This window comes from Eptesicus fuscus, chromosome 5 (genome assembly GCF_027574615.1).
Source record: "Eptesicus fuscus isolate TK198812 chromosome 5, DD_ASM_mEF_20220401, whole genome shotgun sequence".
Taxonomy (NCBI): domain Eukaryota; kingdom Metazoa; phylum Chordata; class Mammalia; order Chiroptera; family Vespertilionidae; genus Eptesicus; species Eptesicus fuscus.
The window spans coordinates 8,739,460-9,293,460 of NC_072477.1; the positions used below are offsets into that span (position 1 = coordinate 8,739,460).

At 48.2% G+C, this 554,001-nt stretch overlaps 6 protein-coding genes and 3 pseudogenes across 16 annotated transcripts; 3 read left to right on the forward strand and 6 right to left on the reverse strand.

Moving 5' to 3' along the window:
• Positions 1 to 34,448: 34,448 nt before the first annotated feature.
• On the reverse strand, positions 34,449 to 155,126 carry RIN3 (Ras and Rab interactor 3). Its single transcript, XM_028155938.2, has 10 exons — positions 154,766 to 155,126; positions 120,689 to 120,890; positions 110,552 to 110,669; positions 83,614 to 83,686; positions 78,216 to 78,307; positions 67,631 to 69,187; positions 65,651 to 65,959; positions 43,406 to 43,537; positions 36,643 to 36,806; positions 34,449 to 34,910 (listed from the first exon to the last, which is right to left on the reverse strand). Exons 1-10 carry the CDS (start codon positions 154,807 to 154,809, stop codon positions 34,593 to 34,595), a joined length of 3,009 nt encoding a protein of 1,002 aa, XP_028011739.2. The 5' UTR covers positions 154,810 to 155,126; the 3' UTR covers positions 34,449 to 34,592.
• Positions 155,127 to 171,106: 15,980 nt separating this feature from the next.
• Positions 171,107 to 287,856, reverse strand: SLC24A4 (solute carrier family 24 member 4). The gene is made up of 16 exons (XM_008148435.3): positions 287,800 to 287,856; positions 209,219 to 209,295; positions 205,881 to 205,955; positions 204,783 to 204,867; positions 204,154 to 204,257; positions 203,426 to 203,500; positions 200,333 to 200,358; positions 198,450 to 198,503; positions 196,784 to 196,926; positions 193,040 to 193,209; positions 191,850 to 192,048; positions 180,054 to 180,220; positions 175,979 to 176,093; positions 174,393 to 174,505; positions 173,916 to 173,981; positions 171,107 to 172,542 (listed from the first exon to the last, which is right to left on the reverse strand). Exons 1-16 carry the CDS (start codon positions 287,846 to 287,848, stop codon positions 172,390 to 172,392), a joined length of 1,671 nt encoding a protein of 556 aa, XP_008146657.2. The 5' UTR covers positions 287,849 to 287,856; the 3' UTR covers positions 171,107 to 172,389.
• Positions 287,857 to 399,088: 111,232 nt separating this feature from the next.
• CPSF2 (cleavage and polyadenylation specific factor 2) lies at positions 399,089 to 423,647 on the reverse strand. 2 transcript variants are annotated; one of them, XM_054715817.1, is made up of 16 exons: positions 423,453 to 423,647; positions 419,970 to 420,031; positions 418,206 to 418,388; positions 416,739 to 416,898; positions 416,549 to 416,654; positions 414,782 to 414,911; positions 413,820 to 413,935; positions 412,513 to 412,700; positions 411,535 to 411,825; positions 408,085 to 408,185; positions 407,545 to 407,745; positions 405,320 to 405,472; positions 402,703 to 402,928; positions 401,136 to 401,435; positions 399,865 to 399,999; positions 399,089 to 399,483 (listed from the first exon to the last, which is right to left on the reverse strand). In XM_054715817.1, the coding sequence occupies exons 3-16, from the start codon at positions 418,352 to 418,354 to the stop codon at positions 399,391 to 399,393; spliced, it is 2,349 nt and encodes a 782-aa protein (XP_054571792.1). In that variant the 5' UTR covers positions 418,355 to 418,388; positions 419,970 to 420,031; positions 423,453 to 423,647; the 3' UTR covers positions 399,089 to 399,390. The 2 variants fall into 2 exon arrangements, with proteins under 2 accessions (XP_054571792.1, XP_054571793.1); XM_054715818.1 differs by lacking the exons at positions 416,549 to 416,654; positions 416,739 to 416,898; positions 418,206 to 418,388; positions 419,970 to 420,031; positions 423,453 to 423,647 and adding an exon at positions 415,840 to 415,892.
• A 59-nt stretch (positions 423,648 to 423,706) lies between these two features.
• NDUFB1 (NADH:ubiquinone oxidoreductase subunit B1) lies at positions 423,707 to 428,506 on the forward strand. 5 transcript variants are annotated; one of them, XM_054715820.1, is made up of 4 exons: positions 424,291 to 424,350; positions 425,568 to 425,594; positions 427,323 to 427,467; positions 428,401 to 428,506. In XM_054715820.1, exons 3-4 carry the CDS (start codon positions 427,331 to 427,333, stop codon positions 428,435 to 428,437), a joined length of 174 nt encoding a protein of 57 aa, XP_054571795.1. In that variant the 5' UTR covers positions 424,291 to 424,350; positions 425,568 to 425,594; positions 427,323 to 427,330; the 3' UTR covers positions 428,438 to 428,506. The 5 variants fall into 5 exon arrangements, with proteins under 5 accessions (XP_054571796.1, XP_054571794.1, XP_008146678.2 ...); XM_054715821.1 differs by lacking the exons at positions 424,291 to 424,350; positions 425,568 to 425,594 and adding an exon at positions 423,707 to 423,784; XM_054715819.1 differs by lacking the exon at positions 425,568 to 425,594 and having other exon boundaries at positions 424,182 to 424,398.
• A 5,766-nt stretch (positions 428,507 to 434,272) lies between these two features.
• On the forward strand, positions 434,273 to 471,622 carry ATXN3 (ataxin 3). 5 transcript variants are annotated; one of them, XM_008148432.3, is made up of 11 exons: positions 434,273 to 434,343; positions 441,368 to 441,532; positions 441,917 to 441,961; positions 443,307 to 443,392; positions 443,810 to 443,876; positions 446,279 to 446,366; positions 451,936 to 452,068; positions 452,447 to 452,613; positions 456,217 to 456,313; positions 462,639 to 462,736; positions 467,262 to 471,622. In XM_008148432.3, exons 1-11 carry the CDS (start codon positions 434,320 to 434,322, stop codon positions 467,351 to 467,353), a joined length of 1,062 nt encoding a protein of 353 aa, XP_008146654.1. In that variant the 5' UTR covers positions 434,273 to 434,319; the 3' UTR covers positions 467,354 to 471,622. The 5 variants fall into 5 exon arrangements, with proteins under 5 accessions (XP_008146654.1, XP_008146655.1, XP_054571799.1 ...); XM_008148433.3 differs by lacking the exon at positions 467,262 to 471,622 and adding an exon at positions 457,249 to 457,302 and having other exon boundaries at positions 462,639 to 462,728; XM_054715824.1 differs by having other exon boundaries at positions 434,290 to 434,343; positions 441,465 to 441,532.
• Positions 471,623 to 475,146: 3,524 nt separating this feature from the next.
• Positions 475,147 to 542,814, forward strand: TRIP11 (thyroid hormone receptor interactor 11). Of its 2 annotated transcripts, none has more exons than XM_008148430.3 (21): positions 475,147 to 475,670; positions 479,623 to 479,684; positions 486,681 to 486,791; positions 489,609 to 489,887; positions 492,051 to 492,119; positions 493,520 to 493,685; positions 495,019 to 495,384; positions 499,262 to 499,302; positions 500,106 to 500,189; positions 500,757 to 500,969; positions 501,777 to 504,794; positions 507,576 to 507,716; positions 508,318 to 508,511; positions 512,367 to 512,530; positions 513,652 to 513,755; positions 519,295 to 519,394; positions 531,195 to 531,276; positions 532,956 to 533,070; positions 533,467 to 533,583; positions 535,893 to 536,037; positions 539,386 to 542,814. In XM_008148430.3, the coding sequence occupies exons 1-21, from the start codon at positions 475,532 to 475,534 to the stop codon at positions 539,604 to 539,606; spliced, it is 5,931 nt and encodes a 1,976-aa protein (XP_008146652.2). In that variant the 5' UTR covers positions 475,147 to 475,531; the 3' UTR covers positions 539,607 to 542,814. The 2 variants fall into 2 exon arrangements, with proteins under 2 accessions (XP_008146652.2, XP_028011730.2); XM_028155929.2 differs by having other exon boundaries at positions 479,626 to 479,684.
• On the reverse strand, positions 485,959 to 486,077 carry LOC114234071 (U2 spliceosomal RNA; annotated as a pseudogene).
• LOC114234052 (dCTP pyrophosphatase 1-like) lies at positions 497,362 to 497,815 on the reverse strand (annotated as a pseudogene).
• LOC114234069 (small nucleolar RNA SNORA48) lies at positions 535,144 to 535,288 on the reverse strand (annotated as a pseudogene).
• Positions 542,815 to 554,001: the final 11,187 nt, after the last annotated feature.

Consider the following 554,001-nt stretch of genomic DNA (forward strand, 5'->3'; position numbering starts at 1 on the left):
ACTCGTTACTTGACCAGTTTAGTGATAGATTTAGTCAATTTAGAAGTCTAGAACAGACCATGAAAATAATTAAGTATCCTGATGTAGCAGTCTACAGTAGTTTGGAATTAAATGGTTCCAATGGATGCAAATTGATGATTTGGAGATGCAACTTGCAGAATTTCAAGACAGTATCTGGGCTCAGGTGTTTGTCGACTTGAGGTCAAAGCTTGAGAATCTGGAAAGGTGCCGCTTGGAGAATCAAGAGGAGTGCCACTACAAACAGGAAATTTGGAGTGCCTGGAACCGACTACCAGACACTTTGAGCACCCTGAAAAATATAGCAATGGCTTTACTCACAATTTTTCCCTCTACATACTTTTGTGAGGCCTTATTCTCAGCGCTAAATAATATCAAAACCAACAAAAGAAACAGATTGACAGATGAAGTTGGTAGCGCTTGCTTGGGCCTGAAGTGTACAAAATACCAACCTTCAATTGAAGATTTAGCCAATGAAATTCAGCAACAAAAAGTCACTAATAGGCAGGTTCGTTAGAGAATTCTCCCTCCCCCTCACTTATCTTAGTTCACGGCACCCCACACAAGCTAAATAATATCAAGACCAACGAAAGAAACCGACTGACGGATGAACAAAGAAGTCACTAAGCAGGTGAGTTAAATGTTTAGGTTTTGGTTTATTAAATACAATTATATGTAACAATTATACTTTTATGTTATTTAAACTATAAATATCGCAAAATAATGTTTTTTTCCTCAAAGTGACACACTACCCGAGTTATGCTCAGTTTTTTGGCAAAGTTTGACACACCAAGCTCAAAAGGTTGCCCATCACTGCCCTATGGAATGAGAATAGAGGCTTGTCAAACAATGTGCACCCGTGAAAATAAATATCAACCACGGAAGGAAAAGAATGACTGCCTTTTGAATATAAATATAGGGTGTCCCCCCAAAAAATGTACACTCGGGTGTGACTGGTGGAAGAGAATGACTCCCAATGGAACAGATTGTAGAGTTCCAAAAAATGTGCACACACTTTAACAGCTGACAACTCACTGAATTTCCACCCCTTTTCAAGTCTCACTGATTTGAAGAGATGGCTGAAGCCAGACTAAGCTTTGAGCGAAGAAAATTTCCCTACTAGGCTTCTTGTGGGGATCCATAAAAGATAAAGGAGAGGGTAGACAACCGACAACGGTTGAGGAGTCCAGCGCAGCTGTGGAGAGAGAGACGTACACACACCAAACCGAAGGGACGATTCTTGTTGTTTGCGCCTCCATCGCTCGCCTGAGTTCTGGCGCTGCTGCTGAGGAAGCAATGGAACCGCCAACCCCGAGATCGCTGCGTTCTGTTTGTGCGCCTCCTCTGTCCACAGCGGCCGCCATGCCTGCACTGTGGCCCAGACACCTCATCCTTTATGTGTCCCCAAAACAAAGTCCAGAGGATACATCTTCTTTGCTCAAAGCTTAGTCTGGCTTCACCCATTACGTCAAATCCGCTAACCCTGAAATGGAGTGAAAATTGAGTCATCAGCTGTTAAAGTGTGCTTTCATTTGGGGGACACCCTGTAGTACATATATTTGGGGGACACCTCAAAGCCCGTATTTCATGAGGCTGAACACATGTATGTAATATATTAAATGTGTTTTCTACCCCAGGAAGTCACTCAGAAACAATAAATCAAAGTCTCATCTCCATGGGGCACACTGGGGCGCTGCAGCCACTTCCCAATCAGGATGCGCCTGCCTCTTGCACACGCTCCCTCTGCACACCGTGGCCACTTGCTGGGAGGGGGCGGGCAGGGCTTTTCTCTGCCCCGTCACCCAGGCCGGGCGGACCCAGTGTTTATAGAAAAGTGAGCAGGGGAGGCAGGTCCCCCTGCGGCCCCAGGAGCCAGCTGGAGAGAGGCAAAGCCTGAGGCCACCTGCCTGGAAGACCACCCTGGCCTGCAGGACGTGGGGCCCAGGCCTAGCTTGGCAACGCTCTGGGTTAACAGTGAGCCTGACTCCAGGCTCCACCCAGGACCTCAAGGTCTTTGTAGTCTGGATAGTCTGGGCTTCCCCTGGGACCACCAGGCTTCTGGGAAAGGGAGTCGAGTTTCCGGACCACGAGGGCCCAGCCCTGAGAGAGTGCGTGCGTGTGTGTATCTGCTCACCCGCACACGCACACACACACTTTAATGGAGGTGATGTAGCTAACACGTGTTCTAAGGGGCATGCTCACATAGTGTCTGCATCTGGGAAGTCGGTTTGTCACTGCATTGTGAGCATCCCCAGGCCACAGTGGATTTGTTCGAATGATACCAGTGGCTGGAGGATCAGACGGAGTTCCACATGTGGTGTGTGACCCTTAGGGCTGGCGCAGCGTTGTCACTAACAGAACAAATGGAAGCAGCCCGGGAACCTCTTTCCTTGTTCTACAGCCACTCCAGGCACCGGAAGCAGACAGGAGAGGAGGCCGTTGTCCTCAGAAGGCACGCTGGTAGTTTGAAGGCTCGGGAGCTGCTTTGGGGTCAGGAGGAGGGGGCCACTACGGTTCCTCTGGCTTTTTTGGTACGTGTCACTGGTGGTCTTTTATGGGTGTTTTTTTTTTGATGATTTTTTTGTTTGTTTGTTTCATAAATTAGGGAGGGTATTTGGTGAGGAAGTGGTAAAGGGAAAGGAATATCTAGTGTTTGGAAGAGGGAGAGCCTATTTGGAAGGGGATGGGATGGCCAAGGATGACCAGAATTGAAGGCGCTGCAACCAAGCTGGGCGGGCTGCTGCTGACTTGTCTTTTTTCTTCTTTTTGTTCCTTTTGGGCGGAGCAGCTAAAGTGTTATCCCCAGATAACCCAAGAGAAGAAGGGAAAAAGAAAACAACACAAAACAGCCAATAAGTGAACTGAATAATAACAAATGACGCAACATGGGCTAAACGTACTTGGGAATCAGAATTCTGCCCAGCCCAGGAGAGATGGAAACAATGCCCACGGCACAACCAGAATCAGGACTCGGTGAATCATTTAGGCTCCGACTCCGTTTTGTTAATTCAGTGGCACCCTTGTGCCAATGCTTTACTTAGCACGTGAGGGGAAGTCTCTATTGCTCTAGGAGCTGATCGGGTAGACCATTTTTCAGTTTCAATGTGTTAAATTATTAAATAAGGCTGTTTGTTAATTTAGGACTTGGCTTTTCTCACTCATCCTTTTTAAAAAATATGTTTTTATTGATTTCAGAGAGAGGAAGGGAGAGGGAGAGAGAAACAGAAAGATCAATGATGTTTCTATCATGGATTGGCTGCCTCCTGAATCGAGCCCGCAACCCACGCACATGCCTTGACCAGGAAGGGAACCGTGACCTCCCGGTTCTTGGGACGATGCTCCGCCAACTGAGCTACACCAGCTGGGCTTACTCATCCATTTTAATGACAGGCTCCCTGACACCTTGGCTCACACACAACTAACTCCTGCTCCTCTTCAAAGAGCTTGGAACACTTCATGGTATGTTTCTGTAGTAAAATTGTCTACCTCCACTATTCACTAATAATTTTTTCTTAAATCCTCACTGGAGGATATTTTTTCCATTGATCTTTAGAGAGAATGTGGAAGAGGCGGGAGGAGAGAGAGAGACAGAGAAAGAGAGAGAGCGAGAGACACAGAGAGAGAAACATCCATGTGAGAGAGACACATCCACTGGTTGCTTCTCACATGAATCCCAACTGGGGCCTGGGATCAAACCTGCAACCGAGGTACATGTCCTTGACCAGGATTCAAACCTGTGCCCCTTTGTTCCGTGGGCCGACGCTCTAACCACTGAGCTAAAACTGGCCAGGGCTCGCTAATAATTCTTATACATCTAACATAACCTCTTATAGAGGATAAGTTTGAAAATAATGAGAGTACCTACCTCTGCCAAAACAGATAAGGCTCTACCTCTTTTGGATGCCCAAACACCCTCAACATCAAGAATTATTCCTATTTAGCCCTAGCTGGTTTCGTTCCGTGGACAGAGCATAGACCTGTGGACTACAGGGTCCCAGGTTTCATTTCGGCCAAGGGCACATGCCTGCGATGCAGCTCAAACCCCAGGACGGGGAGTGCAGGAGGCAGCCAACCAATAGTTCTTTCTCATTATTGATGTTTCTCTCTCTCTCCCCCTCTTCCTTCCTCTCTGAAATCAATAAAAAATATATTTTGAAAAAAATATTCCTGTTTAGATCCCTACACATCCTCTACTCTAAACCTACCCTTCATGACCTTTAAATTATAGTCTTATCAGAGCAGACAATTGGTCTAACTTACTGAGCATGTCATGTACATGGACGTGAACATAACTGATTTACCCGATGATTTCTGATTGAGGATTCAAGTCCCATAGAGGAACCTCTGTTACTTCTTTCCTCACAGCGCCACCTGCTGACCACAGCTCACACCACAGGAGAAGGACTGACTACTCAATGCAGGGGCCCAGGCCGGTTCAGCATCTTCAGGGACCAAAGCAGCTTGAAGTGCAGGCAGTGCTCACAGGGGTTAAAGTTCAAGCCCCATAATCCCTCAGACCTGGGTTTGAAACCCAGCTCCACCACTTATTCTCTGGGCCAGTGCTTAACCCTGTCAAACCTCCCTTTCCCAGCTCTGAAAAGGGGATAGGAATCATGCCTACCTCACCTGGCAGTTACACCTAAAGGCGATAGATAAAGCAGGTCAACTACCTAAAGGCTGCTGAGCCCAGGAAGCACCATTGCACGGCTGCCGTTACTAATATTTACCACTGACCGCGCATTCATGGGGCCAAACCACCGTTTGGATCAGTCAAGCATTTTTTCTCTGAAAGGTTTGCTAACTCAATTAGGCTAATTATATCCATTAAGTCAATTTAACACAAGTTGAGGTGATAAATGTCACAACATTTAAGGAGCCTGTATGAAACCCTGATGCAACAGAACCCCTCTAGATAAAACAAATGTTAGCAAGCTTTATTATCATTTACCTGCACGTGAGCATTTCACCTGCTGTAAAGAATGGGAATGCACGCATCAGACCCCACACAGTGGGCATGCGTGTTCACACTTCACTTTTGCATCTTGAGTGCCACACCAGGACTTGAAGTGTTGAATGCCACCCAAAGAGGCTTGTGCACACGTCACACTCAGAAGGCGGCTTGTCAGAGGCCCTGGGTCCTGTCAGGTGCTGTAACGCCCGCCTCTGAGAGCACACGAGTCTCAGGCACGGCCCTGGTCCCCAGAAAGCCCTAGTGTCCTTCATAACCTTTAGCTTTCTCAGGGGGCATGCTTGGCAGGTTTACAGGTAAATAATGTACACAATGATATTTAAAAGTGAATTTAAAAAAAGCCACATTTAAGATGAGGGCTTTGTTTAATCAAATGTGCAAGATGCACATTTTCACCCCTAAACCTCACATCTCTGAAATCAGGATGCAGCTTCAAGCATCTCTCACAGTCACTGTCAGCTAAGTGGCAATTCTGACAAAATCATCACTGCCAACACCCATTCATTTCTTTTTATGGACACATATTCGTGCAGCTTCTGACAGCTCTCAGATCTGATGAAACACATGCAGCACATGCAACTAGAAATCCATTGTGGAACCTCTAGTTCACGCCCATTGACAGCCCTAATTTGACTGGTACAGCGCCCTCTGGTGGGCGGACTCAAGGCCAGGAAGGTGGGAGAAGAGAACCGCACCTGCTATTCAGAGGGTCAGAAAGATCAGAGCCCCCGAGACCTTGCTGAAGAACTTGCACATGTCCACTACATGTTAAATGCACTGGGATCTCCCTCCAGAAGTGGCTTATCCTAGGCCTGGAAGATACAAGGAACCCCAAAAACATACACTCTTGAGCCCTCTCTGTGGTGACTGTATGGAGATCTGCTATGAACATTCCAGGACCCACCACCTGTATGTAAAGGGTGACGGTCTCATGCTAAAGGAACTAAATTGTTCTGGGATGAAACTGCCCCAACACTGACGTGGGCTTATATTTTCTACCTGGTTGTTCACATATCTAAGGCGGGTGCACACCCCCTTCAGGCTCCTACACACGTGTGCACACCCAGCACGCCATCTGGTTGGAGCTGCCCTGTCCACGAAGGAGACCCGAGGCCCTCCCCTTCATTTCCCGCCTGCGGCCAAGTCAGCCCTCCTACCTTTTCCCACAGCCGCACTGTGGCTGTCTCGCTCTTCCAACCACTTCGAGCACGATGGCGTGGCCTCCACGGGCTCGGGAGGACTGTCGGGGGTCGGCTTGGCTGGTTTTCTAGAATTGCTGTTTTTGCGTTTGAAGAATTTGACGATTGCTCTGGCTCGCATCCAGCGCTTTTTCCTATTAGAAGTAGAGGTTTAGGACACTGCCAACCTCACTGTCCCTCCAGCCGGGCAAGTGGCTATTAATTTGGGGTTCAGAAGGATGGAGCTCTTCGCTAGCACCATGATCTTCGTATGTGGGGCGCAGGGGATAGAACACAACTTGCAGTGAATTCACACAGAGCCCACTCTGGACCTGCCATAGAGGGGAAGGTGCGGGCCAACAAACGGGTCCTGGATCTAGATGGCCACAGCTTTCCCCACTCGGGAAAGGGCAAGCTCTCTGTTCTGGGCTTAAGTTACTGCCATTAAATCAACTCACTTCTTGTGAACCGGAGCCTGGGACTCGCAGGAACTGACTAAGGTTCCCTCCTCCTCCACTTTTACTGTTGGTGAGAAATTTACTTTTTCTCTGTAAATAGAGGAGAAAAACAAACAATCTGGTTTTTAAAATAAAACACGCAAATTGCCTCATCGGCCCAGCCTGGGACCTGGCCCAGAAGGACCGGCATTTTCCTGGGACTCGGACATCACGGTGCTCATGGCCTTTATGATCGCGGAGTCGGGACTGTGAGGATGGAAGCATGTGACGTGGGTCCGGGCACCCTAACAGGTGAGGAGACCCGAAGCACCGGGGATCAGGCTGAACGTCAACTGAGGAGAGCAAGCCCTGACCCATGTGAAACTCAGGGTCGGAAACTGTGGTCCTTGACAGCTCAGACCCTGGTTTCCTCGCTAGAAAGTGAGTCCTTTGGATCGAGGCATCTGCTCAGACTCCGTCAGCACGAGGAAATTTCTGCGAGTTCACCGTGAAGTAAGCATCCCGTGAGAAGTGATGGCTCTCAAACCACTGGACCACCCTGCTCTGCTCCCAGCGCCCTTGGCACTGTTCTTCTAGTCTGTGGTCTTCTCTTCCCACAGCCGTGCTGCTTGGCCTTATGCTAGAGCGTTTCCCATAGGGCTCTGACCAACCCTCCACCCCTAGGCGCACAAACTCACGCAGGGCAGCAGCACTACCCTCCCAGGACTGGGGAACACTCTGCTCAGAGCAGGCTCAGCAATTCTGACAACTCCCTGGCCTCCTGCAGACACTGTCTAATGAAAAACCATTGGGCACCAGGCCCCGATGCTTCTAGCTGGCACCTGCCCAACCTCTGCTGGTCATTTTTACCCGCTGCATTACAGAGAGCCAACTTCAGGCCACAGTCATTTCTACCCCAAAACTACAGTGTGGCTTTCCATGTAAACATCCTGGGTAGGTGGCCAACCACCTGTAGATGAGCAGAAGAATCTGAGAGAATAGTAAAGCAGCACCGTGACCCCGGAGAGCTGGGACAGTGCCCCCGTGGTCACTGTGACCATGTCTCTCTGTCCCACATGGCCAGTCATTCCCGACCTCAAGGAAGGACAGTCCAGCAGCATGGCACTGAGGGGGGAAGACCACCCTGGACCCACAAGATGCATCTCGGGTTACCTGACTTCCAACCACAAGGCTTCCATCACCAAGGCTCTTCCTCCTGCCCTCCTTTCTGGCAGCTCCTGGGCCTATAGGCCAGCTTCCCATCAACACTCACTTCCCTGTGAACCCGACTCCTTAGCCGGGCATGGACGCCTTCCACAGCTGGGCGTCACCTGCTGCCCCCTTCCCTCCTGCCACTGCCTGCATCTTCCCTGCACCCAGGCCACCGCTGCTCCACCTTCACGTCCCCCCACTGGCCAGCCCTGTCCCCATCCGGGTCAGCAGCAGCACCCCAACTCCCACTACCATGCTTCCTTCCAGGCTTCTATGAAGCTCCTCAACATCTGTCTGCTGTGCACACAGCTCTGCTCACATCCCATCATGCCTACTAGTTCCTGGCCACCAGGTCACTGGCTCTGTGCACCTCGCAGGGCCTATGCCAAAGCCAGGAAAGTGTCCTGTTGGCAGAGGGAGGACAACCACGGTGCACCAACGACCCTCTCTCCAGCCTGTTAAGGGAAAACACACAGAAACGGCTCAGCCCACCATCTGAATTCCTCCCCTAGGTACCTCTCTTTATCGCTGTCATAGTTTTTAAATTGAACTGAAATTCAAAAGCGGAAGAAGAACCGTCTGGCAGTGGGCAGTATCTTTGAAAAGCCAACCACCCCTCTTACAGAAATCGAGGACCATTCCAGGAAAACGAGAGGAGGATGCACTGGGAAGATGGTCTGTCCCTTGTCCTTGGGACACCAGTGTGCCCGCGCCTCTGCCCAGAAGGCCAAGGCCTAGGCGTGGAGCTGGAAGCCAGGACCCCTTTGTTGACAGGTCAGCCCACACCACTTACATGAGCCGAGCCTGGTCCTCATTCTCTGTTAGAAGCTTCCTGTTCCTGTCCGTCAGTGTCTCAATCTGGCTTCTCAGGTTATCTTGTGCTTCTTCTAAGTTCTCTTTCTCAGAGGACAGCATCTAAAACACAGGGCAACAATGTCTCCCACACCATGCGCCCCTGTGATTCCACTGCTGGGAATCTGTTCCCCAAAGAAGAAACAGGCCACGTGCTCAAAGAGGCCACTGCGCTATGATCTACGCCAGTGGGAATGACCAACACAGCCAATGACATGGGGACAACCAAGTGCACCGTCCAATCAGCCAACCACGGCCCTCCTGTGGCCACCGAGCACTGAAAACCCAGCCTGTCTGAGCGGAGATGTGCCGCAAGTGCAAAATAGACAACAGATTCTGAGGCCTTAATCACAATGTTAAAAAACAATGTAGAACATCTTATTAATAAGCTGCCCGACTGTGTGGCTGAGTTGGTGGAGGATCCTCCCAGGCACCATGAGGTCCCTGGTGAGATGCTCGGTCAAGGACCTGCCCAGGTTGTGGGGTTGATCCCCAGTAGGGGTCTGCAGGAGGCAGCCCATCAGTGATTCTCTCTCATTATGGATGTTTCCATCCCTCTCGCCCTCTACCTTCCTCTCGCTGATATCAATAAAATTTTATATATATATATATATATATATATATATATATATACACACACACACACACACATATTTAAAATATTCTTTTTTCACAGACAGAGAAACACACGGGGGAGGGGCTGGAAATGAATTTTGGGCTGAGGTTGGTCTGCTCCTGTTCTAGAATAGCAACTTTTGGCTTCAGACAAACTGGGTTGCAACCCACTACTTCAGAGGGACGAGGATGGGTACGCCAGCTCACAACATCATTGCAAGGATTAAATGAGAGGACACGAGGGGAGCACAGAGCAAAGTGCTCAGCTGAGGGTCTGGAAATAAAACAGTACTTGGCTGTTTCCATGCACCACCCCGACCCTGCAAAAACCAAAGGTCAGGTGAAAGGTGTTTCTAACGCAACCCCACCAGTCATGAGGTTTGTCCCCTTTAATTGCCCCTGGCTTCCTCTCGGCCTCAGTGTGACATTCACACACAGTCTTTGAGCACAGACGCCAGTGAGGACCCATTCCGACCTGGCTGAGCCAAGGCTGTCGCCCAGGGCACAAGCCCGGTGTCCTGAGCCCACCAGCCCGGGCCTCACCTCGCAGTGGCTGTGGAGCTTCCTCAGGGAGCCTTCCACCCTCTGCAGGTCCTCCTGGGCCCCTTCGTAGCGGGTCTGCCAGAGCCTCACGTCTTGTTGCAGCTGCTCCAGGGACGCCTGCATGTCTTTGCTCTTACTGCGCAGCTCCTTCTGCTCCCCCTCCACCAGCCGGTTCCAAAACTGGACTCTGGGGGTGGACAGCCACAGGAACAAAGCTGAGGAGCACTCCCAGCCTCCGTCCCCGGTGTGCACCTTAATCAAAACCACAACCTCTCTGGGTCTCCGTTTTTCCCGTGTGTAAATGAGGATTGAACCAAATCAGCGGTTTTCAAACTGTGTCCATTGGGGTCCTAGGAGGCTAGCCCAGCTGTCCACCGTGGGCTGGGGGAGGCAGGACAGGTAAGCTCGGACACCACTTCAACAGAGCACCCTGTGAGAGTCCTTCCCATGGAGGCTTGGGCACACCTGCCGACTTGGAACAAAGGGTTCTTCGGCTGAAATGCCTTTGAAATACGTGGAATCAGAACGGTTTTGTTCTATATCTATAAAAATATGCCCAGCTCTTCTACCCAATTCCAAGTCCCTTTCTCATTTCAACTCCTGAGACAAGTAAAATATGAGATTCTGAGGGTTATGTAAATCCACTGAAATCATCATCATCATCATCGTCTTCGTCATCATAACTGCCCGACTGGATTCCAGGGAAAGATTTATACCAGAACACTCACATGACCATAGGTTCATGGACTCAATTTGAACACAGATGTGCCCTGTTTGGCCCACATCACCTGTCTTTTTCAATTTACATTAATTAGTTCATCAATATTTTAAAAATTTTAAGTTTCACATCAACATTAAAATATCTAGCTTCTCAGAGGGTGGGGAGAAAGCATAAACAAGAGGCCCTGGCAGGTGTGGCTCAGCCGTTCCAGCATCAGCCCATGTACAGAAGGGTCATGGGTTCAAGTCTCAGTCCAGGGAACACACCTGGGTTGCGGGTTTGTTCCCCAGTGTACTTGGGTTGTGTGCTGTAGATATCCAAGAGATGTGACACTCTCACATCGATGTTTCTCTCTCTCTCTCTCCCCCTCTCCTTCCCTCCCTTTAACTCTCCCTAAAAGTCAATGGAAAACTTATCCTGGGGTAAGGATTAAAAAAAGAAAAATTATTAAAGAATGACCTGGCATCCCAGGCTTGACTCTCAGCTCACAGCCCTCAGAGGGTGTGTATTCTCCACGAGGGTCTGCTCTCATGCTGACACTCCTTCCCCACCTGCTGGACCTGCCTGGCCACTGGAGGCACCTGAGCTTGTAGCCCCGATACATGTTAAAACAAGGCTGTGGGAAGGAAGGCTTCATATGGTCATGCCTCTGGGTTGAGACAAGACCTGGATTTGAATCCTGACGGGGCCACTGACTAGGAGCATGAACTTGAACAAGTTACTTAATCTCTCTGAGCCTCTTTCCTCATATGTTTTTGTTTTTTTTTAAGAAAAGGAATAACAATAGTGCAGTCAATTCTCATGATTCACGGTATAATGTCCTATCAAGCCACCGAGAACACTCATTTAGTGGATACTGAAACTGTCCCCGCTGGTTCCTGCGAGTCTCTGGCCACATTTTTGTCAACGAATCAAGTCGTCAAGACGCTTGTGTAATATACTCACAGCCAAGAGCACCACATTCGGGCCCAAAATGAGCCTCATGTGCCGCTGCTTTATTCCCCGTGAGGCCCAGCGCAGCCTTGCACTTGGGGACACTAGACAGCACTTCAGCACTCCATTTGGGGGCCATTTCAAACAGCGATGTCACCACCAAAAAGCACAGAAATAGAACTCCATGGCACTCAATGGACCACTGAAGGGACACTGGTTTGCAGTGTGAGAGCTGAAACAAGGCAGGAGCCAAAGGTCTTGTTCAACTTCATCTGCAAACGTGCCCATCAGGCGACTCCTGTATCTCACAGTCTGGACTGGTCCATGAAAGGCCACGGCTACCGATTTGAGGGTTCAAGTGCATTTCAGCGAGGAGGTGAATTCACCAGTAGGGAATGCATGAATGCCGAGGACCGAGCGTCTCTCCCTCACGGGATGGCTGCTGTTAGAGGATGAAGGGGCCCATGCCCGATACCGTCCTCACCATCATCAAGGTGGGAGGGGAGGCCATCCAAGTCTAGACAATGCAGCATCCCAGTGTTGCTATCCTTCCATCCAGCCAGCTGGCGTGCCTTTACCTTGTGACCGTCCAGCTGTGACCATGACAGGGATGGGAAAGATACACCATCACCAGGAGACTCGCTTGAGCTTAGCTCAGTGGGTGCTGAGTGAGCTGCTCTGAATGAAACCTGGCAGATGCCACAGCAGGGGCGGAGGCGGTTACCTATGGACCTCCTGCTGCAGCCTCTGCTTCTCTTGAGCAGCCAGGGCGTTCAACTCCTGCTCCCGTTTCAGAGCCTCCCTCTCGGTGCTCAGGAGGTTCCTCAGCTCCTGCAATGCTGTCTTGTGCTGGAGCTGGTCCTGTTCCCTGAGGAGGGAAACACACCCGCTGGGCACCCACAGACAGGAGACTGCACAGCCTCTGTGAGCGGCTTCTCTCTGCAGAGCTGAGGGAGGCGGGGATGGACACGGGTCTCCTCTAGCCCGGGAGCCGAGTGTCCCTCCTCCCACACGACCCTTCTCCAGGGTCCCTTCGAGTCCCAGTCTCAGCAGCCTCTCTCTGTTAGCCAGTTGGGAACACCAACACTGTTTTCTGAACTCGCACATCTCAAAGAAACTAGCACATATTCAGGGAATTCTACCCACGTGACAGCTAACCCCCCCCCTCACCAGGGCCAGATGAGCCCTCCGCCCACCTCATGAACAGAGTCTCCCTGTGCTGAGCCAGGTAGCATGGGGGCCAGAGGCTTGCCTGCTGGGGCCCCAGCAGCTGCCAGGGGCCAGTGGCATACAGGCACGTGCAAACTCACACCCTGCTCCTCCAGGCACCCCAGTCCAGCCTTTACCCTCTTCCTCAGATCCCCCTCAGCTCAAGGCTTTTATTTTCTCCCTGCCTCAGTGTTTATAGGGTCCCGCACAGCCTCTCTGGAGGGCTGCAGAGAACAAGGGGGAGTCCCTGACCAGCCCCTGGCTGTCCCTCCCACCTGCTGGAACTTCCCCGGTTCAGGGTGACTCGGCAGCTCCTCGTGAGTCATCCCCATTCACTCATCCCACACAGACAAATCCGTATCCAGACCACCTTCCTGACTTTTCCACATCCAGAGACAGGCTGACAGAGACCACCCAGGGTTCCAGGTTTTGCAGCCTCTGTCTGCATCCCTCCGCCTCCACTCTACCACTCCCATCAGCTGTACTAGTACCATCTACCTGGAGCCAAGACTTGGGGGGACTCAGACTTGGAAACCTGCAGTGACAGTTGCTGAAAGACAAGCGTCCTGTGGCCTTTAGCCACAGGTGGAGGCTGCCCCGACATGGGGAGTGGCAAGTGGGGGTGGGGGATCTGCCTGGCTTTCAGGACAGTGATCTTTCTCATCCAGGTTAACGATTCTGGAAAAAGTCATCCAGGGTTGACAAATAGGGCATGGACCATTAGGGTTCCCAACTCCTGCTTCCCCGTTGTGTCTTGGAAAACACACGGATCAAGCACATTCCAAACGTTGGTAACCACCCTACTGCAAGGCAGAAACTGTGAGTCTCACTCCCCACTGAGTCTCTGGGATGAGGCTTGACACCCAGGAAATGTGTGCTGGGAAAAAAGCAGTGAGGGTGCCAGGCAGGCGTCAAGTGAAATGAACACAGAGTCAGCAGCATGGGCTCCAGACACCTCCACCTCCCACCCTGCAGCCCTGCTGCAGACACACCAAGGGCTCCAGCTCTCTGTGTAACCAGCAAAACCACCGAGTAACACAGGAGGTCTACTAAGCAAGGAGCTACCGGCAGAACGACAATGAACTCCTCCTTCAGAGCCAGTCAGATTCCACTTGCACAAACCTTCCATATGTGAGCAGACATTAAGTATATCACTAGAGGCCCGGTGCACGAAATTTGTGAAGGGGGAGGAGGCGGAGGGGTCCCTCAGCCCAGCCTGGAACCTCTCCAATCTCAGACCCCTCGGACATCCCTCTCGCAATCCAGGACTGCTGGCTCCTAACCGCTCCCCTCCTCCCTGCCTGATCGCCCCTAAACACTCTGCATGTCTGCCTGATTGCCCCTAATCACCTCTGCCTGCCTGCCTGATTGTCCCTAACCACCTCTGCCTGCTTGCCTTATTGCCCCTAACTGCTCCCTGGCTGGTCTGATTGCCCCTATCTCCTCCCCTGCCTGCCTGAATGCCCCTAAAAGTCTTTGCCTCAGCTACCGCACCCAGGATCCAGGCTTCCCTCCCCCAGCGAGCCGCAGGAGCCCAGAACCCTGGTTTCCATCCCTCTGGGCAGCTGCAGGCACCCGGGACCCCGGCGGCTTTGCTCAGGCCCCGGCTTTGTCAGGACATCCGGGAGGATGTCTGGTTGGACTCATTAGCACATTACCCGTCTAGGGCCTGAAGGATAAGGCCTGCAGAGCTCGCTAGTCACCCCAACAGTTGCCGGCACCCACCTGAGTCTGAACGCCTTGCTCTCCATTGCTAGAGAACCATGCAGCAGGGTCTTGTGGCGGCTGTGCTCCTCCATGAGGGCCTGGTACTGCCCACACAGGTGCTCATGGAGCGCCCCCAGGCTCCCGTGGTCCTGCAGCAGGGCCTCATGGGCTTCAATCAGCTGCTCCAGCAGCTCGTACGGCTCCTCCAGCTCCCTGTCCTTGGCCTCCTGCTGGTTCTTGGAGGAAGGATCCACCTGCCGGGATGGAAAAGGTGATGATGCCTCACCGGGTGCAGGTCCTGGGAGTCACAGACTCTGCATCCCCGCACCCCCAAAAGCAGTGAGGGGCCAAGAGCAGGGCAAGTTGAAGGCACCAAAATAGCAGGGAACCTCAGGGCAGGGAAAACCCAGCTGTGCTGAAGACAATTCTACCAGCACTTAAGGAACTGTGCTGGGAAGGGCCCAAAGCATAGACGGACTATCACAAGGTGCTACACTGAGACCTGTGCCCCCTTCCATACACGTGACCTTCTTTGGGAAACTTGAGCCCTTTCTCTGCATAAACTCATTGGGTGCCCTCTCTGACTACTTTGAAAAGCCTATTGAAAAAGAGAGGAATAGATAATTAGTAAGGATATAGAATATCTGAACAACAGTACCAACCAATTTACCCAGATATTTACACAACAACCATCCACCCAACACAGCCAGGAGCACCTCCCTTCCCCTCTCCCAAATCCTGCCAATCAAAACCAAGATGGCCAGTGTTCCTGGGAGGCAACACCTGTCCCTATCCCCTTGCCACGGCTGAGAAATGCTGGTCTGAGCTGCAGCTGAATGAGGAAACCAGTCACGCAGGGATCACTGATCAATGACCAGGACACAGCTGTGATCCTGGACGCCCCCCCTTGCAGCGAGGGTTACCAGGGGAGGCATGTGCTCTGGAGGGCCTACCTGTGAGGCCTCCATCTTCAGGGTGACTACAGCGTCGAGCACCTGCTTTAGATCTTTCAACAGCTCTTTATTGATGGCCTCCAAGTTCTGGCCATTGTCCTTTTCGATCTGGAGTTGCATCTGCAACTCTGCCATCTGCAGAGCCAAAGACCCAGCCCGTGTCAAAGTCCGTTTCGTGGAGCGAACTTTAAAGCAAAGACCAAACGTGTCACCCCACAGAACACTTTCACAGGCCTTTTCTCAAGGAAAAACCTTCCTGCCCACTTGGGGAGGTACAACAGTCACTGCCAAGGCTGGCAGAGCAGGAAGAGGGAAGCCTGGACGCTGGGTGGCGTCACTGAGCCACTGCCCCAGCGCTGGGCTGCCTTCCATAGCACTTGTTGTAGTGCCAGGCGGATCCGCCCTGGAGGTGTGCCAGGGTTCTCAGGGGGACCCTGGACATATGGAGCGGGGTCCTTGTTTGTCCCAGGGGCTGCAGGACATTTAGCAGCATTCCTGGCCTCACTGCACCACAGCCAGGAGCACCTCCCCTCTCTTCCCCCAAGTCCTGTCAATCAAACACAAGATGGCCAGTGTCCCTGGGAGGTGATACCTGTCCCCATCCCCCTGCTGCAGCTGAGGATTGCTGCTCTGAGCTGCAGGTGGGTGAGGAAACTGGTCTCCCAGGAATCACTGATCAATGACCAGGACAGGGCTGTGATCCTGGACGCTCCCCCTTGCAGGCAGGGGTGCCAGGGGGCGCCTACCTGCAGGGCTCTGTCCGCCTTCAGGGTGCCAACTTCGTTAAGCAGCTGCTCTAGTTCGTTCACGAGCTCCTCAGTGAGGGTCTCCCACTCCTGGCTGTGGCCCTTTTCCAGCTGTAGCTGCAACTGCAACTCCTCCATCTGCAGGGCCAAGACCCAGCCGTGAAGCGGCCCCTCCGAGGTCCTACACACACCTACGTGGCTTCCACCACTGCTTCCCTCCCAGGCCCGCCCTGTGCTGTCTAACAGGGCACTGTTATCCTTTCCGTGAGCACTTACTATGTGCTGGGACCCTTTACCCACACTAACTCATATGATCCTCATACCACCTACACGAGGCACATCAGTAACCCCATGTCACAGGTGAAGATGAAGGCAATGGGGCACACAGACGTCCATAGTGTCCGCTCACTCTGCTGCAGGGACACATCATGCTGCCTAAGGACACTGCTCCATGAGGACTCGTGTCCCGCTACTGTGGCTGCCCTGCATTCCGCGTTTCTCCCAGCTGCGCATCCTCACCGACACCTGCGTGCTCCACCTGGCCACCTGCTTACCCGTATGTTCCAGACACCACCCACGGTTACCTGCTTCCGGAGCATCTGGTTCTCCTCCTGTAGCTCCGGGGACTTGACGCTCCTCTCCTGCAGGGCCACAGAGCCACCCCGCAACTCCTGGGCCATGCCCTCGAGGGTCTGTGTTTCATTTTTCAACTGTATGGTATGGTTGGAGGCTAAAGAGCAAAGTCCAGTCAGAGCCCAGATTCCAGGGCCTCGGCTTCCACTCTCTGCCTCCGGCCCCGAGACAACCATCACCCAGAGCCCTAGGTCTGAGGGGCCTGGGATGGTCGGCTGGGTGCCCTCCATTGTTCACAGGGTGCTGTTGCTGTCGGCACCTGAGGGCTCCTCAGGCGGTTATGGCCCCTCTGCTGCCTCAGCTGGGGCCTGGTAGGGAAGCAACCCAGAGCTTAAGAAGAAAGAAGGTGACGGTGGAGAGGCCAATGCAAATCCTCAAGATGGCAAAAGTGCTGGAACCACTTTTTACCAAGTTCTAACCTGATCCTCAAGTCAAGGATTTCAGAGACTAACAGAGATGGCAAAGAGATGGCGTTCGTTTTCTGTGCCAGCCCTCAGAGTGGTGGGGGTCTGGGTGGTAGAGTGCCAACCTATGAACCAGGAGGTCATGGTTCAATTCAAGGTCAGGGCATATGCCCGGGTTACAGGCTCCATGCCTAGTATGGGGCATGCAGGAGGCAGCCAATCAATGACTCTCGTTCATATTTGATGTTTCTCTCTCTCCCTCCCTCTCCCTTTCTGAAATCAATTAAAAAATACATATGTAAGAAGATTGGGGTGAAATATATACAACACGGGTTTTACCGATTTGGGTATTTTTCAGCGATGGTTCTGTGGCATTAGATGCGTCCCCACTGTCCTGCAACTCACCCCGCCCCCCTCCTGACTCGCTCAGTGCCTCACACCTCGGCTCTGTGCTCCTGGGAAATGATTGTGAGGGACCTCCAAGTGCAGCAATGGAGCTCATGACCAGCCTCATTTCCTCTTCCCTGAGGCCAGCGCCCCCGAGGCTTTTGAGGTGACACAACAGTTTATTGGGAAAACAACCGATGGTTCTCTACTGGGTGCTGTGCTCACAAGCACCCCAACAACCAGAGCAATGGGGATCTTTTAATTCAACAAGGACGATGAGGACAGCCATCCTTTGTTGCTGCCCCGGGGGCCAGGCACAACCTAACGCTTCACTGTCTCCTCTCATGAGATACGCCTAGGAATCCTGCGAAGCAGCTTCACTACTCCCATTTTGCAGATAAGAAAACTGAGGTTTAAAAGAGGTCACCTGGCTAACAGGTGGAGAAGCCAGGACTTGAAGCCAGGCCTTTCTGACTCAAGAAGCCACCTGAAAGAGCTCACAAACTACACAGAGTGCCTGAGTCAGGGAGGCTGGCCAATCCCCCAGCCTCCCTGGTCTCTCACAGAAACATTAGGTCTGAGAGGTCCCTGCCAGCCGGCACCACTCCTGCCTTCCATCAGGAGGTAGTGTCCTCCCCATGAACCTGAACTCCCAAAGCAGGGATCTCTGATTTGCCCACCCTTGGTACAGGAGTGCTGAGACACCAAACCACAGAAAGAACTGACTTCTCACACAGATTCAGAGTTCAATGAAATGATTTTAGTTTTGGAAACGATGGCAATCCTTGAAGAGAAGGAATACCCAGCTGCTTTCAACAGCCTCCCCATGATGCTTAGGAATGTGGATCAGAATTGGAAAAGCAGCACCTCCCCCACCCACAAAACCAGCCCAAGGCCCTCCTGCACTCAGGTGCACATGTGATGATGCTGAGCACAGGAACTGGCTACTTGTTTGCCGGTGCACTGCCTGCCTCGCCACCCATCTTCCCCTGGTCAACCCCACACCTCCTCTGGGGGCTGTGAGGGGGCACGCACAAGAGGGAGTGAGAAGGAGACACTTAGCAGCCCCTGCCCAGGGAGACAGAGAACAGAATGCACCCATCTGCCCGATTATGAGAAGAACGGAGGAAATCATGCCCAGGGTTAGTGATACTGGAGGTTTGTGACCTCTGGGGAAGGCTCCTGCCATGCAGAGTTTTCAAACCCCCATGACAGATCAAAGACATCCCCTGGGTGTCAGCGTGCTGTCATCTGGAAGCTCCTGGGACTGTCCGCATGGGATCTGAGAAATCTGGCAACTTACTTTGTAGTTCAGGTCCTGACTTCAAGGCTGCCAGACCCTTCATGTTCCCCTTGGGTAGAATTGCAATGAAACAGTTCTAAATGGCCCTTGAATAAAACCCTATTCACTTGGGGTGAGGATGGGCTCACACATGAGATTCAGAGCCAAGGGCTCAGCTTACTGGATGAGGGAGAACTCGCAACCAGCCTGGCTCCCAGGTAGCAGGGGGTGCTACCCACCTTCTGAAAGCTGCTCCATCTCCCAGCTCAGGTGGGCGGGTTGGTTCATCCTGGAGAGCTGTTCAGCCTCGAGGGCCATGCTGTCCCCCAGCAGCTCCTCAAGGAACTGCTGGGGGATGTGTCCACGATCCTAGTGCAAGAAGAGGGGAGTGGTGAGGATGCCCCCATGCCATCCTCTGAACAGGCTCCTCCCCCATGTACCCACCCTCATTCCCCAGGATGAAGGGCCTGCATGCACCTGCTCACTTCCAAAAACATCGCTGCACAGAAGTGACTCCAACACAGGGCCCAGCTGGGAGACCTAGAGCCACTAAAAACACGATGACCCAGTGGCCTAGGTGATGAAGACGCCCAACGTCTCTGAGTGGTGTCTGAACACAGTGGCGTACAGCACAGGGCTTTCAAGCAAGTAATATGATGAATGGCAGCTCTGCAGCCCCTTAGCAGGTTTAACATGTCTTGCAAAGGCTGTAGAGACTCCTAAAGCACAGCTTAAACAACATCCTATACACCAGCTGAGACCCTTTTTGCAATAGTCACTCACAGACACCCGTTGTTACAGAAAAGCAACACAGCAGTCAGGCCCTATCTGTTGTTTTGTTTGTTTGTTTGTTTGTTTAAGTATACATATACATACTAGAGGACCAGGGCACGAATTTGTGCACCAGTGGGGCCCGCGTCACCCGAGAAGCCCACTACTAAGTGACTGCAGCTCGGCAGCTCCTGTGTTGAGCATCTGCCCTCTGGGGGTCAGTGTGTGTCATAGCTAATGACCAGTCAGTAGTCTGGTCACCTTGGTTTTTATATATATAGATTGATCTCAGAGAGGAAGGTAGAGGGAGAGATAGAAACAGCAATGATGAGAGAATCATTGGTCAGCTGCCTCCCACTGGCCACCCCTGGGCATGGAGCCTGCAATTGGGCACTGGCCCCCGCCAGGAAGGCCCTGTCTGTTTTGAGGACCTTAAGTGTTGCTCACTTAAGCTGCTGAGCTAAGCAAGCTACTCTTCAGCGTCAGCAGGTCACTGCGTGGACAGCAATCCCAACCCAATAAGAGAAAGTCAGAGAAGAGCACAACATAACCCTAAAAGTGCCCCAATCGGTTGTACACGTGGAGAGAGAGTGTCTGACATGTACAGCCTTGTCTATTGGACGACTGCACCAGGCATGGGTCTTTGCTGAGCTGTTTCCTTTACAAGGAAGGAATTGGGCTAAGGGTGTATCCCGCGCTTCAGGGCTGAGTCTAGGCCTCTCGATTCCACAGTCACTCCACTGATCTGGGTGCTGGAAATAAATGGCTATTCGGGTGAGCTTTTGTTCAACACACAGTTCGTATCTGAACAGTTCACACACGTTCTCTTGGAAAGCCAACAGCTCTTGGCAGCTCTCAGCAGTTTCCTGGACATGAGGGCTAAGACACAACTAACAATATTGTGGGCCTCTGGGTGTCAGACACATGCTGGCTGTGGGACACATGCTGGGTCCCTCACAGGCCCCCTCACGGGAGGAGTCTGCTGGACTTACTCCTGTCCCAGTGCCCAGCACACATGGGGGAGCCATTCAGCTCTTCCCCCTCATTTCTGCTCCCGCCCCAGGAGCCCTCCCAGAACCACTCGGTGTCTTAGGGGGCTGAGTCTCCCCTGAATGCCTTCACAGTTGGGGAACACGCACACATGGGATGTGACCTTTGCTCTCAGTGGGCAGTTCTCCAAGGCTGGCCCCACTCATGGGTTCTAGCGCCTGGGAGTGGGCAGTAGCAGCTGCTTTTCCACCTCGTGTTCATTTCCCTGCAGGGGCCAGAACCCAAGATTCTCGGCAGAAGGGAAGCCGTGGACCTCCCATCAGTGGACACAGTTCTGATCAAGGCCTGGCAGCAGGAAGGGCTGGCTCACACACCCTGGATTCACCTGGGCACTGTCTCTCTGCCCATCCCCAGCCCTGCACTGGGTGCCCTCTGTCCTTGCACATTCACTCTTCACAGCCGCCCCGAGGGGGAGGCAGGGACAGTCCCTTCTTCCATATGAAGAGGCTCTGCACTCACCAACTCCGCGCTCACCGACTCTAAGTTCACTTGACTCTACGTTCACTGCCTCTACGTCCACCGACTCTTCACACACCGACTCTTCACACACCGAATCCGCACCCACAGACTTCGCACCCACCAACTCCACGACTCCACCACTCCACGCCCAACCGACTCCACGCCCACCGACTCAGCACCACACATTCCGCTGTCTCCATACCCCCCATTCCAAACGGCCCTGTGCCCTGCATTCTAAACGGCTCTGCCAGTGGCTCACGCCCCATGTTAACTGCTTTGGAATACACAAAAATTAGGACCCTCTTCCTATGAAACTTAACATCTATCTGGGCATAGAAAATACAAAGAAACATGAAGGTTATAAATATATATATCCTACATCAATAAAAATAAACATTAACCACTTAATTTTAATTTTGTCTATCCACATTTCTAAAAATTATTGCTTTCCATCAGCCAAATTATAGAAATTTGATCCATTGCTTTTAGATAACAACATATTTCTTTTCTTTTGTGGAGTCTTACCTAGAGAGCTCAGCTCCGAAATTCTTCTCATCATCAACTGTGAATAGTTCATACATTAGAAAACCTGAACTCCACCAGGCAACTGCCTAAAAAACAATTTGACAGACCATTCATTCATGTGTAGTTTATTAGAAAAATGAACAAAGTAAAGATGTATATTTGGAAAATACTTTATTTACTTACTTTTAAAAATATATATTTATTAAGTTCAGAGGGGAAAGGAGGAGGAGGGAGAGATAGAAACATCAATGCTGAGAAAGAATCATTGATAGGCTGCCTCCTGCATGCCCCATAAAGGGGATCGACCCCCCAACCCGGGAATGTGCCCTGACCAGGTATCGACCTTGATTTCCTGGTTCATAGTTTGATGCTCAATCACTGAACCACACTGGCCGGACTGGAAAATATTTTATCAAAAAGATATTGTACATAGCTCTCTGTGCAAGGAGTATTAAATTAGTACATGCAAGAAAGTCATTTAGAGAACAAATATGCAGGTATCCTCAGAACAGAATTTAAACATTTAGGCTGTCAACCAATGTACTAAAAGTGTTTTAGTTATTTCTAAAGTAGGAATGGTTTTACTTGGGTTAACTAAAAAACTCATTCTTCATTTAAAATAAATTTTAAAAATGTTAAGGAAATGAGATGTTTGGACTTACGTTAGATGGAAAAATAGTACTGACTGGCATTTTTATTAATAATCCAGTTCCAATAACTGTTATGAAATTACTTAAAGTGACACTGGACAACCAATGGGTCCAGGCTGCTGGTTACTACTTGATCGAATGGAGCAGACACTGGGTTGGCTCCTCTATGGCGTTCATTCCATTCATGTGGGCAGAATGGGAGAGCAGCAGGTCATCCACAAACATCTGCTCTACTCTCCCATAAGCCAGCTGCTGATGTTGGGTAGAATGACACAGGTTCCATGGAAAGTAGAAATTACACGCATGGGAAAGTAGGCAAGGTACAGTGGTTACAGGTTACGTGCAATGCGGGCTGGAGTTGGCAGAGGGCGGGTGCCTCAGTGACCAGCATACAGGCAACAAAGGTCGTTAATCTAGGCCAGTGATGGCGAACCTATGACACGCGTGTCAGCACTGGCACGCGTAGCCATTTGTGATAACACGCGGCCGGTGAGGCGGCCGCATGCCGAGGATGAAACATTTGCTGCTCCTGAGGATGAAACATTTGCGAAATAATGTTTTTTTCTCAAAGTGACACGCTACCCGAGTTATGCTCACTTTTTTGGCGAAGTTTGACACACCAAGATCAAAAGGTTGCCCATCACTGATCTAGGCTATTCTCGGAGCTGCATTCCCTTGTGAGCTCCCATGCCCCAGGGCGTACAACTCTCAAACAGATTAGAACGTGCTTTTTCTAATCAAAACAGAACAATCATGGTTAACAGAGCATGGTTATTAGTAATATTTCTTATAATTATAGCTTGTCACTAATATTCTATTCCTGCCCCTAAGAAAAGAACAAAAATAAAAAGAATCCCACCTAAAGGTGTTATTCTTTCATAACTACCTCAACCAATTTCTCTTATAGAACCTGTCTCATAAATGTAATAGTCTTCATTTCTGGAAGCATAATGAGATTTAAAACGATGTCAAACAAAATTGGAAACAAATTTATAGATGTAGTTACCGGAACTGAGAACACAGCAAATAACATATACATTGAAAGAGTCTTCTCCTAGCTGGTTTGGCTCAGTTGATAGTATCCACAAGCAGACTGAAGGGTCCCTGGTTCCGTTCCAGTCAAGTGCATGTACTTTGGTTGCAGACTCCTCCCAGGCCTGGAGGGTGCTGGAGGCAACCAATCGATGTGTTTCTCTGATATCAATGTTTCTCTCTGTCTTTCCCTCTCTCTAAAAATCAATGGAAAAATATCTTCCAGTAGGATAAAAAAAGAAAGAATCTTGATATATTGACCAATTACTTCTTTTATCATCATTATGCATATCAAGATTTCAATAATGGTCGGATTTATAAGCTTACACCAGTGAGATATTAAGTGGATGCTAAAATTTTAAATTCTCTGCTCCCAATTTTTTGGGCCAATGTTTCAGAGAAATGATGCAAAATTTATGAACCTAGAGCTATTTTAGGGAAAATACATAACAATGACACAGAAAACAGGATGAGGTCGACTGAAACCACAAAAGAGTGAGTGCCAGCCTGGCACAGCGATGAGCATGTTGTATACATCATATCTCCTTTAACCCACTCAAAGTCATCATAATGTTCCATCAATTCCCATGGACTTAGCTGTATTTTGGACTTTCAATATGCAGAAATCTTAGGAGGAATATAAGGTTTTCTTTTCTAAATATTGGTTCCATGACCAGACTGGGGTGGCTCAGTTGGGTGGGTCATTATTCTGTACATGGAAGACTGTGGGTTCAATTCCCAGTCAAGGCACGTACCTAGGTTGGGCATTCAGTCCCCAGTGGGGGTGCATATGAGAGACAACCAACTGATGCTTTTCTCTAACATCACTGATTCTCTCTCTCTCTTTCAAATCAGGAATCATATCCCTGGGATAGGATTGAAAGAAAGAATGGGTTCCATTACATCTTAGAAGGTAATTGTCAAATTTTAACTTCTAAATTATTACCAAATTTCCCAATAGTTTCAAAGAATACCTTGAAGAGAACTAAACTGGCAATACAATTTTTTTATTTATACAAGTATTTTTTACTGGCACCTGAACCTAGTTGGCCTGGCTTAGTGGCTGAGTGTTGACCTATGAGCCAGGTGGTCATGATTTAATTCCAGGTCAGGGCACATGCCCCAGTTGTGGGCTTAATCCCCAGTGTGGTGTAAGCAGGAGGCAGCCAATCAATGATTCTCTTATTGATGTTTCTCTCTCCCTCCCCCGTCACTTTTCCTCTCTGAAACCAATAATATATATATATATATAGCCCCACCCGCATTGTCTCAGTGGATAAAGCGTCAGCCTGTGGATGGGGCATCTTGGGTTCAATTCCAGTCAAGGGCGTACCTAGGATGCAGGCTCCTCCCTGGCTAAGGCCCTGGTTGGGGCATGTGCAAGAGACAACCAATGGATATGTGTCTCTCACACTGATATTTCTCTCAGTCTTCCCTTTTCTTCCACTCTCTCTAAAAAGTCAATGGAAAAATATACTTGGGTGAGAATTAAAACAAAACAAAACAAACTATATATATATATATATATGGTTTGTTTTGTTTTTTATAAAAAACAGGATGAATGGAGCTTCCTCCCGCTCGTCCTCTCAAATGTCTGAATGTCAGTGATTCTAAGCCTGAAGCTTGCCACCTCAGGGCCTCAGGACCTCCTCGGAGGGCTCAGACCACAACTCCTCCCAGTGACTATTACGGGATTTCAGAAAAGAGCCCATCTTCCTTTTTGAGCCTAGATCTCCTGCATGTACTACTGTCCACTGAAGGCCCAAGCTGAGAACATGGGCTGACTGTGGCCTTCCCTCCCATCCATACCCTACCTGGTCAGTCCTCACACCCACACCCACACCCACTCCAACTGAGCTAGTCCTCCCACCGCCATCTCCGACCCCTGAAGGGGGGTACACCTGCCTGACCACATCCGTCTTCTATGTTGTAGCCAACGGGACCATTAGCACAAAGACTTCCCGGGCCATTTTCCCACTCAGAACCCTTCAGGTGCCTCCAGGATAAAAGCCCAAGTCCTTGCAACAGCCAGCTCCCTGCTCCCCTGTGGGCCCCACACCAACCCTTTTCCTGGTTCTCACACATCCCTAGGGGCTTCCCCGCCCTCCCGTATCTCTGCTCTGCAGAAAAGGAAACAAGGTCAGAGCTATGCCCAGCCCTGCTTTCTAGAAGGGGAAACTGAGGCTTGGAAGGCTCAGGTCACATTGCTGTCCAGTGGCTGAGCCAGAAGTCCAGGTGAGCTGATACCTAAGCCCCGAACCACATGACCTTCCTTAGTAAACATGTTTTAAGTAGATGAGCATTTAAGAAATCAATTCTTAAACTCACAAAATATCCTATTCTTAGTAATAAAACAAGGCTTGTTCACATCCTATATAATAAAAGCCCAGTGACTGAACTGTGGAATGACCAGAATGATGACCAGTCGCTATGATGCTCACTGACCACCAGGGGACAGACGCTCAATGTAGGAGCTGTCCCCTGGTTGTCAGTGCACTCCGACAGTGTTAGCGCTGCTAGGCTGATCAGGATGAATGGAGCTTCCACAGCAGGCAGATCCCTGCAGGCCATCCACCCCACCAGTACACGAATCCTGTGTACCGGGCCTCTAGTCTCTCTATATAAAAGCTCTCTATATAAAAGCCTAATATGCTAACTGTCCCTCCAACCGTTTGACCAGATGCTCTGTCTGGTAGGTTAGCTTGCTGCTGGGGTCCAGAGGACCGGGACTGGGCCAGATGGGCCAGACATGCCCTGGAGCCCTCTCAAGGTCCCTTCCTGGCCCTGATGGTGCATCACTGGGGTCCCTTGATCCGGCCTATGCCCTCTCGCAATATGGCACCCATTTGGGGATGTCGGAGAGCCGAATCTGTGCACCGGGCCTCTAGTTTGAAAGATTAAAAAAATCAAATCACAGAAGAAGAAGATAACAGATTACTAGGAAATGAAACATAACATTTCCCCACTTATTTCTATGTGCTGGTCAGCTTCTGAGGATTGAGGCACTTAGGAGGCAGGTTGAGTGACCCACGGTACCTGGTCTTGTCCTGGAACTTGCTGCCTGCACTGCTGGCTTTGGCCTGGGTGTCTGTGATCACTTCTGGAGACATTTCTCAGCAGTAATAGGATCAGTTCCATATCTTTGTGAAATTCCCAGTAAGTTTTTCCAAAATGTCGAATATGAGGAGAGACTGTACCACGTGGAAGTCATACAAATGGGCAATGATGGTGAACAGGCTGCCACCCTCTTTGCCCTCGCTTCCCTTTTTATAGACGTCATCAAACTTCCTCACTGCGGTCTCCAGAAAGGGAGCTGTGGCCTGCACAAATGAAACAGACCAAACATCATCGCCAATACCTGACAATCGTGACAGCAAGTTCCTCTCAGGGATCCTTCTTTTCAACAAGCTTAAGTGTTTATGCTGAAAGTGTCAGTACTTTTAAAATCAACGCATCCATATACACATGGTAGGATACACATGCCCACAGGGCATCCACTTTATTTTAGGCTGTTTTTAAAAAATATATTTTATTGATTTTTTACAGAGTGGAAGGGAGAGGGATAGAGAGTTAGAAACATCGATGAGAGAGAAACATCGACCAGCTGCCTCCTGCACTCCCCCTACTGGGTATGTGCCTGCAACCAATGTACATGCCCTTGATCAGAATCGAACCTGGAACCCTTGAGTCTGCAGGCTGACACTCTATCCACTGAGCCAAACCGGTCAGGGCAAGGTCATCCACTTTAAAAACCAGTATGCGTGGACAGTATGGATACATGGCCACAAGGACTGTTGGATGCAGCACAGAACAATCCGCCAGAGCACTGGAGCCTCCCCTGTAAGCACACCCTCTCGTCTTCTAGGTCAAGTTGGACTGCCTCAGCCAGCAGCCGTCTGGCTCACTGGAAAAAGACCACTGCCTAGCTCTGTCTGCAAGGCTGCCCACCTAACAGCACTCCTTCTGAAGGCGCACTGAGCCTGGAGGAGGCATGGAGCGGTGTCGAAGGTCCAGTTGGGAAGTGAGACCTGCACAAACTCAGACCTGCAGGACTTGGGAAGAAAGACCCCGAGACAGAACTGGCAGCTGTGACCAGCCACTCGGCCACTAGACGTAAAAGGTTAAACTCTGAGGATCAGGAGCTGGAAGAGGAAACCTGGAGGGGAGGAGCAGGTTAAGGGGGGCTGCTTCAATTGTGGCTGCAGGTGAGCTCAGCCAGACAGGTGAGAGTGTGATACACACGTGACATTGCTGAAGGACAAACCCTAAATGCTAGAAGACTCCAGAGAAAGGCACAGATGGGCAGGAGGGAGTGACCTCACAGAGGCCAGCGCACATAGACGGGGGATTCTCTGTGGGTAACAAATAATAATGTAATCTGTAAACTCCCTACTGGAGCCCCTTCACGAAAATCAACCTGAAGAGCATACCATGACCACAACATTATGCTCAAATATAACTTAAAAAAGAGAAATTAGCCCAGTCGGCATCACTCAGTGGTTGAGAGTCAACCTATGAACTATGGACCCGAGGTCTGAATCCTGGTCAGGGCACAGGCCCAGGTTGCAGGCTCAATTCCCAATGTGAGGCCAGCAGGAGGCTGCCCATCAGATTCTCTCTCATCATTGATGTTTTTCTCTCTCTCCCTCTCCCTTCATCTCTAAAATGAATAGAAAGATATTTTTAAAAAGGGAAGTTAGAATTCTGCAGTCATAAAAATAATTTATGTATGAAATACTCAGGTTGAAGGTTTTCAACACATGATTGAAATTACTTAACTACACCAAATATCTGAAATTCTGAATGCATTTGATGTCTTCAATATAAACTATAACGTAGAGCATTTAAAAGGAGCAATACCATTCCTGTTGCTGAAGTTGCTAAGCACGTACATGAGTTCCGATGGGACTTGCACACAACTCTGCAGAGACCTCATGTTTGATTGATAAATGACTCAAGAGCAGCTCAGTGACGGACTCACGGGCTCGTGACACAGTCTGGGTCCCACGAGGACGCTCCTGTCACCACAGAACTGGAGCTTAATGGCCGCCACCCCGGAGAGCTCATGGCTCTGCACAGGTTTCAGGGGCCGCCATGCGCCCAGGCACCATGATGAGGCCCCGCATCCAGTCCTTCCTGGTGTCCTCAGGCCAGGAGAGCAGGTTGGCGTGGGAAGTGGCCCAGTGACCTCCTGTGCTCAGTCCAGTGGACGCCGGACCTGCAGCAGGTGGCAGGGCCGATGGCTTTCACTAAACTCGGTGACATTGTCTGAGCCCAGAGCCTTTGGCTGAGGAGGGTCCCGGTCCGTCACAGGAGGACTTGGGCCCGGGCGGCCCTGGAGCAGCGCCCTGAGCGGGGCCACACGGGGCAGAGGCAGGCGCGGCTCCATCTCCCTCTGTGGGGAGGGCGGCCTGGCCTGTGAGGAGGAGTCTTCCTCAGAAACAAACCCGACTCAGAAGGCGCCTCCCTCAGCGGCGGGTCCACGCAGAGCGGGGAGGCCCACCCCGGAGGACCCGGGCCTGAGCAGGGCGGTCCTCAGCCCGCGCCCCGTGCCCCGAGGCCCCCACTCCCCATTTTTGCTGCAGAAGCTGACTGACTCCCCGCAGTGAGCACGTCTCCCCGCGGGGCTGCCCTCCGGGGTCGCCGCACCAGCTCCCCTCCCCCCGCAGGGTCAGCCGTCTCAGGGCCCCGCCCGCCGCCCCAGGCCCACGTCCGCTTCCAGGTTTCCAGGGTCCCGTGCTGCCAGCAGCCACTCTGGTCAGGCACTCCTAAGTCCCAGGACCCTGCCATCTTCCTGAGGCACCTGGTTACTTCCTGCAGGGGCGGGACTTCCGGGCGGAGAGCGGGCTCTGTGAGGGGCGCGGCCCCTGCTGGCGGGCGGCGGCAGTGCAGGGAACCGCGCAGCAGCAGTGTGTCTCCTCTAGCCAAGCTGTACCAGGAGGAGGTGGGGAGTGCAGAGGTGAGTTCTCCCTTCATCCTGGGAAGCCCTGCAGGTCCTGGCACAGAGGCCTCTTCCCGCCCTGCCACGGAAGGGGCCGTGCTTGTCGCAGGGCGTGAATCTTGTGACACACGGGTGCACTGACGGGGGAGAGAACATGCCCATAGGGAAATGTGTCCTTGTGCCTGGGCGTGTATTTACCAGTATTTACAGGAAATTCCTACTCTGCTGTTCTGAGACTGGTGTTTCCACTCCACCTTGGGCCGCGTGATACCTCTTATGAGGTGTGTTCTGCAGTGTCCCCAAATCCATGCGGGTGGGACATAGTGACCGTGGCCTTATTTGGGAATAGGGCCTTTGCAGATGTAATCACGTTCAGAGGAGGCCTTGGGTCTTGGCTGGGTGGGCCCTGACTGCAGTGACAGGTGTCCTTGTAAGAGGGAAATTAGACTCACTCCCAGAAAGAAGGTCATGTGACTTGGAGGCAGAGATGGGTGGGGAGGATAGGTCTCCAAGACAGGGAACCAGCTGGCAGCCCCAGAAGCTGGGAGAGATTTTCCCTTGTAGCCCCAGAAGGACCAACCTTGCGCTCACCCTCATTTCCGGGAGTGAGCGTTTCACAGGCAGTGTGGAGAGCTCTGGTCCCTGCCCACCTGCCCGATCACTGTCTCCTATGCTCCTGGAGAGAAGTCACAGGAGAGGAAGGGACTCCCAGCTGTAGCCTCCAGGCTGGGTGTGAGGAGCTGGAAGAGGGGGTGCCTTGGGCACTGGGTTATCCCTGCCTCCCTGGGAACCTCCCATCCTGTGCCCTGACAGGTGGACCAGGGCTGGTATCTGCCAGAGGGCTGAGGACCTGTGTGCAGGGCTGTGCAAGGGAGACTCAAGTGCAGGCGTGTCTTCCGTCTGTCCCACCTCCTCCATTGCTGCGTGTGGATACTCAGCATCCTTACTACCCCCACCCAGGTCTCTACAGGGTCTCCCTTCTGTCTTCCACCCTGGAGCCCATGCCTGTCTCTCATCCAATGGTTTCTCTGGTGCCAATTGGGAAGAGGGAGTCAGTCTCCCTTTTTGTCAGCACATGTAACAAATGAAGTAAATCCGTTTATTCCCACAGGGTGCTTGGAAGGGGTCTGGCCCACAGTAGCTGCTCAGTGAATGAATGTCAGCGCCCTCCCCAGGCATTCAGGGCAGTTGTTGGACAGAAACGTCTGCTTCTCTGGACCTGGTGAAAGGGCTGCTTGCAAACATACAACATCCCATGAATGACACAGGGGCTGATGGGTGTGTAACAGGGCAAGTGGTAGGGCCAGGGTGCTGGTGTGCACGCATGTGTGCATGAGTGTTTGTGTGCATGTGTGTGCGTGTACATGAGTCTGTGTGTGCATGAGTATGTGTGTGTTTGTGTGTGCATGAGTGTGTGTGTGCATGAGTGTGTTTATGTATTTGGAAGATGTGCCAGTGTTTCACAGGTTACCATCCTAGAAATAGCTTAGGGAAAAATGTATAAATATATTTTTAAATTAACAGATAGCACCAAATTTCCAATACTCCTGTGTGCCAACTCACACTCACATTGAGAGTGAGCGCCTGTTCCCCACCCTCCCTCCTTCATGGGTTTTCATCCTTGCCCATCTGGTAGGTGAAAGGTCAGCATGGAGATGCCCTGTGAGAGGGGATGGAGTGTGGGGGCCCCTAGGCTGCAAGGTCACCCAACTCTCTTCTCCAGCTCCCTTCACCAGCCAGCCACCGAGCCACAACCCAGGTGTCTTCCCTGGCCTCCACCCACTGAGCCTGGCGGAGAACATTCGGGCAGACCCTGGGAGAAGCCAGCTCTTCTCCCTTCCTTCTGACCATGGTCCCCTGCAGCCCCTCCTGTGGGTCCTCTCCAGGGCACGTACTGGCAGAGGCCTCTCTCTCACCCTTGCTGGCCCCTTCCGTTCAGACACCCTACTGGGCAGTGCCCCTGATTGTGCTGGAGCCAGCCTGTGCTGGCTTGGGAGAGCCCATGGTGATTCCAGGGACTTCACCAGCCAGGTGTTGACCTCAGTCCTGGCTGAAAAGTAACTTATGTGAATTTGGGATTAAATAATTTCTATTAAATCAAAGGCAATACCCCTTGCCGGTGTTGCTCATGGGTTGGACATTGATTGTCCTGTGCACCAAAAGGTCACCGGTTCCATTCCCAGTGAGGGCACAAGCCCAGGTTGTGTGTTCAATCCCTGGTAGGGGCATGTGGGGGTCGCAACTGATCAATGTCTCTCTCTCATCTCTTGCTCCCCATTCCTCTTCTTAAAATAAATAAAAACATTTTAAACAAACAAAGGCAATAAATACTCCAAACGTGCCACTTGTAATTGTTTTCCTGTTACCTATGCTCTAGGATTATTCATACCTACTGTATCAGCATGATACGTCTATTCTCATCTTGGTGGTGAGGGACTCCAGGTTGGCAGTTAGAAATTGCTTGTGATGAAAATATTTACACCAAGGAAATTGGCAAATGTTACCAAATCAGGGCTTGATTTGTTTTCTTTAGTGTCTACTCTCTCTCGACTTGAGAAAATGATGAAATAAATGTTAATAGTAAAGATTAAAACTAAAAGTGTGTTTGGTGAATATTATGGTATGTAAATTGTATCTGTGTGTGTGTGTGTGTGTGTGTGTTTAATGTCTGTAGGCATTACAATGCAAATACATTACAAGAATTAAGGAACTGCCCTGGCCGGTTTGCTCAGTGGATAGAGCTTCGGCCTGCAGACCAAAGGGTCCTGGGTTCGATTCTGGTCAAGGGCATGTACCTTGGTTGCAGGCTCATCCAGCCTGGGCCCTCTCATTGAAGTCCTATGGGTGGTCTAATCCAACAGGACTGGGTCCTTATTAGGAGAGGAAAAGACACCGGGCCCAATGTACCGCGGAGAGGCCGCGTGAGGACACAGTGAGAAGGTGGGGTCTGTGGGCCAAGGAGGAACCGACTCTGCCAGCGGCTTAACGTAGACTCCCAGTGCCCAGGACGGTGGGAAAACCAGCTTCTGTTGTCGAAGCCGGCCATCTGTGGTGTTGTTATGGCAGCCCAAGCAGACGAGCACCCTCTTTCCTTGAGCCCACGTGCTCATCCATGATATCTCCCTCACGTGGCTGTGCAGATCCAGTAAAACAACGCAGGTGCATTGCTGACAGCACCAGGCCCACCGAGGGCTGCACATGCGTCATGGCCCTGTCTCCCGGCCCTGGATCAGGCCCCACACCTGAGGTTGTCCCATCACACCTCCCTTGGGGCAGAGGCATCGGATGACAGGGGCTCCAGGTGGCCCCATCCCTCCGCATCTGGCCTCTCCTGATGATGGGTGGACTTCACCATTGGCCTCAGGATGGTGGGCCTGGTGTACAGCCATGCATACACTGTACACACACACACACACTCACACTCTGACAGTGGCCGCTCAGTCCTGCTCGCTGGCTGGCTCTGTTCCCTTACTTGGGAGCTTAACATAATCCCCCCAGGCTGGGCTTGTGCCCAATCCACCCCTGAATTCCGCCCCACTCCAAGCTAAAGCTCCCCCGACCCCCGGGCAAGAGGGTGTTTGGGTCATGGACCCCCATGACCTTCCCCACCAGCCTCAGGTCTTGTTGGAGGCAGTGGGCACCTCGCCTTACAGCTGAGGGCACCAGGCTGCGAAGGCAGCTCAGCCCAGGGCTGTGGGGCACCCTGGAAGCTCGGGAAGGGGAGAGGGTCTGCATGGGGGAGGGGGCACCCTGGGGTCCTGGCTGGCTGCCCTCAGCTCTGGGTTTGCGTTTTGTCATGTCTACTACAGCCTGGAAAGTCCTCCAGGGCTGGCTGCATCTGGCTGGAGCAAGCCCCACGTCTCACACAGGGCTGGCCCAGGGCCAGAGTCCTACAGGTGTTTGGCTGGATGAGCTGGGTGGCACCCAGTTTAATTCAGGTGGGTCCGGCTGACCTCCTTTGGGCACCCTGCTCATTGCCACATGAACTTTGTTTTGTTCTCTGCTGTTTCCCAGGGCCTGACAGAGCAGGCACTCCGCAAATACATATTTTTAATTAATGCTGGGGACACACATGAATGGTCCAAACCTGGTGGAGAAAGCAGAAGAATCAACAGACAACTGCACTCTGATGGGATATCTCTTGTGAGAGAGATGAGCCCAGGGGGCTGTGGGAACGTGGACAAGGTCTATCTGGCCAGTCTAAGAAATCAGAGAAGCCTTCCTGGAGGAGGTGGGCTTTGAAGGATGAATAGGAGCTTGACCGGGCAAAGACTTTAGGGAATGGGATTTCTGGGATAGGTAGAGGAAGCAGGAAGGTAAGAGACTGTTTGGAAAACAATCCAGAGTTGGGAATGATGGGAACCAAAGATGGTGAGGAGGCAGGAGAGGACCGGGCTGAGGGGCACACAGAGGCCGGAGCTCTGAGGGCTGAGGCTGCACAGCAAATTCTCCAAAGATAGGGCCCTCGGTGGAAAGGAGGGAGTCTTCTGAACCCCTCCTGGGGTGGGAGTTAGGCTATTAATGGGCTGCCTGGCCGGCTGAGCGGAGTCCCAGCCCCTTGAGAAAAAGGAGATACCATTTTTAAAAGGGCTTTTATTAAACTGTCCCCACACAGGGTCTCTTGCCACAATTGCCACAGCCCTGGTGTCCACCAGGGGAAGGGCCCTGTCAGTGTTCCTGAGTGGCCGAGGGTGGGCTCATCCCTGGTGCAGAGGAGCTGCCCTTGTTTGGGGTCCCGGTGCATGTCTGGCGGCTTCTGGAGGCGCTCAGAAGCTGCGGGAGAGGCTGTGGGTGCTGACAGCTGAGGGCAGGCTCTGGTGCAGGGAGGGGGTCCTGTCTCTTCCACACATGCCCTGAGAGATACTCTTGAGATCCTGTGTATCCAAAATACCCCAGCGCCACCCTGGGGCGCAGAGGAAATACTTCAGGTTGGACGATGGCGCGGGAAGGCAGGGCCCGTGTGTGACCAGGGCCCAGTCTTGAGCGGTTTTTGCTGCAGCTGGCTGGAGAGCCCCTTCTCTCTCCGAGCCCGTTTCCCTTTCTGTCTAACAAGTAACCTGGCCTCCCAGTGCTATGACTCTCCCTCAGGAAGCATGCTTGGCCGCTGCTTCTTGTCATTTTCACAGCTGTCCTGCTCCGTTGGCCTCAGCATGCTCAGTGGGTTGCAAGCATGCATGACATCCAGGCATCCATGTTGGGTGTGTGTGGTCAGATGGGGGGGGGGGGGGCCTCCTGCCTGTATGAGGTACAGCTGAGTGTGAGCATGGGGGGGAGGGGGGAGCGAGTGTGACCCCGGTCTGCCCGCTTCTCCGCCCAGCCAGTCTCGGTAAACACTGCCTTCGAGGGGGCTGCGGTGGCCCTGGCCTCACAGGAAGTTGGGCTCCCGCACCACGAGGCAGGGCGGGTCCCCGCTGCCCCCGCCGTCCAGGGGCCGGTACACGAAGTGGAAGTCGCGCTTGGGCTCGCTCCGCAGCAGGTAGCCCTTGATGTGGTGCGGCAGCGCCTCGTCCGCCAGCTGGAAGCAGCGGCCGTCGACCAGCACGAAGAGCCGGTGGTCCTGGGGCTGCAGCACCTCGAACTTCTCGGCGCACTGAGCGCACAGCGCCGTGGCCAGCGTGTCCGCCCGCGACGCCAGTGTCCGCGACTGCTGCTCCGGCTCCAGGTACGACACGCAGATGAAGTCCTGCGGGGAGAGATGGAGGGGGCTTCGCGTCACCAGCCGGCCAGGCGGGCATCCTGTCTCACCCCCACCCGCCGCTGGGAGCTCGGACAGGGACAGAGGAGCCGAGGGACCTTGCACTCGAGACCTTTTCCCTCTCTGGGCCTCAGGCTCCTCTCCGTAGAGAGAAGGGGTGGTAGGAGCGGTCGTGAGGCTGAAGCCAGGGTGCCTGTGGCCGACCCTGCTCTGTGGCCTAAGGCAAGGCCCCCTGCCCCTCACCTCTCGGCGGGGATGACCGTGCAGGGCGAGTCAGTGGCTTTGTCTTGGCACCGAGGAGGGAGCACGCCCCCTGGCGGCCAGTACCCGGGCTCGCCATCATGTATTCATCTGTCACTGCCTCCTCATTCCAGCAGTCCTCCTGCACCCCAGGGGCAATGCAGGGCAGGGAGGGCGGCTTACATGAAACTGGAGGCGGATCCCAGCCCCAGCATCCCTTGGTCCAGCGGGGACGGCTAAGGCAGGCGGAACAGTTCAGCGCTTAGGGCTGAAGAGCCTGGGGTGGGGACAAGCTGGAGACTGGGAGGTGGGGGAAGAGGGGGACTGGAGGGAAGGAAGAGGCTTGGTGGAAGGGGGAGAGGAGCTGGGCCTGAAAGGTGGAGGGTTGAGGCCAGGTGGAGAGGGGCAGGGCAGGGTGAGGCCATGCTTTTGCATGTGGCTGGGGATGGGAGCACGCATATGTGCATGAACACACACACACACACACACACACACACACACACACACACACACACGCACGCACACCAATGGCACCTCCACCTTCCTCCACCAGCCCGGGAGGGAGGACCCTACGGTGGAAGGATGGGCCCTCCAGTCCCCGCTCCCACTCACTGTGTGACCCTGACCTCTCTGAGCCTCCATTGCCTCAACTGTAAAGTGGGATAACACCCGCCCTTACACCATGGCTGCGAGGAAGCATATACCACGAGCTCCGAGCCCGGAAGAGGCCTCTTTTTCCAGCACCCGGAGGGCAGGTCGGAAGGGGTATGTGTGGGGCTGCCCCTGTGGGAGGATGGTGACAGGGGTGCCTACCAGGCGCCAGGCCCTGTGTCCAGAACGTCACTGGGATCCCCTTTTCTTCCCGGATGGGAAGCCCAGCTCACTCCTCCCCTGGCAGTGGGGATGGTGTGTGGGCCTGGTCCCCTCCCCTGGCAGTGGGGATGGTGTGTGGGCACGGTCCCCTCCCCTGGCAGTGGGGATGGTGTGTGGGCCTGGTCCCCTCCCCTGGCAGTGGGGATGGTGTGTGGGCCTGGTCCCCTCCCCTGGCAGTGGGGATGGTGTGTGGGCCTGGTCCCCTCCCCTGGCAGTGGGGATGGTGTGTGGGCACCTCTCCTCCCCTGGCAGTGGGGATGGTGTGTGGGCACAGTCCCCTCCCCTAGCAGTGGGGATGGTGTGTGGGCCTGGTCCCCTCCCCTGGCAGTGGGGATGGTGTGTGAGCCTGGTCCCCTCCCCTGGCAGTAGGGATGGTGTGTGGGCCTGGTCCCCTCCCCTGGCAGTGGGGATGGTGTGTGGGCCTGGTCCCCTCCCCTGGCAGTGGGGATGGTGTGTGGGCCTGGTCCCCTCCCCTGGCAGTGGGGATGGTGTGTGGGCACCTCCCCTCCCCTGGCAGTGGGGATGGTGTGTGGGCACGGTCCCCTCCCCTGGCAGTGGGGACGGTGTGTGGGCATGGTCTCCTCCCGTCCCCTGTCCCAGGCGTCACCTGCACGGAGGAGCGGGAGGCGCGGGCCTTGTTGAGCGTGCGCCGGCGCTCCCAGCGGTGGATGGAGTCCTGCACCTCCACGCTCAGCTGCCTGGTCACCGTGATCTTGTCGTAGTTCTTGATGTGCTCCAGGGCCCCGTAGGTGGTGGTCAGATAGTAGGAACCTGCGGAGACAAGGGTGTGCAGGTTGGCTGGGACCGCCCGGGCCCACCCACAAAGGGAGCCCCTCACTTTCGAGAGGGAGGAGGACTTTCGTGGGGTTCCCTCCCACTCCCCCGGCCTCTCCCCCAGCCCTTTAGGGACCAGGACAATGATTTTTGACATGAGGCTGATGCTCCTAGTGACCCGCCCAAACTCCATCTTCTCTTTCTTCCTTACTAACCGACCTTTACCTGTTTGAGGGAAGTAACAATCGGTTGAAAATGCTGACTGCCCTGCCTCCCTTGCAACTCGGGGTAGAGGGCAGGAGACCCCGTTCTGGCTATTTAGATGTAAGTGCACGTCCCTGGGTGGGGCAGACTCTGGAGTGGTGAGCACACAACACAGATGACGCATTAGAGAATTGTACACCTGAAGCCTATGTAATTTTATTAACCAATGTCACCCCAATAAATCCAATTAAAAAGTAAGAAACAGTAGCTTCTATTAATTCATATATATATATATATATATATAAAGAGAAGGAGCAGACTCAGCTGATATGCCCCTTTGGGTTTTGCCCATTCCCTTCTTCCGGCCTGGAACACAGAAGTAAGCCCCAAGGCACAGCAGCTGTTTTGTGACTGGGTGAGGGGTACACAGACAAAGGCTCACGCCCTAAGAACAAGGGAGAGAGCTGGGTCCATGCTCTCCTGATGGCAAGGCTAAAAGCCGCCGTCACGATCAGTTGCATACCCCCACGACTTCCTGGTGCAGGAGACAGACAGCCCTGCACGCTGATTTAAACCATGATTAGCTGCATCATGAGTTATCGGCAGCTTAAAGCATCCTTAACCTCCCTGGATCCGCGGTCGGCAAACTCATTAGTCAACAGAGCCAAATATCAACAGTACAACGATTGAAATTTCTTTGGAGAGCCACATTTTTTAAACGTAAACTTCTTCTAATGCCACTTCTTCAAAATAGACTCGCCCAGGCCGTGGTATTTTGTGGAAGAGCCACACTCAAGGGGCCAAAGAGCCGCCTGTGGCTCGTGAGCCGCAGTTTGCCGACCACGGCCCTGGATGAAGCTACATTTACCTACAAACTCTACAACCAACATGAGAGAAGGCCATGTGCTGGCTGGGCTTGGCGGAGGTTATAATAAAGGGGTTTATGGCCACAGGATCACACACCCTGTCATAGTAGGAAAGAGACGTTAAAAAAAATAAGTGAGCCGAGGCCCGTGTAGAACTTGGCCTGGCGTCCCTTGTCAGAGAAGGGCCAGTGAACCACCCATGTGTCTCCTTTCTCAGTGGAGCAGGAAGCCGGCGCGTGCCAGGAAACCTTTCCTGGTGCCTCCAGCCCGCGCTGCCCGGGAGTCCCTGTCCTCTAGCTGGCGCGCCTCGATGGTCCAGTTTCCCATCCCTGACCGCGTCTCCCTGGCTGGGACCTGAGTGCAGTGGGCTGATGGAGAACACAGTTCTGGAGTCAGAGCAGGATCTAGGGCTCTGCCCTGTGATCTCAGGTGAGTTAGTGTCCACTCTACACCTGTTTCCTCATCTGCCAATCCCATAATATCTGTGTGATGAATGTACGTACAGTGTGCTTAGTAATGAGTAATGCACGGTGGGTAGGTGACCTAAGGGAGGTGCTCTGGGGGTTCTCACCCTCTCAGGAGAAGGGGAAGGAATCCCAAGTCCTGCAGCCCACTCCTCTTGCTCATGTCCTGATTTTTTTTCACAGCCCAGGAGACTCTCCAGGCCACTTCCCTTTGACCTGAGGCTATGCAGTGCCACCGCGGGCCACTAGGTGGCAGGCGACTCCAACCACAGTGAGGTTTGGAGCTGGTTGTTCTCTTTGGGGAGAAAGTGTTGCCCATTGACGGGTAAAACTCATGGCCCCTGTTAAGATATTAGCCCAGCATGGCCAACTGTCAGCCAGCGTGGAGAGTGGACGTGGGTGAATTAGTCCATGAGGCTGCTTCTGGGAGTGGTTTGGAATTGGAGCTGGCTCCAGCCAGGTGCCCGGCAGCTCCCTGGGTCTCCTGTCCATCCCACAGTGGCAGAATGGTGGGAGCTGCAGGAAGAGGCTAGCAGGGGACTGGGGTCCCATCAGCCTAAGGCTTAGGACCTCTCTACTTCGCATCTCCCCAGCCTGGTCTATCCCGACCTCTCACACCCTATAGATAGGCTTGCTGCAGAGAAAATGGGACCCCGTCACTTGTCCTTTGCCAAACTACAGCAGGTGAAACAGCTGGCGGAACACGAAGGTCCCACGGTGCCCAGACTCTGGAGCCCAGCTTGCGGGCTTTTCGTTGAACGCAGAGCCGTGTGCTACTATGAACCGTGAAACACGAGAAGGCAGAGCCCAGCTCCACCGATCCTTCTGCCCCTGGCTATCTCTGCAGAACACAAAACTGCTCAGACAGTGGAAAACCCCAAATCCTGCCCAATGCCTTCACTTTGCTGAGCCAGAGAGGTTAAACCACTTGGCCCAGGTCTCCAGCCAATCAGAGGCAGAACCGGGACCGAAATCCAGCCTCCACACTGCTCTTTTTACTACATCCTGTGCTACTTCTCCTCTTAGGTTCTAGCAACTGAAGTGCTCAAGACTGGGGACTCCCCAAGGACGCCTGTGTCCCAAGCATCTCTGAGCTCCACGATGACCCAGGGCAGGGACTGTCGGCACCCTCTTTACCTGCGCTCGGGGGCTTTGGCGATGGAGCACCCTGGGACCACCACCCAGCGAGGACGTGAGGGTGACGCCGGAGAAATACAGTGTCTGTCCCTCAGATACTTCCAGATGGGGGTTTGACAGCTGGCAGACTTGAAGGTTGGGAGTCCCTGCCCAAGCTGGAGACTCCCCAAGTCATCTCACAACAGGAGGCTAATAGCTGTTGAGGCCTGTCCTGGGTGCTGTGACCTCCCACCCTGGCTATCGGCCTAGGAACACAGATGCAGGTGTGTGCAGCATGGTGTGACATTTGTCCTCTGGTCCCCATGGGCAGGGTCTGACGCTGCTGTGTGTGGAGGGGGTGAGGGGGCAGGACAGCTGGGAGGGACAAGTGTAGCAGCCTGGCTAGGTTTTTCCCACTTAATCCTTATTCCAGCAAACAGCCCACAGATTCCTTTGAAATCCCCTCACAGGGCCAGAAGTGGGGTGAGGGTCTCTGGCTACTTAAGTCTGAAAGAGGGCAGGCTGCAGGGCATTGAGGCAGCCTTGGGTCAGAAACGATAAGCCATTTATGTATTTATTTATACTTTCGTTTTTCTCAGAAACACACTGTCGCCCATAATAGACCAGTGTTCCTGCCTGTAGGATATCACCTTTTCCACTGGAACTCACAAGCTTCAGGAACAGGAAGGCCATGGCAGGATTGGAGTGGGGGTGAGGTCCATAAGGAGAGAGTAGTTGGGTCAAGGATGTCCCTGTCTTGTCCCTGCTCAGCCCCTTTGGAGCCCCATTTAAGAGTCCTGGTGGCCAGGGCAAGCTGGTCACTGCCGGAGAGTGAGTCAGTGCTGAGAACACCCACAGAGCCTCCCGGCCTCATGCCATCCTTTGTCTCTAAGACTCAATAACAGCCCCGTGGGTTTGGGGTCAATCCTTTCACAGGATTTGTAAATGATTTCTTCCCAGAAAGATGAGCAACATATGCACACTGTGGGAAATTCGGAAAACAGAAAAAAAAGTAACGAGAAGATTCTATGTGCTCAGCGAACTGGGCCCTGTCCTGCCCGACCGTCCTATCCCACCAGCCTTCTTCCTGTCTTCTCCACATCCACTAGATGAGACAGAGCAGAATAAGGCATTCATTCACTTTCACGAGACTATCAGCCTCACCTGTCTTGCTTGCACCGCAACCCAAGTGTCTGGCAGGGGCCCTAAGCACACAGCAGGGGCTCATTGAGTAGCTGCTAGATGAATGGATGAATGGGTGGGTGGATGGATGGATGGATGGATGGATGGATGGATGGATGGATGGGCTGGTGGATGGATAGATGGGTGTATATATTGGTGGATGGGTATGTGGGTAGATGGGTAGGTAGGTATCTGGGTAGATGGACAGAAGGGTGGGTAGATGGATAGATGGGTCGATGGATGGACGGGTGGGAGGATGGGTGCGTGGGTGGATAGATGGGTGAGTGGATGGGTGAGTGGGTGGATAGATGGGTGAATGGATGTGTGGGTAAATGGGTAGGTATGTATCTAGATAGATAGATAGATGGATGGGTGTGTAGAAGGATAGATGGGTTGATGGATGGATAGATGTGTGGATAGATAGGGGGTGGATGGATGGATGGGTGGGTGGATGGGGGGTGGATGGATGGATGGGTGGGTGGTGGGTGAGTGGGTGGATAGATGGGTGGGTGGATGGGTGAGTGGGTGAATAGATGGGTGAATGGATGGGGTGGATGGGTGGATTGATGGGTGGGTGGATGGGTGAGTGGGTGGATAGATGTGTGGATGGATGGGTGGATGGATGGATGGGTGGGATGGATGGGGGGTGGATGGATGGATGGATGGATGGATGGATGGATGGATGGGTGAGTGGGTGGATAGATGGGTGGATGGGTGGGTGAGTGGGTGGACAGATGGGTGGATGGATGGGGGGTGGATGGATGGATGGGTGGATGGATGGGGGTGGATGGATGGATGGGTGGGTGGGTGGGTGAGTGGGTGGATGGATGGGTGGGTGGGTGGGTGAGTGGGTGGATAGATGGGTGGGTGGATGGGTGGGTGGATGGGTGGGTGGATGGGTGAGTGGGTGGATAGATGGGTGGATGGATGGGTGGATGGATGGGGGTGGATGGATGGATGGGTGGATGGATGGATGGGTGGGTGGATGGATGGGTGGATGGATGGGGGGTGGATGGATGGATGGGTGGATGGATGGATGGGTGGGTGGATAGATGGGTGGATGGATGGGTGGGTGGATGGGTGAGTGGGTAGACAGATGGGTGGATGGATGGGGGGTGGATGGATGGATGGGTGGGTGGATGGGTGAGTGGGTGGATAGATGGGTGGATGGATGGGGGTGGATGGATGGATGGGTGGGTGGATGGGTGAGTGGGTGGATAGATGGGTGGATGGATGGGGGGTGGATGGATGGGGGTGGATGGATAGATGGGTGAGTGGATGGGTGAGTGGGTGGATAGATGGGTGGGTGGATGGGTGAGTGGGTGGATAGATGGGTGGATGGATGGGGTGGATGGGTGGATTGATGGGTGGGTGGATGGGTGAGTGGGTGGATGGATGGGTGGATGGATGGGGGTGGATGGATGGATGGGTGAGTGGATGGGTGAGTGGGTGGATAGATGGGTGGATGGATGGATGTGCTGGGTGGCTGATAATCACTGTCAAAGAAGCCTGGCTTCTACTGAATTCCTACACCCTCTGGAAGACAGGTTGTTCCAATGCAGGGAAGTTTTAACTATGGAGGAGAGAAAAATAGATCTAGTGGTCCCAGGGCACACACCAAAGTCAGTAAACTTCATGCTTTACACGCTCCTCTGACCTTCCAAGAAATCACAGAAGCTGTCGCTCAGAGACCAAGACTGATGCTTACTAAAAATGCAAACAGATGCAAAGAGGGTCAGTTTAGCATAAAACCACAAAGCCCAAAGGGGCCACTTGGGGCCTGAGAGCCTTGTTTCACCCTTCAAGGTCATGTCTTAGAGGACAATTCCGGGTCCCTGGGAGCTGATACCTGGGCGGGCTGCACCTCTGGGATTCTCGGGGGAGGCGTGGCTGAGGCCGAGTGGGTGGGAGGAAAGGGAGGGAAGGAAGAAAGGGGAAGGAAAACTGAGGGTGGGTGGAGCAGACCACAGCCCTGTTATTTACTCAGAGCCTTAACCTCCGCCCACTGAGGACCTGGCCCTGGGCTGGCTGAGTTGGAGGCTGAGAGCCCACAGGGGCTGAGAAATGACCATCGTTCCCCGATCAGAATCCCCATGGACACTGCCCACTGCTGCAGCCTTCTCTTTCACATGACTGGCAACTGCTGCTCCCCCTGCTATTTTCTTGTTAATCCTCACCAGAGGATATTTTTTTCCATTGATCTTTAGAAAGTGGAAGGGAGGGGTAGAGACAGAGAGAGAGAGAAACATCTATGTGAGAGAAACACATTGATTGGTTGCCTCCCACACGCTCCCCAACCAGGGCCAGGGATCGAGCCTGCATCCGAGGTCTGTGCCCTTCATTAAAATCAAACCCGTGGCCCTTCAGTCTTTGGGCTGACGCTCTAACCACTGAGCAAACCCAGCTAGGGCCATTCCCCATTCTTTATCTGGCTGGTTCCTATCCAATCTTCCATGCTCATCTCAGGTGTGACCTCCTCCAGGAAGCCTTCTCTGACTGCACAGCCTGGGTAAACAAGCTCCCATACCCTCTGGGCTTCTCACCATTTCAGCATATGTCAAGCAGCAGGGACATGGGCCCTTGATTGGTCTGTGAGCTCCACCAGCACAGGGTCTGTGTCGGGCTCTGTGCCGTGTCCCCAAAGCTCAGTGGAGTCTGACATCTAGGAGGTGCTCATTGGGCTGCCCGGTGTAGCCCCGGCCGGGCTGGGTTGGGGGTGTGCAATAGGCCCCTGGGGCCTAGAGACCGCCCAGGAGTGACTCACCCTCCCCCAGCTGCAGGGCGGGGTCCATGAGCTCCATCATGTACTCCACGTTGAGAAGCATCTCCGTGAGGTTGCTGCGGGCCAGCACGTACATGAGCACGGGCAGGAAGTCGTCTGCCCCGTAGGGCTTCCCTGGGAGGAGGAAGGAGGCAGAAGGTGGTGAGTGAGAGGTTCTCCCTGTGAACGGCCCCCTGCCCAGGGGAAGGGGCCGGTGGTTTTCTGGGTAGCGGGTGGTCACCGCTAGAAGAGGAACCTTCCTGCTTTCTGATGACTCTCAGGACGAGGGCGGCCCTGGAACCAGACTTCATGGGGTGGCCTGGGACACAGTCCGGGCTTGGGAAGGAGGAACCGAGAAAGGTGCCCTCTGCCGGGGTGGGCAAGACCCAGTCCCTTCCTCTTTCCCAGCTCTTCCCCTCAATGCCACTTGCTGCCTGACTGGCAGTCAAGTTCACACCACGCTTATCCACGGGCCCACCCAGAAGCACCTGTCTCTCTTACGTTGATGTCTTCTGCGAAGGCTCCCTGTCCCTTTATTTTTTAAAAATTCTTTATTGTTGAAAGTATTACATATGTCTCCTTTTTCCCCTATTGACCTCTCCCCCCAGCCGTCCCCACCCCCCAGCACATGCTCTCACCCCCCTACCGTCTGTGTCCATGGGTTGTGCTTATATGCATGCTTACAAGTCCTTTGGTTGATCTCTCCTCCCCCCTCCCCCGCCCCCCCACCTTCCCTCTGGAACCACACATCTCCCTCCATCTGCAAAACAGAAAGCCCGCCCTCAATGGACGCTATCAGGCCAGAAATCCCACATTCGACATTCATTCCTTGGGCTCCAGCCCTTTCCAGAGGGTTTCCTTCAAAACGTACGTAAATGTACATGCCTCCAAAAGGGAGAGCGCCTCCCTGCTGCTTTTGTGGGAGGTGTTCACAGGGCTGGAGCCTCTTCACAGGAACGAGGCACATTTCACAGTTAACTGTGCATGCGCACGTCATTCCTTACAGCGATCACACAGAGTGGGTATTTTGCCCATCTTCCGGAAGAAGAGACCGAGGCTCAGAGAGCTTAAGGGGCTCTCCCTTGGCCACACACATTATGAAGTCATGAGAGGGACAGTGAGTGGTGTAGAGCTAGGCCTCTGGCCTCAGGCCCAGGTTCAAATCCCAGCTCTCCCATTCACTAGCTGCAAACCCGGGGACGTTCCTGTCCTCCTCTAACCTTAGCAGAGAGGCTGGAGAATGAGGTGGAGATCTGAGAATTAAATGAAATCATGTCAGCAGTCAGTGCTTTATTGAGCCATATTGGGGCCTGTGGCAACAGGAAAATGTGTGTGCCTACAGCTACTTATCAAAATATCCCCTCATATTTTGAACCCAAGTGGGGGCTCAAAAGAAGTTAATGAAAAACATGACTGCATATCAAACCAGGGTTAAAAATCTGCTTGCATGCCATTGTCAGCCCCCATAAACTCACACAAGGCCAGGAATCACCAGCTGCTTGGAAATGACTGGTTCCTGTTGTACAATCACACCGGGCCACAAAACAGACAACACCCTGCCTTTGCTTAAAAAGATTGATGTTTTGTTCATTACAGATTTTTGTGCACTAATTTTCATTTTCTAAAATATTGAATTAAACGATTACTCATCTTAACATTTGACCCAGTAATTCCACTCCTGGTGACACACCCGAGAGAAATGTTCACACACAGAGTTGTACTCACACGTTCATAGCAACATCATTCATAAAAGCCCAAAGGCAGAAAACAGCAAAAATATTTATCGACTGGTGAACGAGCAGACAAAATGTAGTCGATCCAGACAATGGGACACCAGCCAGCAATAAAAAGAACACACTACTGGTACATGCTCTGACACCGATGAACCTTGAAATCATTATGCTACGTGAAAGGAGCAATCCCCGAAGACCACATGTTGCACGTATTGTATGATTCCATTTATATGAAACTAGAGGCCCGGTGCATGAAATTCGTGCATGGGGGGTGGGTGTCCCTCTGCCCAGCCTGCACCCTCTCCAATCTGGGACCCCTCGGGGGACGTCTGACTGCCGGTTTAGGCCTGATCCTTGTGGCAGTCGGACATCCCTCTCACAATCCAGGACCACTGGCTCCTAACCACTCACCTGCCTGCCTGCCTAATGCCCCCAACTGCCCTCCCCTGCCGGCCTGGTCGCCCCCAACTGCCCTCCCCTGCCTGCCTGGTCACCTCCAACTGACCTCCCCTGCCAGCCTGATCACCCCTAACTGCCTCTGCCTTGGCCCCCACCACCATGGCTTTGTCCGGAAGAAAGATGGATGTCCTGAAGATGGCCGGTCGACCTGGTCGAATTAGCATATTACCCATTTATTAGTATAGATGTCCAGGATAAGCAAATCCAGGGAGACAGAAGTAGACTAGTGGTTGCCAGGCACTGGGGGGGGGGGGGGGGGGAGGAGGAGATGGGGAATGGCTACTAATGGGTACAGAGTTTCTTTAAAAAAAATACAGGAGCTCAGTGTTGACTATCCCAGCCCCTCTGGGGGCATTCTGTCCCCACAGCCCTCATGGGGTCTGGATCACACCCCGAGAAGCACGAACCAGCGCTGCCTCAGTGGGCTCTGAGTGGACATGGGTGTCTCCATATTGCCACTCATCCTTGCTTGCTTTCCAGAGAAAGGTGTGCCTGTGGCCTGCCTTCCTGGCCGCACTCAGTTTTTTTTTTTGTTTTTTCTTTTTCTTGGCCACACTCAGTTTTTACATCTGCAACATGGGGCCAGCCGCACAGGCCCTGATGGGCTTTCAGGTTTTCAAGAGAATAACATGAGGAAAATAACATAAACGTGACTTGGAACCCATACAGTGCTATGGGAAGGTGAGCTATTACCGACATCCATGTTTTGTTTTCTCGGGCGGACCCAGTTTTTCTACCTGTGAAATGAATGGGCTGAAGGGGTTGGGAACTCAGCACTGAACGGCAGAGTCAGGCAGACCCGCAGGGAGTCCCAGCACACTGCTACCTAGCTGTGTGACCTTGGGCCAATTGCTTTACTTCTCTGAGCCTACGTTTCCCGTCCTAGGTGAACTGACCCAGAGAACATGATATCCCACGGGATTCTGGTGAGAATCCTATGGGACGCTTTACATGGAGTGCTCCCACCATGCTCCCACGGAAACACCCGCTAAAGAGCATTCGCGGTGCAGCTCCGTGTTGCGAGGCTCTCTGAAGATTTGTTCCAAGGCTCCCGTGCCCTCCCTGCACAGAACCGGCCAGGGCGGGAGAAAGCCTTCCTGTAAACCTTCCTGAGCCGGAGACACGACCAATCAGTCCCGGGGAAAGATGGTATTGTGCCCGAGGCTGTTTTTCAGGGTGATAATGGAATGATTAGAATCCTGGCATCTGGGAGACTCGTTTCTTGTTTGAGTTAGGAGTTAGGAACAAGGAGAGTCAGGCAGCAGGAATGTGGGGCAGACTGCCTGGGCCTTGGAATTCACTGGCGCTCACATGTGGATTCGGGGCTGATGGAATTCCTACTCTGGCTCCAAGAACATCATCTTCTGCGGGTGTTATATTAACAACTCACCGAGGAATACGGTCAGGCACGCTCACTTGCTTTCGAGCAAATGTGGTTCTCAAGCAGGGGGACTTTACCCTTGAGGGGCCGTGTGACAATATCTGGAGTCGCTTTTTGGTTGTCACCACTAGAGTGATGGTCCCCCTGGCATCGAGGCCAGGATGCTGCTTCACATCTTAGGGTGCACAGGACAGCCCCCCGCAATACAGAATTACTCGGCCCCTAACTGTCTCTAGTGCCAACATGGGAGTGAACGGAAGGAGCCACATGCTGACCTGACAAGCTCAGGGGAGGCCTATGTGGCAGTCTTGCAAACTCAGAGACCTGAAATAACCACAAAGGATGGTTTGAAAATTAAATATTTAACTACAAACAGGTTATAGTGGGCAGTCATGTCCTAGGCCGATATCTTCCCTGACAAAGGTCAACTTAGATCTTTACTGAGCCCATTTGCCTTTTTTGCCTCTAAGATAACATATCTGTGAGATGTCTGTGAGATGTCTGGGTAACTTGTAACTTCCTTTTTACCCCGGACCCCTCAGGGCACAACAAATGGCACCGGGACATTCCTTCATTGTTATTGTTATCAAGTTAATTGTCAACTGTTAATTACGTTAAAGTATCCTGTATCTATCTCTGTAAGAGAAGCACATGTCCATCATTTCACTTTTCACCCAATCCCAGAGGTTTCCCCGCTTTGCTTTGTCCCACCTCCCTAATCTGTCACCAATGGATTTCATGTAACTCACCTACGTCCCTTTTCTTTGATTTCAAGGTATAAATATAGATGTAACCCTGCATTCTCCGGAGCATTACCTCAATTCATTGAGGTTCTGCTTCCCGGCATATGTCGACATTTTGGCTCAAATAAACTCACTAAAATTCTTTACAGGTTTCAATGGTTTTTTCGTTAACATTTTTGGCGTAGTCATGGCAGGATTCCAAAGAAAACTCACCCGGGATCATCCTTTGGACTTGGACTTGGAGCTAGGATCCAGCAAAGGGCCCGTTGAGCCCACCGGTTCTCCGCCCATTGGGTGAACGTGGGTGAGTGATCTCTCGGATCCAGGACCGTCCCTTGTTGGTAGAGGGTCTCTGACTTTATTTGAGCTGTGTTTTAAAATCCTCGAGGTAGAACCAGGGTTGACAAAACCCCAGGTTAAGGGTTGGCAGAACCCAGGCTTAGGCTTTCTCTGGAGGAAAAATGGGTGGCTGGTTTTGATTTTGGCTTTTCAATTGGAATTGCTGAGAGTCTGAGCAAAAATAACCTTCGCCGTATAAATGAGCTGAACTCATTCAGCTCCGAAGATAAAGGGGCAACACTTTTTTATTTTTAAAGAATAGTCTGATTCTGAGGTGTTCTTAGGTGACTAAGAATTTTGTGGTAGTGTCAGAAATGCAGGAGCCCCGTCTGGAAGTTCCGACTGTAATTAACTAAATGGTTTTTCTAGGGGGCCACCATAAAGGCTTGGTCTGCCCGGGCCCCAAAAACTTTTTTGTGGTTTTAGACAGCCGGGAGAGAAACTGAGGCCACATTTGACCTACTACATAACATATCTAAAGTTTGCTCAGACTACAGATATCCAAAAATAAAAAAAATTTAACATGGGAAATTGTGCCTCCAAGGCTAGAAGCTCCCAAGACCCCAGCCCTCATTTAATACTCCTGATAAGAAGCCTTTACTTGCAAGTACTTAACAGAAATGAGAAAATTTAACTAGAACATATTAACTGAGGAATGGCCAGAAAGAAAAAAAATGCAGTTTGTTTGGGGTACCTTTGTTAATATTTTGCATGCAGAAAAAAAAATGCCGGCTCTGAAATTAAAGTGAATGAGTATATGGGAAGCGTATCTTGATTTGGAAACTAGAAGCTTCTAAGAAAAAAAATTTTTTTCTTCCTATCGATGGAAATTAATAAAAAAGATTTTCAGGGACTGTCTCAGAACTATTCTGAAGTTAACAAATGTCTACAGCCATTTTTGAATAGTCCTTTGGGAGTGGACTGAAATTCTAGAGAGGGGCAGTTCCCGAACCGGGGACAAAGACACTGCTTTGGTAATTTTAATGCTAGACATTCTCTGGTGTAAATTCTTAGTGTGTTTTCTGCGCGCCTAATAACAGTGTTGATGTTTTTGTGTCGCTTTGTTGTTGTTTAATTTGTTGAAAGAAAAGGCAAGTCCCACTTCGGGGAAGCCTAGTTGTGTGTGGTGGGGTTGAAAGTGTGAGAGAGATTGCAAGAACGTCCCAGCAGCTGCCAAGAATTCTTAATCTTGGGGGCTCTTCTTGCTCTCCCTCTCAGGGTTCAGCTTCCAGAAACAGCTAGTGAGATTTCTGTCTGTTGTCTGAAATATAATTGTGGCTGTCTATCTCTTAGGGATTTCGGTTTGCTCTTTCCTTTGTTATGAGAATAAACAAATCATCTTTTCTGTCTAAGAATAGTTTAGACAGCCTCCATTTTGGACTGTGACTTGGCAGCCGCCATGTTGGCCGCATGGCTTGATGCTTCCCTTGAAAGAGCAAGGGCCAACCCCTCCCTTTGAATTAGCCAATCAGGAAAGACTGTGTGCCTGAGCTCCAATCAAGAGCAAGGACAGGTCACGTGCGTTGTTAAGGCACTCTGCTTCAGAAAGAAACTTGCAGAGATTCTCAGAGCCAAGTTCAAACAGGAAACTTTAGGAGGGTAGCATGTGTCCAGTCAGGGACACCGGCAAGCCAAGAGTCATGATTCCCTGTGGGGGCGTCTGCCAGTGATACTCTGGGAATTTGCGTTTCACATATTGGGAGTTTATTTGTTATTTTCAATGCTCAATACACTGCTTGCAATAAGCCTTGTGCCTCATTTTAAAATCTTGCATATTATTCTTTATATGTTAAAGTTATAATTGAATCTAAAGGTATACAAATTTTATATTATTCTCTATGTCATTTTACAGGGATTATTACTTACCAAGAAGTTGTTGTCTTGGAATGTTATATTTTATAGAAAAGCAAGGTTTTTATCAAATCTATAACCATGCTACTTTTAAATTTTTGTCATTTGTGGACTGCTTTATTCTGATGCATTTGTAGGTATATATGTCTAGAAAAATCCATGAAAAGGACTCGGATTTACTCTTAACTTGCAGGCTTCTAAGCAGGTCATATTTTGAACTGGATGAAGATTTATAGAACTTCAAGGAATAAATAAACAAAAACAACTATGGGACTAAATGAATTGAGGATAATTATTCTTATGATTCTATTTAAAATATTGTTGACACTTAAATCTTTTGTTTCCTGAATATAGGGAAAAGTAAAGAGCAGACATTCTGCATTGTAGGAACTAACAAATTGGTAACAGATTCATTTCACAGTGCGCTCCCGGGAGACGAAGGGTTCAAAGATCATGGCTTACAACCAGGAGATTTGCTGTCTTGGAAAATACACCAAATAAAAGACTCTCCAACCTCATTGGAGGGGACCTTACCAGGTATTACTAACTAACCCATGTGCAACTAAACTTAAAGGAGGTAGCTCATGGATTCACATTTCTCATTTAAAAAAGGCATTTGACTATGAATGGACGTCTACTCCCATCTCTGACCCCATCTCCGTCTGCAGCGGAGATCAAAGACTTTTCAAGGATAAGGAACAGCTGGGACCTTTGGAGGACGAGAAGTCGCCGACCACGGAGGCAGACAGCTATCCCAAGATGACATCAACAAGGCCTGTATGATCACAAACTGATACTGCTTGAACCTTGTTTTATATCAACTGATGGTTATTGATTGAATGTATATAAAATGATTTTCATATTATTATTATCCTTATGGTTCCCTAGTGGAAACAATATCTGCCTCCCCAGACCTCTTCCTTTATTAGATATGAAAATTTAACCTAAATGCCTGCTAATCTTTCCCACCTAGTATACAATGATGTTCTGATTATCAGGTATGATCGTGAAATTAATGCTTGTTAGCCACACATTGGTCTTCTCCTACTATCAATATAAGCTTTGGTGGTTGTTGTTTTCTGGCTCTATCCATTATAAAGGACCCACCTTAGGCAAATACCTCCAAGAACACCTCCCTGATAATTCCACTGGTAGAATTGTATATGGATGTAATCTGGATGAATATTGTATGGCTATAGAGATGGGTGATGAATAACTAAGAAAAACACCCTGATATAATGGCCAAAAGCTTGCAGCAGCCTGTGCTATCTGTCATAGCATATCATGTCCTCAGACTCACCAGCCATGCTCTTATGGCTGGATGTCTGTGAAATAAGAAAGAAATCAATGGGTCCCCATTTCAGAAATTATTGACATCATTTGGTGGGTAGATATGTTTATAATTACCCCACCGTCCTTGTGTCCTGGATGTTTGAGGAGCCCTATAAATACTCAAACTCTAGCCCATTTGGGAGTCTCCTTCACTCATTTAACTATGGCATGGGAAACTCAACATTTTTGGCTCCACTCAGTATACCCTAACTGCTCCCAAGTCATAGCTACCCAATGGCAACAATATTTCTGGTGGATCCAACAACATTGGTCTCCCTAAAAGAAGCAAAAGGGGAATACTTGGAGGAGTAGGGGCTGGCCTTGGTATCCTGGGACAAGCTGAACTTGCAGCTAATGAAGAACATCATTCATTAGAAAAGGATTTTTATCTCAAATAGGTCATCTAGAGGGAATGCTGTTTCAGGAAGAAGGAAAAACAGTGGGAAGCAGCATGGAAAGACAATAAAGCCTTAGTTTCATGGATAGAACAGACTCTAAAAACTTATGCACAAACCCAATAATGGGAACGTGCCTGTGCCCTAACTCAACAGGGCCTATTGTCTATGTTAATGCAAGGAATCTGAAGTGGCTCTGCAACAATGGCCAACTATAATGGTTGCAGAAGCCCAGGCCAGACACTTATGGGACTCATATGGTTCCCCAGGAATTTGGAAAATTTTAAATGGGAAATGTTATCTACGATATTGTGTTTTTAAAAGCCCAGGTGTGAGTTAAATCCTAAGCTTAAAATTCCCAGTAGTTCAACTGGCTGGCGTAAGGACTATCCTCTATAATACTAGAATACTTCCAATGGGAAGTTTATGGGCCATATTTAAAAATAATAAACAATGTGAACCCATCTCACTGTCAGTGAAAATTGGAAAGGTGAATGGTTATGCCCTCAATCCATAGGGAATACTGAATTCACCCAGTCCTGGCCTATTGTATATACCCCCATGAATAACAACATATGGTATATGGGAAAGGGGCGTTTTGCTGGGAAGGGTTAAAAAACTCTTCTGTTATAATAACTGATTTTTACTGTAATAACACCACGTTTACTTTAAATAATACTGGAATATGGTGTAATACTGAAATTATAGGCAAAATAACTTTGCCTGAGGTTCATAAAACCTATGATAATATTGATACTGAAAAACCAATGTATTGGGAAATTGAACTCCTCCCCATGAGGCCATTTTTATGGGAACTAATTGGCCAGAAGAAAATTAGAGCTTCTAGATAATGAAATAGTGGAGTCTTAATTCATTTGGCCAAACATATCATAAGGTACGAATGACAGTGGATGAAGGAGGAAAACATATAATTAGCTTAATAAAAATTATGATAATACATGTAAAGGGTTTTTCAGTTGGCTGTGATGCTTGTTCCCCTTAGACTTTTCCTTGTCTAGTATTAGACATTTTCTGTTCCTAATCAGTGTTATTGGTTTACTATTGTTACTTTTGTTCATGATATGTAAATGTTATATTAGATGCAGAAAAGCAGAATGTAAGACAAACAGCAAAAAGACTCGGATCATGGTGGCTCAAAATTAGAAATGATCCAGAATACTTTTTAACAAGGACATATAGGATCTGACTGCCTCCCATTTACCTGCCTTTTTAAAATATATATGTAATTCGACCTTAAATGCCATCTAAGGTTATGGTCTTGCCCCATCCCCAGTGGTCCACCTGTTCAGCGAGACATGCTGACACTGAGACATCCTAGGAATGAGCCTTCCTAGCACCGTGGGACTCCATTATCCAACCAAAAGGTTGGTCATCAATGCATCCTTTGGATTGATTTATGACCAAAAGGGGAATGTGTGAACGGAAGGAGCCACATGCTGACCTGACAAGCTCAGGGGAGGCCTATGTGGCAGTCTTGCAAACTCAGAGACCTGAAATAACCACAAAGGATGGTTTGAAAATTAAATATTTAACTACAAACAGGTTATAGTGGGCAGTCATGTCCTAGGCCGATATCTTCCCTGACAAAGGTCAACTTAGATCTTTACTGAGCCCATTTGCCTTTTTTGCCTCTAAGATAACATATCTGTGAGATGTCTGTGAGATGTCTGGGTAACTTGTAACTTCCTTTTTACCCCGGACCCCTCAGGGCACAACAAATGGCACCGGGACATTCCTTCATTGTTATTGTTATCAAGTTAATTGTCAACTGTTAATTACGTTAAAGTATCCTGTATCTATCTCTGTAAGAGAAGCACATGTCCATCATTTCACTTTTCACCCAATCCCAGAGGTTTCCCCGCTTTGCTTTGTCCCACCTCCCTAATCTGTCACCAATGGATTTCATGTAACTCACCTACGTCCCTTTTCTTTGATTTCAAGGTATAAATATAGATGTAACCCTGCATTCTCCGGAGCATTACCTCAATTCATTGAGGTTCTGCTTCCCGGCATATGTCGACATTTTGGCTCAAATAAACTCACTAAAATTCTTTACAGGTTTCAATGGTTTTTTCGTTAACATGGGAAACCCTGCTTGAGGGACAGTGACTTTCAGCCAAAAGGATTGTCCAGCTTGGGGCCAGGTTTGAGGACTTAGAGACGGGGGGAAGGAAGCCCTCCAGACTGGGGCTCTGTGCTCCGCGGGATTGGAGAGTCCTTTTGCTTCTCTTCTTGAGAATCTTGGCTGACCCGGTGCATCAAGAGGCGGGTTTTGGGGCGCATCTCCTTGATTCCCACCACGTTGTATTCAGCCACCCGCTGCCGGGGACTCCTGCACATGTCCCTCCACCTACCCATGAGCAACTCCCTGTCTCCCCAGTACACAGAGCATGGCACAGTGCTGGGCATGGCACAGTGCTGGGGGAATGAGTGAGTGAGTGAATGAATGAAAGGGTGACGGATGACTGCTGAGCTCCCAGCAGGGCCTCAGAGCTGGTGACTTGGCACCAACTCAGATAAGTCTTTGCAGAGACGCCATGAGTCCTTCCCCATCAGGGGCCAAGCCAGGTGTGCATCATCTTTTCCTGGAAACCAGCCCTTGCTGAGGCCTCCCATTTCCATCAAGGAATCCATCCCCACCTCCCCAAGTGCTGAGCTGCAAGGCCTGGGAGTCCCCCCTTTCTTCTGGGGCTCTCTCTCCCCTGTGGCCAGCCTGACCAGAGCCCAGGTGTCTTCCTTCTGACTGCCTCCTGTGCTCAGCCTTTGCTTTTCCCAGCCCCACTCTCCAGGCCTGCCTCCCAGCAGGCTCTGTGTCCTACAGTCTACTCTGTCTACCAACTCACCTCGAGTTACAGCTCTGATCATGCTACGTCTCTTCACAAGAACCATCAATGGCTCCCCACTGGCTTAGGGAATCAAGTCCAGATCTCTTACCCTGACGTTCAAGGCCTTCCACAATCGGGCCCACAGACACCCGTCCCACGTGATTGACCCTCCTCTCTTCCAGCCACGTGGCCTAGGCCAGTGGTCGGCAAACTCATTAGTCAACAGAGCCAAGTATCAACAGTACAACGATTGAAATTTCTTTGGAGAGCCACATTTTTTAAACTTAAACTTCTTCTAATGCCACTTCTTCAAAACAGACTCGCCCAGGCCATGGTATTTTGTGGAAAAGCCACACTCAAGGGGCCAAAGAGCCGCATGTGGCTTGCGAGCTGCAGTTTGCCGACCACTGGCCTAGTCGATGGCCTCAGAGCAAGTCACCTGCATTCCTGCCCCTTGGTTTTCGCCACACTCACCCACCTGGCAAGCCCTCCCCTTTCCTTCCAAAGGCCGTGCCTCCATCTCCCACACGGCATCAACATTTGTGCGCGTCTTTAAAGATGCGGCGCATATTTTGTAAACATTATACCAGTGAACTCCTAAACCCACTCTGAGCTGTTAGACTCATTATGCCTACTTCACAGATGAGGAAAGTGAGTCCCAGAGAAGTTAACCTTCTGGTCTAAGGTCATGTGGCTAGGAGGTGGTGAACCAAGACTTGAATCTAGCTTTATTACACTCACAATCCCATGTTCCTGCTACGTCAACACTCTTGCTTCAAGTTCCACCTCCTCCACAAAGCCCTCCTGGACTGCCCCAGCTCCCGGTGCTTACTCTACCCTCTGCTTTGCAACTTCCGACTCAGAAAGACATTCGGCCTCCATCACCCCCTACATAGCACTCCGCTGTGTTGAATTGTGGGCCATTCTCTGACCTCCACAGGCACTTTCATGCCTCTGTGCCTTCATATGCACCATTCCCTCTGCCTGGGGCAGCCTTCCTACCCTTCCCTTACTGATTTCGTGTCCTCTCCCACACCCTCAGGCACAGCTGGATGGTTCCCGCTCCCAAGTTGCTTAACCACTCTGAGCCTCTGCCTCAATCTCCAGTCACTGCCACAGAGCTTGGGACACAGGACCCGGACAGGGGGCTGAATTGAGGCCCACGTGTGTTCACACTGGTCACTACTCTGTCCTGCCCAGGGCTGGGGCCATGGTCAAAGATACTGGGATCTGCTATGGGCCTTAGACAGGGGTGTGCAGGAAATGCTTCACGACTGGCTCTCTGAAGAAAAATAAGTTAGGATCTGTAGAGTTTGCCAGTTTCCACGGCATAAATATCTCCACAGTGGTCCATTTCAGCTTCTACCAACATGGACGAGGAGGGCGGAAGAGATGCACACAATTACCTCTCATGGGCTGGCACAAGCTGACTTAACCCATCATGGCCTTGGGTCCATCAAGTCCAATCGCACTGTGAGGAAACTGAGGCTCAGAGATGCGAGACATTTGCTCCAAGCCCCGCAGCTGGTCAGAGGTGGCGCTGGGCCTGGCCTCTGGCCTCTCTGCCCCGGGTGCGTGAGGAACGGCCCTGAGAGCTGTTTGCAGACAAACACAAGCTTCAAGCACCGTTTTCAGGCACCAGCTCCCACTGACCTCCCAGGGTGGTCAGGGCTGCTCTCTCCTTCCTGTGAGGCCAGCAGCCCCAGCCCCATCTCAGCCCTGTGCATGGTGGGGCCCCAGGCAGTGCCACGGGGATGCTGGGGCACAGACACAAAACACCCTCCTGTGATGGGACTCAGTCTTTCATGAATCAGATATCTCCCCACTCTAGCTGTGCCTCCTCCTCCGGGAGCCCTGCTGGGCTGCAGCCTGCACTTCCTAGTGATGTCTGCTTCCCGCCTGTAGGCATGGGGGGAGCTGATCACATTTCAAAGAGCTAGTTCGAGCCTTAAGGTGTTTCACTGGCTGGGAGATTTCAGAGGAGGAGAGTCTGAGATTTCAGAGGAGGAGATTTCAGAGGAGGAGATTTCAGAGGAGGAGAGCCGAAGTGTGCTCACCTGGGTCACGCAGCTGGAGGCACACCGGGTTAAAGGGTCCCCAACTCTGCCACTTAACTAGCTGAGCGATTGGGGACCACTCGCACTGAGCCTCAGTTTTCTCATCTGAAAAATGGGTATAATGACAAAACTCACTCAGCCTGTTACTAGGGCCCTTGTGAGCATCAGATGAGTGGCTGGATGGGAAAGAAGGTTTTCTCTTCTAGCAAGCATTATCTAAAAGAAGAGTTGGCAATTGTGTGTGTGTGTGTGTGTGTGTGTGTGTGTGTGTGTGTTTTCTGTAAAGGGTCAGAAAGGGTCAGATAGTAAATATTTTAGTTCCACAAGCCACATGGTTTCTATCCTGACTCTTCAACTCAGCCATTGTAACAAAAGCAGCCGCAGACACTGCGTAAATGAGTGGACGTGACCGTTTCAGGTGGCGGGCCAGAGCGGGCCTGTGGGTCGTAGTGTGCAGACCCCCGATCTAGAGGAAGGGTCTGTTGTCTTATAACTGTTCCTCTCCCCCCACCCCCAATTTGTTGACTGGCCTCTGACTGATGCGACCATCCTGGGGCAACACAAGACTCTCAGCTGTGACCTGCTTCGGCCCTTACCTCCTCCACGGTTCCCACTTATAGCCACGTCCTTTCTCTAGGAAGTCTTACCAAAGACCCCATGCCCCACCAACTAGGTCAAGCATGTCAAACTCGAGGCCAGTGGGCCACATGCCTCGTAAATAAACGAAATGAATGAAAAAACAAATATATACAAACTAGAGGCCCGGTGCATGACATTCGTGCACAGGGGTGGGGGTCCCCTCAGCCCAGCCTGCGCCCTCTTGCAGTCTGGGACTCCTCAGGGGATGTCCAACGGGAAGTGTGCCTAAGCTGGCAGTTGGACATCCCCCCAGGGGTCCTTAGCGCTGCCACGGAGGTGGCTTCTGGCTGAGCGGTGCTCCCCCTATGGGAATGCACTGACCACCAGGGGGCAGCTCCTGCATTGAGCGTCTGCCCCCGGTGGTCAGTGTGCATCACAGTGACTGGTCGTTCGGCCGATTTGCATATTAGCCTTTTATTATATAGGATATTTGTATTAATGAATAAGAGAGGCCCTTACCCCCCACCCCGACCTCCCAACCCAGGCAGCAAACTCCTTCAGCACTGCCTGGACCCCTCCTTGTTTAGCCAGGTAGCATGTTCCAGCATCTGAGAATGTGTTTGGTGTTTGTTTCCTTGTTTCATACCTGTCTCCCCCACTGGAATGGAAGGTCTGTGAGGGCAGGGACTTTCTGGTGCTTACTGCTGATACAAAACGCCTCGCCAGTGCCCCTGGTTGGTGTTGAATACATATATTTGCTATGTGAATGAATCGAGCTTATCGTTTGTTTGGTGCTGTTTTTCCGCTTGAATAGTGACCATCCTAAAGACAGGGGCTGTTTTTCTGTCAATAGCCATATCATCCACGCATGTCTGTTAAGCTGCTGGATAAATGAACCTACTTGATGAAAACGTAGGATGGCAGGAAGCAGACAGCCTCTAGAGCAGGAGGCTGTACAGTTACTCTGGCAGCGGGAGCCTTCTGTTAGGGGTGTTTTATACAGACGGTGGCTTCTCTGGCTGACTGACTGAGATGGGAACCTGCCCCTCTCCCCCACGGAGCCCCGAAGCTGTCCGGTCCGGCTGTTTGCACTGCGTGCAGGTGCGGCTTCGGTCTCAGTTCTGCTTTGAGCAAGGCCACATCCCCGAGGAAATCACTCCAGCTCCCTGGGTTCCTCTTTGGAGAGCTCAGCCCGCAAGCCAGCCAGCCGAGGAGCTGAGAGCTCAGAGACCTGAGGCCAAAAGTTCCCGCCTGGCTGGGAAGCCCGGAGGCCGCCCATGACGTGGGCCCATCTCCTCTGAGGTCACCTCTGACCCCAGGACACCCTGGACAGGTAGGAGAATGCAGCAGCTCAGCACGGCACCTGGCTCCAAGTCTAGGTCTGCCACTCACCTGCCCAGGCGGACCCTGAGCATGCTGCCTCAGCTCGCTGAGCCTCAGTTTCCTCGGCTCTAAAATGGGGAGAGCAAGAGTGTCCACACCTTGTGGGTGGCTGTGAGGGTTCAATGAGGCAGGTGGGAAGTGATTAACACGGTGCCTGCTGGGTTACTGGCATGTGAGGAATGTTAGATGTGGTTATAATGTAAGACAGGGGGGTAACATGTCTAATAATCCTCAGAACATGGCATCTTAGAGGGTCTGAACCCCATTTCTGTTGTGGGGTGTAAAAGCAAGCTTGTGCTTCCCTGCCAGGCTTGGTTCATACGTGCATCTCTCTCTTCTGGATGTCAAGGTCCAGGGGCACTTAGAAAACCTCCCTCGGTCTGACTACCTGAGTGACTCTATGGAGCGGAGCCCAGCCCCCAGCCCCCAACCAGCCTCCATTCGACTGGACTTCATGATTGAGAAATAAACTTCCCTCAAGTTAGAGATTGCAGGGTTTTTCTGTGACAGGCACAAGTGTTTCCTTAACTACTTACCTATCTAGCTCCCTATCTGTATCTATTTCTAAAACACCACAAAGAAATCCATCAAAATACTAATCTTTTTTCCTACAACAAACAGGAGTGACTTTTGTCATCAGAAATCAGTTCAGATTTTTTTCAACACAGATTTTAAAACAACCGCAGCCTGACCTCTCTCTGTCCTCGCCACCCCAGTCAATGCCATAGGCCTGTCGTTTCATACTCTTAGGGTCTCCGTCGAGGTTCCTTCTCCCTCCCAACCCCCAGCCTCTGCCCCACCCTGAAGAGTTGCAGATTCTGAGCTCCCTGTGTGGTCTCTGCCAGGGAGGTAGAGGGCAAAGGGCCTGAGGGACTTTGAGACTCCAAGACGACCCCTGGGGCCCCCGTAGTCAACCACCTGGCTGTTGGGTACCCTGTCCCCCAGGGGCAGGAGCCGGGTTCCATTCCCTGAAGTCAGGGGTGTTGAGACAGACGGCTGAAGGGACAGAAGAAGGCAGTCGGCTTTCACTGCCCTCTGGGATATTGCCTGCCTTTATCTATGTTAGAAGAAGGTTCTTTATATTCTTTTTTAAAGAATCCCATGGCCCTGGCCAGTGTTGCTGAGTGGTTAGAGTGCTGGCCCACACACCGAAGGCTCGTGGATTTGATTCACGGTTAAGGGCATGTACCTGGGTTGCAGGTTAGCTCCCTGGCCCTGGTGAGTACTTTTCCCTATTCTTAGAATAGTACTTAGGGGTAAAGAGCCAAGATGTATGTGACTTACTCTCCTATGATTCAGAAAAACAATTAAGTATGCTCAGAGATAGCAGATGGTTCCTAAACCAGCAGAGGAGGCTGCACAGAAGGAAAAGCTATCCCAGATGTAGATTCTCTGATCATTGAGCACATCCAGGTCTCTCTCACATGGATGTTTCTCTCTTTCTCTCTCTGACAAGCACTGGAAAAAATATCCTCTAATGAGGATTAGCAAAAAAAAAAAAAAAAAAAAGAAAGAAAGAAAGAAAAAAGAAAAGAAAGAACCCCACATTTGCAAACACTGCATTCCTCCTACATTTCTCCCCCTCCCTCCCATCTTAGAGAGGAGTTCTTTGACTTGAATCTATGTCTCCCAAATAGCAGGCCAGCTATCTGGTCTTAGACACTGAAGAGGTGGGAATCACTTCTTTGTCAAAGTAATGGGGACATGATTCTAGAAGTCCCAACTGGTTTCACTGAGCCTCGTGACACCCACGAGAAGCCAGGCTGCTCCTGGCTGAGGATGGAGGGCCATGTTTATCCAGAGCCTTTAGGTCCTTGAACTCCCTGCTCTGCCTGACTCAGGCCCCTCACTTGCTGCAATGGTGGAGGAAGCTCTTGATCAGGAATTAGGAACGTTGAGATCTGTTCCTAGGCTGGCTGCTCGGCACAGCGATAAAAGCACATGTGTTTCAGAGTGAGAACACGCTCGGTTTGAATCCTGGCCCATCTGTATCCTGGGCATAAATACCAACCATGTTTCTGGAAAAGACGGCCCGGCCAGTGACCTCAGGCCTTGTGCTGTGGGGAAGCACAGGAAACTTGGTTGGAGAGTTTGTAAGGAGGAAATTCTGACCTAGGGGAGTTGGCCGAAGGTGGCTACTCCTAATGGTTCCTTGACCTTTCCAAATAAGTCTGTGCACGTGCAGACCCTCGGGTGTTTACCGGAATCTTTATGCTTAATCTTTAGGTGTTCTTGCTTAAAGGACACTGAAGACACATGTGTCCTCCCAAGATTACTTAGCCATCTGATTGTATCTAAAAGATAAACTTTACCCCAAACTGCTGTTACAATAAAAGCCTGAAGAGGCAGGCGAAGGAGGCTGTCTGGTTCCTTTAGCCAGGCAGTCCCTTAGCCCTCTCTTTCACAGAAATCGTGTGTCAGAGTAATCATTTATCCGTCGTTCAGGGTCTGCTGGTCAGCCCCGGCATTGTGCCTCCAAGTTTAACCCTCTGACCACTGTTCCAACAGGTCTCGTCAACAGCCAGGCCCTATATTTATATTTGTCTCAAGTGGCCACGGCTGGACCACAGATTACTCTGCCAGCTTCTTCCCTGGAGATGGAGGGGCTGGGGCAGGGTGGGTGGGGGTGGGAGGGAGGGTGGGAAGGAAGGGCTGATGGCTCTGAGTGTGCCAGGGGTGGAGGCAGACAGGACCCACCCTGGCATTCTGCCCTCCATGGGGTTGCTGGCCTACAGCTTTAGGGCCTCTATGCAGGTCTGCTGGTGTGGGACCATTTTGAGCAGCCAGGCACTGGGAGCATCTGGCGGGAGGGAGGTGTGGATTCGATGCTTGGGGTCAAGGGCCTGGTCCTAAGATGCTGAATGCCCAAGTCAGGAGAATTAAAGAGTCAGTGGGGGGGGAGGGGGGTCTGCCTGAAAATGTTCAATCTCTATCTGGTCACGAGGAAACGTCTGACAAAGACAAAATGAGGAACTTGAATTAAAAAGAAAAATGGGCCTTCCTCTTTTTGGAAGCGGCCAGAGGTGACCTCTGAAAATGGTTCGCTCTCCCCCTGACCCAGAACACCCCACAGAATCATGCAAACCAAGAGGTTCAAATCTCTGTGTTCACTTTAAGAACACCTGTGAAACTGCCCAGGCCATCGAGGATGTGCGTCGCCGGAAAGCCACCATGTATTTGAAGGCGGTCACCTTACAGAAGCAGTGGGTGCTGTTCCGTCATTACCACGGTGGAGCTGGTAGCATGCCCAGGCCAAGCAGTGGGGCTGGACACAGGGTCGGGGGCCCACAAAGAGAGCTGGATTTTCGCTGCACATGCTTCAGAGTGCAGAGAGCAATGCTGGACTTAGGGGTTTAGATGTAGGCTCTCTGGTCACTGAGCACATCCAGGGGAACAGAGCTCCCAAGATGCAGCACGGACCTTACAGAGCTCCTGGGCAGGTGGACCCCAACCAGAGCCCTCCCGGGCACCTGGAGGTGATCCTACTGAAAACAGCAGACGGTTCCTGAACCAGCAGAGGAGGCTGCACAGGAGGAATAGACATCCCAGAAGAAACGGAAGAAACGAAAACGTATGGCCCAGGAGTAAATTCAACATAAATACTAAAAAAAGTAATAAAAATAAAAAAAGGTGGGGGATGGGGAAGGACACTTCTATTCCTTAAAAATACCAATGCCATACAGGACGAAGAAGGGCTGTGGAGATGTCCCACATGACGAAGACTAAACGTGATACGGGACCCTGGATCTGAGCTGGGGGAGGAAATGCTAATGAGACTAGGAAATGCTCAAGCGCCAACCAGGAATGCAGTTGGCGGCTCAGCTAAAAATAGTGTCCATGCAAATTTGCAAAGTGGACAAATTTGCTGTGGTTACATGGGAGAATTTCCTTATTCTTAGAAAAGCACTTAGGGGAAAAGAGCCAAGATGTCTGTGACTTACTCTCAGACGATTCAGAAAGAAAATGGAAGTGTGCACAGAGATCGCATTAATGACAAAGCAAACGGGATAGTAACAATCCACAGAGGATATGTGGATGTTTCCATCGTAACGTACTCTTTCCATTGTTGGTGTTTTTGAAGTCTGACATTATTTCCAAATGAAAGATTTTTAAAAAGCCAAAAGATTTCGCAGCAGAACTGGTTATTTCACACAGAACCCCCCGTGGAACCCCATGTGTGAAACAGGGACATGCTGGATTATCCGGGTGAAGCCAGGGTGGGCCCCAATTGCCTGTGCCCCTTGGGTGGCCTGAGGGGGCGGTGTGCCTCCTGGAACCCAGTTTGGAAACCACTGAGCGGGTCCAGCCTCCACGTTCTTGGGAAAGTGGTGAGGAGGCAGCCATTCCTGCATCCTCACGTCCATTGGACACACACACATACTTGGTTGCATCTGATCCTCAAAACAGCACTGAGAGAGACGTCCTCAGTCCCACTTTGTAAGTGAGAAGATCAAGATTCTGGAAGGTAAGTACCTCCTTGGGGCCAAGCCGTCCAGGTGTTTTCTATATGTTCTCCTGCTCTCGGCACCAAAGCTGGGGTTCAAACCCAGGCCCGTGAATGAACCCCAAAGACCCTGCTCTTAGCAGAACCTGCCTGCTCCCAGGGGAAAGGGCAGCCTCGGCCTGCTCAGGGCAGGGCTGAGACCAGGAGCTGCAGGACTCGCTATCCGGTGCTCACCCAGCGGTGGAGGAGTATGCTGTCTGTTCCTCTATGAGAAACCCACCTGGTCCTGGTGGGGAGTCTTTCCGTGGAGCCAGGCCCCTGGCCTGAATGTCTAGGCTCAGAGACTCCACGGGGGCTGGCTTCTGGCTCAGGAGAGCTCCCAGCCTCTCTCGGCGAGGGCGGGGTATTCTGAGCACCCTGCTGCTCTGCTCTTCCACACGCTGTGCCAGGCAGGCCTCTCACAACAAGAAAGGCAGGCCTTTCTTTTCTTTCTTCTCTCAAAATCAGCCATTCCTCCCCCGTGTCCTCCCTCCCCCCCCCCGCCCCCCCCCCCCCCCCCCCGCCCCCGGGCCTGCTCTCTGGTTTTTACTGAGTGAATTCACTGTCAGTAAAACCATTGTGTTTGAAGTTAGTTGAGAGATTGTGTGTTTCAAAGAATTCCAGGATGCCCAAGCTTTCTGAGTAAACTGGGACTCGCTGAGAATAGAATTGCCCTTTTCAAGTCCAAAGCTGTCGCTCTGACAGTCTCTGACACTATAGGCCCTTGGCCCTGACTTTGCCCTGAGCCCCAGCATAGCCTGGGGGGGGTGGGGAGAGGGGAGATGATTCTCCAGATTAGAAGTTCCGAAGGGAAGGTCTCTGAAGAGAGCTTTTCTAGAGTGAGTGGACCATGCTCCGTCCCCCGGTCACATACGGACCATGTTTTCTGTGGGCCTTTGGCCAGACTGGCCTGCCCTCCTCCGAGGGAGAAGGGGAGAGTCCCTCCCTTGAAATAGCCACCGTTGGCTGGGCCTGCTGGGAGCTGTGCTCGGAGGTCCACACTGAACATCTGGTGTTTCTGCCTCACCAGGGAACGCGTGTGGCTCCTGAGGCATTAGGAGTCGTGGTTCCCCTCTTTGTAAAGCAGCTTCCCCAGGCGAGGACACTGGGCCTTAAGGGGTTAACTCATTCAAGGTCACATAAGGCATAAGTGATAGCAGGAATTTGCCCCCAAGTCTGTGTGGCTACAGAGGTGACGGTCCTTCTACTCCCCATGGCCATGCTGTCACGGACAGTTACCCAGGCTGCTTGCTGCACGGGCCATCCGCTGACGGGGTGACTGGGGGGCCAGGCCCGGCCAGCGCTTGCTCACTAAGGTACGCTCCCTGGCGCAGGACCCTGAGCTTCTCCCCTGTAGGGGTGCCGTGAGAAGCCGATTATAAATGGCCCACTGACTCCCTGCCCCACATCTGCACCCCTTGAGGCTCTTGACTTTGCAGCCCTTCCCACCCAGAAGGGCTGGGCTGGTCTTGTGACGAAACACATCGATGAAATATTTCCCAGTGGCATCATGCCAGTTCAAGCTCAGGCCCTGAGAGCCTCACAGGCTTTGCTTGTTCTCTTGGACCGCCTATTGCCATGGGCACAAGCCCGGGCTAACCTGCTGGAGCATGAGAAATGCATGGCCTAGTCACTCCCATTCCAGACCAGCCAATCAACCACCCAGCAAGGCCGTCCTAGACCAGCCAGCCTCCAAACAACCCTCTCTGACCACAGACCCAGGAGCCAGCCCAGCCACGCTCAGCCCACCGGACCAGATCGGCATAACCGCTCCGATGCGTGAACAAGAATACATGCTAACTGATTCAGGTGGCTGCTATGGGGTGAATTGTGTCCCTCCAAAATTCATACGATGACATCTTTTTTTTCCCCCATGAGCCCTGACCGAGGCGGGGGATCGAGCCTGCAACCGAGGTACGTGCCCTTGACTGGAATCGAACCTGAGACTCTTCAGTCTGAGGGCCAATGCTTTATCCACTGAGCCAAACTGGCCAGGGCCCTATGTGGACATCATAGCCCTCAGTCCCTTAGAATGTGACCTTACTTGGAAATGGGGTTGTGGCAGATGTAATTAGTTAAGATGAGGTCGTACTGCAGCAGGGTGGGCCCCTAATCCTGTATGACCGATGGGGACATTTGGACACAGCCATGCTCCCAGGCGAAATGCCACGTGAAGATGGGAGTGGTGCTGCCACAAGCTAAGAACTAGCAGAGGCTGGGAGCGAGGCCTGGGACATCCGTCCCTAGAGCCTTCGCAGGGAGCATGGCCCTGCAGACACCTGGACCTCAAACTTCCTGCCTCTAGAACTGCGGGGGAATGAACTTCTGTTGCCGCCATCATCCAGTTTGCGGTACTTTGTCACAGCAGCCCTAGGAAGCTAATACAGCACCTTTCTGTAATTCACACAAAGGCACAGCCCGGACTGGCCTCCCTGCCTGCCTCTAGCTGACTGTGGCCCTCCTCCTGGTACCAGGCCACCCTGCAAGGTGCGCAGGAACTGCATCCCACCCACGCCCAGTTCTGCCCCCGCAGGCCTCTGAATCAACAAAGGCTTCTCTAGTGCCTTCCAGAGGCCCTGGAGGCCTCGGCGGGGGAGGAGTCGCAGACCCACGCAATATCACAGCCCCGGGAGCCCCAGCCCAGGCCCCGCCGGGCCGGCCGCCTACCTGGGTTGCCGAGGGCCATGGAGTCATAGATGAGCTTGCAGGTCTTGAGCAGGATGGCGATCTTCTTCTCGGGCGAGTAGGCCTTGTGCATGCTGCTGAACTTCTGCAGGATCTTCTCCATGACGGGCACCTCGGGCACGCTGGTGGTCACGCCCAGGTCGGTGGTGGTGGTGGCCAGGATCACCAGCTGGTTCTCCTTGAGCTGCTGCAGGGAGCCGTCCTTGCTGTGGATCTCATGAAGGCACGAGTTGATGGCTTCTTTCAGGGGCTTCAGCACACACTTGTACAAGGCGGACTCCACAATCGCTTCTGTGGGTGGGAGAGAGTAGTAGGGTGAGGACCCCAGTGGCAGGGATCCTGGCCCCGGGCCTTGTTGCCCAACAGTGTGGCCATGCCCATCTTCTGATCCCTGGGAAAACATACTCACAGCCCCAGCAAGTGCAACCGCCATTCTAACACATGAGACCGTGAAGTACATGCCACGGAAAGCCACACTCGGAGCCCTCCGACTGATACATTGCATCCTCATGCCTTTCCCAGAGCCTGGCACAGGTTAAACTCTCACAGAGCTGCCCACAGTACACAGCTTTGGAGGGCACTGTTCACATGGGAGTTGTGCAGTGTACAACCCAGCACATGCTTGGTGGAATTCTTCTTGATTCTTTCAATCCCCAAGTCCACTTGACTTCAGTCTCAAGAATCTAGTATATCCAGAACCTGACTTCTCACCACCTCCAAGGTTTGACCTTGACCTGAGATACCATCATCTGTTGCCTGAGTTATATTGGTAGCCTCTTGCTCTGGCCCCTTACAGTCCATTCTCAACACAGAAGCCAGCGTCATCCCGCTATGGCATGTTTGACCATGACATTACTGTGCTGAGAACCCTCCAATGGCTCCATCTCAACAGAAACCACAGCCTTCCCTGTGCCGTTCAAGGCCCCTGAGTGATCTGTCCCTGTGACCTCTCTCACCCAGCACTTACTCACTCCCCTGTGCATGCTGCTCCAGCCACAATGGTCTCCTTGCTGCGCTACCACCTGCCATGCCTGCTCCTGCCTCAGAGCCTTTACACCTGCTATTCCTTTTGCCTGGAGGAGTCAAAAGGCACCCTGATCATCTAGTACAGTGGTCGGCAAACTCATTAGTCAACAGAGCCAAATATCAACAGTACAACGATTAAAGTTTCTTTTGAGAGCCAAATTTTTTAAACTTAAACTTCTTCTAATGCCACTTCTTCAAAATAGACTCACCCAGGCCGTGGTATTTTGTGGAAGAGCCACACTCAAGGGGCCAAAAAGCCGCATGTGGCTCGTGAGCCGCAGTTTGCCGACCACTGATCTAGTAGAATGGGAGTCAGCCAGTTTTTATCTCACAGCAGCTCTGGAACCCACCTGCCATTACCGCCGCTCTACAGACGGACCAACTCAGGCTCAGATGGTGTGGGCCACACGGCTCGCTGGGGGCTGACCAAAGATCTGAACCCATGTCTACTTGACACCAGGGCCATGCCCCGCTGCCTTGGGTGACAGTAGAGAAATATTCTTGGGAAGTCTTTTTGGCTTTACCCTGTCCCCAGGGGAAGGGTCTCAGCTATTGTCTCCTCATCTGCAAAATGAGAGAGGGCTTCGGCCCAGCCCTCCGGGTCCTTCATCCCTGAGAGCCGCCACATCCCCTGCAGAGACCGCCTCTGGCTCTCAGCAGTCACAGGTCAGTACTCTTTTGGCCTCTAATTGCTCCTTGTGACTGTCCCCCTAATAAAACCAGGAGCACCCTGAGGGTGGGGTCCTGCCCAGCCTCTGACGTGGGCGCATGAGCAGAGCTGGGAAGCACGAGGCAGAGCAGCAGAGGGATTAGTTCAGTTAGTTCGGGACGGGGGTGGGGACAGTGGATTGTCTGGGATGACCCCGCCCTCCCGCCCACTCCCAGCCCTCCCCCGTCCCCCCCCCCCCCCCCCCCGCCACCCCCGCCGGGACTGACCCAGCTCCTCCTCGGAGTACTGGGTGTGGTCCCCCAGCGCCTTGAGCTCGGTGCTCTGCAGCAGGTAGCTCTTGAGCTGGGTCATCATGGTGCGGATCTCCTGCAGCATCTCGGTGCTGGAGGCCTGGCGCGCCATCATCTCCAGGCTGTACACCTTGTAGTCCTGCACCAGGTTGCCGAAGTACGAGGCCTTGTCCTGGGCCAGCTCCACCACCTTCTTGTACAGCTTGCGGTCACTGGAGAGGAAGGCCTGGAAGACGCTGGTGAAGCTCGCGAGGCTCAGCCGGTGCCGTGCCTTGCCCAGGATCATGGACGGCTTCTTCTTCACGCAGGGGCTGCTGAACTGCTCCAGCTCCTCCTCCGTGCTGCTGGTCGAGTAGGAGTCTTGATCGGTGGCCGGGGTGTGCACCCCCGTACTGTCTGAGAGGGAGGCCAGGGAGCCCTTGAACTCTGGGGCGCTCTGGCGCCAGACGCTGGCCTGGGCTTCTGGGCTCTGGGTCCCAGCTTGGGAGGCAGGGCGTTGTCCTTCTTCGGGTGGGCCAGGGCTGGGCTTCTCAGGGGCTACCTCCTCCGTGGAGAGCTCGGCGCTCTCCAAGGGGCTTGGGAGGACTGAGGCCAGTTGCCGGGAAATCCGCTTCTTCCTAGGAGGGGGGACTGGGGGTTGCCGGATCTTCCTTGCCGACTCTGGCAGGATGCCCAGCTGGCTGGCTTGGGCCACTACTTCCTGTCCTTGCTCTGTGGTCCTCTGAGGCCTGTCCCCAGGACTGTCTGAGGTCCCCTGGGGAGGCAGGGCGAGTGAGGGTGGCCGGGAAAGACCCGGCTGGTCCCACTGTGCCGTTGTGCCCCTGTCCACCTTCTCCACATTCGGGTCCTCCAGGGAGACCTTCTCAGAGAGGCGGCGTCTGGGAGGAGCAGCAGGGGCGCCCTTCTTCCCTGGCCCCGGAGGGGCGGGGGCCTGCTGCAAGGGGCTGGGGGCCACCCCTGGCTTCTTCTCTTCCTCTCTGAGGGGGCCCAGGCCTGTGGGAGGGCCTGGGGGCCTCTCACAGGCTGTCATGGGTAGCTGGCTTGGATGGTCCGGGGGGCCTCTGGCATGGGGTGCCAGGTGGGGGACAGATGCTGGGGATGCAGGAGGAAGGGCGTCTGGAGGTGGGGGAGAACTGGGCAAAGGACAGGCCGGAGCTGGGGCAGGGGGTGGAAGAGGCCGGGCAGGACTGAGGGGGTGGAGAGGTGGTGCTGGGGGCGGGGGCGCCGGGCGGCGAGGGGCCCACCGGGAGGTGGGTGAGGTAGAGTCAGAGGTGGGAGGCAACGGGCCAGAGGGGCAGCTTCTCAGGGGTGACAGGTCGGCAGGCAGGGCGCTGCCACAGTCCTCGATGAAGATCGGGTTCACAAACCACAGGCGGTCATTTCCTGCGGAGAGCTCAATTTCACACGCACAGTTTTCCTGGTGGGAAGTGGACCTGACGCTGGAGGCGGGGGGCGCCCTGGGGGCTGGGTCTCTTGGGGGTTCTGCTGGGCTGCCAGCTGCTCGCCGGGGGTTCAGCGAGGAGTCCCAGAAGCCTGTGGAAACAAGAGAAGAAGAGGCGGTCAGTCCCGGAGCCGGCCCCCTGGGTGGGGTGGGGTGGGGTGGGGTGGGGTGGGAACGGGGCACGGGAGGGCTGGGGGCGCCTTACAGCGTTGGCTTCTCTGCTCCCAGGGTTGTTTTCCCCTCTTGGACTGTTTTAAACCTCTCCCACCACTTCCTGTCTCGAGAGGGGAAGCCCCGCGAGATCCTCCCCTGCGGTGCTGGGGAGCTGGGGTGGGGCCTGGCGCCCTGTGACAGGGCAGCGTCAGCTCTGTCCCTGGCGGTGAGGGCCCACCACGGAGGGCACAGAGACCCCGGTGCAGGCCTTGGAGGGACGGAGGGGCCCACAGCCAGAGTTCCTGCAGCTGGCCGGCTGGGGACTCCAGGCAGGTGGCTGGATCTTTCTAGGCCCCCGTCTAGTCACCTCTAGAATGGCGGTGGCTGCGTGGGGCCTGTTCTATGTGGGGAGAACACACCTATGGACTGTGGCTGGTGAGCGCAGACCTGACCTTCCGCGTGGGGAGCACCTGCCACTGCAAAACGACGGGTCTGGTCAGTCTTGATGTTCACTAGGAAGCCGCCCATCCCCCATGGGAGGGGTGTCAGCAAACGGGGTGGCGTTCTGGCCCGTGCCTTTCTCCTGACCTAGCCCTCAGGATGCAGCCCATGTCTGTGGCCACTAGGGCACACCTGTCCCTATCGGCATTGCTGGTCAGCACCAGGCGTGTTCTGGGGAGGAGCGTGGGACATCCAAACTGAAGCGCACTGGGGGGTCCTCGAGCTCAGAGTTCTTGACTTCTGGGTCCCAAGCCCTGTGGAGACTGACGGAAGCTCAGGACGCTCCACGAAGGGCACAGGCATGGTGACTGAGAACAATTCAGTCGGCCTGCAGCCTCCCTGAGCCCCAGGCAGCTCCTCCTGGACCAGGGAACCCAGGACTGGGTCTACCTGTTACTGTTAGAGATTCGGAGTGCGGACTCCCTTGTTAACGATGGGCCAGGCCTCCGGACGCTCACCTAGAGCCCCTTACTTCTGGGAACGATTCGTCAGGAAGAAAACCACCAAAATAACATCCAGGACAGTCACAGGGCAGACCCACCCTGAGTTCTGGCGGTGAGGGCCACTGGCTCTACCCGGGTTCTCTCACGGATCCTGACCCCAGGCCTTCGGTGTAAGTGCTGATCCGTTCCGCATTACACGTGAGGAGAAGAGACCCAGAGAGAGTCAAGAACCCGCCCACAGCCAGCCGGGCTGGGTGGCCCAGTGGTTGAGTGTTGACCTATGAACTAGTTTAATTCCTGGTCAGGGCACATGCCTGGGTTGCAGCTCAATCCCCAGTGTGGGGTGTGCAGGAGGCAGCCGATCGATGATTCTCTCTCATCATGGATGTTTCTCTCTCTCCCCTCTCTGAAATTAATAAAAATATATTTAGAAAAAAAGAACCAGCCCCGGTCACCGGGCTGGTGCGCGAAGGAGCTGGGGTGCGGGGCGGGTCTGCAGGTCTGAAGCCTGTGAGCCCGGCTGCTGGGCTGTGTGGCCTCCCTTCTTGGGAACTTGCGACACTTCCCATCTCAGCGGCTCGGCCAGCGTGAGTGAGGGGCAGCGTGTACCTCAGAACTGGGGATGTGGTAAGCACACGACAGGCTCTTGACACCGAAAGAGAGTGAGTGTCACACAAAGGCTGAGGGCAGTGTGTGTTGCCTGAGATGGGCACTCTCAGGGATGCAGGTGTTTGCCCCCTTGCTGGCCAGGGGACCGCAAACCCCGTCCAGGTGAGCAGGGTGCCATCTCAGGACAAGGGGGCTGCTGAGAGACTGACATGTGAGCCTGCGCATCCCCTCTGAGGCGTGGCTGTGACCGGGAGGACCCCGGGGCTCCTGGTTCAGCTCCGCCCTGGGCAGAGATCCTGTGTCTGGTAGCCTGAGTGCTGTGGCTAGCTGTCTCCACGGCAGCAAGGATGACAAACCTTCGTGGGACTCTGTCCAATTTGTAAAGCTCTGTGCACATCACAGCCACTATCTGAGGAGAGAGTGCCGGGAGGGAGGGGGTGTCTCCGGGCCCCGCCCCCCACACACCACCTAGGCGAGCTGTTCTTCACGGCTGCCTAGGCCTTTGCACGTAACTTTGGGAGGCAGCTACTGACACCTCCAGGATTCACCCACTCTCCTTGGGTGCGTGGCACCGAGCACACAGCAATTCTGGCCTCGGGGAGTGAGCAGTGGAAGCACCGGGCCCTGTCCACCCAGCCCCAGGAAAGCTGCCTCCTTGGAAGTTTTCCTGGGCTGACAGCCAGCCTGTCTCAGAGGTGAACTGGACAGCAGCCCCCTATGTGAGTGGAGGCCCCTGATGTCACCTCCAAGCTCCCATAAGCCCTTCCTCTGGGTGAAGGTGGATGTCATGGGGCAGACCATAAACAGAACTGCCCACCCATGCCTTGGCACCCCCATTATTTCTCGCCTAGATCATGGCCATAGTCTGCCCTCCCGCCATCCATTCTCCTCCCGTGGCACTACGCCAGGCATATAGTAGGCTGTTTGTTCAGAATCACTGCTAGCCTGCTAGCCCTGTAGCCTGGCATTCAAGGCCTGTGGGATCTGAATCTGCACACCTTTTCTTTTTAAATAGGTTTTTATTGATTTTTAGAGAGAGAGGAAGTGAGAGAAATAGAGAGATAAAAACATCGATGAGAGAGACATCATTGAGCAGCTGCCTACTGGGGATCAAGCCCACAACCCAGGCATGTGCCCTAACTGGGAATTGAACCAGTGACCTCTTGGTTCATGGGTCAATGCTCAACCACTGAGCCACACTGGCTGGGCTCTGTACACCTTTTCCAGCATCACGGCTGAGTCTTCCCCCCATTCTCTGTCACTTCTTCCTGGGCTGCCCCACCTTCAGTCTTGGCTGATGCTGTTCACGCTCCTTGGATGCTTTTCCCCACCCTCTCCGCCTGGCAAACTCTCACTCATCCCTCTGGACTAGGGCCGAAGCTCTGTGCCCATGGCTGTGATGTGCACAGAGCTTTGCACACTGGCTCCCTGTTGGGTGAAGTCATCCTGACACACCGGGGCCTCCCCTACACTCTCTGTGCTCCCAGCCCTGGCACACACTCTGACAGAAGTGGCCATCACCGGGCTGTATTCTCTGATTCTGTCAGACTCCCCCCTCCTCTCCCCAGACTCTGAGCTTCCAGAAGGCAGCCACAACGCTTCATCCGAGCATTTCCAGCACCTAAGACGGTGCTTGGCACAGAGCAGGAGCTCAGCCCTTTAGCTTACACAGTGGACTAGCTTAGCCAGAGGGGAGAGAGGGACTCTGAGGAGTGGGGTACAGGCAAGGTTAGTTGTGACGGGGAAGTGGGGATGACCTGAACCATAGGAAGATGTCTTAAGGCAAGAGAATGAAGAGACGAGAAAACGAGAGGAGGGAGGCACAAAGGAGGGCCATGGAGCTCCACAGGTGGGGTGACCAACAGCTGGACGGCCTGTCTCGGGATAGTAAGGTGGGTCCATCCTGCACATATTAAAAAAACAAAACAGCCCTATCCGGTTTGGCTCAGTGGATAGAGCGTCGGCCTTCGGACTGAAAGGTCCCAGGTTTGATTGCGGTCAAGGGCATGTACCTTGGTTGCAGGCACATCTCCGGTAGGAGGTGTGCAGGAGGCAGCTGATCAATGTTTCTCTCTCATCGATGTTTCTAACTCTCTCTCCCTCTCCCTTCCTGTCTGTAAAAAAATCAGTAAAATATATTTTAAAAATAAATAAAAATCAAAACAACACACATTTCCCATAGCCCAGACTTGGGTTCTGGAAGGCATGGAGCAAACATTGGGGTTCAGGGATATGGGCCCAGAGCCTGGGGGACTAGGAACTGCTCCCCTGCTCCTAAGACAGCCTGCTGGCCGCAACCCGGCAGGGCAGAGCCAATGCCACTCTGAGCGGTGGGGGAAGCTGAAACCCAAGGGGCTGCAGTTTAGGGGCTGGGCGCCTGTTAAGGAATTGCAGTGGCAGTGCAGGGTTTTATGCTAAAAAAAAAAAAAAAAAAAAAAGGAAGTGGGTCACTTTCTTTGCAGCAAGCAGAATATCGAGGCCAGAGGAAAAGCAGAACACGGTCATGCAAGCTAGTGGTTGGCAAAGCTGCGGCATCTGTTTCTAGTGGCACAATGCCAGGCCTTGGCTCAGGGCCCTGCCTTCACTGCCTCTGTGTTGCCCTGGGACTGAGGGACGTTTTGTTGGCCCGTGGCCTCCCCCGCCTTATATGGAGATACCTCTTGCCAGGTGTCCACTCCTATAATCCTTGGGGGAGGGGGGCCGGGGCCAGGCCAGGTGCTGGGCTGTAGGCCCTGGGGGCAAAGGTGACGAAGGTTTCCCTCTTGGGGAGCCGGGGCTAGTGGCAGGGCAGAGGGGGCATGAGTAAATGCAGCAAAGTATTCCAGATATCAGGGAAGCAGCTCCAAAGTCCAGGGGTTCAGAGAAGAAATATTTCGTGGAATCCTAACCCCAAAGACGGGCGGTGGGACAGCTTGAGTGTTCAATGAGTTTTCAATAACTAGGAAAATTCTCACATGTGATATAAAGGAAGAAGCAAGTCCCATGCCAACCTGGAAGAGTTATGGAATCTATGCCTTTTCTAGACATATTTTAAACCTATTAAACATACAGCAGACAAGTTAGAGAACGTCAGCAAGCCTAACCCTTACTTACCACCGCTTTCTCTAGATTCCTTTGCTCTTAGGATCAACCGCTACAGGTAAGTGCTAAATTGCTCCCAATGTTAGTTTTGTAGCCTTAAGATTATTCCTTTACCGCCTGACCTGCCCTTTCAAATGATGGCTTTTCCAAGACTAAACTCAGAGTTCCTTGTGTCAGCTCACGAGCGAGCGTCCCGGGCTATCGTGTGGCGCTGAGCCAGCAAACCAATAGCTCCCTTTCAAACAAACAAACAAACAAACAAACAAACAAACAACATCACTCGTGCCTGACCAGCAGGGCTTGTGTAACTGTTTGGGTATTTATTACATTCTACTCATTTCGTAAAAAGTGAGTAGAAGGCCAGAAAAAGAACACTGCTCACCCCAGTGATGGGAAACACACATGCCTCATAAATGAATTCCATGCAGAGTGGCGTGGCCACTGCGGAAAGCAATATGCAGGATCCTCACACCATTAAAAACGGAACTGACCCAGAGCATCCACTTCGGGAATATATCGGAAGAAACCCAAGACACTAATTAGAAAGAATATATGCACCCCTATGTTCACTGCAACATTAGTTACAACTAGTAGCCCTGTGCACAAATCCATGTGCCAGTAGCTCGCTGCCGCCCTCCAGTAGCTCTCACCTACTGCCCAACCCTTCTGTAGCTCCCCCGGCCCCCCATTTCCCCCCGGTCCTCCCTCACAGCTTGCTGCCCTGCCCCCTCCTGTAGCTCTCCACTGACCCCTTGTAGCTCGCTGCCCCACCCTCCTGCTGATCTGTGATCTGGTCGTTACACGGTCGGTCATTACGCTTCACAGTGTAACGACCATTTGCATATTATAGGATAGGCAATATTTGGAAGCAACCCAAGTGCCCAACTATAGACACACGAGTAGATCAAAAAGTTTTGGTACATATATACAATGGAATATAACTCGGTCATAAAAAAAGCATGAAATCTTACCATTTGTGACAGCATGGATGGACCTAGAGGGTATTATGCTAAGTGAAATAAGTCAGTCAGAGAAAGACAAATATCACATGATTTCACTTATATGTGGAATCTAAAGAGCAAAATAAACAAACAAACAAACCTAATAGAAATAGACACATGGATACAGAGAGAGAACTGGTGGTTGCCAGAGGGGAGGGAAGTAGGATAACTGGGTGAAAAAGGTGAATGGATTAAAAGGCACAGATTGGCAGTTACAAGATACTCACAGGGATATAAAATACAGCATAGGGAAGATAGTCAATAACATTGTAATAACTGTGTATGGTGCCTGGTGGGTACTGGAAATAATGGGGGGGGGGGGTGTGCTTTGTAAAGTATGGTTGTCTAACCATGACTCTGTACACCTGAAACCAATCCTATCTAATAAAAGAGTAATATGTAAATTGACCGTCACTCCAACACAAGATGGCTGCCCCCATGTGGACACAAGATGGCCACCACAAGATGGCCAACAGGGAAGGGCAGTTGGGAGGGACCAGGCCTGCAAGGGAGGGCAGTTGGGGGCGATCAAGTCTGCAGGGGAGGGCAGTTAGGGGTGACCAGGCCTGCAGGGGAGGGCAGTTAGGGGCAATCAGGCTGGCAGGGGAGCAGTTAGGCATCAATAAGTCTGGCAGGGGAGTGGTTAGGGGGTGATCAGGCTGGCAGGCAGAAGCGGTTAGGGGCAATCAGGAAGGCAGGCAGGCAAGCAGTTGGGAGCCAGCAGTCCTGGATTGTGAGAGGGATGTCCGACAGTCGGACATCACTTGAGGGGTCCCAGATTGGAGAGGGTGCAGGCTGGGCTGAGGGACAACCTCCCCCCACATGCACAAATTTCATGCACCGGGCCTCTAGTACAAAATAATACTGAATGGCAACTGTAATTGAAAAAATAAAAACAACTTGTTCCGATTGCAAGTGGGCAGGAACCGGGAGCTAACGGGATGGGACGCTGCGAGTGGGGAGCAGCTGTGCCCGCCGAGCCCGCTGACTGTCTTCACCACTACTGGGAGGTTCCCGTCCCTTCACTGAGTCCTGTCTTAGCTAAGCCAGTTTGGCTGGGTTTCAGTTCTCTGTGTGCCTTGCCTAGAACGATATGTGAGGTGCCTGTGTGTCATGGCCCTCGGCAAACGCTGCTCTTTGCACATTTGTTATCACAGAACGTAGGTTAGGGTGGCCAGGCTCAGGCCTGAACATCTCAGAGCCAAGCCCCGGCCTCTGACCGGGTGTGCCCTCGCAGCTCTGGTCTCCATCCGTGCAGGGGATGGACAGGACCTGGGGATGGACAGGACCCGGGGATGGATGGAACCCGGGGATGGACGGAACCTGGGGATGGATGGAACCCAGGGATGGACAGAACCCAGGGGCGGATGGAGCCAGGAAAAGCTATTCCGATGAGCCTCGCTGTACACCCTTCAGCCCTCGGGGACGCCAGGTCTGATCAGAACCCTCTGCTTCCTCAGCTGCCGAGTCCTAAGGGTTTCACGTGAATCCCCTTCTCAGGGGCATGAGTGCTGACAGACGGGTCTGAACCGCCACTGGCTTCCCAGATGACAACCTCCCTCCCCCACTTCATCGCACCCGCGGTCGGTCAAGCTCTCCTCCAGAGAAGGGCTTGTCTAGTCCAGAAAGGAATGTCTCAGGGATGCCCGCCTGAACCCCACGTGGGGCCAAGGGCTGCAGCAAAGCACCCCTCCTCTCACAGGTCACCCTCCCATCTTACTCCCCTGCCAACTGGCCCCAAACTGGCCACTGACTGCTCATGGCAAAGACACCGAGAAGGTCATGAGGGGCGGCCGAGGGGCAGTGGAGAGCTGGGCTGGGAGTCGGAAATTTGTTCATTCCCTCCCAGCTCCCTGACACGTCTCTGTGCTAACACTAAATTTCCTACCTGTAAAGGGACACAAGGGTTACCCAAGACAGTGCTAAGGGTGTTGCAAGGAGAGTGTCATTCGTGCCACTGTAGACCTCGGACTGTGTGAATTTCAAAACTGTCACCCAGTCCACAAACTTCTTGGAGTGTCAGAGGCCAAAACTAACATTATCTGGGGGGAGGGGAAAGGATCAGTATTTATTCCCAATAGCAACTGAGAACTGGCCCTAAAGTTTCTAAGCGGGGTAAATCAGACCCCGGAGAGTCAGATAAAGAGTTAGGGGCAGCCTGGGAGAGGGGCGGTGCAGCAGCTGAACCGGCTGTGTGACGCCGGACACGCCACTCAAGCTCCCGTGCCTCAGTTTCCTCTGCCATGAAGTGAGGGTTACAATAACAGAACCCACTTTCTAGGGCTGCTTGAAGGTCTGAGGAGTCGGTGCAGGTCAAGAGGTTAGGACGCAGTCAGCGCTCGTTAAAGGTCGACACCCTCGGCCTGGAGGGCTCTACTTGCTCATTGGGACCCCGAGCTTCTTGTGGCATCGCACGCACGGCTGCCCAGAGGCCCCTCTGGGTGGTGGGCTGCAGCCTGGCCTGGGAACCGGCGTGCCCTGATCCCACGTGTGCCCCCAACTTCTTCTACGACCGGGTCCTGGCCTCTCGGTTATCGCTGCCCCCACTGGCCCAGCTCTGGGAACAGGGTGCCGCTCTCTCCCGGCGCCGAGCGCAGCCGCGTGCTGTGCCGTCCTGTGTGTGGCTCGGTCTTGGTAAAGGCCTAGTGATTGACGGCTGGTTCATTAATGTGACCAGGTCTCTCTGCCCGGGAGTCCGAGCCCGCAGAGGCGGCTGGGGGCCAGCACGGCGAGGCCCAGGCAGAGCGCTCAGCAAAGCCTGGCCCAGGGGAAGGCCCCGTAGATGTGAGATCTCACTATGATGTGGAAGGACGAGGGTCAGAAACACTCCTGTCTTTTCTCCTCCTTCCTTCCCTCTCCCTCTTCATCCCTCAAAAGGTCAGAAGGGTAAGGCGCAGGCTCAGTTGGTTGGGCGGGGCAGGCCAGATGGGGGCACACGCTTTAGTCCATGGTCATGTTCGTGCTGCTCTTCCTCTGACAAGGATGGGGCTGGGACCAGGGCTGTGGCGGCGGCTGGTCCCCCCTCTCTGGCCACCGTTGAGAAGGACCTTGGCATTTGGTTTAGCCTCTCCCAGAGCCACGCCTGACCACCGGCGGCCCTGACCAGCCCAGCCCCGCAGGTCCCCTGGAGAGCTGCTAAAAGGCACCTTTATGAAGCCTGGGAGGCTCTCCCTGCTGTCGGGCTCAGCGTTGATCCCGTGGGAGCCGGGACTCAGGATCCAGCCTGGGTCTCAGCGGCGGGGTCACCTCTCTGCACAGTGGTCAGCAGGGGCAGTCCTGGGGCCCCGTTTCCTCGAGCCCCGCCACCTCCCCGGCCCTCGGGGCGGACTTACCCAGGCCCAGGTTGGCGATGGTCTTGAGGTCTGTGAAGCTGCTGGCCTCAAGGATGGCCTGCGGCAGCCTCAGCGTGAAGGGCAGTAAATCTCTGTGGAAACAAGAGGGGTCAAGGTCATGTCTGGGAGGGATCTCTGGGTCCATTCCCACCCCCACAGCCCCCACACCCAGAGCCCATAAAGGAGAAACCCCAGCAACCTTGCTGGCTGCTGGGCCTCCACGCAGACGGGAAACTTCCCTGGGGTGGAGGGCACAGCCCCGAGGCTGACGGAGCATCCAGGCAGGTCCAGGCCCTGGGCCAGCACGATGGACCCTGAGAAGTGGGAGACCCCCATGGGAGTGGGGAGGGGGTACAGATTCCCCCACTTTTCCTGCCTGGGAGCTCAGGGAGCTTCCAGGGAAGCCTCTACTCTGGGTAAAGCCAGTGACCCACCCCTTTCTGCCCTCTGACCCTCACTGCTCCACACTGAGATGGGCAGCGAGCAAGCACACAGTCAGGCTTCTCCAGTGAGCACCCAGACATCCCCCAGTGAGCACACAGTGAGGCTTCTCCAGTGAGCGCACAGTCAGACATCCCCAGTGAACACACAGTCAGGCTTCCCCAGTGAGTGCAGTCAGACATCCCTGACAACGCATAGTCAGACAGCTCCATCTGCTGCCTTGGGTCTGAATGGGGATGTACTCAGGGATCTCCCCAGAGATCTCCTGGCAGGGACTCAAACACTCTTCCCTTTATTGTGCAGATAGGGAAACTGAGGCCCAGAGAGGAAAAGGAATATGTCCAGGCCATACAACAGGTTGAAGGCAGAGTGTGCTAAGCCCTGGGCCTCCTGAGTTCTAGCCCAGGGCTGTTTCAAGGGGCCGGGAAGGGGAGGAGCCCCAGGATGACGGTCCCAATTCTACATCTCAGCCGGGCATTCAAGGCCCATCACAGTCTGACCCTGACCCCCCCACCAACCCCTTTCCAGCTCTATCCACCTTCTCCCCAAACCCCAATTCCAACCCTATGGGTAGGCATTCATACCTTTGTGTTAAATAATTGATTTGGCACTGAATCCCCTAGGGGAGCTACTAAAAATGCATATTCCAGACCCACGCCCAGGGGTGCCCAGGGTCAGGTCTGGGGGTGGGCCAGGAACGCACATTTTTAACAGCTCTCGTGGGGATCCTGATGGACACGCCTTAGGTGAGAATCACGTCCCCCAAAGCAAGGGTGATCGATAAAAACAAAAGTTAAGTAGCTCTGCAGATACGTATGTATGTCCGAACTTCCTTATAAACTACTAATACCAGTGAAAAGCATTCACGAAGAGAAAATTTCAAATTGGGATTTTCAGAACAAGTGTCCTAACCTTCCTCTGCCACACACACACTCTGGAGGGTCAGCTTGCTCACCTCCTAGGGCCCCAACGCCCCTCCCTGGAGGCCGCTGTTCTAGCTGATGCTTTTCAAACTTGTTGGATTATGACTGTCAGCAAGAAACACATCTGGCATCCTGGTGCAGTGCGTACACGTACACACACACACATACACACACACACACACACACACACACACATACACACCCCTAAAATAAGTGTAGCACGAGACTTAGTCCAGCCACACGAGACACATGCTGGTCTTTTCTAGTCTAGTTTAATTTTTTGTTAAAAAAAGAGCCAGTCATGCCCTGGCTATTATGGCTCAGTTGATTGAGCTTTGCAGGTCAGGGCACATGCCCAGATTGGGGGCTTGATCCCCAGTAGGGGGCATGTGGGAGGTGGACGATCAATGTTTCTCACATTGATGTTTCTCTCTCTCTCTCTCTCTCTCTCTCTCTCTCTCTCTCTCTCTCTCTCTCATCAATAAAAACATATATTTTTCAAAAAGAGCCAGTCATGATCCACTCAATTGATTTGACGACCGCTCTGGGTGTCTTCTGACATCACCAAACAATCCACCGACACCCGGGGGGAGGGGGGGGGCGGGGGGGGGGAGTGTCCCCCATGGTAATGCAGTTCTGACACTACCTGCCCGGAGTCAGTGCAGACCCCACAGGTTAAGGCGCAGTCCCACCACACTGCCCCCCGTCCGGGTGCCCTCTGCGAATCCCAGGCTACCTGGACTTCCGACCGGCTAGAAACCGGGGGCTCCCAAGACCCCGTCCTCAGGCTGGACAATTTGCTGGAATGGCTCTCAGAACCGAGGGAAACACTTCACTTATATGTTTACCGGTTTATTATAAAGCAACAGCCCGATGGGAGAGGTGCAGCGCCAAGGGGTGGGGGAGGGGCAGGGAACGTCCACACCTCCCGAGACCCAACGCCCTGCCCGCGCCTGCGTGTCCGTCTGGGACGGGGGTGGATGGGGCTGAAAGCTCCGGCCCTCCCACCCCCTGGTGTTCTGGGGGTCAGCCCCATCTTGAGGTTATCTAGGGCCCCCCCTGTGTCACCTCAGAATAAACTCAGCGGTGGTTGGAAGGGGCTCATCATGAATAAGGAAAGCCACCCCACCACTCAGGAAGCCCCGAGGCTCTGGGAGCTGTGCCAGGGAGCTGGACAAAGCCCGCGTCTTTCTGTTCTCTCCCGCACCGCGCCCCCCACCCCCGGCTGTGGTCCCAGATGGAAAAGCACCACACACCATGTCTATTATCGCACTAACTCCTTGGCACAGGGCTGGGCACCTCCCGAGGTCCTGGAAAAACTTGGGGTGACCTGGGGAGCACTTCTAAGATGTCAGGCCTAGGAGAACAATATCTGAACCCCTTTGATGCCCACGGCACCCTGAGATCCACCTCCTCACACATCCTGGGTGACGTGTGGTTTTGAAAGTCGACCACTGTAGAGGGAAGAGCATGAGTTCATTTTGGTGCCTTTTTTTTTTTTTTTTAAGAGAGAGAAATACAGAAAAAAGCCAGCCTGAACTTGAGAATCCACGGGCCCAGCTCGAACCCTCGCTGCGTTCCCTGCGGGGTGTCGTTTCCATTTCCCCTGTGACCGTGGGGGCACGCTGCCTGCTAACGGGGCCGTTTTGTGAAGCCAACGATCTGGGGTGTAGGGGCCGCACAGCCCGGCCGGGACCCAGAGGCAGCGGCTGCGTTTCCTCCTCCTCCTGGGAGCGAGGCCACGGGCACCTCTCAGGGCCTCGCCCTGCTCACCGGGTGGCTCCTGGCTGAGGGGGCAGGGCCCCAGCTCCAGGCAGTGGTCACAGCTCTTTCTTCAAAGGCAGAGAGGCCCGTGGCCCCCCTCCTCCAGCTGGCAGGAAGATGGCAGCTTAGTCACAGCCCTTGGCGCTTGGACACCTCCTCGAGAGGGCAGGCCCAGGGGCTCCTCCCTTCCTTCCTCATTTGGGTCACTGCACCCTCTTCACGTGGCTACAGACTCCTGGCCCAGGGCGTGCAGAGGACCAGACCTCACGGGCCCTGGAGCAAGGATGTCACACTTGCGGCTGGTGGGCCGCATGCCGTCGGCAGCGAGTTTGACATGCTTGCTAAGGGCTCAGCCGAGACCTACCGTGTAGTAACTGCTTCAGACACGGTCAACTGTGTTCACCCTCCTGCTGCTCAGGATAGGAGCCCCAGCACCTCCCGCGCAGCCCCTGCTCTCACCCCCTCCCTCTAGGGCAGTGGCTCTCAACCTTCCTAATGCCACGACCCTTTAATACAGTTCCTCATGTTGTGGTGACCCCCAACCATAAAATTATCTTCGTTGCTACTTCATAACTGTAATTTTGCTACTGTGATGAATCGTAATGTAAATATCTGTGTTTTCCGATGGTCTTAGGCGACCCACAGGTTGAGAACCGCTGCTCTAGGGGCTGCCCCAGCCCTCGGGTCCCCCCATCCAACGGTCCCTGAAAACAGAACCAGAGCACCTACTGGGTGTCGGGCAGTGTGCTGTCTCTATCTCATTCCCCCTCCAGCATCTCTCTCACGAGCATTATTCCCACAGGAGTTGAGACTCAGAGAGATTAAGTAGCTCAAGTTCTGGGCTCTGCGATTGCCATCATTCATTCTTTCATTCTCTCATCCAAAGCACCTGGAATGTGCCAAACCGTCTACTAAGGTGAGAAGGTCTCAGCACAGGAAAGGCCTGTCTCCCGCAGAGACGGACACGTCATTGTTTACAAGGGGCCAGGGCCTCTGGGGCTTTGCCTTGTGGGCCTGGAGGGACATGCTAGGTCATCAGGATCATTGAAGGATGTGCGTAGTGGACCTTGGAGCTTTATCTAATTTTGTTGCTGTTGTTGTTAATCCTCACCCGAGGATATTTTTTTCCCATTGATTTTTAGAGAGAGTAGAAGGGAGGGAGGGGGTGGAGAGAGAGAGAGAGAGAGAGAGAGAGAGAGAGAGAGAGAGAGAAACATTGATGTGAAAGAGATATGTATTGACTGCCTCTCACACATGCCCGACTGGGGGGCTGGGGATCAAACTTGCAACCCAGGTACGTGCCCTTGACTGGGAATCAGTGCATGGACCAATGCTCTAACCACTGAGCGCCCCGCCAGGGCGTTTTATCTATTTTGAATCTCCACTCGGCCATTTAACAGCGGTGTGACCTTGAGCAAATAATCTGTCTCAGTCTTAGTTTTCTCATGTATGAAATGGGAACTACAAGAGCGCTTGCCTCGTGTAATTGTTGGCAAGACTGAAGAGGGTAATGGTTGTCAGAGCTCAGTGCTGGGTACCAGGAAAGCGCTCAGTAGGCAGCAGCTCTTAGCAACCGTTCTCACCAGCACCAGCTTTTCGGCCCATCGGGGCCCAGGGGCGTCCTGGCAGGTGGCGGGTGGCGTTCTGGGCCGAGTGCGGTTTTCACCAGCAAGAATGGTGTCTTTGAAGTTGGGAGAAGTGGGCCTGGAGCCCCGGAGCCCGAGACTCCTATCCAGCCTCTAGCCAGTTTTAGTCAAGACACTGTAGCTTAAGCCAGCGGCTTCTGACACCAAAATGTATTTTTAAACTCCTGTTGACCTGCAACCAGTTCTGAATAAATAGAGCAGCTCTGAGGGTGGTTACCAGACACCCGCTCCACCCAGCAGCTGCTCAACAAGCACAGCTCCCTCCCACGGAGGGTACCAGCCCTTCCTGCCGCCCCTACAGGAAGCTCTTCTTCGAACCCTCACGGGGTGCACCAGGTCCACACAGGACCCCAAGCTGCCCTGGAGGCCGGAACACGGGATGCTAAGGTGATAGGCAGTGAGGCGGGGAGCAGGTGGTGGTGAGGAGGGGTCCTTACTGGCAGATCTAAGAAAGCACCACCCTCCAGGGCTCCCAGGGCAAAGCCAGGAACTGCCCCCCTCCTCTGCATCCTGTGGGCTGCCCCCTTCCCTCTGGGGGCTTCCCTGGGACTCCCCGCCCCCACCCAACATTGCATGGCCACCTGCTGCCACCAGACGCCCACCCGTGGGGCCGGGTGTACTCACCTACTGACACAGTAGAACGCGATCAGTCTGAAGATGTCCTCAAACACAAGAACCGAGCCTTCCAGGTACAATACTGAGGAGAGATGACAGAGGCCCGGATGAGTGTCCCGGTCAGAGGGAGGGAGGGTCCCTGAGGGTGGGGCGGTGTCATTATCGCAGGGCCTGGCCTGCTGCAGCCACATGTTCATCAGCTGCCCTGGGGACCACAGGGGAGTGAGAAACGAACTTCTATGGCAGCGATGTTCAACCTTTCTCATCTCCCGGCGCATAACTAATTACAAAAATTCTGCAGCACACCGAAAGTGTCTATTTTTGGCCTATCTGAAAAACCAAAGGTATTCGATGGATTCCGTCACCCCAAACATCTATTGTTGTATTGGTTGCTGTCATTTTTTGATTTATCGATCTAGGGGGGAAAGAAGTCGGTGCCCCTGACTAAACAGTCAGGTATTGCATGTTTTAACAATTCTTACAGCACATGGTTGAGAATCACTGTTCTATCGTGTTAACCCACTGAGATTTGGGGTGGTGACTATCTGAACGAATACACATCATTTTGGGCACAAAAACACAGAAGCCTCCAGAATAAAAGCAGAGTGAAACGCTTAACTGATCAGGGTCATCTCAACTTAGCAATTCTGAGGGCTGTGGGGGCAGCGGGAGAAGGTCGTCCAGTTCTGTCTTTCCATGTTCTAAACAGTGAACATGCTTTTTAAAAAAACGTTTACCTTCATCATCTATTTATGACAAAGAGGTCCTGGTTTCCCATTAGGACAGATATGAGAAGTTGAAAAGGGAGTTTAAAGAAAAACATTCAGCAGGTGATAGCATGGGAGGTTCTCTGAAGATGCCTCAAATACTGGAGTCTGAGGAGCGCTCCATGGAGCCCGCACCCTCTGTGAAGTACTAGCGGTGGGGCGGCCCACAGCGCCATCTGGTGCTGGCATTTGGTACATCGCCTACTCTCCTCAGCACCGGCCAAGGGAGCCCGGTGCCCACAGACCTGCTAGAGACCATTCCACCTGCATAAGGAGACCAGGAAGCAGGAGCCCCTCCAGGGGGTGGTGGTGACGCACGCAGAAAGCCCGCCTCCTACACGGGACGTGCTCAACAATGAGCATCTTTCCTTCACTGTGGGGACCTGGTCTGACCTCGGCCGACACAGATGAAGCCTTTGAGATGAAGCAGGCACTTGGGCCTGCTGGCACTTGACATAAAGCCGTACTTCCTTTGACGTCGTTTACCGATCGTCCGCGTGCTGGCCGGGTCCTCCAGGGCAGGGACCAGGGCTCATTCACTTTGGTAAGGAGGACAGAGCACAGTTCTAGCCATAGCACCAGTCGCCTTCCTACCGTTAAAACAGTCGAGTTTTACAATCACAAGCAAGGGTCAAGGCTCCTGTCTGTTCCTTGTGACCTCTTCTGCCCCCGCCCCAGCCAGCTGCCCACGTCTGCCCCCCGCCCCCCGCCGCCCCCGGAGAGCTCCTGCGCGCCAGGGCCCGGCGGGGCCCCTGTGTGAGTCTCCCTCAGCATCAGCAGAGCCACTTGAAATGGGTAAACTGAAAGTACAGGATACAAGGCAGGAATATGTCTCAATAAAGCCATTATTAAACAAAGAAAAATGCTCGCCGAGTGGACAATTTCACTGCCTGTATTAAGGTTTTCTGGGATTTTTATAACGAGCATCTATGAGTTCCGTAAGCAGAGAAACTGTCAAGCTTCTCTACACGTTTCTCTAATTTTCTACCGTTCTCTGTAAACGTGGCTCTAAAGCCGACTGGCTTCCGATGTCCCCTCAGCTCCCGCTGCTATAGAGCCGCTCACAGCCCTGCAGGGCACAGCTGACAGGCCCCCATCCACCCACCATGTCACCCCTTAACACACACCCCTGCCCCCAAGCCAGCTTCTAAAGAGCCTTGGGAGCGTCCAGCGCCCACTCTGCCCTTGGCAGCAGCTCACGCAGGGACCTGGCCAGCGGCTTCTCCCAATAAAGATGCCAGTGCCGGCGGCACCTTTGAAAAGCTCGGGCATGCCGAAACCGGTTTGGCTCAGTGGATAGAGCGTCGGCCTGCGGACTCAAGGGTCCCGGGTTCGATTCCTGTCAGGGGCATGTGCCTTGGTTGCGGGCACATCCCCAGTGGTGGGTGTGCAGGAGGCAGCTGATCGATGTTTCTCTCTCATCGATGTTTCTGGCTCTCTATCCCTCTCTCTTCTTCTCTGTAGAAAATCAATAAAATATAAAAAAATAAAAATAAAAGCTCGGGCAGCAACCCCTCCACTGTGTGCAGTCTCCAGGGTCCCTCAGCAGAAACCTTGGTGGGAACACCCAGACCCTCTCTAAGCATTTCTCTTTCAAAGGGCGAGGAGAGAGAATGGGTAGCAGCCAGCAGCATCCGGCATGTCCCGAGGTGACCACAGGTGACAACAACAGAACTCTGCCTCCACTTTCACCTATGACTCCCCATCAAGACTGAGTGGAGACAGGGTCCAGATGCCAGGCCCTCACACACCGGAATGGCTCCCAGCATTCACAACCCCAATGTCAAAATGAGATATCCACAGCCTGACTGGTGTGGCTCGGTGGCTGAGTGTCGACCTACGAACCAGGAGGTCACGGTTCAGTTCCTGGTCAGGGCACATACCTGGGTTGTGGGCTCGGGCCCCAGGGTATGTGTGCAGGAGACAACCGATAGATGATTCTCTCTCATCATTGATGTTTCTATCTCTCTCTCCCTCTCCCCTTCTCTCTGAAATCAATAAAAATATATTTTAAAAAAGAGATATCCAAAAAGAATGGAAAGCTAATAGATTTAAAAAAAAAAAGAAATTCCATTTAATCATTCAATCGTCCAAATGAACTGCCGAGGAGAGGGGCTGCGTGTGTATCTTCTGTTCTTCACGGTTACCCAGACCCAGGCATGGTGCTATGCATGTTGCCGGCTCTCCAATGCTTATTTAATGATTTATTTACAAAACGTTTTATTTGAAAATACTTAGAAGAGTCATAAGAAGTTGCAGAGATGTACAGGAAGGTCCTGGGCACCCTTCACCCAATTTCACATGGGTGCATGTGTGTGCATGTGCATGTGCGTGTGTATGTTGGTACTGTACTATGAATTGTATACTGTGTGTAGCTGTCTGTAATCACCACCACAATCAAGATATATCACTGCACCATCACTGCAGGGCTCCCTGCTTAGAGCCACAGCCATTCTTCTGCTCACCCCTGACCCCTAGCAACCACCAATCTGTTCTCCATCTCTATGGTGACGTTATTTCACGAATGTCTTATAAGTGGAGTCACACAGTATCCAGCCTTGACACTGGCTGGCTTCACTCAGCATGATTTCCTCGAGGGTCATCCAGGCCGCTGGCTGAGCCAATCGCCTGTTCCTCTTTAGTGCTGAGTCGGCATCCATGGTTTAGATAGAGCATTCTTTGCTTGACTAGTCACCCGCTGAAGGACATCGGGGGAGTTTCCAGTTTTGAGTTATTATGCACAAAGCCACTATGGACATTTGTGTACAAGTTTCTGCATGAAAATACGCTTTCTGGGCGACAGCTGTAATACTGTCAATAAAAAAAATATATGAAAAACAAAATACTTTCCTTTCTCTGGGATCTATGCCCAGGAGTGCTATTGCTGGTCATACGGTAAGTCCATCAAAGGAACTGCCAGACTGCTTTTCCGAGTGGCCAGCAATGCAGGCAGGGTCCAGCATCTCCCCGTGCCTGCCAATTTGTTGTCACTGTTCTTTATTGTAGCCATTCCAGGAGGTGTAGAGTGACATCTCAAGATGGTTTTGATTTGCATTTCTCTAATTTGGATTTTGGAAAGGTGTTGGCAATCTTTTCATGTGGTTATTTGTTATCTGTATATCTAACCTCTTTGCTGAAATGTCTCTATATATCGTTTGCCAATTTCCTAATTGGGTATTTTTTTAACGTTGATGCTTTTTAAAATCACTTCATTAAGATATTCATATACCATACAATTCACCAATTTAAAGTGCACAATCAATGGTCTTACCATAGTCACAGACTTGTGCAACCATCACCACAATCAATTGCAGAACATTTTCACCATCCCAAAAGGAAACCCTGGGTGTGTGTGTCCTCGGCTTAGTCATTTTATTGATATTTTTGTGCTTCAATTTTCTCATCTTTAAATGGTGACAATAGTATTTTCATCATAGGTTGTTGTTGAGGCAAATTAATGGAAATCATGTAAACTAGCATACAGTTGTATCTACTTTTTGACCACTACATGTAGTAGTGGTCAAAAAGTGGATGAAATCTGTATACAAGTTTTTATGTGGACATATGTTTTCATTTCTCTTGGATATATATTAGAAGTGGAATTGCTGGGTCATCTGGTAACTACATGTTTAAGAAACGACCAAACTGGAGGACCACAACAGCATAAAAATGGAAAAGAACCAGTTAGAAATGAAGGATACACTAACTTAAATAAAGAATAATTTACAGGTAATCAGCAGTAGAGTAGGTGAAGCTGAGAATCAAATAATCAAATTGGAATACATGGAAGCAAAAACGCCCAAACAGAACACACACACACACACACACACACACACACACACACACACACACACACAAAGAAAAAAAAGAAAGAAAGAAAAGAAAGAAAGAGAAAAAAAAGAAAAGTAAAGTGGGGGGTGGATAGTGTAAGGAGCCTCTGAGACAACTTCAAGTGAACCAACATTCACATCATGAGAGTGCTGGAAGGAGGAAAGAGAGAGCAAGACATTGAAAACCTATTTGAAAAAATTATGACAAAAAACTTCCCTAACTTGGTGAAGGAAACAGACATACAAGTCCAGGAAGCGCAAAGAGTCCCAAACAAGATGAATCCAAAGAGGCCCACACCAAGATACATCACAATTAAAATGCAAAAGGTTGAAGACAAAGATAGGACCTTAAAAGCAGTAAGAGAAAAGTAGTTCGTTGCCTACAAGGGAATGCCCATAGGACTGTCAGCTGTTTTCTCAAAAGAATCTTTGCAGGCCAGAAGGGAGTGGCAAGAAATATTCAAAGTGGTGAGAAGCAAGGACCTACAATCAAGATTACTCTATCCTGCAAAGCTATCATTTAGAAATGATGGTCCAAAATAGACCAAAGGGAAAAAAAAGCTAAAGGAGTTCATCACTACCAATCCAGTATTACATGAAATGTTAAAGGGTCTGCTTTAAGAAGAAGAAGATAAAAATCTGAACAATAAAATGCCAATAAGTACGTATCTATCAACAATTGAATTTAAAAAACAGAATGAACAAGCAGGACAGAAACAGACTCATAGATACAGAGAACGTTTTGTTGGTTGGTGGGTGGGAGGGGCGTTGGGGAGATATGCAAAAAAGGTGAAGGGATTAAGAAGTACAAATTGGTTGTTACAGAATAGTCATGGGGTGTAAAGCACAGCATGGGGAACATAGTCAATAATATTCTAATAAGTAGGTGTGGTGCTGGGTGGGTGTGGGATTTATTGGGGTGATCACTTAGTAAGTTATGCCATGCCTGGTCACTGGGGTGTACACCTGAAACTAATACAATGATGCATGTAAACTGTAATAGAAAATAAAAAATAATGAAATTTGCAACCCCCCCCCAAAAAAAACAACAACTACCAATTACTAAACTGTTTTCAAAGTTACTACTTCACTTTATGTTTCCACGAGCAATGTATGAGGGTTCCAACTTTCCACATCCTTGTCAACACTTTTCTATTGCAGCCTTCCTAGTGGGCGTGAGGTGATATCTCTCGGTGGTTTTGATTTGCATTTGCCTAATTATTAGTGATGTTGAATGTCTGTGCGTGTGCTAACAGGCCATTTGTGTATAGTATTTGGAAATAAGTTTATTCAGATCCTTTCCCCATTTTAAATTGGGTTACTTGTCTTTAAAGTTGAGTTTTGAGATTTTTTTTTCTAATACAAGGCCTTTGTCAGTAGTGTGATTTGCAAATATTTTCTCCCAGTCTGTAATTTGCCTTTTCATCCTTTTCATAAGGTCTTTCAAACATCTATTTTTGAGAATGAAGAAAAAAAAAAAGGCCCTGGCTGGGTGGCTGGGTCGGTTGGAGTGTCATTCCATACACCAAAAACGTTGCAGGTTCGATTCCCAGTCAGGGCACACACCTAGGTTGTGGGTTCAATCCCTGGCTGGGGCACATATGGGAGGCAACCAATCAATGTTTCTTTCTTTTTTGTCTAATCCTCACCTGAGGATATTTTCCCATCGATTTTTAGAGAGAGTGGAAGGGAGGGGGAGAGACAGAGAGAAACATTGATGTGACAGAGACACATGGATTGGTTGCCGCCTGCATGCGCCCTGACTAGGGCAAGGGATCAAGCTTGCAACCAAGGTATCGTGCCCTTGACTGGAATTGAACCCAGGACCCTTCAGTTCACAGGCCAACACTCTAGACATTGAACCAAACCAGCTAGGGCTGATTGATGTTTCTTACATTGAAGTTTCTCCCTCTCTCAAATCAATAAAAGCATATCCTTAGGTGAGGATTAAAAAAATAAAGGAAGAAGAATGAAAATGATGAATGCTGTCCAAGTTTGTTTGCAAAATAGTAAGCATCAACTGGTGGTGTATAACTGATTCGAGAGGGGTATCTCCAACCTGTTACAATGAACAGCCAACTCTTACTTGCAGTTGGCAGCGCCTATTGTTATAATTACTGCTTAACGGGCCTTTAACCAGCTATTACCATAATCTAGGCCAAAGTCCCTCTGCAATCTTGACACTGTTAATTCCCTTAACAGACACTTTCTTCATGGACGGTGCAAAGGTAAACTTGAGACAAGCCTGGTTTTAATGACCACAAGCTCCCAGGGACCGAGGCGAGAGAGTCTGACAAAAGAAAACCTTTCCACGTCACGTTCACGCTGAGCCGAGAGTGGGCCAGACTTGTCTTCGCGGAAATGAAGGATGGACGTTCGTTCACCTGAGCCTGACCCTCGGCTTCGAGGAGGAACAGATCCGTACACAAAAGTGGAAAGAGGCTACACCTTGCCAAAGGTCACTAAGATGGCCACGGGAACGCGGACTGAGAAACGTAAGCCCCGTCGTTCCTGTTAGCAGATGGCCTTGTTAGCCCGGAGATCAAACACGGCAGAGGTTCATACATTCCCCGTCCTGAGCCCCCTTGGGAGGGCTGGGTCAGAGTTACTCCTCAGCTAAAACGTTTTCATTAGGGAATGAAGACTGATGCAGCCACTGTGGAAAACAGTATGGAGTTTCCTCAAAAAATTAAAAATAGGACTCCCATTTGACCCAGTAATTCCACTTCTAGGATTATATCCCAAGAAATCAGAAACACCAATCAGAAAGGATATATGCACCCCTATGTTCATAGCAGCACAATTTACAATAGTTACGATTTGGAAACAGCCTAAGTGCCCATCAGCAGATGAGTGGATTAGAAAATTGTGGTACATGTACACAATGGAATACTATGCTGCTGTAAAAAAAGAAGGAACGCTTACCATTTGCAACAGCCTGGATGGACCTGGAGAGCATTATGCTAAGCAAAATAAGCCAGTCGAAGAAATATAAATATAACATGATCTCACTCATTTGTGGAATATAATGAACAACATAAACTGATGAACAAAAATAAAGCCACAGGAAAAAAATATTTTAGAATATAATAGAAGTAATCCTGTCATTTGCAGATTTTTAATATTTCCTACAACTTTTGTGATATTATACTATGTTAGTACAGTTTTGGTAATATTATTGTATTTAAAATATTTTTTCTTGAAATAGTAATGTTTATTGCATGTAACATTATATTTAGAATCATTTTTCTTAAAAAATAAAATGATAGAAAATATAAAAAAATAAAATAAAATAAAAAATAAAACGTTTTCATTGTATTATCATCACTGACAGATATTTACCGTGTTCCAGGTCTGTAGAAAGAAAGGGGAAATGGACAGAGAAAGTGAGAGGAAGCCTCGTAGTTTGAAGGGTGACCCCTGTTGACTTGCCAAAGCCTGGGCACAGGACTATCTGAACTCCTTCCTGAGGGCCAGAGATTCAAACAGCTGGCTCACTCGCTTTTTAAAAAATATATATTTTTATTGCTTTCAGAGAGGAAGGGAGAGGGAGAGGGAGAGAGATAGAAACATCAATGATGAGAGAGAATCAATGACTGGTTGCCTCCTGCACGCCCCCTACTGGGGATCGAGCCTGCAACCTGGGCATGTGCCCTGACTGCGAATCGAACCGTGACCTCACAGATCGATGCTCAACCACTGAGCCATGCCGGCTGGGCCTGCTCACACTCTTTTCATGATTGAAAATTTGCTTGGTGGGGGTGGGAGAGGCATGAATTGATTTCATCTAAGAGGAAACCTGGCATGTAACCAGGCCTCAACATGCCCATTTACGGGGTGAGCATTGGGTGGGTGAGAATTGTCCCAGGAGGAAAGTGTCCCCAGAGGGTCCCAGGAAGGACCACATGTGGGCAGTCAGAGGGCTCACCTTTGGAGAGAAAAGGCCATCACACCTGGCTGGCAGGGGGTGGGGTGGGGACTTGGTGGGCCCCGGAAGTGGCCCTGAGCCAAAGCCTTATGTGACACTGCTGAGCCCACCTCCCTGAAACCTGGCACCCAGAATGGGTGGGAAGCCTGAGCCTACTGGATTCCGATCCGCCTTTGTACAAGGGGCACTAGCTGACCAGGCTGGGTCCCTGCCAGGAGATGCCTGGAGTGCAGACGAGAGGCCAGGGAGTGGTGCCCAGCTGGGAGCAGGAGGGAGGGGCACCTGCAGACAGGAGACAGGCAGGGCCAGACCCACTTGGAAGGTCACGGTGGCCTTTTTCTTTGCAGATCCCACTGCTGCCCGGCAACACCACAGTTGCCATGGGAACTACACCTGGACAGTCTGTGGCTGGGATGGAAGACTGTTTCTACTACCATCAGGCCTCTCCAAAGGCCCTGCTTTCTGTAACAGGTGAAAACCACTCCCACTGTTCCCAGGAGGAAAAGGGAGGAGACCAGCAGTCTCTCCGGAGCCCGGGACCCCGTGGTTCCAGCCTCCCCGCCCCCCGGCTCTCACCTGCTTGGCGATGCTGCTGTAGCCGCTGCCCCACCCATGGGGCGGGAACACGCACCCTCCTGCCTGGAGGAGGTGCACGGCAGACGGTGCCAGGAGAAGCGAGAAACCCACTGACCCCACGCGCGCAGCAGGTCTCCTGTGTTCTCTGGGCAGACGTGCTGCCCAACCACACAGGGACCGGCGCACGGACTGGTTCCTGCTCCGGGCAAAGCCCAAGCCTGGACAGGGCTGACCAGGTGCGGCTGCTGGCTCCGCCCATCACATGCCCTGAGATCAAAGACCTGGACTCTGACACCTGCTTCCTCCACCTGCAGGTGAGGCTAAGGGTAACTGAGGCCCTCCGGACCCCCCACCTCCTTGTGCAGAGGCTCTGAGTGAAAAGATAACAGAGGTCTGGAAGGGCTCGGGTAGGGGGCGGGGAGTAAAGGACAGGGGGCGAGTTAGGGTTCAGGGAGCGGGGAGAGAACGCCGATTTGAAAATGTGCTGGAATCAGCTCCCCCACCTCTCTCCCGGGCTGTCACTGACTTACAGTTCAGGTGGGCACCTTGGCCTCTGCCTCACTGGCTGCCCCTGGAGCCCCTCACTGTGCTTACCAGCCTGCCCGAGCCTATTTCTGTAAAGGCCCACACCCCTCCAGCCCTGAAGTGCTGCCCCCCTGCCCATCTCCTCCACCAACCACAGGCCCCTGTGCAGGCCCAGCTGCAGGACCTCCTGTGCAGGCGGGAAAGGAACAGGGGAGGCCCTGGCCGCCATGGTCAGGGGGCCAAGCAGGGAGCCCTGTTACAGGTTTGGCCAAGGAGCAGAGAAGTGCCTCCTGGTCCAGGGGACGGCTGCCCGGCACGAAAATGCACAACCTGACAAGTGCAACCCCACTCAGCTCACCTCCCAGGCTCTCTGGGCAGTGCATGGCTATGCAGCTGTCCACGGCAGCCCCGGGGATGAGTCATGGCCATCTTTGCTGGTCGTGGTTGGCATAAAGTGCAATCGCCTCTTGACTACATCTTACAAATGTCAGGATGGAAAAGGCAGCAATGCCTTTTTACTGAGTTCGGCACCACACTCCAAGTTTGCTCAGACTGGAGACCCAACACACCCACATGTCCCTCCCAGTGGACAGGAAACCACTGAAAGCCCTGAGAGACTCCTGGTGGTCCAGCCTTCCCCACTGCACAGATGGGAAAACTGAGGCCCAGAGAAGGGGTGTCATCGTGCCGTGAGAGAGGGTGAGCCTGGGCGCTTTCCGGAGTTTGACTCTGGTCTCTCTGGAATCTAGATTCCGACTGCTATGATTCCCCTTCTCCCAGCTTCCCAGCATGGGCTTTGAGCCTCTTGGTGAATAGTGGTGGGTTATTGTTGTCAAGTTTTAATAATAACATTAATAGTAATCATAATATCATCTGCCATTTATCATGTCTACTGTGTGCCAGTGTCTATATTTCAAATCATCATAACAATTACATTGTCCTCATTTACAGGCAAGGAAATGGAGGCTCAGAGAGGTTTAGTAACTGGCCCTAGGCCCACGTCATGGCCTGGGAGCAGCCTTTGTTCAGGAGAGGGGGTGTGGGGTGAAGGGAGGGAGTTCCCGTGCCTCACCCTGGGTTGCTCTCATCCTACCCCTGCCTCACTGGTTGGCTAGCAGAGATGCCTCCCATCTTCCCCCACATCTCCCCCGTCACTGGGCAGGCCCCGTGCTCCCCTCGGAGAAGCCTTCCCCGGGCAGAACTCCCAGCCCCTCCCTCAGGCCCCGGTGCTGGGCTCACCCCACCGGAGAGCATTACACCCCATCCCGATGTGCTCACAGGCCCACCTCTGGCCCGGAATGACGCTCTCGGAGAGCAGGGACCAGGCCTTCCTTCTTCCCACCATCCCGGGACCTGCCTGGATCACACCACACGCCTCACGGCCTCGGTGCTGCTGCAAGCACTGTGTCCGACCCCATGTTGGCAGTCACATCTGCAGCAGCTGCCACCACCCTGTCCAAGCTGTAATGAAAGTCTCTCTCTCTCTCTCTCTCTCTCTCTCTCTCTCTCTCTCTCACGCTGCGCTTCCATATTTAGCGATGTGGAGATGCGGACTGAAGTCCGGGAACAGGAGGACAGAATAAACTGTCACAAGCAGACAGGACTCTGCCTGGGAACTATTTATAGGTTCGGATGCCAAAACAGAAGGGGAGACATTAGACAGATGTGTGAATTGCCAAGTGTCAGGAAAGACTAAATAAAGCGCAAGGAGACAGGGAGGTGTTGGGGAGAAGAACCTGGGGAGGGCGGAGGAGGAGACGCCCAGCAGGGGCCTGCCATTCATCCCTACCCGCATGCCCGTCCTATGGGGGCACTGAATCACCCACTGGGAACTGACTGCCAGTCTGGGAAAGCAACTGCCTGCCCCTCCACTCACACTGCAGGGCGAGGAGGTGTCTGTGCCTGAACTGTCATGAAGAAGCACTTGGCTCTCCTGGGAGCAGAAACAGGAAAGGGAGGTGGCCCAGGGCACCTCCTGATGGTGAGAACAGCTCTGAGTGCCCCAGGAGGACCCATCAAGCCTGCATGGCTCAGTGGTTGAGCATCCACCTAGGAACCAGGAGATCACGGTTCAATTCCCGGTCAGGGTACATGCCCAGGGTTGCGGACTTGATCCCCATTGTGGGGCGTGTAGGAGGCAGCCAATCAATGATTCTCTCTTATCCTGGATGTTTCTATTGCTCTCTTCCTCTCCCTTGCTCTCTGAAATCAATAAAAATATATTTAAAAAGGAAAAAGAAATAACCCAGAAAACAACACACCTTCAATGTCAGGGTCTTACAAAGTTTGTCTCACCCCAGAGTCTGGGAACTTTGATCTGAGGTCCAGAAGAAAGTAACCGCCACTGATGAGCTGTGAGACACAGAGAGTTAGGTGAGCAGCTTTCTGTCAGTCACAGAGCCGGGGAGCCATGATGACAGGACGTGACGGTGAGCAAGCCTGACTCTGCAGTCTATGCTCTCACCCAGCACGCAGGCTGCTGTTCTCTAGACCCTGCTGTCCAGTGGCAATGTGATGAGGGCTCCACGTGCAATGTTCAGTGTTCTCATAGTCACATCAGAACCAGTAGACAGACATTAGGTGACATTAATCTCCATCATATATTCTACTTAACCCGATATATCCAAATATTATCACTTCAACAAACCATAAACATAATGAGGCACTTGATGTTCCTTTTTTTCACACTAAGTGTTCAAATCTGGTGTGTATTTTACACGAACAGCACATCTCAATTCAGACTCACCACATCGCAAGGGTTCAATGGCTCCATGCGGCTCGTGGCTGCCACATTGGACGGCAGAGCCCTAAGTGATGTTCTCATCCAGGAGCAAACTTGTCCCCAGGGCACATCTGGGAGTGTGGTGATATTCTAGGTTGTCACATCTGGGGGTGGGGGTGATACTACTAGTGGGCAGAGGCCAGAGATGTCGGTAGACATTCCCCAGGGCGCAGGACAGCCTCCACAGCCCAGGATGACCCAACACAATGCCAGGCGCCGAGTTTCAGAAGCCCCTGTGCAGCTCAGCTGGGAGAGTCTTCTGCTCCTCGTGGCACTGACCAGGTCGCTTGGTGGTAATCAGGGGAGGACTGTTCTAGTCCACAGGTCCCAGAAGCCTTCTCCTGGTGCCTTGGTAGGACAGCAGGAAGACTAGACTCAGCCGGGCCCCCCTGGGACTCTCTTCCTCTCCCTAGAGTTTTGGAGCCTCTCCAGGTGGTCTCTCCATCACTGGACTTCTTACGTGGCAACGCAGGCCTCCCAGAGTCCAAGCAGAGGACGCCAGTTCTCCTAAAAGGTGCACATAGACCTGGCATAGTATCGTTTCACCTTATTCCATTGGCCACAGCAGTCTCAGGCCACCCAGGTTCTAGGGGAGGGGCCACAGCCTTCAGCTCCTGATGGGAAGAGTGTCAATGAAAGTATAGCCACCTTTCTCTGCCACATGATAGTGTTTCTATCTAGGACTCAGACGTCATCCCGTGATTTCTCTGGGGGCCTACATTACACCTGTCATACCTCTCCCTGATCCCAATTTATCTCATGTTTCTGCAAAGATACAGCCCCCCTTTTTCTAAAGATATATCTTTTCATGTAAAAATTATAATAATCGCTTAAGTTTGCAAAATGCTCACCCATACGTCGCCTCCCAAAAGGTTCCATAAGGTGGGCAGTACTGATGAGGAATCAGCAGTGGGGTGCTGGTACATGTTTAGCAACAGGCTCTCCAGAGAGAAAGCCCCGATTTACAGCATTTGTCAATTTCCATAATGTAAATACTCCTGCCATGTGACTGGGGGAGAGATGGGCACAATGAACTCTCACGGGCTGGGACAAACCAGCTCCGGCCACCGAAGACACAGCTCAGAGACAGGTCCACTTTGAGATGGTCCTTAAGAGCAAGAACCATCACCCTTTTCGACAGCGTGGAAGGACCTGGAGACTATTATGCTAAGCAAAATAAGCCAGTTAGAGAAAGACAAACATCACATAATCTCACTTATATGTGGAATCTAATCAACCAAATAAACTGATGAACAGAATGGATCCAGAGGCATGGATGCATGGAACAGAATAACAGAGATCAGTGGGGAGGGGAGTGGAAGAGATTAACCAAAGATCATATATGCATATGTGCATAACCCATGGACACAGACAATAGTGGGAAAAGACCGGGGTGGGGCAGGGGTTGTGTGGTGGGGGGAAAGAGAGGGGTTGAGGGGACATCTGTAATACTGAAGACGACAACAACAACAACAACAACAACAACAAGAGAGCCAGAATCATTCAGAGACCTGAAGCTCAGGTGACGTCACTGACTCTCGAGAGCCCTCCTCACCTGTTGCAGCCATCTAGTTCCTGTCTGCCACCTCTCTGTCCAGCTCTGGTTCTTTGCAATGCACATCAAGCCCTGGGGTGTAATCTTAGCTTAGGGCTCTGATTCTAGGGTAACTCTAGAGTTCTTAGATGTACTCAATCACTGTCTGCTCTACCTCTCTCTCTGGCGTCCTCCACCTCCCCTGACTTGGAGAGCCACGTGCATAAGGACCATGCAAGACCAGCTAAGAAAGCACCTGGCCCAGGTGAAAGTGGAGTTAACAGCCCCGGTTCAACCCCAGTTCCCTCCTTGGGCACACTTTCCTCAGCTAAAATGGGGGTCCTAGCACCTGCTCCAAAGGGCTGTGGTGAGGACAAGAGTGACGGATTCTATGGAAGCCCACACTTGCCTGGTACACAGTGGGTCCCCAATAACTGGGGAAAGCTGGATAGAATGGCCTGGGTAAGGCCTAGTTATTGGGGAACTGGGTCCGCCCTGGGGGCTGCTCAGGGCAGCCTGGGCTGGCAACAACGACTGCATTAAAGGAATATCCCAGCAGGGGAAGTTTTGCTCGGCAGGTTCCCTAAAAGTTTCCACTGTGCAAACCAAGGCCAAGACAGCCACAAGCACAACAAAAGGTGTGTAACAGGATCTGGACTGCTGATAAAAGCAGCACAGACTAATCATTGATTCTTGACAGATAAGGGGAGATGGACACAAAGGGCTGCAAAGATACCAGTCCATTTCTACAGAACTTTCCAGAAGGCCTCACCTCTGACTGCTTCTTTAAGTAGTTTGGGCAGAAAGGAGAAGTTGATGGGGCAGGCACAATAACATGACTTCCCAGGAGGCCAGGTGGGCTCCCTGGGCACTGAGCATCCTGTATTTTCCTTGGCTGTGGCGAGGCTTTATAATCCAGGTGCCTGGGTCAGGTAAATGAAGAATAGCACCTTCTCGCCCTAACCGGTTTGGCTCAGTGGCTAGAGCGTCGGCCTGCAGACTCAAGGGTCCCAGGTTCGATTCCAGTCAAGGGCATGTACCTTGGTTGCAGGCACATACCCAGTAGGGAGTGTGCAGGAGGCAGCTAATTGATGTTTCTCTCTCATCGATGTTTCTAACTCTCTATCCCTCTCTCTTCTTCTCTGTAAAAATCAATAAATTAAAAAAAGAGAGAGAGAATAGCACCTTCTCTGTGTGGGCCTTTATGCTTCCAAGGCATTTTTAAAAATTATATTAGTTTCAGGTGTACACCCCAGTGATTAGACATTACATAACACACTAAGTGATAAATCTCATACCCCTCTGACACCAGACATAGTTTTCAGGATATTATGGACTATGTTCCCTGTGTTGTACTTTACATCCCCATAACTGTTCTATAACCACCAATTTGTACTTCTTAATCCCTTCACCATTTTACCCCCCCCCCCCCCCCGCCCCACCGACCCCCTTCTCATCTGGCAACCATCAAAATGTTCTCTGTATCTCTATGAGTCTGTTTCTGTTCTGCTTGTTCATTTATTTTGTGTGTTTTTTAGATTCAATTGTTGATATGTATTTATTGCCATTTTATTGTTCATATTTTTTATCTTTCTTCTTAAAGAAAACCCTTAACATTTTCATGTAATACTGGTCTGATGGTGATGAATTCCTTTAGTTTTTTTCTTGTCTGTGAAACTCTTTATATGTCCTTTGACTCTAAATGAGAACTTTGCTGGGTAGAGCAATCTTGGTTGTAGGCCCTTGCTTTTCATCATTTTGAATATTTCTTGCTACTCCCTTCTGGCCTGCAAAGTTTCTGTTGAGAAATCAGCTGATAGTCTTATGGGAGCTCTCTTGTAGGTAACTAACTGCTCTTCTCTTGCTGCTTTTAAGATTCTCTTTACCTTTAACCTTTTGCACTCAGATGTCGAGTGTGACTCAACACGGTTAGCATTAGAATAAAGGAATCGAGAAAAAAGCAAGCTAGTGCAAAGGGTTAACTTTTTGCATTTCCAGGGCATTTTGTATCCATCTCTTGCTGGGTGGAGTCAGGATGGCCAGAGACACTGAGTGACTTGCTTAAAGTCATGTAGCAAGCTACCGAGGGAACCATATTAGAACCCATTTCATCGGCCCTTACCCCTGGCTTTGCAAAGCTCACAATGGCCCTAAGGCTGCTCACTCTTCCAAGTGGGGAAGCTGCCTGGAAACTCCCAGAGCAAAGTTAATCTGGGAGGTCCTCCAGAGGTGCTCAGAGGTAACAACTGGCTTCTCCTTTTGGGAAAAAAAAAAACACCCCAAAGCTGAGTCCCCTAGAAACATCTCCTTACAAGTCCTAGATGTGGGTAATCCTCCCAGGGCCAGCCGAGCCTCCGCACAGGGACCCATGGGAACCACAAAGCACTTCCCCTCATTTCTTCCATTCTTGCCCCAATCTACTCAGCTACCCACGTGAGCCTTTTAAGAGTAGAATCTGGTCTTATCCCAGCCCAGGGCTCCATGGTTGCTAGCTACATATATACACAAATGCATGCATGCCGCAGTGTTCAGCTCACTCTTGCATTTCTGCCAGGTTTTCGATATGTTCACATGTTTTCCCATCAGTTTCTCGTAACAGTTCCCTTAGAGGCATCATTAACCCATTTGTGGTGGATGACAGTGAGGCCCTGAAGTCAAACAACTTGCTTCAGTTAAGCGGCAGAACCGAATACAAATCCAGGTTTTCGAACCCTAAGACCCAGGCCAAAGGGGAAGGCGGGCAGTCAGGGAAGGGGAGGGGCAACTAACTTTTGAGGAGCACCTACTGTATGTCTTTCCACCAGGATTATGAGTCCATTTCACAGTTGAGAAAACCAAGGCTTAGTGAGGTAGAGGATTGAGCAGCATCACCAAAGACCTCACAGCTGATGAATGCAAAGGGGTCCACTGGGTTGTGAAGGCTACTTTCTCTGTCCTTCCAGACCAGGTTGTCTCTCTGCTCAAGTGTGAGGTGTTATTAACCAGCAGATCAGTGGCGCGGTGTTTCCCAAACACTTGCTACAGGCCCTGTCCTCCTCCTAGGCTCTGGGGACCTCAGATGTTATATCAGCCACACCAGACACACGCGCTACCCTCAGGAGCTTCCAGCCAGCAGGGGACAGAGATGTGAAGACATAAAACAGACAACGAAGGATGAGCCCTCAGAGGCCGAGGAGAACAGGGAGACACGCAAGCACAGGCACCGAGGCAGGAAGGGAGCAGGGCCGCTCCAGATGGGATGCCGGGTTGCTACTCTTCCAGGGGGCCCTCCACACTGGGACAACCTGAGGGAAATTGCCCCAAACAGGCAACATCGGGCAAGGGACCCACCACGCGACTCCACCTAAGTCACCTGTGGGGCAGCCAGAGGGCCTGAGTGGGTGATGGGCACAGGGAGGATGCTGGCCGTCAGGAGGAGCCTTAAACAGACAGGTGTCCCGTCCTCTGGCTGTTTCAGGACCTTCAGGACAAACGACATTCCATCCATTCCATCCACGTTGTAACACCAGGGCTGTAACTTTCCTTCCTATGGAATTTCACACCCTCATGGCCCTGGGCACTACTTAAGGGAGGTGTTAGTCTTTCACAAGTGAGTAGGAATCTGTTCACTGGCTAGAGAATTTCCAGAAAGCAGATTTTCATGGAGGGGGGCAGAGGGAGGCAGAAACAACTGGAAAGGAGGGTGGGAGACCCAGATGCAAACGCTGAGCTAAAATAATCCGCAACCAATGCCCTCCTGTGACTGGAAGCCCAGGAGGCACTGAGGCCTGGACCCTGACCCCTGACACCCCTGTAGTCACCTCCAAAAGGGGGAGGCTGTGTTTCTCCGAAACAGCTGAATTGGGCTTCTTTCCCTTAGACACATTTCCTGCAGCTGTTTTAAAGCCCCTGAAGGTGACAGTCACTGTAAATACAGGCTGAGGTCACTAGCCTGGGCCTAAAGCTGGCATGACACCCCCACCCCCACAAACCCATGTACCCCTTCTCTTACCTCTGTGGATCTTTCTCCCACCTCAGTCCAAACCTCCTCATGTGTCCCATTTCCTCAGGTCACAAAACAGACTCTTGGCAGTCCCTATGTTCATGCTTCCTGGCCCGGCAACCTACATTTCCACCTTCTCCCAAGACCTCAACCCCAAGAGGGTTTCCCCTCCCTGAGGGCTCCAGGCCACATCCCTCTTCTTGGCCCCGCCCACTCCCCAGTCCCAGTTCCTGGCAGCCATCCTTACCTTGGGCAGGTCTCTCAAACCTCACCCTCTGTCCTGTTCCTGGCACAGTTGACTATCTCATGTATCACCCACACAGCTGAGCTCTCTTCTAAATCACTAATCTCATCGGGATATTTCTGCTCATGACCTACCAACTAGAGCCTAACACCTGAGGTGGATGGAAGGGCCCTTTGTGACCGGGCTGAATGCCACCTCCCGAGCCTTATCTTCAATTCTACTTCCAGTCACCTCACCCCCACCACCGCCAGCCCATCCTTTCCTCATTCTTTCCTATCTCTGATGTAGGCTGTGGTCTCAGTTGAACATGCCTTGTCCCCATTTCCTCTTTCTCACCATGATTTCCCATCCTCCAAGGCCCAAGGAGGCCTGCGTTGATCTCCCACAGTTGAAAAATAATCAATTTTAATGCCCCAAAGTGCACACTCACATTCTAGCAGTTAGGACAATCTGGTTTGCATTTTTGGTTAAGTGTGTGTGTGAGTGTGTGTGTGTGCACGCGCCCAATGTCAGGGGCCATCGTACGTGTCTTCCTTCAGAGGCCATTCAACACATACAGACAGACCTCGGAGATATTGCGTGTTCAGTTCCACCTCAGTAAAGCAAATATTGTGTAATAAAGCGAGCCCCACAACTGTTTTGGTTTCCCAGTGCATATAAAAGTTATGTTTGCGTTATACTGTAGTGTATTCAATGTGTAATCACATTATGTCTAAAAAGTGTACATAACCTTAATTTAAAAATACTTCATTGATAAAAACTGCTGACCATCACCTGAGCCTGGTGGAAAGATGGCGCCAATAGACTTGCTCAATGCAATGTGGCCATAACCCTTCAATTTGTAAAAAAACACAATATCTGCAAAGTGCAATAAAGTGAAGCTCAATAAAATGAGGTATGCCTGTATTTAATTGGTTGGAACGACTTTAAAATGTTTAATAACACAGAAAAAGCTCACTATAAAATGCTCAAGTGAACAAAGGAAGGCTAAAAACTATAGGGACCACTATGATTCAAAAATCTATTATAAAAACAAAAAACCCATTGAAATTTTATAATAATAAATTCTTAGAGTTGAATTACACAATGATGTATTGTTTTTCCTGGGCTAAATCCAATTTTAGAGGCAAAAAAAGGAAACTACAGAAAACAAAAAGAAACAAACTCTGGTAAGTTTTTAGCCCAAACCTCCATGGGTAATAACTGCTCTTATTAATATGCAATAAGAAATCAACTTCTTAGCCCTATCCGGTTTGACTTAATAAATAGAGCATTGGCCTGTGGACTGAAGGGTCCCAGGTTCGATTCTGGCAAGGGCACATGCCCAGGGTTGTGGGCTCGATCCCCAGTGGGGAGCGTGCAGGAGGCAGCCAATCAATGATTCTCTCTCATCATTGATATTTCAATCTCTCTCTCCCTCTCCCTTTCACTCTCTGAAATAAATAAAAATATATTTTAAAAATTAAAATGTTAAAAAAAAGAAATAAACTTCTTAGAGGAGTTCTTAGGAGCAAGGTGTTGCAGGAAATGATGGTGTGGTTTTTTTTTTTTAACGTATTTTATTGATTTTTTACAGAGAGGAAGGTAGAGGGATAGAGAGTTAGAAACATCGATGAGAGAGAAACATCGATCAGCTGCCTTCTGCACATAGTGGGGATGTGCCTGCAACCAAGGTACATGCCCTTGACCAGAATCGAAGCTGGGACCCTTCAGTCTGTAGGCCGACGCTCTATCCACTGAGCCAAACCGGTTAGGGCAGGAAATGATGGTTTTGAGGTGTGAGCTACATGCTACTCAATCCCCGTAGCTAATTATAACTGCTGGCTTCATTGAGTGTTTACGACACATGGGTACTGTGATAGCTCTTCCCCTTAAATGTCTCCATTTCATCCAGGAGACAACGCTATGATGTTAGACAGTGACTCTAACTCCGACATCAATTCCAATGCATGTTTACCCCCACACCAAAACCAATTCTCTGACACCAGTTGGGGGTCCTACATTTTAGCTCAATGCTGACTTTATTTACCGGGAGATAGTGTCAAACTCCGCAAGTTAGGGGCTCAGTCCTACAAGACTGCCTCCTGTCCTACCCCTAAGATGCCAATTGTAAGCCCAGGTGACAACTATAGATTGGACCTTCCAATGACCTCCTTCTTGTCATTTGCTAGAGCGACTCACAGAAGTCAGGGAAACATCTTACTTCCTGGGTCACCCGTTTATTATAAAGTGACATGAGTCAGGAACAGCCAGATGGAAGTGAGGCACAGGGCAAGGTAAGTGGGAAGGGCCACTGAGCTTGCACAGGGCAAAGTAACGGTCTCTGAGTGGCTACTCTCCCTAAATCTCCATGTGTCCATCAACCTGGAAGCTCTCCGAACCCTGTCCTTTTGGGTTTTATGGAGGCGTCATTACCCAGGCCTGATGCATTGGCCATTAGCAATTGACTCAACCTCTAGACTGAAAGTTTCCAATCACATGGTGGGCTCCCCTGTCAACTGGTTCCTGTCCTTAGGTGCCATTCACATAAGCTCAGGTTAAAGGGGCTTGTTATGAGCATCAAGACACCTTTATTGCTCCTATCACTTAGAAAATTCCAAGGGTTTGAGAGTTCTGTGCCAGGAATGGAACAATAACCAAATAGGTTATTTCTTATTACAAATCACAGTATTACAGTCACGATGCTACTGAGTGCTTCCCACGTGCCAGGCAATATTGTCTTGCGTCCCCACACGTATTTCACTCACCAATCCACCAAGAGCTGTGCTGTACATGAGGACACTGAACCACAGAGAAGTTAAGGAACTTGTCTGATGTCACAAGGTGACAGAGACAGACCTGGAACTGGCTACATTTCCAAAGCTCATGTTCTCAAAAAAGCCTGGCATTGACAAGAGTGCCAAACCCACCTCGAGGCAATACCGCCCCTGCTAACACAGCAAGAGCGGCCTCCTCCATTCCAACCTGACGCTAATAAACGTTCCTTAACTTTTTTGGACTTAACACATGTTGGTGCAAATGCAGGTGTAAACATCACTCCAGGATAATGGGTCAGTTGGTGAAGGGGTCAAATCCAAGAGCACCCATGCAATGTTCCCGTGTGGACTGCCAAGTCATTCTGGGTGACACTCTTGACCGGCCCATACATACAGATGTCTGCTCCAGGAGGGCTCTGCTAGAATTTCCCCCTCCTTGGTTTAAAAGGTGCCCCCGCCCAGCCAGTGTGGCTCAGTAGTTGAGCATTGACCTATGAACCAGGAGGTCAAAGTTTGATTCCCAGTCAGGGCACATGCCCGGGTTGCTCTTTCAGCCCTGACTGCAGAATGAAGATGTTTTTATCAAGAGCCTCAGCTGACATGTAACATGAGAGAAAAATACACTCACGCTACTTTGTGTGCAGGACTCTGTGTGCGTACATACCTGGGTGAGAGCCACTGTAGCTTAGGGTTGTTTGTTATTGCAGCATAACTAGTCTGAGCTGACTGCTTCAGGGTTTTGCAAAGAAACTGTGAACACGGAACCAGAGGACAACCCAAGCACACAGACTCACAGAGGTGGTCCAGGGGAGTCTTTCTCCCCCAGAGCAAACAGAGCGGGGCCACAGATGACACTGACCACCCACTTTTGGGGGATCCCCTTGTCTCCTTCCTTGGCCTCAGCTTTGGGTGGGGAATCCCAACAAAAGGCCCCAGTTCTAGGCCCTGGGCCTTTCCCTGCCCACTTCCTCCTCAGGCCGCCCCTCACTGCAGCCACCACAGCCACAGGAGGACTCGGGAGGCTGGTGGCTCCCTTCTCCCAAGAGGGACCACAAAGTAGTCCCCGAGTACGCGGCTGGGACTTACCCAGAGCCCTGGAACCACGTGTGTAGTAGGCTCATTCCACTCCTCCTTTTGGCTTAATCCTGCAGGAGGATTAACAACAAGAACAACAAACACTAACTGTTATTGTCCCCTGTACTAGCCTACGCACCTTATTATCTTTTTTTAAAGATCTAATTGGCTTTATTGAGCGATTCATGAATCAGGCAGCATCCCATCTAGCAAGTGGAAAGAGGCTCCCTGTCCTAAGCACTTACTTTATTTATTTATTTTAAAATATATTTTTATTTATTTCGGAGAGGAAAGGAGAGGGAGAGAGATAGAAACATCAATGATGAGAGAGAATCATTGATTGGCTGCCTCCTGCATGCCCCCTACTGGGAATCGAGCCCGCAACCTGGGCATGTGTCCCTGCCCGGAATTGAACCTGGGACCCTTCAGTCTTCAGGCCGACGCTCTATCCACTGAGCCAAACCAGCTAGGGCTCTAGGCACTTTAGACACACTAACTCCTTCCTGCACCCTCCGGGGGAGGCACCGCTATCATTCCCATTGTAGGATCCTGGTGCTCAAAGTCACACAGGTAGAAAAAGCAGCCCTGGGGTCCCAAGACAGGCTGTGTTGTTTCTACACTCTGTGCTCCAGCACGATGCGAAGGAGGGAACCGCCGAACAGGAAGACAAGGAGAAAGGTAGGCTCAGAGAAGCAACATGGCAAAAATACGTATTACCTGCTGCTCTCCTGTTTCTGTCTGGGTTTGGGGCAGGGGAGACCTCAGGGATCAGAGATATGGGGAGCAGTGAATATAAAAAAAGCAAAACAAAACACGTATGAACTTATAGACAACATCTGTGTAGTTACAGTGAATGGACACGAATCAAGATTAGAAGAGTTATGTTACATAAAGGATTTTTGGTTTGGGTGTTGACAGTCTTTTCAGCAAAGCTGGGTACTGAACTTTTTAAAAGTTTAAAAATGGAAAATGAGCCTGGCTGGCATGGTTCAGTGGTAGAGCATCAACCTATGAATCAGGAGGTCATGGTTCAATTCCCGGTCAGGGCACATGCGCGGGGTTGCGGGCTTGATCCCCAGTGTGGGGGAGTGCAGGAGGCAGTCGATCAATGATTCTCTCTCATCGTTGATGCTTCTATCTCTCTCTCCCTCTCCCTTCCTCTCTGAAATCAATAACAATATATTTTTTAAAAATGGAAACAGATTCTACCGCATGGCTCTGGGAGGAAGTCGCAAACCCAGAGGAGTAAGCTGCCTCCATCCCTAAGTGCCTGGTTGGTCCCTTGGTCTCCTAATCAGCAAGGAGACATGCCACCAGACAGGGTGTCCTGGTTCCATTGGGAAGGCTTGTGCATGCTTTCTGACCAAGTTCCAAGAGGCTGGGGCAGCTGGGGGGCGGGTTGGGTTGGAGAGACCTAGAAAGGATTGCCCTGGAGGCTGGGGCAGAGAGATGGGAAAGAAGCAGCGGGGCAAAGGAGAAGAGCAGGACTTCCAGACTCTCCATCGGTCCAGCCCGATTCCCTCTTCTTCCAAGAAGCCTTCCCGATCAGCCTGACCTTGAACAATGCTCCCCGCTTGCACTGGTAGAGCACATGTTGACGTGTAACAGGCTCAGCACATCACTACTCCCCACTTCCAGCTACTTTCCTGATGTTGGTGTTAAAATTTCAAGTCCATTTGGCCCTTGGGTTTCTAAAGGATTGTAGTAGCTAACTAGTGTCTAGGTTAGTTCCCACAGCCCGGTTACTCTCATTAAGAGGCAGGCCTACACAAGTCCACAAGGCTCATGTCTGTCCCTCTCCCATGACCTCAAGAGAGCTCCCAGGGTGTTCACAGCCCCAGAGGCACCTGCTGAGAACGTCTGAGAAAGGGTTCTTGGAGAGCAGTAGGTGCCCCAAACGACTTCACCCCTTCTGCAGTCAGTAGAGGGTGCTAAATATTTGATCTGGGGAGACTATAAGGTTGTTTCTTTCCTCTTTCAGATTCCTACACTTTCTTTCCTGCTGGACACTGCAGGATGGGGTGTCACTAAGGTTTGCTATATAAACTAACAACCGTACACACTTTATAACCTTAGACTCTAGCAGTTCACCAGAACCCAGGCCCTCTGCGTCTGGCCTGGACACTCGTCTGGACCACATTTCCCAGTCTCCCTTGCAGTTAGGTACGGTCACATGACTGGTTCTAGCCAATGGAATACAAGCAGAGGTAACTCTTCCAGGACTTGGTAAATCAGCCCACAAGCCTCCTCCATAAGGTTTCCCCTTCCAGCCTATTGGGTGGAGTCAACCATGGGAAACTGGGAGCTGTGTGCTGAAGGTGGCAGGGCCTCCATCAGCCATGATCCCTGAGCCTTACCCACGGACCAGGAATCGTGCACATGAGCAGGAAACTGGCCTCTTCTATGGTTAAGCCATTAGACCTTTTTATCATCATCCCAGCAGCTGGCTGATCTCCCCACCTCCACCTTCTGCGTAGCCTGGCTCCATCTGACTGACAGCCACCCAATATGGTTTCCTTATTGTCTCCTCCCTCCACCCCAACCTAAGCTCTGAGAGGCAGGGACTGGGTTTTGTTTCCTGCTGTGTCCCCAGTGGTAGGACAGCGCCTGACACAGAGTAGACGCTTAATAACAATCTGTTGGACACACGAGTGAGAGAGTTCTGTTTTACCTATTCTTCGTGAGTCCTGGTCTCCGTAGATAGGACCCCCGGACAGCAAGAGTGGGAACCAGCCTCTGCCTTCAGTTTCTCCTCCAACTCCTGAGCTAGAAAATTAGCCCTTATCTCACACACTCACCCTCAGGACCCAGCCTGGGCCCCCTCCTGCTTGGCACCCTCCCAAATCCTTCCCACCACAGTCTGTGAGGGACTGGCTGAAGAAATAAACACAGTCACTGTAGACAAGATGCTAAGTTACCAAAATCAAGCAGGCTGAGGTCTGAGGAAGCGATTCTATTCTTGATCTAACGAGCCTGGAACGTAAACATTTTGAACTTTCCAGGCCTGCATCGAAGCCTGGCTATACATCTGCATGCATTCCGACCTCCAGATAACCTTCCGATGATCTCCCGAAGGGCTCGCGTGTCCCGACCACATGACATCATCCTGACCACTGGACATGACCAGACCTCCTGGCACCCATCCTCCAGGTCACCTGACATCCGGTAATGGCCTTGGAGTGGTCCTAGGGCTAAGAATGCAGGGCCAGTAATGTTCAAGAATGTGCTTTATATGATAAGAATTCTCAACTTTTCTTTCTTCTTTGGAACATTTCTGGGTTTTTGCCTGGCCTGTGGACTGAATCTCTATCATTTATTTCTAGCTGAATCCTCCAGACTCTTTGAATTCATTCAATATCCGTGGCCTCTGTGCCCCTCAGCCCGGGGTCCCCTTGCAGTCACACCTGTCACACTGCACAGCAAGTGCGGATGTCTGTCTTTATCACCCACCACGCCCCACCCTCTATTAGACTGGGAGACCCTTGAAGCCAGGGCTCTCTTATTCATCTTGGCATAGTCCCAGTGTTGGGCATAAGTGCCTTTTAGGAAAAAAGCATTCCAAAATATTTAATAAATATTTAAAAATATTTAGATAATACTTAGTTATCCTATATAATAAAGATGTAATATGCAAATGGTCGTTATGCCATGAAGCGTAACGACCGACCACGTAACGACTGGATCACGAATCAGCAGGAGGGTGGGGCAGTGAGCTACAAGTGGGCGGCGGAGAGCTACAGGAGTGGGCAGGGCAGCAAGCTATGAGGGAGGGCAGGGGGGAGGGGGAATGGGGGAAGCTACAGGAGGGCGGCAGTGAGTTATTGGGGAGCTACTGGCGCACGGATTCGTGCGCAGGGCTACTAGTGTAAACATAAATTACTTAAGTATATACTATATAAGTATATTATATACTTATAATACTTATATACTACTTAATAAATATTTTATTATATTATATATATATATATTTTTTGTTGTTGTTGTTGTTGTTTTGTTGTTAATCCTCACCCGAGGATATTTTTCCATTGATTTTTAGAGAGAGTGGAGGGGGAGGGAGAGACAGAGAGAGAGAAACATCAATGTGAGAGAGATACATTGATTGGTTGCATCCTGTACTCGCCCTGATTGGGGCCAGGGATTGAGCCTGCAACCGAGGTATGTGCCCTTGACCGGAATCAAACCTGTGACCCTTCAGTCGGCAGGCCGATGCTTTATCCACTGAGCCAAACCGGCTAGGGCTATTTTCTTTTCTTTAACTGTTGTCACTATTGCTAAGAGTAAAAAGCTGCCCACACACCCTGGATCCAGTTATCAGAGGATCTAAGCTGGTACTTGGAATATTCTTCAGATTCTTCTAACAGGCTTTTGGGGCCTTAATATGGGGCATGGCCCACGAGAGGAGGGGGAAGCCCAAACACTCTTATTGTGTCTCGGTACAAACCCACCCTGGATTGGAGGTCCCCAAACATTTCCCCATTGAGGTGCAAGCCCGCCCCTGGCAGCCCCGCGCACACACAGGAGTTTTGTCTTTCAAAGCGCTTGCTCCTTGACCCTCACGAAGGGCCTGCGGTACAGGCAGGAGGCGACTACCGTGCCCATTTGACAGATGAGAAAACAGAGGCCCAGAGAGGGTCAGTGACTTGTCCGAGATCATGAGTGCGTGCTGGGCTGTCACTACGCCCCAGGGCCCCAGACGTTCCTGCTCCATTTCCTCCCTCCCTCCAGCCTGAGCGGACAGGAGGAAACTCCACAGCGGCCCCCAGGAAGCCAGCCAGCAAGCAGTGACACAGTGAGCGGAAACCGACAGTGACCTGCCAATCGCGTCCGCGCTGAGAACTTCCCCTGATTCTAATTCTACACCCCCTCCGGCCTGAGGGGGGGCCTCTGTGGTTAGGGGTGCAGCATCTGCTGCTGTGGTCCGAGGCCAGAGCGGAAGGACGGGTACTCACTCGATTTCTCTTCTTTGATGGTGTACTCGAGCACCTCGGACGAACTCCCGTTCAAGGAAGGGAAATGGACACAAAGCACCAGGTGCTTTGAGCAGCTGTCCCTGCGCACCAGGAAGGTCTGCAACAGAGAAGGGGCTGCGTGAATCCAACAGGACAACAGAGAGATGGGAGTCATCTGGAATGTTCCAGGAACAAGGAGGCAGGGTGGACAGTCAAGCATCTCTCAGGAGAATGGGGGATTCTGGCCAACGAGCCACGTGTCACCCAGCCCATGTCCCCTGGCTCCCGAGTCTCCATTTCTCATTTGCCCACAGAGCGGGGTTCAACTAAATCGTTGTTTCCCAAAGAATTCTGTGCTGGAGACAGAGTTAGGCAAGGGGTGTTTAACATGCAGAGTCCCATGTCCCACCTCAGAGATGCTGGTTCGGTTGGGGGTGTGTGTGTGTCCAGAATCAGCTGATTCTGCCCCGGGTGGTGGTCCAGGGTCCACACTTAGGAAAGTTCTAACGTTCGGGAGTCAGGTTGAACGTCAGCTCGTCCCCACAAGGCACACGGCATGTACACTCTGGGGAGGCCGGTGGACGCGGTCACAGACATGGGTCAGTTCACACTATTGTTCCCAAAGAAATAAAAATAGCTAATAATTACCATAGAGCTTGCTCTGTGACAGGAACTGTTATGAATATTTTGCGTACATTCACTTGCTCCTTCGTATCAATAACCCTCTGACGTGAGCTGTGTTGTCCCCATTTTACAGATGAGGAAACAGAGGCACTCGCGGATCCTGACGGGGCCCCTCTCCTCTGGCTGCTGTGATGGCTGAGTACATGCCCGCCTGGGCCTGGCTCACCGGGTGGGCCCTGGCCTTTCTCCTCCTGGGGGTTTGCTGGGGTCGAATGAGACGCTGCCGCTCAGCCTGGCGGATGCGTCTCTCTCTAGTAACTGAAGCGTCACCAGAATCTAAACCAGAGCTGGTGTTTACAGCCCCCCACTTCTGCTTTGCTGGTGCTTCTGCTCCATGAAGGGGCTGCACGTCCCACGGCCATCCTGGGGAGGGGTCCCTGCTTCATTCACAAACTCTGCGGTTTCAAATGTCCTTTTTAGTCACTTGCCCTCCTCCCAGGAGATGATCGACACCTTCTAGAATGTCCCCAGCCTCCAGGGGCACAGCCTCCCCTCGAGGAGATGGGGCTGGGTGTCCTTAGCCAAGGAAAGGTCATTCCTTCCTTTCCTGAGAAAGGACTTGGTCACTGAGGCCCTGCCCCTCCCCCGCATTCCACCCAGGTCTAGAGCTGGGAAGACCAGGAGTCCCACCAAAGTTGCAGAGGGAAGGTTGGGTGGAGGGCCCTGGGGAGGGGGGCTGGGCCAGATCCGAGACGTGGCCCGCACACGAGGGGCTCCGGAGGACCGCTGAGATGGCCCTTCCCCCCTTTTCCCACTAAGGCCCACGGTCCTACCAGCCCTTGGTGATGCTCCAAATTCTCTGCCATTGTTCTTTTTTTGTTGTTTATTTTTTTAAAATATATTTTATTGACTTTTTTACAGAGAGGAAGAGAGAGGAATAGAGAGTTAGAAACATCGATGAGAGAGAAACATGGATCAGCTGCCTCTTGCACACACCCTACTGGGGATGTGCCCGAAACCAAAGTACATGCCCTTGACCGGAATCGAACCCGGGACCCTTGAATCCGCAGGCTGACGCTCTATCCACTGAGCCAAACCGGTCTCGGCTCTGCCATTGTTATTATGATCATATTTCTTTGTTATTAATACAATGTTACTGTTAATGAAGCATTATAATAATATCGTTATTATTGATAGTAACAGCTAACTCCTATCGCCTCCCTCCTCAGCCCCAAGCCCTAACGCCAGTTCCTTAGATTCCATGGTCTTAGTTAATTCTCTTACTAACGCCATGGGGGTGGGTGCTATTATTATCCCCATCTTATAAGGAAGGAAACGGAGAGCATTCAGTCATGCCCAAGGCCACAAGGTGAATAAGTGCTGGCCCTGGATCTGAGCTCAGGCCTCAGCTCTGGATCCTGAGCACCGAGCACCGCCCTACCCTCCGCCCAGCCCAGAGGGTGCCCTTGCCGGAAGGCTGTGCTCTCCCTGCCGGTGCCCGTCCCCCTGGGAGCAGCGACACAAAGAACCCCTTAGTCCTTGAATGGGGTTTGGCAATGAGTTTACCAGCCCCTCTCCTGGAGCATGCCGAGGCGTGAGAGCTCTGGCGGACAGGAGGAGGGGCGGGAGGCTTCCGGGGGCAGAAATGTGGAGCAGGCGGGATGCTGCCTGCAAAGGGGCCCACCCTGGGGGGAGCCCTCCCCAGGGGACCCAGCAGGAAGGTGGCTCACTTCCAGAGGCCGCTGTCCTCAGCTCCGGGATGACCTGGGCTCCCAGCACGCCTGGCCTTGCTCTGAGCTGACCCCAGGAGCACGGGGTCTTTCAGAGAAAGGAGGTCACTCTGCCCCTTCCTCCGAGGACCAAGTGGGAACCCGTGAGCGAGGGAAGGGGAGAAAGTGTGTGTGTGAGCACGAGCGTGGGGGTGACTGACGAAAATACATCTGGCCTTTGTCCCCCTTTCCTGGCAAAGCTTCAGAAATCCCTGGAATTTCCTGAGTGACGGGATAGGAGTGTCTTCTGTTATTCACAAATAGCCCCTCGCTACCACACCTGAGTTTAAGCTAACAGGTGACTCCTGGTGGGCCCTGAGTTTCAAAGGGGGTTGGAACTGCAGCCCCTTTCCTCCTCTCCCCACCCCCCCTGCTCTCCCCCACCCCCGGCAATAGACCTCTGTACCCTGAAGCTCAGAGGAGCCCCTGGTTGGTGACACATTGGTGTGCTAGGAGGGTGATGGGCAGGAGAGGGCCTAGGACCTGCACGAGGCTTGTCAGAGACCAGCCAGGGGAGCAGCCAGCTATGAGTTCTGTGGGCCTGGGAAATGCCGCGGCTTCCCTGAGCCTCAGTGTTCTGGTCTGCACATGGGGTTACTAACACCGAAGACCACCCACACAGAAGCAAGAAAGGAAGTCAAAGCCCTCAGGGTTGGGAGAAGTAACTGAGATACTGCACAGGAACATGCCCCGCGGGACAGGTGGGTCTCCACAGATGACCCCACCCCCACCCCGCTCAGGCTGGAGGGAGGGAAGAAATGGAGCAGGAAAGTCTGGGGCCCTGGGGCGTAGTGACGGCCTTTGTTCTTCAGTCTCCCGGTCCCAGGCTCCATCTAGAACCACACGTGTTTACTGTGGAGAGAAGAAGGAGGGGTTTCCTTGAGAGAGTGGGCCAGTCGATGGTATGGAGCCACAAGTTAAAAGAGCGGCTAAGGCCGGCGCCCCGGCCCAGGCACCTGACACCGGGCATCACCCAGTTCTCACCACGGCCCTCTGGAGTTGGTCCTATTACTGTTCCCTCTGACGGATGAAGATGTGGGGCACAGACAGACCAGAGAAAGCCAGGGCCATGTGGACAGGAAGTGCAGCCACAGGATGCAGACCCAGGTGTCACCTTGAGCATCTCGCTTATCTCTTGCCATCACCTGCGTTATCTACTTCCTTGGGGGCAGGTGTGAGGGGGCGGTGTGAGGGGTGGAGAGCTCCTCTGGCTGGGCTCTGACAAGCCCTCAGTTCTGAACCCAAAGTCCCACTTCTGCCAGCATGGCTACAGCCTCACCTAGCACCTCCTCTGCCATGGCCAAGTCCCTGGGGTTCTCATCTGAAGAGCCAAGAGAGGCACTGGGGGGAGGGGGCTGGGAGTATAAGAGACTGCTAGTTAGTGGGGGCAGGTGGGGAGGGGGCACTCACAGGTGCCTGCTGTGGGCGGAACTCCAGCCAGCGGTCTGCCCTGGCCACTGTCCTTTGGAATAAGATGGCCTGTTCCTCATTTCCCCTTCAGGGAGGGTTAGCTGCTCAGCTAGTCACAGGGTCGCCTCTGCGAAGTAACCACAGTGTGAAAACAGTGTCCCTGTGCAGCAAAGTGGGGAAACAAGGCAGAGCAGTGACTCCTGCAAAGCATTCTAAGTTATGGCGAATCTCCTGGGCTTACACTCAGGGGAGTGCAGCCAAGGCCATTGCTAGGAGGGAGACCACCTGTGTGAGCTGTCTGAATTCCCCTGGTCCCCACCCTCACCCGGTGCCCACTGGTTACCCTCTAAGGAGATGCTTCTCACAGAGGGGGCAAAAGTGCTGGGTGGGCCGCCCAGAGCTCTTCCCCTTGGGGGTTCCATGTGCAAATTCTCCGAGCCCCCCCTTGCTTCTCTTTCTCTACCCGCTGCAGGTAGCTTTTGGGAGGTGCAGTGGGACTCCAATCCCAGCCCTGCTACTCCTACTAGCTATGGGTCCGTGGGTGAGTTCCTTTTACTTCTCTGGGCCTCAGTTTCCTCATCTGCCCATGAAAGTAATCATATCCATCTTTCAGGGTTGCTGTGAGGATTGCTGATCATGTATGTGAAATGCCTGGCACAGAGTATGCACTTAAATGATAATATTCATTCATATAAACTGCTAGCATTCACTGAGCACTAAACCACATGCTAAGATTTTTATAGGCATTTTTATATGCATCATCTCATTTGATAAATATTTATAAGATGATGATGATGATGATGTACCTTTATCCAAACAAAGAGATAGAAAAAGGACTCAAAGCCCATTCACTAAGTGGTAGATTAAAAATGGCCACAAATTCTTGCAGCTTCTCTCATCCAGAGGGAAAGTCTATTTCCTCAGACCTGCCAGGGTGGCCTTGGGACTTGCTTGGACCAAAAGAATGCAGCAGAAGTGACGCTGTGGCATTCTGAGCCCAGGCCTCAGAGGCATGTCTGTTTCCACGCTCACCCTTCGGACCACAGCCAGGTGAAGACACCTGAGGGAGCCTGCTGGAGTCTGCTGGCCCAGCCGACAGCAGGCACAACCGCTGGACATGTGAGTGAGGTCATCTCAGGCCAGCCAGATCGTCACACTGCCAGACGATGTGGCTGCATGCTGACCCCGGGAGAGATCGGCAGAAGAACCGCTCAGCAGAACTCAGCCCAAACTGCTGACCCACAGAATTGTGAGCAAATCCAGTGGTGACTGTTGTAAGTCACTGAATTTTGGAGCAGTTTGTTAAGCAACAGAAGGTAGTGACATAGCCATCGGGTAGATAAACACACAGCCTCAACCTCTGGGTACCTCTTCCTCTTTTCCTTTTACGAGGATTTTGCGATAAGGCCCGTGGGCCGGATGTTCCCCACCCCAGGTGCTGTCCCAGCACAGTGACCTGGGGTCCTTCCCAGACCCCAAGAGGCTTTCGCAAAGGTGAGTTTAGTTTCACAGGTAAATGGCTGCAGTGCCAGGGGCAGGGTCAGCGGTCCCGGAAGCCCCTCCCTTTGCCAGCGGGGGTTGGAAAGACCAGCTGATTTCAGTAAAGGTTGGCACAGGGATGCTTAGGGAGAGAAGTCTGCAGCCACTGCGCCCCTCCTCCTCTCCACACAAACGTCTGAAAACCCAACACTCGATACTCTAAATCGTTTTGTGTTCACGCGCCATTGTTGGCCTGGACAATCCCGAGCTGTCTGCTTTCCCACGTTTGTTACTGTAGGACTATTTTCCAGTTGCTTGGGGAGATTTTTCAATCAGGCCCATCAGGGCAGGAACGGAGTGGTTAGTCTTCCCGAGGCCACGGGTGCAGGGGCTGCCGCACCTGTGGAGGTCGGCGAGCCAGTGGCTGGAGCCCGCTCTGGACGCACGTGGCCCACCTTCCCATGGCTGACGCCGGAGCTGTATCCTGGCACGGAGTGGAGTTTCTCAATCCTGGCTGCACAACAGAATCACCTGGGGAGCTTTTAAAGCCTATGGATGCCTGAGCCCCATTCCAAGCCAAAGAATTAGCATTTCTAAGGCTGAGGCTGAGACATGGTGGTTTTTAAAACATATATTTTTATTTATTTCAGAGAGGAAGGGAGAGTAGGAGAGGGACAGAATCATCAATGAGGAGGGAGGATCATTGATCGGCTGCCTCCTGCACGACCCCTACTGGGGATTATGCCCACAAGCCAGGCATGTGCCCTGACCAGGAATTGAACAGTGACCTCCTGGTTCATAGGTTGATGCTCAATCACTGAGCAACACCAGTTGGGCTGTGGTGGTTTTTTAAAAGCTTTTGAAGGCACTCACTCATTGCCGGCTCTATTCCTCAGTCAGGCTCCTTACCATCAGAGTGGAGTTTCCTTAGTTATGAACTCAAGAGCCCGCCCCCTGTTCTGCAGGGCTGTTGGAGAGATGAGAGACAGTGCTTGGCACAGAGCAGACCTGTAGTAACTGCTAACTGTGAGCTCTTCCCTGGCCCCAGCACCCGGAAGGGGCAAGAGAGGGGTTCGGTGATGCTTCCACCAAACTAACATGGATCGGAAGTGGCATCCTTGGACTCACACCTGGGAAGGGGCCCTGGACCTCCCACATGGCTGTTCCGCATCACAGCTCAGGTTTCTGCAACTCTTCAGCTCATCCTGAGCCCCCGCCACCACAGGCAATCTTATAGGGAGTCTGTCATTAAACACCACTGAGCCTGGAAGCAAGGACACTCCAGCAGCAATGAACACACATGGCCTTGTGATCTTGGTTTCAAATATTATCCTCCAATAAAAGGAATGAAGGCTCCTTGGAGAAATGGCTGGTTCTAAAACTGGGGCAAAAAAATATGAGAGCCCTGGCTGGTTTGGCTCAATGGATAGAACACTGGCCTGAGGACTAAAGGGTCCCAGGTTCAATTCTGGTCAAGGGCACATTCCTGGGTTGCAGGCTCAATCCCCGGCCCCGGTCCAGGCATGTGCTGGAGGCAACCAATCAATGTGTCTCTCTCACATTGATGTTTCTCTCTATCTCTCCCCCTCCCTTCCATTCTCTCTTTAAAAAAAAAAAAAAAAAGAAAAGAAAATCATTGGAAAAATATCCTTGGGTGAGGATTAACAAGAACACACAAGAAAACACAAGGTAAGCCTGGAGCATCTTGTAGTGACAGAAAGTAAGGGAGGGCTCCAGAAAACTAATGAGCAAACAAAACCAAACACAATGGGGGCATGTCAGAGGGACACAGGAGCCAGCGGAGAGACTCCCAGGGGCCAACGCTGGAGTAATTTGAGCAACAAAATAATGAAAGTATTGGATTATCACCCCAAGCATAAAATAAATATCCAGAGTCCATATTGGTACAAGTCAATGGCTGAATAAGTAAGTAAACAGGGAAGAAGAGACACGTGTCTTTAGGCAGAAGAACTGCAAATAATTTATGTAGCTAATCAAAGAGGTGGAGTGTGACTTTTTCCTAAGTGTGGGCTGTGCAAGCGACTTCCTTCTGAAGAGGACAGCATGGAAGGGGAGAGGCGCAACCGTACAGGGGAGGAAGTGACACATAATGGTCTTAGCCAGGTGACCAAGGTCAGCATGGACAGCGACGAATCATGTGGCTAGTATTGAGAGGATGAGAATAACCCCAGCCTAACCATCGGACGACTCCCCGCTGAGGGGCATTCCACAAAATGTCCGACCACTGCTCCTCAAAACCGTCAAGGTCGTCAAAAACAAAGTCTGAGAAACTGTCACAGCCATGTGACACGCTGACAAGGAGACACGATGAGTACATGGTGCCCTGGGAGGGATCCTGGCCCAGAACAAGGACATTAGGCAGAAGCTAAGGGGACCTGAATAAACTGCGGGCTTTCGTTGATACGGGTGTATCAGTCTTGGTTCACTCATTGGTACAAATGTGCCCTACTAATGTTAGACGTCAACAAGAGAAACAGGGTGAGGGATCTAGAAGTGAACCCTCTGTACTCTCTTTGCCACTTTTCTATACATCTAAAACTTCTAAAAATAAAACGAACACACAAAAACACCACTTGGGTGCAGAATGAATAAAGGTGGGTTTTTGATTGCCTTGTTTCTCGATACACACACACACACACACACACACAACACACACACACACACACACACACACAATTGGGCCAATGTGTCCCCAGCTTATCAGAGAGAAGCAGGCTGCAGGGAGGGGAGACGGGGAGTGGTGAAAGGGGTGGACATGGTCAAGGTCACATAGATATTTGGGGGAAAAAGGACCTGGATCTCCAATCTCTTGACCACTGGCCCCAGATTGGATGAAGCACTGTCTCTCATTGGTGCCAGGAGGAGTGGGTCCAGGTGACCTTGGATGACCCTATGAGCTCTCACAGCCTGAGGACCACCCACACCGTATCTGCATCTTAAAAACACTGGAGGCATTGCACTGGGGGGCGGGATTTTGGACAGTTCGGTGGGGGTGACGTTATGCAGCAAAGGGTTTCCCAGCATCCCTGAAGACCATGCCATGCAGGCTCTGCTTTTCTAGCTGTGTGCGCTCAGGCAACCGAGGTCAGGTCTCTGTGCCTTCATTTCCTTACCTGGAAACGGGGACACTGATAACAGAGACAAATCGCTGTGAGGATGAGTAAGATCAGGCAAAGAGCGACGTTGGGTAAAGTTGGCCAATCTTTTGTGCAGAGCATGAGCTTAGGGCTTTGCTTCTGCTTGAAAATACAGCAGCTCCTGGGGCAGAGTGGAGTGGGAGGTCAGAGCAGGGAACAGAAGGGGCATCTGCTCCAACTCTGGGACTTGGCTGGAGGCCCCATACATAGCAGGAATTCCTATTTTCAGGTACCATTGCCAACTCGATGGATTTTACCTCGTCCAAGGTGAGAATGAGTCCACTGACCAACTCAGCCCATGAACTCATGAGTGTGGTCGATGCCCCGGACACAGGGCGGCACCATAGGCTACACGGAAGGTGAGAACAGCAAAAGTGCCCAATGGCTGAAAGAGACGATTCCGTCTGCGTCACATAAAACATGTGTGTACTGCACATGTACAGCACAGGAGCACCCAGATTGCCTGGGGTCAAACTCCAGCGTGGGCCTCACTCCCTGTGTCACCCGGGGGAAGTGTATCTCAGTTACCTCATCTGTAAAATGGGCAGAATAGTCCTTCCTGCCCCAGAGGGCCGCTGCGAGGACAAACTGTGCGGATTCTCGGGAAGAACTTGGACGCGTGCCTGGGACAGGAAGTAGTACTGAGTGAACATGAGCTGTCATCGATGTGGGACTCTCCATGGAAAAGGGCTGGAGAGCTACACATGCACTTCTAGCAGAAATGACTTCTGGGAGCAGACTGGTGGTTGCCGGGGCCTGGGGAGGGAGGAACGGGGAGTGACTGACGGCTAAGGGCTAAGGGGTTCATCTGGGGGTGATGCAATGTTTTGGAACTCGATAGAGGTGGTGGCTGCACAACATTGTGAATGTGTTAAATTGTGCATTTGAAAATGGCTACTTTTATGTTAACTGAATTTCACCTCGTGAAAAACAAACAAACAAACAAAAAGACTTGTAGGAGCTGGGCTCATTAAAAAAACAAAAAACTGGTGGCAAAGAACTTTATAAGATACTCCTTTTTATTTCATCAATTTTGTCCAGTTTGATTTTTTTTTACAGTGAACACGCATATCCCTTTTATAGTTAAACAAATTAACTGTACATTCTTTTTTAAAAGGGAAGGGGCACGTAAGAGAAACTGCGTGGGGTGGGTGGGGGTGGCATTGGGTGAGCGCTGACTCATCCTTCCTGCCCACCTGCCCATCTCCCCGTGTGGGGTTTACCCTACTGGGAGGAAAGTGCTATTCATGGCTCCATCTCAAAGGGGGAAAGTGAGACTCAGCAAATGTAAGCACTTGCCCAACTCACCGAGCCTGATTCCAAAGAAATCTTGCGGCCCCATCACACAGCCCCTGTTTTCATGTGTAAGTAAGGGGTGTAAGATGACTTCACAGGTCTGTCTGCTTCTGGTTCTCTCTAGTCCCCAGACACCTGGCTTAGTTCTCAAAGTGTCAGTCCTGCCTCCAGAGACCAAAGGCCCAGAGGGCCCACACCAGCCACACCCGCCCTGCTCCCCAGCGGGGACACCTGCTCTCCAAACAGAACCCAGCCCTCCCACCAGTCCCCACTCACTCCTGAGATCTGGAAAAACCACCCTGGTTGTGAAGCTAATAAACATAAGCAAGGAAAGCTAATGCGCAGCTCCCCGTAGCTGTACCTGCCCCACTGACCACGCGATGGGGAGACCCCCGACTCACCCCGGTCGCCTCCCGGTGCAGGATCCTGGCCGCCTCCGCCCGGCCCAGGCCCAGCTGCAGCCACACCGGGCACGTTTTGACGAGTTTCTCCAGGACGCTGATGCCCCGGGGAGCAAGGCAGTTCTTCGGGGTGACTGGCGGACAAGGCCCCATGCCATCTTCCTCCTCCTCTTCCTCTCTTTTATCAACCTCTGGACCAGGACTGAAAACAGAATCAAATGGTCAGCCGATTTGGCAGCCCCTTGGAGTGGGGTTTAGAACCAATCAGGGTTCAATGCAACCTGCTGACTTATTTAGCATCTAGGAAGCCAGTGGCCCTCGAGGGGGTTAGAAATGAATGAACTCTTCACCTTTCGGTGCTTATAACAAAACTAGAGGCCTGATGCATGAAATTCTTGCAAGGGTAGGCCCTCACAGCCCCAGCTGCCTCGACCCTCGCAGCCCCCAAGGCCCCGCCCCCTGCACACTAGTTGTTCTGAAAGTTTGTTCTGGAAGGTTGTTCTGGAAGGTCGTTCTGCCATTTGGTTCATTTGCATATCAGGCTTTATTATATAAGACTAGAGGCCTGGTGCATAAAAATTCATGCACTGGATGGGGGATCCCTCAGCCCGGCCTGCCCCCTCTCACAGTCCAGGTGCCCTCAGGGGTGGGAGGTGACCCAGCAATCAGGGAAAGGTGATGCCCCCATCACATCTCTGCTGCTGCCACTGCCGGTAGCGCCAGCTTTGGCTGGCCCTGGTTACCTGAGCTTCAGGCAGCCCTGGGCAGCTGGGCAGCCGCCATCCAAGGCTTGCCTGCACCTTGGGCTGGCCCTGGGAGGCTGGGAGCTGAGGGGACTGGGGGAATCCAGAGGCAGGCGCATGGAGCAGCCGGACCTGCCTAGGGGCCGGCCCAGCCGTGCCATGCGCCTGCCGCCCCAGCGGGACTGAGGGGACTGGGTGCTGCCATCTTGTGGCTGTGGGCACTGCCATCTTTGAGAGTGTGACAGTCAATTAGCATATCCCCTCCTTATTGGCTCTGGGTGCCGCCATCTTTGTGAGGGTGTGACTGTCAATTAGCATACTACCTCTTTATTAGATAGGATGGGTTAAACATACATAGAAACAACCAGCTATAGACACACTGGAGTGAACATCACAATGTGATGGGAAGTAGCTAATCCCAACCCAGGGTGGGTTCAGAGGCCTGGGGGAGGGATGAGCCAGAGGGTGCATTTGAGCAGAACTCTGAATAGGATTTCAAAAACCTTTTTAATGAGCATGTAGCTTACACACAGTGAAATGCACAAGTCTCTAGCATACAGTTAGACACATTCTTACAGTGTCTATGCCTGTCGGCTACAACCCAGATCAAGACAGAAAACTGTGTTGTCCGATACCGTAGCTACATGTGGGAACTGAGCTCTGAAAAATGGATGGTCAAGCTCGGCCCGCGTGGCTCAGTGGTTTCGTGTCAACCTATGAACCAGGAGGTTGTGGCTCGATTCCCGGTCAGGGCACATGCCTGGGCTGCAAGCTTAATCCCCAGTGTGGGGCATGCAGGAGGCAGCCGATCAATGATTCTCTCTCATCATTGATGTTTCTATCTCTTGCTCCCTCTCCCTTCCTCTCTGAAATCAATACAAAAATATATTTTTAAAGAAGTTGTGGTTTGGGGGCCGGGAGTTTAGGGCACTAGGTGAAAAGGTGGAGGGATTGAGGAATACAGATTGGTAGTTTCAGAATAGTCACAGGGACATGAAGTACAGCACAGGGAATATAGTCAATGATATTGTAATAACTATGTATGGTGCCAGGTGGGTACTGGAAATATTGGGGGGAACACTTTGTAAAGTATTTGATTGTCTAACCATTATGCTATACACCTGAAACGAATACAAACTAATATTGAATGTACACAGTTATTTAAATAAAAAAAAAAGTGGGTGGTCTGAGCTGAGACCTGCACACAGGGTTTTGAACACTATTGATATGAAAAAAAGACTATAAATAGCTCATTAATAATAACTTACGTTGATTATATTCTGAAATGATAATCGTTTAGATATATTGGGTTAAATAAGACATTAGTAAAATTAATGCCACTGATTTCTTTTTGCTTTTTAAATGTGGCTACTAGAAAATCTAAGACTACCTACGAGGCTTGTGTTCCGCCTGTTGGACGCGCTGATGCAGACATTTCCAGAAGTGTCTCCTGGCCCCCTCCCAGTCAGCATCCCTGCCCCCACCAGGAGGACGTGACAGGCCAGGGCGGGCGAAGGAGGAGAGTCTCAGGCTTAAGAAACAGCAAAACCAAAGCCGAGGTCCAGTTTAAGAGATCTCGGACCCTGCCTGGAGCACACCCTCCACCTCCCCACCCCCACACTCTGATTCTAGAAAAGGAGGGAGGCATCTGAGTGCCTCAAACCCGGAGTCAGGTGGGCTGCGTGGTCTGTTTGCATCCTCCCTGAGGGAGGGACTAAGTCTGCAGGGGTGAAGCCTTAATCAGACCGAAGCGGGTAGTTAGCTATGAAGCCAGGAAGGTGTGGCTCTTTGCCCTGTGAGTTCCTGTGATGCTGCCCAGGGTCCCCCATGATCAGGGTTGGCATTTGCTGTTGGGAGAGGCCCAGGGGGAGGGATGAGCCAGGATGGAGCCACTTCCTGGGGCGTGGGGAGGGGTCAGAGGGCAGCAGGACCCAGAAGTCCTGATAAGGGAACAGCATTTCCTAAAGAGGAGGGTGGAGTCCTGGTGGTGGTTGCGGAGGGCGGGGGGGGGGGGGGGAGTGAAGGGGCCCTGGGAAGTGCTGGATTAAACAGTCCAGCAGAGCTGTGCTGTGCTAAGCAGGTGGGTTTTGCAGGGACCTGAGCAGGGAGATGTGAGGTATGAGGGTCACTGTGCTAAAATTCCTCCTCTGCCGCCCCCAGCCCCAAAGCCTCCGAGGCCCTCCCTCTCATGGATGCTGTGTGTGCTTGCGGGTATTTATGGATTTCCCTCTGGGTCCACACAGAAGACGGTGCCAGGTTACCAGGACAACAGGAGTGTCCCAGGCAGCAGCGGGCACCATGGGGCTGGGGGCGTGGGGGCAGCAGGGCAGTCCCAGGGGTGTCCACAGGCTGTGAAATTGGGGCCTGGTGGGTCTCATTTGGAGCTCAAGACCGGGGCAGCCCAGCTGATGTTGATGTAACCTCTTCCCAAGCCCTAAAGTGTGGCTGCAGCATCTCCTCTGGGAGAGAAGTTAAATCAGAGGAGCCAGAACTACCCAGAAAACAAGCACTTCGGGGCCCATTAGTTTCCTCTAACCCGCCCCCACCCCCACCCGCCCCTTGAAAACCAAAAATATCTTCTGGCACCAAAAGGCTTGATGATCACCCTCAAATCTCCTCCCTCGGTCCAGGGCCTCCCTGGGGGGCAATTAGGACTCTAATGGCAGCTGGGGCGAGAGCTATAGGCTCCTTTCTGCCCTGCCACAAACTAGGCAAGTCCGGTCCCTCTCAGGGTCTCAGTCTCCTCATCTGTGCAATGGGCGGGGGGTGGCCGGGAAGATTCCTCCACTGGCTGAGTGGCCCTGGGTGACCCCTGGGAGAAATGAGGGGGTTTGCCTCACATTCACCCATAACTATGATATTTTCTGAGGGCCTGCAAGTGCCAGATGTTGGTCTAGGCCAGTGGTCGGCAAACTCATTAGTCAACAAAGCCAAATATCAACAGTACAAGGATTGAAATTTCTTTGGAGAGCCACATTTTTTAAACTTAACCCTTTGCACTCGCTTGCTTTTTTTCTCGATTCCTTTATTCTTCTCGGGATTTAATTTTTTAAATACCCCAGATTTTACAAAGCGCGGCAGTAGAATAAAAAAACTGGAGTTTCTTTTCATACAAACTTATTTATTTGGATTTTTTTATATTTCAAATTATTGATACATTCAAAGAGTAATTTTAATCTCGACATCCGAGTGCAAAAGGTTAAACTTCTTCTAACGCCACTTCTTCAAAACAGACTCGCCCAGGCCGTGGTATTTTGTGGAAGAGCCACACTCAAGGGGCCAAAGAGCCGCATGTGGCTCGCGAGCCGCAGTGGGCCGACCATGGGTCTAGGCACTGGGTTAGAGCAGAGAACAAAATGATTAAAACACACACACACACACACACACCAACACACACACACACACACACACATACCAAAACCTAGTTATAGAGCCAGGAAGACGTGGCTCTTTGCCCTGTGAGTTCCTGTGATGTTGCCCAGGGGCACCAGTGATCAGGGTTGGCATTTGCTGTCCAGAGAGGCCCGGGGGAGGGATGAGCCAGGATGGAGTCACTTCCTGCGGGGGTGGAGTGGTGGCGATGGACAAGGACAATGAGTGACGTAGCGGATGTCAGATGATGAACAGTGCTAGCGAGGGGAAGAGAGTCCAGACACAGGGCTTACGTTATCTGGTCTAGAAAAAACTGCAAGGAAGCCAGGGAGGTGGCAGGAGCTAGGGAGGGGGCGAGGTCAGCATGGGGAAGGACAGGGGTCCTTGTAAGGATTCTGGGAGAGTTGGCTCTAAACCCATGTACATGGAGCCCTAACTGGTTTGGCTTATGGATAGAGCGTTGGCCCTCGGAATGAAGGGTCCCGGGTTTGATACCAGTCAAGGGCAGGCTTGATCCCTGGCCCTGGTCGGGGTGTGTGCAGGAGGCAACCAATCGATGTGTCTCTCTCACATCGATGTTTCTCTCTCTCTGTCTCTCCTCCTCCCTTCCACTCTCTCTAAAAAACAATGGGAAAATATCCTCAGGTGAGGATTAACAATAAAATAAATAAATAAACCCATGTACGTGGACGCCTTCCCCGGGCTGCCCTCTAACAACTGGCCCACGCCAACCCCCAGGCTTCTTTGGCAAGAAATGGGCCCATTAAGTCCTAGTGGGGACCGGAGAGTCTTCGAGAAGCCACAGAGATGAACCTGCACCCTGGCCCCCAGCTCCCTGGCAGGGGGGCACGCACTGCTTTCAAGGTGACCAAGAAGAAACTCTAGTATCCCCGGGACTGTGCCATCCCTCTCTAGCAATCACACCCTCCCCTGCTCTGAAGCCTTCAATGGCGCACACTGCCTAAGGAATCAGTCCAATCTCCTAATACTGAAGATATTCCTTTTCTGAACAGCACCTCCCTGTAGACTCCCCTACAAAGGGCTGTTCTTCATCACCCAGCAAAAGCTGCACTTCCCCACCTGGGGCTCCTGCAGGTTCTCTATTACCTCCTCCAACATTCTCCCCAATGGGTGGGCAAAGGTTTATTGGATTGGACCCAGAAGGCAAGAACCATACAAGAAAAGACAGATAAATCAGATGCATCACAATTTAAACTTGTGCCCATCAAAACACCTCATTCAGAAAAATGAATACTCAAACCACACGTGGGGAGAAAATATTTGCAAAGCATGCATGCAACAGAGACCAAGCAAATCTATATTAATAAAAGGGTAATATGCAAATTGGTCAGGATGCCCTTACAGTAATGACCGAATAGAAGGCTGCATGGGGCAACCAGGCTGGCAGGGGGGTGCGGGCAGTTGGGGGTGACCAGGCTGGCGGGGGGGGGTCAGTTAGGGGCGATCAGGCTGGCAGGCAGAGGCAGTTAGGGGTGATCAGGCTGGCAGGAGGGGGGCATTTAGGGGATATCAGGCAGGCACGCAGGTGAGCAGTTAGGAGCCAGCAGTCCCAGATTGTGAGAGGGATGTCTGACTGCCGGTTTAGGCCCGATCCCTGGCAGTCGGACATCCCCCCCAAGGGGTCCCGGATTGGAGAGGGAGCAGGCTGGGCTAAGGGGACTCCCCACCCATGCATGAATTTCATGCACCAGGCCTCTAGTTAATTTATAAAATGGGCAAAAGATTGGGAGAGCCCTCAAAGAAGAAGACACACAAATAGCCAAAAAAAGCAGGTGAGAGAGCGCTCACCTCATTAGTCAGCAGGGAAATGCAAATTGAAACCACAATGAGATACCACGTCCCAACCACCAGCATGGCTAACATTACAAAGCCTGCCACCATCACATGGTGGAGGATGGATGCAATCAGAACTCTCCTACGTTGCTGGGGAGAATGCACATTGGCACAACCACTTTGGGAAAAGGCAGTTTTTTATAAACCTTAACATACACTTGCCCTCTGGCCCAGACATTCCATGTCCAAGAAAAAAGGAAAGTGGATGTCCACTAAAAGACCTGAGGATGGCCTCGCCAGTTTGGCTCAGTGGATAGAGTGTCAGGCGGTAGACCACAGGGTCCTGGTTCGATTCCGGTCAAGGGCATGTACCTTGGTTGCAGGCTCCTCCCCGGCCCGGGCCTTGGTCAGAGCTCGTGCAGGAGGCAACCAATCGATGTATTTCTCTCACATCGATGTTTCTTACTATCTTTCCCTCTCTCTTCCACTCTCCCTAAAAATCCTCGGGTGACGATTAACATAAAACAAACAAAAGACCTGAAGCCAAGCGCTCTCAGCGGCTTTACTCATAATAGCCCTAGACTGGTCCAGGGGTCCACTGATGGGAGAATGGACAAACAGATGGCAGAGTGGAACAGCAATAAATACGCAACTACAGATACACGCCCCCTTATGGATGACCCTCAAAAGCTTTATGCAGAGTGAAAGGGGCCAGATGCAAGAAAATTCATACTGTATGAATCCATTTATATGAAGTTTAAGTGGTACACTCAGTATGTGTATTTACATTTTATCACTTGTAAATTTTACACCAAAACAATAAAAGAAAACCATAGATAAGTACTGGACTCTAGTTAATGATATGCATTCTAACATATTCAGGGGGTGCCCAAAACTTTCTTTGAAATGCAAAAAAAAAAAAGGTAGATGGATAGAGATATGTAATATACAAAAACATTCAAGGTAAGTGAGTGTTTACTGCAAAATTCTTTCAACTCCTCTGTATGTTTAAATTTTTTATGGTAAACTATTGGGGATAAAGTTTGCCCCATCCTTGAAGGCCTGTTCAGAAGAGGCCTGCCTGCTGTTGATAGAAGCCCTAGGTTTGAATCCAGGCTGTGTGATCTCTGTCCAGTTACTTTACCTCTCTGGGCTTCAGCTTAAGCATTTTTAAAAAGACTAATAATAATAGTCCTACTAGTAGAGTTGTTGTGCAGATTTGATAAGATGTCTCTCAAGTACTTTGCTCAGCACACACAATCATAGTCAATGTCAACTATTGTTTTTCTAGTTCAGATTCTCCTTATTCTCTTCTTGCTACAATTCTCCCACGTGGTAGACTTGATTTTAGGACCTAGCGCATTGGATAGAGTGACTGAGGTATGCATCTGTGTGCTGCACTCAGCTTATACCCACGATAACATCTGGCCCCAGAGATAACCCACAAGTTCAAGTGCCTGGGAACCACATGGCTTGACATGCAAAAAGACGTCAGTTTGTTTGGGCACAGAAACACCCTGGGAGGGTCCCTCTGACACAGCGAGCCCAGCGGGTGCTGGCTGTCCCAGAAACCTTGCGATGACGCGTGCCATAGAGGCCATCGTGGCGGCTCTGACTAAACCACCGGAGAGGCCAAAGGCTCTTAAGATACTGCTTTCCAGGAATTGTCCACGCCGCTCAGCGTCCTCCTCTCCCGGGGGCCGGGGCAGCTGTAACAAAGGCCTGTGCAGGGCCCCTAAGAGGTGGCTTGGCAGCTGTGGGACCTAAGCGGGGAGAGGATCTCTAAGTGTCAAAGGCTGCAGCAAGTAGAGAAGTTAGAGAAGGAACAGCTGCGGGGGGGAAGGTTTGGGTCTCGCTTGGGTCACAGGAGCAGAGAAGCCCTGAGGAGACAGAGTGACAGGGGCACCTGCTCTGACCCGGCCAAGGAGGGGTCACGGGGCCGGGCAGCTGCACCTGCTGACTTGGGTGACTTGAGCACCTGTGACTGCACGATGCCCATGGCCATGAGGGTGGCCGTCAGGCTCTGGCAGGATGGCACAGCTGGGGATCCCCGGAGCTGGCCCGGGTCTGGCTCTATTTCAGGGCCGTGATTACTGTTCTACAACAGCCTGGCCACGTCAGCGCTAACTGCCAGGGACCACCGCGGAGCCCACACGGCCCTGGATATGTCATCCGCCAGCAGAACCAGTGACCCCGACACCCACACCTCCCTTCTCAGCAGCCAAACCCCGCTCAGGGCCCTGCAGAGGCAGCCCCGGGGGCCTCGGCTGATTAATGGCACCATTGGTGCAAAAACAACGAGCCTCAGAAACTTGAGGGCAATTCCACCGGAAAGAGAAACCGTTCCAGGGCTAGTTTTCCTTCTGCTCCTGGGAACAGGGCCCTTAGCTCGAACCTGCAGTGCTGGCAGCCTCTGACACCCAGGCTGCACCGCCCAGCTGCCGAGGTCAGACACGTGGGGGGACCCCTGGACCGGGGCTGCAGGGACCAGGCCGGACTCAGCATCCGGTTCCTGGGGGAGATTTTCTCACTAGCCCCCAGACGGAAGGAGTAAACTGGCATGGCGTGTCCCCGGCTTCCTGGCCTGGTACCTGTGTCCCCGCCACAGGCTTATGCAACGTGAGTGAGAAGAAGAGAAAGATCTGCTCCGGGTGGAGAGGCATCCAAGGGGGCCGCTGAGCGCAGAGGCGGAGCCCCGAGTGTGGCAGCCCCAGGTGGGGCCCCCTGGACGCTGCGTGTCTGAAAGGAAGGCAGGAGGTTTCCCAGCTATGAGGATGCGGCTCGGGGCCACCTCTGCCCCAGGGCAGCCGCTCAGGAAGTTCCAACGATGCCTTGCGGGGGAGAGAACTGAGGCCCCTTGTGCAGACTTGGCAGAACCCAGGGAGTGTGGGATGGAAGGAGAGGACTGTGAAAAGGCCACCTCCGTCCCATCCACCACCCCGACTTCAGCTGGCCGGCCTCCAGCCACCATAAGACCAAGGGAGGGGCCTGGTCCCCAGACTCTCAGGGCTCCAGGCCCACAGGGGCAGGCGAGGCTGCAGTGGTCCATGCTCAGGTGTGGCCTGATCCCTCTGAGCAAAGAGTGTGAGTACCAGACAAAGCCCCTCTCTCCAGTGTGAAGTGGCACCTCTTTCTCAAGCTGGGACAGGACCATCCAGCGGCCCGGGGAGGAGTGTTTCCTGACTCTGACCCTGGAGCCTGAGGCCACGCCATGCCTCGGCCCTCTCTCCCGGGTGAGGGGGGACAGTCGCTCACTGCCACCCCCACACCTTATCCTCTCCCTTCTCCTCCATGCTCACCGCTGCCCATCCATTCCCCCTGCACAGAGGGGAAGGGACCAAGAAGATGGGGCAGGAACGGGGGTGGGGGATGTCACAGGAAGAGGCCTTGACCTCTCAGCTGACATCCTCTCACTGCAAATTCAGTCCAAGACTCGGTGCTTATTTCACACAATCTGCCAGCCTGAAGATAAAGAACTAGCTCTCACACCAACCCCGGCCACATCCCAGCCATTGTGACCTTCGGCGGGGTGTTTAACCTCCCCAGGCCTCAGTTTCTCATCGGTACAATGGAGCTGGCAATGCCTGCCACTTGTAAGGTGCATCACGCAGCATCCAGCACACAGGAGCCCCTCAAACAGGTGGTTATTCTAGCTGGGGTAACCATGTGTATGGTCATGCCTTTTCTCCCAGGAACACCTGTTGCTATGACAACAGCATGAGACCTGGCCTGAGAGAGGTGAGAATCCATCAGTCAGCCCCCTAAAAGCCATCGGAGCACCAAGGGGGTAAAGCACCCCCAAGAATGAAAATGGTTGCACCTACTCAGAAGACAACCTGTCAAAATCTACGAGATGGGGACCCCGGAGCCCAGGCCCCAGCAGCCCCCCTCCCAGGACGCACTCAAGAGCGTAAGGCAACCGTGAGGGTGGTCACTGCAGCAGCGCTCACACTGAGAGGTCGGGAACAACCAATGTCCATCCACAGAGAAGGGGAAACAGGCTGGGCCTCATCCACCCTGAACTGGCACAAGGCTGCGAGGAGGTAGAAACCAACGCCTCACCGTTACATCTCGAAATCCTGTGTATAGCACACCTTGATTTCCTGATTTTGACCCTGGTGCCGAGGTTAGTAGGAGAATGTCCTTGAGTTTGGGAAATCCCCACTGAAATAAATGGGAGTAAAGGGGCACAAAGCCTGCTTCTTTCTCTCACAAGGTTCAGGAAAACATGAATGGGAGAGAGAGAGCAAGAGAAAAAACAAGCAGGTGTGACAAAATCTACACTAATAAAAGAGAAACATGCTAATTGACCGTACCTTCGTGATGTCCACCAGCCAATCAGGAGTGAGTATGCAAATTAACCCAACAAAGATGGAGGGTTAATTTGCATACACAGGCGCTGAGTGGCCGAGGGTGGGGTGGGACACAGGTGTTCCGCACCACCCCAGCTGCTCGGAGCCTCTGGGCAGCATGGGAAGGCGGAAAGGTGGCTCCGGGCCAGAGCAGAAAGGTGGCTCCAGACAGAGTGAAGGCAATGCCAGCAGCCAGGGGAAGGAAGGCCCATTCTTGCATGAATCTTTGTGCATCGGGTCTCTAGTATTACCTAATAACAGACAAACATGTAAGTTGACCATTCCTCTGCTACACCCACAGCCAATCAGGAGTGAGTATGCAAATTAACCCGACAAAGATGGCAGGTTAATTTGCCTATGAAGGCACAGAGCTGCTGGGCGGGGCAGGACACCTGCTATGAGGGGGATGGGGGAACAGAGGGAGCTACAGGAGTCGTGCTGCGGCTGGGAGCAAGGACTTGCTGGCTCCTGGGCGGCAGGAGCGGGGACCTGCAGGCTCCTGGGCGGCCAGGAGTGAAGCCAGGAGAAGGAAGGCCTATTCTTGCACGAATATCGTGCAATGGGCCTCTAGTGTTAATATAATTGGTGAATCTGGGTGAAGAGTGTCCACATGGGGATTCATGGGTCTATTCCTGTAACTCTTCTTGGAGTCTGGAGTCATGCCAAATGAAAAAATTTTTTAATCAAACAAACCCAGAAACCTAATGTTAAGTGCCAGGAGCAAATCACAGAAGGAATAAAACCATGTAGATGAGGTATAAAAACACACACAACAGTTCTGTCTTAATTGTGGGTGCGTACGCACACCACAGTCAAGATGGTAGCCCCTCTGGGAGGGGGTGGTGAGGAGAAACCGGGATGAGAGGGCTGTGAAGGAGGCCTCAGCCAGTTCTATAACGATTTACTGGTTTTGAAAAGATCTGAGGCAATGTGGCAAAAGATAGGATTGAACAAAGCTGGCGAATGGGTACTCAGGGTGTTGTTAGGCTTTTCCCTAGATTTCGTTGTGCTAGAAATATTTAATTAAACAGCAAAATGAAATGCCCACGTACACACACCTGTCCCCAGGCCCCAGAGCCTGGCACAGCCGAGCAGATACGGCGTGGGGTTCTCAGGCACCAAACTCATCAATTTCTCGGAGATGACTCCGGCTATTTTTCCTTGGTGTTCTCCACTCAGTCGGGAGCCTGGGGGCCAGTGTTGGAAGTAATCAGGATGAGTCCACCCAAAGAATCAGCCCCAGGGACTTTTTGAGAAATCCTAGGAGAGCTGCCACAGAGGTCAGCAGAGCAGAGACAGGGAAAGTCACGGGTCATTTTTCTGCCCTGTGGCAGCCACGGGACTTGGGCCAGGAGTAGCAGCCGGTGCCAGAGGGAACGATGCCCTGGAATTCCCGATTGCAGGTGAAGATGCTGGCAGGGATCTGCAACAGCCTGGCAGGAATCTGGGGCTGGAGAACTCGCGAGGCCCTGGTGTGATGACAAAGGCCGGCCGCTCCGCCCCTCCGTGCCTCAAGTGTCCCGCTCTGTAAGCGGGGAGACTGTGCCCCTACCTCAAAGGTCGTGTGAGGATCAAATGGGAGAGTGTAAGGAAAGGATCCAGCCGCAGCTGACCCTTAGCCAGTGCTAACTACTAGATGGGATGGAAGCTCGGGGACAGTTCGTGGAGGAAGCCAAGACCCTAGGCCCCAGGGAAGGAATTCCGGTTGGTGAGGGAGGAGGATCTGAGAACGTGTGGAGGGCAAGCACACCCAAAGACCAGTGGGAACGTTTGGTTTGGGTCAGTGGTGAGCCAGTAAAGCACTTGTCTCGGACCCAAAAGAATAAGCCCTGATATGGAGTGTTTGCCAATTCCCATGGTGTCAATACTCCCACCTTGGCCGATCTGAAGCTATCAATGGTATAACAAGCACCTTGCAAAATTCCTGAGTAGATACAGTAGGTCTCTGGGGGTCGACCAGCTACAGCACCATGGGGATTAAGGCTGCCCTCAGCCTCCATTGTTCCCCTACCTGGAGTCCTCTACCATCCCCATACGCAGTTGTTGGACTCGAGGGGATCACATTGTGGAAATGAAGGGAGGTAAGAGCTGGTGAGCTGCGTAGTGACGTGGCAAATGCTGCACTCACAGAACGGGTGTGACACAAAGGGAATGGCACTGAGCTCCGTCTCGGGAGACCTGGGTCTGGTCTGTCCTCCCCTCTCTAGGTTCAGTGAGTGGCCTCTTCAGAAAAATGAGACGGTTGGACAGGATCTGAGGCAGCAGGTAGGTTGAGTTTCCATGTGAACCCAGGTGACTGGCAGCAGCTGCCCAGATGGTTATGCTGCAGGCTGGTCAGAGAGAGAATGTCAGGGTCTCTCCGTGACGTCTGCCCCGGGCTCTGCACCGTTACTGAACGTGGCCCAGATCAGGGACGGAGGTCCCTCCAGCACAATGAATTCCATGGCTCTGTGACGCACCGACCCTTGGCCAGACGCCACTTCAGGCTTGTCTGCTAAGCCAGGCTGGCTCGGCCCCAGCAGCAGCCCGGGAGGAGGCGGGCGGCCAGGCCAGCTCCTCGGTGGCTTCCTCTCTGCCAGAAGCTTCTGCCTGGACGTGTGGGAGCTGAGCCGCAGCGGCTGCCTGCTTCACCTCTGGCCCAGCCTTGGGTGGACTCAGGACCAAAACCACAGCTCCCGGCTGACCGTGGCGGCCATGTGGGGATGGGAGAGAAACAGCCGGGTCCAGAATCAGACTTTCTCGCACGCATAGTGGCAAACCCATGGCAAACGCCCCCAGCCCAGGTCCACAGGCTAAATACTGACACGGGCCTTGGAGGATCCATCCTGTGTGACCAAGATCCCTGGGTTTCTCTCACCCAGACACCAAAGGCCTTCTATGTTGAGGGGGGCACGGGGACAGCTTCAGGCCCCGGACCCTCAGTATGTCAGCCTTGAGGAGCCTGGGGCTCAGCCTGTGGGCCTCTGCCCGCAGCTTCTGGGGGAAGCCAGCCCCGCAGGCCTTCCGGACCCAGGAAGTGCTGAGGGCCGGTCAGGCTGTCTCGCTTGCACGTCACAGACCACATCAAGGGGTCTAGAAGTCAAAGGCCTTCTAAGTTTCCGCACCTGTGTGTGCTGCAGGCCCTGCTGCTCGGCGTGTGTCAGGCCCGGCCCTGCATCCAGCCTGCCTTCCAGGAGGACTGCTGGGTGCACAGCTGTCCCCTGGGGGTTGTGCCTGCCCAGATGAGGCCTGGTGGAGCCTGTGAGGGCACCAGCTTCAGGGCTGCGGGCCTTCCTGGTGGCTGCTCCCACTATGCCAGGCCTGCCTCCCCAAAACCCCTTTCTCAGCCGCTCCAGTCACTGCCTCACGGCTTCCCTCTGCCTGCTTCTGGCCCTGGCTGCTCTGTGCTCTTGAGAGCCCTAGACACCCTAGCCTCCTGGGACCCTGGTTCCTCCACCCTCCCTCTGTGACCTCCTCTGGCTCGCAGGCCCCTGACCCTTGAACCAGCCTAACCAGACTCAGCCTGCCATGCTGCTGACCCTCCCACCCGACACCAGCTGGGCTGGAACCCTGTCCCCAGTGCTGTGTGCAATGAGGCACTGAGTGCTGGCTGGGGCTGTGTTGACAGTAGTTTAAACACGGGCTCGGGAACCAGGCAGCCTAGGTTACAATCCCAGTTTGGTTGCCTTGGCAAGTGATTAAACCTCTCTTTGCCTCAATTTCCCTACACTTAATATAAGTATAAAATATAATACTTGTAAGTACAAGTATTATATTTTATACTTATATTAAATATAAGTATTGCTACCTTATAGGATTGCTGTAAAGAGTTCAGGATAGCGCCCATATGGCAAACATCCCATCATGTTATTATCCATACATTCATCCAGTAAGTATTTATTGAGCATATACTATGGACCAGACACCACTCTAAACTTATCATAATAATAATGACAATAATAGTTACACATAGTGAAAGAGCAGCTGACATTTCTCTCCTTCTCTGCCCCCAAAACAATGCTTAGAAAGTTCACTAAACATAGACACTGTTACTGGAGAAGACAGGATTTGGGGGGCTAGTTTCCTGACTGGGACTGAAGCTGGAGGCAGCAGGGATATAAGAACCCCGGTCAGCAAGGGCACTGGGCAGGCCCCGTGTGTCTAGGTGACACATGGACGGTGAGATGGGCTGAGACCACCTCTGCAAGGAGACAGGGAGGGTGACCACATGGTGCTTCTAGGGAGTTAGGTACTGAGAGGCTAATGGGCAGGGATGGAGGGAGACACTTTACCCCACACCCTTTGTACCTTTTGAATTTGAGCCTCATGACTCCATCACCTATTCAAAAAAGAATGAAGCCCAGCTGGTGTGGCTCAGTGATTGAACATCGACCTATGAACCAGGAGGTCACTGTTTGATTCCTGGTCAGGATACATACCCAAGTGGCGGACCCGATCCCCAGTGTGGGGCGTGCAGGAGGCAGCCGATTCTCTCTCATCAGTGATGTTTCTAGCTCTCTCCCTGTCCCTTCTTCTCTGGGACCAATAAAAATATATTTAAAAACAAAGAATTAAAACAATTTGGCCTTTTGCCTCATTGCTTCAGAGAGAGCAAGAAGGGTGGGTCACTAGCAACTCTCCTGCAGCCATGGGAGAAAATCCAGCCGGGTTCTCATTCGTACGGGAAGGATACAGGCTCATTAAGCTGGACTGAGTGAACATCTAGGAATGGGTTATTCACGACATCTACCTTACCGCAGCATGTGATCTCTTTGTATATAAAATTTTAAAACTGCAAATAATAATAATAATAACAACAACAACAACAACAACAACCAATTTGGGACTTTGAACAAGAAAGGTTCTCGTTAAGGGGATTGCAGGTGTGGAACTGAGCTTTCTTGTTTGGGCTAAGATTGCACATTGGAGGTCATCTCCCTTCCGGAATCTATCTCAAAGACATATTTTAAAAATGTAGATTGCCCAGCTGGCATGGCTCAGTGGTTGAGCGTCAACCTATGAATCAGGAGATCATGTTTCAATTCTCGGTCAGGGCACATGCTCGGGTTGCAGGCTTGATCCCCAGTGTGGGGGGTGCAAGAAGCAGCCGATCAATGTTCTCTCTCATCATTGATGTTTCTATCTCTCTCCCCCGCTCTTTTCCTCTCTGAAACCAACAAAAATATATTTGAAAAAATGCAGATAACGTTTGACGGACAAGGATGTTCACTGCAGTGTGATTTACAGTCGCCCAGAACTGGAAACAAATGGTGAGCAACACCACTTGTCACACGTCCAGCTCCTCCCCTAACTCTGCGTCCCAGTGACAGTCGCTTCTACTGCTGTGTCCATGCTCAGTATGGAACGTGTGTTCAATAGAATTGTGTTAATGATCGAGTGGGTCAGGAAATATTAGTACTATGTAAAATTGGAAACACTCAACCACTTCTGGCCTACAAGGGAAGCACGTTTAGGTATTTAATCTAATGCAAACCCAGGATCACAGATCTGTCAAGGTAGAGTTGCACATGTCAAAAGGATGCAGAGACAAAGATATTCACTGGATTCATTGGAGCCTTGTCTGAAATGGGGAAATGACTGGAAACAATCTAAATGCACACCATAAAGGGACCAGGTAAATGAATGGATACTATGCAAGTGTTTAAAAAAAAAAAAAAGAAAGAAAGGAAAGAATGAGGAAGGTCTCTTGTGTACTGATAGGGAAAGGTCTCTGGGGTAAGTGGTTAAATGACAAAAGCACACAACAGTAGGCATACTGTGCTCCCCTGTTGGGGAAAAAAGAGAAATGACTGGTATTTGCCTAAAGAAGCCCTGAAAGAAGGCACAAGAAATGAATAACTAGCGGGCCAGGTGTGGGAACAAGTCCACAGGGCACGAAGGTGGGAGACCTTTTCACTATGCATTTTTTAAAATTACACTTTTATTGTGCATCTGTGAATGTATCACCTACTTAAAAAATAAATTAGTAATGTTTCCAGAGATTTCTGAGGGCCAGGCATTGCTCTAACTGCTTTTGCATACCTTAACTTCCAGTTAATCCTTTAAAACAACCGTATAATTCTGGTTATCGTTCCCATGTTACAGAGGGGGAAACTGAGACACAGAGAAGCTGAGCAGCTCACTAAGGCTGTGAAATTAGGAAGTGACAGAGCTGGGATTCGAACCCTGGCAGTCTGTGAGTGTACAGTCCCATGACCTTAACTCCTCTGCCAAATCCCTCCAGATGGCTGCTTGTGATGTAAGATTAAACTTGACAAACATACAACCGGAGAATAGAGAGATGGGAGGGTAGATCTTGCCCACAGAGTGGAAGACGAAATACTGTCGAGGTGCCAACTCTACACAAACGGATCTACAGGATCTGTCGCATCCCAACTCAGACCCAAAGGTGTTCTGTGAAGAGGCACAGAGAGATGCAAAGGGCCAAGATATCAAAGACGCGTGTGACGAAGCGGGTAGGGTTTGCTCTGCTGGATACCAAGTCTTATTCTAAAGCTACACCGATTAAGACAGAGAAGTAGGTCAGCGGACCAGACTAGTCCAGAAATACACCCACCCATACACAGTCACTTGATTTATGTGTGGCCACGGTGGAACACTGCAGAATGGACAGTCTTTGCAACAAAATGTGCTGAGACAACTGGGTAGCCACATGGGGAAAAAAGAAACTTGACTCCTCTTCACAGCGTCTACAAAAACCAGTTCCAGGAAGACTGTCCTGACCTAAGTGTGCAAAACAAAACGGAGAACCTTTTGGAAGAAAATAAAGAATGTCTTCATAACCTGGTGGATAAGAGTCTTCTTAATAGCACGCGTGTACATACACACACACACACACACACACATACACAAACACACACACACACACATACACAAACACACACACAAACACACACACACACATACACAAACACACACACACACACACACACACACACAAACACACACACACACACACCCTCAAAAGAAGACTGCTGAGTTGGACTGCATTCAAATGAAGACTTTCTGTTCATTAAGACACCACGGAGGGGGTGGAAGCCCAGCCCCAAGTGGGAGAAGGTATCTGTAACCCACACAACCAACCCAGGGCTCAGAACCAGCGTACACACAGAGCTTCCACACACCCATAAGGGAAAGATGGAACGAATAAAAAAGTGGGCCAGGGGCTGGGCCTGGCACTTCGCACAGAGGACGTCCCAATGGCCAACAGGCGTACGTGAAGGTTCTCAGAGGCGGGAGGACGCGGGGACCCTGGAATGAGGACGACAATGAGCAGAGCGTCACGAGGACCGACTCCGCCGAGGTCTGGGGGGCACGTCGAGGCACCAGGCGCCCTGCTCTGCCGGTGGGAGGTGCTCATCCTGCGGTGAGGAGACCTTTTTCTCCTTGTTCACACTTTTCTGTACACTCCAAAATTTTACACTGAGTGTGCCCTATTGTGAAGACCAGAAAGTAACGGGTGAACATTTCAGGGGAAACAATAAACATGGAAGAACAGGTGCCCAGGGCAGAGTCTTCCCGATGATCAACTCGATCTGGGTCTCTCCCTCACACACAACAAGGTAGAAAGTGCTGGAACCGGACAAGCTCACCGCAGGCCCCGCCGGGCTATCCCTCAGCCACGTGGACTAGCCAAGGGCACCGGCCTCTATCCTAGGGAACAACCTGGTCCAACACTCCCCTGACCTGTGGCCCATCAACCTTCTCTGAACCTCAGTCTCCTCCTCTGGAAAGAAATGGGAACCAGCATCCTGCTACCCACAGGGCCAAGGAGCTGAGCAGGTCAGATGGCACGGCGTATGAGGAGAGGTGGGAACCTAGACCCAACGGGTTCCAAGAAGCAATTTTCAGCTTAGGGCCTTCCCAGTTCACGATCTGGCCGCGCCGCCGGACGTGCTGTGCGCGAAGGTGGAAATGTTTCCCGTCTGCACCGTCCAGTGTGGTCAGCACTCGCTGCCCGTGGCTGTGAACACCCGAAAGAAGGCTAGTGTGAGTGTGACTCCATTTTAATGAACTTAATTTATAAAACAGCTGCCCAGGGCTACGAGCGAAGGCACTGGAATGAGAGTGGCTGTATCTCCACTACGTCTTGTCAGTGTGCGAACTCATGTGCTACGCGCGGGACTTGTTTTTCACTAGGAAGAGAGAACAAGACGATGAAGGAAACTGTATGCGTGCTGCGTGTTATCTGCGTGAGCCATCCCCCTCTTCAGAGAGTTCCTCAGGAAAGGAGATTCGCTTGGCCATTTGTCCCGGGGCCTTAAGGGGCCCTTCCCTCAGGAGCAGCCCCATGTGGCTGACGGCAGGTCCAGGCCCTTCTCGGGTCTGGCTTCTGCACAGGATCCCAGCCCAGCCCGCCCCAGGCTTGTCCCTGCAGGGATGGACCGGGCTCAGAAAGCAGGAGGCTCGGATGGCTCCGGGGAGGCACGTCCTTGGCCCCTTCTGGCCTCCCTCCCTCCAGGAGCACCCACAACCTGGGGCGACACGCAAGACACGTCCCACTGTGACCCCGGCCCCAGGCCCTGCCTGCTGCTGACTCAGAGGTTCCCCATCCTCTGGGGAAACGGGAAGGAGGCCACAGGCCTCTCCTCCCCACCTGACCCTGGGCTGAGAGGGCAGACGCGCAGGGGGGCAGCCCCACGGGGGACATGACTCACCCCAGAAGGAGACACAAGGGGCCCCTGTGCCCTCTCTCGGGCCCCTCCTGCTGGATATCCGCTCGGGTTTCTCTCTCCCTCCCCCTGGGGGTCTGGGGCCTGGCCGAAGCCCACGCTGCTCCTGATTTCACGTGGGAGAAATGAGGCCGAGGACAGGACCAAGCCCGGGGGGTTGTCGCGAGGGCAGCGTGGACCACAGAGCTAAAGACGGCTCCACGAACGGTCCCTGCAGACGGCATTCTTCCTGGATGGCCGGGAGAAGTGCGTGGCCCGGAAAGGGAGCCGGGGCCTATTCCAGCCTCCGCCACAGGCTTGCTGGGCGTCCTTGGGCAAGTCTCCCTCCCTCTCTGAGCCTCCATCGCTCAGTAAGGAAACGAGCAGAAGGATACTCACACCCCCCTGCTTCAGAGCTTGGCTGGAAGGGTGACACGTGACCAGTGTGTGGGGGAATGTGCTTTGACCAAGTGAACCCCCATTTCTAAGCTGGAGGGGGGTCTGGCACAGAGCCAGCCCAGGGGCCGAATGCAGCGATCCCTGACAGCGGCCTCCCAGGGGCAGGCTGTGGACTCGGCCCCCGCCTGCGCCTTGCAGGAAACTACTGCCGCGTCACATTCCTTCCACCCCTGGTGACACTGAGTCACCCTGCAACCCACCTAGCAGTGCGGTGACCACATTTCCTCTGTGGGGGGAGGAGCCGTCATGTGCACACTCAGTCCCGGTGCTGCTAAAACAAAATGGGCCCGGGGTCCCACCCGCAGGGCGCACCTCTTGTAGGTTTTTGTTCCCTGTTACCAGGGGCACCCCCCTGCCCCCGGGGCACAGTTTGGGCCCCAGCTCGAGGGAAGCCACTGGTGGGAGGTTCCCAAGAGCAGGAGGTTGGAGGAGGCGAGGACACTGGCTCATGAACTTTGGGGGTCCTCGGGGCGCTGGGTGGGGAGAGAACAAGGAGCTGTGAGGGGCAGGTGCCCACGCCTGACAGGCATCGTCCCCACACCCAGTGGCTGCAGGGGCAGCTAGGGCTTGGAGAGACTGGGGGGTGCTGCTGGACTCATTCACCTGGTCCATCCGGACAACTCGGGGAGGGGCCTGGGAGGCCACCCCCTCGGTGACACTCGGAGGCTGGGGCAGGTCCCAGCAGTGCCCTCCCAGGATGCAGGCACACCAGGATAGAGGGGCGCAGCAGAGCCCTGCAACCTTGGGGTGCAACACAGGGCTGCAGGGAGGTCTGGGGCTTAGGACAGAGGTCACAGACTCGGACAAACCTGGATTCCCGTCCTAGCTCTGCCACTGATTGCGGGGAGCTTCGATCAAGTTGCTTATCGTGCCTCAGTTTCCTCGTCTGTATGTCGGGCCCTGTAACCCCAGCCTCACAGGCTGTGGCTATTAACAGATAAAGCGCTTAGCAAAGGGCCTGAAGTCAGCCCGCAAGACATACTTGCTGTCATTGTAAGTGTCCAATCTATGAACGCCAAGAATCTCACTTTATATTTGCCTTGACCAATTCTTCTATTAGACAGATTCTTCTATCAGAATCACCGGATATGAAATCACACCTTTTCTTGGGACCTGTCCTTTCCTTGAATTTCCCTGGAGGGGAGCGGGGCCCAGGCTGAGAGAGCGGAGGGACAGTGCACAGCGCAAGGACGCGTGCATGTTAAAGAAAGACCATCCCTAAGACGGGCATTTCTTCACCCGGAGGGATGAACTGCTGACCGGGGGCTGCAGACAGTGCAGGGAGAGCTTTGGGGTCACTGACCTCCAGAATGGAGATAAGGATTCTCTGGGGGTAGCTCTGTTCCATGAAGTCACCGCGAAGACTGAATTAGCAAATTCTGACCCATCGCGCCAGGGGAAGCACAGGGGTCGGTTCCTGCCAACCTCTGACCACATTTTTGTCAACGGATCAACACATCACCTCGTTTTGTGTGTGTTTCTGTCCAAAGACACCTTATGTAACATGTGTCGCTGATTGGTTAATATTGAACTCACGACCGACAGCACGTGTAACTCGGGCCTGCACGAAGCTTATCTAACACACGTGTCCTCCGTGAGGCCCCGGGCAGCCTTCTTGCTTTTACACACACTGGGCAGTGCTTCAGTACTAAACGTGGCAGACCTTTTAAACAGCAAAACCATCAACAAAACACCCAAAAGTGTGACAAACGTGGCCCTAGCTGGACCACGACAAGGACACTTGTTTGAAGCGTGAGCACTGGGCCAGGAAGGCTGAGCGTCCCCTCATGCGGCCTCAGGTGGGGACATGCGCGTCAGGAGATTCACAGTGTTCCTCGCTCTGCCACGTCTGCAAATGACTCCCCAGGCACTATGGTTTGGGGGTAACATGAATTTTGGCAAGTAGGCGAGCTTACAGATTCTGAATCTGTGTGTAATGAGGATGGAGTGCAAATGTCCCTTCACGAGACTGGCACCCGTCGTAGCCAACCTGGACACAGACCCTGGTCTCAGAGCAGGGCTCTCCATCCGACACTGGGAGCTGCTGTGCCATTGGAACTTGAACCCACCACATACCACTGCCGTGCCATTTGAACTTGAACCCCCCGTGGTCCATGCCAGGCAACCAGTTCATCAGCGACTGTTTAGCTGCTGAGGCTGCCCAGCTGCCACGCTGGCCAGTTGCTGTCGGAGGCAGAGTTTATATTTGGCTGGGTAAACAGAGGAAGATATTTGGGGCAGCTTTCGGGGAGCCTCTGCCAGCCCTGGAACCTAGGGGTGTCCCGAGAGCCACTCCCTTGGGCTTCCCCTCACTGTGTCATGAGCGGGTCACACAATCTTAAGTTTTGATGAAGAGCCTCCAGTGTGGGGGCTGCGGTGCCACACGCTTCCTCGCACGGAGCCCAGCACACAGTGGGGCTCGGTATGGATGGAGGAAGCGATGATCAGGGCAGGGGGCAGGCTCCAGGTCTCACAGCAAGTCAGGACAGGCCTGGGAAAGGACGGGGGTGCACAGCGTGGCTCGTGGCCAAAGGGGCGAGTGGAGTGGACTCAGGGGTATGGAGTGAGAGCCATTCAGAAGACCAAGGACTACGTTCCTTAAACACCTCGTGTGAGTCAGACTCTGTTCAAGCTTTTTACATGGATTAACTCATGTAACACATCAACAGCACTATGAACTGGGCATCATTGGCGCCCCATTTTACAGATGAGAAAACTGAGGCACAGTGTGGAATGTGAACTCTGACAGCTGGATCCAGCGCCCACACCCATAACCCCTAAGCTGTTCTCTTCACTTCTCAACGTCCACATGTCCAGGTAGCCATGCTGAGCCACAGCAGCCATCCTCCCCTGTGGAGACGGGGGATGGGCGAGCGGGAGGCCATAAAGGTGGCCTCCTTGGCACCGTGGTGCACACCCCACCAGCACAAAGTCTGGCCCCTCTACCTCCTAGATACACCCCCATGGGGCTGCTTGTCCCGTCCCTGTTTAGCTGCTGAGACCCTAGTCCAGGCCACCATCACTGCTGGGCTGGACCCCTGCAGTAGCCTCCTTCCGGTCTCCCCATGTGCCCTCCCCCGCCCCCGACCCCATGCCCTTCTTCACACAGCAACCTGAATGCAAGCCAGCCCATGTGGCTCCCCACGCAAAAACCTATACCCTCTAGGCCAGTGGTCGGCAAACTCATTAGTCAACAGAGCCAAATATCAACAGTGCAACGATTGACATTTCTTTGGAGAGCCACATTTTTTAAACTTAAACTTCTTCTCACGCCACTTCTTCAAAATAGACTCGCCCAGGCCGTGGTATTTTGTGAAAGAGCCACACTCCAGGGGCCAAAGAGCCGCCTGTGGCTCGCGAGCCGCAGTTTGCCGACCACGGCCTATGCAAATGTTCACAGCGGCTTTATTTGTAACCGCCCCAAACTGGAAACAACCCAGATGCGCCGCAGGGGCCTATGGCTACACACAAACGGCGATGCGTCCCCAAGAGGACATTCTCTCGGCAACAAAGGAGCACCACCCCGCGACGCACAGGATGAGCGGGCCCCGATGCATTCAGCAGCGTGAGAGGAGCCACGCTCACAGGCAGCGTTCACGTGGCTTTCTCAAAAACGCAGAACGTAAGGATGCAGAAATGAGTGACTGCCAGGGTTTGGGGGGCCAGCGGGGGCTGACGAGAAAAGGGCGCAGGGGAATTTTGGAGGGGGGCGGGACTGCTCTATATCATGGTGGTGGCGGTGGTTATAGGACTGTCTACATTTGCCCAAATGTGCAGCAATGTACACCCGGAAGGGCGAATTTCACTCCATGTGCATTTTAGTTTGTGGGTGGGTGGGGTCTTCCCCAAAGACACGTTGAAGGCCTCAGAAGGTGACCTTGTTTGGAATCAGGGTCACTGCAGGTGTGATTAGTTAAGATGAGGTCATCCGCTATGACTGTGCCCTCTGAAGAAAGGGACACAGACACAGACACACAGGGCCAAGGCGCCATGTGACAATGGAGGCAGAGACTGGGGTGACACAGCTGCCCGACAAGGGACCCCAAAGGATCGCCTAGGGCAGTGATGGCGAACCTATGACACGTGTGTCAGCACTGACACACGTAGCCATTTCTGATGACACGCAGCCGCTGAGGCAGCCGCATGCCGAGGATGAAACATTTGCTGCTCCTGAGGATGAAACATTTGCGAAATAATGTTTTTTCCTCAAAGTGACACACTACCCGAGTTATGCTCAGTTTTTTGGTGAAGTTTGACACACCAAGCTCAAAAGGTTGCCCATCACTGGCCTAGGGCCACCAGAAGCTTGGAGGAGGCGAGGAAGGATTCGCCCAGAGCAGGCGTCCTCAAACTACGGCCCGCGGGCCACATGCGGGTGTTTTTGCCGTTTTGGTTTTTTACTTCAAAATAAGATATGTGCAGTGTGCATAGGAATTTGTTCATAGTTTTTTTTTTAAACTATAGTCCGGCCCTCCAACGGTCTGAGGGACAGTGAACTGGCCCCCTGTTTAAAAAGTTTGAGGACCCCTGGAATAAATGAATGAATGAAATGATGGCAGCCGGCAAGCACACAGGCCTGTGCAGGGTGGGTCCTGGCCTGCCTAGTGCTGGTTGGTGGGAGACCCAATCTCAGAAGGAGCACGGGAGAGTTAACCCAGGAGCGTTCTCCGTCCAAAGCAGAGAAGAGGAAACGGAGGCTGAGGGAAGAGACACGTGGCCAGGCCTCACACTATTTAGCCCCGTCAGAGCATCGAGTTTGGGAGTCAGAACTCAAACCAAAGTAACTAGTCTGAAGCTTCTGATGAAACCTAGAACCTAACGCCGCGTGTGCATTTGTGGGTGTGTGGGGTCTTCCCCAAAGAAAGTTTTCTCTCCTGCCACATTGCACCTGATTATATGCCAGAAATAGTAAAAATGTGGCTCTTCAACCTCCTTGAGGAATAGACTTGCCTTGGCCCTGTGTGTCTGTGTCTGTGTCCCTTTCTTCAGAGGGCACAGTCATAGCGGATGACCTCATCTTAACTAATCACACCTGCAGTGACCCTGATTCCAAACAAGGTCACCTTCTGAGGCCTTCAAGGTCACCTTCGCCTCCTCCAAGCTTCTGGTGGCCCTAGGCCAGTGACGGGCAACCTTTTGAGCTTTGTAAAATTCACAAACACCCAACATGAAAAAAAACACACACAACACATTTGTAGCCTAGTCCTTGGAGTAAGAGCCTCAGTCAATGCAAACATGGCTCTCTTGTCTCCTCCTCTTCAACCTCCTCGAGGAATAGACTTGCAGGTGACCCTGACAAGCAGCTTTACTATTTCTGGCATATAATCAGGTGCAACGTGGCAGGAGAGAAAAGTTTCTGTGTTAGGATTAAGTTTGTAAGTGACAGAAAATCCAAAATAACAGTGATAAGTAAGATAAGTATGTACTCCTCTCTCATACAAAAGCCTGAATATGGAGTCCAGGCTGGGATGATACTCTGACGAGTCTTGAACCCTTACTAGATTGTTGCTCCACCCTGCATAGCTTCCATTCTCAAGTTCCCCTCAGAGTCCAAGATGGCTGCTTCCATTCCAGCCATCACGCCTGCATCCCACCCAACAGGAAAGAGGAAGGAAAAGTATGCCCCTTCTCGTTAAGGGCATCTCCAAGAAAACTGCACTCCCCACTTATGTTTCACTGTCTTGAACTTAATCACATGGCCAGACCTTGCTGCGAGGCAACTGGGAAGTGTTCAGCTAAAAGGTACACCCAGCTGAACCTCAGGACCAATCAGCAGGCTCTGCTTCACCCTTGAACTCAAACTCCCCGGGATGGGGATGGATCTCGAGGAAATATTGTCAAACCCTAGACCCACGTGAGTTTTCAGGAGCTTCTTTTAAAACTTTCAGGAGCTTCTTTTGGAAAGAGGTTGTTGACCTATAGCTGTGCCCACCGCAACCATTAAAACGATCATACTATGATGAGACCACCAAAGACGGGAGGTAGGTAACGTATGTCCACAGCATGCCATGTGAAAATGTGTACAGGAAATAACAGTAAAAAAAGAGGAACGCAAATTCACATATACACAGATCACAATTGTGCACATAAAGATTGAAATTAGGTAAACGTACTTGGACAAAGACAGCAACCTTGTTCGATGCCTGAAATGTCACTGTTTTGTGGGTATGTATATGAGCATCAGGCATGTAATGTTATTATTTTTTTTTTTAAATCAACAACACACAGGCACATACACATCCCATATCCCTGCAGGTAACAGCCTCCAACAGGTCTCACAGCCCAGAGAACTAAGAACGTCCTCTCATGTAACCATGGCAACAGCCCTGTGAGGCAGGGATCATGGCTCCACTTGGCAGAGGAGGAGGGGGAAGGGGGTGTCCTGGCAGGTACAGGTGCAGTCACTGGCCCAGGGATGCCCAGCTCTAAGTGGCAGAGCAGACCCGCGGTCTTCACCACCGAGGGAGAAATCCAAACGTTCCCACGGGTAGCCGAGTGGGCCCCAGGCGCTTCTGGACCATCACACACAAAGCACCCTCCTCCTTGTCCCCAAAGCAGCCTTTCAGGACTCCCAGCTTGTGCTCCCCACGTTCCCGCTTTGTGCTTTTCTCCTGTCTGGGGCACCTTTCTCTGCACATGCCCGGTGTCAGCTGCTTCCATCCTACTCATCCTTCAAGACCCAATCGATGCCACCTCTCCGGGGAGTCTTTCCTCTCAGCCCAGCTGAGTGTAAAGGCGCCTCGGCACGCTTTTATACAGTGCCCTGTGCTGCAACTATGTGCATGTTTCTCTTTTCCCTGGTAAACCGGAAACTCCTGCATGTTCAACAAATGTTCAGTGGATGGATGGATGGATGGATGGATGGATGGATGGATGGATGGATGGGTGGTTGAGTGGATTGGATTAGTGGTGAGTGGATGGAGGGATGGAGGGATGGAGGGATGGAGGGAGGAAAGGAAGGAAGGAAGGAAGGAAGGAAGGAAGAAAGGAGGGAGGGAAGGAGGAAAGAAGGAAGGGAGGGAGGAAGGGAGGGAGAGAGGGAAGGAGGGATGGAGGAAGGAAGGAAAGAAGGAAGGGAGGGAGGGAGGAAGGGAGGAAGGAAGGAAGGGAGGGAGGGAGGAAGGGAGGTATTTGGATAGATGGGTATGTAGCTGTATAGATGGATGGGTGAGGATGGCTGAGAAAGACATTAGTTGAGAAAAGAGTCTCTGGATATATTTTAGATGAATGCTCTGTCGAAAATGTCAAGACCAGAGAAAAGGAAGCATAATAAATGTCACACGGGTAGAGAGCTAAGAGCTAAGTATCCCTAGAGCAATGTGCAGTGCCAGTCTCTGACAGTGACTGAGCTGAGGCAGCGGGGACAGGGAGGCAGGGTAAGAGGTCCCCAGTGAATTCCTCCTGACAGCTTGCTCCCTTAGCCAGAGACGCATGCACACACACGTCAGATTGTAAACTTCAGAAACAAAGTCCTTTATGCCTTTGGTTCTGGAGGTGGCTGACCCGGGGAACAATTTAGCCCGTGCGGGAGTGTCTCCGCTACCACTGGGGTTCGCTCTCCTTCTTCGGGCTGTCTCGCCCCCCACCTTGTGTCTTCCAGAAAACGGGCCCTTGGCTCCGCCCTGACACCTCCGACTGAATGTCAGTCAAGGAGTCAGGCTGCTGCTTGGCATCTGAAGTCCCATCTCTTATCTAAGGAACGAAGTGTCCTTGGCTCTGATCAAGATGCCAGGGTCAGTGATGCAACGGGGCCGCCTTTGTGGGGGAAGTGTCTCGCAGGAAGCCCTGCAGGGCAGCCCCGCACACCCCCGCTCGGAGGCACCCACCGGGCCCGCTTCTGAGCCCCTGGGTGTGGGGGGAGCAGGCCTGGGAGACTCTCACGCTGCCTGGCCCCGGACGGACGGAGGGTGCAGGGGCCTGGTCCTCAGGCGGGTGCAGTTGCCCCAGAGGATGTGGCCTGAGAGCGCTGCCGCCTCTGCACAGGCACACAGGGCTTGACCACAGCCACTCCCTGCGCCGTTTCTTCTAAAAGGGAACTGACACTCTAGGGCGGGTGGCTTGTTGTTCAAACATGTACCGACTGGGGAAGGGGCACCCCAGGAATGACTGGCAAGATGGGGGCGAGGGGTTCTGTGTCATTTTGGAAGCTCCTGACCACGGAGTCGTCTCAGCCATTGGGGAGCCTCCTCCAAGCTTCACCCATGTGGAGGGGGGGGGTGTCTGAGGCTGCACAGGGGCTATGGCAGGCGGGGAGAGCTGGAGGCTGAGGCCACGACTGCGGCTTCCAGATTCTTCTATCAGAGGCCCCGAGGCTGAGGCCACACAGGTATGGAGTCAGTAAGGCCCTCCTCCCTGCCCTGTGGACGCAGGGGCGGAGGGAAGGGCTCTCTGTGCTCACCCACCTCGTTCTTCTCCTTCAAGGCAGAGAGGGAAGGGACTGGTTTCTCTGTAGAGTGTGTGTGTGTGTGTGCGTGTGTGTGTGTGCATATGTGTGTATGTGTGCATGTGCATGTGTGTGTGTGTGCACATGTGTATATGTGCGCACATGTGCGTGTGTGTGTGTGTGTGTGTGTGTGTGTGTGTATGTGTATGTGGGGGGAGCAGCAGAGGCGCACCGTGTCATCGGGGCCCCCACCTGCGCAGGGACCGGCTGGCTCTCTTGGGGCAGCACCGGGCGTGCTGTGGGGGGCCCGGCCCACCTGTCAAGGAGCGCTTTCCGCAGCCTCAGCCTCCCTGGCAGGCCCTCCCTGCAACTTGTCCCTGCAGCCCTGACAGGGACGGCCTTCCAGCCGGGAACCCTGCGACACGAGGCTGCTGGGACCGCCTCTGCGTCTCCGGGGCTCCCACACAAAACAGCCAGATCCAGTCCCACTCCGAGAGCCACGCCAACGTCCCCTTCCCCGCCCGCCATCCGGCCGGCCCCTCCCACCAGGAAGGCAGGACCTTCAACCAACACACTGTCTTCAAAACTAGTTTTTCAAAACTAAACCCTCAGCAGTGAAAACAACCATTCCTTCCAGGCACGGGTCAGGGTGATGCCCCGTCTCCTTTCTGGGTCTCCGTCTCTTGTGAAAGTGTACCCGTATGTTCCAGACTGTCCCATGGGCTGAAGGAGACAGCTGTCCCCGCTGCGAACTGGCGCTTCCATCCCTGAACTCCACGGCTGCTCTAGGGCACCAGCTCCCACTGTTCGCCGGCCGGTCATTCGGGGAAGCACCGAATGTCAGACTCAGCGGGACCTCAGACATCACTGAGTTCATGTTAACAGGGAAACTGAGGCCCAGAGAGGAAGGGACCCGCTTCCTAGAGCACAACCCCGAATCAGCAGAGGGCAACCCACAGATGTCCTCCAACTCCCTGATGTCCTGAGGCATGCGAGTCCCTAGGCATGTTCTGATCAGCACAGGGCGATACAACGAGGCCGACTCCCGAGGTCAGGGACAGGGTGGTGCGCTCCAGACTTCCCTCCAGCAACCTTTTATTTTGCTAAAAAGACATTAAAAACTAACAACCACCACCAACTCACCCAATCATTTCATAACAGAAAAGACCGAATCTCAGGATAAAGAACAGTTCTGCCCAAGAAGAGAGAGTTTGGCAACCTTGGCTGACATGAACACCATACTCACACACACACACACAATGACAACATCTTCCTAAGTTCTCAGTGGACCACAGACCTGCATCTGGGACCTGCCGGCCCAGCAGGGCTCCCCAGAACCTGCACACCCAGCGAACTCCATTCTTTCATCTGAGGACGCAGTGTCTATCCATGAGCCGGCTTCACCCGCTCCCAGCCTCTCCCCCAAAGAAGTGAGGGGAGCAGAGCTGACTGGGAGTGGGGGCTACACAGGGTCTCCACTCAGTTCCCTAGGAAGCTAGCAAGACTGGGGGAGGGGGCTCTTCACCTCCCAGTCCTGGGCCCCACCCTTCCAGGCCCCACCCCAAGGTCTGGGCTGCCTTGCCAATGATTTCAAAGGTTCAGGTGCTTCCAGACGTAAAAGAGAAGGCTCCGAGGCGATTTTAAAAATGCCATTCAGTATATCCTCCTCCTTCTCTAACATTTACTGAGTGCCAACTGTATGCAGGACAGGAAGACATGGAACTGAAGAATCTGATCCCTTCAATTTGGAAGTTTATAATTAAGTAGGAAGACATGATATTAAAGGGGTTTGGCTTCTCTAAAGTTGCTAGGCGACTAAGTAGTCCATGTGAAAAGGTTTTTGAGGATTCAACAAGGAGAAATCTCTGTGAACTGGGGGACGGAAAGCTTCCTGGAGGAGGTGGCAGCACCGTGTGCAAAGGTGGGGAGGCTGTGGGGAGGTCTGCATGTCGGAGGGCAGGACGGTGAAGCGGTACATTGGTTTCATGCGGGACTGGGGTGGGTAGGAAGGACAGGGATTCCTCTAGGGGTCTTTTCTTAATACGAGATTGTGGCACCTAAGCGTGATTAGAGGACTGGGGGGCAGAGGGGGGGGGCGGGGGGGCATGCTTCTTTCCTCACAGGGCCTGGAGTAGCTGTCATCTGTCTCTATCAGCAAAAACCACGCCACCAGAAGGGGTCATGGGGGAGGGGGAGGAATGGAGGGGAGATCAACAGTTTAAAAAGATCATTAAAGCCTTAAAGTTATGATTTCCCCCTTTAGCTCCACCTTAAAGAAAACGCCCATGTTTTGGACACCCCTGGGTTGTAGGGTGAACGGCAGGTTCAGGGTCATAGTTAAATCAACCAGAAAGTTCTAGAGTTGGCCATCAGAGCAGCACCGACTGTCTCTAAGCCGACTTGCCTAGAATGAGGTGACTCCTGGCCCCTCACTTGGCTCTAAGGTGACTTCCTAATGGGGGGCCGGTGGGGGAGGGGGTACACGGGGGCTTTACAGGGCCCAGAGTGCAGGCCTGAACTGTGAGCCTGCGGGCCAGAGTTTCTTTTAGGGTGCGGACGGGGGTGGGTCTCCCAGTTGAGCACCAGCCAGGAGCACCCGGGAGCATTAGCCCCTGAAAGCAAAGAGGCCCAGGTCAGTGGGCAGAGCTGGAGCTGGGAGCGGGGTCCCTGAATTCATCACTGGTCCCTGTTCTGGGTGGGCCCCACCCTGGGAGAACCCCCTGTCTTAGAGGCTGGGGTTGTTGAGGGGCTCCTCTCAAGGGGTTCAGCAGGACCCCCCCACTTTATGTCAGCATGAGGCAGAAAGCCAGGCCTTGCTGGGGCAGCCCCTGGGCTCAGGAGCCCAGAGTTCTAGGCCCAGCTCCACCTCGGGCTCCTAAGACCTTGGGTAAGGCACTTCCTCTTTTGGGGTCCCCATTTCCTTGTTGTTACATTTGGGGATTGGATTAGGCCTGTGAGTGGAATCCTTTTTCAAATGAAATCTTACGCAGGCCCTCATTTATCAAGCATACGAGAGCGTGGGCTCTAAGCACTCACACCCTCAGCGACTCCTGCACAAAATTCAGCACCCGGCCCTGGAGCTGTCCCGCCCCCTCCCCTCACAGAGGCATCCTGGATGCCTCGGCCTCTCCCACCTCCCCTCCCATCCATCAGCACGTCCTGTGCTCCGGCGTCCACATTTCCACTCCCACTCCAGCCCTGCCTCCAGCCCTCTGTCCTGGCCACCACACCCCGCAGGGGCCTCCCACAGTCTTGTCCTCAGCACAGCCCACACCAAATCAGGTCACCCCTCCGTGCAAAACCCATCCATGGGCCTGGCTCACTGGGTCCCCAAAGCCTTTCCCCGACTTGACCAGCCTTCATCTGTCCTCAGCACCCACACTCCACTCCTCCCACAGTTCCCAGCAGGCCAACCACATCCCCCAGGCCTTGCCTCACGCTCCCTACTTCCTTCAGGCCTCTGATAGATGCCACCTCCTTGGAGCGGACTTCCCTGACCACCTGCTTCAGGACAGCCCCTCTGGGCTCCCCACGCCCCTTATCTTGACTTTCTGACTCTTTTCCTGGGAACGTCAGCGGCAAGGGGGCAGGGTCTTGGTTAAAGGCTGGGCCCCCGCCCACACCTCACGCAGACACTGTCTGTTGAATGAGCCTTGCGTGAATCAGCAGAACCCTGAACGGAGGGAGATAGTTCCTGTGCCCATGGTACTGGGCGTCCTGTCTGCATTTCCTTTGTCCCCAGTTGGCATTTTCAACCAGAAGTAGGCAGAGCTTGCTTGCCAAGATCCTCACGCTCCTATTCCAGGGGGCCAACACCCAAGGGACACCATCCGAGTCCCTGGGGGTTGAGGGTGGGAGACATTCTCCAGCTGTCTGAACATCCATTTCCCACCATGGAGGAGGAACGGGCTTTGGGCAGCCAGCTGGAAAGCTGTGCTCAGCTGAGGACCCGGGACCCGGGACCCGGGACCCGGGACCCGGCAGGTGTGCGGGTGGCCCAGGGAACAGGGGCTGCACCGGAGAGCCGCCTTCTGGCACCTGAGAGACAAGAAGGGTTGGGCTCCTTCGGGGAGAGCAGGGTCTCCAATGGTAGACGTTAGGAGGAGGCAGACTGCAACTCAAGCTCAGGAATTCCTTTCGTAGGTAAGCTGCCTGTCGAGTGGTGGCAAGCTCTCTGTCACTGGGCCTTTCAGAAATGTCGTCAAAGGGATTCTTGTTCCTCAAGCACGTCAGACTCTCGGCCCGCGGGCCGCATGCCTCGGTTTATGTGGCCCGTGTTAGCCTTTGAGTTTGACATGCTTGCTGCACCTGGTGCAAGGCTAAAGGAGGTAGGATCTAGGAACCCTTCCAACCCATGAGGTCCTCTTAAATAAAGCAACATTTCCAGCAGCAAACCAATATTCATCTGACCCTGAGGATGTGCCAGGCACTGTTCTAAGAAGGCCTGACAAGATCCTGGAGCCTCCTTCACCCCCACGCCATCCCCACGCCACCCCCACACCCTGCCGGGTCCCTGGTCCGGGGTCCCCAGCTGAGTTCGCGTGTTAACCCTTAGCTCATCCAATCCTCATAACAATCCTATGAGTGGGTGTTACTGTCATCCCCAATTTACAGACGAGGCGAAGGCCAGGTCTCTGGTCCGAGGTTAAACAGCTGGCAAACAGAGGGGTTGCACTCGACAAATAATAATAGTAGTAACGACAACGACGGCCAAGGTACAAAGCTCTTCTATGCACTATCTCATTTAATCCTCAAGACAACTGTAAGGGGTAGTTATTACCCACTTTATAGATGAGCTAACGGAGGCACGGAGAGGTTAAGTCACGGGCCCACTAATGAACAAAGAAAGGCAAGAGGAAGTGGGTCAGGCTAAGTCACCCCTGGGAGGAAAATGGGAAGTTGGAGAGGTTAGGACTCTGGCCTCTCACCCCCCTTTCCTCCTAGGGAAACTCCTCCTTACCAGCTCCACCCAGAAATATTGGGTGTCCCGGATACCTGCCCCTGGGTGGGTGGGTGGGTGGGGGTTGGGGGAGCCTTCCCCAACGGAACTCCCAGTTCCTCCCACTGGACGGCATTTGTCTTCCCAGAAGTCACTTCCAAGGGAAAGCGTGCAGGCATACCATTGGGGCGACAATGCGGGTGGGAGTGGGGAGGGGGGGAGGCAGGAGGAGGAAGGCATTCAGATCTAGATGAATGTAAGGGCCCCTCCAAGCCACCCCACCCACCAGAGTGGGAGCCAACACCTCCAGCTGCCCCCCCCCACCTCCACTCGGGACTGCATAAGATGGGCCCATGCCTCCTGTTTTACCAGCGGACAACCGAGGCCCTGGGAGCTGAGGTCACCCAGCCAGGCCAGGCAGCGTCTGGGTGTCCATCACAGAAGTAGGCCAGGACTTTTAAACCAAAAAACCTGGGAAGGGCGCTCCTAGAGGCGCCCATCAACCTTGGCACCCAGAAAGGTTCTAGGAGTCTTTCCCAGGAACCTGCCCACGGGAGCCTCCTCTCCCCCCTGAAGCTTCCCTGGGCTCCCGCTGGGCTGAGGGAGGCCAGAGAACCTCCCCGGAGCACGCCCAGGCCCAGGGCACCGTCCCAAAGCCGGAGGTTTCGAGGTGGTGAAACTGGTCCCTAGAGACCTGGTTCCCATACATTCCAAGTTGCGCCCTCTCCAGAGATGCCGCAGGACACGCTCAGCCCACGCGCGCCCTGGTCCCTCCCCAAGCACCCGGCTTGGCAAAGGCCGGTCCGAAGGTCACCGTCCCCGGACGCCCCGGAGGGTGGGGGGGAGGGGATCCCGGTGGGTCCTCAGTCCAGGCGGGCTGGCCATTTATGGGCCGCCGGCGCCCAAAGTTACAGGGACCCCGGTCCCCCACCCCAAGTCCTGCCGGCACTAACGCCTGTGCACGCCTGGCGAGCAGGCGGAGCCTCGGGTGTTTGCATCCAAAGTTCAGGAGGGACAAGGAGCCCGGCGGCCACGTCCACACGGCCCCTCGCCCGGCTCTGACAGGTAGAGACAGACGCCCTGCTGGCACCCGCGCCGCCTAGAGCGCCGGCAGGCTTCCCAGCGAGCGACGCCAGGGCTGGAAAGTTTAGCCAAGTCTCCAGGTCCCGCAGCCTCACCAGGGCCGCCCCCTTCCGTGCTGCACCGAGGTTCGGCCTTGGCCGTAGCCAGGGGTTGGGTCTCAGCGGGACACCCCGAGGTCCCGCGGCCCAGGCTCCTCCGGAGCTCCGAGCGCTCTCGGGGACAGGGATGCGGGTGGGGCGGCAGGACGCGGCCGGGGGAACGGGGGACACCCAGGCAGGAGGGGGCTCGGCCCCGGACTTACCCCGCGGGGTCCTCGCGCGCCAGCGCCCCGGCGCGACGGCTCATGCCGCCGGCAGCTCGCAGACCGGAGCGGAGGCTCAGGCGCCGGGCGGCGCGGGCCGCGGTGGCCCGGGCGCCCGCATGCCCCAGCGCCGCCCTCGGGAAGGGCCGGCGGGCGCCGCCGCAGCCGCGCGCCGAGTGGAAGCCGCCGCGCTCTGGGCGCCCGCTCCCTGCTACTTCCTGTATCCGAGCGAGCGGGGCTTTCAGGAAGAGGCTGGCCTTGGTGGTCAAGAGTTTTTTTTTGTCAAAAGCCTTTCGGCGGCGGCTCGCGGCCCGGAGCCCTCCCGGGGCACACGGAAACCGGCGGCCGCGCCCCCGGGGCCGGGCCTGGCGCGGGCGGTGCCTGGCGGAGGCGCCGGGCGCGGGCGCCCAACCGCGGGTGCTGCCTCGGCGGGGCTGGGGCTGGGGCTGCAGCTGTGGCCCGGGAGGCTCCCGGAGAGCCGGGAGGGAAACTCCGAGAAACGTCTCCAACTTGGCCAAGAGTCCCGTGGGAAGGAGGGCGCTCCCTGCTCCTCCTGCCCGCCACGGCCGCGGACTGGCAGGTGGGGAGGCCAGGAGCTCTGCGCGGGGCACTCGCGGGACAAGGAGCCCCCAAACCGCCCAGGGCCAGCCCCAGAACAGAAACAGAGCGCCTCCCCCACACCCCTGACAGGTGGCCACGCTTCCTCCTCTTGGATGCCTCCGCTGACGATGAGCTCACTATCTTACAAGGCAGTCAGTTCCCCCGCCAAGCCAGGGACCTAATTCATCTGTCCCACACCTAGATGGGAGCAGAGGGTGAAAGCTAGTCAGCGTGGGAATCTACAACACCCCCAGCAACTCCCGTGGGAGGGTGAGGCCTCTATTCCAAGTGCCTGGACACTCAAAAATGCCCTCAGAGCGATGCACAGTGAGCAGAACGGGACACTATGAAGTCACCTCGGTCTAACGCAAGGTTTCTCAGCCTTGTCACTACTGGGGGCCAGTTAATACTTTGTTTTTGGAGCTGTCGCATGCATTGCAGGATATTTAGCAGCATTCATGGTCTCTACCCACTAGATACCAGTAGCATCACTCTCTCCTTATAATAAGCAAAACTTCCTCCAGACATTTTAGATGTCCCTTGGGGGGGGGGTGGGGGGGTCAAAACCGTCCTAGTTGAGACCCACTGGTCAACACCTTCCTTTGATAAATAAGGAAGCTGAGACGTAAAGAGAGGAGATGACTGGCCTGGGACCACACAGTGAGCTGAAGTGCAGACAGGACCGAGGCTCTGGCAGAAGCCTCATGAGGCCGCCATGCCTCTGCCCTGCTGGTCCCCTCTCACGTGCTCCTCCCTGTCTTTCCTGACATTCAAGTCGGCCTGGCAGGAATGGGAGAGAAATGCATTAAAAGTGCAGCCTCACCCTAACTGGTTTGGCTCAGTGGATAGAGTGTCGGCCTGCGGACTGAAAGGTCCCAGGTTTGATTCCAGTCAAGGGCATGTCCCTTGGTTGTGGGCACATCCCCAGTAGGGGGTGTGCAGGAGGCAGCTGATCGATGTTTCTAACTCTCTGTCCCTCTCCCTTCCTCTCTGTAAAAAGTCAATAAAATATATATTAAAAAAAAAAAAAGTGCAGCCTCCAAGTAGGAGTGTAAAAGGGTGCCCTGGCAGCTCCTCAAAAGGCAAAACATGTGACCCAGCAATTCCACTCCTAGGTATCTACCCTGAAGAAATGAAAATATATGTTCACACAAAAACGTGTCCACGAGTGTCCATAGCAGTGTTATTCATAATAGCCTCCAAACGGAAACAAACCCCATGTCCATCAGTTAGTGAACTGATGGACAAGATGTGGCCTATCTGTAGTAGGCAGGTAGACAGGCCTGAGCAGCGTAGGGCCGATAGGCCAGGTGCAGAGGGTCGACAGGGCGGATAGCCCTGGGTGCCGAGCAATGGGCAAAACTCCAAGCCCTAGAACCACCACTCCCTTACGCATTAACCCTGAAGATGACATGTAGGCCTCAGGTGTGCTTCAGCTCCAGGCCCAGAAAAGCAGCAAAACCAGGTGGGAGATGCCATGGCTGACATCAGGACCAGCTGCAATGACTAATGACCCCCTGCCCTGGGGCCTGACCAGTTAGTGAGACCTCAACCCTTGAAAGGGCACAGCTGGGAAGCTGATGAATATTCTATTGAGATTCTCCCCTGAGACCTCAGGGCAAGGACCCTGCCAAGGCTCTCTCTATGGAGCATGCCTGAGCCCTTCCCCACCCCTCCCCCTGGGTGCATTTTTCTTGCTTCTCTTTCTCCTAAGCTCCAAGGGCCCCTCTTTTGCCTCTATAACTTGTTTCCTGAGCCCATTTCTTCTACGGCTCACTTCCTCTACCGCTGTGACTTTCTAAATAAACTTTCTCTTCTAGTTTGAGTCTTGGCTCTGAATTCTTTCTTAGCCAGAACGCAAGTACCCAGGTTGTTGAACCAAGGTCCGGTGTGACTCCACTGGTCTAACACCCAGTGCTGTTTTTCCGCTGCTGACATGCCCATCCAATGGAATATCATTAGGCCATAAAAAGGGATGACATATGAGACATGCTACAACATGGATGAACCGGGAAAACATTACGCTAAGAAGCCAGTCACAGAGAACCACATATTGTGGGGTACTATTTACATGAAATGTCCAGAATAGACAAATCCGTAGAGACGGTCCATTGGTGGTTGCCGGAGGCTGGAGAAGAGGGGAGGATGGGGGTTGGCTGCTAATGGTTACAGGGTTTCTTTCTGGGGAGAAAATGTTCTAGCGTTGATTGTGGTGATGGTTGCATAACTTTGTGGCTACACTGAAAAGATTGAATTGTGCACTTTAAGTGGGTGAATTGTATGTTATGTGAATTCTACCTTAAACTATTATTTTTTAAAAATACAGCCTCCTGGAGGCCACCCTGACTGCTCCAGCCACGCCACTTCCTCCCCTGCTCAGATTCCCACCCAGCCCCCATTAGTTCATGACCAGGACCCACTGACCTATCCTCTCCTCTGGAGGCTAAACGCTCTCCTCACTGGGTGGGAACATCTTCTCCACATCTCCCCGGACAGGACTGTAGCTTCCTGATTGAAAACACAGGCTTCAACGACAACCTTGGATCCAAATCTAACCCCAGGCCTTCCAGCTGGGTAGCCTGGGACAAGTCACTTCCTAGTGCGTCGGCTTGTACAAGTCACAAGTACAAGTGGGGTGGCAAGAAGGCACCCAGCCCAGGGTGCCGTTCGTAATCCTTTGCTGTTGCTAAAACAAGCCCATCGACCATTCCCAGGCCTCCCTGGGCCCCAGGGACAAGATCTATCCAACTATAGCATCTAGAACAGTCCCTCAGGCCCTTCTAGGCTGATGTGAGCTGTCAGTAATCCCACTTTTCCACATCTTCCCCCCAGAGAGGTTTCCTTCAGCTCCCTGGGCCATTGCTGAGAAACTCAGGACAAGCCCCTCAAGGCCTGGGTTCCATGGGGCCAGCCCCGAGGCTCTCGCCTTGTGCCCACAGAGGCCTCCATAGGCCCACCGCTCGCCTGCTTGGTGAAGATGGAGTTCCTCAAGTGAGGACACCAGACGAAGCCCCACCCTGACCCTGTTGCTAGTGTAGGGGTTCAGAATGAGTCACCCCAAGATGTGCCTCTGTAGTATGCAGGTTATTATGAGAGCTCAAGAGAAACTTATTCCAGCCCCACCCCCAAACTACCTAGAAGAACTTAAACTCGAGGCCTTGCTCATAATAAATGATTATCAGAGATAACTTTTTTGACCTATTTTTAAGGCAAGGCAAACATCTAATTACTGAACATCTGCTCTTCTTATCATCATGCATTGACCTTCCTCTCTGAAGGTCATTTACTTTCCTGACTTTCAACCTCTCATGTATGTGGGGTCTCTGGCTCTCGTGTAGGTGGGGTTCCCATGCATACCTATGTAAAGAAATTTGGCAATTTTCTCTTGTCAATCTGCTTCATGTGGAGCAGGGCAGGGACCTGCATCAAGGGACACAGCCTGTCACGGCCGTCTTGAGGGAGGCGGTGGTCTTGAGGGAGGTGACCAGGAAAATAAATACTCTGGTCTCCTCCCTCCCTCCAATCTCTTGCAGTCCCCCCTCCCCCATCCCCAATCACAAAGCCAGCTGGAAGCAGAAAGCTAGGGAGCCCATTGGTCAGTCCCTATGGGTGTGGAGTCCCTATGGGTCAGCTTCCTGGGATGTAGAGAAAGGCTGGGGTGGGGATGGGGGGGGGGGCAGCAGGAAGGCAAAGCTGTGGAGTCAGACAAATTGGGCTCAAATCCTACTCAGGACCAGCCCATTTGCTAGTTAAACACCGTCGTGCAGTGACATCTGTCCCTGTCACATGGAACGGGAGAACCACCGGACAGGCCCTGCCTGAATTCCTGACTGGTAAAATTGTGATCCAGAATAAAATGGTTGCTGTATGCCGTATTTTGTTTTGCAAAAGTAGGTACCGAACCCAGTTCTTTCTGTGACTTTTTTCCCTCTTCTCTGACCCCCACTAAGTCCCACACGGTTTTGAAGATTTCTCCCTGTTACTTTGGAGAAATCCTTACGAAGAGGGGGGAGGAAGCCGGAGCTTTCTTATTGTAAAATCAACCAGTATTCTCAGGGGTCAGCAGGGAACAAAGCGTCTGCACCGGCTGGCAATCTCAGAGAGTGCTCATGAACTGAGGATACACCCAAAAAAGCTTTCAAAGCACCGCCCCCCCCAATCTGGATTATCAGTGGGCTTCTTGCCTGGTGTCCCACTTCCCCTCGACCAGCCCCACCCATCCCTGCGGCAGAAACTGGAGGCTTCCAAGATCTTTCTCCGGGAACCTCGGTCCTGCCCAGACCACCAGCTGCATCGGTTCATCTGACTCAAAGGCCTGTCCCTGAAGCTCGTCTGCTCCCAACTGAAGTGCCCTCTTAACCTGCACTTGTCACATATTTCAGACACTACACGGGTCTCACGCTTCAATTATCCTTATGAGTGCAGGCTCCTTGGGAGCAGGGAATACACCGTCCTTTTAATTTTTTCCTCTCCCCCTCCCTCCCCCCCCCCCCCCGCCCCTGCCAATATCCAGTGGAGGGCTTTGCAAATAGCAGGCACTTAATAAGCACTTGTCAGCTAAATGAGAACAACTTGGAATCAAAGAGAAAGGCTTTTCCATATCTGAGTTCTGTTCCACTGTGAGTATTGTGCCGACTTTGTGCCATCAGAAGATGGGCTAAAATTAGGGTCAAGAATGCCCTGAATTCATTGCCTACCAAGTGATGACACCAGTGAGGCCCTGGGAGGTCATGGTGGGTGGGATGAGCCTTGCCATCGGAAGATGCTCTTGGATTTAGGTGACAGAAAACCCAGACTCTAGGTGATTGAGTACAAAGGAACTGGATTGTCTTGTATAACTCAAAAACCAGTGCTTCAGTTAGCTATTGCTGTGTAACAAATTACCCTAAAACTTAGTGTCTTAAGACAATACATTTATTATCTCACAGTCTCTGGGAATTGGGGGTCTTGGCACAATTTAGATGGTTGCCTCTGCTTCGGGGTCTCTCCTAGGCTGCAGTCAAGTTGTTGGCCAGCGATAGGGTTGTATCTGAAAACTTAGCTAGGGAAGGATCTGTTTCCAGACTCACATGGTGGTTGGTAGGATTCAGTTCCCTGCTGGCTGTGGGCTGGAGGTCATCGTCAATGCCTGGCCGTGTGGGAATCTCCAGCATGGCCACTGCTTCATCAAAGTGTGCAAGCTGAGAAGGCAGTAGGGAGTCCACTAGCAAGATGGATGTCACAACCTTATATAACGTAGTCATAGAAGTGACATCCCATCGCCCTTGCCCTATTCTGTCAGAAGCAAGTCACAGATCCTGCCCACACTCAAGAGGAAGGGATTAAACAAAGGTGTGGAAACTAGGAGGCAGGGTTCATTGGGAGCCACCTTAGATGCAGCAGGCCCAGGTGCAAAACCATCAGGGCTCAACTGCCATCCATCACTCAGGTTGGTCCCTCTCTCTGCTCTGACTTCCTCATCCTCAGGAGAGTTCTACGGTTCCAAGACAACTTCCAGTGCCCGCTGGAATCATGGTCTCTGGGTCCGTGCTGCAAGAAAGGGGAAAAGCCTCCCTCCTACGCCTGGAACAGAGGCCCATGCAGTGTGGTTGGCCTCCCGAGGCCACATGCCGGGCCCAGTCTCCAGGAGACTATCATGCACCGATGGGCTTAGGTTAATTAGGACCCACACGGGGTCCTGGGTGTGGAGGTGACCTTTCCTGATCATGTTGGGGAGAGGATGAGACCTCATCAAAATTAACCTTTTGCACTCGGATGTCGAGTGTGACTCGACACGGTTAGCATTAGAATAAAGGAATCGAGAAAAAAGCAAGCGAGTGCAAAGGGTTAAGGTTCTGTTGGGAAGGAAGAAGAGAATGGATGTCAGGTAGATAACCAACAGGGTCCACTACAACTGTATAGAAATGACCAGAAAAACAAGGCCATACACGAGGAAATGTTCAGGGTTGGTTGATATGGTCATCATCTTGATTGTGGTGGTGGTTTCCTGGACATTTACCTATATATCAAGACTAATCAGATTGTGGACTTTAAACATGTACAATTGTTGTATATCAATTATACTTCAGAAAAAGCTGTTTTTAAAAGCATGTCATAGCTCTAGTCATTATGCTACAAAAAGCATGAAAGATAAAGCAAATATTCTTCCGGTTTTCAAAGGCTATTGTCTGGTTATTCAGAGAAGTCATTCATGTCATCCATGAATGAGTCAAGTGTTGACTTACATGTTTATTGTTTCACATTGGTGGCACCCATTAGTGTAAACAAAAACATGTTCATTTACAACATTCTTATTGCTCCTCAGTTGCAACCAGAGGTTTGTTACAGATACAAGTGTTTTGCAAAAGTCTGTGAAAGCTCCCAGTGAGAATCAATTGGCTATGTGGAATATATAGTAGAGTATTGCACATCTTATAATTTAAGAAAACAAGGTCAATGAGTTGTAGGTAAAATTCAACATGCTCTGACATCAAGATTCGGCATGAGAGAGTCATTTTCAAGAAGATCATTTTCTTTCCTCCCTCCACCCCAATGAAGGATGGTCAAGGAGGCCTAAAGGAGGAGGGAGCCCTTGGTGGGTGGTGAAGGGCTCAGCCCTTAACATTGGCTGCAGGCAGGGGGAAGGCAGCTGGCCCAGGAAAGACTCACTTGCCTGGTTATCACGTCCTTTCTCTTGGCAGCACTTGGAGTGAGAGAATGGAAAGAGACTTTGAAACCGTGACCTCTGGGAAACAAATCCACATTTTTGACAAGAGGCCAGATAATTGAGCATTAGCAGCTCATCATCTCCAAGTTGGCTCATCTACCGGAAGGCAAGCCAGGAGGTTGAAGCTGTTCTCTGGGAAGCAGAGTTCCCACTATGTGCAAGGCAAGTGACCCTACTGTGCGTGATGGTCAGAAAGGGCTCCAAGGGCAAGGACACATACCACATGATTTTGCTCCACCCCCCCCAGGAACTCCTCATGTTCTAGTGGGCAATCTTTCATCATGTCTGATTCATCGTGCGTGTCCAAGTTTCGGGTTTAGGACAGTTGAACAAATGGGCTAACAGGCTAACACCTGTACACATAATGTATCAGTTATCCATTGATGTATAACAAATTACCCTAGAATTTTATAGCTTTAAACAACAATAAGCTTTTTTGTTTGTTCTCTTACACAGTTTCTATGGGTCAGAAATTCGGGAGCAGCTTAACTGGTTGGGTCTGACTGAAGATCTCATGTGACTGCAATCAAGAGGAAGGTAGGCAACCTTTTTGGGCTGTGAGGCAGAAGCGATATGCTGGGGAAGATAGAGCAGCAAGAAAGAGACTGGGTCGCCAGTGGCCACGATTGAGAGGTAATTGCTAATCCTCTTCATTTGTCTTCTGTCTTGCGGGCAAGGACTGTATCTTATACTTTTTTTTGTAGAGTGTGCTTGGCGGAGAAGACTGTCCATAACTACTTAAGGGTGAGGCCGTGATTTATTTCTCTCACTTCTCCCTTTCAGGGACATTTACTTCCTGTAAAATCAAGTGTGGTGTCCTCAAGCCTTCTGTGTGAGAAAGCCTGGGTGGGACCAGGTCGGCCAGTGTGAGGAAGTCTGATCCCACGCTGGTCTTCTCAGCCACAGTCCCAGCCTGGGCTTCTGAGCTCAGCTCAGTGAAGGGTCTGAAGACAGGCGTGCCCTCAGCAGGAGGCTCCCGGGACCTCCGGTAAGAACATTCCCAAATGTGGACTCACTTCCTGAATGAGCCCCTGTGAGGGTGGCTGGGTGCTGGGGGAGGGCCGCTCTGGCTGCTTCAGAACAACAAAGCGCAGTTCCCGTCTCAGCCCCACTCTTGTCCACTGTGTGACCTTGGGCAAGTTTCACAGCCTCTCTGGGCCCACGGTTCCTCTTCTGGAAGATGGGTGGAGGCCCACGGCCCTCACAGCTGGAGGTGATAGAGAAGGTGGCTAACAGTGTCTGTTGAATAGAAGGCGGGTGACCAATGTCGGTTTCCCTTCCTTGACTTACTTTTTGTCCCTTTGTTTGTTTTTATAAGGGTGGACCATATGCCCATCTCCATGGGCGCCTCCGTGCCTTCCATCCTGTGCCTTTTCCGTGACAGGGGTGCCCAGAGAAATGTTTTGGGAAGTTTGAATCCGACGCAGCGGGCCATAATTAATACTGCCTTGAACAAGGTGATGTTGAGGGTCAGAAAGGAAGGTGTGATCTCCCTCCCGCCCTGGGAGTCTCGTCCACAGAAGCCTCAGATGCTGACCCTGCATGGGTGGTCCTCACAGGGATCTTGGCCTAGGGCAGGGCTGGCTACGTGATTGCAGGACCCCATGCAAAATGAACATGGGCGACCCCTTGCTCAAAAAGGATGCAAATTTCAAGACAGCGTCTGCAGAGCATTAAGCCAAGCACGGGACCCTTCTAAGTGTGGGACCCTCTAAGCCTGGGCTCTGTGACTACACAGGTAGCGTGCCCATGAAGCTGGCCCTGGCGTGGGGTGTCCCACACCTGCTATTTTGTCTGGTCTGGGCAGCCCCAGGGAAATGGAAGGAGACCTGGTTTCCAAAGCTGGCTCTCACAGTGAATACCTGAGGCACCCTGCACACAGCACATATGCTCTCTGTGCCTCATTTTTCCCCACCTGTGAAATGGGGACAATACCCACTGTGTTATTCGCTGACATGGTACGCCAGGAGGCGCCTGATGGATTGATATGCTCAGATCCAAGACCTCGTGGCTTGAGGACCCACAAAGCTTCAGGACCGGAATTACCAAGACAAAGTCTTCACACATTGTGGATTGACTTAAACAGGAAAGAGTTAAATGAAAGGGGTTTCTGACTTACTCACCTAAAGTAGAACCTGTGGGAAAGATGTTTTCCAAATATTTAAAAAATTCCAATTCACTGTGGACTGATGTTTTTATAAGTATAATAAAAATGACCAGAAAAATGCAATAAAAAGGTTCCGGCATAAAATTAACTCATGTTGCTGCCGTATTTCTATTCTCTCAGTTTCTATGCTCATCTTGGTGCAGACTGATGTTTGTGAGCCTGTGCAGGAGCCCGGGGCACACTCTGAGTAGGACTGATCTCCTCACCACTCCGTGTGAACCAGGAGCATTCAAATCACCTGGGAACGTGCTAGAAATGGAGCATTTTTGGCCCCATCCCATTCACACTGAGCCAATCTGCTTTTTTAACAAAATGCCCTGGTGATTCATGTGCATGTTAAAGTCTGGAATGACATCCAAGGCAGCTGAGGCTCAGGAAACCTGCAGAATAAAGGAATTAACCAGAACCTCTCCCCCAATCTCAATTTCTCAAGGCCCAAGAGCTGATGGCATAACCTTATTCCGGTGAGCAGGAGCAGCCACAGTGCAGGGCTCAGTGTGAACATGAAAACGTACAAAACAACATTAAGAATTTTGAGATGGTGCCTGGCTGTCGTGGCTTAGCGGTTGAGCATCAACCTGTGAACCAGGAGGTCATGGTTCAATTCCCGGTTAGGGCACGTGCCCAGGGAGCAGGCTCAATCCCCAGTGTGGGGCGTGCAAGAGGCAGCCAATCAATAATTCTCTCTCATCATTGATGATTCTATTTCCCTCTCCCTCTCTGAAATCAATAAAAATATATTTTAAAAAAGAAGAATTTCAAGATGGCGACAGCTTGGCCCAGGGCCCTTCTGTGTGCCCACAGGGGGCCTGATGAAAGGCCTGATAAAGGGTTGGGTCAGTCTGGACCCATTTGCACTGGCTAAGTTATGAGATTTCTGCGTTGTTTTATTCATTACCAATCATTATCATTAAAAAGCTCCAACCCTCATCCTTTTGAAGTTTATTTTTTTTCTCAGTATGCAAATATAAATGGTTTCCAATGGCTATTATTCCAGTGTAAATAATTCTTCCAAAAAATACAAATATGTATGCCTAGTAAAATGCGAACGGAAGCTCTACAGAGGGAAAGACAACTTGTGCTCATTTGTTTTATTGACGGTGTACAGACTGCGATATATTGCATTACAATACTGACTGCTATGTATTTCTGATAAAGGTTTAGTTCATGTTTACTCTAGGTTTTTCTTCACAATGAAAACAGACTCATGCCAGTGTTTAGTAACCAATAATATCAATTCATTCCCGTTGAATGACAGCTTTATTAAACTAAGAATCTCATGTCACACACAGAGCATTCACAGTGCAGGAGGTCACAGTGATTGGAAAATAAATAGCGGGATAAATAGATGTATTACTTACAACTTTTCAGCTCATTGCTCCTGCTCTGTCCGAGGAGAGAGTGAATAAAGGTGGTAGCATTCAGCCCAGCACACTGAGATGTCTTGCGGGGGACTCAAGTGATGTCTAAGAGCCCCCAAAGTTCTTAGCTTGAAGGGGTTTTTTTAGGGGTTCTTTCTGGACACAGCCCTCTGGTTCTCTCTGCCTGCTATTGGGTAGGTCATGGCTGGGCTGCAGGAAGGTCACACGGCTGGCTCTGCAGAAACGGTGCCCGGCCCACCTCCTGGGCATCTGGGCTATGCGGGCCTCTCCTCCCCCGGCCTTCTCTTTGGCAGCTCCTGCCCCTGCTCCTGGGACTGGCCCCATCTGGCTGGCAGCCCTCTTTCCTCTCTAGGTAATCAAGGCTCTCTTTGTGTGCAGACACCGAGCATCCACTCCCGCTGGCAGCTGCTGGACTGGAGACGCACGCAGAGGGCGCCTGCCAGGGAGAGTGTGCTCTGAACCGGACACCAGCCGTCTCGACGAGCAGTTCCCTGAGGAAACTCCCCAGGAGCCGGCCACAGCTCTCTCCACTGGGCCCCCAAATATGCTTAGTCCCAGCCACGTGGGGGAAGCTCCAGGAAGTGCCCTATAGCTCAGAAGGGCACCTCTGGGGGTGAGGGCAGTGGTACCCCCGTGGCCAGAAAAAAAACCATTAGAATATCTGATCTGGAAAAACAGCTGCCTTGCTCACCCAGCCACCTTCAGTGGGAGGAAAGGCCTCGTCCTCTGTTGAAGGGGCTTGCATGTCCGTCTGGACGTCTGGGAATCCCAAGGGGAGCCAAGAGGGGTCTGTTCCCCGGGACCCTCCCTGTATTCCAAACCACGCAGCTAGAAGCCAAAGCTGCACACGCTCTCTCTTGACAGCTTCAAACAAATTGTTCTGCAGCGGTGCGGGGGGCAGGGCACAGACTTTCTCCGGGATTAAGGGTTTCATTGGCCTTGACTATGGAAAAGTCCTAACTCACATGCTGCATAAAAAGCAACTGTTTGAATTCTGGCAACAGTGGGAAGAGGTGTGGATTATGCCTGTATTTGCCATCGGGCTTTTAACCAAGCAGCAGCCAACCCAGACCCACCGATCTACCGAAGGCAAGGCCACACAGCCACGGCTGGACTTCCCTCCCCCGGGTACAGGGAGTGTCTTCCACTCTGGTCGCCCCTGTCCATGCCAGGACGTCAGGCAGCGGGCATTCTCCTAGACCAGAAGAGAGATTTCTCAGGCCCTGCGGCCAGGAGGGGGGAGGCTCCAGGACCTCGGCCGCTAGACACTGACACTGAGAGGCGACGAGAAGCCTAGAAATACGTAGACAAAGGGTGATGCAAAGCCAGTCCCTGGAACCCAGAGCCATTTGTCATCGAAAAGCTAGAATTCTCTAAACCCCCATAAAAGTTCAAAGCTCTAAGGCCACTCCTCTGGCTTCCCTGGTGTGACAGAAAAACCAGCTCCACCTGGGAGGCGGAAGAGGAGAAAAGTGCCCCTTCTCCTGACGGCACGCGGGCACCAGCTCCCCAAGGTCGGGCAGCCTTCTCCTCTCGGCCACCAGGCCTGAAGTTAGTGCAAAACCAGCGTCCCAATTTAGTCTTCCGTGTTAAGAAGCAAATACAACCACCTAAATGCCCTTTGAAAATCTGTACCCCTGCAGACCGTGCCCTCTGGGGAGACTTCTCTGCAGCACAGCCCAGGGGTCCCCCACCCACCAGGTTGGCAAGAGGCGGGGCTCAAAGTGAGCAGCAGAATCTGTGCCCCACCGTGTCCTTTGCCCTGTGGGCTGGGCCCATGGAAAGACCCACATCACTGACAGGAGGGAGATTTACCGAGGGCTGGGGGGCCCTTCCCCACGCTTTGAGGAGCTGAGGGAGCCTTGAGGGGCGTGCAGAGTGCAAAGCCAGAGAGAGTAGGTGCTCACATGTGGTGGGGGGCCCAGACACTCTGGGTGAATCCACAGGGAGAGAGAGGGAGGGAAGGAGAGAGGGAGGGGCCAGGGAGGCAGGGTGTTGGGGTTGGGCTGAGGGATGATGACTTCCTGCCACCCAAGAACCGCCCAGAGAGCATTTTCAGAAACTTCTGGAAGTTTCTATGGGCACGATGTGGCAATGAAGCTCCTAAGATGTGGGCCATCTCAGATGCCCTGGACACATCTGCTAACTGCCGGAAAGGGAGGAAGGCAGGCATGGAAACCATGTTTGGAGGCACTAGAACAAGCGTGTCAAACTCGCGGCCTGCGGGCCGTATGCGGCCCACAACACATATTTTTGTGGCCCAGCCAACATACCGGTATGTAAGAAACATTTTAATAAAAATTTCGTAACTTAATTTTTACAATATTCTGTTATACGTAATTATTAATAACGAACTACAACGCTCGCTAATGACTGATTACTATAATCGTGTTGCATTCATTTCCCTTATGCGCCTTCTGCGCAGGCGCACCATTTCTCTCCACTAATACTAGCAGCGAATATTTTAGCAGCCGATGGCCATGTCATTGGTCTTGGACTGACTTGTTTGGTGTGCGCAACAGGAAATATTTTGCTTTCGAAGAACAAGAAAAATAGGTTTATTTGCGTTACCCTTAATAATTTGTGCAGTTATTCAGTGTCCGGTAAGCTAATGTTCAAGAAAAAGTATTAATTTTTATTAAAATGTTCTATTATTTTATGTTAACCATGACTCATTTATTTCAGCCCTTTGTATTCAGCATGTCTCTGTTGAAATAAACCTAACGTTTCTATGAAAATTGAAGCTTTTGTTTTCTTGCGGCCCACACACACTTAAGCCTTGTTTATCTGGCCCGTGTTAGCCTTTGGGTTTGACATGTTTGCACTAGAGGGACTGGGAATATCTACATCACGGCACATGGGAACAACCCCCTGACGATTTTCACCCCAACAGGCAAGTTCTTGGTGTCTTCAAGCAACAGGCATTTGCTGGAGCCTGTCACATTCTCCAGCCGGGGAGGGTCCTGGCGAGAGGGAATGAGAGGTGGGTGGAAGGGGAGAGACCACGCCCAGCCCTAAGTGCCCTCAGGGTCAGGCTGGGGAGGGCACCGCGCACTGAGGGTCACCAGCACCAGCTGCAGGGCTCTGCTATGCTCCCCCCAACTCCCGGGGGAAAGTTCCCAATTGTGACAGCAGACCCCGCACTGCCCAGCACCGTAACCCACTAGTCCATTTCATACCTGGGGAAGGAGGCAGGGAACTCACCCTCTCCCAGTCCATCTCACCTGTGTGCACCCCACCCTCAGGACAGGGAGGGGCCCTAGGACTCAGGGAAGAGAAAGACCCGGAGGAAAGAAGGACCCACTCCCCCCTGGTCCCAGCCTGGGGGTGACTCCAGTGTCCCTGAGTGCTGGGCTTCTGCGGATGCTACAAGGCTTTCAAATCCTCATCCAGGGGAAGAGGCCCTGGAGCCTGGGAGCCCAGGAGGGGTCTCTGGTCGGGGTCTCCACGGCGCCCTAGAGGGACGTGCACACCGGGCCTAGGTTAACTCAGAGGCCTGGTGCCCAATCAGCTGCTCAGGTCTGTAAAGGCAGGGGATTGACAGGCAGAGCGAGAAATCGCCCTAACAGGTGGCGGCAGGAGCAGATGGAAAATCACCAGGGTAGCAAGGCCCGTGTTCACGGACGGACGGACGGAAAGGAAACACAGAGGCCAGCTGATGGTGGCTTATGGGAAGGGTGGGAGGAGTCTGACCCCCCCCCCCTCCCCCCCCCCCCCCCCCGCCGCCCTGCCCCTGAAATGCCCTTAACCATTAGTCTCTCACTGCAGCTGACCCAGAACTTTCCTTCAGGGCCAGGTTCTCAAGATACCACACACCTTCCGCTCAGACCACGCTCGGGCTGGTTAGGGCGAATTCCAAACCAGACATCAGAAGGAACGCCTGCTCCTGCTTCTACAGACATTTTCTATCTGAGGGCAATTGTTTGTTTTCTTCTTCTGCCCCCCAATTACAAGAGCTAAATTAATTTTTTTTAATTGCCCATTTTGGTAGCAGTGTAATTACCCCGTGCTAATTAGCTTGGGGGAGAAAAGGGAGTATTCCTGCATGGTGAAAAAAAGCATTATTTTAAAATGAAGGCCTAATTAATCAAGCAGTTCTTTAAACGTGTGATGGAAAAATATTTTTGAAAAGAGACATTTTCACGTACAGTGTATATATAGTTTCCTAAGCACAATAAATGCATCGACCCTTTAAGGAGGTGACATTGGCACTTTAAAGTCAAAAGAGAATTAACCAGGAGTGCTCTGCATATTAAACACATTATTTTTAGTCTCAAACGGTAACTGCAGTGTACTTTATAATCTCGGGAGGATTCTGCTGAGGAAAAGCCGGTACTTAGGATGTGTTTTCTGAAAACGATACACGCGTTCAGACCAGTGACACAGCAGGGATACCATTCTGGGGCCATGCCATGTGGCCTGCGTCTTGCAGCTGAAACTATTTCCCTTTATCAGGAAAAATGTAGGGACATTGGATAGGGATAGATATTAGGATATGAGTTGGGGCACCCAGGAATCAAGTACCGTATTTTCCGGTGTATAAGATGACTTTTTAACCCAGGAAAATCTTCTATATGCCCAGTCATCTTATATGCCGGAAAATATGGTAAATATCTGATGGAGTTTTAACTCAAATGATAAAAACCACAAGGGCAAAAACATACTCACACATGCACAGCCTGCCCCCCACTCACCCCCCAAGGATGGCCACCCCACTGGACTGGCTGAGCCACAGTGGGTGACAATCTGGAGTTCAGTCCCTGCTCTGCTACTTACTGTGACCTAGAGTCACTTCTCCAAGACTAATTTTTCTGTTAAAGGGGAGAATAATCCCTACTTATGTTATGGGGGGAGGGAGAGAGGGGGGTTGAGAATAAAGATAGAGACAGATGTGCTTTGAAACCCAATGAGTCTGTAAAGACGGAGGGACCAGGCCAGCTACTAGTATGCTAAGAGGAGAGAGTGTCCCCGGGCCCTGACACCCCTTGCATCTTAAGTTAATAACGATGACCTATGGCCTCCCTGGCCTCCCACTTAGCTAATTTCTTAGGAAAATCACCTTTATCCTCAACTTGAAGACCACGGAGCCCCATAGCTAGACAGAGCAGCAAAGAGAAGCCTTCATGTGGTGTAGCTGCTAACACTGCTCTAAATCCAGGAGGGAAGCCTGGAGACGGAGTTCAGGCCCAGCGTAGGCTCACGCTCACTAAAGGACACATGCTTGAACACTTCCTCCTGCTGAAATCCGAGAGGCCTTAAAGAGCACAGCCCCAAGCCCCACCTCGGGTCACAACTGCTGTGTCTCCGGAAGGAATCAGCTCCTGGATTTCACCCCATCACCAGCGTGAATCATCACTAAAAACCCCCCTTCCTCTCACCACCCCGGGTGATTCCCACTCAGTCTTCCGTGCAAAATAGCTTAGTGTTAAAAGTGCATCGAATCGGATAGACGTCTGCGATAGAAACATTACAAAAATAAGAATACCTCTATACGTATAAAATGAATTGTGCTCTCTTTTCAGAAACCACAAATGGTTTGTGTTCATAAACCTTTTTAATATATATTTGAGAGCTCGGAAGCGATCGGAAATTAATATTTTTCTATCTTTGAATCAGCCTCCCGCCCTGGGCCTTTCCCATGTAGCAAACTGTAAGGTTCAAGAAACTTAGCTCTAAACATTCCAAGTCCCGGTTCCGGGACCTCTTTCTTCTGGTCGTGAACCGAGTGCTGGCACCCTCCTTCCCGCTCAGTGGGCTATGAGATTTGCTGGGCAGATCAACATTTGGGTCTTTCCACAGGATGGTTCTGAGAGTCGGGCATTAACAAAGCAACGACAAACCCCAAGTGACAGCGCGTCGCCTCCCACGGAAGGCCTGGAACGTATGGCTGTGAACTACGAGCTCCGCCCGTCTGCATCAGCACCCGTTCCGAGGTCAGTCTCTCCCTCCTTCCCAAGCTCCAAGCCAAGCGTGTCAGCGTCCATGCACCACCACCCACACACACAGGACCCGTTTTCCGCGAGTGTTACCGTTTTGGTCCCCATTTTGTACGGAATGATATTTTTTCAAGTATGATGATCTGCAGGACATTTCGTCTTTAATAGATCATTGCTCATTCTCCGAGTGCATCAATACAAGGAGGAGAATATTGTGTTCTTGTTTTCTCGCTTCTGCTGTAAAAACAACAATAAACAAACCTGAAAAACTGTTTCCATTCTTCCAGTTGGTCTAGAAAAAGGAGTGGGGTGTCCGCCATCACAGCCCCACACCCCTGGCAGGGGGAGACCCCTGCTCCAGCGGCAGTGGGCTCTTCGTCTCTTTGCAGCAAAAGTTGCCTAAGCAACGCCCCCCTCTGGCCCGGAGGAGTCACTGGAGGACCACATTCCCATTCTGCACGTGCCCCGGGAGACTTCACCGTCACCGACCACCTCATCTCTCAGGACGCCCGAAACAGAAAGACAAACCGCACCCCGAAGTCCTTCTGACCGAAGTGTCCGAGAGAGACGGGACACGCGCCACATCCCTGTGACCGCAAAAGATGCTCAAATAGCGGCCCCTGCATCTCGCCTTTTGGGGGGGCAGAACTAACTCCGAGGAGGAGGAGGATGCCCAGCAGCCTGGCCCGGGGCCAAAGACCATGATGGCTCTTCCTTCCAGTGTCAGAAAAGACAGCCGGCGGCTGCCCGTGCGGGGGACGCAGAGGGGGAGGGAGCGAGGGGAGGACGCTAGGCCGGTGTCCGGAGCAGCTCCCAGCGGGCAGAGCTCGGCTTTAGTCGTCTTCTCGGCACATCGGCAGGTTGACAAAGGTGAAGACGTTAAACTCGATCATGATGGAGAAGCACAGGAAGATGGCGTAGAGGACCAGCACGTAGACGCCCAGCTTCCAGTCCAGTCTCCATTTGTTGAGATGGATGCCCAGGACCTGGCGGGAGAGAGGGCGAGGGGGGTTGGGCCGGGGCAGAGAGATACAGACGAAAGGCCTTTGTACCGGGAAACGACACACAAACCAGGACCCCGTCACTTCCTCCAGAGCGCGGGCGGGAGCAGAGGGGTGACGCCAGGCAGAGCCTTGCTGTGGTCAGCGCAAGCCCTGCAGGCTTCAGACTTGTCCGCGGCCAGGCGAGACCCTGGCCCAGCCCTGGGGGGGACACACGCCAGCTGCCCTCAGGGAACAGGCCCTCCCCATCCCAGACCCTCTCTAGCATCAGCTGGGTCTTCCGCCAGGTCCTCCCTTTGCTTCAGAACTTGGTAGCCACGGCCTTCTTCAGCCCTCTTCCAAGGCTCCTGATGGCTCAGTCTGGCAAACTTCAACTTGGACTGCCTTCTCCTATGCATGTGTGTGCGTGTGCATGTGCGTGTGTGTGTGTGCATGTGCATGTGTGTTTGGAGGGACAGTTTGGAACACACCCTCATTCTAAATTCTCCCCAGACTCTCCACAGCTCTTACCCCTGAACTGAGGCTCCTCACGGTGGGATCATAGTCACCCCATCGGAGCAATGTCACGGGCCCTACCTACAGAGATAGGCCACGCCGGGCTCCAACCCAGCTTTGCCACTTCCTAACCTTGGGCAAGTCACTCAACCCCTGAGCCTTGCTTTCTTCTGTGAAATGGGATTGGTGTCACCCGGTGTTTGTAAGGACTGACAAATCAGCAGAAGTAAAGAGCTGAGCACAGTCCTGGGCACATGGAGTATAGAAACCTGAGTTTTACCGTGTGCCAGTCCCCAGGCCTGGCCACGTGCCCCCATCCGATGAGCTGGGGGAGGACTTCTCTCCCAGAGAGGAGACCGAATTCCTTTCCTCTGTGACTTCTTAGTTGTCCAGGGAAGAGTGCAGTGGTGGGTGCCAACATTCTTCTTATTTTTGTTCTGTCAATTCTTATCTGAGGATAGTTTTTTTTCTTTTGACTTTTTAGAGAGTGGAAGAGAGCAAAGGAGGGAGAGCGAGAGACACATCGATGTGAGAGAGACACATCGATGGGTTGCCTCCTGCACCAGCCCTGAGTGGGGCCGGGGATGGAATCTGCAACCCAGGTACGTGCCCTTGATCAGGGATCACAGCCCGTGCATGGGCCAACACTCTAACCACTGAGCAACACCAACCAGGGCACTTTGCAACATGATTGGCACAGATTGTGTCTGCGGTATCTGAATTTCTATGTTTCCCCAGCTTTGCCTCTCACTGCCAGGGGGAAGAAAGAGGGCTTTCAGAGACACCTAAGTGACCGGGTAGATCCGCTGTAATGAAGCATGAGGCTTTTTTTTTTTTTTTTTTTTGGAAATGTAAAAACTCACGGTGAGCGCCACGGAGCCCAGCAACAACACCACGGAGTAGACCAGGCCCCGGCTGTTGATCTTCACCTGCAGAAACAAACACAGGCCTGACTCTCCGGGCTGCTCAGGGCCCATCCATCTGCAAGCCCAGCTTATCCCCTCCCCCACCTGGAAAGCCCGTTCCAGGTGAGCAGGTGGCTGTGGATTCGAGCCTGGACTCTGCTTGTCGGAGGAAAGGACCGGGAGGGGACAGGCCCGGCCGCGGCTGAGATACGGGGCAAAAGCACCGATGAGGCTGGGCTCAGGGGCTTCCCCTGCAGGCCCCGCTCAGGCTGCTCTGGAGGCCTTTGTGGAAAGTGGGCACTGGGGTGCCAAGGAGAAGGGCGGGGGTGTGGCTCCCAGCGCCGCCGGCTGGGAAAGGCCCACAGCACCATCATTCCCGTGAAACGCACGTGCCTGGCGCCTGGCTCGCTTGCTAAGGAGGCGCGAGGAACTTACCGTGGATCCGTAATTGATAACCATGGTCTGCAGACCCCACGGTATGCCAAGTCCCACGAGGATGTCGAACACGTTGCTCCCTATGGTGTTAGAGACCGCCATGTCGCCCAGGCCTGGAGGGGGCAACGGCCACGTGTCATTCACTAGGAGCAGGTCACGGGGAACCCTTGTTCTTCCCCTTAACTGCTCTGTCAGTGCCGTCCCTTCACAGGAACGCCTTCTTCCAGACCCCACGTTTCTAAACCCTTCTTCCGAGATCCAAGACCCACTCCCTCAGGAAGTCCGCAGGGGCCTGGGATGGGCTGAAGGGTGACCCCCAAGGCTCGTATGCTGGAGTCCTAACCCCTAGGGCCTCAGAATGTGACCTGGTTTAGAGACAGGGTCTCTGCAGAGATACCCAAAGTGAGGTCACCAGGGCGGGCCCTAATCCAACATGACTGGTTTCCTTAGAAAAGGGGGAAACGTGGACACAGACAGCGCAGGGAGGACGTCATGGGGACCTGGAGGTGGTCGTCTACCAGGCAAGGACAGAGGGCGAGGAGGCGGCCCCAGCCGGCCAGGTCGGAGGTGTAACGCGGTTGGGAGGAGAGGACGAGGCCTCTCAGGCCTGGCCGGCTGCCCGCTCTGCACAGGCTGCCCTGGGAGGATCTCTGGCAGGGCTCGCTTCCAAAGGTGAGGAACGCACGGCCCCCTTTCCCTCTCCCCAGAGCCAAGTTCTCCGCTGGGCGCCTCTCTCCTCCCCTGTCTGCTCTGAGATTTCACTCCACAGTCACACCCCGGGCCCCCAGGCTTTCAAACTGTCATCCGTGGAGGGAGACCTGGGGGAGTCCGCGCTGGACGGCAGCGGTAAACAAAGGCTGGCTCTTTGGTCCTGCCCGCAGAGGGCACGCAGGTCCTGCTCAGCTGGCTCAACCCACGCCGCTGGGGAAGCCCCCAGAGAAATGACCGAATGAGCCAAAACACTGCACAAGTTCTAGAACTTCGAAGAAGCAGAGGAAAACAGCTGGAGGTACAGGACACCCCCACTCTGCCTTCCTGGGACCAGAACATTCCTCGTTACTACCTCGTTAGCTAGCAGCAGTCTGGGCTTCAGCCCGGCTGGTATGGGTCAGTGGTTGAGCATCGACCTATGAACCAGGAGGTCACGGTTTGATTCCCAGTCACGATGCATACCCGGGTTGTGGGCTCGATCCCCAGTAGGGGCCGTGCAGGAGGCAGCCGATCAATGATTCTCCCTCATCATTGATGTTTCTATCTCTCCCTCTCCCTTCCTCTTGCTGAAATCAATTAAAAAATATTTTTAAAAAAGAAGACTGGGCTTCAGCCCTCTGCAACCTCACATTGGGGATTTCAGAACAAGTTCATTTTTATACAACTGCACGCACGCAAATGCTTCTCGAGGCCTGGAGTTCGTCCCGGGAGCATTCTCCCTATGGGTGGAGCCCGACACGTGCTTTCCAGCCGTCACAGTTTCCTCCATGGCTGAACTGAACTGCACGTCCTAAGAGCTGTGAGCTGTAACTGGGGCGGGGGTGAGGGGCTGCAGGGTGATGCCGATGGCGCGGGGGCTGAGACGCGATGGGTACCTTGTCTCGCCACGATTAAGCTGGCCATGCAGTCTGGAACGCTCGTGCCCGCCGCCAGGAAAGTGATGCCCATGATGACGTCGGGGATCCCAAATGTGTACCCGATAATCGTCACCTGCAGAAGGGGGAGCGCTGCTTATCCTGAGTGCTTTTCACTTGAAAATAGTCCTGCTGTGACCAATGAAAAAGTCTGGATAGGGTTTTGTTTTAAAAACATCTTACGTTGCCCTAACTGGTTTGGCTCAGTGGATAGAGTGTCAGCCTGTGTACTCAAGGGTCCCAGGTTCGATTCCGGTCAAGGGCATGCACCTTGGATGCAGGCACATCCCCAGTAGGAGGTGTGCAGGAGGCAGCTGATCGATGTTTCTAACTCTCTATCCCTCTCCCTTCCTCTCTGTAAAAAGTCAATAAAATATACTTTTAAAAAAATTAAAAATTAAAAAAAACATCTTATGAGTGTTCTTCCCCTCCCCCCCCCCATTATAGGAGTAATAAGCATTTTGGGGAGCATCACCAGGATGGCAGGATGTGCTTGTCTCAGAGCGCAGGGCAGAGCACACACGGACTGGCCTGCTCGGGCTGTGCAAGAAGAGACTCTGAGGAGGGTGGCCACGAAGGCCTTCGCAAGCACAGCAGGCTGTGGCTGACGGGTTTTAAGGCCGTACCAGACATCACACACACAGGACCTGGGTTATCTCGCATTCCTGGGGATGCCTCCCTTTTCTTTCTCCAATCATCCTACTACCTGGCTGAGAACTTGAAGGATGGAAGGAGGAAGGAAAGGGGTGTGTGTGTGTGTGTGTGTGTGTACGTGTGCGTGCGTGTGCATGCGTGCATGTGCGCATGTGCACACTATGTCCAGGTGTTTAGGAGCAAAGATGCTACCAACTGTCTCTTTGCCCTGGACCCAGCCCTGGGACCTCCTATCCTTCCAGGTGCTCAGTCTTCTCTTGTCCTCAGTCTCCCCAGCTGTGCCAGGGTGCCAGCCGGGATGATCCATTTAGAATGTCCCTCCATTTTGACACGTTCAATAATTTTTTTTTATTGTCTAAAGTTTTACGTAAGTCTCCTTTTCCCCCAATTGACCCCCCCTCCCCCAAGCCATTCCCACCCCGGGCAAGCCCCCACCGCCCCAGTGTCTGTGTCCATTGGTTATGCTAATATGCATGCATACAAGTCCTTTGGTTGTTCTCTAACTGACCCCCCTCCCCTGCCATTTGTCTCTGGATCTATTCTTGCTTATCAAATTATATTGATCATTATATCCCACATACGAATGAGATCATGTGATATTTATCTTTCTCTGACTAGCTTATTTCGCTTAGCATAATGCTCTCCAGTTCCATCCATGCTGCTGCAAATGGTAAAAGTTCCTTCGTTTTTAGAGTGTAGTATTCCATTGTGTAGATGTACCACAGATTTTCAATCCACTCATCTGCTGATGAACACTTAGGCTGTTTCCAAATCTTAGCTATGGTGAATCGTGCTGCTATGGACACAGGGGTGCATATGTCCTTTCTGACTGGTGTTTCTGTTTCCTTGGGATATACATTCAATAATTTTTCCCCCAAAGGGCTGGCACGTCTTGCTTGGGTAGAAATTAGGCTAACATGCGGCCCTGGCCTGATGGCTCAGTTGGTTGGAGCTTCATCTGTACAAACAAAAGGTCATGGGTTTGATTCTCAGTCAGGGCACATACGCAGGTTACAGGTTTGATCTCTGGTTGGGGTGTGTATGGGAGGCAACTGATGGAGGTTTCTCACTCACATTGATGTTTCTTTCTCACATTGGTGTTTCTCTCTCTAAAAAAAATAAAAAATATATATCCTCAGGTGAGGATAAAAAAAGAAATTAGGCTACCCTGTGGCACTCCACTATTGTCTGTAGTAGAAATTCCCCTAAACGGAGGCCAGCTGAAGTCCACAGCCAAGGGGAGAGGCCTGAGCAAGGAGGGTCCTCGGACTCCTGCCAGGCCGTTTGCTAAGACTCTGCTTTAAGAAGTGGGGGTGGGGCAGGCTAGAAGGCGTCAATGGGGGAGGAAGGGGGACATATGTAATACTTTCAACAATAAAGATTTAATTAAAAAAAAGTGGGGGTGGTAGAGTTACTAAGTGTCCAAACTCACTGCTAATTAGCAGAACTGATTTAATAATACTGTATTTTCAGTAATTAGAGAAGAAAAAAATTTCACACATTCGTTCATTTCATCTTCCCTAATTCTCATACCCACCCAAATATCATGAAATGCTTTTTTTTTTTTTTTTTTTTTTTACTGCAATGTTGTTTTGGGAATGCATTTTAGTAAGAGATATCACTGGATTTTAAAAAATCAAATGTAAAGATGCGCTGGCCTTTAACCCTACTGGGAAAATTTTAAGTTTGCAAATTATATTCATTTAAGGCATAGTTTTCGTTATCTCAGACCGACATCCTTTCTGGGAAGTTTGGGTAATAGCTAGCTCCAGCTCTTCCCCCACCCGAAACACACACACAGGCGCACACACGAACAAAAACACACATACACATTAGCAGACATGCACACAGGTGCACGCACACGCACACACACTAGCACACATACACACAGGTGCACACACACGCACATATACACTGGCACACATGCACAAAGGTACACGCACACCTACACACACACACCCCAGCATCTATTTCGCCTGCATCTGACCAAGCTTGGAGCAGCAGTGCTGGCTGTGTCTCATGGTGCAGGCAGCTGATATCCTCAGTTATGAGTTTTCTCTGCTGCCAGCTCAGAGCATGGCGCCTGCGCAGAGACTTCTCCTTCCCCCAGTCACCTTGTCAGACAGGGAGGATCTTCCCCGTTTTGCAGAGGGGGGCCATGGTTCAGAGACGTTGGCCACCTCCCTAAGTCTCATGGAACCTAAGTGGCAAAACTAGGGTTCAAATCCACTGCCATGTGACCCCCTCAGCCCACCTTTCCCCACCACGCTGCTCCCCTCCGGCTAAGGGAGCGGTGGCCCTTCCGCCTGTGAAACGAAGACTCGCTCGCCCTTTCTGCAGCCGCATCGGTGTGAGAAGGAGAGGGAAAGCGGACAGTAAGCTCCACAACAACAGAAATGCAGCCATCCTGTACCACATCTGCTCTGTGTGCTCCTGGCCTCCCCACAGGGAAGGGGGGGGGGGAGGGGGAAAGGAAGGAGGAGGAGGAAGAAGAGATGGAGAAGGGAAAAGAAAGGAAGGATCCCCCAGCCAATGAAGGTTTGTACTGAGAGCTGTGATGAGTGGCCAGGGAGCTGACCAGGAGCTATGCCCGGGCCTCGCCCCCTGCAAAACTCCAGCTCAAATGGCATTAAAAATTCCAGAAATAAACTGAGAGGCAGTTCAGGACAGTGGGTTGAGATCATGGACTCAGGAGAACAACAGACCAGGGCTCTAATCCCAACCTAGAACTCACTAATGATGTAACTGTGTATTAGATGCTAATTGTATAACTAACTGGGCAAATTACTCAATCTCTCTGCCTCAGTTTCTTCATCTGTAAAATGGGCATCATAAAAATGGTTGTTATGAGGACTAAAAGAGTTTATATACAGTTTATACATGTGCCTGAACACAGAAGGGGGAGAGGAATATCCCTTGGCAAGGAGCATAGAAGGGCTGCTTATATTCATCTCCCACTAACGCCAGTCTCCCTCACATTCCCCCGGGACCCTGGAAAGGGCGGGGGCCTAGTGATGAGCTCTCTACAGCTCTTCACAGTGACATCTTCAAGGGTTCAGGCCCAGTCCTTGACTTATAGTCCATGTCACCCCCACCATATTATCTGCCCATCCTGCCGGGTGCGAAGGCTCATCTCCCCCCCCCCCCCCCCCCGTGCCTGCACTGCATGCAAGTGCCACACTGTATCTGTCTGGGCATCCCTGGTGCAGAGCTCAGCAGCATGCACCTCTGCCAATACCCCTTCTCACTGAAAAATAAGCCAAGGTCAAGGAGGGTGGCAACTAGCTCAAGGTGGCACAGCAGTGCCTGAGTTCGCTCTCCCCCCTCCAGCAGGTGCTGGGCAGGGGCTGTCTGTCCGGTCCACCTGGCTCCCGCCACTCACCAGCCACACCATTAGGTAGGAGAAGACGGCGATCCACAGCGTGGCAGTGAGGAAGGTGACCATGAAGAACTTCTCCCAGCGGGGCTTGCTGCAGTTGGGGATGGTGACGCACAGGAGGAAGATGAGCGGCCAGGTGAACACCCACTTGGCTTTGTCCCCTCTTGCCTCTGCAGGGGGATGGGACGGAGCAAGAAGGGAGGAGAGAGAAGCACACACTGGGTTACACACCTGTCAGTCTACCTGTCTGTCTATTTTTTTTTCAAGTCAAACAAGAGAATGCTGCCAATATGACTCTGAGCAACTGATCTCACAGAATCACATACCTCCATAATGTCACCCCAAAAGTGCTCTTAGCACCACAATCCATTAAGTATTTGTTGAATAACTTCAGTCGGTCCAAATCCTTCAGAGTAAGTTAAGTGAGACCCAGAGTGGGAACAGACTTGCCCAGGGTAGCTGGAATGGGGATGTGGAATTTGGATGGGCTTTGGAATCAGACAGACCTGGGTTGGCATTCAAATGGCCTGGAGGAATCTCATCAACTCTACTTCCTCCTCTGATAATAACAGCTGCAGTAACAATAACAACACAATAATCAATGCATGAAATAGTTGCCATGTGTACCAGGCACAGTCTCAAGTTCTTTGTCTTTAGTAGTTTCTTCATCTGTTCAATGGGAGCATTCTCTCTTTCTTGGTTGTGGCAAGAAGGACATGACACGATGTACGTAACACACTCCCGTGTACATAAAATACTCAGCCAAGGGAGAGCCCAGCCTGGCACACAGTAGGTACTCTGGAAATTTCAGCTCCTTTGCTCCAAGGTCACATACTCAGCCCGCGGCAGGTGCAAGACTAAAATGCGGGTATGACCTCACTGGCTCCTACCAAAGGAATCCACAAACACTTTACCCAAGGAAAGGCGGCCTCCAAAAACCACCCAGTACAAGCGTGGTGTGCTTCATAAGCCACTGGGCATGGTGTGCATAGGCAGGCTCACAACCAGCTCGTGGGTGATGCCACTGAAATGTGGAGGGGACCTCGAAAATTCTCTGCTCCATAGAGGCAGCGAGAACACTGGCCAAAATGGTCACAATCAACCCTTTTCAGAACTCTGGAAACCAAAGGCTTGTAGCAATCCAGGGAGTGTTTCCTTAAGAACATTGACTGGGTCTCAGTAAGAACAGCAAGCTCTGTGGCGTTTTAATGTGCCCTGTTTCCATTCCCTCTCACCAGCTCTGCAGAAGCCTTGAAGACAGCAGCCAGGACTCCACTGGAGGGTGCAGGAGAAGGATGGAGCTCCTTCTAAGTCCATTCCCAGAGAAGGGGCATTATTTGACCTGTCTGGTGCAATCTTGGAAGGTCCCGCTTCCAAGGATGTCCTTTTACCTGAACCAGAGCTCAGCCAATGTGAATAGCCTCTTCCTTGAAAATAATCAGAGGCCATTGTTGAGCGTGATCACGCTGCTGAAGGTGGTGGGTAAGAGGACAGACAATAGTGAACCAAAAAACATATGAGGAAAAGCTGGGGAATGTGGTATCTATAGAGGGCTTCGCAAAGCTCCTACATATTTCTGGGAACCTGAAAACCACAAGCATGTATAGGGCTGTGCCAAGGATCACTCGAATGCTTAGGAACGGTTTGAGAATGCTCTGAGCTTTCACCCCGACCTAACATCGAGGTTCTGAGCAAGGAAGAAGTAAAGGCTGCAGTGGGGTCGTAAACGGCCTGCCTGAGTGTTGAAGATCTGCCCCCAAATTCACAGAACCCGTCAGTGATGACTGGGAGACTCACTGGATCCAGACACCTCAGGAAATCCCTGCGCAATCATTTCATGACCCTGGGCTAACCTAGCAGGTATTTCAGTGGCCACATGCAACAAAAAATACAGGCTTTACAGAATGATTTGAAAAAAGTCACTAAACAAAAGACAACAAAAAATAGTAACAATAAGCAGACTTGAAGGGAGAAGAGTATGTTTTCTAGAGTTGTCAAATTACATTATTTTAAATGTCCAGTTTCCAACAACAATAAGAACAACAATTTAGGAGACATGCAAAGAAAGAAGAAAATACAACCCATACACAGGGAAAAAAGCAGTCATTAAGAACTATCTCTGAGGAATTCAAGACATTGGATTTACTAGACAAAGACTTTAAATCAGATATTTTAAAATATGCACAAAGAAGTTTTTTAAATGCCTAAAAAATGAAAGTATGAAAATAATTTATCACCATAAAATATCAGAATAAAAAAGTATGAAAAAAGCAAAAAAAATTCTGGAATTGAAAAGTACAATAACTAAAATGAAAAATTCACTAGAGAGGCCCAACAGTAGATTTGAGTAGGAAGAAGAAAAATATCATTAGCCTTGAAGTAGGTCAATGAGATTATCTTGTCTCAGGAACAGAAAGAAAAAGAATAAAGAGAAATGAACTATGTCTCAAAGATCTATGGCACACCATCAAACATGCCAACATAGGCTCAATGAGGGTGCCAGGCAGAGAGGAGAGAGAATAAGGGGAAGGAAGAATATTTGAAGAACTCATATTAAAAAACTTCCCAAATCTGATGGAAAACCTTAATATCTACCTTCAAGAATACACATTCATCTCAAATTCACATGGAACACTCTCCAGATTAAATGATGTTACGTCATAAAACAAGCATCAAGAAGTTTAAAAGGATTTAAATCATGCCTCGTATGTTCTACAATCATTCCACAATGGAAAGAAATTAGAAATCAATAACAGAAGAGAAATTGGAAGATTCACCAATATGTGAAAATTAAATAGCACACTCCTTAGTAACCAATGAGTCAAAGAAGAAATCACAAGGGAAATTAGAAAATACTTTGAGATGAATGAAAATAACAATGCCACATACCAAAACCTTTGGGATGCAGTTAAAGTAGTGCTTAGAACTTTATAGCTACAAATGACTATATTAAAGATCTTAAATCAGTGACCTAATTTCTTCCTTAAGAAACAAAAATGGTAGAGCAAATTGAATCCAAAGAAAACAGAAAGAAGGAAATAATTAAGATTGAAGTGGAAATAAATGAAAAAGAAAATTAAAAAATGAAAGAATCAATGAAACTAAAGGTTGGTTGTTTAAAAAAAATCAACACAATTGACAAACCTTTAGTCAAAATGACCAAGCAAAAAAAGAGAAAAGATTCAAATTACTAAAATCAGGAATGAAAGAGGGTCATCACCATGAACCTCACAGAAATAAAAAGAATTATTAAGGAATATGATGAACAATTGTGCCCAAGAAATTAGATAATGTAGGTACAACAAACAAAATTCTACAAAGACAGAAACTTACCCAAACTGACTAAAGAAGATAGAAAAGCTGAATAGATTTATAATAAGAGATTGACATAGTAATAATAATAAAAAAAAACTTCCTTTAAAGTAAAGCCAGGACCAGATGGCTTCATGGTGATTTCTACCAAATGTTTAAAGGAGAATCAGCATGAATCCTTCAAATATTCTTCCAAAAGATAGAAGGAGAGGGAACATTTCCAAGCACTCTCTATGAAGCCACTGTTACCCTGATATCAAAGCCAGACACCAAGAGAACAGAAAACTGCATACCAATATCCCTTATGAAGACAGATGCAAAAACCCTTAACAAAATTCTGGGAAACTGAATCAAATAACATATAAAAATTATTATACACCTGGACCGAGTGGGACTTATCACAGGAATACAAGCTTGTTCAACATATGAAATTTAACCCCTCCAATATACCAGGGTAACAGAATAAAGGGCAAAACTGCAATCATGTCCACCAAGGCAAAAAAGGCATTTGACAAAATCTAACGCCTTTTCATCATAAAACACTCAATGATCTAGAAATAGAAGATAATTTCCTCAACTCGGTAAAGGGCATCTACAATGAAGCCACAGTTAACATCACACTTAATGGTGAAAGACTGAAAGCTTTCAACAAGATGAGGAAGTGTGCTCTTACTCTTTAGACCAGGTCAGCATTGTGTGGAAGGTTTAGCTGGGGAAACTAGGCAAGAAAAAAAAAACCACACATAAAAGTCACTCAGATTAGAAAGAAAGAAGGAAAAGTATCCCTATTTGTAGATGGCATGATCTTATATAAAGAAAATTCCAAGCAATACACAAAAAAATAGTTAGAACTACAAAGAAGATCAGCCAAGTTGCAAGATACAAGATCAATATACAAAATTCAGGTGTACTTATATATAGTAGCAATGAACAATCCAAAAATGAAATTAAGGAGATAATTTACCATACCATCAAAAAGGAAAAAATGTTTATGAATCAATACAACAAAAGAAGTACATGATTTACATGCTGAAAATTATCAAATGTCATTGAAGAAAATTCGAGACGGATTAAATACATGGAAAGACGTACTGTACAGGGATCGAAAGACTTAATGTTAAGATGGAAATATTCCCCAAAGTGATCTACGGATTCAATATAAAATTATTAAAATTCCAGCTGACTTTTTTGCAGAAATTAAGCTGATTCTAATATTATTATGAAAATGCAAGGGAACCAGAATAGCCAAACCCATCTTGAAAAAGGAACAAAGTTGGGAGCTCTCTGGCTTAAACTTGCCTGAATCGGGTTTCTCTAACATTAAGAGAGTCTGAACTAATTCATGGTTTCAATGATAACAGGGTCTGGGCCTTCTGGGGTAATGGAACAATGTCTATACCCAGGGACATCGTCCCAACAGCACGAGGAGCCCCTTCAGCCCCCATCCATTCCTTCAAGTGCAATGTCAGGGACATCTGAGAAATGCTCATATCATGGGCTCTGATAAACATGCAAACATCAGCAAGAGGAAAAAGGGCTGCTATTGTTCTTTCCCTAAGCTTTCAGATTTCTCTTTTGAAGTAGAAAATGACAATTTAATTATGTAAAAAAATCTTTAAAATGAACTGTAACAAAACAGATGACTAATCATAGTGAAGGATAAATTATGAACAGATGCAGTTGCTTGTGAAAAACTTCAAACAAATTAACTTGGACAGTCAACTAACTAGCCAGTCCAATGAAGGGAGTGGTTAACTTGAGGCGCGTGGGGATGTGGGTGTCACTGGACGTTGTCAAGTAGATACTCACGGACCCTGGAAGTAGGAGTGTTTTCTTGATCTAGAGAGCATAGCTCCAGACCAGTGGTTCTCAAACCTGAATATAAATCGGAACCCCCTGCAGAGCTTGTTAGAGCCCCAGAGCTAATGATTTGGCAGGTGAAATGGGGGGCAGAGGGGGGCCAAGAATTTGCATTGCTAATAGGATCCCAGGTCCTGGTAATGCTATTGTCTTGGAACCACTTTTTGAGAATCACCAGTTTAGATGAACTCCACTGAAAAACAATATGATTAACATATCATCAAATTTACCTGCTTAAACGTACATGGTTTTTAGCAAATTAGAAAGCTGTGTAATTATCACCACTATGTAATTCTGAAGACTCTCATCACCCTCCAGAAAAAACCCCATACCCATTAAGCTTTCATCCCCCATCCCCTCTCCTCACTCAGACTCTGGCAACCGCTAATCTACCTGTGTCGATAGACTTGACTATTTTGGACATTCCATTGTGTCTGGCTTCTTTCAAATACCATATGTCTGCAAAGTGCACCCACGCTGCAGCATATATCAGTCCTGCATTCCCTTTTATGGATGAATAATCATCCACTTTATGGATATGCCCTGTTGCGTTTACCCATTTATCACTTGCTGGGTATCTGGGTTGTTTCTGCTTTTTGGCTGCTGTGAACACTCATGAGCCCATGATATGAGCATTTCTCAGATGTCCCTGACATTGCACTTGAAGGAATGGATGGGGGCTGAAGGGGCTCACTCAGAAGTTTTGGGGGGTGTGCATTTCATTTCTCTTGGAGAGATAGCTAGGGGGGGCACTGCTGTGTCACGCAGTGACTATGTTTAACTCTTTGAGGAACTGCCAGACTGTTGCCCAAGTGGCTGCACCAGGAGGCAGCACTTGCTGCTCCTCCTCCCCACTGGCAGGCTCTCTGCCTTAAACACTCAGCAAACTGGCGATGGCTGTTTGGGTGGAGCTGTCGGGTCCCTGGGTTTGCAAACCACACAGACCCAGCAGCTGGCCTCCTCCCGCCCCCTTCCTTCCTGCCGCCCCCTGAATCCCAGAGCGGACGTTCCAACTCAGCAGAGGGCCCTCTTGCCAACGTCAGCGTTGCGACCAGGCAGAGGACAGCACTTTGGTGTCAGGTAGCCTGGGTACCAGCCCTGCCCGTGGCATCTGCTCACCAGTGTGTGGCTTGCTGAGCCCCCGTTTCCTCATTCCTGAAGTGGGGACCACGCCAGCCATTCAGCAGGGCTCTGTCAGACTCTATGTACTGCACATAAGGTGCTGAGTGCAACGCTTGATTGAAGGATGTGTGGGCCAAGCTACAAACTGGGGCTGACCCTCCTCTGCCTCACTATGGGACTGAAGCCACATGGGTCCCTGGCCAGGTTTGCTCTAAGGCAGTGATGGCGAACCTATGACACGCATGTCAGCACTGACACACGTAGCCATTTCTGATGACACGTGGCCGCATGCCGAGGATGAAACATTTGCTGCTCCTGAGGATGAAACATTTGTGACTAGAGTCTTGGAGTTAGTTTTTTCCTCAATGTGACACACTACCCGAGTTATGCTCAGTTTTTTGGCGAAGTTTGACACACCAAGCTCAAAAGGTTGCCCATCACTGCTCTAAGGTAAGTCATCTGTTAAGACTTAACTTAGAGCAGAACGTTATTGCTTTTTTCCAGGCTGCACGACAACATGGAAGTGGACATGCTGAGCTGGCCTTCAGCAGCCTCATTCCAACCTCCTTCACTAGTGCCTGCAGAGGCATCTCCCAGAATCCCTTGCAGCTGAAGTTCAGGATTCATAATAGATTCCCTGATTTGAAGAGGAGAATTGAGGTAGGGCCCGGCTACCTTTCTGCCGCATCAGATGCATTCCGGTTAAATCGGGGCATCCATGCCCAAGCACTACACAATCCCGGAGGCCTGACCAGCATCCCAGTGTCCAGCTCATGTTGCTATGGGAGTCAAGACACAGCTGTGGCAGTGGCCTCCTGGTCCCGGCTCACAGCTCTGGTGCTGAGCTCTTGAAATCAACAGTTCTGGTGCATTCTGGCTCCCTGCCCCCTAGTTCTGGCACGGTGGCAGTGCCACTCCGGTGCCGACTTTACAGTGCCCTTCCCACAACTGTGTAAGGCACCTATGCCCCTGTACTTCCATTTTCCTGCATCTGAGATGGGCTGCATCCTTCATCTTCTAACAACGCTAGAGGCGTGTGTGTGCTCAGCGCCTCATCCCTCAGAACCACACTCCCAGGGGCCACCAGAGCCATGTTGGCCAGCACAGCTGAGTGCCCGGGGTGGACACCTGACGTCTGGGTTGATGGCATTTTCTCTCTCGGGACTCTGGACCTCGCATGTAATACCAGGGAGCTGTTAGGAGGCGGGAGCTGTCATGCATCGGTCTGGGGCCAGTGGAGGCCCCAGTCTGCCATCTGGACCAACCATGAGTTTGCAGCCAGTCTGCAGCCAAGGAACAGATGAGACAGGCACGGATGGAGAAATGAAGAGCCAGGAAGAGGCTCGACACCCACTGAGGCTTCGAGTCAGCCCCCAGCGAGTCCAACTGCTTCCCTGCTCTCGGGCCCCTATAACCGTATTTTTGTTTTTGTTTTTTAAATTTTTATTGCGTTTTTTACAGAGAGGAAGAGAGAGGAATAGAGAGTTAGAAACATCAATGAGAGAGAAACAGTGATCAGCTGCCTCTTGCACAACCCTTACTGGGGATGTGCCCGCAACCAAGGTACATGCCCTTGACCGGAATCGAACCTGGGACCCTTCAGTCCACAGGCCGACCCTCTATCCACTGAGCCAAACCGGTTAGGGCTAGAACCGTATTTTTGAAAAGGTTCCTCTTTAGCTCGAGGCAGCCTGTGTGGGCTCCTGTTGTTGGCAGGTGAGGAGGCTTCAAGAACCAGCTCACGTCCACTGCATGGGAGTCCTGGGCCCTTCACCTCCCACCTCCCAGCCTGCACTGCTCTGGCCTGGCTGCGGGGCCACACGGAGTGGATCCCAGGGCAGGTGGCCCAGGTACCTGGTTCTGTCTAGTTGAGACTGCCCCTTGGGCAAGCCCCCGCCCTTCTTTGGGCCTCAGTTTCCCACTTGGGAATATAAGAAGGCTGGTCTAAAAACGTCCAAGATCCCTTTTAATCCTAGTCTTCAGAGACTGTTGCTAACCACAAGGAACTTAAGAGGAAAATTGTTTTCATTTAGATTAAAAATATATATATTGAGCCTCTTTCTCCACTATGCTCTATTAGCTGTTTTTACAAACCACTCATAGCCAGAAAGTGGGAAGAACACAAATTTCCATGAACTGATGGACAGATATATTACTCAGCCATACAAAGGAACGAAGCGCTGACACATGCTACAACACGGATAAACCTTGCAAACATCATGCTAAGTAGCAGCCAGTCGTGAAAGGCTATATGTTGAACAATTCCATTTATATGAAATGTCCAGAACTGATAAATCTAAAGAGACAGAAAGTAGCTTAGTGGTTGCCAGGAGATGGGATTGGGGATAATTGCTAATGGGTAGAAGGTTTCTTTTGGGGGTGCAGTATTCTGAAATTGATTGTGGTGATGGTTGCACAACTTTGTGAACACAGAACCTTGTGAAAACCCCTCAATGGTATACCTTAAAGATATGACTCTATGGTAGGTGGATTATATCTCAGTGAAGCTGCTATTCACCAATAAAAAACGCTCAGCCAGCGGTTGTTGTCATCGGGCTGTGGACTGGCACTTCAGCGAGCCACGGTGACCGATTCACAAGGTCGCGTCTTTGAAACCCTGACCTTGACTTAGGAGCCAACCCACCAAACGTGCAATTACTCCAATGGCTCCCGACACCGAGGCAAGAACAAGGTCATTTCCACCACAAAGTGCTGTGTGTCTCTGGGGGCCTGGGACACGCAGGAACTGCGTGTGGCGTTTCACGTGGAAATGAGCCCACAGCACCTGCAGTTTCTCCCGTTTCCCCCGATGTGCTGAGGGGCCGAGAGGAAAGACCCGGTGCATGGAGTTTTCCAGAGTTCCGTTTGTGCAGTACCCCCTCCCGGGGCTTAGAGACACGAAACAGACCCCGCTCTCCCCAGCCAGGTGCTTTGGAGAACTGAGGAACACGGGGGTGGGGTGAGAGGAAGAAGCCCTAAAACGCCGGAAATTTCCAATTTCCCGTGCTGAGTTTTATTATAACGAAGGAAGACAAGATTTGGGGCTGCCATCCAAGCTCTGACAAGAGCACGTGAGGTCCCAAGGGCCCATAATTCAACTCAGTTCAACACGGTTCACACACAAAGTGTACAAGCCAGCACGGAGGCAAGCACTTCGTTGTGGGCTCCGAAGGAAAGGAGCCGAAAGCATCCATTGGTTGGTGACAGTGTTGTCCCCTCGGCACGCCTGGGGTCAGAGTGTCAGCGTGCAAACCCCAGCTCTGCCCCTTCCTTCTGGGTGACCCTGGGCACGCTAGACCTCCCTGTGCCAGAGTTTCTTCCCCTGGGGAGTGGCATCATGGTGACAGCAGCCGCCTTCTAGGTCGTCATGAGAACACGGTGAGTTGATACCTGGGAGGCACCCTGCCTGGTCCACAGGAAGTCCTCAGTGGGTTTTACCTCCTGTTGCTGTTCAAGAACCTCCAAGGGCCTGAACTTTTGAAAAACACACATTCACCCCAGGTTCTCCCTTGAAGTGGGCTGAACTATATGGTAGGTCCGGGGCACATATGTATCTAAGGCCATTCGCCCGCCCCTTATGTGACCACGAAGGCCATTCGAATGCCCCCTCTGTGACCGCCGTGGGCCAATCCGTGCCGGTGTTCACAGCTCGGGAGGCTCAGGGTGGGAGAGGGGCTGCCCACCTAATGGCAGTGTGACTCGGGAAGTCCCACAGCCCCTCCGAGCCTCAGTTTCCCTCTGTAAAATGGGGATAATGATCATGCCTCCCTCACAAGGCAGCTGCGAGGGTTTGATGGAAGTTCACCTAAAGCAGCAGCCACGTCTCTGTCTGTGCTATCCCCACCCCTGCGTCTCCCAGCCAGGAGGGGAAGAGGGGGAGGAAGTGACTCCTGGTTTCCAAGGGCAACCGCTGGAAACACATCCGCGGGGGCACAAAGGGAGCTTTCCGCAGGGACCCACACTGGGCAGGAGCTCGCAGCTGCAGCTCCGTTATGAGCCGGCCCAGGAATGTCCTGGAGTCTCTGGCCTGAGGGGGAAGGTGGACCACGGCAATGGAAGCCCCTGCCCGCCAGGAAGGGCAGCGCTCCCTGCAGAAGGCCTCAGGGTGCCGAGGCCCTGGGAGCTCCTGGCCCCAGCCCTTGTAAGACAGCAGCCTTCTAAGCACCCACCCCAGGAGGTGACTCGCCCAGGGTCCCCTCGGGGAGCCAGATCTGATTCCCCATCACTGCTTCTGGGAGGAGCACCAAGTCCTGGGGCAAGGGGGGGGGGGACGGCTGGCCCTGGGTCCAACCCATCCAACCCACCACCGAGGTTTCCAGAAAACGGAGACGAGTGTGCCTCACAGGTGAACACCTCACTTTACAGGATCAGAGCTGCCACAGGCAGGTCCCTTCGCCGGGTCCCTGCAGAGCCCTGGACAGCGGGCAGCCTCAGGACCAGGACTCAGATGACGTGGCCCATGGAAGGGGTGGCTGAGGCCCCATCAGGCTCCAGGTCTGTAAAATGGGGACCCGCCACCCACCTCCTGGGGCTGGAGGACAGAACTCAAGGACGGGAGGTCCTCGGTCTCACCGGGGCCAGCGCGGCTCAGTCCTGGACGGTGGCTGCAGCCACGCGTGGCCCTCCCTGGCATCTGGGCTCCAGGCCCCGAGGAACGGGAAGCCCTTCCGTGACCACGGCCCAGAGTCCCTGTGCGAGGCTGCATGTGGACTCCCGAGAGGAACAGTGCTGACCATGCGATGGATCGGGGCTGCGGGGGTCCCCAGGGCGGTGGTCCTCTTATGAATGCGGAAGTTAAAAACATGAGGTGAGGCAGCCCCGCCCCCGCCCCAGGATCCTGCTCGTGTGTCCAACAGGTAATCTCATATACGTTCCTGGGGTGTAGAGGAGATCACCCCCTTTCTCTCAGTGTCCAGACCCCAAAACCAAGCTCCCACCGACCACAGGGTGACCGTTAGCCCGACAGACCAGCTGGCTGCGCATGCCCTGTGCTCCCACAGGGTCCCAGCAGGTGCGCGGACGTGCCGGGGGTGTGAGGTGAGGGCCGAGACTCACATCCATCCCCTCCGCCCCCGGTCAGCAGAGGGAGGTCTTGGGGGCCCAAACCCCTGTGCTGGGCCCCCGGCAACCTGAGTTGAGGAGACACATGTCACTCCCTGGGTGTGGCCTTCAGGTGAGAGGAGGCTGGGAGGTGCCGACCAGGAGCAGCCTTCCTTGCCTGCCCAGTCCCAGGACACACAGAGAGAGGGCTTGGAATGCTGAGTCCCAGACCTCACTCCAGGCTGCTGGTTTCGGTGTGGGAACCAGGCCCTGAATTTCGGGGAGATCCCTGGGTAGGGGAGACCAGCATGCCCCGGAGGCTCCAATCCGGAACCCCCCAGGGAGCCCTGGGTCCCACACAGAGCCTCTGTTTTCAACGTGCAGCACGTGGTAGAGCTGGGGGCAGGGGTGTCCTGGCAGAACCCCGGACAGCACGGCCAAGGGCCTCGCTCGCTCGGAACTCACCGGGCACGGAGAACGGGGACAGGAAGGCGGCCTCCATGGGCTCTGCCTCCGGGGGCGGCGGCGGCGGCGGGGGCTGCTGCTCCCGCGGGGGGTCTTCTGGGTTTTCCATGGGAACATTCCCGTTTTTGATGCTCTCCTGCCTCCCGTTTTGAAGTGGCTTCCTGCTCACACCGTTCGCGGAGTTGATCAGTCTCTGCCTCTGTGTGGACGGGGGGGGGGGGCAAGACAAACAAGACGAGACCGTGTTAGACGGCTCCTCGGCAGGCACACAGCCCTCAGCGGTTTCCAGAACACACCCCTGGGATGGGTTGGCCTGGGAATGACCCAAGGACCTCGAATCCACCCAAGTTCGCTCGTTTCCTTTTGGACCAATACGAGCAAGCCTTTCGGGAACGGCCAGAGGCCGGGCCTCCTCTCCTCGGTGCCCACGACAACCCAGCCCACGACACTGAGGACAGTGATGGTGCCGGCGCCCCCGATGGTCGCTCGCCAGCCACCGGATGACAGTCACAGGACAAAAGAAGTCCCAGAGGTAGCTGCTGCCCACCAGGGCCCCAGTCTCCCTCTAGAGCTGTTCTGTGCATATAGAACAGCTATGTACTCCTCCCCTCCCCTCCCCTCCCCCCCCTCTCTCTCCCCTCAATAACATCTTCAAGAAACAAGCCATACTTCAGACTGGCCTTTCTCCTGTTAGTTTCACTCTAGTGCAGCGATGGCGAACCTATGACATGCGTGTCAGCACTGACACGCGTAGCCATTTCTGATGACACGCGGCCACTGAGGTTTATTAAATACAATTATATATAACAATGACACATTTATGTTATTTAAACTATCAATATCGCAAAATAATGTTTTTTTCCTCAAAGTGACGCACTACCTGAGTTATGCTCAGTTTTTTTGGCGAAGTTTGACACACCAAGCTCAAAAGGTTGCCCACCACGGCTCTAGTGCTTGACAAACACTTAGGGAAGCCTCTGGCCGTGGTGTCTGATTGCTGCCTGCCTCTCACTCACTCCCGATCGGGGTGATGTCCGGGCTCCCGCCCTCACACAGGCGCCACAGGTACGGTGCTACACGCCAGCCTGGCAGAGGACGCGCTGGGGCCTGACACTAGGAAGTGCCATCACACGTGTCTCCTCCACGGCCGCCCGCTCTCTCTCTCTCTCGGTCCTCTTACGCGAGCTCACCTCGTTGATGATGATCCTGCTGGCCATCCGCAGCCGGGTCCTGGGCCCAAACTTATTGGTGATCATGACGCGCAAGCCCGCCTCGGGGAAGCTGAACTTGGGAGGGCTGGAGCTCATGACCTCGTCCACCATCACCACTGGGTTTTTGCTGTACCGTGGCTCCTCCTTCACTGTATGGAGCACAAGGCCATGATCAATGCCGAGGTCCCCCCGCCTGGGGACACCCCCTAAGTGCCGGGGCAGCCGACTGCCTGCCCCTCTGGCGCAGACTTCTTTCTCGGGCTGAGGTCCCGGCCGCTGGCCGCCGCCTGGGAGCCTCGCTTCAGCTCCTCCCTCTAGTCAAGGGGCCAGTGGCGCTGAACCACCTGCCAACTTGAAGAATGAGACACAGCCCCGCGGTCCCCCCATTACAGCCCCTCTCCCGGGCAGGCCCTCCACCTCCAGCCCCCCTGCCGATCGACGCCCCCTCTCTTCTGCCTGCCCTAAAATCACTCACTCCCCATCGGATCATGTGCCCCCTCTCTTCTGGGACCCAACTTGGCTAAGGGTCTTCCCGTTCCTCCCCTGAGCCTCCGGGGCAGCCCACCCGTGACTGTGAGGGACCTTGCTTTCTCCTGATTACAGAGGCTCCAAGGAACCCCTGGGATGGAAAAGTCTGGAAAGCACCAGAGAGCACTGGCTCTAAGCTTCTCACGAGGCCACCTGCTCTGTCTTTGAGGGACCACCTCCGCCCGGCACAGGAGGATGCTTCCAACTTCATTCCCCTTGAGGCAGGCAGCCAGGGCCAAGCACGGGCCCTGGACGAGGTGACTGAGACCCGGGAGGGGGGGCCTGCCTGCTGAGGGCACATGGAGGGCCGCTGGCCGAGCCCGGCGTCGCTAGTGAACCTGCCACCCTCCAGCCCGGAGGCCGGTGTCTCTGACCCTATGCTTCTCCCCATGAGGCCGAAGAACCAATCTCCCCAGGCCTCAGCCCTCTCCCCGCCGCCTCCCTGAACACACTCAGGGCTGGAGTCCTGGGGGATCTGACATCTAACTCCAGAGCCCCCAGGGCCCTGGTGACAGGACCACTCAGCACAGCACACAGAACAGGCGGCTCCCCTCCCAGGGGCTGTCACAGCAGACGTGCCCGCCCCTCCGCACGGGTCCCCAGCTCCCCGCTGAGAGGGTAACCAGGAGTGTCCTCCCCAGGCGACGGGGTAAGCAGGAGCGGTCAGGGTGACCCCACAGGAGAGAGTTAATGGCACAAACAGGAACCAATGCACACGAGACACGCACCCTCACCCGACAGCAGCAAGGCTCAGCAGACAGGAGGCGTGGGGGTTAGAAACAGAGCCGGAGGGCCAGGCCTTTGTCGGAGACGGACACGGGCCCCCGGCGAGGCGTGCGCTGGGCTGGCGAGTGTGTTCTTAATGCACGTGTTATCGCTTGGGCCAAAGCGGATTACTTACAATTTAGAAGAGAAGCGGGAAGGAGACAAAGGCCGACAGGGATTGCCAGAGGCGACGAGCGTGCGGAGGATGCCGAGAGTCTGGGGCAGCGTTCTCGACGGCGGCCAAGGTGGCAGGGTTATTGAAGGGGGGGTTAGTAGAGGGGCTGCTGCCACGGGGATCTCAATGCTCAGGGGCCTCTGGCCTTCGGGACGGCCCCTCTCCTGGCTGAATCCCATGACTCCGTCCCACTCTCAGGAGTAGGAGCCCACGTGCCCACCGCCCCTCTGTGCTGCAGGAAAGCCCAAATCCCCCCTGCTCCGGACCCTGCCTCTATCGCAGAGGGAGGCGGAAACTGGCAGGACCACAGAGCCAGCCCTGTCCCGGGCAGTGCCTTGGGGGACAGCTGGGCTCCCAGCGAGGGTGACACCTGACGCCCTGGGTACCTTGACCTGGTGCTGCCCACCAAGTGGCACACAGGGTGGTGCTTCCGAGCCAAGGGTGGCTGCCCAGAAGGTAACTCGATTGCAGAGTGGTTCTGGCAGTTCAGCCAAGGCCGGGTAGCGCTCCCTCCTTCCCTGCTCCAAGCCCAAGCTGAGCCCAGGGCCGGCGCAGCCCGGCGAGGTCCACAGGGAGCCCAGCCGGCGGTCAAGGTGGCACCGGCTGGCCGGCTGTGTGCAGGACCCCCTGAGGCCAGCGAGACAGGCTGTGCTCCCGGCAGGGGCAGGGCACGGGGCCTCCCCACCGCGGTCCTGGGGACCTTGGCTTGCCGTCCTGGGCTCTGCTTTCTTGAGCAGCTATGAAACGTGACGTGAAACATTTGAAGAAGTTTTAGAGAACCCAGGGCCCTGGGGATGGGCCTCCTCCGTCAGCCACATGGGCAGTAGGTAGCTCTCGGGCGGGCACTGAGGAAGCGGGCGTTTCCCGCCGGCCCACGCTGACTCACCACTTGGAATCTCTCTCTCTGCCATGAAGGGTCGGAGGCCCCGGGAACACTGTGTCCCGGACAGGAATCAGCCTGTCCTGAGGGACTGTGTGGGGACCTGGCAGCCACTGTCTATGGAGCTAAAATCCCAAACAGCAGCCTCGTGGTTCCCTCCCCTGCTGAGAGGTTGCCCTGCAAATGGCTCTCCCCTGGGGCAGGGCACGGAGAACCGGGACTGGGCACAGCCCGGCTCTGCAGGCCGCCTTTCTCTGTGGCTCACAGGAGGGCCTCTGGCAGCCAGGCTGTGGCCTTGGCCACACCTGCACCCCCAGCCCAGGAGGCTTCCTCCTTCTGCTGGAGAGAGTGGGACCTCAGGACAGGCGATGGACAGAGCGCCCTTGCCCGAGGTGCCCATGGGAGGCGGTATGAGCCTGACCCGCCCCCAGGGGGAGACTTCGGAGGGGCCAAGGGGTATGGACTTTGGCCCCACATCCCAGACACAGGCAAACGGGCTCCTCCAGACCCCCTGGTCCCACCACTGAATGAGAGTCGCCTCAAAGCGGACTGACCTGCCCGGGGCCACGGGCAGAAGGGAAGAGACCCCTCAGGGGGCCGGTCCCGCCTCTCAGCTTCACCAGCGCCACGGGTGGAACTCGAGGGTACGGCCTAAGTCCTGTTTTGCCATAACAACCCGCTCAGGCTGAACCCTGGCCTTGGGTGAGGACGGGAGTGAATTCCCTCCCCTTCTGGCAGCTGCCCCACCTGGTAACTGGCTGGATGAAGACAAGGTTTTGAAAGCAGCAAGTGGTCAGTAGGCAATTAGGAGAACCGACAAGAGAGGACAAGGGCCAGCTCCAGAGGCCAGAACGCCCAGACCAGGGGGCCAAAGAGAAGCTGCGGATGCCGGGCGGCAGCCCCTGGGAAGGGCCCGGGCAGGCTCTCTGGGACGGTCTGGGAATTCCTGCTGCCCGCCTGCCCTGGCCTTGCTGTTCCTCTGGGCAACAAGCAAGAGCTTTCTCCAGAACAGTCCTCCAGACCCGGGACTTGAGAAACTTAGGGGGACCCAGGCCTGCTCTGTCTACCCCAAGTCCTCGGCTTCCCGTCACGGGCCTTTGACATAGGATAGAGGTGTGAGTCCCTGCATCTCGGACAGGCCAGGCAGGCCCTGGGTCTTCCTAGAGTGGCCCCGGGAAATGCCAGGGACGTGACTGTGCACATGTTCTTCCGTTAAGCAAATGCCAATCAGCAACGTCTCCGTCACTGACCCCCCCCTCACTTAGGGTCCTGTGACCACAGGTGAGAGAGTGGGAATTTAGAGGGCGGGTATGTGTGTAGGAGGAGAAGGGACAGTGGTGTCACGACATGGCCACTCCTGTCTGCTCAGCCTTACCTGACCCCAGCAATGGCAGGGAAGGGTCATCAGAGCTACTACCACAGTAATCATTACCATCCTCCAGCTCGCTGCTGACCGTGTTGCCGTTTGCAATGGTCTTTTGTTTGACTGTGAAAAAGGCCTGTATCTTCACATTGTACCTGGAAGTTAAGGCAGGAGGAGGTCAGGGCTGCGGGAGAGACGTGGCAGGGGGGAGGGCTGGGCACCCCCGCGCCTCACACCCCTGCGCACACAGTCAGGTGTGCCTGGACTGCCCCCACGAGGGACCTGGGGAGCCAAAGCGTTTCCACCGAGTTGACAGCATCCCTAACAGGAACTGGAGCACAATGTGCAGTCTGACGCCCTGCTCCCCCTGATGTGTTTGTGGGCTTCCCGGGGGCATGAAAAACCTTCAGCCCAAGAAAGTGCCGGATGCCTCCTCCCTGCGGGGCACAGGCCTGTCCAGAGCAAAGGAGCTTGGCTCAGCCTCAGGGACTGGCTCAAAGGAGGCGTGACTGGGCCTGTCCGCCCCCCGCCCCTCGCGGGTGAGTCTTTGGGTCTCCCCTGTGTCACTGACAGCAGCACCCCGGCCCACACCCAGGCTGCCCCCCTGGCTGAATGGCACTCAGGGCATCGTTGAGGGACAATTCTCCTGCAGTCTGACCGTCCATCACCCATGTTTGTAAAACATTTTGATTCATAGCCTCATAAAACTCAGTGTTGTTTTTTAACCAACTGCAGAGATATAAACAAGATAAAACCTGAATGTGGCTCACCTCATGGGTAGTTTGTTCTTTTCCTTTTTTTTTTTTCAAATGGGGAAAAACATATACAACATAAAACGCGCTGCTTTAATGAGTTTCCATTCCGAGGCACACAATTCAGTGGCATTAATTACATTTACAATGGGAAACCATCACCCCTATTTCTATAACTTCTTCAGCATCCCAAACAGAACTCCTCGCCCACCGACCCACTCGTGACTGACCGCCCCTCCTCCGCGCTAGCCCTCTCTCCCTCGCTTTCTGACTCTATGAGTGTGACTCTCCTCGGTACCTCATCACACGGCATCAGACGAGATCTGTCCCTTTGTGACGGCTCCTTTCACTCGCATGTTTGCAAGGCCCCCCTCCCCCCGCCCCCCACGGTGCAGCATCTGGCAGAATTCCCTTCTGTTGCAACAGCCGAATAATATTCCTGGGACTTTTGAGGTGCGTCTGACCTGGGCAGCTTCCATGGGGCCACAAGGGGCCACAATCCCGGACCCTGTGTCTGCACCCTCCACACTGTGAGTGGCGCCCCATGCAGTGGCACGAGGCAGCGGCCCCGAGAAGCGCCATTTTACGCAGCTTAGAGCAGAAGCGAGGCTGCCCGGCTCTTTTGAAAAGAGTGGGATTAATTTACCAGATTTATATATAGAGAAAAAAAAAAGTGGTCACCTTGGCATGGAGTGGGGTGGGAGAGGGGTCCTGGTTTGCTACTGTTTGCGAGTGGCTTTGTCTTCTACCCACCAGCCCTGACTCCCCTGGCCTGGTGTGGACAGCACCCCAAAACAGTGTCTGAACATCTCCCTCCCATTCCAGCCTCCCCAGTGGGGTGTCCCCCAGAGAACTGGGGCCGGCCAGAGGCTAGCTGTGACTCCAGGCGTCAGACAGCCCGGAAGGAGAAGAGAAAGGGCACTTACTTCATGATCAGAATGTAAAACACGTACAAGACGATGAGCACCAGGCCTTCCCACCTCAAGGAGAGAAAGGAGGCTGTGGTTAGAGCGGCGAAGGCCCGCGCTGACGGCGGGGCGTGACCGTGCAGAGGGCGAAGCAGGTGTCCTTCCCCGTGCCCAGCGCCTGGCCCGGGACCCGGGACCCAGGCATGCAGGTGTGTGCCCCAGCCCGGCTGTCCCGCACACTAAAGCTGGCTGGGTGGCACAGAGAGAAGGCTGAGAGTGGGGTCCTCTCAGCTCCAGGGGGTCTGCAGGGCTCCGCTGGAGTCCCCCCGCTACCAGAACAAGGAGGGCCAGGGCCACCACATCCCAGGACTCGAAGGGGAGGGGCCAGGAGTCCCCTAGACTTGACACGAAGAGGCCCCATGATCACCTGAGATTCTGGCCACGGAGCAGAGAAGCTGTGGGTGCAGGCGGAAAGGGGCCCTGAGAGCTGCCTTAAGAGGGGGCACGGGACCTCCTGGGTGCACAGTAGGGCAGCGTCTTCCCGAGACAACGCGATTACCGCTGTCTCGCATGAGCAGTGCCCCACTCCGGGCACCGTGGGGTTTCTGTAGCTCTGACCACAGGCCTCTGAGGAGCCACACAGCTTTAGTGGGTTCGTCCATCCGACACATGTGCCCGGCATGGGCGATCATCGCTTCGGGAGCTCTTCCTTGGCTGACAAGAGCCCAAGGACCAGCAGAGCCACAAAGGGACTTGGAGGTGATCTGACCCCCACCCCCAACTCCATCCACAGGTGAGGAAAAGGAGACCGGGGAGTGGAGAGGTTCCTGGGTCACCGGGCAGTTTAGGGGCCAGGCGGGGCCAGCACCAGGCTGCCCTGGGTCCACAGCACGCAGCCCCTCACATCAGGCCTCCTGAACATACCCCCCAAACAGTCACACACAGTGTGCAGATTCTGACCGTCATGCAGAGGACACTGTTATGGTTTATACGAAGGGAAGATGCAGTCACGCTCCAGAGAGTGCACACATCAACCTTTTCTTTAAAGTCTGCACTGTACGTATCTTAGTGAAGGAATCATTCCAGCCCTCAAGGTCATGAAGGTGAGTCCCTATGTTTTATTCTGTGTTATTTTAATGTTGCTTCTTACAGTGAGGACTTTCGCTCACCTGGAATGTACAAGGTGTGAGGGACAGAGCTGACGGTATCTTGCTCTGTATGGATTCCTGGTGGTCCCAGCAGCAGCTGAGACCCTCTCCCCAACTCACTGCCTTGTCACGCACGACACCTGCCATACCCCCCCGCCCAGAAGTGGGCCTACTACTGGGCTCTCGGTTTCATACTCCACACTGGCCTATGCTTCTCCCTGTGCAAAATACCGCACCGTTTGAATCATTTTAGCTTTATGCTACACTGAGTGGCCAGATTATTATGATCTCTCAATGCATAATAATCTGGCCACTCAGTGTATCTGTATCTCCAATGGGTACCAAAAGTATTCTAGACTTTTGCTGGAGATCAACCACCTATTTGCCCTGAGCTTTCTATCAGCCAGTGCAAAGGGGAAAACTGATCAGGTGCACGATTTATAGTATCTTTGATATCAAATAAATGAGGTACTCAAGAGAAGTACACTGAGTGGCCAGATTATTATGCGTTCAGAGATCATCATAATCTGGCCACTCAGTGTCTATCTTGGTATCTGGTAGGATGGAAATAGTAAGAGAAACCATGTTTGTCACTTTGAAAGGACAAATAAAGGCGTGATTGCTTAGAATCATGCCCTTTTTATTTTCACAAGTTGATAAGCCTGTGTTTGTAAAGATAATTTTGAAGGAGATCCAATGACCCCAATAAGGACACTAACAAAACAGAAGGAGAAACAAACTTTAAAAACTTACCACACAATTTCTTCATCATATATGAACTGGAAGGCAAGAGAAACAAAAGGAGGGGGACATATTTACTCAAAAAACAACAGGAAAACGAAAAACCAACACAGGCCTGTCCGCACCCAGAGCGGCCACACCTCTGTGTTCCCACAGAAAGCTGGGCCCCTCTCTCCATTCCGGGCTCCCCAACTGCAGAAGGGGACCTGGCCTTCGGTGAAACCCGGGTCAGCAGGTGCGGCAACCTGCAGCCCCGCAGAGCGGGGGCCTCTCCGAGAATGGCCTGCGCTTCATTGTGGTCCGACTAGTGGCTGGGGCCAACCTGGCAGGGGCCGGCCCTCACTAACGGAACAGAGTTGCTGCAATCACGAATCTTAAAAACTGAAGACATCCATCCATCCATCCATCCATCCATCCATCCATCCATCCATCCATCCTACCTGCCTACTTATCTGCCTGCTTATTTACTTACCTACCTATGGCGCCTGCGTGTATAGGAAAGAAGGGGTGTTATTTTCATAAAAACAAAGAGTAAACCCTTTGGAACTTCTGGGGGCATAAGACCCACTAGTACCCTTTGAAGGGAGGCAGGGAGCAATGGTGGGGGACTCCATGCTTCCCTAATCGGGCACTGACATTTGCCCGACAACCCCACCCTGCATCTTTGACATGTGGTCCAGAGGAGGATATTAGTTATCCACCACTGGAAGGGAGAGGGAGAGAGAGAGAAACATCAATGTGGGAGAGAAATATCGATCAGTGGCCTGTGAGCACCCCAGCCGAGCCCAAGGAGGACAGGTAGGTGGAGAGGCTACCGTAACGCCTAAACAATACAAAAAGGACAAGTAAAAGTAATTTATAACAAAAGAATACATCTTTTAGCGCATAAAGGTTTTGGCAGGAACCTGCTTGAACACCCGATGATGTAATCTGCTGCTCCCCCTGCCCCCCTATGGAGGGGCTACACCCACAAATTGGATCCTGGAGACACAGAGGTTCCCACAGGGGACACCAGCAGAGGCCAGGGGCTTCTGTCTGAACCCGGGCCCACTGCACCCCGCTCCCTGCTGTCATGTGGGCTGCACACACAGGAACTGCTTTGGGGTGTCGCTTCTGAGAGGGTCGTCCTGACCGGGCATTGCTGGGAGGCTCCCCAAACTCTAGGGCAGGCGTCCTCAAACTATGGCCTGCGGGCCACATGCGGGTGTTTTTGCCGTTTTGTTTTTTTTTACTTCAAAATAAGATATGTGCAGTGTGCATAGGAATTTGTTCATAGTTTTTTTTTTTAAACTATAGTCCGGCCCTCCAACGGTCTGAGGGACAGTGAACTGGCCCCCTGTTTAAAAGGTTTGAGGACCCCTGCTCTGGCGTCTAAGACAGTGGCACTCAACCTGGGGACATTTCGGGACACTTATGGAGCTATTTTTGGGTTTTACAACCCCATGGAGGGCCCCTGGCTTTCAGAGGCAGTGAACTCCGGGCTGCTGGCCAGCCTGGAATGTGTGAGACGGTTCTATTCGAGTTTTCTCACATTTGGCACAAGTGTTAAGCGTCCTGCTAAATATTCAGGTAAATGACAAAAACAAATAAATATCGGGAGCCTAGAACTTAGCTGTTTTTTTACATGGTTTAGGTAAATACTTAATTTTCTAGTGAGGTAACTGTCATGCCATGGGGAGAAATTGTACTTGGCTCTTTTAGGATTTTATCGGGAGTCGCTCCTAATTTTGGGAAATCATGTCAGCGATGTCAGCACCACTCAGGGGTTTAAGGGCCAGCCCAGCACATGGGCCTAGGTCTGAGCTGATGGTTGTCAGGCTGCTGTCCATGGGGGGGGGGGGGGGCGGGGGGAGGCGGAGGCAGCAGATTACATCATCGGGTGTTCTAGCAGGTTCCTGCCAAAATCTTTATGCACTGAAAGATGTATTCTTTTGTTATAAATTACTTTTACTTGTCCTTTTTGTATTGTTTAGGTGTTATGGTTTTTTTAAAATATGTATTTGTGTTGATTTGAGAGAGAGAGAGAGGAAAGGAGAGGGAGAGAAACATCAATGGGAGAGGGAAATATTGATCAGTGGCCTGCCTCCCATATGCACCCCGACTGGGGACTGCACCCTCAACCCGGCATGTGCTTTGACCGAACCAGCAACTTTTTGGTACACGGGACGACGCTCAAGCAGCTGACCCACACCGGCCAAGGCTGGTTTTTGTTCATTACGTACAGGTAAATTATTTTATCTGGAACTCATTTTCCGGGGTGTGAGAGGCAGCCTCTCGGATGGCCCCAATGATCCCACCTCCTGACTTCACGCTCCCCTTGTGTCCATGGCCTGGACCTAGGACTTGCTCCTCAGAAACAGTGACGGGCGGTCACTCCCGGGATTAGGTCACACACACTGTGGCTTCCATCCTGGCTCCTTCCTTCCTCACTCTGAAAGCCCTGGGCTGCGCAGGGCAACATGGTTCTGAGAGTGGATTCTCACGTGGGTTTGGGGGAGCCTGAGCCAGAAGACTCCGCTCCAGAATTCAATCCACAGAAACACAACCTGTCCTTTAAAACTCCTTTTGGATTGAAATTGCTTCCCTGTGGGTGAGATACTCTTTGGCAGTAGCCTGACTGTGTGTCATGTAGATCACAGTCATATGCCATGATGTGACCTCAGGCCCTGTTTACCTCACACACACCAGCAAGCCCCAGGGATTCCTGTTTCATCTCCTCTGCTCCCTCCCCTCCCCCCACCCCGCTGCCAACTCTGACAGCTCCCAGCTGCCTCTCTGCTCTGCTCGGCAGTGAGTGACCCCAGGAACTCGGCTCCTTAGGAAACAGGCTCTGCGTGAGGGTCCCCAGGCCTCGGAGGAGATGCGTGAGGGGAACCGCGTGGACCATGCAATGTGCTTGGCTCTGCGGAGGCCTTATTGCCTCAAGGTGGTCCCTGGATTTGCTCCGGATGCAAGGGGTCAGAGATTCTGGGGACAAGTCGGCACAGGCATGGCGACTGGTCAAAGCGACCGCCGGGACTGGGTGCTGGGGGTTCTCTGGTCACAGGGCCAGGGACAAAGATGGGGGGCGGGAGGTCCTGCGACTTCAGGGGGAGGGGCACTCACGGCGATGAGCACGATGACGGAGAGGGTGTAGTACACGGAGTCTCGGCACACGGCCCACCACGTCAGCTGGACCACCTGCGCGCAAAGGGCTGTCAGCTGCTATTGGCTGGAGAGATGGGGAGAGGGAGCGGGTACAGCTGCTGGGGGGGCCTTCCCCCGCCCCAGGGCCCTACAGGGACACGCCCACGGAGCGCCTCCTAACTGTGCCACCAGAAACAATCGTGTCTGGCTGCTCGGGGCCACGCTGTGCTCTCCATTAGACTCTGGGGACAGACTGGAGCCAGGGAATGACACTCGGAAGTGACGGGAAAGCCGCCCCCTGCTCCTCCAAAGTAACGAAGCCCTATGTAGAGGCCGAGGCCAGAGGCGCTGGCGCATCCCGACGCTGGAACCTCCTGGTGGTAACTGGCTACCCTCCTCTGCCTCCCTCGGCCAAGCAGGGCCTGCCCATGAGCTCAATGCTCTGAGGTCAAGTCTAACAGCAGCACCCCCACCCGCCTCCTGTGGCCCTGAGCACCAGGAAGATGCTGGTGGGTATTAACGACAGGCCAGTTACGTGTTCCCTGCTGGGAGGCCCAGGGCCCCAAACACTTCCAGAATCCAGCTCAGGGCAGGAGGAGACAGGCTCGCTCCAAGCCTTGCGGGTCAGGGCCATGGCCACGGCTGGGCCTTGGGTCTCCCCACTGCTGTCCCTTACGTCACTTCCCGAGGGGAGAGAAACCACGGACCTGCCCCGCGAATAGTCCACACACGCCGATGATACACAGGATGTTGAACACGGCAGAGCCCACGATGGTCCCGACCCCGACGTCTCCGTGGGTGATGAACACGCCTGCAAGGGAAAGGCACGAATCCTCTCCTGCAAGGCCCAGGCCTGCCCCGTCCGCACACCCAGGCTGGCTGCAAGGTCTGTGTCCCCCTGACTACCCGCCCCCCACAAACCAGGGGAGTTCTCACTATCAAACAGAACACCCGCAATGCCCTAAAAGACCAGCTACTCTAATTCTTCCATTTTCTTGAGCAGCTTTATTAAGACATAATTCACATGCCATAAAATTCACCCGTTTAAAGTATCAATTCAGTGTTTTGCAGTATAGTCACAGAATTGTGCAACCATCACCACGATCTAATTTGGGAACATTTTCATCACCCCAAAAGGAAACCCTGTACCCGTTAGCACCCCGGCTCCACCCACTAGTGGTTCCACCCCAGGGAACCACTAATGTACTTCCTGTCTCTCCCACTCTCCCATTTTACAGATGAGAAAGCTGAGGCCAGGAGCTGACAAATGCCTTGTCAGGGCACCAAGCCTGGGCTCTCCCCAGATCCTGTGTCTCTGGCTGGCGGGATTTCTTACCAATAATAGAAGCAAACAGCTCAGGCGTTGAGCTTCCCGCAGCCATGAAGGTGGCTCCAGCCACATCTTCACTCAGATGGAGTTTCTGAAACAGAAATGACCACAGACCCTCAGGCTGTGACGTGGGGGCAGGGGACGCACTGACTGGACACCTCGGCAACCAGCGAGAGCGTGGAGTCAGCTCCTCCCCTGGCAGCGTCTCCTCCCTGGACCTGAGCACATGCCCTCAGCCGCTCTACTGGGCCCTCAATCCAGAATCCCACCCCTCCCCCATCTGGAGGTGAGCATGTGGCTCCCTCTGAGGGGGGCAAGGGGAGGTGAGACAAAGCCTTTGCATACTTTTGCCAGGTCACTCATTATTTAGGGGACCCAGGTCAAGTTGCCAGTCCCGATCTTTGCTCAACACCCGGGTAAAGTACCGAAGTGCCTGCCCCTAACAATCCATGTCCCCAGCTGTAAAGGTCACACCAATATGGCCTCAAAAAGCTGGGAGATTTCATGCGGGTAAAGTGTGGCAAAGCCCTGAGCAGTCTGCACACAGTAGGTGCTTTTCCTTCCTTGACTGGAAGCCAAGACTAAGGCAGGATAGAAATAGACTGGGGTCTTGTGTACGGCTAGAAGAAGAAAAGTGAAAACTTAACAAAATAATTGAAAGGAGGAAATGTCAATCTGCAATGGTTGGGACAGAGGGTGTTCCCTGCGCTTGCAGCTCCACCTCCTCCCCCGGGACACAGATCCCCACCTGGCACCTGCCTCTGACACCTGGTTATGGCAAATGCTCCCTAACTAACCAGGTTTGGCTTAACTGCGGGCAGCCAGCCGGCCTGCCTGCCTGCCTGGGAGCCAGACAAGCTGGGTAGCGGTTACATGCTGGGAGCACCTTCTTCTGCCAAGTCTGGGAAAGGACGCTGGCTGCCCACAAACTCTAATCTGAGTGTTTCAGAGTGAGACTTCGCCATGGCGACACTGAGTGACCGGCCTGACAGGCTGCACGGCCAGGCGCTCCGGGTTCCCCTCGGCCAGGCACCGACGTGCCACGTGTCCTCGGTCACCCCCAGCCCCTCCCAGACTTCGCCGCAGGTCCCAAGTCTCTCCCACCTCGCAGATCTTTTCCAGAGACGGAACGAAGAAGTCATCGCACACGATGGCCAGGGCGTAGAACATGTATAGAGCCTGCGGTGGAAGCGGGACAGAGAGTCAGCGAGGGCACCTGCCACCGAGAAGGCACGGCCGGGCACCCATCACACCCGAACCAGCCTGCGGGCAGAGGCCGGGCACACAGGCAGGCTTAGAGGAAAATTCCGGCACCACAGAGACGGACTCCCTCAACCCCCTCACTGACAAAATGGGAAACTGAGGCCCAGAGAGAAGTACTTGCTGGGTAGCAGAGGGGACTGAAACCCAGGCCACGGGGCCTTGTGCTCTGTCCTCTCGCCTTAAAGCAGCAGCTCTCCCAGCACAGAGCATGCCCTCAAAAGGCAACACCTAACCTTGGAGGAAAAGCATTTAAAATCACCATTGTAAGCCTGGCTGGGATGGCTCAGTGGTTGAGCACTGATCTATGAACCAGGAGGTCACGGTTCGATTCCCGGTCAGGGGACATGCTCAGGTTGCGGGCTCGATCCTCAGTGTGGGGCTGTGCAGGAGGCAACTGATCAATGATTCTCTCTCATCATTGATGTTTCTCTCTCTCTCTCTCCTCTCCTTCTCCCTCCTCTCTGAAATCAATAAAAATGTTTTAAAATCATCATTTTAAGAATTAAAAAATGAAAATCCTGCTTTTCCTTTCGTTTTTAGTGAAGGCACCATTTCCTTGAGATCTGGCATTTCCCGGGGCGCCACTGATGTTGGCGCAAGTCCCTGACAATGGGAGGTTCATGGAGCAAAGAGTCTGGATTCTAATGCCGCTGCTCGCGCTTATTTGCCGAGTGACTCTGGGTAAGTTACGTCTCTGGGTCTCAGTGTCTGCATCGGTTTGATGACAGAGTGAGAACAGATCAGTCGTTTCAGAATGGCTTTCCATCCAGAACCCCTCACCTGCCCTGTCCACCCAACTCAGCTCTACTGAGCTCACCTAGGCCCCGGGCCCTATGCTCGGCATCAGGGATGCACGGTGAGGACACCAATAAAAGCCTCTGCCTCCTGTCACTTAGCTTAGTGGGGGACAAACCAACAGGCAAATAAAGCATCTCTTACTGCCAGGAAAGAGGACGTGCAAAGGTCCTGAGGCAGGGGTGCGCTCGATGCATTTGAGGAACAGCAGGTAGAACTGGTGCAGGTAGAACACAGTGAGAGTGAGGTGGGAAATGGAGGAGGTGAGGCTGGAGGGAGAGGCAAGGATGAGGACCCGCAGGAAAGAGATGAGACTTTACACTCAGCACTGGGGGGAGCCACTACTTTCCGCGAAGAAAACGTGATATGAATGCCCTGTGCGCAGAGGAGGGCCAGCCTGGGCTGTCCACCCACAGTGTGGCACTCCGACACTTCACAGTTACTTAACTACGACCAAATAAAATAAACGGAAGACACATCCGCTGTGGCCAAGGCATCGGGGGCAGGTGTCCACGGCCGTCCAGGTGTGGCCGTCCCCGGATTTGATTATCTTTGGGAGGAAGCAAAATGAAACAAATACTGGGGTGCAGATGAAGGAAGAGAGTGAGGTGGGAGAGACCCCACTACAAATCTCAGGATTCTGACTTGAACTGACACCCCCAGGAATTCCCCCCCAACGTTGTCTCCCAGGCAAAGGGTTTTCCGTGAGGCCAGAGCCTCTCGCTCCCCTGAGATCTCTGAAACACTGGAGAGAAAGGGGGGCCAAGGAGGGGCTACTGTTCCCAAAGCTGGCACTAAAGCCGGAACCTTCTCTTCCTCCAAAAAAGGGGTCAGTAAACCTCTTCTTAAAGGGCCACACAGCAAGTATTTTAGGCTTCGAGGTCTCTATTGCTGTAAAACAACAGTCACAGAATGGGTGTGGCTGTGTTCCAATAAAACTTTATTTATGAAAACAGGAGGTGGGCTGGAATGAGCCCGCCAGCCACGGTCTGGCAATCCCTGCTCTAAAGGGATCCCGCAAAATTCCCGAGGGGCTCTGAGGTTCCAGGTTTTGTCTTGGCAATGCCAAGATGTGAGGCAGAGCAACAAAACTAAGGGCTTAATTCACACTCCCTTAGTGAAGAAGGGGGGAGTGCATGAAAAAAAAAAAAAAACACAGAGGAACTAGGGAGATAATAGCTCTATTACAGAAATAATATACAGGCCTGTCACTCAAACTCTGCCGCCGATCTTCATTCTAACCTTCATTTCCATTAACGGTGCATCCTGTTAATTAAAACTTCACTCATTCATTACCCACTGCTGGCTGCTACCAATGTGAGAATCCCAGCTTTTACTTTCTTAATTATCTCTTGCAAAGACTACTATCTGGTTGGGTTTAAATACATAAGCAGATGGTGCTGAGCGGTCGGGAACCTAATCAAGAGGAAAATGTGCTGTGTTTGATCTAAAGTGGCCACCTTCATGCTACAATGGGGCTGGCCAGCCTTTTCTGCCAAGGGACACAGAGCTAACTACTTGTGGCTCCACGGACATGGATTCTCGGTCACGGCTCCTCGGCTCTGCCACGGAAGCAGAGGCAGCCATTGATAACCCAGAAACGAATGGGAATGAATGGCCGTGTTCCAATAAAACTTTATTTACAAACACGGGCAGTGGCCACAGGCTGTGGTTTGCCTACCCCTACCCGAGAAGAGCAACTTTCACCTATAACAGTGGTCGGCAAACTGCGGCTCACGAGCCTCGGTTTGCCGCTCTGTTGACAAATGAGTTTGCCAACCACTGCCTTAGGGAAAAACACTTAAAAAAAAACACACTTTAATAATGTACTATTGTCTTTAACCTGAAGTCAAAACTTCTGGGTAAGGGTAATGCCTTAACATGGGTTTGAACCCATGATTCCTTTTTGAATTGCTACTTCAGCGCCCCCATTTGGCATCCAGGCCCATCTGAGTACAGAGGGAAGTCTGAGAAGTGCACCAGAGTCTGACACTACAGCCGTGCAAGGTGGTAAATTTGGGGGGATCAGGGCAGCAAGCACGCGGAGGGCACTTATTATGCGCCAGGCAAGGTCTGCTGCACCTGGCCTACATTCACTCGCACTTGCGCGTCTGGGAAAGACGCTGTCACGCCCGTTTTAGAAAAGCAGAAAATGAGGCATCAGATGACTGAAATTCTAGTCTTGGCTCGGGCCACTCACTATGTGACACTGAGGGAGTCACCCAACATCCTTGACTTTGTTTCTTTGTGGGTCCAGCATCTGCCCCCCTCACGGGCTCTGACACGGGCATGTGACCTTGGACACACTGTGGCTCAGCCGTGCTCTGCGGACCGGCTCCACCTGCCTCACCCGTGGGAGCACCCGCCCCGTGAGGGCCACTTACACCGAGGATGTGCAGCAGGACGGCTCCGTGCTGTCGCTCCGTATTGGAGAACAGGTCTGTGGGGAACTCGTGAATGGCTGGAAGACAAGAGGACACGGCCGCGTTAGTGCTGACTGGGAGCTGAGGCTCAGGGGCGGGTCTGAGCAGGACACAAGCCGAGGTGGCTCGAGGGAGAGGGGGAGGGCTGAGAGCACTGGCCCTGGTCCCCTTAGCCCCGGGGCCCCCTCAGGTCCACTCAGGTGCCAGGTGCGCTCCCACTAGCATCTTGGATCATCACACACCAGGCGCAGGCCCTCTTCTGGCCCCAAGCATGTCCCTGCGGGTGGCCACTGCCACTCTCATCACCCGGGTGGTGGGCAGCCTGTGAGGTGCGGAGCCCTCTGTGCTGGAAATCAAACACTTGGGGTTCAGGTACCATCCCTGACACCCCATGACCCCTCACAAGGGGTCTGAGCACCAGGTCTGCCTTCCAGGCCCCGGGACCCTCCTGGGTAATGAAGAAATCATTCCTCCACACCCCCCATTCGAGATGACCCATGGATAAGTACTTTGTGAGTATCATTTCTGCGGGTCTCCCATCAGACACCCCCACATCCTTTCTCATCACATCAGCTCGCCCGGAAGCTTCTAGAAATCAGGGATCCACACTGCCCTGTACGGCATTCTCTGTGCCTCGGCCAGGCTGCACACAGTAGGTTCTCAACAGACCTTCAAAGTCAATTGAATAAACAATAGTAAAACACTAATACAGCTAACAATGCGTGTCAGCTCGTTCTATTAGAGTGCTTGCATCACCTTTAGAAATCCCATAAATAAACCAGAATGGCCTGGTTCGTGTCGGGCTCTTGATAAATGCTTATGAAATAAACTCCCAGAAAAAAAAAAAAAATCCCTTCTCTGTCAATGTAATTTGGCCCCAAGCTCTGAACGTGATGGTTTCTCCTTTATATGGGAACTTTTCTGTTTTTTAAGATTAGATTCTCCCAATAAGACACAGAAAACATCTGCTCCCCACACACCCAGAAAGCGCTATCCCCTGTAAAACAAGCTGCAATTGAATGAAATATAGATTCTTTCACTTCTGGTGTTTCGTTTTGTTTTCTGCAACCAAATTTATGCGCTGGAATTGCTCTGTCAGGTCAAGGGCATGGATCCGCTTCAAGGTCTGCTGGCTCAGGGAGGGAGCAGTGCTGCCGGGAGAGATGTAGCTAACTGTCTGGGACATCTCCAGGGGATCGATAGCCATTTCTGCCATGAAAATTCGAGATCGCCCCTGATTCTCCAAACCAGTGTTTTGAGCGCTGGTGATTTATCCAGTCCTGGGAATTCTCTGAAAACTAGAATAAAGTAATGCTGTCTTTTTGCTTCGAGGACATTATCTTTTGGCCTCCGGCGGGGAGGGAACATGGATTATAAACGGCTTTGTCCTTGCTGGGAACAGAATTCTGCTTCAGCCACTGAGCCTGGCCCTGCAGCCCCACGCACACGCTGCAGGCTGCAGAGGGGAGCAAATGCCACTCAGGCCCTCATTTGCCAGCAAAGACAGCGCGTACATAACCAGCAGCGCGGCCAGCTGCCAATGACCCTTCGCCCTTGGTACCCACCCAAGTCTTCTGGACACATCCTGACCCCGTGAGGCAGGCGCTGCAGCCAAAAACGTCCCTGCTTTCCTGATGAGGCTCAGAGTGGGGAGCGACCGGCTCCAGGCCCCCGGCCACCTGAGCCAGGACTCACAGGGCTCCCTGCGTTCCCCTCCCTGGTCAGGGGCTGGTCACACACGAATGGAAACCGCCCTGCACTGGCAGACAGGAGACCCGGATAGAGTCCTGGCTCAACTACCCACGAGCTTGTGGGACCCCGTCTGAGTCACTTCATCTGTCCCTTTCTTTCTGCAGCCGCAGCCTGTGGCCACTTGAGGTAATGAAACAGTCACCATCGCCGGCTGTCAAAGGCTGCAAGCAGGCAGGTGGCCACGCTGCCCTGCCCAGGCGGCAGCTGGTAACTGGGACCAGGGCACTCCCAGTTCAGGAGTCAAACCCTCTGGAGACTGGTGCTGGGGGTACAGGCCGTGGGGCATGCACAGTCCGAGCTCTGTCCCTTCCTTGTCACCAACAGCAACAACTCCACTGCAGGCGCCTGTGCAGGGCTCAGCGCACACACGGTCCCTAGAAGCAGGTGACTTAGGTTTCGCTCCCATGACCTTGGCAAGTTACTTAACACCTCGGGGCAGTTCCCTCACCTACCCAGGTGGCTGCAGTGATGAAATGAGAGGGAATGTGTGCAGGACACTTAGCCAGTCAGGCTGTAAGGACCTTGACTCACAGACTCCTCCCTCAGACGCCTTCTGGCCCCACGGCCCCAGAGGAGCAGGCTTGGTTTGTGAAGGCAAAAGAGAAGGTAAAGCCAGTTGCATGAGGAAGAGAGTGGGCGAGGGAGGATGGGCCGCGTTACCACCTCGGTGTGGATGGGGTTTAAATCCAGCTTCCTGAGAAACCTTTTTCTTCTCTTCTCCTGGGGTTTGCTGAGACCCAGAGCCCCAATCCACGTTCAAGGGCGTGATACTTGCATGTCTAGAGGCGCCAAGCCTGCCCGGCTGCTCAAATCCCCACCAGAGACAAAGAGGAATCGACAGGGTGCGCACAGGAGGCCTTCGAGGTCACGCCTAAGCCTATAAGCCGCAGAAATCCTGGGGCGAGGGGTGGAGGAGAAGAGGCGTGTCTGCAGGTGGAGCCCAGCCCGTGAAGCCAGGGGTGATCCCAGCACTGCCCATCTCATGGGGTGAAGGTGGGGAGCAGGGGGAGGAGGGGAGGAAAAGCTACAAACCGTTCAGCGGCCATCCTCCCACCCTCCCCACCTCCCCTCTCCCAGGATTCTTTCCTTTGGACCTCAGTGCCCAGAACTGGCTTCTCCATCACTCTTGGTTCTGGACACACCCCTCTCTTCACTCCCAGGTGTCTCCCCCCACTGTGTGCAGGGCCACAGAGTAGGGGCGGGGTCTTTCCTACCACTTGTCTTCCTGAACAGCGGAGGGGAAACCACAGATGCCTGGGCAAAAGCGTCTGCCATCCCCCTCCCGGCACCAGCTACCAAGCCCTCTAACACTGCACCCACGAGACCTCTCGGGCGCTCTTGACCTTTCGGTGGACACACTAAGTTCCGTGGTGATACCATTCTATCTCAGGAACCTGAGTTAGCGTTGCCCTTTGGAGGGTCTATCCTTTCGCCAACATTGCTGCTCGTTCTCCAGACGCATTCCTTTGTTCCTGTGAACTTGCTCTGCGAACAGGCGGGAGGTCCCGGTGCGTCCGGGACATCCTCCGGCCCGAGCTCCTCATCTCGGGGGTGATCTCACTTTCACAGAAGCCAAAATGTTCAGAAAGCGGCCGGTTCTCAGGATGGCAAGTACCCTGATTCTGAAACAGTGCAAGTCCATATAGGTTTCTTGAGCACGTACTAGGTGCCAGGCACGGGGCTAGGCACTGGGCCTTGCAGATGTGCCCTGAGGGGTTGGTGGGGGAAATGGATAAACAAACAAATGGCCAAGAGGCAATGAGGAGCTTGCTGTGCTGCTGAGGGGTGACCAAGCCAGGGGTCACTGACTTGGGCAGGTGGGGCAGGTGGCCAGCCCATGGACAGAGTGCCACCCTCGTCAAGGTTTGAAGGCTGCGTTACTAAATTTCCAAGCCCTTCAATGTGTCCTGTCCACCCTGAGAAGATCGTTATTCCCATTTTATTGATGGAGAAACAGAGCCTCTGAGAGGCTAAGGAGTCAAGGTTTGGCGCAGGTGAGAGGAGAACCCAGGGTGGGAGCCCACCCAATACCAGGCCTTTGTCACCTGCGTATTTTACCCACAGCAGGCACACAACAAGGACCTCTTTATCCAAGGAGCAGGCTCTGCACTTCCGGAAGCTCAGAGGGCATGACAAGAAGTCATGCTCTTGAAAAGAAAAAGGCACATTGCATCTTTTAAAAATATATATATATATATATATGTTCTTATTGGCATCAGAGAGGAAGGAGAGGGAGAGAGAGAGGGAAACATCAATGATGAGAGAGCATCATTGATTGGCTGCCTCCTGCACACCCCCCACCGGGGATCGATCCCGCAACCCGGGCATGTGCCCTTGACGGGGATTGAACCCGGGACCCTTCTATCCACTGAGCCAAACCAGCTGTGGCCACATTGAATCTTGTAGGTCAATTCCGCTGAGAGCCCAGGCCCCGCCCATGCAGAGGTCTAGGCCACAACTTCATGGACCCAGGGGAACCTGTCACTCATCTTCCTTGTCTTCCTTGAAACATTTCATAAAACTGACCACTTCCCGTTTGGACATGGATGAACATATGAATACATGAATGAATGAAGAATCATCTGTCCATTCATCCACCCATCTCTCTTACACACAGTGAAGTTCATCCTTGGCGGTGTGACTTCCATGGGTTCTGAGACACGCGGGGTTGTGTACCCACCACCTCACTGCTCGATGCTGAACCACCACCCTCCCCCATGGAAGAGCTTGACAGAGACGCCCTCCCATCAGATGCCCAGCTTTCGCAAACCTTTCAATTAGTTGATGCCCTTGGGGAAATATAAACTATGATCTGAATGCTTCAAAAATGAATAAAATTGCCTCAAAACATGCCATTCTCTCTTTGCTTTCTACCCTGGTTAAAAATAACCCCGCATTCTAAACCCTGACATTTATTCTGAAACTATGAAAGCTAGACTGGAAGGCTGGCAAGTAATTTACATAACTTCACATTTCTATCATTTTCACTTATGTGTCGTAGGAGCCACCGCAGGGCCAGAAACCAAAAGCAAAACTATTTCTGCCATTCCGTGGTGTAAAATAACTTAAGAACTTGGTGCCTTTCATGGGCAACAATGGGAATGTCTAGGTTTTATACCATCACCCTCGTGTCCCAGACAAGTCAAAACAATGAGATTAAGTCATTGGCTTAATCAGCATGAAAAAGAGTTTCAAGGTTCTCTCTCTCTCTCTCTCTCTCTCTCTCTCTCTCTCTCTCTCTCGTTCAGCACATTCCAAAAGAGATTAGGTAACAGGAAAAATAAAAGCAGGATTGGAAGACCCAGCAGAAGGATCGCTCTGTCCAGGAGCAACCACCGTGGAGTTTAAGGCTGGAAGAGGCCCCAGGTGCCATGCGGTCCGATGGCTCTCCACCGAGGAGGCACATGGGCTTATCAGAATCACTGGGGCAACATGCCCTAAGCCATCCTTGCCGCCCCCACCTCTCTCCCTGCCCTGACGCTGAGCATCCTGGTCCCACCCACTGGGAACCGCTTAGCCTCCCACTAGGGGAGGAAGAACACTGAAGTGCAGAGAGCTCAAGTGCTTTAGCGAACAGCACAGCTGGTTAGCAGCAGAATGACGAGAGCCTTAGCATCCAGACGGGCAACGGCCAGACCCAGGACAACAGAACTCTGACCCACGGCCTATGCAGAGAGCCCAGTGACGACTGGCCCAGACGGTCAGGATGCGGTCCATGCGGCGCAGCTTCCCCACTGTTTGCGTCTGCTTCTAACTCAAGACCAGCCACAGAAAGCTAAATATGCCCCCGTGATGGGTTCCACAGTGTCCCCCCCAAATTCATGTCCACCAGGAACCTCAGAACAGGGCCTTATGTGGAAACGAGGTGTGTTAGACTGCTAGGGCTGCTGTAACAAAATACTACAGACTTGGGGGAGGGGGAGGGCTTAACCACAGACATTTGTTTTCTCACAGTTCTGGAAGCTGGAAGTCCAAAATCAAGATGCCAGCAGGTGAGGCCTCTCTTCAGGGCTTGCAGATGGCCACCTTCTTGCTGTGTCCTCCTGGCCCTTCGTATAAAGTCACCAGTCCTACCAGATTAGGGGCCATCCTCTGACCTCTGATAACTTAACCTTAATTATGTCCCTAAAAGTGTTATATCCAAATACCATTACTTTGGGGGTAAGGGCTTCAAACATATGGATTTTGAGGGGCCACAACTCAGGCCATATATGAGGTCTTTGCAGATGTTAAATAGGGGTCACACTTGATTAGGGTGGTTCTTACATCCTATAGGGTGTCCAATGAGAAGAGAGGAGGACACACAGAGAAGGCGGCCAAGTGGTGCCACATGCAGGGAGGAGAGTGACTGACAGGTGTAATTTGGAGCCTGTTGCTCAGAATCCCCCTGGGGGCGGATCTTTCCTTAGATCAGGACAAAAAGTCTGCCTAATTCTGTCCAAGTTCTATGCTAATTCTCACCCTCAGCTTCTGTTAAAAACATTCCCGACAAAGAGCCACTCGGGCCTGGGTTTTATTCTTGGCTTTCCTCCGTGAGCTGGTGGGAAATTACTTCACTCCTTCGTTTCCACAAAGCATGGTGAGGTTTGCGGAGGTTACTAGCTTGTTACAAACAGGAGATTCATCGAGTCGTAGGATAAAATGGAAGATGAACCACACGAGCTCATGGAACCTGCACTGTGGCCTCTTCTCCGCTTAGACGTCTTCTCAGGACCACCCTCCCTCCCTCTTCAAGAACATCAACAAAATGAAGATCCGTGAGGCAGTCAAGACACGGACAACGCCCACGGGACTGGGCGTCCAGGGAGTTCCTTTGGCCTCAGCTCCCGTCACTCCCTGTACCTCTGACAGCCAGCCCACTTCCTCCCAGGAAGGGGAGTGTGGGGTCATCGGCGAGACCCCGGCCACTGTGTTTCTCAGCTCAGCTGCATTCTTCCCTGTCCCGCCAGCCTCGCTGCCCCTCGACTTAGCTGCCCAATACTCCAGATCCTTCGCCTCGTGCACTACACCTTGGAGTTAGGCTAAAATGGCAACACCATAGAAATCACTGGCCCTCCTCAATTCTCACCCCACATGCCCACCACACACACACACACACACACACACACACACACACACACACCAGCACCATGTCTCCCAGAAAGGTGCTAGGGATTTCTCTCTGTCTCAAGAGTTTAAGGATTTAAACTCCTGCATCCGCCATTCTGGGCCACAGGACGGAAGGCAAGCGCCTCCACCTTCCGAGGTTGACCCCCTCACAGGGAAAGACGCCATCCTGGACTCTGGTCTGCGTCCAGGGACAGCCTGGCAGAGGGAGGTGCCAGCACGAGCCTGACCTCTGACCTCTGGCCCCACAGCCGGCAGCTCTGGGGCATGAGCAGGGGGTGAAACAACCCCTAAGGAGACCAGCGGAAAGTACGGCCCCAGCCGCCCCCAGGGGGGTTCTGAGCAACAGGCTCTACCGAGGTGTTACCCCCAAAGCAGCCACTACAGTCCTTCCGACGAGAGGGAGTCATCACCTCTCCTCAGTGGCTCCAACACCGTCCCCCCGCTGCACCCCGCATGCGTAGGTACACACAGAGGGAAGGTGACCAACAAACATCGGATCCAGGGCCTGGAAGTGACACGGATCCCGGCACACACGGCGACTTCCACCCGAGCACCGATGTTCTCTGATTTCCGGGTCTAGGGCTGTGCTTAAGGTGGGGTCCAGAAGAAATAACAGGAGAGAGTGAGACGAAGCATTTCAACACTTTTCACACAATTAGACACGTGACAACCAAGCCCGAGACCGTTTTTCCAGGGATGCAGCCTTCTAGTGCGTGACGAGAGTATCGGTCAAATGCAGAAACCAGTCTCCCACCACAGGAAGCGTGCGACGCCGTCACGTGGGGAAGTGGTTCTCACCCGGGGCATGGGCCCCTCCTGCACAGGTGACCTCTGGAGACATTCTGGTTGTCACAATAGGGGCAGGGCTGTTCCTGGCCTCCGGAGGGCAGAGCCCGGGATGCAACTGAGCATCCCACAGGGCACAGGACGGCCTCCTTCCCCCAAATCACACACAGGGGAGAGACGCTGGGCTGGGAGTCGGATGCGTTCAACGGTGGCTGCCGTCCTTGTCCACGGAACCCTGACACCTGCCTCGTCCGCCTCCTGCTAGTTCAGTCCTGCCCACTCTCTCCGCTCACACCCGGTGTGGCTACCCACCCACGTGCTGTTAAACACAGGTCCTCTCCGCTCACAGAACTCGCTACCCAAAGTGGGTGGTTAGGAACATGCCAGAGAGCTCTCTGATTCTCACCCCTTCCCTGTACCCCACTGTCTCCTTTAAGTCCCACGAACTCAACCCAAATCCACGTCCTCCCACCAGGACACGTCTCTTGCCCGTCTTAGCCAGGAACATGCGCAAAGACAACTCCTCCTTGTCCAGTCTGGCTCGGCCTCCTCGTTCCCTCCTGCCCGCCGCCTGGCCCACATTCCCCCGGTGTGTTCCTCTAAGCCCGCAGCTTTACCCCTGCAGCAGCAGCAGCTCCCAGGCCGAGCTGACTTCCATTCCTTCCGACAAGTGCCACCCACCAGGAGGATTTAAGCTGTGAAGGAATCAGGATAAATCAGGCCAAGTTTGCAATCCCCCGGGGAGGGGGAGACAGATGTGTAGCCGGTGGTGACGGTAACAAGACAAATGCCACAGGGAGAGGTCTCCCCGAGCTTGGGTGGGATCCGAGAGAGGGAACCATGACGTCTAACTCAGAAAGGATGACTGGGGACAGCTGGGCTCCGAAAGGATTTCCTGGATTCTCCCCAGGAAGGAGGAGAGAGGCTTTCTAGCAAAGGGAGGAACTGGATGCTGCGGCAGGAAGGTGGGAGGGAGCCAGGAGACTGGGAATTCTGTGCCCTCAGGAGCCGAGGCGGAGGGAGGAGCCGGGGGAGGGGACAATGGGAAGAGATACTGGTTGAACCAGACAGGAGGCCTTTCAGTGCAGGATTGGAACTGTCCCAGTGGCCCGGGGAGCCCTGGAAGATTTATGAGCTCAGGAATGACAGGAGTAGCGCATTTCAAACCAACAATTGGCAAACTTATTTCTGTAAAGAGCCAGAGAGTAAGTATTTCAGGTTTCGCAGGCCATATGGTCTGCGCTGCAGCTCCTGGACTCCGCCCTGCGGCATGAAAGCAGCCATCTGTAACATAAACAAATGGGCGTGGCGGGTGCCAATAAAACTTTATTCGTGTTCACCGAAATACGGATTCCACATCCTCTTCATGTGTCACCAACTATTCTTCCTTCGACCGTTTAAACACCTAGAAACTATGTTTCACTCATGGGCCATCTACACACAAGGCGGTGAGCTGGATTTGGCCTGCGGGCAGTCACTGGCTGATGCCTGGTTCAGAAATGTCGCTCCAGATGATGGGGAGATGGGAGACCTTTCTGAATTAGATGTAATGGTTCCCTCTCTCGGATTCCACTAAAGCTGACACCTCTCCCTGGGACATTTGTCTTGTTAATTCATTCAGGGACCCCGGGTAGAGGCTGCTGGGCTCATGTGTGATGGAGAAGCACGAACGCCGTGGCCACCTGAGCCCTGGGATGGAAGACGGAGGGAAGGGAGGAGGGAGGAGCCTGAGGTCTCTGGCTGGGGTGACAAGAGGGCACTGTGATGCCATGAACCTAGACAGGTGATGACACGGGTCAGGAAGACTTGTGGCCATACACCCTGTGCCCCAGAGGATAGAGGCGTCTGGCCCAAATGCAGGTCAGCCTGTCAGAGAGCCGGGTTATACCAGAGCCGGCTACTCGGGGTGCCGGGCAGTCGATAGAGGTGACACCTGTTGTTTGTCCTGCCAGCACCCTAGAACTCTGGCCCTCCTCAGGCAACACCCCTCCCCTGTTCTGGTCTGTACGGTTTGAGAGGGGCCTGTTCCTCCCCAGGGCTACAGGATTGGTTCAGAGACAGTGAATGGTCCAAAGAGTCAACCTTGGAGGAAGGAGAAGCCCAAACGTGGTCAAATGCAAGCCGTGACTTCCTGGGGCCTCTGTGTAGACAGACTGCCAGGGAAGGAAGCCAGCATGAAAGGGAGCTGAGCCGATCCTGATGGCACCGGCGACCCCTGGAGGCAGCCGTACCTACCGCCAACCCTGGACCTCCCAGCTCAGGAGCGAACTGTTTCCCATCACTCGCTCAGGCCCCTCCAGGCTGGGCTCTTGTGAGCTGCAACTCAAGTCCTAAGACATCCGGCTGCTGTCAGGATGGAGCCCTGGAGGGCAGAGGCCTTGCCCTTGGGATCAGGTGGGACCAAGTGCCCACCTTCAAGGGCTGTTTGACAAATGGCCTTGTCTAAGAGCATTTGCATCTACCTCATTTATCTCTAGACAGTGCCCCTTAAACACAGTAGGTGCTCAATAATTGCTGGTGCCAGAATGGAGGCGCGTAACCCCAGGGCACCAAGCAGTCTGAGCTAGAGGCAACTCTCTGAAAAGCAACAGCAGGCGGAATGGATTATTTCTCCTCCTCGTCCTCCTCCTCCTCTTTCCCCTCCCCTCCCCCCCCTCCTCCCCCTTCTCCTCCACCGACCGAGCTTCAGGGACCTGCTTCTGCCTCATACAAACAACCGGGCAGCTCCAGTGGGCTCCCGGGACACCGGCTATAAATGTGTTTGGGTAGGAGCCTAAATGAAGGAAGGGAATTACCTGGTCCCAGAGATGACTGGGAAAGGGGCAGGCCGCACGCTGGGCATGGAAAATGTTGGCCGTTAGCAGCAGCTCCCCGGGCAGAGAGAGTGCACGGGCCACGGAGCTCTGCTGAGGGTCTCACCCCGATTCCACGGCTGCGGAGGGGATGTGGGTGGGCAGCGTGGGAACCGGGCCTGAGACCCAACAGAGGCTCTAGAATATTCAACTCAACTGTGAGTTTCCATGAAATGTGTGCACAGGGAAGCTGATTAATGGGGGTGCAGGGCAGAATGGTAAGAGCACTGTACAGGGAGTCCACGCACTGGGTTCTGAGTCCCAGCCCTGATACTCATTGAATGGGTGACCTCTGGCGAGCCACTTCCACTGTCTGGGACCGGGTCTCCTTATCTGTATGTGAAAGGACCGGACCAGAGATGATTCTCCACCTGAGGGTGGAACGCAGAGTTTGCCTAAGACAGGGGTGGGGACATAAGACCCTCGAAATCATGTGGTCTGGCCCTGCCAAGGCATGAAGGGTGAGTTAATTAAATGTTTGGCCAAATACAGCAGGCTAATTTTTCAGTTGATAATTTTGTATGGCCCTCGAATGATGTTATAGATATCCAAATGGCCCTGGGCAGAAAAACGGTTCCCCACCCCTGGCCTACGAGATGCTCCAACCCACGTGCATTGAGTGAACACGAAATGAACACGCCTCCCACGTGTGCAAGCTGTCAGGAGTGTGCAGACCCTTGTTTTTGGCTGCATTTAGAGTTTAGTAACCAAATTCCTAAATTCACAATTGCTTCTGGTCATCCTGCCTTCTCAGGGACAATACGGTACCTCCAAGGACAGGTGCCCTCCACCTCCACGCAGAGGCCACGTGGGCAAGTGGACCTGCGCAGCCTTAAATTCCTGCTCCGCCGCTTACTAAGGGCAAGGTTCCTAGCTGGCTGTGCCGGGGTTTCCTATCTGTAAGACAGGCCTCCTGTTAGTCCCTGCCTTTCAGACTCCTCCAGAGGCTGGCGCCCGAGGGTCTAGACCCGTGGTCGGCAAACCGCGGCTCGTGAGCCACATGCGACTCTTTGGCCCCTTGAGTGTTCTAACACCACTTCTTCAAAATAGACTCGCCCAGGCCGGAAACCGACTTCTGCGCATGGGCCACGAAGTTTCAATCGCACTGTATGTGTGCGCCCGCACGTGGTATTTTGTGGAAGAGCCACACTCAAGGGGCCAAAGAGCCGCAGGTGGCTCGCGAGCCGCGGTTTGCCGACCACGGGTCTATACGAAGGTGTGGGAGATGGCCCAGCACACAGTGAGGGCTCAGCACACGCTTGCTATTCCGTGCAGCCAGTGACACCCAAACCACCACACCTGTGGGTGTCTGTGGGCTCTTGCCTTCCACAGCTGCCCCTATAAAACGAAATCCTGCTGTTATGAGTCAGGCGAGTGGTTGCCCCACTCTGGGGATGGGGACAGGGAGCGAGGTGGGGATGCCTAGAAGGGGATACAGGGGGCCACATGGGGCTGGTAATACCGTTGGCCCTTGAACCACACAGATTTGAACTGTGCAGGTCCATGGACATGTGGATATTTTTCAATTCATACTATAGATGTATTTTCTGTGCCTTATAATTTTCCTAATAACGTTTTCTTTTCTCTAGCTTACTTTATTGTAAGAGTACAGTATATCATACATAGAACATGAAAAACACGCTAATGGACTATGTTCGTCGGTAAGCCTTCGCGGGGACACTAGGCTATTATTGGTTAAGTTTGGGGGAAGTCAAGAGTTATACATGGATTTTCAACTGCGAGGGGGTCAGTGGCCCTAACCCCCACCTGGTTCAGGGTCAAGTGTACTTTGTTTCTTGGTCTGGGTGCTGCTGACCTGGGTATGTTCAGTTTCTGAAAATGTATTAAGTGGACTTTCCTACAGGTATGTTACCCTTCAATAAAAAGTTCTAAACCAAAGGTCCTCTCTCTCTCTCTCTCTCTCTCTCTCTCTCTCTATATATATATATATATGTATATGTATATGTATATGTATATATATATGTACACACACATACTAGAGGCCCGGTGCACAGGGGGAGGGGTGTCTCTCAGCCCAACCTGCACCCTCTCCAATCTGGAACCCCTTGGGGGCAGTCAGACATCCCTTTCACAATCTAGGACTGCTGTTTCCCAACTACTCGCCTGCCTGCCTTCCTGATTGCCCCTAACCGCTCTGCCTGCCAGCCTGATCACCCCCTAACCACTCCCCTGCCAGCCCGATCGACGCCTAACTGCCCTCCCCTGACACCCCGGTCACCCCCAAATGCCCTCCCTTGCATATTCCCTCTTTATTAGATAGGGTTTTTTCTTTAGCATATTGGACAATCCTAACTGGTTTGGCTCAGTGGATGGAGCATTGGCCTGCAGAATCAAGGGTCCCAGGTTCGATTCTGGTCAAGGGCATGTACCTTGGTTGGGGGCACATACCCAGTGGGGAGTGTGCAGGAGGCAGCTGATCGATGTTTCTCTCTCATAGATGTTTCTAGCTCTCTATCCCTTTCCCTTCCTCTCTGTAAAAAACCAATAAAATATATATTATAAAAAAAGAAACATTTAAGATTCTTCCATATCTGCCTGGCTGGTGTGACTCAATGGTTGAGACCCCAGGCTGCCACCGCTGGAAGGGGTTCGGGCCCTGGCCAGGCTGAGACCCCAGCCCAGAATGCCATCTCAGCTCATCTGGGGATAGCCTGGTGGGGGTGCGCAGCTCCAGCCCAGGCTGCCTTCGCTGGCCTGAAGATCGCGCATTGGGGGTGCACTGCCCTGCTGGCCTGAGACCCCTGGCCCCCGAGCCCGCAGCCACTTTGCCCCGGGTCGCGCACTTTGTGCCGGGGCTCGGGGGCGGGGCGCTGCCAGCCAGCCTGAGACCCCCGGCCCCCGAGCCCAGAGCCGCTTTGCCCCGGATCGCGCGCCGGGGCTCGGAGCTAAGAGGACTGGGCACTGCCATCTTGTGGCCATGGGCGCCGCCATTTTTGTCGCAAAGTGATGGTTAATTTGCATATTACTCTTTTATTAGATAGGATATATATACATTTTATTGATTTCAGAGAGGAAGGGAGAGGGAGACAGAGATAGAAACAACCTATCTAATAAAAGGGTAATATGCAAATTAACCATCACTCCGTCACAAAGATGGCAGTGCCCAGTCCTCTCAACCCCACCCGAGTCCCCCAGTTTTCATTCCTGTAGCTTATCTCCTGAGAGCGGGCAGCGTGAGCAGCCTGGCAGAATGCTTGCTTCATTGCCACACCCGGTTCGGGCCGGCCACCTGGAGCCGGAGTGGACATGGACAGGGAGGAGGCCCAGAGAGGAGACGGTGGGCCTGCCTCCCGTGGAAGCAGTGTGGGTCCCTCCCGGCTCCCGTGGAAGCGGCACGGCTCCTGGCGGCGTGTATGGTTTCCGCCGGCTCCCGCCTACTGTGCAAGATATCGCACAATGGGCTACTAGTCAACGATGAGAAAGAATCATTGCTTGGCTGCCTCCTGCACACCCCACACTGGGGATGGAGCCCGCAAGCTGAGCATGCGCCCTGACCCGGAATCAAACTGTGGCCTCCTGGTTCATAGGTTGATGCTCAACCACTGAGCCAGGCCGGCTGGGCAAACCGAAAGAACTCTTAAACAAAAAGAATGTCAGCGGCAGCTGCACAGCACCCATAACAACAACAATGTGGAATGCATTTGTGCTTTCTGTTCCCTTGCTCCTGGGCAACTGTTCCATCTCTGTGCCCTACAGCCTAACGCAGCCTCCAGCTGGGTCAGCTCTGCAGAGCAAGGCTCCCTGGGAGGTTGCCAGCGCCAGCAGCCTCCCCCCCCAACACCGTCCTGCCCCACTCCCCACCCCCAGGTCCATTCCTCTACCCAGTTGCTAAATGTCGCCTCCTCTTAGGACCTGGAGTTACTGACGTCAGCTTGCTGGGCTGCTAGGGACTCAGTGACCCAGAGCAACTCGAATGACTGAGAATGCAAAGGCTGAGGAGCCTGATGGGCACTCAGCACTGGCCCAGGGGCTATTTCCCACAGGCCGCTCTGCCCCTGCCCCACCCCTGTGTGCAGAAACCCCAGCCAAAGCCCCACTCACACTCGGCTCACCCCCTGCACCCCAAGACTCAGCCAGATGTCCCCTGGCCAGTTTCCCTTCCCTGTAGCTTATCTCAGAACGCTCCAGCCCCTGGGATATTCCCTGCAGTCCTGAGGGTGGTGGCTTGTGATTCACACTCCGGAACCACAGTTCCCTGGGGCCTCACGTGAGGGAAATGCTTCCATAAATATTTCTGCTCTCACTAAACGTTCCCATGAGGAGACTCCCTATGGGGAGCGCAGGTAAAGATGAACCTGCCTCAGAACCACGGAAGGGGTGAGACAAATACAGGGTGACCCCCAAAATGGTATACACACGTTGAATGATTATAACGTCCGTTTTATTACCATCCAGTTCATTTTCAAAATGTAAAAGAATCTGCAGAAATGAATCGTTGTTTCGGTCAACACCTGTTTTCAAACCGATGCCCATTCTGGTCCAGGCACTGCTGGTAACGCGAAGCAATGGAATCACAAACGTCAAGAATCAGTCCGTTCGATATCTGTGCACTCTCAATTCAACTGTTGTCAGTTTTGTACCGTAAACTTTAGCTTTTATGTGTCCCCATAAAAAAAAAGTCTAGAGGATACATTTTCTTTGTTCAAAGCTTAGTCTGGCTTCACCCATTATTTCAAATCAGTTAAACCTGAAAAGGAGTGAAAATTAAGTGAATTTTATCAGCTGTTAAAGTGTGTATATTTGGGGAAGGGGGGACACTATACCTCCCAAAATGTATACACACTTTGAATAATTATAAAGGCAGTGTTCGTACTTCAACTGCATTTTCAAACGTCCAGTAGCATTTTAGGATGAATTTCCTTTGTTCAAAACTTAGTCTGGCTGAAAAGAAAGTAACATCAATTGAGCTATCAGCTGTTAAAGTGTGTGTACATGTTTTCTGAGACACCCTGTGTAAAGAAGTAAAGGAACCAACATTTGTAAGTCATTATCTTACTTGATCCTAATGACCACCTGAACGGAAGTCTCATAACCCCCATTCGGCAGATGAGAAAACCGAGGCTCCGAAAGGCTAAGTGGCTTGCCTGAGGCCATCCCGCCCATCAGCAGGCAGCCAAGAACTCCTCTCAAGCCAGCTGGGCCTGGCTCCAGTGCCTGGAGTTTTCCCATCTTGGCCCGCTGCTCACAGCCATCATCGGAAAACAAGGAGCCCCCCTCGATGCGTGCGTCCCAGGGGACATGAGCTCACACACCTGCACAGGTGGGAGAGCGTTAGCTGCAGTTTCCAACACAGGCACTAATTGCCTGCTATTCTGGGATAATCAGGTAAATAATGAAGCAAGCCACTTCCTTCAGCAAGTAAACCCAGAAGACCCGCTCGAACCACACGGAATACAAGAATAGATTCGAATCCCAGATCAATTTATTCACCCCCTTCTCCCATCCTGACTCAGACCCCCTTGTGAATTTGAAACAAATCTCTCTCTTCCTCTCTGTCTCTCTGCCTCTCTCTCTCTCTTTTCTCTCTCCTCTCCCAGCCCCTGCCACAGCAACAGGCATACATATACCATATGAGAATCCCTTGTCAACACTGGTTCATTGCATCCACACTGGGAACAAGCCCACTCCACCCCCACCCCACCCCCACCTCCTATCCTATATAATAAAAGGCTAATATGCAAATCGACCGAAATGCAGAATGACTGGTCGCTATGATGCGCACTGACCACCAGGGGGAAGATGCTCAATGCAGGAGCTGCCCCCTGGTGGACAGTGCGCTCCCACAGGGGGAGCGCCACTCAGCCAGAAGCCCAGCTCACAGATAGCGAGTGCAGTGGCAGTGACAGGAGCCTCTTCCGCCTCCGCAGCAGCGCTAAGGATGTCCGACTGATGGCTTAGGCCTGCTCCCCACACCTAAGCCATCAATCGGACATCCCCTGAGGGCTCCCAGACTGTGAGAGGGTGCAGGCTGGGCTGAGGGACCCCCCCACCAGGTGCACAAATTTCATGCACTGGGCCTCTAGTATATATATATATATCAATCCTGCTGCCTTGGTTGTATCCATTCATCCTGCAAACTGGTTCAAATACTGTTATCAGGGTTAATGCAGGACACTGCTGAGGGGAGGCCTGTGCTAAACAGCTCCTGGTTCCTCATCTTGACCACTCAGGGGAGGACAGAAAAGCTTCCACTCGGGTTCACATGTTCCGCTTTATTGCAAACGCAAACAGCTCCTAAGCCCCGTTCTTAAATCCTGTCATTTCCCTGGACGGGATGTAACTCCCAGTTGAAGGGTTAACTGGTCTACCTGGTCTGCTTGGCTGGGCACACACCACTCCTGAGATATTACAGACATTTCTGCATTAGCTGTGTTTAAAGCACAGAGAGGTTAGGTAACTTGCCCACAGTCACACAGCAAGTGGGAAAGTTGGGGTTTGTACACAGGCAGTCAACACCTCATCACTACACTGTATTCCTGTCTGCTCAGACATGCATAGGACCCACACACTAAGGACAAATATGTGTGTGTTTTTCTGTTTCTTTTTTTAATCTGTGTTTAAATTCACATGACTCTCTCTCTTCTAACAAAGTCACTGAACTGAGGCTCCGGCAAGCCCAGAGGGAAGCCTGTTCAAACATCTTCTTTTAAAAATGCAATTATGTCCCAGAGAAAAGGAGCCGTCAGTCGATTCCATGTGAGTAGAAGTTAGCCCATCAGCTTCACCTCGTGATGCTGGGCAGCAGCATGGAGAGAATGAGGGGTCTGGCTGAAGATAAGGAGGAGGGGAATGTAGGCACAGAGCATATGTGGAGGGGGTGGGGTGCGAGTGCCCAAATGGAGATTTTTAGCAGAGTCTGCCGAGGAGGATGTGGAAGAAGAAACAGATGAGAGGAGACTGGCCCCGACTCTGTCTAGAAGAGTTAGGGGGCAATTCTCCCTGATTTCTGAGGTCCCGTTTCCAGGATCTCAACCCCCAATCAGTGCTCTCTGAGCTTTACAGAGCCTGCGGCTTTGAACTAACACTAGGGAGTCAGGTGGGGAGGGGGCTAACGCTCATGACCGCCTGGGGACAGATGGGGCACTTCCTGAAGCCTGGTGCTCCCCGTCCGTCTGCCCGCAGGGCAGAGGTGCCACAGCCGCCGCCCCGGAGAACTGCCCCCCAGAGGACTTTGTCAGCCAGACCACGGGAGCTGGGTGTCACTTCTGTCCCAAAGCGCTTCAGAAGCAGGTGCGCCTCTTCAACGCTCTCTCCCTTCCACAGGGGCCCTGATGAGGATGGCAGGGCCGGGATGGAAGGAGGCTGGATCCCTGTGTCACCGCCCGGAAGGCTCCCTGCCCAACACTCACACTGGACTGCGTGCGAGTGAAAGATAACCTTCCCCTGGGGAAGCTGCTGAGACTGGGGGCGCCCTTGTCACTGCTGTGATCGGCATCCTCACTAACCTTCCAAGAGATACCATTTTCTTGAGATACCAAACACACGGCTCTCATATCTGGAAGCATCCGCCTCTGTGATCTGATCACTGTGTGTGGGCCACTCTGCGTGTGGACCACTCTGCGTGTGGGCCACTCTGCGTGTGGGACCACTCTGCGTGTGGGACCACTCTGCGTGTGGGCCACTCTGCGTGTGGGCCACTCTGCGTGTGAACCACTCTGCGTGTGGGCCACTCTGCGTGTGAGCCACTCTGCGTGTGGACCACTCTGTGTGTGGGACCACTCTGCGTGTGGGCCACTCTGCGTGTGGGGCCACTCTGCGTGTGGGCCACTCTGCGTGTGGGACACTCTGTGTGTGGGCCACTCTGCGTGTGGGACACTCTGCGTGTGGTCATGTGAAGGACTGAATGTCCTTCATGGCCGTCCCCAGGATGCACATTCAGGGAAGGAAAAAGTTTAGACTTGCGATATGTCACTCAATATACGTCAACCATCACAGCTAGGAGGTGGGTGGCCACACTCCGCACTCAGTAATCCTGCCTGCCTCCCACGGGCGTTTTCAGACGCCAGGGTAACCATTTTCTGTCTTGCTTATGCCATACGGTTTACTTACTGCAGCAAACGTTTATCTTGTTCAACAGCTTTGCCCTTGTACCTTGAACCAAGAGTAAAGTTAAATGACGACCGGCCACAATCAGCAAACTATGAAGAGCTTAAATGTATGGAACCATCGCTTTTATCAGCCCCCGGTCAGGGAAACCGGGCAACGGGCCTAGATGCGTTTGCATATGTTGTTTTCTGTTTTTAAATTCTTTATTGTTTAAAGTATCCCATATAGTCTTACATATGTCTCCTTCCCCCCACTGACCTCTCCCCGGCCACCCCCATATTTGCATATGTTTTTATGAGCATTGTGTTTAGAGGAAAACAGAATGGGTTTGTTGTAAGCGGGTGTATTTGAACTTTGGTTTGCACCCAGGAAAGGTGGGAGTGTCCCCCAACTCTGAGTCAACATCCGATTTCCCTCCCCACTTATCGAGGTACCGTAATTACAGATCATTAGCAGGGGAGGGGCATGAGTCTACCAGGCCGCACGGACAGGACCGAGACACCCCTCTGCTCCCCCTGCTTCACCCCTACAGAACCACCTGCCTGGCCACGAGTCCTGAGGAACCGAGGAGTCAGCAGCAACTCACAGAGGGCCCAGGGAGGTCAGGCAACTCGCCCAAGGTCACACAGTACAGGGCATATCTGAACCCAGGCAGCCTGGGTGTCGAACACGATCTCTTTGCCACTACAGAACTATCACTATGTAAACTGCTCAGGGGGATGGTTCTTTCCCTGAGCTAGCCTCGCAGGGGGCTGTTTGATTCCGCCAGGAGGGATGGATGTGAGGGAACCTATCCCAGCAGCCCCGGGCTGCTCGGGGGTCCTGGGAAGCAAGGGACTGAGGCTAACAGGCTTTTCTTAGAACACGGCACCACGTGTGAGCGCCTCCCTCTCCACGAAACGGAGATGCTTTCAAAACAGCCCTCTCCACGAAGGCTCCCCCTCTCCCAGCTCCCGATGTCTGCTCTCCTGCGGGACCGGCTCAAGTACCAACTCTTCAAACACACTGCGTGCACCGGGCATGGAGAGTATTGACAAAAGCTCTTCCTCTCCTGCATGTGCCAAGTCTGCGTCTCCCGCTACACACCAGTGCCCCCAGTGCCCGCGGAAACAAACCCGGAAAGGCAGAGCAAGCAGGGGACCCCCATCCTCAGGGCGCTTTCCTGCCAGAGGGAACCAACCGATCAACTTCTCCTCGCTGCAGCTGCTAAGGACGTGGTCTCTCGTGCTGTGGATGGCGGCGGGCTCAGTGGCACTCAGTTCACTCTACCCCAGGGAGGCAGGGATGGTCCTGACGAACGGGGGTTCAAAACCATGAGTAAAAGGAGCCACCACCCGGGGCGGCCCCAACGAGGTGGCTGTGGCCAGAGCTTCCTACTCAAGCCCCACTGAGTCTCGCCCCCCCCCCCGCCCCCGCCCCAGGGTACCTGTCCTCTGGGTGGGGTGGGTGGGTAGATAGGCAGGTGTGTGTCCCCCAACTCTGAGCTAACGTCTGATTTCCCCCCATTTATCGAGGTACCATAATTACAGATCATTAGCAGGACGCCACCTGTTCCCACATATTGGTCCTTTACTGAAAACGGCGCCCCACCCCCTCTTCGCTCCTCCCTGACCCCCAGCTTCCAAAGGAGGCACATTCTCCTTCTCCGCCAAGCGTTCTTCCGGCCGCATTCAACTCTCTTCTCCAACTACCTTTGCCCCGCACACATTTCATGGACCAAAACTCTCCCCGGGAGAACGTGCTGGGGGTACCAGCTCCCATCTCTCCATCGTCAAGGTGGATGGAGGTGACGAAAGATGCTCCGAAGGTTTCAGGCCATGAAATTCCGATTCTTCCTCCGTTGACACCTTGCGTACGGAACGTAACAGTAGCATCAGCTTATTTTCTACCCAAATTCCTGTGAAAATCCAACTGCCCTTTCCTTGTGTCTTCGAGGTATACTTGTCTTCCCCCTTCTTCGTGGAGAAAAGAAACGTCAGATCTGTCTGTGTTCCTCCTGCCAAGCGGCAACGCTGCATCCCTGTCTAGTAGGTGTCAGAATCAAGGTGCGGTCCAGCGGCACGAGCAAGTTCACGGCCATTTGGACCCCACGGAGGGACCTTTTTAACTCAGTGGGCGTGAAATGAACAACATGTTCTTTTCCCAGAGCCTGGGTCTCGGTAACTCTGTTTCCTACTGAAAATGCATTTTTAAGACCAATGGAGCCTGAATAAACGAACAGGCCTCTCCCCAGGTAGCCCACGTGCGTGCTGGCATTTCACGGTCCTCTAACAAGGCTCCACAGGATTCGGTCATGGAGATTGTTAAGATCCCCAATCTCACTGGAAGCCCCCTGCGGGAGGCCACTTGATCATCCTCAGACACTGTACAGTCAGTCACCAAGCGTGTCGCACGGCCCTTGCCCAGGAGGATCTCATCGAGGGAAAGAAGCGGTCACTGAGTGAGGGAGGGCCACCCTGTGGGAAAGACAAGTGTCCCTTCTGTGCAGGTCCACCTAGCACAGCCGTCTCTCTCGATGGGGATTCTCTGCACCTTGCACCTTGCACCTTGCTCGGCCCAGCGTGCCCCAGTCACCGTAGCAATGACCCCTTCCCACCTGAGCTAGCCTCGCAGGGGGCTGTTTGATTCCACCAGGTGGGATGTATGTGAGGGAACCTATCCCAACAGGCTTTTCTTAGGACATGGGAAGTTGCAGGGAAGAGGAGGGGATGCCAGTAAGATGGGGCCTCGGAGGCTGGCCCAGGCTGGATTCCTCCCCCTCCCGTCTTCCATCTCCAACAGTCCTACCAGTTTTTCTTCCCAAACGGTTCCCACACGCCCACTTCCCCAGCACCCCCGTGCGATGCCTGCTGCCAGCCTCAACTCTCAGCCCCTTAGCCCTGCTGCTTTTGTGCCAGGCCACTCCTCAGAGGCCCTCGGTGTCCCCTACTGTCCCCGGGGACGAGGCACTGGACCATCCCTCTGTGGCCAACTGGCTTCCGACTACCAAGGTACCGACCGCAATGGCCCAGGTGAATGTTTATGCCAACGGAAGCATGCCAACGCCAGGGATGTTTGAAAAACAGAGGCAAGGCCGAGATTGGATGTGTGGATGCAAAAGGGGTCAGAGCAGCGGCCTGTCCTCCCTCCTGGCCCAGCCTGGAGCCCGGCGGGGGCCCAGGTGCAGAGGCTGAGATGGAGGAGGTGTGACTGCGGCTCCTACTCAGGGTTGGTCCCGTGTCCCAGGGCTGGGTCTCAAAGAGCAGCTGTGAGGGGCCGGGCTGGGCTCCTGCTGACCTGCGTCAAGCTTTCTGCCGCAGGACCGCGTTGGAGTCAAATCCTCCTTATTCTAGGAACTCTAAATACCAGTATGTCACTTGCTTCTATCTTTAGGGTGAGAAGCATACTATAGGTAGCAAAAGCCTCACTACCAGATGGGCTCTTACTTTTATTAAATCACGACGTGCACCGTTAGGTAATCACAGACAGAACGTGCAGAGACAGCCTCATTCCCCTAAAACGTGGCCCTGCCGGGACCGTCCCAGGCTCGCCGGCGGCTGCCTTCCAGGACCCGCATCCCGGCCTGACCACTGTCCTGCATACAACCTCCAGCCATTCCAACCTCCACGCCTTGCTCATGCCCGCGCCCCCCTCCCCCCAGCCCCCATTCCCCTTGCCAACTGAAATCCCCCCTGAGTGCAGACCGTCGCCTCCTGCTGGACACTTGGGCAACTGCTCTCACGCACAATCTCCCCTCCTTCTGCAACAGGAGGAAGCGCTGGGCCAGGCATCCAGGGAGCTGCACTGGGCTCATCGCAGGCTTGTTTTCAAGACACAGACGGGCACCCAAATAGCTCCAGGCCGAGCTGCTCAAGCAGCCGCACAGATGGCCGCTCCACATGGTGACTCAGGGATCCTCGCAATGCCGCCCAGCCAGGAGCAGCCAGGAGGGGCAGAGGAGCTGGGCACAGAGGGAGGCTCATTCTCCCCGGGATTCTGAGAACAATACCTCTGCATTCCAAGTGCACATTTTGGATTCGCCCCTGGGATGTATTTCACACCACCCCACAGCCTCAGAGCAATGGAACTGGCTGGGTGAATTACCATGAAAAGGTGCACACTGTTCACCCATTTTCTGATGCGTCTCTATACGCAGTCACAACTCAGAGATCAGGAACATGTCTGCTGTCTTCCCACAGTTTCTCACCCAACTGAGAGAAAATGTCGTGAGTGCCTTAAAGGCAGGAACCAGAGGCTCATCCATACTAGAACCACTGGAGGTGGAGTCCTTAGACCCCATACGTTAGAGCGGGTCTCAGATCCTCATCTCTACCCTGGTAAAAAGAAGGTGTGTGGGCTCTGGCCAGTGTGGCTCAGTGGATAGAGAGTCGGCCCAGGAACCAAAAGGTCTCAGGTTCGATTCACAGTCAAGGGCAGGTACCTGGATTACAGGTCCCACCCAGCCCCATCAGGGCACATGGGGGAGGCAACCAATAGATGTGTCTCTCTCACATTGATGTTTCTCTCTCTCTCTCTCTCCCTATCCCTCCCTCCCTCCCTTCCACAGTCTCTAAAAAAAAGCAATGGAAAAAATATCCTTGGGTGAGGATTAACAAACAAACAAACAAAAAAAGGGTATGTGGTAGGGCGGGGAGCGCCATGAGCAGAAGTGTGACAGCAGATTCAGGAAGGGACTCGAATGCCCCCACCAGGTCTGTCAACAGGGCATCCCACCTCAACCGACTGCACAAACAAGAAAAATCCCGACTGTCACAGACAGGAGAAATGAAGGCGTGGAATACACCGGGCACGCTCTGTACACACCCTGCCCCACCTCAGGTCAAGGGCTGCGGACACCCTCGAGGTAAATTGACTGTTACAACAAAGCAGCGGTGGGTGTATTTTTAAATACAACATTGGGTTGTAGGATGACACAGAAAGTCACATTCCTAGAGGCTTGGTCCCCATCCCCCTCCGTGTGGTTTCTGCACCCTCGTCTTTGTTCAGGAGCCGGGTTCCCACACCATTCGTTTTTCTGCTTATCATTTCACACCTGGCAGAGCACCTGGGCCCACCCAACCTCATCGGCCCCCACTCCCCAGGGCCTAAGGCAGTGATGGCGAACCTACGACACGCGTGTCAGCACTGACACGCGTAGCCATTTCTGATGACACGCGGCCGCATGCCGAGGATGAAACATTTGCTGCTCCTGAGGATGAAACATTTGGAGTTAGTTTTTTCCTCAAAGTGACACACTACCCGAGTTATGCTCAGTTTTTTGGCGAAGTTTGACACACCAAGCTCAAAAGGTTGCCCATCACTGGCCTAAGGATCCCATGAGGAAACGAAGCATCGCTCACAGCAGGTGGGAAGGGGTTGAGGATGGCAGGAGTGTCACTTACTCAAATGGAAACATAACAAGTCTCAGGCCAACTACTGGCCCGTGAAAAACCCAACACGCAGAGGTGGCTGCGCTTACCCGGGGTGCAGACCACCCCCCCATCCCCCCACAGGAGCCAGGCAGTGCACGGCACCAGCGATTTGCTGGTGAATTAAAAGCAAGACCAGCAGCAACGAAACACTGGGACCCTCTGAACACAGAGCACAGAAGGTGTACCTTAAGCACGCCTCCCCGAAGTCCAGAAAATTCCAACGCTCCACACATACCAGGTGTCCCGGTTAATAATGCGGGTTTTGTAATCAAAGAAAACACGATCATTTCAAGAGAAACATCAGAAGTGCTTTATTCAAAGTAATGTCCATCGCTAGCTACACATTTCCCCCACCTTTCAGGTAATTTGTGGATACCGTCCCAATAGAACTTTTCTTGTTTTGAGGCAGACCATTCAGAGACCCAATTTTCCACTTCTCCATATGTTTTGAAGTGCTGCTCAGAAAGTGCGTGTGCCATTGATCGGAACAAGTGGTCATCTGAAGGAGCAAAGTTTGGTGAATACGGCAGGCGGGTTAATACTTCCCAGGCAAGATCTTTTAACGTGTCTTTAACTGGTTTTGAAGTGTGTGATGGTGCGTCATCATGAAGTGAAATTACTTTGCCGTGTCTTCTGGCACATTCTGGTCGTTTCACAATCAAAGCATGGTTCAAATTGATTATTTGTTGTATTCATCAGTATTAATAGTTTCACCTGGTTTTAGAAGCTCATAGTACACCACACCTTTCTGATCCCACCAAACACAGAGCATTGTCTTCTTTCCGAAGCGATTTGGCCTTGCAGTCGATGATGGTTGACCTGGATCAACCCATGATTTTGTGTGTTTGGGATTCTCAAAATAAATCCACTTTTCATCGTGTCACAATTCCATGCTTTCTTTTGTGCCATTCAAGCAACATTTTACTGATGACTTTTCGGTTTTCCATTTGTCTTTCGTTCAGTTGATGTGGCACCCATTTTCCTTCCTTTAAAACCTTTCCCATTGCTTGTAAATGATCAGAAATTGTTTGCTAAGCAATGTTTAATCTTTCTGCAAGTTGTTTTTGAGCTTGACACGCATCTTCCTCCAATAATGCTTGTAATTGTTGGTCTTCAAACTTTTTCCGTTGACCTGGACATTCTTTGTCTTTCACATCGAAATCATCACTTTGAAAGCGTTTAAACCAGCGTTCACAGGTATCTTGAGATGGAGCATGTTCACCATAAGCTTCCCAAAGTATACGATAACTTTTTCTTCAAAATAATGAATTAAAACTTCCTGCAAATGCTTTTTTTGGGGGGGCACGAAATTCGACATTTTGAAGCGTAAAAATATCTATGATGTTAACACCTTCAGCAAATTTGACATATGAAGTTTTGAAGCTTGTTGTCAATACAACAAGATGGCATACATATCAAATCGCATATATATCAACATATGTGTAACTCCATCTATTGAAAAAAAATCTGCATTATTAACTGGTATACCTAGTATAAGTCAGAGCCACTTCTTGCAGAATCCTGATTAGTGCCCTCTAATTCCAGAAACTCACTACTTTTTTAGGTTACAAATAAAAAGTCTTAGCAGCCTGGCTGCAGTGGCTCGCTCAGTGGCTGAGCGTCAACCTATGAACCAGGAGGTCACCGTTCAATTCCCAGTCAGGGCACATGCCTGGGGTTGTGGGCTCGATCCCTAGTCAGGGACGTACAGAGGCAGCCAATCAGTGATTCTCTCATCATTGATGTTTCCATCTCTCGCTCCCTCTCCCTTCCTCTCTGAAATTAATTTAAAAATATATATTTTTTAAAATGTCTTAGCAACGCAAGACTGAATAGCTAGCTCAGGTAATAGAAACCCTTTCTGCAAATAAAGTTTTGGGAGCTAGTCGTAGGTACACTATTTCCCGACAAAAGCCCGGCAGGGTTTTTTTTCTTTGTTTTTAATTGGCCCTGGCTTGGCAGGGGGCCCACCAGGTTTCCCAGTTAAGCCACTGACCCTGCTCTGAGGATCACCGACCTTTGCACCACTTCATTGTTCGGGCAGTGGGGTTGGGAAGAGTGGCTTCCACTCCTGCCAATGTGGTACAGCCAGGATTAACCTTTAACCCCCCTCCCACCCTTCTCCACCCCCGGAGTCAGGCAGAAACAGCCGGCGGGGAGAGTGATACCAAGAGATGAACCCACATTTTCTCACCTCTTACAAAGAGAACAGGATGACAATTTATAACCCTACTAGAGGCCCAGTGCACGATATTCGTGCACTGGGGGGGGGGATCCCTCAGCCCGGCCTGCACCCTCTCACAGTCTGGGATTCCCCCGAGGGGTCCTTAGCACTGCTGTGGAGGCAGGAGAGGCTCCCACCACCACCACTGTGCTTGCCAGCCATGAGCCCAGCTTCTGGCCGAGCAGCGCTCCCCCTGTGGGAGCACACTGACCAACAGGGGGCAGCTCCTGCATTGAGCGTCTGCCCCCTGGTGTTCAGTGCACGTCATAGTGAGCAGTTGTTCTGCTGTTCGGTCGATTTGCATATTAGGGTTTTATTATATAGGATTTTCAGAATTTGGCCAACTTACCCACCCCTGCAGGCCACTTCCTCTCCCCACCTACCTGCATCCTTTGTTTTTCCCGCCCCCACCCCCTTGTCACTCATGCTATCTGGCGTTTAAGTGGGGAGTTACCCCACAGCTCAGGTCTCACAGTATCTCTTAACTGATGCCTTGATTCCTTTGGGTGGAAGAGGCCGGGAAATCTGTCCCGAAGCAGAAGAGCCTAGAGTGATGGAGTATGACTTACTTCCTTTCCCACTCTGCCCACCATTTAAAATGTCACAGCATTCACAGGGCATGTGGAAAAGGTATCGCTGGTGACTTACACGGTGTGTGTATTAAGGGGCTATTTATGGCTCAGAGTAGTTTTAAAAGTTACTAGTATATGACGAATAATCTGAATTTCTACCAAAATAGCATCACCTGATCCGAGTGTCCTTAATGATTGTTTTGAACAAAAATTTAGGTAGGATTACAGTAAAAATGATAACAATGTTATAATTGCAATAATTTCCCATCTGGATTTCCATTTTTAACTGCTCACGGAAGTTTGCATTCTGCATTTAAAAACATTACAAATGGATAGGATTTCCCCAAATGAAGGAAAACATTCTCATTTACAAAGAGGGAGAGGATGAGAATGGAAGTAAGGGAAAACTGGGGATCACGGCATTGTTCCTATCAAGACCTTGTCTTGCCCTCACTGGTTTGGCATTGCGGATAGAGCGTCAGCCTTCAGACTGAAGGGTCCCAGGTTCGATTCCGGCCAAGGGCACATGCCTGGGTTTCAGGCTTGGTCCCCAGTAGGGGAGTGCAGGAGGCAGCCAATCAATGATTCTCTCTTATCATTGATGTTTCTATCTCTCTCTCCCTCTTCCTTCTTCTCTAAAACCAATAAATTAAAAAAAAAAAAAAAAAGCTTCTCTTGGGACCAAACAGAAACCATGCCCATTTCAGAGTGTGGGCATCCACACGGGGCAAGCTCCCTGTCCCTGAGTGCTGCAGGAGCCGCTTAGTAATCAGGTGAAGGACAAGGTCACAATTCCTGGGACCTCCAAGCACCCCGGTTCCAGAGCGGGTGCTGCTCACCAAGTCAGGTTCCAGGAAGGACAGAAAAGAGAAGTCAGTCCTAACTGATCATCTCTCCTTTTTACTTTTTGCACCAACTCGGAGGGGTTGACAATTCCGTCACTGAAGCATCGGGGTGCCCACCTCCCATTCCAAGGCCCTTTTCCGTGGGTGGTTCTGAATGTGAACTCTGGCTGAACAGCAGGGCACACAAAGCAATCAACCAACCCTGTATGTTGGAGCATTTATCGGCACAAGGCCGCTTCCAGTCACCACCCAGGGAGGAGGGCTGTCACCCTGATACATAAACCAAGGTGTTGTGATGGCTACAAATAGAGCCGTTAGGGCCTAGGCTTCTAGAAGGCAAGTGGCAGGCAGAGGGAACATCAGGATGAAATGAAGCAAGGCTGACAAAATCCAGGGACTCGGGAGAAAAAGAAGAGAATCTACTTTTGTGTCTTCTTCTTTCAATGATCCTAAAATCACCCAATGTCTTTTCCAGATCAAGACATGCTCATTTTCTTTTCTTTTTCTTTTTTTATTGATTTTTTACAGAGAGGAAGGGAGAGGGATAGAGAGCTAGAAACATCGATGAGAGAGAAACATCGATCAGCTGTCTCCTGCACACCCCCTACTGGGGATGTGCCCGCAACCAGTGCACATGCCCTTGACCGGATTCGAACCTGGGACCTTTCAGTCCGCAGACCGATGCTCTATCCACTGAGCCAAACCGGTTTTGGCAAGACATGCTCGTTTTCCACCTACTAATCTCTAAATCCAGAAATCCTGCCTTACCTCTAGAAAAGTACACTACAACTAGAGGCCTAGTGCACAAAATTCATGCCTGGGTAGGGTCCCTAGGCCTGGCCAAAGATCAGGGCTGATCGGGGCCTTCCTTCCCCCAGCTGCCGACTGCTGGCCGGGGCCTTCCTTAGTTCCGTGCCACCTCCTGGTGGTCAGCGCACGTCATTGTGAGCAGTCTAGCTCCCAGTCGGTCAAACTCCCAAGGGGACAATTTGCATATTAGCCTTTTATGACACAGGATGAGTGTCTGACAATGGTGAAAGAGCAGGGTCAATGAAACAGGGCACTGGGGAGGAGGAAAGAGCTGTTGGAAAAACATGCCTTCCGGAAGGTCCATATGCAGCCAGGGCTGGTGGCAATGGTTCAGCCTGGGCAGGGGGCTCCATGGGAAGGGTGGGCCGCAGAGAGAATGTGGAGCTGGGGTCACAAGAGTTGTTCTCATGTGGTGTCCCTCATGCAGTTGTAGTCAGATGTCCACTGACGTTACTGTCATTGGAGGGCTTGGCTGGGACGGATGCCCACAAGGGCACACTCACATGGCTGGCAGTGGATGCAGGCAGTTGGCCAGGAGCCCAGCTGGGGCTGCCAAGTGGAATGTCTCCAATATTGCTTGGGCCTCTCAGAACATGACAGCAGGGTTCTAAGCGGGAGAGTCCTGCGAGATGCAGATGAAAGCTGCAAGGCTTCTTATGGTCAGGTCTCAAAGGTCCAAAATGTCTCTTCTGCCACATTCTACTGGTGGAAAAGTCAGCAGACCAACCAGCCTAGCTCCCAGAGGAGGGGGCTTGATGGGGGAGGGGACTTGATGGGGGAGGGAATTTGATGGGGGAGGGGAGATGATGGGGGAGGGAATTTGATAAAGAAGGGGACTTAATGGAGGAGGGTAGATGATGGGGGAGGGAATTTGATAGAGGAGGAGACTTTATGGGGGAGGGGAGATGATGGAGGAAGGGAAATGATGGGGGAGGGAATTTGATAGAGGAGGGGAGATGATGGGGGGAGGGGAGATGATGGGGGAGGGGATTTGATGGAGGAGTGACAAGGTCACTGCAGAAGAACAGGAGATTCTGTGTTTTCCAAAGATGGCCACAACAATCACCTACACCTGCAGGTACCCCATACTATTTTAGGGATGAAGGAGTGTGGACAGTAGTGAATCAGACAGATGGACTCTCTCCATGGAGCTTACTCCCAGTAGCGTGGGGGGGGGGGGCGGTGATGGGCACCAAGACAAACTTGGGGAAACCACAGTGGAAGTGGTAATGATCCACACCAGGCCCTCAGCGCCTGATCCCAGGGCACAGGGTTGGACTGCGACATACACAAAGTCTACAGATCAAACCTGATGGAAGATGTGGTGCTTTTTTTAGTGAAACTCAGAGCTTCATGGAAACGGCGAGTTTCTCCTCCCTCCTCTGTCTGCACCCCCGTCCCCTGGCTAGCTGCCCTCCCAAGACTTGGCCCTCTCCTCCGAGGAGGAGCTGTTGCTCAGAAGTACTGCCTAGCCAGGGGCCCTCCCCAGGGCCCCTTGCCTTTAGGGGGGGCATGAGACCAGCTCTCCCTGGGGCAGCACTATGTGCCCTTCCAGACCACGTCTGCCACGCATCGGGTGTGTTTAGTCCAACCCTCTCCTTCCCCCATCCACTGGACGAGCGTGCAAGACACAGAGCCCTAGAGAGACAAAGCCATCGATGGAAGGAGCCTGGTCCCTGAGTGACCACGTGGGGGAAGCTCCCCCAGCCAGGAACGCACTCTGGAGTGTCACACAGTGAAAAGCAGGCCTTTACTGTGCTAAGACGCTGAGTTATGAGGGTCTGCTATGCTATAGCTGGCGTCCTACCCAATACGATACACCTCTGGTCACAGTCAAGTCGGGGTTCCTAACAGACTGTCGCTTCCCCAGCACACTGGCTGTTCGTGCCACTTTTGTAAAAAGCACTGGCAGGCTTGTCGGGGACAGTGCGGTCATACAGCCGGGCCCAGAGCGGCTCACGGACCCCGCGGGGCAGCCCCAGCCCAGCCCGGGCAGAGGACCGAGGACGGCCACAGAGGACGTTCTAGCACCTTTGTGACTGTGCTTATTTCAGAGTCATGGTGGTGAAGGGATAAAGTTTCAGAAAACATGAAAGAAAATATTTTGTCAGCTCTTAGGGTACAGATTAACTGGAGGGAGAGCCACGTTTTAAGTGGGGGAGGGCGGGGGGGAGGGCGGGGTGAAATGAAGGCAAACGTGTGGAGTGTTAAAAATATCTTAAATGTAATGAAGGCTGACAGGCTGACGAAACCGAGTGGGAGGCCGGGAACAGGTCCTGTTCGGCAGTCGCTGTGCCCTCTGCTCAGGGAAGGTGAGGTGGGTGGGCACGCCTGATGCAAGTGGAGAGATATGCTCCCCCAGGTGGGAGGGGAAACTGCCCATCTGGGCCGTGAGACCAGCAGGGGCAGCAGTGGGGACACCTCAGGCTGGGGAGTCACGGGCTCAAGAGGAGCAGGGAGACCTGGGAGCTGGGCGATCTGGGAGGGGGGAGGGAGGAGGAAGGAGGGAGGAGGAGAGAGGGAAGAGGGAGGAAGGAAGAAGAGAGAGGGAAGAGGGAGGAGGGAGGAGGAGAGAGGGAAGAGGGAGGAGGGAAGAAGGAGGAGGAGAGAGGGAGAAGGGAGGAGGGAGGAGGGAGGAGGAGAGAGGAGAGAGGAGCAGGGAGGGAATCGATGTGAGGACTCTGCAAGGGGCTGGGAGAGAGAACGCACCACAATACCTCTGGGAGGGACCAGCTGGTACCAGACCAGCTGAGCAGAAGAGGGAGTGCAGAAACCAGACAAGACCCGAAAGCCAGCCAACTGCAGAGGGTGCAGCAAGGCAGCAGCCCGGGGAGAGGGGGCATTTGAGAGCAGAGTGCAGGGGCCCGGGGACGACACAGGAGGCGGGAGCTTGCTAAGGCAGCAGGGCGGCCCCGGGGCAGCAGCACCAGCTGGGCACAGGGAGTGGCTTTGCCCCCAGGAGCTGTGCAATGTGGGCCAGGGTCAGCATGTGAGCTCCAGAACCATCAACTGGAACTGGTGTGGACACCCCAAACGAGCAGATGGGCAAGGATGCACTTTCTCCTCTTTGGTACCCCCCTCCTCCTGGCCGGCAGGCGGCAGCCACTAGGGACTCTACACGTGCACCAGTTTCATGCACCGGGCCTCTAGTATACACTGAGAGGCCAGATTATTATTATGAACGCATAACAATCTGGCCACTCAGAGTGTGTGTGTGTGTGTGTGTGTGTGTGTGTGTGTATAAAAGATCTTCAAACTTTAAAAAAAAAAAGGAATGAAGTATTGACACATGCCACAACATGGATGACCCTTGAGGACGCTGTGCTAAGTGAAATGAGCTTGTCACAAAAAGACAAATACTCTATGATTCCACTTACATAGGTTCCCTAGACGAGCCAAACTCCTGGAGACAGAAACTAGAACGGGGGCTGCGGGGGGCTGTGAGGAGTTGGTGTCTAATGGGTATGGAGTTTAGGTTTGGGGAGCTGAAGGTTCTGCAGATGGGTGGTGGTGATGGTTGCACAGCAATGTGAATGCACTTAAACAGTGTTACAACGGTGAATTTTATGTTATGCACTAGTAGCCCTGCGCACAAATCTGTGTGCCAGTAGCTCGCTGCCACCCTCCTGTAGCTCCCCCCGCCCCCTCCCTCATAGCTTGCTGCCCTGCCTCCTCCTGTAGCTCTCCACCGCCCGCTTATAGCCAGTAGCCCGCTGCCCCACCCTCCTGCTGATCCATGTTCCGGTAGTTATGCTGCAGTAGGTCATTACGCCTCAGGGCATAGTGGATAATTAGCATATTCCTCTCTTATTATATAGGACTAGAGGCCCAGTGCATGATTGAATCATGCACGTGTAGGGTCCCCTACACACTTTCGTTTTCGATCATGGGGGAGCTGTGTGCCTGTCTGCTGGTGCCTAAGTGGACAGGCACCCAGCTCCTCCGCTTTTGACGGTCCACGGTAGGACTTGAGCTCGCTGTCCCAGAGGCCCCTTCTGTGCCGCAGCACAGCCATGGCGCAGACGCGAGCTCAGTGTCCCGCCGGCCCAATCAGCCACCCCGGCCACCCCGAGTCCCGCCCCCCCGCGCCTCCTGGCCAATCGCAGGCATAGCGAAGGTACGGTCAATTTGCATATTTGTCTATTATTAGGTAGGATATTTCCCACAATTAAAAACACAACAATAAAATTGGTTTACTTATGGTCACTACTGGCCAGCGATTTTAAACATCAAGGTAAAACTACTCCTCTCTGGAGGCAGACCACTCCCACTGCTCCCCCACCCGCCGCCGCCGCCCCCGGGACGCCCCAGCTCCCACGGTCCTGTGTCCTCCCCGACCCTGCAGGGAGGCGGGAGGCTGTGCAAGCGGGTCTACAGGGCTGAAGACGGATTCCCGCAGGGGCCGGGGTGAGAGCAGGACCGCTCTGGGAGCCTCTCGGAGGTCCAGGTTGAATGCACTGTGCTCACAGATGCCTTCTAGACAGATTTTTACATCTCTAGAACCCCACCCCCACCCCAAATCTCAGGTGGGCCACCTGAAATTTCAACACCAAGAGTGAAGGAGCCTCAAGGGCAGCGTCACAGGCCAGCAGCCCGGCCTGGGCCGGGCAAACCATCCTGCACAGAAGCTCTGGTTCTGCTCAGATCATCTGCTTACACACCAAACAGATTCATGGGAACATCAAACAAGCCCCTCCGGTGAGGTGGGCGCATGCTGCGGGCCACACTCCTCTTTCCCTTTTGCTGACTTAACTCCTGGGGTGGGGTGGGGTGAGGGTGTGCACAGAAACGCTTTGGTGGAGCCGGTGGGGGAAGAATGAGGTTGGCTTTAAATAATACAAATTCTGACTAACAGCAGGCACCATGCACCATCTGAGAGCTTATCGTGTGCCAGGCACTACGCTCAACGCTACCCCAGCCCCCAAGACAGGAGTCTCCAAGAGGCAGGGTCTGTCTTGCTCACAGCTGGACCCCAGGGGCCCGCCATCGTAGGCACCCGGGGGAATCGTAGAAGAAAGGAAAGTCACGTGCTTTTTGTGCGGGTAATCTGCACAGGGACCCCGGGAGGCAGGTTTGATCCCATTTTACAAAAAGCTGAGAAACTGAGGCTTGGAGAGGGCAGCTGACGTGCCCGAGGGTACAGGAGTCGAGCCCAGGCCCCTCTCTTCCCAACACCACTCCGGAGCTTGTCACATCCTTCCAGGCCACACAGTTCCCAGAAGGTGGCCTTGCCGCCCCCACAAATCTAGAACCCTCTACCAGAGGGGAGAAGATGAAGCCAGATGGGAAAGCACCTACGTTTAGGCTCCTAAGGATGGAGATGTGGAGTGTGAATATTCCCCTTCGGAAGGACCTCCCGGGTCTTTTAGACGGTCCCCCACCCCCCATGTTGGTGCAGGGCCCAGCTCCCTCACCAGACGGGTAGCTGCCTCGAAGCCACTGGGGACATGGGATCTGAGCGCCCAGAGCCTGCTCACCTGGAAGTCCTTCCCCCTCCGTCACTGCTCACCTGTGCTGCCCTGTCGCAGAGGCCAATACCCAGTCCCCTGCCCGCTCCTCACACATCCTGGGAGGTGGGACATTTGATTTCAAGAAGAGCATAGAGGGCAGAGAGGAAGGGACACGGGATGGGCACACACTGTCCTTGAGCTCAGCCTCCCTGGGAGGCGGAGCCCCACCCACAGCACATGGTACCAGCTCTACTGGAACCTGTGACAAGGCCCATGCTGGTCCCAAGCAGCCGTCAGCTGTCAATCAGAAGCCCCGGCTGTGCATCTAAATGGGGCTGTGTGACCTTGACCTCCAGCTGAGCTTCTTTCCCCTCTTTGGGGATGGGAACCACTGGGCAGACCCCTCCCAGGTGCTTTATGACACAGCTCTTGGGAGCTGGCAGGCACCGTGTCTTAGCCGAGATGCTAAGAGTTGAGGCCTGATCCACGCTGGGCAGGTTCAACCAGACAGCAGCTCCCGCAAAGGAGCAGCAGCCACACTCACCAAGCACGCGCTGCTCGCTAGGCCCGGTTCTAAGAGGGTGCTTCCTCTACTGCTCAGGGCAACCTTACGGTCGGCGTGCTGTGCTGCTTACATGATCCCACTACACAGCAGATGGGGAAATGGGGGCGCCGAGAGGTTCAGTAACTCACCTGAAGTCGCACAGCCAGCCTGAGCAAGAGCCAGGCAGCGTGCCTCACCAAGCTCAGCCTCCTGACGATTCCTCTCCTCTTGGCAGATGGGAGTGGGGGCGGAGGCAGCGAGGAGCCAGATCCCCGCTCTCCTTGCGTGCTGCCATTGGGTCACTTAGTAACCACCCCCCTATAAACTGTCTTCTGAGCTGAGGGGTAGAAAGTCCTTCTAGCGGATCACAGCTGTCCGGTGGAAGGCAGGCTTCTCCTGCCGGGCAACTTCACATCACCCCTGCCCAGCCCGGGCACAACACGGACCTGAGAGCTCCCTCTCCACTCAACTCCCTAAGAAAGCATCCGCTCTAAACTGTGACCGGGCTCCTGGGCACGCCCCCTGCAGCCTGGATAAACGCAGCCCTGAAACGTCAAGTACATTTTAATGACCAAAAAGGAGGCTACAACCTCCGCCAAAGAGGCCTGTCCTTTTCCTTTCTCAGGCTGATCATTCCCAACATCACCCCAAAGGCCTGCCCGCTGGGCTCTTGTGAGGAGCGGCAGAGTGCATTTCCTGCCAGAGTGTGGGGGGGGGGGGGGGGGGGGGGGGGGGCGGGGGGAGACACAGGCGAAGCGGAAAGAAACACTCACAGTGCCGAGCGGTGGTTAAAAATTCATTCTGCTCTGCGTTTACTCGGCTCCTATCTCATCCGAGTCAGCCGGGGTCACTAAACGGCTTGCTCCAGACCAGGGGTCGCCAACCGGTGGTCTGCGGACCGCTGCGGGTCTGCGAGGTCCGAGAGGTTGGCGACCGCTGCTCCAGACTCCTCCTGGCTTCCATGTCAGAGCCGCGCAGCTCTCCGCGGGGGCCTGTGCCCCGCAGTCGTGCGTGGGGTGCAGGTGCAGCGCTGGGCCACCCTGAGGCTCTGCGCAAGGGATGCACGAGGAAGGTGCGCCTGCCGGGACGGGGACGTGACGCCTGCTGTCTGGGATGCGGGCCTCACCTTTGGCGTGACCACTCATTCCACTGCAAGCACTGGAGAGCACGTGCGGGGCGGGGGGGCAGGGGGGGGGCGACTCCCATCGCTGATGCAGGCTCTGCCCCAGGAAGTTCCCAGTCCAGCAGGGAGGCCAGGTGGGAAACACGCGTGGCACGGGCATGGGCGTGGCCTGTGCAGCTGGGGTGGGGGTGGGGGTGGGGTTAGCACGTGGCAGCCGAGGAGAAGAGGAAGCAGTTCGTGCTGACAGGTGATGCTCCAGAAGAGGGGAGAGCCAGCAGCCCCTGAAGGCTACGTGGGCGAGCGTCTGGAGACAGAGAAGCAAGGGCCACCAGATGGAGGCTGGCGCGGGCAGAGTCTCCCACACCAGGCTGGTCTGTCTTGCGTCTGGGCACCTGCGTGGCTGCCTTCCTCAGCTTGTCAATGCCACAACCGCGTCCCATTTCTCTCGGTGCCCTCCAGGGTCTGCGTGAGGGGTGTGCAGGAGAGGGGTGTGCAGGAGGGAGAGGGCCCAAAGTGAGGCTGGAGAGCAGGATGGGACCAGACAGAGAGTCTTCCTTCCATCAAGCTTCCAGCTCGGGGCAGGCCTTTATGAACGGTTAGGTCTCTCCCCCAGCCCTGAGGACCCCTGGGGTCTTTCCGTGTGAAAATAACAAGAACATGTCCTCTGCTTAGCAAGATGCCTGGGAGGCGACATAAATGACGGCTTGGGGAGAGGGACGACTGCAGCAGTCCAGGCTCGGCTGGAAGGGGCCGGTCTAAGGCGGGGTGGGTGAGGAAACCACAGCTGAGATTAGCCAACGGCCTCGGTGCGATCGAGTGAAGAGAAGGGCCCGAGATACAGGTTTTCTGACTCTGAATCCACTGCCCTACAGACCACAAACCACGAGGGTCTGTGGCCTAGCAGAGACGCACTTCCCATGTCGGCCACTGGAGGGCAGGGCGCCCAAGGCAGGACCCTTGGAGTCACAGTATCAAGGAAGTCCCCACCCCCACCCCCCAACCCCCACTCCACAACCCCACCCCCACCCCACGACTCCACCCCCACCCACTGGACACTTTGGAGCCCAGGATTGTCCAAGAATTGCTCCAGGACTATTGTACAGGACTGACCAACTTCTTTGTAGAGACAGGTGGTCAACGAATGACCTCCTGAGGTGGTAGCTTGAACCTGTGTCCCCATTCCTGCTCTGACATCAATGGCAAGGTACATCTTACTTCTCTCAGTGTCTGCTTCCCCCCTACCTCACAGGTTTGTTCGGAAGACTGAGATATTGTACTTAGAAGAGCCTCACCTGGTACCTTAGTAGCGGCAAGCATAGCAGCTAACACATACTGAGCGCCTCTTGGGTGCCAGGCAAAGTTCTAAGCACTTTACATATATTAATGCATTTAATCCTCACCATAAGGATGAAGCAGGGACTGGATTCTCCCCACTTAACAGATGAGAAAAATGAGGCCCGGAGAGTTAACTACTTTGTCTAAGGTAGAGCTCGTAAGTCATAAAGCCATGCTTACTTCAGGGCCAGAAGCTCTTATTTTTTTTATATATGACCTTTTTTGCAAACTATTTTTTAATTTTTAGTTGAATTGATGGGGTTGACATCGGTTAACAAAAGTATATATGTTTCAGGTGTATAATTCTATAATATATCACCTGGCCCTGGCTGGTTCGGCTCAGTGAATAGAGCGTTGGCCTGCAGACTGAAAGGTCCCGTGTTCGACTCCCGCCAAGGGCACATGCCCAGGTTGTGGGCTCGGTCCCTTGGTGTGGGACATGTCAGAGGCAGCTGATCAATGATTCTCTCTCATCATTGATGTTTCTCTCTCTCCCTCTCCCTTCTTCTCTGAAATCAATTAATTTTTTTTTTATAATATATCATCTGTATATTGTATTGTGTGTTCACCACCCAATGTCAAGTCTCCTTCTGCCACCCTTAACCCCCTGTTATGCAAAGTGTTGAGACCCTAGAAAACCTCAGTGTATTGTCTGTGATTCCAAAGAAATAACCCGGAGGACTGGCTGCGAACCACAACTCTTAGGACTTACGTGCACACTGGTGGCGGCCCACCGGTGACGGTGACCCCCTAACACCCATCCGGCCTTTGTACAGTCTGCACCAGGGGTGGCTGCCTGGTGCTTTGTTTGCCGCCACCTGGACTTTCCCAACACAAGGTTTTATGGAGCCCAGAACATAGGGGGAGGGGGACGCATGAAAGCTGTGTAAGACCAAAACACTGGCTGTGTATAGCCCAGCTCACGTCTAGCAGTTTCTCTTTGACCTCAGACTGGGTGGCTGGCCAGGTTCCCAAGGTCTCACAGTCCATGTACAGGGTGGGAGGGTTAGGGGGAGCATGGGAAGGTGCCCATGTTTCCATTCACCATATACCCTTATACCCTCTTCTGCCTCCCCCACCCCCATTCCCTCTGGTAATCACCATACGGTTGTCTGTGTCTACGAGGTTTTGAGGGTTGTTTTCTTTTTTGCTTAATCCCGTCACCTTTTTCACCCAGCCCTGCAGCCCCCATCCCCTCCGACAGCTGCCAGTCTGTTCTCTATCTATGAGTGTGTTTCTGTTTTGTTAGTTCCTTTTGTTCACTAGAGTCCACACAGGAGTGAAATCATATGCTACTTGTCTTTCTCTGACTGGCTTACTTCACTTAGCATAATGCTCTCCAGGTCCGTCCATGCTGTCACAAAGGATGATGTTGCCTGCTTTTTTACAGCTGAGTCGTATTCCATTGTGTAAATGCACCATAGCTTCTTTATCCACTCCCCTTCTTAAATTTTGGAGGTAACTCCATACTGTTTTCCACAGTGGCTGTGCCAGTCTGCATTCCCACCAGCAGTGCACAAGGGTTCCCTTTTCTCCACATCCTTGCCAGCACTCGATGTTTGTTGATTTATTGATGGTAGTCATTCTGGCAGGTGTGCAGTGATAACTAGAGTATGTAAACCACTGAACCAGAAACATTGAAAAATATAACTCCCCACCTTTAAAACATAATGTTTCGGGTTGTAGAAAATATGTTCACAATAGAGATTTTTCAAATATAAAACAAACATAAAGATTCTGGCCTATATATTTACAAACTGTTAGATTTATAGGACCCCAGAGTAGAATTGTACATTGCTATTTTGTAACCTACTTCATTTCACCCTCCCTCTGTAATAACCTAGAGCAAATGCTAAACTAGACGAGTCTTTTTAGTTTAGATGCTTAATCATACAAGATGAGGAAGGCTTCGGGCCCTGCATGATCCCAAGGATCCCACCCTGTCGAAACTTGGGAAAAGTGTTCCAGAGAGAGGGAACAGCAGGCACCAAGGCCCTGAGGCAGGAAGGGGGTTAGAGGACTCGTAAGAAAAACAGTGCAGGTTTTCAGCTAGGAAGTTGACCAATATCCTGTCTAATAAAGAGGGAATATGCTAATTGATCCTCATACCGTTGCAAAGAGGGCAGCACCCACAGCCAATAAGGAGAGAATATGCTAACTGACTGCCATGCCCTGAAAGATGACGGTGCCCAGTCCCCTCAGCCCTGCTGGGGTGCCTGCCTCCAGAGTCCCCCAGTCCCCTCAGCTCCCCCACCCCCACCACCCAGGGCTGGCCCAAGGCACAGGCAAGCCTCAGATGGCGGCTGCCCAGCCACCCAGGGCCGCCCAAGGCTCAGGTAACCAAGGCCGGCCGAGCCTTGCGCTGCTGGCAGTGGCAGCAGCAGAGGTGTGATGAGGTGTCGCCTCCTGCCCCTGAGGGCTCCCGGACTGTGAGAGGAAGCAGGCCGGGCTGAGGGACCACCCCCCCACTCCATTGCATGAATTTTCATGCACCGGGCCTCTAGTGCTTCTAATAATAGACAAGATATGAACTAACACAATAAGGCAAATTTTTTCTTAATAACTTCCATGCATTTTTATATCACCTATGTTGGGTTTCCCACAGATTTCTGAAGGTGGTAAATTAAAGAATACATGTCTACCTACAACAAGCTCTCAGCCTGGGAATCCTAACACATCATGTACCTTTACACGGTGCTCTTTCCCCAAATGCCAGCTGAGTTTGGAATTCTCTTCTCCCTTTAAGTCATGTCCCTCCTTCGAGGCGGAGTTCAAATGCCGCCTCCTCCATGAAGCCTCCCTAATCCACGCACCGTGGTTACTCAGAGCGTCTCACACTCTCAGGGCAGGTTCGTTCCATTACAGCGTCACATTCCCCCTCAGAGTTAGATGTTCCTTGTGGTGAGGACGTCTGTCTAAGTAATTTTTATACATAAAACCCCGAAGATATACAGAGGGATTTTAATTCCCTTAAAAGTCATACCAACCTCAGCCTGGTCTTCCTCTAAGGTACCACTTGGCGCCACTTTTTATAAAGACTTCGTTGCCGTCTTTATTAACTTCAATTTATTGAAATGAAAAACTTGCATAGAAAAGACACCAGAGAGTGAAAACGAAGTGCACGGGGTGGGGTGCGAAGACCCTCCCAGGGCACACAGCTGCTAAAGGACTTGGGCCCCAATCACAAAAGGGAGCGGACGGAAGACTGGACGAGACTCAGACACATCACGGGCGGAAAGACCAAGGCGTCGGAACAGACACATGCAGGGGTGCTCAGAGCCGTCCATCTTCTGGGAAATGCACATGAAAACCACCAGGTACCAGGAGAGAAGCGCTGGTCAGGAGCCGGCGTAAAGGGAACTCCGCACGTTCTGGTGGGAGCGTCCGGGGATGCACTTGGGAAAACCGTGTGGCCGAGGCTAAAGCACGTGCCCAGGACCCAGCAATGCTCCTCCACACCCAACCAAAACGAGAGCTCGTGCCCCCAAAGGTCCAATAAGATATCCGAAAGTCCACGGCAGCATTATTCCCGACCGCCCCAAACAACCTAAATGTCACTCAGCCGCTGAGTGGAGAGACCAGAAGTCAGCAGAGCCATGGAAAAAGGGACTGCTACTCGCAACATGTTTGAATGTCACAGACAATGGGCGTGAAAGCTGCCCTATTGCAGGCACATCACCACCACCCCCGCTCCCCCGCCCTCCGCCTGAGGTCAGACCCCACCTGGTGCTGGCCAAACCCCCCTGCTGGGGGGAGGGGCGGGGGGCTGCTCGTCCCACAGCGGCTCAAATGCAAACCTCCCGCCCCATCTCCAGTTAGGACCCCAGCACTCCCCGTCACCCTAGCTAGAAGCCCCCAGTGACCCAAGGCCCCTCCCCCTCTCTCCCAGAAGGCAAACTTCAGCCCCTGCCTCCAATCTGCTTCCCTCTCCACACCCCGGTTCAGCCCAACTCCACTGCCTGAAGCCCCCTGACAGCCTGGCCCACTGCCCCTCCAGCCCCGCCTCCCACACGGCAGCCGGAGGCCTGATCCGGAACACACCTGACCTGTCACTCCCATCTCACCCTCAGGACAAGGTCCTGGCCCTTCTGCCGGGCACACAGTCCACACGTCTTCACGTCAGCTCAGCGTTCAGCTGCTGCCACAGCTCCACGCCATCGGACAACCCCTTTGTTCATGCTGTTCCATCTGCTGAGAACACCCTTCCCTTCTGCTCGACGGCACCTCCTCAGTCTGGGCACACGGTTCCCCTTGGGCGCTTGGTCCTCAGCAGGCTGGACTGCATCGGCCCGTGTCAAGGTCTGCCACATACACACACACACACACACACACACACACACACACACACACACGCCATGTGGCTCCGGCCGGAAGAGGCGCCAGTGATTCGGTTTATCTAAAAACACTCCTTCCCTGGCTTGGTCTTCCTCAGGTAGCCTGGACACGTGCTATTCTCCTTGTCTGACTGACGGGCAGTTGAGGAAATAGGTTCTAGAGTGAGGCAGACCCCCGTTCAAACCCCAGCTCAGCCACGCGGCCGTTGTGGGTCCCTGGACCACTCACTCATCCCTCCTGGGTCCTACCTGTCTCATCCACGAAGTGGGGAGGTGCCTACTTGGCTGCTGAGACGAGGGAGATGCCCGTGGCAGGCAGGAGTGGTACCCTGGTGCGGCGTTTCCCAGGGCGGCGAACACCTGTCCTCCCACGGCCTCCCTCAGCCCCGGCACTGCTGACATTCTGGGCCCGCCCGTCCTCTGTCCCGGGCTGTCCTGGGCAGAGCGTCCTTGTGCTCAGCAGCATCCTGGGGCTCAACGCACCAGATGCCAGCAAAACCCTCCCCCGGGGCTGAGACAACCAAGAACGCCTCCGGACATGGTTACATGCCCCCTGGGAGGCAGCCGAGAATTCGGATTCTGTTCTAATCCCTAACCCTCCACGCTCTCCCAGCACCTGAGCTAAAGCTGCGGTAACGAGCTGATCCTGGTGCGGGAGGGTAATCCACGCCTGGAACATGCAGCCCCCGACTGGGGGCAGGGCCCACCTGCTGCCTCTCAGTAGGAGCTGGACAGGGACGGGCCCGCCCACCCCCTGGCAAAGGGCTTCCGGGGCCGGGGCCCGCCCCAGCCCAGCCTCCAGTCCGCAGAGTGGGACAGGCAGCTCGCAGAGGAGAGGAAATGACAGGCACCTTCTCCGTGTCCCCCACAGCCTCCGTGGCCTGAGAATGCAGAGACCCGGGCGTTGTGCGGGCATCACCCGTGTGACAAGGCTGTGCCAGGCAGGGTTCTCGGTTTTGCAGAAGAGGAAACTAGAGTTTGGGGACGCGGCAGGCCCCGGGCTGCCAGCCTGCACCCTTCGTGGCTGATCTAAAGAGCCTGGTCTCCTCTGCAACCCCGGAGGCCAGCACGGCTGCAACTCCATTTTACAGACTTGGGAAAGGAGCCTCAGAGAGGTTGACTAACTCACCCAACATCACACAGCAGGAACAAGGCAGGATTTGAACCCCCCCCCCCAACCTCCCTCCAGAGCCCGTTCACTCACCCACTGTGCCCTGCTGCCTTGTCAGATCACCCAGCCCACCTGGCCTCACGGTAAGTAGAACAGCAGTGTGCCACAAGAATCTAAAATGCCTCTCTTTTCCTACAGGGGAGGTGGAAGGCACATAACATAACCTTTTTAAAGTATACACGCAGTGGCGTTTAGTGCGTTCACGCTGTTGCGCAACCCCCCCCCCCCACCCCTCCATTTAACTGCAAAGCATCTTCTTCACCCCCAAATAAAACTCTCTACCATTAACCAGTTGCCCCTCCATCGCCCTTCTCCCCCCACCAACGGACTTCCTGTCTCTATGGATTTGCCTTTTCTGGACATTTCACGTCAATGGAGTCACACAGTAAGTGGCCTTCTGGGTCCGCCTTCTCTCACCTGGCATGATGTGTTGCAGGTTCCTCCTCAGGGTAGCATGAATCAGCCCGTCCACTGCATGGACATGCCATGCGATTGGTTTCGTTTACATCGGTTCCTGGGCATCTGGGCTGTTTCCACCTGTTGGCCCTCTGAATAACACTGCTATGAGTATTCGCGCACGCGTTTTTGTCTGAGCACCTGTTTTCGGTTATATTGGGTAGGTACCTAGGAGTAGAACTGCTGAGTCATATGGAAATTCTATGTTTAATTTATTTAGGAACCTCCAATCTGTTTTCCACAGCAGCTGCAGCAACTTACATTCCCACCAGCAACATGCAAAGGTTCCAATTTCTCCACTTTCTTCCCAAAACTTGTTGTTGTTTTTAATCATGGCCATCCCAATGGGTGTGAAGCGGCATCTCCCAAACTCTCTCTTGATCAAACCCTCAATACACCTTATTCTCGAGGTGCTCAGCTCCCCGATTTGAGTACAAGGTTGAATTACACTTCATCCTCCCAAGCCCAATCCCCAGAAAAGAATGTGGGGGGAAAAGTTATAAATATTTGAGGGGAAACTAATCATTGGTTTAATTTCTCACGTTTCCCTGGTCTTATTATTAGAATCTCTGGGGTAAGAGGGGGCCATAACCTCATTTCTAATTGGATTTAGGTTATTGTTGTAACTGGGTAGGCCAGCGGGCAATGAAAAAAATGAATTCTATAATCTGTTGACATTTCATTACCCAGAGGACTCAAAAACACATGTGCATTTCAAAATTTAATAAAAACAAAAGATAGGAACAAATGTTTAAAGAGAATTAAAGATCTATTAACAAATATAGGGCAGGCAAGCCAATTGCAAAATATTGCACCCAAGGTTTAAAGGTTCCTTAACTTTGTATAATAGGGTATTGAAATGTCCTATTTTTTTTAAAGCTCAGTATATTGAAAGCATGAATTAAAATTCAGACTTGGCTCTCAAACGCTGAGCATAATGAGAAAATATGACAAGAGCCAGTGTTGCTGCGCGTTAAGGAAGAGAAGGGGGAGCTGGGATTGTTGTAAGGGAGAGTTCTGGAATGCCCGAGCTCTCTGCAACTGGGTGCAAGGTGCTTGGTGCCCGCCCTACAGGCACCTGCCTACAGAGCAGCCTTGGGCACGGGAGACCTGCACAGAGAAGCTCCGGTTCATGGAGATTAGCTTTGTGATTTGATGCCACCTTCCAAGGGATAGACGGTTGATATATCCATGGCCAGACTGAGGTGGGTCCTTCAATATTGTCTTGGGTTTGATCCCAGCCTTTCCCTTGCTGCCTGAGGGGCCTCCGAGCCTCCCAATTCTCTGTGCAGTGGACCCACATCACCTCGGCCACTAGAAGGATACGGGGATGGGTGCTCCTCCCATCGGAGGGACCCACATAGTGCTCCCTCCTCGCCTTCCGGGACAGAGGTGACATGGCAGCCCTGCTTTCTCTGCCTCTTCCTTTTCTCCTCCTCAAGGGCAGTGATCCTCCCCCCCCCCCCCCCACACACACACACTTTTCTTTATGGTCCTCCCCACCCACTCTGCCCAGAGAATACAGAAGTGGTCCAAGGAGGTAACGATGAGCACCATGGGCTCAGTCCGTTCTGCGAGCGTCTGGGACCATCACCTGGCAGCCACTGCCGGGAGCTGGGCGGTGAGCTGAGATGCTCACAGCATGCCTGGAGAGATAGCTGATCGCCATAAGCGAATCACATGACATGGATCATTATAATCTAATTATGTTAGAAAGCAGTAATGGAGAAACAAAAAGAAACACTGCCTGAGGGAGTCACGAGTGTTGAAGGGAGGCTGCTGAAGTTGGTGTTGGAGAATGAGCTCAAGTCACCGGATAGAGGAGGCGGGAGACACCGCAGAGAGAGGAGCCGGTTAGTGGGGAGGCAGCGAGGAAGCAGCAGGGGGCGCTGTCAGGGAACACCATGTGGTGCAGGTGGCACAAACACACGCAGGCGCAGGAGGGAGCCAGGGCAGCCGGGGCCAGGGAGCCAGGGTTCCAGACACCAGGCTGAGAAGGGACTCTTCATCCCGAGGGCATGAGGAGTTCTGGAGACGTTACTCGGAGGAGGAGGGATGTGGACAATGAGAGCTTTCAGAAGGGCAGTGCCGTGGCCACGGGCAGAGCAAATCCACGGGCACTGCTCCCACACCCTTAACACAAGTCATCCTGAGCCTTAACGGAGGCGCGCTGGCCAAGCGGCAGCCACTGGCCCCGAGCTGGTGGCCGACTGGGCATGGCACACAGGCCAGCCTCCGGACAGCGTGCAGGAACAGATTCGCTCCCACACCGCAGATGTCCGCGCAGGGGCAAGCCCGGCGCCCCGACACTGCTCAGCTCCGAGCTGGCCTGCTCTGCCCTCAGGCCCGTACCTGTTACCGCTGGGACTCGATGGAACCAGCGTGTCCTGCAGGCACAGACCGAGCTGAGCAGTCTGCTGACTCACGGTCCGCACATCACAGAATAGCACCCACGAAAGAGGGAGACAGTCAGAGGACTGACAAATGGAAGGGACTTCTCCCTCCTTGGTTTTCCTTCTCTCTCCCCTTGGTTAGTTTTTAAAATCCACCGGCACCCTCCAAGTTTCACGAACTGGGCTGGGCAAACACAGGGAGGACACAAGCTAAGAGAACTCCAGCCAGGCCGGACAGCCTCTTCCCGCGCATTCCTTGCAGACCGCCACCCCTGGCTCAGCTCTGGGCATACAGTAGGTGTCCAGTAGTGGCTGAACAAGTAGCAATCGCACTGTCGATTATCCCTGGAGCTGGTTCTTCTCTTGACAGATTCATTTTGCAAAGTTTTCTGAGCAAATCGTGCTGACCCAGCACAGATTGCATTGGGGTGGGGGTGAGGGCAAGTTGGGGGAGGTACCAGGGACAGGGCTCAAGGACTTGGGAATGGTTTCCTTATTGTTAAGCCAAAATCTCCACTTCTGTGGAAGCTCTGAAGCTAGAAGCCACCTCAGCAACGACTCCCCAAATCCCCTTTGCAGGTGCCCACTTGTGTCAGCGGCTGTGTGAACGTATTGATGGGCTCGATGAGTTGCTCGGAAATTTCAGCTCAACCTACACCTGTCCAACTGGTTCGTCTACCTGCCCCCAGGTCTGCTCTGAGCAGCCAGGTTGATGGTGGGGGAGTTGAGGGCAGAGGCCCAGAGGAAGGGAAGGAATGAAGCGTGACAGGGGGGGACCCAGCCTGGCGAGAGGAGGTGCCCGGGCACCCCCAGGCAGGCTTTTAGGAAAGGGAACTTGAAAGCTCTCTCTCCAGGGACCTGCAGGAGCAGAACTGAGATGGTTGGAGAAGCCTGAGCTGCAGAGAACCTAGTGCAGTGGTCAGCAAACTGTGGCTCTGTTGACTAATGACTTTGCCGACCACTGGACAGGGGCTTAATCACAAGGAACAACAACAGCCTGTAATTATTGGAATCGAGAGTCTAGGTCAGTGGTCGGCCAACTCATTAGTCAACAGAGCGGCAAACCGCGGCTCGCGAGTCGCATGTGGCTCACGAGCCGCAGTTTGCCGACCACTGACCTAGTGAATGAGAGGCCCCTGAGGTCAGACACCAGAGCGCCTGCTTCAGGCTGGGGTTGGACAGGGAACCCGAGGCCTGGGGTTTCTATTTTAGTCCAAAAAGGCAAGGATAGGAAAGTGCCAGGCCTCATGCCCAAGCTCCGTGGTCGGGGACCCACACCTGCTCTACCGTCCCCACATATCCCTAAGGTCCTATGTCCAGCCCCCGTCTCTCTAGGCTCCGGTTCCAGCCACCAGCTGGGCACTTGCTCCTGCGTGGAGGACCCAGGGACACCTCAAATCCCACCCCATCCAAGCCAAGCTCATCGTCCTACCACATCCCAGCCTCCCCCCCCACAAGTGGACTCACTCTGACGCCTCCACTTTGCACCTCCATTAGCATCACCTGCTTTGTTTTCCCACCAAATGCAATATTTAGTACTTCTGTTCCCCTGACACAGAGGCTGTGGCGTTATGAGGGCAGAGACTTGGCACTTTATTGCTGACAAAGATCAAAGCTGTTGAATCTGTTGACTGAGCAAATCCAGTCGGGCTGCCCTTGGCTCTGAAAGATCTCTCCATTCTTCTGTCCCTGTCACCCTTCCGTTTCAGGCAGCTTAGCAACCAGAAATGCATGTGGTGGAGACCTGACAGTTGGAAGAAAATGAATAAAACAGCCCCCCCTTTTTATCCTTCCCAAGCCCCCTCCCCAACTCTGCCCTCTCCCCCGGCGGCATTTTCCCAGGAGGACGCCTGAAGCCGCGTTTGCGGGGTTTTAGACTTGTCAGCCAGCGCCGGGGACGGGAATGCAGTTTCCAATGCTATCTTCAGCAAAAATGTTCTGTTACATAATCAGCCAGCATCCCCGAGATGAAGCGCGTGTGGGAACAACGCCGGCTGTAGGAGAACCTTCTGAAACGCTGCCCAGCCCCGGGCACATATTGGCCGTGAACACTTGTGGCTTTTTCCATCCTCACGCCGCCCACCTGAACGCCGAGGCCGGGCGCATGGCAACGCCATCGCTTTCCATACGATGACAGCGCTCCTTTCCCCTTCAAACGTGCACTTCAAAGGCCGGGCTGCTTTGTTCTAATTACTTTCACGCCCAGAATGTCCTCTGGAACCAAGGACCACACACACCGGGCAGCCTGGCTGCGCATCACAGATGCTGGTGCCGGAGAAACGCCGAGAGGCTCATGGTGACGTGGAAGCCCGGGGTGCGAAGGGGAAGACGGGGCCCAGGGGCCCACTTGCCACGGACTAGCTGGGTCATCCTGGCAAACGACCCGAACCGGACAGAGGGTGGGCAGTGTGCTGGCTCCGCACGCATGGAGGGAAGGACCGTGGTCCTATGAAGGTGTGCAAACCTAGTTGTGATGGACAGGCCAGAAGCCACTCCCTCACCTGTCCGACCGGGCACCCCTGCGTCGGTCGACGGAGGGGAGTAGGTGTGTCAGGGCGGCCACAGAGAGCTCTAGCAGTGTAAGCTCTGGGTAGGCATCGCTACCCAAAGTATCTTCTCCACTAACCTGTTCAAAGGCCTGAAATCCCTTAAGATTTTCCTGTTTGGACTTTGGAAGCTTGGGGTTGCGGGGGAGGGGGGTCTCTTCAAGATGTTATTAAGCCCGGCCGGCGTGGCTCAGGGGTTGAGCACCGAGCTATGAACCAGGAGGTCAAGGTTTGATTCCCAGTCAAGGGCACATGTCCGGGTTGCGGGCTCGATCCCCAGTGTGGGGTGTGTAGGAGGCAGACGATCAATGATTCTCTCTCATCATTGATGTTTCTATCTCTCTTTCCCTTCCTCTCTCATCATGGATGTTTCTCTCTCTCTCTCTCTCTCTCTCTCTCTCTCTCTCTCTCTCTCTCTCTCCCTCCCTCCCTCCTTCCCTCCCTCCCTCCTTCACTTCCTTCCTCCCTTCCTCTCTGAAATCAATAAAAAATGTATTTTTTAAAAAAGATGTTATTAAAATGTGGATGACTTGGAGCAAATAAACTCATCTTCTCTACCAGCTCGAGTGTGAGCAGGAGAAGGGATTGTATACAGACCCTTTGTTGGGGAGAGTCTCAAATGCTGGCCTGGGCTCGGCCAGGAAGAGGTGCTCCCCCAGACCAAGGGCCCAGCTCTTAGGGACCCCACCCTGCGCAGCCACACCGAGTCTCCTCAGTACCTGGCCAGGCCTCCCCTCGGTCTGTTGAAACCACACGATCCACATGTCGTATAACCACACAGTCCCCAGACAGCCCAGGAACAAATACATCCGCTATTTACTTGACAGAAAAGAGAAGTTACAAGACTTGAAATGAGGGAGAATGGTTTTCGAACAACAGTCTTGCTTCCATTCCTGGGAAACAAGGTTAGGAGACCAAAAAATCCACATCACCAAGGATCCGAAAATTAAAAGAACTTCCTAATTAAAAATGGGTCATCAGAGTTTGTTTAAAAACAAGTAAGAATTTTATAGCCTGTCTTTTGGAAAGCAATTTGATAGATTAAAGCCTTAAAAATGTGTGTCCTATGCCCGAGTAATTCCATTTTCGGGAAGTATTTTAAGGAAACAGTTGCCAATATTTTTTTCAAAAGCTTTTTCCCAGAAGACATTCATCTCAACATTATTTATGATAACAACATAAACCACTCAAACCAGCAATCTCACAAATACACAGGTTAGCTTACTTAAGTCACTTTTTAGGATATAATGCAATTATAAAAAGTAAACTTTTCAAAGACGATGAAACTTATTTATGAATCAAATGCTAAGTAGAAAAAAAAAAAAAAGAAAACGCTTTAACATAACCAGCTATGTTTTTAAAAAAACTCAAGTGCAACAGAATTACTGGAAGGAAATATACCAAAACTTTAACAATAGTTGTGTTTATCTCATGTTCCCTTTCTTTTTAAATCGACATAAGCAGTTTTAGTTATTATACGATAGTGTTCTTTCCTAAAACGTGTTTCCTAGAACACCAATTAATACGGTTAATAGTTACAGTGAAGGGGGCGGTCCAGAAAGCTGGGGACGCCGGCTTCAACAGAACGTTCCTGTCACAGGCTCTCTCCTGATCACGTGAGCATGGGTGTGACTCCCCCAAGGACACAGACACACAACACTTCCCAACGTCCTTTACCAAAGGACCAAGGCAGGGCCTATAATCCCATGGAACACCCAGGAAGATGCAACAGTGAACTCTGCTGCTCGCCAGGCACACCCGCCAATCGAGAGAGAGAGAGAGAGAGAGAGAGAGAGAGAGAGAGACTCCCTCCCACCATCCCAGTGTCACTGCTTCAGATCTGTCTGGTTTTGTATCCCAGCTCACCGCCGGCTGGGTGACCTTGGCGATTTATTGTGTCTCTTCTTCATTTTCCTCATCTTCAAAATGGGGCAACCCTCTTCAAAGGATTTTTCAGAAAAATTAAATGAGTTAGGCAATTAAAAATGTCTAGTACACGTCAGCACTACGGGTTTGCTAACTAAGGGAAATCCTCTCGGCACACGTCAACCACCTCTTCAAAGCTCCGGAAGGCCTGGGTGGCACTGGGTGGCTGTTTTTCAGAGAGTTTCCCATTTCACACAATTCTGATGGGTTGATTCTATCATTCGACGACGAATGAGCATCGACGGCTGGCTAGGCTCTGTTCTGGGACCAGGAACACAGCGGAGGGCAAGCCAAAGAATGTCTACTTTCAAAGGGTTTATAACCCAATGGGAGAGAGGAAGAAAAAACTTAAGATAATGACCAATGCTTTTAATACAGGAGAAAGAGTAACAAGGGGCGCGGTCTGTTAGGTAATCAAAGAAGGCTCTCTGAGAGGCTGACATCAATATTAGACACAAAAAATACCCGGACAAAATTCTGGGGAAATAATGTTCCAGGGAAAGAGACCAGCAGGCGCAAAGGAGCAGAGGCAGAAAGGAGCTTGGGACGTCTGAGAATCAGAACGAAAGACAAGATGGCTCTATGGCAGGGACAGACGGAGGTAAGGGGTCTGGAAGCCATCTGAGGATTCACTGTGACTGGTTAAAGGAGGGGGTGACATGACATGATTCCTTTTAAAGGTCACCCAACATTAATGGGACATTGGGTTTATCTACCAGAAAAAGTGGCATGGGGCTCCTCTCTTACAGCTCTCTGAGAAATCAATACCAGGAGAATTACAGAATTTGATGTGAAATGAAAAACCAGAGTTTTTAGAAGATGAAGTAGGAGAATATCTTTGTGACCTGGAGAGAGGCAAAATCAACCTTGAACCGAACACAGGGAAAACTAATTATAGAGACCGATGCACTTGACTATATCAAATTTAGTCTTCTGAGAAGACACTCTTAAGAGAAAAAAGGCAAGCCACAGACTGGGAGACATTAGAGAAAAAAAAAAAAAAGAACTCTTATCCAAAATAGATGAACAACTTCTACAAATCAGTAAGACAGAAAAATGAGTAAAAGACAGAAACTTCATACAGAGGGTATCAAGTAGCCACTGGACTGATGAAAAGGTGCTCAATCTCATTAGAAGTCAGGGAGATGTAACCCCAATGAGATACCACTACCTGCCCCCCGCCACCCCCGAGGAAGACTATGATTCCAAAAGCCACCGATGCTAAGTGTTGCCGAGGATAAGGGGCAACTAGAACTCACAATACCACTCCAGGGAATGTAAATGGATATAGATGCCTTGGAGTACTGCTTAGCGGTATGATCCCGCAATTCTATTTTTAGGTATTACCCTGGAAACAGGGTAAGCAGGTGTACCAGGCGGCATGAACAAGGATGCGTATCAGGAGCATCACTGGCATTAGCCCCGTAAGGAAACAACCCACATACCCAACGACTGCAAATGGATATAAATTGTATAGTATCCCGCTAGGGCAGTGGTTCCCAGCCTTGTTTTTGGCCACGCCCCACCTAAGCATCTCTAAAATCCTGTTGCCCCCCTGTGACATATAATTCTTATTATTCAAAAAGTGAACGCCTATTCATGTGGAGGAAGCCTAAAAGGCCATTAACTTGGTCTAAACAATCTTCCAAAGAACATGGCATCCATGAAAGAGAAAAATAAAACAACAAAAGGACAGTTAAGTACTGAGGAAGAAATCACTAAGAAATCGTTAAAATAATAATAATATGAAGTGATACAAAAAATAGCAAATAAAGTTTCAAAACATATACTAGAAAATAGAAATGTATATGTCACAATATATATTTATATACTGTATATGAGGCCCCTAGAACCATAAGAAATGCAAAAATTTCACTGTTCATAACTCATTCTCGAATTGCCCCCCTTAAAAATCAAATTGCCCCCCTGTGGGGCGGGTGTCCCACGTTGGGAACCACTGATCTATAGGAAATAATCATGATGACGATGAACTACAGCTACAAGGAGCACATGGGCCAAACTACTGCTGAGAGAAAACATGTACATACGTGTGTGTGTGTGTGTGTGTGTGTTTTCATATAACTCCATTAATATAAAGGTGTCTCAAAGGCGAAATCACACTGGCTTTTACCTAGTTTAAGAAATGCAAGGCAGTGATTACATCTAGGTCCTGATGGTGGTTCCTAGAGAAAAAGGGGTGTGGCTGGCAGGAAGCATGCTGGGAGCTTGGGGGGGGGGGGGGGCAGGGGGGGGGAGGGGGCAGGGGAGGGCAGGGACCAGAGCTGGCAATGCTCTATTTCTTGGCCTGAGTGATCTTTACATGAGTATTCACTTTATAATGATTTGTTATACTTGACGTTTATGTTTTATGCACATTGCTGCATGTGTGGTAATACCTGACATTTCTTAAAAGGTTCTAACAAATCATCCAGGCTGTATGGAGAGGGGACTGTGGGGGAGAGGGAAGCAGGGAGCTCAGTAAGATGCCCTTCCACCAGTCTAGAGAAAAGCCTGCTAGACTAGATCAGACCAGAGCAGACGTCTCCCTAGGCCAGGCTGAGGCCAGAGGAGACTAGCTCCCAGGGCTAGACTAGATGAGCTAGATTACCCCCTAACTACGCTAGAAAGGATGGCGGCTGGGACTGAGGAGGTGATAAGGAGATGGGGAAAGCAGACAGGCTCAGGATATGTTTTGGAGGTAGAAGGGGCAGACAGTGGGGTGCAGGGAAGAAGGACATTGGGAGCTTCTGGCTTGTGCACCTGGACAGCTGGCGATGTCACTGAGATGGAGATGAGCTGGGGCAGGCAGGGGGAGGGCACACAAGGATGTCAAGAATCTTCACTGATCATATTGAGTTGGAGGTGCCTGGGTGTCCCAGAGGAGGTGCCCGGAGGCCACTGGGCATTTGAGCCTGGAGCTCACCACACTAAGACGAGTAAAGAGAGCCGAGCGGTGGTCACGGGGAAGCCCAGCCAAGTCACTCACCCTCCTGCACAGCAGTCTCCTGGCACCCACCAAACAATGTGGATTGGCAAATAATATACTGTTCTACACAATGGGGTTTCAGCATGGGCCCTCAAACAGTGCAACCCATAAGCATTCTATCATCGCCAAGGGTCAACGTAATGAGAAATAAACATGTTCCAAATGGGTCACCATCATATGCTCTTGACAGGGAGGAAAAAGACCCATCCCAGTTGCATACAATTAACTGGCATATTTGAACATCCTATCTCTTTCTTTTCTAGTTGCCTATACTATTCCCACCTGAGGTCTCCTATAGGCAGAACTGAAACAAGCTATTTTAGGGAAAGGAGTATTTTTGAGTAGAAAGAACTCAAATTTCTCTCTCCACTCCACACTTTTTGCCAAAGCAGCCTCAAACAGCAGACCTTCCAGGAACACTTTCTCAGAAGTTACCGTAGTTTCCGGTGTATAAGACGACTGGGCGTATAGATTTTCCTGGGTTAAAAAGTCGTCTTATACGCCGGAAAATATGGTACCTTTCTGAAAATAAACATTGGCTTTGTGTTTTAAGGAGTTCTATCTGTAGGACTTCACCTCCATTGATGTCATTCCACCAAAAGCAGTCCAAGGCAGGGTGAAACAAACTGCCTTCACTTGTCAGAATCTTGAAACGCAACACACACTCTTTAAAAATTTTTTTTAAAACTGTGGTAAAGTACACAACATAAATATACTTACGTTCATCATTTTTTAAGTGTACAGTGCAATGGCATTAAGTACATTCACAGTGTTGTGCAACCATCACCATCATCCATCCACAGAACTCTTTTCATCTTGTTAAAACAAAACTGTACCCATTAAATAACTTCCCATTCCCTCCTCCCCCCAGTCCCTAGTAACCACCATTCTACTTCTGTCTTTATGGCTTGGACTGCTCTAGGTCCCACATATAAGTAGGATCATATGTGTCCTCTGGTGACTGGCTTATTTCACTTAGTATAATGTCTTCAAAGTTCATCCATGTTGTAGCATGTGCCCAAATTGCCTTCCTTTTTAAAGCTGAATAATAGTCCATTGTATGGCTAGACCCATGTATCTACTCATGTCAATGCACACTTGGGTTGCTTTGGCTGTTGTGAATAATGCTGCTATGAACATGGATGTACAAATATCTCTTTAAAGTCCTGAAAAGTAGCATATATTCTTCACAGTTAAATTTCCCAAGTGACAGGTAATCAAGCTGACCAATTTCCTACTTTATACCCAGTTATCCGATTCCTGCTTGCAACCGAGCTTTCTGCCTGGATCTTTACTTACTTAGAACTTCTTCCTAGATCTTACTTGTGCCAAGACCTAGCAGAGATGATGATCCCAACCTTATCCTGGAAGAAAGGTTATGGCACCGACTTAACCTTCACTGTTGAAATAGCCTGAGTGCAGCTCAAGAAACCGAGGGATGTTGTTCTATTACTGAAGGGAGAACACACATATCCAACCACTATTCATCAAAGCCAGAACTCTGAGTAGAATACAAAGGAAACAAACAACTCACTCAGCCCCAACACAAGCCAATGTCCCTCCTCCAGTTAGTTACCTTGGAAACCTGAACTAACATCAGGCCATCTCCATGAAATGATACTCCCATCAGAGCACCTCCAATTCATTCAGCACGTAACGTGCTTTTTCTGTATGGAGCGGGGTGTGAAGGGTTTCAGCTTAGGAAAAGATCTTCAGGGATGTGTAGCCGATATATATGTGTGATACAGCTGGGTATCAGGCAGGTGACGGGTAGCAGAGGAGCCAGAGAGGGGAGCAGGAGCCAGATCTCAGAGCACAGACTTCACCCTGTATCCATGGGACCCACAGAAGCGTCGTCAGGCATTCACTGAGCATGTCCTACCTTCCTGGCACTGTGCTGTGTGACGTGCATCTATTAATTCCTTTAATCCTCATGACAGCCCGGGTAGTATCATTGTTGTCCCTTTACACTTAGAGGAACTAAGGCATGGAAGGGTCACATGACTTGCACATTTTTAAAAATCAACTGAACCGCAGTTACTCTTCGGGGTCATCTTAAACGCACCCCCAGGAAATCCTCATCAGAAGCTGGGCTTCCCCAAACCCTCCAGAACTTCATTCTCAGACCACAGGACTATTATGGGCTGTGTGCCCCCCCCAAAAAAAAAAAAAATTCAGAGCAGAAACTCTAATGTGACGGTGCTAAGAAGTGGGGCCTCTGGGAGGTGATTAGGTCATGAGGGTGAAGTCCTTCCAGGTGGATTGGCGGCTTTATAAAAGGGACCCCAGAGAGCTCTCTCGCCCTCCTTCTGCCACGTGAGGACACATTGAGAAGTCGGCAACCTGCCACCCGGAGGAGGACCCTCACCAGAACCTGACGGTGCTGGCACCTGACCTCTGACCTCCAGCCTGACCTCTGACCTCCAGCCTCCAGGACCATGAGAACTAAACTTCTGCTGTCTAAAGCCACCCAGCCTACGGCCTTCTGGTACAGCAGTCCAAACGGACTTATTTCCACAGGTGGCTGATGGCATTCCTCAGGTGTAGATTTCATTTTCAACTTAGCAGGCAACCTCCAGTCCTTCTTTGCATGTTCTCAAGGAGGCACCTTGGTCTCACCCCCAAGTAAGGCCCCTTGACACGCTCACTCACTCTAATTTAGCTGGAATGGACCTCAGGCCCCAGCTGTATCCTCCCTTCTGGGAAGATGGAGAAACAAGGCCCAGGGAATGAATGATTCTCGGGGCCACTTTTAGGTTTCCAAAGTACTGAACCTCCCAGGGCCTGTGGACGAAAAAGGACCACCTATTCCACCCGATGAGCTCAGGGGAGCCCTGCGTGGCGGGCCTTCCAAACAGAGACCAGAAGGAACCCCATGGGATGGTCAGAACATACAAAGTCCCAGCTAGAAGCGAGTCCTAGCAGGAGGTCACCTCCTAGGCCCGTAGCTTCCTTGCAAAGGTCAGTCTTTACCTGTCTACTGTCTTGGTGCAGCTCAGATAACGTGCCTTTGAAATGTCAGGGTGATGATCTTCTCCAGCCCCCTCAGGCGTGACTGCCAGCACCAGGGCACATCCCAGAACTCACTGTTCCCCTGCTCCCCACACGCACCTCTCTGTGCCGTGGATGCTCATTGTTCACTACCCTGTAGCCAGCAATGCAAAAGAAGCGTGTGTCTCTCCATGTACTTTTCATCAAACCTCAGAGATTTCCCCACTTTGCTTTCTCCCCTTCATCCACCACCAATGTAGATTTCCTGTCATCCTTCTTCGTCTCCTCTTTTTATTCTAATGTGTAAAATAAACTGCAAACGGCCAGTCTCCGGAGCACTTTCTCAATCTATGAGGTTTTGCTTCCCGGCAATTGTCGTCAGTTTGGCTCAAATAAACTCACAAAAAATGCTCTACAGGTTTGGACTTTCCTTATGTCGACAGCTCAAGTTCTCATCGGCAAAATGAGAATGCCACACACTCCGGACAAGCATCTTCTGAAACCAGAACCTATGCCAGTGGCAATGCAAAGCCCAAAAGGTCAGAGAGAGCCTCCATCTACATGCAAATGCCAGCCCTGGCCTGTAAGGTCCGGCTCAACGAAGTCCCTGCAGCCTCTGGCCGCATCTCCCACCTCCTCACCCGTCACTCCCTCCAAATGCTCCAGATAGGTCTGTGTCGTGGTAACACACCCTCTCCTCCCTGCCTCAGGGCCTCTGTGCCTGCCATTCACCTCCTCCATCTCTCTCCACCTAGGTAACTCCTACCTGTCTAGTGTGTCTCAAGTTCAACATCCCTGCTCTGGGGTAGCTCTCTCCTGGTAGGTCAGACCCCCATTATATGCTCTATTGCCTCTTGAACGTGTTTATATTTCACTCTTGCCCCCTTGCTCAAGGTTTCTCCTCCCTGGAAGAGCCTCCACTTCTCCCTGGGGGTCAGGACTCTTGTCCATTGTCACCTGCTGATCGAATGCAAGAGCTCAAATGTGAGTTCCCTTCTTCCTTTCTTTAAACCCAACACTTGCCATCCTTACCCCTGTCATTCCAACGAATACCAAGCCGGCAGCTTCCCCGTAAGAGAGGGAGCACTGAAGGATGATTTTGATGGGCACACGTCTCGCTCATACAGAAGCAGAAGGAAGCTGAGAAGCTTTTATTTATTTATTTATTTATTTATTTATTTATTTATTTATTTTTCAGGTCACAATAGCAGCTCACGTTTAATGAGCTTTCACAGCTACCCTCCAGGCACGTCTTATTATCCCCATTTCATGGATGGGGAAACAGAGCAGTTAAAAACAAAAAATCCCGGAGTCCCCCAGCTGGTGTTAGAGATGGCATTCTGAGACCAGCCTGTCCTACCACTTTTAGGGTGCCATGAGTTACTCTGAGCTTCCAGCACAGACAGTGTGGGTTGGGGTGTGTGTGTTTTCAGCTAAACCCTGCGGTGGAGGTCAGTTGCCCTCATCAGGAATTCCCACCCCAGGGCTGATAAGTTAGCATGATAACTGGCCGAACTCCAAAGTTTTCAGCTGTCTCCGTTTCCCATCAACATCTGGGACTCTGCTAATCTGCATACTGAGTTGGGTTTACTGGCAACCTAGTGACTTGGTAATTGGCATACCGGGTGATGGATGTGGACTCTCGTGGCTGAAAGCAACGGCATTTGAAACGTGTGGACAGGCCGAGACGTCAGAAGCCCTCCCACCACGGGGGGTGGGGGGGGGTGGGGGGACAAGGGACAGAGCCTGTATCCTGCGTCCTTAGGGATGGCTCCAAGGCCCCATCCCCAAATGGTCCCGAGTCTGGCCAGCGGCTTGGGTGGGTTCTGGTGCCTGATCCTGACTATGAGGTTAACTGAATCCTGACACGTGAGTATTATCGATTCTATATGGAGTCCACCTTCCCTGCAGGTTGTGCTCCGAATACCTGAGAGGCTAGGCTGTTGGGACTCCATTCATCTTACTGAAGGTTGTACCTCTGGGGTGGAGGGATCTGACTGGCTCTCGCCCACCAGTTAGCAGCTCCGTAGAAAAGTCACACTGTACCTACACTTCCTAAATAAAGAGTCTCTGATGGGGCCCAGGACACGCAGAAGCTTGTAACTGTCGTTTACACATGCATTATTCTGAGCTTGGCCACACTTCCCCTGCGGGATCAGCCCTAAATGATTCCTTTTGGTCAAATGTCTGCCGGGCCAAGTGGGGAGTGTCTGTCCCCTGGGACCAGGGCAGGGGCAGGTCCTCAAACCCACAAGATCTGCCTCTCAGGAAGACAATCAATTACGAAGCTCCTTTATCCATAATTCAGGAAGGAGACGTTCTGCTACGGGAAACAAGAGTCTCGGGCACAGAGAGCATTTGAAAAAAATGATCATTAGAACGACGGGATCGCTGGGCTGGCATGCCTCCCTGTTGGAAGGCCCCACAATTCGATAAACGTTTGGGTTTTAAATGCCCTTGATGGGGACACTCTGCGTCTCGACTCTATCAATAGCACTATCCTGATTCTGGTCGTGTACTACAATCTCTCAAAATATTTCCATTTGGGGGAAAAGCAAGATAAAGGGTCCGTGGACTCTCCCTGTACTATTTCTCACAACTGAGCCTAACTTTATAATTATCTCAAAATAAAAAGTTTAAAAAACAAACTAAAAACGAATGACTTCTATATCCTAGGAGACGTCTTCCAATTGCTTTTATTATTTAGGACATTGAAAGTCTGGAAACCGGGGACTGGAATTCACAGCAACCATTATATCAGCTTTCTTCTTTTCTTTTAAATATATATTTTTTTATTGATTTAACAGTGTGGAAAAGTGATAACAAAGGAGGGAGTAATGACATTTTTTCAAAATGAGCATAAATACTGTTGAGCTTCCTGGCAGCCAAAGCAATAGGGGAGAATGTCCACCGTGAGAATCGCCCCTGCTACTTCACCTCGCAGCTTCGGCGTTCCCGATCCTGCCTCCTGCCTTCGGTGTGGGCCGATGCCACAGAGAGACACTGGGATCCCAGGGCCACTGGCTCCTTGAAAGATCTGATCCGTCCCAGCATAAACCAGGTGCACGAGCCCAGCGTGGGACGCTGAAGGGGACCAGGAGTGTATCACATCAAGGCCCATCACCACACTGGCTAAGGGTTACGTCTTCCTCCCCAGGAGGAAGAACAAGGAGATTGATATCAGAACCCACTGAAGATTCTGTAGACTGTTTTTTTAGTAAGAATATAGTCAGTTGTAAAAAAAAATTCACCTTTTTAAAAAGAAAGTTATAGCCCAGCCGGTATGGCTCAGTGGTCGAGTGTCAACCTATGAACCAGGAGTTCACGGCTCAATTCCCAGTCGGGGCACATGCACAGGTTATAGGCTCGATCCCCAATAGCAGGCGTGCGAGAGTCAGCTGATTAATGATTCTCTATCATCATTGATATTTCTCTCTCTCTCCCTCTCCCTTCCGCCCTCTGAAATCAATAAAAACATATTTAAAAAATAAAGTTAAAGGCCCAGCGGCGTAAGTGAACCACACTGGCAGTGGGGATGGTAAAGGAAGTAGCTTAGTGGAATCCGGACACGTGAGGCCGTTCTTATCCCAGAACAACCTCACCCCCCACCCACCCCTTCCCCAGGCCCGTATCACAGAGGCAATGACCATGGATCTTGCATACACGCTCCCAAGTCTCCCTGCAGAATCTTCCAGAGCAAGAGAGGCCACACCCCCACCCAACCCTACTCCGTGGTTCTTAACTGTGGCTGCACATGGGAGTCACCGGGAGAGCCTGGAAACCCACTGCAGACGGCCCACGCCCAGCGACTCTGCTTCATTCGTCTGGGGTACGGCCTCGGCATCAGGACGCATGCATCTCCCCAGGGGACTCTCACGCACGGCCAGAGTGGAGAACCACAACTTCGTTCAACCGCAGACGTCACGATCGCTCTCCCCTTTCACAAGTCAAATCCCCACCGCAAGCAGCTATTACTACGATACAAATAATGCCTTGACTCTAAGGTCCATCTAATTCTTAAAGTAGAGGGTTACAATAATGATCCCTCACTCCCTATGACCTCAGGCTTCGGCCCAACATGTTACGTTGGAGAGACACGTCCACCCTTGCCCTCAGATCCCTCTCTCCCGAGGCTCCTGGTAATGGATGTTTACTGAACAGCACCTGCGAGCGGAGACAGAGGACTCCCCACAGCCATCCTGAGAGGTAGGGAAGACCATTCCATTTGACAGATGGAAAAACAGAGGCTCCAAAAACAACGTAAGGTTTGAGAATGTCAAATCTTTATATTCCTGCACTATTTTCTATCCCAGTTGCTCTAAAACCTGAACTTGGAATAGAAGCAGAAAGCTTCAATTGCCTTAAAAAGAAACGGAAATATTTCAATGAGTTCACTCAGTTCTGACCACACCAGCCTCCTTGCGGGCCTAGAAACAGCTTCCTCGGGGCCTTTGCACTTCCTGTTTCCTTGGCCACAAACGCAGCTCCCTACCCTCCCCTTTCCTCTGGCTAGGGGTGGGGAACGTCCGGCCGCCGGCTGTATAGTACAAGGCCCGTGAAAGCATGTGGTCTGGCCCGGCCAAGGCATTAAGGGTGAGTTAATTAAATGTCTGACCAAATATAGCAGGCTGATTTTCTTAAATCTTTATTGTTGAAAGTATTACCCCCATTGGTCCCCTCCTGCCTGCCCCCACCCCCTGCCCCAGGCCGTCACCACCCTACTGTCTGTGTCCATGGGTTATGCATATATGCATACAAGTTCTTTGGTTGATTAACCACCACCCTCCCCTCCGAGGTTCCACACTCTCTTCCACAGCAGGCTCATTTTTAAGTTTATAATTTTGTATGGCCCGCGAATGGTGTTATAATATCCAAATGGCCCTTGGCAGAATAAAGCTCTCCACCCCTGCTGTAGCACGCCCTCCTCACCACATTCAGGCCCTGTCCGCTAAGAGACCCTCCCGAACACTCTATTTCAGGTCCCCAAACCATCCCGGTCCCTATCCAGTTTATTTTTCCTCGTGATATTTATCCCCTGACAAGATGCAGCTGCTTATGTGCAAATCTCTTTTTTGCCTCCTCCACTACAGCAAGCCCCACCCCCATCCCCCGCCCCAGGGCAGGGACCTTGGGCTCCTGCTGCATCCCAGGGCCTGGCACCCATCAGGTGTTCAGTCAAGACCCCCACCCACAGCAGCCCTTACCATGTACCAAATCCTGTCCTAAGGGCCGTACGTATTTATGTTAGTGCACTGAATGCTCACTAAGACAGCTGGCCTCAGCGTTGTCATCACCTTCTGGGGCACAGGAGGGTTAAGTCACTGCTGGTGAGGGGCAGGGCCAGGATTCAAACCCAAGCCGACCAGCCCCAGAATCTGCATCCTTACCCACCTTGTTGAATGAGGGGTCCATGAATGAGTGATGCTATTACACTGATCCATGGGTGGGGTCGCCCTGAATTCCTCCCTGGAACACAACGCACCCCGCCTGGACCCCATCCCCCAGGCATTCCGTCTGTCTCCTCGGTCAGGCCCCGTCACACCGGCCATTCACCCAGTAACAGCACAACAGTTTGGGCGGCAGCGGAATTCTAGGACGCGTCCAAGCCGGAAGGAACTCGAAATGCACCCAACGCCTGGCGTGTCTCCCCAGACGGCTCATCTTCACGCAGCAAAGCAGGGCCCTTCGGAAGCAGGCAGAGCTGGGACGGGGGGAGCTGGCCAGACAGTGCGCACGAGGTCCGCCTGGTTCTCCTGCCTGAGCAGGGCCCAGCGGGACACAGGTTCCTCCCCAGCAAGACCCTGGCCCGTGGGCCTCTTCCCTCCCTCACCCTCAGGCAGCTGCCACGTCCTGTGATCGGAGCACATCCCAGTCTCTGAAATTGGACCCTCTCTCCACTCTGCTGTTGCTGCCCTCCTGTCCCTAACCAGTTCCATCCTCTGCCCTGAGGTCAGAGTCACCTTCCCAAAGCACCCCCCCACACACACACCCCGCATATCAATTCTTGTCTCAAGAGCCTTCCCCAACTCCCAATGAGAAGAGCTAGACAACAGCCTGCTGACATCTGACTCCAGGGCCACCTCTCTTCCTCAAGTCTCCCCCTCCCTCGATACTACACACGCACAAACCACACTGCTCCACAGCATCCTTCGTCTCCCACCAGCTGACTGTTTGCTGTGGTGCATAACACAACCCCTGAAAACAACCCCCAAAACATCAGTGGCGTACAACACATGTATTCCTTATTCTCCTCACATCCTGGCAGTCATGGGTGGCTTCTCCTGACTTCCCATTCTAGAAGCCAGGCAGAGAGAGAAGCCATCCTCACAGGAGAGGGACAAGAACCAGAGTGCCGGGAGCCAATTCCAGCATGTCATAATTACAAGAGTTCCATCAAAAGGTTGATGAGACTTGGGAGCTCAACAAGGGGTGAGCCACAAATGTGATCATCTGTTGGAGCATCTCCCCCAAACCTGAATAGGATAATCGTTTGCTGCCAGACAGCTCAGGGCATCTTAATCTACATGTTATTGCCTCCTGTTGGCCAAACACCTGAACAGCTGTAGGCTATTCCCCAATCTGACAATGCTTCTTTTGAAGTGTATTGTCTCCACCTTGCCTTAGGACAATTTGTGTTAATAAAAAGCACAGGGTCCTGAGTCAAGGAGAAGTCTTTAACTCCTTTAGCTGAAGCTCCTCTGACCCCCAATGCCTTTCAAAACTATCTTTCATCTTTGGACTACTTAATCATCTACGTACAGCCCTTTCTCCAGATTGCTGAACCCTTCATAATGCTGGGACAAGAACCCCGGCACAGAGCTGGCATAAACGCATCAGCTTTTCATGCTTCTGCTCTCCGTGTAAGTCACGCCTGCTCCCATGCCATTGGCCAAGGCAAGTCACATGTCCATGTCCAATGTCAACAGACAGAATACCCTAAAAGGCAAGTCACGACCCCACCGCTACAAGAAGGTCTGGAGGTGAGTAAATGCAGATAATAACACAAGCGGTCACAGAAAGTGCTGCCTCAGGGCCCAGGTCCATGTGGCGCCCTGATCTGCAGGGTCAAAGGCTGTCCATACCCACACCAATTCCTCCACGAAGGCCCCCAGGAAACATCGCTTCCCTGAGCCCTGACATGACTTCTTCTGCCTCTGAAGGTATGTAGATCGCAACGTCCCTCAGTCATTAATTATTAGCATTATTTTAATTATTAGCATTTCACGGTTCACTTTCCTGTCGGATCAAACGTTAGCATACTTCACAGTGGAGTCGGTCCTCCTGCCTGTGGGATTCTGCACATGGCAGGCAGTTTGGCAATGTTGGTTCAGGGAGTGGATGAGTTTATGGAGTAGAGAGCTAGATTTGCATTTGGATTTTGAGATCCTATATAATAAAAGGCAAATATGCAAATCGACCGAACAGCAGAACAACTGGTCGCTATGACACGCACTGACCACCAGGGGGCAGATGCTCAATGCATGAGCTGCCCCCTGGTGGTCAGTGTGCTCCCACAGGGGGAGCGCCACTCAGCCAGAAGCCGGGCTCATGGCTGGCTAGTGCAGCAGTGGTGGTGGGAGCCTCTCCCGCCTCCACGGCAGTGCTAGGGATGTCCGACTGATGGCTCCCAGACTACGAGAGTGTGCAGTCTGGGCTGAGGGACACCCCCTCTGAGTGCACGAATTTTGTGCCCTGGGCCTCTAGTATACATATATTTTGCAGAAACAGGGTGACTTTCCTCATTATGCCTTGCTAATTTCTGGATGCATATTTCCTCTTCCCTCCCGCCCTGCAAGTGAGGGTGAGCCTTAGTTCGATGCATCCCCTCTTGGCAAAGCGTGGCCCACATCTGAGGCTCTTGAATTGCCTGGATAAATGAACAAATGAGTAAATAAACGAGAGCGTAGAGAGGCTAAGCAGACTTTGACCTCAGAGGAGGCAGAAGAGGTTGAGTGGGGAAACCAAGCAGCCTGTGGGGTGGGAGAAGCTGGCTGGAGTATCTGGCCTCGAGGAGTAGCTAGACTCCAGGTAACGATTACTCAATCCCATGGAGAGTGACGGCAACTCTGAAGTCTGCAGACTGCTTCTCACTTTGTCTGCCAACTACTCCTGGAAAGAGACCACGGGGCACTACCATTTAAGACACGGATTGTGTCCGAAAGACAACTCCTAAGATCTGAATACCGAAAACGAGGTGAATGAACAGGTGCACCCTCACAAACCCTACCAAGCACCCCACGGCCCCAGGATCACACACTCCTGGGAACTCAGGAGACTTACGTTGGAGTAAAAACAGAGTTTGGGCTTGTTTTCCCAGGCTCACAATATGGTTTAAGAAATAATAATTTAAATGCCTTTAAGTCTTTCCTCCACACGATTATGCATGCAACCAAAGTGAGATTGGGCAGTCAAGACTGCCAGACCCTGGGAATTAAGCAGGGACAGCAGACCACTACACAGTGGCTGCTGAGGTCAAGCCCTGCCCAGGCAAATAGATCCCTGGCTTGGAAGGGCAGGGTTGCCCAGCCCCGGCCGTCTGGCTGACAGCATGAAGGCCAGAAAGTCCACTTCTCAATCAAGCGACGAGGAGGATCAACGGATCAGCCTGGGTGAGAAATACCTGGACCTGGTGCTCTGACTGCCCCCTGTAAACACACACTGTCCTCACACTCAGGATGCTCCACCCAGCCTGCATTTACCCTGCACTGTGGTGAGGTGGCCTACCTCCTGGCCAGGCTCCGCCCTTGAGGACAGGATCTTTGCCAGCCTCCCTCGCAGAGATGGGCAATAGCCACACTTGTCAGGATGGGCTGGAGGCAGGGAAACCCAAGGCCGAGGGGCTGCCAACCACAAGGTCGCCCCCTTGCTCTCGGGTACTCCATTCTCCCACCCTGGTGCCCCGCAGGCCGGCAGGAGCTCCAGGGTAGGATCGGGCTGGGCTGGGGGAGGCGGGGAGAGGGGCTGCAGCACATGACGGCCGCAGTTCCTGTCCTGGCCCTGCACTGCCGCTGGGTGGCCGTCTGCAAGTCTCCGACCCCGGTTGCTCACCAGCATCACCGGGAGCTTTCGGAATACCTCTGCCCAGGTCCTGACCTTAGAGATTCTTCTGAGGTAACAGCCCAGGTGGGGCCTGGGCATGGGTGTTTTTTGTAAAGCTCTCTGGGCAAGTCTAAAGCACAATGAGGGTTGAAACCTCAGCTACAGACCCGAGAGTCCCACCAAGTACTGGACCATATAGCACTGGGATACTGGGTTGGACTGTTCGGCATTTCTCCATCCACATACCACCTCAAATATTTGAGAGGTGCTAGGTTTAAAAATGCTGAAAGCTCAGATACTTGCCCTCGCATATTCATAGCAACATCATCCACCACAGTTAAAAGGTGGAAATAAGTGTCCATCAATAGATAATACAGCAGAATATTACTCAGCCTTAAAAAGGAGTGAAATTCTGGCACATGCTCCAACATGGATGAACCTTGAGGACATTATGCTGAGTGAAATAAGCCAGTCACAAAAGGACAAATATTGTGTGATTCTACTTATACTAGAGGCCCAGTGCACGAAATTCATGCATGGGTAGGGTCCCTAGGCCTGGCCGGCGATCAGGGCTGATCAGGTTCCCCCGCCTCCCCGCCTCTTCCTTCCCTCACTCCCTCAGTGCCCTGCTGCCACCACTGGTCGCCCACCATGTTCCACACCGCCCCCTGGTGGTCAGCACACGTCATAGTGAATGATTGAACTCCCGTTCTCCTGGTCGAACTCCTGAGGGGATACTTTGCATATTAGCCTTTTATATATATAGACTAGAGGCCCGTTGCATGAAGATTTGTGCAATAGCCCTTCCTTCCCTTGGCTGCTGGCACCGGTTTTCCTCTGGCACCCAGGACCCAGGCCTTCGCTCTGGCCACCGCCTTCCATCTTCGCTCCAGCCAGAGCCTTCAGTCTTTGCGCCAGCCAGAGTGCTGCTGCCTCCGCCTGCCGCCCTCCCCCTCATAGCAGGTGTCCCGCCCTGCCCGGCCACTCCGCGCCTCCATGCATGCTGCCCAGAGGCTCAGAGCGGCTGGGGGGTGGGGCTGCCACTATCTTTGTTGGGTTAATTTGCATATGCACTCCTGATTGGCTGGTGGGCATCACGAAGTGACACTTAATTTGCATATTTCTCTTTTATTAGTTTAGACTAGAGGCCTGGTGCAAGATATTCGTGCATGGGTGAGGGACCTAGCACAGTCAAAGTCACAAAGTCAGAAAGCAGAATGGAGATTACCCGGGTCGTGCGGAGGGGAGAATAGAGGGCGTTACTGTTTAATGGGTACGGGGCTTCATTTTAACAAGATGAAGAGAATTCTGGAGACGGATGGCGGGGATGGTTACATAACAATGTGAGTGTACTTAATGCCACAGAACTGCAGCGGCATTTAACTTTTAAATGGTTAAAACAGAAAACTTTATGTGTATTTTCCCACAATAAAATGGTTCTTAAGTGTAACTATTTCTTTACTTGTACTGCAGCCGATCTCAAAACCTTGACCATGCTGTGGTGGCTCAAATCTGTGTCCACTAGAGGCAGACCTTGGTGTTTCCCAAACTCATTTGACCCTGGAAGCTTTTCCGAGCGGGAGATGGGGAGAGGGGCAGGCCACCTGGTCACCCAGGACCCCTCAGAGCAGCCTGCGGATGCTGCATCGCACTATAAACACACGAGCGCGGGTTACGTCATAGTCACGGCACTAAGCAAAGCAGCTCCCACGCCTGATCTCGTTTCACTCTGCCAAGACTCCTGCCAGCTAAGTACTATGACCCCCTTCCACTGATGGGGAAAACCGAGGCTCAAAGAGACAGTCATTTCCCCAAGGCCACACAGCCCGGGGGCAGGGCTGGGACCCAAACCCAGGTCAGGCAGACTCTATACTCTCACTTCTCAACGTGTGGTCTGCAGAGAAGCGAGAAGCGGCCGCTAGGAGCTGGGGAGAAATGCAGAGTCCAGGCCCCACCCCAGCTGCATTTAACACGCTTCCGGGTGGTCCTGGGCACGGGAGATGGAGACGCACAGCTCGGAGCTCCAACAGCACGCGGACCTTCCCCCACGATCTCGCGGGTCCCTCCTGACTTCACTGTGTGAGCCGAGTATTCCTTGTGAACACCCTCGCGGCGCCTGCGGTCTGCACATTAGATACGGCCCCCTCCCCTTTTTTCATGCTTCCTCCTGACGCCGAAGCCCGCAAGCCTTGTAGCCAGGCGTCACACTACCCTACGCTGGGGTTTTCGCCAGCTCAGGGAAAACGAGCGCGGCTTAACCCATCAAAGCCCTCTGAAAGCAATTCTTTCAGGGGCTCGCCGCCTCGAAGCCCACAGAAGGCTGATCCAGAAATCGGAGAAAAGCTGCAACAGCCCAGCCAGTCCGTTCCGCCACTGGCACAGGGGCCCTGGCTTCAGACCCTCCCGCTCGCCCACGTCCCGGTCTCATGGCAACAGCCCAGGTGATGGGTGTCCCTCCCTTGTCCTGGGGAGGCTGTTTGAGAAGCCAGGGTTTCCTTTAAGAGGCACGTAGGGGAGGGGACCTGCCCCCGGCTCTTTCTCTCCGGGGCCTGAGGGCCCTGTAGGCGCAGCCTTTGCAGCCAGGTGAGTCAGTGCAGACCCGTCTCAGGTACCCCGTCCCCACACAGCCCCCTTCACAAAGGCTCAGCTAAGAAGCCAGAGCAACCTGGCGTCTCTAATCTTTGCTTAGAAGTCATTCTATCTGCTCCATTAATCGCCTTTATCGATGCTCCTGCGGCCCCCCCCCCCCCCCGGGAGTTTCCACCACTTTCTGGCGCTGGTTTCTCCAGGCCGCAGGCCAGCCTCTCCGCGCAGGGACTCCCACTCCTGGCTGCCAGCCACGTCTTGTGGATTGTGCCCTGCACTGCCCAAGTGCCGCCCGCCGCTCTGCCCACACCGCGGGCCGGGCCAGGACACCTGCCGTCTCCGGGAAGCATGACTGGCCACCGTCCCGGTGCTCATCTCCAAAGAAGGTGTCCGGCCAGGTGGCGACATAAATCCTCTCTCAGGATGAGGGCTCAGCCACCCCCTTGCAGACCCACCGCGGGGAAACGGCACAGAGAGAAAAGCAGGAGGCGGCGCGGGGTGCCGGCTGCCCCCAGAGCAAGGGCCACGGCCTTGCTTTTGTCTGCATGCGCCGCGCTCCCCGTGTCGTAACTCTTCCCCATGGTTTTGTTAAAATGCCCGCGCACGGCTTATGGCAAAGCCTCTGCACTGGGACCTCTGCACGCTCCTGCTGGGATGGGCCCTGCTGATATAGAAAGTGCAATAAACGGGGTGTCTCCACAGGCCAGGCAACGTGCAGACGGGGCACCAGGAACGCAGTGGCCCACCCCCTTCATCCCCCCAACCCCCCGCCTCTCACAGGACAAAAAACGGCGTCTCTGTCATCCCCTCAGCTCCCGCCGGCAGGTGCCACCGGCCTCCTGTGTGGGTGGGAAGGTGAGCAGCTCCTGGAGCGGGGAGAGCCACCGCTCCTGCGCCTCACGTCCGACGTGAGCCAGACGGAGGCCCGGCCTCCGGAGGGGGGCACCTGGCGCTTGGCACGATGCCGCTGCAGAGCCTGACCAGGGGCCCGACCTCAGGCCAGCTGAAAGCACCACCCTCGCCCATGATCTGCCCATGACCCGGCCAGGCTTGCTCTTTCCACCCCGCTTCTGCCACCGCCATATCCGCGGCCAGGGATGTCCTCGCTCCCCATCTGCCCAGCAAGTACCCACACAGCTCAGGTGCTGCGTGCCGCCTCCCGCATGCGGGCTGCCCTGTGTCATCCAGGTCACCCGGGGGACCCCAAGTCCACCTGCCCCCTAACCTGCAGGCTCTCTGGGGCCGGGCTGTCGCCCTGGTCCGGACGTCCCTCCAGTGTCCCACCCGCCGATGCCCCAGGAGGCTGCTGGATGTGCACTTTGGAGAATGAAATACAGGGCAGAAGCCAACCCCTGTGCCTGGTGCAGGCTTTCCTGGATGAAGGTCCCCGTAGAGCCGTGGTCAGCAAACCGTGGCTCGCGAGCCACATGCGGCTCTTTGGCCTCTTGAGTGTGGCTCTTCCACAAAATACCACGGCCTGGGCGAGTCTATTTTGAAGAAGGGGCATTAGAAGAGGTTTAAGTTTAAAAAATTTGGCTCTCAAAAGAAATGTCAATCGTTGTACTGTTGATATTTGGCTCTGTTGACTGATGAGTTTGCCGACCACTGCCCTAAGCCTATTAATTTTCTACAACATAGGTCTACACAAGAAAAAAGTATTTAAATCAACTTTTCAATGAAATAAACGGATGGTGAGGCCCCAGGAAAGGTGGTCTAAATGAGCTTCATCTTTCTGTTCTAAGCCAGAGACACCACCACCAACAGGCCCTGTGCTGCACACGAGCCAAGCACAATGCTTTTGCCCAATCCCATTGGTGGTTTTATCATCAATTCTGAAAAAGCCCCAGATAACGGATTTCCTCTATTTCGCAAGGAAGGCATGTTCTTCAAAGGGTTAAGCATCGACTACAGTTATGCAAACAACAACAACAACATTTGCACAGCACTTTGCACTTAATCCTTAAAAGCCTTTAGGATAAACAGCGTCATCATTGTGTCCATTTCACAGGTAGAAAACTGAGGCTGGATAGCCAAAGTGACATGCAAAAAACTGCACAGACTGTGTCAGGGCCAGACACATACTCTGGCCTCCAAATTCAAGATCTCATTCACCAGGTCCCACATGACCAACAGAAAGAGCAGATGGAGAAAATCCTGTCTGTCTGTCTGTCTGTGTCTCTGTCTCTCTCTCTCTCTCTCTCTCTCTCTCTCTCTCCAGTCTGCATGGTCTGGGCACTCTCAGCACCAGTCATGCAAAAAAGTCAACAGCTCCTTGTCCTCAAAGAATTGATAACAAGCCAATGTAAGTCCAGATACGCCTTTTAACTTTAACTCAAAATAAAGCAAGTCCTGCACTTGCCACAGTTCACCCTCAATCCTTCATGAGAGGTCAGCTCCAAGAATGGACCTGTCATGTTACAGTTCAAGTTCTCTTTCAGAGATCATTTCAGCGGCAAGAAATGTGTAGGGCACTTGCTCCGCGCCGGGCACTCTTGTAAGCACTTGACACAGATGAGCACATTCAGTGCTCACAACCCCGTGAGGAAGGGACTGGATGGGCTCCTGCACACATGTGTCCACATGCACACACGTGCGGGCACACACACCACGCACTGTTCTAGAGCATAGATGCACCAGTGAACAAAACAAACCCTGCCCCTGCCCTGCGGTCAGAAGGTCAAGTAACTAGTTCAACGTCAAGTAATTAGTAAGGGGAGAGGCAGGCCTGGAGGTCAGGCCGGCAGCTAGGCTGAGTCCGTGTTCTTAACCCCTGAAGCTCTTAACCCTTGTGTCCTCCTGGCTGGGTGTCCTGACCTGTCCCAAGGCACCAACAGGCTAGAATGGACAGCCAGGGACACAGGAGCCGCTTTTGTGGGTAGAATGAGGGACCTGCCCATCCAGTCACCATTCGCTACAAGCTGAGTATATGCCTGGGACACAGCCCTGCCCTCCAGGAGCCGACAGGCCCGTGGGGAGAGACCGGCAAATACCTCCATCAGGATCGCTGCCATCTGCCCCGAGCAATCGCTGGGCCCAGCGACTCCTGTGAACTGGGGTGACGGCCCCACCGGTGGCTTAGTGGGACCACTGGGAACCAGTTTTCCAACTTCATCCTGGGTCAGCATCCCCCCACGTCCCAGACCCCGCCTTCTACTTAAAAAACAACAAAGAACAAAGTAATCTGACTCAGCCAAACCCTCGGTGCTAAATCCCCAAAGCCTAATTACTTACTACTGTGCCGGGCGATCCGAGGAGGTGTGTGTGTTCTGCCCTCCCACAGCCAACGAGCGAGATACGGCCTTGCTAGTAAGTCAGCACAGCTGCTCCCACGGCTAAGCGCGGTGCTGGGCGGCGGCTCCGAATGGCCTTCCGCTGCCACCTCCCCGGCATCGCCTCCAGGGCGGGCACCCCTGCCCCGAACCGCCAAGCTCTTTCCTCCAGAACAGCGATGCCCAACCTCTTTCATTTCATGGCACATCAACTCGTTACTAAAATTCTGTGGCACGCCAAAAAATAGATTTTTCTGCTGATCTGACCCCTCCAAAAAATGTGTAATTTTGACTCATTCACACCGAATGACTGTTGTTGCATTGGCTGTCGTTTTTTTTAATATATATTTTGTTGATTTTTTTTACAGAGAGGAAGGGAGAGGGATAGAGAGTTAGAAACATCGATGAGAGAGAAACATCCATCAGCTGCCTCCTGCACACCCTCTACTGGGGATATGCCCGCAACCAAGGTACATGCCCTTGGCCGGAATCGAACCTGGGACCCTTCAGTCCGCAGGCCGACGCTCTCTCCACTGAGCTAAACTGGTCAGGGCTGTTGTCATTTTTTCATTTGCCCACCTAAGGGGAAGAGGTCAGAGCCCCTGACTAAATAAACAGCCAGGTACTGCATGGTTTAAAGTCGCACTGGTTCAAAGTCGCTGCTCCAGGGGTACCCGCCACAGGCCGCTCTGTCTGTTATTTACACCCTGGCCTGTGTCCCCGCTTCCACTGAGCACTCCCCATGGCAGGGACTGGGTCCCCTCCAGCTTCGGTGCCTCGCACAGCGCGTGTGCAGACACTCGAGGCGGCACGGTGCATTGCATTTCTCGGGCCATTACCTCGAGACCCAGGGCTGGCGCCCCATCAGCAAAGGGGGCTGTCGGCCCGCAGACCATGGGCAGCGCGACGACCCACTGGGCAGTGACTTCCTGTTCTCTTCCCACGGGGGACGGCCACTGTCTTTTCAGGAGACACTGCAATGCAAATTCTTCCCACACATTTTCTTTCTTTCCTTTTCTTTTTTTTTTTTTTTTTTTTTAGTAAAATGTCATGCTCCAATGACCTCTTCCCTGATGTTTAATAAAATAAAAGCCTTTTCAAGCATTTGACGTTTCTGGTGAGTCCAACGGCTGGATCCCTGCAGCCCCAGGCAACACATGGCAACGCTTAATAACTTCCATTTTTAAACGCGGGGAGGAGCGTCCCTCAGAGTTCAAGAGGAAGCGGGGCGGGTGCTTTCTGGGCTGCGCGAGGCCCGCATCGCGTCACGAGCAGAGAATCTGAAGTCAGGGGTAGCAGATGGCCGGTAAGGAGGAGGGATTGCTAGCAGATGGCCCGATAGTTTGGATAAGGGGGAAAAAATAACTTTTGATTGCAAACAAATCAGAAACATACCAAGACGCAGGCCCACACAGATGTTTGCTGCGGCGACGGACAGACAGACAGCCCCTGTTTCTCAGAGGGGCGCCCAGACGGTGACGGAAGCTGGGAGACGCAGTGGACGTCTCGTCTCTAATCTGTCCTTTCCACCCCACTTGTGAGGGCACAGGCTCACATTCAAACTCGATGTCTCCCCTGGCGACTGTTCGGGCCCTGGAACTATGCTGCATACTATCGCAGTGGTGGATACATGTTGTTATACATCCATCAAAACTGACAGAACGTACAATACAAAGAGTGGACTGATGTAATCTATGGACTCCAGTGAATAATAATGTGTCAATTATCGGGTCATCAATTGCAACAGTTGTGCCACACAAGCAAGATGTTAATGACAGAGGGAACTGGGGCTGGGGAGTAATAGGAAACTCCGAATTTTCTGCTCAATTTTTCTGAAAACTTAAACTGCTGTAAAAAATAAATAAATAAATAAAGCCTATTAGAAACACATACCCATACCTGGCCCTGCTTCTGGTTTGGCTGGGTGACCTTGAACTAGTTGCTTCATCTCTTTGGTCTTCTTTTCCTCGCCTGTAACATGAGGACACTAAGAGCACCTACCTAAAGGTGTATTCGTGAGAAGTAAATTCATGGGAAGCACTCAGAACAGCCCCCAGTCCTTAATGCACTGGTATTAGCCAGGACGGCGATGATGGCAGCCACCGTGGGCTCGGCACGCCTTCACTACTTCTAGCCGCCACGTGGGCTAAGGCTGGCAGCAGCCCGACGGGGCAGGCAGGAACTGCTGTCTTAATCACTTTGTAAAAGAGAAGACGGGACGCCTACAGGGATCATGAACTTGCCCAAGGTCACACGGCCCGCTCACACCTCTGCCTTCACACACCCAGCTGCCACCTCCGAGAAGAGCCCGTGCTTGCTGGGACAGGTGTTTTTTCTGCCTACTGGACACGGTGGGCGCGCCCAGTGCAATCTCGTCTTGTTGGGAGAGGAGGAGGAGAGGGAGGGATTCCCCAAGTGTCAGGCGGCATCTTGGCAGAACCGGAACTAGAAACCAGACCTTTGGTCAAGCCACTTGACCCAACGCACAGCATGCCCGTCCCAAAAGCAGAGTGATCCCATCCATGATGGGCTGCATTCACCAGCCTCCGTTTGTGACCAGGTGGGCTTGGCCAGTCTATCACCATCACAAAGGGGCTGGTGACCCTTTCCTAAGAAGGCCCCTGGATCCCTGGAGGTTGTCCTGCCCAGGATCCCCCTCCCCAGGCTGGAGCCCTGCGTCTACCGTCTGGGATAGTAACTGAACTGTGATCTCCCTGCCCCTCCCCCCGCCCACCCCCTGCTGAGCAGCAATGAGTTCAGTTCTTGCTTTTCCAACTCAGGATTTGCTTTTACATAACTCTGACGCTTGGGGTGTGCGGCTTGTCTCCCAAGCTTGCTGAAGGTGCATTCCCACAGACCTTGGCTCAGCCTCACCTCCACGCCCACGGGCCCTGATGTACTTTTTGCAGCTCCAGGTCTCCTCCTCCTCCTACTCATGCTTTCTGCACCTCCGCTCCCGAGCAGGGGCTCCTACAGAGATCCGCTGCTGCAGCGGGTACCTGCCCCCACCCCCCCATCTCCTCCTCTCCTCCTAGCCCAGGCCCAACGCCAGCTCCTGCACAGGCTCCGCCCCCACCAGACCCACCACGTGGCTTCACACCAGCCCTGGTACAGGATGCAAAGTAAGGGCGGGTCAGAACCAGGTTGACCAGGAAAGATCCTCCGTCTAGCACCTGCCTCCAACTCCTCTGGTCTCCTGAAATGCTAGGAACCATCTTCATCTTCAGTTCTCTCTCAGGCACCCCTCCCTCAGCCTTTTTTTTAGTAAATATATTTTTATTGACTTCAGAGAGAGAGAGGGAGAGAGAGATAGAAACATCAATGATGAGAGAATCATTGATCAGCTGCCTCCTGCACGCCCCCTACTGGGGATCGAACCCGCAATCCAGGTATGTGCCCTGACCGGGAATCCAACCGTCATCTCCTGGTTCACACATCAACCCTCAACCGCGGAGCCACGTCCACTGGGCCCTCAGCCCTCTTTCCCCAGCCTTCCTTCTATGGACACTGTGATGGACCAAATGTTTGTGTGCCCCCATCCCCCCTTCACCAAATTCTCATGTTGAAGCCCTAACCCCAAAGCAATGTATTTGAACATGGGGCCTTTGGAAGGTAATGTGGGTGTATGGGTCCCGAGGGTGGGGCCCCGGTCCGATGGGATCAGCAGCCTTCCGACGGACTCTTTGCAGCTCCGGAAGAGACTCCAGGGACCTTGCGCTTGGTCTCCCCTCCATGAGGACACAGCAAGAAGGCACAGTCTGCAAGCCAGGAAGACGGTCCCTACCAGAACCCGAAGTCGCCGGAGCCCCGCCCTCGGACTTCCAGCCTCCAGAACTGTGAGAAAATACACTTCCTCTGTGGTTTAGGCATCCAGGCCATGGTATCGTCCCCGGCAGCCTGAGCTAGGTGCACAGCCACCAGGCATTCCAAAAGACAAGTGGAAAACCAAGCAAGATAAAACAGACCCCCCCCCACACACACACACACACCCCAATGACAACAGGGGGAACCAAGCCACCCTCTGTCGCTGCCGCTCCTTTTAAACGCGGGGCAGAGGATGGAGACCCAGATGAACAGGTGACCCAGGGGAGGACGGATCGCTGATCCGGTCTCAGATGTGGGGGGAAAGCTGTAAGAATGGGGGAAGCCAGGCCCAACCCAGCTAAACGCCAACATGTAACATAACACCAGCCAAGGGACAAATTCCTTTTAGACGCAAGTTCTGCAAGGTCTGCCACCCTCCCACATCCCAAATCCTCAAAAGATTAAAAAAAAAAAAAAAAATCAAACCAAGACGTGTGTTTCCAGAAGAGAAGAAACAGTGTTTGGCAAGACGTCTACCTCTCAACTTGTCCTCCTGACATCTGATTGACAGTAGTTTCTCCAGTACCTACTGTACACAGACGTGGTATCGCCTCTGGAGTAAGCCGATAAGAAAAGAACCAAAAGGTAGGCTGAAGTCTGAGCATGGGTGTGTGTGTATCACTTGGTGGAAGGGAACTCATTTAATTCTAACAACCCTATGAGGTGGATTCAATTATCACCCGCCTTTTACAGAAGGAAAAAACTGAAGCACGCCCTGTGGTTTTAGAAAGCAAACAAGGCTTTCACTTTCTATAGTCTACTTGGAGGAAGCAAATCAACAGTAAAACAATGGATAGAATTCTTGCCTGCAAAGAGCTAAGCCAGAGAGCCAGGGACTCGGAGGCGACTTGGGTTGCATGACCAGGGCAGGCCTGGGGATGCTGCAATGACAAGGGGGAGCCCACCATGGAGGATCTGGGGGGGATGAGCCAGTTTCCCAGAAGCTCTGAAAATTGGCCACAGAATGGGTCCATCTCTGGTTCTGATGTCACGAACTGGGGCCAGGGCCAGGGCCAGGCATCTGTATTTTTCAGAGCCCACAGGTGTTTCTCACCTGCAGGCCAGGTGTGAGAAGCTTTCCTCAAACACTCCAGGTGCCATCCCTGTGAGATGAGTGGAAACTCTTTGGTTCCTGATCTGGACTGAAGGTCTGCATCTCCCCCAAATTCCTAGGTTGAAGCCCTAACCCCCTAATGTGATGGTAGTTGGAGGTAATTAGGGTTAGATGAGGTCATGAAGATGGGTGGGGTCCCTATGATGGGATTAGTGCCCTTCTAAGAAGAGGAAGAGACACCAGAGCTCAGGCCTTCTCCCCACAACGTGAGCTACATGATGATAAGAGTTGCCTCTCACACTTGCTTATACTCCCCATCCAGTGTCCCACAGGCTGGACACACAACAGCGGGTGTGTGCTACATACATGATTGTGAAATTGGAAGGAGGTTGGATATTCTCCTGGCCCAGAGACCAGGGGCTGGCAGGGAAGTCAGGCCTTAGCCTCCCGGGGCTGGGAGGAGAGCCGGGGCTTGTACAATGGGAATGATGGGGGGGCGAGGGGCGAGGGGCGGGCGGCGGCAGATGCAGTGTAGTAGGGAGAGGACAGGAGCATGGGATCTGGAGCCAGAACACCAGGGATGCTCCCACCAGCAAAGAGATCTTGGAAAGTCACTACACTTCGGAGCTTCTTGTTCCTCATCTTTGCAGAAACACTCTAAGGATTAAAGTGCTTAATATTCAAAATACACTTTCATTCCGTCATTTTACCAATATTTACTGAGTCCCTTCTGTGTGCAGGGCTCTATTCCGGAAACAGTCAACACAAGCATAACGCAAACGTTAATTATTGCAAAAGAGGTTGCCGATCCCCCTCCATTTCCTCTCCGGAAGGGGCACAAGTCCGGGTCCTCCTGCCAGGTAGGACTGCCTGCTCCACAGTTAGTGGGGTCATTTTTTAAAATATATATATATATACTTTTACTGATTTCAGAGAGGAAGAGAGAGAAAGAAACATCAATGATGAGAGAGAATCACTGACCGGCTGCCTCCTGCACAACCCCACTGGGGATCGAGCCCACAACCCAGGCATGTGCCCGGACCGGGAATCGAACCGTGACCTCCTGGTTCATAGGTCGACGCTCACCACTGAGCCACACCGGCCAGGCTAGTGTGATCATTTTTCATCAGAGAATTCACTGAAGATTGAGGAAACAGTCGAGCGTAGGAGACTCTAAGAAAGGGGAGTTTGTCTAAGCCAATGTGCCCAGTCTAAGACCAGGGCACCATGAGCTAGAAACCAGTCAAAACTGCACCAACCCCAATTCTTTTTTTTTTTTTTTTTACATATTTTTATTGATTTCAGAGAGGAAGGGAGAGGGAGAGAGAGATAGAAACATCAATGATGAGAATCATTGATTGGCTGCCTCCTGCACGACCCACACTGGGGATTGAGCCCACAACCTGGACATGTGCCCTTGACTAGAATCGAACCTGGGACCTTTCAGTCCACAGGCCGATGCTCTGTCCACTGAGCCAAATGGGCTAGGGCACCAACCCCAATTCTTTGCCCAGAAAAGCCCTGTGTTCCCCGTGTGGCTGGTGCTAATTAGCATCTCAGGTCACTGGAGTGCAAGGATGGCCTTGTACGTGCGCCCATGTCAGTCCGGCACATACACACACACACACACACACACACACACACACACACACCGCTTCTGGCTGATGAAAGGTGCACTGGGGGAGGTTAAATGACAGGGTGGATACCCCTGCTGCTGAGTCACCAGGATAGGTGAGAGTTCAAAGTTCAAAGGGAATTCTAGTTGCTTCTCTGCAAGCCTGCGCTCACCTACCCTCCGTGCCCACCCGTACTTCTCAGAAGAATCCTGGGAGAAGGGAAGGAGATGGTGTAGGAAGCAGGCTGTGAGGAAAGGCCCCGGCCGCCCTATGCACATGGAACCACCAAACATGCTAATCGCACTGCCTAGGCTCCGAGGCAGCTTCACACCACAGGTTCCATGACTTAAGCAACTCGTGTGTTCCTCCCTGACCTGTGAAACGCAGGTGAGACCTGCCTGTGAAAAGGAGCCACAGGAGATGCCATTCAAACCTGCTCCTTGGCCCTGGGGTTCCATTTCCTCTCTCACACACAGCCCCACCCAGCGCCTTACCGGATTCTCCCAACAACCCCGGAGCAGGCAAGCACGATTCTGCCCATTTCACAGGCGAGAAAGCAGAGGCCTAAACAGATCATGTGACTCACCAGCAACTCAGTGGAAAAGCTAAGTGGTATCCACCTATAACAAAGCCTCATTGTTCTCAAAGCTTCCAAATACATCATCCCCACCGGGTCCTTCTATCAGAGACCACCACGTGCTGGCGCCAGAGACACAACCCAGGATGCCCTGCAGAGGCCTGGGCAGTTTCCCCTTCGCCCCTCTGCCTGCCAGGAGCACTGTCCTCTCCCGGAACCTCCCCTCTTCCAGCAAAGCCTGTCTGCGGAAGGACAAGGACAAGTTGTCATCCCTGGGTCCCGACAGCCTCCACCCCCCTCGAGACGTCTCAGAAGGAACATGGGAACTGCCTCCAGGGCAGGCAGGACTCCTCCCTGAGCTGGGATGACACCCCAGGAACTCCCACTCCAGAGAAGGGGCCCAGGACCACACGTCTTCCCCTGCAGCTGCCCTGGCTGACAGGTCTTCCCCAGGTGCCATCCGTCAGAGCAGCTGGGCTTGCTGCCCCGAGCTCCAGCAAGTGGGCACCACAAGAAAAGGGGGGCTGGGGCAGGGGAAGACGCCCAGGCCAACAAAATCAAGAGAGTGGGAAACTGAGTCTTCAGAGCATTGTGAGAAAATGAAATTTTAAAACTCTTGAATGTGACCTTTTTCAGTTGTTGGATAAAGAAAGTACTTGAGTTGCTTAGCAGCACAACTGATTAACATGTGTACATTACCTTCAAGTGCCTTACAGCTCGCCTCCCACCCAGGTGCATAAAACCCCCTTTCCCAGCTCTGGCTTAACTGTCCACATAGGCCCCATCTCCAGGCCCCGCCAAATGCCGGGGGCCAGGAGGGGGCGTCGGAGGAGGGTGAAGAATCTATTTCTTACCAGGATCTGTGCAGTTCTTAGCTGTCTGAGTCCCATTCAGTGGTGCCATCAGCTTTCTGTTTCTCCACGAGTCTGGTAGAGCCTGCTTGCTTGCAGAAGCTGTCTTGTGCCCTGGGTTGGAAATTAAGTCACAGACACCATTAGGTCAAGGTGGCGCCTGCATTCTCACCATGACCTCACCTATCGGTAATCTAGCCGCAGCAGCCCTATTTGACTACTTAGAGCCACCTGTACGGCGTGATACAATGATTGGAAGCACAATAGATATCACCTACAGTCATCTGTTTCCTAGATGGAATTCATTGTTTCCAGTCCCAGGTGGGTCAGCATGTGCTCTGACCTTGGCTAAGCTCTCTCCGTTCCCGGCCCCTCGCAAGGGCAACAAAGGGTTTAGAAAAGTGAGCAGGAAGTTCTCTGCTAGTGAAGAAGTTCAGGTGTCCCAGCTCTGCAGGGCCTACGAATGGACAGTTAAGCCAGCAAGCAGGTGGAGAAGATCGACGGGGTCTGGCCCAGGGCTTCTCACCCTTGAATGTGCAAATGACCTGGGGACCACGTTAAAATGCAGATTCTGGTTCGGTGGGTCTGGGCTGGCACCTGGGATTCAGCACTAACCAGCTCCCAGGTGATGCTGACTCTGTTGGTCCAAGGGCCACACAGAGGACCACGTGAGATCACAGGTGTGGATGGCAGGGACCAAACGCAGTGAAACTCCTAAAAGCAAGTCCTGATCCAGCAAACACGGGCGATTCTCACTACGGGACCTTTAAAGCATTCACTTACCTCTCCCGATGCCTACACGGCCTCAGCTGGGTGATAACCCTTCTCTAATGCTGACACCTAAGAGCTGTTTTGTTATCTCTGATGTGTAATTGAGGGGAAAAACACATCGCCTTGCCCCACGGCAAAGCACCAGGTATTAAGATGTGCAAATAACCATTCTGGTTTTCTGTTGGAAACAGCCACTGCTTACCCTTACATCCTCAATCACAAAGTATGGGTTTTGAAGAGCAGTATTCTTTTTTTTCTTTTTCTTTTTTTAAGTTTAATCAAGTTCCAGCTAAATTTTACCTGTCACTATAAACCTCTCTACATTGTCCCTTTCTCACTGCTCCAGAAGGTACTGCCTCTTTAGCTCGTGTCCACTTTACTAAATCACCTGCATTTGTCATATTTTAAAAATGTGAAAAACAAAAGGTCCCCAGCATCCCATTAAAAATGGCAATGTCGGCCAAGTGAGTGTCTTCTGAAGACTCCATAGGGGCTCGCATGCCCACCCCCACCACCACCCCCCCCCACCACCACGTTTTGGGGGTTGGTTTTTTTTTTTTTTTGGTTTGTTTTTTTTTTTTTTTTGTAAGTTTCTCCTGCTCTCCACCTAGGATTGGCATATCCTATGCGACACTCAACTCCCTGGGCCTCTTCTTGGGTGAAGGAGGTGTGGGCTGTGCCCCAGACGCCAGCGCTCCTACCCTGGGGATGAGAGGAGTTGAGAGAGCGATGCTGAAACATGGCAGCAACCTCCCGGGGAGGGAAGACGGAGTTCACAGCCTCTGAATGTGGGTTTTCCGGGGACGCGGAGTACAACCGTCTCCGCTCCGCAGAGGAGGAAGGCGGACCCCTCAGGTCAAGGGAGTCCACACCTGGACCCCTGCTGCGCTGCCCATCCCCGCACACTCCGGAGACAGATTCCGGCGCGGAGGGGCCACGGCTCTGGCTTCCGTCCTAGTAACACAGCCGGCAGCCGCGTCCTGAGCCCCCAGGGGCTGCACGCAGCTCGGGGAACCGGCGCCAGGACTCAGAGCGTCGACACCGGCCCTCCCGGGTGTGCGCTACCTGCCCCGCGGGGAGGGGACTGAATGAGCCCTTGGGACCCACCTGACGGGGAAGGAAGGGGAGACATCTCGGAGCTGCCCGAGGCTTCCCAGCCCAAGCCCCCCCAACTCCCGAGTCGGCCCGCACCCCGGCACCTACCCGGGCTGCCGCCGAAGAGGCCGGGCGCACAGCACGCCAGCGCCAGCACCGCGCACACGAAGCCAATTTGCTGCAGCAGCAGCTCTCGCCTCCTGCGAACTTTGCGCGGCCGGAGGGGGCCTGGAAGCGCCATCCCGGAGCGCCTGGGTGCCGGTCCCGGGAGATGGGGAGGCTCAGCCGCCGAAGCGCTATCTGGGGTCCAGCGGCGCAGGGGCTGGAGCGGGCGCCGCTCCGCTCAGAGGCGCGAGTCCCCGGACCAAAGCTTCATGGCCCGCGAGGAGGGCCGGCGGGGAAGCCCAGGGAGAGGAGGTGGGGGCGCGCGGCGTGGCGGAGCTCAGAGTCCCGCGCGCGGCGTGCGCGCACCGCGCACCATGGCTCTGTGGCGAGAAGGCGACGCGGGCGCGGTGGCGCCGGCGGCCCTGGCTGGCAGGGCTGGCGCAGTCCCGGCGCTGGAGCCGCTACCTGGCCGCTCGGGCTCGGCGGGCTCGCGGGGCCGCAGCTCCGGCAGCCTCACCTGGGGCCGCCCCCGGGGAGCACTCAGTGCGCCCCCGCGCCCCGCGCCGCCGCTCCCACTCGCAGCATCCTCCTCCTCCTCCTCCTCCTCCTCCTCCAAGTTTGGCAGCGGCAGCTTCCCGAGGAGCCGAGCCGGGTGGTCCAGGGCGCGCAGGAGGAAGACAGGCCGGACGCGCGGGACCTGCGACCCTCGCTGCGAGCGGCCTCGACGTCGGCCCTCCCTGGGGCGAGCTCTCCACGGGAACTTTCTCTTCGGCTGCTGGCGCCTGCGTCTCGAGGCCGTGGCGCCTCCCGCCTGCAGCTCACGCCTCCCTTCTCCTCCCTCCCGCCCGCCTCTCACCCCCCTAGCAGCACGTGTACTCCTCCCTTAGGGCGCACTCGCCCGCGCGCTCCTCCCTTCCCCGGGGAGGCTCAACTACTGACCAATATCATCACCCTCCTCCTCCCTCCTCCTCTGTCTCTCCCCCTACGGAGCCGCACCGAACCCTGCCTCTAGAGCCCTCGGAGGCTGCTGCCGAGAGGAACAGGTTATGGCTCCGCAGGGACTCTTGGAACAAGGGTTTCCATAGAGCAGTCGCTCTTCTCCGAGCTCCCCACGACCTCCGGGGTGACTCGACACCGCCCCACACACACACACCTCGGGGGTGCAGGAGATGCTCGAGAAGATTAATTACTCAAGCAGAGCCAACAACCAGGCTTGCAGGAAGCCCACGAGCTCCTGTGCCCGCTGGGACAGCTCCCCCGAAGGGCTCTGGGGGCGGCCGGGGAGCCGGCGGCGGGGGCGCAGGGCCGACCTGCAGACCAGGCAGAGGGAAACCTGAGAGTTGGGTGGAGAGCGGAGCTTTTGATGTGCCTGAGCCTCACCGCTCCGCAGGGCTTTCTGGGTTTGGTTTGGTTTTGTTTTCCTCCTCTGGCCGGCTCTCTAGTGTAAACCGATTTTAAAATGGGGCAGGAGAGAGAATTTCAAAAGAGCAGCAGCCGAGGTGTAACCCAGGTACTCGGAGGTGATGGGGACCTTTGGGGGAAGGGCCTCAGCCCAGAGGCTTGGAGACCACCCCCCCACACACACACTCGCCCCGGGACAGGCTTCCTTCCCTGGCCAGTGCATCAGGCACCTGGCTAGAGCCTGCTGGGGTTTCAGTCCGCTTGAAATCCCATTTGGAACGAGGCCAGCTCTGTTTAATTAAATAAATACACACCCACCGTGTGCGGGACCTGTGCCAAGTGCCAGCTAGAGAACAAAACAAAACAAAAAAAAATGTTTTAAAAGTGTAAGATCCAGTCCCTGCTTTTAAGGAATCCTAAATCAAAATGGAGCCAGACCCTTCGGTAAATGCCTGTTGAGTAGCGTCTGTTCTAGAAGTCACGGTTTTGCAGAATGTGCTTATCCCCTCGCTGCTCAGAATGTGGGCCACGGCAGCATGCGCCTTGCCTGGGAGCTTGCAAGAAATTCGGGCTCTGAGGTTCCAGCCCACTGAGTCAGAATGTGCATGTTTAACATTCACGCGCCAGAAGCATGGCCCTTCTGAGTCTCTAGCCCATCACCATGGTTCCTCGTGGGCTGAGTAAGCAGGATCCTTTTGGTTGGGTAAGCCTGGCGGAGTGGCACGGGTAAGAGGTACCTGAAGGGCCAGGGGAGGCAGAAGGTTCCCCAATTATTTATTTTCAGCAGCCCAGTTTCCGTGCCTACAAAGATACTGAAGGCATGAACACGTCTAATTGCAGCGGAAACCCCTAGAGAAAATGCAATGGAAAAGGCTGGAGTTGGCCTCGCAGAGAACAGCCAGGCCTCTGTGTTGTCTGTAGCGATGCCTTACCACTGAGGCGCCCTCCGCATGGGTGCCCTGGACCAAGCATGCCTGCCAGGGATGGACAAGACACTTCTCATACGTTGGCCGAATATCCTTCTCATTGGCTAGGCTGTACAAGGATGCATTTATCAACAGCAAAGAGAGGGCCACAGGACAGTGTTAGCTATATCACCCGAATAGCAGGCCAAGGGCTCCTGGCATCAAATTTAAGGCAAAGGAGAAAGTTAAAGTGATAGTATGCAGTTAGGGTCATAGTCATACTGATTAAAGCAACCCCAACGACCAGAATGGCATCTGGTTACTAGGATTTAAATTTTTCTTAAAACTTTTTTCCATGGAGCTCACCTAGGGCTGGTGAAAAGAGACATCTTTTAATCCAAAACAGGCCAAAGGAGTCATCGGGCGTCTGTCTTTAAACATTCGCTAGCTCTTTCTAGAACATTACTTTTCGTTGACATCTCTCACCTGCTTTCAGCTAATAGTTAGAACGCTTGGAATAATTTCACATGCACAGATGGATTCCTTTTATTTGACAGTTTAAAAAGCAATTGCTTTGAAATTGTACTTTTTGCTTCATTTAAACAGTGCCCATTACCACACAGCCTCTGCCGAAGCTCTAATGGCTCACCCAGCAGAGGGAAGAATTGGGTTGTATGTGGTTTTCGGATTCAAAGCATTCAGGAGCATTTTCCAAGTCAGCAAGGCCATCAGGAGAAATGGCAAGCAGGTTGTGAGTTTCTCTTAGGCCCGAGGTGTGGCTTCTGTGACACTGGGTTTGGCGTATCCTTTCTGCAGCAGCATTTTCTTCTGATGCAACAGAGGAGGAGACTGTTCACACAGCCAGTTTTCACCATCTTGATGAAATTAAGATGGGTACAATAATTTTTTGTTAAAAAATATTTTCTCGCCCTAGCTGGTTTGGCTCAGTGCGTTGGCCTGCGGACTAAAAGGTCCCAGGTTTGATTCCAGTCAGGGGCACGTGCCCGGGTTGCGGGCTCGATCCCCAGTGGGGGGTGTGCAGAAGGCAGCCAATCAATGATTCTCTCTCGTCATTGATGTTTCTATCTCTCTCTCCCTCTCCTTTCCTCTCTGAAATCAATAAAAAATATATATTAAAAATATATATTTCTCTCCCCGCTGGCATAGGTCAGTGGTTGAGTGTCAACCTGTGAATCAGGAAGTCATGGTTTGATTCCGATCAGGGCACATGCCCAGGTGGTGGCATGCACAAGGCAGCCAATCAATGATTCTCTCTCATTATTGATGTTTCTATTCCTCCCCTTTCCTCTCTCTCTAAAAAAGAAAAAACAAATAATAACATAAAAACGATTTTCTATGACATGAACACCTCGCCATTTAATTAGTCTTCTTACTCCGTGTTTCCAAGTATACTAGGATGACCTTCTCTATGAATTCTAATTCCTCCTGCTTGGCCTTCCAGACGGCCAGATCAGTCTACACCAGCCAGGGCAGCAGTTCTCAAACCTGAGCGAGAATCCGAATCCCCTGGGGTGGGGGTGTTCTTTAAACCCCCAGGGTTTCAGCTTCAGTAAGTCCGGGGTGTGGCCTGAGAATCTGCATTTCTAACAAGTTCCCAGGTGAAGCTGATGCTACTGGCCTAGGGACTACACTGGGCTAGGTTATGCTATAGTGACAGTAAAACAGCAAAAGTTTGCTTCGCGGTAGCTGAATATCCCACCTCCAAAAATGCAACTTCGGTATAAGGATTATTTTGAGCTGAAGGCAAATGAGAAGAAACAGTTTCAAGAAAAGCTCTCTGCTCTTCCCCTATTTGCCTAAAAGCAGGACATGAATTTGTAGAGATGCCTCCACCAGGGAGGACATAGTCAATCACTGGTGACAACTCTGGATCCGTATTGGCAGAGACAGCACCAGAGGAATCTAACAAACCTTGCTAAAACTAGCCTTCATCTACCAATAGTTTCCCCATATATTTGCCTTTCCACAATTTGCTACCCCTAAAAGTTCAAAGCCTTTTTCCTTTGCTGTCAGTTCTCTAAAAATGTATTATTCTTTAAGATGCTATATCAGCCCAAGTTCTAACCTACCCCTTTGAGCTACTCATCACTGGGTGCTCCCATGTGTATGCACGATGCACGTGTTAATAAACTTCTGATTTTCTCTTGTTGGCCTGTTGGTTGCTGGTCTAATTTACTGGGCCCTAGACCAGTGGTTCCCAACATGGGGCACATGTCCCACAGGGGGGCAATTTGATTTTTAAGGGGGGGCAATTCGAGAATGAGTTATTAAGTGATTTTTTTTTTTTGCATTTCTTATGGTTCTAGGGGCCTCATATACAGTATATAAATATATTGTGACATATTTATGCACTTCAGTTCTCTATTATATGTTTTGAAACTTTATTGGCTATTTTTTCATATCACTTCATTTTATTATTTTTTAAACATCTTCTTAGTGATTTCTTCCTCAATACTTCAACTGTCCTTTTGTTCTTTTATTTTTCTCTTTCATGGATGCCATGTTCTTTGGAAGCTTGTTTAGACCAAGTTAATGGCCTTTTAGGCTTCCTCCACGTGAAAATTGAGTTTACTTTTTGAATAATAAGAATTATATGTCACGGGGGCGGGGCATCAGGATTTTAGAGATGCTTAGATGGGGCATGGCCAAAGAAAGGTTGGGAACCACTGCCCTAGACAATGAACCTAAGGTGGATGGGTGGAGGGAAAATAGTATTTTCTCCCTTATACTTGTCTATCAAGAGAAATGTGTCTTGAGGGTAGTTACTCAGGTACCTAGAAGCAGCCACAGCTTCGAACATTGCTGTTCACCCTGCCCGAGGGAGGCGAGACCTCTGGAGGATCTTGCACTGGCAAATGAGTGTTCCAGCCTGGATGTGATGTGCTCCTTGCTCCTCACTGCTCATTGCCCAAATTCAGTCACATGGTCCCATCCAACCGCTAGAAGGTCTACAAATGCTGTTCTTCCCCTGCTAGTTGAGACCTAAACTCTGCAGTGGACACCCAATGACAGCCATACCAGTGCAAGCCTTGTTCCTCTTCCTTGCTTTCCAGGACCTTTCCTGCCTGCCCCTTTCCTCCTCCCTAGGACCGTTGATCCTGCTTTTTTCAAAGCCCCTGGCATGCATCTCTGTGATAGCACTCACATCACGCGGCTTTCTGATATGAATGAGAGTATCTGTCTTCTCGCTTGTCTTCTGCGTCAAGGACTTGTCTTATCCACAGCTCTGAACACAGTGCCCAGTGCTTAATAAAGAAAGTACTTATGGAATGAATAAGGAAACACATTCTGGCTACAATGTGAAAAAGATAAAGAATAGCTGCCCCTGTTAGGTGGCGCCAGCTCTCACCACCACTTCAGCACCACCCCAAGTTTCCACTCATCTTCACTGTCAAGGTCACCAGTGACCTTTGGGTCCAACTCCGCAGAATCTGATGCTCTGGAATGCACCCTTCTTACAAAAGCCACATCCTTAGCTTTCATGATGGTGCACGCTTATGGCATCCCATCTCTTCCTTCTCTGACCAGCTCTTCCCTGGGCCCCCTGGGCTCCCTGGGCCTCTGTCCGAGGCCATCCTTTCTTCTCACTCTTTACCCCTCTTCCCAGAGAGCTAATCAATTCTCTGGCTGAAATTACTTGCTCTCTGGTATTGACTCAAGTCTGGAGCTAGAGCTGGAGCTGGAGCCTTTTCAGAGGATTGTCCAAGTCAGGAACCAGGTCTTAACCTCATCTTCTCGCCCCTCTAGTCCATCATCCCCCAGACCTCAGATTGGCCCACTTCCTGCCATCCCCATTGACACCTCGGGCTCTGTTCCTCACCTGGACCCCGCAGCAACCTTCTTAACCAGTGTCTCTAACCCCAGCCTTTTCAGCCCTTTCCTTTGGCCACCCAGCAGCTGGAGTAATCTTCCTGAAGAAACAAAAATCCAGTTATGTCCGTTCCTTCCATAAAACCCTCAGAGACCCCCTGTGGCTCTCAGGATAGACTTCCAGCTCTTTAGCTTGGTATACAAGATCCTGCATGTGGCTGCACATTTGTTCTGCCTGGGAGCTTTTAAACCACCTGGGGTGGGAACTGGGCATTAGCATTTTCTCCAAGCTGCAGCCAGGTTGGCGAACCACTGCTCCAGACCCTCTTGGCCCTTCCTCCCCAATCTTTCATCATGACCTTCCTTTCGCTTCAGTTTCCTTGTTCTTCAGAGGTAACCCTTGTTTCATTTTCCTGGAACATGCCTTCCCACCTCCAAAGCCCCCTTGTGCCTGGTGGTATGGACTGGATATTTGTGACCCTCCCTCTCCCCATTCATTGGTTGAAATCTATTGGCCAGGTGATGGTATTAGGAGGCGGGACATTTGCTAGGTGATTAGGTCATGAGGGTGGAGCCTCATGAATGGGATTAGTGCCCTGCTAAAAGAGGCCCCAGAGAGCTCTGTCACGCAAGGACACAGTGAGAGGGGGATCTCACCACACCCTAAATCTTCCAGCACCTTGATCTTAGACTCCCCAGCCTCCAGAATGGTGAGAAATAAATTTGTTATTTTATAAGCCACCCCATTTGTGGTATTTTTGTTATAGCAGCCAGAACGGACTAAGATACCTAAATCTTCCTTTTGCTTCCAGTCTTAGAAGAGATATCATTTTCTCTGAGAAGCCTTCCAGGACCATTGAAGTCTGAGTGAAGAGTCCCCTCTTTTGTGTTTTTATGGTGCCTTGTAGTTCTATCGTAATTCATCATGCCGTGTTATAATTACCATTTGCTTACGTATAGTTTCCACCAGATTCTAAGCCCTATGGGAACCAGAACCACAGCTACCATGCTCACTACCTGGACTTAGTAGGTGCTCAATAAATCCTCGGGGAAAAAAGAGACAAGCATACCTGGCCCTTTGGCAAATGTGGCTTGGCCCACCATGTTTCTCCCATTGGCATCTGCCATAAGCAGTGTTTTCATCCTTATGTAACGTGTAATTCCCATACTAGCCCTGCAGAGTAGACAGAGGCAGAATTAGCATCCCACTGACCCTCTACTCACTCAGCTATTGCATTTCAAGAATAAAGGCAGGTTGAGCTAACCACAGGGACAGTACAAAGGGTTATTTGGCAAAGGACATGGCTCAAAGGTGCCTCCAATTTTCACCCTTGCTAATTTTCTGCTGTTGGATTGGCCTCTTCATGCGTAGTGTGAGCCATGACATTGCACAAAAGCCAGATTTGCCTTTATGATCGGTGTAGGCACAGCCAAAGACTACAGCAGCGTGTGCTTTTGTTTTTCTGTGAAAGCGTTCTATTTTGTTTTCATGTTTCTTTATTTCTTTCTAATGGCCCCGGCCTCAAAATCCCTGGCCTCCCTGCATCTTTGGAAGGGTCTGGATCCATGGGTAGAAATGACCATCAGATCAGGTGAAAAATGACAAGTGCTGGGAGAAAGGGCAGATAGAGTGTTGGAGGGGAGAGATTCTCATCAAAGGGGGAGCAAACCTGGAACAAGGGGAACTAGTAAATGCAGCTAAGACTGCTGGGACACATGCATCTCCCACTCAGATGCACACTCTGCAAACCAACCCACACCAGGAGCCAGTTGCACGAGATGAGCCTCCTTCGTCAGGGCATGGATTATGTTTTGAGTTTTACTGAGGGAAAGTTTCACTTTGCCCATTTTGATGGCTCCTACACAAACATTCCTGCTAATTCCCATTCAAGGGGCAGCCACAGCTGGGAAGACAGCGAAGAACCAAGACCTGAGTACTAAATGCCACCCTTGAACATGGGTGACTGCCTGGGGAACCTGAGCAGCTCTCTGTGGCATCTGGGCAGAAATGTGGTCCCGTTGTCCAGACAGCGAGGGTAGCCAGCTTGGGCAGCTGTCTGCAGGACTCACCAGATTCCCGGCCAGCACTTGCTAGACATACACGCTCTCATCCCCAGCCTGAGAACTGAGCGTCCTTTGGATCAGTTACCCAGATAATAACAGAAACTCGGAGTCAAGTAAGTGAACAATCACAGCCTGACTCAGCCCCTCTGGAAAGATGTCTTAGTCCCTATCCAACTCTGTACTTAGCCCAGGGCCTTGCTATAGTAGCTCTAGCTGTCCGCAGATCTCGCAGGCTTCATGAAGGTTATTTTTCATTTGCTTCCATCTCGTGGCTGTGCCATCCTCAGCACCTGGCCTCAGGGGTGCCAAGCTCATCTCCGCTGGAACTGCAGAGGGGGACAGACATGGAGAACCTCAGATGGAAGGTTTTCATGGCTCAGACCTGGACATGGTCACTTTGCTTCCACCCACATTCCGTGGGTTAGAACTCAGCCACGTGACCACAGCTGCATGGGAGATTAGAAATGAGGTCCAGCCATGTGCCCAGAGAGCTGGGAAATGGCCTGATGAGTCTTGCCAGGGCCTCAACAAGAGCAATCATACCTACATATCGTGTTTATCTATCCTTGATCTGAACCAGCCAGGGTTCAAAGCACTTTATAACTATTGACCCATTTAATCCTCCCAACAACTCTGTCAGCTAAGTACCAATATAACCATCAGTTCACAGGCTCTGAGTGGTTAAGTAACTTGCCCAAAGCCACACAGCAAATAAGCGACAAAGCAGGGATTCAAAGCTAGGCAGTCTGGGTCCAGGATCCCTGCTCTTACCCGTCCTGCCTCAAGAATGAGCCTTCTTTTTATAGATGACGAAACTGAGACTCAGAAAGGACAAAGCGAGACTAGAGCTCAGAGCTCCCGTTCCAGGTGCAGAGCCCAGCCTTCTGACACACAAGTGAACACTTGCTAAATGAATGGACTGGTGGCTCTGCCTTTGCATACAGTTGAGAGTGTTTTTAAAATACCAAGCACGGCTCTCATGAAGCTACCAAATCTCACATGGCACACCATCCTTGTGCTGAGGCGAAAGGCTGAATTGGAGGCCGGGATCTACCCAGACTCAGCCCATTTGAAAATAAATTAGCGAAATATTTTTTAAAAGAGAGAGAACTCATGGACATGGACAACATTGCAGGGAGGTGAGGAAGGAGGGTGGAGGTGAAAAAGGGAATAGAGGGGATAAATGGTGCTGAAAAATAAAATCTACACTAATAAAAGAGTAACATGCTAATCGACCGTACCTTCGCAATGCCCACCAGCCAATCAGGAGTGAGTATGCAAATTAACCCAACAAAGATGGCGGGTTAATTTGCATATGCAGGCATCCTGCATCACCCCAGTCGCTCAGGGCCTCTGGGCAGCATGGGAAAGCGGAAAGGCAGCTCCAGCCAGAGAGAAGGCGCTGCCGGCAGCCAGGTGAAGGAAGGCCCATTCTTGCATGAGTCTTTGTGCATCAGGCCTCTAGTAAATAAATATAAAATACATAGTATATGCATTGGCCGTAGACACAGACAATAGTGTTGTAAGGGCCAAGGAAGGAGGGCAGGGGCTCAATGGATATGACAAAGGGGGCTTAATTGGGGAATCTGCAATAATGTCAACAATAAACAATTTAAATTAAAAGAAATAAATTTTTTTCCAAGTCCTCATAACACAAAAAAAAATTGTGACTATGTGAGGTAATGGATGTTAACTAGATTTACTGTGGTGAGCATTTCACAATATAGACAAATATTGAATCATTGTGTTGTACACCTGAAACTAATACAATGTTATATGTCAATCATTTCTGAATTAAAAATAAAATTTTTAATCTGAAAATAAAAAGAAAATAAATTAGCGAACTGCAACTCTTTTTGGGAATTAAAAAAAAAAAAGGCCCCAGAGGAGATTTGCCACTGAGTTGCATAATAAAGTGTCCCCCAAAGTCACACTAATGCTTTAATGGCTGTTATGCAATGTTGATGGGTCTGTATGACTCAGTGTTTGAAATTAATTTAAAGGATTTCTGGTGAATGTCGCTGGTTAGCTTTGGGGCCTTTCTCTCTCCCGCCTTTTAACCAGGTTCTGAAAGCCAACTCTCCAGCAAATTCTTACCTGCAGGGTGGTGATATTTTGGGTAGGAAAACGCAGATACTTCAGCAGATAACCAAGGAAAGAAAGAAAAGAGCTTTTGTGATCAACACACAGCACTGCTCTGCCCTCCACCAATTGCTGAAACCGCCCCGCTCGCGGGACCGAGCCTGTGAACAGTAGAGGCGTTCAAGCCGAGAGAATTCTAATCTCTCGGGCTGCTGGTAAATAATAACGTATAAACTCATGATTAGGATTCTGTTTCAAAGGCCAGTGATCAAAAGACAGTGAGCAGCCAGCCAGCATGGTCAGCTTCATAACCCTGCTTTTGAATTCACCCCTCCTAGGCTGCCTCTGTGGACCCCGACTTCTCACCTGGCCATTCCACCAGAACCTTCTCTAGGTCACCTCATAACTGGGGAGGGGGTCCTGCACCCATGTCTCGGCGTCACTCTCTGGTTTGCACGGAGGGAGTCCTGGTGTCTCTGAGGGGGAGAGAGGAAGTGTCTGGCCTTGAGGAGACACACTGTCAGGACACTTGTGCCCTTGGGCAACAAGTTAATAAATGGAGCCCCCATGACCTGTAAGAGGTGGAGCCTTGTTGCAACAGCAGTCACTTTCTCCCTGCCACAGAGCATCAATATGCAGGAGCAAAGTTCTATAACTAAGAACTGCGTGATGATTTTTTAAAAATACATTTGTATTGATTTCAGAGAGGAAGAGATGGAAACATCAATGATGAGAGAGAATCATGGATCAACTGCCTCCTGCATGCCCCCTACGGGGGATGGAGCCCATAACCTGGGCATGTGCCCTTGACTGGGAATCGAACCCCGGACCCTTCACTCCACAGGCCGGCCGGCGCTCTATCCACTGAGCCAAACCGTCTAGGGCCCGTGTGATGATTTTTAGAAGCATTCACAGCAGAACCAGGGAAGAAATTAGGGAGGCCATGGCTTGCCTGCTACAGAGGTGCTGCTGACCTCTCTGGTTTCCCCATCTCCTGTCCACTCTCCTGTCATATCTGTTCCCTGTCCCACTGCCCTGAATGCCATCAAGCTATCTGAGCTTCTCTTCAGCTTCCCAAGACATCTGGCTCATTGCTGAAGACACAGCAATCATGGGATCATTTGCTCAGAAATCAAAGGCTGCTAGGGTTGCTAAGAAGTTGAAAGCAAAAGTCTGAGGTTTCTCTATTTTAAAAAAAATCAACAATCCTCCTTGTGCTTTCACTATGTGGAAACCGTGTGCATTACTATGTGTGCGTAAAGACGAAATAAAAACAGCTCCTTTGATAAAAAGAAAAAACCATGCCTCTAGTGCTCTGTCCCCCAAACAGCAGGCTGAGTCCCTGTTGTTGGTTTTTGTGGTGTTTTTTTTTTTTTTAATTTTTTCTTCCTTTCTTTAAAAAAATTTTTTTTGGCAAAGTTTGTGTTCCCACTCCTCAAATGTATATGTTGAAAGCCTGCCCTAATGTATTAGGCGGAAAGGCTCTGAGAAGGATTCAATGAGGTCATGAGGGTAGAACCCTCATGGGTGGGATTGGTGCCCTGATAAGAGTCACGAGCGAGCTTGCTTCCACCCTGCAGTTGGCCACGTGAGGATGCAACGAGGAGCCCGCAGTCTACACCCGATGAGGCCCTCACCAGGGTTCGGCCACCCAGCACCCTGCTCTCAGACCTCAGCCTCCAGAGCTACGAGCCACGAGGAATACGTTTCTGTTGTGTATAGGCCACCCAGTCTATGTACTTTGTGCTTTGTTTTGTTTTGTTTTTTCAAGTAGTCAAGGGTAATAGTTTTTAAAGATTTTACCCCTCCTCCCCCACCCCTTCCTTCTAGCAACCATCGGCTTGTTCTCTTTATCTATGGGTCTGTTTCTGTTTTGTCTGGTTTATTTATTGTTGCTTTTAGATTCCACATATAAGCACGATTATATGGGATTTGTCTTTCTCTTTCTGGCTTCTTTCACTTAACCTAATACCTGTTGGGTCCATTCATGTTGTCACCATTGGCAAGATTTCATTATTTTGTATTCAGTGATATTCTGGTGTGTGTGTGTGTGTGTGTGTGTGTGTGTGTGTGTGTGTGTGTGTCACAGCTTCTTTATCCATCCATCTACTGATGGACACCGAGGCTGCTTCCATATTTCGGCTATTATAAATAAGGCCGCCATGGACACGGCGTGCATATCTTTTAGAATCGGTGTTTTTGTTTTCTTTTGATAAAATACTCAGAAGTGGAATTGCTGGGTCTTATGGCAGCTCTATTTTTAAATGTTTGAGGCATCTCCATACTGCGTTCCACAGTGGCTGCACCCACTTGCAATCCCATCAGCAGTGCAAGAGGGTTCCCTTTTGTCCACATCCTCGCCAGCACTCGTCACCCGTTGTGTTGTTGATGGTGCCATCCTGCCAGCTATGAGGTGGCATCTCACTGTGGTTTCGATTGGCTTTTCCCTGCTGATTAGTGACGTTGGGCATCTTGGCACAGCTCTGTTGGCCATCTGTATGTCCTCTTTGGAGACGTGTCTATTCAGGTCCTCCCGTTTTCTTTAGCAGAGAAACCGCTCCAGTAGAGACAGACACTGAGGCCCTCAGATGCCCGTCAGGGCTGTCTCTGTCTTCTGGGCTCCCTGCCTGGATGCACCAGTGCCTGGCCCCGAGGAGAAGGCCGGGTACCAGTCTGTGCTGCCTCAGGTAACATTCCTGCAACTAGCAGGCCTAGAAGAGGCAATTCTCAAGACAAGAGGCACAAAGACTGTCGCCACAAGAAGCCCCAAGTCAGGCAGCTCTGGGCAACCAGTGGCACCCCAGCACTAGACCCCTGGAGAAAAGAAAGCACCCTCACTGGGTGCCTGTCTCCCTAGGGTCCCTCTGCTCCACCCCTCCTCTCTCCACTTCTGTCCATCAGCCGTACTTCTCCACAGACCCCGGACCTGCACGCTGCCCCTCCACCTATTTCTCTCTACCTTGGAAGCAGGAGAGGCAGTGATGCAGAGCCGAGAGCAGGGCTGGAGTCTACAGACTTGAACTTCCATCTCACAGGTTTGATGCCCTGAGACTGTCATTGAGGTTCTGTGTGCCTCCGTTTCCTGGCTGTGAACACAGGGATGATCTTGGCTAAAAGGTTTGTCGCTGACCACCGAGCCCTGCGCGCCTACAGGAGCCTCTCTCGTGTATCACGTGTCCCGAAGCGCACAAAGGGGAGCCATGGACACTAACTGCAGGATGCACTCCCAGGGCCCATGTGCAACCTTGGTTTCCCTCTTTCATCCCGCTCAGCACCCAGCCCTGGGTTGGTCTCCCAGTTTGGGCCTCACTGCTGTCCTTTGGGTTTCTCTGTTGGTCTTGGTTTCCCCACGCGTGCCTCCGAGCTCCTCGTGAACTTGCTTTGTCTTACGCCTCTGGCTGTGTCCACGCTGAGTTTCTCTCTAACGTCCTCCGCCAGGCTCTGCTCCTCTGTTTGGTTGTCATGCAGACTGAGCCCACCCTTGACTCCGGTTGAATGGGAGTCGATGAGTTTCACAGGTGAGACAAGACCATGCGTATGGAAGCACCAACCTCAGTCGGTATCGGGCACACAGAGGATGCCCGATGAGCTGCTTGCCTCCTCCTCTATCTTCCTATTTCCTTGATCTCGGGGCTCCGGGCACCTGTGAGAGACCCATACCAACGCCGTTCCCTTTGCAGTACTGGGCCTGGTGCTGGTTATGCCAGAATAACAACTGAACATCATCTCACGTGTCTTTCGGCTCAGCTGGCAGTGACTTCCCAGAGCCTGGTGCTGAAATTGAGAAACACGAGTCTAGGCCAATGGGAAAGAGTACCAGGGCGGACCCACAAGGTCTGCCCTGAGCACGGGGTGCTGAGGGACCATGTGCTGGGTGAGCATGTGCAGTCTCAGCACATGTCCCAGTTCAGGCCTTGACTCTTCACAAACGGTGACAATAGGAAAGTCACTTCACTTCCGGAGCCTTAGTTTCCTCATCTCTAAGTGATGGAGGAGTCCCTGCCAGCTCCATAAGTCACCCAGAGCCCCTCCTATGCTAAATGCCCACTAATGAAGGGGCAGATTACTTAGTGAGTGGCCTTCTGACCCCCAGTCCTTCTGACCTGGCTCTGGCATCCCTCACACCGTGTCCCCCCAGCCTCCCCTTCTGGCAGCTTCCTAGGGTTGGAGTCTCGCTTTTATCCCTGCTGGCTATGGCTTCCAACCCCTAAATTGGGAAATGTTCAACTGCAGATTGTTTACATTGTGTATGCAGAGTATGAAGTGGTGTTTGAGAAGCGTCGCCATGGAAACAGTGAAGTGAGGAGGCAGCTAACTACGAAGAGAAATAATCCAATATTAACACGCGCAAGCTACGCTCTTGGGCTGCTGTACAGGAAAGATCACGTTATCGGGCCGGCAGCCACTGTCCACGTGCCTACCCTTCGTTCTAGAAACTAGAGAAGCTGTCTCTTGGGTCCAGCTTGTTGGGGAAACTGTGGCAAATTCAGAGGCTACTTGACATTGGGGGCCAGGTCCTTCCCAGCTCTAAGAGCTGATGCCTTCAGGCCAATGGTGCTCAAACTTTGTTCCCGGCGACCCACTGGGTAAAAGATCCCATGGCCCACTGTCCCGACCCGTCCCAATTACCGACAGAAAAGGACTGGGTGACACACGCAATGCCGCCATCCAAGCCAATGTGAGGGGGTCAGAGATGCGTGTTCGAGTCTGCCTTTGCAACAGGGGTGTGAATGGTTTGCCAGCGAATCCTAGGGTCCAGTTATTGGAAATTTACAGACCCCCAGGCGGTCGATGTAAATAGGCGTCACGCACACTGCAGGGCTAACCAAACCGCTGCCCCCAACTCCCCGGAGACTGGTGAAGCCGGAAAGCACCACAGCCAACTGGAGGCAGCACGGATGGGCCGCTGGCAGTGCGACTCCTCCAACGTCGCGGACCCCGGCCAGCTCTGCTGCCAGGAGCCGGGTGGCGGCCAGATTTCTCAGCAGGATGCTGAATTCGAGTCCTCGGGACTCTCTAGCGATAGGCTCATTTTATCCTAAACACCAAATACGAGAAGCCCTCAACACTCATTTACTGACTAACCTTGGTCCCATGTGACAATGACAACCTTCGAGATGGTGTGGCCGCTGCCTGGGGGAAGGATTTACATGTTCGTGTCAGGAGGGTCCCCGAGGCCCTCCCAGGGCTGCAGGTCACTGAGAATCATGAGTGGGTCAAGTCCAGGAGGAAGGTTTGCCTATAGTTCTGCAGCTGCGCCCCCTACCCCCCAGCCACTTGGGGTGGCAGGGTGGCGAAGTGCTGGAAAGTTCTAGCCCCTGACCTCCGTCTGTGGGCCAGCTCCTCTGGGGAGTTTTGAAAAAATGTCTTCCTGGGCCCCAGCTCTGAAAATGCTGATCTGCAAGGTCAGGGGTAGAGCTCAGGGATCCACATTTTTTAAAAATATATTTCTATTGATTTCATAGAGAAAGGGAGAGGGAGAGAGAGATAGAAACATGAATGATGAAAGAGAATCATTGATTGGCTGCCTCCTGCACGCCCCCCACTGGGGATTGAGCCCGCAACCCGGGCATGTGCCCTTGACTGGAACCGAACCCAGGACCCTTGAGTCCGCAGGTCGACGCTCTATCCACTGAGCCAAACCAGCTAGGGCAGGGGATCCACATTTTCAAGTGTCCCCAGAGGCTGTGACGGGGCCAGGTGTGGACGCCCTGGGCTCTGGGAACTTCAGTCGCCACGCCTTCCTTGGCCTCAGTTTCTCCACCTGCATGCTGAGGAGGACATGCCCGCCTCCCAGGGGATGTGAGAGTCACAGGACAAAACTCTAAAGCTCACAGCTCAGCTTGGTTCCCGGCAGGCCCCTGAACTGTGGCCCGCGAAAGGCCCGAGAGGGCGGGTTCACAGGGGCCTTCACTGCCTCCCATTGTAACCTACGTGTACGTTACATGCACTCTTTCATATGGAACAAATGCTGCAGGGTTTTCTCTAAAAAGTCTATTAGGGAGAAAAAGAGACCACGAATTGGAGCCCAAAGGACCACTTTTCCAATCCCAGCGCTGCGCCCACTGGCAGTGCTGCGTTCCCTCTCTAAGCAGCAGTTCAAGGTCTCTAAAATAGAAATACTAATCCTTACTCACAGGGTTTTTGTGAGGGTTGAAAAACAAATTTACCTTAAAATCCTTTTGAGATGAATGCGGATATGAATAAAACAAATGACTGGATCAAAACGGGAGAAAGTGCAGAGAACAGCTGGCTCGATGCCCGGGGACAGAGGAGGCGTTCCACAGCCCCTACTCCCGACAGGTCCCCCAGCCGGCCAGCACGGGGATCGGCCGAGCATTAGACACCCCGGGTGCCGAGGTTCTGCTGGGTGGACAGAGGATCAGCAGCTCCCCACTCCTGATCAGGGTGGCCAGCACCCCAACTCCAAGATGAGATTCCCCTTGGTCCCATCAAATGAGCAGAGCAGAGCTTCAAATAATTAAAAGGAACAAAGTCTCGAGTCATTAGCAGATCCTGCTTCATGGACTCAGGGATGCAAACAGCATCCCTCCACAGCTCACAGCATCCCATGCCAACCTGACAAGGCGCCCAGGCCTCGGCCCTGGGAGCCCCACTCTGTCAGGTTCAGGGGTTTCACAGAGGTGCTTCCATGTACCCAGGCCTGAGGTCCAGTCCCGGCTGTCTCCACCACCCACCCATAACTCGGGCACAACCCTCAAGGCAGAAATCCTTAAGGTGTGGTCCACAGGCACCCAGTAGCAGCAGCAGCATCACCTGTTAGAAATCACTCAGACGTGCAATTCTCAGGTCCCCTCCAGAAGCCCTGGGGGTGGGCCCAGCCATCTGTTTTAACAAGCTCTCTGGGTGATTCTGAGGAGCTCGAGAGCCATGTCCCTAGGTTCTACTGAAGTCGGGTCCCTGCCACATCCTGTATCCCAGATGGTGGGGGAGGGGAGAGGAGAGGAGAGCATGGAGGAGCCCCCACCAGTTTTCTGAGGCCCAGACCAGCCAGTGGCTCACAACACGCTGGTGAGAACATCACACGGTCACACTTCTCTGCCAGGAGGGCTGGGAAGTATCATCTCTAGTATGTGGCCACCTGGCCAACAGGGACTCTAAGCTACTGGCAGGGAGAACAGGGTTGGTTGGACCACTAGCAATTTCTGCTGTACAGGTCCTCAGTCACCTTGGCAACCACAAAATGAGGGATTGAAATAGCTTAGTCAACAAATGCGGTTTCTGAACTTGGGGCCTTGCAAGGGAGGGCAGAGAAAGAGGCCGCCACGTGGCTGATCCAGGGCCCTCTTTTCCTAGTCTAGCTCTGATTGCCCTTTTTAGCAGCCCAGACCCCCAAGGTCCTCACCATACTGTCCCCAGTGTAACCTCTCCACTGGCATTTTGTGCTTTCTTGATTTCCTCCTATCAAAACTCACCTGTCTTGTGTCTCATTATTCTAGGATCATTTTAGCAAGCCTTCCCTGCCTTATATCCGATTATTCTAGGTCAGTGGTCGGCAAACTCGTTAGTCAACAGAGCCAAATATCAACAGTACAACGATTGAAATTTCTTTTGAGAGCCAAATTTTTTTAACTTAAACTTCTTCTAATGCCACTGCTTCAAAATAGACTTGCCCAGGCTGTGGTATTTTGTGGAAGAGCCACACTCAAGGGGCCAAAGAGCCGCATGTGGCTCGTGAGCCGAAGTTTGCCAACCACAGAACTAGGTGAAAGCTAGAGAAAAGAAATGAAGCAGGCTCTGGTGGCATTAATACAAGCGCAGGTGCTAATCCAAGTGGTGATAGGACCAGTTCTGTTTCTCAGGCCACAGGCAGAATATCATGTTAAGTTCTCACGGTCCCCTTTTAAAAGGAGCGCTAACAACTTAAAACATATTCAGAGGAGGGTAACAATGACAGTGTTGGAATCTCAAAACGTTGGGGAATTATTTGGCTTGAAGAAGAAGACCTGGAAGTCAAAGGCATAGAAATTATCCTCAAACATATGAAAGATGGTCATACAGAAGGACTCAACCCATTCCATGTCGCCAAAGAGGATCAGAGCACTGGATGTAAATAAGCTACAGGGAGCAAGATGTGGGTTCTGTGATAGAGAGAACAAACATTGGGGGTAACAAACAGTGGGATGGAGCAGTTGTCTTGTGAAGAAGTAGCCTCATTGCTGAAAGTATCTGGCTAGACAGGTAACTGTCTCTCTAGGGTACTGTGGAAGAGATGCCTGGCACTCGACAGACTTGGAGTCAGTCTCAGCCATAAGAGTCTTTGGGCCCTGGCCAGGTAGGTCAGTTGGTTGGAATGTCATCCCAATACACCAAGGTTGTGGGTTTGATCTCTGATCAGGGTACATACAGGAACCAATGAAATGGATAAATAAGTGAAACAAATCTCTCTCTCTCTCTCTCTCTCTCTCTCTCTCTCTCTCTCTCTCTCTCTCTCTCTCTCTCTGTCAAATCAATCAATAAATAAAATTTTAAAGTCTTTGGTTCCAAAACGTGTATACGGACGACTCTGCGCTAGTCACTTAACCCATCTAAGTCTCTGTTTCCTTATGCATAAACGTGGGAGTCTCTGCCTCATGTACCTCAACAGAGGTATTGCAAGGGTCAAGTGACAAAATAGCAAAAGCCCTTGTGACTGTAAATCATAGTCAAAGGCACACCTGAGGAGGAGGAGGAGGAGGAGGAGGAGGACGAGGACGAGGAGGAGGAGGAGGAGGACGAGGACGACAAGCATGTCTACTACTTCTGTAAGTTGCAGAGAAGTTTTAGGGACCCAGGGCCGCTAATAATCTTAAAGAGTGGCCACTCTCTATGTTGAACACTCCAGGCATGAAAGAGGATTGCCGGGGGAAGGAAGACGGTATTTTCATCTAAGCATGACATTGTGAAACATCTCAGGTCGCACGCCTACCTTTGTGACCAAGCCTGGGAGAAACCCTTCCAGTTGGAACTCGGCCAGGCCGGCGGGACGTGGCCTCCAGGCTCTGCTCCTGAATCTAAAACTCACCTGGCATTCGGGTTGATTGATTGAGAGTCTGCTGGCCTCTGGCTCGTGCTCAGGAAAAGCCCCTTCTCATTATAGCCCAGCTTGGCTCCGCTTACCTTTTCAAGTCTCCAGCGGGGCCGGGGCTGGGAGGACACATTAGTATGTGCGTCCAGGTGCGTCTGTTTCAGAGTGGGCTTTGAGTGATGCTGCGGGGCAGCACTGTCAGTGGGTAAATGCCTGGCTGACATGTGTGGGCCTATTACCCGAACTGTTCAACTGCCAGGAAGAGCAGGCTTGCTGACCCTTGTCAGGACTCACTTGACCAAAAAGCGAAGGGGAGAAGAGGGGGTGAGCCCAGCTCTCTGCTGATTGTGACATGAGGGGCCGAGAACGCCGCGTCGACTGGCACAGGACATCTGTGGCAGAGCGAGAGCTGGTAGGGCTTCTGTTCTTCCTCTGGCTCTTGAAAACCATGCCAACAATGAAAAAAAGAAAAAAAAGCAATTACTCATTCTACATTTCACTGTCTGTTCTATTGGATTCCCAATTTTCCCTGTTTCTAGCATCAATTAGTACTATCTGGGCCCACAGGGTGGATGGTGACATTTTAGAAAGCACGACGTTTATGATATTTTGTTAGATTAGTTTCTCCCATTTGGAAAGATAAAGATACATGAGGACATGGCAGGGAATTGCACACTCTCAATATTATTAGGATCAAACCCTTAACTTTTAATAGGTTAAGCAAGTCTTTTTTACAGATAAAGAAACGGGTTTGCTCCTAATCAGATGCTAGGATTCAAACCCAGGTTTCTTTCCATTACAACATAATGCTTTCGTTCCTTTATTCATTCATTTGGTAAATATTGGTGACCCCCGACACTATATGCTGGGTGCTGTTACAGGGACTGGCGATAGAGCTGTGACTCAGATAAGCAAAGTCCCCCCCCCCCCCCCCCCACACACACACACACAGAACTTACATTCTAGCGGGGGATGATGTGTTTTTCAATACACTTGAGTACATTTCCTCATACATGTTACCTGGTGCTGAGCACTTAATTTGCTGTTAATAAACAGTTAGTAAGTGAATGAACAAATGCCGTAACAGTGACCTTGATCCATGGTTCTTCATTTGTTTTCCCAAGGCCACACCAAGGGCGTGTTCCAGCTAATAGCATGCCCAGACGCAGGGCGGGTCGCTTGCGGATGGCACATTAGCTCCGTTCCAGGGAGCAATTTGTAACTTTTCTCACGAAGCATGAACTTGGAATAATTTCTGAAAGGCAGGTGCACCGATTATTTCTCCAAGGAGAAGACAATTTCATCTTCCCGCTTTTCATCATGCAAATCTTCCAACTGCAGTTGGTAATAAGCAGACATAGATCAATGAGATCCAAAATTCACATTTAACTGTTTGGAGGAACAGTTTTAGTTGAAAAAGCAGCTGAACAGAACAGGGGGCTGGTGAGGGGAGGGCCTGTTTCTGAGATAAAACCGGAGCTGAAGCCGAGGTACATGTCCCAGCAGAGAAGTCAAGAGGACCAAGTTTTAGATATATTATTTTTTAATTTTTTAAAATGAGAGTTTAGTGTCCCAGGTCTAGAGCTCAATGGTTAGTTGCCTCTGTCCAGGCCTCTGTGCCTTCCAAATCAGACTCAGTGGTCTTGGCAGGGTATGCAAAGCCCTCCACGGTCTAGCCCCCACTTGGCCTCCAGGCCCTCACGCAGTCGGCTCCAGCTCTCTCTCACCCAGCCCCTTGCTCTTCCCGAACACACAACTGTTTCCTCTTCCTGGGGAAACACTACCCCATCCTTCAAGGTCCTATTCAAATGTCACCCCCTCTGTAAAGCCTACCCTTAGACCCATCAGAACAGGGCGCTCCTTCCTGTGTGTTCATCGGGCCCTTGGTTCATGCCTCTCCTGTGCCGTGTTTGAGTCCCTCTTCTGGCTAGTTAGCAAGTGGATCTCTTCTACTCGATTTTGAGTTCCTGGAGTCTTTATTACCTTAACTACCAAATTACCCATGGACTCTAAACTGTGCCTGGCATCCATGAATGTTATAGCAGGAGTCCTCCTATAAAAGCAATTGGAAGTGAGGTTTAGGTTAGGGAAATGCTTGTTGGGTAGAAAGGACTGACCATTGCATCAATGACTCAGGCAGGATTACGGAACAGCCTTTTGGGGAAATCTCAAAGACATTCATTTGTTTGAGATCTATCCGTACCTGGAGGCAGAAGGATGAGCCAAACTTGGGGTGAGGATGGGCGACAGGGCACATATCAACTCCAGAGAAAACAGACTGTGGAGAGAGGTCAGAGTGCCTGTGCCCCTCCTGCCTCCCTTCCTGACGTGGTGCTCGTGTCCCACCACAGCCACCGCTTCTGCCTCGGGGCTCCTGTCCCAAGGCCACGGCTCTTACGTGGGCTCCAGAAACACCACTTCCTCCCCTCCCCGCTTCAGGCCCTGGGGTGGCGATGGCTTCCTGCTGCTGTGGGTCCCCGGGGAGGCTCAACATCCCTTGTCAGTTCCTTTACTCCACTCACACCTTTATGAACAGGCCCTTTATCTTCAAAATGTCAGTTGAGGACCCTGATGGAGAGTCACTGCACAAACCCTGGATCCGAGCTGCTCAGAATTCTGGTGAAGAAAATGCTGGGTACCACTCTGCTATAACCAGGGCCGGCACATCACAACCCACAGGCCATATTGCTTATAAATAAAGTTTTATTGGAACATACTTGTTACTTATTGGAACACCATCTATTTTTATAAAGTTTTATTAGAACACAGCCACACCCTTTCATTTAGAAACTGTCTCTGGTTGCTTTCACACAGTTGTACTGGCCGAGGTGTGTAGTCGTGACAGAGACAGAAAGGCTTGAAGAGCCCGGAATGCTTCCTCTCTGGCCCGCATGGAAAAAGGTTGCCCACCCTTGTCCTGCACTAACTATTCGTGAACTGGTCATCATTTTAACATCCATCTGTGAAGCGCCTTCTACAGATTTCTCCCTCCTACCTCCTTCCCTTCTCATTGTTTTCCAATCCCTTCTTCACAGGCCTTCCAGAAAGATCTCCCCAAAATGCCAATTTGAATCTTCCCATCTGCTTTAGGGGGCTCCAGTGAAGTCCGAAGTCCAGAGCACATCTCCCTCCATTTCCTGCTGGACTCGCCAAACGGATTGTGGCCTCTGCCACTGCTATTCCTCTGATCATACGTGTTATTGATTAGATGATGCACCAATGATTACTAACACTTTCTCAGGGAGAAAACCAAAACACTAAGCCTCTGTCAGTTTTAGACATGTCTGACTTTCCAAAATGTGACATGGAGAAGCAATGAGGCGACCCCTGATTGAGGAACGACAGTTCCAAGGCAGAAGGCAACGTGGGGTGGGAGGCGGGGAGGGGGCTCAAGTGCTCCTGGAGGAGCCAGCCACGTGGCAACCTGGAAGAAGAGTCTGAGCTTTTCCTGGAGACAATCACAGGCTCCTCAGGGAGTCTGCAGTGGGGGAGACATGGTCAGATTTGCATTTAAAGAGACCACTGTGTAGCCTGCTTGGAAAGGTGGATTGAAGAGGGCCGATTAGGAAGGACAATGAGACAAAGGAAGCCAGGGGTAGACTGAGCTCTGAGAGTGGGGACAGACCCCAAGGCGTGGGCTCAGAAGAAATTTCAGAGACGAGTTGACTGGAGTTGCTGACTGAAGAGGCCGAGGGCAGTGGAAGAAGAGGGCGGAGTTGGGACGACCCAGGCTTCTGTCTTGGGAATCTGGAAGAATGGGTATGCGCTCTGACTGAGGAGCCCAAGGGAAACCTATTTCCTGGATCCTTAAATTCAGGTTCAATCCCTGATCCCTTGAACAGGTTCAAGTGTGACTCATATGCCTTGTGTTTTTTTGTTTGTTGTTTGTTGTTTGTTTTTTGTTTTTTAATCCTCACTGAGGACATTTTGTCCATTGATTCCAGAGAGAGTGGAAGGAAGGGAAGAGTGGGAAAGAGAGAGAAACATTGATGTGGGAGAGACACATTAACTGGTTGCCTCCCACACACACCCCTTTTGGGGCTGGAGAACCTGCAACCAAGGTACAGGTATGTGTCCTTGACAGAATCAAACTTGCGAGCCTTTGGTCAGCAGGCCAACACTCTAACCACTGAGCCAAACCATCCAGGGCACATATGCCTTGTCTTGACTTGATGAATTTAGTAACAGAACTCACAGTCTAGAACTGCACTGGGGCAGGGCGGGACACGGGGAGGGCAGAGAAGACTGGACCAGAGCTGCCCATAGAGGGGAAGGGGTTCTCCCTTTTGCTGGAAGGATAACCGGAACCTGGAAGCGTACAGGTGGATGCAGGAGTGAAGATGCCTGGCTCTCCTTCTGAAGGACTGCCTGCAGAATAGGCACCCAAATCTCCCTAGGGTCACTGTGTCCCCGTCGCTTCTCACCCACCAGCTCCGAGAATCAGGGTGCCAATGAAAGAGAGTGAGGGCTTCCTTCGGTGGGCAGAGCACTCTGAGGCGTGCTCCTTCCATTCATCCTTCCCGGGAAGGTCGTGCCTAAGCCCCAGAGCGTCCTCCCTCCCAGAGCCAGGCACAGTCCCCCTTGTCTCCTTGGCCCTCAGAAAAGAGCATCAATTTGACAAGAGTGAAGCATGTGTCCTGGGGTCGAGCTTAGTTTAGTTCGGACCTTCCTGGTGCAAGGTGGGAATGGAGAAGAGTAGCCGCCACCATCCCTGGGAAATCACAGTGCAGTCGGTGGGAGTGGCTTGGACGCAGGTGAGTTTCCATCCATGGCTGGAGTAGCGACAGGTGCCAAAAGTGCCAGAGGCTAGGGCAGCCTACCCCTCACCTGGTCCTCTAAGGCTTTGTCTTCAGCGAGCAAGACCAGAGATGCCACGGGAGCAGCAGACCCCCAGGGAGATCAAAGGACTATGTTTGCTGAGGGAGACCCTCACTTTTTTTGGGGGTGATGTCAATTAATGGGGGAGGGCATCTCAGGAAGATGGAAAGGTCCCCACTAGATCAGAATGTCAAGGCCAGTTCCTGACAAAGGCTTGAGCTGGGGCCTCATTTGAAGTTTAACTCAAAAAAGGCAATATTGCAGGGATATCCCTCACTCCATTCACTTCTCTCTAAGGTCATATTGCGCTGAGAACAGCCCTTGCCATTTCTATAGAGCTTTGCAATTTGACTTCAAGGTTGTTCACACTCATTTTCTTATATGGATGGCACAGGCGAGGGCAGGAATTACTTCTCTCTCCCCCTGTTGAGGGTCTCTCTTCTCCAGTGACCCTCACACTTTTCTGAAGTCCCACAGTTTGTAAAGGACGGAGGGTTTCCAGCCTGAGATGATGGTTATTATCTCCATGGAGATAATATGACATGATCTGATCCAATTGTCTCTGCCCGATACCTGTAATCAGGTCTTGAAACAGGTCCCCCAGAGACAATCAAGCTTTTCATTACATTACAAGAGGCCTCAGATGAAAGAGATGCTCCCCTAGGTTGGGGTACCTGCTGTGACCATATCTACCATGAAGAGCTGTTGGTTCATGTGTATGCTGGTTACAAACCCACCGAGATATGCATTGTATAGGAAAATGTTTTAACTCAGCCAACATGTCTTTTTTAAATCAACACAGTATTAGAGATGATAATTGCCCCCCTCCAAACATTGAGACAATTATTCTGGAATATTTGATTAGTCCTAATAACCAACTGCTATTAAAAATTTATTTAAATTCGCCCAATTAATTAAGCCTCCAATTATGAAGAAGGTAAAGAGAGGCACTTGCAAGATTTTCTCAGTCCTACTTAATAAGGCTTTTAGTTTGAAGAGTACCGTGTCATTTTGTTCTAACACCACAGAAACCTGCCTTGGAGGAGATTAAAGTAGAGATTCTTCAAAGGAGATAATTTCTGTTGAAGTGCATAGTAAGCTCTTTATGTACAGGCTTGTCTGAGAACACTGAATTCATTCTACTTGAGACTTTTCAAAGGAAAGATGGGGTTTGAAAGCAAGAGAGAGAGGATGGGGGAAGGGAAGGACAGAGAAAGGGACAGGCATTGAGAGAGAGAGAGAAGTAGAAGCAGAAATTTCCTAAATTATAAATGTAATTTAGAGAAGAAATGTGTAGGGCCGGTTGGGATGGGGGGAGGTATTGCAGTGAGAAGACAGGAATAGGGCAGAGCGTTCTGTTTAAGAGACACAAGTTCTAGTTCTGGATCTCTGGTTGTACTGGTTGATCCTAAGCAGATCCCTTCATTCTGAGCTCTGCCTGAGAAACACGCTGGTATCAGATCCCAGTAGCCTCTCCCTCTTCCCCTAAGCAATGGGTTCTGTGGCCACCCTGGTAAAACTGGCGCCTTAGATCTGTATGCAATTTCTATTTCAGGCTGATTTGCTCACATTCTCTCTCATTTGATCCCCAAACAACCCTAAGAAATTGGTAGGGCAGGAATTGTAGACCCATTTGACAGATGAGGAGCCTGAGGTTCACAGAGCTTCAGTGTGAATTTTATTTCAGAAGCAAGTCGTGGGAGTCAATGCGCTTCTACCAGAACATGCCGATTGTTTGGGGGGCTCGGGAGTTAATTCATGCCCAGAAGATTGACTCCTATATTGTTTCTCTTTCCAAATATCCCTTTTCTAAATTATGTTGTCTGGTTGGTGAGACTTAACTCCGAAGGTTGGAGGTTCTTCAATGTTGGGGTCAGAAAAGTAACACGGTGACTCTGGCAGGTAGCCGTGGCAGGAGAGCTGGGTATCTGTGCAGTCACTTTGCGTCACTCTGACGACTTAGGACCTGTGTTTCTCCGCAGAGCCAGGGAGGGAAGGGAACTGGGTCTTGCTCTGTCTGAGAGAAGACGTTACGGCCCACGTGGCTATATGTGTTTTCTTGGGCTACCATAACAAAGTACCACAAACTGGGTGCTTGAAGCAACACAAACCCACTCCCTCATGGCTTTGGAGGCCAGAACCCCAAGATCAAGATGTTAGTAGGAACATGTGCCATCAGAAGGGTCTGGAGAAGAGTCCTTCCTGCCTCTTTCTAGCTTCTGGATGGTTGCAGACAACCCTTGGTGTTCTTCGGCTGCATCACTCCCATCTCTGCCTCTGTTGTCCCATGTTCTCTCTCTGGGTCTGTTTCTGGGTCCAAAGGATCTCTCCTTATAAAGACACCAGTAGGATTAGGACCCACCCCAGTTGGCATGACTGCATCTGAACTTGATGACATCTGCAAACACTTAATTTGCAAATAAGGTCTCATTCACAAGTTCTGATGGCTTGGACTTCAACATGTCTTTTTGAGGAATATAATTCAACCCATAACAGTAGCAGTCCCCACTTCCACCACTTCTCAGAGTTTCATCAACAATTGTCAGGAGGGCTTCCCACAGCGGACACATTTCAAATGTTTTAGTTTTGAAAAATATCTTGAGCGACTTCAAAAAAAATGTATTTGTGCATTTGTGCAAAGAGGGAATTTCACCACGTGCTAACCAATTTTTCCCAGCACCATGTGACTTAAAGAAAACTGGAGAGCCCCAGGGGAGCCCCTCCAGGTGTGACAATTACTTAGACATTAGTAGGGTTTATAAGGCTTTCTATGTAAAGTCACTATTTAATGGAATTTGTGAGGCTGCTCTCACTCCACACTTAAGATGCTCATTACAGCCCTGGCCGGTGTTGCTCAGAGGTTAGAGAGTTGGCTCGCACACCAAAGGCTCTTAGGTTGAATTTCCAGTCAAGGGCTCATACCTGGGTCGCAGGTTCATTCCTGGGCCCTGGTTGAGGCATGTGCAAGAGGCAACCAATTGATATGTCTCTCTCACATTGATGTTTCTCTCACTTTCACTCTGTCTCTCTGTCTCCTCCCTCCCTTCTACTCTATCTAAAAACAATGGGTTTTATGTTACTTACACCTGAAAGATTCCTTTTTTCTCTCCCTTATTTCTCTTTGTCACCCTTGCCACACACACCACTATCCTTCTGATAATCTGTTTGAAGCATGATGAGTTTGAGACACTAGTGGAATACTCAGGCAGCCATATCTAGAATGGCACTGTCCAATAGAACCTTCTGCAATGATGGCCATATTCTCCAGCTGCACTGTCCAACATGTAGCCACACCCAACTCTCAAGCCCTTAAAATGTGGCTTATGTAAATGAAGAACCAAATGTTACATTTTATTTTAAGATTTTTAATTTAAATAGCCATGTGTGGCTAGCGATGACTATGTTGAACAGCACAGTTCTAGAAAGAACTTGAAAACGTAGAGCTAAGACAGATTGGGTGAAGACAGAAATGTGGGACTCTCAAAATTGCTCTGAGTATGTGGAATGAGAAGACAAGAGAGTGAAGGTGAGCCCTTGAGGGACATCAATATTCAAGGACAAGGGGAGAGAAGGAGCCAGCAAAGGATGCTGAGGACATGGGGATGAGAAGTGAACAAAAGCATGCGGTGCAGGTATCCTGAAAGCTAAGAGGGGCACATTTCAAGGGAGGAGGGGTCAATAACAATACCATATCAGCAGGAGATCAAATAAGACACGTGTTCATTGGCAGAACCAACAAGGAGGTCATTGGTGGTCATCAGAAGCGTAGATGCATGATGGGAGAGGAACCCAGATGGTTTGAGGCGACAGAACTGAGACACTTCCAGTCATAGTCATCAATGATCATAAAGAGGTCAGACCAGGTATATCCAGGAGACATCATCCCAGTGGGGACTAAATTCATACTTCTGTGGGCCTTTACCATGTTTACTTTGATTTGTTTCTAGGGGACACAGAAACATTTCTTTCCTCAACTACCCCTTTGGGAAGTTTTGTCAAATCAAACACGGCTCCCTAGGAAACATGGCGATGTCCCCCATGGAATCTCTGATTCTAATTTCTGTATTGTCCATTTAGGCCATCAAGCAATTCATTCCAAATCGTTTTCTCTTTTCTACCTCTGATATAATATTTATTTGGGGCTTCTATTTTTAGCCTGTCTGGAAAAAAAAAAGTAATGGGAATTCACAGGATTTATTACACAGATTACTTCTCTGGCTCCCTCCCACCTCCATCAAGGCTCTGACAGTGGGATTGCATTTCATGTGCATTCGATTTTTAAGTGCTCTGTTAGGTAACTTACAAGCTTTCCTTGATGTCTCTGCAACCCAAGTGCACAACAGACACTGAAAATGGACCTCAGGTCAGACGTGGCCTGTCTTTACATCTGAATCATACATACTCTCCAACTCGGTTCAGGCTTCCAATGGAGATTGTTGTGGACCTTCAAGGGGACTGTCTTCACAGTTATTTATAGTATACACACCAAGCATTGCTTATCCTTAACTCTAATGGTCAAAGTCAAAGCCAAACAATCTAAATAATCTCTGCACAACAGTGCATTTCCCATAACTAGTTAGAAGATTTGTGGTTCACTCCCCCTAACTACTATGTGATAATGAGGTTTTCAAGGAACTTTCCCTCAGATGGACTCATTTTTTGGCTCTTGCTGAGCAGCATTTTATCAGGACACAAGAACAAATAATCATGGAACTTCTAAAGCCATCCTACACTGCTCTGGGGCCTTGGGGGACCCTGAGAGCTGGGGCCCTGGTCCATAAGTGGATTGCATTCCACACTGCTTCTCCCACCCTGAGCTGTGGCTAATGCTGGGTCCTTTTAAGCTTCTTACCTGAATGGCTTTTCTCTCTTTCAAATGCCTTCCTCTACTTATCCATCGGCAAATTACTACTGATCCTTCAAGACCCATTCCTTCCTCTAGGCACTCATGCCCATTTTATAGCTTGAGTACATTGCCTTTTGTTTGTTTGTGGGTCTGTCTCCTCTGCTACATTGTTCCATGGTAGGGGCCATATCTCATTCATCTACTCCAAAAGCCTAGCATAGGGCTTGATGTATAAAAAATATTCCCCAAGTGTGGCTGGATGTAGAGTGAGTGAGTGACTGATATATATGAAATCCAAAGCCATCCAAGTTTGCAAGGTTAATGCAAAGCAGTAAATACATAAGAAATGTGGATTAATACAATCTCTGAGCAAAGAAAGCATATTGGAGAGAGGTGCTGGACGGGGGGGTGAAAAGACAGGGCTTTCAGAATTGGCTATGGCACTACCTCCTTATGTGACTTTGATAAGACATTTCATCTCCAGGCCTTCAGCATAAAAGAGTGGTCTCGACCAATTGATCACTTATCTCTCTTCTAGCTCTAACTTCTTTTAATCCTCAACCACAAGATGAAATTTCTAAGAACCAAGTTTATGCTGCTGATGACTTGCTATATAACAGATGCCAACAAACATCAGATTGAGAGAGGAGGGAAACTATTTTCATGGATTTTGGTCCAGCTTATTTCCAAATTAGCACAAAGATTATAACTATACTTTTTTGTAAACACATTTTTGCTCCAGCACTTTTTTCCACTACCCAACACAATACTGGTATCGAAGAGGTTCCATAACATTGATTGATTGGTCTAAATATTTTCAAGTTGGCTTCCTCTACTTATTGAGCCATAATTTCATTCATCCATTGATCTATTTTTTCAACTACCCACCTGTTAATCCATCATGTATCCACCTATCCTAGTATCCACCCAATAAATATTTATTGAGTCCCCCTATGTGCCCAGCATTATGCCAAGTAGTGAGGTAGTGACAGGCATCACTTCAATGTAGATGGCTGTGGATGGCCATTGTGTGCCCATCTTGGGGAGAAGTAAGTGAACTGTGCCACTGGGGAGCTCTCCTCAAATGATTCATTATCAGAATACCTCCATTGTGTGGAAAAGGGGTACAAGTAATGTGGGCTCCCATTCCCCCACAGAGACAGTGTACGGGCACCAGGAATGGTTAGCCTGAACCAGGAAAAACCTCAAGTCTTTGAAGACTCTCTCTGCATGACACAAGCAGGCACAAGCAAGGCCATCCCCTCGGCATTACCGAGATGGGGAGGTCAGCTTGACCTACGAGAAAGCTGGCGAGCGGAGCAATCTGAAAATGGAGTGGGCTGCCTGAGAAGGTAATGAGCTCTCCGGCGCTGGAAGCAATTGTACAAGGGCTAATGATCATTATTCACTGAGAATGTCACAAAGGCAACGCAAGCCAAAGAGGAGGAGGTGGACAAGGTAACCTCAAGTTCCTTCTTCCCCAGAAGTTGCAGAATTCAAGGAGCAAGACCTTATTGTTGGTGTCCAACTCGGCCCCCACCAGTTCATTTAGTGTTGGCCATCCTTCCCTCCTCCAAGTCTCTTACTTCTACCGAAGATGGGCAGAGATTACAACAGCCTCTCCACCAGATCAGCTCCTGTGCATCTATGAAAACAGTTCAGCAACAGGAATCCTTAGAGAGACACAATTCTCCACCAGGAGAAACAGAAAGGAAGAGGTTTGTGTCAGAGACATCAGGTGGGTTTCAACCTCACCTCTTAGGACTGAATTTGTACCCAAATTCACAATGTCGGGCAGAAATTCTCCAGCAGTCTTGGGCCACCAGAAACGTCCCAGCCTGTGTTTCTGGAGCTTGGAATCTACTGTGTTTGCTAACAACCACACCCGCCATCTCTCCATTCCCTGATGCGTTAGCCACCCTTTCAGAACACAAACCTGCGATGGGCTTTTGTTCATCCTAAACATTAAAGCAGTGAATAGATCACAGAAAAGAATTCAGAGGTTTTCTTCCCTCTCAAGCATCTCATTGAGCCCTGCCAACACAGGAGACAAAAGCCAGGGGAGCGACCTTGAGCAACAGCCTGCAGGGACTTGCGGGAAGGTTCCCCGGTCCTTTTTCCTGCATCGCCAGCACAGGAGTTCGGTGCATCCTGCCACGCCCTCTCGTTTCCCAGCAGGAGCAGCAGATGCATGTGGCTGTCTGGAGAGCAGGGTTTATTGGAGAAATAAATCTCTTTGGCTAAATATGAACCACGCAGAGGAAACAAAGGAACTGCTTTCTAATGACCACGGTTTAAATGAAGCCCAGCAGCCCGAGGCAGAAGCCCAATTAAGAAGAGATGGGAAATTAGTCCAAGAGACCACTTAAAGTTACATACAGAGTTACTGAGCACCCACGATGGACCAGGAATGGTGTTCGTTGCGGGGGTTTTAAAGATACAGAAGACACTCCCCCTGCCTCCAGGGGCTGACAATGTGGGGTGAGGGTAGGGTTGCCAGTGGGGTTAAAGGGAAGCAGCAGAACGGGGCTACAACAGAAGCGCTATAACTGCGGTATGATGTTGTGCATTGGAAACAAATACTTCATCAGGAGGAGGCCTCCAGAGGGGTTGCTGTTTGATCTTATCTTAAAAGATGTGTAGTAGCTTGCAATGGAGAAAGGAGGGAGACTTCTTCAAGGCAGGAGGAAGAGCAGCAAAGAGGAGCTACAGTAGGAAATGCATGTGAACAATGACAAGTTCAACGTGAGTCTGGTTGTGAAAAATGAGACTGGATAGGTAGACCAGAGCCCAGCTGTGAAGGCCATGGGGGCCATAAAGGCATTTGGCCTCTATTATGTAGATCAGAGGTTCCCAAATGCAAAGGGCACAGAACCATTGAGGGAGCTCGAATGAAGACAGATTCCAGGGCCATATCTCAAGAAATTGTGATTCTGTGGCTCCAGGACGGACCTGGGGACCTGCATTTGACATGCACTGGTGCTTTGGTCCACACATGGAGGACTCTCCCTGCAGATGCTGAGGAGTTGCTGTGGGTGGGTGCCAAGGAGGAGCATGGCTTTGTGTTTGGGGATCCTCAGCTGGAGGCCTGCGGAACCCGACCTGGAGGAGGGAGTGGTCGATGAGATACAGGCCACACAGCTGCCTCGCGATGCCCACAGGACCGCTTCTGGCATAGTGCCCCGGAGGCCCCTCTCTGGTGGACGTTCCATGTCACCTGGAGCAGGAGGCCAGGAAAAAGTAACCTGGGCCAGGCAGGGAGGTTGGGCAAGATCTGCTGCTCCGCGGCAGCGCCTGGGGGAGGGTGGCCGTCCCAGGGGAGCCAGACCTCATTTATGTTGAGCTACTAATTAAGCCCGAGGCCCCAAGGCTGGGAGGAGCTGGTACCCAGGCTTGGGATGAACCTGAACACAAACAAGTGGCAAGGCAGCAAGTGGGCCTGTCCCAGGGTGCACACTGCACTGATGCCCCGCCCCGCCCCACCCAGTAACATCACAAGTGACGGCCCAGTACCCACAGTTCTGTCCCAGCCTGGGTCTCAGGTGACTTGCTTCTTGGGCTGTTGCCATCTGCCTGGCACCTGTGGCCTGGCTCAGAGGGGTTGTTCTTTCAGCCATGCCCCCTACACCTACAGGCTCCCTGTGCCGGGCAGCAGGTGACAGGAGTCATTGTCTAAAGTAATGAGTAGTGGCCCAGGGCTGATGTGAGAGGCAGGAGAAATGACAAAAGCCAGGAAGCTCCCTTCCTCCTGAGGGTGTCACTGCCATTGGACCCCCCTGGGCTGTGTCAGGGGCCACTGTGCCAGGAGGCTGAGAGATGTGAAATCCCCAAACTGCCACCCAGCAAAAGGTGGCACTCAAATTGGTACCTTAGAGAATTTCTCAACCCCTGTGTTTTAGCCCCACTTAAAAATATTTATCACTCCCTGTAATATCTTTAAATGAAATTCAGAGGCAGTATAGCCACCCAGCTTCTCATTTCAAGATCATATATAATGCTCTGGCTGTGCGAGGAGACACATGAGGCAGACACCTGCACCTCTAACTAGAACAGAGAGACAGCTCCATGTGCAAACTGGTGTATGTTATATCGATGCCGAAAGTGCTGCTGTGAACAGTGTTGCAGAAGAGACCTGTTTTCGAAATGTGTGTCGCAGAAAACGTGAGTTTTCTACAGTGGTGAATATTTTTATTTTTTAATATATTTTTTTTATTGATTTCAGAAAGGGAGAGGGAGAGAGAGATAGAAACATCAATGATGAGAGAGAATCATTGATTGGCTGCCTCCTGCACACACACACCCCTCTACCTGGGGATCGAGCCCACAACCCAGGCATGTGCCCTGACCGGGAATCGAACTGTGACCTCCTGGTTCATAGGTCAATGCTCAACCACTGAGCCCTGCCAGGTGGGCGGTGAATAATTTTATAGAAGGTTCCAAACAAAATAAGATACAACCTTCCCTCAATTTGCCTGGCAGTACCTTGGTAAAAGCACACATTTAAACGTTGCAAAAAGGAGTATTGTGAGTTTGTATGTAAAACAGAATTCGGTGCTAGGTCTGGATGATGTTGGGTTGTTTTTTTTCCACCTAATTGAAAGCATGGAGGATATCGGAAAGTCGTGAGTGACAGAGGACTGTTGATGGTGTGGGACCGTCCCTCTCAAAGCAGGACTTCTCCCTGGTTCCTGCTCACTCAATGCCATGGGGTCCCCCAACTATGGTGACAACCCAAAGCACGAGCCACAGATTTCCAAAACACCTTCCAGGGATGGTGCTGTCCCTCCTAGGACCACTGCTGGGCAGCTGACAAAGCACTTTCTTGTACATTAACTGATTGCGCCTCCCAATTGTAGGGGGCAGAGCAGATGGGAAAACTGAGGCCCAGAGAGAATGTCATGGCCAGGTTCATGGGGAGCTGGCAGCACAGGGGATTCAGAACCTCTGAATCCTGGGATTGGATAGACTCATGGGCTGAACTGTGTCCTCACAAATTCATATGTTAAGTTCTAACCCCCTGTATTTCAGAATGTGACCGTATTTGGAGATAGGATCTTTAAAGAGGTAATTAGGTGAAAATGACCTCATTTGGGTTAGGGCCCTAATCCAAAATGACTGTTGACAAGAGACGGGGCTAAGACACAGACACACACAGAGGGAAGAACATGTGAGGACACAAGAAGGCAGCCATCTACAAGTCAAGGAGAGAGACCTCAGAAGAAGCCATACCAACACCTTGAACTTGAACTTCTAGTCTCCAGGACTATGAGACAATGCATTTCTGTTGTTTAAGTCCCCCGTCCTGTGGTTCTTTGTTATGGTAGCTCTCACTGACTAATACAGCTGGGGTTTGGAAGATCATCTAGCCTGACTGCCTGGCCCCTGTGTAAATTGCCTTGGGATTACCACGAGCCAGTCTCGTGGCTTCCTGTCTACCATCTACTCTTCCCCACACAGCACAGGGCTGAAAATGTAGACACTGCGTTTTACTCTATAAACCAGATGAAGTCATTCACATCCCGCCAGGTAAACTCAGAAGGAGTCTTCCGCAAGTGGGAGGGTCAATAGGGAAACATATAACAACCTCTAATTGTATCTCAAATGTTAGCAAGACCTGTATAGTCCAAATGAGACCGAATCAGGCCAATTAATTACCTGAATTACATTAATTACCCACATTTCTGAGTTGAGGCTGTCTGCTTGGCTGAAGGGAAACTTAGTCATTGTCTGGGGGTTGGAATCACCAAGTGTGCTGATTCATGTCTGGAAACCAGAAGTTTTGTCCTCACATCTTGCCTGACCTAAGGGTGGGGCAGAAAACCAGGGGCCCCGTGGTGGCCAGACTCCCCAGAGGTAATCCCCTCCCACCCTTGGCATCCCATTCCCAGCTGCGTAGGGCTCTGGCCCAGTCGTGTTGATCCCCCTGAGCTGGGACAGCTCTGGGTTGCCTTCTAAGTGAGAACACCTTCTCTTTTATGCTTGGGCAAGGGGTCCCACAGCAAAGTGACCTGAGCCCCCATATGTTCCAGCTCCTTTCATCCCACACCCTCACGGACATATTTCCCCAAAGTACATAGCTTTTCAGGAGCCGGCCTCCAATGGGCTCCTTGACCAGCTGCTCTGTTGACTCTCCTTCCAACGTTGTCACCTTGGTGCTGAGGCCACGGGCAAGTTCACAGCCTTGTTCCCCTCTGTTGGTTCCTACCAGGTTGAGGGGCAGGGGGAGCACTGCTGGGAAATGTGGTCTTTCCTAAATCTGGCCTCAGAAAGGGGCCACCCCAGTGCATCTCATGGTGGCCAGTGGCTCCCATACGGGCCAATGCAGCAAGGCAATGAGAAGCCGATGGAAAGTTTTAAGTGGGAGAACATGACCAGAACTTAGAAGCAGTGGCCCTCAGAACTGCCTACAGAAATGGGTACATTTATATCCATGTGGTTGATTAGGAAATCAAGTTTCAGAGAAGAGAAACAGACTTCTTTAAGGTTTCAGAGGTAGTAAGTAGCTGAGGTGGTTCTTGAGTCAGGCTTCTAGCACCAAACCTGGGAGCCAGCCAGGGATACTGGTACCAGGGGATTTATAAGCATTCTGTTATTGACTAGAGGCCCGAGGCACGGAATTCATACAAGGGTAGGCCTTCGCAGCCCTGCCCCCCCCCCCCACCCGCACCTGCCTTGGCCTGGAGCTGCCCGCTCCGTGCCACACATCCCCGGTTCCCCGGTTCTGCGGAGCCACCCCTCCCACCCCACCCCCACCCCCATCGATCGCCCCGCAGAGGGTGGCCTGGGCCTCCTTCTGCAGGGTGATCATGGGGCAATGGAAGAGCTCCCACCACCACCAATTGCATCGCACCCGACTTGGCTGGCCTGGCGCCAGTGGGTGTCATAGCGTGGTTGTCCCGAGGATTGTTCCGCTGTTCGGCTATTCGGTCAATTTGCATATTATGCTTTTATTATTATAGATAATTAAGACTGTACAGCTACCATTTGCCAAGCGAAGTACCTGTCTGTCCTATACTGGACACACCCCAAATTCTGCTTTAGAGATAATAGCCAATATAATTGTACATGAAAGATTTATAGTTGTAGAGTTTCCTCAACAGGAAATTTTCTGCTAAAATTTCCTTCTAAGTCCATACAGTTGCTTTTCTGAACTCATCCACCATGGGGTCGTGATTAGACATTAAAATTCTTATGCATGTAATCAGCTTTCCCTGGTAATAAGTCTGAGGCAAGCAGTGGATTGGACTGCAGTAATAATCCCTCCTGATATTATTCATAGTAAATCATGCCATCTACCAACCTCACTGCAAACCACAGGGAAAGTTCTTCTCATCCTCACATGGGGCTCTTAAAGATAATTTCCTAATGAATATTTTCTTTTTTTCCTGGCAGGTAAAATAGTAAGTTGGGAAAAGTCTTTCGGACTCATCCCTGAATCATTAAGCTCTCTTGCTTCCCCTTCCTCAACTGTTTTCTCATCCGCCTGGCTCAGAAAGGAAGCTCCTGTGCTGGGGAATGGAGTCTGGTTAGGGAGGTGAGGCAGAAGACATACAGGCCCTGCATCCCAGGGCATCTAAACTAGTGCAACGTGAACTTGTACAGACATTCACATCCATTGTGTATTTCCAAGGCTTCTCGATCCCAGAACATTGCCCACTGGAGATGGGAAGGAAAGACCCAGCTAGACTTCCAACTAGGCATTTTGTGCTTATCACTCTTGCCAATGGAGGATTAATGGAAGTTGCTCAAGGGAAAGTAAGCACATTCTCCACTACTCTTGACAGAATCTAGGTTTGTGTAATAGTCAGGACATGCAGGATTATGCTGCAGTAACAAGCAACCCCCAAATCTCAGTGACCTAAGCCAACAAAGGATATTTCTCTCTCATATTACACGTCTATCTAGGGTCAGCTGGAGTCTTTGCTTAACATGGTCATTCAGAGACCCAGACTGACAGAGCAAATTTCTTCTCAAACATTGTCAAGAGCTCTCAAGGGTTTCCACTGTCACCTAAATGCTCTGGCCTGGAAATGATGTACATCTGATTGGCCATAACTAGTTCAACCACATTGGACCCATCCAACCACATGGGGTCAGCAGGTACAATCCCACCACTCCCTTGAGAGGCAGACCTGAGGTTTGTTCTGCATATGCTTTTCTCACTTTGGAATTCCGCCCTCCTCTTGATTATCAGCAGCAGAAAGTGGGTTGAGAAAGTGGCAGGTGTTGCAAGACGCAATGATCATCAGAAAGTCTTACTTGAATGAGTGCCCCCACCCCCAATGTTTGTCAAATCACAAACTACTGTTCAGCACACACCTGTCCTTGAGGGAGCTGCCGAAGAACAGTGACCCAGCAAATGTCAGGGAAGACAAAATGCCTGGTCAAACTCGGAGCTAAAGGGGCCTCAGAGGTCATCTAATCACCCTGTCATTACAGGGATGGGAAATTGGGGCTCACAAAGAGGATTTCTTAGGGTCACCGGGCAGAGGTAGGACTGGAGCCCAGATATCCTGGCATCTAGGACTGAAAAATAAATTTTCCCCATGGGTTACCACCTGCCATCTGTACACAGACCCTGATCTGCAGGAGTAAAAGGAAGGAGAGGCTGGAGTGTCATGGAGGTGGCCCCAGCCCATGTGCCTTTCTTCAGCAGACCCTGGACAAACATTCTCCTCCTGAGGTCGCTTAATCAGGCCTTACTCACCCCTAAACAAACATCGTCAGTGGGCCCCTTAGGAGTTCCATTTCGTGTTGGTGCAAACTGCTGACCCAGATGCTTCTAGCTTCTTGTGACCTTCTGAGAAAACTGGAGCTGCGAGTCCAAGCAAGAGAGGTGCAGTTAGACTACATTCCTTCATTCACTCGTCCACTCATTCACGCACTCAGCCCACGCTCGCTTCCCTGGAAGGAGCAGGGAGGATAGGAGATGGCACATATGAGGAAAACTAAAAAAATACTGTCATCTCAAACCCCGTTGTGTATGTTATGGCTCTGCCGTATTCTGATCTTGTAGATGACATTGTGCGGTGGGTCAGTTTAAACTCTGGGCCCCATTCCCCCCTGCACAGACCTGCTTCACCCAGTTACTCCTAGAGGAATTGAGCCAAAAACAGAAATTTAACAGGGACCGAATAATCCCCGAACTGGTCAGACAGGCTAGCATAAGGGAGAGCTGACAGGGAGCATTGTCGGGGGAGGGGAGGGGCATGGGGGGGGTGTCTTTGAACTCAAGGTCAGAGTTCAGGCTGACAAGACAAAGCTATGGTTCTGGAGACTAAAACGACACTCCACTAGGCTGGGGATCTTTGCTCTGTACCCTAACCTGGGCCCCACGTGCTCACCTACTCTCTGTTCCCCATCCCAGCCTACTCCTAAAGCCCCTCCACTCACTCACTCACTCATTCACTCCTCACCTCTCCACAGGAGCCCACTAATCTCACTCGCCCTCAGGGCATGCTCCTTTTAGGGGACTGTTTGGGACACATGCATTTTCTCTTCTGAGTCAAGATCTTCTTGGTCAAAGAGAATAGTCACTGGAGGCATTTTTCTACCCTCTGTGTGGTTTAAGAAGACCCGCTTCACAGGTCACCCACAGAAAGTTCCGGGAGCCCCAGCAACTTGTGGGGTCCCCAGGGAGGCCCAAGCACACAGCACTCCTGGCCTCAGGAAGAAGATAAATGGCATCAGGAGAGACGTGCTGCAACCTTTGCAAAAGCTTTAGAGCACCTCTAATTAAGCCCAGCCTGTAATTAGCTCCCTTCCCCAAACTGAGGCAAACGAGTCTCTTTGGGTGGACCAGAAGGAGAAGTGCTTTCAAGGTGAAGGTCTCCCAGACATGAAGCAATAAAAAACAAAAAACAAAAAACCCAGCTTGAATAACATGTTATAAATAATAAACTTGCTATTTAAAGCAAAGGTGCAGGGAGAATCCGATTGAAGCATTGCTGACATTCCCATTAACGCCAAGAGAGTTCATCATGATTGATGGCTCCAATAAGCAGCCGGGAATCAGAAGTGATTGATTAGGCCATCTCTATAAAATGTTGCCAAAAACTGCCTCGGAGAGCGTACTTGGTCTCCACCAGTGACAAATGCATGTTCAAATCATGCCAACGTGTTGCACTATCACCCTTCTGTCCGGGTATGTACAAATCGATCTGCTGGCCAGGTGTGAAGTTGAGAATTTGGGGATGTATCATCTATGCATATCTGTGTACAAGTGTCCATGTTGTCACCCTTTGCGCCGGCAGGTAGCTCCGGTGGTTAAAGTCGGGGGCATGAAGTTGAGGTCACTGTTAGCATCTCCTGTGTCCAGACAGTAGTGTTTCGCTTGGATGCACAGCCTGAAGCCGGCCGTGGCCAACTGACCTGCATGACCACGGCATGCTACTGGTGCTAAGGAGGACCTTGGGAGGGGTGTGGAGTTCAGAGCGGCGCAGGGACCAGGGGGGTGCGGGGATCTGAGGGGTGCCTGGCTGTCTCCTTCCCATCACAGCCTGGCTTCATGGAATTGCTCCTATATTTCCACGCTTCCTCCTCCTCATTAGCTTCCCAGCCACTTGGTGTCCCCTGCACCTCACTCCCCATGCCACTGAAAAACGACTAACGGGGCTGGTGACCACACCCCGGGGACAGGGCCCACACCACAGGGCATGTGATTCTCTTTCTACTCTACATCTTGACTCCCACGACAGCACGTTCTCCTCAAGTTCAGGTGGCTGTGCTTCCAGCTCCCCCTCTCCTCCCTTGGTGCTTGAACTTGGTTCTCCTAGGGTTCCAGCATCACCTCTATGCTGAGTGGACATCTTCAGCCTCCCCTACATCCCACAGATGCCAGCGCTCAGCACGTCCTGTGCATAACTCAGGACTCTTCACAGGACCTGTGCTTCTCTCCATGTCCCTCGTCTTGGGAGTGTCCACTGAGGATACCTGGGGGTCATCCCAGTGCCCCCAGCTCTGTCAACCACCCTTACGTATGCTGGTGTGAGCCCACATGTGGTCATCCTACCTTCCGCATCTCTCAACAGAAGATCTTCTCCTCTTCACCCTCCTCCGTCAACACCTTAGGTCTGGCCCTCGTCATTTATGACCAGACCACTGAGATTTTCTCCTAAATGGTCCCTCTGCTCTCCGAAGTCTCTCTGCATTGTTGTCAGAGTGATTTGTGCAAAATGCAAATCGAACCACGCTCCATCCTACCTCATCTCTCAGTAGGACTTAGAAAGCTTTCAGATTCTGCTCCCCCAGCACCCCACATCCCAGCCATATAAAACGACCCGTGGGGAGGCAGCTTACCTTGCTGGCTCCCACCTCCATGCCTTCGCACACTCGGTTCCTTCTGCCTGGATGGTCTTTGATTTTTGATTGACGGGCTTTTATTTACCCCTCCCTCCGGCTCTGTTCAAGCTTTCCTTCCTCAGTGAAGCCGCTGACGTTGGTCCCTGGAAGCAGAGCTGAGACAGGGCTTCTTGTTCAAGTGGTTAACTGAGGTGCTCTCAAGAGAAGGGTGTGAGGGACGCAGGACCGGGGAGGGAACAAGCTGAGCAAGGACATGGACTCAGCTGGGGACAAACACGGTCCTGGATCACGCCCTGTCCTCCCCCACCCCCACTCCCCCCACCCCCCGCCGCCCTGGAGTTAGCCACTGACCCAGAATCCAGGCAAAGGCCGCAGCCCTTAGTAGCCTGTGCCTGTGGGGGTGGAGAGTGGTGGTAACCTCCCAGGTGAGGCTGCTTCCGGGCGGAGGGCAGGTCTCCAGAGAAGGGGGCAGCTGCGAGGGGTTAGCAGCCAACCCTTGCAGCAGCTGGGGGCTGCTCGCACTGACCTGTGCGGGCACGGAGACAGCGCCCACAGCACCCACTGCCGCCGGTGGCTCTCAAACAGGAGCGGTTCTAAATTCCTCTGCACAGCTTCTTAGCACCCAGACTGCTGGGCCCCAGCCCCTGAGATTCGGACTCAGGACGTCTGGGTTGGGCTGACAATGTGCATTTCCAGTAAATTCCCAGTTGATGCTGATGTGAGGGTCCAGATACAGCCTTTGAGAGTCTCGGCACCACACCTCCTCTTCCCTGCCCCCCACCCCAGCGCCAGGCAGAAATGACCACGTCCTCAGTCAGTGCACCCAGCAGCTGGCAGACTGCACCGTACGGAACCCTGGCCGTATAATGCTATTGCTGGTCTGTCTCCCTTACTGGCAGAGAACTATCAGAGAGCCAGTGTTGACCGTGTTGGCCTTGTTCATCTTTGCGCCTACATATCCCAGCTCAGGGCCCGGCACGTGGCAGGTGTCCATAAATGAATCCCGAGTGAATAAATGAATGCCTGCAACAACGATACAAACCCATTTCTACTGCCCTGGGCGTCCGGAGCGGGATAAGCTGCACTTTCAGAGCTGCCATGCTCCGGGAAGGGCTGCAGAACCAGCCAAGGGAAGGAAGCGCTGACTGTTTTGAGAAAACCGGGCCAATGGATCTTCTCGCTGTGCAGAGGGGAAGCCAGGCCGGGGAGTGCGAGAACAGCTGACGGTGCTGTGTTATAACGTTAGAGCCGGCCTTCACTCAGGGGAGCACCTTGGCAAAGATCAGGCTATTGAGTGGGAAGAGGGAAGGCTATTAGCCGTCTGGACTCCAAGGGCAGAGGGCCATGGTCAGGGTCCTCTGGGGAGGAAAGGGGGGCGGGCAGCATCTTCCAACATGGGCCACACGCTGACCCACTCCAAGCAGCAGCAGGCTGGGGGCCAAGGAGAGAAAGCCAGCCATGAGCTAGGGTCCTGGGCAGCCAGGAGCCTTGAGACCCACTCAGATCTTAGGTTGCTCTCTTTCCCACAGTACAGTTCCCAAGTCTTCAGAGAAATTGCCAAGCAAGAGACATCCTGGCTCTAGCTGGGCCTTGGAGAACCATGAGGGTGGACAAACAGAAGGCAGCCTGCACGGGCCCATAATGAGATGATAGGAGGTGACCTGAGGGGAAGGAGCAGCTGTCCAGGCAGGGAGCTGACTGGAAGGGTGGCCAACCAGCCCTGCCTGTCCAGGATGGATGGGACCCTCAGTGCTGACAAGGGGAGAGTTCCAGACTCACCAGGATGACTTGGTTGCCCTAGAAGATGGGTGATCAGAGAAAACTAGTACCATTTGTGAAAGCATTCTTCCAAGATCCCCCGAATAGGTCAGATGGGAAAGCAGTTAAAAGCCAGCCTTTCTTCCATCTCTTAGGAGGAGGAGGAGGGTAGTGGTTAGGGAGGGTCTCACCACCCTCACCTCTGAGTGTGCAGTGGGCCAGCTCTCAAGGGTGACCCTAAAGGCTACGTACCTGGGGGACATTCATGGTACACTAATGACCTGAAGGTATTGTGAAAATGTATAGCATGGCTAATGGTTTCACATCAGCCTTCATCAGAGGAGAACAGGCAGCAAATGTGACAGAGTGGACCAAGCAGGGGACCAGGAATCAGACAGCCCAGCCCTTCCACTAACCAGCTGTGCAACCACGGAGACGTGAACGACGCCCGCTGGGCCCCGGGTTCCTCCCTGTAAAAGGGAAGGTTTGCACTAGATCCAGGGTCCTTTTAAGCACCTCAGGTCCCTTTAGCAGTTTGATGAGGCTCACGGACCGCTTCTCAGAATAATGTTTTGAAGTACATGAGTAAGATTGAAATTACAAGGGAGATCAATTATATGGTCATAAAATTATCAACACGTTGAAAAGACAACTCTGTTATATAATAACATACGTGCTTCTTAATAAATGCAATAAAGAACGAGACCCAGCAGGGGGTCTAACACCGTCATTTTAAAGTCATGATGAGCATGGACAACATGTCAGGATGTCTGTGACAACTTTTATGTAAACGAATTTGTGATTTTCAGTGGCGACAATGCCACAGGTGCTGCTAATACACTGTGGTTTATTGCCCACACTTGTCATGTAGAAAGGAAACACTGCATTTCAGTCCAAGGTTAGTGCAAAAAAAAAAAAATAATAATGTACCTTTTCCCTTTCCATTTCCCCCGTTTTATCCCCAGACCCTGTTGTGGACTAAATTGTGTCCCCTCAAATTCATATGTTCAAGCCCTAATCCCCAGTACCTCAAAGAGTGACTGTCTTTGGAAACAGGGTCTTTAAAGAGGTGATTAAGTTCAAATGAGGTCATTGGGTGGACCCTAATCCAATCTGACTGTGTCCTGATAAGAAGAGATCAGGGCACAGACACACACACAGGGAAACAGGGAGAAGGCAGCCATCTGCATGCCAAGGAGAGGAACCTCAGAAAAGGTCAGCCCTGCTGACACCTTGATTTTAGACTTCCAGCCTCCAGGACCGGGAGAAAGTACATCTGTGTTGTGTGAGCGCCCACTCTGTGGTGCTCTGTGATGGCAGCCGACCTGACTCATACAAACCTCCCGTCCATAGACCCCAGGCCAAGCATTCCAGATGGGACAATGTCCAAGGTGCCTTCCGCTCAGCCCACGCCGACACCACGCTGAGAAACAAGGGCTCTGAGAATCAGATAAACGGGCATATTCTTTGAGCCACTGCAAAACCAGCCAGATGGAGAGGAGACCCCTCCCTGATCTCCAGGCCCCTCACTGCCTGTGGCCGCTGAGAGGTCTCACCTCTGAGTGTGCAGCGGGCCAGCTCTCAGGATGGCCCTGTGACTTCACAGTGGCTCTGAAGAAGTCTTCAGCCCCAAGGGCTTGACGACTTTGATCCTGAGGCTCACTGGATGGTGCCTCCAAACAAAAGAACGTGGTTTGAGAGCATCTCCTGCCGATTCCTGGTGAGAGGCTGAGGATGATTTTCCCAAATGCTCACGATTTTGCCAGCACCATTGGGCCTGCCCGGGGGTACCACCGCTCAGCACGGGACATTTGCGAGGTGGGTGGTGAGGCCAGGTGGGAGCTTCCTGAAGTTCCAGAGGAGCAGGGGAGTGGATACAGGAGGAGGGGGCAGAGGAAGCAGAGAAAAGGAAGACAGAGGAGAAGGGGGTTATGAGAACAGAAGGAAGAAAGAAAAGGAAAGAAGAGGAGGGGAAGGGAGAAGTGAAAGACAGAGGATAGAGATAAAGGAAGAGAAGGAAGAAAAGGAGAGTGGGCGGGGAACAGGTAACTCTCCATCCGGGGGCAAGGCTGCCCCGGGCTCCTGGCCTCCCCAGGGACTGCCAGTGACACAAGGACAATGAGGAGTGGGGGGAGGATGGAGAGAGGACCCCTCCACCTCACACCAAGCACTCAATTCCTAATGATGGGAGCCCCGGCTCATGGGTCAGCTGTTGCATCAGCAAACTGTGACCGGACACAAGACATTGCCCCCACAGAGCCCCAACTCCTCATTCTGGGGGTGCAGGACAAGGAGGGGCTGTCTCTCAGCCGAATCTGTGTCTGTTTCCTAGGAGGGCTGTCTCCATTCCAGCAGGGAGGCTGGCTGACCCCACGGTTGGCCCACGGCTCCTCCTCCCCAGAAGCCCAGCCCTCTGCCTTCTCATGGAAAATCATTGGCATGGTGTATTTGCCTGAGGCTGGTTTGTTTTTCAGTCCTGTCGGCCCAGATCTGATGCTTAATGCTTCCCCTGGGGAGCAGGGTGAAGCTGTTGCAATCTCGGAGGTAAATACCTAATTAGGATGCTTCTGAAGAAAGTATTATTTACTTGGCATAATGTATCTTGGGTCAGTGTGCAACCAGGAAGGGTATTATTTTCTCAAGAGAGGGAGATGGTTCCGGCAGGTCCTGTACTTAAATATGTCATTAGGTGCTACTTAAAGCATCCGGGGTACCCACAACTCACCCTTCCTTTCTTTTTAAGAAGCATGCCTATTGCGGCATGCGTACAGCTGGGCCACTGGGATGAGGAGAGATGAGTTCTCATTCTAACTATGTAGCTGAGGGAGGCAAAGCCAGACTCTGGGTTACCATCCAACTAAACTGGTAGCAATGAATGATTTAGAGACAAATAGGCCCATCAGTTCCACCAAGAATCTGGTTTATACCAGCACCGTGCTCTGTGCTTTCACTTAGGATTTCATTTAATCCTCAGGACGGCCCTACCAGGGGACAGCATTATTCTTATTGTATGGATGACGCATCGGGCTCAGTGAAGGAACGTGCCCAAAGTCACAAAACGAACAAATAGCAAAGCCACCACACGGATAGAGCGCCGATGTAATAATGGTGGATTAGCGTGGAAAGAGCTTCCGGCCACAGACTCACGCTGAGAAGTGATGCTTAGGGTAACCTAACGCAAGAAGAGGCAGAAACAAAACCACCAGAGGCATCTGAGGCCTCTGGAACGCAGCTGAGGCAAGCACTGAACACAGCTCCTGAAAAGATTGATGTTCACCCTGAAGGCCTATTTACCTCAGATCCCATTACCCAAAACACGTCAGACTTTCCACAGGAAATCACAAAGCATGGCAGAAGGCAGGAGAAGACAGTGTGAAGGGACGAAGCAGTCATCAAAGCCAGACTCAGCTAGGATGCACATGCTGGATATCAGACCGAGCATGAACATAAATGTGGCCGGTGCCCTGAAGGCTGTAATGGGAAAACATATAAGAACGTAGGGGTAATGGAAGCAGAGAGATGGAACCTCTAAGACAGAATGGAAAGGAAATGCTAGAAATCAAAAACACGTAATGTGGGGAAGCGCGGGACTTGGTTGGAAAGTCTATAAGGAGGATTCTCCAAAAGATCGGGAGCCTCTGGGGGGACCTTGCCGAAGGCGGCAGCCCCTACCTTGACTTTTCCAAACAAGTCCGAGCCCCCGGGGTGTTTTGCTACAATCTCGATGATTTTAGCCTTTAAAGACCCGGCCTTGTAGAAGCGTGTGCTTTCTCAAGGATGCTTACCCTGCTGGTTGTATCTAGAGGTTAATTTTAGTTCAAGCGGTTGTGACAATAAAAACCTAAGGAGGCAGGCGAACAGGGCTGCTTGGCGGCGATAGCCACGTCGTCCCTTTCCTTCTCTTTCACAGAAACGTGTGCCAGAGCAGTCTGTTCATCTGTCGCAGGTCAGCCCTGGCAAAGCGGTGCCCTGTGTGAGGAGGAACCAGGAATGCAATGAAACACGGTGGAACCCTCGAAAACCAGGAGTAAGAAAAATGAAAGTAACTGCGCAGTAAGTCATTGGAGCCCGCCTGGGATTTCCAAGTTCGAGGGAATTGTTTCTCAGCTAAGGAATTCACTGTCTCTGTTATGCTTCTTAAGAATGGGAATATGTTTTCCATTAGAAAAATAAGCCTATTTCTAAAAGTAAGGAAAAAGAGGTTTTTTCCTGTATTTGCCTAGGAAGCAAAGGCTTTATATATATTATTAAAATAATTATATTATATTAATCAGAAAGTTGATTACTTTAAAGGAATAGATTTAATACTGTTTAGTAACAATAATAATATAATATATTTGACTACCTTCCCAGAGTTTAATTTTTAAGATTTGCCTTCTCTCCTTATGATGAAAAATTTTATACTTAAGGTATATGGGAAGCTCTGTCAAATAAGGAAATAATAATTATATTCTATTTATATATGCATATTAAATAGATTCTACTATGCTTTCACTTATAACTAATTGTTATAAGTTATCATATAGTGCAATATTGTGTTTTACAGAAAGGACAAGATTCCATGTCATTTATATTACTCTATAAAATATCTAGATTTATAGAAATACTGGCAAGAAAAATCAGGAGAAAAATAATTTAATTATAGGATTGAATGAACTAAAAATAATTATAGTTTTGTTAATTATTATTCTCATGGCAATATGTTTGTTTGCATGAATCCAATAAGAATCTAATTTCTTCATAACAGGATATAAGTCAGTTTCCAATTGCAGTTTTATTAACCAAAACTTTACTGGGATGTCATGTCTGAAAGAGAGACATGCCAGGATCCTGGATGTCACCGGAAAGCTCTGAGGAATGAAGAGTGACTTGAAGCCGATAAGCCCCTTGCATAAATAGCCTGGTATCTTGCTTGGTCACATGGTTCATGGCAGTCTTTCCAGGTAAGGAACGAAGGTTGCTTTCCTGAGAGATGGCATGAAAGAAACCTCAAGACACTTGTAGGGACCTCAATTTAAAGAATGCAACCCAATTCTATAGGTATTGCAGGAGAAGCCTGATAGCAACTGTATAACTTGACTTCTTTGCACTAGAAGTAAACTTTCTAACAGAGCACCTAAATTAATCTAAAAAGCAATCATATTATTGTAAATCTTAGAACACATATACTTATATGTGAATAGGGGGTTAAATTTTTCTTAACGTTTTATTTTCACGGCCTGTGCAAAGTAATTAGGGAGGTGACTCAGCTGTGAATCCAGTAAGCAGAACCGATAAGCGCGGTCAGACCGACCCACCAGGAGTCAACATCATCTCCTCAGCATCATCTCATGGCCTAACAATAGCTGATGTCTACAGACCCCAGGCCTGCACATAGCTACATTCCTCACCCTATCCCCTTCCCCTTTATAATCCAGTCCCCTACACCTTGATAGAAGGCAAGACTTAATGCTTATAAATAACCTGTCTTCTTAATTAGACTAACCATTACTGTCATTGTAATTCTCTTTGTTTTTCTTATAGTCTACAAAATCAGAACTCGAGCAGTATGCACGCTTCGCAGATCCCGCCATTCCAAAGCAGAAAGTTTGCCGCCTCCCTCTGTCTTCTGCAGCCAGCAAAACAAAAAGGGGGGAGATGTGGGAAAGAAAGGGACTTGGTTGGAATGTCTGTAAGGAGGCTTCTCCAAAAGGTTGGGGGCTTCTGGGGGGACCTTGCCGAAGGCAGCAGCCCCTACCTTGACTTTTCCAAACAAGTCTGACCCCCCTGGTGTTTTACTAGAATCTTTATGTTTAATCTTCAAAGCGTCCTTACTCAAAGGACGCATATACTTTCTCAAGGATGCTTACCCTGCTGATTGTATCTAGAGGTTAATTTTAGTTCAAGTGGTTGTGACAATAAAAAGCTAAGGAGGCAGGAGAACAGGGCTCCTTGGTAGCAATAGCCAAGCAGTCCCTTAGCCTCTCTTTCAAAGAAACATGCGCCAGAGCAATCTGTTCATCGGTCGCTCAGGGTCTGCCGGTCAGCCCCGGCAACGTAATAGAAGTGAAAGATGCCTTTGATGAGCTCACCAGGAGACTAAGCATGGTCAAGGAAAGAATCCGTGATCTTGGAGACAGGTTGATAGAAATTTCCCAAACTGAAATGCAAGGAGAAAAAAGCATGACACACACAGAACTAAACATCTAAGAGCTGTGGGACAACATCAAAAGGTGTAGCATATGCATACTTAGAATACCAGAAGGACGGAGAAAGAGAAAACGGAGCACAAGAAGCATTTGAAGTAATAATGGCCAGGAACTTTCCAAATCAAAGATCTAAGGAGCTCAGAGAACATCAAGTAGAATAAGTACCAAAACAAACAATAGGAGTGACAGGGGACTTCTCAACATAAACAGTGCAAACAACAAGAGAATGGAGTGGAATGTCTGAAATGTGGGAAGAAAAAACCCACCAACCTAGAAGTCTATAGCCTGTGAAGTTATTCTTCAAAAGTGAAAGAGATATAAGAAGTTTTCAAACCAACAAAAACAGAGGGGATTCCTCACCAGCAGACCTGCCCTGCAAAAAATAATAAAAGGAGTTCTACAGGCAGAAATAAAAGTACATAGGTCAGAAACTTACTTCCATAAAGAAAGGAACAAAGGCAGAGAAGGAATAAATAAAGGTGAAATATTTTATTTTTCTTATCTAAATTGATCTAAAATATAACTTTGTTTAAAGCAACAATAGTAACCATGTATTCTATGATTATAGCATATGGATAAATGAAATGAACAGCATTGTCACAAGGGATAAAAGGGAAAAATACTATACCACGTGAAGTGGTACAGTGTTATTTAAAAATGGACCTACATTAATTAAAAGTGTATTTTTTGAACTCTAGGACAACCACTGAAACAAACTTAGAGTTATAATTGATATGCTAAGAGGAGAGACAGAATAATTAAAAATGCTCAATTAAAACGAGGGGAGGGAAGAAGACAAAATCACAGAGTCAGGCAATGAGAAGGGCTAACGCGCTGATACTGTCTGACCACAGAGGAGGCCACGTGAGGAAGGGTGCAAGAGTCCTGGAGAAGCAGAGTGGCCCCTGGAGACGGGCAGCACAAGCAGGGACCTCAGTCCTACAACCACAGCAAATGCATTCTGGCAAGAACTGTCGTGAGCTTGGAAGAGGAACCTGAGCATGAGATGAAAACGCAGCTGGCCGACCTGGATTTCGGTTTCATGAGACACTGAGCAGAGAACCAGCCAGTGCCTTCCAGACTTCTGGTCTACACATGTGTGAGATAACAAACGTGTGTTGTTTCAAACCACTGTGTTTGTAAAACAAACAAACAAAACACAAAAACCTGGGGCTGGCATGTAAGAAGCTTGGAAGTCACCACTCCGTCCCATCAAGTAAAAAGCTGAACAAACTGAAAAATGAACAACGTTCCCTACAGACAGAAAAGCGGTGAGGTCACAGGGCAGACCACTGCCCCGCAAATGGGAGACACCGACAGATAAATACAGGGACTCACAGCTTATCAGGCCAAAAACCCACAAGCAGCAGCCTCAGAGGGAGCCAGGAGGCTGGGGTGGGGTGGGGAAACCTAAACTGTAATTAGCAAATTGCTGAAGGCTCAGTGTGGGCAAGTCTGGAAGTGAAAAACTCCAGGGCAACCCAGTCACAGGGAGTCCCCCCAACTTCTGCGTAGCGTTAGCCTTCCACACGGGAGAAGGGAAATCCTCAGCTCCAGCCCCCTCCTATCCCACCTGAGGGGGAGGAAAGAACACCTGAGAAGCATGTGTGAAGTTCACAATCCCCAGGTACAGGCTCAGTAAGAGGGGAGCCCTAATCATAGGACTGTGGAGTGCTTCCAAGCACCCTCCACGCACCTTAGCACCTCGTTACTAATGTCCTACTGCAGCATTATCCACTATATTGTGTCCAACTGCTAGGAAACAATGACAAGACGTGCTAAAAACACAGTTTGAAGAGACGGAGCAAACATCAAAACCAGATTCAGATAAGGCAGTGATGTTGGAATTATCAGACCAGGAGTTTAAAACAATTATCAATATGCTAAGGTCGCTAATTGGTAAGTAAACAGCATGAAAGAACAGATGGGCAATGTAAGCAGAGAGGTAGAAATGCTAAGAAAGAACCAAAAGAAATGCCAGGCATAAAAAGCACTGTAACAGAAATGAAGAATGCCTTTGATGGTCTTTTGTTTTTAAATATATTTTTATTGATTTCAGAGAGGAAGGGAAAGGGAGAGAGAGATAGAAACATCAATGATGAGGGAAAACCATCGATCAGCTGCCTCCTGCACGCCCCCAACTGGGGATCGAGCCCGCAACCTGGGAATGTGCCCTGACCAGGAATCGAACCATGGCCTACTGGTTCAGAGGTCGACACTCAGCCACTGAGACACCGTGGCTGGGCAGGAATGCCTTTGATGATCTTATTAACAAACTGGACACAGTTGAGGAAAGAATCCCTGAGCTTGAGGATGTAGAAGTAGATACCTCCAACACTAAAAAGCAAAGCAACAAAAACTCAAAAAACAACAACAACAACAATAAGAGAATATCCATGACTGTGAGACAACTACAAAAGGTTATAATGGGAAACCAGAAGGGGAGGAAAGAGGGAAGAAAACAGGAGGAATATTTGAAACAGTAATGACTGAGGATTTTGTGACATAATCATCAGAAACCAAACCACAGATCCAGGAAGCTCAGAGAACACCAAGCAAGATAATTGGGAAAACAAAAAGCACACCTAAACCTAGGCATATCGTTTTTAAACTATAGAAAATCAAAGATAAAGAAAAAACCCTGAAAAAAGCCAAAGGGGAGAAAATTTACCTGCAAAGGAACAAAGATAAGAATTAGCAGCTTCTCAGAAACCACACGGCAAGAAGAGAGTGGAGTGAAACATTAAGTGTTGAGAGGAAAAACCACAACCTAGAGTTCTGTTCTTCAGAATTAAAGTGAAATAAAGACTTTGACAAACAAAAATTGAGAAAACTGGTTACCAGTAGAAGTGCCTTGCAAGAAATGTTAGAAGAAGTTCTTTAGAGAGAAGGAAAATTATATGGGTCAGAAACATGAGTCTGTGCAAAAAAAGGAAGCACATTGAAGAATAAATAATTGAAGGAAAAAACTTTTATTTTTCTTATTCTTAACTGATCTAATAGATAACAATTTGTTTAAAATAATAGCAATAATGTATCCTATTATGTATGCTTACATATATGTACATATATACTTATTTATATGGACTTATGTACCAGTATATGTGAAATGAATAACAGCAATGATACAGGGAAAAGAGGGGGAATTAGGGTTATTTTGTTATTATAATATACTCGCACTCTCTGTGAAGCACTACTATTTGACAGTGGATTTGAATTAGTTCTAAATGTATATTATATACAAACTCCAGGGCAATCAACCAAAAAAAAAAAAAAAAAAGAAACTTTTTAAAAAGTACAACTGAGCCCTGGCCAGGTAGCTCAGTGGGTTAGAGTGTCGTCCCTATACACCATGGTTACAGTTTGATTCTGGTCAGGGCACATATAAGAATCAACCAATGAGTACATAAGTGAGTGAAATAACAAATTGATGTTTCTCTCTCTCTCTCTCTCTCCCTTCCCCCTTCCACTCTCTCTAAAAATCAATGAGAAAAATATCCTCTGGTGAGGATTAACAACAACAAAAAATAAACAATCAAATCAATCAATACATTTAAAAAAACTTTAAGTACAACTGATATGCCAACAAAGGAGAGAAGATAATCATATAAAATGTTCAATTAAAACCACAAAAAGCGGAAAGAGTGGAAGGCAAAAAATATGAACAAAGAACAAGGACAGTAACAAATATAGTAGATATAATTCCAACTATATCAGTCATCACTTTGAACATCGATGGTCTAAATACTCCCATTAAAAGACAGAGATGGTCAGAGGGGATCAAAAAACAAAACCCAACTATACATTGTCTACCAGAAACTCCCTTTAAATATGTCAACAAAAGGCCATTGCCACCAATCCAATGCCAACGTGAGTCCCCAGTCTGGGGTAGGGTAGAGACTTTATTCAGGTGAACAGTTTGCAAACTAGGGAAGGGTAGCCTCCAGTGGAAACCAAACGTCTACTCAGCCAAGACAAAGGAGAGGCTGGCTTGTATAGAGAAAGTGCCTGCCCTGGTCCTTGATTGGTCCATTTTTATGCAAATGAAGAATCCAGATTTACACAGTTTGATTGATCCACATAGAACTGTTCTGATTGGTCAGAATCTTACATCCTCATTGGTCGTATGAATACACTAATTGGTAGGTAAAGATGAGGATATAGTTGTGTAGCTCCAATTGATGGACCAGTCTATCCTATTGGTCAAAATACAATTCCAGGAACTCCTTTATAAGGTTCATCTCAGAAGGTAGGAACGCAGTGCATGAGAGCTCCTCTCCGCCCCCTCCCTTACCCCACCACCACCACCAAACAACAGCTACTAGACTGATTATCAATTTGGGCCCAGTTAACCACCAGGAGTCCTTTTGGACAGGCATTTTCCTTCTCAGGGTCAACAAATATAAAGACATGTGTAGATTAAAAGTAAGTGGCTAGAGAAAGATATACATGGCTCACACAAATCAAAATAAGGCAGGAGTAGCCATATTAATCTTCGATGGAACAGACTTCAGAGCAAAACAAGTTATCAGAGTTAAAGACGATCGATCACATAACAATAAAGGGATTGATTTCTAATAGCTGGGCACAATATAGTGGGCAATGCTGTGATGATCCTTAATGTGAATGTGCCTAACAACAGAGCATCGAAAGGCGAAGGGGAATACAGTCGGTTATGCTGTGATACGTTTGCACGGTGACCAGTGATTGCTAGACATCGTGTGGTGTCACGTTGGGAGGTGAGGCGTTAGGTCAGCCCAGGGGACAATCGCGGGAGATTGGAAAGGGAGAAGCAGCGGTATTTCTCCTCCTTCCTCCTCACTCAGGTGGCATCCTGGCAAGGGCTGAGTCCTCTATGGTTCCAGTCCCAACCCTGCGACCTGACCCCTGGGCTGTGGTGCCTCCTCCCGTGGGGGGCCCTCCAGCCCCGGTGGTCTTGTGCTGATCCCTGATTGCCTCACCTTCCCCCAATGGCTTCCTAGCTCTGCCATGTGTGCAACGGATCCCCTCCAGGCACTTCTGTTTCCTCATCAGACCCAGGACTACCTCTGTGCTACACGAGAAAGCAGAGCTGCAAGGATAAGTACGTTGCCCTGGGGTGGAACAGCTAGCAAGTAGCGATGCTGCATTTGAACCCAGCTCTGTCCGACACACACAGTTCCTCCCATTACCCTTGAACATCCCTCACCCACTAGGGACACTGGCCTCGGTTCCACCTGGGCCTGCGCTGTCTCGGGAAGGCCTGGCGCCCTCCCTGGATGGCAAACCCCAGGCAACTTGGCATCCGTTGCTGGGCTCCCTGTTAAGGTCAGAGGTGTGGACCCAGCCCTGAAGCTCTGTTCCTAATATTGAAAAGTGTCCGCCCCGCTCCTTTCCCAGAAACGGTGAGAACAGACTGTTCCGGTGAGACTTGAGAAGCTGCCTCTGGTCCCGCCGCTGCGTGGCTCAGTAGCTGAGCATCAGACCATGAACCAGGAGGTCACCGTTAGATCCCCAGTCAGAGCATATGCCCGGGGCAGCCGGCGGATGATTCTCCTCATCACTGATGTTTCTGTCTCTCTCTCCCTCTCGCCTCCTCTCTGAAATCAATAAAAATAACGTCTTAAAATAAATAAAAGCTGCCTTTGGTTGGCTCACTTCATCGGCCTCTCAGAGGATGTCGATCCTGAGAATCCATAACCCTCTCGCTACCAAGTAAGACAGTTCTTTTTTTCCAGAGTGTTTCCCGCCCCTGCCCCCGCCCCCGGAGGGACTAGATGTTTTCTCTTTGACGATACGTTCAATGGCCCAGAGCTTTGATGCTCACAGTGAGGCCTGCTGTCCGGCCGCGTCACATGGGAGCCTGTGGGCAGCGCAGCACCTCCGGAGTCAGGATGTGTACTCTAACAAGATCAAAATCCCCAGATGACTCCTGCGTGTGTTACAGCTGGACACGTGCTGCCCTAGATGCGTCAATACATATTTACCGGGTGCCCGTTATGCGTAATTTCATAACAGCAACACGTACCTCGTGGGAATGCAGTAAGAATGAAATGAATTCATACATTAGAACAGCGCCCAACACATAATAAATGCTGGAGGTTTTGGAATAATAACCATCCTTAGGGTAACTATTTGCTGGATTTCAAGTCAGGCACTAGGGGGCCCAGAAATTAATCGATGACGAAGACAGAGCGCGCCCCAGGAGCTCTCGGGCTGTGGAGAGATGTGCGTGCAAACGAGTCACTCGGGCCGGAGACAGCCGGCGCTCTTGCTGTGACACACCAGCTACAGGACCTGAGGTTTGGTCAGCACTCTGCGATTTATAGGCAGAATTCACACATGATACCACTCGAGCATAGAGCAGCTTCCTAAAGTAGGTAATATGACCATTACTATCCCATTATTGAACTCAGAGGGGCAATGGCCAAGGTCACAAAGAGACTTGAATCTGAATCTTTTGACTCCAAATCCAGTGCTTTTCGGTCCACTGCCCACCCCATGGCCTCTCCCAAAGAGGAGGTGCCAGGTGCCAGGGCGTCTTGAGAAGCTGAAGGTGGAAAGGGAACCACAACCAGGGACCAGCATCTTAGGTGACACTGGAGTGGCCTCTTGTTTGGTATCATCCTTAGAGAGGCCAGTGGTCAGCGTGGGAACTGCAGTCGCCCCTGCTCAGAGCTTATGACAGGTGGAAACGCGGCCCACGGGGGAGGATTATTCTGGTGGTTTTTGGGGTGTTCTTTTTTTTTTTTGGCAAATCCAGAAATGCACTCCACTGTCCCACCACTGTTTGACCTTCCAGATGCTCTCATCTGCGGGGGCTGTGTCCACTGGACACTCCTTCCCACGGTCAATCCAGATCAGCACCTGGAGTCTTCGAAGCAGGCTCTCCCAGCGGTGGGTGAATAGCATTGGTTCTCAAAGTGTGGGCTCCGGACCAGCTGCTATGCAAGGATGGGGAACATCCAGCCCGCAGGCTGCATAAGGCTCGCGAAATCTTTTGGTCCGGCCCTGCCAAGGCATTAGGGGGGAGTTAATGAAATGCGTGACCAAATATAGCAGGCTAATTTTTAAGATGATAATTTTGTATGGCCCATGAATCTATATATATAAAACCCTAATATGCAAATAGACCTAACGGTGGAACAACTGAACAACCGGTCACTATGACGTTTGCTGACCACTAGGGGGTGCATGTGGAACATGGCGGGTGTCTGCAGCAGGCGGCAGAGCTCAGAACATGGCGGGCATCAGCCACAGCGGGATGGTGGAGCAGGTGAGTGGGGGCACCAGACCAAGGCAGGGCACCCATAGCTGTCATCGAGGTGAGCTGCTGGTGGTTACTGAAAATTCTTTGCTCCCACGTGCTGCAGTCCCATTGGGTGCTTGCACCTGGAGCTGCTGCTTGCACCCGCTGGCGGCGCCCACCAGGCACCAGTCCTGATCGCTCAGTGCCGTCAGCGGCTGCTGTCCCCAGTCACCCCTGAGGGCTTCTCCACCTCTCCCTGCTCCTGAGGGGTGATCAGGGCCAGCAGCCACTCACACCAGGTGATGGTGCTGCCCCACTCACACCTGCTGCTGGTGCAGGCCTCAATCGCTCCGCGCCCATCAGCAGGTGCAAGCGAGGCCGGTGCCGTCAGCGCGTGGTAGCGGCGGTGGCAGGAGCGGGGCTGCCGGCAGACAGGGGACTGGAGGCTGTGGCAGGAGGGGCCAGGCGGGGGCATGGAGGATGGGCCGAGACCTGCCCCTGTGCCCACCACAGCCTCACAGCCCACAGTTCCTTTAGCATCACTGAGGAAATTGTTAAAAACAAAATTCTTCCAATCTGTCCCAGTCCCACTGTGGAGGCAAGGCCTTAGCATTAGGTGTTGTAACAAGCCCTCCACGTGATTGTGAGTTTGAGGACCACAGGGAGTACTGGCCAATAGAACCTGCTGTTGTGGGAAATGGTCTGACTCCGTCCTGTCCAGCAGAGAAGCGCTTGCTACAGGCGGCTGTCGAGCACCTGAAACGTGGCTGGTGCAGCTGAGGATCTGGACTTTACATTTCACTTACTTTTAATCGATTGACACAGCCAAGGCTCGTGGCTGCCTTAGTGGACAGTGACGGTCTATGGGACAGTCTTCCCATCCCCGGTTCACGTATTAGTAGGTCACAGGACTCCCCAGCCAGGTGGAAGGTGGGGGGGTCTGGGAAGTACAAGGAAGATGTGGGGAAGGTGACACTTCATTGCCAGGCTGGGGAGAAGCCATATCCTGCTAAAGCTCAGCTGAGACTGTGGCAGGAGGGGACATTGCCCAGAGACCCCGGTCCATTTGTCCCTGAAGGTGGCCCAGGAAAGCATCGGCCACATCTTCAGGGAGAGGCCCTAGAGTGGGCATGTAAGGACACACAGGGCAGAGCTGGGTGGCAGAGCTGGGTGGCAGGTGGGAGGGCTCATTGACTCATGAGCTAACTATTCCAATAGTCCAGAAAAAGGCCTCTTTGGAGATTCAGCAGAAGACGCTGGGCATAAATTAAAGCAGGACAGATTTTGGTCAGACACAAGGAGGAACCACTTGATGGCCATGGTGGCTGAGACAAATTGGCTATGGCCGTGGTCGGCAAACTGAGGCTCGAGATCCACATGCGGCTCTTTGGCCCCTGGAGTGTGGCTCTTCCACAAAATACCACGGCCTAGGCGAGTCTATTTTGAAGAAGTGGCGTTAGAAGAAGTTTAAGTTTAAAAAATTTGGTTCTCAAAAGAAATTTCAATCGTTGTACTGTTGATATTTGGCTCTGTTGACTAATGAGTTTGCCGACCACTGGGCTATGGGATCTTGATGAGCCTCTGTCCCTGCAGGATGAGGGGGAGGGGGTTGATGAAAGGGTCCCTGCATCCTAGCTCCCATTGCGTCGACTAGCTGGGTAACCGTGAACTAGGGGCTTGACCTCGCTGGCCTCCATTCTTTATCTGCCATAGAGAACCCAGTGAGGAGAAGTCACCAAAGTGCTGCTAAGAGAGAATTTCCTCGCTGATACCAAAAGCCCCACCAGAGAAATGGCCTTCCCTGAGGACACTCCTGAGGCGTGGGACTACTGCAGCCACCTTGTGGCCATGAGGAGGAGCCAAGAGAATCACAGAGAAGCTGAGACCTGGCATCATGGAGGCCCTAAATGAGCCAGTCCCACAGCTAGCAGGATCACAGGGTTACTTTTCACGGAGATCATGAACCTGTTGCTGTTTAAGTCTCTTTGGGTCCAGTGTTCTCTTTCTTGCAGCCAAATGCATTCTACACTGAGTGGCCAGATTATTATGATCTCTAAACACATAATAATCTGGCCACTCAGTATATATCTACACTAATAAAAGAGAAACATGCAAATTGACTGTCCCTCTGCTACGCTCACCAGCCAATCAGGAGTGAGTATACAAATTAACCCAACAAAGATGGTGGTTAATTTGCATATGCAGGTGCAGAGCAAAGACTGAAGACAGCGTAGAAGGAAGCCAAGCACTGCAGAAGGGAGCAAAGCGGCAGAGAAGGGAGCGAGGCAGCGGAGAAGGGAGTGAAGTCCGCCTCAGCTTTGCTCAGGCCACAGGAAGCTCTATTCTTGCAGGAATCTTCCTTTAGAGGCCCAGTGCATGAATTCATGCATGGGTGGGGTCCAGCCAGCCTGGCCAGGGGTAGGGAACATGGGTGGTTGGCCAGCCTGCCTGCTGGTCGAACTCCTGGTCGAGGGGACAATTTTCATATTAGCCTTTTATTATATAGGTTATACACTGAGTAGCCAGATTATTATGCATTCAGAGATCATCATAATCTGGCCACTCAGTGTAACTTACACAGTTACTTTCGTCCTTTGTCAAGTGAAGATGATACCACCCAGTGCTTGTGAGGATAAAAGAGATGAAAGATGTGAATGCTTAACAGCATCTATGAGAGCGCCCAGTTTCAGTGGCCTGAAAGCTTACAGCTTGAAAGATGGGGGTGGGAGACTGTTAGTCCCATTGGAACCCACACATAGGTGATTTAAAGCCTAAGGGGCTTTTCTATGGGGGAAAGAAACCCCTACAATTGTGTGGACTTTCCTTAATGCTTAATTTGTTACCCATACATCTAATGAACAGAACCCAGAAAACGAATTTTTCTCAATTATGAATATGATGAATTAAATGTTCGTCAACAACTTGAAATGCAGTGACAAACATTGCATTGGATTCTTTTGAATACTTCAAATACCTCAAGTGTGGCCCAAACATTCAGAAATGCAAAGGCCACATAACCATAACCACACTCTCCTATGCCCACTAAAATATAGACCCACAGTGGCCTTTATTCATTATTCTGCACTTGATATATTACCTTCCCAGGATTATTGCTACATTTAGTTGTTCTTTATTGCATTTTTATATCATCCTAGGGTTTCAGTAATATTTTACTCCCTCCTGGGAAGTCATTAGTCTTACCAGAGCCAAAGACAGAGGACACTTTCTCAGACAAGCTAAGGACATAGAATTGGGCTATTGGCCAACTGATTCTTGGCTGAGACCCGGGACCTGGATGTACAATGTAAGGTGACTCAAACATGAGTCCCAGGTCTCCAGGCTCAATTTCTTTTGATTGAATAAATTAAAAAAAAAAACACAAAAGACTTTTACTTGTGATTGAAGGGAGTTTTAAGCATCTGTCTTTTTGAAGAATTTTTTTTAAGTTTTAAAATTTGGTGTCTTTGCTGAGATGATGTAATGAGAAGAGCGCTTCACCTGTGAGGTATTCTTTCCTCAAACCCATCACTCTCAGGCAAAGTGAGTTCTTCTCTTCAGGACGTGTGACGAATTTGTCGCTGGGGAGCATGCTGTCGTAGCAGTGTCCTCTCCTTGCTCTTTGCGTGTGCCCACCAGAGCCCATCAGCTTTGGGTCCCTCTGCCCGGATTTTGTGTGATCACAGTGCTCATCGCCCCTTCCTGCCCTTGCTACTGTGTCTGTTTATTCTGGGATTATTTGGTTTACTTACCAGCAGTTCCTGGGGATTATTCTTTCCTGCTTAGGCAGCTAGAAACAATGACATATCCTATCAGATACTAACCAGGAGGACAGAGGTCATTTAGTCATTTACATGGAACCTATTGAAGGGCATTGGTTATATAGCTGAGAAGCTAAATGGGGTGAGGTAACCAGAGATTAGCAAGGAGAGGACACTGCTGGCACCTTTGGGCTGGTGGGACAAAGAAGAGGAGTTGTTTCCGGGCCCCAGAGAAGGGATGCTGCCGATGCTGGGGAGACATAAGCTGGCTTCTCCTTTCCTCCCACTCTCCAGGCCACACCTGGCCAGGATCCTGGGAGATGCCGCCTATGGGGGCTGGCCACTGCATGAGGCCAAGAGGGAATGTGAGGTTCACACACACCCTCAACCACGATAACCGGTCACACGCCTTACAGAAGAAACAAACTCCTCATATACACTAACACTCGCTTGCTTATTAGAATAAAATGTATGTATACCCTACATTCAACTACCCTTTTGTTCAGTGCTATTTGAGGTATGTATACCTCAAATCATTCAACTACCCTTTTGTTCAGTGCTAGACTAATTTTTCTCATTTGAGTATCTTTCTAAACTCATGGCCTTTCATGAGTTGGCTCCAATTAACCACATCGTGAGAGAGTCAACTTGCCAAACTTGCCCATGAGGAGCATCTTCAGGAGGCTCTTGGCACCCTTGAAAGCATTCTTCCTTTCTGGCAACAATAAGATGATCCAGAACTTTCCATCCTGATTTTCTCTGGCCCCGATGCAGCTACCTTCCAAGGAGTCCTGATTCCAGTAGCAAAGAAGAACAACCTGCACCCTACAGCCAGGCTGGGGTCCCCAGACAAACCACCTCCAAGCCACAGCCAGGCTCTGTGATGCTGTCTGCTCTACCCCCTATGCTTTGGATCCTCCTTGACCTTCAAGTTCCAGCTACATCTCAACACACGTTAGAGCTGTAGCTGTGTGCGTGCGCACGTGTGTGTGTGTGTGTGTGTGTGTGTGTGTGTGTGTGTATAGGTGTGTCTCCCATTATACCGTGACCCCTCAAGGGTAGGTTCTGCATTTCATTCACCCTCATATCCACACCGCTCAGTGCCTGACATGTAGTAGGTGCTCAAGTCACCCTTAGTGATGGAAGAAAGAGGGAACCTGACTCTCAGGTAGCTCAAGGCAGTGCTCCCACACCCGAGGCCTGCTGAGGGGTCCCCCTCGTCCAAAGCCATTTCCTATTTACTAAAAGGGCCCTCCCCACCTACATCTTAAATAGGCACCAATATTAGATGGCTGTTTTTCTTAAAATGAGCAGTCTTTATCTGCTAAGGAAAACAGCCTGATATGCTCTGGCTCAAGGTTTTAGGTAACAATCCAAGAGGCCACAGAGGAAAACTGGCCTGGGGACAGGACTAAGGACTCACAGTCCTCTCTCCTCTCAGAGCTCGGGGCTTGTGAGAAATCACCACATGTCAAGTGGTGATCCTGCCAGCTGGCCTCAATCTCTCTCTCTCTCTCTCTCTTCCTCTCTCTCTCCTCTCCTACCCATTCTCTCTCCCTCTCCCTCTCTCTTTATCTCTCCCCCTTTCTAAGTGCACACACGCTGCCTTGGTAACCAGTGGTTACTAAAAGAGCCCACATGCAACCACATTCCCTACAGTGAGAAATCCTCTGACAATGCACAGGGCACAGGCAAGCTTCCCCTGACGTGTCTCACATGCGTTGCTTTGGAGCCGCCCATGAGCATGTGATTCCTGGTGCATGCACTGCCGTCCAGTGCCTGTGCCACGGAGCATCGGAGCATCCGCCGTCAGGATTCCTCCGATTGGAAATCAGTGGACGTTCATTCGGGCAGTGCGGGCTTGGGCTGAGCCTGCTTCCCTGAATGCATAATTAGCACTGGGTTGTTCTGCCAATGGCCACTGCTGAGTCCTTGAAAACACTCTGTTCCCTGAAATAGGTTAACCCCCCACCGCCTGTTACCTCGGGTACACTATTGACTTAGCCACAATGCCATATATGTGAAGAAAAATCCCCAAAGAAATTATTAGTGTTGGCATGGCAACAATATGTTAATTGTCTTCCCTAAAGCGGTCCAGCAGGACCTCCAGCCGGTGTTGAGTTACTGCGAACTCCAGAATAATAGCACTGCATTCCTTTCAATAGATGCCGAATTTCAGACTCTCCCCTGTTTAACCCAAGTTAATAAGACTTAGGTGATTTTCAATGCGTCCGTGTTAAAAGAGAAAAAAACTGAGACTTAGTCCATAAAACTGTCTTGATGTCAGGCTGTCAAAGAGAAAAGAGTCCACTGTCTTTTCCACCTTCTTCCTTTCTCCTCCACCCCCAGAACCTCTCTACACCCTGAAGTCTACCTAGTCAGCAGGGCCCCTAAGATGAGTGAGGGGGACAGCTTATCACAGTCACCATGTTTAGGGCCACAAATAGTAAGAGACCCAACTCTCACTGAATTAAACTGGAGAGAAGATCGTCAGCTTCATGGGAAGACATGCAGGCAGGGTGGGCTTCAGGTGCCGATGTTGTGGCTCAAGGACAGAAAGAAGGACGCGGGTTCTTTCCAGAGCTCCATCCTTAGGACTGACCTCATTCCAAGTCTGGACCCTGTGGTCATGGCTACTGGCAGCCCAACAATGGGGAGAGAGATGAACACAGAGAGACAATCAGAGACAATGAATGGTTCTGGCTTGTCATTCCTCCACAAAAGATGGAGCATTCTTCCAGAGACCTTCAGCAAACCGCTTCTTCTGTCTCCTTGGCAGAATCAGGTCATGCCCGTCCCAGAATCAGTCAGTAGCAGGATAAATGGGATTCCTTTCGAGGATGACCCCGTGAGCTTCGAATGGAAGTTTTGGAATGTGCTGTAGGAGGGACAGATGGACAGTGGGAAGACCGTCACTACGCCCACTGTTACAATACAGGTGAGCGCTACTGGAATACAGTAAGCACCACTGGGACACGGGTAATCATGGTAGGACAGGGGTAAGCACTCCCAGGATGTGGGTACTGTACATTCTGCTACCACTGCCTCCTCTTAGCCACCCTCAAGCTTGGGCTGGCTTTGCAAAGCAATGGGAACTGGAGGGTGGGCTCTAGCAATCCTCCTCTCACTTGGGAAAGAGCCAGATCCTTCCTCGCTCGTCTCTCTTTCATCCTCAATTGTGACACATCAACAGGGCTGGGCTCTGCTCACGGTCCCCAGGAGAGACTGTGTCCCGAGGAGCTTCTCACGCTGGAGGCTCACCCCCTACCTGACCAGTAGCACCTTCCTGGCTGAGTCTTCGGGGCTCTGGGAGAGGATATTGTGCTCCAGGTTGTGGCTGAGATCAAAGAGGATAGCTTGTCAGCAAAAACCATTTCTCCACACATTTCCCCTTTAACCTGAACCTCTTTAATCTGTCAAGTACGAGCTTGGAAGGAGCATAACATTATGCAAATAAATACTCATTAGCCACAGACCATTCACAGAAGAACCTGGGTCATCCAAACAGCAATGGGGTCGCTTCCCAATTTCCTATGTCTCCCGGGCCTTTGTCATTTGACCCTCAGAGCAACCCTGGGAAGCAGGTAGAGAAAACCACATTATCCACATTTAATAAGAGAGGAAGGCTCAGATGCTTAAGTAATTTGTTTAAGCATCCGTGGATCTCAGATCTGACAAAGGACTTGTATCCAAAGATATAAAGAACTCTTAAAACTCAACAATAAGAAAACCAACCTTTAAAAAAATAGCAAGTGACTTGAATAGACACTACATCAAAGAGGATATAAGAATGGCAAATAAGCATATGAAAAGATGTTTCACTTCCTTAGCCATTAGGAAAATGCAAATCAAAATCACCATGAAATTCTAATTCAGCCACTGGGATGACTATAATAATAATAATTTTTTAAAAGACAGACAATACCAAGTGCTGACAAGAATGCAGGGCAACTGGAAATTACTGGTGGGGATGCAAAACAGCACAGCCACTCTGGAAAATGATTTAGCAGTTTCTTATAAAATTAGACATATAGTTTCCATATGACCCAGAAAACTCTCTCCTGGATATTTACCTTAGAGAAATGAAAACTAATGTTCACACAAAAATGTGGACACCAATGTTAATAGTAGCTTTGTTTGTGATAGAGCCCAAAGCTGGAAAATCCCTAATGTTCCTCAACAATATAATGGAATTCTACTCAGCAGTAAAAAGCAATGAACTTTTGATAGACTCAACAACGGGGATGACTCTCAAAGACATTATGTTGAAGGAGGAAATCCAGTCTCAACAAGTTACAAACCATATGACGTTCCCGAAAAAATGAAAACTGTAGTGATGGCGAACAGGCCATCGGGCGCCAGGGCTTCTGGGTGAGGGAGAGCATGGCCACACCGGGAGTCATCTGGGGTCCGGGAACTGCTCCGTACCCTGACTATGGTGGTGCTTACCCAGGTTTATACACGTGCTAACATTTAGAGAACTGTACACTAAAAGGAAAAAGAGTCAAATTTACTGTATGATAATTTTTTAATAAAACTTTTTAAAAATCAGTGATTGGAGACCAGGTCGACTCCTTGCCCACCGCTGTCTCTACCACAGTACACAGCCTCCACCAGCTTGAGGCGTTGCTCACGGCACAGCCCTCAGGCTCTCACTAAAGCCTTGTCTCTTCCAGGAAATGCTAATAAGTTTTACCCTCAGGTTTCCCAGCCCATGGACGCAGGAAATGAGCAGGAGGGGAGCTGCTGGAAGCAGGCATACTGGCAATAACAGCAACCAGCCGCCGGCAGGAAGAGAAGGCAGGAAACTATGAAATGCAAACATTCACATTCAAAACACGCTAGTGTCCAGGCCATTTTGTTCAAGGGCTAACAGCCCCAAACACACACCTCTGAGACGTGTGAGGACTCATCGGCATGGCAGTCCTGGTTCCTCAAGAGGAATGTGAATCCCAACAGAAAGGTCCTTTCAGGCTCCTGGCTCTCTTTGCTGCAACAGGAAGTACCCAGTAGAGTAGACCCTCGGTGTCTACTCTGTTCACGAGCAACCCTGAAGGTTGGACATGCAGTGACTTTCATTTTAGTTGGGATTAAGATTTAGCACAAGGATGCCCATGAGTACACCTGTCAATGGCCAGAGTCCGCCCTCAATGTGCCTGGTTGTTGGCCGTTATCCCTATTACCAGTGATCATCACCTTTAACATTTATTGAGCACCTACTATGTTCCAGGCACTTTCCTAAAAGTTTTGTGTGGGCCCTAACCAGTTTGGCTCGGCGGATAGAGCTTTGGCCTGCGGACTGAAAGGTCCCAGGTTCGATTCCGGTCAAGGGCATGTACCTTGGTTGTGGGCACATCCCCAGTAAGGGATGCGCAGGAGGCAGCTGATCGATGTTTCTCTCTCATCGATGTTTCTAACTATCTATCCCTCTCCCTTCCTCTCTGTAAAAAATCAATTAAAAAATATTTTTTTTAAAAGTTTTATGTGATTGTTCTGTTTAACCCTCTCAACAGCCCGGTGAGTAGAACCATAAGAAGCCCCATTTTACAGATCAGGAAACCGAAGCCAGAGAGGTCCAGTGACTTACTTGAAGCCATACATCCAATAAGTGGTAGAGCCAAGCCTGTTCGGCTCCAGAGCCTCCCCTCGCGACCGCTGTGCCCACTGCCTCAGAGAGTGGGCGCACACACAAAGCTGGTTTCCAGAGCTGCGATAGAAGTGAAGAGACGAAGAGGATAACTAAGAAAGTGGTTCTCCTTTTGCAGGAAACAGATGTTTGGAGTAACCTACAGAACGAAGTGTTTCATTTATACCACAGCATGTTTATACCTTATCCTAACTTTGTTCCCCCTTCACATTTGAATTTTTGTCAGTTGGATCATTTTTAGACCTTTTAGAATCTATTCTCCCTTCACAGTCACTGCCTGTGTTTTCTTGATCTACAGTGACGTGGGGACCCTACTCAGAGTACGCCGGATGCTCAAGGCCAATTGGATTCAGAAACAAGACAAATTGACTCCTCAATCTATTTCAGCAATTGCTCCAACCAGCACAAAAAAAAAAATTGTTAATCAAGTAAGAGAGATTTTAGCACACGTGTGGGGAACTTGACAAAGAAACAAGTGACATGAGATTCTGATGTCTGAGCAATCCAATCATATATGTACGCCCTTCCTTTTGTAATCTAGGTATTCTCCGTGGTCTCGGGAATCCTATGCCAGAATAACATTCTGTATAGTACAGAAAGAATGTGGGTGCTTAAAGGGAAACGCCCTCAGTAGTCTGAAAAATCTACTCTGTGGAATATTTATCCCAAAACCATGGAAGATTAAAAACCCTTTAACCACGGGATAGAATTCCCTCTCCAATGCCAAGACTTAGACCCCTGAGAACTCCCTTGCTGAGGAGTGTGTGTCTGAGGAAGTTCATTTACCATCCCCTGCAAGCATGTCAAACTCTCAAGACCTCTCACTATCACACTTTCAAAAAGATATTGTCAGACCTGGCTGGGTGGAAGGTTCAAAACCCAGTCAGGCATATAGGAATCAATCAACCAATGCATCAATAAGTGGAACAATAAAACTCTCTCTCTCTCTCTCTCTCTCTCTCTCTCTCTCTCTCTCTGTGTGTGTGTGTGTGTGTGTGTGTGTGTGTGTCTCCCCCTTCCTCTTTTTCTAAAATCAATTAAAAAATTTTTTTATTTTAAAGGTATTGGCATTTGTAACTGGATATGCACAGAACATTTGAATGGAGATCTGGGGGCAGGAAAAATAAATCTTGCCTGATGAGAACTTTGTGTAATAAAAGTTTTCCTGGGCTGTGGTGCAAGACACCCCAAGGCCCTGTCTCCCAAAGTATTGTTTAATTTTTACTTTTACTGAAAGTAAAAATTAAACAATAGCGCAGAATATTATACCTTATTAGAACTTCCAAGAAGGTGCGTTAACTTCAAAAACGTTTGTGTTTGATGACTGGCAGAACATCTTGCTCCGTCAGGGCCTCGGCCTCCCTCCCGCTCACTCAGGGAAGGCGTCTGGGCTTACAGGACCCGGGGGACGGAGTTTACTTCCGTCGGACTAAAGAAGGGGTGAAGGGAGGACCTTGCCCAGGGCGGGTGGAGAAACAACCGCAGGAGCCTTTTCCCTAGGAATGCTGCCTTGGGGAGCTTTCCTGGGCCTCGATGTCCACACCGCAGCCCCCTCTCCTGCTGCCTCAGGACCTCCGCAGAGCAAAGACCCTCTGAAGCCTTAAGACTCCGGGAAGGAAGGAGGCTGGACTCCGGACAGCCTGACACTTGACTGAGTTGCCTCACTGAGTCCGACCCCCGGATTCCTCAGGTGACCTTGGTGGAAAGTAACACCCAGACTTCTCTTCTGTCCTGGGGGCTTGGGGGCCTGGGTCAAGGAGGGAACAGGAGGTGGGGGAGCAGGGGTATGATGCGTCCCCGGCCCCATAATCCTGGCCAGGAGAAGCCCACTTCCCGCAGTTGGAAGGAAGCCATCTCTTGACTTGGCCCATTCATTTCATTTGTTTGGGAATGTGACTTATTCTCCTTTTTGTTAGTTCAATTCCTTTAACAAGAAGAATTTCTAGAATGGGCTGAGGGCTGGTTTCCTGCTTTAAAAACAACAAAAGTCATTCGAACCATCATGAGTCTAATAACGATGAAGGCCTCTGTGTCAACTGTTGCCTGGATTCAGGTCAGCGCGGTGGGAGAGGGGAGTAGGCAACCCAGGCAACCCAGGGCTATTTGGAACAAGTCAGACCTCAGAAGGCCATAATGAATTGTTGGAGCAGATGGTTCTAGCTGACACAGTGTTCCTGAGTCCCAGTCTCAACCCAAGTCTTGGCATCTTGCGGGGCAGGGCCCTAAAGGGCCAGCAAGCGGGAAGGAGGGAAGGGCCTCTAAGGGGCATATCAGCTCATAACTGATTGCGAAGCATTTTCCCCCGCCCTGGTCGGCCCTCTGGCAGGCTCGGCCCTCTGCGTTGCAGCCCAGGCCTACAGGTGGAAGGAGCTGACCACCTACACATATAAAGGAAAGAGAGCGCTGACTAACTTTTATTGAACCCCGTGTGTTCAGAACTGTGCCAGACCACGTATCATAAGAATAGCTACAATATGATAAATATAGTCTATGTGCCACGCACTTTGCATAGGTGCTTGTGAAACTACCGTATCAGCCCTGTATTACCGACCTTCAGGGGTTAGGTGAGAGAAACAATCCTCCACCGTATATGAGCCAACGTTATTGCAAGTCTCAGTCATCAGCAGCCAGAAGGAATCCTAAGCAATACACCCCTTTTCTGGCTTAAGTTAGAGATAGTAAATTTGCTTCCCGTTAGAGAGGAGACCAGCCCCTTGAAATTAAAGTGTAACTAGGAGCCCAAGAAGCACAGGGTATCCCTCTAAAGCTACTAAGGTAGTTTCTCTCTCTCTCTCTCTCTCTCTCTCTCTCTCTCTCTCTCTCTCTCTCGCTCTCTCTCTCTCTTTAAAATTTTATTGATTTTTTTTAAATATTTTTATTGATTTTTACAGAGAGGAAAGTAGAGGGATAGAGAGTTAGAAACATTGAAGGGAGAGAAACATTGATCAGCTGCCTCCTGCATGCCCCCTACTGGGGATGGAGCCCACAACCAAGGTACATGCCCTTGACCGGAATTGAACCTGGGACCCTTCAGTCCGCAGGCCGACGCTTCTATCCACTGAGCCAAACCGGTTAGGGCTAGTTTCTCTCTCTTGAATAATAAATACCTCTGCCCTTGGCCCTGTCTTGATGAAGCCCCCATTGGAAGGTGGGAGACGAGGCAGGTGAAGGAGAGACCCAGAGCTTGTAGGTGCGGAAATAGGTGTGTATATGGTGATCCAAGATAGAACCCTTAGGGCTCTGCTCACTGGGGTTGGTTCTAGAAGACAATAAGTAGGCACCGTCTTGAAATCAGCAGACCAGGTTTAAGCTCTTGCCCTGTCATTGCTTCTATAGTCTTTACTCCCTTAACCTCTCTAAGCCTCAGTTTCCTCATCTTTAAAATGGGGAGGAAGTAAAAATGAGTGAATATAGAAATGATTTGTAAACCATAAATGCTCTTCACACACGATGGCTATTACTTGTTATTGTTGTTGGACTTGAGCTGTGTTAAGAGGTAAATGGGCGTGTGACCCAGCTCAGGGACTCAGACAACATTCACAATATTGGTTGCATTGGTTGTGAAATGAGCTAAATTCCAAACCACTCACTTGCTTTTAAAATCCTGCTGATTTTTAAATTGGAGGAGGCCTGTGCTGTTACCTAGTACTCATAGCTGTTGCATGAGCTAATGTACATTTAACAACTTAAACAACGTCTAAGTTGTTTACCCAGCTGGCTTCTTTTGAAGGTGGTCAAAATTCAAAGGGTTTGCAAATTTCTGGTTGGATTAAGTTGGGACCAACACCAATATATTTTACTGTTTTTATTGTTCTCTGCATTCATCCCACTGTGCCTCTGGCCAAGGCCCCCGTAAAATTAGTTTTTCATAAGTCAACACAGCAAGTTTTGCCCCCAGCTTCTCTGCTGTTTTTTTTTTTATGATAATCCCTCGCATTTGCAAATTTACAATTTCCAAATTGCTTCTGGACTGGGTGGGTCATCCAGACTCACAATGGACAGCTATTACCTTCCCCCTTTTACAGATGAGCAGCTACTTCTAAAGAATGAACTGAAAGTGAAGGGATTCTGCCAGCATCGCCCAGACAGCATGTGGTAGGCAGTGGGACTTGAGGGCCCTTCTGCTTCCCTCGACATCCCCATGACAAGGGGCAGGGTTGGTGTGTGATGTTGACCTCTCCCACTGTTTGGGCTGTAGTTGAAATTTAAAAGGCAAAAGAGTAAGGTTGGCCTAGCTGGTTTGGCTCAATGGACAGAGCGTCGGCCCACAGACTGAAGGGTCCTGGTTTCGATTAGGGTCAAGAGCACATACCTCAATCCCCCCTCCCTGGTCAGAGTGTGTGCGGGAGGCATACCATGTGTCTCTCTCACATCAGTGTTTCTCTTCTCCCTCTGTCTCTCCCCCTCCCTTCTACTCGCTCTAAAAATCAATGAGAAAATATCCTCAGGAGAGGATTAACAACAACAACAACAAAAGATTAAGTTTAATCTTTTTTAGAGATGCAAATTCTCAAGCCTCATCCCAGACCTACTGGATAAAAATGGGCATTCAGACAAGGACCCAGGTGAGTTGTATGCACGTTCAAGTTTAAGCCCTGCCCTGGGTATTTCAGAGGCCGGTCTTCTAGACCCCGCTTTCCCAAACAGTATCCTGGGAAAAACAACAACCCACTATGCATTTAGTTCGTTTACTCAACTCCATGAAAAGGGTAAGTCAAGCAACTAAAACAACTGACCACTGGCCTGAAACACCTTGTCATTGCTGTGACAGCAGCAGACAGACGCCGGGACACAGACTAAGGAAAACGCGGCGCGTGACGGCCCTTGCAAACCTTCTCTCTCTCGTCTGCTCAGCAACCCAGCGCAGAGCGGTGCCCGATCACTGATTTGTAGGTGATCACTCTATTACAGGACCCACGTGGTACCCTGGTTTCAGCGACTCTGCAACAGTGGTTTCCAAGTCTGGCCCTCAGACCTGCAGCACCAGCATCACTTGAAATGCAGATTCTTGGGACCCACCCTGACCTATGGAATCAGAGGATATACAGAACAGGGCCCGGCAAGCTGCGAAGCTTGAGAACTGCACGCTCAAGCTTGAGACCCTCTGTGCCACAGATGCAAGCCTGGTGAGATGCAGGGGAGAGGGGTGGGGTGACAGGGGGGTGATGTGACAGGGGCCTGTGGTACTCAAAAACACTCCAGACTCCCATGGTAGCTGCAATTCCAGCACAGATTTCCCCTTATTTATGTGTGTGTGGGGGGGGGGGGGCGCTTTCTATTCAAAAGGCATGAACAACAGCATCTGTATCACCTGAGAACTTGTTATAAATGCAGAAACTAGGGCAACACCCCACCAGAATCTGGTCAACTTGACCACCCATACCCACCCAGCACTTCTCTCTGGATTCTTCTCCATCCAGTAACTCTCTGAACCCAGGGGATGGCAGTTTGGCTACCAGACAGGACACCCACAGACTGTGTGTTTTCAACAACAGAAATGCATTTCTCACTGTTCTGGATGAGGAAAGTCCAACATCAAGGCATGGGCAGGGTGGGCTGGCAGTGAAGCCTCGCCTCCTGGCTGGCAGGCAGCCGTGTTCTCCCTGTGTCCTCCGAGAGTCTCCCCTGTGCGCACACAGCCTGACCCAGAGAGCGCTCAGCGTCTCCCCTCCTATGAGGACACCAGTCCTATTAAATCAGGGCCCACCCATAGGAGCTCACTTTACCTCAATTACCTCCTTAAAGGCCCTGTCTCGTTAGGGGTTAGGATTTCAACGTGTGGATTTCGGGAACAGAGACACAATTCAGTCCTAACACCAGGGCTGAGACACGAGGCCCCAGTCACTCAGCAAGAAGCTGCTCGCGGGGCTGTCGCTGGTAGATGCCGCCCCAAAGGTGACAGGCCTGAGTAGCAGAGGCGAAGGTCCCGGCCTCCACCCTCGGCTTCCTCCTCCGTAGGGAATGAAGTGGGACAAAGCCCTGCTGAGGTACTGGGCCCCCTGGTTCTGACTCGGGCTCTACCACTACCCAGCGAGTGCCTGTGGATAAACACCGTCTTTCTAGGACCCATTTTGTGATATATATAAAAAGAGTCAACTCAATAAGAAAACAAAATCCAATTTAAAAACGGACAAAGTACATGGAAGTACATGGATATACAGGTGGTCAATCAGCGCGTGCAAAGATGCACAACATCGCTAATCATCAGGGAAATGCGATTTAAAGCCAAAGTCAAATTAAAGAATGTCGAACCGCTATGTTGTACACCTGAAGTTAATATGACTAATATAATATTGTTTACCAGTGGTCAGCAAACTGCGGCTCGCGAGCCACATGAGGCTCTTTGGCTCCTTGAGTTTTTAGCAAAGGCCAGCTTAGGAATACCCTATTTAAGTTAATAACAATGTACCTACATATATAGTTTAAGTTTAAAAAATTGGGCTCTCAAAAGAAATTTCCATCGTTGTACTGTTGACTAATGAGTTTGCCGACCACTGTTGTATAGCAACCATGGTTAAATTAAAAAATAAAATAAATTTTTTAAACGATGGAGAGATACCATCTTATACACATAGAGATGGGGGAAAGACAATATAACAAGTGTTGGTGAGGATGTGAAGAAATTGGAACCCTTGTGCTCTGCAGGTGTGAAAAATCTTACGGCAGATCCTCAATAAAAAAATGTAGAATTGCCGTATGAGCTAGTAATTCCACTTCTGGGTTTAAAGCCAAAAGAATGAAAAGCAGGGACTCAGACAGGTATTTGACACTGATGTTCATAGCAGAATTTTCCAAAAAGGGGGGAGACAATCCAAATGGTTGTTAACCGATAGATAAATAGATAAACGAACTATGATATACACATGCAACGGAATATTATGCAGCCTTAAAAAGGGAGGAAATCCTGTCACATGCTACAACATGGATGAACCTTGAGGACATCATGCTAAGTGAAATGAGCCAGTCACAAAAGAACAGATATTATACGATTCCACTTATATGAAGGACCTAGAGTAATTAAAATCAGAGGGATAAAAAATAGAATGGTGACTGCCAGGGGCTGAGATGGGGGGAGCATGGAGAGTTCCTGTTTAATGGGGACATAATTTCAGTCTGGGAAAGATGGAAAAGTTCAGAAAATGGACACCACAGACGGCTGTCACCCAGCTCTGAAGTTCGATGCCTCTTGGTGCTCACAGCAGGAAACGAGATTCCTCCCTCCCTTTGCAAAAGGGCAAAACCAAATCCTCGGCCCTTCAGCCTGTGCTCCGGGGCCTGTTTAAAAACGAGCGCCTGGTGAGTCTGTGGGTTTGGCTGGTCTATCATCTCGCCGAGGGGAGGTTGGGAGTCCCTAAAGAAACCTGCACTTGGAGGCAGCTCAGGGCAAGTATCTGGTGATCCATAAAAATTCTTTAAAAATCGGGGTGTGGACCTAACTGGTTTGGCTCAGTGGATAAAGCGTCGGCCTGCGGACTGAAAGGTCCCAGGTTCAATTCTGGTCAAGGGCATGTACCTTGGTTGTGGGCACATCCCCAGTAGGGGGTGTGCAGGAGGCAGCTGATCGATGTTTCTCTCTCAATGATGTTTCTAACTCTCTATCCCTCTCCCTTCCTCTCTGTAAAAAATCAATTAAAAATATATTTAAAAAATAAAAATAAAAATCGGGGTGTGTGTTTTGAGTGTGTGGTGTGTGTGTGTGTGTTAACTGAATAGTTTAAAGCAAGAGCTTCCTTTAAAAAAAATTTTTTTTATTGATTATGGAGAGGAAGAGGAAGATAGAAACATCAATGATGAGAGATAATCATTGGTCAGCTGCTTCCTGCACACCCTTCACTGGGGATCGAGCCCACAACCCGGGCATGTGCCCTGACCGAGAATCAAACCATGGCCTCCTGGTTCATAGGTTGATACTTAACCACTGAGCCACCAGCTGGGCAAACATAGGTGTTTTTATGCTTTGGGGTGAGTCCTGCTCATTGTATTTCTGAGCGGGGTGAGGTTTCTGGTGCCCAGACTCAGGAACACTCGACTCAGAGCCCATCTGTTCAGTTTCTGGAGCAAAATCATGGACAGGGCTCAGGCTGAAAGTGGCCTAGGGTTCTGGTGGGGGTCTAAAAAAAAAACCCCAAAATTCCTTCAAACGCCGTGCAGATGAGCATAATGTCTTAAAACACGCCGCCTTATGAAAACACGCCAAATCTTATCTGCTCTCCTGATCTTTGGGTATTCTAATTTCAGATGTCTGCCCTTCAACGTGATGCGTGGCTGTCACTTTAAATACCAGGCTCTCGATTCAGGATAGCCTTAAGGGGCCGGCGGGCTCTGTGGCTATTTGAAGGAATGGTGGCCTCTGCGGGTGCCAATTCCACGGAACTCCCAGGACAGAATACATGTTGAAGTGTGTTGGGCGTGTATGTCTGCAGGTTTGGGCCGCTGTGAGGTCACGGGAGGATGCAGCCTGATTCCCCCTCCCAGGCAGTTGAACGGTGCCCGCCTGGCCAGCAGCCACACGGAGCGGAGCAGCTCATCCCTGGGTCTCTTCCCACGTCCTTGAGAGCCAGCAAGTCTCACCAGACTCTGTCCTTGGCCAGCACACAAGCTGTTCCAGGCATGGCACACCCACTCTCCCCTCTGCTAGGTGCTCCCCTGCACAGTGTGGGAACTTTCCCGAATGGCCACCATCAGGTCTTCCCCGTGTGTAAGTAAGAATGGTTATGTCCTTCCCCTCGGGTCCCCAGCGTGGTCTTTTCAGACTATCCAAGGACAGCATGGTGCTCCCGGGATTGGAGCTCCTAATTGCAGCAGGGGTCTCTCCTTCAGACCCCGGGGCTGAGGCTGGGGCTGATCGCCAAGAGCCTGTATACAACTGAAGGGTAAGGAGGCCTATCCCACTCACCTGTGTGTCTCCAGCTTGGGAGCAAAAGAGAAACTCAGTCCGTCTCTGCTGATTGAGTTGAATGTCATCTGGGGAGGCAGAGAATGGAGCACACACATCAAACTCTCGCCATCCCAAAGAAGCCAGCCTAAACACAAATCCTTCGTCATCCCAGCATGCAGAACAAGAAGGAAACACCCAGGATTTGTTCTCTGCACTAATTAATACCCACATGTTAAGCTCCGAAATCATTGTATTATTTTTATGACCTAGGATTTATTAGTCCCGAGAAACAAAGGCAATCCTAATGAGAGGCTGATAATTAATTTTTCTCATTGGAGCTTATCCTGTCTAGCTAGTGTCCTCTTTCTATTAAATAACAAATTCAGAACCCGGGGGGAGGAGGGCGGTTTGTATGCAGCTCGAACAGATCTGCCAATCCTTCGAGAGAAGTAAGACCTGGCCCACGTTATCGCTAAAGGTGGGAAGGCCTGGGTCTTGCCGCTAGGTGTGTGTCTAAGTAAGTCAACTTGGGTAAAACCCTTGCATTCTGTATTAACACTTTATACTTTTCAAAGCATTTCTATAAGTATCTTATTCTCACAACCACCCACTTAAATGAGAAGGAGTCTCATTTTGCAGAGGAGAAGACTGAGGCATGGAGAGGCCCAGTGATCTGCTGGCTTGAGTTCATAGCCTAGTTTGGATCCCAATGACTTCCCTACTCCTCCGGTTCAATAATTTCTGATTTTTTTTTTTTTAAGAGAGGAAGGGAGAGGGATAGAAAGATGGAAACATCAATGATGAGAGAGAATCATTGATCAGCTGCCTCCTGCACGCCCCCCACTGGGGATCGAGCCCGCAACCCAGGCACATGCCCTTGGCCGGAATCAAACCCGGGACTCCTCAGTCCGCAGGCCGATGCTCTATCCACTGAGCCAGACCGGCCAGGGCTAATTTCTGATTTTAATGCACATTTATAAGTTTAACATTTAGGAGGGCCTTGCCAGTGTTTTAAATCATCTGCCCACCTTCCCTTCCCTCGGGCACATACCCGCCAGTGCCGACACCCAGAACCCGGCCAGCTGCCAGTCACCTCTTTTCTGGGGCAAGAGCCTTTTTCTGACTTAGCCGGCTTCTTAGACTCCACGCTGCCATCCAGCTAGGTCTTTGGTTGCTAGGCACAGGATCCGTTTCAGGAGTTAGAGAATTTAGGGTCAGAATTCAGAGGCAGGGTAACTCAGGACATGCTGAAGAGCTGGGCCTCAGGAACAACCGGGAGTGATGGCCGGTTCTGGGTCCAACGTGGCCCCCGTCCGCAGCAGCAGAAGTGAGCAGCACTCCCCAGCTCGCACCCTGCTGTTCATGAGCCCCAGCTCTCAGGGGGGCGGTTCAGAGGGTCGCTCTCTGTCTTGCCTCCACTTACCCAATGCTTTACTGCAGCTCGGAGCATGTGGGGCTAATGTTCTGAGGTCAGCACATTAGCTGAAATTCCAGTGGAGTCAAAATTTGCCCTTGAAAATATTTTTAGGCCTCCAGAGAGTACAGTTGGTGTGGTTTGATGCATAAAGCCCTGTTTAGTAATACGTGGTACATGCAGAATGGATGAGGTACGATCCTCTACAAACACTTAACATTTTGTCTGGCACCATCCCTCAGGGACCCAGACTCGTGAGCTGATTTGCCCAATGAAAATAGTTCCACAAAAGCCCAGGCGTTTCTAACTTCTGACTGATGACTTGCAGCAAGGAAAGAACGCATGTGCTTCTCTGCCGACGAATCTTTTGAATACTCCATCAGCTCTATCTCGGTTACTCTGAGTACAGATAACAATATTTGTCATGTTTCACAGCCGCAGCTTCTATTTCAGTCAGCGGAATATCACAGCTGGTTTGGATGAATTAGAAATTACGTGTGCATCCTAGCCAATTCCAAGGTCACTGTTACTTGATAGTTTAATGTAGTAAACACATCATTTTTATCATGAACCTGTGTTTCACCGAGATATATACTTGTACTGAGACCACAAGAATTTTATCTTCAATGCTGGATATTTTAACTAACTGTACCGTACTGGTTACATTCATTTAGGATGTTCTACCTTTGCTAGAAAAAAACTTCCTAAAGCTTTATTTTGATTTTATGAATGGGTTGAAAAAACACACATAAATCCTCAGTGGAGTTATGGATCTACTTAAAACATCAGATCAAATTGGTGTCATTGAACTGTTTGCAAAATTGTTCTGCCAGTGGAGCCCACACATTAAGTTGCCACTTCTCTTTGTTTGTGTACAAAAATAAAAAAGTGGAATAAAAAATGAGCAAGATTAATTTTTTATTGTGGTAAAATGTACATAACATAAAATTTACCATTTTAACCATTTTTAAAGGTACAGTTTAGTGGCATTCAGTACATTCACATTGTTGTGCAACCATCACCGTCATCCATCTGCAGAATTCTTCTTCTTCCCAAACTAAAACCCTGTACCCCATTAACCACTAACTCCCCATTTCTCTCTCCCTCCAGCTTCTGGGAACCAGTTTTTATTCTACTCTACCCTATCCTATTCTTTCTCTATGAACTTCACTATTCTAGATACTCGTGTAAGTAGAGTCAGACAATATTTAGATTTTTGTGTGTCTGGCTAATTTCACTTGGTATGACATCTTCCAGGATCATCCATATTGTAGCATGTGTCAGAATTTCATTCTTTTTTAAGCTAAATGATATTCCATTGTAACATTTTGTTCATCCGTTCATCTGTTGGTGGACATTTCATTTGTTTCCGCCTTTTGGTTGGTGCAAATAATACTACAGTGAACATGGCAATCCAAATATCTGTTCAAGCCCCTGATTTCAACTCTTTGGGGTTTATACATAGAAGTAGAGTGGCTGGATCATATGGTGATTCTATGTTTCACTTTTTGAGGAAATATCACACCATTTTCATAGAGGTTACACTGTTCTATATTCCCATCAGCAGTGCACAGGGTTCCAATTTCTCCATATCCTCGCCAACGCTTATAATTTTCTGTTTTTTTTTGTAATAGCCATCCGAATGGGTGTGAGGTGGTGTCTCATTGTGGTTTTGATTTGTATCAGAGTGCCACTGAGTCCAGATGGTGTGGCTCAGTGGTTGAGCGTCAACCTATGAACCAGGAAGTCACAGTTCGATTCCTGGTCAGGGCATATGCCTGGGTTGCGGGCTTGATCCCCAGTAGGGGACATGCAGGAGGCAGCCAATCAATTTCTCTCTCATCATTGATGTTCCTATCTCGCTCTCCTCCCTTCCTCTCTGAAATCAATAAAAATGTATTTTTTTAAAAAGAATGACACTGCGCATCTTTTCATGTGCCTTTTGACCATTTGTATATCTTCTTTGAAGAAAGGTCTATTTAACTCCTTTATCCCAAAAATGGGCAAGACGAATTTTAATGAACAGTCATTTGATTGGAACAAAACGTCCTGGTCCACAGAGTGGTGTGTAAACGCATTTTTCCGTAGCTGCGAACGCTAAGTCATCCTCTCTGGGCATCGTCTCCTGAAAAGAACCACTACCCTCCCCATGGATGTGGATGTTCTTCAGCGGATCAGTGTCTCAGGTTCTTGTGGTCAGTGACGGTGGCCCTGGGCATCTTGGAAAACATCAACATTATGCGCTAGGTACACATTGATCATCAACTTTCCAGAGGAACAGAAACCTGTTGCTCTGTGTTCATTAAATATGCACACAACCGTTTTTGAGCTTTTGGCTCAAAGAAACAGACAACTTACAGCATAGGAAAGGGGACTGCGGGTGTGTGGGGACAGAGCTGTCTCCTGTATTTCTCAGGTACCTTGTGACTTCCATTCTCTGTCTCTCAGAGGCCACGTGGACTCTCACAGTCTGCTGCTCTCGGACCCATCTTTCTGTTAGCATGGCTTCGTGCTAATGCCTGCCCCACACGGCCTCCTGCTTCAAGTCTTCATCACCTAGGAGATCCAGCTATCTTCGTGTGGGTTGCTTCATGTGGGTTGTTTTCATTTGACCTTGACAAGAGGATTCTGGGTAAGCAGTTGATTTGGGAGGCACCCTGTAAACACTGTGGGGGTGGGAAAGTGAGACAGGGAAGAAGGAAGTCAATAAAGAGGCCATTATCAAACAAGTTACCACCATGAGCAACTGAACCTCCATCCTGCTGGGAAACTGGCAGAGTTACCAAGAGGGAGCTAAGGAATCTGGAGATTTATCTCATTAGATCTGCTCGTCATATTGAGGGCTGCTCCTGGGATCATTAACTCTCGGGCACTTCCAACTTGCCTTGTACACCAGCTTAGGGTGCTCCCACTGAGGGTGGAGGAGACATGCGTGATGCAAGGGGCACTGGCAACGTCTCCTGCCAGCACCCACCCTGGCTGGGGAATCTGTCTCTCAGTACAAATTCTCAAGGGAGAGCACCTGATTGGTCACTGTCCAGCCAATGGGCTGGTTGGCCCTAGGTTAGGTGGTGACCCTCCAGTCATCCAAGGCTGGGTGGTCAGAATCTGGGAAAGTGTCAGCACCTTCAGCAGAGGCATCGGGCTGGGGAGTTATCACAGACATGGGCAAAGGATGGGGAAGGGCTCCATGCACATCCACCACATTCCAAAAGTTAATCGTGTTTGTATTTACATACAAAGCTAAACTCTGTCTCTTGACTCTGCGTCAAGAACCTCTCAGACCCGGCCCAGTCAACCTTCTAGGCAGTTCCTTTCCCATCTCTGAAGCTGCGTTCACAGGCCCCTGTGTCTTCTCCTGTCTGGGCTAAATCAACATCCCCGGTTTCTTCACCTCGTCTTTGCAGCGTGCTTGTGTTTTCATTTGATCAGAAGAACCCTCCGTCCAAATAGGCAGCTGTGAGTGAGGAAGGCAGAGGCGGGAAGCTGGGCCCCGTGTTTGGACTCGGGCTGAGTGTGTGGGATGGCTGGCAAGGCCAGCTGGTAAGGAACTCAGGGGCAGAAGGCCTGGCCTTGGTCTGAACCATCTTGTTCCAGTCATCTCCGAAGCCAGATGGTCCTGCTCCCTTCTGTCTCCAGAAGGAGCCGCTCGGCAGGGAGGTGAGGAGCTTGCTCTGGGCCACCCACGCCCAGCCAGCTGGCCAGGAAACTGAAGTAGACGGTCTGCTGGTGACTGAGAGGACTACGCCACGGCCTGCGGGACCCCCGAAGGCAAAGGAAGTGTCTGTAAGGAGAACGCCCCTGAGATGGACCTGGCCATTTCTCTCCATTGGGACCTCTTCATTAAAGAGAGGACATTTTCATCAGGGATGCTAATAGTATTGGACAGATAACAAAATAGGGTAAACAGACCAAAGGAACACAAGCACCCAGGCGTGGCGGATCACAGTTTCTGTCTGAGTTCTATTTCCGGGTTCAAGAGCTCTAACTCACCCTGGCCCTTCTTAGAATTGAACTCTTCTGAGTCCAGCCAGTGACTCTATGCCACCCAGAGGCTTTCTTGAGTCGTTCGTGGCTTCTGTCGCCATCAGAATTGGCTTTCCCTTTAGTTACCAACTCTTTCTTTTTCTTTTCTTTTTTTTTAAATATATTTTATTGATTTTTTACAGAGAGGAAGGGAGAGGGATAGAGAGTTAGAAACATTGATGAGAGAGAAACATTGATCAGCTGCCTCCTGCACACCTCCTACTGGGGATGTGCCCACAACCAAGGTACATGCCCTTGACCTGAATCGAACCTGGGACCTTTCAGTCTGCAGGCCAATGCTCTATCCGCTGAGCCAAACCGGTTAGGGCTAGTTACCAACTCTTTTGGTTTACTGAGATTGCCATAACCAGTTACCACAAACTGGGTGGCTTAAAACAACAGGAATGTATCCCCTCACAGTTCTGAGGCCGGAAGTCTGAGATCAAGGTGTTGGCAGGGCTGCACTCCCCCGAGGGCTCCAGGGGAGCATCTGCTCCTTGCTCTTCTAGTTTTAGGTGGATGTCAGCATTCCTTGGCTTGTGGCCACATCCCTCCAATCTCTGCCTCTACCTTCACATCACCTTCTCTTCTTTATTTCTTCTCCTCTCGTGTCTCTCATAAGGACACTTGTCATTGGATGTAGAGCCCAGGAAGATGTCATGTCAAGATCTTGAACTTAATTACACCTACAAAACCCTCTTCCCAAATAAGCTCACAGTCATAGACGCCTAGGATTTATGCGTAGACATATCTTTTTGCAGGCCACCATGCAACCCACGGTACCAACTAATTGCAAAGTTCGCTCATGGAGTATTTACTGGATGCCAACTCAGTGTCAGGCTTGTGTGGGGCTTTGCAACACCCCTCACCTGAGGCCTCGTGGGGTTTGGGGGAATTTGTACTCTAACTTCATCTCTGTCCGCACCTGGCCAGCCAGCCATTGACAATTGTGGTCTCCAGCGACCCAGGGAGGGCTAGTGTTGGCCAAGCAAGGGCTCGGCCTTTTTCTGGTCAGTCTGGCTGTGAAATTTTCACCGGCACCCAGGAAACAGACCCCCACCAGGAAGCCAGCCCGACGTAGCCTGCATAGCACAGCATCCCGCAAATGCCGACTCGGGCGCTGGAACTGGGAGGGTCAGGGCATTCGTTTGCCCGGCCGCTGTAACAGACAGCCACACACTGGATGACAGAAACTTATTCTCCCTCAGTTCTGGAGGCTGGAAGTCTGACGTCCAAGGTGTCAGCAGGTTCACGCTGTCTCTGAGAGTCTGGGTAGAACCCCTCCGTGTCTGTTCCTGGTTTCTGGTGGTGGCCGTTGATCCTGGGTGAGCCTTTGGCCTGCAGAAGCGTCACTCCAGTCTCTGCCTCTGTCGTCACCCGGCCTCCCTGTGTGTCTGTCTTCACGTCATCAACCCTGTTCTTATAAGGATGACAGTCATACTGGATGAAGGGCCACCTACTCCGCCCTAACTAATTACATCTGCTCAATCCTATTCCAAATAAGGCTACCCTCTGAGGTGCCAGGGGGTGGGACTTCGGCATGTATTTTGAGAGGACACCTCCATTAACGAGGAGCAAAGGGCAGCACCGTCAAACGCATCTTACAAACAATGTCAGTCTTTGGTGTGTTTCTTGTCTATGTCCTCTGCCACCAGAATAGAGATTCCTTAGGAAACATGTGACTGTTTGTTCATGGATCTGTATCCCCAGTACCTCCAACAATCCCTGACATGTATTAGGCATGTATTCATTTATTCACTCAAGAAATAGTTATTGGGCATCACAATGTGTCAGGCACTCAAACAGAGTCTTCATCCTCTTCCTTGTCTTGCTTCCTTTCCCTTTCCTGGCCTCTGGCTCACTACTGCCCAAACCCTCTGTACGCCCTGCATTGCCATCCCAGGGTGCCAGCCCGCCCAGGCCCCATGGCCGGACTGGCAGAGAGAGCCAGGAGCCCCTTCTGCGCGGCATGATCACAGGCGAGGCTCTCCCGACTGCCTCCGCTGCTGTTGGCGGCTGAGCTGTTTGAAGCCAGAGTTCCTGGGGTGGCTCCTTTTTAAACAACGATGCAGCGTATGCATTCAGCACTTCTGCCCGGGGCCCTTGGCAACCGCTGGAGCCAGCTTCCTTGCAGCGCTGATAAATTGGCTTCTGAGCCAGCCTCTTTCGGTCCAGTCCGAGCCCGGCAGAATCTCACCTTGGAAGTCGCTTCATCAGAACGTGACAAGACCAGGTCTGCAGAGGTGCGAGGGAGGCTCTGTGCACCATCTCTCAGGACTAATGACTATGCCTCAACCAGACATTCCCTCGCAACTCTCCCTCAGAGTTCTGGAAGTGTAGCAAGACATACGCCCAAAAGAAAATCGATGCACGCAAATTAACCTTGTTAGCAGGTGTGTTGTGTCTGCCAATTCGGAAAAGCTAGGGGGCTGCTGACGGAGGGAGAGCGGGGTTTGTGCCTGCTGAGGCCCTGGGGGCAGAGGATGCCGCCGGAGGGGATCGAGATGACGGGTTATTGAACTTGTCTCCAGCTGCCTCCACTCTTACTCCTTACAGTCCAGTTTCCACACAGCGTCCAGAGAAATCCATCAAAAAAAAAAAACAACATAAGCCCTGGCCGGTTTGGCCCAGTGGATGGAGCGTCGGCTTGCAGACTGAAGGGTCCCGGGTTCAATTCCGGTCAAGGGCATGTGCCTTGGTTGCGGGCACATCCTGGGTGAAGGCACCTGGTCGATGTTTCTCTCTCATCAATGTTTCTAGCTCTCTGTCCCTCTCCCTTCCTCACTGTGAAAATTCAATAAAATACATTTTTTTAAAAAACAACATAAAACAGCCTGGCTGCTGTGGCTCAGTGGTTAGAGTGTCAGCCCACGCACCAAAGGGTCAGTGGTTCGATTCCCGGTCAAGGGCACATAGCTGGATCATAGGCTCAATCCTCAGCCCCAGTCGGGGTATCTGTGGGAGGTAGCCAATCTATGTGTCTCTCTCACATTGATGTTTCTCTCCCCCCCACCCCACACACACACACACTGGCTATGAAATTCATGGAAAAAATATCCTCAGCTGAGAATTAACCAATAAACAAACAAACTTAAAGCAGGTGCTTCTCCGCTGCTTAAAACCTTCCAGTGATCCCTCACTCAGAATAATATCCAACCCTTCCCATGGCGTGTGAGGCCCCAGGAGGGAGCCTCGGCCTTTCTCCAAGCTGAGCCATCTCTGCAATCCCCGCGCAGACTGAGCTCGGTCACAGTGGCCTCCTCTCAGCGCCTCAGAGGCCCTGCTCTTTGCTGCCTCAGGGACCTGGCACCTGCCTGGAAGGCCCTTCCCTGGGTCTTCACATGGAGATGGCAACTCCTTCGTGTCCCTCGAGGCTGGGTTCAGATGTGACTCGTCCACCGAGCCTTCCCCAGTCACCCCCTCCCCTCCAGCACACACCGGAAACCCCAGTCCCTTCTCACTGTATGGCCCTATTTATTCCCTTCTTAGCAGTCATCACTAACCTACAACGACCTTGCTATGCGTCTACCTGTCGACTGCCAGCCCCCTCTATGGGGATGGAACCTGCAGGAGAGCTGGGTCTGCCCCTTTCCCACCGCAGCCCCAGCCCCTGGAGAGGCCTGACAGGTGGCATGTGCTCAGTAACTCATTTAGTCACAGTAGCTTGTCTCTGGGACTTAATATGTGACCCTGCGCACATGGCCTCGGCTACCTCTAATGGAAAATGGAGATAATCCTATATAATAAAAAGGCTAAGATGCAAATTGTCCCCTCGACTGGGAGTTCGACTGGGAGTTTGACCAGGGGGCGGGGCCAGCTGGCCAACGGCCCTTGGCCCCTCCCCCCAGCTGGCCCCACCCCCAACTAGCTCCCCCATCCTGATGGGGTGAGGCCAGCCCACCAACCGCCCATGGACCCTCCCCCAAGCAGGCCCAGCCTATCACCCCCAATCAGGGAGGACCGGCTAGACCCCACCCATGCACAATTTCGTGCGCTGGGACTCTAGTTACCTTATAAAAGCTCCCAGCACAGTCCCACTCACTGGGGAATTCGGCACATGCTGGTTAATTTCTGCGCCCATCTGAACACTTTCAGCTGTGCAGACCAAAGCACCCAGGTTCAGCAGTTAAGGGGCTTCCTGGTCTCACGTAATTAGAAACAGCTGCCCAGGGCTGGTTCTCAGCGATGTCATCTTTCCGCATAATAGCTTAGTCCCAGGCTTGTCCCCACGGTCACAGGTGGCTGCCACAAGTCCAACACCACAAGTAGACGTGACAACATCTGCCTGGAAAGGAAGAGCATTTCTACTTGTGCGTCTCCTGTGAATTAGGGAAGACTTCCCTTCCCAGAATGCACCTCCTCTCATTGGTCCCCTTGCCAGGCTGGAGCCTATGCCCCTACGTCTGTTGCAAAGGAGGAAGGTGAGGTGCACATGTGGCCATGTCTGCCTCCGTGGGAGGAGGGGAAGCGGTGGAGAATGGTGGTGGGTGCGCATCCAGGAGGTTCCCTGCCCTTCTCTCCCCCTCCTCTCTGCTCTTCTTGTGTGTTTTGAATTAGGGGGCCCATCCCCCCTCTCCGCTGTGGCAGGCCCTATTTGAAAGGAAGCCTGCAGGTGTCGTTTGGCCAGTGTGGGGGTGTTTTGAGGCTGGGTTGCAGAGAGTTAGTAAGAACTAGGCAGAACGAGATGTAGATGTGGCTGGAGGCGGGTAGAAGACGGTGCTGAGCAGCCTGGGAGGGCCAAGGAGGCTGAGGCAGAAGCAGGTGGATGCCTGGCTGCCTTGAGCCCGACATGCTAGCCTTCCAACGCTGGGCAAGTTCCCTAATAGACTAGAGTAGCCTGCGCTTGGATAGAAGGCGGTGATGGAAACGCACGTCCTTATACTTCCACCACCTAAAGAAAACAGCTTTGATCATCGGTAAGGCTATTTATTCCCTTGCACTTAATTTACTATTTTCCTCCCACTCCACTCTCCAATAACCTTGTTGATTGTATGTAACTACATAAGTAACATATACTCCTTGTAAAGAACCTGAACGATCCATGAAGATAGAAAGAAGGGAGTGAAGGTCACCTGGATGTCACTGTCCTGAGGTAGCCATCATTAGCAGTTTGGTGATCATCTTCCAAGCCCCACTTGATGCATGTCCACATATACATACATGCTTTTACATACGTGCTGCTTGATCACGGGCATGCAGCCACCTATATCAGCACCACTCCCCACACGCCTCTCTCCTGGTTCTCAGGATGGCCTGGGCTCGCCTGCACAGTCTCTGCCGGAGGTGCCATCGTACAGTAGCTCCTGAATGCTCCTCTCGCATGAAAGTCCAAATTGGCTCACTGTTGGGACCAGCAGTTGGCGCCGCCTGTCACCTGTGAGCCCAGCTGGGGCTGGTGACTGGAGCACCTATACGTGGCCTCTCCGAGGGCCTGGACTGCTCAAAGCAAGGAGGCCAGGCTCCGAGCAGGAGCGATCCGGGAGCAGGGCCTCCGAAAGCCCCAGGTGGAGCCTGTGCCCGAGCTTCAGAAGCCCCGGAGCATCCCTCGGCCGCATTGTGCTGGTCCGGCAAGTCGCTAAGGCAAGCCTGGGTTCCAGGTGAGGAGCATTAGCCAGGAATTTAGGTCATCTTTAATCGACCACATTCATCCTACCTAATAAAACAGTAATATGCAAATTGACCACACCTTCGCTACGCCCAAGCCACGCCCAGCAGCCAAAGCCATGCCCACCAGCCAATCAGGGTGAGTATGCAAATTACCCAACACAGATGGCGGTTAATTTGCATACACTGAGGGAGGGAGGAGTGAAGACTGAAGACAACTTAGAAGGAAGAGGGAGGAAAAGCGGAAAGCAAGGTGGCTGCCAGAGGGAAAGCCCAGGCGGTGGGGGGTGGGGGGAGCGGGGTGGAGCGGGGCGGGCGGCAGTGGAGCACGGGTGCAGGCGCGGCGGCCGCAGAGGCGGTGGCCGCGGCAGCGGTAGTGCACTCGGCCGCAGCGGCCGCTTGCAGGATTCTTCCTGCAAATGGGCTACTAGTTCAACAATAAACAAACCCACTACGTGCCCGGGGCTATTGTAGGGGGGCGGGAAATCAGAGTTCTTGCTCTTATGGAAATTACTTGTTTTTAATCCTCACCCAAGGATATTTTTTCCATTGACTTTTTTAAACAGAGTGGAGGGGAAGAAGGAGGGGGGAAGAGAGAGACACATCAATTGGTTGCCTCTGGCATGCGCCCTACCTGGGACTGGGGATTGAATCTGCAACTGGGGTAAGTGCCCTTGACCCGGAATCGAATCCCCGATCCTTCAGTCCACAGGCTGACGCTCTGACCACTGAGCAACTGGCCATGGCTGGAATTGACTTTCCAGCATGAGTACACAGACAATAGACAAGCAAGCTAATAAATAAAGCTAAACAAAAAAAGTTTGCATTGATTAAATCAATACATCAAATGAGAGGCCCTCTTCCCCTGAGGTCCCGGGAGCTTTATCAGGACTTTGCTTCTGGCCCCGTTGCCTCTGTGCCTCACACTCCAGGGGCTGATATTTCAGCTGGCGTCTTTCAGGGGAGGGGCCATGTCCACTTTCTAGGGCTGCGCGCATGGAGCGACATTCAATAGCAACTGTACAGTGTGGGTTGCTGTGAGAACTGACATTGATGAGCCACTTGCAACAGTGCCTGGAGCATAGTAGGTGGTTTGTCTGTGTTTGTTGGACAAAGGACATCTCCTCAAGCCTCTGAGGAATGGAGTCAGCTCTTCTGCTGCAGTGGCCCAGCCACCCCCGCCACACACACACTGGCCTCCAAGCCACACTGACTTGTTCACACATAAGCCTTTCGTGGTGGTGATGAGCATGCCCGCTCCAACTGTCATTTCAGGAAAACCAGCTGGGCATTCCCCGCAGGGGCTGCAGCCAGGCAGTCACTCATCATTAGCACAGCCCCAGAAAGGCACAGGCAGGGCCTCCTAAATAATTGACGCCTCCCAATGGAGGCCTAACCTTCCCCCAGTCAAGCTTCCCGGTGCAGTGTCAGAATTCAAATGCCATGGCTGTGTGGCCTGGGGCTCCCAGCCTGCAGACCCGAGGACCAGCAGCCACCCTTGCAGGTGGTTTGTGCTAGCGACACGCCGTGGGTTCGGAGCCTGGCACTCTGTCGCTAAGCTGAGTGGCTTACCTCCTGTGCCTTCCAGCCCCGGGTAAGTAGGCTAAGGCCAGCCTGGGAAGATTATTTGCAGGGAATTAGAGCAGGGGGAGTAGGATTAGGGCAACCTTCCAGCTGGTGGCTCCTCTGCACCTGCCATCTGCAATGTACAGGTGCCACCTTTAGCTGAGGTAACACGGACAGGAGAGTCGTTCAGGAGCCGGGGGACCCACTGAGGAGGCGCCTCATGAACTTAGGGCAGGTGTTTCCCTGCCCCTGCTCCCCCTGCCAGGACCTCTGACCAGCTGCACCAGCTTTGCAGAGATGGGCAGGTGGCAGCTGGGAAGGCAGGGGTCTGAGTGGATCCCGGCCCTGTCACTCACTGTGGGACCTGGGCGAGCCACCTTTTCTGTTGGGGGCTTCTGTTTCCTCACCTGTCAGACCACCTAGCTTGAATGGTCTTGAGATGCCATTCAAATCCAAAGGGAGGCGGTTGGGAAGGAAAGATAGATTTGGGATTCCTACTGGGTTTGAAGGCAACAACAGCCGGGAAAGAGACCAAACTGTCACCTACAGGGAGACAGAATTTAATGCATGAATAAGTGACGAGTGAGTGAGAGAACCAATGAGAGACATAGTAGGTGTGGATGGTATATAGGTGTGTTAAAGGGCAACAGAGTCTCCTCCCAAGGATGTGGAGACAATATGACTAAATAGACTTCTGAAGGTAAATTATATAACCCACATGAAATCAATTATCCAGGTAGTCTAAATAATATGAGCAGTAGCATTCATGGAGCACTTAGTGACAGCATTGCTCTTTGTTTTGCAACTTCCTTTAATCCTCACAATAGTATCTATATATATAAAAGCCTAAGCGACCATCACAACCGAACGGATGATTGAACAGGCTGCATGGAGCGACCAGGCCGGCAGGGGGGGCAGTTGAGGGTGACCAGGTCTGTAGGGGGGGCAGTTAGGGGCGATCTGGCAGGCAGTCAGGTGAGCAGTTAGGAGCCAGTGGTCCCAGATTGTGAGAGGGATGTTCGACGGCCGGTTTAGGCCCGATCCTTAGGATCGGGCCTAAACCGGCCGTCGGACATCCCCCAAGGGGTCCCAGATTGGAGAGAGTGCAGGCTGGGCTAATGGGAACTCCCCCCGTGAACGAATTTCATGCACCAGGCCTCTAGTAAAGTAGATAATGTTATAAACCCAAATCTACCGGTGGCAAAATTGAGGCACAGAAATGTCCAGGCCAATCTGCTAGTCTTGCTTCAGGACCCATGGACTCACTCTCCCTAGAGTAGCCTGAATGGCTCTTAGGCCAGAGCAAGCCTTGGCCACCATGTCACTGAGGCGGGTACCATTTCCCCTGATTAAGGGGAAGAGTCCTTGGCACCAAGTGGGGCAGGAAAGGGGCTGAGCTTCAGACTCCCTGCCTCGTCCAGGCAAAACCCTGGGGTCCCCCGTGTCCTGTACCAGTGCTGCCAAGTGCCAGGCTCACAGTTCAGCTGCTTGCGGCCGGAGCCCGGCCACAGCGCCCCCTCCCCAGGCACTGGCAGAGTTGGGGCTGTGAGACAGGAGCACCCCACACACCCGCATGCTCCCGTACCACACACAGGCCTGGTCTCCCTCCAGGTCCCTTCCCCACCTCCAGCAGGAGTTTCCCGCCAGATGGATTAACTGGGGGCCTGGGGGCTGGGGGCTGGGCCCTGCAGGATGACAGCATTGGCAAGAAGCCCCCGAGGCCACACAGTGGCACAGGGCTCAGCACATGGGGGAAGAGCATGTGGTGGGCTGGGTCCTCAGGCTGGTTCCACGACTGAAAACTGACTTCAGGTAGGTCATGGCCTCTGCCTGATTACCAGGAGCCCCGGGTGACTGCATGGGGCTGAAATGACAGATGCATTCTTTTTCTGTCGCAAACGCGTGATTTCTAGCCCACAGAGGTAAGCCCAACCTTTGTCCATCAACTCTAAGACACACTGTTTTGTGGGTTGTTTTTAAAGAATAGTTTACTGATTTTTAGAGAGACGGAAAAGGAGAGAGAGAGAGAGAGAGAGAGAGAGAGAGAGAGAGAGAGAGAGAGAGAAACATTGATGTGAGAGTGCAGCATTGATCAGCTGCCTCCTACACCACCCCCCGCCCCCCCCCCACGGGGATGGAGCCCGAAACCCAGGCATGTGCCCTGACTGGGAATCCAACCAGCAACCTCCTGGTGCATGGAACAACACCCAACCAACTGAGCCACACTGGCCAGGGCCACATTGTTACATACCACTAAGAAAGGGGTGGGGGCAATGCAAATTGTCAATTTTTTTCCTACTTGTCAAATTTTGACATGCAAACAATTTTAAGACTCAGCCCAATTTCAGAGGTGGGAAAATGTGCTTCTTGGCATTGATGAAATACGGCATGATCCCGGTTTTATAGATTAGGAAACCAGGAGCTTAGTGTGGGTTATGCTCTCAAGGTCTCATGGGAATGAGAGACGTGGTGCCCCAGACCGGTTCTGACAACAAAGCCCACATGTGTTGTGCGCTGTGACCCAGTCCCCTGAGGGCTGTGTCCGGAGAGGGGGAGGGAGGGCCAGCTTCGCAGACGGAGACGCACACACCCCTCCGTCCCTGTTTACAGTGGGCCGGACTCTGCCTGGCGCCCCTTTGGGGTGCTCTGACTGCAGTGAACTCAGAGACAGATTGCAGGGGTGAGGAAGGGATGCTGGAAGGTCAGGGGCGAAGGCAGGACCAAGCCGTGGTGAGGGGAGAGAAGCAGGACGGAGATCCCCAAATCTCAACCCTCCTACTTGTCAACTGGGTGGCCCTGCCCTGAGACGCTGAATAATTTGCACTTGGAACTTTGTGGCGCACCCTACGAATTTAAGTGTGTTAGTATTACAGGAAAAGCACGGCTGCTGTGTGAGGCCCACCTCAGCACACTAGCCCATCAAAAGAACGCCCTCCCCAACAAACGGAAGGGGAGGGGGAGGAGAGGAGGGGGGAGGGGAGGGAGGGGGAGGAGAGCAGGAGGGAGGGACCAAGGCTAGCCACAGTGGCCTTTGCCCTTTCCCTCACATCTTCCCATTTCAGGATCTACCCTTTTTCTCTTGCACACAGATCTCTGCCCTTTTGGAAATAACTCCGTCTGTTTTCTCTGCTCTTAAAATTCTGCAGTTCTACCCCTATCATGATTAGCACGCCAGCCTCCCAGGCCCAGAAGTGCCCACACAGTCAAGGATCCTTTCTTGTGTGGGCGGGGGCGTGGGAGCATGCTAATGCCTTTCGTTCCTGGCGTATAAATAATCATCAGTGATCTCTTGACCGATCACGTAGCTGCTGTTGGATTCATGACTGGCAGGTAAATATAATGCAAAGTGTAAGTTCTCCTGGTGACTAAGCTGTTACTATAGACACACAAGCATAGGTCAAGAATCCCCCCTCGCCCTCAGGAGCTGCCTTATATCCACGTCCTCACAAAATCTAGCGTACTGTAGGAAGCTTTCTTGCTGTGTTGAACATGAAAAGAGTGTTTGGAGAAGATGCATCAGTCTGAAGAAAAAAAAAAAAAATCAGTCAATGCTAATTGGGAAAGCTCATAAAGATCCCGATAACCGCCTGAAGGAAACAATAACAAGGGGCCAAAGGCATTTGACACAGTGGTTGAGCAACATCCGATGCACCAAGAGGTCGCCGGTTCAATTCCCAGTCAGGGCACACCTGGGTTGCGGGCTGGTTCTCCGTTGGGGGCCGTGCAGGAGGCAACCAATTAATGTTTCTCTCTCATCAGAATTTCTTTCTTTTTTTTTTTTTTTTTAAAGATATATTTTATTGATTTTTTACAGAGAGGAAGGGAGAGGGATAGAGAGTTAGAAACATCGATGAGAGAGAAACATAGATCAGCTGCCTCCTGCACACCTTCCACTGGGGATGTGCCTGCAACCAAGGTACATGCCCTTGACCGGAATCGAACCCAGGACCCTTCAGTCCATAGGCTGACGCTGTATCCACTGAGCCAAACCAGTCACGGCTCTCATCAGAATTTCTCTCTCTCCCTTCCTATCTCTCTAAAAATCATTAAAAACATATTTAAAAAAACACTTAAGGACCACTAAAAGGCAATGTATTTAGCAGCGTTGGGCACCTCCCCCGGCCCCGCCAAGCGCAGGCCTCCTGGATGCTTCTCTCCACTCCTCTGGGGCTTTCAGATCCAGCTCAACCCAACCCAGAGTCCCCACTGAGGTCTTGGGGCCCCTGCACTCCGTCTCTGCGGTGGGCAGGACAGTGGCCCACTGAGATGTGCACGCCCGCACCCCCAGAACCTGTGAATACGGTGCCTCGCATGGCAAAAGGGCCGCTGCAGGTGTGGCTCCCGAGCCTGGGAAGGGGGTGGGAGGGGCACAGGCGTGCTCCGCAGAGAGCCTCCTGGGCAGTGCTGCTCTGGATGACAAGAAAAGAAAAACACTTTCCAAAGGAATTTGGTGTCCTATTTTGAAAAAGTAAAAAAAAAAAAGGGGGGGGGGGGTGGTGCCGAAACCGGTTTCCGGTTTGGCTCAGTGGATAGAGCGTTGGCATGTGGACTGAGGGGTCCCAGGTTCGATTCCGGTCAAGGGCATGTACCTTGGTTGCAGGCACATCCCCAGTAGGGGGTGTGCAGGAGGCAGCTGATGGATGTTTCTCTCTCATCGATGTTTCTAACTCTCCATCCCTCTCTCTTCCTCGCTGTAAAAGATCAATAAAATATATTTTAAAAGGGAGGGGGGGCGGGGACTCTGATTTGGCAACATTTTCACTCAGAATTTCCCAAAGAATTTTGATTGGAGAGAAAATCAGATAACTGAAAATCATTCCGCAACACAGTGGAGGTCTGCCTTTCACAGCCTCGTCTCTCCTACTTGATGCCCCGCCCCCACCCTGCAAGGGAAGCCAGCGTCTCCTCCAGTCTTCGGGTCAGAGCAGCTCAGGTGGAGAGAAGAAGGAAAACGTGTGCGTGGCTCTCGCAGTCCTTCGGTCTGTGGGGTGGGCGCTCTTTAGAACTCTTCTACTGCAAGTTTTCAAAACATCAGCCCAAACTGGCTTCAACAATTAAATCAAAAAAGGGGGATTTGTCAGCTCATATAAGAAGTCAAGGAGTGCGTTCAGAGGACCTCAAACAATATCAGCTTGCACACTCGCGCTCTGTTCTCTCTCTCTCTCTCTCTCTCTCTCTCTCTCTCTCTCTCTCTCTCTCTCTCTCACACACACACACACACACACACACACACACACACACACATACACACACACAGTTTCCATCTTTGCCTTTCTTCTGTGTTGGCTTTCATTCTCAGGCAGGCTGTCCTCAAGAAGTGGCAAAGAGGCAAAGATGACCCCCCCCTTCCATCCCCCGGTGTCCCCCTCCCCCCTCTCCCCTCCCCCCCCCCCCCCCCCCGCAGTATTGGATCCTACCAGCTCAGCAGCCCAGTTTTCAGTGAGCCTGGGCCTGGGCCTCTGTGGCCTGGCTGGAGTCACATTCCCAGCCCGGAACCATCACTGCGGCTGGGGGTGTGGTCATTCCCCTTCCAGTCCATGACCTGAGAGCCAGGAGGGAAGGATCTCTGACAGGCACACCAGGTGCTGTTACTAGAAGGGGGATGGTTGCTGGGTAGGCAAACGCACGTGTAGAAGTCTATTCCACTCGTCGTTCTCATGATTCAGGTGAGAAAACCCAAGTAGAGAGGCAGGGTCCGGGGTCCCGTTAGCCAGGTCTAGACGCCAGATCCCGTGGCCTGTCAGCACACTGGTGGGGAGAACCCCATTGACAGGCCCCACAGTGGCTGAATTAGTACCACAACGCCGCCCAGCTGCTGTTCGGCTCCAACTCACACTCACGGTCAGAAATCCCAGCTGGGACCCATCCCACCAGGCTTCACACGGCTCGCTACTCTCCCAGCACCACCCCTGCACAGCAACACCTAGTTTGGGAAGAATGTTTTCTCAGGTACAAGTAAGTCCGTGGCCAAGCCTCCTCCTGTTCCTCCTTTAGACTTGCTGGGAGGCAAAGGGAAAGCCATCTGGCCCGCCTGCATTTCTTTCTGAGGTTGGCCCCGCCCCATCCCACCTCCCCGGCCAATAGGAGGGGCTCAACAGTGCTCCCCCACTTCCCTCTTTCTCTCCATCACCCTGCTCTTGGGCATCTATCTAATCAGCACAGTTCTGATCTCTTTAAGAGGCTGCTGGGCCTGTATCCTTACACATTCACCTGTTCCATGCCAGGGGCTGTGCCCTAGTTCCTTCTCCCCGGGAGGCTCTAGTCCAGCACCCTGCACAGAGTCAGCCTTCAGTACCTGAGTCTGACTTGCACTAGGCACAATTTTGGGGCGACTTGAGGGTAACAGACAATAGACTAGAGAAGGCATAGTGGTAGGCAGGACTCATTTCTATTCCTATTTCTAAATGTTCTGCTCACAGGTTATTTCAAGAGCCATAGGTTGTTCCACGGTGGATGGGAGCAATTTCAGAAGGTATGAATTGGTCCGAGGGTTATTTTTCTAATCAAAGCATCTTTCAGTGGCTTCACAGTGTATTTTTCAGAAAACAATTTCTCCAAATGGTGTTCTTGTTAGTTCCTCACAGTGAAAGAGCCCCTCTTTCTCATTTCTCTTTTCATTCTTTGGCATTCTCGTTCTCTCTAGAAGTGGAGATTTCTATAGGAGATCTGTAGATACAGATAAATATATAGATAGCTATATTTTTGTTTCCCTCAAATGTTTGTGTCTTCTCTGGATTCTATTTCTTACTTCAGACTGAGCATAGGGAGTTAGATGGTCCAGACCATCAAAGATTTATCAGCTCCATCACTCTTCATAGGACTTTCCCTCTTCCTAAGGGCTATCTCCTTTGCTTAGGTTATTTCCCAGAAGAAAGGGGAATTAATGTTTTCTGAAGCCCAGCATGACTTTTCAAAAATCTGTAGGATGGTGAGTTTTTAATAACTCCAACTAACTGCCTCTTAAGATTAGATGTGAGGTTGAAACCTTTATGTGGAACACCACTGAAACTAATAAAACCAACTAGAGGCCCAGTGCACGAAATCATGCACAGGTAGGGTCCCTAGGCCTAGCCTGCAATCAGGGCCATCTCCCGCCCACTCACCAGTCCCCAGTCCTGCCCCACCACCACCAGCCGCCGCCACTCACCCCGGTACCCCATTCACCATCCGGCAATCGGTGCCTGTGGGCCAGGGGGAGGGACCAAGAGGTCGGCCATTCTGCCCACTCAATAGTCCCCAGTCCCGCCCCGTCGCCACCCACCCCGGTTCCCCTCGCCAGTCCCCAGTCCCTCCCCACCGCCACCCACCCTGGTTCCCCTCGCCAGTCCCCAGTCCCTCCCCGCCGCCACCCACCCTGGTTCCCCGTTCACCATCTGGTGATCGGAGCATGAGGGCCGGGAGGAGGGACCAAGAGGTCAGCCGTTCTGCCCACTCACCAGTCCCCAGTGCCACCCCGCCTCCACCCACCCCAGTCCCCGTTTGCCATCCAGTGATCAGAGCCTGCTGGCCAGCGGGGGAGGGAGCGAGAGGTGGTCAATGCACCTCATAGAGGCTGGTCGAGTGGTTGTTCTGGTCATTACGCCGTTATGGACACTGGGCTTTTATTATATGGGACTTATTATGAACAAAATGTGGTTTCAGTGGGAAGATGCTTGCAGGGAAGAGCCATCTGTACAAGGAAGATTTTTCCCAGTCAAATTTGAGGAGACCTATAGTAATCCATCCAACAAAGGACTTGGCTGAAAGTGCTAAAATTACATGCTCAGTTTTCCCCTTTGCTGGGAGCAGTGGGCTGAATTCATGTACTATTTGTTTTCTACCCACTCGCTTATAATGGTAGTGAGGAAGGGGCGGGCCGGGTGGAGGATGGGAGCTTGGGGGACCCAGAAAAGCATTTATTTGCTAGGTTTTGCTTTCCTTACCTATTCCCCACAGTGTCTTGGATCTAAAAAAGAGAATGCCACGCCCTAAGTACTGCAATATATTTGACTTGGATGATAGGATCATCATGTTGACAAGGGTCTTATAAGTTATCTAGACTAACCCCACCCAGGTCCATTTCACAGATAAATAAACCGAGGACCAGAGGGGAGCAGAGACTTGGCCAAGCCCCCATAGAAAGTAGCAGTGTCAAGCCTTCCCAATCCCCAGTCAGTGTTCGTTCCACACGGAGACGCTCCTTTGTTCTCACATGCTCTCAGTCCATTTGGGGTGGCTAAGCTGGGGACAAGATCCAAAACACCAGTGCCAAGCCAAGTGTACTTGTTCTTCAACTCCTCACCTGAAGCCATGTTAAATGTCAGAACTCATCCGGACTCTACAGCTTTTAAAGGGCAATGAATCCTATATTGGACATGAGGTGGCATAGACTGGACTACACGTGATGTCTTCAAAGGCAGGGTCTATTCTGGGTAGGCAGCGGGAGGCCAAGGACAGCCAAGGGCAGCTTTCTCTGCCGCCTGCTCTTTCTCCCCTCCCCTTTGCCCCCACCCTCTCCTGCCGTCTCTCTGTAGCTCTGTTATACACAGGCACTAGGATCACCGAGGAAAAGGGAGGTGGACATTTTCAGGTGACATCCGTAACAGTGTCCTTTCAGACTAAGTCCTCACTGAGGCAAAAAGAACTAGTAAAAGTCATGAACTGAAAACTGGGACATTGTTCATCTTTCATGCAGGCCTAGGTTAAAATCGTCCCTCAGCCATTTGCAGAGATCATTGGTCGGCAAACTTGTTAGTCAACAGAGCCAAATATCAACAGTACAACAATTGAAATTTCTTTTGAGAGCCAAATTTTTTAAACTTAAACTTCTTCTAACACCACTTCTTCAAAATAGACTCGCCCAGGCCGTGGTATTTTGTGGAAGAGCCACACTCAAGGGGCCAAAGAGCCGCATGTGGCTCGCGAGCCACAGTTTGCCGACCACTGGCATAGATGGTTATAAAAAAATGGAATCATACCTTACAAATTCCTCTGCAACTTAGTTTTTTGTCGTTTTAATAAAACATAAGCATCATGGACACAGACAACAGCATGATGTGACTATAGTAGAAGGAGGAGGGCAGAGGGATGTGAAAGAGGATATATGGGGGATAAATGGTGATGGAAAAAAATAATAGATATACATATATATTATATACTAGAGGCCCGGTGCACAAAATTCATGCATGGGTAGGGTCCCTAGGCCTGGCTAGCAATAAGGGCCAATCTGTGGGGCAACCGGCAGGGCAATTGGGGGGCCCCTGCTGCACCTGCCTTGGCCGGCCTGGCGCTGCCCACCAGCCCCGCCCCCCCCCCCCCGGGTCACCTCCCTCTGTGGGAGGCGACTGGTGGGGCAATCAGGGGTCTCTGCTGGTACCCGTCTTGGCTGGCCTAAGGCCTGCAGGCTGGGGGCAGCTCCTGCATTTGCCCCCTGGTGGTCAGTGCACGTCATAGCGACTGGTCATTCCACCAGTCATTCTGCCGTTTGGTCGATTTGCATATTATGCTTTTATTATATAGGATTATATATTTCCAGGTCAATATAGAGCATCAATCTGGCAATCAAAATTATTACTTTTTAAATAGATGCAACATATTCCAGCCTGGATAGACTACCATCAGCTCCCTGCTCATGGATGTTCTGTGTCAATCAGATTTGCTGTTGCAGGAAGTGCAGGGATGAAGCGCCTCGCCCAGTGTCTGTGGTATAAAAACCCACCATCCAGTTCCCTGTCTTCCTTAGCTGTCGGTGCCTTCACAGCTGTTCCCAGCCAGGAGGGGGATTAGAAGTGGAGGTCAGCCATTCCAAAGACCCACTAAGCATTTTGCGATCTCTCCTTGGCTGACGTCATAGGTTTTCCTTCGTTCCTGAATTTGCATTTGACACTAGTCCTTCCCCTGCTTTATTTCAAAGGCAGAGATCTCAAATGTTAACTCCACCTAGAGTGGCAGCACCAGCAGCAGAAAAATGCTCCCAGGGGGACAGAGGAAGCAGCTGGCTGCGAAAGTGTTAGAACAGGGGAGACATCATGTGGTTCCAGGTTAAACACCAGCTTTGACTAGGGTGACCACGGTTTCTATTTTGAAATGGTGATGAGGAAAGCATGCTGAAGCCCTGAAGTTTCAATGCAATGGACAGAGCCTCATGAAGGCTTCCATCTCTGAAGGACAGAAAAAAAAAAAAAATGCTGGTCTTGTTTTATAAATGTCTTCACGTCCTTTCAAGCCACACAACTGATTCCCTCCTCTTTCCTGAAATACCTATATGTTGTTGCAATAGGATAGGTTTACAATCATAGTCACTCCTTTGATGTCTTTCGTCCCAGTGTGGACTTTGGAATACTCAGAAATCGGGATTCATATCTGGGCTACAGCTCCTAATTACTGGTGATGGACAGAGAAATTATTAGCCTCTCTGAGTCTTCACTTCATCTATAAAATGGGACTAAATTGTTAGATCTGCAGTGAGGAGCAATAAAGTAACGCGTGAAAGTATGAAATACATAGTTAAGTGTTCAATACCAGTCCTCTTCATTCAGCAACTAAATGGAAACACTGCCCCTGCCCCTCCCTAGCATAGTACATAGTGTATAACATACTCTATGGTTATGGTTTGTAATCTATTTCCATTGTCCTTCATTGATTTCCACAGATTGCGAGTGGAAGGTTGCCCTTTCTGAGCACTTGGGAGCAAAATATGCTTTGGTCTCACTTTCTGGAAAACTAAAATGACAGAATGAAGAACTCACCTAAGATTTAAGCATTTGGTGCTTCTCGGGATGGCTGCCAGAGGCCAATGTCTGTGGGGGAGTTTTGTAGTTGTCACACTCAATAGCCTCGCTTTTTCGCACTGTGAAACATATCTATATATATAAAAGGCTAATATGCTGTGTCCAACCATCTGACTGGTCGCTATGACAGGCAGTGACCACCAGGGGGCAGACACTCAACACAGGAGCTGCTGTGACGTGCACTGGCCATTTACAGAGAAACGACACTGCGGACCTGGCACCCACAAAGCAACACTCAGCTTCCCCCAAGTGGGACACAGGCCCCACCCCCACCCCAGAGCGACACCCCACCAGATCATAGCCAATGCTGCCAAGACCCCATGGCACAAAATGCAGGCCACAGCCCAGCCCAGAAACGGTGGCTGTGGGCGCCAGGTAATGACATCACGTAGCAATGCCTGGCTTCCTCTCCCTAATGACTAGCCTCCTTGGAGTTTCTTCAGCCCAGGAACCCAACTTACTTTATAGCCAGGTGGAAACATTTTACCAAATGTCTGTGAAGCATTTTCCCGTGCCTCATCTCATTTGATCCTCACAGAAGTCCTGGAGTAGGTAGATAGGAGACTCGGTGGAATCCTATTTTCATTAGCTGGAAAACGGAGATTTAGAAAGCTTAGAAACTTGGCCCAACTGAAAAGAAGTAAGAAATGGTGGACCTTGAAAATGACTTCAGGTTTTTTCACTGCACAGAATATAGTCAAACACTGCTTCAGTTTAATATTTTACCCTTTGTTCTTCCTGTGTGATCTACAATAATAATCTGCTTCGTGTTGATATTTACTGCTGTGTTGCTGACAATTACCGGAAAGAGAAGTTGGGGTGCTTCACTGGGCTGGAAAAAGTTTAGCTAGTAAATCAGAAAGCAGTTCTAATTAAGCAGGTTTATTCTATATCTATATATAAAAGGCTAAGTTGACTCGCACATGCGCAATACATATAAAGCTCTCGCTGGTGCCAATCGCACGTGTGTTTCAATCTGTCATTGTTGATCATGAATTTGGTTGACACTTCTATTATAGAGAAAGGGAAAATAGCGATATTAAAATATTTCTTCTAATTAATTTCCTTTCAATGTGCACGAATCTGTGCACCAGGCCACTAGTTTTTAATAATTACTAGCAACAAGGTAATGGAGTGATCGTTCTAATAAACCTTTCATTATTCTGGCTCCACTGGGATGGTCAGGGTCAAATGTGATCTCACAATTTTGAGAGAAACCTTGGGGGCTTGGGGCGGGGGAAGATAGCAAAAGGAGGAAAGATAAATCTAGATGATTCACATATAAAATGCTGGCACTGGAAGCAAATTCTTGGAACAGTTACGTTTGGGGGTTGGATAAGGTTATTGATGCTCTCGTTTAGTTGTTGAATGTTGATTTCACGCCTCTTCTCCAAAGAAAGGTTTTCTGCACATGGAATACATAAAGCCAGGTCCCTCTTGGGAACCTGAAGAACCCTGGGACTTACCCGAGACTCAGCTTCTTGGCTGCTTTCAGTGAGCTGCTGGGAGCCCTCTTTTCCAAAAGTAAGCCCTATGGCTACACCAACCTGTGCTTAGTCCTGTTTGCTGCGGTTTCCAGGTCATTCACCAAGCTGGCTCCTCTCCTCTGGACCTAATTCAGACACTAATGTCCTTAAACAGTGGTATTTCGGCTGTTTTGTTATGTGCTAGCATTAATATAACCATGATGTGTGGCTTTGTGAATAAATCCGTCTGCATTTCAGATTACAGAAAAAAATGAGAATCCATCCAACAATTGGAAAGAGCTAAATAACTAATGATACCCCCATATGATGGGCTATTTGTAGCCATTAAGAGATGTTTATAAACACGGGGAAATTTTCTCTAAAGGCACAATGAAAAAGTATATCTATCAATTACATGAACATCTCATTGAAAAAAAAAATAGATGAAAGTAGGCCAAAATGATAAAAGGACTCCATTTAGTATAGGGCTTGGTCCTGTTTCTTTATGTTTGTAAATTTTCTATAATGTGTACTGCTTAATAGAGGGCAAAGTAAAAAGAAAATAAGGAGGTATGTGTAGGGGGAATGTTTACCGAATGAAGGCTCTAAGCGGGGTTTACCAGAAGAATGAGACAGGACCATCACCGTCTCCATTATACCAGTAAACAGTCTACTAGTAATTAGTCCATTAGTCTATTAGTCACATGGCCTCAAGTCATTATCTTTTTTTGGCAACCATCTTTATGGCCCAGTAAAATGCTATTATTTTAAACGTAGAACTCGAGGATTTTCCTCCCCATTACATATTTGTGTCATTGATTTAGAAGGACAGGTGAAATGTCATTTCTTGGATTTTGCCCATTGTCCAAACTTGTCAGGATCCCTGTGGGTTCCAATTCTGTCGTCTTGTACAGAAGCTCCTTCTGCCAGTTGGCAGGTCATTTGCATATTTCCTCAGCCTGCCACCAACATCCTCAACCAGAAAACTTATAAAAGTGTCAAGTAGGGTGAGATGAGGACAGCGCCTGCTAAATCAGAGTAACACATGCCCCTCAATGAGCCACCTTTAGAAACCCGCTTGGGCGGGGTTAGAAACCCACTTGACTAAATCCTAACACAACCCCCATCCCTACCTCTTATCCATATTTTATGGCAAAGTGCTAGATGGTTTTTTGGAATCAATGCATAAGCATTCCTGGATGAGTATGGTCCAAGATTCTCATGCAGCCTGTGGATTTTCTCATTTTCAGCCAAGGGATGCCTGTTTTCTGTAATTCTATGAGAATAGCATAAAATCAGCAGTCAAGACAAGAAAAGACTCAGGATCTCCAGATTCATGCTATCCCTTTGACCAAACCACAAAATCGGCTGCATTTAAACGGTCCTACAGAATGTCTTAAAGATAAAAATGTCTACATTAGGTCATGGTGTGAATCCCTCCGTTAGACGAAATTATGAAGAATACATCAGAAATTACTTCAAGGAGCTAAAAGGATAAATATTAAAGCGCCTGTTTGTAGATCACATCACTTGGCCTAAGCACTGATCACTACTGACCCGCTGTGTGACATTGAAAACGACCCTCAGACCTCCCAGAGCCCGTTTCTCCACGTATAAAGCCAGAGGGCCACACACAGCCTTCGGGACGGTCGTAGAGTAAACGAGGCCATGCATGTGAAAGGAGCACCCAATAGCTGTTTACACGTTTTGAGGTGCTTACTATGTGCCAGACACTCCAAGTGCTTTGCGTGGTTCACGTCATGTAACCCTCGTGTGACCCTAGGAAGTAGTGCCATTAGCATCCCCGTATGGGTGAAGTGCTGATATGAGGGAAGTGTCCCGTCCACACACAGTGGTGGCCTTGGCCTGTGAAGCCCTGGACTCAGGAGCCTGTACTCTTTACTGCACCATCCGTAGAGTGGACATCGGTGGTGTCCCTGCCTCCCAGGACCCATTCTTCTACCTTGTGGTAAAAGCCCCTCAAATTTCTGGGCCGAATTCTGTGTCTCATCCTGGTGAGACTGACCTCTAGCCAGAGTCGGCATATAACAAAAGCCAGGCCAACGCCCGATCTAACCTCATGACTTTGTATGTTGAGACCCGCATTGCAGCGGACTCACGCCTTCGTGGTGCCTGGGAAGACTGTCGGGCCTACTGCCGGGATCCCCAGAGCTACCTGGGGTTAGTGTCCCAGGAAACTCCCTCCTCCCTAAGTCAGCCAGAGGCAGTTTCTTTTGCTCAAAACGAAAGGACTCTGATAATACACTGAGTGGCCAGATTATTGTGATCTCTGAACGCATAATAATCTGGCCACTCAGTGTATATCCTATATAATAAAAGGCTAATATGTAAATTGTCCCCTCGACCAGGAGTTCGACCAGCAGGCAGGCCGGCCAACCACCCATGTCCCCTCCCCCTGGCCAGGCTGGCCAGACCCCACCCATGCACAAATTCATGCACCGGGCCTCTAATACACACACACACACACACACACACACACACACACTGAGTGGCGAGATTATTATGTGTTCAGAGATCATAATAATCGCCACTCAGTGTATACTGAAACCAGTGAACCCTGCAGTGCCTATCACGTGAGACCTGGAGGACGAACAACAGACGGGAAGCTTCCATATCCTCATCAGTAAGATGGGTGACAGCAGGGCCCGCTCTGCCCATGATCATTATGATTAAGGAGACAACGCATGTCAAGTACTTGGCTCAGTAACCGATACACAGAAAATACTCAGTGTCAGCTACTATTGCTAGGGGCTCAGTTATTTTTTAGTAAAAAGAAAGCACTTGAGCAATTTAGTCCATTAGGTGAACCGAATCTCTAAAACACCAATAATGGCCACAAAGACCCCGTGTTCCCACATGTAGGAATAAGTTCTAATAAGTATTCAGGTGCCCACATTTGTTATATAACTGGACTCCATCCTGAGCTAAGGAATCATTTGTCCAGGGGCAAATGATATTATTCCTCCCACTACAAATGGTTAGGATTGAAGAATAACTGTTTAATAAGTGAACACCTCAGCACTCAATACAGTGAACTTGGTCTTGACACTCCTAAAACTTAAGACATAAGGGGGTGGCTGATCCAAATGAACTGACAGGCCAAGTTTTCTGCAAGGACAGTTATGAAATAACACAGAACTTGAGATTTTTTACCTGCGAGTGTGTCTTAGCTTAGAGGCGATCGCAACTGTGCGGTACCCTCCCACCACACCCACTACTCCCCTCCAGACTGGTTTCCCTCCTCCCCTTTCTTTTATACCCTCCTCCACTAGCCCCACTCCACTGCGATGGTTACTTTGTCTGCCTCAACTATAAAGGAGAAAGTACTGAGGAAAATATGGTAACAACATAACCAAGACAAATACCCAAAGACTATACCGTCCCAATCAAAGAAGCCTTTGGAATCTGTTTTTTTTTTCTTCTTCTTCACTGCTGATAGGCCATGTATCCTGGAAGGAAACATCTACCGTGGCACTGCCCTCTGAGCTAGTGTGGCACTGCCCTCTGAGCTAGTGTGGCACTGCCCTCTGAGCTACCGTGGCACTGCCCTCTGAGCTAGTGTGGCACTGCCCTCTGAGCTAGTGTGGCACTGCCCTGTGAGCTAGCGTGGCACTGCCCTCTGAGCTACTATGGCACTGCCCTCTGAGCTACCTGGCACTGCCCTCTGAGCTAGCATGGCACTGCCCTCTGTGCTAGCGTGGCATTGCCTTCTGAGCTAGCGTGACACTGCCCTCTGTGCTAGCGTGACACTGCCCTCGTGGCACTGCCCTCTGAGCTAGCGTGACACTGCCCTCGTGGCACTGCCCTCTGAGCTAGTGTGGCACTGCCCTCTGAGCTACCGTGGCACTGCCCTCTGAGCTACCGAGGCACTGCCATCTGAGCTACCGTGGCACTGCCCTCTGAGCTACCGTGGCACTGCCCTCTGAGCTACCTGGCACTGCCCTCTGTGCTAGCGTGACACTGCCCTCGTGGCACTGCCCTCTGTGCTAGCGGTGCCTTCTTTAACTTGCTCTGGGGTTCAGTTGGCAAGTGCTGCCATGGACTGAGGAATGGGAGGAAACTCAGTCCTTGCAGCCAACCCCATGGTCATGAGATTGGTAAATCACAAGGAGTGAACAAGTGAGTATATTGAAGATTATGGGAGCCTGTCTTTTACTATACAGGAAGTAAAACACGGAAAGGGGGAAGACAGACTAAGGCTTGTGGAGCAGAAGAGGAATTGGAGATCAGTGTGAACTTGTGGCTTGTCATGTGCATGGATGGATGGGTGAGGAAACAAGCACAGATGTACATATTTCCCACGCTGCCCACGGAGAGGACCTAGTAGCAACAACAGCACAGTGGCAATGAGCACAGCCCGCACCCAGATCTTGGTTCTAAATACTGTTCCCCACTAAAGTGGACCAGGACTGGGAGGGAACACACAAGGTGGAGCCCGGAGCATCTTGTGGAAGTGCTCAACGAACCATGGGGATGTGCAGCCATTATGGAAAACAGTTGGGTGTTCCTCAAAATATTAAAAACAGAGTTAGCATAAAACTCAACAATTCCACTGGATATACATCCAAAGGAATTGAAAGCAGGATCTCAAAGAGGTATTTGCACACCCATGTTCCTCACAGCATGATTCACAATAGCCAAGTGGTAGGAGCAACCCAAATGTACATCAATAAATGAATGGATAAAGAAAATGTGGTAGATCCATACAACCGAGTATTATGCAACCTTAAAAAAGAGAGATCCTGCCCCAGGCAACGTGGCTCAGTGGTTGAGCATCGACCTATGAACCAGGAGGTCACAGTTCAATTCCCAGGCAGGGCATATGCCTGGGTTGCGGGCTTGATCCCCAGTGGGGGGCGTGCAGGAGGCAGCCGATCAATGATTCTCTCTCATCACTGATGTGTGTGTGTGTGTGTCTCTGTCTCTCTCTCCCTCTCCCTTCCTCTCTGTTATCATTAAAAATATTTTTTCAGCCGAGGCCGGTTTGGCTCAGTGGATAGAGCGTTGGTCTGTGGACTGAGGGGTCCCGGGTTCGATTCCGGTCAGGGGCATGTGCATTGGTTGCGGGCACATCCCCGGTGGGGGTGTGCGGGAGGCAGCTGGTCGATGTTTCTCTCTCATCGATGTTTCTGGCTCTCTATCCCTCTCCCTTCCTCTCTGTGGAAAATCAATAAAATATGTTTAAAAATATATATATATTTTTTTCAAATAAAATAAAAATAATTGACCTTTCTCATATACTTGGTAAATGAGTGTGAAAAGAAATGAAACAAGGACAACAGCAGCACCGCTGGGATCAAACCACTTCCCACAGAGGTTAGTGTGAAGGACTTCACTAGCTTTGAACATACAGTTTAGTAGCACCTTTTTAAAAAGGATAGCAGTCGTGTCAGAAAAAAATGGAAATACATACAATAAATTGGATATTGAACATGAAAATCAACAAGCTCTCAAAAAAATGATGTAGGAAGTCCTTATGAGTCATTTGTATATCCTCCACTCGAGATTATCACTCAAAATGTGAGTAGTATCTGTGGAGTCCAACAACAATTTCACCAAAGCAGCACATACACTTTTGATTCTCTTTCACTACGGTGAAGAGAGAGGTAAACTCTCCAAACTGCTATTTCGCACCTTGAAATCACATTTTGACTTCAATAACTAAAACGAACTAGGTACTGAAATGAAAAGACCAAAAAATAGAGCTGTATGTGGGATGGTGGGGCGGAGAGGGATCGGAGAGAGAAGCAAAGATACCCTGACGTCCAGCAAAGTCCGGGTTTTTAACTTATTTTAGTAATTCGTGGTGTTTTTCTCATAAACACAATTGAGGTGGTTAAGGGAAAAACCTTTCCTGGGTCCCTGCCCAGGTAGGCAGATCGGAATGCTCCTTCTCTCGTTCCGCTGCATCGTCACTCGTGCACTCATTCTACCGCTACTGAACGGCTGGATAAAAAAGGGGGTCAGGCCACGGGGGACCACCACCACCCAAACCAACCAACCAACCATCAACCTCTCAGTCACTGAGTCACTAACCACCGTGTACATCCTTTGACTGAAGTGGTAATCAGCTCATGAATGTTTGTTTTTTAGATTCCACACTGCAACTAATTTTTGTTAATCTTCACCCAAGGATATTTTTGTCATTGAATTTTTCTTTTAGAGAGAGTGGAAGGGAGGGGGGAGAGACAGAAAGAGAGCTACGACACATCGATTGGCTGCCTCCCACACTTGCCCAGACTGGGGATCGAGCCTGCAAAGGAGGTACATGCCCTTGACTGGAGTCGAACCTGGGACCCTTCAGTCTGCAGGCCACGCTCTAACCACTGAGCAAAACCAGCTAGGGCTATTCATCAATATTTAAAGGACAAGAACCTTGTGATAAAACCCTAGAGCCTTACAACCAAAGAAAACCAAAACACACACACACAAAAAAAAAAAAACAATGTAGAGGGTGACTTTTATCTTTTCTCCTCCCACCATACAGAATAGACATCAATCTTTCAGCATGCTATCGTCCTAAGTAATGGTTTGCCAGGTGCCATTCTTAGACAAGATAATAGAACATATTATTTTAAGCAAAGTGAACATAAACTAAGCAATTGAAAAAAAAAAAGCAGTGCAGGGGAAAAAAAGCTGAAATTGATAGCTTAAAATCTCAGAATGTTATGACTGAGAGGGACTGTAGAACTCATTTAGTTCAACGCATATTAGTATTGAATGACTGGATTCTGTAAGGATCCTAGATTTATTCATTTAGTATTAAATAAATGGACTATGAAAGGCTGGATTCCAATTCCAACTCTGTCTCTAACTGGCTATTTGGCTCTCAAGCGAATCCCTTCTCTTCCACTGGCCCCGTCATTTATTACTAAAATAAATGTGTTGAACTATATGAATTCCATAGTCCTTCTTAGCCATTACATTCTAAGATTTTAAGCTGTAAATTTCAACCACTTCCCCCTACCCGCATGGCTCTTTTTTGCAGAAATTTATAAGCTGATCTAAAATTCATATGGAAATGCAAGGCAACCAGAATAGCCAAAATGATCTTGAAAGAGAACAAGGTTGGAGGACTCACACTTGTCGATTTTAAAACTTAATAATCAAGATTACAAAACTACAGTAATCAAGATAATGTGGTATGGTATAAAGATAGATACAAAATAGAATTTAGAGTCCAAGAACAAACACATGTATTTATGGACAACTGCTTTTCAGCAAAGGTGGCAAGAAAATTTGATGAAGAAATAGTTTTTTCAACAAATGATCCCGGGACAACTGGATATCCACATGCTAAAGAATAAAATTGGACCCCTACTTCACGCCCATATAAAAATAAACTTGAGATGGATCAAAGATTTAAATATAAGAGCCAAAACTATGTTAGAAGAGAAAAACAGTCATAAATCTTTGTGACCTTGGATGAAGCAATGATTTCTAAGATATGATACCAATAGCATATGGAACCAAAGGGGGGGAAAAAGATAAATGAGACTTAATCAAAATCAAAAGCTTTTATGCTTCAAATGACACTATCAAGAAAATAAACACATAGAATGGAAGAAAATATTTGCAAATCACATATCTAATAAAGAGTTAGTATCCAGATTGTATAAAAAACTCATAATTCAAGAACACAAAGATAAAAACCCAATTAAAAAATAGGCAAAGGTTCTGAATAGACATTTCTCAATAAAAGATACACAAATGGCCAATAAGTACAGGAAAGATGTTCAACATCATTAGTCATCAGGGAAATGCAAATCAAAACCATAATGAGATACCTCTTCACACACATGAAGATTGCTAAAATAAAAAAGATGGTGGATGACAAGTGTTATTGCAGACGTGGGGAAAATGGAATTCTCATACACTGCTGATGGGAATGTAAAATGGTGCAGCCACTTTGAAAAACAGTCTGGCAGTTTCTCAAAAGGCTAAATATAGTTACCATATGATCCAGCATTTCTACTCTCAGATACAGGGTTGGGCAATAGGTTTACAGTTCTGAGTATATGAAACAGAGTTCATTCTTGTATTATTACTTATTAATTATTGTATTATTTTCCATATGTAAGCCTTTTGCCCCATCCTGTATATACCCAAGAAAACTTAAAACTTAAGTTTATACAAAAAACTTGCACGCAAATGTTCACAGCATTATTCATAATAGCAAAAAACAACCAAAATGTCCATCAATTGATGAATGAAGAAACAAAATGTGGTATGTCCACGCAAGAGAAGACTTTTCAGCCATAAAAAGGATACTGATGTGTACTGCCACATCAATGCATCTTGAAAATATTATGCTAAGGGAAAGAAGTCAGACACCAAAAACCACATATTTTCTGATTCTATTTTTTTTTTTTTTTTCTAAAACATCCAGAACAGGCACATTCATAGAGACAAAATAAATTAATGGTTGCCGGGGGTTGGAGAAAAGGGAGAATGGGAACTGACTGCTAATGGGTATGAAGTTTTTTGGGGGGTGATGAAAATATTCTGGAATCAGATAGTGGTAATGGTTGCACAATGCTGTAAAAATACTAAAAAACCAATGAAATGTACCCTTTAGAGGAGTGAACTTTATGGTATGTGCATCATATCTCAAATTTTTAATAAAAGGCAAATGGCCCTTAGAAAATTGATTTCCTGCCATAACTGGTTTGGCTCAGTGGATAGAGCATCGGCCTGCAAACTCAAGGGTCCCAGGTTCGATTCCGGTTAAGGGCATGTACCTTGGTTGCGGGCACATCCCCAGTAGCGGGTGTGCAAGAGGCAGCTGATCGATGTTTCCCTCTCATCAATGTTTCTAACTCTCTATCCCTCTCCCTTCCTCTCTGTAAAAAAATCAGTAAAATATATTTAAAAAAAAAAAAGAAAATTGATTTCCTCACTTCTGTTTGAGACCACCTACTGGTTCATAGGAATATTTAAAAGTTTGCAATGACATTTGACATTTATAATACCACTGTAACGAAATACTACAAAATTTATTTTTAACCTAATTATGTATATATCTCACCTGATGGTCTACTTGTATTTATTTTGCTTCTAAACAATAAAGATCTAAAAATTCCTCTGAGTTCATGATTTATGTCATAGTCCTTTTTAAAATTTGTGTTTTTCTTAAGTAAATGAAGCTAAACAAATGTATTCATTTTAGAAATTTTAGTAATAGAAGCAGGTAAAAATACTGCTCCTGCAATGATATCAGTTTATCTTCAAGCAGTACTTTAAAATTTCATTCCTGTTCATGGGACAATAAAAAGGTTAGGCAAGCCCTGCCGGTGTGGCGCAGTTGGTTGAGCTTCCCGTGCACTGAGAAGTCGCCAATTCAATTCCCGATCAGGGCACGTACCCAGGTTTCAGGTTTGATCCCCAGTTAGGGTGTATACGGGAGGCAACGGATCAATGTTTCTCTCTCACATTGATGTTTCCCTCTCTCTTTCTCCCTCTCCCTGCCTCTCTCTAAAATCAATAAAAACATTTTTTTAAAGGTTAGGCAAAAAAAACAAATTTTCAATATCAGTAATACAATGTAATGTGTATAACCCAATTATCAGGCCATGAAACAAATGTAGACTCCCCCCCCCCACACACACACACCCTGGGAAAATAAATAGAATTTTAGGCTTACTCTATTCAGGAATAAGAGTTTAAGTGAAACTTTTTCAAAGTTCTGCAAGGAAAACATACTCTCCATCTTCTGTGTGTATCTGGTTTTCAGTATCAGAAGTCAGTAAAAATATAACCCACAAGAAAAGCTCTGTACGCATTTGCAATGGAATGAACTGAATTCTAGTCTGATAGCATTTATATGGAACTATACATAGTTAAATAAGACTGATCCTTCTAAAAATGCTGAGTGTAAAGAGGAGGGCTTAAATACTTACAAAACAAGCATAAAGACCTGCCACAATCAAGCTACACGCTAAAAAGGCATCAACAGATTACAATAGGGCGACATGATTTTCATTTTTAAGTTCAACGGAAATTGCATATATTCCGTTTTTATTCTTAAACACGGGTGGTGTATACTGTTATCGGGGCTGCCAAGATATGAGAACAGAAAGGATGACCGTCTCCAGTTTCAACATTACTTTCGTAGTAATGTATATAAACTCTAACCACTGCTTAGGCAAACTCGGGAGAAAGCAAGCCTAAAAGATGAAAATGTTTACAGCTTGTAAATCAATGATACTATTATCTTATCAAAATGTGAGGTTCAAATTTATTTCCTTGAAAACAGAGCACTGAACAGTTTCTAACACAGTCATCTATCTAGCTGGTAGTTAAGCTGTGTCTAACGTGTACACAGAACCCTTAAGACTAGCACATCGAGGAATTCTTTTGAATTATGTGTATTCAGACGATGGTGCTATAATTCAAATTGAACAACAACAAAATCTTGATAAAACAAGAAATGGAATAAAAACTGATTTCTGAACCAAATGTGTCCAACCTCACACTAGTGAATCTGGGAAATACAGCATGGAGCAGATAAGCTGCACGTGAAGACAACTGCATATTATAATTCAAGAGAATAGTCACAGCCCATACTCTACCTTTTCTTTTAACTAGGTAGGCCTCAAAGAACTTTTATCAGTTTTTTTTTCTAATAGCACATCTTTTCTAAATAATTCTGTTTGCATTCCAGAAAATATAAGAAACAGTTTGCAAGAATTCATGCAAATATGTTTCTCTAAGGCCATGAACTGGTTTGCTAAGTTGCATTGTTTTATTCAAGTAAAGAGCCCTTCTACAGTTAGATTCTGTAAAGGAAAGCAAGTACCTTCTTCACCTCTCAGGCCTGCACACACATTAGGTCTCTCCCATTCAAAGCCAAAAGGTAGAATGCTTATTAGAGCATTGCAAAATATTTACATTGTAAAAAATCTAATGTTTAGTTTTTCTGGTAGATTCTTTTTGTATATTACAAAAAAAAAAGCTCAAAAGCTTAGAATAAGAATCCTTTTTTCTTATAAAGGTCAAACAGATACTTCTTGACATGCTGTCCTTTACACAATGGCATACTGTTCATATAAAAGGTCTCTTATCCTATAAAAATCTTGACAAAGGCAGCCTTCTAATCCGATGCGTCCAGTTTCCGTCTAGAAACCAAGTGGAAAAAAAAAAGTTCTTTAGTACATTCTCTACCATTAATATGCAGACATAATAACCAAAATATGTTAACTAGATTACTTTAGGATTGGTCAGGAAATGGATTGCTCTGATTCACGGAATATGGATATATTATTCAAGTCATGAATTTTACATACATATAAATGTCAGAGAATTCAAATAAAAATTTACAATAAAATTATCAAGTCTTTGAGAGTCACTTTTTAAAGCCTTCAAGGTCATCATTATGAATATAAATTACTGATTTTCAGTTTTGTGAAATTACCAATCAAGAATTATAGAAGTCAAAATGACAAAACATCAGAAGCAGCTGTTCAATTCAACCCTTATTAATTAACAAACACGCTTACTCTACGAACTGCTACTTGATTGTTGCAAACAAGGACACCTCCAACAAATTCAGCTTGGATCCCCTCCCGTAAGAGAACTTGCTTGAAGTCGGACAGTCTTGGTTCGTTCATGAAGACGGACTGGTGTCCAGGAACCTTGGATAAGGGGGAAGGGGAAGAACTTCAAACAGAGGACTAGACACATAGCTGTACTGACGGAAGTAAAACAACCCATGATCTTTAAGACATTTTCTATTATTCCCTGAAGTCCTTTGACAGATCATTTCAAGACTGTAAATCACATTCCAAGTTGTTATTCTGAATCTCACCTCATTATTTGACATTACAAAGGCCTTCACATGTTCTGAATGCTTCACAATCAATTTTATTAGTCATGCCTCGTAATAACAGGCATTTGGGAATGTTGTGCTCTGCGCTCACCCACTTGCCTAAGGGGTCAACTAGAGTGCCAGCAGGCAGAGCTGAACCAAAACCCCTTTGCTTAGCTCAGAGGAGATTTTCTCCGATCCCAGTGCCACTTCCCTCCTCCCTCAGAGCGAATGCAGTGGATGCTACGGGCTTTAGAATCACAAAGACAAGTGGTTCAACCTAATGCTGCTCCTTTGAAATTGCTTTGACGAGTGCTAGCTTCAGCACAGAGAAAAAATTCTAACTCCTCCCCATCTCAGGAGTAGTGCTGGCAGGGATGGAGGCTGTCTCTATTCTTTACTGCTTAGAAGGGCTAAGCCATCACTTGACATGCATGTAAGACTCTTATAATACAGTCTTAATGTTGTAAGTTAATTCCCCGAAACCTTTGCTAAGTAGATATCTCTTGAGAACATGTCAACACTAGACTAGAATTATATTTATACTAAATAAAGATTTCTAACTATATCAAAACCGAGTGGTTTGAACTGAATTGACAACAGTGGAGTGCAGGAGTATGACATTCTGAGAAAACTATAAATCTCCCAATTAGAGGCAGGTAGACAATTCTCACAATCATCAAACTTAAAAATTCATACTGGAAAAAAACAAAAACAATCATGAAACAATTATGTATCTTCTAAGAACATCTACTAACCGTTTCCTTTAAGTTGTTATTATTCCCTAGCCATACCACACACACACACACACACACACACACACACACACACACACACACAGAAACATAATGAGTAATCTTTCTAAAAAACTCCAAGATCAGCCTAAATATGACATATATTGTAAATGGAAAACTCAAGGATGACAAATGAAAAAAAAGACAGAAGCAGCGCATGCTTTCCTACCTCATTAGGTGGCAAGGGTTCCAAAGTAGGGATGATCTCACTTTCTTCACCTGTTTCTTTCTCATCATCTCCAAACAGACTTTTCATGGCCTTTTGTTGGGCGATAACACTAGAATCGGAAGGTGCGTCCACTTGCATTTCTGAGTCCTCTCCATCATCCTTCAGTTCTCCTTCTTCTAAAATAACTCCTGTGTCCACTTTGGAAACTCTCATGTCTAAGACACCATCTATCCAAGCCAGTTCAGCGTCCTTGGCCTTACAAAACTGAAGGGAGCTAACAAGTGAGTCTTTTAATCTCACCTACACATGCAAAGTGGAAGAAGAGAAATAAAATCCATGAATAAATTAACTTATTACTGTCATTTTCTAAGTCTGGTAATGTGCATTAAAATTTCAAAATCTTTCACTCAACTGATCCTTACCATGATTGGTAATGACCTAATGACCTGTAAGATCACTTGGCCCCTGTCTACTTTCCAAAATAAAGCTTCTTAACCCAGATTGCATATTGGGGTCACACAGCAATTTTATTTTTTTTCATTTATCAGTGCCACTTGCAACGATTCAAATATAACTAGTGAAAATAAGGGCATTGAGACCCCTAATTCCCCCAAAGATTCCCCAGATGTACAGGTGAGGTTGAAAACCACTGGTAAGTGTCATTCACTAATACCTGATGGTACTGGAGCAGTACTGAGTTGCTTAGAGTTTTCTAAATAAGCCATGAGGTTTCACACCTCCATATTCTTAGAATGAATGACTGTTTTGCCTGGTAAATTCTAATCCATTTTTCCAAACAAATATAGACATCACTTCTGCCTTCACTGACACCATCTCCCACTAACAAATAAGAATTAATCAATTTCTCCTCTATTCCTATTTTCTGTGCCTGTCTCTTTTTTTTTCTATTAGTAGAACCCTGAAATCTGTGAATTTTTATAAAATTTTTGAATTCTTGAACATTCACCATTTCCCTCAGCTGTGTATTTTTGCAAATGTAGTTCCCTCTCTTTCCTAGTCTATATACATCCCTGAGAATCCATCTATTAGGATTTGGCTTAGTAATCACTTCCTCTGGGAAATCTTTTTTTTTTTCCTTAATATATTTTTTTATTGATTTCAGAGAGGAAGGGAGAGGGAGAGAGAGATAGAAACATCCATGATGAGAATCATGGATCGGCTGCCTCCTGCAAGTCCCCCACTGGGGATCGAGCTCACAACCCGGGCATGTGCCCTTGACTGGAATCGAACCTGGGACCTTTCAGTTCGCAGGCCAACACTCTATCCACTGAGCCAAACCAGCTAGGGCCTCTGGGAAATCTTTTGTAACCTCTAAATATGGGTTGGTCTCCCTCTTTAGACTCTCACAACATCCTCTACTTTCTCTATGAAAGGTATAACCGTGTGATTAATACTATTTCCTTGCTATAAGCCCCACAGACTGAGATCTGCTAGGGCAGGGGACCACGTCTGTGTTACTCACGGCTATATTCCTAATGTAGCTGTCCGTCCTAATCTGCAACAGGAAGCACTTCCTTTTGGGTGGCTCTAGTGCCAGCACGCTTACCTGGTAGATGTGAGTCTCACTGGTGGCGTCCACAGTCTCGTGCAGCTTCGGCATGTACACTTTAATATCTTTCCCACCGAACGCACGGCAGCACTCTGCGAGATCCTGACTGGCCTCTGGAGGTCCATGGACAATGATCAACTGTCGGGGTTTCATCTGATTAATGATCTTTTTAATGGAATCCCCATCAGAGCGTCCTTCATAGTCTATGTAAGTAACCCTGGCTCTGTAATTAGACATAATTATTCAATCTTACTTTTCTGATAATTCAAAACTAGAATTTAATGACTTTTATTATCCAGAAAGAAACATATATAGTATATAAAATGAGGCTTTAAAGAACACACGTGTGTTATATTATTAATGTGTATTTGAGGGAGGTATTATGGATTTTGTAATAGGTGTTATTAGAAAAAAATGGCTCACTATACAAAGAAAAATAAAACTGAGTCTTCACCTAATGCCACATAAAACAGCAGGTGAGTTGAAGCCGTAAAAAAAAAGTGAAGCTTTAGATTAAGGAATAAAATATAAGAATTATTTTTGTGACCAAGGACAGGAAAGGATTTTTTAAAATATGAAACCCCAAATACCTAATGAGAAATATTCTATTACTAGAGGCCCAGTGCATGATTGAAACATGCACGTGTAGGATCCCCTACACGCTTTCGCTTTTCGCGGTGAAGCTGGGTGCCTGTCCGCTGGTGCCCCACGCCTTTCAGAAGCCTCCGGCTCGGCAGAGGCTTCTGAACGGCCTGGTGCCGGAGCAGACAGGCCCCCAGCTCCCCCACTTTTGATGGTCCGCAGCCTCTGAGGGGGGCTACCCTGCTGTTGAGAGGCGCAGGGGGCGGGACGGCCGCTGAGAGGGGCTGCCGCGGACACCTGGCTACCCTGCCGTTGAGAGGCGCAGCTGGGTGTCGCGGCAGGCCCCCTCAGCGGCGTCAGATCTGGCCATTGAGAGGCACAGGGGGCGGGAGTCCCGCCCCCTGCGCCTCTCAACAGCAGGGTAGCTCCCCTCAGTGGCAGTGGATCCATGCCTCTCAATGGCCGGATAGGCCACCCTGAGTCCCGCCCCCCAGCCTCCCGCCGCCCAATCGTGGGCGTAGCGGAGTGATGGTAATTTACATGTTACTCTATTATTAGATAGGATTTCCTTACATCAAAATTAAAGATGTTTTTAAACGAAGTAGACCATGGGCAACTCTTATAAACAAACTAGAGGCCCGGTGCATGAAATTCGTGCATGGGGGGGAATCCCCTCAGCCCAGCCCTCACCCTCTCCAATCCAGGACCCCTAGGGGGATGTCTGATTGCCGGTTTAGGCCCCAGGGATTGGGCCTAAACCGGCAGTTGGACATCCCTCTCACAATCCTGGACCACAGGCTCCTAATTGCTCACCTGCCTGCCTGCCTGGTCGCCCCCAAATGCCCCCCTGCCAGCCTGGTCACCTCCAACTGCCCCCCCCTCCGCTGGCCTAGTTGCCCCTCACTGCCCCCCACACCGGCCTGGCCGCCCCTCTTGGCCCCCCCCCCGCCGGCCTGGTCGCCCCACGCAGCCTGCTATTCAGTTGTCTGGTCATCCTTCACTACCCCCCTGCCAGCCTGGTCGTAGGCAGCCATCTTGTGAGGGCGTGATGGTCAATTTGCATATTACCTCTTTATAATATAGGGTACTAGAATGGGAGGTGATACTTATTGGCATTGTCTAAAACCAGCCAGCAATAATATCCAGAATATACACTGAACTCCTGAAAAATCAATTAACAAAAAGGCAGCAACCTCTAGAGAAAAATGCACAAAAGATATAAACATGGACTTTACCAAAGAGAAAACAAAAACCGTAACAAGCATCTGAAGATATAATCAAACTCAATAGTAATCACAGTAAGACAAATTTAAACAGCACTGACATACTACTTCATACTATGAGACGGGAAAACATTAAAGAGGTAGATAAGCCGAATGTGCTGGTGAGACAGGGAAGAGGAAGCTCCTGCTCTGCTAGTGAAAACATAAACTGGGTCAGCCATTCTGGGGAGACCTTTGCGAACCTGTTGCTATGCATCATTGAGAACTTAGCTTTACCCAAGAATAATACTAAATGATATCACTGGACAGTATAAACCCATTTGCTCTCTAATGAGTTTTTTAAAATTCCAAAGTGATGATTTACTGGTGTTAACTGTACCAAGCAGAGAAGGAAATAAAGCTTTCTGAACTACTTCAGGTCACGATAGCAGTTTTAAGATATTAGGACACTAGAAATCTCTAAGTCAAGAAGTATATTAAACAAGCACTTGGGAAAACTAAACCTGTGAATTGTATGCCTTCACCTGCTACTAGACATACTAAAAATGCCAAAAAGAATGTTTCTTTATATAAATGTACAATTTAATGTTTAACCCCTCCTCTCCACCAATTCAATTACTCTGACATTCAGATATAATTAATGAAGAGAAAATACCTCCATACTTCGCAATTATTTCCATGAAAAAATAAATTAAATTTTGAAAGTGCAAACTTACTGGAGGATATTCAGTTTCACTTTGGAAACAATGTAAATTATATAATTCAAGTGTTTGAAATTTTTATTTACAAAATGCAATGAAAGCACTTACTTTATTTCAATAGATTCTGTCATAGAAATACACTTGGTAGGAACATCAGATAAATCCTGATCCATGGGTTCATCTCCATTTGTCAAGCCAGATTCTAATTTGCTTTTTTCTTCTTCAGTAGCTTGAAGTTCTGGCACCAAGAAATCCTCTGGTCTAAATAAGAAGTCTCTAATTAGAAGTAGTAACAAACAAACTAATATTATGTTACTATAACTAACTAGTAGATGGCATAATTTTTAGACTCCTCACATATCTCAAGATTTAAATATACAGTTGATCCAAAGCCAATGCAACTTCATAGTATCAATTATCAGATGACTGCATATATTATGTTCTTCATGGCCATTAAGGAGTACTCTTTAAAACACACCTTGTGAGCCAGTGAGAGCCCCCAGACAGGTCATCAGAAGATCTCAGTGGTTAGTGTAAGTACTATTACAGCCCAGCTCTGCATTTGTTTCCAGTTTCTGTGGTTTCCCTGGCCACCTCCCAATTCTCATAAACCTCATACATCCTTTGATTTCTTTAAGATCCCCAGTCCTCCCACCCCTGCTCAAAGAAAGCAGGTAACCCTCCATTTGCACATTAACAAGAAGACTGGAATACAAAATCATCAGCTCCCTCAAAAGCTCTTGTCTTTATTTCATCAAACTGTTAACACATCTATCTTCCCATTTTTACCTCCAGTATCAGAGATTTGAATGTTAAAATTAAAAAACCAACTTTTAAAACTGTTTTCTCTAACTACTGTAATTGTTGGAATCCCAACCTGTTACCCAGCACCTAAACTGCTGCCGCTTCTTTCCCCTGAAGCCCAGTCGCCCATTGTCATCCACCTAATAACAGCAGCAGTAGCAGCCACCGGAAGTGCATTTACTATGAGTCAGACTGTATGCTAAGTGCCTTAAAAACAACAACCGTAATTCTTACCCCATTTTTCAGACAAGGAATTGAAGCTAAAAAGCACTATCCATATGCTAAACAGATTGGCCATTAATTAAGTGGGATGGTAAGCAAACTCACCAATGCTGTTTAGATTATTTTTCTTCTCTACTATTTTAGACGTCCAAGTAGACAGTGGAATTTTCCTAATTAAACCCAAGAGTGAGTTTAAAACCTAAGTCCACAATAGGCTCAAGACAGTATTATGAAAGTACAAAGAGTAACAAGAGAGAAACCGTGTAGAAGTAGCAAGGGAGAACCAGGGAAGGTTTCCAATAGTTTGTGGGGCCAGATTTAGCAGCCCAGACACCTGGGATGGGAAGGTGGAACGAAGCAGAAGAAACATGTGCAAAGGGGTAACGTGAAAAAGCTGAGAAGGAATCTGAGAAGGCTGGAGAACACGGACGTAGCAGGAGGATGTAGAAACATCACAGAACAGGAGGGAGAAACTAGACCGTGAAAGACACTGTGCAGTGCTAAGGCACTGACAATTACCTGAAAGCAACAGGCACCCTAAGGGATCTTGATACAGCATAGTGTTTTCAGATTTGAGATTAGAACATGTGATTTCAGTTCTTTTTCTAATTGTGGGTATAGATTTTGTAGATTTTCCATGGTTCCACTCATGCTATCTCATGTTTTTCTGGTAAGTAAAACATGCGTGTAACACTATCTGAGACATAACCCATTTCCCAAACTTAACATAATCACACCCATCAAAAGTTCTTCCTATCCTAAGTCTCTTCCCAATGCATGTCCTTTATCTCTCTTTGTAAGTGGGAAATAGAAGTCTTCATCCTAAGTAATAAAACTACCAGCTCTCCGCCCTAGCCGGTTTGGCTCAGATAGAGCATCAGCCTGAGGACTGAAGGGTCCTGGGCTCAATTCCAGTCAAGGGCACATGCTCGATCCCAAGTAGGGGGCATGCAGGAGGCAGTCGATCAATGATTCTCTCTGATCATGGATGTTTCTAGTTCTCTCTCCCTTCCCTTCCTCTCTGAAAGCAATAAAAATATATTTAAAAAATAATAAAAAAATAAAGTGATACCTGAGTATAGAAAAACAAACAAAAACTACCAGCTCTCCTTTAATTTTAATTCTCTAGATGTTCCTCCACCTTCTTACTTTTACATTTCAAACTGTAAGTCTACATTTTTCAAGCAGTAGTTCTCAGAAAGCAATAAGGTACACAAAGACCAGAAAGACCAAATTCACTGGACTCAAATGGTAACACACTTGATACCTCTAATCTGTAAGAAAGAAAAGCTGTTTTGCTCACATACTTGATAATTTCTCCATATTCATCCCATTTAATTCTTTCTTCTGGGGCAGGAAACATGGGATAAGACTTTTTAGCCTGTTTGAAGAAACTTCCTTTCCGACTGCCTTCACCTTTCATCATCAGGTCGTGCTTAGTTTTATGAGCTGAAGGCTGGTCAATGTCTTCCTCAACATCACTTTCATCGCTGGAATCTATATCGGCCCTAGGAGGATTTTAGAATAGATAAAGATCACAGAGTCCCCAAAAGATTTTGAATTAATGCTCATAAAATTATTATTGAATACTGAATATTAACTGGATGGTAATACAATCACCAATATTATTGGGTTGATATTTTGTGAAACAGCATTAACTGTCAGTTAATAAATACATATTAATATTAGCAATGAAAGAATTTGATATTTCACAACCATTTGAAAGATGTAAAGAAAGTAATGAGGTTGAAACTAAGGTTAAATATTTTCAATTAAACTTTTTTGTCTTAGAAATGTTTTTCTCAAATTACATACATAAACTTATAATATGCCTGAAAATAACTCACTCTTTTGACTGCTCAAGTTTTTTAGCAGCTTCCTTCTTTAGCTTCTCTCTTTCCAAGTATTCTTCAAGTTCTTTCCCTTCAAGCTTTACCCGTTTCCTCAACTAAAGAGAGATAGCAGACGAAAGGAAATATCATTATTAGGAGATTAAGGTAAGTGAGGTGTGAGATATACTGCATCTCTAAATTGATTCGTCATCTTTAAACTAAATTTTTCTCTGAAAATTATTCAAGTGTCCATTATGGGCACTTACAGATCCTATTTAGATTAGTACAAAAATTGAGCTTTCCCATTTCTAGGATGGGCTTAATTTAAATCAAACTGGTTTCAAATCACCAATCAGAAAAAGAAAATACAGCTAAGAATTTTTACAATTTAATGTAGGCAAGACCTCCATATGACATAAAACCTAAAAGCCATAAAGGAAAATATGAATAAATATCCTATATAATAAAAGTCTAATATGCTAAATGTCCGGTCGACTGGTCAGCAGTTCAACCAATCAAAGCGTAATATACTAATGATATGCTAAGGCTGCTCAACCGCTCATTATGATGTGCACTGACCACCAGGGAGAAGACGCTCCAACCAGTAGATTAGCTTGCTGCTGGGGTCTGGCCCATCGGGACTGAGCAAGACAGGCCAGACATGCCCTGGAGCCCTCCTGCGGTCCCTCCCCGGCTGGCCAACCTCCCGCGTCTCTCCCCAGCCCTGATCATGCACCTGTGGGGTCCCTCGGCCTGGCTGGCCTGTGCCCTCTCGCAATCCAGGACCCCTCGGGGAATGTCAGAGACCCGGTTTTGGCACAATCCCGCAGGCCAGGCTGAGGGACCCCACTGATGCACAAATTTGTGCACCAGGCCTCTAGTGGCAGTATAAAAAATAAAATCATTTTAACATTTTAAATGTCATAGTTAAAAGAAACTGAAAAATCTATTTGCAGCACTATATGACTAGCAGAAGTTACTGTTTTCCTAAGAAAAAGATGATCAACACATCAGAAAAGAGCAAATATATAGGCAATTTCTAAAATAAGAAAAACAAATAACAGCCATGAAGACTTGTAGGATATATCTGGAGGTCAAGCCAATAGGAAGGACTTGTTGCTAGATTGATTATGGGTGTTAAAAGAAAAGTAAGGAAGTTAAAATAAGTTTTAATAACCTGTACATTAGAAGTCAGGAGAGTTTACTCCGGGAAGAAAGAGGTAGGGAAGACCATAAAGGGGGCATCTGAGGTACCGGTAATATTCTATTTCTTGGTCTAGATTCAGGCTAGCCAAGTGTGTCCGATTTGTGGAAATTCATCCCACTGTATGCGTACAATATGCACACTGTTCAATATATATTATACTTCAATGAACATTTTTTTTTTTAATTTCTGGATTTTTGGCTTGCGTAAACATGTGGAAAATGCTGTTATTCCCTGAGATGAGGAAAGCTCAAAAAAAAGGAAGTTTGTGAAAAGAGGAGACATAGTCAAAATTGTTTTGGATGTGACCAAGTAGAGGAAAAAGTAATAGATAATAGACAGAAAAGGGTAACTACACAAGAAATATCCCTAACAAGGTAAGAGGGAATGAATCCTGAGCATAAGTACTACTACTTAGGAAAAAATTAAAAACCTAACATTTCAAGTTTCAGCTTTGAATGTCATTTTCTATTTTTTTCAAACTTAAATCACGTTTAATATTCTTTTAAGAATTCCTCAAATGGCATATCTGCCTTAATTGAATTTCTAGTTATTAATGTTTTCTAATACAGCATTTCATATCTGATGAAACTGTTTCAAATATTTCTGAGCTCTTTAAACTTTGTATTTCTAAGCTATTAAAATAACCCAAAAGACAGTATTTTACATTGGTGTGCTTGCTTTGAATCCTTCCTCAATAATTCTGTATTTACAGTGAATGCGTATCAGATTTTAGTTACTATTACTATGGTTTTCTTAAGTAGAGTTAATAAGATACTCTTCCTACTCAGCTTTAACAAACTAGACATCCCTTAAAATGGCTGTATGAAGACAAAATGAAAAGCAGTCTTCTAAAACTCTGCCCAGCACTGGCAGTCATTAACCCATTCAATACCAATTGTTATAAACTTCGGGTTAATGATACTAGTTTTGGAAAATTGATATATTATGATCTTTTGGCATAATGGTCATTTGACTGTCTTGCTCCTATAACAGGAAATAAGGCAGCAGCAATGCAGATGCAGAAACAGGTGAGGCTACTTAGTGGTGAAAAGATAAGGGAATTCCTGTCTGACTCCCACTTCTCAGTTAACAACTCCCACAACATCACGTGCTATGGGTGAGGACTGAGATGGAGCTGTAGGCGTTTTGAGAAGAAAGAAGGTATGAAGTTGTCTTATGGGAAAGTGCAGAAAGAAATTGCCACAAAATGCTGAGTGCTAGTGTTGGGTGCCCTTCTCAGATGTGAGGTCAAGAATGTGCAGGAAAACGGATCCCCACAGCAGAGAGTTTAAGTCCTTGGGTACAGCCACACACTAAGCAAATGGTTTAACTAGTCAAGGTTTTGCCAGGTGAGTACAATAGCAGAAAGAAGGATAAGAGAGTTAAAGGTGTTCACAAAATAATGATGGACCACTGACTCAAAGCTGGAGTGAGGAAGAATAGCAAAAGTGGTGAGGTTCATGAATTTAAAGTCCCAATGGGACCAAAGAATTGTTGGCATGGCAGTAATAGAGTCATCTGTAAGGTCAGGGTGGGATGCCTGAGGTAGTAGAGATGTGGAAATTGTTCAATCATAACAAGGTTAAGGGCATGACCATAGGAATACACAGCATGAGGGTAAAAAAGATACTGAGGTGGAATAGAGGAAAAGATCACTAAGAAATAAGAGGTCAAGAAACAAGAGAGCCAAGGACCTGGGAAGAGAAGAATGCTAAAGTCATCAAGTGCTGAGTACGAGTGGACAGGAAGGCTATGAACCAGGGTCCGAAGTCACAGATGAATGACAGAATGACCAAGAGACCAGTAAATGTCCGGAACAAGGAGGGGTGAGTATACTGTCAAGTCTGACATAAGAACTGCAGACGGAAGAGAAATGGCTTCAAAGCTGCAATACATAACAAGAACACCCACCCCACCCAAAGTATATGGAACGTGAAAGGAGAAAGAAGGAAAAAGAGCGTCTACTTGGGAGGGCTCCAGGAAAAAGCATCATTAGGAAAGTGCCGGATTCCAACTAAGGAAGGGACGCAGAGCAACTTTTCAAAGGGGAAATGGAACACAGTGTATATGCATACCGTCTGGGGTGGTTCCAGAGGATACCATGGAAGGGTTTAAGAGTGAGTATTTCCATTTAAGTAGCTCTGATATTTGGGCTATTAAAGGTTCTCTACTGTTTTTCTGATAAAAATCTTGAAAGTTTTGAATTTTATAATGTATTCAAAACAGTCTTAAGATAAAGTTCATATGCAAGCACTTACCTCTATTTCTGTAACTTTTTCAGCAGGGTTATCAATTAAGAAACGTGCTAAAGTCCCAGGAGTAGTTCTGTAAGTTAGAATGATGGAGTTTTTAGGGTCCTCACACCACTGAATAAAGAGATCCCTTGAAAATCCACATTCCAGGTCAGGCTGGCTGGCAAGTACCACTTTAGGACTTGGTACTCGAGCCAAGTCAGAAAGACCATGACATAGAGAGAGATGGCGGAACTGAAACGGATTATTTCTTTTGTCTTCAAAACATCTCATCAATTTGTCACTCATCCATTCTACCTAAAATGGGGGAAAGATGACAATGATAAGAAAATGCTATATTATAACTTCAGTGTATTCTACCACAGTCAGGAAATTCGAGTTCTAGCTCAAGTGCGCCCCCCACCCCACCCCCACCCCCACATCGTTGCTTAAATTTGTACCTTTCTGACAAGCAGCCTATTTTCTGCTTCTGCCTCCATTAGATCCCACCACCCGTAGTATTCACCCCCAAAAATCCAATTTTGCATTATGTTTCACTTATAAATCACTTTAAGCCTATGGAGACGGCTGTGTATAAGTTCTAAATGAGTATCTTAACCCAGAGATTGCTATTTCAAGGACAAGAGTTTATTCAAAAGGAAGAGAAAAATGAATTCTAACATTCATAGCCTATGACGTTGGTTTAATTTTTGTCCCCATTTGCCATACTAAGTGCTAGAGGAGAAGCAACTTGCCCAATCTGTAAAATGGGGGGCGTGGGGGGGGGGGGGGAAACAAAACCTACTTCATAGGGTATAAGAATTAAATGAAATAATACATGTAAAGCAGAAAGCACAGTAAGTGGTTAATTTTTAGCTTTTATTATTGTCATCATCACATCCTCTTCAACAGAAAAATAAAATCTAAAGGGCAATTAAAACAGTGTTGTCCATAAGCCCAATCTGTGTAGCAAACTATATTACAAAGGATGGTGTAAAGACAAACCTGGGACTTAGAAAACTCCACCACATTGTAGCTGACGTTGTTCAGGAGTGCCAGGGAGTAGACACCCAGTCCCGCGTCTTTAGTTCTCCAGATCTGGTCGAGGAGCTGCGCAAGTTCCAGAACTCTGCCTGCAGTGTCCACCGCTATCAGCACGTTGCCATCCCCGCGAAGTGTCTCCAGGACATTTGCTAGAAAACAAGAGTGTAAAATCCTTATAGAACACAACAGTACTTTGCTACAAATTTAAAGAAAACTTTATCTCCATGTTTTTACTATAAAATCTATGACTTATAAATAAGCCATTACCAGGTCAGGTACAAAATAAAATAACTTTGTTCAGGATATTATAAATACTTTTTATTCTCTGAATACATCTTTCTCAGAGTGAAAAACAATGCCATTAACTCTCAATTTTTTTCACAGAGACATTAGAAATCACTGGTTTCCAACCCTTAATGTGGACTTTACATTAATACATACATGTTTTATATATGTATATGTATGCCTGTAGAATAAAATAGATCATATTCTCTCTGCCAACAAAAGCATCTTTATAAATAGATTTAAATAGATTCCCTTGCTCTAGATAAAAGTCTGTGTGAAAATATTTAGTAAAACCAACTCTAGCAAAAACAAGAATTGAAAACACTCTTAGTTAGTGTAACATAGTATACGAGTTATACTTTTTAAGTAGATAAACAAAGGCAGTGGTTTCAAAAATGTTTAAAAGTAGAATCCAAGCCCAGATGGTGTGGCTCAGTGGTTGAGCACTGAGCTATGAATCATGGTTCGATTCCCTTTCAGGGTACATGCCCGGGTTGCGGGCTCAATCCCCAGTAGAAGGGTGTGTAGAAGGCAGCGGATCAATGATTCTCATTTTTTTATTTTACTTTGTACCTGGCCTAGTAATGGCTTATTTATAAATCATAGTTTTTATAGTGAAAACATGGAGATAAAGTTATCTTTAATTCTGTAGCAAAGTACTGTTATGTTCTTATTGCTTTATATAAGATCTTTATATTTTGGTATTCCCTAGACATATACCAGTGAGTGCCAGGGAGAGCTAGCTATATGGTGAATGGCAGGGAGAAGCCAATCTTTATACCTATCCCACAAAAATTAAATTCAAACCAATGAAAGCATCTTTTTGTACAAAATATTGATATGGTCACATAGGTTTTTTTTTAAAATAACTAGAGTTAGACAATCTCTTATGACAAGAAAAGTGATAACCAGAACAGAACAAGCAGCAATTCACTCTACAAGCACTTCCATGGCTCTTTAAAAGGACCTTATGTAATACATACTCAGAAGTTGCTCATCTCTCTGTTTTCTCCTCGGCTGCACATATGTAGCATTAAATGAATCTGTGATAAGTAGGGAGGGTCTGCTTAGCATTTCCAGGGAACATCCATTTAAGTGGCTATAACAAATTTGAAGAAGAGAAATAATTTTATATCATTTCAAATAAACCTGAAAATCTTACATGAAAATAAGCAACGTCTTTTATAAGGCCTTTTTCCTCCTCTAACTATAAAAGTGTACATACATGCTCACTGATAAGAAAACCTGGTAAATTAAAAAAAAAAAAAAAGGAAAACCAAAATCTTCCAGAGTACCACCACTCAGACATCTATAATAATAAAAGCGTAATATGCTCATTAGACCAGACGTCCTTCTGCGTGACCTTCGGGACAAAGCCAGGGCTGCGAGGGAAGCCCGGGTCCTGGGTGCCAGAGAGAAGTCAGTGCCGGCAGCCGGGGAAGGAAGGTCTACTCTTGCATGATTTTCGTGCATCAGGCCTCTAGTGATGGATATAACATGCTATGAATACAAAATGAAGTAGTTAAAATTAAACTGCTGTGTCTCCTTTTAAAGGGACACAGCAGTTTAATTTAAATATAACTATATTAGATGATAATTACTGACGCTACAAAAAAAAAGACAAAGTTCCTTTAAATAGCAGGTCAAGAGCATATAAAGTATAGTTTGATGTACAAAAATTTATCTCCTTTGCAACAACTCCAGGGAGAAATCTGTTTTATAGAGTGGAAACTAACATGTAAATTTCAAATATATTTTTTATCTCTTAGTATTATAGTTTTCTCTTACAATGCAAATAATTAAGTAATTTTGAAAATATTCACTAATTGGTGCACTTAAATATCTTTAGATTTTGGTTAAAAAAATAACTGTTTTCTAATTTTCCCTCCAAAGTATAAAATAATACCAATTGTATTTCTATTAGCTTTTCTCTTGATATACCTACATCTCCCTCTTGTGGTTGAAGTCAACTGCATAAACAATTTCTTCTTCTCCATCTTTGACTATTTTCCATATGGTCCCACCTATCATATGACCAGCTGGCAGAGGTGTGATAGACAAGCCATGTCCTTTACCTAGATCAACGAGATAATGACAACACTCAGATTTCTCTTACATCCCTACAGAAAGGTTATTTATTTGTAAGCTATTTTTTAACAGGTAATATAGACAATGATACAAAATTCAAAAGTAAACAGGCATACAGTGAAATGCAAGTCTCACTCTCCTGTCCCCTGGCTACTCCATTCCCTCATGGAAGCAAATGCTCTTGTCATTTTATTAAGTACTAGAGGCCTGGTGCACGAAATTTGTGCTTTGCGGGGGGGGGGGGAGGGGTCCCTCAGCCTGGCCTGCGCCCTCTCACAGTCCAAGAGCCCTGGAGGGATGTCCGACTGACGGCTTAGGCCCACTAAGCCGTCAGTCGGACATCCTTAGCATTGCCAAGGAGGCGGGAGAGGCTCCCACCACTGCCGCTGTGCTTGCCCGCTGTGAGCCTGGCTTCTGGCTGAGCGGTGCTTCCCCTGTGGGAGCACACTGACCACCAGGGGGCAGCTCCTGCGTTGAGTGTCTGCCCCCTGGTGGTCAGTGCACATCATAGTGACCGGTCATTCCACCATTCGGTCATTTGCATATTAGCCTTTTATTATATAGGATTCTTACAGACATATTTGTGCTTCTGAATAAAAGGCTAGAGATTAGACTTAAAGTTACCATTACAAGTAAATTACTTAGTACAACCTAATAAATTTTATTATTTATATTAATATAATTATTACACAATTATTAAGTATTTACATTTTTGCTAACCTCTAAACTGCCCATTCCAACCTCATTAAAGAATTTATCCTATAGAAAAATTCAGTACATGCACCACTATTGAGACCACTGTTACTTCTTGGCTAAATCTTCAGATTCCACTGTTGCACCATTTTTTCAATGTCAGGATTCATATCTGAAAATCTTTAATACAATTATCTCTGTAGGTAGTAAATATAAACTTACTATGTAATTTCCTAACTTAATGAGAGAATAAACTTTTTAATGCTTGATTCTAGAATTCAGTCATTTTTGTCCTTTATGCTGCCATCGCATTCCATTGCCTTCAGTCACTACAGTCATCTGAGCTGCTTATTCTCCTCGACTTGTGAGCTTCCAGGAGGAGGATCTACCCACGTTACCTCTGTGCATTACACACAGTAGACACTAAATAAGTCTTTCCCAAGTTAAAGGTGAAAAGGCCTTTGTTGTTGCCCTAGCCAGTGTTGCTCAGTGGTTAGAGTGTCCACCCCCATACCACAGGGTCACAGGTTCGATTTCTGGTCAATGGCATTTATCTGGGTTGCAGGTTTGATCCCTGGCCCCAGTTGGAGCACAAATGGGAGGCAACAAATCGATGTGTCTCTCCCACATTGATGTTTCTCTCTCTTTCTCCCCCTCCCTTTCTCCTACTATCTCTAAAAAATCAATAGGAAAAAAATCCTCGGGTGAGGATTAACAACAAAAAGGCCAGAGTTGTTCACATTTTGTTAGTATTTCACTGGAATATTTTCCAATCCAAATGACTCAGGGGAGGTTCAGAGTTCTTATTAAAAAATGCTAATTTTTTATTCTTCAGACCACAGTGCCTACAACTTTTACAAATTCCCCTTGCATTTTTCAGTAAGTTAAATCCTATTAGTCCAATTATTTTATTGATGGAAATATTTTTTACCTTTCAAATTCACAATCTGAGAGAATTTCAACTGCTGTATTTTATCAAAGGCTGCATCCACGTCATCTAACGTGAACAGAGTGAAATCTTCTGTATTATGTCGAGACTACATGAATAACACAAATAAAAGGTTAAAAATGATCACTGCAGAACCGTTAACATTTTTTTTAATAGCTTATGCTTACATTACCTGGTAAAGATCATACATGAACATCTGTCCCATTTTATAAACAGGAATGGTCGCATAGATAGCGCAGTTCAGACCCAACTTCCCGACAGCGTATGGGAGGGCTCCGAGGTGGAGAGGATCGGGGTGAGACAACAGCACCGCATCTATCTGGTGAACGTGCCTGGGAGAACAGCAGCAAAATTACCATTTCCCTAGGCATGTTTTAAGGATGAGGACAGGACACTCAAAACTAATTCACCAATTCTGATTCCTCTCAGTATTCTGAATTGAAGAGTATGCTAGAGTAAAAGAACTAAAAGTATGATGCCTACAAATTTTAATTCTGACCACCCCTGTCCTGTATAGATAGCAAAATCATGCTATAAGTCACACTAAGTATATAGTGTATAGATACATTTCAAAGAGAAAAGAAACAGATACCACATGTAAGCTGATTTCAAATGTCTACCTTATATACCATTAATTTAAGTTCAAGAACTCAGCTTAGCCGAAACCGGTTTGGCTCGGTGGATAGAGCGTCGGTCTGCGGACTGAAAGGTCCCAGGTTCGATTCCGGTCAAGGGCATGTACCTTGGTTGCGGGCACATCCCCGGTAGGGGGTGTGCAGGAGGCAGCTGGTCGATGTTTCTCTCTCATTGATGTTTCTAGCTTTTTATATCCCTCTCCCTTCCTCTCTGTAAAAAATCAATAAAATATATTTAAAAAAAAAAAAAAAAACTCAGCTTAGAATTTCAGAAATGAAGGAGGAAATACTTAAACAGCCACATATTTATTATGGATTTTTGGCCCAGCTATTTATCGTGGCAATTGATAGCATATTCATTATAGTCAAACTTTACTTAATCAAGGAAGCATATGTTCTCATTGACAAAGGAAAAAAATGTTTTGCTACAAGTTCTAAGTTTTGTAAATATTTAAGTCTTCTTTCCTTCCCTAATTAGTACAATACTACAAACGTTACTGAGTTTTTCTCCAATGGGTTACTATTGTTTTGTATCTCACAGTCTATTCTGAGCAACAATTCTCAATGTCTGGCACCAAAAGATCAAAAAGTAAGCTCATGCAATCTGACTATAGAACTTTCACATGGAGGGTTTTTTCTCTCTTCAAATTCTTATAAACTTACTCTTTTCTAAAATTTGGGTGCAAAATTTTTACTGAGATCCATTAGCCAAGTAACGATTAACTTATGAGTATGCTGAATTTCAAATAACATAGCCTATTAGTTGATCAAACTTTATAAGTGAAAACTAGAAGCCTGGTGCACAAAATTCAACCGGACACTTAGCATATTAGGCTTTTATTATATAGGATAGTCATTCTTTGGCTCTTTGGCATAAGTAAAACTAAGTCTTTTAATATAAACTAAATTAGAGCAAAAAAGCAAACACTATTTAACATGAAAATAGTATTACAATGTAGAAAAGTTGATGTACTAGAAGTCTAGAAATATTAAAAGTAACTTACTTCCTCAGGGAATCGATAATATCCATAGAAAAGTGCTCATCCCAGCCACAATCCAATAAAAATCTAAATTCATCCACTTGGAGAAGATAACAAAGAGCAGATTCTTCTTGAACCCCAGAGAGGGTAGTTAATTTGATAATAGATGTCATTCTTTTTGGTCCAATAACAACAGTCCAAACGGTTCTTTCAAAAGAAAAAAATATATAATTAAGCATAATATACACACTAGACAAATTAAAATTATATATAATTTCTAAGTGGGCAGAAATTCCATAAACATGAAAAGCAAACATTTTAAAGACCCCTTTCCATCACTGCTAAGTTTAAAAGCGCAAACATCTTACACACAATTGTTTACAATGAGTATTGCAATGGCTCCCCAGTGTGATTTAATGAAAAGTAGTGGACTTGGGAATCAGACTCAAATTTGAATCTGCTCCTATGTGGTTCTGGGCAAGTTAATTAACCTTTCCTCACCCACATATCCCAGTCTATAAAACATAAATATTAATATATACTTAAAGATAGTAGAATTTATGTTGGGACACCTACTACACGTATTTCAAGAAAATATAACATGAACACATCTATTGAGATTTAGGACCTAAAACTCGAATTGTGGACTATTAAACAAATGTTATAAAAATATTCACTAGCAAAACAGATCTCCACAGAAACATTCCAGATTTCAGCTCCTTAAAATAAATTAGCCTTAGCTTTGACCAGGTAGCTCAGTTGGTCAGAGTGTCTTCCAGATACGCCAAGGTTGCAAGTTTTAGTTCCAGTCAGGGCACATACAAGAAACAACCAATGAATGCATAAATAAGTGAAACAACAAATTAATCTCTCTCTGCCTCTCCCTGAAAAACAAAAATCAATTAAAAAATAAAATAAATTAGCCTTGCCCAGCTGGCATGTCTCAGTGGTTGAGTGTCGACCTATGAACTAGGTCACCGTTTGATTCCCAGTCAGGGCACATGCCTAAGTTACGGGCTTGATCTCCAGTGTGGGGTGTGCAGGCGGCAGCCAATCAATGAGTCTCTCTCATCATTGATGTTTCTCTCTCTCTCTCCCTCTCTAAAATCAATAAAAATATATTAAAAAACAAAAATCACCAAGAGTAAAGGTGTGTTATTTGAGACCAAGGCTAAGGTCATCCATACCCTCATATTCCCAATTACTATGTATAGATGTGAAAGTTGAATAGTGAAAAAGCTAATAGAAAAAAACTGATTCATCTGAACAAGTAGGCTCTAGAACAAATTAAGCCTGAAACATCATTGGAGGCCAAAAAAAATGACAAAACTAAGGCTGTCCTACTTCACATTCATCATGAATGTGATGGCTCTTTGAAAATGGCAATATACTGGGAAAACTAGAAAGCAGCAGGAAAAGAGGAAAACCAAATGAAATGGACTGACCCCATAGAAGAAGCCATAGGTGTGAGTCTGCAGGAGCTGAGCAGAACATTGTGGACATCACTCATTTATAGAGTCACCACGAGCTGGAGCCAATGCGCAGGTAACACACGCACTACGATTTATTAACGGCCTAAGAGAAACTCTTTTCATCTCCAATCTACCTTACCTCCCACTTTACTTACACCATGAAGTGAAAACACAAAGTACCTCACAGATAGAATTGAATGAGTTCATGTTAAAACGTTTTGCACACAGACCTTGATTTCACCACATGAAAAGTATTTTTATTACAACTTCTCAGAATATAATAAAGCTATATCTTTATTAGACATTCATTACTTACTGATATCTAAGTCCTATATACGATGAAACACCATGAATTCAAAGTAAGAGCTCTTTACAAATCTAAAATATAAAGAAATAAGAAACTAATGAATGTGGCATAATGACTTACTTCAGTTTTAATTATGATGTTTAATTTCTATGTCTTCCCCTACAATAAACACTATGAGCAGCAACAAACAGTATGATATATGACCTTTTTTTAAAAAAAAGAAATTTATCACGCCTGGCCGGTATGGCACCAGAAGGTTACAGGTTCTATCCCAGTTGGGGCATGGGACAGAAGGCAGCCAATCAATATGCCTCTCTCACATCAATGTTTCTTTCTTTCTCTCTCTCTCTTTCTCTCTCTCCCCCTTCCTCCCTCCCTCTGGAAAATCAATTTAGAAAAAGAAACCTGTCATAATTTTAGGTAGCTTAAGCTGACATAAAACACACAGAGGTAAGATAATAAAAGACATAATAAAAAACAAAAGCAATAATATATCAAATTGATTATAATTAGGGGCTGAATATGCAGTTTAGGAAATAATATTTTTTAAATTGATATTCAGATGCCGGGCTAGTGAAGAAACTAGCCCGGCATCTAAATAGAAAAGGGCCAGATAGTGAAAGGCCTTGGGAACTTTGGACCTAGTTCTATAGGCAACAGAGAAACATTTTAAGATCCATTGTCAAGTAGGAAGATGACATGACCCAGATAACTGTATTTTAGGGATACTGGCTGATGTATATCCTATCTAATAATAGAGTAACATGTAAATTACCATCACTCCGCTACGCCCACGATTGGGCAGTGGGAGGCTGGGGGGCGGGACTCGGGGTGGCCTATCCGGCCATTGAGAGGCACAGATCCGCTGCCACTGAGGGGGGCCCCCCTCAGCGGCCGCGGACCATCAAAAGCGTGGGAGCTGGGTGCCTGTCTACTCCGGCACCAGGCCTTTCAGAAGCCTCCGCCGACAGGCACCCAGCTCCACCTCGAAAAGCAAAAGCGTGTAGGGCACCCTACCCGTGCATGATTCAATCATGCACTGGGCCTCTAGTGATTGATAAGAAGGTACAGAAAGTTGAGAGATAAAAAGAGGGAGTATTTAGCAAGCTACTTAATCCTTTCAACTTTATTGGTTCTTTTTTGAGGTTAAATTTCTTTAGCCCCCAAAATCTATATATATAAAAGCCTAAGTGACCATTAAGACCAGTTGACCAAACGACCAGTCACTATGATGTGCACTGACCACCAAGGGAGCATCTGCCCCCTGGTGGTCAGTGCGCTCCCATAGCCAACCTCCTAAGGTCCTTCCCCCTGGCCACCAGGCCCCAATCAGCCCCGATCGCTGGCCAGGCCGAGGGACCCCACCCGTGCACGAATTTGTGCACTGGACATGAATTCATCAATTATTATCTAAGTAACCAATGCTTGTAACTCTACATGTTTGATTCCTTTTTTAACTTCTTTCTGAATAGTCTGTTACCAACTCCTGGTTAGTTTTCCCTCAGAATGCCTTGCACATACGTCATTCTATTCCTACTGTCAGTACCTTAACACAGCGTTCCTGTTTCCTTGCTCCAGTCTTTCTGCCTTTATCTCAACTTAATCATTCCAGCCGGATTAATCTTCAGAAACACCCCTGCACACATTATCCCCTGCTCAGAAATCTAGGAAGGCTTCCTACTGCTTTAAGAAAAAAACACAGAAACCTGAATGCCTTCACTGGCAATAGAGGGCACCAGCAAGCTTGACATCACTGCTCACCATCTCAAGACCCACCTCAAATTCCACTTCCATACTAATTCCTGTCATTAGACTACCACAGGTTAGCCCAACAAAACTATAATGCAAGCCACAAATGTAATTTCAAGTTTTTTCAGCCGTACTGAAGTTTTACAGTTGAAATTAATTTTAACCTTTTGCACTCAGATGTCGAGTGTGACTCGACACGGTTAGCATAGGTAGCAGCTCTTTTTATACTCTTCGAATGTATCAATAATTTGAAATATAAAAAAATCCAAATAAATAAGTTTGTATGAAAAGAAACTCCAGTTTTTTATTCTACTGCCGCGCTTTGTAAAATCTGGGGTATTTAAAAAATTAAATCCCGAGTAGAATAAAGGAATTGAGAAAAAAGCAAGTGAGTGCAAAGGGTTAGTATACTTTTATTTAATCCAATATATATGTAATATTTCAACATGTAATAATTACTAAATTATTGAGATATTTTACTATTTTTGTATTAAGTCTTTGAAATCCAGTGTGTATTTCATATTTACAACACATCTCAACTTGATCCACTTACAATTTCAAGATGGATCTCCCGGTTACCGTAATAGCACAGAGCTAGACTCTCAAATCAATGCTTCCGAAGGCAGAACATTGTGTTCTGCCACTCCCAAAGTGCAGGCTGGCACCACTCTATTTTTATGTACATGTCTTAGGCTTGATTTTAATGGTATCACCAACCATTTAGCCTCCCAAAGTAAAAACTCTGGAGTCACCCTCTTACCACCAAATTGGCTGCCACCAATTGAATCCTATTTGACATTTCAGAAATGTCTCTCTGACATCCTTTAACTCTCCTACCCCAATTGAGGCACACACTACCTTACCTGAATGATTGCAATTTCCTCTCATCTAGTTTTCCTGTTCCAAGTTGATCCTCCATACACAGCTGCCATCTTTTAAAAAACAAATATACTCATGGCCCTTCCTTGTGCAAAGCATTCCGTGGCTTCCTCCTAACTATTGAATAAAATCTAAAATCTTTACATTCCAGTCCTCCATGCAGGAATGACCTTCTCTCGAATCTAGTAAATTCCTTTTGACCCTTCATGACCCAGCTCAAGTATTTACTCCTTAATAAAGCTTTTTTGGTGTCCTCAGGCAGTTCTTTATTTTAACCTAGCACAAACTGGGGACAAAAAAAAAACAAAAAACAAAAAAAAACAAACTACTTGTTGACTGGATACTGAATGCACCAAGAGTAAAGGTGGTAACCTTTGTATCGCCAATACCAAGCGCAGCACTCAAAGCAACATAAATGTGCAGAGGCTAGGAATGAACGCTAACCACATCATAAACGCCTTCTGGACAGTGTTTCATTGCAATTATCTGTCACGATTCCTTGCTCTCTCTCTCAATAATGACCCTGCATGTCGATGACAGCTAAGGGGAATTCTGCAAAATGCAAGGGGAAAGGAAGAGGTCCTGGTTGGCGCCTGAGCTGAATGCGGAGTCTCTTCCGGGTCACTTCCAGAAGAGCAGTGATTTCCTCCTAACAGGATCAGCGGGGGTGTAAATTAAAAAAAAAAAATTAGGAGATGGGCAATTGATAACTCAGGTCCGCCAGGTCACAGGAGCTCAGACTTGCCAGGGGTATGGCTAGTCTGACCTCCTGTTTGCTTAGGAGCCTGTAAAATAGATGGAAGGTGGCTGGCGAGCGGGAGACACCGAGGGTCGAAACAAATTTTATCCAAAAAGGATGCCTACTTTATTCCCAGTGCTTAGTAGCCTCCTGGTCTCTCAACCCGAGACGACGGGGAAACCCGGAGGGGGAGGCTGAGAACACGGTAGCCACGAGGCTCAGGAGGCAAAATGCTGGCGTCGGATCAACTCCTCCAGCACCGCGAGCTGCAAGGCGCAGGGAAGCAGCCAGAGGGAGGGAGGGGGCGCGAAGGAGGGAATCGAACGGACGGCCACCAAAGCCCGGGAGCTTCAGACCCCCGGAGACGTCACTTCTCTTTCCCTCGCTGAGCACTTCGGCCAAGATCGAGCCGGACAGTCGCATCCGAAACCCCGGAGCCCGTCCCGGCGGAGGCTGGGTGGGAGCAGACTCTCCGCAGCCCAGGACGCCCCCTCCCCCATCCAGAGGCGCACTCCTTTCCTCGCCCGCACTTGCCTCGTCCGTCCTCCCCCCAACGCCGTCCACTGCCCTTCCCAACCCCTAGTTGAATCGAGGTTCGAGAGCGAGGAAAGCTGGCGCCGGCTCAGCAGCCGCCGTAACGACCAGGCCGCAGAAGCTCCGCCATGGAGGCCGCCATCTTGAAATTGGAGTCGGACCGCCTAGGCGGGGGGAGACCCAGGGCGATACCATCTTCCGGGGAGGGGTGGGGACGACATGTAGGAAAGAGACGGCCCTTACACCAAGTCTCATCACCTGAGACCTAAGTTTTACTTTTGAAACAGTTTTTAATATGTTAGCGCTAACGTAAGTATGAGAAGAGTTGAGTATGGAAAGGAAAAAGAGGTATGATATCGCGGCGCCCCCCCCCCATCTTGGAGCGGGCGCTGCGAATGGCGTGTCTCAAGGCCGCGGCTTCCGCCGGCGCTGGAGGCTGGACTCGCGACTGCCCTTGGTCTTGGGGTCGGGCTGGCACCGAGGCCGCAGGTGGGTCCGGGGTCGACGCCGCGGGCTTCTGTTGTGCACGCAGCCAGGGTGCGCCCCTAGGAAAGCCCTGGACGATGGAGTGGGGCTGGGGGGAGAGTTGTAGTCTGGGCCTCCCCGGGGCTGGAGCGGCCTGGCCTCCCCGGGCTTCTTTCAGATCAGAGGAGACGAGATAAGGAAAGGGAGGTGGGGGGTTCCCTCTGGTGCACGGCTGGGCCCATTCCTGCCGTCTCGTGGCTGTTAGAAAGGGGCCTCGGAGGCTGTCATCACTGGGACACGTATTGTTGATCACGCCGGGTCCGCCCCGGCCGACCCGAGAGGAAGGCGGCGGGGACCCCATGCTGGGCTGCAGCATCGGGGGAGCCTCTCATTCGTCCCCGGTCCAGCGTCTGCCTTCCTCGTTACTCGCCATTGGAAGCAAACCCCGCTCTCTCTTGTAAATCTCAGACCCTCTGGAGCCGACCATTCCACAAAATGTGCACTTGGTATAAAAATGTAATGTTTGCTTTGTGCTTAGTTTCTTGGGTGTATGTGTCATTAAGACAGGTGACTTCAAGGAGTTCAGTTTCTCCATGTATCCAGCGCTCTTTTCCGTCGGCTAAGTCGACACTTTTTGATCAATACATATAAAATGCTGTGGGGAACAGTTAGAAAGTAGAAATGTGTGTGTGTGTGTGTGTGTGTGTGTGTGTATTACATATATCCACCTTTATTTTTCCAACGTGAATTCGGAGTGACATGCAAAAATTCACACCAGATAGTTTTCTTTTTACAAGTTAAGCGGGAAACTTGGGTTGAAGAAAAAATAATATGTACTAGGGAAAATAAGATGAAGTGAAGAATTATATAAATATTTACCTCTGTGCTTACTGTAAGAGACAGTAAGCACCAATAAAGAGCTTGGCTCGAGGAGGCAGACTGCCCATTAATCCCAGCTCTGCTACTTGCTGCATCTGTGACCTTTGACAATTAACCCTGGATTTGCTCATCTGAAAAAAAAAAATATGTCGACTGCATTGGGGACCTTTATTAATGAAAACTTGTATAGTACTGTGAGGATTACCTGAGTTGTCATTAGGAAAAGCATTAAGAATAGTGCCTTACAGAGACTGCTAAGTCAGCTCTTTCTAGAGGTAGGCAAAACCGCTTGATCTGTTATATGATTCCTTGAGTCCATAAGATAAAAACCAACTCGTTTTGTTTATTGTTGTTTTTCCCAGGGATACCACGCTACTCCCAGTTCTGAAGTAAGAGCAAAATTTTTCTTAAGAGTTTTCATATAAAGAAGACACTAATACAGGGTGTGCAAAAGTAGGTTTACAGTTCATAATGCAATATATTTCACTATATATTACTGAAAATAATCAGTAATTAAAAAAATAATGCAAGAACAAACTTGGTTTCGCATTCACAACTGTAACTTACTTTTTCCCATCCCAGTGTGTACAGTGCCCTCCTGGGCACCCAGGCGATGTCCCTCTTCATCCAAACCCAGGCTTGTCGCCTTGGAGCCTGTCCCAGGCCCTCCCTCTCCTTTATAAATCCCTTATGGTCTTGGGCCCATGACCAAGAGCTGGAAAGCCTGTCTGTGCTCCCTCTCCTGTCCATTCTCCAAGAAATCATCCTAGCTCAGTTTTAAGTCCATAAATCTTTGTCTTCCCTGGTCGCCCACTCGCAGTGAAGTACACAGGAAAAGTATGTTCTGTGCTACTGCTCCCAAAGCCTATTAAATTGTAGATTTTACAATTGGAATATGAAATACCTCTGGGACTAAGATTTGCCATTTACTTCTTAGGGATGGAATCAGGTTTCCTTTGAGGTGGTTGAATCCAACTCTGGGTTTTAAATGTACAGAATTCTCTTATCTATCAGTCCCCCTGTCTTTACCGGGACTCTCATAAGACCTTTATTCAGCAAGAACCTCAGGGCTTGTACGGTCACATCTGCTCAGAGTAGAGCCAGCAAAAGTAGCTTCTGGCCATGTTGGAAGAATGCCAATAGTAAGTGGCTGATAGCCCACAGGTGGTCATGGGCTGAGAGTCCCCAAGTACTTTTTTGCTGGTGGTGAAATACAAACAGTATATAATAGTTATGCTGACGATATGCTCCCTGACCGGGAAGCGAACAGTGACTCCTGGTTTATAGGTTGACGCTCAACCACTGAGCAACACTGGCCGGGCTTTTGCAGGTAGAATTTATACTCTCCATTTCTCTGCATTATATCGTCAGATCACAGATGAAAATAGGGAAATTACAATTTCTGTGCTAATCATTGTCATCGATATAATCTTTATCAAGTAGATTTTAAGTAGTATACTACATTCTGATGCCAAGCAATTTTTAAGAGGCTTATGCTTTTCTTTTTTAATTCTCACCAGAGGATATTTTTCCATTGATTCTTAGAGAAAGTGGAAGAGAGAGGGAAAGACAGAGAGAAACATCTATGTAAGAGAAACACATCAGCCCTAGCCGGTTTGGCTCAGTGGATAGAGCGTTGGCCTGCGAACTGAAAGTTCCCAGGTTCGATTCCGGTCAAGGGCACATGCCCAGGTTGTGGGCTCAATCCCCAGTGAGGGACTTACAGGAGGCAGCCGATCCACCATGATTCTCATCATGGATGTTTCTATCTCCCTCCCTCTCCTTCCTCTCTGAAATCAATAAAGATATATTTTTAAAAAAAAGAGAGAGAGAGAAACACATCAATTGGTTGCTTCCTGCATGAGCCCAACCAGGGCCCGGGCCGGGGAGGAGCCTTCAACCAAGGTATGTGCCCTTAACCGGAATCGAAGCCAGGACCCCTCAGTCCGCAGGCCAACACTCTTATCGTCTATCCACTGAGCCAAACCGACTAGGGCAAGAGACTTATGCTTTTAATATCTCTTCCTATATTCAGGACTATCTCCTGTTTCAGATGCAATTTAAAAGATATTTCAAAGTCAGTTATATTTCTGAATTTTTTTTTTTTTTTTTTTTAGCATTCAGGATGAATTTAATTCAGCTTGTACGTGACCACTGGGTACATATACTTGTCCCTATGGGATTTGTCGTTGGATGTTATCTAGACAGAAAGAGTGATGAAAAGCTAACTGCCTTCCGGAACAAGAGTTTGTTATTTAAAAGGTTAGTTTGGGCATTTTTAAACCAACAATTAGCCAGCTTTTGGAAGTATTCTTAGTATCATATACGACAAAAATAAACAGAAGGGGTAATCCTCATACCCCAAGGACTTAGATTTAAGTTATATTATTTTGTAGTCTTGTTGTTTAATGATTGCATAAAACTGCATGATTACATTTGGAATGTAAACAAGTCTTCAGCTTATGATCACACTATTTCAGATTTTTTTTAAAATCCCCCTTTTTTTGGAATTCAGGGTACTTTTTAATATGGAAACACTGCTTGAAATTAAACCAGCCCCCCAAAGCCTACTTTATTATATTCAGCTTTCACGTATATTATGATATACCATCTTACTTAAGTCATGGTGTAGCAGAAATAAATGGTGCTGTGTGGCTTGGTGATCTGTTCTCAGCAGCACAGCCTGAGAGCTTTAAACTTGGTAGTTGAGTGACCAAGTGGCAGCTGGTAGCCGCCTGGTTCCATTGTGTCTGGAAACGGCTCCTCTGGCAGCAGGGAGCTCGAGATAACAAGGTGGGAGTCTGCCCCTGCATGTGCAGCTGGGCAGGAGGAAGCTCAGAGGACGAGAACTGAGCAGCAGTCACAGTCACTGCAGAGGAGGTTCACAGGCAAGGATTTCAGGAAAGATAAAATGAGCTGGAAAAGGTCTAGAAACAATAAATAAGCTCATTGAGCTTTTATATGAAGACAGACTAAGAAATTACAGTTTAATCTGGAAAAATATAATTGAAAAGATAGTAAAGGTTTAAAATCATGAGAGAATAGAATATGTTGGATCAACATAAAATCTTTTAAATGGGTTAATTTAATAGAGTATAAAATACTGAATTTATATTGTTCTGACTTTCCCTTTTATTCCTCATAAAAGTTTTATTTAATACTGTTTCCTTTCCTTCCATTTTTCTTTCCACACAGAGAACTGAGACCCAATGAAGAAGTCACCTGGAAGTGAAGGCTGTGGCTGAATTGCAGAATGGTCACATTTTTTAAATTATCAGAAAAATAAAAAAACTGAACAATTTGGAATGTGGTCCTTTTAATGTCAAAGTAATCTTTCACATTTCAAGTAATGGGTACACTAGCTTTCAAAATAATTAGAGTGTCTGGTTGTGTACATTGATGTTAACTTTACAACTAGCATTTAATTTTCTGTTACTTATTTTAGATCACAGTAATATTCACGTAGCCAATTTTTTCCTCAGATATTTTTCAGAAAATTATTTTCAAACCATGTGCTTCAAAGGAGCTTTAAAAGGAGGATGCTAAGATTTTATTTGCAATAAAAAGAAATGATCTATTGATCCAACAGAGATGAATTTCAGGTTCATTATCCTGAATAAAAGAAGCCAAACGTAAAGAGCACACACACTAAATGATTTCATGTATATAACATGTTAGAAACTGCAAACTAATCCAGTGCAGAAAGGGGTCAGGAGGAAGAATGACAAAGCGACACATGAAAACGGGTATAGTACTGTATGTTAGTTTTCTTGATTGTGGTGATGGTTTCATGAGTGGATATATATGTCACCTGTTAATGTTCAACTACCTTTTCTTGGGAAATTAGTTTTAGATTGAGTATAGACGTAAAATTGCAATGAAATAATACACCCTGATTATTACTGATTCTTGTCAGAACGCAAGATACAAATTGACACAAATTTTAAAATGTCAAATGTTCAAATTTCTAAGCTATTTGGTTTTTAGTAACAAAATGCCCGTTTAAAAGGTACAGTGTTGAAAAAGAAATGTCTGCACTCTCACTTGTTAACAGTTCTAATGAAGTGGGTTAGAGAAAAGCTGAGTCGTTCAAGGTGACGTATGAAGTACTAGCAGTGCATGTATTCTGTCTACTCTGTCTCCAGGAGCCCTCCTGATTAGCTCTGTAACCTCTCCTACTGAATTATTGTGATACTCTTGCGCCAATGAGTCAAAAAGAATTCATGCATTTATTCACTGTTCTGTACCAGCCCTTGAATACATAAGGAGTAAAACTCTGATCCTCAAAAGCTGAGTCTAATGGCATGTAAAGTCATAATTCCACCATGATGTAGTAACTGCTTTAATACAGGCATGTGCAAGGCATGGTGATGGCACAAAGGGCTGATCATCAGAGGACTCTTGGGAGGTCAAGGGGAACAGCTGGTGTGACTAGAGCAGAGGGAATTCAGGGAGATAAAGCCAGATGGGTGGTTGGTCCAGATCACAGAGCTTTTTAAGCCAGCAATGGGAAGCCACTGAAGGATTTTTAATGGAGTAAGGTTTGTATAATTATTCAAAGATCCCTCTCTGTATAAGCTCCATGGGGATGGGACCATTTGTCTCTCATGGTTGTCATCCCAGAGCTTGAGACATAGTAGCACTTCGTTTGTTAAATGAGAGAAAAGCTTGTGAAATTTGCATTTCTGAGAGAACACTGACAGCACTATGAATGGAACATACTGAGACTGAAAGCAGAACACCAGAGATGCTTGGACTGGACTGCACAACAAATCAAGAGGGCTCGAACTGAGCAATAGCAATGAAGAGGGAGTGAGGAGTGAATACACAGCAAGTATTTGAGGACTGACTGGAACAAGGGGTGAAGTGGAAGAGTTTGGGAAAAAAATCAAGAAATGATTTCCAGACACCTGGCTTCATTAATTCATTTGAAAGACATCAACTACTAAATACAGGAAGTCAAATAAGACATTGATAGGATATTGGTGAAGATGTATGATTAAATCAAATATTATGATACTGTATGAAAAGCACCATGTATGACAGGTACATACTAGAACGCAGAGGAGGGATGGGCTTCTAAATTAGTTGGTCAGCAGGGAATGCTTCCTGGAGAGTATGGTCATTGGGTTTTGAAGGACAATATGCATTATCTTACAAAGTTCAAGTTTAGGACATGCCAAATATTAGTTATCAGAATGGGAAATGTAACAAATCTAATAGCCAAATCATACATGGCTTCAGAGACAAAGCCAAAACCAGTCCTGCATTCTGACTCCCAGGCATTGATATCTTTTCACTTTATGATGCTTGCTATTAATCACATGCTATTAATCAGAAAGGCCTAATTAAATAGCTGGTCTTAATTCAGCATCCTCCTATATAATAAAAGCCTAATATGCTAAGTGTCCAGTTGTCCAGTCATCTGTTCAATCAATCAAAGCATAATATGCTAATGATATGCTAAGGCCACTCAACTGCTCGCTATGACATACATTGACCACCAGGGGGTGGACGCTCTGAGTGGTAGGTTAGCTTGCTGCTGGGGTCCAGCCAATCGGGACTCAGTAAGATGGGCCAGACATGCCCTGGAGCCCTTCCGCGGCCCCTCCCTGGCTAGCCAACCTCCTGCGTCCCTCCTCAGCCCCGATCATGCACTGGTGGGGTCCCTCGGTCTGGCCGGCGCCCTCTTACTATCGGGGGATGTTGGAGAGCCAGTTTCAGCCTGATCCTGCAGGCCAGGCCAAGGGACCCCACTGGTGCACAAATTTGTGCACTGGACCTCTAGTATATAATAAAAACATAATATGCAAATCAACCAAGCAGCGAAACGACCAGTGGAATGACTGGTCACTATGATGTGCACTGACCACCAGGGGGCAGACGCTCAACACAGGAGCTGCCCGCAGGCCCCAGGCCAGGCAAGACGGGTGCCCCCTGATGGCCCTGCCAGTCACCCCACAGATCAGCCCTGATTGCCAGCCAGGCCTAGGTACCCTACCCATGTATGAATTTCATGCATCGGGCCTCTAGTTACTAAATATCGTCATGAAGTGTTCTAGGTCCGTGGTCGGCAAACTGCGGCTTGCGAGCCACATGCGGCTCTCTGGCCCCTTGAGTGTGGCTCTTCTACAAAATACCAAGGCCTGGGCGAGTCTATTTTGAAGAAGTGGCATTAGAAGAAGTTTAAGTTTAAAAAATTTGGCTCTCAAAAGAAATTTCAATCGTTGTACTGTTGATATTTGGCTCTGTTGACTAATGAGTTTGCCGACCACTGATATAGGTTATAAGGATTTAACAGTGAACAAAACAATAATGTCCTTTGGGTAGCATATATCCTAGCAAGCAATCACTGTAGAAAGTTGAGTCATGCACTTCCAAAATTCAAGTCCACCCAGAACCAGAGACCTTATTTGGAAATAGTCTTTGCCAATGTAATTAGTTAAAGATCTCAATATGAAATCACCCTGGATTAAGGTGGTGCCTAAATCCAATAAGAGGAGAGGACACAGAAGAGACACCGGAGAAAGAAGGCCACATGAAGACACTGGTAGAGACTGGAGCTATGTGGTCACAAGCCAACTAATGCCAGAAGCCACCTGAAAGCAAGAAAGAATTCTCCCCTAGATACTTGGGAATGTGGCCCAGATGACATTTTGGGTTCAGACATCTGCAGTCATAGGACATGAATACAATCAAATTTTTTTCTGAATAATACACTATTTAATATAGTTAAATCAAGAATAAAACTGTAGCCCTGGCCAGTATGTCTCAGTTGGTTGGGCATCATCCCGTGCATGGAAAGGTTGCCAGTTTGTTTCCAGGTCAGGGTACATGCCGTGGTTGTGGTCTTGATCCCCAGTAGGGGTGTGCAGGAGGCAAGCTGATCAACATTGATGTCTCTCTCTCTCTCTCTCTCTCTCTCTCCACTTCTCTCCCTTTTCCCCTTTCTCTAAAAATCAATTTAAAATCTTTAATAAAAAATAAGTAAAACTGTATACAGTGAAAAGTCTCTATCCTACTCTTGTCTCCTATTTACCTACTTCCTTTTCCATCTCAAACAGGTTAACCTCTGGGTTTCCTGTGCATTCTTCCAGAGATTTGGATTATCTATATGCACACACCTACACAACACACACAATACATGTTTCTCTACATGGAAAGAAAATCAGAAAAAATGTTTTGGATATTTTTTCGCTTCATGAGACCATGATTTGTTTCCCCTGTTGAGCCACAATTCCTTAAGAACACAGACTGTTTTCCCAATACCGTACAGGATTGTGGACTGCACGGAGAGACGTTGAATAAATGGCGACCGATTCCTCCCCTGAACACCTGGGCCTCACTAGCAGCTTCCATTTCCTTACCTCCCACTGCTCCTTCTGTTCCTCTGAACCCACACTCACCAACGTTACGAGTGGTCTCCATAGCAGCAAAATTTAGTGGGCCCTTGTCCTTATGTAGCAGGACCTATTGGCAGCAACATGGCTGCTCCCCAAAACCTTCCCTTTTCAGGGCTCTCATAATATTACATGCTCCTGCTCTTTCTCCCTTCTCCTGGGCCAGTACTTCTCTACTCTCAGGGCTCTGATCTAGATCCTTTTCTCAGTCTCTTCCTTTTCCCAGTTGGTGATTTTATTCACACCTGTGCCTTTTCTATGTCAACAACTCCCTATTCCACAACTGAACCAGCCTCCTGCACTCCAGATCATATGTATATACTAGAGGCCCGATGCACAAAATTCGTGCAAGAGTAGGCCTTCCTTCCCCCTGCTACCGGCACCAGCTTCCCTCTGGCACCTGGACCCAGGCTTCCCTCAAAGAGTGAGGTCCTGCTCACCTGCCGCAGCCCACAGGTTGGTGGCCTGGGCCTCTCTCTTTGGGGCCATCATGGGGCGATGGCCAGGCCCCTGACCAATCACATCGCACGCGCCTTGGCTGGCCTGGCACCAGTGGGTGTCATAGCATGGTCATCTGGAAGGTCGTTCAGCCTAGATAGCATATTACCCTTTTATTATTATAGATATCCAAACATTATTCAACATAACCACGTAACCTGGCTTCAAGGTGCAAGATCTCCTATTCTACACCATCAGCTTCATCAAACTCTTATGATCCCCAACCCTAACTTTACTAGGGCCACTGTCAGATCCCTCAACTGACACTTCCTTTTCAGTGCCTGAACACATAACACTAATAACAAGGTGTCTGGATTTGGACCCCAGCCCAGAACCTTGGACACTGTGCTGTTCATATCCCCTCTGTCCTCAGTTTCCTCATGTGTAAAATAGGGATAATAGTGCCTGCATCAAGCATTGCTGTAGTAAATTCATTAATATATGCAAAACTCTTAGAAAATTGCCTACCCTCCAGTAAGCCCCATCTCTATATAAATATTGACTAATTCTTATACATAAGTGCTAGGTACTCAGGGTGGCAATGATGCCCGTTTCCTTTTTAATATTTTTTTTTATTGATTTCAGAGAGGAAGGGAGAGGAAGGGAGAGAGAGAGAGAGAGAGAGATCATTGATTGGCTGCCTCCTGCCTGCCCACACTGGGGATCAAGTCCACAACCAGGGCAAGTGCCCTGATAGGGATTCCAACTGGTGACGAACCTCCTGGTTCGATACTCAACCACTCTGCCATGCCTGCTGGGCGATCCCTGTTTCTTAGTAAGGCTTTCAGTGGGGGTAGAGGAGAAATATATTAAATAATTATAATCAGATATGATAAGTAGAAAGTACGAGGTACAGTGGAAAACAAAAAGAACCTAGAACCTGGAAGGTCCTTAAGAATCCATAGCAATGGGTGGGAAGTGGAGAAGATCCTCCAGACGGCAGGCGGCGCTGCAGCACCCCCTAGCCTGCCAGCTAACAGTGGATAGGAGGACGCGTTACATAGGTCACGTGCCCCCGCTTTTACCGCCCCGGCTTTCACTCGCTCTCCTCGCCACGTGACTATCACCCTCGGTGATGATTGGTCCGCGCGAGACACGTGGCCAGGGGCGGGCCAGGTGGGGCGGAGCCGGGTGGGCGGAGGGGTGGGGCCGGGACGGGGGGCGGAGCAGTAGGGGGTGGTCTGTCGCGGGGGCCGTTGGCTCCAGACAAATAAACATGGAGTCCATCTTCCACGAGAAAGTGAGTGTCCGCGTTCGGGGGCACCTGACCGCGGCGCCGGGGCGGGCGTGGGGCGGGGTACTGCCATCTCCCAGAGAGCTGGGTGGGGCTCGTGGCGCCCCCATCCCGATCTCGTGGGGCGGGAAGACCTTCACCGGGAGGGGAGCTTCACGGAAGCCCCCACTGCACTCTCTTCGCCCCCTGAGGCCCGTGCCCGTGGCCGAGGTGCCCGGGGAGCCTGGGGCCTGGGAAGTCCCGGGAGCCGGGAGGGAGTGAGGGCTGAGCCGTGGGCGCCGCGGGGCGCCGGAGACGGGGTGGCACCGAGTGGGTTTGCTTCTGCGCGTCCCCTCCACTTTCCGTGGGATCCCTTCTCCAGCCCTTTCTCCCCCCGCTCTCCGTAGGTTGTAGCTCGGCACCTCTCGGGCACCTCCCTCGAGCCTTCCAACTCGTACCAGTCCTAGTCGCGGCAGAATGAACTTTTCCTTCTCCAGGCGCCTCGATTTCCTATTGGAATCTCCCCTTCACTTAGCTCCTTGGGGTTGTATTCAGGTCCTTCTCCTGCACCAGTTCCGGGAGGCTCGGAGGGCAGGGAGCTTGCCTCCATCCCATGGAGGGCCTGACATTTAGGAACGTCAACAGGGAAGTCGTCACGAGAGTTTTTGTTACGAAGAGGTTTGGGTTTGATTTCTGTAGGTTTCGTTTCGTGTCTTTCGGTCGTCCCATCTTTCCGGATGGGAAACCAGTGTTCTCGTTAGGTACCCGGGGTGGACTGGAGTAATAGTGTGGTCCGCCCCGCCTGTTTTGTTTTGATTCTTCGATGACCAGGAACTTGAAAGATACTGTTTGTGGCACGCGGAGAAAACTCGTGTTTTCCCACATGCAGTTAGCTAGCTATTTAGGTTTGAGTGAAACCTTTTGGCACAGGATACCTTGTTTCGTAAGAGTTTCACGTTTTGAACGGGTTGCTAGTGAGGCTTTTCTTTAGTAGGAGAAGAGAGGTTTTTGTCTTGTTAAATACTTGTAAATGATCACTTATCTATTTAAAAAGATTCACACACACCACCATCAAGTAAAGCAATCAAATAAAGACTAAGGAGGCAACAGCATACACCTAAAGTTGTTAAATGGAATGCTTTTCTTTTAAAAGTATATATTTTTATTTATTTCATAGAGCAAGGGAGAGGGGGAGAGAGAGAGAGAAACATCAATGATGAGAGAGAATCAGTGATCGGCTGCCTCCAGCACACCCCCTACTGGGGATTGAGCCTACAACCTGGGCATGTGCCCTTGACCAGCTAGGGTGCTTTTATTTTCTGTAAAGAAAAGTTTTGGCACTAGAATAGACTAATTTTATGTGTGGGGAGGAAGGACTCAGTGGTATAGATATTATTAATCTTGACTTGTTTGACATGATTTATGAAACTTGGGCAATAGAAATTTTGTTGATTGGCTAAGGAGATTGGATAAAGCTAACCCTGTATGTACATATTTTTATTACTAATTTCCAGAAGTTTTGGTATAAGACCAAATGTTTCAACACGGAAGATTAAACATTTTCCACACCATTTCTTGAGAACTGTGCAATGTATATTTTCTTTTTTACATATATTTTTTTGATTTTTTTTACAGAGAGGAAGGGAGAGGGATAGAGAGTTAGAAACATTGATGAGAGAGAAACATCCATCAGCTGCCTCCTGCACACTCCCTACTGGTATGTGCCCGAAACCAAGGTACATGCCCTTGACCAGAATCGAACCTGGGACCCTTGAGTCCACAGGCCGACATTCTATCCACTGAGCTAAACCGGTTAGGGCTGCAATGTATATTTTAAAAATATACACTGTTACCTATTTTAGATCGATTTCAGTGAAGGTAACTACTAAACCATGGGATCAAAAGAAGTTGACCAATAGCCTAATGGAAGTCTGTTTACATGAATGAAGTCACTCAATTATCGGCTTAACGATATTTCAGGAATATATTTACCCTTATAAACATATGTACTTAGGAAATTAAGGCTCTTGAATTAAAGTTTTTCAGGCATATTTCAAGAGTATGGGAAGCACCTATAATCATAAGGCCAGGTGTTAATCTCATCACAGTCCCTTCTTGGAATGTATGAGCTTAATATGCCATTTTCCAGCCACATATATTTAGCCCTTCCCTCCACCACATATATTTAACCCTTGCTAGCTCCTAGGTTCAGAGAGCCAAAAACCCAACTCTGGCTTTAAGGAAGCTATGCATGTAGGGATACCTGCCTACAAAGGGATCTGCAAGCACTTCCCCTTGGAATCTTGGTTCCCTCATATTTAGAATTGTCACTTTGAGGGTCTTTTTATTAAGTAAAAATGTAAACTCAACAAGTTTGCCTACTGTTACATCCCCAGTACCTAAGATAGTGCTTGGCACATAGTAGGTGCTCAATAAATATTTGAATAAATTGAGTTCTTGTTGCTTCTAAGATATATATGGTGCTGTTTGTCTAAACAATTTTTCTGTAACTATTTTAGGCTTTGTAGGTCATATATGGTCTCACATATTCTTGTTTATGTGTGTTTTCCTAACCATCTGAAAATATAAAAAAACCATTCTTAGCTACTGGTGCAGGTTAAATTTGGCTCAAGAGCAGGAGTTTGTCCTAATATTAAATGGCTCAAGAGCGGGAGTTAACTCTAATGTTAAATGACCACTAACTGCTTTTTGTTTGTTTTTTATTTTGATTTTCTGTTGCCTGCTTTCTGTCATTTTTGTTATCACTTCAGTTGCTGACTGCTCTTGGTGAGTTCTCTGTGCCATCTGAATTGGTACTTTTAAGTAATGTAAACTGAGAATGGTTACCCAAACTTGCTGGGATTATATTTAAAATTAGTAAATACTGAAAAGATGCTGAGCATTGACTTTATGACATCTTGTATGCCCTTTTGTGATGACTGGTTCTTAGCCATCGTCAGGATAGTTGAGGTTTAGTAATACGTAAGTTGCATGAGGAAGTGGTAGTAACACAGACTTGAAGACTCTGCCTGGGTTTGGAGCCCAGCTTTGCCACTTATTTACTGCTTGTATGATCTGGGTCAGTTACTTATTATCTCTGTGATCCAGTTTCCTCCTCTGGTGTGAGGATAGTAAGTGTCCACCTCAGAGATATGAGTGCTTAGCATGCTGCCTGGCACATTGTGTTATGGAAGTGCTGGCCTTGTTGTTATTGGGATGCTTGTGTTTGCTGAACCTCAGAAGGCGTGGGACCTTACTATAACTTGGTTGAGATGAAGTGTTGCTTGGTTGATTGGGTGGAGCACACCTGAAGTCGGGAGTTTCTCTGGGAATTTGAGCTGGTTTTGGGATGGTCCTGAAGACTTTGAGGGCAGTGGGGGATTTCATCCTTCTGTGGTTTTGTAAAGCTGGAGATGCAGTTTGCTTGTCCTCTAATCCCAAAACCAAGTTAGGACTAAAATCATGGAATTTCAATACCTCTGAACTTAAACTGTAGCAAAGTGAACTTCTAGTCAGCTTTGGTTGAAACTTGATGAGGAAGAAGTGACTGGGGATTGTTTTTGGAAAGGGGGATGCATAATCTTAAGAGGGACCACTGTACAATTTTTGGGGTCCATGTAGCATTTGATTCCTCTTGTGACTTTTAAAAAAGTGCTTTTAAAATTTGGGCTGGACAGTGTGTTATTTTCTCTCATTAAAGCATAGTAAAAATACAGAACGGTATTATTTCCTATAGCGATACAGTTTTATAGACAAGTGCTTATTTTTCATTTTTTATATCAAATATTTGGATGTCATTGTTTTTATATATAGTATTAAGTATGGTAACCATAGTTTAAGAGCCCCAAACTGAGGCATGACAGCAGGAGAGAAAATTTGCATTAGGACTGATCCCAGAAAATGCATTGTCTGGTGACCATATTAGGTAACTCTTGCTGTGTGCAATAGCTGTATCTTAGTAGAGGCTTTTTTGTTGTTTGAATTTTTAAATTAAATATAATACATGTAGGGGCACACAAATCATAAGAGTGCAGCTCAATGAATTCTCACTAAGTAAGCATACGTGTGAATAATACTGAGATTGAATAACAAACATGTATTTCCCTGCCTTTTTCCACCCCTGCCTCTACCCCCTGCACTAGTCTAACATTGTAGTCTGGTTTTGCCTGTTTTTGAACTTTTGTAAATGGAATCATACAGTGTATACTCTTGAGTCTGTCTTTTGTTTAACATGGTTTGAGAGATTCATCCATATTGTTGCAGGTAGTTGTAGTTAGTTCATTCTCATTGTTGTGTATTATTCCTTTGTGAATATAACACAATGAATGAATCCATTATACTATGATGGGCATTTTGCTAGTTTCCAATTTGGGGGCCCTTATGAATAAGTAGTGCTTTTTTGAATGTTCTTGTACATGTTTTTTGATGAACATAATTTTGCATTTCTGTTTTTTTTTAAATATATTTTTTATTGATTTCACAGAGTAAGGGAGAGGGTGAGAGAGATAGAAACATCAATGATGAGAGAGAATCATTGATCAGCTGCCTCCTGCATTCCACACACTGGGGATCAAGTCCACAACCCCAGGCATGTGCCCCGACTGGGAAACCTCCTGGTTCATAGGTCGATCCTCAACCACTGAGCTACACAGGCCCTGCAGCATTTCTTTTGTTTGTATTCTATACCTAGTAGTGGAATTGCTAGATCATAGGTTATGTGTATGTTAAGCTTTAGTAGGTATTACAAATAGTTTTCCAAAGTGGTTATACTAATTTACACTTTCACTGGTAGCAAGTGATAGTTTTGATGTCTCTAGTACTTTCCAACATTTTAGCCATTTTGGAGAGTGTGTAGTAGTAATGCATTGTGGTTTTAGTATATATTTCCCTAATGGTAATAGAGTTGCGCACCTTTTTGTGTGTGTTAGCCATTTGGCTTTCCTCTTGTGAATGCTTGTTTGACCTGTAATATTTCAGCAGAATATAACGAGGATGTCGGTATATTCTTCGGTTTGCATTATAGTATTCAGTGGGAGTTATTCTCTGGTGGTAGGGATACAGTAGAAGGAAAAGGAGGTGGAGACGAGTCCTCTTTCACTACCATACCAGGTTATGAAGATAAATTTATATCAGGCCCTATCTCAAACTGTCTCAATGCTGCTTTCCTATTCCATTACATATGTATTCCTTATATCTTTTTAATAATCCTCACCTGAGGATGTTCATTGATTTCTTTTTTAGAGAGAGTCAGGGAGAGAGACAGATAGAAACATCAATGTGAAAAACATCAATCGGTTGCCTCCCGTACACACCCTCAACTGGGGATTGAACCCACAATGTAGGTATGTGCCCTGAACGGGAATCAAACCCACAACCTTTTGATGTATGGGACGTCGCTCCAACCAAGTGAACCACCAGGCTAGGGCTCCTTTTATCTTTTTCAGCTGAATTTTGTTCCTAGAACATTAATTGATCAGGAAGAATATGTATCTTGCAAGATGTTGTTCTTTGGGGTCACTATCTATTGCAGGCGTCCTCAAACTATGGCCCACGGGCCACATGCAGGTGTTTTTGCCGATTTGTTTTTTTACTTCAAAATAAGATATGTGCAGTGTACATAGGAATTTGTTCATAGTTTTTTTTAAAACTATAGTCCGGCCCTCCAACGGTCTGAGGGACAGTGAACTGGCCCCCTGTTTAAAAAGTTTGAGGACCCCTGATCTATTGTGTAACATAACTCAGACAGACAGACAGACTGTGTTACAGAATAGGCTTTACTGGGGAAAGGAGAACTTAGAAGGCCAGAGTTAGCAGGAGAAACATGTGTTTTTCTTGCTGCCACCATCCCACAGAGAGGCAAACCCCAGGTCTTGGTTCATAGGAGGGATCTCATTTATTCTTGAATGTCTCTCCTCCTCCTCCTCCTCCTCCTCCTCCTCCTCCTCCTCCTCCTCCTCCTCCTCCTCCTCCTCCTCCTCCTCCTTCTCCTCCTCCTTTTAATAGATTTTTATTGATTTCAGAGAGGAAGGGAGAGAGAGAGAGAAAACATCAACGATGAGAGAGAATCATTGACGGGCAGCCTCCTGCACACCCCACACTGAGGACTGAGCCCACAACCCAGACATATGCCCTAACTGGGAATCGAACTGTGACTTCCTGGTTCATAGGTGGACGCTCAACCACTAAGCTACGAAGGCAGGGCTTGAATGTCTCTTCTTAAAAGTAAACTTGGAAAAGCAACATTATTTCAGGGAGAGGGCTGATGAGTCTTCTCAGTGCCAGGCAGTCTGGATATATACTTGGGTTGTCATATATGTAAAAAAGCCATCTGCCCAGCACCTGAAGGCCCATGGGAAGTTGTACTCCCCTACGCCCATAACAGGAAGTCAATGATGCCACGGGGAGCTGAGCTTGGATGCAGCCCCCCATGTTGGCTTGTCCAGAAGTGAGCTCCAGGGATGCCTTTTGGGCAGTCTTGCTCATTGCACCACCCTGTGTATATCTTACCTTCAGAGTTCCCTGAAGAAAACCTCAACTCTGCAGCTATGAGGCCTCATTAACTCGAACACATTTTTCTTACCTGTGTCAGCTCTTGACATATGAAATTACATGAACAAGCATTTAGATCAAGTAGACATTATCCTGTTAAAAGAACAAATGTTCTAGGGATTAAAATTCCCTTTCAGCATTAGTAATTTGCTATGGAATCTTGAGTGAATTTATTTTAGACACTGAAAATGAGGGAGGCTAAGTGCTAATAGAGTAATTTTTAGTAAAATATGAGATTTGGTGTATTTCATAGATATTTGTTTAATATAAATCATAAGTTTTTCATTATATAGCTAAGTTATTGTGGTTTCATTAATGGCAGAATTGTAAAATAAATGTTAAATGAAAATGCATTTACCTTTTGTTAGTCCTGTTTGTCTAAAGCTAGAAAGGTTCAGTTTAGACAATTAAGAAGTTAATCATTAAATTCCTCTTTAAGGAAAGACCCTGAACAAATCTGTTTATCAAGCCACATTTGAATTTTTTCTTTTGGAAATATTAGCAAGAAGGCTCACTTTGTGCTCAGCATTGCTTGAATAATCTATTGCAAGGAGAATATTTTAGCCCTGTGGAATTATCTTCTATTGCACATCAACTAGATGAAGAAGAGAGGATGAGGATGGCAGAAGGCGGAGTTACTAGCGAAGACTATCGCACGTTTTTACAGGTACTGATTTTAAACTCGCCAAATTGCGTTTTTTAGAAAATGTGGGTATTAAGACTCATAGAGAGCAGGCAGACAGCTCTGATGAGGGGGAGAGGGTGTTTAAGGGCGTAGAGGGATTGAGAAAAAAAAAAACCACACCAAACAAACCCAAACACACATGGGTATTAAAAAGAAAAAAGAAAAGAAAAAGAAAAAATGTGGGTATTGTTTAGAAAAGAACAAACTATTCTCCCTATCGGGATCTGACTTGTTAATTATAACTTTGCTCTTGACTTTGTAAATGAGAATGCTCAAAATGTTATTTTAAATACACACATTAATGGCAGTTTTTTCTTCTTTCTCCACCCTCAACCCCCGCCTCAACTACCTTTCCGAATTAAACAGCAGCCTTCTGGGAATATGGATGATAGTGGTTTTTTCTCTATTCAAGTAAGTAGTCACAGCAAGTACTAAGTGTTGTTTTTGTCCCAGGCTGTGTTTAAGCTCAGGATATGATTGATAGAAGTATCTTCTTACAGCGTTTCATAGTCACTATAATGATATGACCTTTAGAAGTTCCTACAATGGGTTGTATCTAAAAGTATAAGCTTGTATTCTTAGAGTATTAGATTTTTATATAGATAAACATGAAAATTAGGATTGTAGAATCTTCATTTTAGAGTAGGGCTTTTTTGAAAGATTATTTAATTTGCATCTGGATACTAATAACCTTAATTCCAGTAAGTCACAGTCTTTTAAACTTACTATCTCTTGTGTAAATTTGAGAAAATGCAACACCTCACTGTCTTCCCTTTTAATTGGCCTACTAAGACTGGATTATTTTATTATGGTCTGGGGCTTTTCTTTTTCTTTTCTTTTTTCTTTTTAACATATATTCACCCATAGAATTCAAAGGAAGCTGTATTACTTGTGAGATTCTTTTATCTGTGGGTCTTCTATTGTGTTTCTAACACCTTGGAGGTGTATCCTGAGTTCTTTCGGAACCTCTCTTGAAGGATCTAGTTATGAAGATAATTTTGTTTGCATTCCCCTTGCGCTGTCCTGGACTCCTCATTCACCAGCATTTCCATTCAGTGCTTCTCTAGCCCTTCCTACTACAGGGCTAGGATGGAAGTCTGAGGGGCCCAGCACTTGTCATTTGTGGTGTGTGGCGCTGCCCTTGGTGCTGATTCACATGTTTGCTAGTACCAAGTTCACTTGCTGCTTTGTCAGCTACCTAGAAGGATAGGTAGTGAATTTTCAGAAATCTCCTATTTCTTTCTAGACAGTTTTAAATAACCAGGGTTATCTTTTGTTTTTTCCTAAAATTATAGACCTATGATAGCAGGAGATTAAAATCTATGAAAACTTCAGTTTAAATCCCTAGAAAGAACTCATTTTAATAGACGTATAATTATCACTGTTACTAACATATCAGGTAGTGAGTTGAAATGTAACTTTTCTGCAGCAGGACCATAGCATCCAAGTTATCATATGTATATAGAGGACTAGTTTTAAGAATATACATCTGGATTTTTGAGGCAGTTTTATCTAGGAATTGTGTGGTTCCCTGGAATACCCCAGAAACCTAGAGTTAAAAAGACTTTTTAAATGCTATGTCTGTATGTTATTTATAGATTTAGTGAAATATCTTATACACACTTTAAAAACACCATAGCCTGCCAGGGAAATTGTTATATGAAGTACAGTTGTTTGCACAACTAACATGGCTTTCCCTATTTACATTTGGAATTGAATGGTTTAGCTCATGAGAAGTTGCTGTTTTTTTTAACAGGTTATAAGCAATGCCTTGAAAGTTTGGGGTTTAGAACTAATCCTGTTCAACAGTCCAGAGTATCAGAGGCTCAGGATCGATCCCATGTAAGATTTATTTTGCTTTTCCTACATTTCTTTTCCTAAATTTGATTTTTAAAGTAATAATTTCTTAAGAAAAATACATTTTGAATGTTTTGTTTTGATGTGCCCTGCTTCGTTCCCTATTTCTCCTTTTGGAGATGTCCATGAACATGTGCCCTCTAAGCCTTCCTGGCAGCCCCGTGTGTGGTGGCACAGAGCTGGTTCTTTAGTGCTGCGTGATGCCTCCATTTTGCACAGCATCCCAAATGTGTAGAAGGATTCATTCTGTTGGTAATTTAAAAAAATTAGTGATACTTAACTGTAAACATAATCTTAAATTGTCATAAGTTTTATATAACACTTGCCAGTAGACAAACTAAATGAATATGAACTCTAATACTTCAACTTAATATTGGGTCTGTATTTTTTTTCCTTTTCTAGAAATGAAAGATCATTTATATGCAATTATAAAGAACACTGGTTTACAGTTAGAAAATTAGGAAAACAGGTAATGTTTCTCCTCCTTCGTTGTATTTTTTCTCATTCTGCACTCCATTTGCAACTAAAATGTTCAACAGTCCAGAGTATCGGAGGCTCAGGATCTGATGAAGAAACTCACCATTCATGTGTATATATGTAGCATAGTTTCAGTCTTGATAGATAGAAATGTGCTATTTTAAAAGACAGTATCAGTTTCCATTATCTCTTTATTTGTGACAACCATGTACAGTTTAGCTGTATCACAAGAAAAATTATTTATTTAAGACAATGGCAGCCCTGGCTGGGTGGCTCAGTTGGTAGGAGCATCATCCCATGCACCAAAAGGTTGCAGGTTCAGTCCCTGGTCAAGGCAGGTATGGGAGGCAACCGATAGATGTTTCTCTCTCTCTCTCTCTTCTTCCCTTCCTCCCTCTTTCTCTTCTTTTCCCTCTCCCTCTACCTCTTTAAAAATCAATAAAAACATATCCTCAGGTGAGGATTTTTAAAAAAAGGTGGTTAAAGTGGGTTTTATGTGATTAATATTTTGTCAGTTAACTCTTCCATTAATAGATTTGTATTTAGCACAAAACCTGAAACAGTATTCCGTGGGAATAAAACTTTTCAACCATGTTTGCTTCAGCACAGCAAGATAAATTCACATTCCCAAATGCCACATAATACTTATATCCACATAAAATCATTTCTATTTTTAAAAATCATTTTTTGGACAAGCCTTTTTAAAGATCAAGAATTATGCCCAAGCTGATTTGGCTCAGTGGATAGAGGGTCACCCCATGGACTGAAGGGTCCTGGGTTTGATTCCAGTCAAGGGCCTGTATCTTGGTTGCAGGCTTCATCCTCAGGGTGCATGCAGGAGGCAACCAATCGATGTGTCTCTCCCACACTGATGTTGATCTCTCTGTGTCTCTCCCTCTTCCTTCCACTCTCTCTAAAATCAATGAGGAAAAAAAATAATCCTCGGTGAGGATTAACAAAAAAAATAAAGATCAAGAATTATACCTAAAATGTTATTTAAAAAAAATAATTACTAATTATCTTTGTACACATGGTTCCATTTTTGAAACAGGAATTACTTAAAGTCTGTTTTTAGAATTTTGAATCTAATTTTGAATGATTGTTATTGAAAGTGGGCTAATATAAGAAAAAGGAATTAACTATTGATGCATGCAGCAACACGGGTGAATCCCCAAGTAATTATGCTGAGTGAAAGAAGGTAGATACAAAATACTACATGCTGTATGGTTCCATTTATATAAAAGTGTAGAAAATGCGAACTAATCTGTAGGGACAGAAAGCCAGTCAACCAGTGGTTGCCTGGAGATGAGGAAGGCAAAGAAGAATGAAAAAGGAGGGTCCCAGGGCACAGGAACTGGGCAGTAGGTATGTTCAGTCTCTTGGTTGTGGGGATGGTCAGCAGCTTCATCTTAAGGTCCGTCCAGAGGAGCTCGGAGCAGGTGTGGAGAAGGAGATGTGGTAGGACAGAGAGAGACCCGAATGGGAATGGACTCCAGGGAGAAGCAAGGGCAGGACACTGACAAGATGCTTTAACCTCTAGGTTTCATTTATATCTTTGAAAATTATGACCAAGTATTCTTTATTTTTGTGTATAAAATCAGTGGATTTTTTAAAAGATCTTAAAAAAGATTAGATTCCAGAAGTTCCTTTGTATTGATTTGCATGTAAACTTATACCATTATTTTGAGAGGTTTTAAAATTTAGTTCTTCAAAATTGAATTTTCACATTTTAAATTACTCTATTTTTGACAAATACAGAAATGACAAATTTTGGCTTATTAACTTTAGCTATAATTTATATTTTTGTTTAAAATTGCATTTTTCACCACAGACTCTTTTGTCAGAGGTCCATTGTGGTTAAATTAGGACTCCTGTGAAGCAGTGACTAAATGATGTTAATTCCATGCAGTGGTGGCTTAGTGATCTTTTTAAAATGAGTTGGTGATTACAAATTCTCCTCCTGGAATAGACTGGCTGTCTCACCGTTGAAATCTTTGACCAAAATATCAGTAGTAGGAAAACTTTGTGTAGTTATCATTTTTCTTCCACATCAGTATAATGTGAGTAGAATCAGGTTTTGACAGGAGATTTAATTATAGCTATAAATAAAGATACCTTAAAGTACTATCAGTTTCTATTCTTTTTTGGGGGATTTAAAGTTTATGGCTTAAAGCAAACTTTTATTTTTTAAAAAAGGATTTAATAGTGATAAACCTTTAACATTCTATTTCAGGTTTTTAAAATCGCGTTTTTTTAAAAATCTCAGTGTGACTTGTTTTCAGTGTTTAGACAGTCATACTAAGCTTAGGTGGGTTATATCTATTTGTAACATGTGAAATTTCCTTCTTAATTATAATGTATATTAATTTAAATGTTGGCAATTTTTTTTTTCAGTGGTTCAACTTGAATTCTCTCTTGACGGGTCCAGAATTAATATCAGACACATACCTTGCACTTTTTTTGGCTCAATTACAACAGGAAGGTAAATAAAAATGGAAAATTTTATAATGTTATCTTTCAAAGAAGCTAAATAAAACTAACTCATTAGATATGAATGTAACAAAACTATTTTTATGGCAGTGGCAGTGAAGTAATCTTTGTTTTACATGGTGAACCTGAGGCTGTGGTCTGACTGATACTGTTCAGGTAGCGTTCTCCCACCTGGCCCTTCCCTGAGGATGCTGCTTCCTTTGCAGCTCTCAGTAATGGCTCTTTTTCCTCCCATACCTCACATACCACAGAGCCAAGGGGAGGGTCAAGTAATTCTCTTCCTCCTCCTTGCCCCTTCTGGGCCACTGTTCTTCCCTAAAATTTCCAGCTCCTTCGACATACATCTCACTAGATTAAACTTGACCCCCTGATTTTTGCTCCGTCTCTTTTCCATTGAAGATTTTAGGGTCTGACTTACTGTCTTCTTTCTGCTTTAACTCCTTTCACCATTCTTAGTGATCTTTATATAAAAAATCAATCCAAAACCTTGCTTCTTACTTCCAAATATCTTTTTTTCCCCACTCTTGCCTTGCGGTTACCAATAACTGTACTACCTTTAAACCCTAATTGCAAGCATCCTATTTTTTTTGACTCTTGCCTCCTATCTTTGCACCATATTTTCTCTGTTTTGTCCTTTGCAACAATTCTTTAAACCCTACCACAAGGTCCAAACATCCTCTTATATTGTTCTTATCTTACTCTGCTTATTTTCTATAATCCGGCATTATAATCACTACATTCCTCAACTCCTTTCCCTCCATCATACTTTCATAACAAAATTCCAAACCTGGTTAAAACCAAAACTTTGATCTTGTCCATTCCTGCACCAGAGCAGCTGAACATGGCTAAAGAATAACATAAGCCCTGGCCGTTTTGGCTCACTGGATAGAGTGTCGGCCTGCAGACCAAAGGGTCTCGGGTTCGATTCTGGTCAAGGGCACATGCCTGGGTCGCAGGCTCGATCCCCACTGGGGGGTGTGCAGGAGGCGGCTGATCCATGATTCTCTCTCATCGATGATGTTTCTATCTCCCTCCCTCTCCCTTCCTCTCTGAAATCAATAAAAATATATTTTAAAAAAAAGAATAACATAAAATGTGATGATTGATTTTGCTTTAAAGCTATGGTCACAAATTTCAAATGAGCCTTTAGTGCTACTTGCCATTCTTACTGTTTTCTTGTAAGTTCACTTACTCTCCATGATGGGTATTGCACAGCTTCTCTCTTCAAACCTTTAACCATTCCCCTGTCCCTTCCTGCATTTATTATATTAGCTGAAAAACTTCTATACAAATAAACTTTCCCTCATCAAGTATTTGGTTATCCTCAAGTGTAGTCATATAGCAAAAGCAGGATAAATATTTATTTTATCAGGTTTTCAAATCATTTCATTTCATAGTATCTTTCCTTCAAAGGTAACCAATTGAATGGTTGTTTTTTTCTAGTCATTGTAAACCAATCCATTAAACATAGTTTATATGTTTCAGTTTATTATAATATTCATATTGATACTCAGATTGTTCCATCTTGGACCACTGGGAACCTTTTGAACTTGACTCCCAAATTTCTGAAATGAACCAAGCAGCAAGCTACTCGCGCACGGAAGGTCTAGGGTCCCACCAGCGTGGCAGGTCTGGGTCTCGTACAATTTCGCGCACTGGGCCTCTAGTATTTAAATAAAATTGAGGTAATGGCAGACCAGCTTTTGCAGTTTTAGTTATTTGTGTGTAATTCACTCTTCTTACCACTTTATTTCACAATTTGTGCGAAATCTTTGGTTAGTGCAATAAATGAGACCATGGAAATATACTTAAGTTGTTGTAGGACCCAATGGTTGCGGCTTCAGTTCCCGGGCCCATGCTATCCCTCAGGTTTTCCATTTCAAGTAAGGATCACTTTCTTGCACTCTGGTTCCCATATATTATATTGATAAAACAGCCCTGAGTGATTTTTTAAAAAAACATAATGCATATTATGGCACAACCTCACCTTTGAGTGGCTTCCCAGCACACATAGAATCTAGTCTTGAATAAAATCTAGGCTTGAATAAAACCTAGGATTCTTACAGTATATGAATCCTTTCTCATATTAACAGAATTTTCAGGCTTATCTTTTATATCTCCTGCCCTTTTAGTAAAAGTGTTTACAGATCACAGTCTGGGAACTGGCATGCTTATTGCTGCTGGGTTGGTCCTCATAGGGCTTTCCAGTTCACATGTAACTTCTTTGATTTTATATACTAGTACTTGTATCTCTTTTCTTTTAAAACCTTAGTTTTTAACTATTCTTCCCTTCTTGAAATGCTGTCTACACTTGGCTTCCAGGCCACAGTGCTCTGATTTTCCTTTTCTTTCATTGGCTGCTTCCTTCAGATTCCTTTTGTGGATTGCTCTCCAACTTCTAACCATTGCGTGTTCAATCCCTGACAACTTCTTGACTGTGTGCTGTCCCATTATTTTAACTAAGATCTGTATGCCAATTCTTCCCAAACTTTTACATGCTGTCTAGGTAGCTACCCTGAACACAAAATTCTTAACTTTGATATCTCCACTTAGAACTCCAGAAAGCATTTCAAACTGAACATGTTGGAAAAAAACTGATTATTTTTTCTCCCTGTACATGCTATCCCTCAGGTTTTCCATTTCAAGTAAGGATCACTTTCTTGCACTCTGGTTCCCATATATTATATTGATAAAACAACCCTGAGTGATTTTTAAAAAACATAATCATATTAGGGCACAACCTCACCCTTCACCTTTGAGTGGCTTCCCACCCAGCACACAGAATGAAATCTAGTCTTGAATAAAACCTAGGATTCTTACAGTATACCACCTGAATAGAAAGGGTTTCTGCTCTTCATGGAATGCCGTGGTGTGCCAACATAGTTCTTCTAGGATCTGGAAACAATTTACTGGCATAAAACATGTTAAACCATCTGAACTCTGAGCACACTCGTCCTTGTAAAACCAAAATGGCTAGCCCGGCCAGTGTTGTTCAGTGGTGGAGTGTTGACCCATGAACCAGGAGGTCATGTTTCGATTCCAGGGCAGGGCATATGCCTGGGTTGCGGCCTCAATTCCCAGTAGGGGTATGCAGGACACAGCCGAACGATGATTCTCTCTCATCATTGATGTTTCTATATCTCTCCCTCTCCTTTCCTCTCTCTAAAATCAATAAGAATTATTTTTTTAAAAAAGGTTAAATGATTTACTGTTTTGAGTTTTTCCATTAATACTCTTTGGTCCTATTCATTTGTTTCATTATCTGTTTTTATTTTTTGGTATTATTTCACTATCTATTAATGCTCACAAAGGATATCCAGTAAGAAGCACCAAAGTTTAAGAAAATTTTATGGTAGAAAAACATAAATCGATTAGAATGACTTAGGTATAGCCCACCCTTATTCAGTTTTTACGACTATGTGGAGTATTTAGCTGGGAAAACTGGCTTTATAGAATCGTATTTATAAAAAACTAGAGGCCCGGTGCACGAAATTCGTGCACGGAGAGGGGTTGTCCCTCAGCCCAGCCTGTACCCTCGCCAATATGGGACCCCTCAAGGGATGTCCGACTGCCCGTTTAGGTAACAGAGGAAGACAAGCTTTCCACCTGCCCTGGCCAGGCCTAAGCCTCCACTCAAGCTACAAAGTTTCAATTATAGAAGGTAAACAAATTCAAACAAATGGCGGTGGAATGGAGCTTGGGAGAGCAGGCCAGGGTTGCCGCTGGCAACAGGGGAAACAAAGCTTTCCGCACACCCTGGCCGGGCCCACCCGCTTAAGGCAACAAAGTTTTAATTATAACCCCAACAGAAATGGCTGCCGGCCTCGGAGGGAGCCCCAGGCGTGGCTCCGCTCCAGGCTACAAAGTTTCAATTGTAGAAGGAAAATAAATTCCAGATACCAGGGCCTCTGCTTGGGTTGTCAGGGGGCGTGGCCAGGCCTGCAAACCACCACAGGCCCCTCGCTCAGGCTGCCCCACGCCCCAAGGGAACCCCCACCTGATCCGGGACACCCTTCAGGGCAAACCAGCTGGCCCTCACCCCTGTACCAGGCCTCTATCCTATCTAATAAAAGAGTAATGTGCAGATTGATCATCACTGCAACACACAATATAGCTGCCCCCATGTGGTCAAAGATCCTGCCCCCATGTGGACACAAGATGGCCAGCAGGAGAGGGCAGTTGGGAGGCACCCGGCCTGCAAGGGAGGGCAGTTGAGAAGGACCAGGCCTGCAAAGGAGGAAAGTTGGAGGTGATCAACCCTGCAGGAGAGGGCAGTTAGGGGTGACCAGGCCGGCAGAGGAGGGAAGTTGGGGGCAAACAGGCTGGCAGCAGAGTGGTTAGGGGGTGATCAGGCTGGCAAGCAGAAGCGGTTAGGAGCAATCAGGAAGGCAGGCAGGCAAGCAGTTGGGAGCCAGCAGTCCTGGATTGTGAGAGGAATGTCTGACTGCCGGTTTAGGCCTGATCCCACTGGGCCTTGCTCTCTGTGGCTGTAGCCATCTTGGTTTGGGTTAATTTGCAGGCTTGCTCTGATTGGATGGTGGGCATGGCTTGTGGGCGTGGCTTGTGGGTGTGTTAGAGGTATGGTCAATTTGCATATTTGTCTATTATTAGATAGGATTATATAGGATTTGCCGAAACCGGTTTGGCTCAGTGGATAGAGTGTCGGCCTGCAAGGGTCCCAGGTTCGATTCCTGTCAAGGGCATGTACCTTGGTTGCGGGCACAGCCCCAGTAGGGGGTTTGCAAGAGGCAGCTGATAGATGTTTCTCTCTCATCGATGTTTCTAACTCTCTATCCCTCTCTCTTCCTCTCTGTAAAAAATCAATAAAATATTTTTAAAAAAATAAAAAATTATATAGGATCAGTGTAATTCTTTCAAAAGACAAGCCACACCTTTCATACCCTTATGTAGATTTTAGGTATTGCTTCTCAGAGCTTGTTTTCAGTTAGGAAAGGTGGGGGTGGGGGGTGTCAAGGTGAGGAGGCAGCTCTTTCCACAGATAACTTATTTTACATTTATTATAGATTATTACATATGTTATCTGATCATGTCCTCACAGTAGCCCTCAGAGGAAGTACCAGTATCATCTGTTTTACAATTGAAGAAACCAAGACATAGGTGGGCAAAGTGATTTACTGGAGACCATGCAGCTAGGAAATGGAAGAGCTCGGATTAAAAACGAGGCCGACTGCTTCCACATTCCTTCCTCTTACCCGGTCCTTTACTGCTTCTCTGCTGCCATGTAGTGAGTAGCCTACTTGGTCAAGCACTGTTTTAGGAGGGCCCTTTACAGATATTATTTCCTTTATTTCTGATACTCTGGGAGATGGCTGTTCCCATTTTACAGGTGAGGAAAGTCACACTCAAAGACTTACAGGTAATTTGTCCTGGCTTACCCTACCAGTCCGTAGGAGAATCATTACTGAGCTCAGCTTTTTCTGATTCATCAATTTATATTCTTTCCACTACTATATACCCTGCAGCCTCTCTAGCTACTATCATTTTTCACTGATTTTGAATCTCTTACTAGCTGTTTTAGTTTATTTTTGCCTTTTTTTTAGGTTATTCTATATTTGTTGTTAAGGGTGATCTGCCAGATTGTGAAGCTGACCAACTCCTACAGATGATCAGGGTCCAACAGATGCATCGACCAAAACTTATTGGAGAAGAATTAGCACAAGTAAAAGATAAGAGGTAAAATTAACTCTGCAGTATGGAATGTATGATACTATTTCATTACAAGAAATACATTTTCATGCTAACATTGGATGGGTGGTCCTTTTATTGTTGGTGATTTTTTTAGACCCATATATTTTAGTAAAGTTTATTGGTTCAAACTTGAATCAATTCTTTGAATTACTTAAAAATGTTAACTTAGAGTCACATCGCAACACAAAGTTTATATTATTAGACCTTATCTGCAAGAAAATGTGTAAGTTTATTTCTATTTTTCAATTATAATTGACTGAAATGTGTAAGTTTTGACTTATATAAAACCTTCAGTTTATAAATATTTTTATATCTAAAATGCAAGACTGGTCTGTAGTTATTATCAGTGCTTTCCTTCTTTAGAGTCCAGACAATGGATTTGGAACAAACCTTAGAAGTAAATGATGGGCCAGGAGTGTTAGATGAAGAGGAGGAGGATTTGCAGCGGGCTCTGGCCCTAAGTCGCCAACAGATTGACATGGAAGATGAGGAAGCAGATCTCCGCAGGGCTATTCAGCTCAGTATGCAAGGTACAGATGTTCTGACAGGGTTTTTTCATTGTTAAAGAATTGATTCAGATAATTCTTGGTTTCCTGGAAGTTAATGAACTGTTAGAAGATTCTTTGACAGTTACTGCAGAATCAATAGCTATGTATAGTCAGATGTTCTTTAGGTTTTCTTGTAATACTAGAGGCCCAGCGCACAATTCAATCGTGCGAGTAGGGTCCCTAGGCCTAGCCTCCTGCGATCAGGGCCATCTTCTGCCTGTTCACCAGTCCCCAGGCCCAATGCTGCCTCCGCCGCCGCCACTGAGCTGCCAGGCTGTTGGGATCACCAGCTCATTCCCAGCTGCTGCCGCTGCTGCTGGGGCTTGAGGCGCTGACAAAGTGGAGCACGGCAGGGGATTGGGGTGCACACACGTGCACCAGGCCAAAAGCCTCTGGTAGAGGCTTTTGGCCTGGAGCCGGTGTGGACAACCAGCTCCCCGCCTCCGATGGCAGGGGAGCCGGGTGTCCAGGGTGTCCGAGGCAGCCCCCCTCAGCGGCCGGATTGCCCTTGAGAGGCGCGGGGGGCGGGAGTTGAGAGGCGCGGGGGGTGGGATATGCCACCTTGAGTCCCGCCCCCCAGCCTCCCGCCGCCCAATCGTGGGCATAGCGGAGTGATGGTTATTTGCATATTACCTTTTTATGAGGTAGGATAACTTTTACCACCTTTGTTATATTAGGACTAAATATATATTTTTTAATCCTCACCCGAGGTCATTTTCATTGATATTTTTAAAAATATGTTTTTATTGATTTCAGAGAGAGGAAAGGAGAGTGAGATAGAAACATCAATGATGAGAGAGAATCATTGATCAGCTGTCTCTTGCACACCCCCTACTGGGGATCAAGTCCACAACCTGGGCATGTGCCCTGACCTGGAATTGAACCGTGACCTCCGTTCATGGGTCGACACTCAACCACTGAGCCACACTGGCCATGCTTCATTGATTTTTAGAGAGAGGGGAAGGAAGGGAGAAAGGGGCAGGTCAGAGAGGGAGAGAGAGAGAAGCATTGATGTGAGATAGAAAATCAATATGTTGCATCCTCCTGCACACACCTCTACCAGGGCCAGGGTACTGAACCTGCAGTCAAGGCACATTCTTCAACTGGGAATCGAACTCACAACCCTTTGGTGCGCAGGGCAATGCTCCCACCAACCAAGCCACACTGGTCAAGCCAACTGTGGAGAGCGGCCACAGTGTTTGGACAGGTTCAAGCCTCGAACTATTGAGAGGGCACAGTCCTCTCATTGCCACGTGCAAGTCCCAGCTTGGAGGGCAGAGCCCTCACAGCACAATTATAGCCAACAGCTACAGTTGTAAGCTTGAACCTATGGTCTGAACACGTGGCCCCATGTGCCTGAGTGATGTGGGCTTGGTAGAGTTCAGGTGCATGTAATTGAGTAGGATCAAAACTCACGAGAATGTTGTAAACATCTTGACCACGCCCTTACTTTGCCTCATGGACTCTGACTATAAAATAAAGACACAGAGAATGTAGTCCCTGGTGCTCTCTCTCCATCCGGGAGCATCATCCCACCCAGACCCAGCTTTTATTCTCTCGTCTGTCTTTTCTCAATCCTTCACCGCCCCCTCTCAGGGTCACTGAACCTGACCAAGCTTGTGTGGCACATAAGGCGCCCTGGGGATGAGTATGCCATGGCCGTGCCAGCCCACCACAGATAACTAGCTATATTTTTATTTCTGGTTATTCCATTTGGTTATAATACTATACTAACACAGCAATAAATTGAGGTTAATCTTTGTGGGCAAAAGTGGGGGAACTCTTACCCAGGCCAACTGTTTCATAAATGTATTTGCTGTTGGGCCCAAAGGAAGGCCTGGACAGAGAATATAAATTTATTTTAGAAAACTCTAACATTGGTGTCTGTGCAACGTATAGCTTGAGTCCACTTTGATGCTTTTATAGTAATGTAAGCCCATAAGCAGAGGAAAAGTAAGACATTCCCTAGGGAATCCAGGTGGAAGGAAATGTCTGGTTTGTAGCTCTAAGTGGCTTACATAAAAGCGTGAGAAATTTCTTTTGATAGTTTTGTTTTCATTTAATTAATATGATTTTGCCTTCTACTTTCTAATGAAATTATTGGTTGAATTCCTGAAATCTATATGATAAAAGTCCAGTGGCCAGAACGCTGGAATGACCAAATGACTGGTCACCAGGAGGTGCATGGAGCACCTCTTAGTCCCTCCCCACAAGCCTGCGAGCCACTTGTGGCTGGGCTTGTGGCTCTTGCAGCTCGTGGGGCGCGGAGGGGCTCGCGTGGCGCGGTGGCTCTCGTGGCGGCGAGCTACTCACGCAAGGCAGGTCTGGGTCTCACGCGATTTCGCACGCTAGGCCTCTAGTATCTAAATAAAATTGAGGTAATGGCAGACACCAGCTTTTGCAGTTTTAGTTATTTGTGTGTAATTCACTCTTCTTACCACTTTATTTCACAATTTGTGCGAAATCTCTGGTTGGTGCAATAAATGAGACCATGGAAATATACTTAAGTTGTTGTAGTACCAAATTTTTGAAGATAAAGGAACACAGAGAATGTGTTTGTTTTATGATCATCCGCTTTAAGTTGGTTCTAAGGAATTCTATGTCTTTGGACATATAAATTGATGTCTAATAAGTTAAAAGAGAGCACGCAAGAGTGGTGTTAATGGCTCTTCCTCCCTAGTTGGTTGTTGGACTTAAATCCTCACATTTGCTACCACAGTTGGGTGACAGCTTTGGCTGTAGTGCAGTGATGGGCAACCTTTTGAGCTTGGTGTGTCAAACTTCGCCAAAAAACTGAGCATAACTAGGGTAGTGTGTCACTTTGAGGAAAAACATTATTTCGCAAATGCTTCATCCTCAGGAGCAGCAAATGTTTCATCCTCGGCATGCGGCCGCCTCAGCGGCCGCGTGTCATCAGAAATGGCTACGCGTGTCAGTGCTGACACGCGTGTCATAGGTTCGCCATCACTGCTGTAGTGGATACTGGTTAGGTTTGAACTGTGTTATTCAGATATCCCCTGAGGCTTTCACACCCTTTCTTATCTATCTATATAAAATGCTAATATGCAAAGTGTCCCCTTGGGAGTTTGACCGGGAGACCAGGAGTTCAATTGCTTGCTATGATGTGCGCTGACCACCAGGGGCCGGCGCAGAATGAAGGAAGGTCCCGGCCGGCAGCCAAGGAAGGGGAAGCCCTGGCCAGCAGGTGGCAGCCGGGAAAGAGAGGCCCCAGCTGGCAGCTGGGGAAGGGAGGCCCTGGCCAGCAGCGGGAAGGAAGGCCCACGCCTGGCAGCTGGAAGGCCTGGATCGTCCCTGATGGCAGGCCAGGCCTAGGGCATCTAGTATTTACAGAATAATAGCAGAATCTGTTTAAGAAGAAAACATTTTAAAAGTTTTTGTGTGAGGAGGTAGGAGTGGCTGGGGAGAGGCCAATGGGGGAAAAAAAGAGACATATGTAATAGTTTAAACAATAAAGAATTTAAATTAAAAAAATCTTTTGTGTGTAATTCACATAAGTATAAACATATTGTTACTTTACCTGGTAAATAAACTGTTTGTTTTTGTCCTATTTTCATTTGTTTTCAGGTAGTTCCAGAAATACACCCCAAGATGTTCCACAGACATCAGGTACACAGCTTACTTCAGAAGAGCTACGGAAGAGAAGAGAAGCCTACTTTGAAAAGTAAAGTAGTTGGTACAATATTAAAATTGCATATTCAGTCTTTACTTTGGCTATTTTTCTATTTGTGAACTTATAGCTTTGGCTTAAACTATTTATTTTTATTTTATTTAGGATTCTCTTTTTAAAAAAAACTGGTTACTCCCTGACCCTGTGAACATTTGAATGTACTTACTGTAAATTACAACAAATAAACTGTGAAATGGAATGTTGTTTTAGGGGGAAACTTTGCCCCAATACTAATTAAATTTACATGAAATTGGGTGAAGGAAACCCTGTGAAATTTCAATCATCAAAAGGAAAATGAAATTTGATCAAGGCAAGAACAATGCTTAATGATCCTTTGAATGTGCTTCTCAGTTCCTAATTCTGCAGTGTTCTCCTGTCTGTTCATAGCAAACAGCATTTGTGGTAGGGGAGCACACTCCTACCACAGATAGAGGTGGTGGCGAAGAGCTCTGCTCATGCGCTCTAGTGCGGTACTGCAGGACTGGCAGCATCCGGGATGTGAGGGCAGACCATAAATCTGAATCATCAGCTCCTGAAACCTAACTTTGTACCAGCTTTATAAAAAGTGCCCTTAAAATAAAAATTTTATCCCAGAAAAATACCACTCTTTCCAATAACTATCACTCACAGGTCTTCCCTTTATCTTAATGATAAAAATCCATCGTGGAAATTACATCTATAATAGATATTCAGATCCTCTGATCCCAGATCACAAACCAAAAGGCCAGTGGCTGAAGTTGGCCTATTAATTACTGTACTTCATCAATTCTAAGATGCACATATTCTTACATCTCGACATCTCTGCACCTGAGAAGCATCTCACAGTCATATTTGGCAGTATTTTAGTGGTACCTAAGATAATGGAGCTAAAATTTGATGGTGTAATGGAGATAATATTTACTTGTTTTCTGTGTTTGTTTGTTTTTAAGTCACAGCTCAGAAGTATATGAAGGAAAGTTCTGATCAACTGACATCCTCTTAATGTGAGATATTTCTAGTCTTTATTCAGTGATAGATTAATGGATTTAATTATATGTAAAATTTCAAAATAGTGCTTATTAGTACTCCTTACTTCCTTTTAAATTTAACTTTTATTTTTTAAATATGACAAACTTAAAATTCATATAAAAGTAGAGAAACCAGCATAATGAACCCCTATTGCCCAGATGTAACAAATATTAGCACATGACCAGCCTCGTGTTTTTATGTCCCCATCTCCTATGCTCTTCACTCTTCTACCCCCAACCTGGGATTTTTTTGTAACAAATCTAAATCATTATATCATTTATCCATATTTATTTCAGTACGCCTCTCTAAAATATATGAGCTTATTTTTTTACATAGCCAAATGCTATTGTCACACAATAATATTTTATAATATCATAAAATATCTAGTTAGTATTAAAAATAACTTAAAACTACTTAGATAAAACTAATATCCTAGAAGTTTTATTTTAAGACATATCAAAATTAAAAGAAAACATAATTCTACTTTCCTTTAATAACTGATGTTAGTATTTGCCACATTTTCTTCTGGTCACACAGACACACATATATATTACTTATACCCATTTTCCCCTAATAGTAAGTATTCTTTGTAAATAAGCTATATGATACTTTGTAAAATTAAAGTATGTATCACAATTTATATATGAACATTTTGATTTTTGCTATTATAATTAACTAGTGGCCCAGTGCACGAAATTTGTGCATGGGGGCTGCGGGGGAAGGGTGTCCCTCAGCCCAGACTGCACCCTCTCCAATCTGGGACCCCTCAGGGGATAACTGGCAGTCGGACATCCCTCTCACAATCCAGAACTGCTGGCTCCTAACCGCTCGCCTGCCTGCCTGATTGCCCCTAACTTCTTCTGCCTGCCAGTCTGATTGTCCTTAACTGCTTCCCTGCTGGCTTGATTGCCCCTAACCACCTCTGCCTCGGCCCTGCATCCGGAACCCAGGACTCCCTCCTCCAGCCAACCACAGGCACCCGGGATCCAGGCTTCCCTCCCTCTGGTCAGCCATAGGTGCCCAGGTTGGCTGCAGCTGTAGGGGACGGTGGGCAGGTGGCTTCGCCTGGGCTGCAGCCACAAGTGCTAGTGCCCGGGACTGCGGGGTGGGCAACTTCTCCATCTTCCCTGGGATGCAATGTAGGTGACTTCTCTAGCTGGCTGTGGCCTGGGATCATGGGGCAGGCAGCTTCTTCGTCTCCCGGGCTGCAGCCAGCCTCAAGGCGCTGGTGCCCGACTTCTCCGACGCCCACAGGCCCGGAGTGGCAGGGGAAGTGGGGGGGGTGCTGCTGCCATGTTTTCAGGTTAATTTGCATACTCACTCTGATTGGCTGGTAGTGTAGCGGAGTGATGGTAATTTGCATGTTTCTCTTTTATTAGTGTAGATAGTGCAACGAACTATCCATGTACTGACTCGGTGCCTCAGATCTATCATTGTTTCTTCTAATTATTTTGAGGATGTCAGATTTTTTAGTTAAAGAACATGAACATTTTTAAGGCGTTGGTACAGATTTCTAAACTGCTTTCCAAATAATTTCCAAGTGATTCTTCTACCATGTTTTTTTTCAGACTTTGTGTTTTTGTTTTGTTTTGTTTTTGTTTTTTTGCCAGAATAAAATTGTCCAAATAGACATACTTAATAGAGAATCTACAAAGTTCACAAATACATCTAAGAAAAGGAAACCATCTTTTAAAGTATAAAAAACCAATCTCTCTCTTATTTAAACATTTTAAAAGATTGTTTGGATTAGAAATGTGGAATTTTCAATACATTGAACTTTTTAGAGTGGAAAGAATAATGCAGTAGCATTCCATAATGACCAAGTACGTTCTAACAAGCACAATGCCAGTGATAACTAATGCAGATGGTTTATCAACCCTGTTCCCTTTCATGATGGCTGAGCGTCGGTATAGCTCCCTCCTGGTTGGAGAGTGGTTGATGGGGAGGGAGGTGCGCAGTGAAGGTTTCCAGTTTCAGCTTTTCCATCCTCTCCCTCCTGGTTTGATCTCAGAAATACTGGTGGGGCTCTGGCTGATGTAGCTCCGTTGGCTGAGCATTGTCCAGGGCACCAAGAGATCACTGGTTAGCTTCCTGTTAGATGCCTGGGTTTTGGGCTTGATTACCCAGTAGGGGCTCTCAGGAGGCAGCCGATCGATATTTCTCTCATCGATTTTTCTATCTTTCCCTCATCCTTCCTCTCTCTCTAAAATCAATAAAAACATTTAAAAATATTTTTATTGATGTCAGAGAGGAAGCAAGAGAGAGAGAGAGAGAGGAGAGAGACAGAAACTTCAATGATGAGAGAAAATCATTAATTGGCTGCCTCCTGCAGGCTCCACTGGGGACCAAGCCCAACCCGGGCATGTGCCCTGACTGGGAATCAAACCATGACCTCCTGGTTCCTAGGTCAATGCTCAACCACAGCTATGCCGGCCAGGCTCAATAAAAACAAACAAACAAACAAAAATACTAGTGGAGAACTAGAGAAGATGTAGAGTCAAATGTTGCTGAGCAGAGTTAAGAGCTAACTTCTTGGTATTTCTTTTTAACATTGACTAGCATTCAAAATCATGTAGGGCTCATTAATAAAGGGGCTGAAAACTAATACTTGCCTTTCACTAGAATTTCTGATTATTAAGCCTAGATGGGCCCCTGTCTCCCTAGCTTCCATCTTTGGAAATGTGGCTGTAAGCTTCTCGACTTAACTCTTCCTTCTGACCCTCTTCAAACTGACCATGGTGCTAACTTGTTATTTATTACAATTTATAGGTTTGGTGGGAGTTTTTGTTTTTTGTAGGACATTTGAAGCTTCATACTTAATGTATTCATGCATGTAGCATAAAAATACTGTTAAAAATCTACCTGTTACAAGCTCATATGTTATGAATAAGAGTTGTTAAATTTTTCATAGCCGTATTTTTTTTCAGTAATAATCTCTAAACCCATTTTACCCATCATAAAACCCCATAAAAGCAAAACTATTATATCAGCTATGTCATTACAAAACCCGCCTTCACTCACATGTTATAAGCATAAAATTCGGCAAGGTATGCAAAACTATTTCATAAACTGTTATGTGCTCCACAGATATACATTAGCATGATTAACGTCTTCTCACAGGTTTTCTCTAAAATGATGCAGATTCTTAATTTAAAAAGTGTTTCCCAACAAGTACTGTTTTCGTGGTCATGGATTGCTTTCATTTTTTGATTGCCTAATACTTGAGCCACCACTTCAGTGGCATGGCTTGGTTAGGGTTCAGTTTAAGAAACATAAACTACTTAGAGGTGTTTTAAGCAGAAAGTACTTAATACACAAGGTAAGGCCTTATGCAATCTTAGAAAGAGCTGAATATAGACTGTAAGCCAGGTCTCCATAATTCCAACTTGTCTGAAGAGCTTTGACCACTGACCAAGTTGAGATAATGGAGAATCAGGATACCGAGTTTAGGAACACACTGCCTGAGCTGTGATCCTAGGATCAGGAAACTGTCACCACAGTTGCCTAGACATGAAGACTCAGGAGCATGAAATCTGGCTGCACTGCAACTGCTGTAAAGCAGAATTCTGGGACTGGCATCTCTATGACTTGACTTGGTGCAGAGGACAACGAAAGCAGCAGGGAGATGGCTGTGCCTCATTTCTGCCCTTTAAAACTCATGCAAATGCTTTAAAAGCACTCTTTTTCCAGAACCCTAGGTCTAAAGCAATTTAAGCATGTCGCTTTTAGCTTTCCCCACTCTGTGATACAGAAGGCACAGTGGGAATGGATGCTGAGTGCTATTTGAGCACTTTCTATCTTACGGTGTCATCACATATTAAAGGTGTTAGAAGTGTTTCAAGGTTGGCAGTTCATTTACTCGCTTTTCATGAATTTAAAGTAGAATAAAAGTTGCCACTCTACAGTCGCTGTCTCACCTGTCACTCCCTTGCATTCTGATGTGTTTTCTTGAGTGGAGCAAGAAGTGGGCATGGAGAGATACCTGATGTGCTAGGAAATCTACATAATTCACAACCTGTCTTTCTTGTGCCACGTTCCAGAGTCAGAGTATGCTAGTAGGAGTATACTGCCCACGTGTACATCATTAGCCTGCACACCAGAGTCATAAACATGTGAAGATGTCACTATGCTTGCTCCAAGACCAATAAGGAGAAAGTTGAATTTTCTTTGTTGCTCATATTTAAAACACAAGATTAAGGGGGACCCTAGAAAAAATGTGCTATCAATAGTGTTACTGCTAATTTTAAAATTCTGTTTCCTTTAAAAATCCTTTTATGCATTTTTTTTTTGAAAGCTATGGCTTCTCAGATTATTGCTGTTTTTCAGGTTTTTTAATTTTAGCATATATATATGTATGAAGTCATTTAAATATACATAAATGCAGAAATAGTTCACAGAGCTCCATATACCCATCACTCAGATTCCCCAGTTGTCACATTTCTGAACCATTTGAGAATAACTTGCAAACATGATTTCTCATTACATGTCGGCACTTCAGTGTATATTTTCTAAGTACAAGGACCTACCTATTACACCATCATAACCATCATGTTTAAATGTTTTATGACATACCGGGAGAACTTATTTTAATGTAATAGATATTACTGAAACTTGGTAACGTATATTAAATAGTTTTCATTTCTTGCATTCATCAAGTATTTGATGAGTATCTACTAATGCCTGGCATAGTTTTATGCACTGGGCAACAAACAAGATAAGGGGTGTACTCTTGTTAGCTTACATTCTAAAGAGGAAGACAGAAGACACCAGATGGTGATAAGTTTATGCTGAAAATTAGAATGAAGTGATGAGATAGGGGGAATGCCAGGTGGCCACTGAGGAGGGTGGGCAGGAAAGGTATCTCTGAAGAGATGTGAAGCTCAGATCTGAATGACAGGAAGGAGTCCGCCATGGAAAGATCGTGTTAACGCTTACGGTAATTTGAGATGCTTTACTTTCCTTGAAGTGCTTATTTTCAGTGACCTTCCACAATATTAAGGATCTGTAAACCAACACATTTGCATAAAAATAGCTGCCAGTGAATCCTTTTGTACAATGTGTTATTTTATGGTTAAAAATACCTGTCTATTAATTTCTCTGATAAATGAAAATTTTACATCCAGATTTTCTAGGATCGCACTGTGATACTTTTAACTAACATATACCAGACTGATTGCTCTTGCATCCTGTTGTGGTGTTCATGCCAGTGACTTTCGTTTTGGGGAACCATTTATTTTCCATGTGAATAGCACTTCTCCTGGCGTATTTATTCTGAAGGTTGGTTTGTTTAATTCTCTTTTGCATGTTTCAGGCAGCAACAGCAGCAGCAGCAGCAGGACCCACCAGGACAGCTTTCGCACCCACGTGAAACACCAACCACAAGTTCCAGAGCAGTTGGCAGTGACCCAGGTACACCTCCGGCTGTACATCACGGTCGTTACCTCCACACTATTTGACACACAGGCTCTGTGTGATTTTGGCTTTACAGGCTGTTTTTTTCTCTCTTTAATTGTATCGAATTTTTGAATGAATTTGTAAACTAAATTCTCTGGATTAAGGAGCAGGCAGACTAGAGCACTCAAAGAGTATTTTTCTTAAAATTCTGAATGATACCCTGCAACGTCACAGTAATTAGTACATTCTACGCAAGTTCTTCAGAAGTAATGAATATTGCTAGGTAGAAAATAAATACGTCTTACCCCCTGGACAACTAAAACCACCTAAGTGTAGTCTAAGTAGCAACAGGAAGTCTAGAGTTACATACCAGGCCTGGGTGTAATAAGTCTTAAACTTTGGCCAAATATAGTTTAGTAGAAGTTGAGTGAAAAACTGAATATGACAAAGGACTTCTAAGCCGAATGTGTGAAGAACTCTCAAAACAGAGATAAGAAAACAGCTCAAAAAATGGGCTAAGGATTTGAATGGATACTTCACCAGATAAATATATGGGTGACAAATAAGCACATTAAAATATGCCCAACATCACTCATCATTAGGGAAATGCAAATTAAAACCACCATGACACACCTCTGAGAATGGTTTGCTAAAGAAACAAAATTGACAACACCAGAGGCTGACAAGGTGCAGAGCAACTGGGACTCGCCTACATTGTTAGTAGAAATTTAAATGGCACAGCACCTTTGGAAAACGGTTTAATATTTTCTTAAAGTAAACTGAACCACGAGTTCTACTGGTCCCACTCCTAGGTGTATAAACCAAGAAAAAGAAAACGGAGGTTTTCACAGAAAAGATTTGCATGTGAATCCTTAGAGCAGCTTTATTCATAATTGCCTCAAACTGGAAACTGCCTAAAATGTTGTCCTCCAGTTGGTAAATGGATGCACAACCTGTGGCACAACCAAACAATGGACTGTATCAGCAATGAAAAGGGATGAACTGGTACTGTTTTCTACTCCTGCTAAGTACAGCTGTCAGCCCTGAGCATTCGTATTAAACAAACGTAAGAGTCTGAAAGGTAGAGAGAAGACAGATGGGCTAGGGAGCTAAGAGCAGAGGAATGACAGAGTGGTGAGTGGCCTGGGTTTTCTTTTTGCCTCATCTGTCATGGACCTTGTGCTGGAGAAACCACAGGTGCCAACCAAGAAAAAAGCGCCAAGGAAAACCTGTTCTGTGTAGCCACAAGGGGCCACCCAACAAGACAGAAACGTTTTGATAATAAACACCTTAGTCCAGCCAAACTGGATGAGTAAATAAACTGGCCCTACTGCCACCTCACCCTGTCAGCAGAGGCCAACTGGGAGCCTAGACTTGTATCCCCGCCTGGCAGTAATGAGGCACACCTCCCCGCCCCCGGCCAAGGTGGTGTCCAAGAAAGCCAGGCGGGGAACTGGAATTTGTCCTTCCTCCAGGAGGCAGCAAGGCCACCTTTGCCGTGGTGTCAGTGGTCGTAGGGATCCTGGACCTGCACCAGCAATGAAGAGGCGTCCCTCTGGCTTCCTGCCTGGGTGGTGTCAGGAGAGGCTTCGCTCAGATTCAGGGTTGTCATTGAGGCGGAAACAAGGCCACTCCCACAGTGTCGGTGAGAAACAGTAGCAAGGCCTTCCTACCCTCCCAGTCATGTAGACATCGGTGGAGGGCAGTGGGAAGCCAGAACTCCCACAGGTGTTCAGCGATTGGGTTCACACACACCCTCCCCTATCTGGCAGCAGCAGGTTAGCACCCTTTCCCCCCACTGGTGCTGTGTCAGGAGGCCTGCTAAAAGAGAAGATTTAAGTAAGATTCACAGTCTTCTAATATCCAGATGTCTCGGAGTCAATCCAGAATCACTTGTCATACCAATAGTCAGGAAAAGTTCAACTTGAATAACAAAAGAAATTCCTAAGCACCATCACCTAGATGACACTGATGTTAGAATTTCCTGACAAGGATTTTTAAAGCAGCCATCATAAAAATGCTACGATGAGCAATTACAAACATGCTTGAAACAATGAAAAATTGGAAAGAAATAGAAGCTATAAAGATCCAAGCCCAGCTGGTGTGGCTCAGTAGAGTGTCAACCCATGAACCAAGAGGTCATGGTTCGATTCCCGGTCAGGGCACATGCCTGGGTTTCGGCTTAATCCTTAGTAGGGGGCGTGCAGGAGGCAGCCAATCAATGATTCTCTCTCAGCATTGATGTTTCTAGCTCTCTCCCCTCTCCCTTCCTTTCTCTGAAATCAATAAAACACTTTTTTTTTAAAAAAAAGGAGAACCAAATGGAACTCTTAGAACTGAAAAATAATAACTGAAATTTTAAAATTTAGTGGATGGACCCAACAGGTGAATGGAAGGACAGGAAGAGTCAGTGATCTTGAAAACAGAACAGAAATTTCCCATTCTGCCCGCTGGTGTGGCTTAGTTGGTTCAGCCTCATCCCATGCACCAAGAGGTCCCAGGTTCAATTTCCAGTCAGAGCACATGCCTGTTCGCTGGCTCGATCCCCAGTAGGGGGCATGCAGGAGTCAACCTTATTGATGTTCTCTTTTATCACTGTTGCTATCTCTTCCTTTCCTTCTCTCTCTCAGAATCAATAAAAACATATTTTTTTAAAAAAGAAAAGAAATTTCCCATTCTGAGCAACAGAGAGAATTAGACTAGGAAAATTAACAGCCTTTAAGACCTGTGAGACTATAATAAAAGATGTACTAACCTTTGTGCCATGGGAATCCAGGAAGGAGATGAGAAAGGGGGTGGGGCTGAAAAAGTATTTGAATAAGTAATGGCTGAAAATTCTCCTAATTTGGCAAAAGATATAAACCTACAGATTAAAAATGATCAGTGAACCTCAAACAGGATAAATCCAGGGAAATCCATACTAAGACACACATAGTCTAATTTCTGAAAATGAAAGACACAAAAAAGAAAATCTGAAGATAGCTAGAAATAACCTACAGCAATTTGCATGATAGCAAATTTCTCATCTGAAATCTTGGATGTCAGAAGGAAATGGCACATTTTTGAAGAGCTGAAAGAAAACTCTCAACGTAGATTTCTATATCCGGTGAAAATTTGCTTCAAGAATGAAGGGGGGAATTAGAGACTGTCACAGTAGACCTACTCTAAAATAATGGCTAAAGGAAGTTCTCTAACCAGTAAGTAATCTTGGAACATCAGGAAAGAAAAAAGAATAATAGAGTAAAAATAGGGGTAAACACAATAGACTTTCCTTTTTAGTTTTCTAACTTATGTTTGATGATTATAGCAAGAATTACAACATTGATTTGATTTTTAGTGTGTATATACAAAATATTTAAGGCAATTTTAAACAGGGGAGAGGAAAGGGATGGAAAGGGAGGTCAGGTTTCTGCATTTCATTTGAACTGGTACAACCACTCTGGAAAATACCTTGGAAGTTTCTCACAGCCCAGCAGTTACACTCCTGAGCATTTAGTACAGAGAAATGAAAACTTCTGTCCATGTAAAAACCTGCACACAAATATTCATAGCAGCTTTATTTGTTATAACCAAAAACTGCAAACAACCAAGATGACCTACAGGAGGTAAATAGTTAAATTAGTACATCCACACTGGAATACTACTCAGGATTAAAAAGAAACCAACCATTGATACATGCAGCAAACTTGGATGACTCTCAAGGGCATTGTGCTGAGTGGAAAAAAATAAAATAAAAAAGGCCTCAAAAGTGCTTATACTATATGACTCAAAAAATGACAGATTCATAGCTTAGTGGTTACTTGCAGTTAGGGAAGGTAATGGGGAGAGACGTGGTCATGAATATAAAGGGATAGCAGGAGGCAGATCTTTGTGGTACTGTAGCAGTTCTCTGTCTTGGTGGCGGTTACACAGATCTGCACATATGATAAAATACCATAGAACTACACACAACATTGTACCAATGTTAATATCTAGGTTTTGGCTTAAGCTATACTTATATAAGATTTAGTGAAATTGAGCCCAAATGTACCCAGGTCCCGTCTGAATTATCTTTGTAACTTCTGTGAATAAATTTTCAAAACAGATTTTTTTAAAGTAATGAATTGTTGATATACACAACAAAGTTAAATCTTCTTCCACTTAGTATTTTGCTATGAAGAGGCCATACTCAAAAAGCTCCATACATACTGTATCATCCCATTTATGTTGACATGCTGGAGAAGGCAAACTGTAGAGCAGAGAATGTAGCAGTGGTTGTCTAGGATTAGGGGATGGAGATTGGCCACAAACGGGGAGCATGAGGGAATTTGGAGGGGACAATGGAACAGTTCTGTGTCTGGGTGTGATGGTGGTTATTCAACTCAATGCATTTGTCAAAAAGTACAAAACTGTAAATGAGTGAAGTTTACTATTTTAAAATTTAAAAATCAAAAAGGAAACTATAGTAGTCAAACAAATACATTTTCTAAGAGTTTATCTTTTGATGACTGATAATTTTCCAGAAATATCTAAGAAATATGTGTATTTTCTTTCCCCACAGGTGATATGAGTGAAGAAGACATGCTTCAGGCAGCTGTGACCATGTCTTTAGAAACTGTTAGAAATAATTTCATAACCGAAGAAAAAAAATAATACCTTTCACAAATCTCTACAATAGTCACACTTTCCAACATTGTCCTGTGTGATTAAAGCATAGGGTCTATTTAGTAACGTGTCAAAGAGAACAAGGTTCAACAGAGGAAATAAGACTTATAGGTGGTCTGCAAACAAAAAGATGAGAAAGTAGAAAAATGCATCAATTGTAGGACTAAGTAATAATCCTTCAAATACTAGCCAAAGGCATCCAGCAGTTACAGAAATTAATAATAGTTTTCTCAATGTTCCTTTTTCATTTTTGAGTGTGCAATATCTAACATGTCTAAAATTAGGGCATTTTTCTTGACTCTTTTTGCAGACCAATTAATAAGCTCTTGCCACAGAACTTTTTCCATACATTTTGTTTTCTTTTCCTCCCTTCTGTGTAGGTAATTGGCTCACTTTCATCACTAACACAGTAGTTGTTCTATGTCTCGTTAACTAAACCTTTTAGGACAGGGTCTCTTCTCTATGTTGATAATAGTACCGGTTCCAGGAGAATAAGTGTTCTCCCTCCACCTATGTATGGTGCACTTGGATGTTTTCTCATGTTATTGTCTCTGGTCACAATTTATCTGCTACCTGGTTTTTATTATTTTTCTACAACTCTTAAAAGACGGTAATTTTTCTTGAGGTTTTTCTTTTTAAACCCTCCAAGGTGGGATCATTATATCATGATTCTGGTGCATTCCTAAACTCTCAAGTCAGCTCTGCACAGGTATTTAAGAATAAATGAGCATTTCTGAAATGTGTGAGCACATCCTTTCCCAGATGCTTCATGAATGTCTTCTCGGTTGTGTCGGAACTTTGCAGCTGTGTCTAACCCTCTATCCAGCACGTTTGTTTTCCTCTTTTCCCGGTGAGAAAAACAGAAGCACGGTATGCCAGCAAGTTTCCTTCTGTTGTAAGACAACATCTAGTACCCACCATGAATGTATGCTAGACAAAATTTGGCCTTCAATTTTAGTAGCAGATTCAGTTTATTTTTTTCTCTTGTGATGGAGCAGTCTGTTCTGTTTACAGCTGGGTCATGGAATGTAGATGGATGTCAGCTTCTGCTGTACATCTTCTAATAGGTATAGCTTGCCAGAGATGGTGATCTGGAACATGAAAATAATTTACTCACAAAATATATTTAAATTTATACTGTGATTTAACACTTGATTGTTTAAAATAGCTTAAGAGTTATAGAAGTCACATAGAATTGAATGGGTCTGTAAATAAGAAAGTCTTTAGTTTTGATAAATATTCTTTGGGATGACCAGAGAGTTTCTTGCTGGGTCAATACAATGGTATGATTTAGGTGAAAATTAACCAGGTCTCTTTGAAATGGGTGTTTTAGATTCTGTCATCTACCCCGCATCCCTCATCCTCCATCCCCTTTTGAAGCCCTTTTGAATGTCAAATTGTTTATAAGCTAAAATTTAAGAAGACATTGCAGCCGATGACTTAGAAAATTAAAATGTGGTATGTTGCCATATTGGTGTGTGGCTGCACACATTTTATCAGGGAAATTTTTTTGATCTAGGATTTATTGCTAAGTGAAAAGAGATGAGAAAATGCATTTTATTTATGATTATGATATAGCTTTTTCTTGGAAAGAGACAGATTTTTTTAGTCATTATTTTGTGCCAAATGAAATCTTCTGAAGTTTCCCTTACAGAAAATTAGAGTTTTACTTTAAAATCTAGTTTTCTTTTGACAATTGAGAATGTTTCAGAAGAATTATAAAACTTTAGAACTGCAAGTGATATTTAGAGTTTAGTACCACTCTCTCAAGACTTAAGTCAAAATATGTATTTGGCCTTTATTTTTTCATTGAAAATTTACTTTAAAACTCTTCATTCATTTGAATTGATGAGCTACTTATAAAAATGAGAGGACGAATACACATAAGTTTTAACCTAGAGTTTATAAAGTTTTTATATTACACACCTTTGTCAAAGCCTTTAGGGAAATAAGCACGGCGACCTTCATTTGCTAGGGATTTTTTAAAAAGCAAAGTTGAGCACACACTGGATTCATTTGAATGTGTTTATTTAGTTTGTTGTGACATCGTTATATTTGGCAGGCAGATCCCAAATCACTAGTAAAGTGCCATCTTGTTAGGACTAGGTTAAGTCTAACTGAGCATTTAAAGTCCATTGATTGGCCAGTATGAAAAGATGACAATGCTCATAACCACAGTATCAGAAAATGTAAAAGTTACAAAAAGCTATAGATCACACATTAGGAACTGCTGTTTACTATAAAGAACCTAGAAGAAAGGAACAATGAAATTCACAACTGTCCTAACAGCTTTATATTAAGATTTCCATTCTGTTTCACCAATTGGAAACACCTTAATGTTTAATATTTAAACTATTGGTATCATTTTTCTAATGTATAATTTGTATTACCAGGATAAAACACATACAGTGGCAATACTAGTGTTAGAAGCAAAGTTTAAACAAGCTTTGCAAATGCCACTTTCGTATTTTGAGATGTCAGATTTAATAAATAGTTATTTATGTTTTAAATTTTGGAATAGTTAACCTCTGATCTAAAACCATCAATTTACATTTTTACATTAATTAACTTACAAATATTTCAGTACTGTAAATTGTTTGAAGTGATTGCAGTAGGTAAACTATATTTCAGCTCTAAGATCTTGACCAAATAATTTACAATTCACAGAATATTTAAGAAGGTGCTTTTTTTTCTTTAAAACTTGATTTTGCTTAATTATGACTTTATTCATGCCAAAGTTAATGAGGAAAAAAACCTCAAAACTAGTTGAGACTCATGTGCAAAACTACCCATGGTCTACATTGTTTCATACTATTAAGTTCAATAAAGTAAATTTTATTCTAGTCAGAGCCTAAATCACATTTTTAATGTCTGCTTCTTTGATACTATACGTAATAGTATCATGCTAGTGCCAAGATTTAATAAATGTCTTAAAATTGGCCCATTAGACCTGTCCAAATTAAAAAAAAAAATTGACTCAGTAGATACACAAAATATAATAATTGCAATATCTTCAGTTGAAAAATCTTGATGTTTTAAATTCCTAGGAAGATTCAGTAATTAATATTGATGGCTTCCTATTAAAAACTTGACCTGCAATTAGAGAGGCCTATGACCACTACTTTCAAAGTAAATTGTTACATCGGGGCCCTCACAGTATGGACATGTTATGTGTGTGATCTTAATTAAGAAAAAACATTGGGTCAACTAGTCTCAGTAGTGTAGATAATTTTTTTAAAATTTAATCCTCACCAGAAGACATGTTTAGAGAGAGGAAGAAAGAGAGAGAGAGACATCAATTGGTTGCCCTCTGTATGCTCCCTGAATGAGGATCAAACCCTCATCCCAGGCACTTGCCCTAACTAGGATCAAGTGTATGTAGTGATGCTCAACCAACTGAGCCACACCAACAGAGCTAATATTTTCAAATAAAAACTCTCCTTCGTTCCTGGTCCCTTTATAACCTGCATCTTTTGCTAAAGTGAGCTGTCTTGTATTTTTTCGAGTCTTACACAACCATTTTTTTGTTCCATTCTGCTTTCATGAACAAAAAGATTATTGACATGGTTAATTCCAGAATTTTGATATTTTTAAATTTGAAGGAAACCTTTGCTGTTTTTATTTCCCCCCAAAATGAGCTGGCATTTTAAGAATTAATACTAGTAACATACTTCTAAATTCATAGTAATTGGCATGCTAAATTAATAATGAATCATACTTTTCAACTATGGACTCATAGATAAGGAGTGGGAAGCAATAGAGAAATATATGTGGAAATTCCTGACTTATTGAGGAAGCACTTCAGTTTTCTCTGGCATAGTTCAAAGGTGAATGTTTCTGGGAATGTTTTTAATGCTTTTTTTTTTTTAAGAGGAAAAATGTACATTTGAATGTGGTTATCTACTTTCTACAACACTGGATTACTAGAAATAATTTTTTAAAAATCAGTCTTCTATATAAATAAACTATTTGAAATTCAAGCACTAAAACATCTAAAATGAAAAGCACTCTCTTGGCCATGACACAAGTGCACCGTGACGGTGCCATTTGCTCAGGACTCAACTCTGCAGCCCTTGTCTGTGCACCCGTCTGAGTCTTTTGCCGTTAATACACACACAGGCCTTCCTGTCTGGTCCTTAGAAAAGCTGGGCTTCCAAATCACTGTTGAACACAGGATTCTATTGTTAATGTGGATGTTCTATAAGTTGTATTTTAAATATCAAAGATTATTAAATAAAGGTAATGTTTGCTTTTTTATTTCCGTTTTTATTTGTGTTTATTGTTAACTCATAGCCTTGCCATTCAAAGTTTGGTTGGAGGACCGCAATGGCTGCGCCACCCCGAGAACTTCATAAATGCAGAGTTTCAGGCCACACTCCGATCTCCTGAGAGCCTGTTTTTAACAGGATCCCCGGGGGATTCCAGTGCAGAGTAAGGTTGGAGAAGCATTATTTTATAGGCTGGTGGTGAATATATCAGGCCTGGGGAGCCCACTGACACTGTTCCAGCTAACTGCTGCCCAAGGGCCCATTATTACTAGAGCCTCAGATCTTTTCTCAGAAGCTAAGAATCCCACATTTTTATTTGAAATTAAGTTTTGAATGTTGGCTCAATTATTTTTAACTCAAGGCCAAACCACATGATAACAATTTTTAAGAGTGCTGGTTTTCCCTTATTTTATCCAACTCTGGACACTAGAATCTAATAATTGGACTCCACCTGGACTGATAGAATCCTGGGATTGTGAGGGTTGTATATCCATTTTAGCCTTAATTAGGGTTGGGCACAAACTTCAAAAATTTTTTTTCAAATAGATTATATGATCTTTTTAACTTAAGAGCTTGGTGCTTTCAAGGACCAATTCATTGAATTTGGATGCCACCAAATGAGTGATCTCAACACTGTGGGCCTTGTGAAACATAAGTTGACTTGAATGCCTATTTCATGTTTTCTTTAAAAAAAATTTTTTTATTAATTTCAGAGAGGGGGAGAGAGAAACATCAGTGATGAGAGAGAATCACTGATTGGCTGCCTCCTGCACACCTCACACTGGGGATTGAGTCCAAAACCTGGGTATGTGTCCTGACTGGGAATCAAACCATGATCTAGTTTGTAGGTTGATGCTCAACCACTGAGCCACAACGGCTAGGTCCTATTTCATCTTTTATTAAAGGGAATTTTGGGGTTATCCTTACTCTGAAGATTTTCATGTTTAGGACCCTTTTAACCATTTAAAAAAATTATCGATTGTTGGAAGTATTACAGGTGTCTCCCATACCTCCCCCATCTTTTAACTATTTTGTATGGATATCACCAAATGCTCAAAATTCATGGGTCCAGATGACTTCTTCAGCCTGTCCTTTTTGACATTCCCCCTTGACCCAATGTAGTCCCACTTCAGTCCTAGTAGAAGGCTGAAGAAGCTAGTGGGCGTTACAGATCTTCAGATAAAACTGGGCCTTTCCCACCTGCAGGCACTCGGGAACACTCCTTGTCTCCTTTCCTTTGCACCTTTTGAGTTCTTGCTCCTCTAGTTCATTTGCCGTCTCCTGCTCGAAGGACTCTTTCAGCTGGACTATCACTTTTTGCTGTACCCTCTTCTCTCCCAAGATTGTTCCAGTTCTCCCTGTGTCTGGAACCCCAGCCACCCTTTGCCTCATGGGCTGCTAGAGAAGTGATTCCGATGTCATTCATTCAAAACATTTGAGCGCTTGTCTGTGCCAGGTAGGGTTCTGGAAGCTTAGAAACAGGTATGAATAACATAGTCTGCTCTCATGGGCTATGGTCTAGCTGGCTGATAGGTAGAGGGAACATTTAAATTAATGAACTTGACTTTATAACATGTTAAGAACTGTGCTTGTTCTGTGAGAGAGGAAGACAAACAGGATGATATGATAGAATGTGACTGGGAAGGAGGACTGCTTCCGAGTGGGTTCAAGAAAAGCCTATAAATGTGACATTCAGACAGACACCCAAAATGATGGGACATCCATGCAAAGGTGTGGTGCCACCAGACCTGCCTGAGGAAACAGCAAGCATGATGGCCCTGAGGTGAGCGGTGGCTGCTTGTTCCTGACGAACAGAGAAGGCTGAAGAAGCTAGTAGGTAGTGGACAAGAGATAAAATTGGGATGACCTTGATTTTGGGATGGCAAAATCTTAACATGTACGGTTTCATAAATAAAGGTGAGTATGAATTCTATTTATATTACACCAAGCACTCTGGCTCCACTTTCTAGAATATTCCCAAGCCTTTATTAAAAAAAAAAAATCTTTTAAGAGGCTCATCAACTACATCCACCAAAGAGCATGCTAGTGTTCACCTTAAATAACCCAAAAAACTGGCTGTTTAACACTAAGGATATTGTTTAACCAATTGCAGATTATAATTTTAGTCAAGACTCTCACTACCCACTTGTGCATTTTGTTTTTCTTCCTGTTAATTCTATGCAATTATTTTCATCACTATCAGATGACTATAGTTCAGGTTTGAAACCTTAGTATCATATTTAGTTAATTTACATCAACTATAGTGGCTAACATCTGGATCTCTCCCATTTATACCCTTTTTGTCTTTCTCAGCCAGTTCTGTTCCAGGACATCGTATCCTATGCAGTAACATCTTAGCTGTTCACTTCGCCTTCAGCCCGTTTTTTTCTTTTTAAAAATTGATTTCAGAGAGGGAGGTGAGGAAGAGAGATACAGAAACATCAATGAATCATCAGTCGGCTGCCTCCTGCATGTCCTCTACTTGGGAGATCGGCTGAAACCTGGGCATGTGCCCTGACTGGGAATTGAACCCTAACCTCCTGGTTCATGGGTCTGGGCTCGACCACTGAACCACGTGGGAGGGGCCAGCTTCTCTGATTTTGAGTCCAGCCTTCCCAAAGCTGCTTAGTCCCATCACTCCAATGACCTTTAAGTGAATCTCCATTACTGTCAACATGTTATTACAGGTTTAATATCCGCAAACACTGGAAAGGTTGATGCCAAATTATCATTTGCTGAAATGATTGTATGCCTAGACAACCCAAGGGAATTAACTGAAATGCTACTGAGCTAATAAGGGAGGTCATTTTACAAATGAGAAACCGATGCACGGAGAGGGTAAGTAGCCTACTCAAGGTCGTACAAGCTCACGAGTGAAAGATCCAGCAGTCAGCCCCAGGGTCTGCACATCTAACCCGTGGGCAAATGTTGAATCAACACTTCCAGAACGAGATGCAAGTGTCCTTTTAAAACCATTCCGATTTCAGAGAGAGCTTGCCTGGTGCCCTCAGATTCCCACTAGAGGAGACATCGCCATGTTCCATCCACAAATAGTGCAATCCGGCTGTAGCCCCTCTTGACAGGCTGTTTAACAATCGATACAGTAACCTGTGATAATCAATCCTCTTCCTGCGCGATGGAGCGACTCCGCCAAGTCTCCTCGCACCACTGCCTTCGCGGGTGTCAGAATAAAAACACTCAGGTTCCACCAACACAGCGAGTCCACGTGGTTCCGGGCCACGTCGGCTTCGGGGGCGCACCCGGCGAGGGAAACACAACTTCTGCCCGCCGACCGCGCCGCGTCGCCCCGCCCGGGTCCCTGCGGACAGTCCCGCGGCTCCAGCCGGCTGGCGACCTGGAGCTCGACCTCGCTCTCTGCTGCGGGCAGCGGCCCCAGCCGACCGCGCTCGGTCTTCCGCGATCCCACGCTCCCTTGCGCCAAGGACACGTCCGCCCGTTCCGCAGGGCCCTTCTAGGCCACCGTGGCGCCTCTCTATGATCCGTTGCCGCGTCGCGAAGGGATGTCATGGCGGCCGGCGTCGAGTTGGCAGGAGTTGCTCACAGAGCTGGGGCAAGTCACTGAAGCAGAGGAAGAAGTGGCCCAGCTGGACGGTGGGAAGTCGCGGGAATGAGCCGAGGCCCCGCGGGGGTGACCGTGTGACAGGAGGCGGGCCCCCGGGAAAGCCCCAGGCCGGGCCTCCGCGTTTCCATGCGGAACGGGACGTAGGTGGGAGCCCCCGAAGCCCGCGTTGCCTAGGAACCCCGCCCCGCGTCACCGACTCCTGAGGGTTTAGATTTTGGAGCGAAGGCAGCCGCTCGAGGACATTTCGCGGGGTCGTCCGACGGCGCCGGACGCGTCTTCCCCGGAGCGGATCAGGTCGTTCTCTAACCCGCGGCGATGTCGTCCTGGCTTGGGGGCCTCGGCTCCGGTTTGGGCCAGTCGCTGGGTCAGGTCGGGGGCAGCCTGGCCTCCCTCACTGGCCAGATTTCAAACTTTACGAAGGATATGCTGATGGAGGGCGCGGAGGAAGTGGAAGGTAACAGCTGGAGCGAGGGGGGAGGGCTTTCCTGGGACCCGGGGAGCGTCCGTTTGGTCCCCACTTCCATCTGTCAGGAGACGTGGACGGGCCGCCGGGGAGGTCACTCCGCCCCTTTTTTCTTTGCGCTCCTGTGGCCTCTGCTGGACCGGGTTTTCTCTGATGAGAGGCCTCTGGCGTCCGGGGGAAAGAATTGGGGTCCTCCTCCCCTTACATATCAGGATTGCTCCGAGCGGAGCGACCCTGCTCCTTCGTGGGGCGGTTTATTTTTGTTTGGTTCGTCCACGCCCACCGCTTACTTTGTCCTCAACTTGGGGGCGGAACTGATTTTGATCCTTTTCCTTTATACTGACAGTTTCAAAAAAGAAATGATTTGTGTATGACACGGTCACTTTTATTTTCTTTGATTGATGTAACAATGGCAGTAACTCATAAAGTGTTTAGTATCGCTCACCCCGTCCGATTTGAATATATTGTTAGTGAAACACAGCTATGTTTTTCCTATTCGTTATGTCATATTTTTGCCTGTTCTGGTGACAGCGTTCCAACTGAAAAGGTGTTTTTCTGCCCAATCGCCCAGTCGAACAAGGGAGATATCCTATTCTTTGGGTATCCTTAGCAGCCTTCACTCATTTTTGAAGTCCTCATTTGTTAATGAACTCAGAGTTGCGTGGTGTTCGATGGTTAATTACTATTTTGATTTCTTGATATTTCTTTCAACAAGTAGTATTTAGATCAAAAGAATTTTTTTTAGGACCATTCTAAATGGGTTTATTTACAGAGGTATAGAGAGGGTGTAGAGAAACCACCAGGAACAACGAAGCGGTGTCACCACCCCCAAGAGGGGAGGGACTCAAAAGAGTTCTTTCATCTTAACCTGGGTCTGCCTCCAGACCTAGGATGAGAGCAGTTCCTTTGACATTTTAATTTTTTTATACATTAATACATTTAGCATTCTGGGTTAATTTTTAAAATCCCTTTTGGCCTGAACCTTCATGTTTATTTGGCTGAAGGAAAGTGAGTTTGATAAAAAGATAGTACCGTACTTATATTTAGAATTTCTGTGGGTGGATTTAGAGGGGAGGAAAATTGGTGAGCTACCTGAATCCATTTTACTGCTTGGGGTATCCCTGAGGTGGGTGGTACATCAAGTGGGGCAGGTTGGGAATGGAGTGAAAGGGATTCTTCCTGTGTTGGGGAAGGAAAGGGTCATTGAGGTAAGTCAGAAGCAGAGAGGGGCCGCCTGACATGGGGAGTGACTAATCTCTCCTTGAATACTACATAGGGGAAAACAGTTGGCAATTTCTTTGACCCTAAGTCAGAAAATATGCGTACCCCCAACCTGGATGTCCTCCAGGCTTAAGGTGGAATTTTGTTCTTCCCACCAAATATGCTCCTATATTCTCAGTCTTAATGGTTTCACCATCCACCCAGTCTCCTAGAATAGAAATGTTTGTCATCTTTGCTTTGCCTCTTTTTCATCTTCCGATTGGTCACTGAATCTTGGTCATCTTGTGCCAGAATTGTTTCTTATATTTGCCTTTCCTTAATTACTCATATTTCTTTAGTTCATACCCCATTATCTTTCCCATGCACTTTTCTCTTTCACATCCTGTCATCCATTTCTCCCTGTTCCACTCCATTTTCTGTTGTGCTGCCAGTTACTCTTCTAAAAACAAATGTGCTTTAAAATCTCTCGTGTTACTTCCTTGATAAAATCCAAACCTCTTAATTTTGGGAGACCAGAAACCTATCCTCTCTGGGTTCAACCTACCTTTTCCAGTCTTACCTCTTGTTCCCTCCCCTTCTCTTCCAGTGTCAAACATATGCACATTCACATACACATACACATTTGTGCTTGCATCCAGAGCTTATGCCACATGGAACTTTGTGTACCTACACAACTTCAAGCCTCTGCATGGGAAGTCCTTCCTTTTCTACTTCCTCCTCTGTCCTCCTTTGCCTGGAAAATAATTTCTCCTGTATGACCCTGATCACATGTCAGGTATTTGGTGAAACCATTCTCACTCCTTAGCAGGTTGAATTGATTGCAGGTGATCTGTGTCCTAGCAGAACTTTGTGGATCTCTGACAGCACTTACCATGTTGAGTTATAATTTATCTCTTTCCTTGATGCCCAGGGTAAGGACTGTATTTTATTTATCCTTATATGGCATCTTCCCTGGTACATAGTGGATGCTCAGTAAAAATTTTGCTCAGTGATTAAAAATCTTCAAAGTTGCTTAGTTCTTTTGTTTTCCTTTGTATTAAAATAGGACTTGCTTAACACCTAATCACTGGTTTTATAAATCATTTAAAAATCGGGTCAGAGTCCAGTTCATTATTCATGCAACAAGTATTTATTGAGTGTGTATCCTGTGTCAGCAGTGAACAAGATAATAGTTCGGAAATAGTACTGTTGGTACAGCTTGAGAATCATCCATGTTTACAATATCAGAAAGTTCCTATTCTGCCAAGCAAACACTGTAATGATTTATTCAAGGTTGGGAGCTTGGGATATTAAGTCAAACGTGGGTTGAAATTCTCCTTCCATATATTAAAAATTGTGGGGTCTTTGGCAAATTATTAAGTACTTAATCTCTAAAAGGCAGAGTTTCCTTATCTGTTAAATAGGGATAATCATACTTATCATGAGGTTGGGAGGATCAAATGATGTCATGAGTATAAAACACCTAGCACTGTGCCTAGAGAATAGTAAACATTACTAAACGGTAGCTATTGTTCTTGTTTTCCCTCTCTGAGGAATAATTTTTTGTCTGTATTACATCTCCCCTTTATTCTTAAAAAGGCCAAGATTTTTTTTGGGGGGGGGGCGGAAAGTATGGAGGGAGGTCTGCATTAACTTTATTTTATCCCTCTTTGAAACAATTGCTGGTCTATAATCACCTTCCTTAAACAGATTAGATTATAATTTGTTCTCTTCTGAGTAGCAATTAGACAGTCCTGTCAGAGTTTTAAGCAAGATGTATAAACAACCACAGAAGCAACTGCACCTGGTGATTTTCAAAACAAGAAGAGTGGGTTTGTCACTTTTATTGTACGCCACTTGTGTTTTCTTCTAATTTAAACTGTAATTCAGAGAACTTATTTTTATAGAATTAAAGTGCTATGAGTAATGAGTAATGAAAAATACTAGTACTTAGGAAAAAACCTAACTGTGCATGATAATTTTCTGGTCGCATGAATGGTGCTTTGCCACTACTGGCCTCTGATTCTTTTCTTATATGAAAACATGTGAACCTAGACTAAGCTAGTCCTATTAAACAAAACAATTTTTTAATTGATTTCAAAGAGAGGAAGGGAGAGGGAGATAGAGATAGAAACATCAGTGAAGAGAGAGAATCATCAATCAGTTTCCTCCTGCAAATCGCCTACTGGGGATTGAGCCCACAACCCAGGCATGTGCCCTGACAGGGTCAAACCTCCTGGTTCATGGATCAAGGCTCAACCATTGAGCAACACTAGCTTGGCGGAGCTATTCCTATTTTAAATAAATTGTGTCTATGTTATTTGAAATAAGTGTTCTTTTAGCATATTTTCATTCTTTGTTTATAGGTCATTAGTTATTTGATAGTAGTGGGAGCAGAAGTTAGAAATAAGGCCTTAAAATCCAGTTGCATAAATTTCATTTAAACACAGAGAGATTTTATTTATAAAACTTAATTTTCCAAATTTTAATGAACACTTCCAAGGGATAAAGGTAGATATCCTAGGTCTATAAGATAGGCAAAAATAATGACTTCTCTGACCATAAAGAACACTTTGTAACAGTAGGAAGTAGTGATAAGATCAAGTAATTATCTTCTGAATAGATTCTAGGATCAGCATACCATTCTGTTTAAAGCTCAGTACAGTATATTTCCCTTACAATGCCTGTTTATTAGGTTATATGGTATTGATCGTATATTCAGTATGTGCTGTTTCTTTTATAGCAGAAATACCTAATTCTAGGAGAAAGGAAATTGAAGCCATTCATGCAATCTTAAGATCAGAGGTAAGGAAAATTAAAGACTACTGTTGAACTTAGATTTTTCTTTTTCAAAGTCATGAAAGTTATTCATGCTTTATTTTGGTCCTCTCTTTTTAATACACTGCTTGCCACTTTTTGTCTCTTGCTCTTTAAGTTTTTTAAAGCATTATAAACTTCCTTTACATGAAGACTATTATTTATATGTAACTGTACTTTGCTATGTAATATTTCCATCTCTGCTTCTCTTTGCTGGGAGTAGGAAAACTGCTAAATATTGAAATAATAATGGTAACAATTTACCATTGTCAAGGATTAGTATGTTCTGACTGTGCTAAATTAAATTGCACACTTAAAAAAGTATAATATTGCTATACAGAAAAATTAATAATATAGGTATAGCAAATTACTTTTATCACCTTTTTCATTATTAGTTAGTGCCTTGTGGTGTTTAACTCTGGACATTATGCATACTTAATAGGGATGAGGAAAAAGAAAAGCCACAAAGAACATGAAAGATTTTTTTAAAAATATATATTTTTATTGATTTCATAGAGGAAGGGAGAGGGAGAGAGAGAAAGAAACATCAATGATGAGAGAGAATCATTGATTGGCTGCCTCCTGCACGCCCCCTGCTGGGGATTGAGCCCACAACCCAGGCATTGAACCCGGGACCCTTCAGTCCGCAGGCTGATGCTCTATCCACTGAGCCAAACCAGCTAGGGCGAACATGAAAGGATTTAAAGTGAGATCTGTTATAAAGTATGAGACATTCAGTGATTTAGTCCGAAAATAAGAGCAGTGAGGGAACACAGTAGTATTTTAGGGAAAGACATTCTTGTTACATCCGTAACAAGCATGTTTTCCTGTCTGTTAAGCTCTTAAAAAGAGAAATTGAATTTGAATTTGAAAAAAATTACAGCAAGCATTTTTGATCGAGATTACTAAAATGAGATTGTGGAATTTGAAATTAGAGGACCTCTCAAGAGGAATTACAGTGGTATTCTGCCTCCATAGAAGATGGCAGGTTGGTGTCACATTAGAGACATTAGCAGCAATCCTCCTATATAATAAAGAGGTGATATGCAAATTGACCCTCACAAGATGGCTGCCTATGATCAGGCCGGCAGGGGGGGTAGTGAGGAACGAACAAAAGACTGAACAAGCAGGTTGCGTGGGGTGAACAGGCCGGCAGGGGAGTTAGTGAGGGACGACCAAACAATTGAACAGCAGGTTGCGTGGGGCGACCAGGCCGGCCAGGGGGCGCAGTTGGGGGCGACCAGGCTGGCAGAGGGGGGCAGTTGGGAGCAACCAGGCCAGCAGGGGAGGCAGTAAGATGTGACCAGGCCGACTGGGGCGGGGGGCAGATAGGGGCGACCAGGCCGGCAAGGGGGGCAGTTGGGGGCTATTAGGCTGGCAGGGGGGCAGTTACTTAGTAAGTAGATGCTTTTGTGACAGGTGAACTTAATAGCTTCCTTTTTGTAAGACTGAGATAGGAAATTGTTCCTGTAGTGAGGGGTGACTAGGCTGGCGGGGAGGCAGTTGGGGGTGACCAGGCCAGCATGGGGGGCAGTTAGGGGTGACCAGGCCAGCAGAGGGAGCAGTTGGGGGCAACCAGGCCAGCAGGGAGAGGCAGTAAGGGGTGACAAGGCTGTGGGGAGGGCAGTTACGAGTGACCAGGCAGGCAGGGAGGGGGCAGTTGGGGGCGACCTGGCCAGCAGCGTGGAGCAGTTAGGGGCAACCAGTCTGGCATGGTGGGCAGTTAGGGGCGATCAGGCCAGCATGCAGAGGCAGTGAGGGGCGATCAGGCCAGCGGGGGTTGGGGGGCAGTTAGGGGCGACCAGACAGGCAGGCAGGTGAGCGATTAGGAGTCAGCGGTCCAGGATTGTGAGAGGGATGTCCGACTGCTGGTTTAGGCCCGATCATGCCTAAACCAGCAGTCTGACATCCCCCAAGGAGCCAGATTGGAGAGGGTGCAGGCTGGGCCCCCCATGAATGAATTTCGTGCACCGGGCCTCTAGTCCTATATAATAAAACCTAATATGCTAAGTGTCCGTCCGGTCGACCTGTCGGCCATTCAAGCAATCAAAGCGTAATATGCTAATGATATGCTAAGGCCACTCAACTGCTCGCTATGACTTGCACTGACCACCAAGGGGCAGACACTCTGACTGGTAGGTTAGCTTGCTGCTGGGGTCCAGCCAATTGGGACTGAACGAGACAGGTCACACACACCCTGGAGCCCTCCTGCGGTCACTTCCTGGCTGGCCAACTTCTCACATCTCTCCCTGGCCCCAGTTGTGCACCGGCGGGGTTCCTCGGCCTGGCCTGTGCCCTCTCGCAATCTGGGACCCCTCGGGGGATGTTGGAGCACCAGTCTTGGCCAGATCCCACAGGGGGAGCACTGCTCAGCCAGAAGCCGGCTCATGGCTGGCCAGCACAGCACCAGTGGCAGGATCCTCTCCCGCCTCTGTGGCAGCGCTAAGGATGTCTGACTGCTGGCTTAGGCCCACTCTCCCTGAGGAGTGGGCCTAAGCCATCAGTCAGACATCCCCCAAGGGCTCCTGGACTGCGAGAGGGCCCACGCCAGGCTGAGGGACCCTCCCCTCTCCCCGAGTGCACGAATTTTGTGCACCGGGCCTCTGGTTACTTAGTAAGTAGATGCTTTTGTGACAGGTGAACTTAATAGCTTCCTTTTTGTAAGACTGAGATAGGAAATTGTTCCTGTAGTCCCTAGATAAACCTGTAGTACAGACCCACCCAGAAAAATTATATGGCAGTTGTGTGTAGTAGCATTAATTTTGGTAAATTCACCAGTGTACATTTTTTGGGGAAATAGTAAATAGGGTTTTAACCAGCTTAATGGATGTCTGCTCTGTATAGAGCTTGAGAAGGGAGATAGAAAGAAACCTTCCATCCCTCATTGATCTCAGGTCTAATCTCTCATAGCGTTACCATTGGGCTACATGGCAAATATGATTCTAGTGTTTAGAAATACATATTTTTAGTATGACACATCCCCAAATGAAAACCCACTTCCTCATTTGGTGCTTATTCAAAGTAATGTGAGCTACTCAAGTACTAGAGGAAAACACTATTGGGCTTCCCAAGGGCTTTCTTTTCTAAGGTGATTTTAAATGTACATGATTCTTGCCTTATGTCAGCACATAAGCATTTCACACTCTAAATCCTTATGTGACTATGCAATGAAAGAATAAGGTGAAGATATGATTGAAGCCATCAGGAAACTTACAATATCAAGTTCTATTTAGAAAGTTTTAGTTTAGACAGATGGCAGTGTGTTTTCCAGAGGAAATTAGACTTCCGTACAGATGTTAGTATTTGAAGGTGACTGAATTAGCTGGGTTTCTTTAGTTGCAAGTAACAGCAACCAATCTAAGCAAATTTAACCCTCTATACCAAGAAAAATAGTATTACATTTACCACCTGGATCCAGTGGGCTCTTTTAATTTTTTTAATATTAAATCATTTTACAAGTAATTTACGGAAGTAAGAATGAAGTCATAGTGAAAAATTTTATTAAATATTTTAATAAGCGCTTATATAAAACAGATAACTTAAAAATGAAAAAAATTCAGAGGATTGATCATTTAAATTGGCATTTATAAATCTAAGAATAAAAATGTTTTGCAAAAAATAAAAAAATAAAAATAAAAGAACAAAAATGTAAAAAAAAAATGTTTTGCAATTATGGAGCAAAGATGACAAGCCACTTTATTATATTTTAGCAAATCCAAAATTCTGTTCTATATGTTTCTGGTTTTAAAAACATATACTCAAAATAGGCAGTGTTGCCGAAACCGGTTTGGCTCAGTGGATAGAGCTTTGGCCTGTGGACTAAAAGGTCCCAGGTTCGATTCCGGTCAAGGGCATGTACCTTGGTTGCGGGCACATCCCCAGTAGGGGGTGTGCAGGAGGCGGCTGATCTATGTTTCTCTCTCATCGATGTTTCTAGCTCTCTATCCCTCTCTCTTCCTCTCTGTAAAAAAAGTCAATAAAAAAAAATAGGCAGTGTTCTTTGAATGCAATTTACTGCTTATTAACTCTTATGCATGAACTGGAATGTATCTTATCTTGTAAATACTGATTCTAGATTCACATATTTCTAATAGATATTTGCTTATTTATTTAACTTCTATTTCTTTTTCTTTATTGGTGTCACTAAATCTAATACTTTTGAAAACTCTGATGGTTCATGATTTTGTTGCAGAAACAGTGGCTTGTCATCTTTGCTCCATAATTGCAAAACATTTTTTTTTTTTACATTTTTGTTCTTTTATTTTTATTTTTTTATTTTTTGCAAAACATTTTTATTCTTAGATTTATAAATGCCAATTTAAATGATCAATCCTCTGAATTTTTTTCATTTTTAAGTTATCTGTTTCCTCCCAGTCATCTGTCTTCAGCATTTACCCCTGTCTGAACTATATCAAGTAAATGTTTAAACGTTCATAATGAAAGAATACTGTCACATACCCATTTAGCACAGTGGGAATGGTTCAAGTTCTTGTCAAAAAATATTGTGAAATAAAATATTTTCTTATTGAATGACTAACTTGATGAGAACACTGTATTTCCGTTTTATTCTTAGGAATGTATTGTTGAGTCATCAGTTCTTGAGTTTGAGAAAATTTACCTAGGATATTGTTATTTGAAGATTTGTCTGAGATTTTGCTTCTATACTCAGTTTCACCATAACTGTTAGACTCTAGAATGCTGTTTTCTATCTCTTTGCATTGATCTTCTTAGTTGTGTAGTAATTGTTTAATATTTTTTGTTTTCTTCTCTTTGTTAAAAATGAAAATTCTGAATTTTCAACGGTGTTCAATGAAAGAAAAAAAAAAGCTACTAAGATGATATCTCCAGATAGTTTTTATCTTTTTAAAAGATGATGCAATACATTGGGCAACACAGTCAGAAAACTGGTTATTTCATTACTGCATCATTCTTTTAGATGATTCCACTAGTCTTTCATTTTCTTATTATTTAAATTGTTTTTAGCATAGTGGGGAATAATAGATGAATAATGACAAAATAATTCTTAGGATGATAAAATAGCAAAATGTTTCAAGATATGGAAAACAAGATCATTATGATCCCATGATTATTCTTAGACTTATAAAAGGGCCCAATGTATCCTGTGGTACTTGCAAGATAGAATGAGTTTTATTCTGTTAAATAAATGTATTTTTTAAAAAATACATTATATTTATTTTTTACAGAGAGGAAAAGAGAGGGATAGAGAGTTAGAAACATCGATGAGAGAGAAACATCGATTCAGCTGCCTCCTGCACACTCCCCACTGGGGATGGGCCCGCAACCAAGGTACATGCCCCTGACTGGAATCGAACCTGGGACCCTTGAGTCCGCAGGCCGACGCTCTATCCATTGAGCCAAACCGGCCAGGGCTAAATGTATTTTCTTTTTGTTTATTGGAAGACTTCTAAAAAAGAAGACAAGTCATGAATATCAGTTATTTATTTACTTATATTTTTAATCCTCACCTGAGGATATTTTTTCCATTGATTTCTAGACAGAGTGTAAGGGAGGGAGGAGGGGGAGAGAGAGACAAGAAACATTGATGTGAGAGAGAAACATTGATTGGTTGTCTCCTGCAGGCGTCCTGACCAGGCTAGGGAACCTACAGCCAAGGTGTGTGCCAGGAATTGAACCTATGACACTTGGGTCAGCGGGCCAACGCTCTAACCACTGAGAAAACTGGCCAGGGCGTGAACCTCAATCTTTTTTGATAGTTAGGACTACTCAGAAATGAAACTCATAGGCTAAAATTGGTTTCAGTAGACCTTGATGGTATAATATGGATTAAGCAGAATGGAATAATCCTTCCTATATAATAAAGAGGTAATATGCAAATTGACCCTCACGCCCTCACAAGATGGCTGCCTACGACCAGGCCGGCAGGGGGGTTAGTGATGGATGACCAAATGACTGAAACAACTGAACAAGCAGGCTGCGTGGGGCGACCAGGCCGGCATGGGGGTTAGTGAGGACGAACAAATGACTGAACGGCAGGCTGCGTGGGGCGACCAGGCTGGCACGGGGGGCAGTTAGGGGCGACCAGGCCGGCAGAGGGGGGCAGTTGGTGGTGACCAGGCCGGCAGGGGGGGGAGTTGGAGGCGATTAGGCTGGCAGGAGGGGCAGTGAGGGGCGACTAGGCTGGCAGGGGGGGCAATTTGGGGTGACCAGGCCTTTTTGCAGAAAGTTTTAGGGTTCATTTCTCTTGCTCCATTATGTACTTATTCAGATTTCAGAGAGTGACAATAGGTCAAGATTTAATATTTAGGTATATAAAACTTAATATTTTTTATACATGTCAACATCTTAAACTGATAAGAACAGATACTACACTTGATCTTAGCCAAAAGGCTGAGAAGCGATACATGTCAACATCTTAAAACAAAGAACTGTGATATCTAGATTCATTGAATTTTACTTAGAATAGTTTGTGTTTTTTGAACTGTAGTTTTTCAAACCAAGTAGTTTTTACATTGGATTTTTAGGTGCCTCGGGTTCAGGCAGACAAGTGATGTTAGGCTTTGGCCTCCTATCTGTACTTCAGCTAGAAGTCTTTTTAAAAAATATTTCTTTAAAAAAGTTCTTCTGTTTGGGGAGAAAACAAAAGTTTAAATATGTAATCTAGTTCATTCATTTACCAGACATTTACTGCCTACTATATGCTCGACACTCTGTATACAAAGATGGGGTAAGCATTTATCAGCGGTTTTGTTTTAGCAAAAATCAAACTGAGAAAGATTTATTTTTTAATTTTGCTTTAAAATTATGCATAATCTCTATAAACATGCTTATAGCACTAGTAACTTTAATGAAACGTGTATTTTAAAGACCAGAATTCTGTTAGATCTATATTTTACATCTTTTTTTTGTATAAAGCAATGTTTTCATAATGCCGTGAAATAACTATTACTAACATGTTTTACTTTTTAGTCTTTTTTGTTAAAATACTTTTTTCTTTGCTTCTAGAATGAAAGACTAAAGAAACTTTGTTCTGATCTAGAAGAAAAGCATGAAGCTTCTGAGCTTCAAATAAAGCACCAATCTACCAGTTATCGAAATGAACTACAACAGAAAGAGGTAAAGGTTATTACAGTTACTTTCACTGAACAGTATCGAGGAAGTTTTTAAAAGTTGTAATATAAATCAAGCTGTATTTAGATCCATAAAAATATTGAAAGGGTGTTGAAGTTAATATTATTACCATTTCAGTTTGTTATTAATTTAACAAGAACTCTGTAAGCTTTTTTATTATGTTTATGTTACATAAACTAATGTTTGTGGAGTTTAATTTCTGCTTTCCAAAAGAAGAAAAGTCCTATCTATAGTAATAAAAGTGTAATATGCTAATTAGACCAGATGACCTTCCTGATGAAGCTGGGACTGCAAGGGAACCCTGGGTCCCGGGTGCCAGAGGGAAGCCGGTGCCAGCAGCTGGGGGAAGGAAGGCCAACTCTTGCACGAATTTCGTGCATTGGGCCTCTAGTATAAAATATCTTTAGGCATCTGTTGCTTGTAATTTCTCATTTTATGAAACCTAATTTCTTATCTATTTACCTAAAATTGTTTGAAATCTGTGATCATTGCTAATTTTAACTACAAGTGTTAATATATGCTATGTTGGCATTTACTCTATTTTCCACGGAAAAATAGAATATTAAGTATTTCATAGTTGACTTACATTGTTCTATAAATTTTTTTCTCCTTTAGTTTGATAGGGGCTCACGGCTGCCTGAGCCCTGGGCCTCACAGCCGCTGTGGCTTTGTCTGGATGGACATCTGAATGGACATCCGGAAGATGTCCGCCCTAATTAGCATATTACCCTTTTATTAGTATATATATAACCAATGTTATCATGAATCCTTAAAATATAGACTATAGTCTCTATGTTTCATTCTGTTGTTGAATTCTCTTTAGTGTTCAGTACATAACTAGAATTCGGTAAGCACTTCTGTTGAATAGAACCATATCTTGTTTCATTATCCAGATCACTTGGGTGTTCTTCATTTTGTTGATTAAACGTTCATTTCTACCATAAATTCATATTTGGGTTTTTTAAATTTAGATGCACTGATTTCTAGTTCTTTTAGGGACATATTAAAATGAAAAGTTAAAGCAAGCCACGTTAAAGATAAATACAAACATTTAAAGAAGAGCTTAATTTCCAGTCTGTTGGGAATTTATTTCATAAAGTAGAATAGAATGAATTACTATAAAAATGAATATAAAAAGGCATAATTACAAGTTCAAATTAAAAACCCACCTTATTTTAAAAGGTTCAACAGATATAAAATTACTCTGTCAAATTGCTTTAAAAGTCTTTAAGCCTTACTCTTTGAGTTTCTGTACTTTTCATGGACAGGTAGCAAACATTCATGGCATCAGTCCACACACCACGCTTTGTGTAGCACTGACTTACAGATATTACAGTAGTTCGCATCCAGGGGTTTATAGCTGAATCATAAGTGATACTTAAAAAATACATAGGCTCATGTTTCCCAGGAGATTCTGGGTTAGCATACTGGCAAGAGGCCCTGGTATTGGTATTTTTTGAAAACTCATAGGTGGTTTCATTGAAAACACCACTGTGGAAAACTTTGGCATTTTATATTCTACTTAACTATTGATATTAGACCCCCAAATTAAGCATTCAAGTTTAGAAATGCCTCTTTGTTATAACTAGAGTTTACACTTATTAACTCTACAACTTGATATAAATGTCTCGTATAATGAGAACTTGCTTCGTATTATAGCTACATTTGAAAAAATAGTGCATTTTAGTACTCTTTACCAGAATGAAAAATAATACATGAACATACTTTCGCAGAATCTATTTGCTGTCCTCACTGTGATATTCATATTCCTTAAAGATGCAATTTGCCTCGTACTGTGTATGGGAAAATGAATGATATCTGTGCACTACTATTAGAATCTCCAGTAGAGAAGGAACTCTGATGTGCAAAATCTGTTTGTTATGACATTTGACATAGTTGTGTTTGGTGTTTGTTTGTCTAGTTGGTTGACGTTACAAGTGTAGAAATACTGTATTACTTGTTGGCTCGTCTTTTCAAGTATCCAGTTTTCCTCAGTTGCAGAAGGGTGTCTTCTAGATTAGCTTGAATATTTTAGGAAGCTTATTTCAGATCTCTCTCTGTTTTATCTCAGGTGGATGTGGCTTTATGGTTAAGTCCTGTGTTCATAATTTCTTTTGGACAATGACTTATCAATACTCTGCTCAGGGTTTTAGAATCTTTATTATGTTTTCTCCCTGAATAGAGTCAAATTTTCACTGGCCCCTCTTTGCCAAGACTAAAGCCAAGCCCTCTGTCAATGCACGATTTCCTTCTAAGACTCATGAGCCAGTAACTACAGTCTCACTGTGTTATCTGAGGAAACTGGATTAATAAATCAAAGCATTCTCCCAATAGCATTGTACAGACCACAACAAAGTTATTCCTGACTCATGGTGCATTTTAAGCCTAAATCCAGCCATAATCAGTTACATAAGACTCTTCCAACAATTGTTCTCAAGAAACTTTCCAGTGCATAGCCTGACACAGCTTTTACTTCCTCATCATTTGAGGTTTGATCAACACAAACAGAACTCTGAGGAATTACCTATCCTACCTGATACATAGAAGCTAGTAAATCCTTGTTTAACTGAGAAAACCCATTGCTTTAGCTACCATATGAGTGGAACATTATCTATGCTTTAACTATGGTAATTATTTTTGCTTTTAAATAAAAATGTATGGTTGGGATGTTATCGAAAACTTAGATTCAGTTGATAGCATACAATCATTGGATAATGTTAAATTATTATGACTTAATTTTATGAATCTGGAATATGGTTATTTTAAAGTACCTTCTCTAAAATACGGATTATAAATATATAGGTGGAAATCAGCCATCTTAAAGCAAGACAGATTGCACTACAGGATCAATTGCTAAAGCTGCAGTCCGCTGCTCAGTCTGTAAATTCAGGAGCTGGCAGTGTGCCCACAACCACTGCATCATCATCATTCAATTATGGTACCAGCCATCATGCTGCAGCTTTCCACGATGATGACATGGACTTCGGTGATGTAATTTCATCTCAACAAGAAATAAACAGATTGTCAAATGAAATTTCAAGGCTTGAATCTGAAGTTGCACATTGGAGGCATATTGCTCAGGTAGGTAAACTTTTCATGAATTTTTAGAAACAGTGAAAATACGGGTGCTGTGTAGAGATTTCATTATCAGAACTATGGGCTAGGAGGAAATCGAAACTTGTATTCTAATTCTGCCTATCACTTTCTAAGTGATTTTAATCAGGTCATCTTTCTCTCTCAGCCTCAGTTTCCCCTTCTGCACAATATTGGGAAGAAATTTTCAAAATAAAAGTGGAGTTGCTGTGGTTGAACCAGCACCTTTTCCCCTGGAGTTCCTAAGGCTTTGCTGCTGGAAATCAGGGCTCCAAGGCACGAGATTTGAAAATACTTGCTTTAGATATTGTCTGAGGTTGCTGTTTGGATTAATTATATGTAAAATGAGAATCTGATAATTGGTATTATAAATTTTTAAAACTATTTTGTGTTGTTTCTCATGCATTAGAAATCAAATACTTGCTATTTTGGGCTGTAAACTTTCTTGCTTTTTTGTCTTACATATCAGATTTTATATGTACTACTAAGGCTGTCAATAGACATGAGATTCAAAATATACTGGGACAAAAAAAATACACTGGCACATTGTTCATATGGATTTAATTCATGAGTGTATAGAAAAATGAAGTATTTTCTGTCTTTTTGTGAGTGTAATCTAATTATGTAAAGGAGAAATCCTCCCAATTAAAATTATTTCCTGCTTCCCAAGTTGCTGGACATTTCTAATATTCAAAGTAAATCTGGAGAGAATGATCTGTCTGTCCATCTTATCTCTAAAAAGTAGTAATTCTTAAACTTTGTGCATGTAAGAATAACCTGGGGAACTTGTAGATTCCCTGTCCTCCCTTAAGAGATTAGGATTTTGTAGTTTATTTTGGGATGTTGAAAACTGCATTCAAACAAATAAATCATCAGGTGATTCTGATAATTTAGTAAAACATTTTAAGGAACATTGCTTAGGGTAAGATTTTATAAAGAAGAGATGGATTTTTTTATATGTTTACTTAAGCATACCTTGAATGCCTACTATATGACAGACCTGTACTGGGATATAAAGGTGAAAAAGGCATAATTGGGACCTTTCAGAGAACTTAATTTTCTAGCAAGGCATAATAAAAGTTAATATTTATATTATACTTTACAAAATGTTTCCATTTATACTATCCCAGTATATGTTATATTATCCTTAATAAGTATGTGAGGTATTTATTCTGTTTCATAGAAGAACAAAGTAAAAGTTTAAGTAATATACCCACTGTCACAGTGATTAAGTTGTGATTCAAAACATGTCTTTCTACTCCAACCCTAAGTTCTTTCTATTATACTGTGTTCCTTCTTTAAAAAAAACAGATTTATTTTATTTTATTGATTTTTAGAGAGAGAAGAAGGGGGAGAGAGAGAGACATTGATCAGCTGCTTCCTGCACACTCCCTACCAGGGATTGAGCCCTCAGCCTGGGTATGTGCCCTGACTAAGAATCGAACTGGTAACTTCCGGTGCACAGGATGACACCAGCCAACCAAGTCCCCCCAGCCAGGGGCTCTGTGTTTACTTTTTTAGCCAGAGAGCAACTTTTGGTTCCTTAACACATTGTATAGTAAATGTTAATAGAGGTAAATGAACAAGCTTTGAATAAGAAGAATCCAAGTTATTTTATTTACTTGTCAAACCAAAGGTTATTCTGTATTGGGGTCTTCTGGATGAAATCCTTTTAAAAGATTTTTATTGTTATTTATGAGCATTCATTTTAGAAATTACCTTTTAGCACACCGATATAACATTGGACAAAGTTCTAAAGAATGAGTAAATGACTAGCTCTGCTCATCTGCCAGAAATTTGCATTGGTTCTGCAAAAATGGAAAGGTCCTTTTGCCTTTGTAATAAAAAGTTATACAGAGACTTTTTAATATACATTTTGTTAAATAAGGAGAATATTCTGTGGTGTTTTCCTTATTTTATAAAACTGTTGTCTCCCCTATTAGTTAACATACTTGTAAATGGTACCTTTTTACTTATTGTGATTTACTCACTATTGGACTAGGTTTCTTAAAAGATGCTTGGCATTTTAAAATCAGAATTTGTCTTGGAAATGCCCCATTTTTTAAAAGTATCTTTTAAAAAAGTTAGTCTGTGACTTTCTTTTTTATAAGAAAATCAATATAATTTTCGAATTCTGTTTTTCTGATCTAGATTTCTAAAGCACAAGGATCAAACAGCTCTGATCAAAGTGAGATTTGCAAACTGCAAAATATAATTAAGGTAAGGCAGATTGTTGGAACAATGGCTATTATACATTTAAAATTTGCTTATGAAAATCATAAGCCTAAGTTAATAAAAGTTGTAAAAGTAACTATACAAATTATGGTCTTTATTTCTTTTTACCATTTTGTATCTTCTTTAGTGTTTATGACAAGTAAGGTATATCTCTCCAAAGTCATTTGTTTTGAACATATATTTATTAGGTAGTTTATATTCTGTGTTTCTGTTTTCTGTTGCATTTCACAAAATGGTCTTTATTGAAATAGAATTCTAAGGTTGCTGAAGTTTCAAGGTTTAGGGTTAAAGGATATTGATAAAATAAAATGCTAATGTTATTCATTACAAATAATTATTTTCTCTTAATGGTAGAATTTTGCTAGTTTGATCAGTTTTGGTATTACTATTATTATTACAGTACTAGTGTGGGTGGGTTCCTGAGTCAAACCTGTGTTTGAATCCAGGCTCTACTATTTACAAGCTGTGCTTCTTTGGGAAACTTCTGTTTTGTTATCAGTAAAGTAGATGTCATCATAATACCTTCTTTGTAGAATTGTTTTGAAATGTAAATGTAAAGCTCCTTGCCTAGTGCTGGCGCATAAGTACATAGGAATAAAGAATAACTTCACTTGTCTTCTCAGGAAATAGAAGATAATTTATAGATTAGGATTCTTCATTACAAGCAGCAAAAACCATCTCTGGCTAATAAAGCAAAAGAGGATTGATTGATTAGATTGCTTGATTCAAAGGACCCTAGGTAGTTTGTTGACAGGCTTGAAGGAAGAGTTGAGCATTTTGGCCTCAGAAAAGACAGGAATGGGAACAGCATCGAGGATCTAAGTAGTGGGACACAGTGGACAGACTCTTCAAGGTGCAGCTATCATAATGCTTCTGGCTTAAGCAATTTCCCTCTTTGAGGGACTCAGCCCAAAATCTAGTTTCCTAGCGGAGTGAGTGGTGGTCTCAACTTGTGAGCAAGGCATCTTGTTGACCGTTTGGGAGTCCTAGCAAGACTGGAAGGAAAAACTGAGCAGGAGGATGGAGTAATAGGACAACAGTCACACATTAGCTAGAAGGTTGACACTGATATTAGTGGGATGTCATTAGCAGAAGTTCATGGTCACGGATGCTAAGGAAAAAAGATATTTTTGCTCACTTTGTTTCAGTTTTTTCTTATTGGTATTCCCTCATTAAAAGTAGAAAAACTGTTTTTAAGGCTCAAGAGAGGAAAGGAGGGGTATAGTCTCAGAATTGTCTAAATGTTGGGCCTGTGTTTAAATTCTTTTCAGCCTTAGCACTTTTGGAGAATTATTTGTAATAATACAGACTTTTGGGGGAAAATGAAATAGCTTAGATAAGTTCATTGATTATCAAAGTGGTTAACTTTGTTTTTATTTTTTAAGGAACTTAAACAGAACCGAAGTCAGGAAATTGATGATCATCAACATGAAATGTCAGTATTACAGAATGCACATCAACAGAAATTGGCAGAAATAACTCGTCGGCATCGAGAAGAATTAAGTGAATATGAAGAACGAATTGAAGAACTGGAAAATCTGTTACAACAAGGTTATTAATTTCATTAATGTAACATATTAGCCGGCATAATTAAACGACAAGCCTAGCACTGTAAGATCAGGACACTGATGTAAAGTTGGACAAAGTTCTAAAGAATGAGTCAATGACTAGTCCTGCTCGTCTGCCAGAAATTTGCACTGGCACTCCTATTGTCATGGTTCTGCAAAAGTGGAACAGTCCTTCGCCTTTGTGGTAAAAATTATAATACGGAGACTCTTTTGCATTGTTTGGTATATTTCACTTTCTTTCAAATTCAGATACATAGACTTTTTAGTATTTGACTCAATAATATCTTTCCTCAACTATTTTTAAATGCTTTGCTTAGTATAGTTATTTAACTTTTTTTAGACTTGATTTCTTTAGAGCATTTTTAGATTTACAACAAAATTGAGAAGGAGGTACAGAGATTTCACATATACTCTCTGCCTCCACCCCTACCCCCACCCCCATGCATATTCTCTACTACCATCAACTTCATTCAGAAGGATGGCACTTTTTTTTTTTTTAACCAAGGATGAAACTACATTGACACATCATAATTGCCCAAAATCCGTAGTTTACTTTAGGGTTCATTCTTGGTGTTGTACATTCTATGGATTTGGACAAATGTATAATGACACGTATCCATCATTGTAATGTCATACAGAGTATTTTCACTGCCCTAAAAATCTGCCTATTCATCCTCCTCTTTATCCCCTGCAACTGATCTTTTTATTGCCACCATAGTTTTGTCTATTCCAGAATTGTTATTACAGTTGGAATCGTATAGCCTTTTCAGATTGTTTTCTTTCACTTAGTAATATGCTTTTAAGTTTCCTCCATGTTTTTCATGGCTTGATAACTCATTTCTTTTTAGCACTGAAAAATATTCCATGCAGTTTATTAATCTACTCACCTACTGAATGACATTTTGATTGCTTCCAAGTTTGGGCAATTATGAATAAAGGGACTATAAACATCCTTTTTGGGGGTTTTTATGTGGATATAAGTTTTCCGCTCCTTTGGGTAAATACCAAGGAGTATGATTGCTGGATCGTATGACAAGAGTATGCTTGTTTTGTAAGAAATCACTAAACAGTCCTTCAGGGTAGCTGTATCATTCATTTCCACAAGCAATGAATGAGAGTTCCTATTGTTCCACATCCTCACCAGTATTTGTTCGTGTTAGTGTTTTGGATTTTGACTTAATAGGAGTGTAGTGTTATATCATTGTTTTAACTTTTCAAGCCTTCCAAATTCTGAAGTTTATAAAATCTTAATTGTATATAGCAAGTTATTTAATTTTGGTGCATTTGTTGTCCTTGACTTTATGTTTATGTTCCAGGTGGCTCAGGAATTGCAGTAACTGATTACCCTAAAATCCATGAGATGCAAAGAACTATTCAAGTTCTACAAACTGAAAAAGTAGAGTCTACAAAAAAAATGGAAGAACTTGAAGACCAAATAAAAGATATAAGTAGAAAATTATCGTCTTCAGAAAAGGACAGAGAAGTTTTGAGGAAGGAACAAGAACGACTAAATGTGGAAAACAGGCAAATAAGTAAAGAATATGAAAGCTTGAAACTGGAATGTAGTAAATTGCAGCCTTATGCTATGAAGCAAAGTGACACTGTGAAGGAAGAGGAAAGCATTCTTCCACAGAGCACATCACTGGAAGAAGAGGTGTTCAGACTACAGCAGGCACTGTCTGGTATAAAATGTTTGGAACTTATTCCTGATTGGTGCTTCATTGCATACTAGTTGTTTTTAGAGACAACTAGCACTTTGTATAATTGGGTACTTTGTGGAAATGAAATATTTGTGAAATGACTGGAATTTGAATGGAATTATTTGGTTTAGATTCAGTGTCATAATAGATCACAAATAGGAATTTTCTACTAAAAAGGGTTAAGTGTTGGTTAGGTGTCTCTTTTTTTTTTTTTTAATATATTTTATTGATTTATTTATTTTTTTACAGAGAGGAAGGGAGAGGAATAGAGAGAAACATCGATGCGAGAGAAACATCGATCAGTTGCCTCCTGCACACCCCCTACTGGGGATGTGCCCGCAACCAAGGTACATACCTTTGACCGGAATCGAATCTGGGGCCCTTCAGTCCACAGGCCGACGCTGTATCCACTGAGCCAAACCGGTTAGGGCTGGTTAGGTGTCTTTTAACCTCTCTTCCTCATCTTTTAAGTATTTACATGAAACTCATTGATTTAGGAGGCCATGTAGATTTCTGAGAAATGTTTGTATAGACATTTTTTGGAAGGAGAAATGCGCCTATTTCTGTTAATTTGTAAAGAACCAAATATTTCCTATAACTCATTAGGGCTCAGACCCTCCAGTTAGGGAATTCAACCTACCTTCTTCAAAACCTTGTGTTACCTTTTGAAATGATCTTCTGAATCTAAGCAAACCTGAGAATGATAGGAGCCATAGGTCTTCCATAGTTGTCCATACTCAAGGTGATATTTAGTTGCCATACCAGAGTTCTGTGTTACAAAAAATAAGTATTAAATGAATTAGGCCAAGCAGCAGTACTCATTCATGCCAGGAAGACAGAACAGGAGCTCTTCAGCTGAAAAGATGCATCTTATTTTCCACTGTGTCCTCTTCTCACAATAAACTCTCACTATATGAACTCATTCATTCCTGCTCTGGAGGTTTCTAGCCCTTGTGTGTTCCTTGTGTGTTTGTGAGTGCCCTCCCCTCCCCCGCCCCCCAAGTCTAAATTTGAATTTAAGTTAGGTTCAAAGTAAAATCTCCATGTCCTCTTCCCTCTCTTCTTTTCCTACCTTGGTAATTGCCAGCATTTATCAGTTTCCCAAAACAGAAAATTTGAACATATCCCTTAGAAAGTTCTGTAGGTTCTTAGTACTCTAGTATTGTTTCCCAGATGAGCTGTAGGGTTTCTCATAGGTACTTTAGTCCTGGGAGCTGCTAAGGGAAAGCTGTGCAAGTTGGATTCTGGACTTCTTTCTCATCTGACTTCAAAGTAGCTCAGCTCTTTTCAAAAGAAATGTATTTAATGTATTGGGTGATCCATATGAGTTTATTTGCTTTAAAAACAAATTTATTGCCCTAGGCCTTCCCCTTTTTTCATTTCCACTGCCACTGAATAACTTCAGCCAATCATAATCATTTTTTTTTTTTTTTTGGCACAGTTAACTTTCTTAGTCTCTGAATGAAGCAGGATAGCATACTGGTTAAGAACGTAACAGTTGGAATCCAGCTCCATTACTAACTAGCTGAGCTTGGATAAGTTATTAACATCTCTATGCTTTGTTTTTTTCATCTACATGGTTGCGATAATATTATCTTCTTTATAGTTGTAGTAGTAATGACGATTTTATTACTTACTAGCTGCAAAGTTCTCTTTAGAATAGTGTCTAGCCCACAGTAAGTTTTATAAAAGTGCTAGCTGTTATTATTCTCTGGTCTCCATTATCCCTTCTTCACATATTTTTTTCTTTTATTTTTATTTATTTATGCTAAACAAAACTTTTATTGAGAGAGAAGAGTACCAAGAGGCTGTCTTCAAGAGGTTCTTGAGCCTCAGACCTCAGGATGTGGGGCCCCAGGCTGGTGATCTACTAGGAAAGGACTAGAATGAGGTTCCATGGCCAGGCGACCATGTGTTTCTCAGATACCATGCTGAGCTGCAGATCCTGGGCCCATGTTTCTAGGTTAAGGCCTGACCCGTGGACTCACAGGCAAGGTCTGCAGTCCCCACAGTTTGGTCTTCAGAGGTGGCCTCATGGGGCAGGTCAGTATATTGGCTGGAAGAGCCACAGGACAGCTGTGCTGGGTAGCATCGCCGGTTGGTGTCCGTCAGAGAGCACTGCTTGGAGCAGATCCACACGGCAGCGGGCTGGTAATGCTACCAGGTAGATGAGGACATCACTGAGCTCCTCTTGAAGGGCTTCCACTGAAAGCTCTGCGAGCTCCCCCACTTCCCCAGCCAAGGCCGGGAGGAGCTTCTGAGGCTGGTGGACCTGGTCCGTCTCCTTCAGCAGCAAACGGCATGGAGGCAGTACATGTTCTCAAGCATGGGCTCCAGGCTGAAGCTGAAGGGGCCAGCAGCATCGGTGCCCTCTCCCCAGGTCCCCACGCTTCTCCCCAACCACAGTGGACATGGCACCCACTGCGCTGCAGCCTAGACTGCTCTGAAGAACCCTGCGCCCAGCTTGGAGCCTGCCTCAACAGTTTGTGTTTTTGCAGCCAGAATGATTTTTCAGAAATGCAAAGCAGGTTACATTCCTGACTAGTACTTTGTGGCCCCCTGTGCAACTTCTTGATCAGACAAGTAATATCTTAATGATCTGTTCCTTGTCTGCCTCCTCAGTTTCAACTCTTCCTATTCTACCATTCTAAGCTTGAGTCCTGTTGAACTTTCTATATGGCTCTTTTCTATATGGCAATGTTGTCTCCTTAGCTCTGTTGCCTTTGCATTTACTGCTTTCTCTGTGTAATGTCTCTTTTCACTCACTCTTCTTTGCATATTAAGATTCAACACAGGTATTGTATTCACTCTGAGGCACTAGTGCAGCTGCTTCCCTGGCCCCACGTGCCACCCCACCCCACCCCGTCCTTCTGGATTAGGAGTTTGCCCTCTTTGGCCTAATAGCACCTTGTGCTCCCTGTATCACACTGTACTGTAATCATGTGCTTACTTTTCTTTTTTTTAATATATTTTATTGATGTTTTTACAGAGAGGAAGGGAGAGGGAGAGAGAGTTAGAAACATCGATGAGAGAGAAACATCGATCAGCTGCCTCCTGCACACCCCTCCTGGGGATGTGTATCAACCAAGGTACATGCCCTTGTCCGGAATCAAACCTGGGACCCTTCAGTCCGAAGGCCGACACATGCCCTGAGCTAAACCGATTAGGGCATGTGCTTACTTTTCTTCCCCTCTGAATTGTAAGATCCTTGAGAGCAAGCAAAGACTAAATGTTTCCATTTTGTGGTCTAGAAGCTGACATCATAGTAAATGTTCAGTATTTCCTGTATGAACATTGAATGAATTACTTCAGCTAAACTCATGGTATTCTTTATTTGTGTTCTAAAACCCCTTCTGTTTATGTATCTATCTGGAATACCAGATTGAATGGTCTTTTTATTAGTAGTCATGTCTAAGTCACTTCAGACAATTGATAGATTGTATATTGTTGTATAAATATACATTTGTGTTTTAAGCCCTCTCCCTCTTGGTCTTAGTCCTTATACTATTTACTGTTACACACACTAATCAACTCACTTTGAAACAGTTATTACTGTTTTTATCAAGGCAATAAATATGACTCACTCAGAATACTATTATAATTTTTTTTATATTGTTTCATAGAATTGGATTTTAACATAGTTTATAACTGGCATTTATATTATGACTTCTTTGGAATAGTCAAAATAGAAATAAAAAATAACAAACATACATTTTACCCAAGAACTCTGAGGGCTTGCTACTTGTGCTTATTAATATACTTTATTTTAATTGGGTTTCACTTCTGAGTTTAATTTTAGGAGGGAATTATGAAGTTATTTTAAAGAATTCTAATGTCAGATCCATTGTTGTTTTCACAGATGCTGAAAGTGAAATAACAAGACTGAGTCATTTAAACCAGGTAAACTCATTTTAAGAGAGAAAGCTTTTGGCATTGGTTTACCCAGAAAAACCATTACAGTTGCTTATTCTGTGTGTGTTTTTAAATATATTTTTATTGATTTCAAAGAGGAAGGAAGAGGGAGAGCGAGAGAGAGAAATATCAATGATGAGAGAGAATCATTGATCGGCTGCCTCCTATATACCCCTGAATGGGGATCAAGCCCACAAGCTGGGCATGTGCCCTGACCAGGAATCCAACCATGATCTCCTGGTTCATAGGTTGATGCTCAACCACTGAGCAACACTAGCCAGGCTGTTGGTTGTTTTTTTTTAATAAATTCATGTGAACTTATCCTAGGAACTTTTATCTTAGGAATTTTATGTTTGCTGATTAATAACAAACTTTTTGCATTATAAATCGACAATTTTAACAATTGCATAATTGAAAAGTTACAGTATATCTCTGAATATTAATTAGACAAATGTTATATTTGTAGAGACAGTGGAAGCAGATCCTCTACCAAAATGAGAAATGCATTTTGGTTTCCCTTTATGATATTTAGGGAGTTGTTTCTTTTTCTGATGATTACAGGCTATTTTGTAAATGTATTTGTATGTTTTTTCAAATACAATAAAGACATCCTCTCTGCAAATGTCTGTTAAATGAGTGATGGGCTTTTTAGATGGTCCAGTGCTGCATGCTTGTAATTTTTATGCCACTAAAGAAATGCAGAGTACAAATGCCCAATTGTATAGCTTGCCTGCTTTCTTATAAACTCGAAATTTCCTGTTATCTGAAAATTGTTTTTAACATGTTTACAGCATAATCTCACTGAAGACAATCTGGAACTTAAAATGCGTGTCCAAGTTTTAGAAAAAGAGAATTCATTATTGACTCAAGAAAAGGTGGGTGCAATAAAAATGGGGGCAGAATTAAAATGGTGTGTGTATTATATATCGATCACAGCTAAAGAGCCAGTTTATAATCAAAATGAGTGTTTAGTTCTTGAGAGTCCTGAGGGTACAGCTGATCTCATCGATGCTTGTCAGGCCAGGTTGAAGTACTGGGCAAGGTTCAGAGTATGAGCCTGGCAGAGTTTCTGTTTAGAGATAAACCAATAGGCTTCCAGATATGAGCAGAAAAGAAAGGTAAAGGTTCTTTGGTTTCAGATGAAGTCCTGACAGCAACATACACAGGTGGGTCGGGAGCCTGGAATGGTGTACTATAGTAACTATACGTACTGCTTATATGCCCCAGAATGTGTCTAGTGTGGTGGACAGGGATTTTTCAGTGGTGACGGGTAAAGAGGGACATTCTCAGTGGTAGAAATAGGGTCTCTTGTGTATATTGGTAGCAAGGATAGAGTAAGATTTTGTAATGTTATGTTGGGTTTTGTTTATATTTTTAATCTTTTAGTGTCTCTTCTTCCAATTGATAGTATGTGTTGTGTTTTTCCCCTTTTATCATTTAAGGAAGAACTTCACATATCACTTTTAAAATTAAACAATGAATATGAAGAAATTAAAAGTACAACTGTGAGAGACATGGATTTGGATTCAAAATTACATGACTTAAGACTTAATTTGGAGGCAAAGGAACAAGAGCTCAATCAGAGTATTACTGAAAAGGAAGTACTGATAGCTGAGTTAGAAGAACTGGATAAGCAGAACCAAGAAGCTACAAAGGTAATAAGTACCATATTAAAGATAGTGTGGTAGCACATTCTAGCCAGTAGACTGAACACCGGATTAACAAGCAGGATGATTGGTGTGATTTAATTTTGTGTTTTAATATTTTAGTTCATTGATGCTGTAGTCATAGAGGTTGGCAAACTTTTTCTGTAAAGTGTTAGTAAATATTTTTGGCTCTGCAAGCCATATAGTCTCAGTTGCATCTGCTCAACTCTGTTGTCATAATATGTAAACAAGTGAGCCTGACTGTTCCAATTAAAACTTTATTTATAAAAACAGGTGGAAGGCCTGATTTGCCCCATTGGCTGCTGGTGTGTTGATTCCTGCACAGTGTTTAAAGTTGAAAATAAACAACATATATCTTTTACCTTCTTTAGTTTTAAATTCTAATTTCTAAAATGATAAAAATAATTTGCTATAAAATATTAGTAATTTTGTTGGTTTTTTTAAAAAAAAAAGATTTTTAAGGATTAGAGCCTGGCGGGGTGGCTCAATGGTTGAGCATCGACCTATGAACCAGGAGGTCACAGTTCGATTCCCAATCAGGGCACATGCCAGGGTTGTAGGCTCTATCACCAGTGGGGGGCGTGCAGGAGGCAGCCAATCAGTGATTCTCTCTCATCATTGATGTTTCTCTGTCTCTCACCCTCTCTCTGAAATCAATAACAACATATTTTTTTTAAAAAGATTAGAAATAACTGAGAATTATTTTTCTATTGTATATGACATTTTATAAAATTTCCTTTAGGTACTAAAATGAGAATGTTTTAAAGTTAATATGCAAATTAATTTTTTTTGCAGCACATGATTTTGATAAAAGATCAGCTATCAAAACAGCAAAATGAGGGAGATAGCATCATCAATAAACTTAAAATAGATCTAAATGATGAAAAAAAGAGAGTTCATCAACTTGAAGATGATAAAATGAACATTACTAAAGAGTTAGATGTGCAGAAAGAAAAGTTAATTCAAAGTGAACTGGTCCTAAATGACTTGCATTTAACCAAGCAGGAGCTAGAGGATAAAATAGAAGATTTAGTAGATCAACTGAATAAATCACAAAACAGTAATTTAAATATCCAGAAGGAGAACTTTGAGCTTAAGGAACATATTAAACAAAAGGAGGAGGAACTTTCTAGAGTCAGATGTGAATTAACTCAGCCTCTTAATCAAGACTCTAACAGTAATCTTAAGGATGACTTACTTAAAGAAAGAGAAGCTGACATCAGAAACTTAAAGCAAAATCTTTCAGAAGTAGAACAGCTCAATGAAAATTTAAAGAAAGCTTCATTTGATCTCAAAATGGAAAATGAAAAGTTGGTCTTAGCATGTGAAGATTTAAGACATCAGTTGGAAGAATCTATTGCTGGTAACAATCAGATTTCTTTGGAAAAAAACACAATTTTGGAGACTCTGAAAACGGAAAAAGGACAGTTAGAAGCAGAATTGTGTCGGGCTGAAAAGAGGCTGTTGGAAGAAGCAAACAAGTATGAGCAGACCATTGAAGAACTGTCAAATGCACAGAACTTGAGTGCCTCTACTTTACAGCTGGAACATGAGCGCTTAATTAAGCTCAGTCAAGAGAAAGACTTGGAAATAGCAGAACTCAAAAAGAATATTGAGCAGATAGATATTGATCATACAGAGACTAAGAACATTTTGTCATCTAGTTTAGAAGAGAGGAAGCAATTAACACAACTTATAAATGAGAAAGAAGTTTTTATTGAAAGACTTAAAGAGAGAAGTTCAGAGCTCCAGGAGGAGTTAGATAAATATACTGAAGCCTTAAGAAAAAATGAAATTTTGAAGCAAACCATAGAGGAGAAAGACAGACATCTTGGATCCATGAAAGAAGAAAACAATCACCTAAAAGAAGAACTGGAACGACTCAGGGAACAGCAGAGTCGAGCTGCACCTGTGGCTGAGCCTAAAACCCTTGACTGTATTACAGAACTAGAATCTGAGATATCTCAACTGAATATAATAAAGGATAATCTTGAAGAGGAAATAAAACAGCACCGAAAGATAATTGAAGATCAAAACCAGAGTAAAATGCAACTACTTCAGTCTTTACAAGAGCATAAGAAGGAAATGGATGAGTTTAAATACCAGCATGAGCAAATGAATGTCACGCACACCCAACTCGTATTAGAGAAAGATGAGGAAATTAAGACTTTGCAAAAAACAATTGAAGAAATCAAAACCCAGTTGCATGAAGAAAGGCAGGGTATTCAAACAGAGAATTCTAATATTTTTCAAGAAACAAAAGTTCAGAGCCTTAACATAGAAAACGGAAGTGAAAAGCATGACTTATCTAAAGCTGAAACTGACAGATTAGTAAAAGGAATAAAGGAACGAGAATTAGAGATTAAACTTCTAAATGAAAAGAATATATCTTTAACTAAACAGATTGATCAGCTGTCCAAGGATGAGGTTGGAAAGCTAACTCGAATTATCCAGCAGAAAGATTTGGAGATTCAGGCTCTCCACGCTAGAATTTCTTCAGTTTCCTACAATCAGGATATTGTTTACCTTCAACAGCAGCTGCAGGCCTTTGCTATGGAAAGAGAACAAGTATTAGCTGTTTTGAATGAGAAGACTAGGGAAAATAGCCAACTTAAAACAGAATATCACAAAATGATGGATATAGTTGCTGCCAAAGAAGCAGCCCTCCTTAAGCTGCAAGATGAAAATAAGAAAATGTCTACTAAATTTGAAGGTGCTGGCCAAGAAATGTTTCGAGAAACTGTTCAGAATTTATCTCGTATCATTCGAGAAAAAGACATTGAAATAGATGCATTAAGTCAGAAATGTCAGACCTTATTGACAGTTTTACAAACATCCAGCACCAGTGATGAGGTTGGAGGTGTTAATAGTAATCAGTTTGAGGAGCTTCTACAGGAGCGTGATAAATTAAAACAACAAGTAAAGAAAATGGAGGAGTGGAAACAGCAGGTGATGACCACAGTACAGAATATGCAACACGAATCAGCCCAGCTTCAGGAAGAACTTCATCAGCTTCAGGCACAAGTGTTGGTTGACAGTGATAATAATTCTAAGTTACAAGTGGACTATACTGGCCTGATCCAAAGCTATGAGCAGAATGAAACCAAACTCAAAATTTTTGGGCACGAATTAGCACAAGTTCAGCATAGCATAGGGCAGCTTTGCAACACCAAAGATCTTCTTTTAGGAAAACTTGATATTATCTCACCTCAGTTCTCTTCTGGATCATCGCTTGCCTCCCAGTCTGCAGAGTCTCTTACAACAGCTAAGTCTGAAACATTAAGTGAAGCTTCTCAGCAGGAGATAGAAGAGCTAAGAAAGTTGCTGCAGGAAAAAGATGCAGCAATTAGAACTCTCCAGGAAAATAATCACAGACTGTCTAATTCAATTGCTGCCACCTCAGAGCTAGAAAAAAAAGAACACGAACAAACGGATTCAGAAATTAAACAGCTGAAGGAGAAACAAGATGTTTTGCAAAAGTCACTTAAAGAGAAAGACCTCTTAATTAAAGCCAAAAGTGATCAATTACTTTCTGTAAATGAAAATTTCACCAACAAGGTGAATGAAAATGAACTTTTAAGGCAGGCAGTAACAAACCTGAAGGAGAGGACATTAAGTTTAGAAATGGACATTTGTAAATTAAAAGAGGAAAATGAAAATATAGTAGAAAAAACCAGGGAAAAGGAAACAGAATATCAAGCATTACAAGAGACTAATATGAAGTTTTCTATGATGTTGCAAGAAAAAGAGTTTGAGTGCCACTCAATGAAGGAGAAAGCTCTTGCTTTTGAGCAACTACTGAAAGAAAAAGAGGTATGTTCTGGATTGGGTATTATGTACAGAGGGAAGTTCAGGTGGAGGGGATTTTTTAATGTTACTGTATTCATACTATCTTTGAAGGGGAATGTGAATTTGTTCATTTAGAAATACTTATTTCAAGGTGTCATGTTTCATTCTAAATAAATATTCTTCAGAGGCATCTGGGAGTTTCTCCCCCAAATTACTAGGTATTTCCAAATATTTTTTAATATTGGGTTAATCTTTTAGAGCCTGTTAAGTAGGAAAGGTGTAGTAATAATATTTTCAGAAAATAGAAATGTGTTACAAGAGTATTTTAAGTCAGTGCAATTTAACCAAATTTTAGGCATATTTTAGTAGCTGCTAGTAACGTTAACATTTCATAGGTTTTTGTATGTAATGAGAAGCTCTACGAAATACATGCTCCTTCTTTGACAATCTGCAATAGGATAATACATTTTACCTTGTGACACAGTAAGCACTTGTGTGTGTGTGTGTGTGTGTGTGTGTGTGTATGTATGTGTGTAAAACTGAAGTTTCAGGAATTAGAAATTACCCTTACTATATGTGATGCTGTATTTAAAAAAGTTTGACATGCTTGCATTAAGTTGATTTTTATGAATCAGCCACAACCTAGGCTTTGAAAGATGTTAGCCATGAGTAGTACTTTTCACATAGTAGGCTCAGTAAATATTCTAATCCCAGCTCTGTCACTGGTGTGACTTTGGGTATGTTTTGACCTTACTGGTTTGTTTATTCAATAATAAAATGGAGGGTTGTAGCAGTTATATACGTAAAGCATCAGTAGCTTTTGATTATATTTAAATTTTTACATGCAGTTGATTTTGATTTTAATAAGAATGTATTGAAGACCTTCTAGTACATCATACTATGATAGATGTTGTGTAGGGCTTTTTGGTAGTGCTTATTACTCTGATTTCTATACTTTTAGTAGTAGAAGTTTGGAAAAGAAATGGGACTATTCAGCTAGTGCTTCTTGAGCATTTATGTACTGCCAGGCACAAGATACAAAATGATTTAACTTCTTTTGCCAATTAGGTTCTCTCTTAAAATCCTAGATTAAGGTTTGGGAAATGCTTCATGTAGTTTTCACTTTAGTAAGAAAAGTCTTGTTTAATATCCCCCTTCTTTGCCATTTGATTAAGTAGGTACACTTAACAGTGTGGAGGTGTTCTCCCTTACATATAACATCTTAGCTTCTTGTGGTGCTGGGCTGGAATTGGTATGAAAAAGACTCTTTTGAGAGCAGAAGCTTTCTATTGCTCACTAACCAAAATTGGGTGTAGTGTCTTAGGGCTGATACCTAACTATAAGTAGATCTGTAAGATCTGCATATTTAAAACAGGCTGTAAATAGCCTGTCACTTTTTTGTGCTTTTTAGAATTGCAGCTATCACCTTAATTTCATGGCCCAATTTTTATTTTTTATTATTTATTTATTTATTTATTGGTGTGTTTTTTTTTTAATTGATTTCAGAGAGAGGAAAAGAGAGGGAGAGAGAGATAGAAACATCAATAATGAGAGAGAATCATTGATCTGCTGTGTCCTGCACGCCCCTTACTAGGGGGATCAAGCCCACAACCTGGGCTTGTGCCCTGACCGGGAATTGAACCATGTCCTCTTGGTTCACAGGTTGATGCTCAATCACTGAGCCACACCTGCCGGGCTCATGGCCCTATTTTTGTAATGGTTATTTTTTTTTCCTCCTGCTGTTTTTAATATATTGTATTTGTATGGAATGCAATCAAGCATACCTTTTCCTAACCATTCTAGCAAGCTATAATTCCAGAGTTGGTTTCTTTCATTAAATTGTTGCCAAAATATTCTTTAAAATTAGGTTGTACATATAAAATGACTTCCCTAACCCAGCCGGCATAGTTCAGTGGTTGAGCGTCGACCTATGAACCAGTAGGTCAGGGTTTGATTCCCGGTCAGGGCACATGCCCATGTTGCAGGCTCAATCCCCAGTGTGGGGACTGCAGGAGGTAGCCGATCAATGTTTCTCTCTCATCATTGATGTTTCTATCTCTCTCCCTCTCTCTTTCTCTCTGAAATGAATAAAAAGATATATATTAAAAAAAAAATAATAAATAAAATTACTTCCCTATTTCTCCTTTGCCAGCATCTTGACACTTACTTTCTCCAGCAACAGTTGTGAATGCCTGATGAATGGGGACACACACACACACACACACACACACTTTTTTTTTTGAGTGATTTTGGGTTTGTGAACACTGTTTAGGGTAAATTTGAAGAGACTGTGTCTTTTGAGTTCCTTTTGAATATATCTAATAAACTTTTTCTTTAAGAATCATTTTAGATTATTAGAAAAGTTGCAAAGATAGTATAGAGTTCCCATATACCTCACACCCAATTTCCCTTATTTTTAACATCTTACATTACTATGATACACTTGTAACAACAGTGAACTAATATTGATACATTACTGTTAACTAAAGTTCACACTTTAGCCGGCTGGAGGGAGTTAATGGGAGAAAAAGGAGACATATGTAATACTTTCAACAATAAAGATTTTAGTAAATAAATAAATTCACACTATATTTGAATTTCCTTAACTTTTAACAAATGCCCTCTCCTGTTTCAGGATGCCATCCAGGGTACCACATGAGTCCTTAGGCTCCTTTAGACCGGCAGTTCCTCAGACTTCCCTTTTTTGATCTTCCCATGGTTAACTATATTTTAAAATTAATTAATGAAGAAATGTCTTTCTTAAATATATATTTTTTTAAAGCTAAAGTTATTTCTTTCCTAAAGGGCGAGACAGGGGAGTTAAATCAGCTTTTAAATACGGTTAAGTCAATGCAGGAGAAGACGGTTACATTTCAACAGGAGAGAGATCAAGTCATGTTGGCCCTGAAACAGAAACAAATGGAAAACACTGCTGTGCAGAATGAGGTATTCTTTCATTTCACACAAAGTGATTCAAACACCAAGGTTAATAATTATGAAGAAAACTGTCAACATTAACATTTAAAATGAATTTCTCTCATCGGCGATTTTTTGCTTAGTCTTGCTCTAATGTGCTATGGTAGAATTTTGATCTTCTAGAATGCATTTTGCTTCAGTTTTCAAAAGTGAAAATCGTGATCTAATCATTATGTTGTACACCTGAAACTAAATTATACCTTGACTTTTTTAAAATAAAAAAGTGAAAACAAAGGCATATCTTGTATATAAGAAAAATTTTCCCGTCATAAAATATGGAAAAAATGAGATTTACTGAAAAAGTGGTCTGTGACAAAAATTTAATCTTTGTGTAATTCCATTTTCTATCATAGCCACAGGAATGAGGTCTTACAAAAGAAACCTTCCAAATGAATATTCAGGATCATTTCAGGAGACTTTTTTCCTAGCATAAATACATCTTGCAGTATGAGAAATTAATATACACTTTATACACTTCAATAATTGGAGGGAAATTTGATAACAGTTAGTGGCTTGTGGAGGAGGAGGGAGCATTTTATAGAAGGAAAATAAAGAAATGTCCTCTATCTAGGTTCAACATTTACGTGACAAAGAATTACGCTTAAACCAGGAACTAGAGAGATTGCGTAACCATCTTTTAGAAACAGAAGATTCTCACACCCGTGAAGCTTTGGCTGCAGAAGACAGAGAGGCTAATCTAAGAAAGAAAGTCACAGCGTTGGAGGAAAAGCTGGTTTCATCCTCTAATGCAATGGAAAATGCAAGGTACCTTTCTCCCTTTTTTAGTCTTAATATTAACACCTCTTGATTATAAGACTCAATAAGCATTTTTCATATTTTGCCTTATTTTTTTCTCACAAGATTTATTTTGTCTATTTTACAGACGAAGAAACTTAGAGAAAAGAGGTTTAGTAACCTTCCTGAGGTCAGGCACAGTGTGTGGGGGTTTCATACTGGGGTCTAACTCTTAACTAGATCTGGCATTCAAAGTGAGGTTTCTTGGAATCTTAACCATTACCTAAATAATTGCTTCTCATCATTTTAGGAGTTTAGACTTAAATCCCAACTGATTCATTTAGTTTTCAAGCTCCTAAAGGACTAATTTAATTAAATTTGTGTGATTTTATTTTTAATCAAATGATCTGAGGTTGAACAAGGTTTGGCTCTGAGAGAGAGAGTAAAGGAAGTAGCAAGGTGAAGAATTAACCTGGGTCAGTAAGAATTAACTCTTGGTTTCTTAGAACTTTTGAATAACCAGGTTTCTATTTATATATATATATTATATTTTTTTCTTTATTTATTTTTTTATATTTTATTGATTTTTTACAGAGAGGAAGGGAGAGGGATAGAGAGTTAGAAACATCGATGAGAGAGAAACATCGATCAGCTGCCTTTTGCACACCCCCCACTGGGGATGTGCCCGCAACCAAGGTACATGCCTTTGACCGGAATCAAACCTGGGACCCTTCAGTCCGCAGGCCGACGCTCTATCCACTGAGCCAAACCGGTTTTGGCTATTTTTTCTTTATTGATTAAGGTATTACATATGTGTCTTTATCCCCCCACTGCCCCCCCCAACCCCCACTCATGCCCTCACCCCCCTGGTGTCTGTGTCCATTGGTTAGGCTCAAATGCTAGCATACAAGTCCTTTGGCTGATCTCTTTCCCCCTTCCCCTCCCCTACCTTCCCTCTGAGGTTTGAAGGTCTGATCGATGCTTCTCTGTCTCTGGATCTGTTTTTGTTCATCAGTTTATGTTCATTATATTCTATAATGAGTGAGATCATGTTATTTCTCTCAATAAAATGTCTTTTTTTTCTTATGGCAAAACATTTTATTTTTCACTTTAGGAAAACCACATAAGCCAAAAGAACATAAAGCTACAATCCCACCCACTCTCAAATAATCTTTTTTGTGTGCCTTTACATGCTTCTATATATTTGTGTACGTATTACGTATATATATTTTTAAAGCAAACTAGAGATTATATATTCATACTGTTTTATAAACTGCTTCTATTACTTAATATGAGTATCAGTACAAGTTAAGCCATGTGTTCCTGCAATATCATTTATGGCTACAGAGTGTACCATTATTTGGATTGCCATAATTTCTTTAAGCCAGTCATTTATTATTGGACATGTAGAGTTTCAACTTTTCAAAATTACTAAGAGTGCTATCATATCTCAAGATAGGTATTTTTGTGTTGATGACAAATTATTTTCTTGGCATAAATTTTTAGAAATGGAAGTTTGGTTCAAATGTTTTTTTAAAACTTTTGAAATGTACTGCCAAATAATCTTACAGAAAAATAATGTCTATTTATAGTTCCATTTAGTGATATGCACATCTTTAAAAAAATTTTTTTAAATATGTTTTTATTGACTTTAGAGAGAGGGGAAGAAAGAGGGAGAGAGAGAGAGAGAGAGAGACATCCATATGAGAGCGAAACATCTATTGGCTGCCTCCTGCACTCCCCTTACTGGGGTTTGAGCCCCCAGCCCAGGCATGTGCCCTGACTGGGAATCGAACCAGCAACCTTTTAGTACATGAGAAAGCCCTCACCCAACTGAGCCACACAAGCCAGGGTGATATGCACATCTTTTAACTTATTTTTTTTACCATGTATGATGCTGAAGGAGATAGTAAATATATCTGTTTGCAAAGAAATTGTGGGCCAGTAGAGACAATACTTCTGAGAATGAACTCCACCCTCACATTATAGGGTATATTATTATGCCTTCAGGCTCAGAAGGAAAGCTTGTTTAAAATGAGAATGAGACTAATGGATGATCATTTGTGTATGTGTTTCACAAAGGCAGAAATGCCAAAACATCCTCAGACTATGAAATTGATACTTTTCCTTTAAATTTTCAGGCCCTTGTTTTCTCTAATTAAAACTAGTCTCTGCCCCCTTTCATTTACCCTTCATAATTGCCAGAATAACCTTCATTGAGTAGAGCTGTGATCTTGTTACTCCTTTTTCCAAAATCAGTAGTCTTATTTCTCACTATCATCTACATTACCCAAACTTTATCATTCAGTTCTTCAGATACAGCTATTTTTCTATTTCTTTCTACTTTTTGTTTATATTCTTTCTTCTACCTGAAAGTGGGCCTGATCCCTGTTTTTCTGTCAATCCCACCTGTTCTTCAAATAGCATTTTCTTCTTAAAGAATGCTTTATTTTTCACCCCACTCCTCAAACCCAAAACCAAACCCTGGTGTGATACTATTTCCTTTGAACCCGCATAATAATTTGAGTCTTTGATAGGGCACTTCTATTTTACTTTAGGGTACAGGTAATGTTGACCCATCTTACACTTTCTCTCACCCAAATGGAATGTAAGGTTCCCGAGGGTAGGAATGATGTCATTTATTTTGTACACTTCCCACAAGCATATATTCTCACACATAGTTTAATAGATGTTCATTAAATATTTTTATATAAGTAATTCAAATCCACAAACCTACCTAACAACAGTAACATGTGGTAACCTGTTAACCTCTTGAGTGACATCACAGCTCATTTAATCTTTACTATCTTTGAGTGATTTTCTAACCAGCAAAGTTGAATACCACTCAGGGACATTTAAGGGCAGTTGTCTCCTGTTTATCAATTTACTGCTCTTTCCACAAGAGGGTGCTACTGGGTAAAGTTCTTCAGAGTAGCTGCTCTAAAAGGACTTTGATGGGCTTCTCGAGTAAGAATTTAACTGGGTATTAAAAACCCAAGAAAGACTATTACAATATTTTGTATATAATAATTATACATTAAGGAAGTACATCAATGACATAAGCTTGGATAGGTGCTATGTAAATCTCTTAGGGGACTCTGATTTATTATTTGGGGCAGTTGTAGGGGTTATTTAATACACACAGAAAGATGATGGTAAAAGATAATTAACTAGTAATCAGAGCAGTTAATCTATGGGCTCACCTTAGGAAAGCTGTGACTTCATCATGATTTCACATGTTAAAAGCATGGGGGTGTCATAGAATTCATTGCTCATTGGATTGGTAGCTGGACAAAATGCCTTCCAAGGGCCCTTAGAACTTAGAATTTTATGATAAATTACATCATAGAGTTGCTTGCTGTTTGTAAATTTTCCTCATGGTGACAATTCTTATTTACGCAATGCTGTCTGTAAAATTGATTGCCATTTAGAGTCACTTTCACAAGAAGGATGGTTAAAAACAGGGAGAACAAAGATCAGAGGCACTCTTCAAGTTTCTTTAATGCAATAAAATATAAGTCATATTCATGGAGACAGAAAGTAGAATTATGGTTGCTGGGGGATTGGGGCGTTGTTTAATGTGTGTGGTGTTTGGCTTGGTAAGATGAAAAAAGTTCTGGAGATGAATGGTGGTGATGGTTGTACAATAATGTGAATGCACTTACTAGTAGTGCCACTGGACTCTACACTTAAAAATGATTAAAATGGTAAATAGTATATATATTTTACCATAATAAAAAAAAAGTAGGAGACATCATCTTGTTAAAGTTATCTAAATATTATGAAGTCTAATTTGCATTTATTCCACTAAAATGTACGGAAAATGTTTCATCTTGTAAAGAGCCTAAATAGAAACAGTTTGACTTTTATTCTTTTTATTTGAAGCCATCAAGCCAATTTGCAGGTAGAGTCATTGCAGGAACAATTGAATGTAGTCTCCAAGCAAAGGGATGAGACTGCCCTGCAGCTTTCTATGTCTCGGGAACAAGTAAAGCAGTATGCTCTATCACTCTCCAACCTGCAGATGGTACTAGAGCATTTCCAGCAAGGTAAGTAGTATGGTTAGTCTCTCACTGAAGAAAAATTATCCTAGTTATTGGAAATTATGGCTTATTTCAGTGCCATTTTAGATTAGGCATGGGATATGGATGTCTTTGAAAGCTTACCCACTAGTAGGGGGGAAGATAAGTAGCCATCAACAAGTTAATTTAGACTGCTTTTATAATTAAGACTAGAGAACATAAACTCTATATAGTAATTATTAAAAATTTAGTATGTCATGAGCTATACTAAGGTAAGTGTTGGGTAACTATAAGTGTAACAAAGAAAGGATGATCACGTGATAACGAGGGGGATACAAAGGAAGAGAGAGGCACTGGTAGAAAAGATGGTTAGGTTTTTGAGATATTGGTTGGAGGTTGAATCCACTTCAAAGAGTTAATCATCAGTAACTGCTGTCCTTTGAAATATTAATGAGCCTGTTCTTAGCTCTTCATCTATACTTTGAGGTAATTACGTTTTCTAGTCCTGGTGGAAAATAATTTTTGGAGACACAATAGTGACTGGAGCAGTTTTACCCTGATAACTGAGTATGCTTTCTCACATCTATCTCCCATCCTCAGATTTACCCCCTTAGATCATTCACCCATCCATTTGTTTATTCATACATTCAGTAATTACTGGCAATGAATTAACTGCTAGTGAGGGCAAGTGGGTGATTAGGGAATATGAGGCTAATGAAGCAACAGGAGTTCTAGTTTTGTGCCTAAAGTCAAACTTTAAATTTGTACATATTTAGGCCTTCAGGGTTACTCATGGTTGAAATGAATTTTAAATATAAGATTTCTCTAGATCTACTCTATATAATACTAAATGGAATATGTGTACAAAGTATATGGTACTGGGGCCATAGGGAAAGCTTTGCCAAAGAGGAAATATTTGGGTGGAGTTCTGGAGGGAGGGAAGAGTTTGCAAACTGGACAAGCTGGAGAAGCAGTTAGGCAGAGGAAACTGATCTCATTACCTTAATTCCATTAACACTATCACTAAGGCATGTGTAATTGTTGAGACATAGGAAGTGTTTTTGTTGAATTATTAAAATTTCAAGTGGTTTAAAATTCTAATTTTATCGCACAATTGCAAAATACTATGTGACTTTTTGCCTCTTTAGAGGAAAAAGCTATGTATTCTGCTGAACTAGAAAAGCACAAACAGCTTGGAGCTGAATGGAAGAAAAAGGCAGAAAATCTGGAAGGAAAACTGATGTCAGTACAGGTTGGTTGAAATAATTTCCCTTGTAAATATTATTTTTTATGAAACAATTTCTTATAGAATCTTGTCTCGGAAATAATCTCCAAAGAACTAATTTATTAAATATTTGAGTAACTAATCTGTACCCCATAGTGTGGTATAATAGTGGACAAGATACTCAGGATTTTCCTCATGTGACTTATACAGTAGACGTAGCAAATATGAGATGATAGGACATTTTCAGTTTTTTGGCACAGATGAGTATTTTAGAGATCACTGAAGGGAAAAAACAAATTAATCTACAATTTTAACTTTATAATTTTCTCTTTTCAACAAAATATATTGGGTACTTTATTTCACATGGATTAAAATAATGTATGTTATCTCATTAGATTTTTCTTTTCCAGAATAATCCTTTAAAATATTTTTATCTTTATTGTTATGCTATATTTCATATATACAAAAATCATACATAAGATGTAAATAAAATGAACCTTCATGAAGAGATAAGACACCAAAGTGACTTGCTTTTAGATTTGGGATAAACTTTTCTAAGTCATGAATTGATGCTGGTGGAAAATAAAATTTGTTTACCTGTTATGTTGCTCAGGCACATTAATATTCCAAATAAATAAAGCCATATTTCCTATAAAGTTTTGAAATTATTAACTATTGAGTGGCTGTAAAACAGTATCCTATATAATAAAAGGGTAATATGCAAATTGATCCTAATGGTGGAACAACCAGAACAACTGTTCAGCCAGTCACTATGAGGCGCACTGACCACCTTTTGGTCCTATTCCCCGGCCGGCAGGCTCCGATCACCCAATGGCAAACGGGGAACCAGGGTGGGTGGAAGGGGATGCGGGTGGCACCAGGCCAAGGCCCCCACCCCGCCAGTTGTCCCACACACAGAGGGCAACCCGTGGCAGGGGCAGGGCTGGCGAGCGGGTGGGAATGGCCAACCTCTCCGTCCCTTCCCCCTGCCATCAGGCTCTGATTGCCCGATGGCAAATGGGGTACCAAATGGGGAACCGGGTGGGTGGCAGCGGGGGGCGGGGCCAGTTGCGGGCAGCCAGGGAAGATGGCCTGATTGCAGGCCAGGCCTAGGGACCATACCCACGCACAAATTTCATATGCCAGGCCTCTAGTTTAGATAATATGTATAAAATATAGAGATAACAATACAGCAAATACCCACATACTCACACCCAATATAAGAAATAGAATGACACCCTTTGAAATTCCTTATGCAAGTTTCCTCATATCATCCCCTTCTTACCACCTCCTACTCCAAAATTTTATGTTTCTCACCCTTTGTTATTTTTTATGGTTTTAACACATAGATTTATATCTCCAAACAATACATTGTTTGGTTTTACATATTTTTGAACTCTGTATTAAGTGGATTTATACTATATGTAGATTGAGAAATTTTTCTGAGACTTGCTTTTTTGCTTAGTATTATGTTCATGATTTTCAGCCATGTTACTGTGTGTTACTGTGTGCAGATGGTTAACTCTTTTTACTACTCTATTCATTGCATAAATATATAATTTATTTACTTATTGATAAAGTAATTTTCATTATCTGCTATGCAGACAGTGTGGTTATGAACTTCCTTGTTTATATCTTCTGGTACACATATACACGGAGTTTCTTTCTATCAGGTGTGTATCTTGATTGGAATTGCTGAACTATGGGATATTTATGAGCAATCAACTTGATTAGATGATGGAAAATTATTTTTTAAAGTAGTGCTTATTTAGTCCTTCCAGTGGTGCGTAAGAGTTCTTGTTCTACATCTTTGTCAGCACTTGACCTTATAAGAATATTTTCACTTTCTGCCAATGTGGGAGGGATGAAGGGCTATCTTCTTATGGTTTTAGTTTGCCTTTCTTTGACTACTAATGAGGTCAAGCATCTTTTTTTTTTTAAAATATATTTTATTGATTTTTTACGGAGAGGAAGGGAGAGAGAGAGAGTCAGAAACATCGATGAGAGAGGAACATCAATCAGCTGCCTCCTGCACACCCCTTACTGGGGATGTGCCCGCAACCAAGGTACATGCCCTTGACTGGAATCGAACCTGGGACCCTTGAGTCCACAGGCCGACGCTCTATCCACTGAGCCAAACCAGTCAGGGCTCAAGCATCTTTTTATTTTAATTAATTTATGTATGTATTTACTTATGCATGTATGTATGTATTGATTTTATTTATTTTTTTGGAGAGAGTAAGGGAGAGAGAGAGAGAGAAACATTGGTTTGAGAACCAAACATTTATTGGCTGCCTCCTGCACACCGGGGGATCGACCCCGCAAATCAGACATATGCCCTGACCAGGAATTGCACCAGCAACATTTCAGTGCACGGGACGACATCCAAACAACTGAGCCACATTGGCCAGGGCGAGGTCAAGCATCTTTTAATGTTTATTAGCCATTTATGTTTACTTTATGGTCATCTCATTAATGCATTTAAAATGTATTTTATCCAACACTTTTAGTTGTTTCCATTGGGTCCAGAGTATCTAGTCTGTCACACTGTTTGAATAGAAGTCAGATATTTTTAAGCTAAATTTTTCAAATTTAAATGTAACATATATTTAGAAAAAGAATAAAATAAATTGGAAGAAACTGAAGAGGGAATTAGTAAAGATAAAAGCTAAAATTAATGAAATATAAACCAAACAATAGTAGAAAGAGTAACAAAATCTAAATGTTAATTTTTGAAAATGTCTTAATGTAGTTTTAAGCTTTAACAATTTCTTAAATATAAACAAAATGAGATTTTTAAAATGTTATCTGAAAACTTATACTTTCTTTACACTAAATTTAGTTTACTCAGTTTGAATATTAAATTTTTAATGTGTACACACTTATGTGTACACACACATATACACTGAGTGGCCAGATTATTATGATCTCTGAACACATAATAATCTGGCCACTCAGTGTATATCCTATATAATAAAAGGCTAATATGCAAATTGTCCCCTCAACCAGGCATTCGACCAGCAGGCAGGCTGGCCAATCACCCATGTCCCCTTCCCCTGGTGAGGCTGGCCAGACCCCACCCATGCACGAATTCATGCACCAGGCCTCTAATACACACACACACACACACACACACACACACACACACACACACACTGCGTGGCCAGATTATTATGCATTCAGAGATCATAATAATCTGGTCACTCAGTGTATATACATTGATATATATGCTATACACACCTGTGAGATTTATTACAAGGAATTGGCATTTTGATTGTGGGGGCTGATAAGCAAGTCAAAAATTAGTAGGCTTGGCAGTCAAAATGGGAAGGTCACAAAATAGGCAGGCTAGAACTCATAGACATGGGCCAAAGCTGTTATCTACAGGTGGTCAGGAAGGAACATCACCAGCAGGATGGACTCCATGGGCAGCTGTCCACAGAAGGAATTCCTTTTCTTTTTTGGGGGAAGCCTCTGGCCTGCTTTCACTGACTTTCAACTGGTTCAATCAGGCTCACCCTGATTATCCAGAATAATGTGCCGTCCCTAAATTAAACTGATTAGAAACTTTGATTATATTTGTAAGATGACTTAACAGCAACATCCTACGTAATAATAGACAAATATGCAAATTGACCGCACCTTCGCTACGCCCAAGTCACGCCCACCAGCCAAGCCACTCCCACCAGCCAATCAGGACGAGTATGCAAATTACCCCAACAAAGATGGTGGCTAATTTGCATATCAAGACAGCGTAGAAAGAAGCCAAGAGCTGCAGAAGGGAGCAAAGTTGCGGAGAAGCAAGCAAGCCGGGGGGAGGAGAAGGGAGGAGCAGAGGCGGGGCCGGGGGAGAAGGGAGAAAAGCAGGCGGGCTGGCGGAGAAGGGAGAAAAGCAGGGGGGCTGGCGGAGAAGGCGGGGCGGGGGAGAAGGGAGGAGCGGAGGCGGGGCCCGGGGGAGAAGGAAGAAGAGCGGGCGGGCTGGCGGAGAAGGGAGAAAAGCAGGGGGGCTGGCGGAGAAGGTGGGGCGGGGGACAAGGGAGGAGAGCAGGCAGGGCGGGGTAGAGTGCAGCAGGAAACCCTATTGCAGGATTTTTCCTGCAACGGGAACGCTAGTCTAGATTATATTTGATAGAATAATTAGGGATTATAGCCTATCCAAGATGACACACCAAAGAAGGTATCACATTCTGATTCAAGATGGTAAAACTTGACCTGAAATTTACACGAGTGAATATTCTAGAATAGCTAAGAAAATTGTGTAAAGAAACAACAGTAAGGAGGGACTTTCTTACTAAATATCAAAATAGAGCCATAAATCAGTATTATATTGAGTGGAGTAGGAGAACAGGTGGAAAATCCAGAAACAGCTCAAGATATATTTGAGAATTTAAAACTAAACCCTAAGCTAAACTAATTTCAATTTAATGGGGAAAGGGTAGGTTATCTAATAAATGATATGGATACAACTGCTTTCTATATGGAACAAAATAAAATTGGACCCTTATCTCACACCATATACAAAATTAAATTCCAATTGTATTAAAGCAAGGACGCTCAACTGGGAGTGGTACTGGAAGTCTGGGGGTATCTTTGGTTATTAGAGTGACTACTACATGGTTCTCTGGCATTTAGTGGTCAAAGGCCAAGAATATTAAAAGTACTCCCATTGAGCACCATTATTTTAAAGATGCAAATATTTTTTAAAATACTAAATTTCTTGTAAGAAAATCTAAAAGATCACATGTATGTAAAGAGGTTTTCACAGAAGAGCAGATCTAGCTGTCCTGTAATCATGAGAAAACACTCAAATTCACTAGTAGTTAGGGAAATAAAAAGTAATAATGTAACATCACTTTATACCCATCAGGCTTACAAAAATTAAAAACATTTGTTACTATCTTTCTTGACTTTCTGTATCTGCTTTTTGTAGCTTTTATTCAGTACTGTCACTTTTTTTTTTTTACTTTTGTCACCATGTTGTCTTTTTGTAGTAGTCTTTTTCTGATTAGTTCCTCTTAACAGAGTATTATGTTGTAAAGTGTGGGTTCTATCTTTGACACTTAGTTGCTTCATCTTGCCCAAGGTCATCAACTGAAATGAAAAGTGTTGATGACTCTAGGAAGTCTAATAGCCCTATGTTTGTGAAATAGTTTTTACATGCTGCTTTTTATTTTTTAAATATTTATGTATGTATACATGTACCCTGGCCGGAGATTGAGCCCACAACTTTGGCATGTTGGATGATGCTCTAACCAGTTCAGCTATCTGGCCAGGGCTTTACTTGCTGCTTTTTTTGTTGTTTGGCGTTTGTTTTTTGTTTTTAATTAATCCTCACCGGAGGATATTTTTCCATTGATTGTTAGAGAGGGTAGGAGGGAGGGGAAGAGACAGAGAGAAACATGGATGTGAAAGAGATGCATTGTTTGGTTGCTTCCCTCAGGTAACTGAGGTAATGCCCTTGACCAGAATCGAACCCACAACCCTTCAGTCTGCAGCCGATGCTCTATCCACTGAGCCAAACCAGGTAGGGCTACCTGCTGCTTTTTAATGAACTTTTCTTCCTCAGGAGCGTTTGGATGAAGCAAATGCTGCATTGGATTCAGCATCAAGACTCACAGAGCAATTAGATTTAAAGGAAGAACAAATTGAACAACTTAAAAAACAAAGTAGGTTTTTTTTTTTCTTTTCCTTTTTTTCTTTTTCCTACAAACTAGTACTGAATCAGTTGTAACCTTCCCCCGTGCATTGGTACAGTTGAGTGAGACCAACTTCCTTTGGTGGGTGACTTCCATTTCCATCTCCCATTAACCAATTTGCTTCCATTTGAATATGGTCCTAGTGAAATCAGACTCATAAATTGGCCCTGGCTGTCCAGTTAATTTTCCTTGGTATTGAGGCAGTCCAGTTGTGTGGGCTTGACCCTGTTGACCATCAAGGGGATTAATTTGATTTACCTGATTTTTATGTTTATGACTTCTCACTAATCAGTCCTACTTAAGAATAGCTTAAAGGGAATTAAAGCCATCCTACTTAAAGCCATCCTACTTAAAGCCATCTGATGTGTTAGAGAGTGCAATATCATCAAGTAAAAGTAAATTTTTGTGTAATGAATGTCTGAGCATAAATAGCTTTTTATGATTATAGATGGTGCTTTACATAACGGCCACTCATGTATTTTTTGATGCTTGTAAGGTTTCTCTTAAGCTTTGTCAGTTCACTAAGTTGAGTCCTGTGTTTAGGATTATGAATTGGGTCTCAGAAAATCAGGTGGTTCTTAAGTGCTTTGTAGAATCTAACTTCTGACAAGGCTGGCATGTGCTCATTTAATCTCTGATTTAAGGGTCCCCAAGAAGTTGAAGCTATTCTAGGGCTGCATTTTGTAGGTAACAATGTAAGATTGTCTAAAGGGATCTAGAAATGCAGCAACTTTAGGTGTCTGGGTTAGTCATAGTAGCACCATAGCACATAATTAACTTTTCCCTTGGTCAAAGTTCATGTACCACCTAAAATAAAATAGAAATTAGAAACAGGCAGAAGTAGAAGGAGATGGCACAGCAGAGATACTATCAGACAACAGAAACAGGACTTGGAGGCTAAGGAGGCAAGCAGACAAGAACCTCTGAAACAGGATACCAAACAACCAGCCAGAGTAAGTGGGCCTACATCCAGCAGGAGTCAGGAGATAAGAGGTTTTTAGGAATACAGAAAATCATAAGGTAGATCAAGTGAGGTCATTTCTCTCGAAATAACTTCATTCGGAGGCAGATTACTGGCTAACTAAAAGTCCTCCTTTTACTTTGTAGGACTTGGCTAGCCTGGGAGTTCTAAATGTTTCAGAGGGCCTGGAAACTGGCAGCAAGCACACAGTTTTATATTGAGCACCATGGATATTTTATATAACATTTACTGTATATTAAGTCTTATTTCTTTTACTCTGCACAGCAACTTTAAAGTAGGTAGTACTAGTTCCATTTTATAAGTTAAAGAAGCTAAAATTTGAACTCTGATGTTTTACCCTTGGCCAAAGTTCATGTTCTTTTCATGTTACGTCTTTCTTCCTGTCAGGAAAATGGCTTTTTATAGACTGACTTATATTTGTTCTGTATATCTCCATCTCCTTTGAAGAAGGACAGTATCCTCTCTGTTGTACCCTCAATGTTGAAATGGTTGCTTTTATCTGGAGACAGTATTTATTGGGAAAATTAGGTTGAAGGCTAGTGCAGCTACAGCATTATCTGGAAGACATGAGCAACTCAGAGGGGACACACTGGCACCCAAGGGATTAGCCAGAGAATTGCTATCTTAGGGTAGGGCTAACTAATGGAGGTGAAAAGCAGTATTCTGAACCAACTCCTCGGTCTGTGACAGCTCAGTGTTGTATGTCATGCTGTTAGAATGTCTGAAGCCACATCCCCTTTTAGACATCTACCTGAGTTATTCTTATCATAGTTGATAAATGTCAGAATTCCTACACTACTTAGTACTTATTCAGGCACCCATTTAAGCTCTCAGTAGTAGATTTTCAGGTTATAAATGACAAGGCTTAAGTGGCCTAGGTCCCTATTCATGTAAAAAAATTACAATTAATATTCATTGTAAATGTATAGTAGCTTTGAACTTATTTTGTGGAGTCAATATTAGCTGTAGAAAAAGCCCTAATTATGCTTATACAACTGATATTTGAAAGGGCAGGCAAAAGGCCAGTACTGCATAGACAGGAAGTAGGGAGTAGAGAGAGTTCTCTTACGCCTTTAAGCTATTCTTGCCATTTACACTCCTCTTAACATTCTGTTTTCTTTTATTACCTAAGTACTTGATATTGCTTTTATATCTCTAAACTCAAATGTGATTTTATTTTCTCAAAGCTACACTCTTGATTTGATAATATAAATAAAACTTTGATTGGCTTGGTTGTTTCAAAAGAATCATTGTATATTTTCTTTCACAGATCATTAAGTACTTTAAATGTTGATTGATGTTGTAATACTGTACTTTATTTTTAACACAAAACTTGGCCAGACAGCAAAAATATTTGCCAGGAGAAACAAGTTTGAAAAGGACAGATTGGCTTTTGTTGCAAGAAAGTACATAGAGACTTGAATCGTAGAGGCAAAGTATTGTTTTATTTCTAAGCATATGTGGACTGATGATTAGTTGATATGCAGTTTCAACATTTAAACAATATTAGGAAACTCATTTTAAAAAGTGATATTTTATTCAAAATGCTGATTATGTCATTGCTACCAGAAATGAGATGATTCAGTCTGGTTAAACATGAAAAGGGAGCTATTGTATATAATACCAGGATTAAAACAGTAATTGTTGATGATTTCTATCATTCTTAGAATACGTAATTGTTAGTGCCATGTACGTGTAACTGTGCTTGTGAGTTCAGGCTCTGGGTGGAAAGTATGAAGATGCCTTATCAGGCATTAAATACTTAAGGACAACCAACTACTTGGCTTCATTTTTGACGCTGTGTGAGAAACTAGATAGGATTCCTTTTTCAAGGAAGTGACACAGAGCACAGGTACACCATAGGTTCATAATTTCAGACAACGGTGCACAACAGTGTTCCTAAGACAGTGCATATTTAGTTCCTCGAGAATCCCATTAAGGGGCAGGAGCATTCCATGGGAAGGAGCTTGAGCAGAGCCCCAAACCCTTCCAGGGCTTTCACCTTGACAGTGTGAGAACTTCTCTCTCATCCCCTACCCCCTAAGAGAAAGTAACAATGAAAGAAAATCCTAAGATGATAGAGGTGCTGCTGTACTTTAATAGATAATGTTGGCTTGTCGAAGAATTAGTGCGTTCCTTCCTTTTAGAAATTATTCTTGCAACATTTTGCCTGAAAATATTCTTTTTCTATTCTTTTCTCCCTCCCTCCCTTCCTCCCTCCTTCCCTCCTTCCCTCCCTCCCTCCCTCCCTCCCTCCCTCCCTCCCTCTCTCCCTCCCTTCCTCCCTCCCTTCCTCCCTTTTCTTGTTTTGTTAATCCTCACCCAAGGATATTTTTCCATTGATTTTTAGAGTGTATCGAAGAGAGGAGAGAAACATTGATGTGAGAGAGAGACATCAATTGGTTGCCTCCCACACGTGCCCCTAACCGGGGCAGGGGTCAAGCCTGCAACCAAGGTACATGCTTTTTTTTTTTTTTTTTTTTTTTTAATATATTCTATTGATTTTTCACACAGAGGAAGAGAGAGGGATAGAGAGTCAGAAACATCGATCAGCTGCCTCTTGCACACCCCACACCGGGGATGTGCCCGCAACCAAGGTACACGCCCTTGACCGGAATCGAACCTGGGACTCCTGAGTCCGCAGGCTGACGCTCTATCCACTGAGCCAAACCGGTTTTGGCAAGGTACATGCTTTTGACCAGAATTGAACCTGGGGGTCAGCGCTCTATCCACTGAGCCAAACTGCCTAGGGCTGAAAGTATTCTTTTTCAATATAGTTCCAAAGACTTAATTCACATGCCACCCTATTTTTTATTGATTTTTTTTTTAATGAAACAGGTAGGTCAGTATCACTCATAATTATTCTGAGTTGATCAGAGTTCATAATTTCCATGGAATTGTTATTCATGAGAAAACACACACCTATGTAAACCTAGACTACAGTGGAACCATTGAAAGAAGTGTTATCTTGCTGTGTTTATGGCCAGCTTGGACGTTTTTCTTTTTCTTCTTTCACATCTTGTTCTTTACCATCATTCTTAAAATAAATTCCTGCTTAAATGAAGATGATGGAATAAAATTGAAATGGAAAGAACAAAATAGTTTTTGTTTTAATAACTATTATTCAAAAGGGTGGTGAATTTTGTGGTACACAAAGAAAAATAAGTTTTCATAAACAGTGCAAGTTTAGATTCTAGCATTGGGAAAATCTTTTAGCCTGTCTGCTAGTTTATACCCATATTTTAAAGGGCTCCATAACTGGTTGTTGTTGTTTTGTTGTTGTTTTAGGGAATGTTTGGTCACTGCTTTTAAAAAAAGTCTTCTATGAGTTGAGAATGGAAAATTGCTTTAGTGTTGTTTTTTTTTAAAGAAAATCTAGAAGAAGGTAAAAATGAGACCCAGTAAACCTGCTGTAGAATGAAGTATAAAAACATGAGTTAAAACTACAAATATAAGAGAAGTTTACAGTATTTTTTATGGAACTACGTTTTGGGTGCTGGATGGTAGAGTTTTTATTTTAAATAAAGACATTCCGTTTTCCAGGACATGATTTATATAAGAAAACATATAATGTCCTGTTGAACATAGGCCAAATACATTCCCAGACGCTTTGTTACCCAAACCTTTTGAGGGATTTCTTTATAGATGTTTTTGGCAGAAGTGGTGATTTTAGAGGAAACATATAAGAAATACCAGATGCAGTTTTCTGAATTGCCATAAATGGTTAAAAAAGTTATTTATGACGATATAAACATCTGGGTATATACTACACAATGCCAAAATTTTAGTTGAGAAAAAAGTTTATATCAGTTAGATAAATAATTAAGCCCTTTTCAATTTAATGGTTATATTTTTACATGTGTGTTTTATTAATTCTTATAAATATAAAGGAAAAAGTTAATTATGTAGAGATGAGTGTTTTGAATTAATGTTTTGTGTATTTTCCCTCATATGTATGAATAATTCAGAACATAAATCATTTATTCCTTTTGTCCAGTGTTCTGTTCTTCCCAGCTAGTCTCCCCTCACACAGAAAAATCACTCATTTATTCATAAAAAATTCATTGTTTTCTGTTGTGTACCAAGCACTAAAATAGGCACTAGAGATACGGGACAAAGGTCCTACCTTCAGAAAGTTTACTGTCAGGCAAAAAGGGGAAGGCTACATGTAATCACATACAGGCAACAAATTGTTTACAAAGGAATGAGCAATCCATTCTACTTGGTAGACGTGGTATGGAAGGGTAGGAAAGACCAGTGAAGGGTATACTTGACCTCACTTGAATGATAAATAGGTATAGCCAAGCCAACAGGGAGTTGGGGAAGAACATTCTTTTTTTTTGTTGTTTTTTTTTAAAAAATGTTTTTATTGATTTCAGAGAGGAAGGGAGAGATAGAAACATCAGTGATCATTGCTGTTTTTATGATGAGAGAGAATCATTGATCAGCTGCCTCCTGCACGCCCCCTACTGGGGATTGAGCCCACAACCGAGGTATATGCCCTTGACTGGAATTGAACCTGTGACCCGTCAGTCCCCAGGCCAATGCTCTATCCACTGAGCCAAGCCGTCTAGGATTGGGGAAGAACATTCTAGACGGAGGAATTCATGGGAAGCTATGTGACATAATCTGGAAACTGGCTAAAGGTCTGGTGAACTAGTAATGACTAAAGGTGTGTGTGTGTGTGTGTGTGTGTGTGTGTGTGTGTGTGTGTGTTGTGTGTGCTAGTGGACAGAGGTGGAAGTGGGTTGCTATGTGAAGAAATAATCTTAAGTGTGGATCAAAACACAAATTGTAAACTAGGCCCAAATTATAATATGAAAGAGCAAATAGGACTGAGTAGAGACTATGGTGAATTGGAGAGTTTCTTAGAGGGGGCAGAAAATGCTCAGCTCCACTCAGCTGTTGCCGGGCAGGAATGTGGGGCCAGTGTTGGTAGATCTTCAGCTCTTTCAAGAGACACCGGACATGTAGACTTTAATGTGAAATATTTCATTTTTTTATTGTGACACCTAATTCAATTTTTTCTAAAAACCCTGTGTTGGCTGAACATAACCTTTTGGGGTCAGAGTTACTCTGTACTGATTTGCAACAGGGGGCTTTCAGGAATGAGGTGAGGTCCAGTCTGCGGCTTAGAAAGCCTTTTGTCATTGGTATATTTTCTATAGTGATAATGATATTCAGTAAGTGGCAAGATTATTATAATGACTTTACTTTTTTTGGACAAAATTGCCTTCCTTTTTGGGGGACATAGCTGGACTGTGTAAAGCTTTATAAATTAAATATAATTTGACTCACATTTAAAAAAATGTTTGTTTTGATATGGAAAGTGCTGTACAAAATATCAGATTTCATACTGAAAGATTGTAGAGAGAATAAATTTGATCTGGTCACATTAAATATTTATATAAAATATCTTTCAAATGCACATAGTAACTCTAATTTAACTGTACAAATAATCCAGTAGACCTGAACTTTGCTATTTCAGTTAAATTACTGATTCTGATTTAGTAATAATTATAATTATGGAACAAGAAAATATTCGGCATGTACTCTACCCCTTAAAATTCTGTCGGATATGTTGAAAGAATTGAGTTAAAAGACAAAGCAAACTGTCTTCAAATATAAATAAATTATAAAATGCCCTTTAATTTTTTTATTTTTTTTTAATCCTCACTGGAGGACACGCTTTAGAGAAAGGTGGTGGTGGGGGAGAGAAACATCAATCCGTTGCCCTCTGTATACACCCCTACTGAGGATTGAACCCACAACCCAAGTATGTGCCCCTGCAAGGAATTGAACTGTCTACCTTTCAGTGCATGGGATTGACGCTCCACCCAACTGAGCCACTCTGGCCAAGCTTTTAAAAATATTATTTGGTGCTATAATGAAAATGATCTTGTATAAGTTGAAATTCTGTAATAAGAAAGCATCTAATTGCTAGCTTTTGCTTTGATTATATTTAATTAAATGAAGAGGTAAATTTTCTTATATCAGCTTTAATATATTAAATTTAAATTTCTTTTTTAGGTAGCCAGTGCAAGTAAGACACAAGACCCAGTTTATTTACTGAAATATCTATAAGTAGAATAATATTTTTAACATCTTTTCTTCCTTCTTTTGATTCCTTTGCCTTGGTTTGTAAAGATGACAAGGCAAAATGGAGGGAAAATATCAATGTTAATGTTAACCAAAGTGATACATATTATTGGACAGAGGTGGAAGTGGGTTGGTTAGGGCTAGATTGAGAGATGATATTTTATGAAATCAGATGAATGAGTACTTATGCTTTATATAGTACTTTTCTGTTTAGAAAAGTCACATTTAATCACTCAGACTCTCTAAAAATCCTTGGAGATAAACATGCTCTTTTTATAAAATAGGCAACAAACTCTGACCCTGGTAACAGAACCATGATTCATACCCAAGTCTTGTGACAGGACCATAATTCATATGCAGGTCTTCTGATTCTCAAGTCCTTCTCCAACCACCATTCTCTTCTAAGTCAGGTGACTGTTAACACTGACTTGAGTCTAGTCCAAGAGAGCTTACTCATGAAGTAGCCAAATGACTTAATTTTATGATGTTCTCTGAAGACGGTGTTACAGTGCAGTGTTACTAATCATAAGTAAAATGTAAAGTTATGATGTACTAATCTTTTGTAGTCAATTGCATTTTGTGTTCAGTTTTGATTAAATCAAGTGGTGAAGGTCCTGGTGCCATCTCTAGGCATTATCGAGAAGAGGCTCTGATGTGGCAGGTTTTAGGATGTCATCTTTTCAGAGTAACTCTCCCCTAAACTAGACTAAATCTTAGACTAAAACTAGACTATTGCTCAACCTTAAAGTGTACCTATTGCCTCCTCTCTCTCTCTCTCTTTATTTTTAACTTCCAAAGTATTTTTTTGGCATGTTAGATTATTTCACAGGGATATTGTATTTGGCTAAAAACCCATTTCTGAATAACCATGTTTTTGCCTGCCCATATAAATACAGTTCTGATTTCAAACTGTGGTTTGAATTAGTGTTCAGTTTTTGTGGAGAAATATTCAGAATCTCTGATGGGAGGAGAGCAGGGTGCCTGGAGAGAAAGACAGTCTGTAGGGACCCTGAAGTCTGTGCTTTTCTAAACCTTTTCTAAACCTTTCCTAGTTCATACCAACCTTCCAACCTCTTCCCCCAAATTCTGAAGTTTTTATCTGGACTCAAATATCAGAACACATTTAAACTACTGCTTAGATTTAAGTAGTATGCCTACAAGGAGGTGCAGTTATCAGTTCTCTGTCACATTAGCTCCGGACTAGCTTGGATTCTGATAGTGAGTGTAAGAAATGTTTACCCTGATATTTTGGCCTTAAGGACGTTTTGACCCTACCTTTCAGAACACCGATTTTATCAATTTTATATCAATACTAGGTCCCCTACACGTTTTCGCTTTTGATCACGGGGGAGCTGGGTGCCTGTCTGCTGGTGCACCAGGCCTTTCAGAAGCCTCCAGCATGGCGAAGGCTTCTGAAAGGCCTGGTGCCTGAGCGGACAGGCACCCAGCTCCCGCGCTTTTGCTTTTGATCGCGGGGGAGCTGGGTGCCTGTCTGCTGGTGCACCAGGCCTTTCAGAAGCCTCCGGCGCGGCGGAGGATTCTGAAAGGCCTGGTGCCAGAGCGGACAGGCACCCAGCTCCCCGCTTTTGATGGTCCGCGACTGGACGTGAGCTCGCTGTCCCAGAGGCCCCTTCTGTGCCGCAGCACAGCCATGGCGCAGACGCTGAGCTCGCGCCACCGCTGGCGACACAAGCTCAGCGTCCCGCCGGCCCAATCAGCCACCCCGAGTCCCGCCCCCCTGCGCCTCCTGACCAATCATGGGCATAGCGAAGGTACGGTCAATTTGCATATTTGTCTATTATTAGGTAGGATTAATGAATTTCATTAAGAAAAATTATTGACAAACTCTTAAGACAAATTTCTTGATCAGTTTTTCATAGAGCAAAGTTATATTTTTCTAATTTACCTCAGTAAAATCATTTTTATCAGAATCAGCTCTTTGCTTTTTGAATTTCACTCTGAATATGTCTATCATTCAGTTTTATCTTTTCTTTTTAAATAAGAGACAGTATGTATAGTGGTTATATCCTGGTTATGCTCCAAAGCAGTGCTGTCCAAAAATAGTGCAAGCCACATGTATAATTTTAAATTTCTTAGTAACCACATTAAAAAGGTAATTAATTTTAGTACTATATTTTATATAACCCAATATGTCAGGAATATCATTTGATATATAATCAATATAAAAATTATTAATTTTAGAAGAAAGTAGATAGGAGAAGGGAATCCTGGAGAGGAAGGAAGGGTAGGGTCAGGAGAAGTTTAATCTTTTCTCTGCTACATCTCTTCACCTTGGGGAGGAGAGAAAGCAAAGACTGTGCCCATCTTGACTCTGGCTCTGACTTTAGCTCGTGAGCGGAATGGTTAATTCATAATGGTTAAGTTACTTGCTGTTTTTCCTCTGAATAGCTGAGAGTTCTATTTATATTCAGAATGTAGTACTAGAAAAGCTCAAAGAACACCATGTGTTCATAGTACATATGTGCACATTAAGAATCTAAAATGTCTTTTACTGGCTCCAACTTTAATAGCAGTCTTGTGTTTTCTCTCTCTCTCTTTCTCGCTCTCGCTCTCTCTCTCCCCCCACCCCCACCCCCCAAGATTAAATTTCTTACTGGAAAGAAAGAAAACTGTAGTAAATTTTCCAAACGCAAGCCTCATTTTTATAATATGGTTATGGCAACCATCTCTAGTTTGGTAAAGTTAGCCTATTATATGAATTACATTTTGCAGTTTAGATTTTTGCAATTTAGAAAACCCATAAGGCATTGCAAACAGTTAAACTGGATATTTTCTATATATATTTAGTACTATATGTAAGTCTGAATTTTAGTCATTGTCCCGACAGATGAAAACAGAAAGCAAATGGACTTGGCTCAATCTGTAAGTTCAGAGGAAACTTGTTTGAGGAAGTGACCGAGGAACTAAGATGTGAAGGGTGGCTAGGGGGTTAATAGGTAGTGCCGATGGAAAAGAGCTTTTCAGGCAGCCAAACATCATGTACAGAAGTCTTGCAGTGGGCGTTGAAAGTCCAGAATAAGCCATATTTTAAAAATATATATATATATATTTTTTATTGATTTCAGAGAGGAAGGGAGAGGAAGAGAGAGATACAAACATCAGTGATGAGAGAGAATCATTGATTGGCTGCCTCCTGCACATTCCACACTGAAGATCGAGCCTGAAGCCTGGGCATATGTGCCCTGACTGGGAATCGAACTATGACCTCCTGGTCCATAGGCTGATGCTCAACCACTGAGCCCATGCTGGCCGGGCTAAACCATACTTTTATAGTCAATAGATTTTCAGCAGGAGTGCCAAAAGAATAGTTTTCAATGTATGGTACTAAGACAACTGGATTTCCACATACATAAGAACAAAGTTGAACCACTGCCTTACACCATGCACAAAAATAACTCAAAATGGGTCATAGACCTACATTTCAGTGTTAAAACTGTAAAGGTCTTAGAACAAACATAGTACTAAATCTTTGTGATGTTGAGTCAGGCAACAGTTTCTTCACTATGACACGGAAAGCACAAGCAACAAAAAAATTAATTGGGAGTTCAGCAAAACTAAAAACTTTTGTACTTCAAGTGATACCATCCAGAAAGTGAAATGACAAGACAGCCCATAGAGTGGGAGAAAATATTTGCAAGTCATATCTCTGATAAGGGAACTTGTATCCAGCTACTACTAGGAAAATGCAGCATAACTCAAAGAGTAGGTTTGTGGAAAGAGGTCAGAATTAGTGTGTGGATGTGTCTCTTAATTTGAAAAATGGAGCTCTGTGGCAAAGCAGTCTTCATTTCTTTCAGAATGAAATTTGTAATGTAGCTTGAGGTTAATAAGCATCTCCTTCAGCTCAAACTGTTCATTTCTGAGGTAATAGGTGTAAACTCCATGGGTTTGGCTGAGAGTTCCTTAGTCTAGGAATTCTTGGCCCTATGGCATGGTTGGATTTATGAACAGAGTATTGTTTCCTGTTGAAATTCTAGACTTTGCTTTTAATACTGCTCAAATTTGAACTATTCCACCAACATTTTACAGATTCTGCTTTCTTTTAAAATAAGAATTTGAAAATAAGAGAGTCCAAACATCCTTCTGAGTCAGTCATAAATTATAGTATCTTGATTAGTATGTTAGAACCAGTGATATGAATTGTATTTTGAAATTTTTTTAACCCCAGAATTTGCCCTATCAGCTACATCCCAAGCTGTGTTCTTAGTTGTGTTAGATACTTTTCGTAGCTCGCAAAAAGCAGAGTCTAGCCAGGAAAATGGAAAAAGAAAAATCTAAAATTGTCCTTTCCATTTCTTCCCATTAATGAGGGCTCTGGAAATGTTTCCTGCAAGGAAGCAGTGGGGAAAATCTCTTCTTTGCTGTTAAGCTTCTGAAGCAAAAGAAAATCATTTTCTTTGATTTTTCTTTTTTCTACTAAAGAATTGATTATTTTATTGGGGGTAAACTGTGTGAGTAAATTCATACCCTAGCTTCCAGGTAGATTCTGTACCAGCAAACCTAGTCCACTAAACCAAAGAAGAGATGAAATGGAAGTAATTGAATAGTCCTAATTTGAATAAGTACAAATATTCAGAATTCACAGCAAAGATGTCTTAAATCTCATTACATATTCACCCAGATTGTTTTAATCAGTTAATGACTATCTTTATTCACGTTTTAAAACAGATGAGCTCCGACAAGAAATGCTGGATGATGTACAAAAGAAATTGATGAACTTAGTAAACAGCACGGAAGGAAAAGTAGACAAGTATGCTCTGCCTTTTTACTTTTACGTATTTTATGAAGACTCCTTTTATGGTAAAACTTCTACATGTAGATGTGTATATGTAACTAGAGGCCCAGTGCATGAAAATTCATGCACTGGAGATAGGGTCCCTCAACCTGGCCTGCCCCCTCACAGTCCGGGAGCCCTCAGGGGTGGGAGGTGACCTGGCAATCAGGGGAAGGCAATGCCCCCATCACACCTCTGCTGCTGCCACTGCCGGCAGCACAAATCTTGGTTGGCCCTGGTTACCTGAGCCTCGGGAGGCCCTGGGCAGCTGGGCAGCTGACATCCAAGGCTTGCCTGCGCCTCGGGCATTGGCTGGGCAGCTGCCATTTGAGGCTTGCCTGCGCCTGGGGCCGGCCCTGGGAGGCTGGGGGACTGAGGGCGGGTCTGGCCACACCGGCACCTGCCACCACCCCCTCCCTCCGGCGGGGCTAAAAGGACTGGGGATCTCCACCGGGGCTGAGGGGACTGGGCGCCGCCATCTTGTGGCTGTGGGCGCCAGCATCTTTGTGGCATCAATTTGCATATTCCCTCTTTATTAGATAGGATTGGGTTTTTAAAAAAATCTTTTCTTTTTCTTATACAGTGATGAGATATAGGTAGTTTTAATGAGACAGTAAAACAGTTTTTCTTCTCTTGGCTTTTATTTATTTTTCTTAGAATATGTTTTTATTGATTTAAGAGAGAGAGATAGAAATATCAATGAGAAACATCAATTGGCTGCCTCCTGCATGCCCCTCACTGGGGATTGATAGTGTAACCCGGGCATGTGCTCTGACCAGGAATCAAACCATGACTTCCTGGTTCATAGGTTGATGCTCAACCACTGAACCATGCTGACTGGACTTCTCTTGGCTTTTAAATAGATTTTTCCAGCTCAAATTCTTTTTCTTAAAACTATATGGAAAAGTTAAAACAGTACCATACTTAGAAAATAAAAAGTTTATTCTTACCATTCTTTTAAAGAGAGGAAGGGAAGGAAGAGAGAAAAAGAAACATTGATAGCTGCCTCCTGCACACCCTCTCCTGGGGATCGAGCCCGAAATCTGAGCATATGCCCTGACCAAGAATCGTCTCATGCAATCTTTTGGTGCATGGGATGACACCCTGAGCCACACCAGTCAGGGCTTTTTTGCTCTTTTTACTGTTCTTAAATGAACGTATTTTGCTCAAATGTATTAGATCTGAAATCTAAGTATATATGTAGTATATCATTAAAATTTTAAATATTTCCACATTACTAGCAAATTTTTAATAATTGTGAATGGGGAAATATAAGCATAGCCATGAAGCACATGAACTGTCATCACCATTTAAGGTGGGGTGGGAAAATTTGAAGTGTCTCCTTAAGGTTGACATCAATGCAGATAGACACTGAGTATTACTAATGGTCACCATCTCAGTTGATAGAAAAGTGGTTTCATCATAAGTGATGTTTTCTGGGTATACGTTTTGGGTTGTTTGAAATATTCTTAATTAGACACATCAAAAATTTTTAAATGTTACTTTCAAATATGCTTAATGTTTTTTATAATTAAGTATTGTTTAAGTCTAATGAAATATTTATATGTTTAGCACGTATTTATTATTTCGGTACACTAAATATTGGGGAGAGCTTGTAGAGTAAGCTTGAGCTGTTTCTGCCTTCATTTTCATAGAATCCTAATGAGAAACCTCTTCATTGGACATTTCCACACACCAAAGAACCAGCGTCATGAAGTGTTACGATTAATGGGAAGCATTCTGGGTGTCAAAAGGGAGGATATGGAGCAGGTAACTGAATAATAAAAGCCTTTCTGAATACGTTTATAACTAAAGTAGTGGCATCATATAAAGTTTTCTTTTACTGTATATTATATAACTTTTCCTGAATACAATTTTCTTAATAATTTGAAAATGGAATAATTTCATACTACAGTGAAGGGGTGGACTTGTGCAATTTGTATAATATCAGTTTAAATATTTTATAACTTATACGCCACCCCTCTTATCAGAATGCTGAAATTTTGATAGTTCTCAACTTTTATTCAAGATAGTGTTTGGGAAGACATTTCATTGTATTTGTAGCCTCTCTCACTAAGAAACATTTGCTAAGAATTGGACTTGAAATACAGTTTTGTTTTTTTTCTTGTACTGATAATACTCTTGTGTTTTAAAATAATTTTTCAGTTGTTGAATGAAGATCAGGGCGGAGTTACCAGATGGATGACTGGGTGGCTTGGAGGAGGATCAAAAAGTGTCCCCAACACACCTCTGAGACCAAATCAGCAATCTGTGTTTAATAGTGTAAGAGCTGACTTTATTTTTGCTGAATATGAATAGTCAAATGATAGTACATCACATTCATTGGCAAAAATCAGATTTCTCTTTTAGGTGATTTTATACAGCCCTTTTATTTTGAAGTTGTAGAAACTGAGATCCAGAGATGTAACTAGCTTAAGGATAATAAGCCAGGTATAATAAATTTACTGCATATAGGTTTTATTTTAATACCTTATTATTTATATAGTACTTTTACTTTTCAAAGTATTATTCCTTTATTTGTATTTGATCATAATGCTATAGGCACACAGTCATTTGTCTTACTACTAAATTATGAGATTCTTAAAGATGGAAGCTTTCTTTTATGCATGTATGTATCTACTTAGTCATTGAGTCAATGAGTAGTACTTATTGAGCACGTGCTGTGTACCCAACTATTCTAAGCATTGAGAATGTTAAGCATTGGGGATGCAGCAGCACACCCGATACAGTGCCTCCCTCGCCGAACTTCCTCTGGTTGGAGGAGGCAGATAGTTAATAAACACGAAAAATAGTGCCTGTCATGTAGTGGGCTGATTGAATTGTGTAACACCGTGAGTTAGAATGTGGAGTTTATTTCTCTATTTATTTTTTAATGAAGAGAAACTGAGGATAGGTGATCTACCCACAACTCGATAGAGATAAAACCCATTTTAAATGGGATGGCCTGAAGTTTAAAGGAAAGGTCTACACTACATGATTTTAATCTAATAAAGTTACTAGTGAGCTTTTGTATATTCATTGATTGTGTGTAACTTTAGAAGAATGAGTTTAACATTTGTTTTCTGTCAATACAAGTTTTCATGTGTATGTAAACAGTTATTAAAATGATTTAAGAAATCTAAGTGTTAACAGGTGACTAATTCTAACCATAGGTTTGTGAAGTGTTGTCATAAAAAATTATTATGTTTAAGTTTTTACTTGATACCTCTGTCACTGAAGTGCTAGCACTTTTTTTTTCCTGAACCCAGGAAAAGATAATTGCTCACATATATATTATGGCTACAAATGCCAGGCCCCATTTTAAGTACTTCTCATGTTTTATTTTTCCCAACAACTCATATGCACCATCACTAAAACTCACTTTTCAGGTGAGAAGCAGGCCGGTTAAATGCATCTAAGACTACACTGACAGTTAAATGGCAGAGACTCAGGATTTGAACACATTCTGGCTCCTGAGGATATATGATTCACAGTAACTGCCCTCTGAAATAATTACAATATTACCATACTAAACCTCCACCCAACTTTCACTAAGTCAATAGTGATCCACTTATTATTCTCATAGCATCCAGTTTTATGTGCAGAATGACATATATCCATTTGCACAACTGCCACAAAAACTGTTAGGTGACTGTTCACTCTTAATGGAATTGCTAGAACTGTCTACTTACTGTTATCTGGAAGTTACTAGAGTAATTACAATGTCTCCACAAACATTTTAAAACTACATCCCCTCCTAAGCCTCAGTTAATATTAATAGTCTACTTATTACGAGACCAGTTTTTCTGATCTCTTCCCCTCTAAGAACTAGGAATTATAATTTTATGTGTCTCAGGCATGAAACAGTTGTGGCCACCGATACAGGCATCAAGCTAGGATGAACTAAGGACTGTACATCTGCCTTGCCCCTGATTGATATAAGAGCAACACCACCAATCAGGTGTCTCCTTGCTCATTGCCAGGGGGTTAAAAGTGCTAGCATTTTAATTATTCATAAAGCTTATAAAGAAACGAGAGGCCCAGTGCACGGATTCGGGCACATTGAAAGGAAATTAATTAGAAGGTGGTCAGCGGGGCCGGACTGCGTGAAACGTGCCGGACTCGCCCTGGAGCCAACCTCCCGCAGTCCCTCCCTGGCTGGCTGCACTTGGGGTGGCGCCGGGGCTTGAAGGGCGTCTGCGGAGTGAGCGGGGTCCTTCTGGCAGGTGGGGTCCCTTGGCCTGGCTTGCAGGGATCGGGCCAAAACCGGCAGTCCGACATCCCCCCGAGGGGTCCCGGAGTGAGAGAGGGCACTCTGCAAAGTTGCTGTCGCTCAGCAGCTCCTGTGTTGAGCATCTGCCCCCTGGTGGTCATTGTGCATCATAGCTACCGGCCAGTCAGCTGGTCACTTAGGCTTTTAGATAGATAGATAGATAGATAGATAGATAGATAGATAGATAGATAGATACATACATGATTCAGATGGCATGGTTAGTTTTTAATATTTAATTAGAATACCTGGTATATTTTCTGAGTTGTAGCGAATACAATTTTAATATCTGCCTAATATGACTGAAATATTTTTTTCTTAGTCTTTTTCAGAACTTTTTGTTAAATTTCTGGAAACAGAATCTCATCCATCTATTCCACCACCAAAGCTTTCTGTTCATGATATGAAACCGCTAGACTCACCAAGAAGGAGAAAACTAGATATAAATGTACCGGAAAGTTTTAAAGGTAAAACCAGATATTTATTTTTTCAATTTAAGAAATGAAATGTATAAGTTTTGATGTTTTATAGTGATATTAACTAAATTTTTAATGTTTTTGAAAATGTGCAGTGACTACTTCTAAAATTCCAGTAAGACATTATATTTTGGCTTCATATATTCTTGTGGTTTCATATATTCCTGATATTTAATTGGCTTAGATTAATTTAAAAAATATGTAATATTTTTCCTTTGTAAATTGGTATCATTGTTTCTCTCTGTATAAGGCACTTTGAATTATTCTTCTTGGAAAAGGTGATTAAATGGTAAGCCTTTGTTTGGGCACCTGTTTTCCTTTCGCACTCATGGTACTTATTTCTAATCAGAGAAGTGTAGTTTACAGTTAGAGAAAGTTTTTTTTTTCCCCTGTGAAAATCTGTTATGCTCAATACCCCAACCTTGGTATGTTAATATTTATAAGAGTAGTTTAATAAACTGGCTTAGATATCCAAGAATGTTAGGAAGCATTCTTATACAATGAAAGATGTGCCTAGAAGCAAGTAGTTTGGTGGTACCACAGTATGTGTTTTTTTTATATATACACACACACACACACACACACACACACACATACTTACACACACACTAGCGTTCCCGTTGCAGGAAAAGTCCTGCAATAGGGTTTCCTGCTGCACTCTACCCCGCCCTGCCTGCTCTCCTCCCTTGTCCCCCGCCCCGCCTTCTCCGCCAGCCCCCCTACTTTTCTAACTTCTCCGCCAGCCCGCTCTCCTTCCTTCTCCCCCGGCCCCGCCTCCGCTCCTCCCTTTTCCCCCACCCCGCCTTCTCCGCCACCCCGCCTTCTCCGCCAGCCCGCCTGCTTTTCCCTTCTCCCCCATCCCCGCCTCTGCTCCTTCCTTCTCCCCAGGCCCCACCTCCGCTCCTCCCTTCTCCCCCGGCCCCGCCTCCGCTCCTCCCTTCTCCTCCCCCTGGCTTGCTTGCTTCTCTGCAGCTTTGTTCCCTTCTGCAGCTCTTGGCTTCTTTCTACGCTGTCTTGATATGCAAATTAGCCACCATCTTTGTTGGGTAATTTGCATATTCATCCTGATTGGCTGGTGGGCGTGGCTTGGCTGGTGGGCGTGGCTTGGGCGTAGTGAAGGTGCGGTCAATTTGCATATTTGTCTATTATTAGATAGTATATATACACACACACACACATATACATATATATACATATATATATATATATACATAAATTATAAATATATATATAAAATCCTTGTCTGAGGATATTTTTCCCATTGATTTTCCAAGAAAATGAAAGGGAAAAAGGGAGCAGGGTGCGGGGCAGGGGGGGGGGCGGGAGAGAGAGAGAGAGACAGACATCAATTGGTTGCCTCCTGCAGGGCCCCTGGGATAGAGCCCTCAACTGAGGTATGTGCCCTTGACCAGGAATTGAACCCGCAGTTCTTTGGTCCATTGGCTGACACTCTAACCACCTAGCCAAACTGGCCAGGGCTGTGTACATAATTTTTTATTCCACTAATTTATAAGTGTCTTATTTATATTCATATCCCCTATATTACCATGCAGTAAAATTTCTTGAGTTGAAATTTAAATATATCCTCTAAACTACAAAAAGATTATTTATTGTAAGGTCTCTTTTTTCCCCTGAAATCTTTATATTTTAATTCAAACTAACATGTTTGCTAGTGGAACTGTAAAGGTACACATCTATAATAATAAAAGCGTAATAATGCTAATTAAACCAGATAGCTGAACGACCCTCTGGATGTCCTTCTAGACGAAGCCGCGGTGGTGGGGGCCGAGGCAGAGGCGGTTAGGGGCAATCAGGCAGGCAGGCAGGCAGAGTGGTTAAGGGCAATGAGGCAGTTAGGGGTGATCAGGCAGGCAGAGGTGGTTAGGGGCAATGAGGCAGGCAGTAAGAGTGGTTAGGGGTGATCAGGCAGTCGGACATCCCCTGAGGGTCCTGGATTACGAGAGGGTGCAGGCCAGGCTGAAGGAGCCCCTCCCTACTCCCCCCCTCCCTGTGCACGAATTTCATGCACTGGGCCTCTAGTATGTTATAATTATATCACATGTCAGATACTACATTTTGAATAAGATATTAAATAATTTATATTTTGAAAATTTAAAAACTTGCTTAGTCATTTAGACAAATAGTTATATTTTCTTCAACTTTTAGAGAAAGAGGAAGTAGTAAAATTTATTTGTTGTTTAGATAAAAGTTTTGGCTGCTAAATTTAGTGAAAAGTCTTAATTTTAACAGATGTAGACTATACTAAAAATACTTTTTCTTGTTACACTAGGTTGTAACATCTTAAAAGAGGATTCCAAAATTCATTATGGCAGGCTCTCCCTCTCTTTTACCCCTTCTCCCCTCAGTCTCTTCCCCCTCCTCCCTCTTTCCTCCTCTCCTCCATTCAGTTACAAGTCCTGTACCAGCTCGATTGGTACTAATCAGACCCAAAAGCCCCTGATGTTCTGATTGCTCCAGGAGTTGAAGGATCAGTTTAATCTTTGATCCTGGATTTGTTGTAGTATGGGAGCTAAAAAAATACTTTTCCTCCCACCTTCTAAGTTCTTTTATCTGAACTAATAATCAAATTAACAGACAAAATAACAGGAGAAAATCAAATTTTTAATATATGTACATGGGACGGGGGCTCACATACACATGAGAATTCCCAAGACAGGCAGCATTGGATGTATATGAAATTTTGGACAGCAGAGAAAGGGGGGACGGGCAGGGTTCTGAGATTTCAGAAGTGAGAATGGGCAGGTAGTTGAGGAAGACCGGAGCACCCGTGGCAGGGAAATCCGTGCTCAGCAGTCAGATACATTGGAACACGGTGGGCATCTAGCTAACAGGCCCTGCCCAAGTCCTCCTGTTTACCACACACAGTCCAGGTTGGGCTGCTGAGGCCAGCTTCCGGAGAGTCCCTGCTGCAGTCCGTCTCTCCCTCCCAATCTCCTAGGCAGGGAAGGGGAGGCTCAAAGTTCCTTTCTGAGTCTTAATTGCCGCTTAGAAATCAATGTCCTAAGAGGCAAAACTTTGTTCCCCTTCAATAGTAAATTAAGTTTATCAGTTATGTAACTTGTATTTAAATATAAAATGACATTAATGAGTTTAATGAAGTATTAGTTACACATTCAAAAATATCCTTCTGTCCTGTTTCCTTTCTCCCATTTCTTTCTCTTGTCCTTCTATATTTCATAGACCCTGTGCATCGGATCCAGAACCCAGCAGCATATGAATTAAATTTTTTTAGGGGTCAAATCTTGGAACCTAAAACACTTGTATAGTGCTGACTAAATAACATATAGGAGACTGACTAATCCACATTTTGTCATTTAGATACGACAGAACCCAGGTCTGGGAGAAGAACAGATGTGAGTCCGTTCTTGGCTCCCCGCTCTGCGGCTGTGCCTCTCATGAACCCGGCTGGACTTGGACCTGGTGGGCCTGGGCACCTCCTTTTGAAACCCATTTCAGATGTGCTGCCCACATTTACGCCTTTGCCAGTGTCGCCGGACAACAGTGCCGGGGTTGTGTTGAAGGACCTTTTGAATCAATAGATGACTCTCAAGCCAGAGACGACATGCACAGCACTTTAGAGAAACACTAAACGTATGTACTTTATCACGAAGTGGCCTTTTGGAAAAAGTCATGTATTTGTTTGCAGTTGTACTTTCTTTAAATTTAATAAAACATATTCTTACTGTTTTTAGAAATTGTAGGTGTCACAGGAGGAAGTGTTTGTTATATATTTTTTCCCTTCTCTGATTTAACCTAATTCAGGCTAGAAACATTTGATTTTTTTAATCTTAACTTACGGAAGTAAGTAAAATAAAAGTAGCTATATGTCAGCTTTTAATTTCCTTCTCTGATTTTCAAGTTAATTTAGGCTAGTCGAGATATGTGGTTGTCTTTTAAAGATAATCATGAGATTTACCCCAAAAAAAAGAAAAAGAAAAGGAAGAAGAAATAATAGCTGTGGCTTCTTTGCATCGTGCAGAAAATTGATCTCAAGTGTCTATTAATCATCTGGATAGAGGACTTGGTGTAGACAGGACAAGAGCAAGGGTGCCCCTGGGAGGACATAGGTGTCCTGAGGTGGAATGTGTGTGCATTTTGTTCTATGCAACTTTATCACATGTGTAAATCCATGTGACCACCCCTACAGAAAAGATACATCAAGAAACCCTCGTGCTACCCTTTTACAGTCAGAGCCACCTCCTTCTTTAGCCCCTCCCTTAACCTCTGGCAACCACTCACTGTTCTCCCATTTCTGTAGAGTGCTATATAAATGGAATCCTATAGGATGTAACCTTTTTTGAGATTGACTTTTTTCGCTCAGTACAATGCCCTTCGAAATCCATCCAAATTATTGCGTGTATCAGCCTTTCTCTTTTTGTTGTCAAGTGCATACTATGGGTATATGATTTGGTTTTAAGAGCTAAGGTATCTTTTTAAAGTTATCATCTTAAAACTACTTGTTTTTTCGCACCTATACACACAACTGTCATGTAAGTGTTAAATCGTACAGATGCATTTACGGAACTATAATTAGCAATATCACTAAACACGGCCCCTCCTTCCTCTGTCTGAGATGTCCTGTGAGAGGTATGTCAGTCCAGGAATTGTCCACTCGCATCTTCATGATCACCAAGGGCAGTGGAATTACTTCAGCAACACCAGCACCAGGTGTTGGGAACTTAAGAATAAGGGAGTATTTCTTTAATTTTTTATAAACCTGTCATAAATCCTGGCTTGGAACTTAATCAGGATGTTCATGTTTGTATTAGTTGTTGAAGTTGTATATTTAAAGACATTTCTTGCAAATTTTGTAAATTTCAGTATGCCTTTAAAATAGAAACATCTGTATAACAAGGAAAGGTGGAAATGATATTAATCCAAATATGTAAATAGTTCTGGCTCTGGCCAGGGCTAAATTTGATCACTTGTAAATTTTGCTGTGATTAACTGTATACTTCCTACTGTATTTAGAAGATTGGAAGTCTTTATGTGTTGATGGGTGAAACTGGTTCTTCTGAGGAATTCAGTAACTGAGACATTGCTGCTTCACAACGTCCCCTCTCCTTAGCTAACTTATTTATGTTGCCATTCTTTATTTAGTGTGCTTAAAGGCGTGGTCATCCAGTTCTATATTAGAACTGCCAAACTGCCTCCTGTCTGTTTTGCCCATTATTTCTCTTATAAAATTATTACCCTTGGGATCCTTTCAAAGATACTTTCACTGACCGGCCTGAATTATTTGCTGCTTGCCATTGAAGTTTCATTTCAGTGTGGAGCATCTGAAATAAAAATTTCTAAGTTAAAAAAAAGAAAAGACACATGATCCTTCATTTTGAAGAAATAGAAAATGCAAAGAGTTTTTCTCCTATAATTTGAAAATTAAAATTTAAGTAGTGGGTATTTAAGTAGCATGTCATCATATTTTAAATGCCTTTTATGACATCTTAAGTATTTCCTTCCCGATTCAAAACAGCCTATCTCCCTTCACCCCATAGTTTAACATAAGTTTGAAAGCTGTTATGGGCATACAGCATGACCTTACATGGCTGCTATTTAATTATGTGACCTTGAACTGAAGCTGTAGTACCTAATGTTTCAGTTGTATCATCATTGAAACTATAGCTGACTGGTATGCATACTAAGTGTTTGTTGATCTAAACCAGACATAACTCATCTACTTTCCTGAAACTAAGTTGTGTCAGAGATGAACCATCTGCTCAAGGAATCTTCTTAGTAACCAGCCATACAATGATGAAGCATATAATTCTAATGTCAGCAATAGGACATTTCTAACAATAATTTACTGCAGTAGTTTAACTACAGTAATTTTACTGTTTACTTCTCTGCAAACTTACTAGGATTTGTGGTTGAATTTTGCTTTAGCTGCCACAGTTTTTCACAACATTCCTAATGGTTTTCAACTGCTAATACTATAATAGAAAATCCAGCCAGACATTGAATTTGATTTAGTACAATTCTGTATCATATGGCTGTTTGAATTTTAGTTTCCTGCCATTATTTATTTAAAAGAAAAAAAAAATAGAGGAAAGAATTGAATTCCTTAAAATCAGCCACTTAAAATATTAAATATCCCCCCAAATAAAGCCTCCAGTTTATTTTAACCATTCAATGGTTAATCAAAAGGGAGAAAAACACTCTCAAAATAACTTATTTAAACATTAGGTGGAAAATATAAAAGTGTCTTCAGGGACAGGGGAGGGATGAGAATACTTAGAGAGAGCTATTATGTATCAAACTTAGAGCATTTGAATTTGATTTATAAAGCTAATGAAGTTTTTCATATATCAAAGTATTTAAAGCGTCTTCCATCAAAAAATTTAATTTTGTAAATATCAAGTGAGTTATACTTGATATTTATTTTATATATTCCTATGGAAAAAGTAAAGACACTTTTAATGTTCTGACATTTGTGATTATTTGCCAGTATTTACTTTTTAACTTATTAAGGTTTCTGTACTTAAAATTGATAAATTGTCTTGATTTTTAGGGAAATAACTAAATGGGGGAAATTTACAACCCAACTATAGTATTGGGTTGTGTTTTATAGAACTAAAGTCAATGCATTTCTGAATTTCTCAGGAGCACTGCAAGGCAAAAAATACTCCAAATAAAAATGATATATGTGAGTTGGCGATGTCTTCATCCACAATAAAAAAAAAAAGATTTTTTAGCAAACAGCTGCTGACTTTTTCTTTAGAAGGGGGAGAAATGACTTACACATGTTGTTTATAGCAGCCGTTGATCAACTACTGAAGCTAATGTCTTCAAGTGCTCGCCGGATGTCTGCTGTGAGGATACTGTTTGAGCCTTGGAAATGTTAAGTATGAAGTTTCACAGGGCTTACCATAAGATAACGTATGAAAAGAGGATCTGAGAGGTTTTAGCCAGCCTGTTCAGAGGTGATATTATGCATCATCCGGCCTTCATGTTTCTGCAAGATGATCAGTCAATCCTGTCTTAGTTTTTCTTAGATGTGGAACTTGAATATTTTTAACTGTTTGTGCATTGGAAGGATCATGGGATTTTAAGTTGGGAGGTGGCTTCTTTTGACTTTTAACAGCATTACTTTGATGGAATTGATTTTTCTCATCTCAAATAACCTATGTAGTAAGCTTATGGGATTGTAAACATCAAATGATGCATTCATTCATAGTATTTATTAAATGATAAATGTGTCACTTATGGAAATGCTTTATAAAATCTAATTCTATACAGATGTCAGAACTCGAGATTATTATTGCCAAAAAAAGGGGTAAGCATGTCAGGTGTGGGGGTGTTGCCAAAGCCAAGAGTTATTTCAAGAAGGTGGGAGAGGTCAGAAGTGTGGAGTGCTTGCTGCTCTGGTGAGATAAGCTTGAGAAGACTCCACTGGATTCTGGGATCAGAGAGTTGTTGGATTTGACTTAGTGTTGGTGGAATGGTGGGAGGGAACGCCAGTCTTAAGAGAGTTGAGTAGGTGGTGAGCAATTGGAGATAAGTGTTTGTAGGCAACTCTTCTGAGAAATTACATTGTCAAGGGGAAAGAGGACACTGGGAGGAGAGAGGAGAGTGGGGTGGAGGGAGAATTGGTTTAAGTTGGGAGGCTTAAGCATGTACAAATGCTTACAGGATGAAGAGAGTGGAGAGAAGAGTTCCTGAGGAGGGAGCGAGGCATCGGCCTTGGATAGAAAGACTCCTTTATTGGCACAGACGTAATGGAAGAGAGGGAGATGCAGATAGCAAATGGATTTGGGTAGTTGTGGGAATTTTCTTCTGTGAGATCGGCAGGGAGCTTTATGGGCTAAAAATGAGGGGTGCGAGGAGGGTCTGAGGCTTGAGAAATTCAGTCTAGTGGGAGAGAGAGACTCCTGTCCACATTGCTAGAGCAGTGAGAGGTGCTGGGGAGCCCTGGGTCGGCCCTGGCAGGCAGATGGGAGGAGGGTGTGGTGGTTAAAAGAAGTAACATTTGAGCACCCTAGGGGGAAGCGGGCTAGCGAAGTTAATGTCCAGCGGTCCTTGCCCCAACCAATTCTAATGGAACACAAAATGTTACTAACCCGAACTTGTTTTCCTGTCCTGGGGGCTTAGGTCATGTGAATATAGGAGATGATATGATGGAAGGTTGTACAGCATGTTATTGTCATAATTTAATACATCCAGTAAATGAAGAATCCTTTATAAATACACCAGCATTTCCTTTGGAGATAAAGAGAAATTCCAGAATGTTAATAAATGGATCCCTGAAGGCACATGTTTGACCCCTGCGTTCGTTTTCTGCCTTGGCTACTGCTGGGCATCAAACGTTTGGCCCTTCTGGGGTTAAGAAATTAATAATTCGCACTACGATGATATTTTAACTGGTCATTTTCAGCTGTGGCTGTTTTTACAAGAGTTACTCCCCTTTTCAGCTCTAACATTCTTGGACTTCAGTGAACTATTTCTGACCCTCAGAAATTAAATCTCAGTGATTGAAAATATTTGTGAACTTTGAAAAGAGTTTGGTGAAGTTGTTTCCTAGTTTTCCTTGGGCTGTTAAAAATGCAATGCTTTTTTGTAAAATAGAAGGCATTTAAATGTGGAAGGACTTATACTGTGAGAAGTTTTCCTCTAGCAATGGTGAGTCAATGTATATTCTTGAATGAATTCATTTCCCAAAGGGCAAGGCCCATTCCAGATGGTGGAGGGAAACATTTCTTTTAAAGAAAAGAATTGGAAGCAAAGTAACATAGCTTTGTTTTAGGTTTCCAAGCAGCTCTGTCCGTTGAAGTATATTTAAAGCACCACGGTGTCATCTGTGAGTTAACACATTCATTTCTGTCTAAAAGGCAGTTCCAGGCCCTCTCCATTAATAAAAAATGGGGTGATGGTGATAAAGTTACACATTCTAGACTAATGAGGTAATTTTTTATTTTTGAAAACATATATGGAATGTGTAGTCTTTGAACATTTTTGGAATCATTTCAAAGTCATCTCCCTAAAGCATTTGGCATGCCTCGCACATGCAGGCTCACTACGCGAGTAGTCTAGATGCATGCATTCAACCCGTGGCGCTCTTTAGGATCACACTCGCCAACTGTCGCTCCCGTGTTGAAAAGTACTGATGGTTGAAATCAATTCTCCGTAGAGTTGCTACTTGAGGAATGGATTTCCATTTTTTAAAGTGTTTTCACTCTTAATTTTTTTCCTTGAAACATTAGCTTTACCTGGAAGTAATTTTACTTATGCCTTCATCCCTTATTGGTGGGTTTCAAATATTTCAATCATTCAAGAATAAACAAAAGGGTATTAGGAGGGATGGACATCTGGCCATGGTAGGGTGAAGAGGTCAGCCAATCCTCCCTGCAAAAAAACAAGTATATAACCAAAATGGTGAAAGACAAGAAATGGAAAATGGTTGATTTTTTAAAACCGTCTAGACTCTAGAGCTTCAGGTAAGAACCACTGGAGTCTGTAGCTTCCTGCCTGGGGCTCCCCAACACCCCTCCCTCCCCCAGCCAGTCTGAAAACCAGCTGCTTTGTAGCCTGAGGGCATGAACTCCATGGAGTGGAGTGGAAGCTGAGCAAAAACCATGACTTTGCCAGTTAAAAATGGTGAACTTGGAAGGAAACCTGGAGAAAACTCAGCTCTGCTAAGCCAGTGGTTGGCAAACTCATTAGTCAACAGAGCGGCAAACCGCGGCTCGCGAGCCACAGTTTGCCGACCACTGTGCTAGGCTGAGGTTGCAACTCCAGGTGGGGCAAGTGCCGACCAGTGGAAATGTAATGAGCTGAGAAAGCCATGCCCAGGGAGAACCAAGAGAGCCCCCAGGAGAAGAAAGCCTCAGCCACCCAGAGCCTGGCCTGTATTTTTCAGTCTGCACCCACATCCATCGGCAGTGGCTGGAAGCCACAGCGGCTCTGGGTGTCTAATGAGCACAGCCTCCTGCTGACCATTCAGTCCTGCAGCAGCAACCTCTGGGAGGCCAGAGTGAAAGATTAAACTAAGGATGTAAAAATAGCAGAGACATCAGCAGCCACACTCTTCTGCAGGGAAGACAGATTCCTCAATTTAAATCCAAATGTTAGCCCAAGCTGGTTTGGCTCAGTGGATAGAGGGTCGGCCTGTGGACTGAGGGTCAAAGGCATATGCTCTGGTTGTGGGCTCGATCCCCAGTGTAAGGCTTGCAGGAGGCAGCTGATCAACGATTCTCTCTCATCTTTGATGTTTCTATCCCTCCCTCTCTCTCCTTTCCTCTCTGAAATCAATACAAATATATTTTTAAAAAATAATAAATCCAAATGTTAAAGTCAGAGAAGTACATTGCAATCAGTAGTTGCTACATATAATCTAAATTGTCCAGACTTCAACCAACAACTATGAGTAATGCAAAGAAGAAAGTGTGACCCATACTCAGAAGAGAAGCTGTCAAAAGAAACTGTGTGGGCCTACATGTTGGATTTAGCCCACAAGAACTTCAAAGCAGTGATCATAAATGCAAAAGTTAAAGTCTGTTCACGGGATACCGAATAACCGCTGTATGTTCATTACCCAGCTTCCTCAAATCTTAGCATTATGCTGTATTGTCAAAAAAATTTTTTTTAACTTTTTTTTTCTTTCAATTTTTTTTATTAAGGTATTATATGTGTACATATCTTACCATTGCCCCCCTTACCCCACTCCCATATATGCCCTCACCCCCAGAGTTTTGCGTCCATTGGTTATGTTTATATGCATGCATACAAGTCCTTTGGTTGATCACTTATCTTCCCCACCTCTCCCTAACCTTCCTGCTGTAATTTGACAGACTGTTCGATGCTTTTTAACTTTTTATTAGAGGAAAATTTGAATATAGACACAAAAGTACAGAAAGTAACAGTGTACTCATCACTCACTTCAACAGTGAACAACTCAGGATTACCAACTCTCATTTCATCCTGTACCACCACCCACTTCCCCTTTTAGTTTTGGAAGCATTTTCCCATAACTTGTCTTAAGGTTGTAATGAGCCAATCTTCCTGCTTTCTGTAGGACAATCGAGATGATCAAATAATGTATGCCTCTCCTGTCCCTGAGTTCTCTAGGAATACGGTTGAAATCTGACATCCCATCTGGATACATAAGAGAAGCTTACAAGGTCTCTCCTTCATATGGTGTTAAAAGTTCTTTTATGCAATATGGTAATATGCTATATGATAGTTGTAATATTTTTTATTTTCATTTGGCAAAATTACAAGTGGACAGCATAGCCCTGGCCAGTGTGGCTCAATTGATTGGGTGTTGTCCCTTGCACCAAAAGGTTGCCAGTTCGATTCCTGGTCAGGGCACATGCCCAGGTTTCAGGGTTGATCCCAGGTAGGAGGCAGCCAATTAATGTTTCATTCTGACATCAGTGTTTCTCTTTCCCTCTCCCTCCCCTCTCTCTAAAAAAATCAATAAAAAATCCTTTAATTAAAAAAAAAAAAAAAAGCTGACAGCATAATATTGTTTCTTCTAATTTTCAAGGGTGTTGATTTACTGGTTTGTTAAATTCAAGAATCTGGGAACCACTTTCGTATGTGAATAGGAAATGAGGTAATTTGAACATCATACTATTATAAAATTATCTATATACATATATAAAAAGCCAGCGACCCAAACGCCGTAACAACCAGAACGACTGGTCACTGTGACGCCCACTGCAGCCAGCGAACCAGCCTGATGGGGGAGGGGGGGAGGGGAGTGAGGCCGCCAGCCAGCCTCCTGCAGCCTCTCCCCCGCAGCCAGCTCCACTCCTGATCGGCCCCCCCACTCCCATCAGGGGCAGGGCTGGCCGGCCAACCACCCATGGCCCCTCCCCCAGGCCACTGGCCCCCGATCTGCCCCCCACACCCCATTTGGGGGCAGGGCTGGCCGGCCACCACCCACAGTCCCTCCCCACGACCAGCCCCACCCCTAATCGTCCCCCCACACACACACTCCAATTGGGGGCAGGGCCCACCGGCCAACCTCCCGCCATCTCCTCCTCCCGACAGGCCCGGCACCAATCTGCCCTGATTGGGGCCGGGCTGGCCGGACCCCACCTGTGCATGAATTCGTGCCCTGGGCCTCTAGTATTAAATATATTAACTTTGCCCCAAACATCAATACATATTAAGTAGCAGAAAACTAACAGACAAAAATGAAACAGAGAATGCCATTAACTACTTTCTTCAGTGCAACTCCAGCTCCATAGCAAAGAGTATGTTGGCCTAAAGTCTCTCTGATATGGAGCTCTCATAGTTTACACATGATCATATGTTAAAACCACAGTCAGTTAAAACAAGCCATACAAAAAGCCCAGGTGTTTTCATGATTTGCTGATTTTTCTGAGAATTCCAAGTATGTGCAGAAAATCCTGGCATCCTTGAGCAAGTTGGTTGCAGGAAACTACAGTTTAGAGACCAAATGTAATAGGAGAAGCCATCCTGGAGCAGAAGTCCAAAAACCTGATTCCGACCCCTGTTGTGCCTCTAATGATAGGACCTTGGGTAAATTAGTCCCTCTGGGCCTTTACGTTTGTAAAATTGGGGTACAGTAAATGATGTATAAAGTTCAGGAGTCTGTCACCTCCTCCAGGCAATGTCCTTGTGCCCTGCCTTGGCCTGTGCACACCTACTTGCACTATAGGCTGATCAGTGACTCATGGTAAAAATAAAAGAAAGTTTCCTAACCTTTATTGACCTGTGCATTGGCACCTGCTAGGTGCTTTATGAACACTGTTTCCTTTACAATGCCATGATGTTATTTTTCCCCCCATTTTATAGCTGAAAACCTGAAGCTCAGTAAGGTTAAAAACTTGATTAGGTGCTGTATTTGTTAGGTTTCTCCAGGGAAACAGACCAGTATTTTTTTAACATTATGTGTGTTTAACATAAGCATGACACAGAGGGCAGAAACTATGAAGGGTGGGATTAGGACATCCAAATACATAGAAATAGAAAATGTATGGCCCTGACCAGTTTGGCTCAGTGAATAGAGTGTCGGCCTTCGGACTGAAGGGTCCCAGGTTCGATTCCGGTCAAGGGCATGTACCTTGGTTGCGGGGACATTCCCAGTAGGGAGTGTTCAGGAGGCAACTGAATCGATGTTTCTCTCTCATCGATGTTTCTAACTATCTTTCCTCCCTTCCTCTCTGTAAAAAAACCAATAAAATATATTTTTTTAAAAAAAAATGTATGCATTTTCAAAAATCTGTAGGCTAAAAGGTAAAAAACAACAACAAAAAATGGAAAATATTTGCAATAGAGATGACCATGGAGAAATCTCACTATAGAAATAAAGATGGGCAAAGTAAAGATAATTGATGTTCCTTAGAGTTTCTGACTGAGCTGGCAGCTTGTCTCCGGATGACCATTTTCTGCTTTCACAATAAGAGAAAAACAGATTTTTAGCTAAGTACTAGTAGGTTCCTGATCTCAGAACACAGACTCCATCTCCCACTGGCCCTTGCCGTTAGGTGTGGCTATCAACTTCCATCCTGTGTGATGAAATGTAGGTGTGGTGGGGATAGTGCACCATTTTTGGACAATGTAGGTCAACACTTTAGAGATTGCTAAGCAATAGAAGGAGCCTGGATCTCCAAACCTTAAAGGAACAGAGCTACCATCCTAGCCCTGGACCACCAACCTACAGAATGTGACAACATGTGTCATTTTGTGACACCCATTGAGCCATTTCTATTAAAACACACATCACCACCACCCAAAACGCTAAACCAAAACCACCAGTAGGGTGGAAACCTTTCGACTTTATTAGTTCTCAGGGAGTAAAGGAACTACCCTGACTAGGTGACTGAGAAGTCAGGAGAGGAAATGGATTTAGGGAAATATCTCACAAGGAGTTGAACATTTGGCTCTGCCAAGAAAGAGACATGTTAGGGATGACGAGGAGGATTTGAGAGTCCTCTGCAAATGCTGACAGTATCTATCAATGCCCCATAACAGTTGCAGGATCAGTGACTCTTCCAAAAGAGGTAGTGAGAAGAGGAGAGAGGCTGGATGTAACTTTGGGGGGCTTTTTGGCCAGGGAGGAGGAGAAAGAAGAGGCTGGAGAAAATGCAGTCATGGTGAGGAAACCAGGATAACATGAGAGGACAAGATGGATTATCAATGGTCAAATCCTTCAAAGAGACAAAAGCACAATTAAACATGAAGGGCATGGTATTGGGCCATGAGAGCACTAGGAAACTTAGCAAGCACCATTGTGGGTGAATGGTGGCAACATGGCCAGATTTCAGAGAATTCCGGTGGGATTCAGTGAGGTGACCAACACATGAACCCATGTGTCATGGGCACTAGCTGTGTAAGCAGAAAGTCAGAGAAAGCAAGTGTTGACCCTGAGAAGGAATACATCTTCCAAGAACTCCTAGTGGTTAATTGGACTCAATTAACCATTGCTGGCAGAGGCCTCTCACACATTCTGCATTTCAGTGAAAAGCCACAGACGGAGCTGCCAGCCTCCTGCACTCTGCTCCTGCCGTCTGAGCCCACCCTTATGAATAGTTCCTGAGCTCGTCTTTCCTCTGTAAAACTGAGACCTGCCCTGTCTAATTGAAACTGTCCCTCTACATCAGGCATCCTCAAACTACAGCCCGCGGGCCACATGCGGGTGTTTTTGCCATTTTGTTTTTTTTACTTCAAAATAAGGTATGTGCAGTGTGCATAGGAATTTGTTCATAGTTTTTTTTAAACTATAGTCCAGCCCTCCAACGGTCTGAGGGACAGTGAACTGGCCCCCTGTTTAAAAAGTTTGAGGACCCCTGCTCTACATCCTCATTTGCATCTTCACTGGCCAATCAGAGTGGCTTCCTAAGGACCAATCAGGGCCATGCTATTTGGACCAATAAGACTGTGCAAATTTGGATTCCCAATTTGCATAACAATAGACCAATCAGAGACAAAGGCAGGACTTGATAAAAAGCAGCCTCCCCTTTGTCTGGACAGAGCCCACTTTTGGGGGGCTCTCAGGTTTGCAAACTGATTATCTGGATAGTTTCTCCTTTAGGACACCCCATATTGGGGATTTCTGTTGGTATTAGATTGGTGGCAGTGAACTTTTGTTGAAACAAGGCTTGGTAAACTGGAAGAATGAGGACTCTAGAATCAAAAGGGCTTGGTTTAGGGTAGAGTTTGGATTGTTTATTATCTGTGTGGACATAGTGTCTCTGGGTCTGTTTTTTTTTTTTTTTTTTTGCAAATTGGAGGGGGGGGGTCAAAGGAGAGGGTGTGTGTGGAGTCCAGCATGATCATGAACATTCCATCATGTCACCTTCCCTGTTTTACATTCTCTCTTGGGCAATTAATTAATGTGGGACTTAGCAGCCTAATGGAATTGCCACCCGTGTCTCATTGTTTCTAGCCACACCTAACGGCAAGGGCCATCACATTGCCCTTCTTAATTACCAGCTTAAGAAGGGCAATGTGATGTAATTACTCTTGGACAGTGAAAAAATAAATAATTTAATATTAGCAGTCAAAATATATCATTACTTTTATTAATTTTGTGAAATTTACCCCCAATTTGAAGCATCAGCTTAAAAAAAAAAATAGCCCATCTGTTTTCCAATCCACAGCACAGTGAGGAAGTTGAGTTTCACTGGAGCCAGGAAGGCCCCATTCAGCAGATGATAACCTCTTCCCTTGACGTTGAAGTTTACACTTTGTGAAGTTGTTCTATAGTTGTGATTGTATTTGATTCCAATGATGGGAGGTGAGGTAGATGTTAGGATCTTTGTTTTGCACCAAAACAACAACAACAACAAACACACACACACACACACACACACACACACAACAAACCACTTAGAAAAGGAAATGATGGTATTTAGAAGCCAGAAGGGTCACTTAGCAGTTCATGCTCAACACACCTCATTTTCTTTTTAAAAAACAGAATTGCTAGATCAGGAAATGCTATGATACTGTTCATTCTGATGTTAGCAGGACATCTGATAAAATCTCCTACCGAAGCTTTGTGGACAAGATGGGGAAATGTAAGCTGAGTGAGAGAAGTGTAAGGTACAGAGGAGTTCACAAATCCTAACCGTCCACGTCCCTGTAGCCAGATCCAGATTTAGCATATTCCCAGCACCCAGAAGGCCCCTGGGCCCCTCCCAGTCACTACCCTATTTGATTTCTATATAAGTGGAGTCGTCCAATATGTACTCTTATGTGTCTAACATTTTTTATTGGTTGCACAATACTTCATTATTGGAAGCTCTTACTTTATTTAACTCTGCTGGTACCCAACTGATGGACTTCGAGGTTGTTTACAACCTTTTGCTATTGCGAACTTTGGGGGCAATGAACAACCTCGTAAATAAATGGACACTCAGCTTAGACAACTACCAACATTCTGCCATTCTTGTTAGATGTCGCTTTAGAGTACTGTGGGGGCTAAAAAAATTAATACTTTCCCTCCCACCTTCTAAGTTCTTCTAGCTGGGCTAATAAATTCAGAGACGGATTAACAGTAGGAAATAAAAATGTTAATACATGCACATGGGGGATTCACATCATCATGAAACGACATTGTTTCATGTGAGACGGCATGGGTAAATATGACATTTTGGACGAAGTAGAAAATGGGGAACGGAGCCTCAGATTTCAGAAGTGAGAATGGGAGGTTTATAGGTAGCCGAGGAAGAGCGGGACACGTGTGGCCGGTGAATTTTTGCTAGCCCACCCAGAAACAATGAGGCACGGGTGGCAATTCCATTAGGCTGCTAAGTCCCACACCTTACGGTTCCCTTCCCTGAGTAGGTCTCTCCCTCTGCATCTGCTGGGCAGTAAAGGGGGCAGGGTCAAAGGTTCTTAATTACCAGCTTAAGAATCAATATACCACCCAGCCAATGTGGCTCAGTGGTTGAGTGTCAACCTATGAACCAGGAGATCACGTTTCGATTCTGGGTCAGGGCACATGCCCGGGGTTGCGGGCTCAGTCCCTGGTGTGGGGCATGCAGGAGGCAGCCGATGAATGATTCTCTCTCATCATTGATGTTTCTCTCGTTCCCTCTCCCTTCCTCTCTGAAATAAATAAAAACATTAAAAAAAATGTATATCCCAGAGGGCAGCTTCAGTAGGATTCCATTCACTTGCCACAACCAGGCCCTTCAGAAGGCTAGACCCGCAGCCTGTGGGTCTCAGCTGTGGGGCCCGGGGGTTCCTCACCTCTCTCAATGGGACTAACAATCTACCATTCGGAGTTTCGGGGAGCACAGCCTCTCCAGCAGATGGGCTTTGTGGAGGGGTCCCGGGAAGATGCAGGTGGGGAGGGAGGCGCTCGGACCCCTTGCCAGTCCACTTTAGTCTCCTAAGGAATAGTGTCTCTGGTGAGACTTAAATTGATGAAAAGGGTTCCAAAGCTTTAAAGAAAAAAACCTTTGCAACCACCGATCTAATGAATATAAAGGACGTAGCATAGCACTTTGAGGTTCTTAGTATCGTCCTGTTTTTCCCGGCTGTCCTTTTCCTCTTTTCAAATCACTTTTTCAGTTGTTCATATCACCTTTTCTGTTGTGAAGATCACCGAGGGACACTTTTTTAATGAAAAAAAAAATTTTTTTTTCCCTCTCGAGCCGAATGGGGATAGCATTGACATGTAACTGTGTGCAGGTTTAAGCTGGCCAACGTGTGGACGTGCTACAGGGACGCTTTTTAATTCAAGCAAGAACGTGCGGCGAGAACCCCGGGTGCCGGCGGGGCGGGCGGGGCGCGCGCCCCGGGGAAGGTCTGCGTTGCACAAGCCGATGCCTCGCGCTCGCGCCGGCCCGAGGCCGCCCTCCTCCACCCCTTCTGGAAAATCGCGAGTTCCTGTCGCCATCCCCAAGCCTCTCGGCTCCATTGGCTCTGCTCCCCCAATAAATCAGAAGACTCGAGTCCCTGTCGCGGTGTGTGTCGTGAGCGCAAGCGATTGGAGAGAGGCAGCTAACTCTGCACGGG

Excerpts from the sequence above, each read along its gene's own strand:
- TRIP11 (XM_008148430.3), top strand. The coding sequence starts at position 475,532 with ATGTCGTCCTGGCTTGGGGGCCTCGGCTCCGGTTTGGGCCAGTCGCTG. Across the intron at positions 533,071-533,466 it reads AAAGGGAGGATATGGAGCAG|TTGTTGAATGAAGATCAGGG; the intron begins GTAACTGAATAA and ends ATAATTTTTCAG. Across the intron at positions 536,038-539,385 it reads TGTACCGGAAAGTTTTAAAG|ATACGACAGAACCCAGGTCT; the intron begins GTAAAACCAGAT and ends TTTGTCATTTAG.
- NDUFB1 (XM_054715819.1), top strand. The coding sequence starts at position 424,212 with ATGATATCGCGGCGCCCCCCCCCCATCTTGGAGCGGGCGCTGCGAATG. Across the intron at positions 424,399-427,322 it reads CTGTTGTGCACGCAGCCAGG|CATTCAGGATGAATTTAATT; the intron begins GTGCGCCCCTAG and ends TTTTTTTTTTAG. Across the intron at positions 427,468-428,400 it reads AAGAGTTTGTTATTTAAAAG|AGAACTGAGACCCAATGAAG; the intron begins GTTAGTTTGGGC and ends CTTTCCACACAG.
- CPSF2 (XM_054715817.1), bottom strand. The coding sequence starts at position 418,354 with ATGACATCTATTATCAAATTAACTACCCTCTCTGGGGTTCAAGAAGAA. Across the intron at positions 412,701-413,819 it reads GAGAGATGAGCAACTTCTGA|CAAATGTCCTGGAGACACTT; the intron begins GTATGTATTACA and ends CTTGTTTTCTAG. Across the intron at positions 407,746-408,084 it reads AAACTTGAGCAGTCAAAAGA|GGCCGATATAGATTCCAGCG; the intron begins GTGAGTTATTTT and ends AAATCCTCCTAG.
- ATXN3 (XM_008148432.3), top strand. The coding sequence starts at position 434,320 with ATGGAGTCCATCTTCCACGAGAAA. Across the intron at positions 434,344-441,367 it reads AGTCCATCTTCCACGAGAAA|CAAGAAGGCTCACTTTGTGC; the intron begins GTGAGTGTCCGC and ends TGGAAATATTAG. Across the intron at positions 452,614-456,216 it reads TATTCAGCTCAGTATGCAAG|GTAGTTCCAGAAATACACCC; the intron begins GTACAGATGTTC and ends ATTTGTTTTCAG.
- RIN3 (XM_028155938.2), bottom strand. The coding sequence starts at position 154,809 with ATGAGCCGTCGCGCCGGGGCGCTGGCGCGCGAGGACCCCGCGGG. Across the intron at positions 78,308-83,613 it reads GCGTTCTACTGTGTCAGTAG|AGATTTACTGCCCTTCACGC; the intron begins GTGAGTACACCC and ends TTGTTTCCACAG. Across the intron at positions 65,960-67,630 it reads GTACTCCGAGGAGGAGCTGG|AAGCGATTGTGGAGTCCGCC; the intron begins GTCAGTCCCGGC and ends TCCCACCCACAG.
- SLC24A4 (XM_008148435.3), bottom strand. The coding sequence starts at position 287,848 with ATGGCACCACTGAATGGGACTCAGACAGCTAAGAACTGCACAGATCCT. Across the intron at positions 204,868-205,880 it reads CTCTGGAAAAGATCTGCGAG|AAACTCCATCTGAGTGAAGA; the intron begins GTGGGAGAGACT and ends TTTCTGTTTCAG. Across the intron at positions 193,210-196,783 it reads CCTGCCATTGCTGGGGTCAG|TGAAGGAGGAGCCACGGTAC; the intron begins GTAAGGCTGAGC and ends TGCTCCATACAG.